The 489,696-nt window shown below is 36.0% G+C and overlaps 8 protein-coding genes, 1 long non-coding RNA gene, 8 other non-coding genes and 9 pseudogenes across 30 annotated transcripts; 15 read left to right on the forward strand and 11 right to left on the reverse strand.

Annotated features, from left to right (window-relative positions):
• Positions 1 to 10,429: 10,429 nt before the first annotated feature.
• On the reverse strand, positions 10,430 to 48,516 carry GDPD1 (glycerophosphodiester phosphodiesterase domain containing 1). 3 transcript variants are annotated; one of them, XM_016123108.2, is made up of 11 exons: positions 47,805 to 48,516; positions 38,854 to 38,896; positions 28,891 to 29,026; positions 26,704 to 26,749; positions 20,026 to 20,144; positions 19,444 to 19,533; positions 18,613 to 18,684; positions 16,913 to 17,046; positions 14,713 to 14,772; positions 12,152 to 12,203; positions 10,430 to 11,752 (listed from the first exon to the last, which is right to left on the reverse strand). In XM_016123108.2, exons 1-11 carry the CDS (start codon positions 47,920 to 47,922, stop codon positions 11,630 to 11,632), a joined length of 993 nt encoding a protein of 330 aa, XP_015978594.2. In that variant the 5' UTR covers positions 47,923 to 48,516; the 3' UTR covers positions 10,430 to 11,629. The 3 variants fall into 3 exon arrangements, with proteins under 3 accessions (XP_015978594.2, XP_015978593.2, XP_015978595.2); XM_016123107.2 differs by having other exon boundaries at positions 47,781 to 48,514; XM_016123109.2 differs by lacking the exon at positions 18,613 to 18,684 and having other exon boundaries at positions 47,781 to 48,505.
• LOC118604818 lies at positions 20,270 to 20,388 on the reverse strand (annotated as a pseudogene).
• Positions 27,898 to 28,016, reverse strand: LOC118604877 (annotated as a pseudogene).
• A 9,661-nt stretch (positions 48,517 to 58,177) lies between the features above and the next one.
• SMG8 (SMG8 nonsense mediated mRNA decay factor) lies at positions 58,178 to 62,920 on the reverse strand. The gene is made up of 4 exons (XM_016123115.2): positions 61,119 to 62,920; positions 60,419 to 60,564; positions 59,286 to 60,158; positions 58,178 to 58,679 (listed from the first exon to the last, which is right to left on the reverse strand). The coding sequence occupies exons 1-4, from the start codon at positions 62,869 to 62,871 to the stop codon at positions 58,482 to 58,484; spliced, it is 2,970 nt and encodes a 989-aa protein (XP_015978601.1). The 5' UTR covers positions 62,872 to 62,920; the 3' UTR covers positions 58,178 to 58,481.
• Positions 62,921 to 66,410: 3,490 nt separating this feature from the next.
• Positions 66,411 to 88,830, reverse strand: PRR11 (proline rich 11). 2 transcript variants are annotated; one of them, XM_036222848.1, is made up of 11 exons: positions 88,682 to 88,821; positions 79,264 to 79,402; positions 78,133 to 78,265; positions 76,470 to 76,620; positions 76,099 to 76,221; positions 73,751 to 74,011; positions 72,052 to 72,150; positions 71,618 to 71,730; positions 70,683 to 70,742; positions 70,499 to 70,595; positions 66,411 to 68,517 (listed from the first exon to the last, which is right to left on the reverse strand). In XM_036222848.1, exons 3-11 carry the CDS (start codon positions 78,258 to 78,260, stop codon positions 68,449 to 68,451), a joined length of 1,101 nt encoding a protein of 366 aa, XP_036078741.1. In that variant the 5' UTR covers positions 78,261 to 78,265; positions 79,264 to 79,402; positions 88,682 to 88,821; the 3' UTR covers positions 66,411 to 68,448. The 2 variants fall into 2 exon arrangements, with proteins under 2 accessions (XP_036078741.1, XP_015978599.1); XM_016123113.2 differs by lacking the exon at positions 79,264 to 79,402 and having other exon boundaries at positions 88,682 to 88,830.
• LOC118604545 lies at positions 72,509 to 72,627 on the forward strand (annotated as a pseudogene).
• On the reverse strand, positions 85,413 to 87,044 carry LOC107499150 (annotated as a pseudogene).
• Positions 88,831 to 89,213: 383 nt separating the features above from the next.
• SKA2 (spindle and kinetochore associated complex subunit 2) lies at positions 89,214 to 112,261 on the forward strand. The gene is made up of 4 exons (XM_016123071.2): positions 89,214 to 89,350; positions 104,873 to 104,959; positions 106,099 to 106,275; positions 111,686 to 112,261. Exons 1-4 carry the CDS (start codon positions 89,318 to 89,320, stop codon positions 111,752 to 111,754), a joined length of 366 nt encoding a protein of 121 aa, XP_015978557.1. The 5' UTR covers positions 89,214 to 89,317; the 3' UTR covers positions 111,755 to 112,261.
• Positions 112,262 to 114,191: 1,930 nt separating this feature from the next.
• Positions 114,192 to 217,742, forward strand: TRIM37 (tripartite motif containing 37). Of its 6 annotated transcripts, none has more exons than XM_016123066.2 (25): positions 114,193 to 114,653; positions 116,234 to 116,335; positions 123,025 to 123,065; positions 124,597 to 124,713; positions 127,392 to 127,479; positions 129,293 to 129,415; positions 130,756 to 130,879; positions 131,738 to 131,805; positions 141,505 to 141,629; positions 146,319 to 146,369; positions 147,468 to 147,549; positions 152,863 to 152,939; positions 162,143 to 162,322; positions 165,073 to 165,187; positions 166,054 to 166,272; positions 167,300 to 167,436; positions 171,619 to 171,704; positions 178,079 to 178,273; positions 185,101 to 185,409; positions 188,772 to 188,900; positions 189,265 to 189,454; positions 191,235 to 191,365; positions 201,607 to 201,717; positions 203,040 to 203,118; positions 203,708 to 204,274. In XM_016123066.2, exons 1-25 carry the CDS (start codon positions 114,633 to 114,635, stop codon positions 203,733 to 203,735), a joined length of 2,928 nt encoding a protein of 975 aa, XP_015978552.2. In that variant the 5' UTR covers positions 114,193 to 114,632; the 3' UTR covers positions 203,736 to 204,274. The 6 variants fall into 6 exon arrangements, with proteins under 6 accessions (XP_036078738.1, XP_015978552.2, XP_036078740.1 ...); XM_036222844.1 differs by lacking the exon at positions 203,708 to 204,274 and adding an exon at positions 217,459 to 217,742 and having other exon boundaries at positions 114,194 to 114,653; XM_016123068.2 differs by lacking the exon at positions 203,708 to 204,274 and adding an exon at positions 217,459 to 217,742 and having other exon boundaries at positions 114,194 to 114,653; positions 191,256 to 191,365.
• Positions 215,193 to 340,226, reverse strand: PPM1E (protein phosphatase, Mg2+/Mn2+ dependent 1E). Its single transcript, XM_016123070.2, has 7 exons — positions 339,632 to 340,226; positions 238,494 to 238,612; positions 232,566 to 232,765; positions 229,339 to 229,527; positions 226,896 to 227,039; positions 226,579 to 226,672; positions 215,193 to 220,377 (listed from the first exon to the last, which is right to left on the reverse strand). The coding sequence occupies exons 1-7, from the start codon at positions 340,078 to 340,080 to the stop codon at positions 219,317 to 219,319; spliced, it is 2,256 nt and encodes a 751-aa protein (XP_015978556.1). The 5' UTR covers positions 340,081 to 340,226; the 3' UTR covers positions 215,193 to 219,316.
• LOC118604305 lies at positions 311,013 to 311,131 on the forward strand (annotated as a pseudogene).
• LOC118603865 lies at positions 324,948 to 336,075 on the reverse strand. Its single transcript, XR_004951395.1, has 2 exons — positions 326,293 to 336,075; positions 324,948 to 325,527 (listed from the first exon to the last, which is right to left on the reverse strand). It is a non-coding gene; the product is annotated as an uncharacterized LOC118603865 (long non-coding RNA).
• On the forward strand, positions 332,615 to 332,733 carry LOC118604839 (annotated as a pseudogene).
• A 15,324-nt stretch (positions 340,227 to 355,550) lies between the features above and the next one.
• On the reverse strand, positions 355,551 to 355,666 carry LOC118604103 (annotated as a pseudogene).
• Positions 355,667 to 356,026: 360 nt separating this feature from the next.
• On the reverse strand, positions 356,027 to 387,926 carry RAD51C (RAD51 paralog C). Of its 4 annotated transcripts, none has more exons than XM_016123103.2 (9): positions 387,731 to 387,926; positions 385,629 to 385,887; positions 384,856 to 385,022; positions 383,505 to 383,638; positions 374,996 to 375,127; positions 368,125 to 368,191; positions 367,734 to 367,794; positions 362,984 to 363,047; positions 356,027 to 361,971 (listed from the first exon to the last, which is right to left on the reverse strand). In XM_016123103.2, the coding sequence occupies exons 1-9, from the start codon at positions 387,846 to 387,848 to the stop codon at positions 361,855 to 361,857; spliced, it is 1,119 nt and encodes a 372-aa protein (XP_015978589.2). In that variant the 5' UTR covers positions 387,849 to 387,926; the 3' UTR covers positions 356,027 to 361,854. The 4 variants fall into 4 exon arrangements, with proteins under 4 accessions (XP_015978589.2, XP_015978590.2, XP_036078775.1 ...); XM_016123104.2 differs by having other exon boundaries at positions 362,984 to 363,044; positions 387,731 to 387,925; XM_036222882.1 differs by having other exon boundaries at positions 361,855 to 362,094.
• A 564-nt stretch (positions 387,927 to 388,490) lies between these two features.
• TEX14 (testis expressed 14, intercellular bridge forming factor) lies at positions 388,491 to 478,683 on the forward strand. Of its 3 annotated transcripts, XM_036222158.1 has the most exons (36): positions 388,491 to 388,769; positions 416,299 to 416,435; positions 430,743 to 430,857; positions 433,421 to 433,586; positions 434,367 to 434,503; positions 436,287 to 436,368; positions 437,147 to 437,277; positions 438,384 to 438,497; positions 439,542 to 439,665; positions 440,753 to 440,931; positions 445,208 to 445,359; positions 446,210 to 446,400; positions 446,824 to 446,974; positions 448,124 to 449,049; positions 451,602 to 451,708; positions 453,797 to 453,913; positions 454,117 to 454,202; positions 454,880 to 454,888; positions 455,034 to 455,291; positions 455,390 to 455,467; positions 456,337 to 456,437; positions 458,178 to 458,297; positions 459,654 to 459,723; positions 461,965 to 462,040; positions 464,104 to 464,166; positions 464,651 to 464,778; positions 465,409 to 465,614; positions 466,603 to 466,699; positions 467,831 to 467,905; positions 470,482 to 470,556; positions 471,330 to 471,429; positions 473,860 to 473,946; positions 474,353 to 474,445; positions 476,523 to 476,632; positions 477,883 to 477,934; positions 478,328 to 478,683. In XM_036222158.1, the coding sequence occupies exons 1-36, from the start codon at positions 388,735 to 388,737 to the stop codon at positions 478,362 to 478,364; spliced, it is 4,785 nt and encodes a 1,594-aa protein (XP_036078051.1). In that variant the 5' UTR covers positions 388,491 to 388,734; the 3' UTR covers positions 478,365 to 478,683. The 3 variants fall into 3 exon arrangements, with proteins under 3 accessions (XP_036078051.1, XP_015978561.2, XP_015978563.2); XM_016123075.2 differs by lacking the exon at positions 454,880 to 454,888; XM_016123077.2 differs by lacking the exons at positions 454,880 to 454,888; positions 473,860 to 473,946 and having other exon boundaries at positions 448,127 to 449,049.
• On the forward strand, positions 393,563 to 393,726 carry LOC118604353. The gene has a single exon (XR_004951683.1). It is a non-coding gene; the product is annotated as a U1 spliceosomal RNA (small nuclear RNA).
• Positions 394,499 to 394,664, forward strand: LOC118604357. The gene has a single exon (XR_004951686.1). It is a non-coding gene; the product is annotated as a U1 spliceosomal RNA (small nuclear RNA).
• On the forward strand, positions 396,223 to 397,029 carry LOC107499148 (annotated as a pseudogene).
• On the forward strand, positions 399,339 to 406,162 carry LOC107499149 (annotated as a pseudogene).
• On the forward strand, positions 400,612 to 400,774 carry LOC118604355. The gene has a single exon (XR_004951685.1). It is a non-coding gene; the product is annotated as a U1 spliceosomal RNA (small nuclear RNA).
• LOC118604354 lies at positions 410,589 to 410,750 on the forward strand. The gene has a single exon (XR_004951684.1). It is a non-coding gene; the product is annotated as a U1 spliceosomal RNA (small nuclear RNA).
• On the forward strand, positions 413,243 to 413,406 carry LOC118604352. Its single transcript, XR_004951682.1, has one exon. It is a non-coding gene; the product is annotated as a U1 spliceosomal RNA (small nuclear RNA).
• LOC118604376 lies at positions 425,670 to 425,884 on the forward strand. The gene has a single exon (XR_004951700.1). It is a non-coding gene; the product is annotated as a small nucleolar RNA U3 (small nucleolar RNA).
• Positions 429,836 to 430,050, forward strand: LOC118604375. Its single transcript, XR_004951699.1, has one exon. It is a non-coding gene; the product is annotated as a small nucleolar RNA U3 (small nucleolar RNA).
• LOC118604627 lies at positions 436,786 to 436,904 on the reverse strand. Its single transcript, XR_004951786.1, has one exon. It is a non-coding gene; the product is annotated as a 5S ribosomal RNA (ribosomal RNA).
• Positions 478,684 to 489,696: the final 11,013 nt, after the last annotated feature.

Raw genomic sequence — 489,696 nt, forward strand, 5'->3', positions numbered from 1 at the left:
GTTTTCGAATGTTTGTAATGTCTAAAGCGGAAATTACAGGCCACCCAGCCTTGTAATCTCTGGGGATGACTCTACAGATGGAAAACCCTAATTATCCACCACTTCGTTTTGAACTTATTTTTTTAAACCATATTTTTTTAAGTATACAGTTCAGCGGCATTAAATATATTATTTTCCAGAACTCCTTTCGCCATGTCAAACTGAAACTCAATTCATAAACAAAAACTCTCCATTACCCACCACCCCAGTCCCTGGCAACCACCATTCTACTTTCTGTCTCTATGAATTTGACTACTCTAGGTACCTCATATAAGTGGAATCACACATTATTTGTCTTTTTGTTCTGTTTTCTTTCACTTAACATAATGCCCTCAAGATTCATCCATGTGGTAGCGTATTGCAGAATTTCCTTCCTTCTTAAGGCTGAATAATATTCCATTGTATGTATATAACACCTTTTGTTCATCTGTCAATGGACACTCGGCTTTGACTATTGTAAATAATGCTATGAACATGGGTGTACAAATATCTTGACAAGTCACTTCCTTCAATTCTTTCGTATATATACCTAGAAGTGGAATTACTGGATCACATGGTAATTCTATTTTTAATTTTTTGAAGAATAACCCTACTATTTTTCCATAGTAGCCATACCTTTTTACATTCTTACCAACAGGGCACATAGGTTCCAATTTCTCCACAACCTTGTCAACACTTGGATTTTTAAAATTTATAGTAGTCATTCTAATGATCGTAATATGGTTCTAATAACTTTTTAAAACAAGTTATTTGGGAGAAGTTATTCTAAAAGTTGATGAATTCAGAAAAATACAACTTTTTTCCTGAGAAAAATGTTGCCATAGCTCTTCTCAGCATTTCCCACCTGAACCAAGAAGAATTTTTCTTCTAAGATAATATATCATTTATCTAAGTTTTTGACAGGTTGAATTAAGGTTGCCATTTGTGATTAATAGGACCGGGCATATGCTGTCATGTTTTGCAAAACCACCTAAATATTTCTTATTTTAGAATCGCATGACCTAAAAAATGATAACTGTAACCAAGAAAAAGGGAAGTGAATCAGCTTTGGAAAAGGGACTGGGAAAAAACCTGTAAAAATTTATGTAGTTCATTGAACTTTTGTTTAAGTACACAAAACTACAGTTTCATCATTGGTCAGCTTTAATATTTGACTTCAAAGATCACAGAAGACAGAAAAGGTGAAACTCCTGAACTTTTTAAAACTCATATTTCTTTATTTCATAATATGGTGAAAAGAGTTAGAATGAGGAAGTGAAAACATATTCTCTGTGTAACATCATACAACAAACAGTTGGGAGAGGCCCAGCATTCATATATATGTTAAATATTAATTTAAATAAAGTCTTACTTGGAAGAGAAAGGAAAACAATTACATGAGAGCTAATTTGATTCCTTTTAAGACACTCTTTCCATGATCATATTTAAGAAGTTCAGTGACAAAGATTATGGAGAAAGAACCAGATTGTGAGCAACAGCACTGTGTGATGAAAACAGCTTTCAGCTTTTTCTGGGAAGAGTTAGATTTGCGTACCTGGTTTGTCACCTTACCAGCTGTGCAATCTGTGTGAGTCATTCAACCCACATGAGCTTCAGTTTCCTCATCTATAGATCAGAGATAATATCGCTTACTTCACAGGACTCTGGTAAATATTAAATAAAATGATAGGTGTGATACAAAGCAGGATCAGAGTTGTCTAGTTATTTTGCAGAAATTAAAGCATACATACTTGCGTTTTGAAGAGTGTTTCTCAATAAGTGACTTGAATCAGAATTTTTCATATTCCCTCCAGAAATATGTTTCTTCCCCATCTCAGTAAACAGCTCCACTATCCAACTATCCAGTTGAATAAACCAAACCTACCAATTAACCTAGAATTTTTTGTCTTTCTTCACCCACCAAGTCCATTGCTTCTACCCCTAAAATATATCTCAAATCCAGCCACTTCGTCTCCACTCCCACTGCTATATCTCTTATTTCCATCTTGTCCCTTTCTAATATATTTCTACTTGGCAGCAAGAATACTCTTTAAAAATATACTAGATTATCTTCCGCTTAATACCCTTTAATGACTCCTCTCGGCTCTTAGAAAAAATGCAAATTCTTTACCACGGCCTACTGAAAAGGCTTTGCTTGCTTAATCTGACTTCTGCTTAGCTCTCCAGTCTTACTTTGCATCTCCAGTTTATTTTGCTCCAATCGTACTGGTTTCCTTTCTGCTCCTTGAAAATGCCCAATGCTTTCCCCACCATTTGCACTTGCAGTTACTTTCCTCTTTTTCAAAAACTCTTCCGTCAGGTCTTAGCTCTAATAGTTCAGGCTGAAATGTCACATTCTCTGGGAGGCCTTCCCAGACCGCTAAATGTAAAGTTGCCACCTGCCTCCTTAACCTTCTATCATGTCATAATTAGCTATAATTAAGTTGTTTATTTGTTTATTGTTCGCCTTCTCCCAGAGTCAGGAACTGTATTATCTTACCACTATATCCATAGCACTTTGCCCAGTGTCTGGCATGTGGGGCACTTGAATATTTGTTGAAGGAAGAATAACTAAATGAATTAATGAAAAGAAAGGGGAGAGAAAGGCTTGAAAATCTGCATTTTGGCTAGTTTCCCCAGGTGAATGAGTCAGGGAAAAGTAGAGAACAGATGCACACTCCAAAATAATTTGAGTTTTGTTTAATATGAGATCATTTACAAAGGTATGAGGGAACCACAAAAATTACAAAATGCCCAAAGACTAGTAATTGCAGAGCTCTTAGCACCCACAGACCAGAATGGAGAACGGTTGGGAGCTATTACTAGAACCCAGAAGGAGAAAGTCCTAGAGACAGAGCCACCTTGAAATAAGCTTACCTTCAGTGAAAGGACTCAGTCAGTCCAAAGTGATTTTATAGAGAGAAACTTGAAAGAAAATCAACCTCCCTGCCCTCCCTCCCTCTGATCGCGTGCTGGGAATCCCCACTGGCCAGACAGGAAGGAAAATGGGACTGAGGATAGGGCTCTGAAATCATTTCGTTTGTAAGGCTTTATTTCTTCCATTATAAAAAAAACTAATGCATATCTAATAAAATATTAAGCTGTCAATTCTGGATGTTAGATTCACAAATGTTTAAGATTACTTCTTGTTTACATCTGAGATTTCTTAATATCTCAAAAAAGGAGTGGTATAGTTTTCCATCTACTTCCATGATCGATTTTTTCGGTTACTGGTGGGAATATCCACCATTGAGTCCCATCTCCACAGTGCTATCAACATTGTTTAAGCAATGTCAGAGAACAGTAAATACACTTGACACGTGAGAATTTTCTCTTTTGTAGCTTTTATTTGGAAAAGTTCACTTTTCATAGGATCACATTACAACCTTCCCTTCTACCTGGGTTTTGGTGTTTTCTCTCAGCATTGAGAGAAAAAGCAAAGTGGATGGGAAGGTTAAGGAGACCCAACCACACCAGTTCTGGTCAGGTGACCTTGTAAATTTCCTCATTTCAATTTCATCTAAAAAATGGGAATGGGATCATATCTACTACTCTACAAGATTATTGTAAGAAATACATGAGAATGCATGGAAAAGTGAATAAAATCTAAATATTTATATAAATGTAACACGTTATCATTATTCAGCAATACCCAAACTTTCAAACTGTTACTTAAAGCTTAATTTGAATTAAAACTTTTGAAAGATTTTGTTTTTGCTGTTGTTTTCTTCTTCTCTAGCAATCTATGAGTTTGTGGGACACTGGCTGTCTATAAATCTCCAAGTAGGTATCCTGGGAAATGAAGAAATACACATCAGCTTCTCTCTGACCACACTAGACGTCCCCCCTATTCCAAGCCTCTCCATGGTCAGCTACTAGTGCCTCCTTCTCAACTCTCCCAGATTTTCTCAATTTACCATTCCCATCTCCATCTCTCCTACTTTGATGCACATCCCCACTTGTAATGAACTGAACTGTGTACTCCCCACCAAATTCATATGTTGAAGCCCTAACCCTCAATGTGACTGTATTTAGAGATAGAGCCTTTAAGGAAGTAATTAAAATTAAATGAGATCATAAAGGTAGGGTCCTAAACCGATAGTACTGATGTCCTTATAAGAAGAGGGAGAGACCCCAGATCTCTCTCTGTGTGCATGTGTAGAGAGTAAAGGACATGTGGGGATACCCTGGAGTATAAGAAAAAAAAAAAATACTGCTTTCTCCTCATCTCTCAGCTCTTGATTACCTACTAAGTACATTGAAAGCCCCAAGGAAGCAAGAATTGTTCTATGTTTCACAGTTGTAACAGAGGTGTCTGGCATGGCAGGCATTCATAAATATTTGTTGAATAAATTACAGTCCATTCAGTCTCAAAACAGATCTTTGCTCACGTCTTTTCTAATATCTCAAATCTCTCTCCACTAGCTCCTTCTCATTCTCACACATTTGTAAACCTCCTCATTTAGAACACAACTCAGTTGAAACTGCTGCCTTCTCAGCTGAGTTGTGTTCTAAGTGGGGAGGCTTATCAATGTCCTGGTTCTCCAATTCCTCTGCACAAGTGGCTGATTTTCACTAGCCTCTTACCACCATCCAGTCCTCTTCTTCTCTTTGCAATCTGGTATCAGGTCCATGAATAAATAAGCCACAGTTAAGGAGGCCTCCTTTAAAACCAAAGGCAGTCATCCTTTCCCAGCCCTTGCCTTCCTTGGTCTCAATATCCTGTTTTGGACTCTGCCAATAACCACTTTCTTAAATCCTTTACTTTCATGGGGTTGAAGACACTATAATTCCCTATTTCTGTTCCTCAGACTGCACCTTCTCTGTCTCTTTTGGGAATATTCTAAGGCTTAACTCTGCTCACTCTTTTTCTCCATTCACTTTCTTCAAGAGTTTTTTTATTCTTTTAAGTTAAATTATCGACTCTTTTATTGATGACTTTTGAGAAATCACAACTGAGTTGATTGATTTCATTTTAAATACAGAATCTGAGGTCTCAAATTAGCATCCAGAACAACCCAGGACCCCCACTATATTTTTCTACTTTCCACTCCGTAAGATGACTATGACAAGCCTTCTCTTTTCTCAAACTTTTTACACTCCTTTCTCCATTCTGTTTTAGCACAGCCATTGGCTCGCCTGTATTAAAAAACTAGAAACCTTCAGACGAAAACTCTAATTTCCCCATCACCAAATCTACAAAATCCTGCTTTCGTTTGTGCCATGATTCTTTTCATTCCTGTTTTTATTCTTAGTACCACCAAGCTCTTTCCTGCTTCAAGGCCTTTGCATAAGCTCTTCCATCTACTTAGAGCACTGACCTCTTGTTCTTTGCATGGTTCATTCCTCTTGCTTTAGATCTCAGTGTAAATGCCACCTCCTCCAAGGGGCCTAACTTGACCATTTTACCTAACATAAGCTTGATTTACTTATCTCAGTCCCTTGTTTGTGTCCTTCATAATATTTGCTTCAACTTGAAGTTATTGGGGTTTTTTTCTTCACTTTTTGTTTGATTCTCAAACTAAATGCAGGATCTATGAGTAGATACATCATGTCTATCTTACTTATACCTCCAGATCTAATAAGTGACTGACCTATAGGAGGTACTTGATAAATTTTATTGCATAAATGAATGATAATATTGATTTCCACTTCTTTCCAGAGAGGGAACTCGGTCATTGTAGAGACTTCACTGTATACCATTTGAACTCTACAAATCAGTGAATATACGTATGTATATATATAGATATAGACGTATATATATATGTGTGTGTGTGTGTATATATTATATATTATATTACCTATTAGAAAAAAAGAAGGCAGTTATATTGTTTCAAGCTAGAGATGATAGTGGCTTGTATTAGGATGGTGGTAGTGGGGTTAGAAAGAATAGATTAGATATGTAGGGTTTCATGATTGGGTATGAGGGAGTGAAGTACACATAAGAATGTTCATCACAGTATTATTTATAATAATAACAACTTAAATATCCAATGATAGGGAAATAAGTAAATCATGGCACATCCATTTGATTAAATGACATCCCATCTTTTTAAAAGGATTCATAACATAGAAAACTGTTCATGTTATCTTAAGTGGAAAAAAAATAAGTATATACACAGTATGATCATGACCATGTAAAACCCCCAAAAACTATGCACTGTAAAAAAGTAATAGAAAATAGAACAAAAAATTAACAAGTAAATGTCTTTGAGTTGTGGAATTATGAATTTTTTTTTAAAAGGTCCAGATCGATCTTGAGATCATATCCAAAGCAAAGTTATATCTCTTTCCTATTTGATGGAAACGACTGGCTAAGCAGAAAATCTGTATTCCTTGATCAGCTCTAAGTTGGCAGTTAAAGGTTTCTCTCCTCAAGAAAGAAACCGTAATTTGGAGAAGAGTCAGCTGCTAAGGCCTTGGACATCAAACAATCTATAGTAGCTAGAAAGCTTTTTATTTTAAAATTAATTTGTAAAAGCATTTATCTCTATTAATTGCAGAAAAATTAGAAAAACTTAAACAAGTAAAAATAAGTAAGTGACAAGTAATTCTATCGTACAAACTACAATTAACACTTTGGTAGATACCAATTTACTTTTTTTCCAAAAAAAATATTTTTATTAATAAATTATACAATCAAAAATCTGGACATTATAGTCATGAACATTTGCACTTCAAATACTAGTTTCAGAATATAATAGAAATCATTTTACTTTTAAAATAAATATGTATATTTTTGTTTATACCGTATACAGTTCTATAGATTAAGTTTTTTTCATTTAATATCTTGTTAGAAGATAAAAAAGAGTAATGTTTTAATGATGTCATTATATGGATCTATCATAACTTATTTCACCAGTTCCTTAATATTGAGTGTTTACGTTTTCTAATTTTTCACTCTGCATATGTATCTTTGGGCACTTGTCCTATTCTTTTCCTAGGATATTATTCCTAGCATTGGAGTTTCTTAATTTAAGGACATATTTGAATTGATCCTCAAAGTGTCCGGCCCACTTATATTCCCACCAACAGTTCACGAGTGCCTGTTTCTCCATGCCTCTCAGCCATGCTTTCTCTCTTGCCCATCCAAATTGGAAACTGGTATCTCAATCTTTATTTTTTTTTTTTAATGTATAGGTCTTTGATAAAAGAATGGGGAAACTTTTTTTGTTAGCTGTCTACATTTGTGGATTACTTTTCTTTGTCTTATGCTCTTCTCCCAACCATTGGTTGTTCTTGAAAAGTTTTTGGCCAGAAGGAAGGACCATAAATCCTCAATGAACTGATTGAATGAAAAAGGCTTAGAGCGAGTTAGGAAGAAAGGAAAGGAGGGAAGAAGGGAGGAAGGAAGAGACCAAACATTATAAAAGCAAAAAAAAAAAATATTATTCTTTTGAAGAAAACTCATATTTTAAACCAAATTTTATGGAATTCATATGTTAAACAGAACAAAGTGCAGCAGCTCTGGTCAAATTGGGAACGGGTAACCTGCTCGACCTGCTCTTAGCATAACCATCCCCACTCACCCGGAAGAAGTTGTCTACACCCTATCTTGTTATCTAAGGGCTTGAAACAACTGAATTTAAAACTGCTGGACAAATAAGACCAATGTATTTGTGTTTTTTTCAGAAACAATACAATGAGTTAAATTATGCCTGTTTCGATAGAGTTCTCTGCTTTGCAAAGAAAAGGGAGGCATAAATAAATGGGAAAGTAGGTTATCATTCAGTTTGACTACTGTATAAATGATGCAATTCACAACACAGGCGTCTGATGGCACAGCAACAATTCAAACTTCAAGTAGAATACTGTACAGAGAAGGAACTAACATCACCTCTTGAGGGCAAGCTTTGCAAATTTATACTTATAAAGTATACAAAACTCCTAAACCTATTCCTCCAGACTCAGCTTTCAACCAAGGGCTAATATACCTACAGCACGGTCACTCAAATGTCTTTTTGTCATCTCAAACTTTGTCATTTCAGAGGGCACTCAAAGTCATCATTTACCACCAACCTGGTTCCCCTCTCCAAGTTCCCCATTTCTCTGCAGCTTTGGAGTTAGCAGTGACTTTCCCTTCTCCTTTTAAGCTCATCTAGTCACCAACCCTTACTAATTCTTTCCTTATGGAGACATGTAGAGTCAACATTTCCCTACTTACATTGACGCTACTTTCATCTGGAGACTTACTACTTCACGTCTGGATTGCTACAAGTCTCCTATGCTATAGACTATTGCTGAATTAATTTTTATGCAATCTAATGTCAGTAGGATCTGTTTAGCTTTCTGGCCTGGTTTATGGAATGTTTTCTGGTCTAGGCTTTTATCTTTATTTCAGATTATAGTGTGGGGGAGGAAGAAACTTTCCTCCAACCTCAAGGTTCTTCCAGTTGGAGTAATAATTAAACCTATGAGACAGACGAACAAGAGAAAAAAAAAACTAATTTAATAATGCACATGCATGAGAGAATCAGAGACCCTCACATACACGAGAGGTTCAGAGAAAGTTAAAATGAGGTATATATGGCCTTCTGAACTAAGAATGAAGTAAGGCATTTTGGGGCTTCAGAGCGTCACTGGAGGATGATAAGAGCAGATGTTCAGTAATTAGTAGTTTGCCTTGTAAAATAAATAGGTCATAAAAGGTTATCTTTGATAATCTCTTATTATGGGCAAGGCCCCTAATTCCAATTCTTCTAGGTAGTTGCAGGGGAGAGGGGCAGAAGTTTCTCAGAGCTCGCAGGGTCTTTGTTGCCTTTAGCTTAAAATAATCTACATACCATAGAGACACATATTTGGGTGACTCATTCTGAACCCCAACAATAGGATGATTCAACTCTTCAAACACTAGTTTGTCAGTGCTATACAAAAGAGGCAGAAAAGCTAAACATTACTAGTGGCTTTATTAACTGTCTTGCTATGCTCTCAACAATCTGATCTCCTCTTTGACTCTTGGATCTGACTGCTTTAGTTCTGATCTTGTTTTGATGCCTGGCCTCACACTGTTATTTATATTTTCCTTTTGGTACTGAAATGATCACGTCATGTTATTGCTTAGCAGTTTTGGTTCTTGTTTTTTATGTCTCATTTAATGTCTCAAGATGTAAGTTCAGAACAAACTCTTCAACTTGGTGCTCTTCAACTGGCACTCTGGTCTACTGCAGATTGTCTCGACGATTTTTTTTTAATGCCTCTATCCAGGGCCGCCATGTTGCACAACTCTAAGCAAAATCATTCACACTGTATTCTATATTAATGGTTTCCCATATTCGAATATATTATGATTTATGTTTTATGTTCTCTTGTTTCAACTCACTGCAGCCATTCTTTCTCTACAGTTGTGGCTACTAGATGCCTACCTGTTTCCAGGGCCCCACACCAATTTCTAGAACCAGCCCTGGTCAGAAATGAGAGGTTTAATAGCTTTGGGGACTCAGTACAAACTTACCCCTAATTAGTCCAGTGTTATCACTCTATCCTTCAGTTCTATTAAGTGAGCTTCTTTCCAAGACGGGGGTCCTCGTTTCGGTTGATACCTTGTATCCTGTTTTGCCTTGGTAACATGCCTACGACTAGGACTCCAGTGGTACTGAGAAGCTCTTCCTACATGTTAAAATTCCCTCATGCCAACTGCTTCCTGAAATGCCTGCCAACTATTGTCCAATGCCTGATGTACATGGCATACTATCAGCATGCTGGACTAGGCCTATAACTGGTTCTGCTAAATCTAGCGCCAACCTCACCCCAGCAGAAGGGTCTAATCCCATCATCTGACCACTTCTCTAGCTTTTCCCAACATGCCTAGTAATATCTATTTCAAAATGAAAGGATACTTAACCTCTTTTAAAACATGATGCTCCAATTAGAAAAGCACTATTCAGATGTTTTCTGGTATCAATTCTCTTGTTATAGCGACCATACTTTTAAGTAAGTGAATTAAAGTCACCTTGACTATAAAATTATCAAACTTTTAAAACATGACTTTCTAAACATTTTCTAAACACCATACTAGGTGCCTTATCTTCTACTGGTTGACACAAAATACATGTTGGCCCTCTAATATGGACTGCTCTAAATCATAACAAAGCAAAATTTGGAAAGAAGAAATAACAAGAATTATATATCAAATATTATCAAAATGATCCCTAGCAACTATAAATAGAAATTATAATAAATAAAAGTGAAAATGACTGATTTAATGGATTACCTACCTAAGTGATTTTTCAAATGCCAAGAAGGAATTTCCTTACCATAAAAGTGTTTCCATATTTTTTTTTTATTTTCCTTACTCCAGAGAGAAATCTCAGGTGCATTTACTCATCAATTTATCACTTCATAAAAATCTACAAAAAAATCTATAAAGCATATGTGAAATTATGACTGCAATAAAAACAACGAAGAATCCTTATTTTGTTCTTGGAAAACTTTATTTTGGTTTAAACAAAAAAGCAAATGTTATTATGTCATCCAGGGACGGGTGAGAGTATGATCATCCTTCATAGCTATAAACTGGCAAACTACAAATGAGAGATGAGATCAAGGTAAAAGACACTTATGAGTCCAGATTATATTTACCTCCCAAAGAGATCATGAAAATTAGTCAAAAAGGTTAAAAACAGATTTACACAAAGTCACATCAGAAAAGCTGAGATAGTGATGGCTAATGCTTTGGGAAATTCTGTTTCCATTTAGTGATCAGAAGAATAAAGTCTTAAATGGTCAGGAACAGGTGGTTTATACTGTAAGTATTAAAAACAATGATATGTACTTTCATCAGTTTCATATAATTAGGATTCAAAATGTTATTTAAAATCTAAATTTAGGCCCAAACATTTAGTCATTACCAAAAATGGAAAATTTACATTTCTTTACAGAAAACATAAAAATATGACTATTTGGATCTTGTCTTAATTTACAATTATAAGTCCAATTTGAATCTTTACCAAAAATAAAAATAAACAGACAGCAGCATTGTTACACACCTGAAGAAAATTCCAAATAGAATGTCTCCATTAACAACAGCAACCAAGAAATCAAATTCAGCCTACAGATTTTATTTCTGATCAAGTAATAAGCTTTCAGTTATTTCTGTGAGTCTGCCTTCTCTTAACAATGTACAACTTGTCAGATAACTACATCATTGATTTCCAAGCTCTCCTTCCACTGTATTTTTCCCTTTTAACTAAGATGTACGTAGAAATAACAAGACAACTTAGAATAGCTGTAACGGCCTTCAATAATATTGTTTTACTAATTAGTTGCCCTAATTCCAGTGAAGGCTAATATCAAATTATCCAACAGTCTTTGATTTCAGAAATACTGATAACAGAATCACATAGAGCAATTTTGATCAATAATCTTCTACTCACATCTTATAACCAGTTATCTTTCTAAACAAACTATTTATAAATGTAAAATATGCAATATTGTTTAAAATAAATATACAATATACAGTTTCTACATTCTCAGACAGGCTTAAAAATGAGGTAATAAAAACTTAATTGATTTAACCTTTTACCATTCTGGAAATGGCTTAGGAAAATAACGGTGAAAATTTTTTTCTTATGTCTTTTCACATTTTTTTGAATGCTTCTGAATACCTCCTTTACTATGGTGAAAAATTATGTAAAAAATCCTTAAGCTTTGTTGGGTAGTCTGTCATCACCCCAGTTGCTCCCAAATCAAAAGCTCTTTTGTATTCTTGTTCTTCATTTAATACCCAAACATACACCTGAAAATTAGAAACATGAGAAGTATGAGAAGAAATGGTAACACAGAAAATTATTTTTATAATAGCATTTATCCACTACAATCTCCCCACGCTTAGAAGTAACCCGAAATGTGAAGAAATCATTGAACCCTTTATAATATTCCACTTCGCTCATTAAATATGCACTGTCCCACCCCTCTGGCTTCAGTTATTCTCAGCTATACGTAAGTGGACTCTAGTTACTGAAATGCCAATGTTTTCCTGTTAACTCTAAGAAAGTAAGGTCTTTATATGTGAACCAGTAAAGCAGCATCATCGGAGCTGGGACCAAGTTAAGGCAGTTAAAAGTTCCTGCCCCTTACACTTGTGTTAAATTGGTAAACTCTGCTGTTTCCAAAATGCATCATTCCAGAAATTTACCTGAATGCCTCTGGCAGTGAGGTGGTCAAACAAAGCTTTTCTCATTAGCAAACTAGAAAAGAAAAGCAGAACAGATTTAGGTACTTCTTAGCCTTACGAAGGACTAAAATGAGTCCTCAGTCCTAACTTTGTCAATTCAGAGTTTATAATTCCTAGTTGAATTTAATTCCAACGCTTCCGCAATACCGGCAATGGCTTCAAATAATAATAACTGCTGTGGATGCATTTATATCTTTACTGCTGGGCCTCTCTTTACTGCTGGCTGCTTGCTGGTGAACAACCAGAACCTTCTTTCTACTCCTTGCTACCGCGAGATCCTCGAGACCCATTCTTATTGAAGCAGCTAGCTCAGTGGCTTCCTCACTCTCCCTGCTGGAGCCATGATGAGAGTGAGAAAGAGCTGGGAAGTCTGTGTTCCTAAGTTTGCAGGTTAAAGTACGGTGGTGAACCTGAGTCAAGTTCTATAACATCATAGTTCATTCACAGAATGGATTGGTCTTTTGTGAGCTATCTTGGAATCTAATGTCTATTAATTACACTATCCTACATATAGGGGAAAAAAACAAACCATTTCTTAGTTCCAAAGATCTGACTTCGAAGTGAACTTTTAGAATGATTAGATAACAGAAACTAAAAATCCCATGCACTTTTTGAATTGGGAGGGTCCTGCCTAATCCTAGAGGAAAGGGCCATGGCATCCGTTAGAGGTTCAGGAATCAACCAATTCCTCTTTGCTCTGCTTTCTGCTTGGCCTCTCCCGTGTGATTGAAGGGGGGTCAGTGATGAAGGAAGAGGCTGTTTTAATTTATTAACTGCTTTGCGTACAACTGTAAGAGGGTGTGCTAGGGCCCACCCACTGCTCAAGTGGTAGTAACCCAGGCAGTTGCTGCACAGGTCCCCTCCATTGCTGGCTGGAGAAACTTTGTGGCAGCTGATAAGCTGCTACAGCCTGGGGCCAGAGCCAAGCCCTTCTCTCCCTTTGGCTCTCTGCCCAATACTCTAGCTGTGGATGAAGTAAGGATGACCCCCTGTCTGGAGAGGGAGGCAAGCCCTGTTGACCCAGGTCTTTCCTAAGGCCACAAGGTCCAGGCTGGTGGCCCAGGACCATCATGCTATCCTATCAAAGATGCTGGAAAAAAAAAATCATGTGTATTAAATTCCAAATGTGTCCTTGAAATTAAATTAAAAATGTGTCTTTGAAAACTAGAAATTAAATCAGTAATAAAGCAAAAAAAAAAAAAAAAGCCAATAAACTCTGTGACACAGAGAAAAGATGAAACTAGTTTTCTATCTCTTTGAAAGTGAAGCTAAGTTAAAAAGGCTGTGACTAAGGGCTATATTGAAGCATTCAAGTTTCCATTTTAAAGCAAAATACAGCTCAATAATTTTGTGGTTTTTACCTAAAAATAAACTCAACATGTCTTGGGAAGTACATGCCAAATCTATAAGTAGGGCTTCCTTCTGCTATTAAGTCTCGGTGCAGATTTTTCTAAGAAATGTGCCATTAGTCAATATACATTTTTCACATACTGTGTTGCTATACACACTTCTGAGAGAGGAGAGGAAGCATCTGAAAAAATGCAAAGGAAAAAGGCCTGCAGAAATAACTGACTCAGCAGGTTAATACTGCTTTCTCCCCACATTCTGCCCAGTGCTCTTCAGGGAACATGTTTTCCCATAGCTACCTCCCCCGCCTTAAAGACTCTCCAGCTCACATCTGTTGATTGACGGCTTGTCAACCAACTAATGTTCTTCCTTATCTCTGTAGCTGTGTAGGAATAACAAGACTGTGTAAAACTGCTTGTTATGTTACAATTAAAACTCAGCCCTTGGATAGGAATCTGCTGAGCAGGTCCCATCTCTCTGTTCAAGAATCCTGTAATGGTGCTAAAAACGCCAAGGTCGCAGGTTCAACAAAACAAACGACCTGTAAAACCAGTGGTCTGGAAATTCCTCCACCATGCAGCCCCTCCCCATCCTGAGTAAGAATGCACATGGGAAACCTCAGACAAAGGAATCACGTGCCCCTTGCATGGACACTGCAAAAGTATATAAACTGTAATAAATCTAACCAGACCTAGCTCATGCATGGAGTTGTTACCCCACGCACTCCGCTGGCCTAATAAATTCTCCTCCTTCTAACAAAGTTGTCTGAGTGTCCAATTTCCTCTGTCGGGTGTTGCTTCCTGCAACACTTCCTTTCATGTTTTTGACACTAGGCTAGTGGAAACAGCAAATAAGCAGAAGGGAATGGTTATATATCCCAGCTCTGCTACTTACTAGCTAAATAACCCCAAGTAAATCACTTAACTTTAGGTGGGTCAGTGCTCAATTTTCTCCTTAAACTGAACGAGATTATCTCCCCAGATTCCTCCTAAAGCTTTGTGACTGGTAATTAAGCTAGTTCTAAATGATTCATACACATCTAGTTTTGTATGGTAGGTCCTCAACACATCCTTGTTACAAATTACATGTAGAAAGCTTGCACTAAATTATAAGCATAGTATCTAACAGATCAGGCTAAAACAATAACTTGTATATTAGGAAACTAAAATTCTTACATATCGGAAAGCCAGATGAGAAACTTTTGACTTCTGGACATGGTGCGTGGTTCTTTTAGCCTGAGGCAAAATAAAATTTAAATCATAAATTAGAAACACAGGAATATAATAGTGTGATAAAATAAAACAAGTTCAAAAACAAAGTGCCTTACACTTAAGTATGTACTCAAAAAATATTTGTAAAAGGGCAAAAATAAATTAAATAAATTAAAATAAAGCCCGTGTGGGTTTTCCGCTTCTATTGATTTTAAGTTAACTTTTTGCTATTGTTATTCAAAGTTTTTTTTTTTTAAGTATCTTTCCAGAGACCCTGTGTGCCTGGTGCTCGTGTAGCTTCTCTTTTTCAGTAAAGCTCCTTTCTCTTGCTTTGTTTCCTATAACTTAGCATATAGTAGATTTAAACATACAACCAAACTTTATTATACATGAAAAAATACTTGGGGTAAAAATGAGACTAAAAAAAAAATCTTGTTTTTTCTTTCCTTTTCAATATCTAGAGCATACTTGACTTTTAGGCCCATGCTGAGTTCCTTCTTCAAGAGGAACACAACTATAGGTATCGTTAACTTCGGGTTGTGCTCATATGAAATTTTGGATTAGTTGTTCTACTATGACAATTTCTCAGCTTCTTTCTAAGTTTAACAGCATGCGGTGACTTTTGATCTCCCCAGATCCTCATTTCTTGTTTTCTAATGCAGGCTGTCTATACTCTTAACATAATTCTGAGTCTCTACACTTAAATTCATTTTATTCCTTCTCTATGAATTCAGTTTTTATTACAACCTCTCTAAATAAATTCCTTTTCCCCCTAAATCTAGCCAGGGTGGAAAGTCCTGGTTGCAATTTCAGGAATCTCAGGGATTTAGTATTTCAAATACTAATTACCTCATTAAACACAAATTATTATGTTGTCTTAGGAAGTATCTATTGTCTTCCATAAAAACAACAACAACAACAAACATTTAGCACACACATAATATTCTACCTGAGTCTTAATCCATAATCACTTTTTAGAGAAAAGATTAATGCTATGAAGTATATTGATGTCTTTATTTTCAATAATTTTTGCTTCTAAAAGGAACACATGGAGATAATGTAGAGAGCATAATAGTCTATTCCAGGCCAGAGGAAAGCTAAGTACTTTAGGAATAAATGATTAGGAATCATTTTAATCTAGCAAATGAAAATGGTTTCTTTGTAAACACGAAGTGATTTCTGTTCTTTTGCCTGGAAAAAAAAAAAAGCTACAAAGGCTACTGATAAATATAATTGGGAATAGATAAAAATACTCATCACTAAGAAACTCGAATTGGAAAACAATCATAAAACATAGATGCTGAGTACAAAGCTACTGACCAAATTGCTTTTCTTACCAATATTTTCTAACAATAATTTTCGAGTGTTAAGCTTGATTTTTTAAAGTTCTGTTTGGGGATGGAAAAAGTTTTCATACAGGTGAAATCACATTTAAATGATCTCCCCAGGAGCTCCGAATTCCTTTGTGATGACTCAGTTATCATATAAATTTATAGCTAGATATCACATTCTAAGGGCACAGGATTGTGAGATGAAGCTATCTTTCTTTAATAATAATGCTAAAGATAATTCAACAATAAAAGCTATCATTTATTAAGTGCTTATTATTTGCCAGGCAATGCTGTGTTTTATTTTATTTTTTGATCTTCATAGTAAATTAGTGTGTACCCTAGAGAAGTTATGCACATATAAGAGTATCTTATAGAAACTAAATCTATCCCTTTCTTTCTCCCCACTCCGGAGGTTTCTGTTGGATGGTTGTTGTGGTGGCGGTTGTTTTTCTTCCTTAATGTATTAATGGTGAATTTGGACTTTAATGAAATTTGAGCTGCGTATAGCTGTCAATGAAGCAGAAAGAAGGGAAGTTGGAGGGCAACTGCTAGTTGATGTTAGGATAAAAGGATTAGTAGGCTTCAACGGTTAAGTGCAATTTTTTTACCTGACTTCTGAATACACAGGCACAAAAAGCTGTTATTCCCTGAGATGGGTCCCTTTATTATTCATTTTAGAGAATCTGTTTTTATGTCAAAAAGTGCTATTAAAATAGGTTAGATAATCAAACATGAAAATAACTACAGCAATCTATTCTTTATCATTGACACTGATATTAATGAGCTTTATCTTAGTACTCCTTGATAATTGATGAAAACAGGTAACCACTTACTTCAATATGATAGAAGGCATTGGGATTTCAAAAAACTGTTCTCTAATGGGCACAAATGGCAAGAGGCCAGTGAAGAACAGGCCGAGAATGAGCAGAACCCGCTGTAGACTGAAGAATATAGGAATGTCTGAATTCTAAAAGACACAAACAATATTATATGTTACTTTCCAACTGTTTAAATAAAGAGGATTATTTCACAAACCTCAAAATTTCCCAAGACTGTATCTTGACATCTGTTAAAAGTACTCCCTGAAGTATCGATATCTAAACACACTGTGTTTAGAAATATCTAGTCCTTGACAAATGGGTCAGGATGTATCTTAGAGCCCTACAGGGTTCATTGATGATATTAAAGTTTCTCTATCTCCTACTCTCTGCTTTTGCAACACCGCTTCTGTCCATTAGTGATAGTGCTTATCACTAAAGAGTAAAAGCAGTAACTGGTACTGCTGGTGGGAGAGGGTGTGGAACAGTATATTGGCATATCACTGGCATTAACAACTGTCTATACCCCATATCTTTTAAATTAGAATATCTGGGATGGGACCTAGGCATTAGTATTTTTTGTAACTGTTTAGGTAATTCCAACATTAAGCCAAGGTTAAGGATCATTGCATTAAGTATGAGTGAATAAAAAGTCACTAAGTGAGTATAAGTGCTACATGTTTTCCCATCACCAGTGTGTAGTTCTTTTTAGTTTCTAGCATCTGGGAATTAAAGGGCTAGAGTAAAATTCTCATAAATCGTACTTTAAGATACATGACTTAATTACATTGCATGTTCATAATATGAATGACAAATATTGTTGAGCCAATTTTACGATAATGTTTGAACACTACTGCTGAAGTTTGGGACTTTTTAATGCATTTGTGCATGTGTATAGCTCAACGCAATTATAACATATGTATAGGTTAATGTAACCACCACCACAGTCAAGACACAGAATTGTTTCATCACCACATGAGAACCCCCTTGTGCTACCTCTTTGTATTTGCATCCACTCTCTATCCTAGTCACTGTCCCCTGACAGCCACTCCTCTGCTCTTCCTGTCTATAGTTTTGAGAATGTTACATAAATGTAATCATACAGTATGTAACCTTTTGAGGTTAATTTTTCACTAAGCAAAATATCTTCGAAGACCACTCAGGTTGTTGTACGTATCAATGATTCATTTCCTTTTACACGGCATTGATAGATATGTCAGTTTGTTCAGCCATTTACCCATCGAAATGCATTTGAGTCATTTCTCGAATTTTTGGCATTATGAATAAAGCTACTATAAACATTCACGTACAGGTTTCTGTGTATATAAATTTTCACTTTTCTGAGATAAATGCCTAAGAGTAAGACTGCTGGTTAATATGGTAAGTATGTTTAGTTTTGTAAGACGCTACCCAAAAAAATTGAGTGGTTTCTCCTCATCTTCCCCAGCATTTGCTATTAATACTATTTGTTATTTGGAAAAAAAAAATGTGAATGATGTAAAAAGATCAGCAGGTTATTAAGCCTCTAGTATATTATCTCCCTTTTAATGACACATGAAATATCATCAGGCAATGATTAGTTAAGGAAAGTCTTAGTTTTAAATTATTAGGGATTTGAAGCCACTCAGACCAGTAATTATTCTGTTCTCTCCTTTTGTACACAAGCTCCCTCAGTATATCACAGAGCCTGCTGCACATAAATAAAATGTACTTGCCTTAATGAGGGCCCCAGTTATACTTTTAATTGTAATGTTGCTGATCTTGGTTCTCTGTTTTTGCCTTCTTTGCTAGGAAGGAAGAATTTGGTATTTTGGAATTGCTACTGTATCATATTTCTTCTTCAATATCACTTGTATTCAGAAAAAGCATCTTCGATGTTTAAGTTTTTTTAACATTTGAAATTTCAAATTCTCTTAGCTGACTATACAGCTAAACTTGCTAATGGAGGCTTAGCATACCATTTCAAAATATATATCAAAACTAACTTTTTATAGATATAGTTTCTTCAATCAGAAAGTTTTTCAGTGGGTAGATGGCCCTACTTACATATAATACTTGATAATCATGATCCTGGCTTTTTTGATTAATTCTAGTTGGAAGGTAGGGTAAAGAAAAACTTGAGATATTGAGTTGAAAGATATCTTCCTTAATTCAAAACTACTTCTTCCTTAATTCAAAATTACACAAAAAAATTAAACTACCTAATGAAGAACAGAAAAGATAGAAATCATATTTTGTTTTATAATGTATATAATAAAATGTTGGTAAACGACTAATATTAACATGTGAAAATAATCCTGTAAGCCAGTCCAATTATACTGAACTTTAATTGCAAGGTCCATTATCTCTTAAATCCATTATCTAAAATAAGATAATGATCTCTGTTAGTAAATTTCTGGTTAGTTGCTTCCATCCAGTACCATCTATCTTTATAACAAAGCTATGAAATAAAATAATTTTCAAAATTATCATTGTAATAACTTATTATTTATAGGTATTCAAGAACAACAACAAAGAGACCATTCTGTATCATTTTTGAAGCTTACCTCTTTGTAGCACTTCTCTACAATTTCATAACTGGCATTACCCCACACTGTTATGTGTTCTCGTCCATACTGCTTTACCAACTCTGAAACCTACAAGTGAAAATTCAATTTTTATGCATGTCCCTATTTTTAAATCTACTTACATTATTTCACTTAAAAAGATGGGTTACAACTGACTATCTGCCAGTGAATAGTATAAAGTTTTGGAAGAACCAATGTATAAATTCAGATTATTTTATAAAATATAAAAAGTTACTTATATTTTATCATTATATGATCTATCTCATAGAATACAACTATTTAGTAATTTGACATACACTAGAAGAAGTTAATTATATAAATGCCAGAATTACTGGTTCACAGGAGCTCACTTTTATCCATGACCAACACATGATAACTCACTCTGAAAACAGGCTTTCCTACGGTAAGTGATCTCTTCCACTCGGGCATTTTAAAACAATACTGATCCGGAGAGTATCACATCTCCTTGAACATTATCAATCTATGTGGCCACCTACTCTAGCCTTATTTCGTTTGTGAAAGTGGGTGCAACACACTCAGAGAAGGCAATGCCTTAAGTACCTTCCTAATCAGCACGTTGTTGTTGACTTTGATATCGATGTTGATGGGAGTGTTAGGAAAGGCCTCAAAAATGTCCTTCAGTAGTGGAATTCGGTTATCTTCTCCTTCACATTGGCATGCTGAGAAAGCAAGATGTTGAAAAGTATTTTCAGTCTTTTTTTTTCTTTTAGGTGAGGCAACCCTTGGTTGACCTCACAATTGCAAAGATCTTGTCAGCTTGCAATCCTTTATTTTCTACTTTTTACACCTACAGTACCTAGTCTTTCTAGGTGGTCTTCCATCCAAGTACTAACCAGGCCCGACCCTGCTTAGCTTCCGAGATCAGACAGGGTCAGGCTTGTTCAGAGTGGCATGACCGTAGACTTGAAATGGATTTTTAAAAGATAATTTTTATTTTCTGATAATTAGGAAAAATCATGTAGTCATAATAGGACATTTACAAAATGATGAGAAGTTTAAAGACGAAAACAAAAATCATCTAAAGTCCAATAGGTATAACCATTGTGACCATTTGGTGTACTTTCCCAACTCTTTTTTTCTATAATGGAGTTATAGAGTACCTACAGATATTAACTTGATTTTTTTACATAAGTAAAAATTAATATTGCATGTTAATATACTGTATTCATAATTATGATTTTCAAGTTTTTTCATTAAGCTTTTTGAGATAAATGTGGATTCACATGTGGTTACAAGAAATAACATACAGAGATCTGTGAACCCTTTACCCAGATTCCCCAATGGTAATCTCTTGTAAAAACTATAATACAATATCACAACCATGATACTGACTTTGATATAATCTACTGATTTTATTCTATAATTATGATTTTAAAAATTCAAAAAAATACTCTATTGAGTAGTTGTACAACAATTTCATATTTTTAATTTAACAATTCCCCTTGAACGGTAGCAGCATTTGCCACTCCAAATTATGCCACTTTGGCATAAAGATTATTTTGAACTGAAGGCAATCGAGAAGCAGATCCAAAAAGAACTCTCTGCTCTCCCTGTTTGCCTAAAAACAAGACTTAAATTTGTACAAAAATTAGTCACCAATAACCCTACACCCGTATCAGCACCAGAGGACTGACTCTATATAACAAACAAAGTACTGACTATCCTTTATTACCCCCATATATTTGCCACCTACAGTTTGCCACCCTAGAAACCCAAAGTCCTTTTCCTTTGTCTTATCACTTTTCTAAACATTTATTTTTTTTATTGTTGTTAAGATGCTATATAAACTCAGGATCTTGCCATCCCTGAGTCTCTCCCATGTGACATATATATTAATAAACTTGTTTGTTTTTCTCTTGTTAATCTCTTTTGTTACAGAACCCCAGCTGAGAATCTAGAAGGGTAGAAAGAGAAACATTATTTCCTCCTCTACATCCTACTAGTGGATATTTAAGATTGTTTTTAAATTTTGCTCTGGTATCTTCACTGAATTTTTCAGACTGAGAAAAATATGCTCAGGCAAGAAAAATACATGCTAATTCTGTAATGTGTTGAAGAATTATATCAATGAAATTCAATTCAAAGAAAACTGAGTCATGAAAAAACTACAAGAGAATTTTAATAATTTTTTATATTTCCTGAGGGTTATTGTCTTTATTCTTTCCCTAGTCCCTTTTGACCCTAATCATTTGTATATTATACTCTACATACTATATAACTATTATAAAATTTCTCCTATCTGAAACTTCAATTCTACTAATCTGTGAATAACAAAATGGTAAAAGGTTCTTTATTTCACCCTTATTGTACAGCACATCAAAAAAGCAAATTAAATCCATGTCAGAACATTAATCATAATAAAGAATCATGTGAAAAGCAAAGAAAAACCAGTTACTTTTTTTTATCTGTTCCAAATTCTATTCTATTGCCTTTTTCCTACTCCTAGTAGTTCAGATGGGGCTCAAGGTCATTCTGATGGGACTGTCAATCATTTGGTTCTATCTCCCTGGCCACAGAGAGAGCACATGACCTTTAAGCACAATAATAGGGTCATTAGGAGAGATCTAAAATCCTCAGCTGAATGAATAATGTATTTTTGATGCTGTCAGAGGTCCATCTTTATGTGGAGAAGGTGTGTCTAAGAACAAAGCTAACAAAAATGAAAGTGGAACAAAGAAATGGAAATAAAAACCAATTTTTTTTGAGCAAGTGAAATCAGTCATGTCTGAAGGAACATAACCTCTAGACTTTTTAGTTAAAATAACCAATAAATTCTTTAAAAAATTTTTCTTGAACTATCTTGAGATAGATTTCTAGCACTTACAACTGAAAGAGTTTAGACTCATCATAGACTATAAAATTGAACTACAAAAACTAATTATGTTAATATACTGAGCTGTCAACAACAACCCACTTCTAATTCACTCTCATGGTAGGCATATGGCCTGGGTCTGGTCTATCATAATTGCTTATCTCTTTATCTACAGTGAATATTTCAAGGTGGACACATGACCCAAGCTGGGCCAATTAGTGTCATTCTGTAAAACTTTTCCCTTGAAATGCATAGGATAAATTGCCTTTTTTTCCCTGGGGTCACAGTGCAGGCAGGATGTGAATTTATGGTTGTCAGTGATCATGTTCCCCTTCACATACACAAAATCCATCTACAGCAAAAGAAGCTAAGATTCACTTAAGAGAAGAAGAATGGAATAAAGCAAAAAAGAGTCTATTTTGACTTGAATATAAGACCTGAAACAATAAAATGCATAGAAGAAAACATAGGAACTAAACCCAAGGACCTTGGACTTAAAGAGGATTTTATGAATTTGACCTCAAAGGCAAGGGAAGTAAAAGCAAAAATAAATGAATGGGACTACATCAAACTAAAAAGCTTCTGCTCAGCAAAAGAAACCGTCAACAAGATAAAGAGACAACCATCTGAATGGGAAAATATACTTGTAAGCAACGCCTCCAATAAGGGCCTAATATCTAAAATACAGAGAACTCATACAACTCAATAACAATAAAAAATGGGCAGAAGACTTGAACAGACACTTCTCCCTAAAGGACATACAAATAGCCAACAAATATATGAAAAGATGCTCAACATCGCTAGCTATTAGGGAAATGCAAATCAAAACCACAATGAGATACCATCTTGCACCTGTTACAATGGCTATAATCAACAGGACAAGTAATAACAAATGTTGGAGAGGATATAGAGAAATAGGGACTCTCATACACTGCTGGTGGGACTGCAAATTAGTATAGCCACTATGGAAAACAGTATGGAGGTTCCTCAAAAAACTAAGAATTGATCTACCATATAATCCAGCAATCCCTCCACTGGGTATTTACCCCAAAGACTTGAACACCCATATCTGAAAAGATATTTGCACACCAATGTTCATAGCAGCTTATTCACAGTGGCCAGGGCATGAAAGCAACCGAAGTATCCTACAATAGATGACTGGATAAAGCAGCTGTGGTATGTATACACAATGGAATATTACTCAGCTATAAGAAGAGATGAAATACTGCCATTTGCGACAACATGGATAGACCTGAAGACAATCATGCTAAGCAAAATAAGCCAGACCAAAAAAGTTGAAAATTACATGATATCACTTATATGTGGGAAATAAACCGAAAAGCGACAAATGAACAGGACAAACAAACAGAGACTTATGGACATGGACAATAGACTAGTGGTTACCAAAGGGTAAAGGCAGGGGAGGAGGGGGAAGGTAGACAGGGTAAAGGGGGTCAAATATAAGGGAGTAGGAGGAGGGTAAAGTGGGTAAAGGGGATCAACTATGTGGTAGCTGAAGGAAACTTGACTTTGGGTGGTAAACACACAATAGAATATATAGATGTCGAATTATAATGTACATCTGAAAATTATATAATTGTATTAACCAATGTTACCCCAATAAACTTAATAAAAAAAGGAGTCCTTTTTGTAACCCTGAATCTAATAATGTTCAATGTCAGATCCACCATCTTAGACAGTTAATGATAAAATAAATCTCTTTCTTATCCTTTAAGCAAGTGTAACCTGATTTCTGTTACTTATAACCTAAAAAGTGTGAACATGATGTTCTAGCACTGCGCAGTTCAATATGGTAGCCACTAGCCACATAGGATTATTTAAATTTTAATTAAATTAAATTAAAAATTTAGTTCCTCAGGTACACTAGTCACATTTCAAGTGCTCTTGGCCACTGTATTGGACAATGCAAAAAAATCCCCCACTGTTATCACTACAGAAAGTTCTGTTTAGACAGTGTAATTCTAATTAACTAAAAATTCTGTTAGCTTGTTAAGTTTGTAAAGTGTAATTTAATAGTCAAAAGAATTGTCATGGGCAATAGCAATTTCCACTCAAGTAAGACGTATGCAAGGAGTAAATTAGAAAAAGGTTAAACAGACAAAACTAACTTTGGGCCAGCAAAATGACATATTACAGAAGAACAATATTGCACCAAATAGTGGGGGAAACAAAAAAATTAACATGCTAAGAAAAAGAAAGTATGCTAAAGTAATGAGAAGATATTTAAATTAGATGTCTCAGCCAGCATAAAAAGAAGTTTGTTCCCAGTATTGTTCCATATCTGGCTGGGAAATACCACAAAAAGGGAAAGAGGAAAATAACAGGAAAACAAGAATGCTAGAAACTAAAATAATATTGAATGTGAACTGTAACTGAAAAAAAAATTTTAATTAAAAAATAAAGAAAAGAATGCTAGGCAAGAGTATGCCATAGGAAATGTTGCGTGAAGTGGCCTCTACAACATGCTAGAAGTTTAAAACTGATCATTACAATCAACTCTAGATTATCTAAATTATTATTTTTCATGAAAAAAGACTACTTTTATGTAAGTAGGATAAATAATAACAAACTCCTTGGTTAACAGATTTTTACATTCTTTCTTTTTAATGTAACCTGTGGTATATCAAAGTACTTTTAAAAGAAAACAGTTCTCCAGTTGTGAACCACAAAGAAAACAAGCGGTCTGATATGTGCATTCCTCTGAGAATCGCAGTCTGTCTCTCTCTCACTCTCTCTTTCTCTCTCTCTCTCTCTCTCTCCAGTATTTAAAGAAAAGCAAGTGAGAGTGCTGAGCAGGGGAACAGAATAGGAAAAACTGAACAATCTTTGCCAAATATGAATCAAGTTTTTACAGTACTATGTAATAGTCTGTTTCAAATACAGTAAACCTCACATTTGAGGCATAGTCTTAAGTTAATCATGAGTTAAATGCAATATTAACAAAAGTTAACTATTCTTTACAGCTGTCTGGAACTTCAGAGGACATGGCACAGCTATTAATAAGGCATTTGAAGAGACTTCAAATGGAGAGGCAATATGGTATAGCTGAATACTGGTCTGGGAAAGAGAGACCTAGTTGTGTCACTTAATTGCTATTCGACCTTAAACAAATACATTTACATTTTAAGGCCTGTTTCCTTATCTATTTATAACAGGAGGAGACAGAACCAGACAGTTTCAAAGGTCTCTTCACATTCAAAAGTTTTATGACTTTATGAGGGAGGTGTAAACAACAGAAAAAAAATTTTTTTCTTGAAAGATCTTTTAATCTTTGTACACCTTGGCTTTGCTCTAGAAAGGGAAAAATAGGAAAACCTTCACTTATACAATTTTCTTAACTTTCATAAGTCTACAGCTGACACAGATATTAGAATAGCTTGGCAAATATAATCCTATTAATTACAAGAATAAAAAAAGTGTTTCCTCAAACCAACACAGTTTAATGATACTTACCCGGAAGGCAAAATCAACATCTAAATATACCTTAGAAATATCTAAACAAATTTCTGATTTTTATTTGCCTTTCTAAAATCTCCCAGTCAAGGTGAAATTACACTGGCCAATTTTAAATTTAGTTCACAAAGCAGTTACAGTTCTTTTTGAAAATTAATATCAATAGACCCTTGACATTTAACCAAGGTTTTAACTATATGCAAACCATACTAAAGACCATAACATGTAGCATCTTTCAGTTTTACTGAGTTACACTTGAATCATTCAAAACATGAGGCTGAACTGCGCTAGTGAGGGAGACTGTACCTGCTCAGCAACCTGTATCTTCTCAAGGTGGTGTATTTTCCACTCTGACATGTTCCATTCTAAAACTAACAAATTGGGCCAAGTAACATGTTTCATTATGAGAAATGTTCCCTCAAAAGAAAGAAAACTTCTATGCTGGTGATTAAAAAGTAAAGATGACTTGGAAATGGATGGTTTATTTGAGTAATAGAATTCTCTTTAATAATTTAAAATATGGAGCAGCTAAAAGACATAGAATCAAGTGTGAGAGAATTAGTCAGGATCTGAAAGGGGTTATTTCAATTTCTTTTAATTTATTTATGATTACTACGAGTTATAGTAAAAATCTAGAATTTGAAGCTTTAGAAGTACAAAGTATCCCCAATAATATCTGGGTTTCTTGTCATTAGTATTCAAGCTTAAATTAACTGTACATGAGTTAATGTAGAATGAGCCAATTAAATCTCTGGACTTTATCATTTCAGGGTCAAGATTTCAGATTTGTAGGCATGAGAGATTAAGTTTTGAGGACAGAACTTTTAGCCAGAACTTACTGTATGACACGAGAACATGCGTGTATATCTAATTCTCAGCATAAATGAATATACTTCAATGTAAATGGTTAAGCTGTAAAAGGAGAATATTACCTCTTTGAAATGTGACATCCAGTTTGCCAAGGTAAGGTGGGAGTTCCTTTAAAAGATATGATTGGAAAGAAGTTAGCTCTCAAAAAATCAAAAGCATTTTCATGTCTGACATCAAGACATAAAGATTTGCTACTTCATAAAATAAAAGAACAAAACATCACATATATTTACAGAAGGCACCTTTTAGCAGAACATCCTCAGCAAATTAATCACATAATTACTTAATTTCACAACCTACAAGAAATCTGTACTATTTAATATGGAACTTTTCTAAATAATAAATATACAAAGACAAATGTTAAGAAGAGATAATCCAAAGAAAAAAAGAAAAATGATTAAAAATCATATAGAAAAATCTTTAAACTCACAATCAAATAAATGCTAATTAAAAATTAGCAAATTAGGAAATGTTCAATATAATAGTAATGCCCAATAATTGTAAGAGTACAGCCAAATGAAAATTCTTCTAATTATCAGATTTTAGAACTCTTTTAAATATTTAAAAAGCAAGTTGGCAATAGTAACTTCCAATATATATTAAGACACTATAATATTCCTAATCTTTTACCTAATAATTTTCCTGCTGGGAGCTTATTTAGGGAAATAATTTTAAATATAGAAATAAGTTTTTATTTGTATAAATACTTTTAAGAAATATAAATATCTTTATAAATATAAATATCTCTTATGTAATTATTCTATATGACACTACATTAGTGGATACATGTCATTATACTTATGTTAAAACCTATGAAACATACAACGCCAAGAATGAACCTTAACGTAAACTATGGACTTTGGGAGATGATATATCAATGTAGGTTCATAAATATAAGAAATATAAATATCTCTTAAATAACTTTTATAAGCATAGAAACATAGAGAAAATTTTTATCTTTATGCATTCAGTGGAGTGTTATCTATAATGATGAAAACTCAGAACTCATTCAAATGTCCAACAAGAGAGGAACAGTTAAAAACAACTCTTTATCTACTCAATGGAATAACTGCAGTCATTTGAAATGTTTATGAAAAATAAGTATGGAATCCCAAAAGCCTAAATACTATATAATTCTAACTACATGATATTCTAGAAAAGGCAAGACTATGAAGACAGTAAAAAGCTTAGCAGTGGTCAGCCATTAAGAGAGCAAGAAAATGAACAGGCAGAGCAAAGAGGATTTTTTTTTTTAATGCCTACAGCACCTGGTAATCCTAGGTGGTTTCCTATCCAAGTACTTACCAGGCCCAGCCCTGCTTAGCTTCTGAGATCAGACAAGCTCAGGCAGGTTCAGGATGGCATGGCCATAGACGCAAAGAGGACTTTTAAGGGAGTAAAATTATTCTATATGACACTACATTAGTGGATACCTGTCATTATGCTTATGTTAAAACCTATGAAACGTACAACACCAAGAATGAACCTTAATGTAAACTATGGACTTTGGGAGATGATATATCAATGTAGGTTCATGTACCACTCTGGTGTGGGATGTTGACAGTGGGGGGAGGCTGTGCCTGTGTGGGGTCAGAGGGAATTTTCTGTACTTTCTTACTTAATTTTGCTATGAATCTATAACTGCTCTAAAAACTAAAGTCTATTACAAAAAGAAAAAGCACAGAAAAATGTGTATCATGCCAAAATATTAAAGTGTTTACAAATACAACATACGTAATATATAGTGGGATCACAACTATGTAAAAAACATACAGGGTATTACATAAAGATAGTATCCTGTTAATATAAGTTTTCTTTAGGTGGTAAATTGAGCATTTTTCCTTCTATTTATCAATATTTATAATAATGAGCATGTAAACTACTAAAATCAAATTTTTAAAGGGCCCTTGCCTACATTTTGAAGACTAAGACTAATTCATATATTTAATCTGAATCAAATAAATTATAAAATACTTCAAGCAAGTTGAACTGTAGCAGCTTTACATTTGAGAACTCTGGAAATTTTGTTTAAATACTTATTAAAACAAGTCTCTATATATGTATGGAATGAGTACATCCTCACTGAAATAATAGTTTTTAAAATTTCTTTTGACAGTCATTATTTAATTGCTATCATTAGTTTTTTAATTATTTATTTAAGCACTATCTGGCGCTATCTATCACTGTTTTTAAAAATCTTACAGACCCTAATATCTACTAGATATTACTTTATAATACATTTTACTTACACAGTACTTGAGATCAGAGATGTTTACATTAACCCCCGTTGACCTCTTTAGATTTTCATCATGTGACACAACCACCTGTTCATCTTTGGTGATGTGGCAGTCCAATTCAAGCATATCAGTTCCAATCGTAACTGCACTGAAGAAATACAAAGAAAAATGACATTCTGAAACTTAAGTAAACATTTAGGTCATAAAAATAACCTTCAGATATAAAAATTCAGAATTATAACTCAAATAGCAAAAACTCCATAATACTAAAATTTTTCAATACTATCATCTATTATGATTTATTGATGAGAAAACATTCTAAATAAACTTAGAATAAGAGAATCATGCTGCCTCCTTTCCATTAAGCATTATCTTTATTTCTGTCAACCCAATAAAATGGAAAGAAGACTAGACCAGAAGGTAAGAGATCTGGGTATCAGTTCCTGCTTTGCTATGAACTTGCTGTATAACTCTGGGCAAGTAAATACCCTCTCTGGGCCTACATTTTCACATCTATAAAATGAAAGGAGTGAAAACAAGAAAAGGATGCTAGCTTTTGCCGTTGTAATTCAATATAGGATTAGAATTCTCCCCAGAGCAGTTAAGCAAGGATAAAAGTGGGGTGGGCATCCAAGTTGGAAAGGAAATCATGAAACAATTCCATTTACAATAACATCAAAAAGAATAAAAAACTTAGGAATTAACTTAACCAAGGAGGTAGAAGCCTTGTACAATAAGAACTACAAAACATTGCTGAAAGAAATTACAGAAGATATTCATAATGGAAAGACATCCCACGTTCATGAATCAGAATACTTAATATTGTTAAGATCCAAATACTACACTGATCTACAGAATCAATGCAATTCCTATCAAAATCCCAATGACGTTTTTTGCAAAAATAGAAAAATCCACTCTAAAATTCACAATCTCAAGGTACCCCACATAGTGAAAACAATCTTGAAAAAAAACAAAGTTAGCAGACTCACACTTCCTGGTTTTGAAAGTTACTGCAAAGCTACAGTGCAGTGTAAGCCCTGACTTTTTTTTTAGTGTGATGCAAGTGCCTGACTTAAGCTTTGAAGTGGGAGAGGAACCCACTTCAGAGACAGCTATCTCTGCATAGGCACAGGCCCTTGCACAATGGTACTTCAAAAGTATTTGTTAAATACTAAATTCATGAATGAAATATTTGTTAAATATTGAATTCATGAATGAAAAGACACAAATGTCTATATATGTAAAATGCCTACATAGCACTGTAGTAATATCGATTACCACAGATGAAAAAAAATTATCACAGGTGACATATCAAGATGAAGAAAAAGTAAACATAGTTGAGCAGGAAGAAAGTTTTAGAAACAATTTCCTTTTTAAAATTCAGGAATGGGTCTACAGCCATGCTACCCTGAACAAGACTGATCCCTTCTGATCTCGGAAGCAGGGTCAGGCCTGTTTAGTACTTGGGTAAGAGACAACCTAGAAAGACCAGGTGCTGTAGGCATGAAAAAGTAAAATAAATAAATAAATAAAAATAATAAAAAAGAAAAGAAAAAAAAAGAAAAGGAAATTCAGGAATAGAAAGAGTAAGACCAGGGATGAGCAGAATAGAGTAAGAAAATGTAAAAGGAGATAAATTACAGTTTGTGTAATATATTTCCATGTGCTTAAATTTTTTCCTAGTGGTTTCATATAAGGTTAGGTACTCTACAACTACATATTAAATTCCTAGAGAGAAAAGGCCTATGTCTGTTCTACATTTTCTAATGTTAATGATGTTGGGCATATTGTAGGCATTCAACACATTCCTAAATGAGATGCATGGAGCCATGTTTTAGTCATCAACATCTAAACATTTTAAATTTTAATTAATTACCACTTAAATGTTGATCAATAACAATCCATATCCATAGTAAGTATTATACTTCAAAGAATAAAGTATTCACATCGAATTGAATTGCTGAAGTATATCTGAATAAAAATAAAAAGTAGGTACAGTATGATCCTACTGATGTAAAATAGAGTTCATATATAATCTTTTTCAAAAGACAAGGAAGATATAGGCCAAATCAGTACATTGGTTACCTCTGAAAAATAACATTACTGGGAATGGAATTAGAGATTTGAGAAGGCCCATATTTTACTTCATATATATTACCTGAATTATTTGAGTTTTTAGAATACAGGTACAACACAAAGATGTTGCAGGTTTGGTTCCAGGCCACCACAATAAAGCAAATGTCACAATAAAACAAGCTACACAAATTTTTTGGTTGCCCAGTACATATAAAAGTTACGTTTACACTATACTGTAGTCTATTAAGTGTGCGATAGCACTATGTCTAAAAAAAAAAAATGTACACACCTTCTTTAAAAAACACTTTATTGCTAAAAATGCTAACCACCATCAGAGGCTTTAGCAATTCATAATCTTTTTTGCTTGTGGAGGGTTCTGCCTCGATGTTGATGGCCACTGACTGACCAGAGTGGTAGTTGCTTAAGTCTATAGTGGCTACGGCAATTTCTTAAAATAAGACAAAAATGATGTTTGTCACATCGATTGACTCTTCCTTTCACGAATGATTTCTCTTTGCATGTGATATTGTTTTATAGTGTTTTACCCACAGTAGAAAATCTTTCAAAACTGGGATAAATCTTCTCCAACCCTGCCGCTGTTTTATCAACTAAGGTCATGCAAAATTCTAAATCATCTGTAGTCATTTCAACAATTCTGACAGCATCTTTACCAGGAGTAGATTTCATCTCACTTTAGACTTTATGTATATCAGAACACTATTATAAGGAACATTTGAAAACATCAAGATGAAAATATGTAACTAGAACCCCACAATGACAAAACTATTTTAATGATTTTTCCATATTTTTTTAACTTTAAGCTTTATTAGATTCCATCTCAAGAAACCACTTTCTGTGATCATCCATAAGAAGCAACTCTTCATCCACTAAAGTTTTATCGTGAGATCACAGCAATTCAGTCACATCTTCAAGCTCTGCTTCTAATTCTAGTTCTCTTGTTATTTCCACCACATCTGCAGTTACTTCCTTCAGTGAAGTCTTAAACCCCTCAAAGTCATCTGTGAGGGTTGGAATCAACTTCTTCCAAATTCTTATTAATGTTGATATTTTGACCTCTTCCCATGAATCGCAAGTATTCTTAATAACATCTAGAATGGTGATTCCCTTCCAGAAGGTTTTTCAATTTACTTTGCCCAGTCCATCAAAGGAATCACTATCTATGGAAGCTATAGCCTTAAATAGTAAAACTTGAAAGTTAAAATTACTTCTTGATCCATGGGCTGCAGAATGGACGTTGTGTTAACAGGCATGACAACATTAATTTCACTGTATACATCTTCATCAGAGCTCTTGGGTGACCAGGTACATTATCAACGAGCAACGAGCTTAACGGTGGGCTTAAAATAGTCAGTAAACCATGTTGTCAACAGATGTGCTGTCATCCAGGCTTTGTTGTTCCATTTACAGAGCACAGGCAGAGTAGATTCAGCATAATTCTTTAGTGCCCTAGAATTTACAGGATGGTAAACGAACATTGGCTTCAACTTAGGGTCACCTGCTGCATTAGCCCCTAACGAGAGAATCAGCCTGTCCTTTGAAACTGCGACGCCAGATACTGACTTCTCTCTAGCAATGAAAGTCCTAGATAGCACCTTTATCTAATATAAGCCTGTTTCATCTACAATGAAAATCTGTTGTTTAGTAGCCACCTTCATTAATTAATTCCTGCATAACTTGCTGCAGCTTCTACATCAACATTTGCTGCTTCATCTTGGCTTTTATGTTACAGAGACGGCTTCTTTCCTTAAACCTCATGAACCAACCTCTGCTGGCTTTAAACACGTCCTCTGAAGCTTCCTCACATCTCTCAACCTTAACAGAACTGAAGAGAGTTAGAGCCTTACTCTGGATTAGGTTTTGGCTTAAGGGTTGTGGCTGGTTTGATTTCTATCCAGACCACTAAAACTCTCCACATCAGCAAAAACGTTGTGCTTTCTTATCACGCATGCGTTCACTGGAGTTGCACTTTTAATTTCCTTCAAGAATTTTTCCTTTGTATACGTAACTTGGCTAATTGTTTAGAGCAAAAGGCCTAGGTTTTGGTCTATCTCAGTTTTCGACATGCCTTTCTCACTAAGCTTAATTATTTCTAGCTTTTGATTTAAAGGGAGAAATGGGCAACTCTTCGTTTCACTTGAACACTTAGAGGCCATTGTAGGGTTCTTAATTGGCCTAATTTCAATATTTTTTGTCTCAGGGAGGAGGGAGGCCCACAGAGAGGGAAAGAGATGGGGAATGGCCAGTGGTGGAGCAGTCAAGACACACACATTTTTCAGTTAAGTTCACTGTCTTATTATATGAGTGTGGTTCATGGTGCCCCCAAATAATTACAATAGTAACGACATAGATCAATGATCACAGATCACCATGAGAAATATAACAATAATGAAAAAGTTTGAAATACTGTAAGAATTACTAAAATGTGACATAGAGACATGAAGTAAGAAAATGCTGTTGGGAAAATGGTGCCAATAGTCTTGCTCAGCACAGAGTTGCCATAATCTTCAATTTGTAAAAAATGCAATACCTGTGAAATGCAATAAAGCAAAGCAGAAAATGGGGTCCTAAAACAATGCCTACATAAACTTTTATAACAGAAAAAGAGAAATGCTTACAATATGAATATATTTTATCTAAAAGACATTTTGACATCAATCTCTCCACCATCACAGAATGAATTACAGTGGGAATTTAATCTAATAAAAACTGAACATCCTTTTCAAGACATAAGCACTTATGATTCTTATTTTGTCTGTGAATCTCCTAAATGGGGTAAATGTTATCTTCTATTTTATTCTTAAACCTAAAACATGTAATATTAAAATATTATATAATAAAGAATAAAGTTTTAACTATTAAGTAAAAGTTTCTTAATGTTTATCAAAAAACGTGTGCTATTTCATTAGTTAAAGAAGAAAGAATGAGGGTCTAATATATAGTGACAGAAGCGGATTTGACTTGGGTGGTGAACACACAATGCAATAAACAGATGATGTATTATAGAATTGTACTCTAGAAACTTATACAATTGTATTAACAAATGTCACCCCCAATAAACTTAATTAAAAAAAAAAAAAAAGAATGAAGTTGTGGGAAACGCAAGCATCCAGTGATGGGAGCTGGATTAGATGATTTTTAAGATCCTTGGCTAGTCCAGATATAATGACTTTAAAATTATGAAGCTGGCAAAATTTGCCTTTGGAGCCAACCACTTGCCCATTTTCTCTTACTTCACCTACCCACATCAGCATCCCATTCCAAAAGACCCAATGGCCACTTGCTGTCTTCTGCTAAAGACTCATACTGCTTCCTTACTCTTTGTGTAACCCTCCCCAGGGAGTTCGGTGTCCTGATGACCATCAATTGTTAGACAAAACAAATAAGCCAAGCTCCTTAATGTAATTCTTACTAAGATGTAAATAATTAAGTTGTAAATTGTGTCCTCTTCTAAAGGATACCCACCTTTAGAAGAAAAGATCTGTTTGCCAATTACGCATTTGCTAGAATCACAAAGAAATAAGCAAACAAAAACAGTTTTTAGGTTGGTAGAATAAATTTCCCATATTTTTAAATTTCCTTAAATATTGTTGTTATACTATGTTTAATTTTTAAAAAAAAAAAGAATAAAAAAATGTACAAGCTGAAAGTAACATATATTGCCAACAAATAGTTTTGAAATAAAATTCTAAGACGCTTTATACAGCTAAAAAAAATGGTACTACTGATTTTTGGTCACATACGTCTTACTTTCTTTTTCTTTTTTTTGTTTTATATGAGCGTGTGAAGGGAGAGCAAGAACAGGGGTTATCTACATTTTCCTGTACTTTAAAAAATTATATATATTACCTAAGAAATCTTTCTAAGTATAAAGTCTGCCTTTAGCTGAAATGTTGGCTATTTTTAGAAATGTTTGAGAATTATATGCAAAACATTCTCCATTTATTTTATGCTAACCTCTTACTAACAAGCTAATAAATAAAAATTTAGGGAAATAGTAAGTATATCTAGGACAATTTATAAATTATTCTAATACAACTATCTCAAATTTGATACACAAATAGAACATAGCAAGAAATTTTTTTTTTTTAAATCACTTGGCCTTCAAAATTTTTCATAAATAACAACAGGCATCTACTTTAACTGAAACACCAGATATTTTTTAGCTGAATTTGTGACAACATGGTGACAAACACGGAAAAGAGTTAGGGAAGCCAAGGCTTCAATATTTCCAGAAAAGAAATTAAAACTCTAGTTCTAAAAGAAGTGAAATTACTTGAAACTCCTCAAAAACAATACATACAAATTACAATAGCCCCTATGTCGAGGAATTTATTTGAATTTCATTTATTCCTCACAAATTGATGTTGTATTATTATTCCCAGTTCATTGATAAGATAATTAGTATTATAATAATTAGATATTCTAAAAAAATTATCATGAGATTCAGGTCGCTAATTAATTGCTTTGACTGTCTGCCAACTTATACTTCCAGCTATTGCTAATAAAATTTGGTTCTTTCTCTTACCATTCATGTTAATACTTCAGGGATCAAATTGTCCTATGGGTATTTACAAAGACAGCCTGGTTTAATAACCTAGTTATATTAGCTCTTAAGAACCAGATTTTACATACTCAAGGGCTTAGTAACTTGCGTGCGTGCGTGTGTGTGTGTGTGTGTGTGTGTGTGAGATCTAATTCCTTAGTTTTTGAGTCTATGCTTATTACAGATAAGGTTCTGTCTCTTTCATTTGTCATCTGCTAATTTCTGCTTTGTTCTTGAATGCCCAATTCCATATCTCATTCAGTAAGCAACTAGTGAGAGCCTGTGAGCACCTAAGCTAGGTGTTAGGGATTGAAAGATCAATAAAGATTCTTGCTCCCAAGAAATCACAAAAAGAGCCAGATTCATATCTTGAGGCAGGGGTCCCCAAACTCCGGGCTGTGGACCAGTACCGGTCCATGGCCTGTTAGGAAGGGCGGCACAGCAGGAGGTGAGCGGCAGGCCAGCAATCAAAGCATCACCTGTATTTGCCGCTGCTCCCCAGCACTAGCATCACCGCCTCAGCTCCATCTCAGATCATCAGGCATTAGATTCTCATAGGAGCACCAGTCCCTAGTGCCAAAAAAAGTTGGGGATTACTGCCTTAAGGTGTTCTCGAAAGCATTTTATAAACCAAATTGTGAGATGCAATAATTTCTTTGTCAGTCATAATGACTTCTTTAGCCCCAATATAATAAATTAACTTTCCATACATTCTTACAGTCCTTTCAATTTCTAGACACACCTGGTCCACATACTCTATTATCTTAATCTGAAACATTTCCCATATTTTAAAATAGCTCTATTTACAGCCATGCCACCCTGAACGTGCCTAATCTCGTCTGATCTTGGAAGCTAAGCAGGGTCGGGCCTGATTAGTACTTGGATGGGAGACCAAGTGCTATAGGCATTAAAAAATAATAATGAGAAAAATTTTTAAAAGTAAAATTAAAGTAAAATAAAATAGCTTCTTCCTTTCTACCAAATGATAGCTCTTTACTCTTGGTATCTTTTCAATTTTCTGTTTAATTTTAACCAGGCTTCTGACTCCAACTATTTACGCTATCTCTAATATCTTCTTATCTTCATCTCTGTGTCATAATACACATGCTTGGAGAAGTGTATATCTAAATATGTACATAAATAAGATCTAAGTTTTAGCTGCTCATTAGTTTTTTACTATCTCTCCCTCAACTACTCATCCTATCAAGGATATAATGTAGTTAAGCACACTGTCTTTTGCCAATAATGTATTATAACTCTTTATCTTTTTAATATACAGTAGTATGTTTAAACAATTTTTCTTATCGTTCATGAAGCAGGTATGTTTAAAAAAACAAACAAACCTAAGTATCCTAACAGTTAAAGGAAGAGAATATTTGTAAATTAAAAAAAATACAAATTGATAACGATAGCGCTGATGCATAAGACAAAACAAAACAAAAACAAAAATCACCACTACCATGAAAAAAAAAAAACTTTAAGAGGTTAAAATTAAAGCCTATTTGATTTAGGCTTTATATAAATTTCAAAGTCAATTAACAAGCAGTCCTACAAATAAATACCTCTACAAATTCTAATATGGAAGAGCCGCTTTCTTCTCAAGTACCAGAAAAAGCACAGAGTTTGACAGTGAGTCAATAGCACAAAGGAAGTGATACTTACCTAGTACTATAACCCTGGTTTCTTCTGAAGAAACCAACTTCATTGTATATATGTGACTATTTACATGTAACCAGCGTGGAAACTTTAAGGAGTATCTGGCTAATAAGAAAACCCAATTTTCAAGAGTGGTGGTGTCAATAAATGCTCCATGGCCAGTGCAAGAGAAAATAATAATAATAATAAAGTACCAGAAAAACCTCCAAAAATCTACAGCTATAGTAAGCTACCAAATGATAGAGAAGGCTATGGCACTTTTTAGTAGTTACTGCTGGAACAAAACAACATAAATACTGCTGAAGGTTAGAAACATAATGCTGTATCTAGCAAGTTAAAACCTTCTAAATTATATATTCTTTGACTACCGAAAAAATCTTCAGAAGATGAAAATCTTCAAAGATAAAAATATTTATATACCATCCTTAGAAAGAATTTATTATACAAGCCAATGTTTTTTGTTTGTTTGTTTGTTTGTTTTACGCCTACAGCACTTGATATTCCTAGGTGGTCTCCTATCCAAGGACTCACCAGGGCCGACTCTGCTTAGCTTCCAAGATCAAACAAGACTGGGCATGTTCAGGGTGGCATGGCTGTAGATTCAATGTCTTAATTTCATAAATCAGGGTGGTTGATGAAAATTTTAACAAAAAATATGGAGAAAAGCTTACAAAATAATATACTTTAAACGTAAAAAATGCTAAAAGTCACTCAATGTTATGAGTAGTTTTTTCCCCAAATTATCTATGTCACCACATCCCAGGCAACAGATATTTGACAAATGATAGTGTGGAGTGGGGGAGGTGTGTGCGTGTGTGTTTGTATCTCAGTAGAAATTGTACATATAACATTCTATACACATTTAGCTATAGCTAGCTAGCTAGCTAGCTATATAATCGCATTAGAGAAGATAACTTAAAGTAATTTAAACTATTCTGTTTCACAGTCTATGGCAGAAGGAAAGATTTTGCATTTTAAAGTTGTAAGAGACTTATGAGATTATAGTAAAAAGACATCATATTATAGAACAGGAAGAGTAAACCATGACAAATCTAGGGGGATAGGATTTAGATAAAGCTAGTACATGGAGAAGCGGTACCCTTAGACCTGATAACAGGAAAAATGATGAGAAGCACAACAAAAACTTAAGATAAATTCTCCTGATTTTGCTGATATAACCCCAGTTATATACATAAAAATGGTTCAAAAATTACAGAAAATCAATATGGATAAGTAATGTCTTTCATGGAGTTTAACTTTTCAAATTCCCTGTCTTAGATCAGATTACAGGTTCAGGTCTGTACAAATTTACTGGCTAGACACACAATCCTATTTATAAATAGCAGCCAGTGTAACAGTTGTTTCATTTTCTCCTTTTCTTTTTTCTTGCCAAGACTAATTAGCATTACACACAATATGCTCCTTGTTACAAATGTCTTCTTTCAGCTTGGAACTATAATATCTTTTCATCACCCAAAACTCTAATCTAGTTTTTTTCAGTTATACAGAAGCCAAACACTATTTGTAACACTTCAGAAAAACTACATAAAAAAGTAATTTTGATAAAATAGAAACGACTATCACGAGTGGATAATTCTTGTATACCATCTTCACTTTGCAAATCATCATCAGTTTAAAGATAAACTGTACAAGAAAATAATACTCTTTTATATACTTACTGCTGAAAGGCTGCCATTGTATTCTCCAAATTTTCTCCAGCACCTGTGAAAACATTAAATTTAAACTTCATTTACTTAGCTACTTTGGATATTTTATTTTTCCACAAATTCATTTTAGTAAGATATATCTAGTGAATCTTGATGTTTAGATATTATGTAGATATCACAAGTGTTTTAAAGAGTGTAATGTTATTTCAAATTGTTTTTTAGCTGCACCAGGAAGAATCAAAGATCAAAACAGCCACAGCAATGCAGGAAAGTTAGAAGAACCTAAACATGATTTTTAAACAATATCTGCTTGTCATAGATAAGACAGAAGAGGATTGGTACATATACACTTCCTTAGAGTTAAACTATCCTCCTCTGTATCCCCCCACAGTCTCTTATGTATCTCTCTATTAATGTTATTTATGTTATAGCATAAATTATTTATCTGTCTCTCTCCTTCCTTTCCCATGAATCACTTAAAATAAGTGATTGTGTTTTAATCATCTTGGCTGAAGGCAATAGAGCGTAGTAGTGAAAGTGGCACTCTGGAGGATCTCTAAAATCATTTGATGTTTGTGTGACCCTAGGAAAGTTACCTAACCTCTCTGTTAAGCTGAACTACTTTATCTCTAAGAATGAGGATAATGAATGCACCTATCTCGTAGGATTGGTATAATTAAATGAATTAACATGTCAAGTGCCATATGTCATCAATTTGAAAAATGATATCTTTTCAACATCTCTGAAGTTGGGGTGCATTTGACAATGGATGGTAACAGTTTAATTGGTAAATTTTCTCTTAGCAGTACATAAAATTTGTACATCTTATAACTAATGAATTCAATGTAATAATGAATAGTTGATAAAACTAAAGAGTTATTGCTATTATTACTACTAATATAGTAACTGGTGTTTGGTGAATGTCTGTTGTCTGAAGTCATGACATGTCATGTGCCTGGAACATTCTCTTCACCACAACCTCCCAATCTTTTTAAACCTCAATTCCAAAACAAATTCACTCTGAACTCCTTCAGGAAAGCACTTTCTTATCACTTCAGATTACAATGATTCTTATTACAGACAAGAGTTAATTGAACTGGAGCTTCCTGACTCCCTCATAAAGCTATTGATTATGTGGATTATATCCATTAATAAATACACATTAAAAAATGACTTCTTAAATTTTTATTTAAAAATAACAATAAACTCATTTCATGTTAACATTTTACGAAAAAATAACTATCTTCAAAAAAACTTTAACAAGAAGAGTAGCACTGTTCACATTTTTGCAAATCTCTTTAATGTTAGGCTTAATAAAAGGCAGCTAGATTCTCACATCTGCTTCATTTATGTCTGTCAACCTTCACACAGATACATAGTTGGGAAAGAAAGATTTTTCTTTGAGATTGCACCCAAATTCAACAAGTGGTTGTTTTTTAAAAGTAAGTTGCAATGTGGAATTTGAATCTCATCTATGACCTTTTCACAGTCTAATATCTATCTAATAGATGATACTCTATTATCTTTTGGCCCATCATGAACTTTGAATAGGTCTTTCACCCACGCATGGTCTTATAATATCATGCACTGGTCTTTTGGAAATTATTGATTCACTAAATTATGCTGATCTGCTAATCATTAACAATTAATTATACAACATTTTTTAAAATCACAATCGTTAATACCTGATCTCATCAGGAAAATCTTTTAGAATTGGAAAGCTATCAAGATCACAATGGAGGATACACGTTTTCCAAAATTCTAATTTTTGCTTAAAAGCTCAAATTTAATGATTGCCATTGCCTTCATAGAAGGCAGCTAGATTATTTTTCTTCTAATGACGGGTTCATTTTATTAATTCCAACAATATATCTGCTACATATTCGAGTCTGAATAACCAGTTTCTCAGTTTTTTTTTAAGTAAAAATGGTGTTCCGTGGGGGAAAAAAAAGTGAATTCAGCTTACAATTCAAATGACTGCATAAGTGCTTTTTTCTCAAGACAACCATCATCATATGTTGGGATAGAACAAAAGTGTTTTCTTTGTACTTCCAATTTTGTCACACAGAATATTAAAAGTTATATGTACTCGAGGGTCGGATTTAATAAAATTAATAATTTTTACTAACACATCAAAGACAGTCTTAAGTGAAACTGCCTATTTTTTAAAACCGTGAGTGTGTGATGGTGTGAAGAATATAAGGGCTTCTAGTACACTTGGTACCACTGCTTTCAGTCATGGTAGAGACTGCAATTTTACCCACTACTGCTTTTGCAGCATTAGCACAAATGTCAATTAAGTGAAAAAGATAAATAATATTTTATGAAAACAGTTTTGATCTTGCAGTCCAATGAAGGAGCCTCGGGGACTCCCAGGAGTCCACAGATCACACTTTGAAAACCACTGTCTCAAATAATCAATGATGATGAACATCAGGACTGGTTACCTCTGAGGAAGGAGGAATCTTCCTATGATTCTAGAAATGTTCTGTATCTTGACCTAAGTGGTGACTACCTACCTGGCTATGCACGTGTATTTTTTAAATTAAGCTGTACACTTAAGGTTAGTGCTACTACCTGTATGCTACACCCAAATTTTTTAAAAAATGACTTTAGTTCTAAGTCTGATTATTTTTGCATTCTGGTAAATTAAACTAAACCCTGAGAAGGCATTTTGAAGGCAAGTATCGAGGGGAACATCTATCCCTCACTATGTGTTTCCACCCAGGGGAGGAAAATTGCACTTAAGAACACTTTTAACTCTTCTTTACTCCCTCATACACTCCTACCCATGGAAGCAGAAGTGATTTAGGAGAAAGAATAGTCAGTCCATCTGCGATCCAACTCTTTACAGTTCTCTTAATTTGCAGTGGCCCACCTTCAGAAGGAACAAAATTTCTGCTCATCTATACACAAAGTTTGCCAGGGCGGGCCCTACCAATGTAAGCAAAAGGCCTCCAGTTTTAGAGTTAAGTTTGATTTAGAGAGAGCATTATAGAGTACACACTCAGTGCTGTTAATCATAAAGTTAGTATTTTCACTTCCATCTTTCTGATGCCAACATTTTATTTCTCAACAAGTTCCAGACTTGCAAAGGGAAAATAAGTAGTGTTTTTATTAGCCTTCTCAAATTCCAATAGCAAGGGTTTTGTAATATACATCTTTTAGAATATTCCACAAAAGTGTTCAATAAATATTATATTTGAAATGATATATCTGAATTTTGCTTCAAAATAATCTGGGTGAGAATAAGTGGCAAGGATACAAATGAAACAAGACTGAGCATGAGTTGATAATTGTTTGTATCTGGGTGACGAGTTACGAGTTTTACTACTTTTGTATATGTTTGAAATGTGCCATAATAAAAAGTTCAAAAGATACTTATTGTTTGATCTTTCAGTTTGGGGAAAAAAAGGAGAAAGATAGGGTAAAGATTTGGTATTCTGAAATCAATTTCCCACAATTAATATAATTACCACTAACATTTAAATTGAAAGTCTGCCTATTTGTCTTATATGTCTGCTTTCCAAATTAATTTTAATTCATTTAAACCTAAGAGCTTAAGCATGAAAACATTGTTACTTGATATCTTGAATCTATTTAATAAGTTTATAAAATTACAAAGCAACAATAAAATATTGAAAAGGTGGTCTATTATTAAGATATTAATAATAAACAGAAGCTAGAAGCTTAGCACTCTAAATTTCATTAAAAACCCCACAACCACGGTAAATATTACTATCTCCAGAAAAAAAGTTGGGTAATGTCACATAGCCAACAAGAGGAACTGGGATTTGAGCATGAGCAGTATGATTTCAGATCCTGCCCTTTTTATCAAAAACTGTGCTGCAGCTCCTATACTGCCATACATGTAACCACTTCATTTCAGTTTTATAGGTAAATTTTCATATTGGTCCTCATTCCTGTATTTTTCTATTTGTCTGTAAAGCTTGAAGATAAATTCCACAACAATAATACTAGCAAATTACTTGTTAGATTCATATGATGAAAACCTGGAGAGTATCTATGGGACTCATTAAGAAGTATGCCATTCCTCCCCAAGGACTTATTTGGTGTTAGCTCTTCTCTCACGAAATGGTTTAAGTTCTTTTTTTTTCCAATTATCATCACATCATTCATAGAAGCGCACTTGCCATTAACTTTGCTTTTCCCTCAATAAGCAACTTAAACAATGCATGGCTTTGCAAATAAACCATTCTACATATAAACAAAAGTTTAATTTTAATAAGTTATGAAGTTAATTATAAGATGTGGAAGAGAATGAGTATCATAGATTTTGCATGCTGTCCTGATACAATTTGTGCAGAATTTCTCTGCTTATGTCTTGCTTCCCTCTTCACCAGTTCATTTTTCACTTGAGAAAACCTCTGAAAATTCCCAGTTCACTGTATTTAAAGCTTCACTATATACTTGCCAATTTTTCATTCTATATTAACTTTACCTCTCTTATATAGTGCTTCATAATTACTTTGTGGTTAATTTCTGATAGGACAGGAAAGGTAAAGGAAACATTCTCTTTTGTATCTTTAATTAGATTTAAATGCTGTGAAGGAAAGAAACATCTGTTCAGTTTCCTTTTTACCTCCCGAATGTTTTAAATACCCATAAACATTCAATAACCATTATACCCTTGTTTTACAGTTATGCTCCAACAATCATTATCATTAACATGTTGTATACATGATATATATGTGTGTATATGATGTTCATAAACCAATAACAAATATGACACTGCATTAGCCACAAGAGAACAATCTTCAAAATTAAATATTTTTGATATTAAAAACAGTTTAGTGCAAATAAAACATATCCTAATATTTGAAGATAAGATCCTATCTCAATTCAAAATGGAGTTATTCTATAAATCAAGCAACATAGCGAGAACCTTCTTCATTTCTAAATTCATTAGTTCATTCAACATTTATAGTGTGCCTTTGAAACAGCGGATACGATTTATATAAGGGCATAAACAGTTTGTAAGAACTAGAGATGGTATATAGAAAAGAGCAGTTCTCAATATGGGTTCCCTGGAACACTACAGAATTGTTTCTATATTTCAAGGGGGAAAAAAAACCTGTGAAATTTATTTTTGCAAAATAAACACATCAATAGCAGGAATGATATTCAAACTATACTGATACATAGGCAGCACTTACCAACGAACCACTGCATGCATGCTCTCTTCAATGATAAATGGTTTTTGTTATGTATCTTGTCATAATTTCAATAGTTTTCCTACAATTATATTTACTTTTTCTATATTTCTGTAGCTTTATATATATGTGTATATGTAATATATTTATTCTCATTGCTGAAAATAAGTACACTTGATTTTGCTTTAAGTAGGAAAGTACTATTAAATAAATGATAAATGACTATATTACTAATATAATATCAGTAGGAACGAGTGAGCCACTTGGAAAAGTCCTTAGTGACAAGTAAAGAAGAGTCCCTGAAAATTGAAATGAGAGAACAAGAGCTGAAGAGAAAGAATCAATACCCTGACGCAGAACATGTTTCAGGGTACAACTGCAGAATGCTATTTCCAGTGACACTTTGGGACTCAAATTGATGCCTCAATTTTCTCCGTGAACAACCAATTAAAGTTTAGGACCCAGAGGTAACCAGTGTCCAAGAGTAATTTTTACCCTCAAACTTACCACCTGCCAAATCAATCTAGGGCAGGATGCCCAGACTGTGACAGTACTCTACTTTGATTCCCAAGGTGAAAGATTAAGAGAGAAGGTTAAGATTTGATAAGTTGGTGATATTTAATTCTTTGGCCACGAAACCCTAACAAATAGATCTCTTTTTAAAAAGTGTGTTGCTTAATCCAATTGACCCATAGAGATAGGTTAGGGAGTATTAAAGTAAGCTATTTCCATGCTATTCTATCTCTAGCTAACTCGGTGACATCTGAAATAAATGTATATACAGTAATTCTAAATGTAGAACAATATGTACTTAAAGAATATACTTCAAAATGTTAACAGAGATTATGTCCAGAGAGTAAAGTTTAGGAACTACTTTTTTCTTTTTTCATTTCCATATTTTCCAAATTTTCTACTATAAACATGAGCTACTTATGCAATTGAAAAAATATTAATAAAATTCATAATTTCATAGAGAAATTAAGAAAATGGCCTTTGAGAGTATTACGTGCTTTCTATTTAATTCAAGGGAATATATCTTTGGTCCTATTGGTGTCTCATCAATACACTGTAGTTATAAAAAGTGTTCTTGGTCAAATAAATTTGGGAAACACATGGAAAGTATTTAGCATGCAGTAGATAATCAGCAGACAAAAAGCTATTATTTTAATTATATGTTAGTATCTGTACTAAAGGCTAAAGACACAAGAATAAAATCTAAAACATGGCCTTGAGAAATTCAGTCTAGTAACGGAAGCGGACATATTAATATATCCCATTACAATATAATGCAAATATAACATATGCTTTAAAGAAGTAAGAACAAAGTAAGCCTAAAGCATTTAATTTTTGAAACAGAGTATTTTCCACCTTCAAGGGCAATCAATCTCAGAAAAGGCAAAAGTGTTCACTAAAACATAAGTATAGGGTGATCTCATCTTTTTCAATCAACTCAAAGCTCTACTGCAAACTACGAATGTGGATCCCCTGTATCCATGCTTATATCTCCAAACAATTTTACAATTTTCAAAGTGCTTTTTGATACACCTAATTCTCCTAACAACCCAAAGAGAAGCAAAGCAAACAGTCTCCATTTGTAGATAAGGAAATGCAGGCTTGCTCCCAAGGCTAACTAATGGTAGGTTCAGAAACTGACTCAAGTGATGATGCTTTTACAACAGACATAATCTAGTACACATTAAGAGTTTCAGGTTATAGCAATTCAGGTGTATATACTTTAAACACATGTAACGATCAATGTTTCCATCTTGGAATGGTCATAAACCTGGTTTACAGGAAATACTAGGTATTTGCAGTTAGAGCAATGGAGAGAATTAACCCAAATGTTAGTGATATCCAGAAACTAATGATCGCTGTTATTAGTGTCCAAGAAAAAATGAAAAGCAAGCAAGGAGGTGATTCCTCTGTAGTCCATTATTTTCTAGAAACTTAGTACCTTGAGTTACAAAGTGTTTTTTAATATATACCTCCTCTATGACTCTGATTCGACTGTTATTTGGTGCCCATACTCAGCAAAAGCGGATAAGGAACACACAGAAACTTACTACAATGCTTTAGACCATCATAACAAGTAGATTTTGAGCCTGCAGATATTTAACAAGATTATTTCTTCTAAAATAAAATGTAGATCATCCATAATGACAGTTTAGATAGCTTTTGAGAAGACCTAGTTTTGTTTTGTTTTGAGTTTTTAGTAAGCACACTTTTTTTTTTAAGTCAGTAAACACAACTACAATGTGTACTACTATCTCCAGAATAGGACCACCACCATTGAAAATTACTTCTACAGCAATAACTTAAAACACTAAAAGTTGGTTTTTGGCTTTAATGGTTGGAGGCTCATTAGTAGTCACATATCATCCTACAGTTTAATTATGTGTCTATTAAAATTCAGATAAACCAAATAAGAAATAACATGGCATTTAGCTGGTGACTCCTTAAAATCTTTGATGTTCCTCAGGAGTGGAAGACCAGCACAATCACTGAAGTCACTCTTTAGTACTATGTTTAGCACTGTGATAAAATTACACAGATTATACAGAAGAATGCTAATGTATTTCTGTGATATATAAAAACTTCATTCCTGGCCAATTCTTGTTAGAAGAGTTATAGTACTAAATCAAGTTTTAGACTGAAAATTTAGAAATTTACCATTTCTAGTATTAAACTATAAATTCTAAGCAATTTTAATCTGGCTTAACATTCATTTCTAAAGAACTGTGAGTTAAAATTGATTGAAATAATCTAATTTCACATTTTATACATCAGGCTTGAAATGAAGTAGACACTTATTATTACTCAATAATGAAGAAGCAAAGATTTAGCCTGCTGTCTGGGAAATTAGAAGGTGGATTATCTAGGCTCCTTTTAGCAAGGCATTTTTCCAAAAAGAAACTTTTTTGTTTTCTTTAAACAATACTGTACTGTCATAAACTAAATCATCTTTCCGTCTTTTGGAAATCCATGTGTCACTGCTAGGGTGGAGGGACTAAAAAAAAAAAAAAAAAAAAAAAAACAGGTGCAAGGTTTGTAGCCGTGGGAACCAGGACTCTCCAGTTTCTGTCCCAGTCCAGCCCAAGCTCTAATGCTCTAATTGTGACCTTGGAAAGTGTACGCGTTTCTGGGACTCAGTTTCTCTCTCTCCTCAATCATCATGCTTGGGGTGGGGGGTGGGGGTTGGACTGGCTGCAGCACGCTCCAGGTTCACGCAGTTCCTCAGCCCTGGAACACCGTCACCCAGGATCCCTCCACCACGAACTCAAACAGTGGCTCGCTGGGAGCAGTCTGTTCCTGGTTACCCCGCCGGGGTACCCCCGGTTCTGCCCCACGCTCCCCGCTTGTTCCTTGCTGCTAGGTAGGCACATTGCGATCGCCCTTCCATCTGCTGAGAAAACGCTCCATCTACCGTTCATTCTCACCCTGGTCCTTCCTCCTTCTGAGAATTCCTGACACCACTGCACTTGAGATCCTCACCCAAGCTCTGTCTCAAGACCCCTTTCCTTCTCGTAGCAGACCCCTCCTTCACGACGCCTTCACCTCTAGGGCAGCCCCCTATTCACACATCCCCACGCTTCCTCTAACTCTCACGTATTTCCACCCGCCAGCCTTTTGCCAAGCGCCAAAGGACAAAAAAAAAAAAAAAAAACAAAAAAAACCACACACACACACACACACACACACACACACACACACACACACAAAAAGCCTCCCCCATCTCCGCCATCGGGTTCTGGGGACCCCTCTCACCTCCACGGTGAGAGATGTGTTTACCGAGGAATCGCTGCTTCTTTCTCTGGTGCAGCAAGGTCGGGTATTTGAGCAACAAGAATGAGGTCACCAAGTACCCTCCCAGGGTGGAGAGAAGGTACAAAGCCGCGGTGGACGACATCTCAGCCACTGTGTGGAAAGTCTCCCACCGCCGGGGCCTCTGAATTCCGCTTCGGCGGGCGCAACGGCTGCGGCGGCGGCAGCGGCGGCAGCGGCGGCGGCGGCGGCGGCGGCGGCTGCTCGAGGTCTTCTCGCCCCCAGCCGGTGCCAGCGGTGCAGCGCACTTGTCCGCCGACCCACGACGCAGGCGCAGCAAGACCCTGGAGCCCGGCAACAAAAGGGCCCCCGCACGCAGGCGCGCTCCGGCTGCTGGGTAGAAGCCCACAGAGGACCTGTAACCAGCTTCTGTCACCTAGCTTTGTTTATGGTCGGCCCCGAAGCTCCAAACTGAGGCGAAAGTTTGGAAACTTGCCAGTGCCTTCGGCATCACTCGGGCAGAAAAGGCTAGTCAAGAAGAGCCTTCAGGAAGTCCTGACATAATTAGAAGATCCACATCGAAAAGGAAAGATTCCAGCGCAGAGTCTTAGCCCCCGCTCTAAGAAATGCAAATCAGTTACCCATAGAGGACTTAGAGCTTGCTAAAACTAGTAATAAAGCCATCCGTTTCTTTAGCCAAAAAAAGAACTTTTCCTGTTGTCACACATAAGCATCAAAGGTACTAGTTTATCAGTCAAATCTTTGAGGGATGGCTTCCTTTCTCATTGGTGTTGAAATGTAATTTCCAGGCCTTATAATTGGATAGACAAATATTTGTTGACTTACAAGTCCATTTAAAATAAAGAAACGTTGACGAGGCTATAAGTTATCACTTAAAAGTCTCAGGAAGACCAAAACTAAATTCCAGAAGGCCCAACTAGTTTCCCCTTCATTCCACGCATTCCAAACTACTGAAACTTGATAAGAGCCGTATTTTAAATGCAAAAGAATTAACTATGGGCTAGGGGAGAAATTTTGGCAACAGCATATCTCCCACTGAAGTGGAATGCAGAGTGATTATTTAAAATCTTGTGATTCTTGACTCTAGGCTTAACCAAATTACTCTCTTGCACTTATTTGTAAAATGAGAAATTTTTTACTAAATGATAAACTTCAGCTCTCACATTTTGTTAATTATCTTGGTTCCTCCAAATTCTAGTTTCTTTTAAGAGGAGTAAATAGAATTTAGAAAATATTCTTGAAAACAGTAGCCTTTATTAGATTTTAAAAAGTAGCTAAAAAAGATTTTTGCATCAATTTATCATCAGTAGTAGTCTATTTCTTGATCTAACACCAAAATACCCAAAGAAATGGTAAAGCCTTTGTAGAAAAAAAAAATAAGTATAAATATTTCTAAATACAACTGTAGGGGTTCAGAACAAGTCACCCCAAGAGGTGCTACTCTGGCATGCAGATTATTTCAATCTGAAAATAATCAAGGTCCAGAATGCTCAGGAAGAAACTTTGGCCTTCCCCCTTATGACCCAAAAGAATTTAAGGTAAAGGATCTGCTCCAGGAAGAGACGTATCACCTTAAATAACTATGGTGTAATCTGAAATAGGTATGATAGACAGCGAGTGTTTAAGAAAAACACCACAAGCCTAAAATGGCATCACTCTTACTAAAAGGCCATGATACCAAACCTAGATTTAATACTTAATCTAATTGCAGTTTCAACTTCTCCCAGAAACATAATCCGAATCAACAAGTATGGAATTTTCTGGTTAAGCACCAGTAATCTTGTCACAAGGGACCCAAAGAAAGAAGAGACAATCTGCATGATAAAAACCATTCCTTTTCTCTTCTCCCAAAGAAAAAGTGTCCCAGCTCCAAAATAATTATTTTCTTTTACTAACAACTCCCTTTGCTCCACCCTTCTTCCTATAAAAATCTTCCACTTTGTACAACCCCTCAGAGCACACTTCTAGTTGCTAGATGGGATGCTGCACAATTCATGAATTGCTTAAGAAAACCCATTAGATCTTCAAATTCACTTGGTTGGATTTTGTTTTTTAACAGAAGGAACCTAGCAAGGCCCATTTGATCAAAGTTCTCACTGTGTTCCATTGTTTCAAGATGACCCAACAAACATTTATTTGTTTACTAAACACTACTCTTCATCCTTGTAAATTGCCTTACTTTCCCTTGAAGTTCTAAGCCCTCATATCCCCCTCCTTAGTCCAAAATGACATCTCTTTTTGTCCTACTGTCTTTGGAATTTTCGTGCTTATGTAAATTCCCCATTCGCACCTATTAAAACTTGATTTTTTTCCTGTTAATATGTTGTGTCATTTTAAATATTCGAACACCCAGAAGAACTAAGATGGAAGAGGAAAATGTTACCCCATCCCTGACACAACCAAACTTTTCAAATTAAAACATTTTAAAGAAACTTATAAGTTGAAAAATTTTGCCTTGTTCTGCTTAGGACTCTCGGATTATGTCTTACAGGTCAGCTGATGCACGTAGTTCTTCTTTCCTTTTCCAAAAATCTCACCTGAAAGCAACTTTTTAGATTCTATGACTATTATATATAATGAGTACAGACACATGTGTACAACAAATATTACTGAAAAAAAAAATCTACGTAACTAAGAATATTTAACCTTCAAATATCGAGGCACTTGTGGCTTAATAGATAGAGTCCTGAACTTAGAACCCACAGACATAGCTATACCATTTACAAGCTGAGTTACTTTGGGCATATCACTTAGTTTAAGTCTCAGTTTTCACATCTGTAAAATGGGAATAATAGTATTTACCCTCACAGGGGTATTTTGAGGAGCTAATGAAGTAAAATGAAAGCATTAAAAGTATCCTATAAAGTTAAGCTTTCAGTCAAGATGGTGGAGTAGGTAAAGGCTGTGCTGACCTCTCACAACCACGTCAAAATTACAACTGAATTATAAAATAGCCATCATTGAGAATTACCTGAACTCTAGCTGAATAGGACTCCTATATCTAAGGATATATAGAAGAAGCCACCTCGACACTGTTATGAGGGGCAGAGGTGATGAATTCCCACATGTGGCAATTAGAAATTGGAAGGAATATCTTGGGTGTAGAGGTCCCTCCTGAGGAGCACAAGGGGGTCACAGCCTCCCTGCAGGATCCACAGCCTTGGGTGCCAGTGTTGGAGAGGAAAGTCCTCATAACTTCTGGCTGTGAAAACCGATGGAGATTGTGGCTGAGTAAGATTGAGGGCAGTCAGAATCCCAGGCATTCCTCTTAGAGGGCCCTCACATGGACTTACTCGCTGATGGGCTCACTCAGTTTGAGTTCCAGTGCTGCAGCAGCAGCTCCGAAAGTGCCAGGGACATATGGGGAGGAACTGAATTGTCTGGCTTTGGGAGGAAGGTTGGAGGAGCAGCTTCCTCCCTGACACTAGTGCTGGCAGAATCCATTGTTTCTTTGTTGAGCCCAACTCCAGTCCAGCATGCAGACACTGATGGGCACCATATCTGCGTTTCCATCAACTTGATTAACACTATTCACCCCTTCCTGGTGAGTCCCTGAGACCCCATCCTACCCATCTTGTGAGCCTATCCAAGCCACCTCCAGTGATTTTTCCATACAAATGACCAGTATTGGCTCATGCTATGGACTTTCTTAAAGCTTCTCAAAAGTTCACAAACCCCAAACAAGCAGCATCAGGCCTCAGCATGTCCTGTACCTCTTGCTAAGTAACCCTAAACCCAGGACTAGCAGTAGCCAGCTTCAGTTTGCAACTTACTCTCTCCCAGGCACTTCCAAGCTCAGCACAATAGCAACTATCTGCAGATCACTTCATAGCTCATACTAAGTGGTCTCCAACCAGGCACAGGCAGCAGCTGATCTTGACTTGCAACAGAGCCCCACTCAAGGGGCCCCAGAACCAATCCACTCAGTGGCTGGCTTCAGGCCACAACAGAGAACCACCCAACCAGTTCCACAAATGACACACCCAAAGGGCAGACTGGGCAGTTACCAGAGCCCTGCTAAAGCAAATCGTACTCTCTAGGGTCAGTCCCTGCACAACAGCTTCTCCAATGTAGTCACCGGCCAGTCCTCACAACCAATAAGCCTGAGGTTTAAGCCCTCCCATTGACCAAGGCTCAACTACAACAGGAGGGCACAGACAGCCCACACAAGGGACATACCTGGAGCACTTAGCTCAGGTGACCAGAGAGATTGCACTACTGAGTCCCACAGGACACCTACTACATAAAGGCATTTTACTAAGACTGGAAGACATAGCAGCTCTACCTGATACATAGAAACAAACACAGGGAAACCGCCAAAAATGGGGAGACAAAGAAATATGTCCTAAATGAAAGAATAGAACAAAGCTCTAGAAAAAGAACTAAAGAAATGGAGACAAGCAATCTACCAGATGCAGAGTTCAAAAGAATGGTTATAAGGATGCTCAATGATCTCAGTGAGAACTTCAACAAAGATAGAGGAAACATAAAAATGGAGATAGAAAACATAAAAAAGAACCAGTCAGAAATGAAGAATATAATAACTGAAGAAAGAACATATTAGAAGGAACTAACAGTAGATTGGATGAAGCAGAGGATCAAATCAGCAATTTGGAAGATAAGGTAGTAGAAAACATGCAATCAGAACAGTAACAAGAAAAAAGAATCAAAAAAATGAGAATAGTTTAAGGGGCCTCTGGGACAACATCAAGTGTACTAACATTAGATCATAAAGGTATCAGAAGGAGAAGAGAGAGAGAGCAAGGAATTAAAAACCTATTCAAGGAAATAATGACAGAAAACTTCCCAACCTGGTGAAGGAACAAGACATACAACTCCAGGAATCAGAGCGTCCCAAACAAGAGGAGCCTACAAGAGATTCATTTTAGATTGAAAGACACACAGACTGAAAGTAAAGGGATGGAAAAAGATATTTCATGAAAATGGAAATGAAAACAAAACCTGGGGTGGCAATACTTATACCAGACAAAATAGACTTCCAAGCAAAGGCTATAACAAGAGACAAAGAAAGGATGGACACAATAATCCCACTTCCGAGTATTTATCTGAAGGAACCCAAAATACTACTTTGAAAGGAAGCGTGCATCCATATATGCATTGCAGCATTATTTATAATAGTCAAAATATGAAAGTAACCTGGGTGTCCATCAATAGATGAATGAAGAAGAGATGGTACATATTATACAATAGAATATTACTCAGCCATGAAAAAGAATGAAATCTTGGCATCTGCAACAACATGGATGGACCTTGAGGGTATTGTGCTGAGTGAAGTAAGTCATACAGAGAAAGACAAATGCCATATGATTTCACTTATGTGTGGAATCTGAAGAACAAAATAACTAAACAAAAAAAAAACGAAAAATTCATAGATACAGAGAATATTTTGATGGTTGCCAGATGGGATGGGGGTTGAAGGGATAAGGGAAAATGGGGAAGGGATTACAAAGTACAAATTGGTGGTTACAAAATAGGCATGGGAATGTAAACTATGGCATAAGGAATATAGTCAATAATACTGCAATAACTATGAATGGTGTTAGATGCGTACTAGATTTATTGGGGTGATCCCTTTGTAGATTACATAATTGTCTAATCGCTATGTTGTACACTTAAAACTAATATAATAGTTTATGTCAATTGTAATTTAAAAATAAATTATAAAAAATAAAAAGTATCCTATATAAGTATTATATAAGATAGAACCATTTCTCTGTTAATAAGATAGAACTGTTTCTCTGTTATCAAAAAATCTGCAAAACGTGTACAGAATTATTTGAAAGAAGTAACCAAGCAGGAGCCTATATACCTTATTGGAGGCCCAAGAGAATGAACACTAATGAAGGAACAAGCAAGCTGTAATAGTAGAACAGTATCTTTTTTAAAAAGTACACCAATATGACCAGAGATGTCTTCTAAGATGAAGGAGGTTATATTTTGAGGGAAATTTACAAGAGGCGCCAAAGTTAATAAGACATTATTTAAACCAGAAAGTAATCAATTATCACCGGTGTGTGTGGGAGGCATGTAGAAAAAGTATCAGAAATCATTGGCCTTACTGTTTCACTGTAAAGAGAATACTTAATGTCTAGAGAGGTAGCAGTTTGCTCAAGACTATACAACTAGTGGCTGATGTTATAAGATCACAGATTTTAATTCAGTTCAAGAGCTCAGAGAAGATAGTATTGATCTTCTGACCAATAAAAGATTTTAAAAAAATCATCTTGCTCTTCTAGAAGAGAGTATTAAGTAAATTCTCACTTAAAAACTCTCCTTTGAATGTATCAGAAGGAGCAGATTTAAGATTCAGTACAGTGAAAAGAACACTGAATTCTACTCCAGCGGTTCCTTATATTGTCATTTCAACTGCTTCTGTAATTGCATTGTCCCAAATCATTAGTGCTCTAAATAGCAGATGCAGTGGACTGAGGACATATATCATTGGGACCAGAAGGCATTTACCCGAGAGTTCTGAAGGAATCCACATATTAAATTGTGATACTATTCAAAATAAGAAATCCGCTGTAATGAACAGATAGTGTGCTCATAGGTTAGCAGACTGCCATCAGGATTCCCAACTATGACAATGGGAATCTGATACTAGGTTAGAGCATGGTTTAACTCTCTGTAGAGCAATTTAAAAATATGTATTGAAATGTAAAATGTGTGTATTCCTTGATTCATCGATAGCAAATATGAGTTTATCCTGAAAAGAACATTTCATAAGTATTAGTAAAAGATGTAAGTACCATAGTGTTCCACCATTGTTTGCAGGAGCCCTAAATTGGAAAGAACCTAGATATCAAACAGTAAAGGACAGATTATGTATATCAAAAAGAAAAGAATGCAACCATTAATAATAAACTCATTTACTGACATGAAAAATATCTATCATGTATTTTTGAGTGAAAAAGGTAGCTATAGAACAAGATATATTCTATGTTTGCAATTATATAAAATTGCATATCTACATATATTTGTATTCATAGAGATGATGTCTAGAAGAATATTTACTAAAATGTTGCAAGTGCTTAGCAGAGCACTAGCAGAGTAGTGGAATCTCAGGTAACACGCTTTTCTTTGTTTTAAAAAAATTCTTAAACAATTACAGTTACAATGACTAAATGTAGTTTTACAAAAACAACAAAGGTATGTTGAAAAACGAGAGCCATGTTTTAAGTGGGGTTATAAACTAGGTTGTCTTACATTTATACTGAGAAAACAGCTAGGATCAAACTTGGGATAAAAATCACTAGATACTTGAGTACATATAATTTAGTAGGAAAAAGGAAGTAATAATCAACTGATGTAATACAATCCTTTAGGAGATTTTGGAATAAAAAGAAACCAGAGAAATAATTTACACTTTAGAAAATTTTATTATACCTATTCAAATAGAAAATTATTTTTATTGCTCTACCTATGGGTGGGACTTTCGGTTTGGAAAGGTTTGGGGGACATATTTTAATTCTATTTAGAAGATAATCAGATCTGAGCTATCAGTTACAAATAATTATCCCTTATATTTATATAACAATTTAGAGTTTGTAAGACTTCAATTAACACAATCTTCACATGTTTGAACCAGTTATCCTTTGAGATAGTTGAGGGAGTTAATATCCCCATTTTACTGATCAATAGGCCCAAACTTTAGATGGGATCTAGTCTACAGTCATACCACCCTGAGCGTGCCAGATTCTATCTGATCTTGGAAGCTAAGCAGTGTTGGGCCTGGTTAGTACTTGGATGGGAGACAGATGAGATCCAATGTTTAGAGATTCCGTAAACTATTTCCTCAAGACACTAACCCAATGAGCTGCTGTGCCAACTTAAGCTAATAACATTATTAAGAATATTGAAAATTAAACATAAATTATTAGCTGGCCTTTGTGAAAATTATGTTACAAAAATTGCCTCATCTTAAGATAGGCAAAAAGTTGTGGCAGACAGAACAGAAAAAGGGCAATTAAATGGCCAAGGAATCTGAGAGGCTGCTTAAACTGGCAAAAATTAAATCCATTTTAAAAAAAGACCACAGGAAGATACAAGAATTTATGTGCTCCTTGATTAGGAGCTTTATAAATATTCCTTTAATCCTCACAATCACCCCTTTGATAAATAAGAATTATCATTACTGTTTTAGAGACAAATACTCAAGAATGAAGTAAATTGTCCAAGTTTCTTAAGTAGTAGGGTTATTTTTTTTTTGTTTTAATCTACTATAGTACTATTTTATACAGGTGAAAATCTAAAATGAAAGGATATGAGAATATAAAGATTTGGTACAGTTTTACAGAAAATCAAGATTCATAGTCTTAAAAAGAACTAAGATGTTTGGCGGGTATTGTACCTAGTTTTTCTGACATTCAAAATTCACCCATTCATGTGTCTTAAGACCAGAGTCAAAATATTCAAAGAAATTGATAAACAAGGGAACCTAACTTTAAGTAAACCAACATGTGAAGTCATTTTTAAAAATTAGAATAATTTACTTTACAAAAATATTCATTGTATTAGTCCTTTAAATGGCAAGCACTCCTTAAATATGACTTACTTTTTAAAAATTTTAATTCTATACAATTTTTCTTAGACATATCAAAAGACTTAGGGCAAAGGATGTCCTATGAAGTCCCTTCAGACCTACCAATTCTTTAAAAAGATTCAATCTGAAAGATCTGCTTATATCTCAATTTAAAAAAATTTTGCTAAGCAAAGGATGATGCCAGTGCTGCTATAGAACAAATATAATTCCTTAAAAAAATCAGCACTTTTGAAATTTGCTGAGGTAAGTTTTATAAGATTAAAGAGAAAGGCAGAAAGCGATACAAATTGCGTAGTCCACATTTCTCTAATGCAACACTGTAAACCTACTTAGGAATAAAAATCAACATGAAGAAGTACTGCAATTGTCTCTTAAGCAGGTTATAAGTACAAGTACTGCAGTTGTCTTTTTAAACAGGTTATAAACACAAATAGCATAAAAATATTGTATATAAAAACTCTACAGAAATTCAAACTAAGGTGGCTTCTGTAACCAAATTAAAGAAAATCACCTACTAATTTAACCAGGAATGTAAAAGTTTTTCCATACTGAATGATATCAAAAAGTAAACAGAAAAAAGACAGATTTGCTCTTTTGACATCTATTTGTTATTACAAACTATTGCCTTAGTTTCTTTGACCTACAAGTTTATACAACCTGTTATTCAAGTCTTATTAAAAAACATATTTAAAAAACCCGAACAACTATTAGTACACGTTCTACTGAGCAATCCAGTTGTATTTCCCAAGAGCAGTGTACTATTTAATAAAATCAACCAAAAACCATGCTTAGTACAAAAGCAATTGTGATTTTTAGAATTGATATAAAAAGAATGAAAAACTACAAAAGGGTGAAAAATAAGGATGGAATGCAAGAAGAATGTAGACTAATTTTCATTTGGCTCACATTCTCCTTTCCTAATCAAACCATAAAGGTACATCTAATTAACTTAGTTTCATGTTTCCTCAAACATTTTAAAAAATTTTAATAATTCTTTTTAATTTTTCAGTTATAGTGGATATAGAATATTATATTAGTTTCTGGTGTACAACAGTGATTAGACATTATAATTATGAAGTGATCACCCTGATAAGTCTAGTACCCATCTGACACTACAGTTATTACCATATTATTGACTGTATTCCTTATGCTGTACTATTCACCCCATGACTATTATTCTAACTGCCAAATTGTGCTTCTTAATCAAAACCTAAATAACTGCTTCAAGTTAGTAGTAAGACATATTATACGAATACTATATTTCAAACATTGAGACTAAAGTCTCCAATTCTATTTGTCCAGCATTTCAAAATCAACGTGTCTAGGAAAATATAATCCATTACACTAAAATTTTGGTATGTTAACTTATTCTGCATTTATCTAATTGGTGATGTCAGTGTCATCATGTTGATGCTGGTGAAAGTTACTGTAAGTTGATAAAATTTGCATCACTTAGCACATTGTTTCACAGTATGAGATTTTTAAAAGATTAAGTATGTATTAACACTTTGGATTAAAAAGCTATAGCATTCATTTAAAATATGGTATCGCATCAGTCTAAGAATAAAATTATAAGGGGAAAAAATAGTAAAGAGAAAAGACTCTAAACCAGGTACAGGATTGTGAACGAAATAATAGGGCTTTTTTTTTTTTTTTTTTTTTTTTTTGCAAAGTAAGTCTTCATACCATTTCCAGATAACCTACTGGATCATCTTGTTTTAAAGGTAATTTCAGGAGCAGCATCTTAAGGAAAATCCCAGCTAAAACATAATTTTAGCAAAAACAGTTTGGCTCAATATGATTACGCAACATTCAGTTAAAATAGAAACATGTTTTATTATGAACAGTGAAACACAAACAAAAGAAAATAGAGATATCAACCATGTATTTTATGTCTTTTTCTAGAATAACCAATGTTTATTAGGAAGCTGTAACCCATTTACAATAAATATCAACAATATCATGAAATAGAACTGTTATTGTCCAAATACTGAACTCCTGTAACCAAATCACATTTTGGATTCAAGAAAACACAGTATACACATACCAAATAAAAAACTCTATACACACCAAAAAACAAAAAACAGCTCAAGTTTAGGTTTGAACTGACTGGAAAACACTTATTGTGTTACTGCTTTAAGAACCCCTCGAAGCACCTTGTAACTCATTAACTGTACATTTTCCTTTGGAGGGAAACAAGGTCCTCTTTCTGTCACATATGCATAAGGGAATCTCAAAACCCAGAGGCCATCTGGTGGGAGAGTGATCTCTTGTTTTTCTGGGTAGAATACTGGACATGGTGGTGGGCCTGGTTGAACCTGAAAAACATAGGTAATGGAATTATTTCAGTTTTTCATGTAAGAGATAAATGCCTAAACAAATAATAGGTTTGTATGAAATGGGTACACTCCTAACTCTAATCATATCCAGTACTACATTATAGTCTCAAATATTTTCCTGCTTTTCTACAGATTTTTTTACCGTCCTTAATCTTCCACCCCTGATCTATGGATGTTGTCATTTCTCCTTAAGGACTGGCTCTCTGAAGGCAGGGCGTCTCCTCCCACAGGCTTGTGGGCCTGGAGACCCCAGGGTATGGTCCGTGGCTCCACCTGGAGTGCGAACCCAGAACCTTCTGTGTGAAAAGCAGCCATGCTAACCACTACACTATGAAGCTACCCCACTTTCCTACAGATTTTTAACCTCAAGTTCTGTCTCTGAACCAGTCGATGTGAACTGATACTGTAAACTGATTAACATACTCACAAGTTATTTTTCAAGAAAAAGAGTATTAAGTAAAAAGGTATTTAAAATTAAGACCTATTTAATAATTATTTTTATATTATCCTGTATTTTTTTAAAAACACAATCAAAACAAGTATCAGCATTTTGTTTCTAAAAATGGAAAGAGTTGTATTTCTTACCTGAGGCATTAATATTATTTGCAAAGGAGCATCAGGAACCACAACAAAAAGCCTCATAAGTTGAGCATAATGTGGTTTTAGCCCTCTACCCTGAGATGATGACAGAATATATAAGGGCATATCACTATTCAGGGCTTTTATAGCTGATTCCTTTGGCCCACTTCCCATTACTTTCATTATTTTGTCAGGTCCTGAGCACATAAACCTCCGACCTCGAGAGTCTTCATATTCGAAGCCCACAAATGCTCGCGCTATGTCATCTCGCCGTCTTCCTCTTCCCATTACAACTGCACTTCTCTTTCCAGGAATAGCTTTATTTGGAGCAGGCCAAGAATTTGTGTCTAAGTCTCCTTCATCTTCAGCTCTAGTCCTGATGACAATGTCCCAAGGCATAAGATAGTTTGTTCCTGGAATGAAGCCTTGTTGGTCTAAACCTGTATGAAAGTTGTAAGACTTAGCAGGGCCTAGTTTAACCAAAGACCAGCTGGAGAATTTTGGTAGAAGACCTTTAGGGCAATTTGAATGCAGCATGCCCGGGAGATACTCAACTGTGGATGCTTGTCGATCAACCAAGTTTGGTCTCTTCTCAGTTTTTACTTCTCCTTGACCATGAACTTCTGGATTATCTCCTCCTGCTTGTGGATCAGCTGGATAGGTACCTAAACTATCCGTGGATTGGCCTAAACTCAAAGCTAAACTTAGGCTTGTGCTCTCTCCTTGGGTTTGAGGTTCTTTTTCTTTAAGTTTATCAGCATCTGTATCTGGAGGGGCAGGAGAAGATTCATTTTTGGCAGGAGCAGGATCTGGGGTACTTGGTTCAAATACTGGGAAATTGATATGGTCCAATTTGCCACAACATTTTTCTTCCAGAAGCTATAAAGAAGGAAAAAAAAAACCCTTAGAATTTTCATTTAAAATAACACATTCTTCACTCTAAAAAGATCAGCAATTAATGGATAAGCAAATAAGTACATACAAAGAACTTTCCCTTGTCTACATATCACACTGCAGTCACATTTACTTTAGTAGATATTTTGCTTCTGAAAAATGAGAATTTTTACTCAGTTGGTAGTTAACAACAACGACGAAAGAATTAAAAAGAAGAGAAAGGAGAAGAAAAATTCATAGTCTACCTGATAAAAGTCATAGTTAGCTGCCTTGATATCAAAGGGATCATCTCGAGGTGCTTGTTTTCTTCCACAGTTACAGGCACCAGTGGATCGAGCTCGGCTATTATGATATAGCACAGGAGGATTTCTATCAGCCTCTGGTTTTTCTCCTGGAATATATAACAGTCACTATTAATTTCACACAAACAATGCAGTCAAATTTATTTTGCATTTCTAGGGCATCTAACCCCAAAATTTCTCCAAACATTACTTTGGAAATAAGAAAACATGACACCAACTCTTAACTAAATATATGTAACAGAATAAACAAGTGAAAATACATAAAATATATATTTTTAATCTAAAGTTTTAGGCTAAGTAAATTTTATTATCATTGCGGTGACCTTATACTTCATTATATTCATTTTCGTTCAAAAAACACTCCAAGATAAAAATGTTAACATAAAATTTCTGAAACTTTGTATTATTTAACAGTTCTCATTTACTAATCCCCTAGGGTTCATTCTTTAAATACAAGAAAATAATTAGTAGTCATAGCTGACATTTTCTTCTTACATCAGGAGAGAAAACTTAAATCTGATGCACCTAAATTTCTGTAGTGCTTTCTTTTTAAAATATCAATACAAAGTGAAGAAGCTCTTTTAAAACAAGAAAAACATAGCTTAAAGTTTTTATTTCAAAATGTTGAGAAAATTTTAGCTACCTGATTTAGGTAATGAGTGAAATTTATGTACACAGTGTTGGTCAGTTAAACTCCTTTCCTCACAGAGCTGATGACCATTGCTCCAAAACTTGTAGCAGTCCTCATGTAACTGCATGGCGTATTTGTGAAAGGCTGGACCCCTAGCATGTTGACTGTACACTCGCAGAGCCTGGGCAAGTTGATTCTTATGGACAGTCATTGTGTAATTATGAGGCAAATTTGACTGATAGGCACTATGAGCCATGGGTAAAGCTTTTTGGCACCGGTTTTCTGAGAATTTGGTGTCAATATCCAAAAACCCTTCCAAGACTTTAATACTGCTTAAGATCTTAGATGTTAGCTCCCCGGTGGGAGATCCCACGTCCTCCTCTTTCCCATCAATAGCTACTTCATACAGTTTCGAAGCTGCTGAGATCCACTTCTGATAAGTAGGAAGTTCAAAATGGGAAGGCTGTGGGTTCCTGCCCACACTGTCATCAAAACCTTTCTTGCTTAGAACTAGCTCTACATGCTGCCATAGGAATTCCCGAAGAGTGAAATCTACTAGCTGTCCTGAAGAACTGGAACTGCTGCTGTCAACATGGAAAGAAAGCTGTTGTCGGCTGTGTTGCCTCATCACCTGGTATCGCCTGGGCCCAGAAAGAGGTGTGGGTACCAGTAAAGATTCTGGGTCCTTGACAGTACAATGACTCCTAAGTTGATCCAGCAACATGCCAACTGGGTCCTCCTCCTGACTTCCCGGAACTATGTACACAAAAGCTTGGTTGGCAGGCACAGTGAAAAGGCAGTTAATACTCTGATTAGTCAAGACACGACTCTTCCGGAAGATTCTATAGATCTGGTCCTCCAGGGCATGCTGCAGTCTCCTTTTGGGAGAATGCTTCTTGGGCTTGTCTGGATGAGTGGGGTCCTGGTTCCGAGGGGGTTCCACTTTGAGGGCTCCATTGAGTTGAAAGAGGAAAAGGAGTCTAGGAGGGCAAGGTCGGCAATTTAGTTTCCAGTCTTTGCCAACTGGACAATCCTTAATGGCTGTTTTGAGGAGGGGCAGTACTTTCTGTCTCAGTCCATCCAGGGCTCTGAATACTCGATCATAAGTGATGTCAAAGGAACAAGTGGGATGGACCAGAAGCAGTATGTGACAGACGGAGAAAAGGTAAAGGAGACTGAGGCACTGCAGCTTCTCTTGATGCTTCCAGAACTCATGCGCTTCTGCATGAGGTAAAGTGAGGCCACCCCCAGCTTCCCCGCTTTGAAGGGCCTGACAAGCTCGCAGAAGCTGGGAATTGTCACAGATGGAAGTGAGAAGAAGATACAGAACTTTGCTTTCCTGATTGTAATAGGCCTGCAGAAGGCTGTAGTCCTGGGAGCCTGGCTCAGTTTGGTTACCTTCCGCGGCGGCTCCCTGAATTGGATCCGCGGCCCCAGCCCCAGGGTCTCCGGCTCCACCAGCCTCCCCGACGGCGGCAGTCTCGGTCCTAATTCCAGGTTCTGGGTCCCCAGGATCTTGATGGGGAAAGAGGGGAAAAACCTGTCGGTCACACACCGTGTTCACAAGGGAGAACTTCTCGGAATTCAGTCGCAGAGACGTCTTGCCGAATATTCCCACCACGCAGATCTCATCCTCTCGCCAAGGAGGCTCCGGTCCTCCGGCCACACTCGCTCCACCCTCTGGAGGCGACCCCTCGGAACTTTCAGGGCTAGTCCAGGCTGAAGCTCCCATCAGAAGCTCTCGCAAGCTGACAGGGCCCGCCATGGTACAGACACTTCTCTAGAGTCCTTCCGGTCCTCCCCGTAAACTCAACCGGCTTTCGTCCACCGTTGAAATCCCTCCTCCGCTTCTTCAGTTCCTGCTTTTCTTTCACTTTAGGTTCCGCCTTCCGCACCTCCTGCCACTGTTTTCCGCTAAGGTTTTTCTTAGCCCTACACCACAGCCGGTTTAAGGTTTTCCTTAAGCCCAGACTGTAGAAATTGAGATATCAAAAAGACAATTGGAAGCAGTTAGTTTGCATTTTAAGTAATATAAAAACACTGCAAAAGAAGAGTGTCAAGTGACCTCCAAAAGTAGAAAGGTAGTTCAGTTTCAGCTCCAAAACCTTGCTACACAAGGTATATTCGGCATTTGTAACAAGAGGGAGCTTATTAGAAATGCAGAATCTCAGGCCCCAACCCAGACATACTGAAGTCAAAACTTGCATTCAATTAAATACTAGTGATTTGTAGCTTTAAATCCCAGCTACTCAGGGTGGTCTTGGGGGTCTGGTACCAGGCGCTGGCTCCATTTCTCAATAAGGGTGTGATCTTAAACAAGTTCCTAATTTCTCCAGGTCTCAGTTCCTTTCATGGTCTAAATGGGGATTAGGGAGCGTTTGAGATCTTGCTCCTAGCCATCAGTTTGGCTCAAATAAGCAATTATTATTATTATTTTTAAAAAAGGATTTAAAAATACCCGCCTTTGGGTGCTTTTGAAGACCAACCATTGGGTGCTTTTGAAGACCAACCAAATAATGTAACTGCTATGAAAGTGCTTTGTAAATTGCTGTGGAAATTGCAAGATTCTTAATACACCGAGATTGTCCCTCGTTGCTCACATGCCCAGCCCTACTCTCCCTCAGTATTAACTAGGCTAGCACCCTGTAGGTGCTGTGTGTGCTTGCACTCAGTAAATGAATTCTAAAATGAATAAAAACAAATAAATGTAAAAATCTTAGTTTTTTGTACATTACAATTCGAGAAATACTGCTCTAGAAACATTTTCCAAGCAAGGTGAACAAATTTCCTTCTTTTGTCCTATTTCATAAAGAAATATAGTTCACTCAATTAATGGAAAAGAAAGCCAGCAATTTGGAAAGGTTTATGGAGTACGGGCATTAGAAAAATAATTTCTCAGGCTTGGAAGCATACCAAAATGTTTAAAACATGTTGGGATTTGTTTACTTTTTTTTCTTTTTTTTTCCTTCTTTTTTTTTTTTAACAGAATTTATTTTTAAAGCAGTTTTAGAATCATAGCAAAATTGAGCAGAAAGTACAAAGCTCCTGCATACCCTCAGCCCCAGCACAGGCAAAGACCCACCCCAAACTTCCAGTAGTACATTTGTTACTATCCATGAACCCACATGAACACATTATTATCACCCAAAAATCCTAGTTTACATTAGGGTTTATTCTTGTACATTCTATGGGTTTGGACATAGGTTTAGAATAGTTTTACTGTCCTAAAAGTCTTCTGTGCTCTGCTTGTTTATTTTCTCTTCCCTCTAAGCCTTGGCAACCAGTGATCTTTTCACTGATTTCATAGTTTCGCCTTTTCCAAAATGCCCTATAGTTGGAATTGTAAAGTACATAGCTTTTTCAGATTGGCTTCTTTCACTTAATATGCATTTAAATTTTATCCATGTCTTTTCATCATTTGATAACTCACTTCTTTTTAGCGTTGAATAACATTTCATTATCTGGATGTACCACAATTTATTTATTCATTCACCTACTAAAGGGCATCTTGGTTGCTTCAAAGTTTTGGAAATTATACACAAAGTGACTACAAACATCTGTGTGCAAGTATTTGGGTGGGCATATCTCTATTTTCTATAATAAACATTTTCTTTAATTTGTAATAATGTTTAAAAATTCTTCCCTAAAGAAATGTGGAAAGTCTTCACTCAATATTTAATTGATTGGAAGTTTGAATTGTCAGATTGTTTTTTGAAATATTCTTTGCTTTAAAAAGGAATGAGGTCATTTGTGTTTAATGAGTTCTCACTTGAAATCTCGAATAATGACAACAAACTAATTGAACAGATAATTTACAGTGTGACTCTGTCCTTATCAACAATTATCTCATTTATGTATAATCTTACTTATATGTGGAATCTAAAAAACAACTCATAGAAACAGAGAACAGATTTGTGGGATGGGTGAAGGTGGTCAAAAGGTATATACTTCCAGCTATTAGATAAAAAGTTCTGGGGATGTGACGTACAGCGTGGTGACTATAGTTAACAATACTGTATTGTATTTTTGAAAGGGAGTACATCTTAAAATTTCTCACTACAAGAAAAAATTGTAACTATGAGATGATGGATATTAACTATGTCGTGGAAATTATTTTGCAATATATTCATATATTAAGTCATTATGTTGTATGCCTTAAACTACTATAGTGTTATATGTCAATTATATCTCAGTACAACTAGGGGAAAAAAGAATCCTCTCATTTAATTCTCAAAGGAAGGGTAGGACCCTAATTTGTGGTGGGTGGTGTTTTTAATATATTAAGCTATACTGGGCTTCCACTAATTCTTCTCAGCTAACTCTTCTTTACTAACAATAATTTAGAAAAAGTAGGAATGGGTTTTTATGTGTATTTTTGGTCTATTTTATTTTTACTTGTTTCTTTCTCTACTTCTACATGCCCAGATCCCATTTCTCTTTGAAAAGACAACAAAAATGCAAAATTCTACATGTTCATCCATGCAAATTATATTGTGGTCCTCACATGTAGATCATTTACTATGTTTAGTAGGTGACTTTGCTGATATAAGATTTTTAAAACTATTCTTTGACTATAGATTTCCAAGTAAGCAAAATGTTGAAAAATCAAATAGAAAAGACTCTCTTAAAGAAAACAGGAGCAACAAGAACTCTCATACTTTGCTGAAGAAACCATGGATTGGTACAACCATTTGGGAAAAAAACCCCAGTTTGACAGTATCTAGAAAACAGGCATAGTTTATAACCTAGCAGTTCCACTCATAGATATATATATTAGAGTAACTCTTGTGAACATATACATGTTCAAGAATGTTTATAATGGCATGCATGTTTCATAATAGCCCCAAACTGAAAACAATCCTAACATCTATTAACAATAGAATAAATGAATAACTATATTTATACATCAAAAAGAAATGATCTGTAGCACTACACAATAACATGATTGAATCTTAAATATAAATGTTGATTGAAAGAAGCCAGAAACAAAAGACTATATAGTATATGGTTTTATTTCTATATATAGAATTCAGAAGCAAGAGAAACAAATCATAGCATTTAGGTCTGCATACTTACACTTAGAGGGTAAAAGTAAGGAAATATTTATTGTAACAAGCAGGTCAGTAATTTGAAAGAAAAGGGACTATAGTAGGGGAGGGAGACAGGGCTTCTAAAGACTTATAATATCTCTTTCTTGACGGTTTTATGACTGTTTGCCTTATGATTTGTTAATTTATATATTTATGTTTTATGCACCATTTTTTTGTCTGTGTTATAGTTCTATTAAAAAACATATAAAAAAGAGAAAAGCCAAAGTTTTTTATTACTCTTTACTTAAAAACATAACCAGAGGCACCTTGGTTGTTTATAATCTGTGGTTGTCATTCGGCCTCCAAATAAACATTGAAAACACATAATCAGCAATAGTTTAATGAAGCCGCAGCATTTATAGGATTCTCAAATGGGTACAATATAAAATCTGTCATAAAAATTAATAAATGAGGCAAGGTAGAACACATTTTAATACTGGTACAATGGCAATAGCAGCTTTACAAATGTTTATAGGATTTCTACAGCATTTTAGAATGAATATTCCACAAGAATGATCAAATCATTTAAATTAATCAATACAGTACACAGTGGTTTATTAACATTAGAAACATTATAAGTGCCCTATAAAATTTTGTTACAAATACTCGACTGCTTTATTCTCAGTGACCATTCCTTTTATTCACACATAATATAAATGTAGCTAGCAAGTTAAAAATAGAAGCACTTATGTTTCTTCATTATCCATTTAATTTTCATCTGTAAATGTGCTGTTAACATAAATTTAGGTCTCATAATAAAAACAAAACAGTGTCCCCAGGTCTGCTTTCCAGTCGGGTGACTTTTACAACACTATTTGATATCTCAAAGCAATATTTATCTGCGGGAATATAGGCATTTCTGGGAAACTGCTAAAATACCTTTTTAGCCTAAGCTAATCATGGGATATTTCAAGGATATCAACTATGCCTCCTCTCAGGCTAAGAAGTGCAGTGATGATCTAAAATCCTTTGTTTTCTATCCATGAAGCACTGCTGGCATTGCAGTGGAGGTTATTAGCATCAAAGCTAATTCTGTACCTCCAGTCACCCTCATCCTAATGAGTTCCCCTTCTCCATGACACTTAATACATGAATGATGAATCCTGGCTGAAGCTATAGTACTGTCTCCTGCTAAGTAGACATGTCTGACAGAAATATTTGGCAACTTTATAAGGGACTGACTGATAGGGTTGCCAGATGAAAAACAGGATGCCCAGTTAATTTAAACTCCAGGTAAACAATGAATAATTTTTTTTTTTTTTTTAGTATAAATATGTCCCATGCAATAGTTAGGATATACTTAAACTAAAAATATTATTCACTGTTTAATGGGACATATTTATACTTAACAATTATTTGTTGATATGAAATTCAAATTTGATTTGGTGCCATGTATTTATATTTGTTAAATCTGGCAACCCTGGAATTGCAGGAAAGAACACAAATCTAGTTAGGTGTGCATTGTTGCTATCATTGAATCAACAGGCTGTTGAGGACAGGGAGTCAGGTCTAACAGGGAACCTGCTAGGAACCTCAGAGAATCCTTGGCGGGGCGCTGTGGAAAATACAATGTACATTTTGAAGACTTCATGAAATTTATATTTAGCTGCATGAAAGTGGACAACAGACATCAAAATAATGAATATCACAGACTTTAGTAAGCCTAAGACGCTAGAAATGATACATTCTAATTTTTAAGGTCACATTGGATCTTTTGCTTCCAAGCCTTTTGGAAAATAATTAGGTTTGGATGGAGACGGTCTTACCACTTAATTGTTTAGAGTGAACAGAAATCAAATCTAAAGGGTCTTTTCTTAATTGATCAAGTTTGTAGCACTTAATAAATGCTCGAGATTTACAGGCTGGAAAACTTCTCAATTATCTGAGAATACCCAAGATAAATAGAAACTAGGTTATTATCTTAATGTCATAACTGTGCTTACAGATACAAATTAGTTATCTAGTTAAGTCTGAACAATATCTCTACCCTAAATTGAGTAATTCCAAGATAAACATCTCTTTGGGGATTGCATTTTCTGTTCTGTTCTCTTATTAATAATGCAAACTAGAAAATACCCAATAATAGACTTTATACCACAGTATATATAGGCTCCGCACATACTTTAAGTCTTTAAATGGAATTATATATTAGTATAATTATTTAGACATACCCTACTACATTAAAAAAAAGGATTGGGGTGAATTCATCTGTGATTTTACGGATCATCACATGGAGTCAGACAGAATTGGCATCAATTTTGTTCATCAAAGCTGCTTGTAGATAGTGGCAGAGTTTGAGTTGGGCTTCTAGGGTGAGCCAGCTATGAAAAAAAAATGTCTCAATTATGATATGAATTATGTTCCTGTGGCCAATACAGTTTTTCTTCTTCCTCACTAACAGAACCCAGATCTTGTGTAAGGTAGCAATGCATCCAGGTTCTAAAAATCACTTTCCCAACTTCCCTGATATAATCAGAAGTTTCCGGATAACACCTGTTAAGGAAATGAGGGGGTAGCTTAGCTAGTACACCTTTTTGTTCTTTGCCCTTTTCCTTATCTTGCCTAGAATGTAGATATGTGGCTTCAGGACGTGTAGCCAATTTGTACCATGACCGAAGCCAAACATTAAGGATGCAAGAGCAGTGATGATATAGTGAAGCTGCTATACCAGTTACGGACTGCCTGCTTCTCAAGGGAATATGTAGGAAAGAAAAATAAGCCCCTAGTTGTTAAAGCCAGATTTCTGTTACCTGTAGCCAAACGCAAAACCTAACTAATACAGCTGTTTCAGAATTAAAGGAAAAAGGAAGCCTAAGGCCTGGGTGGGAAAACTTGTTCTATGTCTATCAATAGTTTTTACTCGACATCCTTTTAGTAAGTGGATTTTGGGGTGCACAACATATGGCATAGGTCTTATTTGTGATTTTGATATTGTTGCTCAATATATGGGTTTATTATTTATTATATATTCATTTGTTTCCATATTACCTAGCCCATTAGAGTAGTTATTGGCTGGGGATGGGACAAAAAGGATCCTAGGCTGAACAAGAAAAGGAAGAGGAAGAGGCCTCTGTCCTCTGTCCCTGCTCTTCACAGTCTGTGGTTACCAAGGAATGTGATCTGAAAGTAGAATCCTAGTGGCTGCTCCAAAAAGAGGAAAGAGGAATCTGGCCATACCTCCAAAGAAGGCCATATAATGCCCAGGAGGGCCAAGCTGAATTGGCAAGAGGGGAAAGCAAGCTGTCCTGTTAAAGGCACTGATTCTTAACAAGGGAACAAAGGGAGGGCAGTGTTGGGGTGGGAGAGTGTTAGCAGTGGAGTCTGTGATGTGTCTCTGCTGCCAGTGGGAGACAGAAATGTAAGCTTATAGTCAAAGAGGTCAGCAGCCCTATGTCAGGGTTAGTGGAAGGATGGCTGTTCCTCTCAGATCCAACAATAGAGGTGATCAGGGAGAGGAGAGATAACAAGGTTTGGAAGAAATCATACAAGGTGAGCTAGTGGACTAGATTTTGATGTGTCAGTCATACGTATAGGTGACAAAGAAAAGATCTGCCAAGACCTTTTCCTATCAATTCTGCGTGATCTGACTCCTGTCTACATCTCTCTCCCTGTCTTTCACCACTGTCAAACTCTCTCTCTCTCTCTGTTATAGTCACACTGACCACTTTTCAGTTCCTCTGATAGGCTGTGATCCCTTCCACCATGAGATCTTCACACATGTTGTTCTTTTTCCTAGGAACTTTCTTCCCTGACATCCACGGTGGGCCCACCCCCACATGCCACAGATACCCTTCCCGGTTCATGTCTATTCATCTTTCAGATCTCACTTAGTCATTTCCTAAGGAATTCCTTTCTAAATCATCCAAGCTAGATAAAGTTCCTCTGTGAGTTCCTACAGAACCCTATTCTTTTCCTTCACAGCACTTACTTCAATGCAAAATTATACAAATATCTGATTATTTGATTAACATCTATTTTCCCCTCTAGGCTGAAAGCTCCAAGACAGTAAATCTGTGTCTGTTTTTGCTTAACACTAATATCCCTGGTACTCCAGCACAGTGCCTGGCATAGAGGAAGTGTTTAATAAATATTTAATAAGGTAATTAAAAAAACCAGACATTCATTGCTAAACTGGAGATAATCCTCACTATCTCATAGAATTTTATGAAGCCTAAATATGAAAACGTTTTGTAAAGCATAAGGTACCATTTAAAAATTATCATTATTAAAAAAGCAGCTTTAGATTATGATTCTAAATAAATGGTTTTGAAAAGGAACCAAATTTTTTTTCTAAAGGCATACCTGAAATTTTCTCCTCAAGGCCCGAGTCATTACTGGGGTCAGTCCAGTTCCTGTTTCTATATTTTCTTTATTGGTAAGTGGGGTCCCACCTGGGCTCCTGCAAAGGTAATAAAAACATTAGAAACTGTGTTTTATGAAATTATCAAATGAATTTAGAAAGCATCAAGACAGGAAAGTATATTACCTTTCTACATCGACTTTTCTTAATAGTTTCCGCAGATCTATCTGACTTTTACCAGGAGTACTGATAAAGCAAAGACATAAAAATTAGAGCTTGCTAGATTTTATCATTTTCCTCAAAGTAAAGTAGTTATATTTATAGGCAACACTTCAGAGAGTGGTTCTATCTGGTACATTAAAAAACAGCAGTAGGTGCTGATAGGAGTGTAAGGTGATATCATATCATTCCAACAAGTAATACTTCTTGACTTAGTAATTAAATGTACAAGGATCTATCTTAGGGAAAAACTCAGCTATGCACATAGATGATGGACAGGGATGTTCATTGAAGAGTTATAGATATAAGAAATCATAAACAACCTAAATGTCTCAAAACAGGATTTTCATCTATGAAATTTACATAAAATAAACTGTATGTATTGAAGAAATCAAAATGATGCTTTAATAAGATGGAAGAAAGCTCATGACACATTAACGAGAAAAGCCATAAATGTATCTACAATACAATTATACACAGGTATATACACACATTATATTTTCTTGATTCTAAGACATACCAGTTTTCATATTTTATTATTTCTGAAATAGAGCTGCTTAAGAAAAACTTTTTATATAGTTTGCTAAGAATATTTTTTATTGAGGTATAATTGACTAAAATTTTTAATAGTATTTCTTTCCCCTCCCCAAATTTGTTATGAAATCAGTGGCATATTTTATAATAAATAATAAAAATATGGCTAGAAAAGATCAGAATGATAACAGGTTAACAGTAGTATCTTCAATGATATGTTTATTTGGATGACTTTGATTTTCATCTTTAAACTTTTCTGTAGATACCAATTTTTCTACAATGAGCATAAGTAACTTTTAATGTTTGAAATAAGCAAAAAAATCATTCTTTTACATAGTGGTAGTGCATAACACTGTGCAATTCCTTACATTAAGACATTTGTAACTCGAGTTGATAACACTTTGGAGCTGGGCTTCAGGGTAACACGCTGCAGGTCAGAGGCTGTAACTAGTGGATTCTGTGCCTTTGGGGATGGAACAAGCTTTAAAAGCAAAATGAGACATTATTAAAATCACATTAAAATATCATTCAAAATGTGAACATGCTGAAACAATAAATATTTGACTGCCGAGTCTGTGTGAGATATATCCACTACTCCACTCAATGTTTATTCCAAAGCTTCAAAGTACGTCTCTACCTCTTCAAACTAATGGCTGGCAGATGAGACCCAAAATTACTCAAATAAGATATCAAATAATTACCTCAGAATGGCTTCTATACATAAGACTTAAATTTTGCTTCCACAAAGGGATAACCAGGTTAGTAGCTAAAAAGACTTGGAGTATGGTCGATGACATCTTACCTTAGTCCTTTCAGCAAAACTCTGAGTTTTCTTTAATTTCACAGTCAGTAGATCTTTAACTGTTATCTGCATGGGTCCCTCCTTTTTTAATGGTTCAGCCTTAAAATACATGGAGAAATGAGAATTCAATTTGGAACCATGATACAAATGCAAATCTAAAACTAGTTTTTAACAACCTGGATTTAAAAGTTAACTCTGTTCACCTTTAGGAACCTATCAAATTCTTTTCACTCAACCAAAAATAATTATTTTTTCAGTACTCATGGATGCTAAGGCTATTGAAAGCAGTCATTAAAATGTATGACTCAAAAATAAGAGATAGGATAATTCCCTGCATCTTCCTCAGGAATCTTTATAATAAGACAGGAGTTGAAGGAGTTCCTCAAATCAAAGTTAAGTTTTATCTGAACTATCTAAAACGATAACTCAGTTCCCATGGAGCAAGAATGTATAGTCAGTCTATGGCCATGCCACCCTGAACAAGCCCGATCCCGGCTGACCTTGGAAGCTAAGCAGGGTCAGGCTTGGTTAGTACTTGGATGGGAGACCACCTAGGAGGACCAGGTGCTGTAGGCATTAAAACAAACAAAAAAAATATGGGATTGTAAGCTGACAAAAAATCCTTGCAATCTGTGAGGTCAAACAAGGGTTGCCTTGCCTAAAAAAAAAAAAAAAAAAAAGTCTCTGGATTTAACTCTGTCATTTATTTATTTTTGGCGAGGCAACCCTTGGTTGACCTCACAGATTGCAAGAATCTTGTTGGCTTACAATCTCTTATTTGTTTGTTTGTTTGTTTTTTAATGCCTACAGCACCTGGTCTTCCTAGGTGGTTTCCTGTCCAAGTACTAACCAGGCCTGATCCTGCTTAGCTTCCAAAATCAGATGGGATCCAGCTTGTTAGGATCTGCCAACTCTTTATTCTGAGTTCACTCACTAAGCCATCTTCTGTTCTTAATTTGGTTTCTCAGGAAGGTGTCCTTCTAGTAAAAAGATATGCTGAGAGGCCAACAGGGATCTTCTACTCTACTGGGTTTCATTCATTTATACTTAACAAAAATAGTAACTTTCATTTCTTTTTCTTTTTAATTTAAATAGTCATCAGATCATCTTTTTACTTATTATTATTGTTATTATTTTATTGGGATATAATTGACATCTAATATATTTGTTTCAAGTGTATAACAAAATGATTCAATACACGTATATGTTGTAAATGGATCATCATAATAAATCTAGTTAACATCTATCACCACACATAATTACACATTTTTTTCTTGTGATGAGAACTTTTTAAGATCTACTGTTTTAGCAACTTTCAAATACACAACACAATATTATTAACTATAGCTACCATGCTGTACATTATATCCTTAGGATTTACTTTGTTTTTTTTTTCTTTTTACGGTGACATTGGTTAACAAAATCCAGTAAGTTTTCAGGTATACAATTTAACAGTAAGGCACATATATATTTGCATTGTGTGTAACTTTTCATTTCTAAACCTAGCTTTCTTGAGTTCCTAGGGGACTGAGTTTTTATAAGCACAATAATTGACATAATTAAGATATGGAATTGGAACAGAATATAGTCTTCCTATCAAAGCCCTTAGTCCAGCCTTAAACGGCCACTCGGCTTTACTTGTCCATTACGTATTGACCAAAACACACCTTTACTAGGTTTTTTTTTTTTTTTTTTTTACCTGAAGTGTTTTAGTGAGGTTGGATTTTCTGAGCAGCAAAGGAGCTCTCTGTGGTGGAGGCGGAGGCAAAGGAGGAGGTGGAGGGGGTGGCAGTGGTGGAGGAGGAGGAGGAAGATGGTCAGCTGGCTGAGGCACCCTGTGAAGATGTACAGCTTGGGATTTTCCAGGGGTGGTTAGTGTACAGGCAGGCACATCTGTAAGTTTACCACTCATGTAACACTTTTGACCACAGCTTGGACAGGAGGAATTTCCTGAGATGGTCTGAAAGAAGACATTACATTTGGCAAAGGAATAACAGATTAATTGGGTTCTTATAGCTGAGCCTCATTAAAATAATAGCTACTGTGTTCAATATTTTCTCAGTATACCATGTGCTTCATAATATTTTCATTTATCACAGGCTCATACATACATACATACATACATACATACATACATACGTTTTATGTGTGCTATATGCCAGGCACTATGGGTACAATGTGAGCCCTGTCTGTCACCTCATAGAGCTGACAGTCTGGTGAGGAAGATGAACATTAAACACACACAAACACTCTCAAAAGAAAATAAAATAGTAATTCAATACTAGCAATGAAGTGTGCTGTGAGCATGAATAGTGAGATGTCTAGGGAGTGGCATTTAGACATAATCTCAAGGATGAATTCAGTCTTTCTACCAGGAGAAGGGAGATAAGGCCTGGGGGAAGAGAGTCCCTAGAAGAGGGAAAAATACTTAATAGCCAAGAATGTAACATATTAAAAGAACTGATAAAAAGGCCAAGGGGCTAGAACATAACTGTCTGAACTGAATTGTGTATACCACCTCCCTGCCCTCCACTGAATCATATATTAAAGTTTTAACCCTTAGCATCTAATAATGTATTTGGAGATAGGATTTTTAAAGATGTGATTAAAATAAGCCTGTCAGGGTAGGCTCTAATCCAATCTGACTGGTGTCTGCATAAAAGGTGTCTGAACACACAGGAAAGATACCTGGATGGATGGGCATGTACAGGGAAAAGAGCATTTGAGGACAGAGTGAAAAGGCAAGCCAAGGAGAGAGGCCTCAGGAAAAAAAACCAACCCTGCCAAAACCTTGATCTCAGACCTCTAGCCTACAGAACTGTGAGAAAACAAATTTCTGCTGTATAAGCTACCTAGGCAGTGTTACTTTGTTATGGCAGCCCTAGCAAATGAATACAGTGACCCTTTGAAGTAAGATGGTGTATTAGTTTCCTGTGGCTGCTATAACAAATTATCACAAGCTTGGTGGCTTAAAGTAATAGAAATGCATTTTCTCACAATGCTGGAACCTAGAGGTCTAAAATCAAGGTGTCAGGAGTGCTGGGCTCCCAATGAAGGCTCTAGGGAAGAATCTGTTCCTTGCCTCTTCCAGCTTCTGGCAGTTATCAGCATTCCTGGGTTGAGGCCGTGTCACTCCAATCTCTGCCTCTGTGGTCCCTCTGCTCCTCCTTTTCTGTGTGTTCTGTTCTGTGTCTCTTTTATAAGGATGTTTGCCATTGGATTTAGGGTCCACACCGATAACACAGGATGATCTCCTTATCTCAAAATCCTTAATTTTATCTGAAAGACCCTTTTCCGCAAATAAGGTAATATTTATAAGTTCCAGGGATTAAGACTTGGACATATCTCTGGAAGCAAGGATGTATTCCCAAAAGCTTCTCTCCAAACCAACGAGTGTTACATTTATTCTGTGTTTTGGATATTTGCTTAAGAGAGTTTGGAAAGGGTGAGTAGTCACAGCTTTTTTTCTGCTCAAGAAAATAAGAACACCCTGAGTATGTCAAAGCGGTGGTTCCTCTGCCTGAAGTTGTTGAGAAGCACAGAGAGAATAGTGAGGCAGCCCAGAGATCAGCAACAGCAGAAAGCCATGAATACCCTGAGGCTGGAGGGACAGAAGGAAGAGCAGTAGAACCAGATCTCTGGAGCTAGGTTAACCCAGGGGATCAAGAAATATGGTAGATTTACTTTGTGGGAGCTGGAGTCAGGGAGTTAACTACAATCATTGTTGGAAAAATTGTTGAACACAGAATGAAGAGGAAAAACACCCGGTCTTCTCTCTCCCCTAAATCTCTCATCATTGTTTTCCATTAACCCAGCACAATCAGAAGCCAGGTGACATGGAGCTTGGGAAATACATAGCCTGCAGGGGTCAGCACCCCTGCAATACTAAGCAGAGTCTCTAAGCTTTAAGGAATAGATTTTAGGGCAAACAGGTCTAGGACTAGCACTTGCCTGTAGCTATTCCTCCTTCTGGTTAGGAGAAAATCGGGATTCCTATTAGAGGCAATCCCTTCCCCCCTTAATTTGTTTTTTGTTGACAATACCAACCTTCAGTGCTTCCTGGAGCTTGCATAATTCACTTTCCAAAATGCAAAACCGTTGTTTTAGACTATGAAGTTCTTGGTGGTAGAAACGGGATGGAAAGATGGTGTCTTTAAGTACTTCTAAGCTCTGAAAATCAAAAATATACAAACCTGACTCTGATGAACAATAGGATGATAAGGACAAGAAAAATAAAAAGGACAAGAAATTGTTTTGATGTATGTTTTATAGAAGCAAAACTAGATATGACCCAATAATTTCATCTTATTTGAGCTTAGCCTGAGTGCTACGCTGACCTGAGGGTACACATGTGTGAACACACATACCAAGTGTGTAGAAAAATCACATTGCTGAAAATAGATGTGTCAAATCCATACCTGGGCTACGCAGCTCTGACACCAGTTATATATAGACCATACTCTATTTGTCCAAAGTTTTACTGTATCTTTGATATTGGGAAATTTGAAGTTCCAGGATGATCTTAGCCAGCTTCTGCTAAGGGGTACATCCGATGAAGGAATAACCACTCTGTGAGAAAAACAAAACTAAATAAATCAAACATGCCTGAGTTGGAATAATAACCTCTAATTAAACAACGAGCTAGTTTTATAGTATAAGTCAGGAACAGAGACTCCCTAAAGCCAAATTCTTCATTAAATTCCAGGTTTCTAGGATTCACTTATGCAACACATATTTGTTGAGTAAATAAACGGTAATAAATAAAATAATATAGTAGATAGGCATTAGAGATTCAGTAATAAACAAAATAGACAAAAACCCTGCCCTCATGAAGTTTACAATCTCATGGAAGAAAAGTAAAAACAAACAAACAAAAAAACCAAATAACATATATGTGTTGTTAGTGAATAAATGCTAAGTAGAAAAAGATAAAGCAAGAGAAAGGGGATGTGAAAGGTGGGTAGAGGTGAGATTTTAGATAGGGTAGCCAAGAAAAGTCTCACTGAGAAGGTGGCTTTTGAGGAAAAAAAGAAAAAACCTAAAGGAAGTAAAGAAGCTCGCCATGCAAATATCTGGGAGAAGAGCATTCCAGGCGGGGCGGAGATACTAAGTGCAAAGGCCTGAGGAAGAAGTTTATCTGAGGTGTCTGAAGAAGAGGCAAGGAGGCCAGGATGGCTTGCAAGGGTGGAGAAACCGAAGGGAAGAGGATTTAGGAATAATGTTGGAGTCAGATCATAAAGGCCTTGTGGGTCTTATTTAGGACTTTGATTTTCATTGTGAGAGCGGAAGACGTTGAAGAATTTTAAACAAAAGAGCACTAGGACATAATTTTAATAGCCTCACCACTGCTGCTGCTGCTACATTAAATATGCTACAGAGGAGGCGAGGGCAGAAGCAGGAAGACCAATTAGAGGCTTTCTCAGTATGAGAGAGAGAGAGAGAGAGAGAGAGAGAGAGAGAGAGAGAGAGAGAGAGAGTGTGTGTGTGTGTGTGTGTGTGTGTGTGTCAATGATGACATCATGGTTACTGCTTTTCGAGGGCCTATTTGTTTTAATTTTTTCCTGTAAAGACAGCTATCACCACAAAAAGTGAAAGTATGATATTGACATCTAGTACCCTCAGGTTCCTAGAATTTAAAGTCCCAGAGAATAACTGACCAAACTTTGCCAAAACTAAGATTTAAAAGCTAGTCTTATATCTCTCTTTCATCGCTTAGTGATCAGATTTATGCAATTAAATTGACTAGGAAAAGAGAAAATAGTTCCTGTGCACCTCCAGCACAGTTCCTAGTGATTTTTACTTCTTTCAAATTCTTAAACTATGGTTGCTACACAAAATTCAGGATGTTCAGTTAAAATTTTATATCTGATAAAGGGCGAATAATTTTTAGTGTATATGTTATAAACATATATTACAAATACATATGTTACAAATGTTGCATGGAATAATACTAAAAAATTTATTGTTTATCTGAAATTCAAATTTAACTGGACATTCTGTATTTTCATTTGCTAAATCTAGTAACTTTATCCTAAACTGATGGGATTTTAAATATTTTCTATGTTCCACATTATGTCTTACCTTTCTGGTGAGGGCGGCAGAGAGGGAGGTGTGATTAGCTTGGACTGAAAGCGAGAGGCTTCTTTTTTTTTGAGTAATCTTTTTGCTTTGGCTTTTAGCTTTCTTCTCCGTTGTTTGAACTTGGGCATGATTTCTGCAGGAAAAAAATTTGAAATCTCTTTTATTAAAGAATTATTTATATATATATACATACACACACAGAATATATATATATATTTCTCACTTGCTTAACAATTATATATATTTACAGAAAATGCATAAATCTTAAGTGCATAGTTCAATGAATTATCCCAAAGTGAACACACGCTTGTAACTACTACCTTAGTTAGAAAATAGGTTACTACAAACATACCAAAGTCCACTGAAATGGAGCAAAATTTAAATCCAGATTTAAACTATCTCTAGAGAGGCCTTGGCTTTGGCATTACATTACTCTCTAATTTTGTTTTGATTGTTTTTCTTCATTAAGTCAAGCGAATTTCCCTTTATTTACACGAGAAAATGGCTATCATTGGGTTATGGTATGTTATTCAAAGGAATTAAGTTTCTTTGCCAATAACATTTACTGAGCATCCACTGCAATAGATGGAGTTGGAAGTGAAAGAAAGAAAATTACTAAATGCCCATTCACTTTCATGCACCTTCACATACATTTTCAGGTGAATCCTCACTATCCTGTAAGATGTTATCCCTGAGGAAGATTTTTATTCTTACTTTTACATAAGAATAAACTGCAGTTTAGAAATGTTAGATGATTTTCCCAATGTAATGCAATAAAGTATTAAATCCATATCTGCAAGTCTCCAAAAACCATGTTCTTTCTAATATACTGTGGTGTAATCGTAGATTAATAGGTGATAGACAATGAAATAACAATTACCAAAATCTACAACATCGGTGTTTCAAAACATTTATTTTAAAACTTAAAAAAAAAAAAACTATCTAGTATGTTTATATTTTAATTCAGATCCTCTTTGAAGAAAATTAAATTACAGCTAGCTTGAAGTTAAGTTCCAGAGGCTCACACTGCTTTTAGTTGTTGATACCTGAGGAACAAAGATGTCATTTATTCAAGTGGCAGAACTGAAAAAAATGGTCTCAAGGGCTGGGCCTCCTTCCCTTTAAACTTACATTTGAATAGGAACAATTTGCCTTTAAAATGCACATTCATTCCACTTTCGTTTACCCAGTAACCTTCCAGCGCTTGGTATGCTGCTCTAGGCTTGCTCAGCAATCAGATTCCACCGGTTGAAGAACATACCCCTGTCCCCTGTTGATTGTAAAAGTGTGAAGTGGCTTAGTTCCAAGAGCTTTGGACTTGCAGAAGGCATCCCTAATGGCAACCTGTGATAGTGCATTTATCAACAGCCCTACTAGGAGTAAAAGTTCTTGATAGCTTCTTAGTGAACTAATTGTCAGGTGTCTAATAGAGCATTTTCCTTAGTTGTTCTTCCAGGCTTGGAAGACATACCAAAAAATAGTTGACTTCGACTTTATTACATTACCTTTTCTTCCTGTTGAAATAATGAAGGAAGGTCAAGCAGTGATTTTTAAATACATAGAATGTTCAAATGACTTATAGATTTTAATAAAATAAAATAACAATACTCTGAATGAAGAAATTTAGGAAAGCATCAGAGGAAGCAGCAATCTTGTAATTGCCAGAAAAAAAGGTTAAATAAAGCTAATCGAATCCATGCCCATAATTTTCTATGGAGAAATGTCACTGGAAACCTCTATCCAAGGCCCAGAGTTCACTGGTTAGGATCCCTAGAATCCAAGATTTCTATGGTAATGATGTAGGGAGGTGGGAGAACTGGATGCTAAACCAACCTGTATTCAGAGCCTGCAATGTGCCGTCAGACCACGGGAACCTATAGAACAAAGGAAGACTCCTGCAAGGATTACCAACAAAACATTTACCCTTACCGCAAAGGGAAAACAAGTCTTTTAAGTCGTACCCTACACAAAATAAACTCAATCAGTCATTGCCTATGGTCAAAACTCTGGCGAACCTATAGAACAAAGGCCAAGATTGCTAGCATACCTTTCACGCTATATGCCATCAAGGGAAAATTGGTAAATAAAGTCTGTAAAATGTAATTCATAGAAACCAAGAACAATATATAAACCGAATTCCCTGACCACTCTGGGTCTCTGTCTCTCTGTCCCTCTCAGTCCCTCTCAGCCTGTCTCCACCTGTCTCTCTGAGTCTCTCTCTCTCTGCTTCTCTCCCTATGGAGTTTTGTTCCTTCTCTAATCAGCTTTTCTTTTGTCTCTAACTCTGGTGTGCACTTGAATTCTTTCCAGCATGCTGTCAAAAACCCTCGCTGGCTCTCTCTCGGTGCAAGACGGTGCAAGACCCCGCCCCACTCGTGCGATTTGCCCTGCCCTGCCCTGCATCAGTAACCTCCCCTTCCTTGTCTTCCATCTCCCCCTTTGCAGCCCTCCCCCTTCTGTTCCCTCTCTCCCCTTGATGTGTTTTGTTAGAGATCGAACTGAATAGAGAACTGGCCTCCTGCCTCCCTTTTCTCTTATAGTCGCCAACCTCTAAGTTATGAAAATAGACTTTAGAAAGGAGCTGGTTAAACTTGGTGGATTGACTCGATATCTTTATCTCCGCTCCAGTGGCGTACTGGGGTTGGCAACTGCTACATTTGCAGGAAGTCTGCAAGGCAGTTGTTAACACATTCATTGTAAAAATTAAATTATATAAACTTACGATTAGATAATTTATATTTATAAAGGTAATCAGTATGTAAAACTCATCACTTCCTAATGACTTTACAATTATCTATGTTCTTGAGATTGTTTACTTTATTGTATATAGTGGAAATGCTATAGAATGCTACAGAACGCTGTGTTACTGCTCATTTCTTTTCGACTCCACATTCAGTGACTTCACATTGGGAATACTGAAATTGGCCATGATGGGAGTATTTATACCACAAATATTATAAAACACTACAAATTAGGGCTTGATTTATTATTTTATTAATTGTTAAGCAAGTGAGAAATAAAATGTTAATAATGCAGATTGAACTTAAAAGTTGTGTCTTATCTGTAGTTGTTTCTGTGTGAAATAGTGAAAAAAATTGAGGAATATTATTCTAGTATTTGAAAACTATGATCTGATTCATCACACAAGCTACTTACTCAACTAAAGTGAATTTCTGACATAAATCTTTGTGTTTTGCTTTTGTCTTACTCCATTGAGTAACAGAAAATATCAACCAACGTTTATATCAGGACGACACGTGTTCATAAATTGCAAACATAGGTTGGCTACAGATATAGGAAGTTTGCAAAAATCAACAATAGCATTCTGTGAGAATCAATTGATTATTAAACTTATAAGAAAGAGTACTATATATTTTATTATTGTTTATAATTATATCATTATCACCACATATCAGTAAATTTATATTAAAATTATGCATATATTAAACATTTATTAGCAAATACTGCTCCACTCTCTTCTAAAACATCATGAAGAAGGCAATAAAGGAATAAAAAAGGCATAAATCCATCAGACAAATAATAGGAGCAGAGACTACAATAGATGATGGATGGCAACTAAACTATGGAAAATGGAAAGTAGACGGATGAGTGGTAACTGACTCAGAGCACAGGAAACCTGAGGTTTCACTGCCTGTGGTAAGGAAGCCAACAGGAAGCAAGACATTCCCAGAACTCTGAGAAGATTCAGGACTTGAAGGCACCTAGTAGTTTTTAAGGTTTGGGGTAGGGCTAAAATGGACTGCTTAAAAACCTTTAAAAGGGCTGGGTAGGACTCCGGAGTCTGTCCTCCAGTGCCTGCAGCCAGGCAGCTTGGTTCATGTCTTCTCCAGTAAAGACAGTTTTATTTTCTGGAGAAGAAGAACGACAGAGATACTGAATTCTGGGTCACCAGGCATAGCAGGGTCATGTCAGGGGATGGTCCTGGACTGAAAAGTGAGACATTCAATTCCTTTCCTCAGCTCAGCTCCCAGAATATAGCCCACCAGGTTTAATTCCCTGCCTCAAAGCTCTACACCCCATGCAAGAGACTGGAAGATTCCTGTCTAGGGAAATTGGCTGGACAAAGAAAGAAGACCTACAAATACTGACATTTGGGGTTCCCTCCAAAGCTGCCAAATCCTTGATCAATTACCACTGCTGTGCCCACAGTTTGCCAATATCTTCCTCCCTTCCTTCAAGCTTCCAATCATCTTTTTTGTGCCTTCCTCTGACATATAATAGCAAAGGATCATCAGTCATTTCAGGAAGGTCTCTAACATGAAAGACAGATCACAAATAAACAGAAAAAAAATGTATTAACATTTCGAAGGAAATGAAAAGAATGTTGGAAGCAAAAGAAAACTTAAAAAAAAAGGAAATATCTTCAGAAAATTTGATATTGCATTCATGAAACAAGGATGAGAAAAAGCTTTTAAAACTTAACAAATAGCAGCAATTTAAAAAATGTCAACATTTGGAAAATAAAAGTTTTATGAGAGAACAGAAAGCGAAGAGAATTTTATCAAATAAACAATACAAAAATATTCCCCAGAACTGAAGGACTTGAATTTCCAGATTGAAATGGTCCACTCAGTATAATGAATAAGAGAAGATTCACGTTGAGGCATGTCATCATTTAGAACACCAAAAATAAAGAGATTCTAAAAGCTTCCAGAGAGAAAAAATAGTCTAGATACAGAGAATTGAGTAGAAAATGGCATCAGACTTCAACAGCCAAACTGGAATTCTGAAGGAAAATGTTTTCCATCCCAGAATTCTATACCTGGCCAAACGTTTACTCAAGTGTGAGGAGAATTAAGATCACCAACGAGAATTTCCAGGATAATGGTGACCACAGTCCTGGGAAGACAGCTCTGAAGCAAGCCTAGAGCAGGGATCAACAAATCTTTTCTGCCAAGTGCCAGACAATAAATATTTTAGGCTTTGAAAGCCATCTGGTCTCTGCTTACAATCATGGACAATACTTAAATGAGTGTGGTTATGGTCCAATAAATTTTATTTGTGGCTGCTGAAATCTCAATTTCATATAATTTTCATGTATCACAAGACATTACTCTTCCTTTAATTTTTTTTCAATTATTACAGATTGCAAAATCATTCTTAGCTCAGGAGACATATAAAAACAGTAGTTTGCTGACACTTGGCTTAGGGTACTGTCAGTGAAGTGAGCAAGAGTGACAGAGGGCTTCGGTAACAACGTCTCCAAGGAAAAAAAGGAAAAAGATAAATTACCTGGTGTGTTTGATCATCCTAGCAGAGCTGACTATTTTTTTGCAAAGTTGGGGCCAAATTACTGATAAGTGCTTAAAAAAACAAGCATATAAAAATGGGTAGGAAAAAAGTTGTATAAGAAATGTAATTATAGTAACACTATATGTTCTGTTGTTATGCAATATTTAATAGGATAAACGCCGAATAGTTATTTAATTCAAAATGATAATATATGATTTTGGGAAGATAAATGGAGAGAAAGTAGAAATCAGTCTATGTCTAAATTTATATAGTGTCTAAAATTGAACCAACCATCCAACCAACCAACCAAATAAATAGTATTATAAGTATGTTATTTAGAAAGTGGAGGTAAATACCAGAAAAATTTTAAGAGTAGATAGTGCTGCCTTTGGCAAGAGGGAGTCAGGATTAAAGGGAGATGATTCAGAGGACGGCCATTTTTTGTTTGTTTCTAACTAAAATAAGTCTTGTATTAGTATTCAACAGTTAACCTTTGGTATGTATTATTAGCTTGAAAAATAAGAATACTACTATTCTGAAACTGGGCCATCTCTTTCTCGCTCTTTCCTGGTGATTGTTCAGGTTACCCATGCTTTCAAATTTCTAAAGAGTCCTACACAAGCTGATGTATGTCATTTTGGAGATTATTTTTCATTGAAAAAGTCTAGGAACTAAATCATATTTTCTCTCTTCTCTGTCTCTGTGTGTGTGCATGTGTATATGTGTGAGAGAAAGAGAGGGGAGAGAGAGAGAGAAGAGGGAGTGTGTTATTTTCACTCTATCTAATAGTCTTCTGATTAAATACAGTAATTAGCACATACAGAAAATTTGGAAAGAATATGTCAAATCTGTCAGTGTAGAAAGATGCAGTCTGAGATAATTCTTGGATTAATATTCCATTCAAAAATAATCATAGCTTTTTCAAAAATTAAGGATAATTCCCACTTGAAACAGGACAGAGGACTCAGCAAACTAAGGTTTATTATTATTGCTTTATTAAAAGCATTTAGATACTCTGCAGAGGACAACTGTCCAACTGAGAGAGTATACAGCAGTCTTCCTTGAGGTAACACATACATGTGCTTCATTTCCAAAAGAGAATAATGAGACATACAAATTATTTTTGCTGGGTTAAGTGGGATTCCAATTGCTAACACTAGAAAGAAACTCATTTCTAAGCATTTTTCCTATATATATATTTTTTAATTGAAAAGTTCTCAGATGTGGTTCCATTGTGTAGCAGTTTAGCACGTCTGCTTTACACACAGAAGGTCCTGGGTTCACACCCCAGTGGAGCCACAGTCTAAGGTCTACGGCCTTGTCACCCTGAACAAGTCTGATGTCTGATCTCAGAAACTAAGCAAGTGTTGAGTCTTGTTAGTGCTTGGAAGGGCGACCACCTAGGAAGACCAGGTGCTGTAGGTATAAATATAACAATAAATGAATGAATGAATGAATGAATGAATAAATAAAAGTTCTCTTTCCTTTTTACCTTCCTTGTTTTGAAAAGATTTTAAGGTCAATTAAAAAAAAAAAGCTGTACCATGACGTGATTTAAAAAAAAAAAAAAGGAAGTGAGGAGATTAGGATACTTCAATATAGAACAGCATATATAAAGTATATTATAAATAACACTTATATACATATATTCATCAACATGAATCAGAAATATTCCTCTGATGAATTCATCCTGTTCCTTCTCCTTACCATCCCTCCCCTTTCTGTCCTCTAACTTTAGTTGTCTTTGCCATCTTTCTCCTGGGCTTTTCCCTGTTTTTGTCTTTTGCTATAGTTTATTTTCCTATAGTCTTTTTATTTTGAAAAATTTCAAACCTTTAGTAAATTTATATGAATAGTATAATAAACACTCACATTCATTTAGATTAACCAATTGCTGTTATCTCTCTTTTTATATAGGTGTATGTATAATATGTAATGTATATTATACATAATGTATAAAATGTACAACATATGAAACATATAATTATGTATTTATATAAACTTACTTTATCTCATGGGATATCTTTCATATATTATAAATATACATATATACATAGATATATATGTATACACACACACACACCTATACAGAAAGGAAACAACTGGTGAATCTATGTTTATTATAGTATTTTTATTTTTTAAGTTTTGCCAGAATGTCAGAAAGAACCTTTATTACTTTCATAATAGCCTCTTCTGCTCTTATGCTTTCTTCCCAGATGCCTTTGGAGATAGAGTCTGATGACCCTTCTGAGCTTTTGGAAATGCTACCTTTTGGCTGGCAGCTTTCTGTGCAGGAACTTTTTGGGCTGGAGCCTTCTTGCCTGCAGTAGTCATCTTTTTTGCTGGAAACTTTGCAGCAGCTACTGCAGCTGCACCTTTAATAGCTGGCGCTTTTTTGGGAGAAACTTTTAGGAGAGCTGCCTTTTGAAGCTTAATTACTTGGTTCCTCATTTTCTTTGTCTTCATGACTTTGTAATGATCAAAATCTGTCACCTTGGCTTTCTTTTCTCTGGCTTCAATCTTCTTGACTCATCTTGTGGCTGCTCATTTTGTATTGGTGTCTGTCTTCTGCCAGGCTTGTCAAAAATACTTCTGACGGGCACTGTGTGGGAACTTGAGGATGAGGTCAGTGAGCAGCATGCATTTGAAAGGCATAGTCTGTTTCCTTATTTGAGTGCAAGGTCCATCAACCAAAGCTTAGTTCTGATCAATAACATCTATAATTGTGACCTCCACTGACCTCCACAAAGTGCCTAAATGATATGTTGGCAGTATTCCACCAGAAGGAAGGTTGGCCTAACTGTGCCCATTTTGGAAATTTCCTCAAGGTTTAAAATTTTTCAATAAAACATACATAACATACAATGTAAATAATATATACATGTATAAAATATTTATACACACATATAAGTTTATGTATTTTGTTTAGCAGAGTTAGTTGTAGACATGATACTTCACTCCTAGATACTTTAGCTTGAATTTGCTAACATGGACATGGACATTCTCCTTCAAAACCACAATCACAGTCAGGAAATTTGACCTTGATATTATCTAATTAATAATCTATTTTCAAATTACCCCAATTATTTCAATAATATCCTTTATAGCTGCTCCTTTTCCCTCTCCACATTACATTTAACTGTAGTGTCTCTTAACATTTCATAACAGTTCCTCAGCATTTTTATATAAGTATTTGCCTGTCTCCATGTTTATATTTTTGAAGAGCCCAGGCCATTTCTTTTGGAAAATATTCCTCAGTTTGGGTTCATCTCAGTGTTCCTCCAGTGATCCTTCTGCTTTCAGTCTTTCTCCTTACCAGTTCATTTTCCACACTGTTACTATAGTTTTTTTTTTTTTTTTAATATGACTGATATTCCCTTGCTTAAAAGTACTTGATGGTTTCTTATCATTAGCTAAAACAAATTTCTTAGCATACCTTTCAAAGCTTTTCAGTTTAGCTCTCTCTACTGGCTCTTTGCAGCCTTATCTCTTCTAGTGATTAGCAGTTTTTACTTCGGGTATACCAAATACCAAATACTTTTATAGTGTAATTGGCCCTTCTTCTCCCTGCTTGAGGTATCATCCTCCAAGTCAATTTATATGTCCTTCAAGACTCTATTAATTTTTCTCACGGATATTGTTGAGTGCTTATAATCCATCACGTACTGTGGTAGGTGCTAGGATACAGTTCTGAACAAGACCAGCATAATCTCTGTCCTTATGGAATTTATACTGGCTGAAATGTTACCTCTACTTGGCTTCAATAGCACTTTATGTGTATTATGGGCCTGTTGAGTTGGCTCCGACTCCTGGCAACCCCATGTATGAGTGATGTCCATAATGTCCTGTTTTCAGAAGCCCTGATCAGCTCCTATAGACTCATGGCTATGGTTGTTTTTGTTTATGTTTTTGTTTTTTTTAGAGTCAATCCTGCTCACATTTTGTCTTCTGTTCCTGTTGACCTCTTTTTTTCCCAGCATTATTCTTTTGCAAAAAAACTCCGCCTTCTCGTGATGTGCCTGACTGAAATAAGACCACTTCAGTTTTGTCGTTTTTGTCTCTAGTGATGTTTCAGGCTTACTTTGCTCTAGAATCCTTATTTTTGTTTGCATGTTTGTCACTCAGAAAGTTTATGAGCTTTTTAAGGATTAGGATAAATTTTATTCATCTTTGTTTCCCCAGGACCTAGAGTGTAGTGGGCACTAAATAATGTTTCATTCAATAAGTCATTGAAAGAAGTCATTCCTGTTAAGTGTTAGCTAGCAAGTGTTCTCCCTTTTAGTTTACTCGTATTGATATACTTTAATACAATTACATTCTGGAAAACCTCTTGGTGAGGGGGATTTTAGATTCTTCAAATTATACCACACCCTTATATGATTAAAAGATAGGTCCAAAAATACTTCCAGTAAGAAGATGCAATTAATAATAAAGAACTACAGCCAACTGCAGGAGTTCACACTGCCGCTTCTGTTAAACCGTGATATGAAAAGTGCTTTAGTCAGGGGACACCTCCATCCAAAGCTGTGGCGACAATGGAAATGACAATTGCATTGCATTACTGTCTTCCTAAAACATATTTTAATGGAGGTTTCTTACACTTTCAAACGAGCAACTTCAGTCAATTAATCAATTTCCATTATCAGTTCAATTGATTCCATAGGGCTATTCCTGGTACTTGCTTATATTTAATCTTACGTTTTATGGTGTGCAACATTCTTTTTTAGTTCCTGGCTTTTTTTCCCTAAAGAAATTGCAGCTCCATAAAGCCTAGTCCAACACGGTGTTAGACACATAGTAAACAGGGCACATTTCTAAAACTGATACTCTCCAGAACGTCAGACGATATTAAGATTATATTAAGGTACTCCCTTTCAAGAAATGTATATTCCCGCACTTTAACGTGTGCATAAGAATCACTGCGATATCTGCTAAAATGCATATTCTGATTCAGTAGGTCTGGGTGGAGCCCAATAATTTGCATTTTAACAAGCGCCCAAGTGATGCAGATTCCTTGGTCCATGGACCACACGCTAAGTAGTAGCGATGTAAAGGACCGTGCAAAAGGAAGGCAGATACTTTGCTCCAAAACACATTTTGCAGATTGTTAATTAAATATAAGTATGGTTAGGGTGGAACCAGATCGAACACTTCTTACCCAGCCTCAAACCTCCTTTTCCCCGTCGAGTCCAGCCAAAGCCCCACCTTCGTAAACAGTTTAAGAACACAAGCAGCATCAGGCCCAGCTACAGAAGACGCGAGCCCGGGTAACAAAGCAAGATACCCCTGCACTTACTAGTCTAAGAGCCCAGGGATTAGATGTCCTCCAGCCAGTGGCGTCACCCTCGCCATGAAGAAAAATTCAAAATTAAAACCTTATCGTGGAGGGACCAATCGTAGCCATGGTCTGTCCACGATTCGCTCTCCCTATAGCGCAGCAGCACAGACTGGCTTGTGATTGGCTGAGACAAGCATCAGGCTCCGACCAATCAGAGCTGAGGAGCTTCTTGAATGAATTAGGGGAAGGCGGGAGCGAAGGGGAAGCAGGAGAGGAAAGAAGGTGTGTCACTTCCCCTAAGCTGTTTGTGGAAGCCTTTGTGTAATTGGGTCGTTCTTCTTCCAATTGCACCAATCGTAATCTTCTCTGTTGAGCCCTAACTATGAAATTGAAAGTAGAGATGAAGGTTACAGCCAATGGGGAAAAAAAAGTTAAAGCAGCCAATCCTCCTGCGGCGTTTTGTGTCTTTGCCCAACAGGAAAAGGTGTTTTATGCGGAGGGGCGTTACCCAGACGCCAATAGGCGGGCGCCCATGAAGCGGAGGAGCCAATGAGTACAAGACGTTGAGTGACAGCTGTCCAATAGGGACCCTCAGTGCTAGTATGGTTTGCGGCTTAAGCGCCGCCGCGGTCTGAGGAATGTCAACTATTCAACATGGAGGAGGAGGTCGATAAGCTGGAATTGATGGTGAGTGTAAAGTGAAGGAGATCTATTGGGTAGTTTATTTTTCCCCAATGGCCTCCAAAGTGGGACGCAATTTGGAGCCGCTGGAAACCCTGGGTGGCGGAGGCTGGACCAGACTCGACTTCCCTCCTTCTGCACCAAAGGGAGTTGCCACCGCCTGGTCTATTAACTGCCGCGGGTAAGGGGTTACATCCGGGAAACTCGAGAGGGAAATGGCGGGAGATGCTGAGAATGTGGGGCCTTTGGAATTCCTTGTTCCTTGCCCTTACCTTTCCGCCCCTCTAGGAGCTGTGGCTGGTGCCGACATTTGTATTTCCTCCAAAAATATGTGACTGGAATGGTCCCAAAACGCCTTAAGAAGGGGAGAGGTCATTTACACTCCAAGAAGAAATGTTGGGTGGGGTGGGGTTAAACCGAATAGGGCGGAGAGAAATCTCTTTAGGGCTGAATGTTTCGCATCATTCAAGGCACGCTAAAAAAAAGTCTGAGAAAGGATGCTAGACTTGCGTGCACGACTTCGCAGCTGCCAAGGAAGCCCCTCAACCAGTTTCTCTTTGGCTCGAAGGTTCAGGCAGTCCTTGGGTGGGGGAGCGAGCGATGGGCACCTGAATCACGAGCTCCTTTCCTGGATTGGGACAAGGAGGGCTCCCGGCTCTCGAGTTGCCTAGTTTCATTCATTTGTGAAAGTAGGGGGCGGGGGCGAATAATTGGAAAGGACTCCTGCTGCTGCTTGGCCTCCTCGAAGGCGCCAAGCTGGAAAGCTGTCCTAGTTTTCTTCTATGGATTCTTACTCCCTTGTTCGTTTTATTCCATCCCATCCCTAGACGACCAACTTGATCGCCCGCGCTTTTTTCTTCTTAGCTTCCTTGTTTTATCTTAAGTCCTTTCTCCCCTTGTGCATTTAATCTTACGTTTTACATAAAAGTTGTGCATTACCACAAGTTTTGGGGATTGGACTGGCTTCCTTTAAAATGTGGAATTTGGAGGACGAACCTATCATCGAGCCTTTTTGTTTGTTTGTTAAAAAGATAATTAAGCAAAGAAGCCAAAATCTTCACCCGCAGCCCGCCCCTCCCTTCTGCCATTCTCTGACATTACTCCTTAGGTGTCATTTGTGCCTGTGTTGCTTTCTCCAAGCTGAATCTTCTGTTACTTTAACATCTGCACGTGTAGTGATCCTGGAAGAAACTGAGTTACCATACTCGTACCTATTCCCATCCCCAGAAAATGTGAGACCTTGATATGACTTATTTTTTTTTCCAATGTATTAATGAATTGTAGTGCCAATCACATACAAATTCGATTTGAAGGCTTTCAGTTGCTTCTAACGTTTTGAGTTTTAATGTTCTTTGATGGGGTTGGGTGGGCTTTGGAGATAGGCAAGGAGAGAAATGACAGAGAAAGAAGAATTTTCTGCAGCGTTCCAAACCTGTGATAATGAACTTTTAATTCAAAGTTTTGTTCTTCATATCATTAACTGTCTTTTTTTTTTTTTTTTTTTAAGAAAACATGTTAACTATTGTAGTTCTATAATGTTAACACCATCTGGTCCTTCTCTCCCATTCTTAATTTTTCCTCCAGATCTATATTTCCGCCTAATTGTAAGATGCTAAATGATACTAATTTTGCTTTTAACAGCCTCTACCCCCACAAGTTGGCTGTTTAGTTTTGAGGTATCAATCCTTTCTGGACTTCGCAACAGTCAGTATTCTCACAGGACTTCTTTTTTTTAGATTGGACACATTTTATTTTAAGAGGAAAACGATTAAGTGTCATCCTGTAAAAAGCAGGTTTTAGAAAATTATGAGGTAGCTAGACTCAAACTTTTTGATATTTGAATGATGGGGTAGTTTTTAAAAAATTCTTTTTGAGAGGAAGAGATGAAAGCAGGTCTTCTTAAATTCCTTTCAAGTAACCTAGTTGTATCTTTCATTTTTCTTTTCAAATTAATAGTTCGTTCCCATAATCATTAGAGTTTAAAAAAAGGTATTTGAACTATCATCATAGTTTTTATTATTACTGCTTTGTATTAATTGGGCAGTAAAAGATGGTTTATCTCATCTTCACATTTGCTATGCTTTTATAAAAAAATGTATCCGAACTAGCTTAGTTTCTGAGATTCTAAAAATAAATAATTTCCTGTATAATCCCCCTGCTTTTAGTTGAATATTGTAATAGCTGAGTTATGTGGCCCATGATTTGAGATCAAGACGCTCATGTTCCAGCTGTACCGAATTTGAATTTATTTCTTGGTAGGCTCAATTCAACTAAATACTTGAACTGGACCATTTAAAGGAAAGTTAGTGAAAATAATGGAAAGTATTTTTGCATCAATCAACATTATTAATGGAGGAATAAGCTCATTATAGGACAATCTTCATTCTCTAACCTTTTTTCCTTCACTTCCTGAGTAGTGTTGTCTCATGTCCTTCCTTTGTGGTACCACTAGTGATTACTCACAAAAGGTAGGGCAATGTGATATTCTCTAATACTATTTCTATTTATGGGTTTACATCTGCCTTTTGAATAGATTCTTACCAGTTAAAACGTTAGGATGTCAGTCGACTTGAGTTCAAGAAAACCTGCTACTTAAATCTCGGATCCTCTCCCCCTTCTACCATTATCACATTATTTTTCCCTTTGATTTTTCTAAGTGTGAGGGAAATGGAGATGATCTCCTCTTATATTTAAGATGTTTTAGGGATTAATTGAGAAGTTAAAATCCCCTTCCATGATATTCAGTTAGGTAGGACTAATGGTGTCATGTTTAGGACACATTAATCCTTTGATATCTGTAAACTCTTGAGATAAAAAGCCTGAAGATGGTAAGTGCTTTTTGTATTGCAGTTTAGATTCTAGAGAGATAGATTGGGTATGTAGATGTTGGGAAACTTATTACTTTACTTTTCATTTGTTGCCTTGGACATTCTTACTCAAAAGATTTGTTTTATATGGCAGTTGATAAAACGCTATGGAGGAGCTAACCAAAATAGCTCAGCAGAACAGAAATATTTTTCACAACTTTGCCTTAGTAGTAACTACAGCCAGTTTTGTTAATACCAGCCCTAAGGTATTAACAATATCCAAGTTAATAACTTGTAAAGCTAGGATAGATATACAAAATTTCTTTCTACACCTATACATGTTTCTGTTTGGATATTAATCATAGGTTAGTCATCAAAAACCAATATCATTTTGATATTTACGTTTTTTTTTTTTTAACATTAATACAAATGTTCTTAGGGTTCGGCTGTCTCCTGTCCAAAATGACAATTCTTTAAATTCTTTTTGCACTCAAGCTTCAACTGATGCAAGATGCTTTTGTGTTCCTTTCCTACCTATTACTGCTAACGAATGCTCTGACTTTATTGCACTACTGTACTTTACAGCTAGCAGTGCAATAGTATTGTCAAAGCATCTGAAAGCAGAATGCACACCGAATCTTGATTCTTGCTTTACATCTTTCTTCAGTATCTGAGTACTTTACTATAACCTTTGTTGCTGAAAACTGTATAACTTCATTTCCAAATGTATATGTTTTAGAAAGGCATAATATGAAAAAAAAAGTTTTTAACTAATTAAAAACTCACTATTGTAATGCATTCTGGAACACATTAAGAGAATAATTTTTATAGCTTAAGGTGTTATGGCTAGTCTAAATGAATAGTACTATGTAATTTGTTTCTTTAACAGAGTGGGATAGGCTCTGGCAAATCTCAGGTTTTACTTAATTGGAATTTAAGATGAATTAGTAAGTGATGAAAACAATGTCTGCTGTATATTTCCTATGGTAACTTGCCCCATATCTTAATCTGTGTATTGTGCAGTAAATGTTTGAATTTAAAACTTAAGAATGCTTGTTTTAAAGTTCTTTTTTGTAATTATGAAACCTAATAAAGTGTGAATCCATTTCTATTTTTTATCGGTTTTATTGAGATATAGTTTACAGTAAAACTCACCAATTTTAGGTATAAAATTTGACGAGTTTTGACAAATGTTTACAGTCATATAACCACTATCACAGCCATGATATAGAACATTTCTACCTTAAAAAGTTCCCTTAGTCTATGGCCATGCCACCCTGAACGTGCCTGATTTTGTCTGAATGTGCCTGATCTCTGACCTCGAAAACTAAGCAGGTTGGGCTTGGTTAGTGTACTTGGATGGGAGAGACCACCTAGGAAGACCAGGTACTGTAGATGTAAAACAATAAAAAATAAGGGGTAAAACAATAAAAAATAAGGGATAGTAAGCTGACAAAGTCCTTGCAGTCTGTGAGGTCAACCAAGGGTTGCCTTGCCTAAAAAAAAAAAAAAAAAAAAAAAAAAATTCAAGTGTTTTGCAGTTTTTAGTGTATAGGTCTTGTTGACAATTTTTAAATAATCCACTTAATGGATTTCTACTGGTGCTCTATATCTTAAAAGGAGAGCAAGAACAGTTATAACACAGGTACTAACTAAATGCATTAAATTTCAGAAAAAAAGTAAGCTATTTGTTAAATATCTTTATAAAGTGGCTGAGAAAATAGATACCAGGTGGAGATAAGATACCTAAGATGTTAGGCATGGACACAAGGATGTGATTTGCAGGGAATGAAGACTGTGATTGCTCAATATAAAACCATTTATTCTAAGTTTTATATATAAAATTTTATTCCCAATTTTATATATGTTTCTGAATTACTTCCCAAGGCCTCAGTGCAGCTGTTTTCCTCTTTGGCTTTTAATTTCCTACCAAGTACTAGTGGACTATTAGAGCAATGGGTAGAATTTTATGTTTTTTAATAATGTACAATATTTAAATGGGGAGGAACTGAGGGAAGAAAACTGCTTACTTTGAGGACTTCATTCTTTTCTCTGAAAAGTGAATTGATAACAACATAATACATTTCTTTTTAGATATCACTGAATTTTGTATTAAGAACTTGTACAACCATAAAGTTTTTTGTGTAAAAGACTTTATACACTAAAATGTGAAAAAAATGTACCAATTGGTAAGGAGAGGGAAGGTCTTTTTTTTCCTACCTTAAATTATATTTTGGTGTGACATCTTCAATTTTTGGAATAGGGTATGGAAAACCATCCATATGAACTCATTTAAAAATCAAGCAGGAAATTTTGTTCTTTGGAGCAAAGTAAAAGATTTATTTTTTTAAAATTTATATTAAAATGTAGCTTACATATAGTATCGTATTAGTTTCAGGTGTACACTATAGTCTTTCAGTATTTATAGATCTAGAAAAGTGGTCACCATGATAAGTCCAGCAACCATTGGTACCACATAATGCTATCACAATGTTATTGCCTGTATTCCTGTACTGTACATTACATCTCCATGATTTATTTATTTTATACCTGAAAGTTGAAACCCCTTTTCCCCTTCACTATTTTTCCCCCTTTTAAAACTTTTTTCACTTAAAGTTGACATTCAATATTATATTAGTTTCAGGTATACAACATAGTGGTTAGACCTTTACATAATTTATGAAGTGATCTCCCTGACTCACCTAGTACTCACCTGGCACTATAAATAGTTATTACCATATTATTGACTATATTCTCTATGCCTTACATCTTCATGACCATTTTTTAACTACCAATTTGTACCTCTTAATCATTTCACCTTTTTTACCCAGCTCCCCACCATCCTCTCATCTGGCATACATCAGCTCGTTCTCTGCATCTATGAGTCTGTTTTGTTCATTTATTTTGTCGTTTAGATTCTACTTCTAAGTGATATCACATGCTATTTGTCTTTCTCTGTCTGACTTATTTCACTTAGCATAATACCATCCAGATCCATGCATGTTGTTGCAAATGGTAAGATCTCAGTCTTTTTTGTGACCAAGGCAAAGTAAAAGTTTTAAACAAACAAAAATATCTTTTTTAGCCAAACATAATGCAGTTTCAATATTAAGAATATCCCAGGTAATTAGACTATACTCTTAATATACTTTAATATGTAACATTTTAAAACTTTGAATAACTCAATCCTTGATTCTTTGATTCAATGTTTTTGTCCTCATTATGAATGAGGAAATCTTAGTTTTCACTAAGGTTTTCATATAGTGATTTAGTGACTGTAAAATTTAGTTTTTTAGAACAATTTATTTTTGTTAGGAAATGTGAGAGTTTGATAGCTTTTAGAAATTTCTTCTCTCCCCACTTAATTTGCCTAATTGTGGATGACAGTACTTCAAACTTTCATCAGTAAACGTTACTAGGGTAGGCTGGTACTAAAGACTGAAGATATTAAGGAACTTATCTGGGACACACAGATGAATTGAATACATTAAGACAGATGCTATGATGGGACAAGTAAATATCAGGTGTTATGGGGACACATTGGAAAGAGACACCTAACCTGGGGAAGGCTTCTTGTTAGAGGTGAGGTATAATCTGAGATTTGATGGGTGAGTAGGGATTAGCCAGTGTAGGAAATGGGAAATGTTTCAGGCAGAGGAAACAGTGCATATGACATTCCAGAGATGAGAGAAAGAACTAGTAAAATGAGTATTCTAGCTGTTAAATTGGAAACCTCTACCATACGATTTTTCTTTCAGTTATATAACATAATGATTTGATAAATGTATGTATTTTATTGTGAAATAATCACCACAATAAGTCTAGTTAACATCTATCATCACACATAGTTAGATTTTTTTTTTTTTTTATTGATGAGAACTTTTGAGATCTCTTAGCAACTTTCAAGTATATAATACAGTATTAATAGCTATAGTCACCATGCTGCACATTATATCCCCAGTACTTGATTATTTTATAACTGGAAGTTTGTTTTCACTAACCGAAAGAAATCTGAATTTTCGCTTCCATGAAAAAGCTGTTACCATTCTAATAATGTAGATCTTTTATAAAAGTGAAGTGATGTAGCGTGAACTTTTAGAAAGCTGGGGATATTCTTCATGCCATTTTGGCTTACTAAAAGTAAACTTGTATCTATACCTTTGTCATGATTTCATGATGGGCAGAGTACATATCCCTTCCTCTGAGTGTGCTTTGGCCAATGACATGTGGGCAGTAAGTCACTGTGTGTTAGCTCTGAACTTGGGTCTTAAGAGTCCTTGTGTATTTCTGCTTACTCTTGTGCTTCTACTCTCTCCATGAGAATATCTGCTGCTTCAAGGAAGATGAGATATACCTCGAACAAGCTCCTACCAGGCAACCCACAGAATTGCAATGAGAAGCAGAGCCCAGCCTTAGAGCACCTGAACCTAGTCAAATTGCAGGTCCATGAGAATAAATGATTATTATTTTTAAGTTGCTGAGTTTCTTGGCATCATGTGTCACAATTTTAAAGTATGTTGCTTTAATCTAGGCTGCCATTTGAATTTCAAAACTTATTCTATTCATTTACTCATATGTTGGCTAATCCATTCTTAGCAGTATAGTCTCATTATAAGGTATTATTATCTCATAAATAAAGGAAACATTGTGTTTGTCCTGATTTTTAATAAGTGACCAAGGATAAAGCATATACTCTGATTTCTCTTCAAATTGTATGAATCTTTTGCCTTTTACTAAAGATATGCTTCTGTGTCACTTCTTTTTCTAGCCCTAAGTTTGATAACATTGAGAACCCTCAATTTAGAGTTGCTAGACTTAGTTAATAAAAATAGAAGAAGCCCAGTTAAATCCAAATTTCAGATAGGCAGTATATATTTTTAGTATAAGTATGTCCAAATGTTGCATGGGACATACTTATACTAATTATTTTCATTATGTGAGATTAAAATTTAACTGGGTGTCCTGTATTTTATATGGCAACCCTACTTCCAATATACTGTCAGAATGCATTTTTATATAGTTACAAATGGAATACATTAGATTATAATGCTAATACTTACTGAACAAATAATTACCAGCTATGACTTGTTTTACCTCTTACATATGAGGAACTGTGCTAAGCAAAGTTAAATATGTAAACCAGCAAGAGAAAAACATAAATCACAAAAAATCCATATGAAGAAAAATACAGGGTGCTGTGTCTTTGAACAAATAGGTATAATCTTGTCTTTTATAATCTCTTAGCCCAGCACATAGACAACACATATGTTTATACTGCGTGAATGAGAGGGGCTAGAAGTTACCTTTAAAAAAAGAATCCTCCCTATAGCATATTTATTATGAAGACTTAGAAATCCCAATTAACAAAAGAAAACATACTTAGAGATAGAACTAAAAATTTGAAGAAAACGGCTTTCTTTAGTGATTTTGTTTATCTCCTGGCTAAGAATGGATTAGCCAACATATGACCCAGTACTACTGGCTTTACTAGTTTAAAAATCTTTCTTAAATACTTCTTGCTCAGACATTTAATCTTCATTTTATTTCCTCAGGCCTCTTTCATTTTTTTTTTCATGAATTCAAATAAGTTTTAAAAGGCAATAGACAGTAACCGTCTTTGATGTACCTAGCAATATGCTTGGCATTTGGGTTTCAGAAGCAATCACACTTTTTTTGAATGACAAAAAAACATTATCTCCTGGTATGTACTGTTCTTTCCATTTTTCCCCCTTCATTGTTACAAGTACAGAGATTCTGTTTATTTGGCAGTCTGCTTTGTTACCTTATCATTGACACTAAGACAGAAGCTACATTTCTCTTAAAAAGTGATGTTTTTTTTCTTCTTTAGGCCATGGATCCTTAGGGAGGTCCATCTCATCTGAAAAATGTTCGTGGATACATAAAATTGCCAACTTTAACAGGAATTTATAGATACTTGCCCCTTACTAAGGGGCTCATGATCTTCTATTCAGAGGTTGAAGTGGTTTGAAATTAAATAACTAAACATCACTAATCTTATATCTTTTTCAGTATCTATGTAAGTAAGAATTGCTTCCAAAGATATACTTCCTCAAAATTATACTAAGTTCTTGTTTCAAGTCTGTGCACTATTCTAATGTATTCTTCAGTTTAGGAATGCAGCTGTCATATTTCATTTCGGTCTAACTTTATACTCTGAAGATGGTTTATCATGAGTATTTTATGTATACATATACATACTACACAATATTATTGCACAATATTATTCTATATGTACTACATGATGTAATATTTGAGAGTCTGTTGTTTGCTAGACCCAAATAGAGATTAGTGATTTTAAAAAATAGCCTGGTATATTTGGGACAGAAACTCAGTGTCGCCAAGGTCAGTCATCTTAAGAAGAATCATACTAGAAGTTAGAATTCTATAGGCATGGAGAAACTTTAATAATCTTGGAGAGTGACTTAGTATAGAATGCAATGTATTTTTTAAAAATTGCTTTAAATAGTTATGTGTGTAATACAGATTCATTGTAATTTAATTAGAAAATAGATAAGCAACAAAATCAAAAACAAAAACAAAAAACCCTGCAATTCCATGACTATTAAGACTATGTTGTATTGTAGGCATACCTTTGTTTTTTTCTAAACCAGGTTCATTCAATATATTATGAAAATCTGTCCCTGTTGTCTATTATGTGTTCATAGCACAATGAACATAGGACTCTGACATTTTTTAAGAAGTTAAACTGATGAAACCAGTTTTTTTTATAGGCGGTATCTCATCTGCACTATCCTAACAATTGTTGCATAAAGACCTGTAAATTAGGAACTGATGAACCTGCAGCTTCTGCCTTCTTTCTTCTGCTTTGATGTTGCTATTCGCCTGAAATGACATGTCTAGACCCTGGTGCTTGTGCATATTTCTGCTTATCTGTTTCAGACAAGCGTAGACAAGCATTTGTTCTGTCTGGAAGAAAGTGAGTAACAGTCAACTCTCTAGCAGAAATATACCAAAAACGATTACAATTGTATAGACATTAGAGGTGGCCCTTAACTAACTTGTTGGGAACTTGAAATATTTCTTAAACCGGCCTTTAGAGAGAGGGCGGCTAGTTTCCCAGGCTGTTTGTTCTTTCAAATGAATGACTGTTCTTTCTATTCCCTTTTGTCACTGAGTATTAGGCTGTATATTAAAAACTAGGGATATTAAAATGAAAAGACAAGGCTCTTGCAAGAAATTTGAAATCAAGTGGAGACATTACTATGCAAATTTGATTATAATACAATACATGAAATGGTAAGCTGGAGCCATGAACAGAATAAAAATAGAGTGGATGAAGGTATTTCTAAATCTACATTGGAGAGGGGAATGTAAAGAAAAGGGTGCTTTACGTAGATTCTTTGCTTAGTAATATATAGCTAACCTAGGTCTAGGAGTGTTTGTTGTGGGATTCTTGAACAGAGAGACAGGACACCAAGGCTATAAGCAGGAAGCAGCATTTGTTGATGCCGGCACTGGCTCAGTGGATTCTTCTCCAAAGGCTGAGTCCCGATTGTAATATAACAGGCAGTTATATACAGTCTTGTCATTCCTATACAGCTACAGATATAAGGATGAACACTGATTGGTTGGCAAGCTATGAGAAAACTGATGTTAGCTAGAGAGTCCTTGGAAGGGGGGAGGCCGTCAGGAATGAACTTATTCTAGCAGGAAATGGCCAGGCAGGGTCAGGCTGCCATATATTAAGATATCTAATTCTCCCTTAAAACAATGTTTCAATGGTAAATGCAGTTCTAAGCCCAGCTGAATCCAGAACATAACCTCTGCCAACTCCTCTCACTATAGACAAGATACTCGTATTTTTTTCCCTTAATTTCCTTGTGGTTTGATGCTGTTGATACAAGCTCTCTCACAGAGGATGTATTTGGAGCTTTGCGGGCACTGGTCCTTCTGAAAGGTAGTACTACTGTGGCGGTGAGCAAATATGGGTTGTTAGTAAAAAGGAAGTATTTTTAGATTGGTCTGCAATTATATATTTTTCTCCTTGCTGCCAAATAGTTAAGTGGTATTTGTGCCATTTACTTAAAGTTTTTAACTGGTCATAATAACAACTAGTATAACAATGTATGTTTATGAAATATGTAGCATGGTCTCTAAAAATCAAAATTATTTCCTAAATTGTTCCTTCTTCCATTTGTATAGTAGCTTCCTTATAGTTTTAGTCTGCTGCCAAGGATGTAATTTGACTGTCTTTGGGGCTTTAATATTAATTTCCATGAACTTTTCCCAGCTAAATTGCACATTTTATTTATTACTTTTAGGATTGGTATAAAACTTTTATCATTTATTTTTATCACTGATTTAGAAGAAAACTGGTTTCTGAAATATGAATGTCTTTGGCTTTAAAATATTAACTAGTTTTATTTTAAATATTCTAATGTTCCTAAAAATATGATGAGTAGCTAAAGCTTATTAAACAGCAACCTCACTATTTTCAAGACCTCCAAGAGGCTAATTTATAACTGAGGAGAGTTGTGAATGCAGTTTATCAGTATCACTTTGTTCAGTTAATCAGACACTACTGAGTTTTGGAGACTATCATAATTGGTCAGTAAATGTCCTACTATGTAACTAAACGATTTCCTGTTTATCACCAGATCCTAGAACCCTATCGATATTGTCTGCTGTGTAAATAGCTCTGAGTAGTGCAATATTGCTTATAGGGTTTTGGTGTTTGGGAAGAACAATGGGCAGGCTGTAGAAACTAGTAGCTGAAACTGAAGCAACAGTCTTTGATCAGGAAGAAAAATAATAGAAGCTAGTTTTCAATATAAATATTAAAATCTGAAACTTAAATGTCAAATTTTAATATATTAGAAGGAAACACTTTCCTAAATTTTAATATTTTGATAGACTAAACTTGGGTTTTATTTATAGTACAATGAAATAATAGAATTTCAGTGTCGAAAGGGACCTTAGATTTCCAACTGTCTCATTTAACGGGAGAGACCCAGAGATGGAGGACTTACCCAAGGCCACTTGGCTGGTTAGTGATACCAGGGCTAGAACGTCTGGCATGCATCCCAATCCTTTTATTTTCTTTTTTCTGTACCATACTACCAGGTTTTGTTCGGAGGGAATTTTTATGAACTAACTTCAGCAATTTTAGATTTAAAAAAAAAAAACTGTTTAAATGAATTTTAGATAGTCTTACATTTCCCCCTGATCTATGTGACTTTTATTGGCTTTAATGTTATGTGGAACTTTGGTTTAACTATGGAAAAAATAGTAATGAAAATAGAATTAGAGGCAAGTCACAGACTGTTTCTTCATTTATAAGATGAAGGGTTCAGATCAGAGAATCTTGATTGTTTTTCTGTTTCTCAACATTTCATTGGCATCCTTTTTCCTTTTTTGTCCCCTGCTTAGGCCCATTGACTTCACTAATAAGTAGATACTTTCCCTATGTATTATCACAAAATACTCTGTTCAGTTCTTTATAGAGGATAATCTACTCTCAAGCTGTTTTTCTTGTCTTTAAAAAAATTTTTTTTGTGTGTAAAATATGCATAACACAAAATTTACCATTTTAACCGTTTTTAAGTGTACAGTGCAGTGGTATTAAATACACTTACATTATTGTGCAACCTTCTTTTGCCATCCATCTCCAGAACTTTTTCATCTTTCCAAACTGAACTCTGCACCCATTAAACAATAACTCCCCCTTCTCCCCTCTTCACAGTACCCAGCGACTACCATTCTACTTTCTGTTTCTATAAACTTGACTACTCTAGTTATCTCATAAGTGGACTCATACAGTATTTGTCCTTTTGTGACTGGCTTATTTCACTTAGCATAATGTCCTCAGTGTTCATCCATGGCATAGCATGTATCAATTTCCTTCTGTTTTAAGGCTGCATGATATTACATTATATGTATATACCACCTTTTGTCAATTCATCTGTAAATGGACCGTTGGGTTACTTTGGCTATTATGAATAATGCTCCTATAAACAGGGGTGTCCAAATATCTGTTTGTGTTCCTACTTTCAATTCTTTTGGTTGTATACCCAGAAGTGGAATTGCTGGATCATATGCTGATTCTACTTTTAATTTTTTTGTTTCCTGTCTTTTGAAGTCTGTTTAAAATTCTATTTATTCTCTCAAGTATTTTCCAATTAGAAGGATGGACACATTACTTAAAAGAAACATGGGAATTAAAACTTTTGAAAGTAGTAGTATACAAATAAATGCAAATGTGGGGAGGGGGTAAAAAGCCCTGAATTCTAGCATTTGCCAGTTTTTCTGGTGTAAATATTTCCACCCTGGCCAGTTTCAAGCTACCACCATGATGTCATTGAAAGTGGAGTTGGGAAGGTATGTATAGTAGCACATGACATAGTATTTCCACTATACAGATATGATAGACCTTAAGAGCATCGATAATGGTAAAATATAGTAAAATAAGTAGGAAGTTCTGATATGAGTATATTTTTGTTTTTAATAACTTATTTAATTGTAAATTAAAATGAATAATTTAAATTGTAAAATAAATAATTTAATTTTTTGTAATGCCTGTGTTTAGCAGTTGGCTTGCAAAAATTTTTGGAAATTTAGTAAACTCCATCGTACCATTGTTTGGAAGCACATTCTTTCATATCTTATTAAAATATAAGTTACTGGAAAGTGGTACGGTTTGATGATTTTAATACATGTGGACCATCAGATATTATAAGAAGCCATAGCTGAAACCACTCTCTTGAAAAGAAGACTTTGTTAAATGAACTATGGGATTAGGGTAGTTAAACTTTAAGCAGAACTAAAATACCAAGTTAAGCACACACAGACTTAAGAATTTCTGGTTCATAAAGTTAAGGGCTTCCAAATAGAGATTCTGTTTTAAGATAACTTTGAAGTCACAAATCTCATAATCTTAAGAGTTTTGTGGTAACTTAAGTTTTAACAACTTTTATTTAAAATTATGTTTTAGAATGTCATATAAGATCTTGAATTATATATAATACTATGGAATTGTGGTCTATTTTAATAATTTTTTTAAAAAACTGGACTTGAACACTTAGAGACTTTAATTTGATTTGCCAGTTCCCCTATCTCCCTCCCCATACTCTGCATCCACATGTTATTATACGTTAGTGCACTTTTTTAAATATAAAGGCGAAAGATAACTTTGAACATATTCTAATTTGGGAAATATGCCAGCAGGAATTTCTTTATACACGCACATACACATATAGTAATTATTAGTACGTTCATGAAGTCTGATTATTGATTATCTTAGTCATGGTATCTAATCTAACAAGTATATAAAACAAATGAAAAGCATTCTTTTTTGGAAAACACTTTACATTTTTAAAATTAAGAACTTCTACATCCCTGCTGTGAGATATTCTTGGAACATTTTTAAAATAAAAAAAAACTGGCTTTCTCTTCTTATTTCTACTCTGAAAGTTTTCGGTTATAAAGACAGAATTTTGATAATTGCAAAGATTTTTATTCAAATTTAGGTCAATGGTGATAGAAATTAGTGATGGGACGTTAGTGTGTCTCTTCTTGAAATTCTGTTTACTGATGACAGCTTCTGACCTTAGAAACATTTTAACTTTTGAGAGCATTTTGTCTAACTTTATATTCCAAAGTAGAGCCCTTGGTTTACCTTTTATGTAATGAAAATATCTGTACACCATTTCTCATTAGACCTGAGAACCACTTTTACAGTTTTTGCTGGCTTTTACTCTTCCCACTAAAGCTTCAAGATTTCAAGAACCAATCTTTCGTTCAGAACTTAAGTTCACAGTAAGATCAGAACCCTCTCCCCTGAGCAGTCTCCTTCACCATGGGCTAGGAATAGGTGATTTTCCTAAGGAAATCATGTTTTGCTTTCCATAGTAAATTCATGGTTGTTTCCCTGATAACTTCAAGGCAGTACCTGCTCTAAGATCATGTAAAGATGCAGAATTTCTCAAAATTAAGAATAGCTTATAGATGAACTACATTCAGAGATAAACCACTTTTAACACCCTGATATATATCCTTTCCAACTTTTCTGTATGTACACACATATATTTTAGGCCTGTGGCAATCTGTCCCTTTTTTCTTCTCTTAAGAGATTTACTGCAGATGAAGGCCTCATACTAAGTAAGATCCAGGTTCAATAAATTGGTTTTATTCAGATTGCTACTTCTGTGCTCTATGTAGCTTTACCTGTATAATTTGTTACTCTTTAAATCCTCTAATCTGGGTCTGCGGGTGTTATATATCTCTAGTTCTTGGTTAATGGGGTTGCGGATAATGGAAACTGTGAGTATACCTGAAAATAAATTTGTTCTGTGTTTTAACTTGAAACCACATTTCCTACCAGAGATAGAAAACCACTGCCTAACCAATGAGAGTGTCAGTGACCCTAAGGAATTCTTGAAGCCCTTGTTAGCTCTTATACGAATATATGACAGTGGCTTCTTGGTATCTTAATTTTGGCTCAAAATCTAAAAGAAATGCACAGAGAAATGGTTTTCAAAATGTTAACTAGTTTTAAAATTTTTAATAAAGCATGACTATTATAGATGGAAGTTTTTTTATACTTTTCTATTTCCATATTTTCAAAATAAGTGTATATCATTATTAAAATACTAAAAAATACAAAGAAGAGAAAGTAGTTACAGTATCATGTTTATTAATATGTCTTTTGGTTCACAAAATAATGATCTGTGCTGATTTTTAGTTCCAGAAAGCTGACTCTGATCTGGATTACATTCAATACAGGCTGGAATATGAGATCAAGGCTAATCATCCCGATTCAGCAGGCGAGGTAATCTGCAAAATAAATGTCTCTCTAACAGAATATTTTATTAAAAGATTTTCTGATAGTACTTCTAACAGTAGTAGATTATAACAATTACATTATTAAGTACTAAATTTACATAATCTTAAAATCTTTTGTGTTGGAACCTTAGTCATATCATACTAGAGCACCCTACTATACCCATAGTCAAGGAAATCTGTGGCTACTTTTTTTTTAACCCTTAAACAGAAATTACAGAGGCCAGAGGTATGAACCATTGTGGAAGCTTGAAATTCTGAGAAAATACAGACCTCTAGGGAAGATGTGGAGGAAACAATAATAACAGTGGTCATGTTAGGAGCTGAGTATAGGTGAGAATGTTCATAGATACTTTCATTTGGGGTTGAAAAGCCAGGAAAATGGAGTTTCTACTATATGTTTTCTGCCTTCTCAGTAAAGTAATTGGTGAGGTCTTGTGCTAAGAAGGAGTGGGTGGAAATTGGAGGGAGTGGAGAAAGTTAGGAATAGCCAGTATTGTAGGGTTTGCTAAGGAACCATCAGAGAATGAAAGGAATTACCAAGTAGCAGGAAGGACCCAGTTGAAATGTCTTTTATGGAATAGTGTTTATTAATATTACAAAATGAATTTGAAAAACTAATGTAATTTATAAAACATAGTTGCTTGAGTGGGCATGAATTTTGTATAGTGAAGTCAATGAATTGGTATTTGTATATACTTTAGCCTCATCACTGTGTTTAAGACTTTTATAAATGGTTTCAGGTTGTCTTATTCTTTAACAAAAAATTAACATAGTTCTTTTAATCATCTTCTGAACAGCATTTATATTTTAGAAATACTATGTAATTATTGTGAACTATGCATCAAATGTTATATATCTAAAGTGACCTTATTGCTGTTTAATATAGCTTTGCGTGTGTGGGGGAGGGGAGTATTTTCTGTCCCTAGGCTTTAAATTCCTTGAGAATAGGATCTAGGTCTTATACTTCTCTCTTCCCTTTCTCCATCCTCTCTCATACAGTTGCATAATAAAATACAGTGTTTGATTAAATGGATGGTAGAATGTGTTGTATATATTTTAATTATTAAGAGAAGCTTAATTTTTTTTCCCATGATTTAATACTTATTCATTTTTGTCCTGATGCAGAAAAATCCAGTTACACTCTTAAAGGAATTGTCAGCAATAAAGTCTCGGTATCAAACGTTGCATGCACGCTTTAAACCAATTGCTGTTGAGCAGAAAGAGACTAAGAACCGCATTTGTGCTACTTTCAATAAGACAATGACCATAATACAAGAACTACAAAAGCAAACAGACCTGGAGGTAATGCTTTCAGTTGACAAGTTGGATTTGTCGAGTTTTTGTTCTGCGTGTTGCTTTGAAAGATAAATTCCCAGTAACTTTCATTTTAAAATTCAGCATTCATTTTGGACCAGTGATAGAAATGAGATTTTTTTTGATTCTAAGAAGTATAATAGCTCTTATCTCCTTTTATTTTAAAATGAGCATGTGGACGACATGATGAAGAGATATGCTATCTTGGATTATGTAGCCAGGGCAGAAGAAATAAGTTGATAATACTTATTAAATCTACCAGCTCTGCTGGTTCCATAAGACCTAGTGAGACTGAGAAATCTGGAAAGCATCATTGACAGTGACTTTTTTTTTTTTAGTTCTCAGTTTCTTCAGTTGGTTTGGTAGGCTTCGGTAAACCCGGCCTTCATTCTATCCCCCCATTTCCCATCTCCTTCTCATTTAGTGTAAGAATCTTTTAGTGTCAGCCTCTATAACTGATGTGTAAAACCCTTCAGCTATGTTGGAGTAGAAAAAAGAATATGAGCTTCTGACCTAGGTAGTACTAAGACCTTGAACAGCCAACTGAAGATAGTATTTTCACTTATCATTAAGGCAAAGTTGGCAGTTTTCAAAAGAAAAGATGGACTACCTGTGGATGGAATCATAGAGTAGAACTTAATTATCTGGAGAAAAGATGGCCAACAAGTTTTTATCTCTGGTGCCAACTACAATCAATTAACTGGTAATAGCTGCTTAAAGTGCTGTATTAAGGAGCTATCTCTGAGCATGTCACATAAGTTATCTGCTGTGGGCATGCTGCTAGGAGCAGCATGCATAGTATTTATTTGCCAACTCTGAACTGAATTATGGCTTAAGATACTTGAATTATGGGGCTTATAGCTATAGTAAATCTCAAAGGTTGATTACCCTGGTCAATTTGATTAAGAATTCTTTATATTGTTAATGAAGGAAAGGAAAACAATACCTTGTTAAAAATATAAAATGATACCTTTGATATATCTGTTATATCATGGAGAGATGAACAGAAGAGGAGGGAAGAGCAATACAGAGGGCACAGAGGTAATAAGGAATAGTAATTTAAAACAGTACTGGTGATTTAACATGCTCCTATAGAGAATGCAAAAACAATATGTGTATAATCTTTCATAAATACAACTCAAATCACATACTCTTCATTGTGTGTAATCAGAGCCTGACAATAGAAACACGTAAACTTGTTCTAAGGAAACAAATCTTGAAGAGAGATTTAGTGTAGTTCTGGATGTGCATATCAACATATATGTATAGAAATCCATAAATTTATTGGAGCACAGAATAACTTTGGGTGAGTGAACAAAGAGAAAAATGATATTTTTAATATCTACTGAAAATTGTCCCCACTGGGTCCAATAAATAGATGGTATATTTCTGACTGAGATTACAAAGTGATACAGAAAAATAGTTATGATAGTGATAAGGATTTTAATTATCTGAATATCTGTAAAGGTTTTCATTCAGTTAAAAGAAGTATCTAAAATAAGCAATAATTATATCAAAGGTAGACAGCTAAGGGATTTTCACTTTGGATTAGATGCTAACAAATGAGAAATGACTGAAAGGTAGTTGTAAACTTGGAAAAGGAGATCATAATTTAGAATCAATAATAGCAAAGTTGGAAATGTTGGATAACGGGGTCTTGCACATATTAGTTTAAAAATGACATCGTAGTAGAAAGTTCAGAGAAAATTTTCGTTATCACAATATGGAAGAAAAGAGAAAGGCTGTGTAGGGAGTTGTGTAACCAAAAATAGTTTTATGAGCCCAAAGTTTAAAGGACATGTAAGGTAGACTTTGTAAAGTAATTTCGAGTATAAAAAGAGGTATATCAGTGATAGAGACAGAACTGTGAGAATAGTTAAGAAAGCCAAAGACTAGATTGAGCTGAGGCTTCTGAAATTTAAAATAACTAAAAGGGCCTTTAAAATTATTTTGGGAACATGAAGAACAAGAAAAGGATAAGTCTACTTAAGGCAAATGCTGTTTTGTTTATAGACAGCAGAAAGTAAAACTGTTAAGGTATTATCTTGCTATAATCTTTATCAAGGCAAGTGGATTTTCATTTGGAAGGGTAGAAAATATATTTGAATTGATAATATCCAAAAGAAATGTTTGAATTAATACTATTAAAAATAAATAGATAACAGAAAAGGAAGGGACTACATATTAATTTCCTCATTTTAGTTGATATTATGACATTGAGATTTATTTAAATAGACTTAATTATAATGATGACCACCAAAAGACAAAAAAAGGACTAAACTTGTACTAAAATAAAAAATAGCAAACAAACCTCCAAAACAACGTAGCAATCAATAGAAAATACAAAAGGCATAAAATAAAATAAAGTAAAATTAAAAAGGCATTAAAAATTGAACATGTGATGCTCCACCGATGCTCCAAAACATTTGTGCTAAAGAGGAAAAATTCCTACAAATATTGGACTGGTTAATTCCTAGAAAAATTCTTTGAAGATTTTTATTAAACATGGTCTGAAATCTCTTGAATAGTGATCACAAAAAGCAACATGGATTCATGGAGAACAAAGTCTTGCCAGAATAATACTATTTCCTGTTTTTGAGATAGAAGGAGGGGAATTCTTAACTCTTTGGCTTTCTGTAAGGCATGCTACTCTTTTTCATTTAGTTCATGTGAACTTTGGGCAAATGTTAGCTTTATCAGCCAAAGCATCCAGGCTAATAGCTAAATGTGGCTATATAAATATAAATTAAAATGAAAAGTAAATTAATTAAATAAAATTTAATAGTTCTCCATCTCCCAGATGGACTGTTGCAGGAAGCGACACCCGATGAAGGAGTTTGGGTGTTCAGACAACTTTGTTAGAGGAAGGAGAATTTATTTGCCAGTGGAGCGCATGGGGTGAACAACTCCATGCACGAATGAGCTCGCTTTGGTTAGATTTATTACAGTTTATATACCTTTGTAGTGTCTATGCAAGGGGCACTTGATTCCTTTGTCTGAGGTTTTATGTGTGCTTCCTTCTGAAGCAGGATGGGGAGAGGGATCTTTGGGTGGGGCAGCAAGGGGGGAGAAATTTCCAGACCACTGGTCTTACAGGTCATTTGTTTTGCAGAACCTGTGACCTTGGTGTTATCAGCACTGTTAGAGGATTCTCGAACAGAGAGACAGGACGTTGAGGCCATAAGTAGGAAGCGACACTTATTAATGCCAGCACCTGCTCAGCGGATTCATATCCAAAGGCTGAGCCCTGATTGTAACATAACAAGCATTTTCCTACACAGCTACAGAGATAAGGAAGGACATTAGTTGGTTGGCAATCCATGAATCAACGGTTGTGAGCTGGAGAGTCCCTGGGGTAGGGGAGGTAGCTATGGGAAAACATGTTAGCTGGAAAGCACTGGAAACGGGAAGAGGGCAGTTAGGAATGGATTTTAACTGGCTGAGTCGGTCATTTCTGCAAGTCCTTTTCTTTGCATTTTTCAGATGCTTCCTCTCCTCTCTTAGGACAGTGCAGGTATTAAGTATTTCCCGCATAACAGAAAGTTATTGGACAGCACTGCCCTAGAGATTCTAATTCTATAGTTATGTGGTGTTTTAGATTGATCAGTGTCTCTGGAGATGACCTACAGAGACTCCCCCCCGCCCCCCTTATCTGTGGTTTTGCTTTCTACGGTTTCAGCTACTCATGGTCAGAAAATATTAAATGGTATATTCCAGATATAAACAATTCATAAATTTTAAATTGCCTGCTACATATGATGAAATTTCGAGCAGTCCTGCTGCATTTTCCCCAGGGACGTGAGTCATCCCTTTGTCCAGCGCATCCATGTTGTGCGCACTACGAACCCATTAGTCACTTTGTAGCTGTCTCAGTTATCAGATTAACTGTTGTGGGATTGCAGTAACTGTTATTTTGCTTAATAATGGTCCCAAAGCACAACAGTATTGATACTGGGTAAGAGTAGTGATGTTGGCAATTCCAGCATGCCAAAGAGGAGCCATAAAGTGCTTCCTTTAAGTGAAAGGGTGAGTAGAGGATAATAAATATTTTGAGAGAGAGAGACTACATTTACATAACTTTTATTATAGTATATTATAAAAGTTGTTTTATTTTATTATTATTATTGTTAATCTCTTACTGTGCCTAATTTATAAGTTAGACTATCGTCAATATGTACGCATAGGCAAAAAACAGTATATATAGGGGTTGGTACTAACCAGTTTCAGTCATCCGCTGTGGGTCTTGGAATGTATTTTGGGACTACTGTATACATAGTTATGCAGATTTGTAACTATTTGAGTGATTCTCCAAGTTGTACCTCCTATTATTTCCCCATGTTACCCTTTGTTTCAGCCAGCCTGTTTGTTGGTGCTCTGTGAAAATCCCTTAACGATTTCCCTTCGGTTTCTCTTCTCTTTGCTTTTGCTTTCTGAATACTGTTTGCTGGTTCTTTTCTCAACATCTGTTCTGCCTTCTTGCCTGATAGAGAACCGACTTTCTTGAGATGTGTGTTGTCCCTCACAGCCTCATTCTTAAGATAAATAAAGTTGGCACTATCCTCAGCTTCAGGGTTATATGTGATGGGTAAGGGGAATGAACTTTTCTCTAACCTTGCTTCAGGAATGGGTTTGTAACCCAAATGACATGTGAGGAGGGAAAGTCTGGAAGTAGGAAATTAGGAAGAGTTTCCTCACTGTAAAGAGATGCCTGGGAAGAGAAAACTTTTCGTCTAAGCATTTTGTAGAGATGTGATGGCTAGCACTGCTAGAGCCATTTTCCTGTCGAATTGAGGACAAAGCCATTACCAAGGATATTAGAGGCATGAGATGGAAAAAACTTAGTTCTTACATTATGGGGCTGCTGAATAGACTGGCTGTGAAGTCTACCCTTCTTCTGTATTTATTGGACAATAATAATAATTTTTCTTTTTATTTATCCATTTTGAAGTGTGTGTCTATTATTTGCAGCTAAAATTATCTTAATTATCCTTCAAAATTTAGCCCACGTTTACATATGAGGAGACTTCCAAACTATTTTTATTTCACATTTCTTTTTCAAAATACTTTTAGAATATCACATTCAAACATGACTTCTTTGGTTCTGTTCAGGTACAGTCCTTAAATTGTCTGATTCTTGGTCTTGTTTCTTCAACTTAATTGCAAGTTCTTAGGAAGCTCAGACATCAAAGTACCTTGTAAATAGTTGAATAGCTCTTTTTTTCCTTGCTTTCCTGAATTTGAGATCACATATGTGGTTTGAGCTCATGGAAACACTTATTAGTGTGACAAAGTAGAAGTTAACTAAATTAATTTGACAGTCTTTAAAGGTTTTTTAAAATTAAAGAATCATTGAAGTCTTTAAAGTTTTTCAAAATAGACTTTGTCATTTGTTTTCTAGCTGTCACCATTGACTGAAGAAGAGAAAACGGCGGCACACCAATTAAAATCTCACATGTCAGACTTATGAAGAAATGGACTTGCAAAAGGAAACTCTAATGGAGAAGAGATCAATTCCAGAGAGATTTAGGAAGATGGCTTGTTAGCACTTGATGGCTAGAGGTGACTGATGATGCCTTTCACAAAAGAGAGGAATATAGAAGGGCAGATGGATAAATTTCAGTCAGAAGGATGGAATGGGAATAAAGAGATTTAAAATATATGTGCACATACACTTAGTCTTGTACTTTCAAGCAAGGAAGTCTCTTAACACTTGTTTCTCTATTTTTGTATGGTTGGGATAACATAGATGTCCTGGCCTATTGTAAAGAACGTTTATGTATGATGTCGGTCACATTTGAAATGTGAGTGAGCATGCTTTGGAAATTAAAGGCTAGAGAAAATATTTGTATATTATACATTATATATGTATAGAGTTTTCTAATTTTGAACATTTTGATTGTAGTTGTGGTCACTTTTTTGGTGAGACCGACTGCTATGTGACCTGTCAAACCATAAAGCCAAACTTTTGTAATAAGCAGGTTTTTCCGTGACAGCTTATTTTATTTTTTTCCTATTCCTCCTGCCTGCTAATGTCGAGCAGCATGAGATCTGCTTTCAAATACTATTTTAGACTGTCTCTGTTGTATTTCAGTACAAACTTTTTTCTCCTTCATTGTTCTTCAATATTACCTTTCATTCTATGTAAAAGCTAAGAAATTGAAATCAGAAGAGCACTGGCAACTGCTGCTTGCCAGTTGTATCTGTGTATTTTCCTATTTATTTTTAAATAACTTGACAATAAGATAATTGTCCAAAGTAGGTACATATTTTGATACAAATGCTAATCCTTAATGTTAATCACAAGGTTATTTATAGTAGCAATGCACACACATCTGGCTAATAGTAATAGGAAAGTACATCATGGTGTATCTATGCAATAACAGGTCAAGTTGCCAATAAATTATAGCTGCTTGTGTTCTGGGAAATGCTGAAGCTATGCTAAATGGGAGTGAGGGGAAAGAGATATTGCAGTTTCAGAGTTAAAATTAGGTTTTGATGTCATACCTGAGATGTAAATAGCAGGTTTTAAATTCTAGCTGTGTGATCCTGAGCAAATCACTTCTATGTGCCAGTACAATGAGGTGGTGTTTGGGGCTGATATTTAGAAATCCTTCAATAAATTATATTTCCATATGTGTAATAAAAAGGAGGCATTGAAAAGACTAGGAAAAATGCATCAAATATTAGTTTTGCAGGTTATAGAATTATACTTTAATATAATTTAAAAACTTGTTTTGAGCATATCTTTGTCCATTGACAAAGTTACAATAGGTGACAAACAGGGTTGGGAGAGTAGCTGCAGTTAAAATTGTCATGTACTTTGAATATTTCAAGGACAGAAATCTCACCTCCCTTAATTTACAGAAAAATAAGCCACACCTTAGTAACTCTGGCAACATTAAGTTCCTATCCATAAATAATTTTTGGTGAAAGAACTTTTCAGTCACAGATTAATCTTCCTAAATTATATCTTTGTCCATAGCTCACGGAGTTAAAAACATTATCCACTACTTATATAAGTCCGAATGTCCTCATACATATTTAAGAACTTTCTAGGTTATTGTTGATCTCTACACATGCACTCTCGATTAGGCTAAGTAGAAGAGTTGTTTGCAACAGACCAGAAAGGAAAAATTAAATTCAAATTAAGAATTTGACGCACATCCTTTGTCTCACACCTTAAATTCCTGCAATTTTTGAACTATCTTATACTAGAAAATCACAGAAAGCATCTGCCAATATAGGAAAACTGAATACCACTGATACTTTTTGCACTTCCCAGTCTAATGGCGACAGCGTATCTCAAGCGGTAAATGCAGGGTAGAGTGGGGTGTTGTGTGGGTCTGACGTGTAAACATCCTGTGGTCCAGTCCTTCCACCCCCGAAATGAGAAACTACGCTCTAGGCGTCACAAGTTGGAGCTCTGTATCCATTGTAGGGCAGAAATCTTAAAGACCTGAGACCCTGGGCTTCCTTCCAGAGAAAACCGCTAGTCTGGAAGCTTCTGCACCACTTTCTAAAAGGACGGGCCACAGACCGCTTGCATACAAATCGAGAGTGGCTGTTGAAATCGCGGATTTTGTGGGGCGCCACCCTAGAATCACAGTGTCAGAATACGTAGGGGCGTGGCTCCGGAGTTTGCGTTTTCCTTGAGCACTCCAGGTGGCTCCACTCTGGCGCGCAAAAGTTTGAGACCGGTGGAGCACCGCCTCCCCTGCGGGGGTGGGGCACAGCCTGGCGCCACGCTCTCCGCCGCCTGCGCTAGCCTAGGGTCGAAGGCACGCAACCCTGCGGCAGCGAGCCGCCAAATCTCGTGTGCGCCCCCGCACCGCGGGAACTAGGTGCCTGCCTCTCTCCGCTCCGCGCCTAACGCAGCGTCCTGCGCGCATGCGCGCCAGTGTCTTCCCGCGCCGCCGCGCCTCCAGCTGCCCTGGTTACCGTTGGTGTTTGCGAATTCCCTGCAGCGCCTTCTCAGCTGGAGACCATCGCCGCGGGGCTTCAGCAGCGGTTCCTTACGCGCGCGCCCGCCAGCCCGCCTGCGTCACGTGGGCTGAGGCTGCCTCGCGGTTGCTGGCGGGCGGCTAAACCAGGAGGAAGGAGCTGCGGCCACCGCTCGCTCTCCCACTGCGCCCTAGGGCGGGCGCACGGATGAAAATGGCGAAGTGGGGGTAGCCGGCCCCGAACCTGAAGCAATGGGGCGTGCAGGTGGGGCGGTCGTTGGAGCTTCCTGACGTGGGCGCTGGACTGTTCTCCGCGGCGATTTGACCTGGCGACCTCAGGCCGGCGCCTAATAGGTCAGACCACGGAGTTTGTGGGTCGCCGTGGACCCAGCCAAGTCGGAGGCAATGGATGAACAGAGCGTAGAGGTGAGGGTGGTTGAGAAGGGGGTGGTTAGTCTGTCTCGCCACCCGCTGAGAGTTCTTTAATCGGGTCGCCTTGCCCTAGTCCTTCTGGTAGGACACCCTACCCCGCCGCTGCCTCTGTGGGAAGGACTGGCGAGGTGCGAAGGATGCGGTGCTGGTTCTGCAGCCCCTTGGGTGCTTGTGCTATGACCGTTCCCGCAGTCAGATGATGTGTAGCCTGGCATTTTCAGGTTGACTCGGTACTCAGCCAGCTCTGCACAGGCTGCAAACTACAGCCTGTGCAGTGCAAATCTGCAAATTCATTAGATGGACGTGCCCTGCCACTCGCAACTAGTTTTTTTGCGAGTTCATGGGCGGATCCAAATTGCCTCCAAATGGATGATCATTCCTCCCAGCGGTACATTTTGTAGACTTTTGCCCTTCCTATATTGAGGATATTCTCTTACTAACTTATTGGCTGTAGCTTGCCAGAACAACCAATTTTTTAAATATCTTAATCTGGTAAATATCAAATGGTTGGGATGTTTATGTAAAGGCTAGGAACATAAAACGATGTTATTGGATATAATTATGTAAAAATTGTCAACTTTTGAACCTCCCAAATACTAAATCCTTGTTTTTAGTAAGGGCAACTGTATTACTGGGTACTTACTCCGCTTGAAACTAGTTCACCCAGTGGTCTTATTGTCCGCTCCCCAGCCTTTGCACCTTACAGGTTCTTTCTGGCCCTGCAGAATCATGACTAGGTTAATGTGTAATATTTTTTCCCCTCAGTTCCTCATGTGAGGGTATTACTATAAAGGTTCGATAACTTTACCTTGGTTTTCAGAGCGTTTAGTTCTGGAATAAAGTAAAAATGAGTACTATAAAAAAACCTTGAAATACATAATCTACACTTAATTATAACTTTTTTTTGTCAGTTACTTCCTAAATTGATTCACCTGAAGCTTGCAAAGATAATTGTTTCTTCTGTTTACATAATTTTTTCTTCTTCCCAAAGCATTAGTAGAGCTGCCACCAAAATTTTCAATGGTGGCAAAATTTCTGTCCTGCAGCATCAGGGCAGAAGTTCGGATTTCTGGATTTCTAATTAGTTTTTTTCTTGATCAGAGTACACTGCCATTAGGATACGTATCTTTTTAAAACTTTTTAAATTATCGAAGCAACTCATCCTCGGGAATATTGCAGAAAAAATTAAAAGTTCATATCATTAATTTAATCATATAGTGTCCCTTTTATTGTACATCATAAGCATTTTTTCTATAGCATTAAAAACAAGAAATATTTGTAGTAACTTGCCCTTATAATTAACGCTTAAGTGAAAATATTTGCATAAGTCTGTTTGAATTTCTTATTCTTTCCTTAGAATAGAACCATTTCTATGCGTAGTAAAAAGGAAGCACTTTTTCCAGATGTTCTGAGGGATCCTGGAGTATAACCAAGTCCTGATATGAAATATAGTTAAAACTGAGATGTTATCAGCATAAAATAAATGTTAATGTCAAGTAATTATTTTAAGCATGCTTTTTACTTTTGATTCAGTTCCCTAATCTGGTGGACCTTACATTTTTGCTTATTTCCAGAGCATTGCTGAGGTTTTCCGATGTTTCATTTGTATGGAGAAATTGCGGGATGCACGCCTGTGTCCTCATTGTTCCAAGCTTTGTTGTTTCAGCTGTATCAGGGTAAGTTTTATTAGTTTACATGCATTTAGTATGTGTAGGATATAGTGTAAAAATTACCTTTCTTTCCTTCTTTTTTTTTTTTACATTTCGTGCTCTTTTAAAAATGTTATAAAAGAATGTTTCTTAATAGGGAGACTGTCAGTGTATAAGTGTATAGTGCTTAGTATTATGGAGATGTATAACCCTCAAGTGGTAATTGCCGCGAAGTGTCTGGAAACTGAAGCCCACTGTAATTTTAGTATAGTTAGAATATCATATCACTGCACACTTAAGTACTTAGAAACAAATTATTTTGGTTGGGTACGGGGATTGAATAGCACATCTGCAGACCACAGTTGAAAACTGCCCTGCCCACATTACTTTTCCTAGGTTATTTCCTTTACTGAGAAAATCAAGGCCATCTAACGTGCTCTTCACCTTAGAATTTCTCTTTGGTTCCTTATTTCTGCCTACGGAAGATAAATATCCCTTGATCAAGAGTAATATCTCTGACATTTAAATAATTTGCTTCCATCCACACAGTAAATGATGGAGCTGGTTTTGAACCTAGGAAGTCTGGTTTTAAAACTTGTGTTCTTTGCCAGTACTCCATGTACAGAAGACCTAGATTATATACCGTGCTAGTTCTCTCACTTGTAAACTGGGGCTCAGTCTTTCTTAGCTTTGTTTCCTCAGCTGTGGAATGTGGATAATAACATCCACTTTACAGGATGGTAGTGGCATAGATGACATATAATTCTTGTTAAAATAGCAACTAATACACCTATTGTTATGTTTTACAAATGGCGAGACTGAACCTAGAGAAATTAAGTAATTGTCCTCATGGTTAATTAAGTGGTAGAGTTGAAGTGGACTCAGTGCTTTTGATGAAGGTTCATTATACATATGACTTCTGATTATTACCTTATACCTCATTGATTCGTCATTTCTCTACTGTTATCTCTTTCTCCTCTTGCTCTTTAAAGGCATATATTTCTTCAACATTGCTGCTGGAGTTCTCTACTCTGAGGTTTCTGGGAAAATTTTGTCCACTTTAGGAAATTTGATTTACTCTTATCTCTGTGTGTATGACGCCTAAATCTATTCCTTCAGCATTGACCTATAAATGTCTTACCTGATTGTCCTTTAGTGTCTTGAACCTTTTTCCAGATCAGAGTCCTCCTGTTTTCTCAAATTGACTCTTTTTGACTTCTTTCTTTTTGTTCTGTTCTGCCAGTCACTCAGCCTTGAAATCTCTTACACTAATGATTTCGAAGTCCTGTCAGTTGTCTCCCAGTATCATTGATATCTGTCTTATCATTTATATCTGTCCCAGTATCATTTATAACTGATAGAGAAATACATTTTTATTTTTACCTCATGCTTAGATTATTATTGTTATCTCCTAACTGATCTGTCTTGAGTCTTTTTTTTTTTTTTATCTCTAATTCGTTTTGTATACTGCTGCCATATTGATGTTTTCCAGTAATTTCATTTCTTTTCCTTTCAGAGCCTCTGAAATTTATTGCCTGAAAAATAAAGTCCAAGAATGTTAGCTTTATATTCAGACCATCTGGATAATCTAGTTCTAATCTTTCTTTCTAGAGCTGTCTTGGTTCCTAAATGCACTATTTATATGTTCATTCAACAGATATTAATTATATGCTTACTTGGACTTAGGCACATTAACTTCCCAAGAAGTTATTAGACTTATTAGTTGGGGTATAGACCAAAAACTAATTAGATATATGTTAGATACTCGTAAATGCTATAAAGGAAAATGAAACTGAATAAGGGTATATAGACTAGGGATTTTTAGGAGGGCACAGGCAGGTTGGTAGCTATTTTAGATAGAGTTGTTTGGAAAGGTCTCTCTGAGATGACATTTGAGCAGAGACCAGAATGAAGTGTGGTAGTTGTGAGTGTCTAGGGGAGAAAATCCTAGGCAGAGAAATCAGAAGGGGCAAAAGCTCTGAGAAAGACATATGCTTAGTGTATTGAGAAACAGCAAAGAAACCAGTGTGGCTGGAGCAAAGTGGACAGGGAGGGAGGAAAAGGAGATGAATTTGGAGATGTTGTTAGGGGCATTGGTATAGGCATTGGATTTTTTTTTAAGTGTAATAGTAGCCATTGAAGGCTTTTGAGTGACGTGAATGTTTTAAAAGCTATCACTGGTTCCTGTGTGGGAAGTAGACTGAGCAGATGGGAGAGTGAAGAGACTAGTTAGAATGTGTTTTATTAGTTAAAAAATGAATGGTGGTGTAGACTAGAATGGTAACAGTAGAGGTTAAAATAGGGCAATTCTGGATATGTTTTCAAGATAGAGTTTACAGATAGGATGTGAGGAAAGTTTTTTATAGCATCTGGATGAATGAATGGTTTTTCAGTATTCTAATTAAAAAACGGGAGGAGCAGATTTGGGTAGGCTATAGATGTAAAAATTTTGTTTTTAAATATATCAAGTTTGAGATGTTATACATCTAACTGGAGATGTTGGCAGTTGGAAATACGAATCTGGAGTAGGGGAAGGGGACTTTAGAGAGGTTGAATTATTAGCATGTAGATAGTGTTAATGCCTAGGGATAGTTGAGTTGACCAGATTACCTCCTGGGGAAGAGATTTTTGGGTCTGAACTCTGGGATGCTCAACATTTAGAGGTCAGGAGGAAGAAGATTCAGCAAGGATAACAAGAAGGAACCATGAGTGAGGTATCATAGAATTCAAGTGAGAAACATGTTTCAAAGAGGAGTAGGTTAGCTGTGTCATGGTTCTGGCCTAGGAATTGACCATCGGATTTGAGAACGTATAGGTCATTGGTGACCTTGATAAGTAGCTTCAGTGGAACAGCGGGGACAAAAACTTACTGGCAGAGTGGGAAGAGAGTAAAACAGCAAGTATAAAAAACTATTGTTGTAAAGGAGAAATAAGGCAGGGGATTGAAGTGTGTGTGGGGGAATGTTGAAAGTCAACATTTTTCCTTTTTGAAGAAGATTTGTATCTTGATTGAACCAGTAGAGAGAGAATATTAATGATTTTTGGAGAGTTAGGGATAATTACAGGAGCACAGTCCTTGAGAAGCTGGCCGCACCACCCAACCAAATTGTAATATTGTTTATTTGAACGTCTTACTTTCTCTTCTTATTTCTGTTCATTTGACCTTGGCCTGTACAGATACTTGTGTCATTGAATCAAAGGTTCAGACTCATGAATAGACTTGTCCAAAATTACCTAGTAGTTGGTGACAGACCAGGACTGGACTCACTCTCAGGCCAGTGCTCTACCAAGACACCTGTATACACATGTATACGTACACACACCCCAAAATGTGGGCACATCAAGCTAACTCTCCCTTCATTTATCCAGCTACACTCATTCTGTTCTTCCTTTTGTATTTTCTCCCTCCCTTTTTTGCCTCATCTTTCGAATTTTTTTTTTTACTTTTTCTCGATTTTTAGCATAAGTAGCACGTTTATGTTTGCTTGTATTTTGTTTTTAATTTTGCAGCCTTTTTTTTTATTAGGTATAGTTGATGTACAATAAAGTGCACATATTTAAAGTGTACAATTTGATAAGTTTTGACAAATGTATGCACCTGAGAAACCATCACCACAGTCAAGATAGTGAACGTATATGCAATTCCCAAGTTTCATTGCGCCTCTTGCTTTTCTTGTTCCCAGGCAAGCACTGGTCTGCTTTTTGCCACGATAGATAATTTCCGATGTTCTGGAATTTTATACAGATGAAATCTTACAACCTGTACTCTTATGTACTTGACTTTTTTCACTCAGCAAAATCATTTTGAGATTCATCTATCTCTAGTGTATTGCTGAGTAGTAGCATTCCATCGTATACATGTGCCCTAATTTATTAACTTATTTTTGGTTTTCAGTTTTAAATGAAGTATAATTGACATATAAGGTTGAGGTGTATAACATGTTTGTACATTCAGTATTTGTATATATTGCAAAATGATGACCTTAGTAAGTGTCGTTAATGGCATCACCATACATAGTTATAATTTTTTTTTTTATTGTGATGAAGACTTTTAAGCTCTTTAAGCTCTTTTTAGCAACAGTATTAACTATAGTCACCATATTGTACACATTCATTTGTCAACGAACATACAGGTTACTTCTAGTTTTTGGCATTTACTTGGAAAACTGTGAACACTTACATACATGTCTTTGGACTTCCATTTTTTTCTCTTGGGTAAATAAGAATGGAATGGCTAGATCATATGGTAGGTGTATTTTTAACTAACTTGAACAAATGGTCAAACTGTTTTCTAAAATAGTTATCATTTTATGTTCTTAACAGCAGTGTGTGAGAGTTCCATTTTATTCCACGTTAATGTCAGCACTTGATTTGTTCTATCTTGAATTTTAGCAGTTCTCATAGATGTGTATTGGTGCCTCACCATTTCTTTTAAGATCAGGAAAAAGACAACGCCTACTTTCATTACTTCTATCCCTTACCTTCTCTCCAAACCTCTGGGAACTACTATGAATTTGTCTAAGTACCTCATCTAAATTCAATCATGCAACATTTGTCCTTTTGAGTTTATTTCTAGGTTCTCTTTTATTTGGTCTCTATTTCTGTTGTTATGCCAGTACCAAACTGTTTTGATTACTTTAGCCTTGTAAATTTTGAAATAAGGAAATTCAAGGTAGTTTTGATTCCATTTGAATTTTCGATTGGGTTTTTCTACTTCTTTAAAAAACACCAGTGGGGTTTTGATAGGAATTGCATCGATTATTTAGGTTGCTTTGGGTAGTATTGTCAGCTTAACAATACCCAATCTCTTAATCCATGAGTATGGGATATCTTTCTATTTATTTAGGACTTCTTTACTTTCAGCAATGTTTTGTAGTTTTCCATATGCAAATCTGTCAACTCCTTGGTTAAATTTATTCCTGGGTATTTGTATTGATGCACTATATGTTTGTATGTATTGTTTTCTTAATTTGTTTGCTAGTGTATAGAAATCCCAGTGTTTTTTGTGTGTTGATTTTTGTATCCTGAAACTTTAGTGAATTTGTTAAGCAGTTTTTTGTGAAATCTTTAGGTTTTCTACATATAAGATTATGTCATCACAAACAATTTTATTTCTCTATTTTGGATGCTTTCTGTTTATTTTTCTTGGTTAATTGCTCTAGCTGAATTTTCAGTGTTATAAGTGTGTATCCTTGTCTTTTCTCTGATCTTAAGGGAAAAGTTTTCAATCTTTAACCATTGAATATGATGTTTACTATAGGGGTTTTTTTTGTTGTTGTTTGTTTGTTTTTTACTATGGGTTTTTTAAATACAACCTTCATCAAGCTGAGAAAGTTCCCTTCTATTCCTTTTCCTTGAGCGTTTTTATCATGAATGGATAGTGGATTTTGTCAGGTATCAATTGAGATGATCATGTGTTTTTTTTCTTCATTTTATTAATGTGATGTATTGCACCTAATAACTTTTTATATGTTGTACTGTCCTTGCATTTCCTGAATAAATTCCACTTGATCATGGTGTATAATCAGGGAAACTTGAGCTTGATCACTTGTTTAGTGTCACATAGTTAGTAAGTGCCAGAGTAAGTGTAGGCTGAGATCAGCCCTGGGGGCAGTTGTGGGAGGCAGTGCTATGACTATAGCAGAGCATGGTTTCAGGGGAAGAAATCTGACCCAAATCTTGTGTTTGCCAAGAGACTGAAGAAATAATTTTCAAGATTTTTAAGAATGGAGGAATCCTTTTCCATCTATTTTCTTTTTTACCAGTTTTATTTATTTATTTATTTTGGTATGGAGTACCTTTTCCTCCATTATCTTTCATCTTTTATTATCTTTTAAGGTTTCCTGGGGATTTTATTTGAGTTAATTATTTGGCTGTAGGGAAAAGCTTATGTTTTTAACAGAAATACAAAGGGATAAACAGGAATATCAGATACTGGGAATACATAGGTATAGGATTATATAGTCATTTACCTCTGAACCTATTTACTAGGCTGTTAAAACCTAAAATATTTAACCACAGTGCTATTGTTTTTGGAAAGGTATTCAGGAAGTCTTTGCATCTCCTTGGTATATGGTGTAAAACTCTTCCCTATCCAGTAATAATGAAAACTATTAAATTAATAGATTTTGAGGTTTAATAGAGACATTTTCTTGTAAAACATTTTTACAATTATGAGGAAACCAGGTTATGTAGATGGTCAAGTTCTTGAACTGTAGAACTCTTTTAAGACATAAAAAGAGTTTTGCTATATTGATAATTCATATTTTAGGTCTAATTTATATATCCATAATGTATATATTTCAAAATTAGTTTGCTTTTCTAAAAAGGAATTTATTACTATCTTAGACTTCCTCAGGGGTTTTATAGTATTACTGTAGTTTATTTTTGGAGATAGCAGTGACAGTATCATTATTGTTTTCATGAAGATTATCCACATCTCTGTGAGGTCTAGCTAGTCCTAGGATCTTTTTATTTCCCATGAGAGAATAGCTTCTTAATTATTTTGGAATGAGTTCTGTCCCTTTGAAAGTTCGTCTTGGCCACAGTGATAATGAGGGGAGATAGTAGATTGCTTCCTATTTCTATAAGTATCTCTATAATTAATGCAGACACTAGAGAGTTAAACTCATTAAATTTGGTATATAAGTATTGAATATGTGCAAATTAAAGTAGTGATGTTTCTGCAATTAAAATCTAACTTTTTGTCTTCTTAGCGCTGGCTGACAGAGCAGAGAGCTCAATGTCCTCATTGCCGGTAAGCGTTTTGCTATGATTATTTGTGAATTTGGAAAATAATTAGGTGATGGAGTCAGAGTGTGCCCTAGTACTCATAAAATTCTTTCTGCAGTCTGCTGCTCTTTCTTCTCTTTATGAATACAGTTGAAAATAAGCAATCTATCTAGACATAGCAGTGCAAACTAATTGCTCTGACCCAGAATTATGTAGAATGCATTACATTGTTTACCTTCTTTTAGAAAATCATTGCGTAGTTTCTTAACTTATCTTTTATAATTAAAAAAAAAAAAAAAAGATTTCTGGTTTAAAAAATCCAGATAGTATAGGTAAATATAAAATAACAAAGTCTTCTGATTCTGTTACTCCCTACCTAATTTTTTCAAGAAATTACACTTTCAGAAGAAATTGTTAGGTTCGTTATCTACTCTTCTAAACATTTTTCAATGTACATACTGATATGTATACACATAAAGTTTTTCTTAAAACACACAGAAGTTATAGTACTGTTTTGCCGTTTTTTTGTTTGTTTTTGTACCAAAAATGGCGATACCTTTCTTGATGGTATGTAGCATACATCATTTAAAAAATGTCTGAATAATCTATTAGGTGACTGACTATACATTGCTTTATTTATGCTTATATTGAGAGACATTTAGATTGTTTTCACTTTAGGTCGTTTCAATTAACGATGCCAAATTGCATTGAAGGAAATGTTTCCATTTTATATTCCTTCACATTCCTGTCAACATTGTATATTACCAGTTGATCTTTTTTTTTTTTTGTCATTCTGCTGAGTGAAAAGTGGTATCTTGTTTTTAATACGCTTTTTAGAAAAAAAGATTGAAATCGAGCATCTTTAGAAATAATTTTAGACATTTATAATTCTTTTTTCCTTACTTTTCATCTCTTTTGCCTTTTTTTCATATATTTCTTTTTTATATTAACTTTTAAGAAGACCTGCACTATTAAATGGAAATTTCTGTAATGATGGAATGTTCTGTATCATCCAATTTGTTAGTTACTAGCTACATATGACGAGCACTTGAAATATGTCTGGTGTGACTAATGAAATTTAATTTAATTTTAATTAATTTGAATTTTAATTTAAACAGTAATATGTGGGTATTGGCTCTCATTTTGGACAGTACAGTTTTAGACTAAAGAATTGAGAATTCAGTCTGTACTCTGAATTGCCAGTATTTTTTTGTTAGGTTTTTTTTTTGTAAATGATAAATTAATGTTAAAATAAGTCACAAAGCATACTTTTTGTTATCTTATTATTTTACTAGTAATATGGTATGAATGTGATTGTGAGCTCTATTTTGAGGTATGTGTTAATTTTTTTCATGATTGTTAATTTTTTTCCAGCTTTATTTAGATATCATTGGCAAATACAACATGAAGATTTGATATACGTACATTGTAAAAGGATCCTCCCCCCATAGAGTTAATTAATGCATCCATCACCGCACATATTTACCTTTGGAATGTTTATTTTAGGAAATAATCTCAAATTTCTGAATTAGAATATATGTATATATCTTCTCCAGTGCTCCTCTCCAGCTACGAGAACTAGTAAACTGTCGTTGGGCAGAAGAAGTAACACAGCAGCTTGATACTCTTCAACTCTGTAGTCTCACCAAACATGAAGAAAATGAAAAGGACAAGTATGTCCTCGATTTCTTTGTTAAAGTATTTCATAGAATTTGCCATGTTATTTTAGTGAAACTATTGGAAGTTTTCTTTTAGTTTCATAGGTAAACACTTTTTTCTGGCATGGTATGGGTATCACTGTTTGAAAAGATCCTTCTAACTCTTGATTGTTTTTTTTTTTTTTTTCTTATTAGATCCTTTCATAAAAGGAGTGGAACTGCCATAGTTTCCTCATCTGCTAATCTCTCTTCTTTGTCTGTTGATGCCTACTGGCTTCCCCTGGGTTTGTTGAAGATACATATAGGCCATTGATTAGGAATTATTCTGATAAATTTCCTATATTGAAAAAGCTATATTCTAAATTTGGAGGTGTGGAAATCATGCTAAATGAGCTTCTGGATAGTATCTGATATGCTGTTTCTTCATACTTTTATTTTCTATTTGATATTCTTATAAACGATTGTGTAAGATTACTTATAAATGAGAATATAAAATGTAGGCCTATTTAGGTATTTTCTTGAAGCTCAGTGTACTTACTTAAGTGAAAAGCTTTTTTAAAAATGCAACTGTGTCCTCTGGAAAGATAAGAGAAAACTTAAATATTTTTATTATGGTAAAATACTCATGACAAATTTTACTATCTTAACCGTTTTTATGTGTACAGTTCAGTAGTGTTAAGTATGTTCACATTGTTGTACAACTCATCTCCAGGATTTCATATTACAAATCTGAAGCTCTTTACCCATTAAACAGTAACTCTATTTCTCCTACCAGCCTCTGACAACCACCATTTTACTTTTTCTACAAATTTGACTATCTACTCATATAGTTGAAATGATCTAGTGTTTGTCTCTTTGTGACTGTCTTCCTTTACTTTGAGTAATGTACTCAGGGTTCATCTGTGTTGTGGCGTATGTCAGAATTTCCTTTCTTTTAAAGGCTGGTTAATATATTCCCTCGTGTATATGTATCACATTTTGTTTATTCATCTATCAATGGACATCTGGATTGCTTTCACTTTTGACTATTGCAAATAATGCTGCTATGAATATGGGTGTTCATCTCTTCTAGACCTTGCTTTAAAATTTTTGGGATCAATACCCAGAAGTAGTATATGGCCAGATTATATGGTAATTATGTTTTTAATATTTTGAGGAACCTCCATATTGTTTTCCGTGGAGGCTGCATAATTTTACATTCCTACCAGCAGTGTATATAAGGGTTCCAATTTCTCAATTCTTGCCAACGCTTGTTTTCTGTCGTGTTCTTTTTTTTTTTTTTTTGGACGACTGCCATTCATCATAATGGGTGTGAGGTAATATCTTATTGGGGTTTTGATCATTAGGATGTGGAGCATCTTTGCATATGTTTGTTGGCCATTCGTGTATCTTTTTTGGAGAAATGTCTGCTTAAGATCTTTGCTCATGTTTTTATCAGATTTTTGTTTTTGGATTTTCTTTTTTTGGTTTTGTTGTGGAGTTCTTTATAGATTTTGGATATTAACTCCTTATCAGATATATGACTTGCAAATTTTTTTCCCCATTCCATAGTTTGTACTTTCAGTCTGTTTATTGTGTCCTTTGATATACAGAAGTTTTTGATTTTGACATAAGTTGTTTATATATTTTTCCTTTTGTTGTATGTGCTTTTGGTGTCCTATCCAAGAAATTATTGCCAAATCCAATATTAGAAAGCTTTTTTCCTATGTTTTCTTCAAGGGTTTTATAACTTTAGGGCTGACGTTCGGTCTTTGATCTGTTTCGAGTTAATTTTTGTATATGGTGTAAGTTAATGGTATTCATCCACTAGGGCTGTCATAACAATACCATATACTGCTTAGTTTAAACAGTAGAAGTTAATTTCCTCATAGTTTTGGAGTCTGGAAGTCCAAGATCAAGGTGTTGTCTTGGTTAGTTTCTGGTGAGACCTCTCTCCTTAACTTGGATATAACTCTTTCTCTGTCCTTACATGGCCATTTCTCTGCACCTATGCTCCTGGTGTCTTTTTTTTTTCTTGTAAGGACATCAGTCCTATTGAGTTAGGGCTCTATGCTTATGATCTCATTTAACATTATCTCCTTAAAGGTCCTGTCTCCAAATAGTTACATTAGGGCTTCAACAAAGGCATTTGGGAAGGGGAGATGCAATTCAATTCATAACCAGGTCCATCTTCATTCTTTTGCATGTGGATATCCAGCTTAAGAGAAAACTTAAAAATTGAGTTCATTTCTCATTAGGATCTGGTATTACTTTGTACAATTAATTACATATCTTAATTATTGTTAGCGTTGGTTATGTGTAGAAAAAGTATTTATGCACGCTTATATGCTTATGTAGGTATAAACATATAATCTGATTTGCCCCAAATTTAGTCTAGGTTAGAATTTATCATCTATAATTATCCTAGGAAATGATATTATATTTGTACTTTATTCAGAAACTAGTCTGCATTTTTCATGTGATTGTAAGTCCTTGTAGTTAACAAAGTCAATACTTAAAGAATTGTGTTCCAGTGTAATTCTTTAGCTTAATTCACAGAAGCCATGGAATACATTTTCTATTGTTTCCTGAGATATAATCTTTTAAGATTGACCAACTTGTTTGCCCAAACTTAGGAATTTGTTGAGGTGATTATGTTCCAATTTAAATTTATTTCATTTATTTTATAACTTTTTTTTCCCCATAATATATAGATGTGAAAATCACCATGAAAAACTTAGTGTATTTTGCTGGACTTGTAAGAAGTGTATCTGCCATCAGTGTGCACTTTGGGGAGGAATGGTGAGCAGAATCAATTCAGCATATTGTTTTTAGTTAGAGACTAGAAAAAATGGAAATGTTTGATTTAGAAAATAATTTTAATCTGTTTATAGAATGAAAATTAAACGATTCTACTTTTAGCAGAAATTATTTATTCTTCCTTCTTTAATCCAGAAAAACAACTTTTGCGGGAGATTTTAATGTGGAATGTGTACCCCTTACATAAATATTTTCTTTTAATTGAAAACCTGTAAAATATATAGTCATTTGCAAATCTTTTGTTGGAAGATCGGGGTCTTTTCTTTGATTGAAATTCAGTTGACCTGATGTCCTGGCCATGATTTCCAATTTCGGTTTATTTAAAGTGAAACAACAGCTTTCAACATTTGTGGAAAATATGAATGCAAACATCTAAATCTTAAGATTTTTCCCCCCGATATAATTCAAAAGTAGTTTTTTAAAGTTGCCTAGCTTCATCAAATGTTAAACAGTCAAGTTTTTTATTTTATATTTGTTTTATTTAATTAATATTATATATCTAGAATAATAAGTACAATGAGCATAAACAGGTTTGAGAATAAACAGTCAATTTTTGGTGGGGAAAGTTAGTAATAGTGGAAGCAGAAGTGGGGTATATACATCTAGACGTGCTCATTAGCAATGAGTTGATCTCTCTGGGCATAAGTTAACATGTTGTAGAGAGAGAATGATAGGCAAGTTGGTTGAGTAGAGATCAGTTCAGAGAGCTCTCTGTTAAAATTTGAATACTAATTTGCCCACTAGAAACAGTTCAGTTCCCACAATTTATTACTTAAATAAACAGGTTTTGTAAGAAGCAGTGGAAACATTTTTTTTTCCATACTTAAAGTGGACATGCAAAAACCCACATCTTTTTTTCTGTAAGAGGCCATAGCTGGCAATTTGGTTGAACAAGATAATTCTAATAAGATCTTAGCTATTATGGAAGGGTTCTTAAAATAGAAATTTAAGTTCTGTTTACCAATCCAGAGTGTTATAAATTACAATACTAAAATTGGTTAGAAAATTGATTTTAGGTTTGTTAGCTCTAAAAAATTATTTTTTGAATACAGCTGGATTTGTACAACTAATTTGTGAGGTTTTCTGTCTCCACAGTAATGCTTTGTGGCATGAGGAGTGGGTTCATTGCTTTTGCTAATAGTGTACCATGGGTCTTTTCTCAAGTGTCTAATTTATCTAGTTGTGCAGGAGACTGGGGGATACAGTGATTAACAAGACAGATGACAACAAGTTCTGTATTTAGTCATTGTGATATTAGGAATAACTATACAGTGTTGATGAGAGTGGATAACTATGGGATCTGCCCTCGTAAGCCTGAGTTAAGCTCCAAAAGATGAATAGGAATTAAGAGTTGGAGAGTTTGGGGAGAGAAGATGAGGGAGAATTATTTCTGATAAGTAGAAGTTACTTTTGCAAAGACCTGGTGGGAAGAAGGGAGAAGTTTGAGGACATGGAAGAAGGCTAGTGCTGACCAAGTGAATAGTGGCAAATAAGGTTGTGTCAGATGCTTCGGACCATAGTTAAGGATTTTGGTTCTTTCTATTGAGTGAACATCTCTAGGTAAGTGTAAACATTTTGCTAAAAACCATTATTCACAATAGAAGGATTTCCTACCTGGGTCAAGTGATTTTAAGCAAGCTCTGGCTTGTTTTAACAAAGTAAAGGCAGCCAAAAAATAAAATTTATTTGAAAATATTTATCAGTTTGTTAGTATCCATAGATTGTTAGTAAAGGAATGTAAATTCAGAAGAGATATATGAAAATGTTCTAAAACTATTCTTATTAATTTAAATAGCATGGTGGACATACCTTTAAACCTTTGGCAGAAATTTACGAGCAGCATGTTACTAAAGTGAACGAAGAGGTGGCCAAACTTCGTCGGCGTCTTATGGAACTGATAAGCTTAGTTCAAGAAGTGGTAAGAGTATAACCAAAAGATCATTATCCGTTTATAGTCTATCCTATATAAAGTATATTTCGATAATACAAATCAATCAGATGTTAAAGTTAAGATGTGAAAATTTGATAGGATATATTTATTGTCAGTCTCACCAACTTCAAACAAGATGAAAAATTTGGATCCAAACCCCTGGCCTGTTCTGCAGTTGGGGGTAGAGAATTGCCTCCTCTTATAGAGAATCAGTGAATTAAATAAACTTGTTTGTTATAGAGTCATTATTGACTTACAAAGTCATTAAGTCATTCATTCTTTGGACCCCTAGCTTTTGAGAGTTCCTGTTACCAAGGAATGAATTACTACTAGTGTCTTGAATTAGATTCTTGAATAATTTAAAGTAATATTTAACACTACTCTTCAGATATTGTATGGGTCAAACAGCTTTGGTGAGCTGTTTACCATTTATAATACTGCCATGGGAAAATGAAGTAAGTGTCAAACATACTAAATGCACTTTTGGAATATATGTTGTTTACAGTTGCCAGAATGACAATTGTTATTAAATAGGTTTGTGACCATTCCTAACTTAAGATGTCGCTTTTATTTTACCCCTTCAGGAATCAAGATCCAGATCATCATTGATAATGTTCTTTATATAGAAAGTAATGTTTTCGAGTTGCATGTATGCTATCTACAGAATCATTTTGGAATACAAACAAGTGGAATGGTTTCTATTTGGCCTTCATCTAACTATGTTTTTTCCTATTTCTCTTGGCAGTATTAAAATTTAGTCATTAGGGAAGGTTAGTAGGCTGAGATTCTCACTGCTTATATTTATAATAATATAGGAAACATTGCTTTTTATTTTCTGAGGTACGCTATTTCAAAATCTATATGTACTCTAATCTTTGAAAAACTTATTTTGTTTCTGTGTTTTGAAAAAGAAAAACTTGTAAACTAAAGTAGATATGGCTTAAAATTTTTTTAAATTTGTTTTAGGATTTTGCGCAATTTGAATTGGCTTTGGTATACTTTTTGAATGGTGGTTTCCTATCACAGATATGATTGAGTCTTTGAGTATGTGCTCTGTATGTGTTAACTAAACCAATTTTTTTGTAATTGCATATCTGTTTGTTTATTAATTGCTATTTTTAAGAATTTTTTTGTCTGGTTCAGTTCGATGTACAATTTTTTTTTAAAGCAGTAAGTTTTCTATGATATATGAACAATGAAGTATTATTGGCTTACATTTTTTAAAGAGGAAATTAATTGACTTTAAGAATAATTGTAATGATTAATGTCTATTTGCTTCTGTTTTAAAAATTCTTCAGTTAAATTTTTTTTACTTTTTTATGTTCTAGGAAAGAAATGTAGAAGCTGTAAGAAATGCAAAAGATGAGCGTGTTCGGGAAATTAGGAATGCGGTGGAGATGATGATTGCCCGGTTAGACACACAGCTGAAGAATAAGCTTATAACACTGATGGGTGGGTGTTTTTCTATGCTACCAGAGTACATGGTGCTTCGAGCTTTCTTGAGATTCAATCTTTGAAAAGTAAAATTTGGTAATTGTTTAGGCTAGGAAAAGATTGATTTCAAAAAATAAAAGTTTCACCTATTAAATGTCTCTCTGTATCAGGTAATGTTATTCCAAATTGAAAAAGTTCCTGCTAACCACATGAGATAGATATGCTTCCAGCTCTTCATACTTTGTGGTTTAAAAGAATATGGTCTGTTTAGGCAAGCATACCTATTTGGTCTACTTTTTTTTTTTTTAATATGTAAAGCAGTTTCTTTTCTATTCCTAATAATCCCTAGTAATTCCTATAATTATAATTTCTTTATTCCTGTGTGTTTCCAGCTTCTTGAGACTATTTCCCTCTGAACATTCTTTTTTACAGATTCTTATGTTCAAAGAACAAACCTACTACTGGCATTAAATTTAAATATCTTGCCCACTTACTACATTCTTTAAGCCATAAATTTTGGGGAGGAATTATTACAATATAATTGAGTAAAAAATTTACTTTTCTAGATATTTATATTTTGAAAGATGCAATAACATTAATTCACTTACAAAGTATATTTCTGAGATGAATTTAGTTGATCTAAATTGCATTTTCTCTAAAACTATTAAGGGTTGGTTCTGAAATCCTCTTGTCAAAGCTACTTTAGTATTAGATTCAACCTCCTAAAGCTCTGGGAAAATTTTTTAGGGTAGCTGTAATGAAGAAGTTTTGCTTTTTTAAAATTGATGCCTTATTATTGAATATGTTCAGTGGAAGGTAATTTTTTTCTTAAACCGATAATGAGCCTGAACATTAGTGTTTTGCTGTTTTTAAAAGGTCAGAAGACTTCTCTAACACAAGAAACAGAGCTTTTGGAGTCTTTACTTCAGGAGGTAGAGCACCAGGTAATGAAATAATAAATGTAATAAAGTCTTTAACCGTAATTGTTCATATGCTTTAAAATTTTTTAAATATTATGTAAGATTAAAAGATCTGGGGATTTATCTGCCATTCTGGGTTTTTTTATGAAATAAGACTCAGCTGTTCATCTCAAGTTTTCTCCATTGTGTTCGGAAACTAGAGAAAATTACTTAGATTTTGTTTTGTAAAGATGGATTTATTTTTACTGGGAATAATGCATAGGCATGTATAAATTTATAAAAGATTATAATCTTCTGATGTGACTTAAGTGGTATCTTTGAGATAGAATATTATTGCTAATTACATGCCCAAATTAATATTTTTATTTATTAAGGACATTTTAATTAGGCACTAAATAGACAGCCTGCATTGTTTTAGATGTTTAGAATATAACAGTGGAGAAATGGAAAAAATCTATCCTTATAAGTTTACATTTTAGATTAGGGGTAGGTGAGTGTGAAGAACAGAGTGAATGAATAAATAAAATGTATAGTGCCCCCACTAGTATTTGATATAGTTATCTATCTTGATTTTGGTTTTTGGAGTTCTCGAATTCTTTTCTATGCCTGATACATAGCTATCCCCTGAGATTGTTCTCATAATTATCATCCTGGGGATTCCCTTCACTTCTTTCTTGGGTTGAATTCCATGTTTCTTCATTCCCATGGCTTCCACTTTCTTGGTTTGCTCATTTGTGATGGAATTATACTTCCTCTTTTAGCTTTCTTGAAAGAGTAATCAGAATAAATTTTTCAAAATTGTATGTCTGAAAATGTTTTTATTCAATCTTTACACTTGACTGACAGTTTGGCTGGTAAGATTCAGTACATAAATATTTATTTAAATGCTCTTGTTTTCTAGTACTCCCACTCATAATTATGCATGTTGTTCTCCTGGTCCAGAGAATTTATTTTATTTCCTCAAGAGAATAAGCCAGTAGCCTTCTGCCAGTGATGTGACAAATTTAAACCTGCTTTGGTGAAGTAGGGCCAGGGCTCTGGGGATCTATGTGCCTTTTTTTTTTTTTTTTTTTTAAACAGCTTTATTGAGGAATAATTGATATAAGATAAACTGCATGTATTTAAAGTGTATAATTTTGTAAGTTTTGACAAATGTATACACCTGTGAAGCCATCATCATAGTCAAGATAGTAAATACATCCATCTATCCTCAAAAATTTCCTTGTGTCTTTTCGTAAACTCTCCTGCTTCTGCCTAGCCTTCCCCCACCAGGCAACCACCTATCCGCTCTCTGTCATTATAGATTAGTTGGGTTACCCTTTTTTAGAGTTTTATATAATTGAAATCATATGCATTATATACTCATTTTATGTCTGACTTCTTTCACTGAGCAAAATTATTTTGTGATTTGTTCATATATCAATAGTTCTTGCCTATTTAATTGCTGAGTAATATTTCATTATATGTCTATGCCACAATTTGTTTTTCCTTTCAGCTACTTATGGTCATTTCGGTTGCTTCCTGTGTTTGGCTTTTACCAATAAAGCTGAGATGAACATTCATGTACAGATGTGTATATTTCCTTTTCTCTTGGGTCCACCTAAGATAAAATGGCTGGGTCAAATGGTTGATAATGATTAACTTTTTAGTAACTGCCAACTGTTTTCTGAAGTGATTGTACCATTTTATATTTCCATCAGTAGTCTAAATAGAGTACCAGTTCCTCTACATATGGCTTTAATTTGCATTTGTCTTATAACTAATGATGTTAAGCATCCTTTCTTTTTATTTTTTTTTTTTTAGGTGAGTGAGCAACTCTTGGTTGACCTCACAGATGGCAAGAACCTTGTCAGCTTACAGTCCCTTATTTTTTTGATTTTTTACACCTACAGCACCTGGTCTTCCTAGGTGGTCTCCCATCCAAGTACTACTAACCAGGCACAATCCTGCTTATCCTCCAAGGTAGATGAGATAGGGCTTGTTAAGGGTAGCATGGCCATAGACAAGCATCCTTTCTTGAACTTATTTGCCATCTGTATATCTTCCTCATTCACGTGTCTATTCAAATCTGTCGCCCATCATTTTATTGACTTGTTTTCTTCTTGGGTTTTGAGAGTTCTTTATACAAAGAACTTGATGTAAGTCCTTTATTAGATATGTTTTACAAAGATTTTCTTCAAGTCTGTGGCTTGTCTTTTCATTCTCTTAAAAGTGCCTTTTGAAGAAGAGAAGTTTTTAATTTTGATGAAGTATAAGTTATCAATTTGTTCTTTTGGTGTCATAGCTAAGAAATCTACATAACTCAAAATCTCAAGATTTCTGTCCTATGTTTTCTCCAGAAGTTTTTTATAGTTTTAGATTTTTTTTTTTAAGTCTGTGATCCATTTGGAATTATTTTTGTGTGTGAGATATTTGATCCATGGTGGTTTTTTGTTTTTGTTTTCATGTATTGTTTTCACATGTTTGTTTTCACATATTGCTATCCAGTTCCAGCACTGTTTGTTGAAGATCAACCTCTTATCACTGAATTGCCTTTGCATTTTTTTTTATTATTATCTTTTTTTAATCTCCCTTACCCCCTTCCACCTCTGACCTACGGATGCCGTCTTCTCTTAAGAACTGGATCTCTGAAGACAGGGCGGGGCATCTCCCACATGTGCTCTGCACACACACCTGGGGCCTGGCGCACCCAGGGTATGGATTGTGGCTTCACTGGGGCTCGAACCCAGGACCTTTTGCTTGTAAAATAGACGTGCTAACCACTACTCTATGGAACTACTTCATCTTTTGCATTTTTTTTTTTTTTAAATTAGTTGTCTACACAGACTTTGGTCTACCTCTAAGACTCTGTTCTATTCCACTGTTTTATTTTATGCCAATACTACAGTGTTTTGATTACGGCGTCTTTATAATGAAAGATAGTATCATCTTTTCAGCTTCTTTTAAGAGTTTGTTTTGGCTATTAGATGTGTTTCGTTGCATTTCCATAATTAATTTTAGAATTAACCTGTTAATTTCTTCCAAAAAAAGTTTCAAAGTTTTGATTGGAATTGCATTGGATCTGTAGATTATTTGGGGAATATGTGACATTTTAACAGTAGTGAGTCCTCATTTCATGAAGAAGGCTCTATTTATTTAGGTCTATAATTTCTCAGCAGTGTTTTATAGTTTTCCGGGTACAAGTTTTTCTCATGTTTTGTTAGATTTATTCAATATTTCAGAATTTTCGATGTTACAAATGGTATTTTTAAAAATTTTCACTTTCTGATTTCTTGTGTTTATACATTGATTTTTATATATTAATCTTGTATCCTGCTATCTTGCTAAATTTCATTTGTTCTAGTAGCTATTTTATAGATTCCTTGGATTGCCTGTAGATTAGTCATGTCATCTCTGAATAAAAAGTTTTCTTTCTGATCTGGCTACCTTTTATTTCTTTTTCTTGTTAGGTTGTTTTTACTGGCCAGAACTTCAATATAATGTTGATTTATCATGTTAGCTCTAAGTTTATTGTAGATGTCCTTTATCAGGTTTAGCCCTCTTATTCCTGTTTGATTAGAGCTTTCATTGGGAATGAATATTGGATTTTGTCAAATTCTCTGCATGTATTGAGATAATCGTGTGGTTTTCTTTTTTAGTTTTTAAAATGGATGAACTTAAAAAAATATTAAATGAACTTCGTAATTCTGTGTTAAACACCCTGGTTTGGTTGATGTATTGTCCTTTTAATATATTACTGGATTTGATTAGCTAAGATTTTGTTTAGAATTTTTGCATTTTTTGTGAATGAGGGATATTAGACCGTAGTTTTCTTCAAATTTCTTTATCTTTATTATCAAAGTAATGCTGTTCTCAAATAATAAGTTTTAAAATTAGCCCTCTTCAGTTTTCTGGAGGAAGTTTTATAGAATTGGTATTGTTTCTTCCTTAGATGTTTGCTAAAATTCACCAGTGAAGTTATTGGGGACTGGTTTTCTTTGTGGACTAGTTTTTTATTACAAATTCAAATTCTCACATAGATATAGGGTAGTTCACATTATCTATATCTTCTTCAGAAAACTTTGATAGTTTGTATCTTTCAAGTAATAGTTCATTTGAATTTGCCAAATTTATTGGCATAAAGTTTATAATATTCCCTTAGCAGCCTTTTAACATTTGTAGACTATAATGATGCCACTGCTCTTTTTCCCTATGTTGGTAATTCATGGCTTTTTTTTGTCTTTGATGTGTTTGCCTAGAGGATATCGATTTTTATTTACTCTTTTCAATGAACTAGGTTTTGGTTTTGGTTTTTCTGTTTTTATTTTCTTATTTCTTTGGTTTTTGTTTTGATCTAATTGTTTCTTTTGCTTAGTTTTAATTTGCTCTTTTCTAAAATCTTAAGCTAGAAGCTTGGGTTATTGATTTGAGACTTCTGTTTAAATCTTACATTTCTTCTGATTTCTTTTTTAAACTACAGATTCATCAGAAGTATGTATTTAGTTTCCAAATATTTGGGATTTTCCTGATAGTCTGTAATGTCATAAGGTCAAGTTGGTTGATGATGATATTCAAGTCTACTACATTCATGCGAACTTTGTTTCATCGGTTTTTGAGAGAGGTATTGAAATTTTCAGCAATAATTAGAAACTTGTCTGTTTCTTCTGGCAAGTCTGTTAGTTTTTGCTTTAGCTATTTTGAAGCCATTCAATTATGGGCATAAACATCTAAGATTATTATATCAAAAAGCCAGTTCAGCTTTCATTTAATTATATTTGATATCAAAATGTCGTTTAAGCTTTCATTTTACTAGTGTTACCATGCTGTATTTTATTCTGTTATTTTATCTTTAATGTATTCGCTTCTAAGCATTTAAAGTGTGTCTTGTAGGCAGCATGTGGTTGGGTCTGTTTGGTTTTTTTTTTAGTCTAATATAATCTTTGACTTTTATCTGGGATGTTTAGAACATTCACATTCAGAGTGCTTACTGATATGGTGAATTTTGAGTCTAACATCTTGCTATTTTCTATTTGTTCCATCTGTTTTTTGTTTCCCTTTTTTGGGGGTCATTTTTTGATTATTTTTTTAGAATTTGAGTATTGTTATCAGTGAATGACACCGATGTCATTAATAAAAATAAGTGGATTAAGTTGTACTTTTGAAACTCCTATGATGAACTATTTGATGACATGAATCTAGAGAATGATGAGGAATTTAAAGTGAAAACATTACTAGTGATAAAAAGGAAAACTACATTATACAAAGGGAACCTTAAGCAGATAATCATGATTTTGTATTCTAACAACATAAAACTTGGAATATATAACGCAGATACTGACAGAATTATAATATTTTGATTAACTCACTATCTATAGCAGATGTTTAAAAAATAACTGATAGCTCCAGCTAACAAAAGATTGTAAAAATAGAGGATATTTGAAAAAGAAAATTAAGACCTTTGATCTAAAAGATATATTGGAATCCTGAATCCCAAAATGAACGTATTTTTTAAGTCTACATGGAACAGTTTTAACATTTGATATTGTATTAAGGTATATAGGAGTCTGGAGAAATTTCAGAAATTTATATAAGGCGTATTTTCTGTGACCACAATGTAATAAAAAACATAGTTTAAAAAATCGTGTATGTAAATTTGCATTTATATGTATGTTAAATATCTACATAGTCTTTAAAGGAAGTAAGACATTGTAATTAAAATGGTAAATTATTAAAATAATAGATTTAGCTAAGGGATTTTTAGAAGGAAACTTAGTATAAAATGCAATTAAAAAAAAATTGACTACATGAGTTAAGTCTTCAACTTAAGAAGAGGGAACAATAGTGTAGAGCAGAAAACAGAAAGAAATCTTGGGGCTAGTAATGAAATTAACAAAAGAGTGTCATGAAATAGTTGAGGGGATCAGCACACCCAATATTGGATCTTTGAAAAAAGATACCCTAGCAAGATTGATGAAGAAAAATGAAGAAAGCATCCATCAGTATATTGGGAAGAAAAACAGACATAACTACAAATAAAGTAGAAATTTAAATAATAAAAATAATTATTAAAAATAAATATATAGTTTCTACTATATAACACGAACTGTTCTGTGTGCTTTTCAGAAAATGAACAACTTTATTCAGGTAGAATCTACAGGAAAAGGGTAATTTTCTAGAAAATTATAATTACCAAACATAAGAAAGAATATAATTTAAACTAAGAAACATTAAGTAAATTATGTTGGCAAGAAATTTCTCTCCTTCAAAAGATCTAGACCAATGGAGAAATTTTACCAAATCTTTAAATATCTGTTGCTTATCATAAGCAGTTCTTTCCTTTGGAAATTTGTACAAAAAGTATGAAACGGAACATCTCATTCTTTGAGACTGATATAACCCTAATAACTAATTTGGCATATGAACAGTGTAAGAAAAGAAAATTAAAGCTCAATTTTACTGTAAACATAAATGCCAAAATCTTAAATACTGGCAAATCAAAATCAAGATATTTAAGAAAACAAAACAAGAAAGCAAGATCAGTTAGGGTTAATCACAGGAATGAAAGGAATGTTTCATTATCAGAAAAAATCTTTTTGATTGTAACTCAGGAGATTAGAAGGCAAAACCACATAAATATCTAAATAGAAATGAATAAAATAATATTAATTTAAAAAATAACATTCGATTATATTTGATCCTTGTTCAAACATATTTAGCAAAGTATGAGTAACTTTTAACTTTATTAAAGGTACCTACTTAAAACTAAGGTTAAAAAAAAAATCTGAGATTGCCTACTGCCAGTGTTTCACTTCTGAGTGTGCTGGTTCTTGTTTTTAAAATAAGACAATAAAAGTGTTATAAATAAATAGGAAGAGATAAAATTCATTTGTGGAAGATGTGGTTTTATATAGCTGTTAAACCTTTTTGGTGAGCAGATTTTCGTTGTTGATATAAAATCAAGATATACGAATCACTAGAGTTCCTGTATGTCAGGAATAACGAGCTAGAAAATTTAATGGAAAAAAATGCCTTTCATATTGGTAATAAAAATAAATAATTTTGAATAAATCAAGATGTTGAAAACCTTAATAGAGACAATTATAAAAAATCAAGATATAAAAATCACTAATGAAGACCTTTATAGAAATATTAATTATAAAACAGAAACTGTTCTGCATCTCATTGATTCTTACATGTATATTTTGTTACATTATACTGGTACAGCCATAATTTATTGACTTTTTTTAGTGACACATAAAGTTATGTTTAATAATCAAGGGTCTGTTACATTTTATGTATATTTAGCCAGGGGAAAATTCAACATCACAAAGGTATAATGTAATTCAGTATTTATTTCAACATGAATTTTCTTGGAATTTGGTAAAATTTTAATATTAACATAAAAGCACAAAGGACCCAGCTAACCAACAATCATGTATTAAAAAGAAAGAACAAATTTGAGGTTCTTGTTATATCTCATATCAAAACAATGTAAAATCATAGTAATTAGGACACTGGTTTCATCACAAACACAGAAAATGGACAAGCAGAACAGAATAAGAAGTCAGGAATGGACCCCCAGGGATGTATGAAGACTTGATATATGATAGAGGTGGAGGAAGTTGGACCTTTCAACAAATATTGTGCGGGAAATGAAATTCAGTCTTCATTTTACACCATACTCAAGACTCAGTTCCAGGTGGATTAAAGACCTAAATATGTCGCAAAATTTGATTTTTAGAAGAGAATATCTTTGGTATAGGTAGAGAAAGATTTCTCAAGGCACAATATAAGGAATATAAAATTTGAATGCATTACAATTAAAACTTAGTGAACAAAAAAATTTTCTCAAACTAGGTTGACAAGCTATAGATTTGAAAAAGATATTTGTCATTCCTAAAACTGAACAGCAGTGGATATCCAGAATTTATAAGGAAATACTGCTCAACCGCAAATAATGATCTCATTATTTAAACAATCTCATTAAAAGTGAACAGGGGATATGAACAGATAGTTAACAGAAGTAGACGTTCAGATGACTAGTAAATTGAAATTTCATTGATAATCTGGCAAATATAAGCTAAAACCACTACACAATGCTGTCTTACGCTCATTAGGTTGGCAGAAATTAATAAGTAAAAATGTAAAGGTGCCAAGAATATACAGCAGAGTGAACTTATACAGTGCTAATGGAAACCTGCAAACATTGGAAAGCAGTTGGCTACTATCTGCTATAAATTGACAGTATGCTTTAATAGAAATTCCAATCCTAGAGAAACTTGCATATGTGTGCAAGGAACTGTGTGCAAAAATCTCCAGTTATTTTTAAAAATGAACAATAGGAAACAACCTAAATATCTATTTATAAAGAAGATAAATTGTGCTGTATTCATGCAGTGATTTTCTTTAAAACTGTCAGAAGTAGTAGATTATGAATATCATTAAACCTTGAAAACAATGTTGAGTGAAGAATGTAGGCTACCTGGTGATACAGCCTGATAGTATTTATTAAAGTCTGAACACATTTAGTACATTGTTTATGGATGTGTGTAGACGCATATACTTGTATAAACACATGTAGTATAGAGCGGTAGTAAACTTCAGTTGTAGGAGTGAGTTACCTTAGGAGGAAATGGAATCAAGGAAGGGTACTCACAAGTATGTATTCAATAAATATTTGAATAAGAGCTATAAGTTTTGATATTTATCATGATACTAGTCATATCCTTGGTGCTGTAAGCAACTGTCATTGAAAAGATATAAAACCCAGTTGTACTGAATTTTGTGAATATCATTCATATGCCATTTGATAGTGTATTAGTTTGCTATGGCTGCCCTATCAAAATACCATAGATTGGAGGCTTTAACGACAAAAATTTGTTTTCTCATTGTTCTGGAGGCTGGAAATCCAAGGTGAAGGTTGATTTCCTTTGAGTCTCTCTTTAATTTGCAAATGATTATCTTCAGTGCTCTCTAAAGACTTTTGTTATCTCCACTGAAGTATTGAGGGTTGGGAGACTGTAGCATATTTTTTTAGGGGGGGGCGGGGAGGGGGAGGCGTGTACAGCATGTACATAGTTCAGCCCATAACATTTTACAAAACTGTCAAACTGTTTCACATATAGCTTCATGATTGTCATAACAAACCCAGCAAAGCACGGAGAAATATTCCAGTTTTACACATAAACACTCTGTCAGAGTCATAGTGTGTGGCAGAACTAGGACTTCAAACTGGTTGTCTTGAATACAAAGTTAGTGGTCTTGACCATCATGCTTATTTTACTAAAGTTGGATTTGTCACTTTTTACCTTTGTCATAACAAAGTAGTATTTCCCAAATCGATATGGGTTAAAACTTTTTTTGCATATGTTTACATCTTAAAATTTCTCTGGTTCCTGGAATGCAATTTGAGAAGTTCTTGTTTGAAAGCTATCAACCTATATGTATTAATACGTAATGGCTTCACTGTAGCAGTCTAAAATATATTTGTAGTTGTTTAAAAGTGGATTTACCCTAATATATAAGGAGAGAAAAATGCATTAAAATCAAATATACTTAATGATTTTACTGTCAGAATGCAAATAAATAAGCATATTCTTTGTAGATTCTTAATTCTCAAACTCACTTTGAAAGTCATTCTATTTTTCTGTGTCTCTTTTTTTAGTATATAGCCAGAATAATTTATATTACTCTTTTTTTATTAAGGAGGTGCCAATGAATAGACATAATTTTTTTCTCACACAGTTGCGGTCGTGTAGTAAGAGTGAGTTGATATCTAAGAGCTCAGAGATCCTCATGATGTTTCAGCAAGTTCATCGAAAGCCCATGGCATCCTTTGTTACCACTCCTGTTCCACCAGATTTTACCAGGTATGACAGTTTTTAACCCTCATTTTTATATGAAGTTTATGTGCAAATTCACATACTTATTTCAAAAGAATGTTGTTTTCATCTTTTTTTTTAAGATGCTGTTTATAATGATGTGGTGTAGTGAACTTTAGTTTATGCATGTAATGGTTTAAAAAATTCTAGTGGACTTCCTACACTTCTGAGCATAAAGAGACGATAGTGAATTAGGAATTGGTTTCTTCCTGGAGCTTCATCTTCATACTGTAGGAAAAAAATTGATCTCATTTTATTTCATTCTTTATTTCATTCAGGGTCCATTTTTTAAAACTGAGATATAATTGATGTATAACATTAGTTTCAGGTTTACAACATTATGATACAGTATTTGTATCTTGTGAAGCAATCACCACAGTAAATCCAGTGGTGATTTTCGTGATGACAACTTCTAAGGTCTCTGAGCAACTTTTAAATATACAATACAGTATTATTAATAATAGGCACTATGCTGTACATTACATTCCCATGACTTAATTATTTTATAATTAACAGTTTTTACTTTTTGACCCCCATTTTTAGATTCTTCATATAAGTCAGCTCATACAGCATTTGTCTTTCTGTCTTGTTCTCTTTCTGACTTACTTCACTTAATATAATACTCTTCAAGGTCCATTCATGTTGTCTCATGTTTATTCTTTTATTTACCTTTTGAGTTTACTTATATCTTGTTATACAGTGACTATAACTTATTTACATGTATTTTGTCAAAAGGAAAACTCATGAATAGATGAAATGCTTTCACTAACTTTTTTTTTGGTTGTAGATGGAAAGGCCTGAAATTGGGAGGGGGAAGATAGGAGGCACATCAATAAAGAGGAAAACACCAAAAAATTAAAAAATTTAAAAATCTGAGAATTAGGGAGCTTTTTGTGGGCAAAGGTTACCTTAGAGTTCCCTCTCTCCAGTAATGCTTACTGTCTTATTGGAAATTTTGGTTTATAACTTACCCATAATTTTTATTAGAAACTCAGTTCGTTAGTCGCAGTATACAGGAAACAAATATTCATATGTCGATGCATTGAGCAGCAAAAAAAGTGGACCAAGTAAGAAAGGCCAGATCAAAGTTTAGTGCAAAGCAGTGGTGAATGTTCCTGAGCTTTGAGGTCATGACTGGATTGTCTTAAGTTCCATCAGATGACGATTGGTGATGGAGCCACAATGGAGAATAAAAGGCCATTAAACAATTGCAATGTTATTTATTAAGGACTGTATGCTCAGTACTGTCGTAGGTGCTACAAAGGAGGCATGGAAGAGGAACTAAAAATTTTACTGAGTATATATTCCAAATTAAATAGTAGAAAACTGCATCTTAAAGTCTGTTATTTGTTACTCAGTTACCTACTACTGTCTGATATCAGAAATTCTGAAAAGAAGTCAGGATAGAGACTGGTGTGGTAAAGACTCCATACCTAGAAGAGAACTGTGGACCTTGAAAAATACTTAGGAATTCATTAGGGTGATGGGAATAGGATATGTATGCATGAACAAAAATGTGTTAGCTGTATTTGGAGGACAGCAAGGAAATCCATTTCAACCAGAATTTGAAGGGCTCGTGTAGGTGTTGGAGTGTTGTAGGAAATAAGACTGCATAAGTGTCCTCAGGGAGAACTTAAAAGATAGAATTAAAAAAAAAAAAAAAGCTAGACTGATACCCCAGAAATGGTCGAGTTGGGAAGGAAAACCAGTTTTTATGTAGCTGGGAAAGAAAACCAATCTGTTATATTGTTAATCACAGATTTTCACAATCCAAGTCATAAGCTCAAAGCTTAGGAGCATTCACCACTGCTTTGCATATCTAAACTTTGATCTGTAACTTAATGTAAATAAATGCTGGCCTTTCTTACCTGGCCTTGCTTCTTTGCTGCTCAATACATCAACATATGAATACTTGTTTCCTGTATATTGTAATTCATGAACTGAGTTTCTAATTAAAATTATGGTTAAAATTATGGAAGAAATGGATACTTCTGGTCCTCTTTCTTCCCTCGTTCATTAAGTCATGAGGAGGACTCTGGTCTAGAAATTTGCAGATCAATATTTTTCAGATTATTGGGCTAGATAGAGATGGTTCAAGGCTAGCTTCTTCTTATTCTGTGACAATAAATACTGACACAATCATCAAATAAGTTCAGTCATAAAGACCAGAGTAGAGGAGATATAGAAATAAAAGTATGAGAAGATAAAGCTGTATTTGTAGGCAAAGTGTTAACATCAGTATGCTTTCAGATAGATAACCTCTGAAGGGGTGAGCATAACGTGGAGATGTTAACAGTAGTGATGAAATCAAATGGCTCAGCAGTCTCTGTGGCTTTGTGTGTATGTAAATATGCAAAAGAAATTTTTGATCCGGTATTTTCATGAAATTATAAGAATTTTCTAGCCAATGTTTGTAAATATTCAGTGAATATTTGAATGCCTAGACATGTGCTGGGAAGTGCAAGTAGTAGGCATGACAGAGTTTTTATTTCCTCAGATTATAAATTCTGTGTGAAAGATAGATGATTAAAGCAATAGTAAAATAAAATGATGACTGGTGATAGGGAGAGTATATGCATCCTGTTTAATGCTGCCCCAAGCACTAACTTGTTATATTATTTGTGTCTGAAAGTTTTCTTTTAAAAATATACATATGTACTAATCAAAAACAGACTCACAAATACAGAGGACAATCTGGTGTTGGCCAGAGGGGAGGGGATTGGGGCACTGGGAGAAAGGAGTAAAGGGATAAAGAAATACAAATTATTAGTTGACAGATGGTCACGGGGATGGGGAGCATGGCATAGGGAATTCACTTAGCAGTAATGTAGTGGCTAGGTATAGAGCCAGAGGAGAGAAAGAGCAGTCAGGGGGGTTGTTTTAGAAACTATATAAGTGTCTAACCAATATACTGTATATGTGAAACTAATAATACAACTAAACAAAATATATACATACATAGGCCTATATCACAATACCTTAGGATTGATAGATCTGTTTTCTGTGTTCTGAATGTGATCATTTTCTGTCAGCAAGTGAGAGCTAGGATGGACCATACTGTACCTTTTAGTTAGTGAGCTTTAGCAACCTATATTCAGTTTATAAGCTTTCTTCCTCACTGTTCTGAAGATCTTGCAAGATCAGCAGGCAACTGGAGGTTGGTTGGAATCTTTAGACATTATGAAGGATGTTATGCATTTAGTGGCAGAATTGATCAGCACTTACTTGTGTGATTGGAAGTTGCATGAAATTATAGCCCAAAGTATGTCATGACTTGACCAAATTTGAAGACTATTCTGAGGAGACTCTCTGATTCAGTTCATAGTTCCAGGAAGGCTAATTGCATGGGTCCTCCAAATTGGGGTTTGTGTTTATTGAGTTCTAAGAGAGCATATAATGAGAAGTTAGAGCAGACCTCCAAAGGTATGTGACTTCTAATTTGTTATCTGAAGGAACAGTAAGGGTTAAATATGCTACAGGATCTGGGAATGAGAAATATGAATTTTGTAAGAAGTAACAACTGCCTAGGGATATGGTAGGGATACTTAACAATTGCATAATAGCTATACAGTTTACAGTTACAGGGCAAACTACATCTACTACTGTGATAAGATGTGAGCTATTCAGCTATAGGTACTACTATAAAATAAAGAATAATATATTTTAAAATCTATGTTGTATTTTCATTGGCAAACTACTAATTTCTTTAGGAACTTTCACAGTGTGAAAGAACTGCGGACGTATCTCGTATCTTATTTTGGTAATCACAAATTTTCATGAATTGGAACTTTAGAGAATATGTTCGAAGATGTTGATGAAATGACTTGCAGTTTATCTTTTTGGTAAATTTATTTTATATATTAAATGTATAATACTGTTACAGTACTGTGTGTGACAGTGTCTTTATCATAAGTGTTTTACTGACTGTGACTTTTGAGGTATTCTAGTGATAGTGCATTGGATTGTTCACATGATTAAAGGGTATTTAGCGGCAAAATGGACTGTCACTTTGCCTGTGTGTGTAGTTGTAGTTCAGTTCTCTTTGGAGACTATATGAAACTAAAGTTGTCTGAGGTAACCTTGCCTTGCCAAGAAACTGTTAATGTGCTTATCCATGCTGATTGACCCCTTTGGGATTATGTATTCTTACCCTACAAAATTGTGTAGGTTTATTTGCTAATAAATAGCCTCAGAGTCTTTAAAGTCTGTCAATATTCCTCCTAATTTGTTCCAAAGAAGGAAGCTTGGGGATTTATTGTGATGTGTTTTGCTTTTGCTGTTTCTTTTGTTTTTTAAGCCTGTTTATATTGATTTTATATTCAGGTTCCTAGCCTAAGCATCAGTTTTTTCCTTTTCCTGTTTCATCAGTGTTTTTAAAATGTCTCTTATACTTACTTTAATACTTAATTACATAGTGCCTTTTTAAAAAGAGTTATTTCATAAAGTAGTTGTTGAGTCCTTAATTTCATTGCAAACTTTTGATGGCATTTTTTGAAGGTTTTATGAATTTGTTTGATTTAATGTTATTTTTAATTAGAATTTAAAAATATTTCTTAGGGACTTATTTCAGTTTAGTAAAGTTTTTAAGATATTGCTGATGGACTTTGTTTTTTAACTAAATGAAAATTTAAACCTATATAAGCCAAGTAATTTTATTTTGCCTTTGCTTCTTTTTAGTGAATTAGTACCATCATATGATTCAGCAACTTTTGTTTTAGAGAATTTCAGGTAAGAGTTTTTGACAACTCTGAATTTTTTTGTGTGTGCATAAGTAGCCAGGAAGGTGTTATTTCTGGGAAGGATGTAAAGCTGATAAACTATGACACTCAGTGTAGTCTTAGAAGAAACACATTTCTTCTAGAAACATAGAGGTTGTTTGTTTGGATTGTATTTCTTCAGGAGAGATTGCTTTCTAGTCTGGAAAAAGAAACCTTTTTTTAAAAAAAAAAAAAGAAGAAGAGGGTCCACTTAGCTTTTGCTAAGGTGGGGCGAATGGGGTGATAGAAATCAATGAACACCCTACCTATTTTCTAAAATAAGAGTGGTGGGAAGAAGTCCATTTGAGTCCAGTTTATCTCAGCTCAAAGTGAGGAATTATGAATAAGAGGCCATTATTTTAACAAATTTGTCAGCTTTGTAACTTGCATGTTAGTTCTTTTACCATTACTTCCTTTTCTTTAAGATTGGAAGCAAAGATTGAAAAAAAAAAAAAAGTCCTAAGGGTCTTATTTTCAGGGGCAGCATAGAAACAGGGAACCAAGAATATAAGATCTTGCCTGGGGGAGAAAAACTCCAGGAGGTGATAACCATCAAAATAAGGCCAAACTGAGAATTTATACCACTCCCCATTTTATTTATTTTTTTCTTACAGGATAATTTTGTGGCTCTAGTACACACTTTCTGAGGATTTCCCCACATGTGTTAAGATTTAGCACATGTTATTTTGTTTTCCCATTTAATAAAAAGGATAATTATACTACAGGGATGTGAGGAAGAAACACTTTTTCTTTAATGGTGAAAGACTACTTGTTGAAGTGGTAATTAAATTAAAGACAGTTATATTTTCCTTTTCCCATAAATGTCAGTTTGGGGGGTTTTAACTTGAAACTTAAAAGATATTACTGAATATTTCAGTATTTTAAATTTTCTTTTATTTCAGAATGTAAATATGTATAAATTTACACAGTGCAATCTCGACTTGGTCGGTCACCTTCCATTACTTGTCCAGGACTTTAAATAAGTAACATAAATAAAGTGATTGGTTTTTATTTTGCCTATGCTGTTTCACAACAGTTTTGATTTTGGGATTTGGTTGATTTTCTTTAGCACTTTGCGTCAGAGAGCAGATCCTGTTTACAGTCCGCCTCTTCAAGTTTCAGGACTTTGTTGGAGGTTAAAAGTTTACCCAGTAAGTTTTTCATATTTCTAATAAATTTTTAAACCAACATTTTTCAAGATTTTGTAGTACACCGGTTCGCTTTTTTTAGTGGAATAAGGAATTAATGATAATTTTTATGTTACTTTATAGAATCTATTACTAAATCTATGAAAAAATGAGTTAAAAATGAACAGCATGAACCTTGACATACTGCAGTATCTTATTTCTTGTTTGTAGGAAGATACTTTAGAAGAAATGTTTAAAATTTTTATTTAAAAAAATTTTTTAAGTAAAAATAAAATATGGATACAGAAAGCCATCAGAAATGTGTGTATGCTGATTGCATACTCATGGTGCATTTCAGTGTGTTCCTTTGACCTATATATTTTCTGCACATTGGCAGCTGGATCCTGTTGCATGATGAGATGCATAGTCAATCCTATGGCAAGAATATAAGCAGTAGTGTTTTTTTTAATCACATGTTGTTTAGTTACATCTTTTTTTGTGATATTGGCAGCTCTTGATGCTTATTACCTATATCTGTTAATTCATTAGGAGTTGCAAAACACTGATATTCTCATTTTATTGTTTCTTTTTCATTTGTTACTTGTAATCCTTTTATAAAGAGACCATCCCTTTATTTATTATTTGGTTACCCAGTAGTACAGTTCATGTAGAACAGGCAGGATTCTTTCCTGTTATTTACTAGTTTTTGTTATTCTCTGAAAGTGAAAAATTATCATTATGAGCTCATGGCTTTATACATATTTAATCTCTTCAGTTGACTTCTGTATCACTTTGCTTTGACCCTCATATTCCTTAGTAGTGACCTTAGTAGTTAGCTTTCTTGTTCTCATCCATGGCAAGATGCTCTAGGCTCATTTTGTACAGTTTTTACTCTACCTGGAATCAACCAATTGTATTTTAGGAACTGAGAACGAGGGATGCTAATTTCTATCAGGTTGGTCACTGTTTCTAGGCCTCCTTAGTCAACAGAGCTAGGAAATACATAGGTAAATATATGTGGATATTTCTGGGGAGAGGTGATCTGTATTTACTTAAAAATATATTCAGTAGACTTTATTTTTAAAAGCAGTTTTAGGTTAACAGCAAAACTGAGTGGAAGATACAGAGTTCCATATATCCCTTGACCCACTCATATACAGCACTTTCCACTATCAACATATTCTGCAGCGGAATGGTACATTTATGCAGTTGATGAATTTATGGACATTATCACCAGAGTCCTAGTTCATACTAGAGTTCCTTCTTGGTGTTGTAAGTTTTTTTTGTTTTGTTTTGTTTTGTTTTTTGGTCCTTTTTATTATGCCAAAGACCTTTGCATACTTAGAGAAAAACTGTGTAGGAATGTGGATAAAATTGAAGTCAATAAGCTCCAGGGTCTCAGTAGAGAAAAAATATTTATGAACATTTTTAAATTGCTATATAATAGTAGAATATTGTTTTTTGGATACATGTATATATATTTTTTAAAGATGAAATCATTTATGAGTTAATGCTCATATTTACAATTCAAATTCAGGACTATAGAGGTATTTTTTTTTTTAACTTAATCCTTTTATATTAGACCTGTATCTTTTTTCTTCCACTCTAGAATTGATACTTCTTGAAGTCACAGGAAATGAATTAGGACATCTCATAATCAATCACTCATTTACTTTATTTTATCTTACAAACAGAGAAATCTCAGAGTAGGATCTCTAATTCTGCCATCAGTTTGGTCACTGAGAACTGTTTTAAAATGTTTTTGCTTATACTCTCTTCATTCTCCTCTTCAATGTAGTTTTAGTTATTTTTTTTAATGTTTCTGAATTATAGTTTTAAATGTCTATTATGTTCCTTCCTTTAATTTTTTTTCTTGGGTCTAGTATTACCTGCATTTTTAATCTTCTTTGCCTGTTTTCAATATTTATTACTTTTTCACTCTAATTTTTTTTAGCTTTCTTCATTTCTTCATCAAAAAATTTGTCCTTCAATTACTTCTTTTTTGAAGATATCAACTGTTGTGCGTACTTGCTCTTGTGTTCCTTTCAATTGTCTTTATTTCTTAAATAACTTTTTCTATTTATAATTCTTAGTTCTATCACCTGATATTCTTGAGTTTTCCTTACTCTGATTTGTATTATTCCTTCATGTCATTTTCTTTTTTTCTTTCTGTGGCCTATCATTATTTCCCTAGTGTCTTTTAGGTTGTTTTGAAACAGGTTACAGTTTTGATTCCGTGGGTGTGGTTCTCTAGAGTGCTTTCATTGCTTGTAAGGATGTTCTGCTCTTTCTTTGTTTTGGAGGGGAAGCGAATAGTGCATATCACAGATTACCCCTTTAATCATTTCTAAGTGTACATTTAGTAGTGTTAAGTATATTCTTATTCATATCGTTGTGTTGCCAATTTCCATAACTTTTTCAGCTTGCAAAACTCTGCCCATTAAGAATTAACTCACCATTTCTTTCTGCCCTCAACCTGTGGCAGCCAATATTCTACATCTATTTCTGCGAATATGACTACTCTAGATACTTCATAAATGTGGAATCATACAGTGTTTGTCTTTTTGTGACTGGCTTCTTTCATTTAACATAATGTTCTTAAGGTTCATTCACCTTCTGATGTGTGTCAGAATTTCCTTTCTTTCAAAAGCTGAATAACATCCCATTGTATGTATATGTACTACATTTTCTGAATCCGTCTGTCTATGGACACTTAGGTTGCATCTACCTCTTGGCTATAGAGTAGTAATGCTCTGAACATGGATGTGCAAATATCTCAAGATCCTTCTTTCAGTTCTTTTGGATATATACCCAGAAGTGGTATTGCTGGATCATACGATAATTTTATTTTAATTTGCTGAGGAACCTCCATACAGTTTTCCACAGTGGCTACACCATTTTACTTTCCCATCAGCAGTGTACCTAGGATTCCAGTTTCTCCATATCTTTGTCAGTACTTGTTTTCCGTTTCCTTTATAGTAGCCATCCTAATGGGTCTGAGGTAATATTGTGGTTTTGATTTTTGTATTTCTCTGGCGATTACTGATGTTGATCATCTTATGCTTGTTGGCCATTTGTATATTCTGTTTAGATAAATGTGTATTGAAATCCTCAGCCCATTTTTATCATGTTTTTTGATTTTGAGTTGTAGGAGTTCTTTATATATTCTGGATATTTAACCATTTATCAGATAAATGATTTACACATATTCTTCCATTGTGTAGGTGGCTTTTTATTCTGTTGATTGTGTCCTTTGATGCACAGATGATTTTAATTTTGAAGTAGTTCAGTTTGTCTATTTTTGCTTTCAGTTTCATATCTGAGAAATGCTTACCAAATCCAGTGTCATGAAACTTTTCTCCTATGTTTTCTTTTAAGAGTTCTGTAGTTTCTAGGACTTATGTTTTGATCTTTGATCCATTTGCAATTAATTTTTCAGTATATTGTGTACGGGTCCAACTTCATTGTTTTGTGTGTGGATAGCCAGTGTTATGTCCCAATCAAAAATGTGTTTTTTGAGATTCGTTGACTCTGATCCTCTTTTCCACTTTTATAAGGACCTTCTCCTTTGTCTCTGTTATTTCTGTGTTTTTTATCTTTTGTTTCACTCCTAGCTGTTTCTTTGCAATCTTTGGATCTGTTCTGAGAGGCCCTGAATATTCATTTTTAAGAGTTTAGAGTACTAGACTGCATTTAGGTCTCAGACTTTTTATTATGTCCCCTTGTACTCAGTTGGTATTATATTGAACAGCTCTTTCCAGTTTCAGCTGTTGTATTTGGCTCACCACGCTTAACTAACTCTTGGTTATTTTCTAGTTTTCCTGTTTTCTGGGCCATTAGCCTGCCTCATTGCTTCCCCTGTCTTTCACACAGATGTAGATATCAAGTAGGTCTTTGTGGTTATAATTCAGATGTCTTTACCTGCTTGTGTTTTGGGGATTGTGGTCTAGTTTTGTTGTAAATGTTGTTCGTGAGCTTTTGGTTTTGCCATCCAGTTATTTCTTGTTTTATGTTCGCATCGGGAATTGCATAAACTATGGTGCCATTGCAGTGATCTTTTCAGAACCTCTGCCTGTTGAAAAATCTTAAAACCAGTATTTTGTTAGAAGTATAGCTGGCATGTAAATAAGAGTAGTAAAAAATGTTGTATAAAATTATGATAAAAATCAAATAAAAAAAATTTCTACTATTTACTGATAAAGATCAGGAGTGAAAAGTATTTATTCCCTCCAGGGAAATTGTTCTAGGAACAAAATTCATAAGAGAAACCTCAGCTATTTGAACAAGGATGTTGATTGATTTTTTGAAAATCACAGTGATTTCTGATATAATTTATTTTGAAGAAAATTCACTGATTTTAGCAAGTCTTAACGTAGTCATGTAATCATTATGATACTCATGTTATTTCATTCCCCTTTTCAGCTAATCCCTTTTTTTTTCTTCCTGACTCCTTTACAACTACAGATCTGCTTTTGTCACTATAATTTTACTTTTCCACTACTTAACTAGTGATTGATTATTCAATAGTATTTACTGAGTGATTGCCCTGAGAGCTGTCTCAGGACCTTTTAGAGCAAAGTAGCCTCGAAATGAAGGAGTTACTAAGTACTTGCACCCCTATGTCATCATATCCCAGTAGATACTAGAGATGAATAATGGGATCCCTGCCCTTAGCCCTTACTATCTGGTTGGGGAAACATATTTATACATGTAGTTTTAACATGTGTAATTCTTTAAAAAAAGTAGACATGTGAGCAAAGTACTGAAGAAGTAGAGTGGAATAATTGTCTTTGTAAAAACTTTTGTAATAGCACTTTAAACTTCTATTAAACTTCAATCTCCAGACAGAATCTTATATGGAATGTTAACATATAAAACACAGAAATGATTTTTAATTACTTTCAACATCAAGTGTTACCTGTGTCTATTTTACTCTGTTTTTGGTGGTAAATGTTTCATTTTTTGTCTCATTCCTAGTGAAATTGAGGAGGGTGTTTTTGGGTGTTTTCGGGTTTTTTTTTTTTTTTTTGATATTTTATCGGAGGCTGATTTTTTAAGAGTTCTTTGTATGTTAAAACTCTTAATTCTTAATAATTATCGATATTTTTCTTAGTTTGTGTGCCTTAAATTTTTTTTAATGTACAAAAGTTGCGAGTTGTTAACAGACTCAAATCTTCTAGATTTTTTATTATTTCTCTTACTGTTTTTAAGCTTAGAAGTATTCCCAATCCAAATATCAGATTAGTTTGTATTTTTTTGCTTGTTTTACTGGGCTTAATCTTTTACATTTAAATTGATCTGGAATTTATGTTTGTATGACATCTTTTTTTATTTAAGGATGGAAATGGAGTTGTTCGTGGTTACTACTTATCTGTGTTTCTGGAACTCTCAGCTGGCTTACCTGAAACTTCCAAGTAAGATATGCAATTAAATAGCAAACTTGAGTGTGTTTACATACATTACTTTTAGCATTTCTTATTAACTATTTTGTTAATTACTGTATTGTTCGTTTGTTAAGGTGTATACTGAAACAGTATGATGACATAGACTGGCAGTTCTGAAATCGTATGATCTGAAGATTCTTTATATGTTTAAAGTTTATTGGGAAACCCAAAGAGTTTTATTTTTTTAAATTTTTTTATAGGGGTTATATCAATTGATATTTTCTCGATTAGAAATTAAAACTGAGAAGAAATTTTAAATTTTTATTAACTTCAATAATAAACTTATTACTTATTAACAAATAACATTTTTTTGAAAATAACTTTTTTAAGCAAAATAATATTAGATGAAAAAACTTTTATCGTTTTACATTTTTTGAAATTTCTTAACGTATGACTTAAAAAATGACCGTATTTTCACATCCGCTTCTATATTTAATTCATGTGCAATAACTTATTTTGGTTGAAGTATGTATATAAAATCTGGCCTCATAGATTTTGAATATCATGCAGTTGAGAAATTTTTCTTAGTGAGGGATAATTCATATACCATTAATTTTGCCTTATAAATAAATAAGTGTAAAATTCAGTAGATTTTTCAGTATATTCACCAAAATCTACCATCACCAATATCTAATTTGAAAACATTTTCATCACCCTACAGAGAAACTCCATGCTCTTTAGTGGGTAGTTCCCATTTTCTTCTCCTTATCCCTGGCAACCACTAATCTAATCTACTTTTAGTTAAGGAAGAATATTCTGTCTATCGTCTATTTAATTGAGATGTAATTGGCATATAACTTATTAGTTTTAGGTGTACAACATATAATGACTTGTTATTTGTGTACACTGAGAAATGATCACCAACAAAAAATTGTTACCATCTCTCATCATACAAAATTACAAAAATTTTTTTTCTTGTCATAAAAAAGGAAGGAACATTTTAAAAAGCAGTTTTAGATAACTGCGACTTTCCTTTGATATTACACCAAGAGCAAACAAGTGGTTGGTTGGTAAATGTTATTTGTAATGTGAAATCTGGAATGGTATCAGTAAATTTTATTTTACTCTATTACAAGTTGGTTTGTCATGAGATGTCTACTTATAGCTGTAATGGGGTAACAGCCTTCCAAAAAAGAAAAGTAACAATTTCTAGACACTGGACATGAGGCAACAAATAAATATAGTTCCAGATAGACAACAAACAGATAAATTAGCTCTATAATTGCCCCATTTTACAGCCTTGAGAGAGTTTTCAGGCTGTAACACTGGGATGGGGGAACTGAGACAGAATCTGGCAGATTCCCTGAGTTGAAACAGTGTTGTATCCTGGAAGACCAATGTAACTAGTGTGTATTGGACAGAATACCAAGAGGAGAGAGTTGTACAGACAGAGAACTACAGAGATGTGTGGCAGGTTCTCAAGTACTCAGCAGAGTACTGATCTGGGCTTGTGTGTGAGGCTTAGGGAAAGAGCCACATGAAAGGATTGGAGGAAGTGTTGCTTGGTGCTCTAACTGTGTCTGTTACCATCTCTGCCGAGGGGAAACTTATAATTCATGGGGCACTGTGTAGAGTACTTAGGAAATTTTTACCTCAATAGTGGAGAATAGTTAAATTCAACTGCATCTAGAACAAAGCTCATGAAAATTTGTAAGACCACAAAAGTATCCAGCACCCCATGAAGTAAAATTTACAATATCTGCTGTCCAGGCAAAGACTAAAGCAAAGAAGCAGGAAGACATAATCAGTAATGACAATAATAAGAACTGAGCAAAAACCTTTTCTTTGGGTTATATCTATTGATATTTTCTGAATTAGAAATTTTAAAAATTTAAATTTTTATTCACTTAAAAATCATAATCTAATATATATTAACAAATAAAATTTCATGAATAATAACTTTTTAAAGCAAAATAATATTCGATGAGTAAACCATTTTGCATTTATGGGAATTTTTGAATGTATGGTTTAAAAAAACGATTTTCATGCAATTCATAGGGTAGAAGGACATTTAAGACAGTTGTTAACTATTCCATTTGTTGAGAAGTAGAGATATGGAAGATATAAAATGCAGATTGAACTTAAAAATGAACTATACTTGAGATGACATACAATGGATGGCATGAATGATAGAATAGATATTGCAAAAGAAAAGATTAATGAACTTGAAGGCATAGCAGTAGAAACTGTCCAAAATGAAACCTAGAAAAACAAATTCCAAAATAGTAGGACAACTTAAGGCAGCTTAATGTTGAGATAAATGGAGTCCCTTAAGGAGGGTATCGGAAGAAAAAAAATAATGGTGAAAACTTTCCAAACTTTGATAAAAACTTTAAACCTGCAGATTCAGAAAGCTCAGTGAACTGCAAGCACATGAAACATGAAAGAAACAGCAAAACATATTATAATCTAATTCATCAAAACTATTGATAAACAGAAAATCTTAAATGGCAGTGGGAAAAAAAATGACATTCGTAGAGGCACAATGAATAGAATGAAATCAGATACCTCACTGGAAACAATACCACTGAAATGATAACAGAGGAACATCTTAAAAGGACTGAAGGAAAAAAGTAACCTAGAATGCTGTACTCAGCAAAAATATCTTTTAAAAAATAAAGGCATTTTCAGACCTAAACTGTAAGAAATGTTAAAGCACATGCTTCACATAGAAGGAAAATCATAGTAGTTGGACATCTGAATCTAAGCAAAGGAATGAAGAATAGCTGAAATGGAAATTTCATGGGTAAATACAAAATTGCTTCTATTAAAATAACTTTAAAAGCTAACGGACTATGTAAACAAAAATAATAATATTTTATTTCGGGATTTAAATTATATGTAAAAGTAAAATACAGGGCAATAAAAGCATAAAAGTCAAAAGGATAGAGCATGGAAACAATTTTATGAGATTCTATATGTATCAGACAAAGCTAGACTGTAATCAATTATATACTATTGTATTGGTTTCCTTTGCCTGCTGTAACTTGGTGACTAAAACAATAGAAATTATTTCCTTCATAATTTTGGAGGCCAAAAATCCAAAAACTATTGCTAGGCTAAAATCAGAGTTTCAATAGGGTTGTACTAGCTTCAGAGGCACTAGGGTAGAATCTGTTCTTTGCCTCTTTCAACTTCTGGCGGCTGCCAATATTTCTTGGCTTGTGACCACATCTCTCCTGTCTTTGACTTCGGTCACATTGCCTTGTCTTTTTCTGTCTGTCAAATCTTCCTCTACTTCCACCTTAAAACAATACTCATAACTACATTTAGAGTTTATACAGATAATCCAGGATAGTCCCTTTGTCTCAAGGTTCTTAGTTCAATTACAGCTGTACTCCCCTTTTTTGCCATATAAGGTAACATGCACAGGTTCCAGGGATTAAGATGTCGATATCTTGGGGCAGGAGATGACATTTTTCAGCATACCACAACTATAAACTATAAAGCCACTGCTAAAATGGCAAAGACATATAGCTAATAAAGCAACCGAGAGGCTAAAATGTAAACTTCTAAAGAAGGCAGAAAAAGGTAACAGGTAACAAAGAACAGATGTGACAGATACTGAGATGTATTAATGTAAATGGTCTAAACCCCCAATTAAAAGGCAGAGATTGTCAGATTTTCTAAAAAAAACAAAACTCAAGTAGGTACTGTCCACAATAAATGCACTTTAAACATAAGATACACTAGTACTAATGAAAAGTAAGTTGGAATTGCTATTTTCATATCAAAGTAGATTTGAAAGCAAAGAATGTTATGTTATTTAATATTATTTCTTAGTGATAAAAGGATAAATCAATGAAGAGGACATACGACAATTCTAAGCATTTATGTTGGATGTCCCTGATAGTGGTTCTTCAAAATATATGAAGCAAAAACTAATAGAAAAGTACATGGAGAAATAGATAGAAACCTTTCTTTCAATTGAAAGCAGGTAAAAAAATCAAGGATATAGTGCATTTGAACAACCCTATTAACCAACCTGAGCTGATTGAAATTTATATAATGTTGGAGCCAACAATAGCAGAATGAGTTGTTATTACGTGCATACAGAATATTTACCAAGATAGATCATATTCTGAGACCTAAAACATGCCTCAATAAATTCAGAGGGATTTAATTCATTCAAAATGTGTTCTCTTACCATAATAGAATTTAGATATCGATAACATATTTTGAAAATCTGAAATTTTTAAAAGTTAAATAACATAATTCTAAATAACCCTTGGGTCAAAGAAGAACTCATAAAAGATTTTTAAAAAGTATTTTGGGGGTGCCTCCATAGTATACTGGTTAGCATGTCTGCTTTCACGCAAAAGGTCTTGGGTTCATTTCCTAGGTGGAGCCACGGACCATACCCTGGGTGCACGTTGCAAGCGCGTGGGGGGTGCGGGGAGATGGCCTGCCTTCAGAGATGCAGTTCTTAAAGGGAGATGGCAACATCCATACACAGGGTGGAAATGGGAGGGAGGGAGATTAAAGAAGGGGGGAAAAAGGTATTTTGAATTAAATGAAGATGAAAACAACATACCAGAATTTGTGGTATGCTGCTAAAGCAGTAGGTAGGAGAAAATTTATAGCACTAAATGCCTGTATAAATGAAAAGCAGAAAGTTGTAAATCAATGTTCTCAATGTCTACATGATAAACTAGGAAAAAGAAAGCAGAAGAAAGGAAGTAATAAAGACTGAAGCAGAATACAATGAAATAAAAAAATAAAAGCAATAGAGGAAATTATCGAAATCAAAAGAACAACAAAATCTGAGGGCTAAAACTATGATTATAAGAATTACAGTAAAATAATTATAATAAAGCTACTATATTAGCATAATACAGCATAGTGTTATCAGAAGGATGGACAAATTTGATTGATGGAATATACTAGAGAATCTAGAAATAAACCCACATTTATAAGGATAACTGATTTTTGACAAAGATGCAAAAGCAGTGCTACAGAGAATATTAAAATAACTTTAAAAGCTAACTATGTAAACAAAAAATGGTGATTGAACTTTTGTATATCCATATGTAAAAAAACAGATTCATACCTCACATTTTATATGTAAATTAACTTAAAATTGATCATAGACCTGGATTTAAATTGTAAAGCAATAAAATTTACAGGAGAAAACACTAGAGAAAATCTGTGACTTTGGGTTGGGCAGTGATATTTTACTTAAAATCCCAAAGCACAGTCCAGTAAAGAACACATTTATAAATTAAACTTCATGAAAATTATAAAGTTATTTTCTTCAAAATTCATGGACTTGTATCCAGAATATACAAAGAACTCTCAGGCCTCAAAAATTAAAAAAACAAACAAGATTTTTTTTTACTCTGATGTGGTTAAAAAGTTTGTCAAATATCTCACTAAAGATAAAATAAGCCTATGTAGGATGTTTATTTTTAGGGAAATGAAATCAATAGTAAATACCACTATACATTAGAGGGGCTAAAATTAAAGAGATCATACCAAATGTTAGCAAAAATATATAGAAATTTGAAGTCTCAAATGTTCTTATGGGAATGTAAAATGATATAACCATTTTTGTAAACCATTTGGTGGTTTTTACCAAAGAGAAAAGGAACTATATGTCCATACAAAGACTTTTTACATATATGTTCATAACAGCCTTATTTGTAATAGCCAAATAAAGTTAACCCCCAATTTCTACCAAGAAATGAATGGATAAACAAATTTTGGCATGTCTATGTAATGGAATACTGTTCAACAACGAAAAGTAATGAACTGTTGATACATGCAACAACATGAGTAACTTTTCATTATTCTTAGTGAAAAATCTGGACACAGAAAAGCATGTATATATGGTTCCACATATATAAAACTAGAAGATTGCAAATCATAGTGACTATGCAGATGTGTGGTTGCTTGGAGATGAGGGTAAAACAGGGCTGGGGTTGGGTAGAAGGTGGAGGGAGGGATTACAAAAGGCAGAGGAAACTTAAGATATATTTAATATCTTGATTGTGCTAATGGTGATGGTTTCATGAGTATAAACATATGTCAAAAACTACACTTGAGGTAGTTTTGTTATACTTCATTCAAGTTGTTTACTCAAAAAAATAAACAATAAAAACTTCGTTAATCTTTCTTGGATTGGATCTTTCATTTGTGCATGATTTTGTAATCACACATTGATCATTTGGAAAATAATGGTTTACTAAATAACTCAGTTGACACATTTCGTTATATCATAATCACATTCACTGATATCACAATTTTCATCAGGGAAATCTTGAAGTATTGGAAAGCTTTTAAGCTCATGTGGCACATACATATTTTCTAGAATTATGATTTTTTAAAAGCTTATGTTTTATCATTGACAACGAATACTAACAGTTCTTTTTCTTAGTTATTTTGGTCCAGAAATGTCTATCAGATATCTACAATCGAATGACCATTGTTTGTCAGTTGTTTCAGTTTCATGTTTCATCAAAAAAAGTGACTAATGAGCTTGTGACTCAGTGGAATATGATAACCATTATACATCACTATGTAGCACAAGTACTTTATGGGTGTCTCCTGTTTTGTGACAGCAGGAGTTGAAGTTTAATAACATCATTTTTACAGTATCAAAGACATTAAGAGACACTGGCAGTATTTTTGGCAGTATTTTTCTGTCTGAAAGTGTATAGCAATGAATAATATGACTACTGGTACATTTTGACTACCATAGCTTTTGCACTGTTAATGCAAATGCCAACAGCGTGAAAAAGAAACGTCTTAGTATTGTTATGCCAATGGTTTTGACTTTTTGGATCCCTGAAAGGATCATGAGGACTGACCCCCAGGGGTATACAGCCTGCAGTTTAACGACCTTTGGCATAAACTGTAATGCAGAATATTTTTGCCACTATTGGTAAGTCAAAAAAAAAAAAAGATACAAGTAATCTGGAAAGGTTTCTGGCCTTTGATTCTAAGTATGTTTTAGAGTTCTGCTCCAAATCTCCTGTGCAATCTGACATTTTGGACTCACCTGTATTGTTGTTATAACAGCTAACATCTTCCAAATATATAACTCATTTATATATTCGGCATCCATTCTGCATTATATAACTCATTCTGCTTTACTTCCACCTTGTGAGCAGTAGGTTCTGTTACCACTCCCGTTTCACAGATGAGACACAGTGGCTTAGTTAAGTTATTAAGTTATTCACTCAGGTTCAACATTGTCAAACAGCAGTCTGTGTAACACAGATTTTTCATCCTCTGTTTTTGTTCTTAACCAAGTTCTGTTTAATTTCATGAAATCAGCCCTTGTGGTTGGAAGATGGTTGATCTTGGGCAGAGTTAGTATAAGCAGTTCAGTGATTACAGGATTTTGTTTATGTCCCTTTTCCTACCATCAGTCTTGGGCTTGTCCATGTCTCTTGAAAAGTCTTTTCCGATTAGCTATCTTTCTCGTTTTGGGAAGATTCTCCTTCTCTTACCGACATGCAGATTTTGTGACATTTCTTGGGGTCTTTGGTACTGATTTCATCTTGGTGCTTTTATTGTTGAGCATGTACACTTCAGGAACTTAAAGTTCCCATTGTCTTACAAATAGCAATAACACCAGTGGTGATGAAATACTAACATTCAGGATACTAAGGTTGAAAAAAAATTAAAATTTCTATATTTGTTAGATATTATCTGAACACCTTAATCTGTTCTATTCTGGTGAAAACAGACATCATGTTAATTCTCTGAATGTTTCAGTAACCCTAGAGAAGGGTTTTGAATGTTTTTTCATGATACTGAAATGTCATTCAATTGTGGAATTCAAAGTTTAACAATGAGGTAGTTTAACTGCCAAAATATGGAATAAAAACTTAAATTATTATATCATTATCTAGATTTTAATATTACCTGGGTTCCTGTAGAAGTACTTTCATAGTTTCGTTATGCTTAAATATCTCAGTATAATAGTGTGTGTTAGCATACACGTGGGTGTGGTCTTTCAGAGGATTCTGCACATGAGTGACGTCCTGAAATTGACTCTGTGGAGTGAGTTTTGTTTTAGAGAAGAGAAATTTCTTAGAGTTGCCTAAGAAAAGAGCAATACTTTCCTGGAGGTGAAATTTTATTGAGACTAAAATCTTTAAGTTAACAGTTAAGTTTTTCACACTCAGTTTAACAATAGGAAAGAATTTAAGTTGGAATATTCAAATATAAGGTTTTAGTTTTATCTAAAATTGGAGCTGAGATACTATGTAAATTATGTAAATTGGATTAATTGCCGTATTTATTATAAATATAGGTCTATATTTGTTACGATTACAATGAACTAATGCAGGTAAAAACTTTTTTCGAAAACTCATATTAATTTTAAACTTCTACCTGTTTTGATCCCAGATGTATATGACCATCTGCATTAAGGTCTTTCTCCCTAGATTTTAAGTATTCTTGATTGTTTCTCTATGAGTTTTTAGTTTTACTCATTTTTAAAATAGAAATAAAACGTTTATTTTTTAGGTGACATTTACATGATATGTAATTAGTCATTTAAAAATATATGATTCAGTGGAATTCAGTGCATTTACAGTGTTGTACAACCACCACCTCTCTCTAGCTTCAGAATTCATCACCCTAGAACAGATACCATATAAGATATGGAGATCCGAATATATTGGCTTTCCTGATGTATACTTATTTTCTGTTAGAAAACTTCATAAGTTTGACTTTGTCAGTACATAGTTAATTTATTATACCTTGAATTAGAAAAACATATAGTGTATTGCAAAATTTCTTATTTATTTTAAAATTGCATCGTGATAAACCTCAAAGGAAATGGCAGAATATTTACATTTGAGGAAATATAGGTAATGAGTATATGGAAAAATATATAGCTTTGCCAAAACAAAATAACTTTGAAAGCACTATTTTATATATGTTTGTTTATTTATTGAGGTTGATGTTTTATACCTGCTATATTGGTAAAACACATTTTTAAGAGGAAAAAAAGACCTAGTGCCAGTCATGTTGTGGTAGTCCATTCATAATACTACTGTCCTTATACGTAATACCATCCCTCATGAAAGAAATGTAATTGTATATATCAGTAAGTTTCTTCTCAGGCAATTAGTAAATGACCTTGCTTAATGTTTCAATGAGTCTGTTCAATATTCTTGTTTTACTAATTATATTAACATTCTGTTTTTCAATTTTAGATATGAATATCGCGTAGAAATGGTTCATCAGTCCTGCAATGATCCTACGAAAAATATAATTCGAGAGTTCGCATCTGACTTTGAAGTAGGAGAATGCTGGGGCTATAACAGATTTTTTCGTTTGGACTTACTTGCAAATGAAGGATACTTGAATCGACAAAATGATACAGTGATTTTAAGGTAGTAGGAAACATTCAATGTTGTGACTTTTATCATAAGAGAATAATATTACCAGAACTTTATTTTAAAGTTTATTTATTTAACAAAAACGAATACTGAAATTCATATTAACCATAACCTTACCATGTTCTTAATCATCCCATTTCAGGAATCCTATGTAGTCATTGAATAGTTTAAAAGAGTGAGAAATGTGTTTGACATCTAGTTAGTAATTCCATAAAAAGGAAACTACCACTTCTAACCACTTCTAACCTCACCATTTGGAAATCAAAGAATAGTGAGGGATTAAGTGCTCATTTTTTTCATTTGACATTATATGTATGGGTGACGGTTTTATCAGCTTAATTTCACAAAAAGATTTTCAGTTCCTTCTGACTAACAGCAAATGAAAAGTAAGATGATAGAGATGAAGACTGATGAAAACAAATTAAGTGCTAGCAGTTTCTGTGTTATTTTCAAGAAAAGCCAGAACAAACACTATAAAAACCACAAGAGCCCCATTTAACGTTGGGGTAATCGTTACAAGTCAGAAGTTTGGGGCATCATTATATGATGTTTTGCTGATAATCAAAATAAGAACTTGAGTGTTAAAAAAATAAATTTAAATGTATTTTGAACTGAGAGGTTTCAGAATGTTTTAACAGTTTAGAAAGTTTCCATCTGAGCAATTTTAAAAGCTTTTTTCCTTACAAGTGATTTGATATACTTTTAAATTTCATTTGTTCTGAGCTCTTTGTTCTTTAGCATGCTGAATAAGTTGCTGTTTTGTCACCTTTACTATTACATGTTCTTCATAATTTCTCTGGGAGAATAAAGAAGTGAAAAAGATTGTTGCATTTTCAGTGTAGGAAAAAATCATGTTTTTGTCATCTTTTGAGGATTATTTCCATTTTAGAACCTTTTAGTTTTCTTGTATTTTTTAAAAAGTTATTTACAAAAGAAATAATAATCCGTTGCTATTCTACACCGTAACCATAGAGAGGATTGCAAAATTATTCAAGCATTAATTTTACCAACCAGAAGAGCCATTTTTTATAGCCTTAGTCCTCTCTTCGTTGGAGTCATAGTAATGTTGAATCTTTCTGGTGGCAATCTATGAGAGTTTTCTTTTTTTAATGTAGTTTAGCGTAACCTCCAGTTCTTTATGTAGGCCATCCCTGTTTATAACAAAACTTTTACTTACAGATTTAGTACAGGAACAGATTCCTGTTGTGATGTTTAATTATTGTTTGTTTAGCAGCATCTACTGAGTCTGTGCCTGGCCTCAGGCTACTATTAAAAGAGAATAAAATACAGTTTTTGTCCATAGGAAACTCAAGATGAAATGGGCAAAATTTATATTCTGTATGGTAGGGCTGTCATAGCAGTATAAATAAATTGCCATAGGGTTCATGGAGAGGGGACTTTTAATTATCTTATTGTAATATTTAGTGAGAGATTGTTCAAAAATTAAACCTCAATTCAAGATTCTGATGTAATTCTTACGTACTTGTTAGAAAGTTACTTAAGCTTTTTCTATAACTATATTTGAATAAATGTTTACTTTATTTTACTGAAAGAAAATTAGGAATTTTGCCTGCTGCTTGCTTTTGTTTTAATGGTATAAATACTAAAAATGTGTAGGGTTGACCATGATTTCATTAGTCATTCAAAGATAATGTTTAGAAAGTTTTACTTAACGCCTTAGGAGTGTATACTGTCTGGGCAGTATCCATTCAGAATGGTGATTGAATGAATCATCTCTACCCGCTGATGTACGAGTATCCTTGACTAAAAATAGATATTTTCTGCAGATAACAATTAGATAGTCAGTAGATTCTCACACTAGCTATAAAATCCTAGGAAAAAAATGAAATGATAGTTAACATAAGGTTGACAAGACTGGAAGAGGGATTTGCAGGCTTCCAAATTAGTCTTGCCTCTTGTGAATCTTCAGAAACATCTTTACACATTACTGTAATGGTTTCACTATAAATGTAGTTATGTTTGGCTGTATAACAAAGGTAATTTTGTTTTTTTTTTGTTTGTTTTTTTGCTTTAATAAGTTAGTTTTCTAAAAGTACGGATAGCTCTAAATAGATTAAGATTCTATCATTTATTCATTAATATGCTTTAATGTAGATACTTGTTTTTTCCAAACCCTAGCTGAAATATGTCATATTGTGATACATGAAAAGTTTTGATTTTAAGTTGTTATCTGGAGTGGTTGGGAATATAGGTTATTTAGAGCATGAACTTTGGGGAATAGTAAAGCAGTCCTGGGTAGTTGACCCTTTAAGTGGTTTTTTAACTGAGGAACAGGAAATAAGGGAATGTGAGATGGAAGAGGGAAGGAAAAAGAGCAGCACCTGAAACAGACTTTGCCTGTTTGGGTCTGAACTGGACAAGAAAGGGCAAGGAAAGATAGCTTCCTCCTTTCTACATAGTATGGTCCTCTTCTTCCCAACTCACGATCAATATTATATTTAAGCTAGATTATTATAACAAATATGCTTTTGTAGGTTAACAATGTGTAGTGTTAATTTCCTTAGAGAAGTGCAGTTTAAATTTAGACAACTAACTTATAGATGACTTTTCAGAACCTTATTATAATTTGAACTGTATGTATAAATGGCGAATATAAAGAACTCTGAGTTCATTTTGAATTTTGACCTTACAGTATGTAATCACTTCAAATGTTATAGATGCAAGGTTTGGTTGATAATGTTTTACTATTTGGATTATTTTTCATGTGTAGCTCTTCTTTTAAGGTTTCAGGTTCGTTCACCAACTTTCTTTCAAAAATGCCGTGACCAGCATTGGTATATCACTCAATTGGAAGCTGCACAGACTAGCTATATCCAGCAAATAAATAACCTTAAAGAAGTAAGCAAAAAACCCATATTTTTTTGGTTTGTCTTATTGGTCTGTTAACATTTGTAATTAGATTTAGGATATTTATTGCTATATGTAGCTTTTATAAAAATCTACTTCTCTTGTTCTCCATTCTCACCACCTTTGAACCTCTAATTGTTCACTGTCCAGTTCAGTAGCCGCTAAGTCACACATGGCTATGTAAACTTAAGCTGTTTATTTGTACTAGCCACATTTCAAATGCTTGTATTGGGCATTGCAGATAGAGAACATTTTCATCATCACATAAAATTGTATTGGACAGTGCTACTCTGGTTTGAGGTATAATCTCTTTGTGTTTCTTTCTGTGACTTGGATCTCTTTCCCATGCTGTCTTATATTTAGAGAATTCAAAGCTATAGAACAACAAAGTTGCCTCATCTTGAATTCTCACTGTTGTTGAATTGAGCACCAGGGAGGATCAGTTAATGAATTTTTATTTTACAATGGTAACTAAATTATATAAGGAATGTTTCTTTCTGCCAGTGGAAATTAGGATGGGGTGGAAGGTTTGAAGTGCTGAGAGTGGTTAATAGAGAGGAAGGAAAATATGAATAAACACATACTTTCAGAGATTTTCATGGTAAGTGTATTTTTTAAAACCACCTCTGTTTACTATACAGTTTGGGCTAGATATGAGAAGAAGGATGAAAATAAATTAGGCAGTTTTTCTTCATCATAGATTTTTTCATAAGCAAAAAGCAGGAGATGATGAGAGAGATGGTTCAAGAAATGTTTTTAGAAACATCTAGATGTATTTTTTTACTTGAAATATTTTTTACTCTACCACAGAAACACTGCTATGACTCATGTTTATTTGTGCTCTTTTGTTTTAAAAGAGACTTACTATTGAGTTGTCTCGAACTCAGAAATCAAGAGATTTGTCACCACCAGATAATCATCCTAGCCCCCAAAATGATGACACTCCTGAGATACGAGCTAAGAAGTCGGGGTCATGTGCTGACATGCTTCTCCAGGATAGTCCTGCTGTAGCTTCTGTAAGAGAAGCCAAAGAAGAGGAAGAAGAAGAGGAGAAGATTCAGAATGAAGATTATCATGTAATAATTAGACCTGTTTCATATTTATTTTGTGTTCGATAAGAGAAATGAATACGATCATGGTTTCTAACATGTGAGTCAGTGTGTTGAAAACCTTGTACATTTATTTTCACCACTAGTGTATGTCCTCCTGTAAATGTTAATTAAGTCAGAAGTTGTTGAGTCAAAATGTTCAAAATACTAAAAATGAATTTATTGTAGAAAACGAGTCTTTAAAATAAACTGATGTACATTCTAGAGACTATATAGGTTGTGGATTTTAAAAATGTGTTCTATTTCTATTCACTGAAACTATTAAGTACCTTATCGTTGCATATGTAGAAATCTTTGCAATGATTTAGGCTTTGGGAGATAGCTAGGTTTTATCCCAGCTAAACCATAACCAAAAATGAGAATTCAAGAAGTGGTTGTTATTGTTTAATGGGAAACAAGGATGCAGAGACAGCTTTTTTTGTTATAGTTATTTTTAAGATGGAAGACTTCAGGTATACATTAAAATGAAGGAGCCATCAGGGAGAGAGATTGAAGATAAGTTTAAGGTATTGATAAAACACTCAAGTGAACCAGATATCATTTGATAGGATGAGTTAAAGGAAAGGTGAAGTTTGCTGGTAGGGCAGCTGAAAGTTGGGAGGATTTATGCTTAACGCCAGTACGTTTTCCTGTGCAGATAGATGGCAAGATTTTACAATGACCTTGTATATGACCTTGAAGATAATAGAGATTAGGAAGGATTTGAGGAATGATGGTTTGAAATGTTACTGTTTACATAGTAAACAGCTTCCTTACTGGAAGCTGATGTGGAACATATGAAGCATTTCCAGTTAAAATGAGGGCCCAGCTGAAATTGGCAGCAGTAAATTATAAGTGGCACTAGGTAATGTAGTTGTGTGATTTAATTTTTCTACCGAGATCAGCAGCGGAGGCACAGGAGCAGAGAACTCTGATGATTACATTACTCTTTGCCGCTGAGTTCCTACTGAACTCTTCTTTAAGATAAAAATCTCGATTCTTTGCCTTGGTCTAGCATGAGCTTTCGGATGGAGATCTGGATCTGGATCTTGTTGGTGAAGATGAAGTAAATCACCTCGATGGCAGCAGTTCCTCTGCCAGTTCTACAGCAACAAGTAACACGGAAGAAAATGACATTGATGAAGAAACTATGTGAGTGTCTCGCATTAACTGCCATTCTAAAGTGTCTAAATGATAATTATTAGAAGCATATTAACTAACGTAGGCCTGAAAGGGGATACTTAGCATTTTTTGATATAGAGTATCTTATGTAAATAATCTTGAAGGAAAGACTTAATTAGTTTCCTCCCTTTCATCTCTGCATTATAGACAGCTTTAGTTTTTGTTTAATTTTTAATTTTGCAATTATTTCATATTTAAGAAAAGTTGCAAAAATATTAGCTAAGAATTCTCAAGTAAAAAAACTGATTTTTCAAATGTTATATTCTTTTGCTTGGCTATGTTTCTCTTTTCTCTCACTCTGTTTAATTTTTTTTGTGAGACATCTGAGTTTAGGTGAGTATACTTATGTGCTTCCTAAAAACATGTATGTTTCTTATGTAACTACAGTACAGTTATCAAAATCAGGAGATTAACATTGATGTAATGCTATAATCTGAATTTTCAAAATTTTGCCAGTGATGTCCTTTGGTCTAGGATCCAGTGCAAAATCATGTGTTGCTTTTAGTTAAGGCTCTTTAGTCTGCCTCAGTGTGGGTCACTTCCTTTTCAATTTGTTTTTTATGACTTTGACATTTGAGAAATACTGAGCAGTTATTTTGTAGAAAGTTGCTCAATTTGCAGTAGTCTGATGTTTCTTCACGATTAGATTGAGGTTATGCACTTTTGTCAGGAATACTGCAGAAGTGATGATGTAGCCTTTTCAGTGCATCCTATGAGGGGGAGGGGGAGGGCACATGTCTTCAATCTGTCTCATTATGGTTGATTAACTTAGATTACTTGGTTAAGATGATATCTGCTAGGTTTCTGTACTCTAAAATTATGGATAATGATTATTATAAATAGCTTCTAAATAACTAGAACACATTTATCAAGAAAGTTTTTTTCCTTCTCTTTCCTCACCTCCTTTCTTGGTCTTTCTACAGCAGTACCATGTATTTTCTTCCTGCTGTTTATTTTGTTCTTTTGAGATAATCGTAAATTCACATGCAGTTGTAAGAAATAATAAGCTCCCATATCCCCTTTACCCATTTTCCCCAGTGGTAAGTAACATCTTATAAAACCATAGTGCAATATCCCAACCAGGTTATTGACTTTGGATAGTCACAATACAGAACATTTCCATCACCACAAGGGTCCCCCGAGTTACCCTTTTATACCACACCCACTTCCCCCACCTTAGTAACCACTGTGTTCCCTCTGCTGCCCACAACCACCTGTGTCTTCCTGTGTTCCCCATTTCTACAGTTTTGTCATTTAAAGAATGATACATATATATAAAAATGGAAGCACTCAATAAGTTAACTTTTAGGGATTGGCCTTTTTCACTCCACATAGTTCTCTGGAGATTCATTCGAGTTATCGTGTGTACCAGTTGGTTGTTTCTTTTAATGCTGAGTAGTATTCTGTGTTGTGGATGTACTACAATACGTTCAGCCATTCAGCTATTACAGGCCATCTGGATTGTTTCCAGGTTTTGGCTATTATGAATAAAGCTGCTATAAACATTGACGTGCAGATTTTTGTATGAACTTCAGTCTCCATTTCTCCAGGATAAATGCAGCTGCTGGATTGTATGGTAATTGAATGTTTAGTTTTTGAAGAAACTGCCAGTTATCCAGAATGTCTACTATTTTGGATTTCTGCGAGCAGTGTTTGAGTGATCCAGTTTCTCTGAATCCTTACCAGCATTTAGTGTTGTGACTAGTTTTTATTTTAGCCATTCCAGTAGATGTGTAGTGGTACCTTATATGGTTTTAATTTGCATTGCTCTAGTGGGTAATGATGTGAACATCTTTTCATCTGCTTAATTTGCCATCTTATAATAGCCTTAGTGAAATTTCTCTTCATGTCTTGAACTCATTTTCTAATTGGATATTTTTAACTGTTGAGTCGTTTAAAAATTATGGTAAAATATACATAATATAAAATTTACCATTTTAACCCATTTCTGAGTGCAGTTCAGTGGTATTAAATACATTCACATCGTTGTGCAGCCGTCACCACTATCCATCCCCAGAGCTTTTTTCATATTCTCAAACTAAAACTATATACTCAGTAGACAGTAACTTCCCCTTCCCTCTCTCCTTCACCCCCCTGGCAACTACTATTGGGTTTTGAGAGTTCTTTATACATTTTAAATACTAATCCTTGCAAATACTTTCTCCCACTCTATGCTTATCCTTTCATCTTAATAGTCTGTTTTGCTAAGCAAAAAAATTTTAATCTTTCAACAATGTTTTGTAGTTTTCAGAGTACGTTTTACACTTTTAATTTCTTTGTAAGCGTTCTTTTTCATGCTATTATATATGGTGTTTTCTTTTTGGATTCTTTGCAAGCATATGGAAATACAGTTGATTTTTGTCTATTTGTATCTTGCAACTTTGTTAATACTATATATATATATATATATATATATATATATATATATATATATATATATATATAATCTATAAATTGCCTTTGTTTTACTTCTTCTATTCCAGTCTGGATGCCTTTTACTTAATTTTCTTGCCTAAATTCACTAGCTAGAATGTCATTTAGAATGTTGACTAGATTGGTGGGAGCTGACATCCTTGCCTTGTTCCTTATCTTTGAGGGAAAGCGTTTAGTCTTTCACCAGTAATTATATCAGCTTTGTTTTTTCCATAGATGCTTTTTATTAGGTTGAAGAAATTCCCTTCTATTCCTAGTTTGTTATTACGAAAGGGTGTTGGATTTTGTCATATCTCTTTCTGCTTCCAATTCAGAGGATTATGTGGCTTTTTTTTTTTATTCTGTTAATATGATGTATTACATTAATTGATTTATTTTAAACCAATTTTGCATTCCTGGAATACAACTCTGTATCTTTACTATGATGTGTAATTCTTTTTATGTTTGGTGGATTTTGTTTGAGAGTCTTTTTTTATGCTCTTAATGGTGTTGCAGAGAAACTTTGTGTTGTTAATGGTGTTACACATTTCTCTGTGGCTCAGTTTTATAGCATGCTTCTCCCTTAAGGCAAAATCTCTGAGCCAGAGCTCTGAAGCTGAGTTGAGGACAGCAGTGTGCTAATTTCTCCCTCTTAGAAGATGAACCAGTGGAGGTGGGGGTGTTGACTGTAGCCTAGTATCTTTTCAGCTTGTTTTCTAAGGCCTGGGGCCTCTACTTTACAAATGAATTGGGGCAAAGGTGATCTGGGCCCCAGTATTCTCAGCGTGCTTCACTTAAGGTAGAGTCTTGGGTCTAGATGGCAGAAGGGAATTCTTACTTGTTGGCCACATATCCCTAACCTTAGCTTCAGCTACTGATAGCGGGGGCAGGACAAGAAATGTTGAAATATATCTTGTGGAAATAGAGCCTTTTGGGGAGCTATGGAAATGGAAGCCCTATGTTCCAGGCTATACCAGTCTGGAGTGGAATTTCTGTATCACTGAATTGGGAGGGGAGGATGGAAGGAGTGGTCTTGGTTCAGGTACCAGAGACTCATTTTTTTTTTTTTACCACATTAACTACATTTTCTTGAGATATTTTTCATTTGCTTTATGCTTTTAGAATTATTTTTAGAATTTTCAAAAGGTTATTTTCAAAATAATTTTCACCAGTGTCACTGGAGAGTAGATCTGCAGAGCTTCTCATTCTGTCAAGCAGGGAGTTGATCTTGAGACTTTTTAAAATATCCCAAACTAGCATAGAGATAGTGCTGTTTCATATAATACTTTGTCATTTAAAATAAGATAATGGTATTTTTTGGTACGAGGGACTTTAATAGGAGGTAACATCCTTTTTTATGAAATATAATATTTTAAGAAAATACTATTTAGCCATATACAGAAATTCAAGCATCTTCCTTTTTAAACTTAAAATTTGTTTTCAGCCTGATTTACTACCATTAAGTTACAAATTCTTTGAATCTATAATCTCTTACAATGATTCTCAAGTTTTTTATTTTAAAAATTAAATTTTGCCAACCTGTTTTGAACAGTAGGTAGTTTGAACATTAGTACTACCTTTATATGTGATAATGACAAAAGCCTTTTTATTTTTCTATTTAGAAATAGCCTATCTTCACAGGAGAAAGCTATGCACTGATGCTGTATGATTGATTGAAGTGTGACAAATAATGTTAATTATACTCACTCTGTGGGAATAATGAAATTTGTGTATTTTTAGGTCTGGAGAAAATGATGTGGAATACAACAACATGGAATTGGAAGAGGGCGAACTCATGGAGGATGCAGCTGCTGCAGGACCTCCAGGTACAGAGGCCAAGCCCCACGAGCCACTCTGTCTTCTCTTTGCTCTTTTCTGACTGTATCATATTGTGATGTGTGGCAACCAGCTGCTCTCCATGACTCATGATGTTGGAAGTGCTATATTTTACATATGGATTTTTTAGTATATTACTACTAATGGTATTTAAAACAATATTAATAGGTAACATTTGATAAGTGTTCTTATGTACCAGGCACTGTGCAAAAGTACTTTGTGTACCTTATTTCATTTACTTATAAAATTCTGTAAGATAGGTTTAACATTTTATAGCTTTAGAAACTGATGTGTAGAGAAATTAAGAAATTTGCTGTCTTTTCAGTTTAGCAAATGAAAGAGGAATTAAAATTCCTCTGTATCTACTGTATACTGTCTTTTTATGATTTATGTCTTGCTTGTATATTTTGCTTGACTATAGAATAATCTGAATAGAATCATTGAATGTTTGACTTAAGGACTTTTTGAGACCTCATCTTATACATGGAAAAAACTTGGAGATTTAGTTGCCTAAATCACATAGGTGGTTGCTGGTGTAGCCGGGCTAGAACCCTACATCATCATCTTGGACCCAGTTTTTTGCCAAAAACACACTACCCTCCTGGGAAGAACTGACTTAGATAATGGGTGTGGTTTTGGTTTTGTATGTGTGTTCTTGGACCTGTTTAATAAGCAAATATTGGTTAGAACAATTGTAAGCCAGCTTTGTGTTTCTTCTGTTTTATCAATATTGCCCTTGATGTGAATGCTGACATGTTCTGTAGCATGCTTGAGTCCTCTTAAGTAGTAATCCTCAACATTTCAACTTCCAGCCTATGCCCTGTACTCTTCCTACTCCTCATTTTATGCTGAGGTGATCTCAGTCACATCTGTATTTAAGTTCTGTCTGTATACCGATTACTCTCCAAGTTCTGTCTTTAGCTTTTATTTTTCTCATGACTTCTAGACCCATGTAGCAGTCTGATTTTGATGTCTCAGACACTCAGTATTTCCCAAACAGAAATCATTATCTTTTCATCTGCCAGTCTGCCTGTCAGTAACAGCCACCATATTAGTGCCTGATAGTGCTATACATTCTTCACCTTTTCCTCTCCCTTAAACTCTGCCTTTAATATGTTGCGAATTCATTTGTTACTCCCCATTCCTCTGCCATTTCTAGTCTAGGCCACTGTCTTTCAAAGCAGCTTTGTATCTGGGCTCCTTGTATCCATTATTGCTCCCTTTAATTCTATTTCCTACAGCATGAGTTCAGAGTGAAGTCCCCCCCCCTTCAAATTAACATGTGATCATGTCACTCTCTACCTAAAAACCCTCTGTTGGATTTCATTTACTTAAAAGGTAAAGTCCAAGCTCGCTAATATGGTACACAAGGCCCATCGTGTGCTGGCCTCTGCTCCTTTCGTTAGCTTTACTTCTCTCTCCCCCGTGTTAGTTTTTAGCCCCTTAAATGTGCTGTGGTATCTTTCACATCTTTGCTTCCTAACATGTTGTTCCTTCTACCTTCTCCTCATCTTGGGCATAGTCAGCTGCTTTATTTTAGCTTTTATTTCATTTCTTCCTAGAAGCCCTCCCAGACTGCTTATCCTGGGTATCTTTTTTGCTCTCTCAAATAAACATTTTAGAACCTATAGAACTTACTTAATTTATATTAAACATTATTCTAATTGCTAATTTAGCTGTCCATTTTCCATTTCATCTCAACTTCATGAAGCCAAGATAATGCACGCCTTAATTTTGTATCCCTAATACTTAACAGTACAATAGGGATTATTTAATACTTTTCAGTTAAATATTTAGTGAATATACTTCATTACTAAGTTTTGAATGTACTTTTCAAGGTTTTATTTTTATTTTTTAATTTTTTTTAAGTGAGGCAACCCTTGGTTGCAAGGACTTTGTCAGCTTACAATCCCTTATTTTCTGTTTTTTTTTTTTTTTTTATGCCTACAGCACCTGGTCTTCCTAGGTGGTCTGCCATCCAAGTACTAACCAGGCCCAACACTGCTTAGCTTCTGAGATCTCAAGGTTTTAAATAGTATAGAAAAATTCAGGGACTATCTTGATATAAAATGGAAGATGAGTATACTGAGTCAAGGTTACTGAATAATTTTTAGCCTTTTTTTAAATTAAATCCATGATTTCCTTCTTAAACTGTGCTGTAGGGAAGTTCTTGTATGGACCATTTTTATAGACACTGAGTAAACAGGAGGTTACATTTTTAAATTCATTCATTCATTCACCAAATGTTTACTGAACACTTACCTGGAACTGGGTACTGTTTTACTATCTAGAGCCGCAATATTGAATAAAAAGATGTCCCTGTTCTCATGGACCTTATGTTCTATAATTTTGAATTATAATTTATTCATTCATTAAGTATTTTTTGAGTACCTGTTATAATTCAGACACTGAATTCTCGGTGCTGAGGATACAATAGTGAATCATACGTAGCTAATTTTTATTATGTGCTTTTGGGAATTTTATATAATTTGTCAGACATTTGTTTAATGTCTTCCCTGTTTCAAGATTTCTGGAAAATGCAGTGAAGGAGACTTATTCTTAAGTAATTTGTAATCTAAAGGTAGATAGATGTGTGAATAATTAGCTAAAATATAAGACAACATACCTACAAAATTCCAAATAATTTCTGTAGATATTGCCTCCTCAAAGAAATGGAGTATAACTCCCCACCGTTAAATGTAGGCTACACTTTGTGACTTGCTTCCAAATAGTACAGTGTAGAAAGGGGGGAAATAACTATGCTAGAGAAACCTGGCAAACATTACCTCAGCCAGGTTATCAAATACAACGTTAGTGTTGTCAGTTGATGGCTTGTACCCTTGATATGATGTGTTGAGAATGGCATCTTAAATCTATGGTCATCTTCCCAAAAACCGATAAGCACAATCTATTAACCATTAGAAAAATACCACATAAACCCCAATTGAGGGACATTATACAAAATATTTAACTAGTACTCCTCAAAACTGTCATGGTCATCAAAAACAAGAAAAGTCTGAGAAAATCATCAGCCTAAGGAGAAATGGCCATCTAGCTGTAATTTGATATTTTGGGTGGAACCCTGGAACACAAGAGGGACATTAGGGAAAGATTAATGAAATTTTAATAAAGTATAGAATTTAGTTAATAATATATCAATATTGGTTTATAGGTTGTGATAAATATAACATAGTAATGAAAAATGTTCACAGTGGGGAAACTGGACATGGGATTTACAGAAATGTATTATCTTTGCACCTTTTCTGTAAATCTGAAACTATTCTAAAATAATAAGTTTTAGTAAAGCAGTGAACAAAGCTATATTAGGGGTGAGATGGGGCTGAATGCACTATTATATATTAATTATGGAAGATCCACTTCAAGCCTGTTGTAGTTAATATTTTGGAACCACACGGTCATCTAAAAATCATGTCAATTAAGATATTGAGTTGTCCTACTAAACCATAAAAGATCTTTTTTACACAGAAGCTGGGTATAAAGTAAAATAGTCATTTCATTTTATAAGCAGCAGTAATAGGATATAGCTTGAAACAAGATATTTAGCGACTCAGGTGGCCTTATTTCCATAAGAATTGCTTTTAGTTTATTCAGTTATTTTCATTTAGCTGCAGGAGAACTTAGGCTTAAAAACCTCCTGAAAAGATTGTATGTATTCTAATCATTAGCTATTGAACCAGCTGAGTAGGCAAAATCTATATTTGCTGGCCATGTGTAATTTCTGAAACGTCGTAATGATACTTCTTATTTGAGAACAAAAAGGTTTTGGCAATATAACACACTTGTAAAACAAATTGACATTATGTAAGGTTAATACTCATAACATTTGTTATTTATTTCAGATTAAAGATTTTTAAGGTTACTTATTTCACAGATGTTTAGTAAATGCTCACTAGGTATCAGTCATTGTGCTGTTCATTGGGTTTATAAATGAATGATCATTACTCTTCCTAAGTGAGAATCTAGCACTAGTCATTGCAAAACTCTATGATTAATTATAGATACAGGGGGATGACACCAAAAAAATGGAGAGAATAGCTATTGAGAATGGGTGAGAAAAGGCTTCAGAAAGAGTGATGCTTGGTCTTATTCTTGAAAGACGAGCTGAGAGTTCACTAGGGAAGCAGGGAACTGATGAGATGAGAGACCAAAGGCATTCCAGGCAGAAGACGTAGCATTGTTTTTTGTGGGAACTTGAGATACTTGAGACTAGTTTATATGAGGGCAGGTCACTGTAAGATCGGTAGGTAATGGAAAGTCTCATTTGCCAAGCTAGGAAGTTTGGACTTTATTCTGTGGTACCACTAAAGGTCTTTACAAGGGAATGTGATCAGATTTGGTTAACATAGTGAAAGATGAATTAAAGGTGAATGAGACAAGATTAGTTAGAAAGCTACCAAAATAGCCCAGGAGGGAAAATTCTGGGGGCTTGAAATAAGGCAGTATTAGTAGGATTGGAGAAGAAACCATTTGAGATATATAGTAAACAGTTAGAATCTATAAGACTTGGAGTCTTAACTGGATGGATTGGAGCTTGTGGAGATGTGGGGATGATTCTTTAAGGTTTCTAGGTTAGACCATTCCATTGCATACAGTAGTCCATAAGCAAAAGATAAGTATGTTTAATTTCATCTGTTGATTTTGAGAGACCTTTGGGCACCCATGTATTGATCTCCAGACCCATATATCTAACTGCTTGCTTAGAAGATCTCAGGTGTGCAGTCTGGTCTAGAACTATATATTGATTCTGAACAACAAGTGGATATATACTATAGTGAGTAGAAAGGATGGAAGGGAAGGAATACCCAAAGGAAAGGAGTTTTTGCTCATTGATGGGACTGATGATCTGGAAGAGCAGTGAGAACAGGAGATTACTAAAACTCCTTTCTGTACTATGGGTCCATTTTACATGGGCAACTTCCATTTTTAAAGAAGAACCAGGTATCAGGGCAGTGGATACCATACACTGGGCTACTGAGTTTACTTACTACTCAGAACCACCTGAGTAGCTTTTCGGAAGGAGGTCCTAGATCCTACTCTAATATTCTCATTCAGTACATTTGGGGTGGAGCCAAGAATCTTGTAATTTTTAAAACTCTTCCAACTGACTGATATGCAGCCTGATTTGGGAACTTCTTAGTAAAGGGAAAGAGTTAAACAGTCTCAAGGTGGAGAGGGGATAGTTTTCTTCTTTTTTAAATAGGAGTTGAGGGTGGGTACAGAGGCTGGGAAGAAAAATTGGCAATATAATGATAATCCTTAGATAAGGAAGAAGCAGGCGCAGGTGAGGACATGAGGATGTGAATATGATGAGAAACATGTAATTGGCCTGAAGCTTGTAAATAATTGAAGTTTTCTCCTAAGTTATTTCCTGCTGGATCTCTTTGAAATACTCATTAATAGTTAGAATTTGATTATTTTATTTTCATATTGTCTATTGTAAGACTTTGCTTCATGTACCATTTTTAAATGTTGTGTTTCTTTGGGATATATTTAAATTGCTTTATTGAAGGATGTCGATTTTTTTTTCTTTTTAATTTTTTTAGTTGAGGCCAACCCTTGGTTGACCTCACAGATTATTGCAAGGACCTTGTCAGCTTACAATCCCTTATTTTTTAATATTTTACGCCTACAGCACCTGATCTTCCTAGGTGGTCTCTCATCCAAGTACTAACCAGGCCCGACCCTGCTTAGCTTCTGAGATAAAGGAAGTCGATTTTAACCAACATTTTTATACTTAATATTTGCTAGTCATTGTACTAGTCAGTTGGTTTCCTTGGCTTAAGGAGCTTAACCCAATATAGATGATATAAATAGGACATTCGCTCACAGATGTCTATACTGTGTGTCAGTCACTAACAAGTTCACTCTAAAAACCTCAAGTTGTACTCTAGTACTTAGTCCACCAAATTGTCATGAATCTGTACATTTTGCTGTCCAGAGACCTGGAGAAACTCTATTTCGGTATCTAGTTCCTTGGGATCTATCATAGTATAGGGATTTTGTTTTCATCCGACAAATGGATTATGGGATATATTCTCCTTTTCCTCACCCCCTTAATTGTATATATTGTTTACTTTGTCACATTTATTTCTAGGTCTCAGGATGGGGTTAAGGGTTGCTCCTGAATTCTGGATAGTATTGAGACCAGTGCTCAGTTACTGTGCTTGTGTATACCTCTCTGGCGGTCTCGTTACTTCTTTGTGTCTCTCATCATGAAAACCAGCTTCTAAGAGATGGGTTCACAGACAAGTATTCAAACAACTTTAACCAGTTTGCTTTTAAGTACACTTAAATTTGTGCAAATATATACCATGTGTTTTCTACATCTCTGTTTCTTTTGCAGGTAGTAACCATGGCTATGTTGGTGCCAGTAGCAGAATGTCAAGAAGAGCACATTTATGCTCTGCTGCTACCAGTAGTTTATTAGACATTGATCCTTTTATTTTGATACATTTGTTGGACCTTAAGGACCGGAGCAGTATGGAAAATTTGTGGGGCTTACAGCCTCGCCCACCTGCTTCACTTTTGCAGCCCACAGGTAAAACATTAACAGTGATTTCCCTTTTTTTGTGGTTCCCCAAAAGAATTCTAAGCTTTTGATCCGGGTGTTTCGTCCAAATGTTAGAACACAGTATGTTTCTGTAGCAAATGGATTTTTCATTGTATGTCACAAAAAATGACATCAATCAGATTGAATTTTGTTATTGTTCAAAGGTCTTTCAGGCAAAAATTATGTCACAATGTTTATAAGGAGGCTTTTATGTGATTTACCATTTAAATAGTATCTAATTGAGAGTTTGATCCACAGGAAGCACATTCCTTTGTGAATGAAATAATTGCAGGCTTCATGAATACCCTACCTTGGAAGCAGAACTGTTTCTAAATTGAATATAGAAAAGATGGTTTACCTTATACTCTGATATTCATTAGCCTAAAAATGTATACCAGTTAGCAGCGGTGTTTTATGTGCAAAGGTTATTTGTTGAAAAGAAATTATGTTTGTGTTATTATAATACGGTATATACACACATATTGGATGTATAGTCAAACTCAGACTCTTTGAAATTCAGGAATAGTCATTTTGAACAACTAAAGATTTACCTTTAAATGACACATGTTAAAAATTTTTTTTGTTGGAAAGCTTTCAAAATATACTGAACATTTTCGTCTTAAACAGTAGTATTATACAAATCAAATCAATTATTTAGAACAGTGATGCTTCTTTAAAGCAGCGGAACTCATTTTTCAAACAAAATCTAGAGTCCCGGTTTAGAAAAATAGAAATAGAACTGCTCTACTAAAGGATAAACTCAGAACCTGGATTATTTAGGCCACTTCCTTCCTAAGATTACACTTCCTGGAAGTCTCCAACTAGGTTATGAAAGTTACTTTTTATCTGTGGTCCCAGTAAATTTCGTACTGTTTTTGTACTTTTGTGGCACTATCACATTGTATATAATTTTATTTTTTGAGGTATTTTTATTGTAGAAAGCTCAGATAATAAAATTGTAAAGAAGACAATAAAAATCACACATAGTTTTTATAATCAACAAAGAAATACCTTTAAAAAAAAAACTTATCACATTGGCAAAAGGTTTACTTAATTTATAACTGGTGTTGTTTTCAAAGACCTACTGAAACAAACAAGTTCTGTTTTCTGTCCTTTAATTCTGTAATTTCACTGCTAGGAGTATATCCCAAAGAGAAAACAAAGGTCTTTGAAAGTATCCAGCAATACAAATATGCCATGCAATAGCACATTTTATAGACAGATAAAATTGTGTTTTTGAAAAATATTCAGTGTCAATGGGGAAAAGAATACAAACTGTAGAAACAGAATAAGATCTCTGTTGTCTAAAATTTAGTTTTCCATATAAAGTTAATGACATAAATGAGATGAGCATAGTTTCAAATCCAGGTGATTAAAATGACAAGGAAGATGGGGGAGATAGCAAAGAGAGAGCGAGTCTTGGATTTAACCATCTTTAGTTTGACATAACCAGCAGGATATCAAAGTAGAGATGCCTGGTGGACAACTAAAAGTTAAGAACTGGAATAGAGGCAGTTATTTGCTTAAAGATGATACTGTATAATTACAACTAAGAGGATGATTAAAACTCTCCAAAAAGAGAGTGTCAGGAAAATTTTAAAAAGAGAAGAGCCGGGACATAATCATGGTAAACATCTGTTTTTGCTGAGTGCGCAGAGATGAGCCAGATGAAGAGCCTTGGGAAAGGACAAAAACCAAGAGAACAGAGTCATTTGAACAGCCAGATGACAGTACCTATCCCTGAGAGGATATTAAAAGCAAATATTGCAATAAGATCTTGTGTTCCTTTTTGTTAAAATGCCTACTTGGGTTTTGATGTTTATTTTGATTCCTTGTATATTTTTTTTCTTCTCAGTCTGTATAACTTTCATTTCCTTGTCTTACTGCATTAGCTGGGACTTCATTGTGATGTTGAAAAGGAGTAGTGAAAGCAGATGTCCTTGCCTTGCGCCTGATGTCGGTGGGAAAGCTTCAGGTTTCTCATCATTAACTAGTTTCTTTGTAGATATTCTTTATCACATTGAGGAAGTTCCCTTCCATTCCTACTTTACTAAGAGGTTTTTTTTTTTTTTAAATCATGAATGAGTGTTGGATTTTGGCAAATGCTTTTTTGCATTTATTGATATGTGATGGATTACATTGAGTTTTGGATATTGAACTAAACTTGCATATCTGGGATCACTTGGTTGTAATGTATAATTTTTTTTAATACATATTTAGATTCATTTGCTAATATTTTGTTGAGGGTTTTTGCGTCTATGTTCATGAGAGTTATTGGTCAGTAGTTTTCTTGTAATATCTTCATTTGCTTTTGGCATTAGAGTAATGCTGGCCTCATAAAACTAGGACGTATTTCTTTGCTTCTCGCTTTGGAGATTGTATGGGATTGGTAGAAATTCTTCCTTAAATATTTGGTAGAATTCACCAGTGAACTCATCTGGGCCTGATGCTTTTTCTGTTTAGAAAGTTATTAATTATTGATTCAATTTCTTTAGTATATATGGCCTATTGAGATTGTTTCTTGTGTGAGTTTTGGCAAATTATCTTTCAGGGAATTGGTCCATTACATCTAGGTTTTTAGATTTGTTTGCATAGAGTCGTTCATAGTATTTCTTTATCCTTTTCTTTCAACTCATTTTGAGTGAACACCTATTATCTGTCAGACTCACTGCAAGTGCTTAACTACTGTTCTGTAAAATGATCATTGTAAGAGGCATCAGGATATGACCATCGGCCATGTAGCTGAACCAGATTATAAGGTACATGTAGTAGTGAGTGGAACTAGAAAGTCAAGTTGGGTTCATTCTGCAGAAGGCCTTTCATGTTAGCCTCTGGAATTTATTCATTGTGTGCATCGGGGAGCCATTGTTTCAGTTTAGGAGTGGTTTGATTCAAACCATATTTTAGAAAACTGGTAACACCTGGAAAATCAGAAATGGAAGTTTAATCAGGGCACCATTGTAAAAGTTTATTTCTGTTCCTAAAATAAGATGGCAAATTCATACATTTCTATGTATTTTCTCAATCATTGTGTGATTAAAAATATGTGGGACTGGGAGTAAGATCTCCAGAATTGTTGACATTAAAGTTCTACTTAACCTCTTGATAATACATTAAGCTAGGCAATATATAATTAAGATTTACTTATAGTATGGCAGTGGCAATATTTAGAACCTTGTGAAGTTAGACTTTATAAGGGCTTGACAACCGATTGGAAAGTGATAAAGAGAATTCTGACGAAGCTTAGGTGATCAGGAGAAGGGTGGCAACATTGACAGATACTGAAGTCTATAGGACAAGCTATAGAGAGCTATTGTTCCTGAAGGCTATTATTGAATATGAAAGAAGTTGCAAATGAGAGTCTAAATTCTACTTAACCTCATAACCTGGCAAATTCAGGAAGGCTTCTCATTGTCAGTGCAGTAAATATCCTTAAATTGTCACATTCCCCTGGTATAAAATCCCATATACCACCTTCTACTTTCCTGTCTTGGCACTTATCACGTAGTACTGAAATGGACTATTTTTCATCTTTCCTAGCCTGGACTGTAAGCTTTGCAAGGGCAAAGACTTGAGTATTCATCTTTTCCAATTGTATCCCCTGCCCGACACTGTGCCTAGCATTTGAAACAGGCTCAGTAATTGTTTTTTGACTAATTATCAGATGATGGAGGTGTATTAAAATCTTTTTTGTATTTTCCCATTTGAGATTTAAAATTTTTTTAATTTCATATCAGTTTTGAGTAATAATAAACTGGACCATGTAGGTTAATACAGATTTTCATACTTAAGTCTACGTATATATGAATGGGAGGTGAGAGCCACAAAGATTATATTTAAAACATTTCAAGTATTTTGTGCCATAGGCAGGTTAGCCTGGAATGAAAGGTCACTAAGATATAATCTCCATACTTAAGTTCACAATTTACGTGTTTGTCTTCCTCAATTTAATGTGATAAGTGCTGCACCAGAAGTATACTTCACATACAATAAACAAAATTAGGTAAGAATTGGTTTGGAAGGAGGGGAGCAGTGGTTTAGGTGTCTGAAGGGAGGGGTCATTTCAGATATAGCCGATGAGTTTGGGTTGGCAGAGCCAAGGGAATAGGACATGTGAAAAGCACGGAAGTACAGTAGAGCATGGCTGATGTAAGTAATTCCAAAAGACTGGGATATAGTTGGGGTCGAGGCAGAAGATAAAGCCACTCAAAGATAAGAAAAAATCAGATAATACAGGGCCTCCTGTGCCATGCTAGTGCTTTTTAAAATGATTCTAAGCAAGAAAGTGATATCTAATTTGGATTTGAGAAAAGTGCTCTGACATCTTGGTGGACTATGGATTGGATGGGAACTACATACACCACAGAGTCCTTTTGCAAACTTTTGAAACAGGGTCTGATGAGCCACAGAACAACTCTTATGTGTCTATTAGTATCTTCATTTTATGTATAAATAAATGGACTCAAGTTGTTGGACTTATAGAAAAGTATAGCAACTAAATGGTAGATCTGAGACCAAATCCTGGGTTTCTAAAATCTCTCATCATATTTGTGACTGCTTTTAACTGCAAGTAACAAAATGTTGCCAGTGGTGGCTTAATAAAAGCTCTTTATTATGCATATTGAGAAATCTGGAGGTAGGTGATTCCAAGTTAATTAGGTACTTAAAAGGCAGAGCACTGCATGACATTCCTATGATTGTCATACCTCTTCTCTCACAGTAATAAGATAACTGCCATAGCTCTAGGCATCATGTATCTACAGGAATGTGTCACTAGCATGAAGGAAAAGACTAGATGGAAAAGAGACCCTATTCCTGTGACCCTGGAGAGCAAAGTTACTGATGTTGAAATCACTGACTCTGGAGGCCGACTTCTCAGTTTGAATTCAAGCTTCTCTACTTATTAGCTGTGTTAACTTGAGTATGTTGTGTAACCTTTCTGTTTTTCCTCGTTTATGAAATGGTAATAATAGTACTTATCTCAGATGATTGATATGGGAGGATTAAATGACTTAATATTTTTCAAATATCTGACACTCAGTAAGCTCTTTATAGGTGTTTATTAAATAAATAAACACAATAAAATCTTCCTACCAGCATAGAAAACCTTTCCCAGAAGAACCTCCTTCCCCACACTTGTGGCTGGGACTGAGTCGTGTGCCTACCCTAAGCACTGTCGGAGAGGGATGAATGAGCTTAGACTTGTCCTAGACCCATATCCACTGGAGCTGAAGGAGAGACTTAACCTCCCTGAGCACATTGCTGCACACCTGCTGCCTGAACACAATCTGGGTCCTTTTGCATGGTAGAAGTGGGGAGAATGGCTATTGGACACACTACAGTGTCTGCCTTTTACTGATTTCCTCATTTATGGCAGAAGGTTGTTGTGATGTGTAAGCTAAGCAGATTCAACTATCATTCCTGCCAATAAAGGACGTGTCCTTTGTCTAGTTAGGGTGCCTGTTGGTGTCCTGTTTTGGAGGGGGTTTGTATGTGTGGGTTTTTTTAAGGGGGATGGGTCTCGATTTCTTTTTGCTTCAGTCAGTCATAATGTTCTTTCATTTCCAAAATACCTACCTCTGTTTTCCTTCCTGCAGTAGAAAGTTTGTATTTTCCTTGCTCATGCCTCTCATTTTAATATTTGGGTGGCGGGAGAAGAAATTAAAATCAAATTCAATTCCTGTTGTGGGTCCCCTGGGTTCTTGCAGCCTCCCAGGATGTTTGAAATCAGGGGAGATCACTAGACACAAAAGGAGACAAAAAGTTTTATTGAGCTCGTATATAAAGAAACCAGCACCGTGAAAGGAAAGAGATGGGCGGTTTGCTGAGCAAGGCTGGGGCAGGTTTTTATAAAAGAAACTAGGCAGAAAGAGAACCACTTCTATGCATGTAGAGGTGGAGGTTTTTTTGGCGTTTGCACAGTGTGGCTACATGTTTCTTCATGCGTTGCATGTCTCATCAGCATGATTAAGTCCCTACCCCTGAGTTGTGGTGTGTGTGTGTGTGTGTGTGTGTGAGAAAATTAAGAAAGGATCACACAGTGGGCACCTCTGAGCCTGATTGCCGCCAGTGGAGCCAGGGAAAAGTTTTTAAGTCCTTGTAACTGATTCCTTATGGTTAGAGGCCCTGGTGTCTTTAATGTTGATTGGTCTCGCTAGGGCAGATGTCCTTGGGGAGCTTATCTTAGTATTAGCTGGCTCCTGTCCGTTCATCCAGACTGACTCAGCAGAATGTTGCCCTCCTGTCTCACTACTTTCTCTGAGAAGAAAGAAACATTACTTTAGTGGCTGCAGTCTCAGTGGCAGGGAACTTTCTTGATGTTCCTTGGCACTTAATAGCTGCATCTACATTAGATAATAGTTCAGTAAATCAGCTTTCTAAAATTAATTGGAATATATATTTTTATATACTGTATAAGTAGATTGGATTAAGTATTTGGCTTCTAGGTTTTTGAAAAAATGTTTTAAATTATGAACATCATAAAAACTCAGTGTAGAAAATTTGAGGAAAGTAGAAAAGTATAAAGAAGAAAGCATAGACAGTAGGGCAGCTTTTTAAACATTAACAGTTATATAATTTAGATTTGAGTAATTACAATGTGACCCAGATTCTAACTTTGAAGTTGTGAATAAAGTTTAAAATACTTGTGATTATCTTTATTTTCATTACTGGCATTTAATGTATGCTTTTATTGTTGATGTGACCTAAAGCATCTTAGCTTATTTACACAGCAAGTTTGCATATATTCACAGTACGCAATGATTTCATGAATGTTAAAGTATAGGTAAACATGAGTTGTCACTTTCTCTCTGAAGCATCATATTCTCGAAAAGATAAAGATCAAAGGAAGCAGCAGGCGATGTGGCGCGTTCCCTCTGACTTAAAGATGCTAAAAAGACTCAAAACTCAAATGGCCGAAGTTCGATGTATGAAAACTGATGTAAAGAATCCACTTTCAGAAATAAAAAGTAGCAGCGCTGCTTCCGGAGACACGCAGACAACCCTTTTTTCTGCTGATCAGGCAGCTCTGGCTGCATGTGGAACCGAAAACTCTGGCAGATTACAGGATTTGGGAATGGATCTCTTGGCAAAGTCATCAGTTGCCAGTTGTTACATACGAAACTGTAAGTGAAAAAGATCCTATTAGTGTCATTTTTCTTTATATGACATTTGGGAAGCTAGAAGATGGGTTATTTTCAGAATAATATTAAACATCTCTCTTACAATGAATTAGGACTACAAATACAAACAACCTTTTCTCCCATCTAAAAGTGACTATATTTTCTTCTATACAATAGAGCTAACATTTCTTGTATGCTTATTCTCTACCAGGTAATAAATAAGACAAAATACTTAATCTCATGGATTTTGCATTCATGTATTCATTCATGTGGTGAGAACTGGACATTAAAATGTGTATAGATGGGTAAAGATAATTTCAGTTGGTAAAGAGTGCTGTGAAGGAAACAGCAGAACAGTGGGATGAGAAGAGCAGGTGAGAAGTGTGCTACTTTAATTAGTGGAGTCAGAGAAAGTCTTTGAGGACAACATTTGAACCAAGACCTGAAGGTTGAAAAGGTGGCAGCCGTGCAAAGATCTTTGGGAGCACTGTTCAGGGTAAACAGAACAGAAAATGCAAAGTCACTGATGATGATACAGGACTTGCTATACATGTTTGAAGTTTCAAAGGAAGACCAATATGGCTGAATATAATGAACGAAGCAGTGGAGACCCATAATAGGAAATAAGTCAGAGAGGATCTAGCTCAGGTAGTGTTTTGTAAGACCTCAATAGAGTTTCGAGTTTTATTCTAATGGAGTTTTTTCTAATGGAAATGGAGTTTTATTCTAATTTTAGGAAGAATATAAATCGGTGGGGGAGAGGGGCAGTATTTATGTTCTGATTTACTTTTTGCAAAGTTTACTTTGTTGTGTGGAGAAGGATCTGAAAAGGATTGAGAATGGCAGTTGTAAGACCTGTAAACAGCCTATAACAATAGCTTGTATGAAATGTGGTAGCTCATTCTGGAGTTATTACAGTGGGTAGATGGACTTGCTTATAGTCTAGTAACCTTTCTTGACCGAAGTTCCCATACCTCTTAATTCTCCCAAGGATGGTACATAACTAGTACTATTTTAGATGCATAAGAGAGAACTTCATCTATTACATACAATGGATATTTTAGACCAGGAAGGCTCAGTTCTTTCCCACAACCCTAGTTAAAAAACCCTGGATAATGTTTTAAGGAAAGAAAAAAAAACTAAGACTGATGCAGCCTTTTAAATTTCTGTGTGCTTATTGTTCTCATATTTTGCTTCTTAAATCAATTTCCATAATTTTCCTAGAAAAGTATTTATTAGGTAAATATATTGGTATAAAGTATTAGGTAAATATATTGGTATAAAGTTACTTATTCTGTTTTCTTAAATTTTAAAAACTTCCTCTGACCACGAAGTGTTAATTTTTCACTTATTACATTGCTTATTTGTGTTTTCTTATTTTTTCCTGTGCTTGACTAGCTCTCGAGGCTCGTTCATTTTATTCACCTCTTGAAAGACCTAGTTCTCAGATTTATTTTATCTGCTGTGTTATCTTTTTATTGTCCTAATATCTGCCTTTGTTTCTGTTAACGCATCTCATTTGTTTTTTCCTTAACCAATAATTTATGTATACTTGGTATTAGAGAAATTGGTCTTAAATCTTTTCTCGCAGCATCTTTTTTTTCCCTTTTTTCTTCAAGTGTACAATTCACGAGCAGTATAGTAACAAAGTTTTGTGACAATCGCCATTATCTAAGTTGAGAACATTTTCATCACTTTTCCCCCCAAAACTCCATGTCCGAGAACAGTCACCCCCGCCATCTTTCCCTTCCTCCTTTTTGTCTATATGAATTTGCTTTTTCTGGACTTTTTATATAAATGGAATCATGCAGTTGAAGACTTTTGTGTCTGGTTTCTTACACTTAGCATAATGGTTTCGAGTGTCATCCATGTCGAAGCATGTTATTTACATCCTTTTTTATAGCTGAATGATACTTTATTTTACTTCTTTATCTCTTCATCAGTTGATGGACATTTGAATTTTTCCTACTCTTTGTCTGTTATGAATAATGCTGCTCTGACCATCATGTACAAGGTTTTATGTGGACATATATATGTTTTTATTATCTTGAGTATATGTTTAGGAGTGGAATTGCTGGGTTATATGGGAACTGTATCTAACTTTTGGAGGCACTGCTGTACTATTTCCAAAACAGCCACACCATATCAGAGTCCTGTAAGCACTGGGTGAGGGTTCCAGTTTCTCTTTATCCTTGCCAACACTCGTTATTGTCCTTTTTTTTTTCTTTGCCCATTGAATTGTCTTGGCCTTCCTGTCAAAAATTTATTTATAAGGGCTTATTTCTGGACTCGAGGTTCTGTTCCATTGATTTATAGTGCTGTCTTTACACAAGTGCTACACGGTCTTGATTGTTGTAGTTCTATAGCAAGTTTTGAAATCAGAAATGTGAATCCTTCATTCGAGATCATTTTTAGGTATTCTGGATCTTTTGCATTTTTATATGAATTTTAGTATCAGCTTGTCAGTTTCTGCATTTAAAAAGAATTTTTATAGGGATTGTGTTAAATCTGTAGGTCGAGTTTGAGAGTATTGCCATGTTAACGATATTAAAAGTCTCCCTAGTCATTGAACACAGAATATTTTCCTGTCATTTTTATTTTCTTCAACAATGTTTGGTAGTTTTTAGTGTATATGTCTTGTATGTCTTAAATTTTTTTCTAGGTGTTTTATTCTATTTGATGCTGTTGTAAATGGAATTGTTTTTTATATTTCATTCTCAGATTGTTCTTTGCTGATGTGTAAAAAGACAATCGATTGTTGGTCTTGTATCCTACCTTGCTGAACCTGTTTATTACCTTTTAATGCATCTCTAATGCTTTCTTTTTTATTTTTCTAGCTCCTTGAGTATGCATGTTAAGCCATTAGCATTTTTTTCTAATTAGCAGTAGCAGTTTTTTTCTAATTGATTTTAAGGCTATACATTTTCTTTTTACTGTTTTAGCCACAAACATCTTGAAATATCGAAGTTGTGGTTCATTTCTAATTCAACATTGATTTTCTTTTTAATCTGGTAATATTTTATAATTTCCAGGTGTTTAGGGGTATATTTTTATTGTTAATACTTAGTTTAATTGCATTGAGATTGGAGTTTGTGTCTGGTATGATTTTTCTTTTGAAGTTTACTGATTTTTTTTTAGTGTTATAAGTTAACACTGCTCCAAAAGCAACAAAGTAGGAATGCTTTTGGGCTAAAACCCTAAATAAACCAGTTGAGACCAGAGTGTCTCTTTTTTTGTTTGTTTGTTCTTTGGCACAGTAGATAGAATACCTTCCATGTATAAGAGTAAACCGTTCTCTGATTGCCTAGGTAGTAAATTTTGTGCTGTTTTATCATATTCAGAAATGTTTTTAAATGTCTTTGCAGCCACAAATAAGAAGAGTAATTCACCCAAGCCAGCTCGGTCCAGTATAGCAGGTAGTCTATCACTTCGAAGAGCAGTAGACTCTGGGGAAAATAGTCATTCAAAAGGAGATTGTCAGCCTCCGTCTGAAGGTAAATTTGGAGCGTTCAGAATGTAATTTCTGTGGGTAGAGGTCTGTTAATCGAAGTTAATCTTATGGCATAGCTTTAGACCTTTAAAGGTACCAAAAATACTGAAATTTGATTCGAACATTCCTTGATCTCCCAACAGAACAGACCCCATCAATAAGAAAATGGCAGCCCTCAGGTCGCATATTCTGGACTCCTTAATTTTACATACTTGGGATCAAAAAGACTGGGATATATTTTAAAATTATTTTTTAGTTTTTCTACAGTTCAGAAGTATATATTTAGTGAGATCCTCTAAAGTGTAAACTAGAGAGAGAACTTTCTTTTTGTTTTCCTTTATTCTGAATATCCCCTTCCTTTTCTGTAGGTTCCCCAGGAAGCTGTCAGTCTGGGAGCAGGCACAGTTCTCCCCGAGCCTTGACACATGGCAGTGTCAGTGATGTTCTGCCGAAATCCGAAGACCGGCAGTGTCAAACTTTGGATTCAGATGCTATTGTGGTTGCAGTTATCAATGGCTTACCTACAGTTGAGAAAAGGAGGAAAATGGTCACCTTGGGGTAAGTTAGGTTCTTTTGTTTATGTTAATGGCATAATAACTAATAGCTTCATAATGAACAAAATAATTTCTACTATGTTAATTTTGTAGCATACTAAAAGTTCACATGTAACTTGTAAAAGTCAGAAACCTTTTTTTTTTTTTTTTAGTGGGATATACTAGTACCAGAAATTTAGTTTAAATATGTTAGAGCTCATTTTCATTGAAGTTAGGATAATAATGGTACAAAACCTTCTATGAACTCCACCTTGTGATATTGTTTATGTGTGTTAGCTTCCCCCCCCACCCCCCCCCCGCAATCTGCCCCACACTTTTCAAAGACATTTGTGCTGGGCCTCATTATGTCTCATAGGTCTTTGTTGCATACTTTGTGCGGAACAAAGCACTTCTAGCAATTTTATTTTAACACCAATTTTTATCTCATCTTTTTTCTCTCTTCTTGTAAAAGCATCCTCAAAACTCATAGTTGGAATTTTCCAAAAGGATATATATATGGTAGTCAACACCTTTATGTTTCTTCTAGGAAACAAATTCAGACCCCAGCAATGTCAATTAAATTTCCATTCCCTCGAAAGATAGAGTGGTTGTGGAATGTATGGCCTATATGCTAGATGAGCCTTAATACCCATCTGTTAATCTAGTTTATGGATATTAAATACATTTCTAAATTTAAACAGTGGAATAGTTCTACCTTGGAGACTTTGAAAAGAACTTTGAATTAAATTTAGAGAAAGAGTGCCATGTTTTAAGTTCACTTAATTTTATATAGTTTTAAGATCTAGATAGTTACCAAATCTAAAAAGACAGCTGGTAGTTTAGTTTTCTGTTTTAGCTCATTTGAGTGTGGAAGGTGTTATAATCATTGGAGATTATCTTGTCCTCTCCATTACTTAGCCTGACTTTATACATGTTCCTTTTAAGTTGAAGCTGCAGCCATCTTTTATATTTTATTTGTCATGGAGATATTGATATCCGCCTTTAGTGATAAAGATTAAATGTATTTGAACATAGACTTTTTCTAGACTGTAAAATCCTTTATAAATATCTGCAGCTCTTAGCTATAACCCTAATTTTACAATTAATTGTATCACCACCCTGGCTCATGTGGTGTTTTCCAGCTTGTGTCTTTTTTTCATTGCCTGACTTAAAGTTGTGTAAGCAAAAAATTTAAATACTAATAAGTGTTTCAAAAATGTAAGTAAAAGAATATTAAGTGAAATTTTCCCTGCCTTTGTCTTCCATCTGCTATTTTCCAACACCCTGCCCACACACATTCCTACTGTTCTTAATTTTTTTTGCTGTTTTTAATTTTTTATATGATGTCGTCTCAGTTTTTATGCATATTTAAGCAACTGTGACTATAGTTTTTTTTAATAGAAAAGGTGTACCCTTTTTCCTTAATAATATATATCAACAATATTTTCATATTAGTGAGAACATTATTTAGGATTTCTATCTCTTAATTCAAATTTTTATTGAGATAATTGTAGATTCACATGCAGTTAAAAGAAAATACAGAGAGATCCTATGTTCCTTGCCCATTTTCCCCAAATGATAACATTTTGCAAAACTTACAGACTATGATAACCAGGATATTGACATTGACACAATCCATCATTTTATAATCTTCATTGTGAGTCTCCTAGTGAATTTTTAAAAAATAAACTTGAAATTTAGTATTAAACATCAGTGCCATATACCCTACTTAGTTTAATGTTCATTTCAGGACAAGAGGAAAATATAGATTATTGTATCACTGACTTGTTATACCAAAATATCAGGTTGTTTTCTCCATCTTTGAGGGTTAATACTAAAGGAGGTCGTCTGGAAGGAATGCAAATGACTGACTTGGAAAATAATTCTGAAACTGGAGAATTACAGCCTATACTACCTGAAGGAGCCCCTGAGGAAGGTAAGGAGTGATAAATCACAATTAGGTGGGAGGTGGGAATGATGTTTTGGTTTTTTTTGGGTTTTTTTTGTTTGTTTTTTTTTTGTGTGTTAGTGGTAGGGAGTTGTTGGTTTCATAAAAAAGTTATTGAGACAGTTTCTGCTATCTGACATCCTTGATCTGAACATAGCATTCATTGTGCTGCTGAATTTGATTTAGTAGGACATTAAGCACACAGGAAGGCAAAGTGGATAATCAGCTACATGAAAGAACATGTCCTATGACATTTACAGGAGGGAAAAATCTCGTTCAATAAATATATTAAGCCACTTACATGATAGGCATTGAATTTTTGCTAGATATGCAAAGATGAAATTATGTATGTTCACAGTCTTATGGAGAAGACATGCTCAAAAACAATTAGAATATTAAGTGTTAAATACTTCATCTTTTAAAGTCATTTTGATTAATGTTTGTAGATTGCTTAGGTCTTACAGAAGTATTCCAAACTTTAACCATTTAAAAAGTCCTTTATGGTAACTGACTTCAACTCTGCCAATTCATTTTTTGGTACATTTCTAGTATTCTTCTACATGTTTTAGTTTCTTATTTTTTATCTAAAAGCATAGAAGACATTTTGTAATTTTGAGTAACAGAAGGTGTCTGAAACAAGGCTTATGAGTGTTGCCCTTGCTATGTCCTTTTTATTTTAGCGAAAAAGCCTGTCAACTTTATGTGATATTTGATGTTTAAATTTTTTTAATTTTAATTAGTTTCAAGTACACAGTATATTGGTTAGACATCTATATAGTTTGTAAAATGATTCCCCCAGTTGCTCCCTCCCTCCCCTGACCCTCCACCTAGCCAGTGTATTATGCTAATTGAATTCCGTATGCTGTGCTCCCCATCCCCGTAATCATCCATCAGCTACTAATTTGTATTAATTTAACTCTTCACCCCATTTTCCCAGGCCCCCCCAAATCCCCTTCCCCTCATTCCGTCACCAAATTATCCACTATATTTGTGAGTCTGTTTTGATTAATTTGTTTTTTTTTTTTACTCCTTAAATTCTGGATATAAGCGAAATCATATAGTATTTATCTTTTCTCTATCTGACTTAAATACCTTCTAGGTCCATCAAAACAATATCTTTTTCCATCCCCTTCCTTTTCATATGTAGGGGTCTTGTTTTCTTATCCTTTCAGCCACTCTATCTTTTGGTTGCAGCACATAATTCTTTTTCATTTAAAGTACTTATTGATAGGAATGTAGTGGTTACCATTCTTTATTCCTGTTTTTGATACATATTTTTTCTACTTACATAAGTCCCTCCAACATTTCCTGTAATTCTGGCTTGGTGATGATAAATTCCTTTAGCTTTTTTTTGTCTGGGAAGCTCTTTATCTGTCTTTCAACTCTAAATGATAGCTTTGCTGGATAAATTATTCTTGGTTGTATATCCTGGGTCTTCATCCTGTTGAATATTTTTTGCCAAGCCCTTCTGTCTTGCATAGCTGCTTTTGAAAAATCAGCTGCCAGTCCTATGGATATTCCGTTATATGTAATTATTTGTTTTTCTCTTGCTGCTTTTAATATTCTTTCATTGTATTTAACCTTTAGCATTTTAATTATGATGTGTCTTGGTGCAGGCCTTTTTAGATCCCTGATTTTGGAATTTTCTGAGTTTCCTGGAGTTTTATGTCCCTTTCCTTCATCTGGTTAGGGAAGTTTTCCATCATTATTTCTTCAAATAGCTGTTCAACATCTTGATTTTCTTGTTACACCGATCAGATGGATATTTGGAGCCTTAATAGTGTCCCATATGCTCCTTAAATTACGTTTATAGTCTTGGCATCTTTTTTCTGGCCATTTTGATTGAGTGTCCTTATTAGCTTTCCTGTCCTCTAGATAGAGCATGTGATTCTCTTCTTTATTCACTTTGGTTATTCCATTTACTGTACTTCTCTTCTCAAATAATGTGTTCTCCATTTCAGACGGTTTCCCTTTTATAATTTCCATTTCCATTTTTATGTTTTTAATATCTTTGTTGAAATTCTCACTGAATTTATCTACACTTCCCAAAAGTTCATTGAGCATCTTTATAACCAGTGCTTTGAACTCTGTATCTGTTAGATTACTTGATTCCATTATATTCATTTTGTCCTCTCATATGGTTTCTGCTTTGTCTTCCCATTTTGGCTGCCTTTCTGTGTCTGTTTCTACGTACTAAGCAAAGCTCCTAAGTCTCCCGGTGGATTTGTGAAGTAGGTGTCCGGTGGCACAGTTCTGAGAGGGGTTCAGCTGCAGGCCAAACTTAGCCCAAGCCTCTTCTCCTCTGGGGCCACCTTTTAGATTCAGCAAGCAATCCACAGATGCTGTGCTTATAGTTGCTTCAGAAGGCCACACCAGAAACCAAGGCCAGCTGCCTTCACCATTGTAAGACTACTCAGCAAGGAGCACCTGACTCACTGAGGATACACCTGGATGTAGCTTGGGTGGGACTTGAGTTGGGGGAGGCGGAGTTTCAGAGAATCCTTTAGGCGGAGCGACCTTTGTTATTCAGTTTGATGACATCACATCTATGGCATCACTGTGTCCGGCGCACTGGTAGTGGGGAGGGCTCAACAGAGAACAATGGATTCCACTGGCACTTCCGTACTGAGTGAGTCTCACCTAGGCCCTCAGTCCGACAATGTCTTCCTGTAAGTCCCTGGTGCTCCCTGCATGCAGCTGAATCGGAACTGGTGCTCAGAGGGAGCAGGTCCATTGCCAGGAAAATCCGCTCGCAGATGTGCCCCTTTAAAAGGCGTCTGCTGCTGCTGCAGCCTCTGTCTCACTCAGCCACTCGAGACTGGGCAGCCTCACGTCCTCACCCCGTCCTACCTTCTGCCATTGCAGGGTGATTTCTTGGATTTCTTTATAGTTGTATGGCTTGTTCCTCTAGATCCCAGGTGATTTTTTCTTGCTATTTTGCTCCTTGTTTCCATCATAACTTTGATTTGGTTGCCAGAGGGATGAACAGAGCCTTTTTTATCTACGCCATTTTTTCCCCTCCAGATTTTTTTTTCTTTTCTCAGTGAGACTCTGCTACCTTCCACCTCTGCATTTATTTGAATTTCAGTGATTGATAAATTGTAGTTCAAAGCATATATACAGGTGCCTGCCAGCATCTACCTCTGCTTACCCTGTGAGAGGCTGTGTGGGTGGTAGCATTTTTAGGCTTTTCAGTTAAAGAACACTAAATGTTTTGGTCTTTCTTCTTAGTTGGTGCTCCTGTGGTGGACAGCATTATTTCAGTAGGAGTGATTAAATGGAAAGGATTTTTTTAAATGAAGTGTTGATTGTTAGAACAGTAAGAAATATTATGATTGCTCTTTCTAGAAAGGACCTGTAGGGATTAACTAGTTTCCATGTATTTATGTATACTGATTATAAATTGTAATGGATTAAATTTTTACACCATGTGCTAGGATTACAGTCTCTTTTTATTCATGTAGCATTTATGAAATGCTTCTAATTTCCCTAGCATTACATATGATGCTGATGATAAAGTAATTTCTGAACCCACTGTTTAGTTTAGGGGTTCCCTACCTTGGTACTGGTAACATTTGGGCCAGATTATTCTTTGTTGTAGGAGGCAGCCCTGTGCATTATAGGATGTTTAACGGCATCCTTGGCTATTAACACTAAGTTCCAGTAGTACCTCCTCCAAGTTACAATAACCAAAAATGTTCAGATATTGCCAAATGTCCCTATAGAGGCAAAATCATTTCCAGTTGAGAACCACTGGTTGAGTTGAATGAGTCTCAACCAGGGGTGACCACTCCTTAAGAATTACTTGCCAGAGTAGGTCACAGTTACAAATGGGAGCAAGTTGTAACTCAGGTATACGAGATATATGTGTTGGTGGTGGTGGGAGTGGGGCAGGGAGAGCAGCTGAAACCGCTGGTGGTAAGGTGTCAGACCGGTAAATGGCCGATTATAATACAGAATGATGAGTGCTGAGATAGGGCATATCGGGAACTTAAAGAACAGGTGTGTAATAATAAAAATAACAGAGAATATTGACTGAGTCCTCATTATGTATTAGAGACTGCTAAAGACTTCACCAGTATTACCTTATGTTTTCTCAACACAGCCCTACATGATGTAGTTACTTTATTATCTTGATCTTACAGGTGAGTAGGCTCAGGCTTAGAGATGTAACTTACCTTACCAGAGTCATAGAGTTACAATGGGAGGCTGGAATTTGAACCCAAAGCCATTGCTCATAACTATCACCTCTCTACTAACCTAGTCCAACCCGGAAAAATCATCCTGAGGAATGAATAAGAATTGGCCAGGTAAAGACTGGCAAAAGATGGGCCAGAGTGGAGGCAGAGGTCAAATCATGAAGATTTACATTGTATGTCCTAGTTAGGATTTGGACTCTGTCCTTTGGAATTTAAACAAGAAGTGAGATAATAAAATTATGTTTTTAAATTCCTACTCTAACCGCATTGTGTAGAATGGATTTTGCGGGGTGGACACGAGGTGTGGAACTCTGGGGACAGGAAAACTGAAAACTGATAAGCTTGTTAAATTAATCTAGGTGAGGAATGACTTGGATTTCTTAATTTCAACCTTTAGATCATAAATTCACATTACCATAGAGCAGTTTTTAAATATAAGTAGATGTTTAGCACCAAAAAACTCTGGGAGGCTTTGACATTAGTTTCATTTATTTGAAGCTGATCATTGGTAGCTTATCCTAAACTGGAGAAAGGCATTTGCTTGGCCCCATTTAGGATCTGCTGTGGACTTGAAACTATGAGATTTAGAGCCAAGTGCTGAGTGTTACCCAGTAACACATTTTCTTTTTTATAAGCAATGTTTTGATATAAAGCACCTACAACTCAATAAGAAAAGTTACTGTAAACACACAGATCAGCAGTGCTGCATAAGTACATCCTTGCAATTTGTTGATTTACCACTGAAGTCTCAGGATAAGCAGTGAGAAGAAGGCTTACTGATGAAGCTGGAAGAAGGGAATACAGTGGACAAAAAGAGCCTTGTGCCTTTTGGAATGTGCTTTGTTTGTGAAAGCAGAATGGGGCCTTACTCACTGCTGTGGGTATTCTATCATCAGCAGGAGCTAGTTCTCAGAAACCTTTTATTTTTCACACTGGTAAGCCTTGGTAGAAAGTTGAGTGGGTTTCTCTTCTATCCATCCTTAGGAAGAACAAGGCTCTTTATTAGAGCAGAATACCAGGGAAATTTTTGTGTGTCAGATCACTGTGGATTGGTATTTCTCTCTCCCTCTCCTCACCTACACATTCCTCTCTTTTTCTCAAGCTCTCTGAAGAAGCTTTAAAACAAGGCATTTGGGACTTTGGGACCAAGTGGTCTCTAAATGTTCTTGAGCATCAATAAAGTGTAACTTTCCTTGGACATGACAGGCATCAAGCAGGCTTTTTTCCTATTGGGACCATATGGGACAAGTTTATATTAACCATCTGTGTCCCTACCACCACCACCGCCGCCACCAGTTGATACCCTACAGAATGCCTGTAGTAAACCAGTTTCTTCCTTAGTCTGTCTAAAATGGAGACTATGTTCTGATTAAGTTCCTACTGACGTTGCATAGGTCACTTTAAATTAAGTCTTAGGTATCAAAACACCCATTCCAGGGAAAGCCATGGCACACAAGTTACAAACCTTGCTGGCAGCCTCCCACATTGCCAATTCCTTTTGGAATATAAAGAATTTTAACATAAGTTACAAAAATTCAAATCAGTTGGCTTAAACAATAAGCAAGATTTACTCTCTTATGTTAACAAGAAGTCTCACCTAACTGATAGGGCAGTTTAAGGGTTGGAAAATTTAGCTATTCACTGTCATCAAAAACTCCTTTTTTCTCTGTCTTTTACTCTGCTACTCAGTGAGTTGGCTCAGCTCCTTTTAGGATGGCAAGATGGTTTCTGTAGTTCCAAACTTTGTATGAGTTAGAACAGTGTTCTGGGAACAAGATTATTTCTACGTATTTATTGACCAAGAAGTAACAAAACCGTTCTCAACAACTTCCTAACTTCCTCATATCTAATTAATCACCGACAAGAAAAGGAAACCTGGCAAAGTTTAAACATTTGGTCCCCCTCCCCAACCCATTTTACATAGCCATTTGGTGCAGTATTAAAGTTCTGTCAGAAAGGAGGAAGGCTGGTGAAGCATTAGTGTTTGCTGTAACAAGTGGTGAATGCATTCTCCAAGCATCTGAAATTCGAGCACCCTTGAACAACAGTTAGCTTTGGATAGTGCTGAGCACATGGTGGTTGCTCAAAAATGTGGTATGATAGGTGATTGATATAAAAATAGGCTATTTCAAATTTTATTTGAAGGTGTAATTTTTTTCACATTAACATCTCTGAAACATTTAATGGTACCTTGTAATTACTATTAGTGACAGCTAGTTGTGTAAAAACCTGTTGACATCTGGTGAGATCAAGAAAGATCCAGTATTCGAACTTCTTAGAGCTAGTTTGCTATAATCATTATTTAATGCAGCGGGTAATCATTGCAATACATGGGGCAAGGCACAGCAAATAGCTTTTGACCTATTGCTTGACAGCAGCTAGTCTCATTTTTTTAAAAAATGAAAGTATTTGCCCTTTTGTTGTGTTTACTCCTTCTCAGTTACTGATGGGAATGGGTTGTACAGGCCCTGTTGACTTAGTAGTCCAACAAGTAAGCTAGAGGTCAAGAGACCAATTTGTTTTTCTCCTTACATTCACAAAGCTAGGGAACTTCCAGATCTTAGGACTTGATAAAAGACCAGTTAATGTTTTCATGCAGAAATTCCTTCCCAGCATTTCTTGGGAAATGCATTCCATATTCTTCTGAATCCTGAGAAAAATTTGTCAAGTCAAAAAAAAATGGGAAAGTTCTTCTAATTCTCCTGTTAATCTTAACAACGCAGAAACCCTATTGGTTTGAAGGATTCCATTTACATCAAGTGGAAAGTCAAAACTGGAAATGCTGATAACCTGGAATCAAAGGTTAGGATCAGTAGAAGCACCTTGGAAAGGGCTCACAGTCAAACCAGTCCTGCTTAAAGCTGTTGCCTTTTATAAGCACGTGCTCATGGCCCTGTCTGCTGTTATGTAGATATTAATGAGTTTATGCTATGCTTTCTAGGAATCTAATGAGTGGTGTTCCAAGAAATAGGAAGTTTTGGAAGCAAAATAATTCCTTAAATTGGCATTTTTGACATGATTCTATGCAGTGCTAGAAACCTTGCTAAAAGTTATAAATGTTACATTATTTGAATGCTACCTAGTAATGCTCACCGTATTTTCCAATATTTGAATATATACTGTAGGCACAGTTTTTGGAAAACTACAAATTAAACGATTTTTTTAAAAAGATCTCAAATGAATCAAGAGTTTGAATAATGTCGTAAGCATTTAAAGAATAACTTAAGATTTTAGGAATTCCAGAGAAGTTCAGTTCTGTGTTTGTGAATCCTGAAGGTTAATGTCTGTCAGGAATTCAGAAACACTAGTTACCAGGTGGTAAAATTTGTACCTAGAATTTCAAGCACTCCAGTGGGTTTCAGTGTTTTTAGCAACAGTCTCATGAAGGGCCACAAGGTGGTAGTAGTGGTGCTTCGTGGAAGTAACTGGTTTGGTCTCTAAACAAGTGTTGTTCACAAAGAACAGGACAAGTTTTTTTCTTTGCTGAAAGAGGAGATTTCAGAACTGTCCATACACTCAGTCAGCATCTTCTAAATATATAGGGGAGAAATAATACACACAATTCTTGAAACAGAAGAGGAAGAATTTACCAGTGAAGTCATCTGGAGCTATAGTGTTCTTTGTTGGAAGTTTTTTTATAACTACAGTTCTATTTCTTTAGTAGTTATAATATCCATTCAGATTATCTATTTTTATCTGAATGAACTTTGGTAGTTTGAGTCTGTCAAAGAATTTATCCATTTCATCTATGTTCTTGATTTTGTGAGCATTGTTGTATATGTTCTTCCCTTTTAATGTCTGTAGAATCTGTAGTGATGTCCCCTCTTTTGTTCATGATACTGGTAATTTTGTTTGCCTCTTATATTTCTTTTATTGTTTTATACTAATTTTATTTCTGTTCTTTATTATCTTATTTACTTTGAGTTTATTTGCTCTTTTTTTTCTAGTTCCTTAAAGTGCATGCTTTGATCATTAATTTGAGACCTTTTTATTTTCTAGTATAGCATTAAATGCTATAAATTTTCCTTTAGGTACTGCTATAGCTACATCCCAGAATTTTTGATATGTTGTATTTTTATTTCCATTCAATTCAGAAAGCTTTTCATTCTGAAAAATTCTCAGCCATTTTCTCTTGTCCCCCTTTTGTTACTTTGTTACCTCTATAGCTGTCTATTCGAACCATTCCCTTTCATCCCCTCGTTTCTTAACCTCCTTTTTTATAGTTTTCATCTCATTTTTCTTTGGTGTTACGGTTAATTTCCTCAGGTTGTCTTTAAGTTTGCTAACCTCTTTTTCAACTTTCCTTAAATTCATCTGTTAATATTTTAATTTTAATGACTCATTTCTTAGAAGGTCTGTTTAGTAATTTTTTAAATAATCTATCCACTCTCATTTTCCACGTTAAACAGAATTATGTAGTCTCTTACAAGTTATTTTGTTTTATGAACAAGTCATGATATTTTCCTTTTTGTGTATCTGCTTGACTCTTCAGGTAGATTGTTTGCCTTATTTTGTAAATTTTGATTAGAACACACCTTTTTGAGACTTTTTTTCCCTCTTGGAAAGTTTTTTTTTTCCTCCCCCTGCAATGTCTTGTGACCTGGATTGTGTAAACTTACCCCCTGAGAGGGTTTTGTAAATGTTTCAGGGGTGTTCATGAGCATTTTTACATCTGTGTTACAGTCTTTGTTATATAATTTTAACATCTCTTGTCTCAGTGCTGATGTTTGTTGATTGTCCTTTCCTGATCTTCATATGCTGAAGTAATTTTGGATTATATCCTGAGCATTTTTAATATGATTTTATGAGACGCTGGGTCTTGTTTAAATCTGCCAATTTGGCGGTACTTCAGATTCTGGTCTATACCAGTATGCTTCTTCCTGTTTTCAGGGTCCTTAAATAGCTGCTTTATGCATTCCGTTGAGGTTTTTTAGCTGCATTCGGTGGGAAAGACTGAGTGGAAAGAACTTACCTAGAACCTTCCCTCCAAAGGTTTTACATTAGCTTTGTTCTAATAACATTAGCTCCTCACCAGATTTTATGTTCATTTCCTGAGATTTGAACCTCAACTTTAAATCCCAAACCTAAATTAGGTACACAGGCCTTAGTTTGAATTCTAAGTTGAGCTGAGCCCAGCAGAAGCAAAATTCCCTGCTGTCTTCCTGTATCAGTAGGCAGACTTTTTCTAGGCTATTCTTTCAATACGAATTTTAGCTTTATGCAGGAAGTAAAGTTTTAGTCTTAGTTTCAACTATCTTTTTATGGTGGGTCCAAAATTTTTTTTACTATCCCCAAACGAGTGTGAAAGACCCTCACATTAAGCTCTCCGGACACCTGTGGCATCTGACCCACTGGTTTACCTTATCCTGCTTTGCTTTGGCAACTGAGGATTTTCTTTTAAATGTGGCTGTTATTTAAAATAATATTTTGATTTTATATTTATAAGGATTTGTAGCAGAAAAATTTTCAGGTTTTCTTGATCACTGTCTTTTTGAAACAGAAGTACTTTCTATAGCATTTTTCTTTTAAAAATCAGCTGATAAACCCAAAAGAAGATAGGCCCAAATGGGATTTATTGCTGAAATTACTAGAATTTTTTTATATGCATATATACATATTAATGTCCGTAAATGTGTAATTGTTTTCATTACTTGATTCTACATGTTTTAGACTAGAAACTATTATACCTATATTGAATCAGGATTAAGAGTTCCTATTATCTCTGATGACTAGAAAAAAACAGTGTTTTTGCTTTGGAAAAAATATCCTCAGTATACTGAAATTAATACTGGTTTCAAATCATAATTTTCAGATACTGTCGAAGCATAATTTTAAGCTTTGAGGACAAAAATAAACTAACTAAAGAGAACAGGTTTGTGTGGTTGCTTTTCCTTTGTTTGGTGTATTATATTGTCTTGCCGTTTGGTGAAAAATTCAGTAGGAATTAGTTTAGTAGATAAGAGGACTTCCTTTCCTTTTACTCGAAGTGGCTTCTTGTCAGAAACATGTTTTCCCCTTCTTTCTTGCCAGGAATGAGTAGCGACAGTGATATTGAATGTGACACCGAGAATGAGGAGCAGGAAGAGCACACCAGCATGGGCGGATTCAACGACTCTTTCATGGCACAGCCCCCAGATGAAGGTGCAACTCATGATGTCATTTCACAGAAATTAATAAAACCGTCTCTTCTGCTGCTGCTGCTGCTGCTGCTGCTGCTACTCCTGCTTCTCTTGCTTCTATTTCTGCTTCTGCTTCTTCTGCTCTGCTGCTTCTGCTTCTTTTTCTTTTTTAATTATATTTATTTGTGAAACAACATTCTATGGGGTAAACTAACTGGTGAGTACTGAAAAAGTTTGGTAGGTCATTGACTGGTCAGATACCTAATGGATGCTACTTGTTGGAGCGGGGTGGGCAGCCTGCCTTCCATAGAACCTGTGACCTCTAAGAATAGCTTTTTGTATGTGTTGTGAAGTGTTGGTTGGGAGGGACAGGAAAATTTTTACCAGAGACCTATCTGCTAGACAGATTTACTATCTGCTCCTTTATAGAAAAAATTTGCCAACCCTGAGGAGGTTTCATGTGTTTTTTTCTTTTCAGAGAGTTTTGTAGCCTAGCTAATGTAACCTCTTCTGATTTCTTTGAAATGTATTCAGATTATGAAATCATTGATTTTTATTCCCTCTTCCTCCAAAAAAAAAAATAGTCTTAGACAAAAAACTCACCAAGTGAAACCTTCATTGTTAGTATTTTTTGTTATTTTGTTTTAGGTATATAACAATGATTTGATGTATGTGTATATTTCAAAATGATTACCACAGTAAGTTTAGTTAATAACATCCATCACATATTGTTAATATTTTATCCAGAGACCTTAATGATTAATCTGAGCATTCCTTCTCAAGATTTCCTGGAATGATAACATTTTCAGGCTTATGCTGATTTTCAGCTTTATATTTTATGTATTTCCCTAATGTTCCAGTGTCTTTTTCATTACAGAACCAAACGTTTGATGATTTTTAAGTATTGATACTCTTAGTAATTTTCTCTCCTAAAAGAAGCAGCCAAATTTTGAGCAAGTTTTTTGAATGCCGATGGGTTTTCTAGAGATGTTTGCTTGTGCAGTTCCATTGGCTCTGAAATGCATCTTAGGTTTACAAAGTCAGTCTTGATAGTGCACATCATCGTCATTGCCTCGTCTCCCCGGGAGGACCACATGAGCGAGGCAGTGCCCTTCCTCTTCTAATTGTGGATATCTGTTACGCATTTTGTTTTTTCTCTTTTATTTTCCCCCTATGTTTGGTTATACCTGATTTACGTCACAAGTTCTCTGAAGACAGATTTGTTCACAACCTAGCAAATCTTTATCGCTTAAAAAACACACTTGTTAAGGTCATTTAAAAACATAGAAAAGAAAATACCAGTCTTTAAAACATGTTATCTCCTTTTAATTTTTTTTATCTCAGATACGCATTCCAGTTTTCCTGATGGTGAACAAATAGGCCCTGAAGATCTCAGCTTCAATACTGATGAAAACAGAGGAAGGTAATTTTCAAACCAAGAGAACTGATTCGCAAGCTGTCTTGTCCCTGAAATTTGCTGTAGTTGGTGCTCAAATTTGTCACCAGTCAGATTTGGTCTAATTTTTTTCATCATATCTACCTGAAATAGTAATTCTGGAACTTTAGGAAGTAGCTTAATTCTAGGATAAGACATTAGTACATATAAAAAATTAACAGCGTGGGAAGAATTCTGTGTAATGTAAAGGATAACAGTGTGGACCTTAATTTAGTATAATAGTATATTTATAAAGCATTTTGTCTACTATGGTAGAAAGGCAATTGACGGAAAATGTACCTAGACACAGTGCATGCACTCAGTAACCCGCCCAGCATCCATGCTCTTCTGTTTTTGGCTAGATGCTCAGTTGTGTTTAAGTGACCACCCTATATTTTGGGTTTTAATCACAGTTTATAGTTTCATTAGTGCCGGTAGCTTAGTGAATTACAAAATTACTTACACGTAGATTCTGTCCTGTAGATACTTTATGTGAATAACTGAAGTTAACACTAGATTGAATCTCCTCTTTGGAGTATATTGACTGACTAAAATTAACTTTTCTTCTTTGTTCAAGTGCTGGCACACTGATTAATGGCACATAATCTTTCTGTTGTGTGACTTTTACAAAAGTAAGTTTAAATGAATTAAGTTAATGTGGATTCGTTATGTTCCTGGTCATATGAACATATGTAAGATCATTTAAAATTTCATTTTTCTGCCTCTTTCTAAACAACTAAAGTGCAACAAGTATTTTAAAACCCTCTTCTCCTTGGACATTGATTTAAGTGTCACCTATTTAAAGATTTATACATATTGCACAATGGTTTACATGAAACTGGATCGGGTTTACTTTTATACTCAAAATTAGCCCCAAATAATTGCCAAACCTTGCTATTGTGCTCCTGCATTTGTGTTTGAGCTGCTATACTCTTTGTGAAAATTACACTGAAAGTTGACTAAGAGACTATTGAAAAAGCATGAATATATAGACATGTGAGAAGTATCTCATCTGCTTATATTTTACTTAATGAATATTGTTCCCTTTTCCATGTCTAATGTCTTGGTGATCGCTATGATTCACGGTTTGCTTTTGTTCAAAACAGTTTGCACTTTTTGTTAATAAAATGAATTTGAGAAAATATTATGCCTCTGCAATTTATTAAAAGTGGGACAGGAAGCCTCCCTTTTTTCCTATTCATATTGCCTGTATATCAGCAGTCCTCAACCTTTTTTGGCATCGGGGACTGGTGCTGCTATGAGAATCTAATGCCTGATGATCTGAGGTGGAGCCGAGGTGGTGATGCTAGCGCTGGGGAGCGGCTGCAAATACAGATGAAACTGCTCACAGCCCACTGCTCACCTCCTGCTGTGCGGCATGGTTCCTAACAGGCCACTAACAGGTACTTCCCCGGGGTTGGGGATCCCCGCTGTATCTTATAGAGGCTGTTGAGCTCTGTAGACTGTTAGTAAACACATGAGAAAATTAGGAGACTTATTTATATCTCCACAATATGTATGGTCACTTTTTCTCCTTTAATAGTTGGAAATATTCAAGTACTATAGTCTTAAAAGTAAAAATTTAGCATTTGTTTACTAACATGTTAGCATTATTATACTATTGTATAGTTATTTGGTAGTTTATCACGCACTGATCTCAAACATTACTAAGTTCCTTAACATTTTATTTTCTTTTAGATGGGAATGTATTCATGTTTGTTATATTTTGATAAGGTCATATTTTTAATTCAGCTTTCTGTTATCACTACATTGTAATAGTTGATACTGTAATGTAGGAATTTTGTACCTTTAGCATTGAGAGCAACCCATTGTAAAAACTGATTAGATTTTTTAATGAAACACATTGGAATGCATAAACACAAGTGTGATTGATACTTTGAACTCTCACTATGTCCTAGCCATTTCTTGTCCTGTACAGATTTGATCTAGAACTAAATACTTTTCCACATGCCTTTATAATTCTTTTTATTTTCAAAGTACAGAAAACCACATGTGGTTAAGAACTAAGAAGCCTGAGAATAGACTTGTTCAGTTGGGGAAATTTACTTTGTTAAAAGCATGAGTGATCTAATTATCCTCTTGGTTCATTAATCTACATAGAATAGCCCCCTCCCCACACCCACAGTTTTGTTTCTATGGTTTCCATTACCTGCGGTCCAAAAATATTAAATGGAAAATTCCAGAAAGAAACAATTCATAAGTTTTTTGTTGTGTGCTGTTCCGAGTAGCATAATGAAATCTGGTGCCATCCTGTTCTGTCCTGCCAAATGGGAATCATCTCTTTGTCCAGTGTATGTGCTACATGCCAATTAGTTACTTGGCAGCAGTCTCAGTTACCATTCAGTATTATAACGCTTGTGTTCACCCTTATTTTATAATGGCCTCAGAGCACAAGAGTAGCGATGCTGGCTATTCAGAGGTTGCTAAGATCTATAGTAAAATGAAATTTTCACTGTAGTCTGTTTCTATCCATGCAATTGTGAAAAAGGAAAAGAAAATTCGTGCTAGTTTTGCTGTCATACCTAAAATGGCAAAAGTTAGGTCGATGGTACATGATAAGTTCTTAGTTAAGACAAAGACATTAAATTTGTGGATAGAAGACATGAACAGAAAACATGTTCTGATTGATGGCAGCATGTTACACCAGAAAGCATCGAGCCCATTCGAAGACTTCAGGAAGGGATCCCCTGAAATGAGTGACACCAAGTCGGTGATGGTTACACAGACTCGGGAATAGGTTTGGACTGAAAAATTCAAGAATTACTGGAGAGTATTGTTATAATCGTTCTATTTTATTATAGTGATTGTTGTTCATCTCTTACCGTGTCTGATTTATATATTAAACTTTATCATAGGGGCGCATGTAGAAGAAAAAACACAGTATATATAAGGCACTATCTGTGGTTTCAGGCATCCACTGGGGATCTTGGAATATATCCCTTGTGGATAAGGGGGGACTACTGTAAGAGCATTTTGAGGTATCTCTGTCCTTTATTGGGGGGAGTTTTTTAAAATTCTTTTTAATCATAAATGTTCATAAGCTTTGCTCTTATTTTTCAGGACTTTGAGGTTTTTTCAGTCAGTGGATTCCCCAGGTGTAATAGTGATATTTGGATCACAGTACACTTGAATCTCAAGTATTTTTCTGGCTCTCAGATTATGTATTAAAATAAATACAGCTCTAATTTTAGCTGAATGGAGAACTGTTGAGATTCTTTTAAACTGGTGGAATTTGAGTTTATTTGTCAGCAAGACTATTTTTTTTTAATTGTTAACAGCTGTAGGAAAATTCGAAAGTATTGGTTTTTCATACTTGCACAAAATTTTGTAGGGAAAATTATTTGAACTTAATGGCACATTATCTTCTCATGTGTTCTAGGAACCCAGCCCATTTGTAGCATATTTTGACTCAATGATTAAGGATAAAATCTGTCTCTCGAAAAGCAAAAAAAAAAAAAAAAGAAAGAAAGATTCTAAAGAAATGATATTGTTAACTACCCTCCTGGTATAAAATTCTCCATTTTTGTAACTAAAGTTGACAATAGGTTTCACCAAAAAGCAAAAACAAACTCATAGGTAGCTGAAAGGTGAACTGCATACAGCAGGGCTTCAAATAACGTCATTTCGTTCCACATCATTTGTAGGAATTTAACTTTTGTGTATGTCAGTTTGCCTATGGTAAAATTAGTTTCATTGTATGTTGTTTTGCTTAAAGTCACAGAATCTATTGAGCATGTTAAGTGAGGACTGACTGTTCTCAAAAGCAATTCTCCTGTGATGAAGAAAATCATGCCTGTTTTGTTTGGCTCCAACTCACCTCAACTAATGCTGTTTGTGAATTATAGTAGGAAGTATGCAGTGTATACAAATTAACACAGATTGTTTAGGAAAACCTCTGGGGTTCAACTAGCAAGTATCTATTTGGCATTCTCTGTAGGAGCAGACAAACTACTACTGTCCTTGGACCAAGTCCCTATCACTGTCTAGTTTGGTAAAGTTTTATTGGAACTTAGCCACATTTATTCATTTACAGATTGTCAATAGTTGCTCTTGCCCTACAAAGGCAGAGTTCAGTGGCTACTAATGAAACCTGATCCCTGGAGCCTAAGATATTTACTTTCACACCTTTTATAGTTTGCTGACTTCTGCTCTATCATCGATATTAATGGGAATGTCATTTTTTTTTCATTGTAGAAAGCTTAAATTTGAAAAATCATGATTTTTAAGTAAAAAAGAATAAATATTTGATTAGTCGTTTTGTACTTAGTTTTGTGATGGGCAGTTTCTATCCCATTCATTCTATAATAAGCCTAAAAGATCAAAAGATTTCTTCAAAAGATGAAGGACCTGTTAACTTTTTTGTAGTGGGATCTTTGGGAAATGTAATTACTTCCCTTGTTTTTAGCATGTTACATCTAAGTCTGCATTCAGTTTCTCAGAGGCACCAGGCACCCTCAGTTTCCCTCTTCCTTGATGTGGTTTGCTGTGCTAGATTTCAGGTGGCAGTGGGGGAGGGAAAAGTCATAAGAAAGAAGATTCCAGTTACTTTCCCCTCTCCCAATTGTGTGCTCAAGATCTGATCTGCAAGAGGTCTGACACAAATGAGATCTCTCTTGCTTGTAGCTGTCATCACCCACAGTCCATCCAAGGACCAATATTCCCAATCAGTTTCTCTGCTTGTCCTACTTTCTGTACCCTAACAGAGTCCCCACCCCAACCCTTTTTTTCCCAAAAAATCATGTTCCCCCTTTTGCTGAAGAACATAGTTTCTCTTAGTCATTTTTTCCACCATTGCCTTACTCAGTATTTAGTATTTTTATCTTCAGTTCATTCCTAGAAAATTTCTCCTTAATAGTGTTTTTTTCTTGCCTAAGGATATCATAGTAATACTTGCATTATGTACCAGCATATCATTTCTGGACAACTTTGACCAGCTGTATCATTGAATCCTTGAGTAACCATTGAGGTAAGATGGGTTGTCTGTTGTTCATTTGGCAGAAAAACTCGAGATTCACAGAGGTGGTGATTCTTTCAGGGTTTAACACCACTGGCAAGGATGGAACAAATTGCTAGTCTAGTACTTTTTCCAATTTATCACACTTGAACCAAGCCCATCATTTTGATACCTAATAATTAAACCTAAACGTCCTATTTTTTAACTTTTTGAGTTAATTTTAGAGTCACAAAAGACACAAAAATCTTGAGAGAATTCCTGTATACCCATTACCCAGCTTCTCCTTTCAACAATATAACAATGATCAAAACTAAAGTTAGTCTTGTTTACAGTACTGTTAACTACAGAATTTGTTAAGATTTCACCAGTTGTTTTGCTAATGCACTTTTGTTCCAGGATCCAGTCCAGGATACCACATTGCATTCAGTTCTCATGTTTCCTTTGTATCCTCCAGTCTAGGACAGTTCCTCAGTCTTTCTTTGTCTTTCATGACCTTGACATTTTGAAGATAGCCAGTTATAGTTGATCCTTGAACAATGGGTTGAACTGTGTAGATCTGCTTCTCTGTGGATTTTTTCCAATAAATATACACTCAGCTCTTGGTATCCCAGGTTTTTGCATCTGCATATTCATCCAGCCTTGGATCAAAAAGAGTATGCTGACTGTGTGCATTGTTCTGCGCCATTTATATAAGGGACTTGAACATCCATGGATTTTGGTGACTGTGGGGTCCTGGAGCCAATCCCCTGCAGATAACAAGGGATGACTATAGTTAACTTTTGGGGGGAGTCCGAAGTTACATGCATCTTTTCATTCTGTGTGTGGGGTCAGTTCCCCTAACCCCTTGTGTTAGTGAAAGGTCAAATGTATTATATAGAATGTTCCTCTGTTTGGGTTTGTCTGATGTTTTCTCGTATTCATTTGAGATTATGTGTTATTGGGAAGGCACCCATGGAGGTGATATGCCCTTCTGAGTGCATATATCAGGGGCTGTATGATGCAGATATTTACTGTTGACATTAATCTTAATTACTTGGTTAAGGTGTTTTCTGCCAGAAATCCCCACCATTTACTACTTTTCTCTTAGTAATTACTAAATATACTTTGAGATTATGCAGATACTCTCTTTCTACTATTAACCACTAATTTTAGCTCCCCAGAGTGGATCTTGCCTAAGGCAATTATTACTGCAATGTTCTAATGGTGGTTTTCCATTTCCCTGTTTCCTTCTACATTTATTATTAGGATTCTGTAAGGAAAAGTCCCGTATTCTTCATTCATTTTTTTATTCAGCTACTTAAATATCGGTGTATACTCATGGATATTTATTTTATTCTTTGAGTTATGACCCAATACTGTCATTATTGTACAGTTCAGTGCATTCCAGTTTTGACTATTGGAAACTCTTTCAGGTTGGCTCCTGTATCCTTTTGATACGTTCCAGCCTCCTTTCCTCCTCTCCTTCCTCCCTTCCCTTCCCTGACCCCACAAGACCCTCCAGGCTCATCTTGTATTTTCCCTGCTCTCTTTTTGGACAATGGTATTTAGAGACAAAGATTTGGGTGCTAATGAACTTATCGTTACTGGTCCCTCTCAGTGGATAGCATTAGAAATTTATATATAATTTTGCAAACATCTTTTTGATTTCTCTGTGTATCTCTGTATGTATGTATATGTAAATCTATTTGAAGAAGAAAAACCATGTGTCTATATTGACACCTACAATACCAGTTCAACTCCACAGCACTCATTTTAGCCGCCTCTCTCTATTACATCTTTCTCTAACAGCATGGCTCTCACTAGCTATAATATGTTTACATATTATATTATATTTCAGAACTATTGACCTATACCCTTGTGAGAAATTTACTACCTACAGTACAATGTTTTGTATAGTCTTAGTATCATGTCAAAACACTTTCCCAAAGTTATTTAGGTATTAATATTCAGTTACCTTAGTTTCTTCCCTATTCTCTTCAGTGTGATTATGTGGTTCATTTGTAACATAGTTAGATTCATCTGTTACAGTCTGCATTCTCTCGTCCCCCAAACATCCTGGTTGATCTTTTAAATTTACATACATGGTATATACAGTTCTATGGGTTTTGACAGAGTCATGTATCTGCCACCATGGAGAACAGTTCCGTACCCCAAATTCCATTATGGGCAACCACAATCTGTTTCTGTCCCTTTTGTTTTCCAGAGTGTCATATAAAGACTTATACAATATGTAGCCTTTTACTTAGCAAAATGCAGTTAAATTTCATCCATCTTGTGTGTATCAGTACTTAATTCCTTTTTATTGCCGAGTAGTATTGCATTGTATGAATGTACCTCAGTTTATTCATTTACCCATTGAAGGACATTTGGATTATTTCCAGTTTGGGATGATTATGAATTTTATAAACATTTGTGCATAGATTTTTGTGGTGAACACAAGTTTTCATTCTCAAAGGTGATACATGCCTTGGAAAGGGATCGCTGGGTGTGTGATGGATGATTTGGTTGGCCTCTTGGAATATAGCCTCTAAGTGCTTAGAAATTCCTGAGTCTTTGTTATTTTATTGTGGGTCCCGCTAGCTTATGCTAACAAAATGACTCGGGAGGGGAGCTGGCTGTGCTAGAAAGAGTAAATGTGTGATTAGAGGATTGGGGCTCTGAGTCACATGATATAAGTCTGACTCGTTCAGCTTCATTTCCAGTGAGTCAGTCATGTCTACATAATGGAACCCCAGTAAGAACCCAGGACACTGAAGCTCTGATGTGCTTCATTGGTTGGCAGTACTCTGTATTGTCATGCATTGATGTTTCAGGAGGGTAACATGTCCCGGTCACAAGGAAGCTTCACATTGGGACTCTCCTAGACCTCACCTATGTGTCTCCTTTTACCTGGTGCTGAATTATATCCTTATAAAACTGTAATTGTAAGTAAAGTATTTTCCTGAGACCTGTGCGCTATTCTGGGGGGGGGGATTTGTAGCTAACCGGTCAGATATGAGGGTGACCTTGGACACCCAAAATTATAGCTCGTATCTGCAGTCTTGTAGAAGACTTTGCCTATAATCTGTGAAGTTCGATGTTAGAAGTCATTGCACTGAGTCATGTGGTCAGTACGTGCTTCACTTTGTAAGCAACTGCCAGACTTTTCCAGCAGTGAACAGCAACATGAGGCTTCCAGTTAAATCCCATAAAAACTTTGTACTGATTTTTAATTTTAGGCATCCTAACAAGTATGTAGTGATACTCATTTTGCTAATATTTTGCTGAGGATTTTTGCATCCGTACCCACAAGGGATGTTAGTCTGTAGTTTTGTTCTGTCTTCACCTAATTTGATATCGGAATAATGATGGCTAATAAAAGGAATCCTCTTTTTTCCAGAAGAGAATGTATACACTTGGTGGTGCATGTTTGGTAGAATTTATCAGTGAAACCGTCTGGAAGGAGATTTCTTTTTCCTAGTGTGTGCTTTTGCTGTTTACCCTGCTTAGTGTTCTAAGCTCGATTCTATGGTTTGGTGTCCAGGATCATTAATTTTGGAGAATTCTCAGCCATTATTTCTTCTGCCCCATTACCCTTCTCTTCTAGGGTTCTAATTATGCATATGTTAAACGGACACTGCCCCACAGCTCTAATGCGTTCTTTTTTGGGCCTATTTTTTTGTTTTTTTCCTTCACTCTTTTTCTCATATTCTTCCGTTAGGGTAATTTTTATTGGCTTTGTTTACTGATTTTTTTTTTTTTTCTCAGCAATGTAGTCTACTGATTAGCCAGTTGAAGGTAATCATCGTCCCTGTTACAGTATTTTTTGTGCTGGCATTTCTATTTATAGTTTTCATCTTTGCTGAAAATATGATCTTGCGTGTTGTCCACCACTTCCAAACATTAACCATAGTTATTTTAAATTCTCTTGTCAGTTCCAAAATCTGTATTAGGAGAGTCTGGTTCTGATGATCGTTTCATTCTTCAAAATGTTTTTCTTGTTTTCCTGTGCCTTTGTATATTTTGTTTAAAGCAGCACATCTTGTGTAGGACAGTAGTTTGGTGAATAGTTTTTACACTTAAAAATGGGTAGGCCTTTCTGCTGCTTGGACCTTTATTGCAGAGTTTGACTTAATCTAGTTAGGAGTTGTGCTTGGTTTGAGGTTATAGAAACGGCTATGGTTACTTTAGTGGCTTCCTGTTCCTGTGGCAGGCAGTACATCACATTTCTGATTGGAGTTGGATGTCACAGTAGTGTCTCCTCTGACCCTGAGTTCAGAGAGTTAAGTCTTTACATAGTGCCTCAGAGAGTTAAGTCTCTTTGGTTACTTGTTACAGTCCTGTCCTCCCAGGAGTCTGTTCTTGAAAGCTCAACTGGAGGCAGGGGCGGGACCGACATTCTTGGATTAAGCTGCAGTTTTAGATACGATGTCCCAGTTCACAGAGTGTGCATCGAGTGGGCCCAGTGAGACTGCTGCCTCTTCTGCGGTAGGGTGTTCTTCCTTATACCCTTCCTGGGCTGCAGGGACCTTCCACCAGTGCCCTAAGAGTGGCAGTATTTGTGGCCCTTTTACCCCCAAGAGTAACACTTTTGTTCTACTGAGGATGGGGGAAGGGTCTGGTAGGGTTTCTCTTCCTTCCCAAAAGACTGTTGTATTCTCCTGGATCTGCAGCACAGTCGACACTTCTTAGGGCTCTGTCGGGTCTTTTCTGTGAACACCTGATAGCGAGTTGGTGAAGAAAATGCCTGCAGGAGACTGTGGACTCCCGGAAGTTCTGCAGCCCCCAGGACTTCACGCCATCCTACCAGGCTGTACTCTGCCTGGATCAGTTCATCGCTTAGGCTAAGCTGTTCTCCCAGTGCCTGGTTACCGTCACCCTGTGTAAACCGGTGCTGCCGGTGCCTCTGTCCTGCCTGACGCCTGCCCCTCTTTAGATTTTTGACCAGTTGTTTACCACCTCAGCGTTCTGGTGTGTGTGAAAAAAGTCATTTAACGTTAATCTGGCTCCCCCCATTGTAAGGATGGAAGTAATATTCCTTTTAGCTCTATATCCCAGAGCAGAAGCTGGAAGTACTGCGATTTTTAAAAAATATGAAATTGTTTAATTAAAAACATAAGTAATTTTAAAATTAAAATTCAGAAAGTAATGAACCATTTATAATTTTCTATCTGTAAGGAACTTATTGTAATTTCGATAAGATAGTTTAGATAATAGTAAACTGTAAGAGTTTTTTGGGTGGTTTTTTTTTTTTGGATATTCTTTTTAGTCTTTTCATGGTGGTTTTAGATGTCCCCTCATTTACCTCGTTTCCACACCAACTGATAACATGGCTTCATTTATAGAAGTTTTAAAACTGTTTAGTGAGGCTTAAAGGCAAATGGTAACAGCAGTCAGTGTGTAGTTTGTGGGACATAAACTGCATGGACTGCTCTATTTCTAAAAACCCTTTCCTCCGGCTGGCACGTTTAGATTTGTTTTCCTGTTACACAGAGTCCGGCCTTCCATTCCTGCCTCTGCCCAGGGCCCTTGCCCGAGTCCGCGAGGCAGGTAAGTGTGTCTCCTGTGCGTTTAGGAAAGCCTGCTCCATCGGCCTCCCTCCCGTTCTGTTTCATTTGACCTGATGATGCCACAGCAACTCTTGTTGGGCTTCTTTGCCCACCCCTGTTGCTCTAGCCCATAACCCAGTGTCACACCTGGCAGGGACAGCTTTTTCATCTTGGGTTAACTCAAGTTACTCATTTGGAAGATGGTTTCTCCAAATATATGTCAATCCTGAGGGTTTGTCACATTTATTGTTTCCCTGCTCAAGCAGGAGCAGACAAATCAGAATGTGCGTGTGAGGGCCCCAGCAGCACCACGGAGCAGGGCCCAGCATCTGAGCGTTCGTGACTGTTCATGACTGGGGGTCTCACGCAGCCTCATTACGGCTCAGCAGGAGAGGAATGCTAAACTCCGCTGCCCAGAACAACAGTGCTTTCTTACTAATCAACACGTAACAGTTCTGGGTCTCAGAGAGGAACCAGATTTGTCTGAAATATAAGAAAGTCTCTTCCACAAGATCGTTCCTAGGCCAGGCAAAAATAGGTTTTCTAAAGTGTCATAGAAGAGTGTAGGGAAAACTTGAAATCAAAAGAGGACATAAACAGTTAAACCCCTTAGCAATCCAGGCAATCATAGCTGATAATTTGGTAACATGGATAAACTATGAGATTCAAATGATTTCCCTATACCTAGTGGTTTACTTAAATCTTGCTGTGTGCTGTTGCTTCAGAAAGAGATGTTGCTTTTGAACTAGTTATACTGTACTTCAGGGGATTCTTTTTAAGTATAAATACTATTTATTATCAAACTTCCTTTTATTCTCTGCGTTAGCAAACCACTTCAACTATAATTGCGGCAGACTTTCATTTTTCCTCAATTCTTTCAATTCTATATAAAATCGTACTTAGTGCTGAGTGAATTTAGGGAATTGGGAGTTTAAGATTGTTATAACTATGAAATTAATTTTTGGGGACTTAATGGTGGAGAGAGGAGAGTAGCAATGCAGTGTATTAACTAGGTTTACTTGGTTTTCCAGTGTAATTCCATTCCCTTAGCTGCAGGTATCTTGCTGGCTCTCAACTTCACTTCTGTCCCTGACCTTTTCTGTCTCTACTTTCCGTTACTCTCTTAACAGCAATCTTCCAGACCAACTGTCAGCTGCAATTCACCTGATTATTTCCTTTCTTTACAGTTTAAAACTAAAATGGGAAGGACTAAGTGAAAGGAAAAAACTTCGGTTGGATGTAGAGTTTAAAGACTAAAGTAGTTGGGAGATTTTAGGAGTCAACACTTGGCAGCTCCTGTTCTCATCTATTTTAGAAAAGTAAACCCCCTCTCCCCCCACCACACCATTAAACTTACAGGGAGAACAAGGAGAAGATGAAATGTATCTCTTCTTGGGAGGAAATGACGGCTACAGCATCACTATCAAATTTTAAAACGTTCCTACTTTCAAGTTTAAGAAAACTACCACCTCAGGATTTTATTTTTAGTTCTGAGGGAATCAGTCTAAATCTCAGCACTAAATAACTTATCTTTCCTTTGAATAAAAAGACAAATGACAGTGGTTTTAAATTGCTGGGTTTTATTAAGATATTGGCAAAATTTCAACATACTTCCTACCTGAATGAACAGTTTTCATAAAATATGAAGGATCACTCATGATTACAACTGAACTCAAAAGTGAGCTGTAGAGCAGGTTCATAAATTGATAAATTTACTTGGTAAGAAATGATTCACTTCATTCGCTTCACTCCATAGAGAATTCTTTGCAGAGAAATGTCATGAACAAGAGAACAAAGCCTGTCTCACCAAAGAGCACCTAGAGTAAGTTAACAATGATGTATCTGTGGACTCTCTAATACATCAAAGTTTATTAGAGTATTTCCTTTTCCAGAACAACTGCTGTGTCAGTCTGGAGTTCCCTATCTTACTTCATATTTTCTAATTAGTACAATAAATAGTCTTCACAATAGAAGATAAAATGCTGCTAGAGGAAATAATTATTTTTCTACACAGTACCCTTTGTCTGGAAAATAGTGTTATAATACTGGCAGTATCTTGTTTTGAAAAATACATCTAAGCTATTCACATGTCAGAACAGAAGAGTGGGTGTTTGTCCTTTAACATCACATGATTTTAAAAGGTAAAAAAAGTATGTTCTTTCTTTTGCTAATATGATCCAAAGAAAAATTGTCACAATTATGATGTGACTAAAACTGTAGTATTCCCGTATATGGCCTTGCTTAGGTGAGAATGATCATTAAGTGAACACAGCATGTTTAAACATCAAAATAATTAAATCACTTTCTTACAAAGCCTCCGCGAGCCTTTGATGGGGAAGGAAGCACTTGAACCACAGCAGTTTTATCTGTAAACACTGAACTCTTTATGCATCATTTTCATCTGCCCATTGGATGTTGCACTTCTTACTGGCACAGTGTTCCAACAGTGGAGTGTGGTTGTCATGGAAATGCAGTGTGACGCTATACAGCACGTTGACATTCTACCACCATAAATGTGGTCAGAATCAGACTCAGTGTTGACATTGACATTGTTGACATTGTCCCTGGAAAAGGTGTTACTTTCAAGGGTCCTCCTAGTTAAATGCAACAGCAATTTTAATCTTATTAATTCAAGGACAATGGATGGCACTTCTAGGTAAAGAAAAGGTATTTACATGTGTGTTTCCACCATCTTCTGCACAGACCTAACTGGGACTTGTAGCCCCAGTGTTTGGCGTGAAAATGCTGCTTAACATCAGCTCTCCCTCCACGGTCCATGTCCAGAAAGTGAACAAGGAAGCCTGTAAATTAGGGGCCGATTCCCTTTGGAACTCACAGTGAATGTACAAGGAGTTTGTAATTATTTCAGTTGGTGACTTGAAGTCTGTTTCCTTAACTACTACTATACTTTCTTGTTCATATTTGTTTTACTATTTCCTAGTCTAACAAAACTTTAGCAGGCAAACAAATTGATGCAGATCATGTTAAATTCAAAAAGGGATACTGCCACTCCTAAAGACTGTAGAACTTTCACCACCACTAAATTACACAGTGAATAAAAGTACAAAACACATAACTCACAGACTATACACCTCAGCGTTAACAGTTAATATATATTATAGAGATACTTTATCTGTCTAATATTTTTACAATCACCAGATACACCATCATTAAGTACAAGTTACAGAAATGTGTAGAAACCATTAGAGGGGTACTTATTGCTTACGTCAGCAAGCAGCAGATAAGGGCACAGGATTTGAACTGAAGGGAACTACTTTCTATCACCAGTGGCATTAAGATATAACACTGCATTTCACAAAGCACTGCTTTTATCTAGCTTATAGAACCAAGAGCAGCATATATCAGACCAATAACCACTACTTTAATATGTATTATAGAATTTTAAAGGACTTACCTTACAAATGGTACCTAACTACTCTAGAAATATGCATGTTGTGGACAAATGAAAATTTGCTATTTTTTACAATATTGTTCTATAACTTGACCGTACTAGAACTACTTCGCTTTATTTTCTAGAGGGCTACTGGTATGAGAATGGAGTTAACACTGCTTACTTATGTCATAGTCAGACCTCTAAGATCCAGACCCTAAGATACATTCCAATTTCAGCCAACCATTTTTCCCCACTGAAAAAAACCCATCACTTATACCCTCTTTCCTTTCACCTTTATTCGGATCAAAGACATGAACTATAGACGACCATAGGAAATCCTTAAAAAATTGTTTAAGTCGGCTAAATGCTTTGGACTATTATAAAAAAAAAAAAACCAATATTCTGCTGCCTCTGTTTTCTTGTTTCCTTAGATAATTTGACTCGAAAATGACACTGCACCTGATGGGTTGTTAACAAGATCTAGGCTTCGGACAGTGAAAGACGCGAGTGAGGTCCGTGCGCGGGCGTGAACGAAGCACCAGGCTGGCGAAAAGACTCTGGCACTTTGGTTGGAGCCATGTTTACTCCCTCCTTTTCAGCCACGTGCCACAGGATTTGAGAAAAGAAACGGCTTCAAAATCAAGAGAAAACAAATACTGAAAATCTCTTACTTACATCCAAATTTTTTAAATAAAATCTGTAGATTAACGATTGATCATTGCTAAAACGAAGCTGTTTTTATTTGATAGAGCTGTACGGGCACCTGAAATATGCTATATAGTCCTGTTGTTTTTAAAATCCAAGAATTTTAGCCCTCTATTCTGGATCTGGGGAACAGTGAGTATCTGCATTATTATGTGAAAACACGATTAGGCAGAAGATGTTTCTCAACAAAATACTTCAGTACCTCCTGTCCATTCACATGGCCGGTCCATGGTAGCCTGGGGGAGGGTAAAATGTCACGTGGAGACATTCATGATTCTCAGAATCAGAGGCTGCTTCACTAAATGAATCTGATTATTAGTTTATTTGCTGCCTTTAGTTGAAGATATGCTTCTGGCTCGAAACCGCAGAAATGGCAAAAAGGCAGACAATTTTAAAATGTCAAATACAAATAAATATTGAAATATCTCTGCAGTCTGAAGTTGCATGAAACAGGACTCTGGGGTGTTCTCCACTTATTACCAAGCCGGCCTCGGGCGTGGCAATCTGCATTCTGTTTTGCACTTGGCCTCTGGGCTCGCTTTAAGCAGCACTTTCAGCCTCTTTCACACCAATTACTTCCCTCCCTTGGGGGAAACAGTTTTAGAGAGGTTAACACTAGTATTTTTTGTCATTCTCCAAAACCACTTTTAATAGTAGTAGTAGATGCCTTTGTTATGTGACCTTTAAAAAAAAAAAGGCAGAAAAAATAGAAATAGCTGATTTTCGTTTTAAATGGAAACTTGATTCTAGTAATATCTGTACCTGACATCATCTCCATTAAAGCAGTTTATTCCTGAGATGATGGTACAGTGAGAAACATGTTGGCATCAGGTTAAAACCTGATGACAGTGGTCCTCTAAAATGACAAATAATAAAAATTCTGCCAAAAGCACCATAACAGGTTATGAAACTCCCAAATAGCTACAATCCTAGGAAATACTTTTGAATTCAAAAAATTTTCTTAGTCTTTTATGTTACAGGAAAAAAAAAAATCAGTAAATCGTTTTGACTGTATGCCGCCTCACAAGTCTGAGAATATGACATTTTTATGCTAGGTTTCTGCTGTCGTTGTTACCACTTAAAACCCATATGGCTTTTAGTCTTTTACTTACCAAAAAAAAAAGGGGGGGGGAGTATTCCTTCATAGTCCCCAGTCTTTTGAGGAATATTCCCTAACTAAATCTAATTCTGCATTAAGTTTTCCGTAGATATATTAGGCACATCGGACCAGATTTCAACTGCGTTGAGCTTTTTCAACACTATATATCCTGACTCAAGTAACTCGCAAGCTTCCACTAGTGACGTGAAGAGGCAGGGCGGTGGGGTTGCATGTAGGTGTGGGGACACATCACAGGCATCAGTTGTATAATTTTGCTAGTGAAACCGCCAATACTTTTTTCAAATTGAACACACTGTATTTTGAGTTTCCTAGAGATCTATTTACATTTAAGAATCGAGCCACCCATGTTTTCATAATGAAGCACATATATTTCAGAAATGTCTACCTTGTTTCTACTCTGATAGTGGTTTTTTTTTTCGGGGGTGGGGGGTGGGGAGCTAGCTAGCCTACTTTAAAGAGTAATGTTATATTTTATAGCTCCAGGGAAGATCTGGGTATGGAATATCATTATTCTGTCTGAGTTTCCTCATCATGTTTTCACTGTAATCTTTCCAACTATTTTGCCTCCATGGCAGAGAACTTCTTAACATCCTATTTCTCCTCCCACTTCGAATAAGTGAACACAGGCTAGTGCCTATTTTGTGGGAATGCTCTTGAGCAGAGAGGAATGAATTAAGCTTTGGATTAAACTTGAATCCGTGCCGCCTCTTTGAATAGTGGTAGCGTAAATGAGATAATCTAGAAACTCTCTTTCCCAGGAATTTGAACTGTTCATTTTCCAACCTAGAACAGACAGGAGACAAGTTCTCCATTCTGTGTATCTGCTGCCCTGTTGAACCCAAATTAAAGGAAGAGGGAAACTTTCCAGCACCACTCCATTCAGGCAATGATGATTGAACTGATTTTTCCTCCATTATTAGCTCATTAATAAGATTTGCTTTCTTTGGTGCACCAGTGCCAAACATATCAACTGGTGGCAAAAACTGAGCAGTGTGAGGTTTGCTTTCTTCTATTTGTGTGAGATCTAGGTAGCCTGGGTCTTCCAGCACGTTGACTTGGGACCCTGGGCTCAGGCTAGTTCTATCAGTGAAAGAATCCACACGCCCATCATAGCCTAGATCGGCTGGTGCTGAACACTGATGCTGAGGCCAAGGGCGTTTGCACTCTCCATGATTCTCCTTATCATCCCCACCATCTTCTTGCCCTCCTTGAAAAGAGTTCTCTGTCCAATCTGATTCCTCACTAACATTTACAGCTTTGTTCATGTCCCTCAGGAATACCACAATAACAGTGATGTTATCACTCGACCCGGCATCACGAGCTGATGCCACTAATTTGTGGGCAACCATGCTGCTGTCTCCATTGTTCTCCTTCAGGTGGTCAGACACAACTTTCACGGCCTCATCGGGGTTCACGGTGTCGTAGAAGCCGTCGCAGGCCAGAATGAGGTAGTCTTCAGTTCCATCCAAAACGGTAGAGGCAGAATCTGCATCCCCACAGATATATGGCTTATGTTCAGCATCTCCTGTGGGAATTAGAAGGTAGGTCAGATTTTGGTTCACCTTGCAAGTAAGAATGTGTATGGCCAATGCTATAACTGATCACAGTCTGCTGGATTGTGATCCGAATTTACTGGAAAGAATTTATAAACTGGTTTTAGATAAAATACTCAAATCCTCTGTTAATTGGATCCCTCAGTACTCTCAGTTAAATAATTGCCATTCCTGGGCTTAATTTCTTATCTAGCTTAGACTCTGCATCTTGCACCCCTAGGTAAGACTTAGGCTGAGCTGAGCATGACAACAAATGTCAAATCTAAATTTGTTGCTGCACTGAAAAATCCAGTCCTGTGTAGAAAAACCTTGTTGATTTAGTAGATCTGTTCTTTTACAGGTTAGGTTTGATTTAATTGAGATTTGAGAAAAGGTCCACATTGAAAAACCAAAGTTCTGACCACCCTTTTCATTAAACATTTAATTTTTGTTCTATTCTTATTTAGAAATCAATAGCTTCACACTGCACAACACGGAGGTTTGAGTTACAAAGGATTTTAAAAATTCAAGCGCAAATCCCCCAAGCTAGGAAAAGTCATCCCAAGCCTCTGACAAGGGAAATAGAATGTTGTTCTCCTGGTTCCCAGTCCAGTTTGCTTTCTGTTTTTTAATGCTGCTCTTTGCTTACTGTTTCAAGAGAACAGTCAGAATGTGTATGACCACTTTCCCTCGTCTGTGGGGACTCCCCTATTCTTCTTGCTTTCTTTATGTGTCTCGGATCATCCCCCTGCCCTTCTGTCTTTATTGCTATTGTTCATTTTCCACATGTGAACAACCATGAGAACCCTCAAAGCCCTATTGGGCCTTTATTCCTCTCTTCTTGCTTATTAGCTCATCCCCTATGCAGAATGACATTTGAGCTGGGCCTTGAAGGATAAGTTAGTTATCACCAGGCAGAGTTGAGGGAACAGAATTAGCAAAGACAGGCAACTGTTAGGGAGTAATGCGCAGTTGAACATATGGTGCTTGGGTTAGGGTGCCGGAGGTAGGCTGGAGACCTTGGGCCCACCCTGAGCTAGGTTTCTATCACCAGACTGGTAAGAAAATCCATCATCTACAGTGCACTTTGAAACTTTCAGATCTGGAGCACTTCTAAATCCATTGTTTTCCTTTAGGTATTTGGACAGAGCCCAGGCAAAAGGGTCCTTCGCCTGATGGGTCACCACATAGCTTGTTACTATGACAAGGGATACTCATTTACTTCTTTTTTTCCTTAATTAACTTTTTTTTTATGCTGACATTGGTTAACAAAATCCAATAAGTTTCAGCTGTACACTTTAACAGTAAGACACACACACACACACACACACACTCTGTCTCTCTCTCTCTCTCTCTCTCTGTTTCTCTCTGTTTCTCTCTCTGTCTCTCTCTGTCTCTCTCTCTCTGTGTTCACTTCCCAGAGTTAGATTTCTTTCTGTCACCACATATTTGACTCCCTTTACTCCATCTACTTCTCCTCTCCGTCTCCCCTCTGGTAACCACTACTCTATTGTCCATGTACGTGAGACTCTGTGTTGTTTCTCCTGTTCATTTGCTGCTTTTAGGTTTATATCCTACATATAAGTGATATCATGTGATTTTCAATTTTTTCTGTGTGGCTTATTTCACTTAGCATAATGATCTCGAAGTCCATCCGCGTTGTCACAAATTCATGTAGTTTTTAACATAAAAAACATAGAGTATTGAGTAATAATTCCTGGACTAGGGTATCATAATTCATCGGTAAACAATAGTTTTTAAAAATTTACAAAGCGCTTTATCATTTGTAAGGTAGTGGCAAATAGCTTAATAGTTAAGGACACCAGCACTGGAGTCTGATGGCCTGGGTCCAAATCTTAGCACTTGTTAACCCTCAGCAATTACTGTCCTTTTCATTACACTACAACTGAACTTTTTGACCAGGGTGAGATAAAATGAAGATAAATATACTTAAGTAATCTGGCTATATTACTGTTTCTGGTATAGATTGTCTCCTATCCAGGTAAGGTTCTTTCAGACATTTCACTCACCTGCTTAATTCTCAGAGAGGCCCAGAGAACTCAGTAGGAACCCTATGGATAACTCTGCCAACACCATTATGGGCCACATGTCCTATCCAACAGGTTGCATGGGGATACTCCGAACAACAGATACTTACTTAGTGTACTTACCTGTGTTAGTTTATCTGTAAGGCAGGAAACTATCTTTTTTATACGGTAGCCAGAGCCATCTTCCTCAAGCATGGTTTTGATTTTGTCAATTTCACTTATATACTATGCTACCTTTTAATTGGCCTGTTAAAGCTAATTAAAACTTTCAGTCATGAGATTCAGGGTCCTCCACCAGTCCACTTTAAATTTCCCCATCCCCTACTCTACCTGACTGTATTATTATCATCATTATTATTTTCTGAATTCCAGCTCTAAAAATAAATGTGATCTGAGTCATACTGTTCCCAAAAGTCTTTAGTGCTTCAATTAAAAGGCTACTGCAACTGTTAGTTTAGAACAGAACATACAAAGATTTGCGCAGAGAAAATGCTGCCAAAATTCTGGCTTTTCACCTGCTCTACTGTTGGATGTCAAATTCATGACATTTCGCCCCCAAATTCGGTAGGAGGGCATGATTATCCATTTCATGGGAGAAATGGCAACATCCTTTTGTCTTCAGCCTCCTCTCTCCGTATGCTAGGAAACATATCATGCTTCTGTCAACTTTGGATCATAAATCTGAAGGGCTCCTGGGGAGAAACATTTTAAAAGGTTTTCATTTTTAAAGCTTTAAGTGTCATTTTTTCTGAAGTAGAGTTGAACTCTGCTTAGGAGTCCTTTCTCTTGTCCCTATTTAGCCACCTATTTTATTCTATGAACTTTCTAAATCTCACATTTTTCGGCTCCCTATTCCAATTAAGCTACTAGATTTCAGTAGGTGTGGCCTAATTTCCGACTTCAAAGAAAATTAAGTTTATCATACTTGAGTTCCCTCAATTCCTCCCCACCCTATCCTCTCAGTATTTTTTTTTTTTAATCTGTAGAAATTCATCTATATCAGCTACCATTTTCTCAGAGTAAGAGGTGTCCTTTCCCACCTGAAAGCTAACCTGTGCCATTGGGTCTGTTTTGTAGGACTCCGGCTTTCTCATCTTCGATTTCTCTTCTACGTGCTCTCTTCTTTTTAATCCTACAAACACTGTCTGATCTAAAATCTCCTCATCCTAAAAACTGTAAAAGCAACCCTTTCCAAAATCAGCTTTTGCCTCAAGTTCACCACACTATTTCCCTTCACCACCAAATTGTCCAAGAAACCAAATCTACACATGCTCCTTTATGTTATTGTTCATTTCCCTCACCTGATTGTTTTCTGGTTTTTCCACCTACTAATCCAAAACATTTCTCTCAAATGTTACTAACTGTAGTAAGTCCTCACTTAACGTTAATAGGTTCTGCGACTTTGAATGAAATGACTTCAAACGAAACCAGTTTATCATAAGCTAACTGATAGAAAAAAGTTAAGCTCCTACAGCATCTCATCAGTGTCATAATGAAAATGATGTTGAACAAAATATTATTTAAGGACTCGTTGTATTTCCTATTTTCAAAATTCCAGGTCTTTTTTTTAACCCACTTCAAACTTGACCTCTGCAGCACTTGACTGACTACTAACTCCTAGAAACCTTTGCCTAGCATCTGTGATGCCTACTTCTGGAACTGCGATCCCTTCTGGATTTTCTTTGCTGGCCCCTTAATAACAGCACTAACTATTACTGTGTGCTAAGACTGGCAGGCAGGGTTCTAAGTGCAGGGAGTGTATTATACCATTAAATACAAAAACTCCATGAGTCAGGTGCTGTTACTATTCATACTTTATAAAGGAACAGACAGACACAGAAGTTATGTAAATTTCCCAAGGCCCAAAACCTGTAGAGTGGGAGATCCAAGATAGAAACCTAGAAAGCATGACTTCATTATGGTATTCCACCTTAAATAAAGTCTCATCCTTGGTCGCTCTCTTAATACTACATATTCTTCCTGGGCAATGTCATCCATGCCTGTAGTTTCAGTTAATAATGTATATGTCACTTCACAGATTGCTAATATTATTGCCAAAATGGAATGAATTCCCAAGTCTCTCTCTCCAACTCAGAAGTGTGCTAAGCTCCAGATCTTTATTTCCAACTACATATAAATTATCTCTTTCAAGACATCTCATATGTACCTGGACTATAAAATATGTCCAAAATGAACTCATTACTGCCCTCCTCCCCACCACACCCCAAATTTCTGGGCTTTGTTACAAAATGCTTTATCATCATCTCAGTCACACAAGTGAGAAAGCTGAAAGTTACCTTTCCTCTTCCCCCACAAAGTCATTTCTGCCTCATCAATTCATGCCTCCTTCTTCAGCATCCCTTTTTAGCTGTCCTCATCTCTGTAACAAACTGTATCCACAGCCTCCTGAATGATCTCTCATGTAGGCTTCCTACTCTAGTCTGTCTTCCATACCATCTTTACAAATATCTCATAAATATAAACCCGATCCTGTGGGTCCGTCTGCTTATTCACCTGGTAAAACCCAGACTATTTAGCCCCTTCACGATCTGACACCAACACTGACTTGACGTCTTACCACTCCCACTGTCTGCCCTGGCTTCCTGTACTTCTTGCTGTTCCTAAAACACAACCTGCTCTTTCAGACGCCCATGTGTTTGTGTTCCTCTCTGTCTGTAATTGCCTTCCCTGAACACTGTCCTCCACATCCAACTCAAAAGGCACTTCCTCTGTGAAGTCTGCCATATTCTCTCTTAGACTGCCACTTACTTAAGGACATTCTTCCCCTGCTTTAGATTCCCCTTGTGTTATATTTTTAGAAACAAGAAAAAGCAAGTATCCGCTAGTAAAGTTGGTTTTGTAACAGGCATGAAAGATATCGCTCAGTGCTCCAACAAAGACAGGAAGAAGATCAAGAGGAAGAGGTCTTTGGTTGCAGTTGTCAAAAGTAATTCTATATGGGGTTATGTTTTAGAAAAGGGAAGTTTCCCCCATTCGGCCTTATTCCAGAGTTCCTAATAACTCCCTCAGTCATCAGGTAAAGGCAACTTTCAGTTTTTCAGGAGGCATTTGCCGAAATTTTTTTCTCTCTCTCCACTTTCCGCTGCCCATATTTGGGCCACTTCACAGCTTGCCAGCACCTTCCCAAAGAGTGGGAGGAACTCAGCGTAGTGAAGCGGAATCGGTCCTTTGAGATTTTGTTAATGTTCTGGAATTATTTGGTGATGATAAGCAAAATTTGGGGATTAGATGTACATTTCATTTATCCATGTTATCCCTATTTTTTTAGGAGGCAGTGACTAAGCACTGCAGTATATATGCATATTATTTATATAGACACACACACTGATTTAGTCCTTTAAAATAAATCACAGAAAATGAAGGTAAACCATGAAGCCTAAAATAATAAACCAAGGTGCCAAGGTGAAACAAAGACAAACAAGACTATAGCTCAATTCTTTGAACTTATACCCTTGCATTTTGTCCAGTCAACTCAGCTGTTTACTCTGTAAGTTTTAGAGGGGTGTTTTTTGTTTTTTTTGTTTTTTTGTTTTTTTGTTTTTTTTTTTTTTGCCGACTTTCTGCTGCTTTTGAAGAATTTTAAGTCCCTGGAAGCAGATTCTTTAAAACCCCAGGATTATCTGGCAATTACTACATTCCTCATATAGAAAATTATTTTTTATCTAAAAAGCAGTGTTTTTCCTATAGATTTGTTTTCTGTTGTTTATGTTATTTTAAAATCCATTGAAAAAAATTTAAAGCTTTAAGCAAGGTAAAATATGAGGGAGCCTTCCATTCTCATACAGTGTATAAAAAGCTAACATGACCCAAAACGGAATAAGGATCACTGTAGTGTTAAGCAACTTTGTATACCAAAGATTAAAGGCTTCCATTTTTTTAAAAAGGGATTGAAACTAGTAAGTTCTGCGTTTCTTAATATAGTTCTTTTTTAATAATGGAAATTAAGTATATAAATGAGTAAGTTAATTAAATCAAAAGAAGCATCATCCAACTGTTATTTTAAACAATAATAAGCACACTGATAATGTAATGATCGTCTCAGGATCCCTTATATCAGAGTTAATATAAGACAATGAGCCAGAAGAGAACAGTTCAGAGAAAGAGAAATTAATTTGTTTTTCCTACCAATAGCTCTGGAGACCGATAGACTTCCGTTCACCCTCCAGGCACCAAACCAGACTACACAACCTCCAAGGGCCTCAATTCGCTGCTTTTCATCCTAAACAGCAATGCAATAGAAAGAAGCAAATAATTAGATTCAGGATTTATTCATGTACCTTAACAGTAAACAATATATGTAATACTTATCAGCTTCCTGGAAAAAGGTTCTTTATTTCTCCTTTGGAAGGTAGGCATGGTTGCTGAGATCATGGTGATAATTATAGTAATTAAGTGGGTCTTAATAACTAGAAAACTGCCTTTGTTGGACAGACCATACTTACCTCTCTGTCCGGTTTGTGTGGCTTCATTAGTTCAACAGCTTGGCCCTTTCTCACAAGCATAACCTGGGAGTCACCCACCCAGGCTACATGTAGCATGTTGCCTCTGATAAAAGTCACCACTCCTGTGGTCCCACATCTTAAGCTCTGAAAATAGTTTAAATAAAACTAGAGTCAGTAAAAATAAATAGATATCAAATCTTCATTGAGAAACAGTAGTTAACACAAATATTTCAGTTGGGAGTTAGACAATATATTAACTCAATTTCACAAACAGCAATTCCCACTAATTCAAATTTCTTATTTTTATGTGCATGTATGTATTTACGTGTGCACACACAGACCCATTGGATCTGTGACATGCAAGGCAGGGATGATTATTAATTCCATTTTATATATATATGTAGAAAACTATGGCAGCTTACATGACTTGTCCAAGGGCACAAAAGAGAAATACAATTCTTTTCCTCCTAGTCCAGTGCTGAATCCATTATATCAATCCGAAGAGTAAAGATTACCATATTCTGGTCTGGCTTTTTTGTTACTGACCTCCAGTATGTTTAGGGAGAAAGTCCTAGCTCTGGATAGTAAGATAGGAGTCAAGAGATAACCTGTGTTCCCTGGAGTGCTAACATCCTCTACAATAATTTTAGGGGCCCTTGCTTTTTGGAATGTTGCAGCATAAAGAACCAACAGCCTGGAATTTCACTGCAGTAGCTCAGTACCACTGTACTGAAGGTCTTGATACTACTATACTAAAATGACATCTCTCCATTTGACATGAGTCACCACCAAATGAGCATGACTTTTCTGTTACTAAGGACTTGGCCTAAATTAGAACCAATGCGTCAAGGGTGGTAAAAGGCCCCTGGTAGCCAATGAGAAAAACAACTTCTCATTTTCCCTATTTAGGGAAAGTTTGTTATAAATCCTCACCCACCAATAAAATGTCTTCCCACACAGACTGTTCAAAAACTCAGCCCCCTGGAACACATGATAAAGACACTTGAGTGCGTATGCCCTGGAGAGAACAGGGGGCAGGGCTGCTTCACAGCAGGAATAGCTGCTTTCTTCCCAGCAGTTAACAGCACATGGAAGCATAAGAAGGGGAAACGTAACTGCTGAAACAAACCTAAATTATTCAAGGGAACTATTGGCTGGCCTGAGACTAGGGTCACGGGCAAAGTAAATGTGAACAAGGTCAGAAAAAACAAAATGTAAGTTTCGAGGACACAGAGGAAAAGGGATAGAACAGAGGATGAAGAAGATGACAAGTGGTTCGGTTTTACATTGGTGATTACAGAGCACCTCTCAGTGGCCAGGTCTCGTCCTCCCTCAGAAGGCTGACAGCCGGCAGCTCTAAGGCCGCCCCTCCAGAGACGGAAGGGCTGAGGTCAACAACTGTACGTTGATTTCTAGCCCCACTTTATATGTAGAGCTTAGTGGTTACTGCTGTTGGGTTTGCATGTTAATCTAAACCTGGGGTGCTGGTGGGCAACTATAGAATATTTCTCTTAATACCAAGTAGTTCTGAATTATTGTTTCATGAATTCTAAGCCCCACTACTGCTGTAAAGCATAACTCTGAGATGAAAGAAATGGATTAAAATGATTACCCTGTTCTCTCCAAGTCGATTTCAAAGATGGTTAATGTTTAAGTTGTAGGGCAGCAGTCTTATTTTCTGTGTATATATAATTCTATAATTACTTTTAAAAATTAAAAATTATTCTCTTTCTAATGGCTCCCAGTTAGAAATCATAGAGCACTATGCTTAATTATGTAATACTGATATCCAGAATTAGATTAATTTGATTAAAATTTTTACTTCTAGATCTTAATATAGAGCCCCTGTCATTCATTCAGAGTAAAAACCTTAAGTCTGATTAACCTTAAGAAATTAGGACATGAGCTCTGACTTTTCTTCCTGTTAAGAGAAAATCAGTTCAAGGATCATCTAAGGATTCACTCTCTCCAAGCAAATTTTCCCTCAAGAGACACATAACGAAACACTGCCAACCCATTTAGAACCAAATGTATGGGAGTAATCCCAGCTTCTGTTTCTTTTTTAGACCATTTTTAATCACCATATCCAGATTTTATCAGCGAAAGTCTGCTTAGAGAAATGGTCCTGGTATGAACCTGACATGCAGTGGTGAAGAAGGATAAACTCACCTGCCATATCCAGCAATGGATTGATTGCCTTTCCAGAAAATTATAGCTTGGGAGTTTCTATACAGTACATCACAGCACCCCCACTAAACTCTTCCCGAAGAGAGAATTAGAACTACAACAGAATCCAGTACTATGGGTCAAGAATACAGTTTGGGAGAGAACTTTAAATAATGCCTGCCTCAAAAGAGAAAATCCGAAATAGCCCTTTAACCACAGACCAAGGTGAGCTCAGCAAAGTGCATTCATGGCTAGAATTTAGGAGGAAACGGCATACCTCCCTCGCTGCTTTCTGCACAAACCGCTCATCGGTGACCCGGAAGGCCCGGCACAGGGCCTCAGCAGGGTCGTGGGGGAACATCTCCTGGCGTACTAAGTTAACGTGCAGGTGAATGGAGGCATAAATGGCAGCGTCCACTCCTCCATGGCCATCAAACACTGCAAAGTAAGCTTGTTCTTCCTGGTCCTGTCAACAGAAACAGTCAAGGGAGTTGGGTATAGCATGGTTCAAGTGCGCCGACCCCCTGCATTGCTGCCCATCCTCCTCCACTGCATTTGTCACCCAGATAACGAGACTAAATGTTTCCCTTTCCTGACATGCCTGATCAGCTGCTAAAATACCTGCACTGTTAGGGCATCTGTGTTCGCACACCAGAACACTGGAACACATCATGCCCAATTAGCTCGGGCTGAAGCGCCCTCTCTGCGAAGTTACTGTCTTGTGCCATGGAAACCGCCCACATACATTTGCTTCAGAACTGCTGCTACAGTTTTGAGGGGAGGGGGAGAAAAGAAATGATGAGGAATTGAACAAAAGCCCTTCTGGATTGAGTATTTTTTCCAAAAAAGTATTTTAAATTAGAAACTGAGAACAATAGAAAACAATTGGCCTCCTAGCATAAGGCCAATTATGTTAGGTTGTTTAAAATACACAGAGATAATGAAAGCGTACACATACTTCTATAATATCTCCTTTATAAATCATTAGTGGTCACATTAACTGACCATAAATAGCACAGCCTAAACTGGTTAGCCAAATTTGAACCATATCAGATGTCCACATGCCCTGTAACCACTTTACCTTGTCTCTTAATCCAAGACTTAGCTTCGTATTTCCCTTGCCCACCCACTGCTTCAAGTGATAAAATCACTGCCAGAGGGTAGTCTTCCAAACCTGTGCTTTGTCCTGACAAAGGAAGCCTAGTCACAAGATCACATGAAAACCGTTAAGTAGTTTGCTGCTTCATCTTCAGCTCAAGTGTTTAAATCTCAGATTTTGCTCACTCAGGAGATCTATAGCTCACTGAACTCTGAGTCCTGAACTCCCTTTAGGCAACAGTATGTATTGACTTTCGTCTGTCAGTCTTTGACATTCCTTGGGCTCTAGCAGCTTGGATGAGTCCAGGTCCTGTCATTCAAAGTAAATCACATAATTTTCTTGTGCTCGCTTTCTCATCTGTTAGGGGAGGAATAAGGTGCTGCCTCATGGGGATTGGGAAGGATTACTAAAACAACAGGTACATTTGCTTTGAAAAAGATCTTTTAAAGTACCACATATAAATATCCACAGAGTAATGATAGCACCCAAATATTATGAAATCTATATTTAATATAGATATTACAACTAGTTAATTCAGCAATTTAATCAGCATCATCTATAATGCCATCGAAGATTAACCGATTAAACAGAATTATCTAGAAGAAAAAAAAAAACTCCTGACATGTAGAATTGCTACCATTACCGTAGTACTCATTTTTAAAGAATTGGCAGGAATAAGGGTAAAACTTAAAAACAGCATCTACAAGTAGTTTTTACATGATGAATGAGTTGTGGAATTATCACAAAAAAGGGGCCAATAATAGCTTTATGGGGTCATGAGAATATAGCTAAACAATGTGAGATCGGTGGGGAGATTTCTTAATACAGCCTCAGAGGAAATAGAAGGGGGCCAAATGGATCTCTAAATACTTAGTATAGCTTTTTAACAAAAATACCAATATTCTTCCTGTATGTATGTTTCGACTAATAATAAATAAGTGGAAAGTAAATCTATAATCCCACCATCCACAGATAACTAGCCTTTTTCTATACATATACATTTTTAAATAAAATTAGGATCATATGTAGAATTTTATATCTGGCTTTTTGTCATTTATCATGTCATTGGCATTTCCCCCATGGCATTAAGTATTACTCGAAGGCATAACTTTAAATGGACATGTACTATATATCTTATGAGCATATGAGTTTTCCCTATACGTAATGATTTAGATTGTTTCCAATTTTTATTGACAATGTTGTATTAAATATTAATGTCAAACAAAACATGTATGTAAGACTTTTCTGCATTTCTGTCCCTTGTAATATAAAAATTAAAAGTGAAATTACCAGATCGAGGGGTGTGAAAATTTACAAGGTTCTACCTATGTGTTGTCGAATTGCCATCAAAGCCTGTTTCACTATAGCAAGGTGCTCCTTTCTGAGTTAGGAGTTTGGACTGATTTCGAGGCAAAATGAAAACCAAGTCAACAAATAGCAATCACGCCTCAAACCTGAGTATAATCTTCAAGTTGATGTAGTGATATAAGCATTGTTTATCACGTAACAGCCTTTCGGGTTATGCGTGCTTGGGCATGGAAACAAAGACATCGCCTGATCTATCTTGGTAACATAAGCTCCCATTACCAACCCACCATCACTGCTTATCAGACCTTGACGGTCAGCTAAAATTTAAATTGGGTTGCTGCAAGAAGGAAATATCGTGCTTTGTAGAAATTATTGCATTGTAATGTCTAAGTTACGGACTTGAGTAAAGAGGCAAGTGACAGGCAAAAGAAACAACCTACCTCTGTTTGCATTAACATAATACATTTAATAGAAAGAAAAGAGGAAGATAGGAAAATGGTTATTAAGTTGACAAGGCTCATATGATCCAATTTGTCAGTCACAGAGATTCATGAAATGCAATCCCAGCTACTTTCCTATTTCAGAAACCAAGATTTAAAAAAGAAAACCACATGAAATCAGAAAACTATCTCAGTCTCATTCTGTTTGTTTGTGTTTCTTCACCAGCATACTAATGTGGGAACTTAATAAACTTGATAGATTATACTATCAAAATAGTTTCCTTTAAAAAAAAAAAAAACGGCTTTACTGAGGTATGTTTCCTTTTTCTGCTTGTATGTTTACAGAATAGCTCTGGAAGGTTACACAAGAAACTGGTAATTCCCTTGCCTTCGTGGAGGGAACTGAGAAACAACGATGAGAGAGAGACCTGATTTTCCAATTCTAAGCCATGTGAACGCATTACCTATTCAAAACAGCATAAACGAGTTCCTTTTCTATTGTCCAGTGAGAGCAGGTTTGTGCCGCTTTGCCCTCAGTCTCATTCTAACCTATCGGAGATACTGTTATATTAGAAGTTCTGTTAGAAAGCAAGACCATGAATGAAGATGTTTGTTTTGTTTTTTAAATCTCGTTGACTCTTCAGAAGTGCCCTTTACCTCTAGGTTGAAGAGCATATTAAAGTCGGGAATGCAGACATGTTTGTCCTCCATTTTCCTGCGCATGTTTTTGATGGCGTGGATTGATGTCTCATAATAGAGCTGGGGTCTCCTGCGGAGAGGGAAGTCTTTCACCCAGCTGCAGCAAATCTCGTGTAGTTTGCTGAAGACGGAGCGGGCCAATTTCACTGTCTCAATCTCTGAAAGAAACGCAGAAAAACCCCCAAGGAAGAGCCTTGTAAAAACTGCTTTTCACTTGCCTGATTGGTAAAGACAGAAATAGGTCACATTAGTCAAGCTCCTCCTTAATACAAGAAATTCCCCTTTTCTCAAGAGAAATGTTGCTTCCGAAGAGAGAAAACGACAACCTTTCTAGTAGAAAATCATCAGCCAGCAGCTGCCACTAAGATAATCCTTATGTTGTAAGGAGAAAAACCTCTGGTCAGGGCTGGATCTCTTCCTAGGTTGGATTTATTCTTGCCTGCGAAGGGCTCAGGCCACTGCCATCTAGTTCAGAGCACTGGTTCGCTTTTTCTTGGCTGCCATGCCAAACCCCACATGTGCTTAGATGAATGACTGAAATATGAGCAGTGGTTATCCAGCTAACTGGAATATGAAAAGCCTATGGAAACAGATTATTTATTTACAAACTACAGGAATAATAAGAAGAATTACCATTTGTCTTTGTCTCACTTTCTTTCTAGCCACTTCCTTTACCTCCTCCCAATTCCCCAACTTTTCTGTCCTGTAACTGATCATAATTCAGAACTAAATTACATATTTCTGTTATTTGATGTATTCATAGTTGAACAGATGAGTTAAGAGTTTTATGTATCTCTAAGGAAAAAGAACTTAAATTTCTGTTCATATATGTGTGTACCGTGGACAGAAAAAGAGATAGCAATCAGAAGATTCTTTATCCTAGACTATAAAGTCTGCTACTTGACCTATTAAGTGGAGTAGGCTAGCTGACTTCTGAGGCTAACTTGCATCCCTCAAGGATGGACAGGCATGAAAGCCTTTTAAGCAACACTGAATATAGTATTGACAAGATTGATCATCTCTACTCAAGCTGCAGCTATTGAAATAACCAAGGGGAGATTAGGTTTTCTCAAGCCAGTATTTTAAAGGTTCCTCCTACATCCCAGGTAAAAAAAAATTTCAGCATTCTCTCACTCTTTTTTTTTTTTTAACTTTACTAAATCAGATATAGTTTGACAGCCTGAAAAAATGGGAGCCAGATGGGAAATGCCTCCTCTGATCTAGAACACAAATCTCAAGAGAGATTACCTGTTCTAGAATGCACTGGGAACTTAGCTTCTTGTCTGATATTCCTCGCCCTGCCATTGCCTTAATCTGTGACTACATTTACCTGTTTCCTTGTTCAAAATTCTTTTTTAAATGACTGTGTTTAGAAATAAGATCTCAAGGTTCTTGTTCTCATTATCATAGTACAGGGTGGTAAACCATGTTTTGTGGCTTGGTCCCCTTGACATTTTTATGTAACCAAAAATCAAGGGTATATTTGAAAAAGAAGTTCAAAAAGCAAATAAAACCTGAGGAGATGTGTATAAGAGGAAAACTGAGGCCAATAGAAAACCCAACATTTTGACTGTTTTGAGCAATTCCTATATATATTTTTAAGCACCAGTTGCTAGAGGCGCTCTTGCAGCCAGCAGTTTATCTGTATGCATCATTCCAACCCATAAGGTCTCTGCAGCGGGACAGTCCCTGGATCTGCATTTGACAGTCACAACAGAGGATTGCAAAAACAAGTGAATTCTGAAACTTTGGGGGAGAATGGGATGGGGTAGAACAAATAATTGATACTAACTATCATGATGGCTTCCAGATTCCTGGATAATCATTTGAACCATTATGTCATTCTTTGGTTTGTATATTACTCTTATTATATAGACCTGGACTATTCAAAAAGGCAGCTTCCTAGCTACATGTGGCTATTTAAATTAAATAAAAGTTCAGTTTTGTTTTTTTTTTGTCACATTAGCTATATTTCAAGTGCTCAATAAATACATATGGCCAATGGCTACCATATTGGAAAACAGGTAGAGAACATTTCTGCCACTGTGCTGTCTATTGGACAGTGCTGGTACAGACAGATTAACTTGGTTAGGGGAAGTAATATCAGCTTCCACTAATATTTAGGAAACCACTGGATGTGTCCTTACCCGTCCCAGTTTCTCCTTCCCTAGTGTTCCCATTACACTTTGTTCACACCATCTATTATAGCTATTACCACATTTTATAACAGTAGATAACATTTTGAAGGTATTTTCTACGTTCTATGTCTCTGGAACATTTCACAAACAAGTAAAGCCCTTCTCAATCCCAGGTATACCTGACTCTAACACCCATGCTCTACATTTCCTAAATTAGATTGCAGGTAGAGACTGTTCTTAATTTTCCTTCATTAGTCATAGTACAGTATCTAGCAGACAGCAGGTTTCATTACATGTTTACTGAATAATGAATATGCAAACCTATATAAATTAATTCCTAAAATATTAAAATACATGCTTCTTGATCATCTATTCTGCTTCACTGATCTCTCCATCTATATCTAGAATGATGCCATTCTTTTAAAATTACTGTAACATTATACATAATATCAGGAGGACCAGTTTTCCTATTATTTTTAATTTTAAAAGATGTCACTTTAAAGTGTTTATCCTTCCAGATGAACTTTCTAATTATTTTGCCAGGTTTTAGGGGGGAAATTGGTTGTCACTGTGTTTCAGGTAACATTGAATTTATAGAGTAATTTAGAAAACAAAAAATGACACCTTTTACATACTGAGTCTTATCCAAGAACAAGTTATATAGTCTAATTTAAATCCTTTTTATATTGCTCAGTAGAGGTTTTTTTAACATAGGCCCTTCATATTCCTTAATGAATTTAATTCCTCGTTATTTTATTTTTATTTGGTATTTTGAGTCAGAACTTTGCTTTAATGTGTTACCTGCCACCTAGCAAACATTCCTCTTTTTACCAGGAACATTCCTTCTTTACTCTCAGTTCATGTGCATCTAGTGATAAAAACATGTAATTCAAGTCTAGCTAATGAGAGAATCACATCCCTCTGGCCATAGTGATTGGTTCAGAAATGGAAAATAATCCAAGCTGGGCTGATTAGAGTAAATCTGTGACTTATGTAAGAGTAACTGAGTAAAGTTACTCTTATTTTTCTTCTCGATTTGAACCTGGGCAGGTGAAGACCCAGCACTCCTCGCAGCCAATTTGCCACCGCGTGGAGCCTGAAAATAAAATCAAAATGAAAGATAGTATAGCTGAGAGTTGGAGAAATGTCAAGTTCTGGTGACATTATGTGAAGCCTAGAATCTAGCTGTGTAGCACTTCCTTACCTTGAAGAGTAGGCAATAAATTCTGTTTTGCTGAAGCCAGTTTGAATTGTGTTAGTGGTCACTTGTAACCAAAAAGCCCTTGAGCATGTACGTCAAGCATAAATGTTAGATTTTGGGTTGAGCCAAATTTTGTCCAAGAGGTATCCATCTAGTTCTACTTTATTAAGTATATTTTTTAAATTTAGGGATGGATATTGAATTTTATCAAATGTTTCTTTGGGCATCTTTAGAGATTATTCCTTTTTTTTTTTCTTTTGACCTATTTAAGATATAAATTATGCTACTAGACTTCCTAATATTTTTGTTTTGTTTACTGCTGTTTCCCTAGTGCTAAGTATATAGTAGGCCCTCAATAAAATTCTCATCAAGTGAATTAACTGTTGTACCCAAAATGTACAAATATTGTACTTAATATATTTAATATTGATTACTAAGATTGATCTCATTTCATTTTTTAATTTTATCTTAGGAAAATCAGTGTCATGCTGTGCTAATTTTCCTTCTTTCTCTATGCAACTGAATAATTCATTTTAAAAAGCACTGAAATTGTCTTGGATTGTCTGAAATTGTTCACCTGTAGAATCGCCTTCTTGTACTTTTGGAAAGACAGCTACTTAACAATCTTCTCAATCTCTTTCTTCTTTGTTTTTCTAGAAAATACCCAGATTTCAAATTTATTCATACAAAGTTTTAAAGATTCTTTTAATTTTCTCTCTATCAATGATCATTTTCCCCTCCTTTTTAATTTTTACATTGGGATATTTCAAATTGATTTTAAGTTGTCTAGATAGGAGTTAGTTAATACCTGCTAAACTAAATTTGTTCCAACAGAAATGCAAGGTTATTTAGCAAACATTCTATTAGAGATGATATGAACGTGAAAAGAACTTTAAGTTAAGGATTTTTTTTAAAGACTGTTTTTGGAAATAACTGAAAGGAGAGACAAAAGACATTTCAGTGGGGACTTCAGTGCCTTTAAGACAGTGGCAGTAGGCCTTATTCAACATGCCCAGTTCCCATTCTGACATATGGAGAAATACAATATGCCCCATAGAGATTCTCCAATTCACACTGAGTGATTTGGGTTAAATAGATTAAAGACTTGCAAATTGTCTAGAATTATAACAGATCATTCTGAATCACAGCAGTGGCATGGAGACACTACTGGGTTATCTCTCGGAAAAATAGAAAATCAGAATAACCAATGATATCTGCCCAAAGAAAAATCCTTCATTTCATTTTTGCTAACTTACGGGGGGGGGAGGGGGGTCAGAAAATTCTTCCAAGGTATGCATGTAGGGCAACACTTCAATCTTGCTACATTAAGTGGCCTAATGCAGGGAGTGGTGTAGAACATTAGTGTATAAATAATTGCTTCTTGAAATGAAAAAATAAAATTAAAAAGGGTGTGAAAAAGAGAAAATTGTTCAAAGTAGTAGTCCACCCCCTCACAGCTGTAAATTACTCATCAGTCGTTAATGTCACTGTGCTGAGCTGAAGCTGAGTCAGCCATCAGCCTGGCTGCAGTGAAAGAATTTAATCTCCCTCATCTTTTCATTACAGGGCTTTTACTTCATGCATCAGTACCAGAGGAAAGACTATTGCTTTGTAGCAGGAATTCCATCCAACTTGACTCTGGAACAATTTGGTTCCAAGTGAATCAATTACCCTCAGTAAAAACAAGCAGAGGAGTTCTTTCCTTGCCAATTTTCTGTCAAAAATGATCTAGAGAGATAGAGGAAGAACAGGAATGTTTACTTATATCTGCCTCACAGTCTCTGGAATCTAGCTACTCTGATTAATATATGCTTTGCTCCTTATGTACTATAGTTAAAGGCAAATACTTAAAATAGAACAAATAGAATGAAATATTAAAATTTCTTAACAATTTTGAGTAGTAATTCCCTAATTTTTACAAAAATCAGTATTTCTTTAGAGCCTATCAAATATATGTAAGTCTAATACATTAATAAATGTGTTTTTCTTAATAAAGCCTCATAATTTGCATAACTCAAAAAGAGTTATTGGTTGATATAAAATTTAATATAATTAATGAGAAGTTTTGTTGATATAAAATTTAATATAATTAATGAGAAGTTTTGTTACAACTAATTTCTTGAGTTTTTATCTGATTTGGTAAATTGGATTCTTCAAGGTAAGCCAAAAATTTTGAAGAGGTTTTGCTCAAACTCTCTCTGCTCTCACTCGCTCGCCTTTTCTGTAGTCTTCACATTTCTCCCTTTACTCTTTCCATTTATCTAGATCTTATTTAATATCCTGTACGATCATCTCTTGTTCCAATTACGTTCTTCTATTTTCAAAATATACCTGTACTTTTTTTCTCTTTTTTCCCTCCTTTATTGATTAGTTTGAAAAAAGGTTTTTTTTTTTTTTTTGCATTTTTTTTTTCTCTTGCTACCACCATAAAAATCAACCAATGGCAAACATAGTGTGATTCAGTATTTTGTAGACATTTTCTGTGGATTATTACACATGGCTAGATTTTCATATTTTCAAACAAGTGATGTAGAAAGGTACACTCACCCACAGTCCCTTCTGTGCCATCCGTCTCCTTCGGGATGTAATGTGCAGAAAGATCACTCTGAAGGACTTCATCGGATGTGGCTCTGGCTAAAGCAGCAGCCAAAAAGGAGGGGCAGTTACTGAAAGAGAAAAATAAAAGGCCGTTTCAGTAAGAATTAGGAAACAATACAATCAACATTGTTATTACATTGCAAAACAAAATTATACCTTTAAACAATACTCGGTATATATTTATTGAGAGCATGTCATGTGCTAGGCACCCTGCCTGAGCGCTGAGTATATAAACTGGTGAATACTACAGACCTAACCCTTGACCAGGTGGGGCATACGATCTGGTTAGGGAGACAGATGATAAGTAAACAAGTAGGATTCACTTAAAATTGGGACAGGTTTTATGAAGGAAACAAATGGCACACGGTGACAGAATAAGAGAGAGGGCACCTACTCAGAATTGTCAGGAAAGCCATACCTTAAAGGGTGAGAAAGCCTCGGTTATGTGGGGGTGGGATATTGGGGGAGAATATCTCAGGCAGCGAAATGGGCCACCGCAATATTTCTGGTCCCATATACTCTGGTCTCTTCCTTGAATGTGACTGAGACTTTGATTTAAAAAAAAAAAAAAAGTGACAAAAGTGATGCTGTGTGACTTCTGAGGTTTGGTCATAAAAAACTACACGACCTCTGCCCCCGGCGTTCTCTTCCTCCTTCCCTTTCCTTCCCCTCTTCCCCTAGGGACATGGACGGGCTCATGCGCATGTGCACTGAGGCTCCCGGTCAACAGCTCTCATCAACTGCCTGACATGTAGCGGCACAGGCCTTCAGATGATACTGGTCCTCAGCTTGAATCTTCCAGCTGAGGCCTCGGACCTCATGGAACAGAGGTCAGCTGAATCCCGATTATGATGAAACACATTTTTGAAAGCCAAAAACACATTTTTGCTCTTTAAAATTACGGAATAAATTGATGGCATTCTCTGAAATCCAAATGTTTTATAAACAGTATTACCACTTATCCTTTTGTGCTAAGTTAACTGAATTTTTTCTTATGAGTCAAAAATTTCCTTCATAGACCTAAACTCTGTCAATACTGCTTGTCTTTTCCTTTCAATTATGCTTTGCTTTAACTGGACACATCCAAATATCTTGCCTAAGTAGACTTTTACTAGATAGTTAAAATATTTACTCGGGCCCTTTTGTTTTAAAATTTATATTAAAAATTATCTGAAAACCTTTACTGTAAACTTGTTCCTAGAGTTCAAAAAAAATTATTTTCTGTAATTATTAAACTATCTGGACCTAGGTTCACCAAAGGTAAGACTATAAAAACCCTAGTATAAGGCAAGAAATATTAGTCTCAATGTGTCATCTGCGATACATTTTTAGTCACAGTTAATGTAATTTTTTACTTTTTGTCATACGGAATGAAAATATTTTCAAGTGAAGTAAGGAGGAGGATTAACTGACTAATAGCTAGACATAAAACATCAAGCTAGACGCCGCACCCACGTCAGCTATTCCTACATGTCAGAGAGCTGTAACACTTAGCAGAACAAGTTCTTACGGTTTTGACTCTGAATTGAAAGTGATTGTTTCTAAAAAATCAGAATTGCAAATATATTTTAAAACACAGTCACATCAGAGAATATTTGATACGACTCGAATAAAAGCTTGTCATTAAAGCTTGTCATTTTAAAGAGAATTACCAGGAGTGACTAACATGATAATAACATAGCAATCTGCTTTTTTTTTTTTTTCCATCATTTCTCATTCAATGCTTGAAAGATCCTGATACAGAAGATTTTAAAGTTAGGCAAATGTATTACATGGCAAATATCAGAGGAGGGCCAACACTCATGGCAATTTGGAGAAATGGGGTTACGAATGTTAATGAGAACATCGTGGAAGTAAAGTTTGATTAGAAACTTTTTAACTTTTGCAGTCATTTGGGGGACTGGATATTTTACTGTCAAATTAGTCTTGTCAGGCTCCTCAAATATAGTTCAAGAAGGAGACTTTACTATTTATATATCACAGATATATCTGAGGTGCTTACTATTCCTACCCTCAAATAATTCATAGCCTGAGAACAAAAGAAAATGTGTTTTCATACCAACTTGTTACTTTCACATTTATTTTAAATATCGAACTACAGACTTTATATAGTCATGGATAAAAATAAAATCCTTATCTAGTTTATGTCTAAGTCATGTATAAACTATATGCATAAATACCTTTGGACAATGTAGAAATATCATTAAGGGTCCATTTAGTTTTAATTTTTAAGTTTCATCACATAAATAAAACATTCCACTTAAAGCTATTTATGCTAATGAATGCATATTTGAATTTCTGTGTATACTGACTCTCTCAGTATTATGTATTGTAAAGCAAAAATCAGGCTCTATAAGCTTCATAAACTGAGCTCTAAACAAAGCACAAGGTTATGCTTTAAGCTAACAATAGGTATTCTTCAAGACACACATACACAAAATTCATAAAACTCTGATTCTTGAATGTTCTGACTGTGCCTCCCTGCTACCCACATTGGCTGGTGTCATCTTTATCCTCAAAATATTTATCTGGGCAAGGTCAATCTTGACTCTTCACTTCCATTTCAAAAATAACCACAGCCTAAAACATGCTTGGTAGAAGATTCTGAATTATAAAAATACAACATTCTAACGACCTTCAACAGTTCAGTACTTGTCATTTTTTTATACAAATTCTTTTGTTTTATTTTAGATCAGTTCTTTCCCCAAATTATACATTTAAAAAGCCATGCAGTATATCTGGGAACAGTATTTAAGGATGAAGCAGATATTCAATCATTGTTATAGGTTGAAAGTTTACACCCCACTTTCCCAAATTCATTATGTTGAAATTCTAACCCCCAATGTGATGGTATTTGGAGGTAGAACCTTTGGAAGGTGATTGGGTCGTGAGGGTGGAGCCCCCATGAATGAAATTAGCGCCCTTATAAAAGTGTGGTCGCCTCTTGCACCAAGTGAAGACAGCAGGAGAAGACAGTCACGAAGCATGCCCTTACTGGACACAAAATCCACCAGTGCCTTAATCTTAGACATCCCAGCCTCCAGAACTGTGAGAAATACATTTCTATAATTTGTAAGTGATCCAGGCTATGGTCATTTGTTACGGCAGCTCAAATGAACTAAGATGATCATTATGGGAATTCTACAAATATAATTAGTGGATCAGCATAGAGAAAAAAATCTTCAAAATGGAGTATATTCATTTCTTATGCTCTAGATGATTACTGATTTTTTTTTTTTGAGTTCATAATGGGGCCAAGTCATAGAAGAATCCTGAGCATTACTTACACCTATAGTGCTTGCAGAATTATTACATACAGGTCCTTGTTACTGTGTGTGTGTGTGTGTGTGTGTGTGTGTGTGTGTGTGTGTGTAGGTATATACACATATATATTTTTAAGTTTCTTTTTTATTTATTTTCCAATAATGGTTGGTTTACAATATTATCTTAGTCTCAGGTGTACAACATAGTGATTAGATATCTATATACCTTGCAAAATGATCACCCTGATAAGTCTAGTACCCACCTGATACCATATGTACTTATTACAATATCGACTATATTGTCTATGCAATACTTTACATCCCAATGACTATTTTTATAACTGGCAATTTGTACTTCTTAATCACTTTTACCTTTTCAACCATCCCCCTCAACCTCCCTCCTGTCTGGAGACCATTAATTTGTTCTCTGTAAATATGAGTTTGTTTCTGTTTTGTTTTTTTTTTAGATTCTACATATAAGTAGAATACAATATTTGTCTTTCTCCGACTTATTTCATTTTGCATAATACTGTCTCGGTCCATCCATGGAGTTGCAAAAGACAAGATTTTCTTTTTATGACTAATATTCCATTGCATTTACGTATCACAACTTCTTTATCCATTTGTCTATTGATGGACGCTTAGGTTGCTTCCATATTGTAAATAATGCTGCAATAAACACAGAGGTGCATATAGCTTTTCAAATTAGTGTTTTGGATTTCTTTGAATAAATACCCAGAAGTACAATTGCTAGATTATTTGATACATCCATTTTTGAGGTTTTTTTGTGGAATCTCCATACTGTTTTCCATAGGGGCTGCAGTATGCAATCCCACCAACAGGGCACAAGGGCTCCCTTTTTTCCATATCCTCACAAACACATTATTTGTTGATTTATTGATGATGGCCATTTTGACAGGTGTGAGGTGATATCTCATTATGGTTTTTATTTGCATTTCCCTAATGATTAGTAATATTGAGCATCTTTTCATAGGTCCATTGGCTATCTGTATATCTTCTTTGGGAAAAGTCTATTCAGGTCCTCTGCTCATTTTTTAATTAGATTGTTGGAGTTTTTTTGTTTTGTTTTGATGTTAAGCTGTATGAATTCCCTATATATTTTGGATATTAACCCCTTGTCAGATGTATTGTAGTGAATATCTTCTCTCATTCACTAGGTTTTTCCCTTGCCGTGCAAAAACTTTTTGGTTTGATGTAGTCCCACTTTCCCTTGTCCAAGGAGACATACCCAAAAAAATATTGTTAGGAATGATGCCAAAGAGTTTACTGCCTATATTTTCTTCTAGGAATTTTACGGTTTCAGGTCTTACATTTAAGTCTTTCATTTATTTTGAGTTTATTCTTGTGTATGGTATAAGAAAACGGCCTAGTTTTATCATATTTTTTTTTTGCATTTATAAGTCCAATATTCCCAACACCATTTATTGAAGAGACTGTCTTTATGCCACTGTATATTCTTACCTCCTTTGTCATAAGTAAATTGTCATAAATCAATCAATAGGCATTGGTGTAGTTCTGGGATCTCTGTTCCGTTCCATTAATCAATGTGTCTTTTCATGCCATACTATATTGTTTTGATTATTATAGGCTTGTAGTATAGCATGATTTCAGATAGTGTGATATCTCCAACTTTGTTCTTTCTCAAGATTGCTTTGGCTATTACCTATAGATATTAAAGACTTGTTTATATACATAGATGTCTCAGTCACTCGGAAATCACTTTAGCTCATAATTTAAACACAGATTTCTCTGTTACTACAGAATTTTTTGAAATGATGAAGAATAATTACAAATCACTATTGACTTTTTTTTTTTTAAATCACTACTGACTTTGAAGCCTGGACATATATAGTTGCACATTGGGAGACCTAAGATCCCTGCCAATGTATCATTTAAATGTTACTCAACTAACTTATTGGAAACAGGAGGTTACAGCAGAAATATAAGGAGTTAGAAAGATGGGGTCTAATTCTAGTTTTGTAACCTTAGGAAAGATGCTTAAACCCTAGGTTTCAACTGGAAAATTAAGAAATTGTAATAAAATGACTCTAAAGTCTCTTCCAGGTCTAAAATTGTAATTCTATAATTCTATTCCAAATAATGTTTCGAATTTCAAAGATGAAACAAAGGCAGTTTAAAAGTATAAATTAACACACATAGGTCAGCAGAATGGAGATAAACTCTATATATTCCTTTTATTAACAATATGGGAATATTCTGCTTTATGCACTATGTGTATTCTTAGAAACTGAATGTATATTTATTTTGATAAATGTAATCAATCTTTGCAGTGAATCCACCAGTTAGGGAAGAATTTTTCATATTCTATATTGCTTGTTTTCTTAGAGACGTGCCTATTATGCGTCATATAAAGTAATATTGTTACCAACTGGTTATGAAACTTTATATTTCCAACATGAGAGTACTACTTCCTACCTCTTTAAAAATATTTATTTACAAGAACTTATTATTCTCTCTCCACTCTCTAGGCTGATATGAGTTCAATCTACATTTTCTTTTCTTTTTTTAAAATTTATTTTTCAATTATGGTTGACATATACATTTTCCATTAGAGAAAAGTAAAACTTAAAAACACATTTAATTTGCATTTATTTTCAAATATAATGGGTGGATAAGTTCTGTTAGATGGATAGGATAGTATTTTAGTCAGCTCTTTTTCTAAGTTGATTTGTTAGTATCTTCCACATGCAATATACATTTTAAGACTGCAAACTGAATTCTTGTTATAAACCAAGCTGGGAAGCATTTTCACCACAATGCCAAACCTACACAAATCACTAAAGACATTATTAGATAAATTAGAGGTTTTAAAGTACATCCTTCCTGACACTGGCAATGTGGGCGTCGGCACAGCACCCACAGCTGTGTTTCAGCAGTCTTGGCGCAGCATTGCTAAGGTAATAAAAAATCTTGAAGGTGGGAAGTTTCCACCAATTAACTTTGAGAGAGATTAACCTGGAGCAGCCTCAGCTTAGCCCACCTTATGAAGGGGGACAGCGCATAAATGCTGAATTTCTGATCATTCCCCTCTCCCCCCCGCCGCAAGATAATCATATATATATTCTAAATCTAAAATAACACATTAAACCAAAAATACAGAAGGCAAATTCTAGTGGACAAAATAGAATTAAAATCAGGACTGATTTTTTTCCCCTTTAAGCTATTTTTTTTTTCTATAGCAACCTCTAATAATGCCACCTGGAGTCAACCTATTGTGATGCCCACACATTATGGATTCTCTTAGTTAGCTTTTCTGAATCTACATAATGTTGCCTACCAAAGAACAAGTTCCTGCACTTCTGGGTTGGGGGTACTCACAACAGAAACCTCACTCCCTGCTGCTGCTATCAGTATAATCTTAACAACTGTTTGTTCACACTGACCAGGTTGACGTTCAAGCAAAACCAACAACGTTCTAAGTTTTCTGTGAATGGCAATCTACATGTTAAACATTTACCAAAGATCAAACTGCCACCAGTGCCAGGAGACCACAAAGAGAGAGCTTAGCAGTAACTACCTTTCTTGCCATCCTTCCTCCATGACCAGAAGAAATCAAATAGTACAAGTTTACTGAAACTCGTCAGCACCACCAGTGTGGCCATCTTGTTGCCAAATCTACAGCCCTTCTCAGGTCCGCCTCACTTGGGAGCATCTGAAGACTGATAGGCCTTCTACTTAGATACACTTTTTTCTCACAGGGTTGTTTTCTCAATCTTTGATGTATCTTCCTCTTCTCCCTGCATTTATAATTCCTCTATGTTGCAAGTCTTTTCCTTTTTGCATAGCCATTATCCATAATAAATTTCTTTATTATATTTGTTTATGTCTCCATTCCTCCTCCCACTACATTGAAGATATTTTTGTCTGCTTTTGGTCAGATCAGTGCTTAGCACACAGTGACCGATAAATGTTTGCTGAGTGAATAAACTTCTGTCTTTCTGCTTTATAGATGTTTAAGCCATTCCCTAAGTCCTTGTTAAGAGTAGATTACAAAAAATTTTTTAAAAAGGAGAGTAGGTAATCAATATATTTACGAAAGTATGCCACATAATAATGTTGAGTTCTTACATGTAGGCTATGAAACCTGGGCTAGAATCAGTAAACAGGTGATAACCATTGGTAAAGAGGGATTATATTCATACTTATACTTTTGTTGTCAACTCAAATAATTGGTTTATGCTGAGGACTCATTTATAATAGAGACTTTAGTCCCTCTCACTAACAGATAATGTATTTAAATTTCAAAGTATGTAAGGCTTTTTAATAGGAACTCTACTTCGACCAATAGTTTGAAATGATTGACCAGTCTTAAGAAAGCAGGGGCTACACTAAAATGATACACGATTATCCTTTGAAACACAACTAGCAACAGAATCCTATTTAATGGTGCTAAATGACCATGTTACTATTTCTGGATATTAACTTAGCCATAACCTTCTGTATAGACATTCTGAATAATATTGATAACAAATTATATCTTGTTTTCAGGAAAAATGATAAGAATAGCTATAATTTTTTGAGTTCTTATCACATGTCAACTAATGTACTAAATTCTTTATATCTCTTATCTCTTAATTCACACATTAACACTGTGAAATAGAAAGTATCTGAAATTATGAGCTGAAGAACCTGATGATTAGGGAAGTTAATAGTGGAGCTACATTTTAAACCTAGGTTTGTAAGTCTTGAAAACTATATTATAAACCTCTAACAGTATACAGGCATACCTCAGAAATATTGTGGGTTCAGTTCCAGACCACCGGAATAAAGCAAGTATCACAGTAAAGCAAGTCATAATCCTTTTGCTGGTGGAGGGTCTTGCCTTCAATTTGTAAATACACAACAGCTGTGAAGCACAATAAAATGAGGTATGCCTATAATAGTTTATTCCAAGAATAGGTGTGGTAATAATTATACAGATTCTAGTGACTGAGAAAACAGAGATACAAGATTATCTGCTACAAGTCGTGTTGCTAGTCAACAACTTGGTAGCTACAGGAAGCATGTTATCTGAATTCTGGGCCCTTATTTTAGTTTTTCCATGAATATAGGTTATGAATTTGTTCTTTTTTTTTTTCATTAAAAAGTAATACGTGCTACGTTCTTGTTGAAAAAAAAATCAAGAATACAAAAGTATTTAAAGTAAAGGTAAAAGTTATCAGTTTGCTATATACTTCCAGACTTTTTTCTATGCATTTATAGACAAACAGAAAAATACAGCTTTGTTTAGGATTTATAGTAGTGTAAATAAAATGATATATGTAGTATTATAAAATGTACTTTCCCTTAGAATGGTTTAGAGAACTTTCCATATTCTCACACACATACACACACACAACTTGTTATTTTAAGCTGCTACATAGTTTGTCTATGATGGACATTTAGGCTATTTATAATTTTTAATATCATAAACAATGCTTTAGTGAAAATCTTTACGTGCCCTTTTGCACACCGCACAAAGATATGTATTCCATTATTTGTTAAATTATTTTTGATTTTTATCAAAATATTGCAATCAGATACTTTAAGAATTCAAATCAAATTAAAAGACTCATAATGAAAAGACAGAAAACCCTTTGCCATTTTCCTTATGCTCTAGAGGCTATCAGCTTCAACCATTCTAGTCATTCTCCTGTTTCCATCTTTCCAAATACAAAGTTTATATTAATATCAATATTAGATATCAGATATATTCTCTCCTTATAGTAGAAGAGATACTAGCTCTTCTTGGTTTATCGATACATACATTTACCGTGATGACTTAGTGATTCTTCTCAAATACACAACTCTTTTCTCCCCCAATATTTGGCTAAATCAGTTAGTTTTTAAATACTATAGCTTTTAAATACTATAGCTTTTCTCCCCCAATATTTGGCTAAATCAGTTAGTTTTTAAATACTATACGAAATAGTGCAAATTTCTGAACAGTATACTAAGTCACAACTCCTTTCTTGCAAAACTATGTCATTTTTCCTAGAGTTAATAACTGCTTTATTTTGCTTTGTTTTCATTTGCTTTGTTTTCAACACACCTATCAGTATTGTTTTCCAAATGCTGTGACATGATTGTGGCACACCATTCAATAATATTTTCCGTATATTCAAAAAAATGAGTTGTTTTTTTTTTTTCCTGGAAAATTCCAGAGACTCTAACCTCAGTATACAAATAACATCCTGGGACTTCCTCATGGAGCTCCCTCTGTTAGGTCACCTGTTTTCTATATCCCATGTTTTATTTCTTGATTTATTAACTTGATAATAAAGCAAGTTGATCCTCCCAATTCTTTTGAGTCAAACAATATCTACACTGTCAGAGTTCATAACATATAAATCTTCCCCAGAATAGTAAGCTCCATATTAATCCTATGGATTCACTACATACATCATGTCTTTTGCTATATTTTCTTTCTCCCTTGGTTGGCTAAAGCATGTCCTCTACTAGTTTTTCAAAAAGAGATCAGGCAGATTCATTTTCTGAGTTCTTAGATGTTCAAAAATGTCTGTTCCTCTTCACCTGAACAGTTTGGCTAGATAAAAATTCTTGGGTCATGCTTTTTGTCCTCTAGGACTTTATGTATATTGCTCCCCAGTCTTCTGGCACTGAACTTTTCTAGGAATTCTCAAGCCAATCTGAATCCTACTCTTCCCCACCTCCCCATAGGTTTATTCTTTTTCTCTGAAGTCATTAAAAAGTTCTTGCAGTCCAACAACATTTCTAGATTGTACCTTAATATTAATTGTTCTATGTAAATTTTTCATGGCTCACGATGTGCCTTCTTGATCTACAGATTTAAGTCTGCATTTGTTTCTGAATAGTTTCCTTGAAAAATATCCTTAAATGTTATATTCTATTATTTGAGTTTGATTCTTCAGGGACAAAAATTATTCTCCTTTATCCATGTACCATATCTAACAATGGCTCTCCATCCCTTTTAAATACTTGGTGAATTTCCATTTCATTTTGTTCATTTTGTTCTCAGTGTTCCCCTCCATGTGCATTACTATGTTTTTCAGAAGTGTCTATATACTCCTGTGAGGCTTCTTTAATTCAGTCAAATGATTTTGAGATTCATCTATACTTTTTCATATAGTCCACTTCTTTATTATTGCTGAGTAGTTTTCCAAATTAGAGTTTATTTATGCTCCTGTTGGTGGACAGATGAGCTGTATCCAGTTTTTGGCTATGATGAGTAAAGCTGCTATACACATTCTTGCGTGAGTCATTTTGTAGGCATATATTTTCATTTCTCTTGGGTAAACACCTAAAAAGAAAGAACTGCTGGGTCATAGGGTGGGTGTATATTTAGTACTATAAGAAACTGTAGGCCTTTTCCCACAGCGATTACACCGTCTTCACATGCCCGTTGACAATGCATAGAATTCTGGTTGTTCCACATTCTTCGCCAGCATTTGGTGTTGTCAGTCTTTCTAATTTCATCAATTCTGGTGGATACGTAGTAGTATCTTATGATTTTAATTTGCAGTCAAATCTCTTTTTAAGAGTTGAGATAATAATATAATATAACAATACATAATAAATATAATTTCTTTTAGATATCAAATAGTTCTGATAGCAGTATCAGGATGCTTCTAATCTGAATAGTAAAATTTTTCACTATAAGAGGCTTTTTTGTTGTTGTTTCTGAATGTATCTGCCAGACAAAGGAATTCTACTTTAAAAAGCAGACAAATTGTAAAGTGATAATCTTTGATTACATCTATATTAATGGGCACAGTCATATAAATTTGATATTTCCAAGTATGCAGAAAAACAAATTACGCATTAATATCTGATAACCCTGACAGTATCTTGATACTCAATACCCAAATAATCTTAGGTTTACAGTAGACATATCCATTTATGTCATGAATGGATTCTAAAGTGATAGAAAACCTAAGAGAGGATAATCATTTCATGAAAACAAATTGCTTCAGGTGGTCATATTAAGGGAAAATATGACCTAAACAAGTTACATGTTTAATCATGGAACTTGGCAACAGCAATATGTGTCAAGAAATGTTATAGAATTACAAATATATATATAAAACTATTAAACTAGTAGATTCATTGTCAGAGGGCTATGGACATAGTAAAGGAAAATTTCTGAGGATAAGTGAAATTAGAAAGTATGTATACCTAAAACTGGTTCCACCAAAAAGATGTACTATTTTCATTGTCATAGGCTTACAAAGATAGTATACTTTATATAAGTTTCAGTTTTTAAAAAATAGCCTTTTTTCTTTTTACAAACACAGACTATTCTTAAAAATACTTTCTACAAAGTTATATTCATGGTAAGCCAATGGAAGAGACCCCAATACACCTTAAGGAATCTTCACTTTTAGTTCCCTTAGCACAGCAAGCACTATATAATAGTTTAAAAACAAAACAGAAACTTGGGCCAAATTTTACCTAAAGAATTAGTATCAGTATTTGTACATGTTACGGGCTAACTTGTTCTGTCAAGATTCATAAGTTGAAGTCCTAACTCCTTGTATCTTATAATGTGACTATATGTGGAGACAGGGTCTTTAAAAAGGTAAGTTAAAAGGTGGACTTAATCCTATATGACTTGTGTCCTTATAAGAAGAGGGAATTTGGACACATACAGGTACAGAGGGAACACCATTTGAAGATACAGTGAGAAGAAAGCCATCTCTAAGCCAAGGAGAAAGGTCTCCATAGAAACTAGCCCTGTGACATCTTGGACTTTTAGCCTACAGAACTGTGAGAAAAAGAAAAAAAAAATCCATTGAGTAAGTTACCAAGTCTGTGAAACTTTGTGATAGTAGCTCTAGAAAAATAATGTAGCATAACACTAATGGTATAGGGTATTATCATATTAAAACCTGGCATTTATCAAGCTTTTTTTCTTCTTGCTCCTGACTTCTTTAAGATCCTGGACTTCACTAATTTTAATGGCAGCTTTAGCAGGAAGGCAAATGAAAGCAGGAACTATTCAGATTGGAAAGAGCACTGACCTAGGATTCAAGAGAATAAATCTTTTAATCATACTGTACTTCAATAGATACATCCATGAAGTGTGGAATTACGATACCTTTAACATTCCTGTCTAGTCTGTCTGTATATCTGTATTCCACACTCTAACCTTAGCTGTTTACCATCAAACTATAAGACGGTCCTTCAAAGTATAACCTTGATAAATGATATATGTGAGAGACTTCTAAAGATAGAAAAGTATTACTCAAAGTTAAACCAAGAATCAATTTATTTGAGGTGACACTGTTATAGTAACAAAGGCACCTGATGTATCTATTTTGGGAAACTGAGAATGGTGAAGAAACTGCAATTCAAACATTTCACCAAATACTCCATTATTTAACTATTTTTGTAAAGCCACAAGAGGTCAAAAGACTGAAAATGCTGCATAGCTAGTTTAAAAATCAGTAAGTAATACATCTCTGTAGTATAAAAATGAATATATTTGAAAGCAAAATTACTTATTACAAGTTTGAAAAACTAAATTGTAACTTAAGACGTTAAAAAGAAAGCACAAAGTCTGATTCAATGTCAGTCAATATTTTAAAAAATGAAGTTTTATTTTTCATCTTACAATTTAAATAAATTGTTTTAAGTACTCATTTATTTTATACATTTGAGTTTATAACATTTACGTATTATACAGTCAATTCTGTTAGAAAATGAGTTTGTTTTAATTAACTCAAACACTTTAAATCTGAAGTTGTAGATACTGTTGCAGTCTTATATCAGCCTTGACATCTAGCTTTTACCTCTATTTTGTTATTGTTATATTGTAGTTAGGATAATCCCATTTCTACAAATGCCATGTAAATGGTAACAGTTTTTTAAAAAATCAGTTTCTCCTAAAATCTCAAGCTACTCTTCAATTACGTAGAAACGGCAAAGGTTATTTATTAGGAGATGAACACAACCACACGAAGATAATCTGGCAGCACAATTAATTGGTTGTGGGCTCCAAGGGTATTACATTAATATTTGACTGTGTTTCTTTACTAAAACTTTAAGATGATATATATAAAACTCCTAATATATACATAATATGTAAACATATAAATGTATTTTTAAGTATATAAAAAATAAGAAATAAATAAAAGGACTTAAAATAAAAAGCAGCAGTACTCTTCCCTCCTCTTTTAGTTCAGTTCACCAGAGACAACCAATAAGTCAATTAGAATACTTTATATTTAAATGAACATAAACCACTTATGTAAAATTACCATGTGCTCCCCCATTGGGGGAGGGATGGAGGAAGAGTATAGAAAAACTGATACTCCATTTACTGCTGATGACAGTATGAACTGATGAAAACATTTTGAAGAGCAATTTGGGTGTATGTAATATTTTTTAAATACACATATCTTTCAACCTAGCATTAGAAATTCATCCTATGGTTATAGCTATAAAAGTACTTTAAGACATATTTAAAGATACTCACTATAGCAAAAACCTAGAAACAATTCAAATGTCCCAACAATAGGGCACTGGTTAAATATGATGGAATCCAATGCAGCCATTAAAAAGAATAAGGTACATCTAGATATTCTATTGCAGAGAGATGACCAAGATATATTTAGAGAAAGAAGCAGGTCAAGAGAACAGTGGGATTTAGATGTTGACATGTATACATACTTCTAAATAAGTGGACAACAATTATTTTGGGGCAGAAGGAATAAAAAGTTAGGGGACTTTAATTTTATACTTTCATTTTTCTATATTATTTGACTTTTTAATCATAACACAGTATTACATTTAAAAAATAAAATATATAAGGCAGTGGCACAACCAGGAAACCTAGCAGTTTTTATTACATGAGCTATTTAGTAGTTCTCGGTTGAGAGTCATTTCCTTTAAGAATCCAATCATGCCTTATAGCTCAGTCACTACAAGAAGCCAACATCTCCCAGGTAACCCCTTAAATCACAGACTCTCATCTCTATTAAGCTCTGATTGTCCCTTAAACTGATTCAGACTCACATCCCTCCTCTCCAACCTGCCCCGCTTTTCTCCTGTGCTCTCTGGAACTCAAGTCTGTCATGGGAGGATAAATGAGACATAGTAGAAGGTGATAAAACTCCAGGAGGATGTACTGTAGCAAAATCTGAAAGTCAAGTTAATAAATCAAGAAATAAAACATGGGATCTAGGAAACAGGTGACCCAACAGAGGGAGTTCCACGAGGAACTCAGCTTCTCTGGTCACCATTCCTTTCATCATCTTACATTAACCAATAGTTGGCTCCCTTCAAGTTACTGTTTTCCTTGGAGCCCTCTCAGGAACGTCAGTTTTCTTTTCCATCCCTTAGATCACCTGGACTTGAGTTTGAGGTAGGTTAGGTACCTTCCTTGTTCCTCACTGCCACCTACTTTCTCTCTAAAAATTCTTTAAAACTTATACTATTGGGCTCTTTCATTCATTACCCACGACCATTAGAGTCTCACATTACCTGGCCTCTTACTCAAATATTTCATCACCAGCCTTACTCTCACTTTCCACCACAACTCTTAAAATATTAGTGATTTCAATATCTACACCGATGATCCTTCTAACATTCAGATATCTCAGTTCTTTGACCTCCTTACCTCCAGTGATTTTGTCCTCGACTTCGGTCTCATGATCGTCCTCTAGGCCATGTCATTATTAATAATGAAATAACCTTCAAAATATCCATTTCGGGCATCTCACTCTCCACCTACCAATGCCTATCTCTGCAACTCACTCCCTATGGGACATGGATTTCAACGACTTAACTCTACCAAAAACTTTAGCACATTTTCCTTACAATCTTTACTACTTTCCTTCCCTGGTCCCTCATTATAATCACTCCCTTGCATAAACTCTCAAATCTCTCATCCCTCTGCCACTTTGTAAAATCCTGGTTAACTCCAACTCCCTCCTTACTCCAGCCATCACCCAAACAGCTGAGTATGATCAAAGTAAAACTAAAACATACTGACTTTTCTTCCTTTAATTTATGGTCTCTAACTTTAATAGTGCCTTGAGGTTTGTTCAATAACTTAGACATTTTGTCTTAATCGATGTACTCCCTCCTCCTTCCCTCTCCTAATTCTCTTTGAGAAAACAGAAATGATTAGAACTCACATAAGCACCCATCCCCAAATCTCCCGAACTACATGCATGTGTAACCACAAACTATCTCTTTTTCCTATTACAATGATAAAATTGTCCATGCTCCTTCTAAGGCCATCTTCCCCACTTACCCATTACATTCCATCCCCTATCAACGACCAAGAATATCACTCCTGAGATTGTCTTTTCTCTCAATTTTCCCTCTATAAGTCATTATCAACAATATAAAGTATCTCCAATGTTTAAAATACAAATTTGTTGACCACCATCTCACTTCTCCGCTGCCCATTACGACCAAACTGGAAAAAGAAATCTGTGCTTGCTGTCTCCGCTTTCTCCATTCCCATGGTCTCTTTAAAATTTTTCTTTCATTGTGGTAAAATACACACATTTACCATTTTAAGTGTACAGGTCAGTGGCATTAAATACATTAATGATGTTGTGCGACCATCACCAACATTCATCTCTAGAACTCACCTTGCAGAACTGAAACTCTATACTCATTAAATGAACCCGCGCCCCACCCCACAGCTCTTGGCGACCACCATTCTACTTTGTCTACTTTTTACCTCACGTAAATGAAATCATACAGTATCTGTAAATGAAATCGTACAGTATCTTTCTTTTTATGACTGGAGGTTCAGTTTCTTCTGAAATTCCTGTCAGAATTGAATTCCTTTTTAAGGCTGAACAATATTCTATTGTATTTATATACCAAATGTTGCCTCTTCATTCATCTGTCGATGCACACTTGGGTTACTTCCACATTTTAACTATTGTGAAAAATGCTGTTAGGAATATCTCTCTGAGACCTCACTTTTGATCCTTTTGGTTATATACCCAGAAGTGGAATTGGAAGTTCATATGGTAATTCTATTTTTAATTATTTGAGGAACTCCCATACTGTTTTCCACAGCAGCAGCACCATTTCGCATTGCTATGAACACTGCACAGGGTTCTAATTTCTCCGTTTCCTCGCCAGCACTTTTTTTTTTTTTTTTTTTTGATAGTAGCCATCCTAATGAGTGTGAGGTGGTATCTCATTGTAGTTCTGGTTTGTATTTCTGTAATGATTAATGATGTTCAGCATTTTTTCATGTGTTCATTGGCAATTTGTATATCTTCTTTGAAGAAATGTCTATTCAACTGCCAAGTTTTGAATCGAGTTTGTTTTTCTGTTGTTGAGTTTTAGTAGGTCTCTGCATATTCTGGATATTATTCCCTTACCAGACATAATTTACAAATGTTTTCTTTATTCTGTGGGTTGCCTTTTACTCTATTAATAGTGTTATTTTGATACAAAAATTTTTTAAATTTCATGAGGTCCAATTGTCTATTGTTTCTTATGTTGCTTGTGCCTTTGGTATCATATTCAAAAAAATCACTGTAAAATCCAATGTCATAAAGCTTTTGCCTTAAGGTTTTCTTTTATGAGTTTTACTGTTTTAGGTCTTATATTTAGCTCTTTAGGATCGCTTTGGATATTTGGTGTCCTTTGACATTCCATCTGAATTTTAGAATAGGTTTTTCTGTTTCTGCAAAAAAAAAAAAAATGGGATTTTTATAGAGATTGCATTGAATTTGTATTTTGCTTTGGGTAGTACTGACATCTTAACAATATTACATATTCCAATCCATGAATATGAGATGCCTTCCATTTATATTTCTTGAACTTCTTTTAGCAATGTTTTGTAGTTCGCTAAAGAAGTTTTTTCGCTTCTTTGATTAATTCCTAAGTATTTTATTATTTTTGATACTATTGTAAATGGAATTATTTTTGTAATTTCTTTTTCAGGTTATTCATTGTTCGTGTATGAAAATACAACTGATTTTTAAGTCTTGACTTTGTATCCTGCTACTTTGTGGAATTCATTTATTAGTTCTAACAGCTTTTTTAATGTGTGTACGTGTGGAATAGTTAGAGTTTTCTACATTTAAGCTGATATCATCTGCAAACAGGTCATTTTACTTCTTTTCCAATTTGGATGCCTTTAATTTTTTTTGATCTTTTGCTTAATTGCTCTGACTAGAATGTCCAGTGCTATACTGAAAAGAAGTGGTACAAGTGGGCAATACTGTGTTGACTAGGAGTAGTGATAGCTCTGCTCTCATTTATGGTTGAGTTAGAATGTCTGGGGTCTTAAAGATACCAACATCCCAGTTTATTTAGATAACACTTAGATTTTGTAACTACGACTCATAAAAATTATGTCTTTTGTGTATTTTATGCAGATTTAGATTTTGGTTCAAGAAGCAAAGATCATGGCTGAATCTGAATCTCTGAAAGTATCTGAATAAATGTTTCTTATTCAGTTTTTATAAACCTGCATTTTTTAAGTATGTGTTGTTTGTAAAAACCTATTTCAGGAAATTTATGATCAGTAAAAAGTGCTCCACTAAAAGTCAGAAATTAAATATTATAAATCACAATGAGATGGTATAGCATTAAATCTAGCCTTACATGAAAGAGGATTTTCTTCTACTTGACACAAATTCCAGTTATTTAAATAATCTCTACCTGAGAAAGGAATATGCCCTTAGGAATTCTACTAGTTAAATAGTTCAATTTCTGAAGGAACTATTTTTAAATAAGCCTTAAATATGCTCCAAACCCCCAATACAGTTGGCAGCTTCAGAAAAGCTTAATTATCCTGTTATTCTTTTAACCATCTAAAGAAACCAGTCCAGTGACTACCATGGTACTTACTACCTGCTGTGAGCACAGTCAAATGGATTCCCCACTGTTAAATTCAGAAAATAAACTAGAGAAGGAAAAGAAATAAGAACGCTGATGGGGAAGTAACAAAATACAGCAACTAAGGACAAAATGAAAATCTCAACCTGGTGTTTGATACTGAGAAAGGTCTGAGAAAGTATTTTCATGAATTCTATGAAAAATATCTAGGAAAATGCATTTGTTCATAGTGGTAAAATAAAATTCAGGCTAAGGATAGAGTAATCACACTTTTCTTTAAATGCTACTCCTTGAGGAACCAGAGAATAAAATTACAATTGGCCTTTGAAATGACCTAGTAGAGTCAATAAACGAAAACTAAAAATACTTAAAAAAAAAAAAAAGGGGTCATAAGACATTCTCTTCTTTTGCAGAAGAACCATAACAGTACAAAGTATGTATTATTCTTATAATGGGAAGAAATAATGGGCAGTAGACACTATAGAAGGGTTCAAAACCATTTTACTTTCCCGTTTCGGCTTCCCTCCTAAAGTCACCATAACAGAGGTTCTATGCTACTGCACTTCAATGAACAGTAGTGGGTTATCAAGCTGAGCAAATCTGATTGCAGCGAGCTATTTTTTATTTTAAAATGTTTTTTTGAAAAGATGTTTCCTTAATGGAAATGCTGAATTATATATAACCTTAACCACAGAAACACCTCTGGGCATCACCTTAAGAAAAACTGTCATAGAAGTAAATAGACTGGAAGAAATAGGAGAATGTACGTTGTATTTAAAAAGTGCTATAATCCTCTATCTAGGAAAATAAACATAAACAAATATACAACAATAGCAACAATTATAATAATAATAAACTCTGGGTCTGATGTGAAAAAAATTCTCACCCATCAGATGTACCCTTTAATTTCCAGTGAATATAGACGGTTTCTTTAGTTACAGTGGGAATCTCTTAACTAGCTAATGAGTAGTATATAGTATCACATATTTGTATGGTATTTTATGTTTACAAAAGGTTTTCAATATATTATTTTGGTTATATCTTGTCAAACCTTGTGGGGTAGGTACAACAGGTATTAAAATGTAAAACCATAAAAGGAACCACAGAAATCATCTAGTCAACCCTCAATTTGCAGGTACAAATTTTCTCTACAGTATCACTAACAACTGATTACATTAGCTTCTGTTAGAATTTCTTTAATGATATGGAAATATCAAAGGCTTATAAAGAATGAATAAGGCTTGGCTGAATATTTCTCAAACAGAAACAAGAATATAGGGCAATTGAAAATAGGGCTATTTTCTATGTATTGAGAATTTATTATGTGCCGGGCACTGTCTTTATGTACGTGACCTCACTTAACCCTTACAATGACCTGTAAGGAGCAGCTAATGGTTGCTTAATTGGCATATTTTGCTTGAAACTATTTTTTCCCAAACTATTTAAATGGAGCACCTCTGAGAATGCATACTGAATACAAGACATAGCTAAAGATAAGATAGAACTATACCCAGTTTATAGATGTAAAAAATTATTTTAGTGAATTGGTCATATTTAGGAGGTAATAGCACAGGATCTAGAACACAGATCTTCAATCTACTAATCCATAATTAATTCTAATTCACATTGCATTTTAATAGAGATAAACATTTTAAAAGTCCCTTAAATGTACAACAAAACTAAAACTATTTGGGATACAATAATAGGGTTCAATACAGTCAACTCCAAGTTGAATGAGATTTACAAAGATGTGAAATTCAGAACTTTTACAAATTAATAAACTACTGATCACATGTGATTCAACATAGTCTTTGGTCACTGCAACTACTGATATGATACACTTGCGCACACGCATAAAAACAAGAACAAAGCAACAAAGCCAACCTCCCTTTCCTCTCTCCTCTCTTCCTCTCCCCTCCCATCTCTCCCTTCTTCCCTCGCTCTCGCTCTCTCTCTCACACACTCACACACACACACCACAAAATAACAACAATCTTTGATGCTAAGTAGTGAATAATTGCGGAAAATCTAGACTTAAATTAACTTTGCCACAGATTGTGTATACTTTTTAATGAGTAAATACAGTCTATCGAAAATCATAAAGTGGACAAAGCTTTCTCAAAAAATCAAGTATTGTTCACATGTTTTCTCTGTAGCAAAATCTGTTCAATTCATCACATCCGGTCAACTTGACTTTTCACTGGTAATATGAACCATGATCACTTGGTCAAGACAAGTGTTTGCCAGGTTTGTCTATACTCTTTAATTTAGAAATGAGTCAGCCCTCAAGGTGTGGATGGGATGAACTCTGCCTCTTGGAAAAAGGCACTTCACTTCTGTGATTTCTTCTTCAAAATGTATAACCCCAGTCTAATTATTTGGAAAACATTATCAGATAAACCCAAATTGAAGGACATTCTGTGAAACACCCAGCCAGAGGTCCTTAGGACTGTCAAGGTCATAGAAAACAAGGAAAGACTGAGAAGCTGTCACAGACCAGAAGAGACCAAGGAGACATGATGATTAAATGTAATGTGGTATCTGGACTGCATCCTGGAACAGAAAAAGGACATTAGGAGAAAAACTGGGAAATCCAAAGTAAGTCTGGAGTTTAGTTAATAGTAATGAACCAATGCTGGTTTCCTAGTTTTGTCAAAGATACCATGGCGATGTAAGATGTTAACATCAGGGGAAACTGGGTAAGAGGTAGGCAGGTAATATTATCTTAGCAGCTTCCTATAAATCTAAAATTATTCAAAACAGAAGTTTGTTTTTTAAAAATCTGCTCGAGGCTACATTCTTATAAACTCATTCATTACCTTGCTGACCATCTCTTACACTTCTCCTCTTACCTCAATCCACTCTAGCCATACTGGCCTCCTTGTTATTCTTTTAAATATATCAGTCATGCACTCACTTCAGGCCCTTTATACTACGTATTATTTCCTCTGCCTGGAATGATCTTTCTTCAGATATTCATATGGATCAAACCCCTCACATCAAGCCTCTGTCAAATGTAACATCATAAAAGAAGACTTTTCTTACCCACTCCATATGTACACGCTCACACACACACACACACACACACACACACACACACACTCAAAAAGCTCCTTACTGTCTTTCTTATTACTTATTTCTGAATACATTGTCTGTCTCCCTCCTGTCCTTGGCAGGGGTGCAGTAAGTTTTGGTCACTGCTTTATCTCCAGCACCTAGTACAACACCTAGTATATAGTAGGCACTCAATAAGTAGTAGCTGAGTGAATGGATTACTTCCTGTTAAAAACAGATTTAAGAAATCCTTCAGGGATATACGCATCTTAACAAGAACAAAACTTTAAACCACACGAACAAACCTCTGGTGATGTAATTTTAGATATTATTAACCAGTTGAAGCACTTATAAATACCATAGAACAGCTTCCAAACAGCTTATTTCATCTGGTCCTAAAGCCCACTCTTTGGTGAGGCCTACACTATTTTTTAGTACATAGGAAGGTGGTTGAAGGTGATCCTCTTATTCCTGTGTTACAATGAAATTAGAGGGAAGAAATGTAGAGAGAATTATTTAAGTTAATATGATCAGAGCCAAAGTGGGAAATTAAAACCTCCTTTCTGAATATGTACATTATGGAGAGGATACCCTCAAGTAAACTTTAGAATAGTGATATTTTTAAACAGGAAGCGCTCTGTATCTAAAACTAATTTCTCAGATTTGGTAGGAGAATATGTTATTTAAACAATGCTAAATCATACTATGTTCTTTAATTTCAAGTTTTAACTTGGGAGACCAAAGTCCAAGAGCTAGTTTTAATTCTGAGTCATATTAAAATCTACCTATTTCTAACAAATATTGTACGGCATCTGGCATGGTATCTCATCTGCGTCTACAGCTAACCATCGCAACTCACGTGTTCTTGCGTCAGCAAGCCAACTGCTTCCACTATATCACATCCCCACTCTGCCAAACTGTTTACGCATCAGGCAAAATTGCTAAAAAGAACTAAAATGGTTCTCAGAAGCAAAAAGTGTTTTATTACAATTAAGACCCAAGGTACTGTACAGCTCAGGTAAACTCAGCGGTATCAAGCTAATGGGAATTACTAACAAAGCTGTGTCAGCCTACATGTTCCTGCTGCAGGTTATTATAATGGTGAAAAGCCTGATGAGGCATTCATTTATTCAATTAATATTTATTAAGTGCCTGCAAACATACACCACAGGATCATCTCTTTTTGTGCTGTAGAACACAGAAGATATATAACCCAGTGACCATCCTCAAGTAGTTTAAAGTCCATTAAGATAATTGAAACATCATTCCAAAGTACAGGTCATTCTCACACAGTATTTTACTTGATCAGGCTTGACAAGTATGATCTCTACTTGCCAGGTGAAGAAATTTGAGTTGAAAGAGGTAAAGAATCTTGCCCAACTACACAGAGCAAATGGTTGGATAGTATAGTCATAATATATAGATCAGAGGAGTGGGAAATTATTTCTAGCAAGGATAGTAATCTTTTCTCTTACTGTTGACTAATATTTTTACACTTTGAATCTGATTTATAGGCTTAATCCTCAACAGACTTAATTCTGCCCCAAATCCAAAAAGTCTTTCTCACAAGCACGCCACTCTCCTTCCCCCAAATTAGCTGATTGTCTAGAAGAATTTGCCAGGTCTTACATCGTGATTAAAAGCATTGGCTTTGAACCTGGATTAAAATTTATGTTCTGATACTTACTCCCTGTGTAACCTTAAAAAGTCACTCAAACTCCTGAGCTTTTTATTCTTCTGTAGAATGGGTATACTACCTACCTTTCAGGGCTGTTGTGAGAATTAAATGGCATAATTAACATATAGTATTTAATATACAGAGCTGTAGTACTTAGTACTATGACTGGCTTAGAGTAAACAATAATAACATTGTTTCATTTAGAGGGTTTCCTGTGGTGGTAACTGTGCGAGATTTTACTCTTTATCAACTATTAACTTTTTTGTCCTCTATACTTAGCTTATTAGTTCAAGAAATGTTACTAAAGATCTGTTTTGGGCTCTGCCACCCCATCATAACTTCTGCTCCTGGCTTCTCCATCATAGCCTTTATCAAAATACGTAATCATTTTACTTGTTTTGCTTTAGTATCTGTCTTCCTCTAATAGAATGCAAACTCAGTGAAAGCAGAGACTTTATTATTATTTTTCTTCACTGCTTATCCCTAGTGCCTAGTATTGAAATATCTGTTGACTGGCTGAATGAATAAATGAATGAGACATGGTCTCTTCTGAGAATGTTAAAATCTTCTGAGAAGTATACACTAATTAAACAGATAATCTTAATACAAACTGTAAAATAGACTTCTGAGACAACAGAAATACAAATGATGGGCAGCAAACTTTCCTGTAAAAGGTGATACCTCTTAGCTCTTTAAAATTCATTTTTCTTTGTTACTTAAATGCACTCTTTTCCTCCAGTGCCAAACAAATAGATAGATAGATAGATAGATAGATAGATAGATAGATAGATAAGCCAGCTAACATTTTTTCAACCCTTATGATGTTTTCATACTATTTTTCCATTTAATAACTCATTTAATCTTGGAAACCATTCTGTGAAATAGATGCTATTATAGTTGAAGAAACTAGAGCATGGAATGTATAAGAAACTTGCCAAAAGGTCACATGATTCGAAATATCAGGCATTTTGCTCTTAGCCACTTCAATAAGTTGTCTCTCAAAATCAATCAAAAATACTTTTTAAATAAAAGAACACGAAAGTGGCTTTTAAATAGGTTTTCTTCTAGAAGGAAGGAATTTATTCTATAGATTAAGGACTTAGCTCCTCAATAAAATTTTAACGAATCATTAAAAATATAAAAATAATTATAAACAAGACCAACTGAGATTTCTGTCAGGTATATAAGTATGTAAATGCTGATTAAACATTTGAAAACCAATTAATGTAATCCATCACATCTACAGACTAAAAAAGAAAAATCACAACAGATGCAGAAAAACCAGCTGACAAAATTTGGCACCCATTCATGATAAAAACTCTCACTAAACTAGAAAGAAAAATGCACTTCCTCAACTTGATAAAGAATAACTATAAAAAAGCCTATATCTAACATTACATTTAAGATCAGGTATAATGCAAGGATGTCCACTCTCACCACTCTCCTTTTCAACATCATATTGGAAGTCCTTGCTAATGCAATAAGGCATGAAAAAAAAAAAAAAAGAAACAGACTGAGAAGACATAAAGGAATCTAGTTTCAGGCCACTCATTTTCTGAACAATAGTAAGTTCTCACTCAATGTAGTTTTCACACTATAACAGTTCTGCAATCCAAATTCCTCATACCATTATTCTTTAATCTCAAAATATCTTCTAAAGAGGAATGCCCAACTTAAAATGTCAGTGAAATTGTTAGCACATACAGCACTGAGAGAATAAAGAATTTTAAATATTATTTAGCTTTTTTTTCATTCCGCTATCATTGAACTCACAAAGGAGTTTATCTTGGCTGTACATAAGACAACTCCCACAGAAAAGGGGACTTCTGGTTTTATAAATAAGCCTTTTGTTTATGGAGACTTCCCACATGTTCATCGATCAACCATAATTTGTCCTATTTTACATCTCCTTCACTCTTGGCAAAAGAGACAGTACTCTAGGAATTGTCCCTACTCTTTCATGCATTATAACTTTTCCCTCTCTAATGGGTTATTCTATAAACACACTATGATAGCTCCAACCTTTTTTTAAAGGCATTATTCCCTCATTTCACCACTACACCCACACAAATAAATTCCTTGAAAGAACTGTCTATACTTATTGTCTTTAATTCCTTTTTTCCCATTTTTCTCTTTAACCAACTGTTCATTGCAATTGTTTTTGTCAAGGTCACCCATGACTTACCAATCCAATGATAGTTTCTCAAGTTTCATTTTAGTCAACCTACTGGTAGCATCTGACACAACTGATCTCTTTCCTCCTCCTTGATACACTTTCTACGCCACCACTCTCTCTCAGTTTCCTAATAAATAGTAAAGTTTTTCTCAGTCCCCTTTGCTGGTTCCTCTTCCTGTTCTGACTTCTAAACACTGGAGTACCCCAGGTCTCAATCCTTTAACCTCTATCATTGTCTGTCTCTACCTCTTGCCTAGATGATCTGATCTTGTCTCATGCTTTGAACATCACTACTTCCTTATGACTGCTGACTGTTTACTTCCAGACCAAACATCTCACCTGAGCTCCAGGCCTCCATTCTCTCTTGCTTATTCAATAATTCAGCTTGGAAGCCTAATATATGTTCTAAACTTAACATGACTAAAGCTAAATTCCTGATTTTCGGCTCCCAAACCTGATCCTCCTACCATCTCTCAATCTCGGCAAATGGCAAAAATTGACAAAAGCCTTCAAAATCCCCTTTGACTCCTCTTTCTCAGTCCTGTATCTGCAGAGATAGGTAAGGTTTTCTTCAGAATATATCCAGATTGTGACTACTTATCACCATCACCACAGCTATCACCCCAGTTTATCTCCCCTGTGATAGTCTAATAGCTGGAATCTACCTCTACCATAAATTTACAGTCTTTTTTCCACACTGTAACCAAACAGATCTTTTCAAAATTTAAGTCGAACTCCAATAAAATGATAAATTCAGGCAAGAATCATTAATGCATGTCTAAATCAATAGATGAAATTGTGGTACTGTGATTATGTTAGTGAATATGCTTACTTTTAAGGATGAAGTGTTGTGATATTTATAACTTTCAAATGGCTCAGCAAAGATAGGTAGGTAGGTAGGTAGACAGACAGAGACAGACACAGACAAAACAAGGCAACATGTTAACGGTCATTGAAACTGGCGGTAGGCCAATGGATACTCATACTATTTTTTTCAACTGTTTTGAATATTTGTCAATTTTCATAAAAAGTTGAAAATCAAATGACAAATTATGTCTCAGTCTGCTCAAAACACGATGTTTTCTCATTACATTCAAAGTGGAAGCCAAAGCTCTCACCATGCGCTCGCTACAAGGCCCTAGATAATCTGGTTCTGTCCCCCACCCCCAACTCTTAGCCCTAACTCTCCCCATTACTCACTACTTCACAAGCGCACTGGTATCTGTTACCCAAACAGATCGGACCTATGCATCTGATGTTCCCCTACAGCAACACTCTCCTCTCTGAGTGTACCCTCACTTCACAGGAGACACAACTCTACATTATTCCTATATTGTGCAGCAGTCTCCTCCCCAATCACTGGTACTTCCTGTGACTCTTACCTTCATTTTTCTCCATAAACCAATCCTACCCGATACAGTATATCTTTGTTTTTATTTATTGTCTGTTCCCCCAAACTAGTGCCCTCCATAAAGGCCAAGACTTCATCTGTTCACTGCTACATCTCCAGTTCAAAGGACAATATCTAGCACATAGTAAACAAATAATTCATGTTCATTACATGAAGGAAGAAATGAATAAGTAATAACAATGTCAGACAGCATAAACTGTATTTCTGATTGTTAGTTTAGATATTCATCAATGAAGAATAGTACACAATTTAAAATGAAAAACTGGAGAAAGAGGAATTTATATATTTTTCCTTTTAAATAAATTTATTATATTTAGCTATATTTATATAAATATATATTATATTATATTTATATATTTTTCCTTTTAAATAAATTTATTATATTTAGCTTTTCATCCATTAGCAATTCTTACAATAAAAAATAAAATTCTCAGAATTAGAATGACTGATTATTCAAAATAATTCTCATGTATTCATATAAATTTTATCACTTTCAACCCATATTTGAAAAGATATTTGCACACCGATGTTCAGAGCAACATGTCACAGTGGCCAGGACATGGAAGCAACCAAAATGTCCTACAATAGATGACTGGCTAAAGAAGCTGTGGTTCATATGTACAATGGAATATTATCCAGCCATAAGAAGAGATGAAATACTGCCATTTGCGACAACATGGATGGACCTCGAGATGATCATGCTAAGCAAAATAAACCAGACAGAAAAAAGTTGAAAATCACATGATATCACTTATATGTGGAATATAAATCTAAAAGCAACGAATGAACGGGACAAACAAACAGAGACTCATAGACATGGACAATAGACTAGTGGTTACCAAAGGGGAGTGGGGAGGTAAAAGGGGCAAATATGCGGTGACAGAAAGAAATCTAACTATGGGAAGTGAACACACAGTGTAAGTATATACATGTCTTACTGATAAAGTGTACAGATAAAACTTACTGGATTTCATTAACCAATGTCACCATAAAAAAAATTAAAATTTTTTTATCACTTTCATAATGTAAGTTTATAATTGATCTTGCTGTTTAATAAAAAATCATTCTTCTAACTGCTTTCTTCACTTCTTTTTCTCTCAACATATTCCATTCTACTTAGCAACAACATCATTATTTCCATTACTTAATAACATATTTGCCAATACTGGTTCAACAGAACTAAATTACATATAATAAAAAGTAATAGATAATTAGCGACAAGATAGTAATATGAATGTAACTCTTATTTGGACGTCATTATAGTGCTAAGAGATAGTTCCTCCCTGGGATAGCCCTATAGGAACTTAGAACTACCCATTTAAGAGTTAAGGTAAATTTGACAAAATTGTATTTCTTTACATCTAATAAATTTCTTCCAGGTTTATTTCTCTAAGGAGGCCTTCCGTGGTAAGGTTGTTGGAATAGAATGCAAAGGAACTCCAAACACCTTAACTTGGCCCATGCTGTCTCTTTGCCTTCAACCTACTCCTTCCTTACACCCTTTTGTTCCAGCCATATTACATAACTATGTGTTAGATCGTTTTATGATAACACAAACTCATAGATGCCATTTCCTCAGCTTGGATGACCCTTCTTTCCTTCTTCATTTAGTTAACAACCATTACTGGGTTCTGAAAAACTCATTTAAAGCATTACCCTCTTCCAAAAGCTTTCTTTGACTCCTTTCCTTCCAGTTGTATACTTTTATAGCATCTTTTTCATTTGTTACACTATAATTACTGATTTACTCATATATTTTCACTAGTCTGCAAGATCCTTGAGGGTAAAAACATATCATATTCAACTTTATTCTCTATCTCAGCTCTTAGTAACTGTGTGTTCTTGAAATTATTTCAAATTCAAGTAAAAGTCATGATAATACTATCAGATCTGGTTTTTATGACTCATTATAGATCTGTGGTACTTTGCTATTCCTTAACATCTATTGAAAGTACACAATAATGATATATTTTATTTGGGAGATGTTAGATGCTAGAGGAAAAAAAGCCTGTGTAACAGGATACTTTGAGTTTTACAGCAAGAGATAAATTCCAAGTTGCTTATTTTATTAGTCATGTTTTAATTATTTGTAAATATAGATTCATCTATAATAATCTAAGGCCTCTTCTACCAGGGCTCAATAAAAACTGAACTCAGAGTAGCTGTAGGCAGAAGTATGGGGTGACATGTGTTTGTCTATGGGTGTACATGTAAGAGTTGTAGGGTAATCTATTAAAATCATAATTTGCATTCTGTTCTCCATTTATTTTTTTCCCTTCCCCCATTCTAAAGAGGTAACCAGGTCTTTGGGCTCCATTATCTATGGAAAACCTGAGGTACTGAGTGAAAAATAGAAGTTACTCATGGATAATCTGCTTTTAACTTTTATTTTGAGGATCCTGAGTTAAAGGCAAAGCCTTTGAGGGCTGTCATGGAGACTGGGAAGGAACTTCCTGAACACGACTTCCCCAGACAGGGAAACATTCGGCAGTACCAGGCATAGTAGAGACCTGAATCCTATTCCCTGGCTATGCTTCAAGGAAATGGCAAAGCCACAGTGGAGAGGGGTTACGTGGAGCACCTTTGGAGGCCACACTCTAGGTCCTGCGGACTCCGTTGGCAGAGATTCTCGTGGACACAACTGGCCAAAAAGCAGTAATGTCATCTTACTTTAAGGATGGACTTATTTCATAAGCTTGTCAATAGTAATCATGATAAATTGCAAATGATGGGCTCATCCCACTTTGTTTTCCTTTAAAAGACTTTGAGATTCTTGGGGTGAGGAGGAGAAAGAGAGAAAAGGGAGGGAGCCTCATTCTTCTCCACAGCTGCCATAATGACTAGAAGGAATCCCCATCTTACCATGTTGGGCAATTCAAAGTCATATTTAATTTAATGTGTGGGAAATAAAATAATTTAGTATTTCTTTCATATATGAATTTGTAGTATAAGTAATCCAGCTAAACATAATATGGATCTATATGTTTCTAATATACTTTAATATACATTTTTCATTGTTCATTATTTATGTTATTTCTGCTTCATTATTGAAATGGTTGCATTCTCGAAGTCTAAAAAGTTTTCCTTTGGAAGCGAAACATGATGGCTTTGTGGCAAAATTGATTGTGGCCATAAATAAAAAGTTTGTCATCATAACATTGCAAGATAAATTTATAATTTGGATTCAGGGACTGCAAACAAAACATCAGAAAGAGTGGGAGAGAAAAAGCGATCTCAGTAAGTGTTCCCTAGAAAGGCCTATACATAGGCAGACCGATGACCCCTTTCAGAAATGCTTTACATCCCGCATGCTAGACAAAATGAATGTGTTTTATTAACAAACAAACAAACAAAAGACACTGAAGGATCCATGGCATCCTTAAATCCACTCATACAAGGCTTAGGTGAGAAAGATAAAAATACCAAACCCAGGGAAGTGGCCACAATGAGAGGGAAGGGGCAGGCACAAGATTAAGAAGTATGTAGGGGGTATGTAGGTATATTAGATCTGTAATGTGTAGTGTAAACAAAATCTTTAAACAAATATGGCTCAAAATTAAATATGACAAATGGGCTGGTAGGTAGATGGATGTTTGCTTTGTTATTTTTTCAATGCCAGTCTATATTTATGGAATATTTCAAAACTAATATCTAAGCATGTATGCTATAAACTGAGTATAAACTTTCTCTTCCACAGTTTAGAATCAGGGATATTTGATACAGAGCCTAGTGCATTACTGCACTCAATAAATCTTAGCACAGAACAACTTAAAAGGTAATAGAAAAGCTGATTATCTGGTTCATTATTTATTCCTTTCCAAATAAAGCAGCTTTATCCAAATGAAAAAAGAACCTACAAAAATAGATAACAAGAAATGTTCACTAGTATAAAATGTGTAACTATTTCTATTTCATATAGTCTGTAATTTTGAATTAAGACAGACTCATTAAAATAAAACATAAATATATATGTATAGAGTTGGTCCTCATTATTCAAAGAGTCTGTCTATATTTGCAAATTCACCTACTCAACTAAAGTTTATTTGTAACCCTAAAGTCAATACTACTTTCATAGTCATTCACGGACATACACAGAGTGACAAAAATTTGAGTTGCCTGAAGCACATGTTCCTAGCTGAAGTCAAACAAGACAACACTCGTTCTGCCTTCTTGTTTAAGCTTTTGTACTGTAAACAAGTGTCCTTTCTACAGTCCATTCATTTAGTGCTATGTTTTCTGCATTTTTGTGCTTATTGTCGGTGATCTTGCTGTACGAAATAGTTCCCAAGCATAGTGCAGAGATGCTATTTAGTGCTCCTAAGCACAAGAAGGTTGTGATGTGCCTTTTGAAAAAAATACATATATCCAATCACTTCATTCAGGCATCAGTGCTGTTGGCGGTGAGTTCGATGAATCAACAACATATATTAAATAGATATCTTTAAGCAGTAACACAGATAAAACAAGGTTGTATTGATTGGTTGATGAAAATGTGACCAGAGGTTCATAGGAACCTAACTCTGGATTTCTCCTGGAAAATATGGTTCAGTAATCACTAATTCAGTGTTTGTGCTGACTTTATAGAACATAACTACTGTAAATAATGAGAATCAGTTCTGTGTGTGCGTGTGCATATGTGTGTGTATTCCTTAGTTAACAAGGTGTTTCCTTGAATAAAATGTATTTATAGGAACCACTGACTTATTTTGATTAGATATACATAGCATAGTACCTTGTCTTGAATAAGCAATGAATCATCAACCATAATGAAGATAACTGACAGCATATTATGCACACGTACAGCCTCTAAAGACATTAAGTAGCATGGTATCGTGAGGCATTTTGAGGTTTCTGGTAGGGGCAAAAAGACCGCGCATAAAGACAACTAACATACTTGCAACCACTCAAGAGATGGAGTAGAAATTTATGGAAGCAAATGTGGCATAATTTACCCATTTAGTTATTTCTACGAGGTATTATTGTGGATAATGGAAAAAGCAGTATGGTAAAAACTATGTGGTAGAAAAAATTCTAAGATGATTTTTAAAGGTTTCCTCAATCAATTAACATAATTGAACTTTTACTTTCCCAAAGCAACTCCCATGAGCAACAGAAGATCTCACACATAGATTAGCTCACTGTAATGAAAAAGTAATAAACTATCATGTTACTATAAGGTTAATTTTTTTAGAAAAGTATAATAAGCAAGTTGTACTATTTAATATTTTATGAAGAGCTTTTTTAACATTAACATTTCCTGTAGTAATGATTCTAATAACTTTGAAGTACATAATTTAAAAGTTCACATTTCCCTTCATTGTAATAGAGAAAATGAAAAACTAAATTGAACCTAAAGAACATATTGACATTAAGGTCATGACTGAGAATGATGTCATAAATCTATATCTGTCTAACATGTTAACATTTTAAGTTCCTAATGCCACCTTTCTCATCTTTGCTGATTGGCCTGCATCTCTTAAATTATATTCAATAGTCTAACAATTAAGAGCTATATGCTGTGCATTTAAATATCCATTTGTAGATTGGGAAGATAATTTTCAGAAGATGATGAGATCGACAATGCTAACAGATAAAAATCTTCTGATAATTTCAAGTTCTATTTACAAATATAGGGAAAAAATGAGGATGAAAGTCATAGTTTAAAGAGAAGAGGCCAGAACAAGAGATCAATATTCCACAGTGCAAGAAAAAAACAGTATAAGTTTTCATTATATATATATATGTGTGTGTATATATATATGTATATATATAATAATTGTAAAGCCAGTTCCATAAATATCATTTATTTATAGATAATGTTTAAATACCTCCAGTAAACCTCCCTTCTGAACTTCAGGATCTCATATCCAACCACACATACTCACTGTTCCCACTTGGATAGGTGCGACGATCTTAATGTGCCAACCTCCTGATTTTCCCTTTGAGCCTGCTCTTCACCAAAGCCTTCTCCATCTTAGTAAATGGCAATTCCATTCTTCCAATTGCTCATGCCAAAATCTTTGGATTTATCCTTGACTCTCTTCCTTTTTCATATACCACATAAACAAATCCTATAGTTTTTCCCTTCGAAATATATCCAGAACCCAACCACTTCTTACAACTTCCAAGATTATCACCTTGCTCTAAACCACCACTTTTTCTCACTGGGACAGCTGCAGCGGCCTATTAACTGCTTTTCCTTTTCCACCTTTTTTCTTCATATGCCCATCTCCACTCTGCACCCAGAGGAATCCACTAAAAATGTAAATCGGATCATGTCCTTCGTCTGCTCAAAGCCCTCTACTGCCTTCCTACCTAGTTCTAAGAAAAATCCAAAATCCTGACAATGGCTTATAAGGCCCTCCTTGATTTAATTCCCTGCCGCCTCTCTGACCTTGTCTTATGTTTTCTTTCTTTCACTTTACTCCAAGCCACACAAATCTGTCGTTCCTCAAACTTGTTCCTCTTACCTCACTGTCTGTGTCTGTGCACTTTTTGATTCCTCTGATGGGAAAGCTTTTCGTCCAGTTATCTGTATTATTCACTCGTTCACTTTTTCAGATCTCTACTTAACTTTATCAAGAAGCCTTCCTGATTACCTTATAAAACGCATAGCAAACTCCCCATGCACCCTAACCTCATAATTCTCTTGTCCCTTATCCTGCTTTGTTTTTTCTCATAGTGTTTATCAAAATTACCTGACTGAAACATTTAGTGTTTAGTTTCTTGAAAGAAGAGATTGGCTTTTTGTTAATGCTACACCTGTAGGATCTAGAATAGAACCTGGCACATAAAAGGTACTCAATAAACATTTGGTGAATTAGTGAGTGAAATGAGTCCAAATAATTAATTTTAGAGAGGGTCTCGCTTATAAGGAAAACAAACCTAAACCCCTATAAGTTAATCTAAGTATTAATAATTAAATGCTATAATTTTGCTACCTAGCATACAAAGAGCTTTATATATACAATGGTTACATCTCTATAATTTAAATTGTAATTCCTATTTTAAGATTTTTTTTTTTAATTATATTTTTAATAGACTTTTTAAGAGCGGTTTTAGGTTCACAGCAAAACCGAGTGGAAAGTATGAGAGCTTCCTATCTCATTGCCCCTATACATGCACAGCTCCCTGACCACGAGCCATTTCTGGCCCAGACACCACTAACTTGCTTTCTGTCTCTATAGATTTGCCTTTTCTGGACATTTAATATAAATACAATCGCAATTATATAACCTTTCACATCTGGCTTCTTTCACCTAATATAATGTTTTTGAAGTTCTTCCATGTTGAACCATATTCTTTTTTTATTGCTGAAAAGTATTCCATAGCATGGACGTACCATTTTCCTTTTTATTGCTATATCGTATACTCTATTTTATGAATGTGCCAAGGTGAGGCCTTATCTTTCTTATGTGTCAGAAAAGAGGAGTCCTCAACCCATGCCCATAATTAGAGCTGGTAAGAAGAAGGGGAAGAAAAAGAAATAGAACTACTGTGGTTCAGTAAAAGCTGTTCCTAATGCAGATGGAAAAAAGTTAAGCTCCAGTGAATTATCTGTAGGTGGACAAACCTGTCCTGGTTGTAAGAATTCAAGCTCTTTCCATTGGATCCTATGATCTGGTTTACTACCACTTGCTTGTTTTAGGTGTGGTCATGGAAGCCAGCTTTAACATTTATAGGAAGAAAACTAGTCTCTTTTTTTCCCCCAAGTGTGTTAGAGGTTGCCAATTCATTATATAATTAAGTAATATAGCTAAAAGCAATTATAAATATTTTTTAAATAATATCTATCTAATGACTTCTGGTAAAAAAAAAAATATGGCAGATTAGGCATATCCATTCATCCCCTCCCCTTACAGCAAAAATAAAAGGTTTAAATCCACAAGGAAAAGGCAAACAGAAGAGAGGGCAACAGTGGATAAAATAGTTGAATAAATCTTTGGAAATGGGAGAGCAAATGAGATGTGGTATCTGACTTATCAGGGTGGAAGAAGCGATAATAACTTCAGCGAGATGCTGATGAGAAGAGCCAATTTATCCCCAAAGAACCTGGGAAAGACGCAGACCTTGGAAGTAGCAAGTGGATGGAGGGGAGGCGCAAAATGAAAAACTGGGACGAAAGTCTATGTATGTGAAGGATTGATTCCCCTCCTCACTCTCACGCATAGAATGCCAGTAGCTAAGATCACGCAGTCCAGGTCTGGTGGCAGAATGTATGTTTATCCTCCAGAGCAATTAAAAAGGAGTATTCCAGTCTTGAGAAAACTGCACAGAGTAGAGAATAAAGGTAAGATAAATTGAAAAGAAATGGATTTATTAAAATACCACATGGCAGGACTTTAATTCCCTTAACTATCCCTCCACCTCACCCATCCACACCCTCGCCCCAGAACACTTGCATTTTATTGCCCAGACAAGAAACTGGAAAAGTCTTTTCTGGAGAAACTGAACAATTTCAGAGAAAAGTCTTCTTCACAGTAACATATGGCCATGTCTCCATCCTAACAACCAAAAGTAAAGATTACTCAAAATAAGTCTTTTTTTTTTCCTAAAGAACTTCTAATCAGTTTAAAACACATGCACGCGCGCGCGCACACACACACACATCATCATCATCATCATCATCATCATCATCATCATCATCAAGGGTGATCAGATATGTTAAGAAGTCATGAAAGATTAAAATCAGACATCAAAAGAGCTATTTGATATTTAAAATATGATTGCTGAAATGAAGCATTCAATAGAAGTTACAAAAATTTCTAAGAAAATAGAATTAAACATGAAATGGAAAATATGAAAGAAAAGATAGTTCAAGGACTAATCTAGGGAGATTAACTTCTGACTAACAGGAGTGCCAAGAAGAGGACAGAGGAAAGAGAAGGAAGATAATAATAACAACAAATACTTATTAAGGGCATATTATATGTGTTAGGCATTGCTCTAAGTGCTTTAAAAAATTAATTTAAATTAACTAATTAATTGGTCACTCTATAAAGTAAGTATTATTATCCCCATTTTATAGATAAGAAAAATTAGGAATGTAGAGGTTAATCTAATAGCTAGTAAGTAGCAGAGTCAGAGTTCCAACCCAAGTAGCTGGTGCCATAACTTACTTTCCCAATAACTGTGTACTGCTGTCTCTTTATCAAAAGAACAACATAAAAGACTTCCAGGTTAAGAGGGAAGAGTACACATGAACATCCAATTTACTTCCTCCAGAAACCTCACTAAAACAACAGTAATCCCAAAGAGTGAGAAGGAAGAGAAGAAAAAAAGCAACAGATTGTTAGACATCACGAAGTAGATGATGGAGTGCTGACTTAGCACCCACAGAAAGCCAAGTCCTAAACTGATAGTGAAAAAAACTTGAGAATAAAGCCAATATATATCACAGAATCCTCTAAACAAATAAGAACTGCCAACACTAGGTACTTGTAGAACTGAAAGTGGGAAATGGGATAAATAAAACAAGAAAAACAAGGTAAAAGCTGTTTAAGACGTTCGATCCCAAATCCCTTCCCTCCAACCACATCCCTAGGTGACCACCTCTCCCTAACTCCCCAACTCTGGCAGAAGTCTGCAGTCTATTCCTAGGAGAGGGTAAAATAGGGATCTCTTGTTTAGGGGACACCAGGAACAGTTCAGGGCATAAGTATTCTACTGAAAAACAAGGGGATTAAGTAAGTGGCTTATGCATAGGTAAATACTGAATTCTAAGATGAGCAGTTCTCTTCCTCTATTTTATTGAGCCAGATAGAAGATTAGAAAATTCTTCTTTGATGAATGTGAGTTAGGGTCACAAGGTTCCCTAACAAATGGCCCAACCAGGTTATCTTACAAACTCAAAATTGACAAGTCCTATTCATGTGCTTAGGACACCCAATTAGCTTTTAGCCACCCATTCTTAAGAACAGACAGCTAAAATGACCAGATACCTAAAGGGAACCTATATACAAGAGACCAAAATCAATATAAGAATGCAAAGCAATCTAATAGAAAGAGGCCATGCAAAGAAAACCTTAAGAAAAAATATTTCCAAGAGATACTTAAATAAAAATTTTAAAAAAAAAAACATAAAAAGAGAAAGAAACATAAAAAGAGGAAGAAACACTTCCAAACTCATTTTATGAGGGCAGCATTACCCTGGTACCAAATCAGACAAAGACGCCACAAGAAAAGAAAATTACAGGCCAATATCCCTGATAAACATGCACGCAAAAATCCTCAACAAAATATTAGCAAACGGAATTCAGCAATACATTAAAAGGCTCCTAAACCATGATCAAGTGGGATTTATTCCTGGGATGCAAGGAAGCTCAACATCTGCAAATCAATCAACAAAATGAAGGCTAAAAATCATATGATCATCTCAATACATGCAGAAAAAAAGCACTTGACAAAATTCAACATCCATTTATGATGAAATTCTCAAAGGGATACAGAGAGAATGTACTTAACGTAATAAAGGCCATATATGACAAGCCCACAGTTAACATCATACACAATAGTAAAACACTGAAAACATTTCCCTTAAGATCAGGAAAAAGATGAGGATGCCAGTTTTCACTACACTTCTATTCAATTTAACACTGCAAATTCCAGCCAGAACAATTAAGCAAGAAAAAAAAATAAAAAGCATTCATGCCAGTGACATGATCTTATATATATATAAACCCCTAGACTCCATTAAACAATTGATGGAACTAATCAATGATTTCAGCAAAGCTCCAGGATACAAAATCAATACATAAAAATATGTTGCATTTCTATGCCACACATATATGATCAGAAAGAGAAATAAGAAAACAATTCCATTTACAATTGCATCAAAATGAATAAAATACCTAGAATACATTTAACCGGAGGTGAAAGACCTGTACAGTGAAAACTATAAGACACTGATGAAAGAAGTTGAAGATGACACACAAAAAAGGGAAAGTATTCATGAATTAGAAGAATTAACATTGTTAAAATGTCCACAGTACCCAATTTAGTCTACAGATTCAATGTAATCTCTACCAAAATTCCACTGGTATCTTTCACTGAAATAAAAAAACAATCCCAAAATTTGTATGGAACCACAAAAGACGCCAAATAGCCAAAGCAATCTTGAGAAGAAAGAACAAAGCTGGAGGCATCACGCTTCCTGATTTCAAACTATATTACAAAGCTATAGTACTCAAAACAGTACAATATGATATTGATACAAGAACAGACACATAGATCGATTGAACAAAATAGAGAGCCTGAAGTAAATCCATGTATACGTGGTCAGTTAATTCATATATATATCATCTCTATATCTATCTATCTATCTAAAATTTTTAATAGCCAAAAATCTAGGCATTACAAATAGCAGACTATCATCAACTTTTCAAAAAAAGAAAAAAAAAAAAGAAAACACAACTCTTTTACAAAAGACTCAGAAGATTTTCTTTTTATAATTATACTTTTAAGAAGTCTGTGATTCTAGCCAAATTACATGTTTAGGTGATATTACCAGATTTTTCCAAGGAGATTATTACAGACTCTCACTGCTCTATTCTGACAAAGTTCTTAGGTATATACTTCTTTGATATAAAATTTTGCAGGAATCTTCATATTCCTGTCTGTTGATTAGGAAAATACTTACTTTCCATTTAAGTCCAGGAGTACAGAAAAATGTGTGCATGGATAAAGTTGAAGCATAAGTTTTTTAAAAAGTTAATTTATTTCCATGCCTAACCTTTTTTCCTAAATGATATCCTGATTTTAGATTTTAACCATATGGTCAAAAACTGAAGAAAACAGCATTACACGTAGCATTTTGTTTCAAAGATATTAAAAATATGTAACATTTAAAGTATTTTCAAAGTGTTTCTAATTCTGTAAGCAAATGCTTTGATGAACATTTTGCATCATAATCAGAATATTCACTTAAGATCTCCCACTAAAAATCCTATTTATACAAAGAGTAAAACTAAGTAGTATAAAGGCATTTTATCTCATAGCAGCCAATTTCCAGTGTTTGGATTTCTGCAGGAACATCCTGCTGCCATCTTTAGCAAGAGTCCCGAGGAAAAAATGAAGGAAAATGTGTGGTAAGAAGAGAAATAAAATCATTACATTTTGACACCTCTTTTGGTAAAGTGTTAGCTTCGTATTACCATTTCTTTATCTAGTAACAATATTTAACTGAATTACTAAAAAGAAGAAATGAATTATTATCATGCATTATTTTGTTCCCACATTTGAGCAGCATAAGTTGATTTTCTTAAATATTTATTTTCTGGGCTATATTTTATAACTCTCTACATTGACCTTTAAGTTCATAAAGCATTCTTAGCTTCTAAATGATCACTTATTCTCTATTTGCCATTTGTGTTCTGCCACCCCCCAGATGGCAGATTAATGTCTTTTACTGGATTTAGTAAATTGATGGCTCGCTTGACATATTTATCATAACAAATACAAACAACAACTAAGTAATCTAAAGTCATTCCTCCTTTATTTGGAAGTTAACCACAGGAAGTAATTCTCCCTTTCAAACTTTTATTTCTTATTTTACTTTTTTGATAATAACAGCTTTACTAAAATATAATTCATATATCAGATTCTTTTATTTCTTATGGGTCCACTAACCATAATCTTTCAACTGTTACCTAACTACTAAAAAAAAAAAAAAAACTTTTCCAATGTTCCATTTGTAAGCTGTTATCTCTAAGAATAATACTGTATAACAGAATAAAGTTGGGAGTTTTGACCAAAAAAAAAAAAAAAATTGAAATATTGTTTCTAATGTTCCTTTCAGAGTGTCCAGAAGTCCTCTTCATAATTACCATGAGTATCCTAATTTTATGATTCAAATTATGCTTTCATTCAATTACTAGCATTCAGCTTAAGAAAAAATCTTTAAAACAAATCTTTATTCCTTACTAGTTAATGAGTTTATTTTCTTTCATTAATTAATTAATTAATTAATTAATTAATTTTAGGCAAGGCAACCCTTGTTTGACCGCACAGATTGCAAGGACCTTGTCAGGTTACAATCCTTTATTTATTTATTTATTTATTTATTTAAATTTTTATTGTTATTTTTTTACACCTATAGCACCTGGTCTCCCCAGGTGGTCTCCCATACAAGTACTAGCCAGGTCTGATCCTGCCTAGCAGCTGAGATCAGACAGGATCAGGCTAGTTCAGGGTGGCAAGGCTATAGACATTTTAATGAGTTTAAATATTTTTGTGAGCTAGCTTGAATATCTACCCATTTATAACACTTTCTTGGAAAAAAATGCATTAAAAACCCTAAAATAAATTTTAAAACAAACTTTTAAATTGTAATTTGTTCAAAAATTGAGGCTTATACTATAGACCAGAAAACTTTCAGCAATCTATAAATCACTGAAAATGTATTTATCTCTTTGGTAGGAAACTGATAAGTTTAGAAACATACTAGGTGAGCCAGCTTTATTCTTTGAAAAATAGAAATTAAACAAGAAAATTTAAACAGCAATATCTTACCTTTTTACTAAAAACTTAAAGACACTGATAAAAAAAATTGAAGACACAAAGAGAAATAAAAACAGAAAAAAAATAGAAGACACAAAAGTCATGGATCGGAAGAATTAATATTGTTAAAATGTCCCTATTACCCAAAGCAATCTACAGACTCAATGTAATCCCTATCAAAATTCCAATGGCATTTTTAAGAGAACTGGAATTATTCCAAACTGCATATGGAACCACAAAAGTTCCAGAATAACCAAAGCAATCTTGAGAAAGAAGAACAAAGCTGAAGGCATCATGCTCCCCAATTTCGAACTATACCACGAAGCTACAGTAATCAAAACAGACACATGGATCAATAAAACAGAATGAAGAGCTCAGAAATAAACCCACACATGCATGGGCAATTAATTAACAACAAAGGAGAAAGAGCAGTTTCTTCAATAAATGGTGTTGGGAAAACTGGACCACTACACTCAAACGAATGAAATTAGTCACTATCTTATATCGCACACAAAAATTAAGTCAAAATGAATTAAAGATTTGAATGTAAAACTTGAAACCATAGAATTCCTCAAAAAAAGCATAGGTGGTAAGCTCCTTGATGTAGGCCTTAGTGACTTTTGTGGCTATGACACCAAAGACAAGGGAAACAAAAGCAAAAATAAACAAATGGGACTACATCAAACTAAAAAGTTTCCATATAGCTAATAAAACCATCATCAAAATGAAAAGGCAGCCTACTAAATGGGAGAAGGTATTTGCAAATCATATATCTGACAAGGGATTAACACCCAAAATATATAAAGAAGTCATACAACCTAACAACAAAAACAAACAACTTGATTAAAAAATGGATCGTAGATCTGAACAGACATTTTTCCAAAGACGACACACAGTTGATGAGCAGGCACATGAAAAGATATTCAACATCAACTACTTATCAGGGAAATGCAAATCAAGACCACGACGAGATATCACTTCACACCTGTTAGATTGACTATTATCAAAAAGACAAGAAACAAGTGTTGGCGAGGATGTGGAGAAAAGGGAACACTCATACACTGTTGGTGGAAATGTAAATTGATGCGGCCACCATGGAAAATGGCATGAAGAGTCCTCAAAAAATTAAGACTGGAACTACCATGCAATTCATCAATTCCACTTCTGGGTATTTATCCAAAAAATACAAATATACTGATTTGAAAAGATATATGCATGCCTACGTTCACTGCAGCATAATTTATAATAGCCAAGATATGGAAACAACCTAAGTGTCTGTCCATCAATGGATAAATGAAGAAAGAATATGTGATATATTTATACAATGGAATACAACTCAGTCATAAAAACGAATGTATCATGCTATTTGTGACAACGTGGATGGACCTTTAAGTTATTGAGCTCAGTAAAATAAGTCAGACAGAGATAGACGCTCATATGTGAAATCTAAAACAAAACAAATGAACAAACACAACAAAATTCATAGAGACCAGATTGATGTTTACCCAAGGGGAAGGCGGGACAGAATTGGTAAAGGATGGTAATTAGATTTTTGGTGGTGATCACTTTATAGTGTATACAGATGTTGAATTACGATGTACACATGAAACATATAATATTAAATGCCAATTTTAGGTAAAAAAATAAATAAAAGCAATATCTTGACTTTCCTTTTTTTTTCCTTTAGGGTAATCTTATCCTTTTCATTAACAATGAGAAAAAAGCTTTACTCCCTAACGATGTACCAAGGCTACCCATATTGGTTATGCAAATAGTTTTACTATAACGCCAAATTTTTCAAGGCAAAACGTTATATCTATTTAAAATATTATCTTAAGTTCAAATACCATAGATTTTCAGAAATAATAAGTAGTCATTAATTCAACGTGCACACTTTAAATCTGGAATATATATTTTAACCAACAACTTTCTGAAAATCTAATAATTTTACAAGCTCTTCTTATTTTTCTCAATCATTATAACATCCTAATTATCTTCAGTTTAATTTACCGTAAGTTTCTGTTTATTCTATAAGGAAATGTTTAAACGTAAATTCCTTAGATTTCAGGAAGAAGACTAGAAAAACAAGTAGCCAATCCATATATGAATATTTTTAGCTTGCTAATATTTTAACTTTCTATGAAAAGACCAGAAAAGAATACATTACTGTATCATCGTTACAGGAGATTTCAAAATATCACTCTCAGATTACAGAATTCCCTATTGATCGACATGTTGGTTATGTGCAATAAAGTCCAAAACTGAAAGCAACATGAAAATTAAATATAGGGAAATGTTTCCTAATCTTCTGATAAAACGAAGACTATAGTCTTTTGTCTATAAATAAAAGGAAAATACTCTAAAACTTGATTAAAAAGTTAAGAATAATAAAAAAAAGTTCCTTCCAAAATTATTCAAGATTATAGAAATTTTCTCTATATTCAAATTGTATCTCTATACAAATAAAATGTTTATCCTTGGAGATAAAATTTGATAGGCCATGCTACAAACTACAAATATACTTATTACTGGGTGAGTAGCACTGTAAGGTTTCCTAAAGGCAAAAACAAAATTTTTAAAGCTAATAAAAACTCATGTTCATAATACATTTAAATTATAAACTCCATGACATATTATTGAATTGTATACTAAAAACCTATTTTTCATTAATTATTGTCATTCCAATAATTTTAACTGAAAAAAATTATAAACCTGTATTCATCATGTAGTTTAATAAGATATAACATCCTGACAACAGAAAAAGAGAAACTCTTTTAATCATTTGAAGAGATGTTAAAGTCATGGGTACTCCATGAAGTCACTCTTCAGAGGGGTCTTGTGTACTATGTCAGTAATTACAGTGTAGATGTGCTGATATCCTTGGGATTTTTCACTAAGATTTAAACTAGCTGCATACTATCTCGTGGATCTCTTCTTGGATGAGCTACAATTTTCCCCTTTCTTGTATTATTCAGGGTGTTAGTAATGAGTAAAACTAAAACAGACTTAATTATAGTACCTTTCTAATAAGGTACTAAATATAGTTCTTTGTTCAGTCAATTGAGATTGTCCATGAAAATCACAGGAGTGTTTAAAACAAGATGCACTGGATTCTATTAAATTATGTTCTAAGACCTAAGTTTTTTTTAATCCAGGTATTTAAAAGACAACTTATATTTGTAGAATTGCTGAAAGTTTTAGCAAAATAAACTTTGTTATGGGTCTCAAAATGGCAATACCTGAAACACTGAGATTTACGAGTGTTTGTGCCTGTTCGCTTTGAAACAGAGAAAAAAATATTGTTCTATAAGAGCCAAGCAAAGAAAGGTAAGATAAACATCTGAGACCTAACTACATGGTCCAGCCAAGATCAAGAGAGGAAACCCTCTGACTCACTTTTTTACATATTCCTCAATGTGTCAACTTAAACTCTAGTTTCTGTCACAGGTTCTCCACTCCCATCCTTCCTTTTTCTTTCCTAGTTGCCTGCAGCTGACTAGACAAATTGGTACAAAGAACATATATTAATTAACATACGATATAGAGCTACTTATTGAGCTACTTGGTAAAAAATGTTTCTCAAGTTCATCATGCTATGTTAATTTAGTAATCTAAATAAAAGGTTCTTTAGCTTTATCTCTCTATGCTTTATTAACATAGCTAAATTTTGAAATTTCTTAAAATAAAAATTTAATTTAAAAAACTGTAGGAACTCAAATATACTCCTTATCACAGACAACCAATCTCCTCTATATAGGCTGTGATGGAAATTGCAATGTGCAGTTTCCAATGGTGAAAGGCCAGTTACTTTCTCCTTTACATTTTTTAAAGTCTCAATTATCTAATAAGTCATTAAGAAAACACCCAAAGGCTTTCTGAGGTAGCACAAACCAAGTTATTATTAATTTCTCAAAAGACCCACTGAAGTACATATTATTATTGTAACTGGTATCTCTGAGGCCCAGAATCCAAAGCTACCTGCCTAATGGCATCTTCATACAGATGTCTTATAGTATGGACACTTTGGCATAATTCATCTTATACTCTCAGACATGAAATATTATTTTCATCTGGGAAGAGTTTTATAACTATTAGAATCTTAATAGAACTCTCAAAGCTATATGAATATAATCAGCCCTAAAATTGTAAAACAAATCTATTTGTTCTCCAGTAGTGAGAGATTGACTATCCAAATGGATAATGAACTGACCATAAGAGACAACAGAACTTTGACCCACAATCTCTTCAGCAACCAGCCTGGAAAGCCAAAATACACTCTCTGCAGCAATCAGCCCAGAACAGTCAGGATTGGTCAATGACTACCAGCTTCCTTCCCCGCCCCTCCCCACTCCACGGCTCACCCATCACGGCCTACCCTACATAATTTCAACTCAGGACCAACAAGAGAAAGACAAATATGCTCCCCAAACCAATTACTTAAGATGTTAGGCTTCTAGTAAGCCCACCTTAGCTCCCCCACTCCAACAATCTCCAATCAGAGCATATCTAAAGTCTTCTCTTTTTTACCATAAAATTTTTCCACTTCCCTGTGAATTGGCCAAATGCAACTGATGGTAGATAACTTACTTGTTACAGTGGGCTCTGAATAATAGCCCGTTTGTTCCCATCTTCCTTTATTTCCACAGTGTAAAAATCATGCAAAAAGAAAACTACCATTATGAATATTTTATTCTAATCCAATTGGGATTACACTTTAGTCCGGCTGTTCCTACCTTAGCAATTGTTTGCCAGTCAGCACGCCAGAAGTAATTTATTTTTTTTGATACAAAAATGGTTTTCTATCAGTTGGAAGACAATTTTTGTATTTTCCTTCAAGATTTGATATTTCACACTGAAATTGGCATAGCTTCTTTCTTGGGAACTGTAATCATTTTAAAGCAATATCAAAAGAAAAGATTGCGCTATATTTTAGAAAAATGATAATGCTGATGGTATAAATTGGAGCAGTAAAATACCTGCTGTCAATCTGTGAATATATTTGCAGAAAATGTCAGACGGTGATTCCTAAATTTTGTTGATAGTGAAAAGATAAAGCAGACCAACCTACAAAGAGTTATGATGATTTATCTGCAGCAAATTAAAGATGTTTTGGATAAAATGTGAGGTTAGACCTATGATGGCATAACTAACGTGAATGAAAAACATAATGGCTTTAAAAGAAAGGTGAAGAATGAAGAATTAGAGCATTTTATTCTCAATCACATCTTTTAAATTTGGTAATAATGAAGTTTCTTAAGTAAAAAAAAAAAAAAAACCTCCAAAAATATTCGTAATTATTTGTGTGACATTATATATCTGAAAAAGAATGAAAAAAAATTTAAATACTTGTTAGAGGAACGAAGTGTAATATGTAGGAAGCAGCATTTATAATAAACACATCGAATGAGGTTTTATCATAAATTATTTGCTGATAGAGGAGCTTCTAGAGATTAAAACAATGGGAATTTTATCAATTGATTTTTTATTTTTTTTAAAAAAAACCACAAGTGGCCACAGAATTGGATAACATCGTTTTTAATCATTCATATATGTGTGTGTGTGTGTGTGTGTGTGTGTGTGTGTGTGTGTATTTATTTATTTATATATAGAAACAAAAATCGCCTTGATCATTTGGCTGAAGTAACATTTGTCAGGTTTTCCTATAAAGGTTGCCCACTGAGAGCTCTTTCAGTTTGCTTCTCTGCTCCTTTGACAAATTCTCCCCATCAGTGCTTTTTTTTTTTCCCCTCATTTTCTTACTTTCTGCCACACCAAGATGCTCCGGGCTGATTTTGTATATTTTCTGCCTCAGTCCTTGAAACACAGACGCATACTCACACAAGCAGGGAAAGACATATAATGATGGAGGCAGGGACTCAAGTGCTGCAGCCGCAAGCCAGGGAGTGCCAGGGATTGCCAGCACACCAGCAAAAGCTAGGGAGGGGCGAGAAAGTATTCCCCTCCAAGCGTCTCAGAGTGAAACCCGCCGGCACTCTGATTTTGACTTCTACCCTCCAGAACTGAGCGGGAATACATTTCTATTGTTTTAAGCTAAACAATTTGTGATGCTTTGTCATGGTGGCCCTGGGAAACTAATACTTCCCTCCGAAATAGGGCCCTGCTCTATTCGGTTTTCCCCACCCAGTGAATGGAAACACCATTCACCCAGATGCTCAAGTCACAAACCTAGGAGTTCTTGATTTTGCTCCTTCTCTCATCCCCACATCTAATTTATCAGCAACTTTTACGTATTCTACCCCCAAAATATACCTTGACTCTATTCACTTTTTTCCATCTCCTTACTGCCACCATAATCCAAATGACAGTTACCGCTAGCCTAAACAGCTTACTGTGACTGCCTCTCGACTGGGTTGCCCTATTTCAATTCTTGCCCTTTCCAGCCTTTTCTCCACATAGCAGCCAGAGTTACCCCCTTAAAATATAAATCAGATCACATTATTTCCTTGTTTAAGAGAAAATTCAAACTCCTGATAGGAGTCATAAAGGCCCTAGGAGGGCTTGACTTGACTCCTGCCTAACTTCTCCAACTTTATATCTGGTGACCTTCTATTTCACCCACAAGCTGTAATCACAATGACGGGTCTCTACTGCCTCAGGGCTTTTCACCCTTCTGTATGGACCCCTGTACCCCATACTCTTCATGTGGCTGGATCCTTCTCAACAACTTTAGGTCTCGTCTTAAATATTTAATATATATCTGTGAAATGAATATGAGAATGAGCTCCTTGGTTAACTGCAAATACAGAAACTGCTACTCAAAAAAGAAAAATTTTATTTCCTACCAGTATTCAAATTGAGAAAGTGTTAAATGAAATCACTAATATAATGCAGATAATTTATTGATCTTTATATACAAAAACTCTATTATGTCAGTAGAGTAGGATACTAACAGAATCTAAATAAATGTTGTATTATTATTATATACTTCAAAAATAGTTGCTCAATTCTTGCTTTCAGGGACAACTCCCTTATTTAAGCAGAATTTAAGATACTTGACGCAGAAAACATTTCCTGCAGACGAGAGAAATATTTTTACTTCATTCCTCTTTAGAATTTACTAAATGCCTATAGCTTTTGCTCCAGAATAGAACAAATTATCAAGGTATCAGGTATTAATACTATAGACAATCATAAACTCAATTTTATATTTGAACTATCTTATTTACCTTCAAAATCCCCTCACTCATAATTTTCAGAGCTGCCTTCCCTAAAATTAAAAAAAAAAATTATAGCTGACCCATGAACAACACAGGGGTTAGGCTGCTGACTCCATGGAGTGGAAAATCCATGTGTAACTTTTGACTTCTCCAAAATTTAGTTGTCCCTCAGGATCCATTGGGGATTGGTTCCAGGACCTCCTACAGATACCAAAATCCACAAATGCTCCAGTCCCCTATATAGAATGGCATCAATCAATGCATAGTTGGCCTTCAGCATCTGTAGACTCCCAAAAGGGGATCAAAAACAGTACATGTATTTATTGAAAAAATATCCATGTATAAATGGTCCTACTCAGTTCAAAACATATTGTTTAAACTGTATTCTCATATATACCATAATAACCATGTTTTTCAAACGGAGGACCAAAATCATAATGGGTTGTAAAATCAATTTATTGGTGAATGACGTTTTTAAAAATACATAGAATAGAAATGTTAAGAGTTCATTATATTGTTTTATAAAACTTCGATTTCAGTTTCATTTGTGTATGTGCTCATGTGTGTGCACATGTTTAAGTCACAAGATGTCTTACAAACAATAAAATGTACTTTAAATGCTCAAAGTACATAAATGCCTCTTGAGAAGCAGTAGAGGTTAAAAGTTTTTAAAGAGATCTGTATTCTGGAAGTCTTTCCTCTGTCCAAGTTAAAAGACTTTGGACAAGTTATTTCACCTATGTCTCCATTTTCCGGTCTGAAATTCGGTAATAATAGTATCTACCTTATGTGATTATCTTAAGCACTTTTAGAGTGCTTATCAAATGCTCAATATAAGCACTCAATAAATATTAGCTATAATTTATTAACAGCCTATGATTTAAGTTCAATCCAGCCTTTAAAGTGGATTGAACTTAAGGCAATCCACTTAAGGCAGATTCTAGCTAATAGTATAATTGGTTGAATACCCATTGGTTTCCCCTACTAGATAATAAATTCATGAAAGACCTAAGAAGTTAATGTCAAGTATAATAAAAACTAAAACAAAACATAGATTGGCCCCCATTTCCTTAAATGGTACCAGGAACCAAGTAACGATATTCCAGATTGATTACTACAAAGCTGGAGGTAATTAAGCTGATTGTACCAGAAAGGATGGCATCTTTTACACTTCCAAAATAAACGAATTATATTGCCGAACCCTAGTAAAGTTGTCGGATCTCAAGAGAAACAGACAGATGATTGCTGGCTCAACAGTGAGCATGGAAATCAGAATCTTCAAGATGCAGATTTTACATGGAAATGGCTACATGTATAGAGCTAGACAAGGAGCTCCAATATCCAAACTTGGCATGCGGCAGAAGTATCATTTCTCCTTGCTCCACGCCACTGCATGGCCACATGGTTTATGGCTGAGCCTAAAAGAATCTTGTTTCAGTTGGAAACACAGTGCCAGATAAAGGAAAACTAGTGCTTAACAGTTAAATCGGGTGTATCAAGAAGCAAGAGCAGAACAGTGACCTAGGACATCTCAGGACACCTAGAACTTTTGTGGGACCATAGGAAAAGGGAACAATTCTAGAAAATGTGTGATATTGGTCTTCTTGATAAATTTGCAAGAAGGGTTCAAGCCTATTTAATTTGACTTCAAAAATAAAGAAATATGGCATTACTTGCATTTAGAGTATCGTGGAGCTGTTACTTGTTACAACTGATAATAGGAAATTATTGAAGATCTTTCAGGGGAGACCTACTTGATCAGATTTGTGAAATTAAACTTTCAGTGGTAAGTAGAATGGACTAAAAGAGGTGAATAGGAGTCAGAGAAATTAGGAAGGATTGACTGCATGGAGCTGGAGTAAATGTAAAAGCAACAGGGGAGAAAGGGAAGTAAATTAATTAGTTTTATGGACTACCTATTAGTTGCTGCCATACACATTAACTCTTTTAATTCCTACAGCTACTCTTTGTGGTATTATTACTCCTTGTCTTCAGATGAGGAAATTGAGGCTTAGGCTAAGTAATTTATTCAGTTACACAACTAAGTAATTAATGGACTCAGGCTACAAACCTGGTTAGCTTGACTACAGGGATCATATATTTTTTATTACAGGATATTGAACTGGTAGAGTTTAAATGTAGAAGACATGCAAGGAAAAAATTCCTAGGACAAGGTAAATTGTTAGAGAGGAAAAGGGTCAAATTTGACAGGAGTAGGACTACTTGGTTGCCTAAGAGCTTGGAGAAAGGCTAGTCATCAAGGTCTAGCTGAAGGGTAGGATGCAATGAAATGAAAGAATTTGTGCAAGAAAATTATAGACAAATAGACAAACTTTTATTTTGGGAGATTTGGAAATATATTTGAGAGAAGAACACTATAGTATGAACAAGATTTAAATAAAAGAGTTTTCCAGCTTATATATCCCAGGTAGAGTTTGCATTAATACATAATACAGTGGACCAAGTACCAAAAAAGTGGAGAGTTAACTTGTTGAGTATCAGCTCTGTGAACAGGATCAAGAAAGCAAAAGAATCCAGAGAATCAGCAAGGAAAATACTGAAGCATCTCTCCATTTAGTTTGACTGTTAGAAGAAATAAACTTTAGCTGGAGTTAGTGGATTTAGTGAAAAACCTGGTAGCAATAAATAAGTAGTTCAGTGGGTGTGGTAGAACAGTTCAGTGGGTTTAAACAGTTCTGTGGTGTGGCACAACAGGACTCTCTGATCTCTCCTCTCACTCTCCCCTTCATTTGCTAGGCTGTAGTCACGCAAGTCTTATTCCTGACTCTTGACTCTTCTGCATTTTTTGTTCCTTCATCTTAGAATGCTCTTCTCTCAAATATTTACATGGCTGGCTCCTTCTTATATGCCAGCTCCATAGAAATACCCTCCCTGTTACTCAGGTTAAAATAACTCTACCCCTAGGAACACTCCATTACTTTGATTTTGCTAAAAAAAACTTACCATTATCTATAACTATTTAATTATTTTGTCAAGTGTCTATTGTCTGCCTCCTCCAGCAGAATATAAGTTCCTTGAGAGTGGGGATCACGTCTGTCATATTCACTCTAATATCCCCAGTGTCTAACAGGGCATGACACATAGTAGGTGCTCTATAAATATTTTTAAACGAGTAAGTGAAAGAAGTCAGGTGGAATTAAAGTCATGCCAAGCAAAAATAAGAATTAAGCCAAAAGTTCTGAATGCCTATGTTCTAGGCATTGGACTTTGTGCCTTCATATACATTAAATCATAAAAGCATTTAGGATTTTAACATACGCATTTTATATTCTGACCAACAATACACTTTGCTTATTTTTCTATTCCCATATTTTTATATCATTTTAACCCATTTGATTGCCTGATGTATTTTATGAACTTTGTAAGCCACCTCTAATACTTTATAAGAGTATAAATAATCTCATCTAATAAAGATGTAATTATGAATCCAGATCTTTGAAATTAGAGCATTTCAGAGACTTGAAGTAAAAATAAAGAAAAATGGAAGGAAATATTGTTTCATTTACTAGATAAGTGAAAATTCCAAAGGCAAGAATTGGCCAAATATATTCAGGTAATCTATCAGAGAAAGCTTGGGGGAAAAGACTGAATATTACAATGATTTCTCTCACCTACGTCTCATCTACATTACTTTTATATTTTGATTACTGAATTTGAATATCCTATATTTCAGAGGATTCTATGTGTAGGCGTGGTAAATCATCTTCAAGTCACCTTTAAGTAGAATTAACGCATCCTAGGGTCATCAACGAGGTACTAAAAGAATTTAAATTCTATTGGAGAAACAATGTACATTTTTGTGTGTGTGAAGTGAAGTATTTGGAGAAATTTTCCAAAATCTATATGCTGTTATTATATAACATCTCAGAAAATGCTTTTTGTATAAATGTGCTCACCTCTCAACGGGATGTTAAAACAGCCCATTTAAATAAGTATCAAATTATTTGGAAAATGGTAATGCCATTCCTTTATATTGCCTTTATGAATTTGGTAACTATTTTTGGACTCCCTGTGTTTTAAACAGGGAAGAATAATTCAATTTCCAGAAAGGCAGTTGAAAAGGTAGAGCTATAGGTTGCCTAAATTTGAAGTCACTGCAATACTCATGAAGAGCTAGAGTAAAACAATAAAAATTTTCTATTTCTTTTGAAGCCGAGTAAGGTCAAAATATGTAATAACCATCTTGAGTGGGAAACACGAACTGAAAGCTGTATTAAAAGCAAGTGACTGTGAGAGAATCTTGTGTCTCCTGAGACAGGGTCTCCTTATTGTCTTTATAAAAAGAAATGAGAATTATATGTTTTAATTCAAATATGAATAAAAGCAGGACTTTCTCACAACTTGCCAATGCTCTGGAAACTACTTTTGACACTTCTGACTTTTAAACTAGATAAACATACTATACAGATATACATATGTATGACATGTAGAGAGAGTTAAGTGTTTGCTAAATTACATACTAAAATGTTATAAATTATTAAAACCTAAAATTATTTAGGCAATGGATGAGTAGTATACAAACAATGTCTTTCACTGAAGGAAATCTGTTTACTGGGGGAAGTTGTTTCCTAAACCAAATTTACTAGCATGTTTCTTAACATACTTAACTATAACTTCAAAATTATATATTTCCATGTGCTGAAAATATAAAAACCTAAAGTCAAAATAGCTTGACTTTTTTAAATTATAAAAAGTTTATACATTAAATCAAATGATTTAGATTTTAAATAATTTTCAGACTCAATGAATTCTTAAACCAGATTATCAAGTTGCTCTAAAAAAAATAAATAAATAAAACAACCGTGCTTCTGAATATAAAAATTCTAAATGCATTAAGCAAATCAACAATGAAGCTCTAATAACTCAAATTCCTCAGTTCTGTTCTAATTGCTACAAGGGAGCTAGAATATAGGGGAACTCAGATTTATAATAAAAATAGAAGGAGAAGATGAAAATACATAAACTATGTGTAACAGTATATAACAACTGAGCTTTATGTAGTATACGTATTGGTACTCAGAGAACAGAGATAAATAAAGATAACTTCTTATGTATAGTTGTGAATCTCTCACAGTGTTAAGTATAATTCAGGAACTCAGCAATTGTTTATAAAATAAATGAACCGAGAGGTCACAAAGGAAAACCAATTTTAAAAGCTACAATGAATATATTTATTAACTACAAAGAGAAAGAAACTACAGTGGAGAAACCGGGAAAAAGCCAAATTAAACAAATGTCAAGGTAAACATCACCAATAAAACCCATTGATATCATGAATCCTTCAACATGATGCACTGAGGACACAACATCCTTTCTGTGGTACCTTGCCAAAAATGCATAACTTCTTTCCAAACATAAGAAATTATCCAATAAACTCAAATTTAGAGAATGCTATAAAATAACTAACCATTACTCATCAAAACTATCAAAGTCATGAAAAGCAAAGAAAGACTGAGCAATTGTTACGGATTAGAAGGGACTAAGGAGAAATAACAACTAAATGAAATACGAGATTCTGGATAAGATCCTGGGACAGATAAGGACATTAGTGGAAAATCTGGTAAAATTTGAATACGTAAGGAAGTTACTTTAATAGTATTGCAGCAGGGTTTGTACCATGGTTGAATAAAATATTCACATTAGGAGAAGTGAGGTAAGGAATATAAGCGAATGATATACCATTTTTGCAACTTTTCTGTAAACCTAAAACTAGTTCAAAAACATCTTTAATAAATAAAATTAAAAGCTATAGTGGGAATGCATAACAATACCACAGGTAATAACACTTCCAAGACCATTTACAATAATGCAAAAAAAACCTCTGAAATACTTAGGTATAAATCTAACAAAACACATATAGGATATATCTGTGCCGAAAACAACACAATGCTGATGAAAGAAATAAGATAAAATAACTGGAGAAAATAGTATATTAATGAATTGAAGATTTAGCATAGTAAAGATGTCAATTATCTCAAAATTGATCTGAAATTGGTTTCATGAAATTCCTATCAAAATTCTAACAGGATATTTTTGTAGATATGATAAGTTGTTTCTAAAATTTATATTAATGAAATCAATATAATACTGCATATCGATTATAATTAAAAAATTTTTTTAATAAATAAAGTATATGAAAAGGCAAAGAAATTAGAATAGCTAAAAGAATTTTGAAAAAAAAGAATCACGTTATCCATTTTAAGACTTATGTAGATAAAAGTAACAAAAGACAGTGGTATTGGTAGAGAGATAGACACAGAGGTCAATAAAATAAAGAGTCCAGACAAAGACTCACACATGTACACAAAACTAACTTTTGACACAGGCATAAAAACAATTCAATGAAAAAAGAATAGTTTTTTTTCTTTAAAAACAAATGACATTGGGACAATTGGTGATCTATAAGCAAAAATGAACCTTGACCTAAACCTCACAATTTATATAAAAATGAACTCCAAATGGATCATAGATCTAAATATAATACTATAAAACTTTTAAAATATGAGAAACTCTTTGTGAAATGCAAATTAAAGCCACCATGAGATACTACTACGTACCTATCAGAATGGCTAAAATAAAAAATACTAACTATACCGTATTAGGTTCAAGAGTGTCCTCTGAAAATTCCTGTCTAGCTGAAACCTCAGGACATGATCTTATTTAGAAGGAGGGTCTTTGCAGATGTAATTTATTAAGATGAGGTTATACTGGATTAGGGTAGACCCTAAATCCAATGTCTGGTGTTCTTATAAGAAGAGCATAGGAACCCACAGAAACACAGAGCAGATATACACACAGAGAAAGATAGAAAGCCATATGAAAGACAGGCAGAGATTGGAGCTATGCTGCTACAACACAAGGAACACCAACTACTACCAGCACCTACAAGAAGCTAGGATAGACACATAGGACCGTTTCTTCCTCAGAGCATGGCCCTGCCAACACCTTGATTTCTGACTTCTAGCCTACATTACTGTGGGAGAATAAATTACTACTCATTTGTAGTAATGTATATGGCAGCCCTAGGAAACAAATACAAATACCAAATGCTGGTAAGGCCATGAAGCAATAGGATCTCTCATACGTTGCTGGTGGGAATATAAAATGAAGCTGTGACATACTTTCTACATACTCGGAATGTAAAGTGACATACTCTGGAAAGCTGTTTGGCAATTTCTCAGCGATCACACTCCTGGGTATTCACCCCAGAGAATTAAAAAGTTATATTCACACAAAAACCTGTATGAAGCTGAAAGCAACCCAAGTATCTTGCAATGGATAAAGCTGTGGTGTATCCCTATAATAAAATATTATCATCAATAAAATTGAATGAACTATCGATACACATAACAGTGTAGATGGATATCAAGGACATTATGCTAATGGAAAAAAATCTCAAAAGGTCACATATTATGATTCCATTTATATAACATTCTTAAAATGACAAAATTATAGTGCTAGAGAATGGATTGGTGGTTTCCAGAGGTTAGTGTTTGGGAGTACCTATAAAGGGGCAGCATGTGAGAGTTTCTTTGGGAGTTCTGTACCTGAATTGTGGCGATTAAATGAATTTATATATGTGATAAAATTTCATAGAAATATACAACAGAAAACAAGTTTAAAAAAAAAAAGGAGTACATGTAAAATTTGGTAAAATCCAAGGTTAGTAGTTTAGTTAATAAACAGTAATGTACAAATGTCAGATTTCTGTTTTTGATCATTATGCTAATGGTTATATAATTTATTCAGCCTACAGTTCTCTTTTGGTATCTTAAGGAAATGTATATATACAGATGCAGATTGTAATAAATTTGCACCTATTTGCACTCATAAATTTTGGACTTTTTATTCCCATTATTTACATTTATTGGTAGAAATGTATACTTCAGAGGCTCAGTCAAGAAAGTAGACTTGCCTGGTCTGGTCTTGTTTTCCATACTTTTACTGATGTTGCCCAATTTGTGTATCAGGAATATGGAGATAATTGTTGTCACTGGGGGAAGCTGGGGGAAGAATATATGTGAATTCTCTGTACTACTTTTGCAACTTCTATAGGAGTCTAAAATTATTTCAAAATGAAAGTTTTAAAAATTATTTTCACTTTATTATGCAGAGTAAATTTAACTTTTAACCTACTACCCAAAGTTGTGCTATGATTACATGGAGGGGGGGGTGGGGGCGGTGCCAGGGATAAACGGTAGCAGGAGTTGTATAAGACAGTTAAATCTTTACCAAAATGTAAAATGGAGTTACTATCTAAAATTGAAAAAGCAAGAAACAGCAAAAGAAACATTCTTTAGAGACATAGAGGTAAATCCCCGAAGAAACAACTTAAAGAATTAATAATAACTGCCTCTGAGAATTTGGGGATAGAGAAGAGACTGCTCTTTTTTTAGTTATCGCTTTACAGCATACTATTTCACTTTACAAAAAAATTTTTACACATGTATTGCATTGAGTAAAAATAAAAATTATTTTAAAGACCTACAGATTCTAATATTCTACTCCCAGATCTACTGTGTAACAATCTCTGGATAGATCTACGTGTTTTAATGGCCTTAAAAGGTTTTAACTGCTTAGTTCAGTTGGTTAAAGCATTAGCGTAAGATCATGGACTTAAATCCCGATGCAGGCTTTGTCATATTCCATGGATTCCAAAATGCACCCTCAATCGTAGCCAGCAGATTTAAATAAATACTGAACTTACTACAAAGGGGACCAAGAAAAAGATTTTAAATGGGTCAGCACAATCTATTACCACTACAAGAAAACCTTCTTAAAAGTATATAAAAACCAAACAGACAATAAGCTAGTACTGTTACTAGCTTAGTAAGTTACACTGACAAGTTGAAACTAATTTCTCTTGCAATATAAAATGACAGCAAGCAATAATTTTTATTATGTAATTGTATTAAATGTACCTTTAATGTACTGTCCTCCTTCAATATAGCTTATCTTTAAGGTTCTGCTGAATTTAGTTGCCATAACAACCTAAGTAAACCCTTTATTGCTTCAGACATCTGTAGCTATTTATAAAGCAACAGCTGGATCTGTCCAGCTAAATTTCTTTTATAAGACACTAGAGCAGTTTTCATTTGCTCTGAATAAACTTGAGAAAAATGTCAGGGACCACTAAAAGTAAAACATTTCTATATTTTAAATATAGAAATGTACTATAAACTATATAGAATACATCAGAAAATGAAAAAATATTGCATTTTTTTGCATTATTCCCTGAAGAAATATCTTGTTAACACAAAGATTTCTAAAACTGTCATTTTCTGAATTGAAATAGGCTTAGATATTTCAAATCGATTTCTTCTCTCCATAGTTAAAAAGTGCAAGACAGCCCACAAAGACATAAACACTGACATTTACTTTAAACAGCATTTATCAGGAGCTAAGGCAACATAAATTCATTTTTTAAAATACTATGGATATTTTACTACTGAATCCTTTTTCTTTTCAAAATGATTGTATTGGCTCCATTAAAATGACTAATAGTAATTAGACCACAGAAATGTTTATCTTCACTGATATGACTATTTGAGTATACATACTGGAAAAATGAAAGGGTTATTCTGCAGCATGTACCAGTTGATTGGCAGCTTTTTAGAGAGGCTCTGTGCCCTTGCTCAACACAGCACTCAGATTAAGGCTGCTCTAGTTAAGGCAATCTACTGTTGTTACTCACACAAAAAAAGTTTTAAAATAAATTTATCGACTGATTATTGTTACATATATTTTTGCCCTGGATTGAGATTTTCATCTATGTGCTCATCTCCTTTTAAGCTCCTGTAATTCACGTTTTAAAAGCATATATAGTATCTTGTACATCAGTATATTTTGGTGACAGCCTATTAATTTGCATAAAATTAAATTTCACAACTTGTTTATAATTAATCTAATCTATGTTGAATTTTATAATTGTTTTGTAATAATTAAAGAATGTACAAAAGACAATTTTCCAAGGAAAAAAAATTAAGAACAAAACAACCGGCAATCCAAATAGCAGAAGCAATATTATTTCCAAATTTCAAAGGATGACTATGGATGCATAAGAACCATTCCCCTATGTTCATTTTGATATAAAACATATCTAATTATTACATGAGATTTGTTTCCCTTTCACCTAAATCTTTCAGAGAATAGCATCATCACAATCCTTAGAAACCATTCCTGTGCCTGGAATTTCAAGTAAGTCTGCCTTTCATGCAAGTGCCCACGCGATTATTTTCCCATTACTTCCCCCCCCCCATTACTTTTATAGTTCCTTTCCTGCCCATTTCATTCCTTGAACAATTTACCAGAAGTGCTTACATGACAGGAATATGCCCATTTCAGCTTCTCGTCAACCAGACACAATTCTCCTAGTGTGACAGAAATGAGAGAATAAGACTTTATTTTTATATTTTGTCTTTACAGTTTATAAAATGCTCCCATGAACTATATTATCTGATGCACAAATAATTTTTTGACATAGGTAAGAGAGATATTACTCTCATTTTGAAAATCAGAAAAAATTAGGCTGGAAGGGTTTGCCCTGGGTCAAATAAGAAGAGCAAGAATAATCAGAACTCAGCCCTCCTGACATACCTTTCTCACAATGCTCTGCTGCCTCACTATTTTATAAGTAACAAGAGGAAAAAGTGGGGCAACTGATTTTGGCAGCCTGCGGTTGTTACAGACCCTGAACAACAGAATCAATTACAATCTACATTCTCCAACAGCCAAGTCCTGGCAGTATGGCAGACCTGTCTGATAGCATAGCTTTGATTATCAACCAGAAGCTTAAATTTATGATTGTTATAATTAGAATTCCGCTACAGAAAAAAAAAAAAAGCACATTGTAGTCCAAAAAAAACCCCACCTATTAGATACAAATTCTCACATTTTCGATTCATGGCCAATCAGTGTTTAAAATATGAATTATCTCAATTCAAAGAGCAAGTTTACAAATGCCTGAGGGCTTCACCTTTAGGAATGTGAACACATTCTATTTTTAGGAAATGCTTAAGGCCAGTATAAAGCCAGAACAGAAGGGGAATAATAGAAACTGGCTCCACCTTTGACATTCTTCCTACCAGCTAACAATATAGCAAACACCTATTAAGTTGTTCTAACTCTAATTATTAGCTAAACCCATAACAAAATCAGAAACAGGCTCATATTCCCTCTTCCTCTGGGGGAGATTCGGGATTCTATTCCCCCCAACAAAAAGAAAAAAAATCATATTTAGCAACTACACTTTCAAGTGAACAACCCACACTGCTGTCCATGTTTTATAATGTCTGCCCTCACTCATGTGCTTGTTTATCTCATTCAGGACCATGTTTCAGTGGCTTCTTTGATCTATTTTCCACTTTTTTTTTTCTTTTTGCTGTTGTTACCATATCACCTGCATTATTTTATCTTTGTTTCCCCATCTCTCTTTGATAATTCTCATCTCTACTGAGCTGTCTTTGTCTTCTGCCTGTCAGATTCCTTCGTGACATTGCCATCTCAATTCTCACTTAAAGCCTTGCCTTTATCAACCACTCATGTTTCAAAATGCCTTAAAATGATCTTTTCACTTGATCTCCTTTCAAAATCTCATTACCTTGATGCATCTCGGTTAGTATTAGAAAAGCTAGTTTATTAAACTAGCTCACCCTAAAAGGTGCATAACTCTTGAATAACTGGTGTCATTTCAGAGAGAATGGGGAATAAATACAAAAAAAGACAATTCAGCCCACTCCCATCCCTGTCTCTAGCAAAGAGTAATGAAGTTAGCAAGCCTAGGAAAATCCTTTTACTAATTCCATGAACTCCCAAAATAAGTTCCCTTCATTGCTGAAGAGGACTTCCTTCAGTCATTCTATTTTCATCTCTTCTACTAGTTTCCTGAGGCCCTAATATTTGCTCTTCAATAGAGGGGATCACATTTCTATTACATTGGAAAAGTACCTACCCTTCCCTAAGCTAAGTTAAATCAAATATCTAGAGTGTAGGAATCTTCATATTAAAGTGAAACAGCTTCTTTTTCTAGTGAACTCCCTCCTCCTCCTCAGGTGACTATAAAAATACAAAGTTTAGCTGAAGAACCAACCCTATTATATACAAAATAACCATTTATATAAATTTTTTACGATTTATACTTTAAACATCATACCTTAGAATTAGAATCAAGCTCATCATTAAATGTTTCAGATTAAGTTGTGTTTTATTTTATAACAACACAAAATTTGGTATGTATTCACCCTTCATAGTTTGTTATGCACATAGCACAGTAATCTGTTCACTTAAAATTAGGACTATTGCTACTAACCCTTAAATATGACTTACATAAGTAATTTCCTTTATTCGTAATATACTTTAAATATATGTATTTTTAAATATTTGTTTGTATACCTAAATGAGATAGCTGAGCACACGGACAATAATCCTGTTGTGCTTGCAGCACGACATGGACACCAGAATGAAATAGCAGCTACTGACGAGAACTCAAAATGGAATAAAGCCTTAAACATAAGACCTGAAACCATAAAACTCCTATAAGAAAAGACTGGGGAAAAGCTGCTTAAGATTGGTCTTAGCAATGATTTTTTTGGACATGACACCAAAAGTCCAGGTAACAAAAGCAAAAATAACGAATCAAATTAGAAAGTTTCTGAACAGTAAACAAGGAATGAAATGAAAAGACAACCTACTAGAAAAGGAGAAAATATTCGCAAGTCACATATCTGATAAGAGGTTACTATTTCAATGGACTGTTTCCCAGTCATAAGAAAAGATGAAATACCGCCATTTGAGACAACATGGAAGTATCTTGAGATTACTGGCTAAGCAAAATAAATCAGACAGACAAAGTTGAGAACTATACAATTCTACTCATAAGTGGAATATAAAAATGAAAACAACAAATGAACAAGAAACAGAGACTCATAAACACAGACAATAGTTTAATAGTTACCAGAGGGAAAAGGGGGAAGGGGAAGGTGTAAAGGGTAAAGGGGGTCAAATATATGGTGAAGGAAGAAAATTTAACTTTGGGTGGTGAACACACAATGCAATATACATATGATATATTACTGAATTGTACACTTGAAACCTATACAAATTTATTAATCAATGTCACCCCAACAATTAAAAAAATAAACAAAAAATAAAGAAGCTAATATTCAAAATATATAAGGAATTCACACAATTCAATAGCAAAAAAACAACCTAATTCAAATGGGCAAAAGACCTGAATAGACATTTTTCTAAAGAAGACATACAGATGGCCAGCGGGTATATAAAAAGATGTTTAGCATAACTAAATAGCAGGGAAACGCAAATCAAAACCACAATGAGATATCACCTCACACCTGCTAGAATAGAAATTTCATCAAAAAGTCAAAAGATAACAAGTGTTAGCGAGGATGTGGAGAAAGGGAAATACTTGTGCACTGCTGGTGGGAATGTAAATTGGCACAACCATTATGGAAAATATGGAGGTTCCTCAAAAAATTAAAAATAGAAGTGCCATATAACCCAGAAATGGAATTGCAGCCAAAGGAAATCACATACACTGGAACATTATTTAGCATTATAAAAGAAGAAAATCCATCATTTGCGACAACACAGATGAACCTGGAGGACATGATGCTAACCCAGATACACAAAAACAAATATCACATTATCTTTCTTTTATGTGGAATCTTAAAAAAAAAGTCAATCTCATAGTAACAGAGAGTAGAATGGTAGTCACCAGAGGCTGGGGGGTATGGGGGAAAAGGAGATATTGCACAAAGGACAGAAGCTTTCTGTAATAAGATTAATAAATTCTGGAATCCTAATGTACAGCATGGTGACATCAATGATAATGCAATGTATACTCGAACTTTGCTAAAAGAGTAAATCTCAAGTGTTCTTTCCACACACACACAATAGTAACTATGGGAGGTGATGGATATGGTAATCATTTCAATTGTGATCGTTATTTTATAATGTATATCAAAACATCATATTGTATACCTTAAATATATAGGCAATATACATTTTTACTTGGCAAAAATAAAACTATTTTATTTTTTATGGTGCCTATGGTTAATGAAATCCAGTAAGTTTCAGCTTTACGTTTTAATAGTAAGGCATATATATTTACATTGTGTGTTCGCCCCCCAGAATAAATAAAATTTTAAAAATTAAAATATGGTCATTGACGTGTATTCAGCCACCGTTTTATTCAGCTATTTTGTCAGTGTTTTCAAGTCATATATACATATATTTCCTATTTGTAGCCTAATAGGTGCATTCCTTAGTACAGTAATCACATTTTGTACAACTGAATCCCAAGTAATTTGAAACAAAATAAAGCACATTTATCCACATTAAAATGGGTCCTAAAAGAAAAAGGGGGGGTCCTGTACTTAGTTTTAACACGTCATATGTATTTTCTTTACACGTCATATGTATTATCTTTAATCTTCCCAGCAATCCTGGGAGGTAGTTACATCTAATCTCATTTTTCTGATGAGGAACTTGAAGTTTGAAAAGTTAACTACCTTGATCAAGGTCACATAATTAGTAAGTGGAGCCAGGATTAATTCCAAGTCTGTCTAATATCAAAATCCATGCCCTTTATCATTTATATTGTTATACTGTTTGCCACATATTCAAGAAAAAAAATGTGTAATTGGAAGTATATCTATGGAAAATTAAGGGGCACAGATCAACAACCATAACAGTTATAAGATTTCATCATCTTATTTGATGAGGATTTATAAAGAGAAAACAGATTTTGACAGTTATTCACCAAAGATTTACTGATCATTTATTATGAACCAGGCACTGTTTGATGATTCCTGTCCTTACAGAGCTTACAAAAAGAGGTTCTTCCAGGATGCAAGGAAGTTTCAAGTAAGTAGAAGAGAGGTACTACAAAATAACAGACTACAGAATGGAGCTGGTAACCATCAGTAGTAAATTTTACCCAAGACCTAAGTGATTTAATTATCATTGGCTCCTATGCGGGTTGCCAGTACATAAAATACTAAGAAAATAGTGAACTCGAGGGCTATATTAAAAGCTTACACCTGTATATAAAAATATACACATTTCTATAAATTAAAATCTAATTTTATACCTGTATCCATACAATAGTAATATTAAGTGTTTTGGGCTCGTCTTTATTATAAACACCTTATATATATATCAATATATAGCTATATATTACCTTTGTCAGTGCCAACAAGTAGCCAGTTTTTGGGTAAAGATGTTCTGAAGTACATAAAATCTACTACTTGTTACTTGTGTGACCTTAAGCAACTTATTTAATCTCTCTGTGTATCTCAAGTTTCTCCCCTATAAAATAAAGATAATAAGAGGTCCTATCCCATATAGGTCATTGGCAAAGTTAAATTAAATAATATGTTTAAAGTACTTAGCACAGGGTCTGGCACACAGTGAGTACTCAGTAACACTTAATTGTTATTAACTACTGTTTTTTTTTCCCTGTTTTTTATTATTTACTTTTTAAGTAAGGTACTGATAATAAACTAGATAGAATACAAATTTAACTTTAGAAAAACACTACAGTTTATTCTTATTGGAAAGCATATTTTCTAGGAGATAAGCAAAATGTAGTATTTTATTACCATACAAGCTTCAGAATGCTTGAGAATCCTGTGTTAACTAGTTTGAGAAGTAACATAATTTATTTATAGCATGTTTCACTTTCTGGAATGGAAGAATTTTTCCAGCTTCTCAGTGCATGTATGACAAAGAAATCAATACTTAAAATTTCAAATTTAGAAAAATGAAAAACAAAAAAATACTAAAAGCCGAGTCTAAACATGTTACTGTCCCCAAATGATAACATATTTGTGAAATTCCAAGACATTTTCATATATAAAAATGAAAATAGTAAACATTTTCAAAATAAGGTAATAAGCCTTCCAAAACTATCTGTTAAAACATAATGTATGGTGCAATCACTGTGGAAAAGTTTGGCAGTTCCTCAAAAAGTTAAACATAGAATTATTATATGATCCAGAAATTCTACTCCTAGGTATATACCCAAAAGATTAGAAATCAGGAACTAGAAGAGATCATTTGTACACCAATGTTCATAGTAGCATTATTCACAATAGACAAAAAGTGGAAATAGTACAAATGTCCACTAACAGATGAATGGATGAACAAAATGTGATATACAAATACAACAGAATATATTGTTCAGCCATTAAAAAATGAGTCTGATACATGCTAATATAGATAAGCTTTAAAACATTATGCTAAGTAAAATAAAAAAAAATAGAAAAGAACACATATAGCATGATTCTACTTACATGAATGAGGTACCCATAATAGGTAAATTCACAAAGATAGAAAGTAGAATAGATGTTTCCAGGGGAAGGCGGAATACATAGTTATTGTTTAATGGGTACAGAGTTTCTGTTTGAGATGATGAAGAAGTTCTGATGATAAATAATAGTGATAGTTATACAAATTGTGAATTTATTTAATGCCACTGAAAGGTACATTTAAAAATAGCTAAAATGGTAAATTTTTTGTTATCTATATTTTACCACAATAAAAAAGTTTTTAAAAAATATAAAGTAGGAAGAATGTATAATATTATTATAGAGAGTAAAGAGAAGTAAATATTTTCAAATGCGAAAATAGGAAATCCTTTATTCTACACTTAAATTTATAACTATAAAAAATTCTTTTAATATTGATTGAGAGCAGGAGAACAGAATTATAAATGGCAGTTCAATATCATATCTTTTCAAGACAATGATTAGAATAATATATTTAAAAGAGCAATTAACTTGGAGTTCCTCACCCAAGACTCAAAAGCAATGTCAAAGTCAGCCCTAGTAAATAATCAACATTTGATTGACATTGTCTAATATGAAAACTCTCAAAAAGACCAAGAAAAAACACCTCAAAAATACTCTTTGAAAGAAACAGCATTAACAAAGCTATCATTCATTAAGTAAAAGCAAGAGAAAGCCCAATTCTCCCCACCCCTGCTGGGGTAGTTCTAGTAGAACACATGATTTTTCTCAACTACCAGTTGTATTTCAAGAATGCAGTGGTGGTCTGAGAAAAACTATGTGGTGGGGATTAAAATCAGGACAGCACACTATGACATGCTAATTCTGCAGAGATCTAAAGCAGTATATACTCTCCAGATAAACATTCTCGTTTACACAAAGTAACAGAAATCACATGAGATGTTGAATAGTACCATCAATTTAGGCTTCGGGCTACCTACCATGTTGCATTTAAGACTGCCGGATACAGTAGTGCTTAGTTATAACAATGTCTCAACCACAATTTCCAGTGAACGCTGATTTTAAGGAACTCAAATCAATATTCATATACTACCACTCTAACTCACACACCTAATTATAGTTAATTTGGCAGAAGAGTAGTTTTTATTTTCCTACTGAGAATTCTGAAATTGAGGGCAAAGGTTTAAGCGGTTTACCCAAGAATTCAATGGTAATAACTTTAAAAGGGAAGAGAGTATGAACTTCTTTCATTAAGCATCCACATGTACTAAGCTAGAATATTTGTGTTATAAATATTTCTTAAACCCACCTGTGCCACAACTGTTATTTATTCCTTAAACCCACATGTGCCACAATTGCACAACCCAAGGGTGCGCCACTCACATCCTGGTCTATGTTGAGGACAAGCAAACTTCTGGCTGTGAGTCAAAGCTGGCCCAACACCTGTTTTGGGAAGTGAAATTTTATTAGAATACAGCCACACCCATTTGTTTACATATTGCCAATGCCTATTTTTGTGCTACAGCAGCAGGGTTGAGCAGTTGTGACAGCTAGCTTATGGCCTGCAAAGCCTAAAATATTTATTATCTCACCCTTTACAGAAAAAAAATTAGCCAGTCCCTGGTCTATGTGAATGCCGCCCCTGGAATAATGTGGTGCACAGACTACGCAACAGCCCTGAAACAAACTCCCGAAGAAGGTATATTCATACTTGATAGATGGAAAAACTAGTACTCAGTAATATCAAGCAATATGTCTAAGGTTATGTAGGTTTTAAGTGACAAAGTCAACTTTCAAATCCAGATCTTTGCACTAAATCACACAAGACTATATATATATTGGGGGTACTAACAATACCTCCAACAGCTGTTCTTATAAGTTCCAAATATGCACATGAAAATATTAGAGAAACATTAGTTGTTATTAATAATATTACAGAGTAAAAATTAAACACATATAGTTTGGCTTTGTCTTTGTTCTTCTTTACTCTTCTACAAAATTGGGGCTTTAAACATGCATGCCTCTGTATTTACCAGTCCCTCAAAATGATATCCTCACACTCCTATTCCCAACATCTTCCATCTATCCAAATGCTGCTCCTTTAAGAATCGACTTTAATGCCACATTCTTAGAGACACTTTCTCTGATTCTCTAATCAATCCTCATTGCTCTTTCCTATATTCCCCTACAGCATGTTACTGAGAACTGTTTACTTGTTTCATTCTATTTTCTATTATTTACTGATCTATTTCTCCCACTGGATTTTATATTAAGAGACTATTTCTTATTCATCCTTATATTCACCTGAACCTTTCTTCCTTACCAGTTTCTATGAAAGTTCCTTGTATGTCGTAAATATACACTGAATTGGACTCCCTGACACAGTACACCTAGTTCTGCTCCATGTTCCAATTTGTTGCTGGGTCACCTCCAGATCATTGTCCACTGCTCAAAAAAGAGGAAAGCTTAAAAAAAAATATCTCTTTTAAATGAAATATATACAGAAATTTTAATTTCTACAACATTCAGTATAATATCCAATGCTTTAAATGTGAACTCCATAATTTAATAATTTTTCTTTAAAAGATTAACCAATCTTTAAAAGGTTTACCAATAGAATTTATTTCTTCATTTAATCTTTAAACCAAATTGTTCATATGCAAATCCTCTCAAATAAACACAATGTTCTAACTCTCCGATGCTGGCAGCAGAATGTGTTCACATGAACAACCCCTACTGTCCTGGCAAGAATGATAAGATTAGCTAATTACAGTAGTCTCCTATATCTATTTTAATTGGGATAAGCAACAATCTGGATATATGAAAAAGCAAATGCCCCAGAAAGACATCTTAAGATTTTCCCACAAAGATGGAAGTCCCACCAAGTCAGCTTAAATTTAACTTTTCTCTACCATGTTCACAGTTCTTCTATGGTAAAGAAATGCCAAGTTGTGATGTTTTCATGAGAAAGAGGCTAAGACGATCCCATTGTAAAAGCTAGCCAAGATAAAACTATTTTAAGTTGGAGCCTAAAGTTTGACGAAAAGAGGGCGGAAATATATACACAAATAGAAGACAGTCTCTGCTACAAAAGAGCTTGGGTTTTCTTCCGGGGAGAAAAAGTAAACATATGAAATATCTTGACAATGATGAACATTATATCTTATAGGCAGTGATCCAATATATTTCTCTCATTTCACAAATTTTTATGGCTACTGTCTTAAAAAACAAAAACACACACACAAATATGCAACATCATTTGGGCCTTAACATTGAGCCACAGGAATCGAAGGAAAAAAGATTATTGTTCATCTTTCATGAACTGTATTCCACTTGCTTCTGAAAGGACTTGAGAAAACCGTCAGAGTAAAACAATCTGTGCTATTTGTGATTAAAATAAAATATATACCTCGAACAAGGCTGAAAAGTAAATATATCACCTGAGGTGAGTAGATTATATTCAGACTAAAAAAAAAGAAATGTCATACTCTTCTACCATTTTTAATGACAGAATGTAAAACTAAAATCAAACACATATTTTGCTATGAATTCAGCATCATAAACATGCTAAACAGACTATATTAGAACTCCTCATTCTTAGGGTTTAGAGAGTATAAAAAAATAAAATGAAATTCTGAGATATCCATCATGCCTTTAACTTTCACCTTTCATCTTTTAATGACAAAGGATAACAATGTTAATAAATTTTTTTCTTCTCCAGTTAATGAACTGCAAAAATAAAATTGTATCATTAAAGGGACAGCACAAATTCTTTCAATTTATACCTGCGAATCAATATTATTAGGAACATCTTATGGACACAGGTAAAACAGGACACTTCAGTTATATAGATTCCCACAGTTTAAGACAAGTTATATAAAAAGGTCTCCATTTTTTCCAGTTAATTTTATTCTGATTGTACAATATATAAAAATTTCAACAGATTTTGAAGATGAAAGACAATTTGATTGCTAAGAGGATTCACTTTTGATAAGATAGTGTAAAGAATAAATTCTAAATTTCTATTTCAAAAGGCAGAGTTTCACTTTAGGCTGCTATATAGATACACTACTTCTCCTGTTTTTTTCCTAACTAACTTAAAATATTGCATATCTTCTATTTCAGGCAAATGGAATACTAATTTACCCTGAAAAAAAACAAAACCTCAATATAGGTCACCTAAAAATGCTGGCTGACCTATGAAGGTCACTTTGAGATAAAAGACAAATGCATAATCAAAATGACAAAACACAGGAAGCAAGTCACTGTGGTTAAGGGTCAGCAGAAATATAAATGCAAGACTCGGACCCACAAAGACAGTGTATATAAAAATATGCCTTAGAAGACTCTATTCAATGGACAGAGAGATTTGAAAAGGAACCTCAAAGAATTTCTAGAATCTGAACATGTAATAAAATTACAAATTTAGTGGACAGGTTAAGCAGCAGGGTTAGGTGAACGTGAAGTGAGAATTTACAGTTTGCACTAGAGGGCAGATCTGAAGAATTTGTTCAGATGCAAAATGGAAACAGAGATGAAGTTAACAGAAAAGGAAGAATCCAGAATGTGAGAGAGTCTACCAAAAAATGATCTGGCTTCCTCAACGAATAGGTGGCGTAAGTAAGTAAGTAAATAAATAAAGTGATAGGGAATCGCTAGAGATCAAAAGATTTAAGAGATTTATCAAAGTAATTAATGAATGGTTTTGAATACTGCTTTGAATACTTACTAGATACTAGATGATACTACTAAATTGTACACCTGAAACTTACTGGATTTCATTAACCAATGTCACCATAATTTTTAATAAATAAATGAATGACTAGGTAGATAGATAGATAATCCAATAATCCAGGGGAGAAGTTAGATCAAAGTTGGAGGAAACGAAAAACAAGTTTGACCATATTGGTTGTTTTGGAGTCATTGTTCTATTCTCTTGACTTTAGTGTATTTTTAAATGTCCAAAATAAAAAAAAAAGTGTGTGTGTGTGTGTGTGTGTGTGTGTGTGTGTGTGTGTGTGTTTACTAGATTAGTAGTTGTATGGAGTCACGGGAAGGAACAAAGAGTGCCAATGGATAGTAAGGTTTCTTTTGAGGTGATGAAAGAGTTCTAAAATTGGAGCATAGTGATTCTTGGGCAACTCTGAAAATTTGCTAAAAAATCATTGAGCTACACACTTAAAATGGGTGAATTTTATGGTGTATAACTTATATATCAATAAAGCCATTTTTTAAATTGACATTAATCCCCCCCTCCTCTTCCTTATATACTCCTAGAAATAAATTTAAGAGTATGAGAGCTCTATAAAGAAAATTATTAAATTTGATTGAAAGACATTAAAGACCTAAATAAATGGAGATTTATTATCTTCATGAAAATTCTATTCAAAATGGTCTAGAAATTCAAAGTAATTCAATATATAAGTTCAATAACAATATAGCAGGATTTCTCTTAAGACTTAACAAGTTAATCCTAAAGTTTATAATAGAAGAATGAAGGGTCACGAATAAACAAAACATTCCTGAGGAACACTCCTGAAGAAGCTGACCCTATTAGACTTACTTTAAAACTAAAGAACAAAGCTGGTGCACTTATAAACAAATTTAAAATAATAGAGAGCCTAGAAGTAGGCCCATGAAAATATGAACACTCAATAAAGGTGGCATTATAGATCAACGAGGACATACATATCTCTCTCTCTCTCACACACACATACACACACACACACACACCCTAGGAATAAAAATGCTAGATCAAAGGGTTGTACCAGTTGAGATGTCCACCAGCAGTGTATAAGAGTTCTTGTTTTTTCTGCATTTTGTCAATATTTGGGATGATCCAATTCTTTAATTTCTACAAATTTGGTAGGTGTAAAAAGTTTGTTTCATTGAGTTTATAATTTGCATTTCTTTGATCTCTAATGAAATTGAGCATCTTTTAAATATGTTTCTTAACTATTCTTTTCGCTTTGTAGAATGCCTTTTCCTGTTATTTGTCTATCTATAGAGTTGTCTTTTCCTTATTGATTTGTGGGAGTTCTTTCCTTTATCAGTTATATGTGTTACATATATCTTTTCCCATTCTATAGTTTTTCTTTGTGCTTTTTAACATTCTTTTTTAATTGAGATATAATTCACATATTATAAAGCTTATTCATTTAAAGTATACAATTCAATGGTTTTAGTATATTCAGAGTTCTACAACCATCAGGTGATTTTCTCGCCTGACAAAATTAGCCAAAAAGCATATTTTCACTTTATATACCAACCACTGCTTAAATATTACTTACATTTAAAATTGAGCAACTAAATATTATATTCAATTCAACTCAGTTGTTTATTGGGTGGCTACTATGTATAAGGTGCTCTAAAATGTATAACAATAATATACAAGATATAGTTCTGACATTCCAGAATTAGAGGGGAAGCCTAACAATCAAGTATGTTCACTAAAACATTCTTTTTAGGGTAAAAAAAAAAACTATAAAAAATATCAAACTTATACAAAAACAGAGAGAATAACAGAGTAAACCAAGTTCAACAACTACCAACATAAAACATTTTCTGATGTTGCTGCAATCAGGAGCTATCAGCATTCACTGTAAGATCTGAAGACCTCCCATAAAAAGTCCTTCTTAAATTTTTTCTGTTTAATATAACCATGACGGTAACAAAGTAGAAAACATAAAATAATGTGATTAGGCTATCCTGCAGTGGCTACTTTCATATTCCTCTACTTCCTCATCTCTCATTCCTGTATTACAAATCCCCCAAAAGACCTAGTGTGACAAACGCTGCATTCAGAGGGAGGAGAAAGGGAAGTAGTTGAATAAGCAACGGCAAGACTGTCATTAGCACACAGAGGAAGAGCAAAAGGCTGGAAACTCACACACTGAGTTTTTCCCCATCACATTTTTTAAACCATTTATTAGTAGAAAAAGAGATCTAATTACTCTTTCAAATCAATCCCCATCGTGTCAACAATAAACTTTTTCCATCTATAGCCCTCTTTCCACATATTTTACATTTCTGATCATATTAATTTTCTCAGCAAAATTATAGTAATAAAGACAGATTTGAGTCGATTGATATAAATCCCAATTCTGCTGCTACAAGCTACATGACATTAGCAAGTTATTTCCTGATGTTTGTTTACTTACCTGAAAAATGGAGACACTTTCTACTTTCAGAGGGCGGCTAAAAGAGTTAAGTAAAGTATGCAGAGTATTTGGTATATAGTAAGTCCTGAGTCTCCTTTTTTCTCATGTCTTGTCAGGAGGCACTTACCTTGACCAATTAATATATAAAAATTATCCCTACTTGGAATGAACAATTCATTTTGCTTCAACTATATACATATGTATATGATAAAAAACCTTATCTTTGAATCATTAAGAATATCTCTAGATTATCTTTACATTTTCCAAGTTTTATTAACATAAAGCACATAAAATAAACACAATTGAAAATCATTAATTAAGCCAATTAAAAATTAACATTGCAACTTTTAGTTTACTATTAATAAAGTATGACATTTTAAATCTTTAATAATAATAAGCACTTGCCATAGGCCAGGCACTGTGCTAAGTGCTTTGCATATAATTTGATCATTTAATGCTCATAATAACCCTATCACTATTTCATAAATGAAGAAGCTGAGGCTTTAAGAAGTTACCTAAATGGTACAATGCTCTTTTGGACCAAGTCCAGTGCTACTTTGGCAGAGCTGGCATAGGTCTATCTGATAGTAGGTGCTTGTTCATGATTATTCATAATTACCCCATTATAATATCTCTTCTCCCTATCTAATATTTCCTTTTGGTGGCTATGGAAACACAAGGAAAACTCTGAACAGTAAAAATTTAAAACTAGACACACACAACAATTTTTTTTTTAATAAAAGGCAAACCAGGACAATTTTCTTTAGTAATATAAAGTTGTATCTGAGATCCCCCACACTTAGCAGAATCTGACTCAACATTGTAATGTAAGATTTGAAAAGCTAGCAAACGTTTTTCTGGAAATAGTATGGGTGGTTTTGTCAAAAATAGAAAAACACCTAGGGCACTGTAGAAGGGAAAACACTCTGGTTTTCCTACTTTTTCTTGTTAAAAATTTATTAGCACTTCAGGGATATAGTAGAACCGAGTCCTATTTATTACATAGCTTAATAAATGTTTCATACTGTTTGGCATCATATAGTACCACTAGATTAAATGCATCTTTCTTATAGAAATGGCACCTTTCTTACCCTGATGAGATTTATTTATAGTTAGTAAACAATATTTCTAAACTCCAAAACTTAACACATGAACTGTTGCTGTCAAAATTATTACACTTAATATTTAGGAGTATGAAAAAAAAAACATTAAAAAATGGTCTTAGTTTTACATAGTTAACTTTTTTAAAAAATTATCCTGTGTGTTTTAAATTCTACCTTTCGCTTATAGAAAGAATAATTAGTGATGACTCACTTTCCAAAAGAGGAGGATAATTTTACATTTTTGTATAGCATTTTTTGACATATCTGCCAGAAAATGGGACTTAACACTAATACTAATAAGTATTTTGTGCATATTATACATACTTATTTAGTATTTTCCTTCCTGAAACTATGATTTTGGATACTGTTGTTTTTTTCCAAAGATGGCAAGATAAGCCAGTATGAAATAACAAAAAGAAAATGAAATAGTATAAGTACCAAGTATTTGAACTCAATTCATTCATTGCCTATATTAGAAAACAAGAAAATATATGACCTAAGGTTCAACCTTAAAAAAGAGAGAAAAATAAGAGCAGAGAAAACCCAGAATAAGTAAAAGGAAAGAAGTAACAAAGAACTATCATCAGTGAAGTACAAATCAGGAAACAATAGAGAAAATAAAGTCAAAAGCTGTGCTTTGAAAAGATCAACAAAATTGATAAAACTAATAAAATTGATATCCTAACTAAACTAGTCAAAAAATAAATAAATAGAACAGTAGTGTGAGACATGAAAGAGGATATCACCCTAGATTCTACGGGCATTAAAATAATAAAGTAATATTATGAACAATCTTATGCCAATAAGTTTGACAATTTAAACGAAACAGAAGAGTCTACGGCCATGCCACCCTGAACAAGCCCAATCCCATCTGATCTCGGAAGCTAAGCAGGATCGGGCCTGGTTAGTATTTGGATGGGAGACCACCTAGGAAGACCAGGTGCTGCAGGCCTACAAAATCAGGGATTGTAAACTGACAGGGTCCTTGCAATCTATGAGGTCAACCAAGGGGTCCCTTGCCTAAAAAAAATAAAGAAAATAAAAAATAAAAGAAAAATGAAATAGATGAATTTTCTGGAAAATACCACTTACTGAGACTTATATAAAATGAAATAGAAAATCTGAATAGCCCTACATCTATTAAAGAAATTGAATTTGTTATCAAAAACCTCTCCACAAAGAAAGCTCCAGGCCCAGAATGGTTTATTGGTTAATTCTATCAAACACTTAAAGAACATCAATCTTCTACAAACTCCTTCAGAAAATGAAAGAGAATACTTTTAAACATTTCATGAGTTCAACATAACCTACTAATAAAACCAGAGAATGTACAAAGAAAAAAGAAAAGGAGAGAGGAGGAGAGAAAAAGAGAAAAAAAGAAAGAGAAAGAAAGAAAAGGGAAGAGGGGAAGGAAAGAAAAAAAATTACAGGTTATTAATAAAGATGTAAACATCTAAAAATAAATTAGCAAATTGACTCTAGTAATATCTAAAAATATACCATGACTAAAGGAGGTTTATCCAAGGAATGCAAAGTTGGTTTAATATAAAAAATAAAAACCAATAAAGGTAATTCACCATATTAGCAGAATAAAGGACAAAATAATCATTTAAATGGATGCAGAAACAAAACGACAAAATTCAATATCCATTCATGATAAAAACTCTCAGAAAATCAGAAGCAGAATGGAAACTTCCTTAGCCTGACACAGGGCATGTAAAAAACATCTACCATAATACTTAGTGGTGACATATTGACATTTGTTCCCCCTAAGATCAAGGGCAAAGCAATCATGTTCATTCTTCTCACTTTCATTTAACATTGTACTGGTGGTTCTAGACAGTACAATAAGGCAAAGAGGGGAGAAAAGCATAAAGATTGAAAAGGAAGAAGTAAAACTGCCTGCTTGCAAATGATATAATTTGTTTACATAGAAAATCCTAGAAAATATACAAAACAATCACTAAAAAGAATAGTTGTATGTTGCAGGATACAAGATTAACATACAAAAATCAATTGCATTTTTTATTTTTATTTTTTATTATTATTTTTTAACACAGCAGCTGGTCTTCCTAGGTGGTCTCCCATCCAAATACTAACCAGGCCCAACCCTGTTTAGCTTTTGATATCAAATGGGATTGGGCATGTTCAGGGTGTCATGGCCATAGACCAATTGCATTTTAAGATATAATAGTAAGCAATTAGGAAAATAGTACTTTTTAAAATTATATTTACAATAGCTTCAAAAAATATAAATTAGGAATAAATTTCCTAATGAATAAAAGTCATGCAGGACTTCTACACTGAAAACTAAAAATACGGGATACATGTAATATTCATGGATTGGAAGAGTCAATATTAAGATTTCTATACTTCCCAAATTGATATATATATTTTTTCTCAATACAGTCTCAATCATATCCACACCAGAATACTGTGGAAGCAGACAACTTGATTCTAAAATCTATATGAAAATGCAGAAAATCTAGAAAATCCAAAGTAATCTTAAAAAAGGAAAAAGTTGAAGGACTTACATTACCTGATTTCAAGACTTAGGATGAAACTACAGTAATCAAAAGAGCATGGTCCTGGCGTACAAATAGACAAGTAGATCACAAAACAAGAGGAACTGAAAAAAACTATATTTATACAATCAACTGGTTTTCAACAAGGCACCGGAGCAATCCAATGACAAATGAAAAATCTTTTCAATAAATGGTACCAGAACGACTGAATATCCATATGAAAAAAAGTGATCCTCAGTCTCTACCTCACTTTGCATACAACAATTCGTAATGAATCAGAGATCTAGACATAAAGCTAAAAATCATAAAGTTTCTATAAGAAAACATAGGAGAATATCTTTATAACTTGGGGAGAAGCAAAGGTTTCTAATAGCAGGGAAGCAAAAACAATATGAGAAAAAACTAATATTCATCAAATTTTCAAAATTCTGCTCGCATTAAAAAACAGACAATTCACACAATATAAGAAAATATCTGCAAAACATATCCAACAAAGACTGGTCTCCAGAATAAATGACGAACTCAATAACAAAAAGACAACTCAATTTACAAATGGGCAAAACAGTTAAATAAATACTTCACAAAGGAAGTTATATAAATGGCTAATAAGCACATGAAAAATCCTCAACATCATAAGTCATCAGGGAAGTGCAAAAACCACAATGAGATACTATTATACAACCAGGGGAATAACCAAAATTAAAAAGACTGACACCACCAAATGTTGGTGAAAACATGAAGTAACTGGAACTCATACATTTTTGGTGGTCACATAAAATGGTATGACAAGTTGGGAAAACATCAAGCAGTTTCTTAAAAACTAAACGTATACCTAAATAATAACCCAGCATTTCTACTCCTAGGTTTTTACTTAAAGAGAAATAAAAGTATGTGTCCACAAAAAGTCTCACACAAGAATTTCATAGCAGCTTTATTCATGTCAAAAACTGGAAATAGCTCAGATGTCCATTAATAAGGGAATGAATGAAAAAACTGTGGTACATTCATACAACAGAATAATATTCAGAAAAAAAGAAAACTTCTTTGCAATAAAATGGATAAACCTAAAAAAAAAAAAAAAAGCTGTCTGAAAGAAGCCTTACACAAAAGAGTAGGTATTGTATTATTCTACTTATGTGAGGTTCTAAAAAAGGCAAAATTCATCTGTGGTAGAAAAAAGATGAGTGGTTCCTCTAGGAGATGTGGGTGGGGGCTAACTGAGAAAGGGCATGAGGAAAACTTCTAAAATCATAGGAATATTCTAATCCTGATAGCAGTTTGAGTTCTCAGATATATATGCATTTGTCTAAATTCATGAAATGGTATAATTAAGATTTATGGATTGTATTATATGTAAATTTTACTTAAAAAAATAAATGTTGAACTGTCATAAACTATTTGCTGCTTTAGGGATTTAGAGGCAAAGTCTGCAACTTTAAAATATAACCAAATATAAGGTGGATAGAAGGATTTTAAATGATAAAACGTGATAAAGCAAATATATAGTAAAACGTTAATTGTAGAATCAAAGTTGTGGGTATTCATTGTTCAATTCCTTCTACATTCTCTATGTTAAATGTTTATATAAATATTGAAGAGAAAAACAAAGTAAATAATACTTAATCAAAAGATAAAGGTCAATGTCAAGGTAAAGTCCCACAGACAATCAAAATGTAGAGCTGTTAAAAGTATTTAATTATTTAACATTTTTAAACATACTAAACTTTAACACAAGCTGAATAACTATAATTTAAAACTGATCTAGACTTGGTCTTAGGTGATACTTATAATGAGTATTTACAGCTTAAACACAGAACACCAAACTCAAGAATAACCATGTTGAAAAATTATCAACATTACGAATCTAAGTGGTGACAGTTCATATTTCAACTGTGATAATTCAAGGTATTATAACAAGAAAAGCTTAGATAAATTAAACATAACATTTCAAAAGCATTTAAAATGCATTATAAAATGTGAAATGTCAGTGCATTATATGCAACAGTGTAGACATATGTACACTACTTTATAAATCTACATCTACCTATAGGGAGAGATGGGTCATAGGAAGAAATTACCAAACAGGAAGAGAACAGGGACTTGAGGTAAAAAATGAAGGGAGTTAAGAAACCAGGAAAGTTCAAAAGAAGAAATAATAGAATCAAGTTCAAATGGAATAAAAAAATAGGAGAGCAAGAGAAAAAAAGAGGAGAGCAAAGAGTATATGCCAAGCTTACAGAATCATTAAATACCCACTAAAAAGGCAGTAGAAACATGAGGAACACTTGAAAAACTGTAAACAATCCATTATGTTAATAAGGTGGGGATATAGTGAGAGTCATGTCCTTGGAAACAAAAAGAAGCAAAATAAAAGCTCAGGGAATTACAAAAGGGGAGAGGGGAGGAAGGAGGAGGGAGGTAGATGGGGAAAAAGGGATCAAATATGTGACCCCAGAAAGAAATCTAACTATGGGAGGGGAACACATAATGCAATATATATATGTGTGTGCCTTACTGTTAAATTGTACACCTGAAACTTACTGGATTTCGTTAACCAATGTCACCAAAAAATAATTTTTTTAAAAAAAAGCTCAGGAAAGAGTGATATACTTAAATTTGAATCCTCCAGGAAGTTTCAGAGAGGAAGTAGACTTAAAATGGCTCCCAAAGGATATGCATAAGCATAAAGGAGAAGAAAGGCTACTCAAGGGAAGGGGACAGACACATGCAAAGGTAGATGTAAAGGTGAGAATAGGATAGTGTGTGGGTAAAGGAAGCAAGGAAGAAAAGTGTCAGGTAAACCTGAGTGGAGATAACTCGCTGAAGGACAACAAAATAAAAATTAGATAGAAAGGTCATGTGGGGAATAATGGAAAAATTTTGAGTAAGGACTACAGAGGCTATTGATAGAATAAAAGACTACATCTTGTCCAAAGAAAACAAACAGATGGCCAACAAGTATATAAAAAGATATTCAATATCACTAATCAGGGAAATACAAATCAAAAACGCAATGAGATAGCACTTCACACCTGTTAAAATGGCTATTATCAAAAAGACAAGTAATAACAAGTGTTGATGAGGATATGGAGAAAAGGGAACATTTGTGCACTATTGGTAGGAATGTAAATTGGTGCAACCGCTATGGAAAACAGAATGGAGTTTCCTCAAAAAATTAAAAATAGAACTACTATATGATCCAGCAATTCTGGGTATTTAAAGAAAATAAAAACACTACTCAAAAAGATCTACACCCTCATGTCCACTGCAACATGATTTACAATAGCCAAGATATGATAGTAACTTAAGTGTCCATCAATGGATGAATAAAGAAAATGTAATATGAATATATATATGAATATTATTCGGCCACCAAAAAAGAAGTCTTGCCATTTGAGACATGGATGGACCTTGAGGTATTATGCTAAGTGAAAAGTCAGACAGATACTGTATCATCTCACTTATATGTGGAATTTAAAAAACAAAAACAAAAAATCAGACTCATACAGAGCAGATAAATGGTTGCCAGAGGCATGGGATGGGGAGTGGGCAAAATGGGTAAAGAGAGTTCAAAAGGTATAAATTTCCAGTTACAGAGGAGTCATGGGATACAATATACATCATGAAGACCACAGTTACTGAGAGTAGATCTTAACAGTTATCACAAAAAAAAAATGTTAATTATGTGTGGACTTGTGATCATTTTGAGATATAAACAAATATCTAGTTATTATATTGTCCATATGAAATGAATGTTATGCCAATTATATCTCAAAAGAAAACCCTGGCTACTTAAAAATAGCGATACATGCTTTACAGAACACCAACAATCTTAGGTATTTGAGAGAGGCGGGGGGAGGGGCAGAGGGAAAGCAGTAATCAGGGGAAGAGATCCTAAGACTATCTAACTGAAGCCTGAGAAATTAGGTTACTTGATAAATTGAGAGTATGGGAGTATGGGATTAGGTAAACAGTGTTCTTGTGTGCCACATCAGGAGAAGGCAACAGGCTAGGACCATGCAAAGGGGCACAGCTAAAAGTCATTTCAGTAGAAAGAATAAGAATAAAGATGCCTTTTGTTCAGACAACAGGTAAATGTCAAGTCAGTCAAAAAAAGCACTACAGCTGAATCTTCCGATACAACACCCTACATTGACTCTGAAAGGTTACCTAGCAAATTTTGCAGTTTGGGGGATTGATTACTTCAGAGAGACATATGATGGAAGCAGTATAAATTTAACCTACTACTAGAGAGAAGAATGTAAGCAGGAAAACTAGAAGGTAGAGTAATGAAGATGTGAAATAAAGTCGTTGCAATAAGAATGGAGAATGAGACTTTTCAAAAAGCGATAGAAATTGGGGAATAACTGAATAAAAGTAGGGATGGAAAAGAACAAGATGACTATGAGTCTTTAGAAAGTCTAAAGAAGTGCTATTTGAAGAGGAAAGAGGCAGAATATTGATTTGGTTGTACTCAAATGAAAAGTGACCATGTTTTCTATGTTCTCTTGGAAATATGGGCTTGAGCTCCAGTGAGAGTATGAGGCTAGAGATGCAGAAGTCTATCATAAAAGAGAGAAAGGGTCATTTAATTGCTGTGACTAGGCAATCTTCCAGTCCAAAACAGATGTACATTTTATATGTTAGGTCTGATAGTCCATTCTGTGGTCTGTCATGAAAAGTCTCAATTTTAAGGACATGAAGGCAATATAGTGGAAGTATCTGCCTCTTCATTAGGATTAATTCAGGTGATCTGGCTGCTTAAGTGAGCTCTGGATCATTGCCCAAAAGTAAGTTTATCAAAAATCATTTTATCTAAAGGCCATTTCACTAAATTCACCTTAACTCTTTAGGTGATAGGATTTGTCTTCATAATAGCATCTAACTCCCTGCTACTGTCATCAGACACTGAAAAGCAGAGAAGAGTACTAGGCCTCAAGTCTTCAAATTCTCCACTAATACTTTGATTGCAATTATATTCTTAAATATGAAAAATTCTTCTCTGTCTACCTCCTCAATGGCAGCAAGGAATAGGAACAGAAACAAATTGAACATTCTTTTAAATGTTACAAAAAACAAAAACTGATCAACTAACTCTAGCTAAAAAGAAACAAATTCAGAGAACTGCCATTTGATGAAATGGGCTGCTTCTGCTAAGTAAATACATCTCTCTTCCCTCACAATTACATATGAATCTCTCTTGAAGCTACACCTTAAAGAAAGACTATTATTCTAACAGACTGAAAAGGCTCATTCTTCTGTCTAGGGCATACAAATAACTCCAGTTGCCTTGTTAATCTTGAGGAAATAGTCTTTTTGGATGAAAATCAAGGAAAGAAAGACTTTATGCAGTTTGATGTGCTGAAAGACTGTGAAAATAGAATCCTGGAACTGGCATTTTCGGGCTTGAAAGAAAACTGTTATCCCTGAATGTGACAGAAGCCATTTTTTTCCCAGACTATTAGCATTTCAAAATTACTGTTTCTTTTTAAGCATTATTTTATTCTTATAATTGTGATTTTCCCCTTCATATTTCAGGCTATAACAATAACTGATTTGTAGATAATTATTTCAAATACTAAACACATGTAATAATTCTACAATTGAAATAGCTACTAACAGCTGAACACTGTTCATTAAATCTACATTATATAGGTCTTAGATGTCTTGATCAGAAATGCTATGGTGTATATTCTCCTCAAATACTAAAATTTATACCTTTAAGCTATCAAGAAATTTTGATTTACATTTGAGTATTTCTGATTCATTTTTCATTTTCTTTTTTATTGTAGCATTTATTTACTGAGTGAAACAATTTCTATAGTGGTTATGCATATTCTCTAAACCCTCTGAATGTCAAACACTATACAAATGGGAGTAATATAAATTGAGTAGTTCATGGAATCCAAGAATAATGAATTATTAAATCTACAGAGAAAAGTCAGTCAGTCTTTAGATTTCCATTTTTAAAAAACAAATTTTGGGCTAATAATGCATTACTACTTAACAAGTCATGTATGTTCAGAGAACTTCTGCACAAAATAGGTAATCTCATATAGCCTACTACCGTAGGAATAGTGTCATTATAACTGCTGCTGTCCAATTTGGGAGCCAGTGGAGTTTTGGAGTCACACAGCCCTGTATACATAATCTTTGCCATTTATTATTAGTATTAACTTTGGGCAATATAGCAAACATTTCTGAGCCTTGACTCCCTTATCTAATAGAACTTGTGAGAAAATTAAATACAATGAACTATTTGGCACATTGCCTGACCCAGTCAGAGATATCAGCTGCTGTTGTTATATTAAATGAGCCAACAAAAACACACACCCTAGAATTCCCCAAATCAAAATTATACAACTTGTCTTTAGCTGGTTTTCAATATATGTTTAGAAAAAAATCCTTCCAGAAACTTATCTAAGGAAATTATTCAATGGAAGGCTAATAGCTTATGCACAAAGATTATAATTGCAATATTAGTCAAATAAAAAATTAGAGTAAACCCAAATATTCAAAATACGGGACTAATTTATTATACTATGTATAGCCTGTAGATGGAACATTAGGCAACAACAAAATACTTTGGAAATCTATATAGCAATTTGAAAAGTGTGCAAAATGTATAATTATTATATGATTGCAACTCTATAAAATTTATATATTTATGGAGAGGGGACTAGAAGGGAATACACAAAATAGTAACGTTGTGTAAGGATGGTAGAATTATGCATTATTTTATCTCCTACCTTCAGTAGTTTTTATATTTTTTACTAAATGATTTGTTATTACAGCATAAAGACTGTTTGTTCTCCTTGACAGAAAATATGGATGTTGTTAACATTAAGTAGGCATTTATTCTCCTTATTCTTGTTTCTTAATATAATTGTAAAAGTCTATAATGATAGAGTCAGCTTTGTTTCCAAAGGTTTCTTTCATTCCTAGCAACCAGGCAATTCTTCTTTAGCTGTAAATAGATCCAGAGCAACAGTACCCTTTTACTGCATCCTTTACCATCCCCCATATCATTTTTAATAAACAAATAACATTTTTTGATATTTAAAATATAGTAGGTAGAAAAAAATTTAAATATATCTGAAATCTCATCATCCAGAGAAAAATCATTGCTAATAATTTGGTATGTATCCCTTCAAAGCTTTTTCTCACACAAAGGTGTAAATATTTTCCCTTTACATTCTAAGAGAGAAATATTTGTCAAACACCTACTGTTATATTTCAAATGAACTTGGTTGGCCACGAAGCCTGCTAAGAAATCTACACTTTTGTTTAAATGTTTTCCTTCTAGAAAATATCTACTCTTACTCCAACTGCTTATCAATCTTATACTCATGCTCTAGGCAACTATATCTACTGTCAATTCAAGCATTTACCAAAATTAGAACTCCCTTCAAAGCTCACTAATCTTCCTAACTGTAAGAGCTCTTTAGTTATTAGAATAATTAGACATGTCAATTTTAAGTAGCTAAATGTAATAGTGTGAAATATAAAAATTAATTCTCAATGAATAAATATAAAAAGCTATACTCAGAGGAAAATACAAGAAAATAGGTAGGGAAGATTAACTATACCCTTTAAAACATGACAAATCTCAGAAGCCATAAAGAAAACAAAATAGCTAATCTATGAAGTACAAAAATGTAAAATTTCTATATGAAGATTCCATAATAAAGTTTCAAAAGATAATTTATAGAAGCCATCTGCAACAAATAACACTCAAACAGCTAATCCATAATGCATATAGATGTCCCACAAATCAATAAATACAAAAATTTACAAAGGAAATAATCAACTGTTTGTAGAAGAAATACAAATATCCAATAAGCATATGAAAAGATGTTAAACTAATACATTCAAATTAAACAAATCATTTTAGTTCATTGGATTGACAAAAATCAAGGTTGAGAATATCTAGTGTCAATGCCATGGGGAAATTCTTTCTCTCATATACTACTGGAGGTAGTGCACGTTCCAAAACTAATTTGAAGAACTAAATATTTTTTTAATTTGTAGACACTATATTCTAACAATCTTGAGTCCAGGAATTCCTTCTGCAATAACATGTGCAGACGTACACAAAGATCTACGCACAAGAAATGAAATGGCCATGGCAGCATTCTTTAAAATACAAAAAAGCAGCATGAATTTTCACTGACAATGAAAAATTTAAATTATGATCTAACTCTAATGGAGTACTAGAAAGCAGACAAAAGAATGAGTAAATCTTTACCTGTTGATATAAAAAGATATCTACAATTAGAATATTTAAAAGATGTAGAACCATCTCATTTTTGTTTAGGAAAAAAACTATGTATATAGATATTAATATTGATATAGAGAGTGAAGGAATGCATAGGAAAATCTGAAAGTCATTTTCAATATACAGATGCATCAGTCCACGTGTTATATACCCTAAACTTATACAAGAGTATGTGTCAATTATATCTCAATAAATAAAGCTAGGGGAAAAAATTAATAAAAACATGAAATGCCCAGGACCAATGTAAGGAAAAATTAAACTCTACAGAGGACCATAAAAGTAACTTTAATAATTCAAGATGTATCTTATCTTTGCATGGAAAAAAATCTGAAAGGACATTAAACTATTAATAGACTTACATTTTAACACTTTAGCAATGATTTATTAAAATCAGCATGAATTACTTTGGTAAATATGCTCGCACATTTATACTTTTACCTACTGGCAAAAAATTGGATAAAACCAAATTTGCCCAATAAAAGAGGCATAACTGAATTGCAGAATACTCATATAAGAGAACAGTACTTTTCCAAGTGCAGTCTGCAGCCCATTACACCAAGTTGCAAAATCAGTTTGGAGGGATGCAGCAAGCATATTTTAAAAAATAAAATAAAATAAAAAATCAATGCATATGGTAACTACTGCCTTACAACTTTTATTACAATATTTATGTGTAGTCTTAATCGCAAAGTAAAATATATATTTACTACTCTGAATTTTGAGCAAAACTGCACTTAAAACCCTTAACAACTTTTTAACATATATCTTCAAGGAATATTTAATGATTTAGAAAAATGCTTACTTGAAAGTGTTAAATGAAAGAAGCAGGGCACAAAACTATATGTATACATGTAAGTATGATCTCAATTTAGTTATAAATATATTTGCATAAAAAAGAAAAATATTCCTAAAGGATAGCTATTTGAAATAGCAAAATACAAGCAATTTTTCTGTTCTTTCATGTAGTTTTGAAGTCTTACAATGAGCATGTGCTTTAATCAAATATTAAAATGCTACTTAAAACATGTTAATTGCTATGTATATATTACCACAATAAAAAATGCATACGTATATATTCATTTATTCATCGGGTACTTACTGAAAACCTACTATGTATTAAACATTCAGTATCCTAGATAGTGAGGATAAGATGGTGAGCAAAAGAGAGAAGTCTGCCTTCAAGCGGCTTATATTGTAGTAAGAAACTCTATATAGAATAAGTAAATATAAAAAAACTTTCTTATAAATTAAAAGTCTATTTGAGAAATAGGACACTGTCATTCTTTCAAGTTATTAAATGCCTTATGTACTCCTCTAAAGATACTTGTTAAAAACCCCTCTTGCCTTATGCCATCAGGTAAAATAGTACTTTAATAGCATAATCAAATCTTCAATTTACATTTTTAAAAACTTAAATATTTGGAGTAAGTTTCATACTGGTGTCAAATTTAGAAAAGAAATATTTTGTTCATAAAAACTTTATCCTTGTCCACTATTAATGACAACATAGATCAAAAAATACAAAAAATATCTTTTTCTATTAAAATTACAGTGACCATTCAAGTTCCGCAGATAATTTAATGTTCACACTGTTTTTCTACTTACTAGATGATAAATTTGCATTAAAAAGATAAAAAATCCTAATAATGTTATTAAGAGCTACATAAATGGGCATACCCATGATCTTCTTATTCAAGATTCCTATAGCCCACGTCCACTTTTTTAGAATCCTTTATTCTAAGAACAAAAAAAAATCTCTCTTCTTTATTTTCCATTCTGAGTTTCTCTAATTTGGGTGTCCTCTTCTTCTGAACTGTCCTAATTATAACAGAGACTGGTGGTATTCAATTAAACCTTTAAACAAGTTAGTGTTTTTTGAAGGGACAGATTTTTAAATACATTAATATATTAAAATGCAACCTAATATATAGCATCCATAAGTTAAATATTTTTACAAGGTAGATAACATCTTCAGTATTTATTTATCAAAACAAAGCAATCAATGATACCTAAAATGGCCAATTTGTACAATTAAAAATGAGAAATGACACAGGTCAAGAACAGATATTTTATTCATTTGTATCACAAAAAATACCAATAAAAAAAATGCACTCTTTTGTAAAGAAAAACTTTAGTAACCTTTACCAGAAAGAATATATACTTACTAAACATCTTTATATATAATTTTTTAAATCATCAGTATGCAAATTTATCTAGTTTTTTTATTTCATGAAAATCTGTTAAGTATTTCAATAACTTCGGAAAATTAAAATGACTGAATTTTTACTTGGATCAATCAGTGCTGAAGATGTGACTATTACTGCAATCACAAACAATCACAAACACCAAAAATGACATGCTAAAACAATCTCTTGATATCCAACTAATTTTAGGTAAAGAAGGCCAGATGTTACTACATATAATCAGTAAAAGTAGGAATAGCATTAAGACAATTCAAAAAACATAACGTTTAGATGTAGACTGAATTTGTTTAAAATTCTCACTTGGAAACATTTGTCATCTTATTGGTGGAAAATGCTCCTGATAATGACTAAGACAAAGTCAAATTAATGGCTAGTTTAAAAAAATAATAACATTATTATAGAGTAGTTAAGAATGCTGACTCTGAAGCCACACTGTATGGGTTCATATCCTAGCCACTTACCAGCTGTACGAACTTGGAAAGATTTCTTACTCAGTATCTCAGTTCCAAACATATAATGTGTGGCTGGTAATAACGGTGCCTATGTCACTTAGTTTTTGTGAGAATTAAATAAATATATATGCAAAGTACCAGGACCAGTTGCTCTATATTACAGGCACTATTTAAGCATTTCTCGTTTTATCTTAATAATTACAATTATTATAAAAACAGCTTAAGTTTATAGGACCAAAGTATATCACATTAGAAATACACTTGATCTTTGACAAAAGGCCAAGAAAAGATTTATATTAGAAATAAAAGAAATGCCTAGATGAAGATCAGTATTGGACTTGCTTGCTACAGCTTAACCTAGCCCTTATCAACTTCAACAATGCATAAGCCAAGACAGCTGGCATTCTATCAACAATATCATATTTTAAAAATCATAGATAAAACATTTGCAGATAAGTAAACCTAAAATACACTTGGTTGTTAAGGAAAGATAAGAAAAAACATGTATTGTTAAATGCTATCTAAACCACACTATTTCTTAACAATAAAACTATTAGTCACAAACTGTATTACAGGAAATCATGCCCTAAAAGACATTTGTGCTTATAGCAATATAAGAATGTGCAGATAAGAATGTTTAATACATCTTTTCTTAGTCTTTAGTTATAAAGCCATGGGGCTTTACTTCGAATGCATTCATAGAAAATGGTCATTGATATTCAAAATTATTTACATATAAATATGCTTTTTAACACTGAAAGCTCCAAAATACTGAACATTAATCTTCACTGACAAAGAAAAATTGCACTGAAAATACCTTCCTGTTCATTTTTTTCTTCTTATATTTTATACCCTGCTACATACAAAAATGTTATTTTTAATATTAAATGTATACTTATTTCTACTGAAAAATAAAAAATAAATTTTTTTAAAAATTAGCACATTGCAATTTTATATAAACTTAATTTTATAATTAATTTAATTGTATTCTTACCTTCTCCCTGATGCAGTGGGTTCTCAAACTTTAGTGTGCATCATAATTACCTAGATTTTTATTAAAAACAAGATTCTTGGAACTCACAGAAATTCTTATTCAGTAGATGTGGGCAGGAGCACAGGAACCTACATTTGTAACCAAATATTCCAGATGTTTCTGAAGTTCGTAATTCATGTCCAACACTTTAAGAAACACTGCTTTAATGATTTAGCTTATGATATGGATGCTGTGCTTTAATTCATTAGATATTAGCTCAGTGCCTTATATGTACAAAGTTTAGTGCTATGGATCAAACATGAATTTTGCTTCAAGGAAGGTACATACAGTTTAATAGAAGAGATAAGAATTGCATACAAATTACATAATAAAAAGGAAGGAATTATTGAATGTCTTTTAAAAAGACACATAAAATACTGGGGAGTTCAGAGGAGGGAATAATTACTTCCAGCAGACCTCCTTCTAGTAGGAGATAGCATTTGAAGTGAGTGTTGAAGGCTGTCTCTTTAGGCTCTTTAGGCTGTAAAAGGAAGAGAAAATGAACTAACAATTCTCTCACTGAATGATAAACATGTCTAATGATAAACGTTACTCCTTCAATAACTCAGAAAAACCATTCCCTACTTCCGAAATTTTATGTTGATTTATAACCTAGACCAAGGTCTTGTGTTGTCCTGTATATCCGTCCAGCAGCTTGATGTGCTTCTATCTCTTTGGACAAGTCCTTGAATGAATCTGCTTTAGTACTTTTAGTACATTAACTCTCTGAAAGATAAGGTCACACAGTGGATATTGATAGAGAAACATACTTATCCTTTCATACATCTTTAGGAAGTAAATAAGATTTACGCATGGTTGAAATGAGAACACTTTAGGCAGTCTTCAGTTCTAAAATCTCCACAGGTTCACATCAGGTAGCAGTGATGAGAGAAATGATCAGAAAAAAAAGAGAGAGAAAGATTTTAAAATTTAGAAGCCATTGTTCTAAAAGCCAAATAAGACTAACTAGAGGGCAGAAAAATCATAGGGCTCTTTTGTTTCCTGGTGATGTGGCATTTTGTTTAACATTAGTGGCATTTCTATGACTTGCAGTTTTAAAAATCCCAGAGATATACTAAGTCTACAGGTGCCCAATATTGACTGAATAAATGAATGAATGAATGAATGAATAACTTTTAGGGTTATTTCTCTGGTCTTTCTTGAAGGTTTACCCTCCTTTATTCAGAGAAATAACAGTCAGACAAGTCCCAAATGGGCTACATTCTCTCATTTTCATGTTTTTTGCACATGGTAGTCTGTCTGCTAGAAGGCTTTTCAGCACCCTCCTCCTCTTGGCTAATTCTTAGTCTTCTAAACTTAATTTATATATCCCCTTCCAGAACCTAACAGCCTACACTGGCATACCCACCCCAGTCTCCCCACAAAATCCTCTGCATTGCTGTGTCTTAATTCTTATGAGTATGCTTACAGAGGCAGCAAGATAAGAAGCTGTGGAGTCAGACACATACCAATCCTACTACTTACTGTGTGAACTTAGATGAGTTACCTAATGTTGCTAAACATTAATTTCTTGATTTAAAAACAAAATAACAGCACGTAATGTGCTTAGTATATCGCCTTATATATAACAAGAGTTAACAATAACTTTTATTATACTCACATTGTACTGTAACTTGCTGATTAACTTCTCTGACTTTTCCTCTAAACCGCACACTTCTTGAGGAAAGGAACAAGTATTTCTGTATAAGCAGCATTTAGCACAGTGCTTGGTATATGGTAGGTACTTAATGACTTTTTGATGACTAAATAAATATTACTCCCATTATAGTAAAATTAATTTGCCACTTGAAATACTTTCTGTAATGAGGTGGAAAACAAGTGAATAAGAAAATAAATGCCATTAATGTCAGTTTCAAAAAAAAAAAAAAGGTATACTGTTTTTATTCAGATTAGTTTTAAAATTTACTGTTAATTATACATGTTACAAAATACCAAATGATTTTCTTGAACATATGCCTTAGGAACCGAATACCTATAATATTTTCATGGTATATATTAACCAGAAAATTACCAAGCCACACATACGGCTATCTTTATTTAGACAACCCTTAGAAAAGTTACAGTAAAATAAACAGCTTTTTAAAACCAAGAAAATTCTTAACATAGCAAAGCTTAATTAAAATCTCCATTTACAGTCCTTGGGGAAATGAAAAGAAATTCAGCTTCATGGTTTGGTAATTTCGACCCATGTAAGAATATAAAAATATACTAATTATTTAACACAATATTTAATGGACTTTTCCATTGTAATGTTTAATTAGTTGGTTTGAATAAGAGTATTTATTTGTAAGGCCTCATTCTGAGAGAATGCTTTTATTTTATATTTGATCTTCAATATATTTTAATCTTCAGTTTTACAGATCTACACTATAAGTTGATATCACTTGTCCTGTTTCCTCCCCCTTTCCTTGATAGTCAAGGATAGCTTTACATTATTATATGTTGAACATAAACTGGATATTAAAACATTTAAAAAGGAATTCTGACTCTGACTCAAGCTTTAAGTCATTTTTGAATGCATTATGCAAAAGAATAATGATTTTACAATGATGATTCCAAAACAATGTTATAGCCTATGAACCCAATTGGGAATTGTAATTCATGAAACTTCTAAAATACAAATGATCATTGCTTTATGTTCATTTATAAGCCGCTGCTTATTCATGACCAGTATGTACTTTACTGGCTTCTAAAAAAATCACATACTATTTATCTTCCTTTTTTACTTAATTTTAAAAAATTAAAAAGGCTGTCTTTCCAAAAGAGACACTATGTTGAATAGATGGCATTAGGCATTAAAACTGTATAGAAAATAGGTGCCTTTGGCTATTTTTAAAATTAATATTGAAATTGAAAAATCTAACTAGATTACAGCATTAGTCAAGTATAAAATGGACAAAAATATCTTCAAGCATCTTAGTGAATAGTGATATGTTGGTCACTGTTATGAGCTATACAAGTTGTGAACTATTTTTTTAGTCTATTATTTAAAGAATTTCTAGATTTCAAACTGTTTTTAATAAGTGGCACTAACTATTGATCTTTTCTTTCATTACAGGCAAGGTTTAGAAAAATATTTGGTGCCAAAACCTTAAATTGCTCTTTATTTATAGGTAATACCTGAGCAAGACAGACTTTTGGGGTGGAAGATAAAATAAAAATCCAACCACCCTCACTCCCTTAAAAGGGAGGTTAGTTACAGTTAGCCAGGAAAGTGGATATTCCATGAAGAAGAAACAGCATCTACAAAGGCAAAGAGGCAAAAAATAATATGATATCTTTATAGAATTGCTGTGAATTCAATTTCAATTATATCAGAAAATTCAGCGAGGCTAGATTAGGGGGAAAAGAGATAATGGCAGGCAAATTTTTTGTGACACTACTAATCAAAGCAAGAAGTGATAAGGGCCTGAACTAAGCAACAGCAGTGGTCAAAATTCAAACGACTGAACTGCATATTCACTAAGATTTTTTCTATAGAAATGTTTGTAACACAGTATGAAAATCATAAAATGAACTTCATAGCTATAATTCCTTGAGTCAGTATGCCTGAGTTGACATCCTAGTGCCACCCCTGATGGTGGAAACTTGAGAAAGTTCTTTAAATTGTCTGTGCCTTGGCTTTTGCATCTGCAAAGTGGGCTAATAATAGAACCTAATAATGAATACTTTTTGTGAGGATTAAATGAGGTAATAAATATACAACACTGCCTGAATGAGCTTTCAATAAATGTAGTAGAAACAACAGAAACTACTACCTCTAGCTCTATAATTACTTCAGGTGCAGACAATGCTGAATTTCTGCAGGTTTAAACTATTAACTAAGTCTTATGCAAAGATATTTACATTTATCAACCTGAGATTAGAGAATATCCTGTCAAAGGGCATTTAAATGCAAATTTGTATTGATCTGTTTTAAAAAACTGAAATTTCTAGATGCATAGTTAACTTTCCATATGACCCTGAAAAGTTGAAAATATTTTGTTCCTCTGATAGTACATAAGTCGACTGTGAATAATAAGACAGGTGTCTTTCAAGTAATAGATGAGACAGTATTTATAAGCTGCCTTAAACCAAGACTATATGAAGTAATAAATATTCGGGGTTTCCAGAAATCAAATCCCAAACCTTCAAAGTTCATTCCTAGTGCAAAATTAGTAATAGCCTGATTTAATGACTGTCACCTCTCATATTTATGTGATAACTTGTTAGGTTCAATTTAAAAAGCATGTTCACAACATGATTCTTATCCTCTAAAAGTTTAGCTTAAGAAATAATTTTATATATCACATACCTCAAAAACAATTTTATAAATACTATATATATCACCTTAGGGCATTACATATTTTTTATTGTTACTTGTTAATGCAAAGGTAAATATTAGGTGAAACAATACACTTCACAAAAAACGGGCTTTATTAAAAAGCAGTTTTCAGTTTTAGTATTTAGATTTACATAGCAGAAAAATGTGAATAAGAAATTATAAGGATCAAAGATGGGAAGCTGTGCTTTGTGGTAGAAGTAGGTCAAATACTTTAAATCTATAAAAGAACTAAAATGTTTCTGTAAGACTCTTATAAATTATATAGAATCACATCATCAGGAAAAAATTAACTTTGCTATTTCTAACCAGCTTATTAGTCTTTTGGTTCTTTTTCTTTGATGACTTAAACCAAGATAGAAAGTAATGGACTGGTCTTCCTCAGAGCAATACACCAGAAGGTAAAGTCTTAAGTGAAAATACACACAAGGAATTAAAAATACTCTTGATCTTTTAATTAGCTCCTTACTCTCTATACAGTATTATTATTCCTTAAACTTGTCATTGTTCATTATATTCTCAAAGAATTTACATGTGAATACTCTTAAGTTCCATGAAAATGTTAATTTACAAAGTTGTGGAGTGTTAATCTGTAATGAGAACTGCAAACATATTTCTGCAGCTACATAGTTGAAAATGTTAATAAACACACCAACAATAAAATAGAAAGCCAAGCTCCTCTACCATTCAGAGGAGAGCAGAGGATGAAAATAATAAAGAGAAAGAAGGGAATGAGAATAGGCCTGTAAAAATAAGAAAACGATCTGGTAGACTGAGCAGATAAAAAATTCATTTGTTCAACAAATAGGTAATGAGTGGCCACTATGTGCCTGGATCTATACTAGATGCAGTATAGACAAAGGTGAACAAAACATTATTTACTTGTTGTCCTCAGTCTAGGGAAGAGACAGCAAAAAATTGACACATGAATACATATATATATATATATATATATGGAATATGTATATGTATAGGTATAAATTGTGATAAGTGGATATAAAGTAAAAGATGCTATGAAAACTAGAAAGCAAGATTTAATTTAGACCATAGGTAAGAAATCACCTCTGTGAGGAGGAGAGATTTAAGACCTACTGGTTAAGTTAGACAGGTTGGAGAGAAGGGGGAAAGTTACAGTAAAGAAAACAAAAGTACAGAGAACCGGAGACAGGACAGAGCATGGCAGGTTCTGGGAACTAAATCAAGACCACTGTGATTGAAGCAAAGTAACTAGGCAAGAGCAGAGGCTGATCAAGGTGAGACCAAACGACTGCTATATGAAAAACTGACTGAAGGAAGGGAAATGGGGAACCAGAAATAGCAGCTGAGAGTACTGTTACAGCCAGCTAAGAGCTGATGAAAGCTTGGATCAGACCAAGTTGGTAAGTGGAGACTAAAAGAAATGGGAGAGTACTTGTCTTTTACAGAGAAGTGAAATTAAAAGACCTCTAAGTGAAATAATTAAAATGCTTTTCTATCTTGTTTTTCTACTATGATATGAAGAATTACTAAAATGGTTTTCCAAAGATGCTATACTCTAATCATTAAAATCTGACTACCAATGAGATATCAATCCTGTGTTATGTTTATATGGTAAACTGATCTTAGGATAGAGAGATTATCTTAGTGGACCTGATCTAATCACAAGAACCCTTAAAAGCAGAGAGCTTTCTCTGGTTAGCAGTAAGAGAAGCCAGAGAGACTGGAAGCAGTGGAAGGACGTGATGTGCCACTGCGGGTTTGAAGATAGAGAGGACCATCTGAGAGAGAAGGAATGTGGGAGGCTTCTAGGAGTGACACTCAGCCCAACAACCAGGAAGGAAATGAGGACCTCAAACCCACAGCAAGGATCTAGATTCTGTTAACAACCTGAATGGGCAGGAAAGTGGAATCTTCCCCTGAGCCTCAAGATAAGAGCCCAGCCTGGCCTATATCTCGACTTTGGCCTTGACTTGAGACCTTAAGCAGAGAACCCAACTGAACATTCCTAGACTTCTGACCTACAGAACTATAAGATAATAAATGAGTGTTGTTTTAAGCCACTAAGTTTATGGTAACACGTTACACAGCAATACACAATTAATAGAAAACTACCACCCATTAACTATGTGAGGAGAAATTAACATTCAATAATCTAAACCTAAATCAGATTATTCTCTAGTCGTAGAAAGAAATCTGGGGAAAATAAATTCAGCTTGCTATTCCTCCAAAGGCAAAATACAGAAGTATTTGGTTATTGAGTAGGAATCCATTTAAATATGACTTTAACAGTAAATGTCAGATATTTATAGAATTAAAGTTTTTACTATTAAGTCTAAACTTGTGCCATTCAGTGTGGTAGCCACTAGCCAGCCCCATGTGGCTACTAAACACTTGAAACGTGATTTTCCAAACTGATAAGTGAAAAATACACATATGATTTTAAAAACTTGGTATAAAAAATACAAAATATCTCAATAATATTTTAATATTCATAACATGCTTAAATGGTAATATATTCAGATATATCATATTTGGATATATTGAGTTAAAGAAAATAAATTATTAAAACTAAACTCACCTGCCTCTTCAATTTTTAAAATTTGGTTAACAGAAAATTTTAAATTACATATGTGGCTCAATTCTATTTCTATTGGATGGTGCTAGTCTAGACTTTTAGGCATGTGTCCTCTTTCAAAATGCCCAAAATCAAGATCACAGTCAGCTATAAGTATTCTCCTCTTTCCAACATAGTTCAGTGGCATTAATGGCACATAGCTGTATAAAAATACAAGATGAGTGGTATGGCAGTTCTAATATTAGTGAAGACATGAGAAACCAGATCTCTCATACAATACTGCTGGACAAAGTAAATTGACAATATCTAACAAAGTAAAAGTGTACATAACTTCAATCTCACAATTCCACTTTTAGGTATATAACCAAGAAATCTATGAACATATGTACAAGGAAACATGTCCAAATAGAATTATGTGTACGGCAGAGGCTGCCAGTTATCTTTTTTCCATAGTGTAGAGCTGTTTCTTAAATTAACTGCCAAGCTAGTGACTACATTTCTCAGTCCTATTTGCTGGGAAATGTGGGCCCGAGGTGATGCCACATGACTTGAATTCTAGTCAATGGAATGTGAAGAGAATTATATATGCCACTTCTAAGGACTGGCCCCTAAAAACTTCCAACACCATTCTCCATTCTTGTTATGTCTGCTGGAAGGATGCTGATGCCTAGAGCAACCTTGGAAACCACAGGTTGAAGATGACAGACCCTTTATTAGCCTGGATCCCTTAATCACTCCATAAAAAACAGCCTCCCTCCTCCACTGAAGTACTCTGTGAGCAAGAAATAAAATAACATTATACTAAGTTAAACTTTGAGATTTCAGAATTTACCCATTAAGCAGCTAGTATTAACTAATATAGTGTGTGCTATGCAAAAATTAGAAACAACCCAAATGTCCATCAATAGATTAGATAAATCGTAATACAATCATACAATGGAATGCAATGAAGTAGCTGAAATTAAAAAAAAAAAAAACAAACCTAGATCTATATGTATTAATATAAATAAATCTTTAAAGAAAAGTTAGTCTCAAGATAGCTACAAAGTCTATGGCATGGCCGCCCTGAACATGCCCCATCTCATCTGATCTTGGAAGCTAAGCAGGGTCGGGCCTGGTTAGTACTTGGATGGGAGACCACCTAGAAATACCACGTGCTGTAGGCGTTTAAAAAAAAAATAAAGATAGCTACAAAATGAAAACAAAAAAGCTCACCATACATATATTGAACATACAAATTCATGTGTAGTTAAATTATAAAAATAAAGACAAGAAGTATACATTCCTAGAATTTCCAATTACCTCTGGGAAGAAAGAAAAGGGAATGGGTTCAGAGAAGAGTGACAATAAAGTCTTCAATTTCATATGAAATTTTTACTTCTTTAAACTGATCTTAAATAATTATAATAATTTGTTGAAACTGCATGCTGGGTATATGGATTTTTTGCTTTATTATGTTCTGTATGTTTAAATTATTTCATAATGCCAATAATCTCTTATATATCATCTACTTAGAGGGCAAACTAATAACACCATATTAAAGGACATATTAAAACTACATATCAAAGCCTTAAATATGTCTTTTACTGTAGTCCCAACACTAGGAACATACTCTGAGAAAAATCAAAGGTTTGTTCAAAGGATGACCTCCACAATATTCTTAGAGTAACCAAAAATTGGTTACACCTAAAACATCGAATAAAATTGTGATTATTGAGAATTCACTTAAAAATTGCATAGAATATAATGGAAGGTCAGGTGAGATGTGTGGAGATAGATGAAAACAAGATTTGCCACAAGTTGATCATTGTGGCTGGGTGATAAGTACAATATTCTACTTTTCGTATACTTTAAATATTCTATTATAAAAAGTTTTGAAATGTGAGAATATCAATATTTACTAAATTCAAAAAAGTTTAAAATAGTAAGAAAAGTATCTTTTAAAAAATCTCTTAGTTCATTTATTGGATCAGCAAATATTTATTTTGTGTTGTGTATGTGCCTGTCATTACTGACCTAGGAATATGATGGCAAACATGTAGCTAATAATCTAATGCAACTGTTTCCAAACACTAGCTCAAGAACTCTATTAAAAAATTTGGAAAATCATGAACCCTGCTATATATGTGCCTCCCTCCACATCCCCCTCTCAACATCCACACCCATGCACACATGCAAGCAATACTCTCTCACACTATTCTCTCACAAACTATTCTTCAGTATTTGAGTAAGCTCTTTCACATAACCTACTTAATAATTCCATTTTTGTTGATTTCTCATCAGATATGATCATTTCATCTTTTTAAAAAACTAATTTAACTAAGGATGGAAGAAGTATAGGCTCTTTTGTTATTTCTTATGCTTGCTTGTATTATAAGTATGTTCAACCCAACATTTCTTTGTGAGATTTTTTAAAGCTAGCTGTGATTTTATAAGGGTTAAATTTGTTAAAACCAGGAAATATAATCAATAAATCCATTTAATCAGCACAGGTAAACTAATACTTTGTAATATTCTGAAAATTGGAAGGAGGGTGCCATTGTCAACTCCTGTAAGCTGTGAAACTTGCACTTCATCAGGATACCTCATTTACCATGTGTGACATGAAATCAGTTGTCATAACAAGCTGCCAATCTCCATCAATATATAAAATATTAATAGCATTTAATTTCATATTTTGCACATGAGTAAATAGACTGTAATATTTTCTTCCTTCATCCCAGTGGGTAAACCTCATTTTGAAGTCCATTGGTCTAGTAAAAGATATATAAAATCTGTTGACAAAAAAATAATGAATTAAACAAGAACTGTAAGAGGAATAAGCGCTGAGTATTCTGGAGGGGCATATGGAAGACACCCCTAACTCATTATGAGTGTGGGGATGGTAAACAAAGGAAGGACTGTTAAATGGAGACCTAAAGAATGGATAAAAGATTGAGCTGGATGAGGTGGGAGTGGCAGAGCATGGTGTTTCAAGCTCAAAGAATAATATGTGTGAAGGTTCAGCAGTAAGGCCCAATACGGTACATTCGAATTAATATATTAGCAATCTAGCATAGTTTCTAGATGTGTAGAGGTGGGATAGGGTGGATGGACAGTGATTTAGATATAAGGCTGATAAGATTATAAAGCCTTGTGTGGATTTTATCTGGAGGGCAATGGAGAGAGAGGTGATGAAGATAAAGAATTTGGCCTTGCTCAAAGAGAGATCTGGCCTTTGTCCCTGGCTCCTGAGAGGTAACCTCTAAACCCCTGGAATCTCTGGAGTAATGGGAGTGTCTTTGTTATTCTTGGAGGGCCCCTTGACCATGTAGTAGCTCACCGAGGGAGATATGGGGAGACTGAAAACTAAGTTCAATCAATTGGGCAATCAATCGTTAAGTTATAACAAAAACTTAGGATACTGAAGATCACGAGACATGTTTGGGCTGGCAGTACTCCATGTGTATTGCTACACATCGATCCTGGGAGGGTAAAACATCCCTTGAGGACAATGGAAGCTTCTTATTTGAAACCCTCATAGATTATGTCCCATGCATCTTTTCCTTTGGCTGGTTCTAATTTGTATCTTTTTCCCTATAATGAACCATATCCACTAGTATAACTGCCTTCAGGGAGTTCTGTGGGTCTTTCTAGTGAATTATGAAATCTGCAGGTGGTTTTGAGAAACCCAAAAACTTATAGATGGTGCCAGAAGTGAGAGTGGTCTTATATGGACTCTTCCTTCTAACTTTGCAGTCAGACCCTAACCGGTTGCAGTTGAAGTTAGAAATCTTGGGCTGACTTGGTAGTCTGCAGGACTGTACCTTTAACTTTGCAGGCTGGCTAACTCCAGTTAAAGAGTAAAAATTTTTAAGCAGTGGGTGACGATTAGACAATGTACATAATCTAGATTCTAGAGGAATCACTTTGGCTACGCTTGGGAGAGTATATTGCAGAAAAGTGAGACTAGCAAGAGATGACAATGATGGTGGGAATGAAAAGGGGCATATTTACAAGATATTTACGATGCAAAATTGAGTACCAGTGAGAGGTGAAATCACAGTTGGACCCACCAGAAAATCAGGTTTTAGTTTTGTCTGAGGGGAGATCAAGGGAGTTGGAGGATTGAATTCAATTTGAACAGTTTATTTTAATTTGTGAAGTGTTTTAGACATCTCGGTAGAGCTGTTCCATTAGCAGTCAAAGCATGTATGGAGATAGAATCTGGAGCCTTAGGATCTACAATTACCAAAGCTCTGGGATAGACCGAAGTTGACTACAGACAAGGCAGCCAGACTTGAAAAGGCCAAAGACCAAAAAACTCAAAGAATAGGTGGAAGCCTGAGAGGTAGGGAAGAATCTGAAGAGTATGGTTAACAATAAATAGCTGGTCTTAATTTTCTTCTTTTTGCTAATGTGAATTTTCTCCACTTCTAAAAGTGAACATTTATTACTTTTTAATAAGAAAAAGATGTAGTTTTAAATGAGTATTACAGCACCCATGTATTTTTCCATATATATATATATATATATATATATATATATATATGAAACAAAGTTAAATGGTTTTCTGACCTTTCTCAAAGTCATTAATGATTCACATAATTCACAATTCAATTCGATGAATTATTAGTGTCTATAACCAATGATTTTCTTTTCCAAGCCATTTTTTTTAAAAGTACCCACCTTCATTACTACTGTAAGCCATCTGAAACTACTTAACTTTGTCAGGCTGCTGAGATATGTCTTCTCCTTGAGTAATGCAACCGAGGCTAAATGAATAACTGAGGAAGCACTGCTCTAAAAATGTAATGACACGCAGCTCTAGAAACGACTTGAGAGTATTTGTTTCTTCGGGATTAATAGATTTATCCTCAGTAAAGTACAGAGAAATAAAATACACAGTATTGACCCATGCAACCTATACAAGTAGCTTCATATTCATATCTGCTCTAAGATCATCTTTAAATTTTTTTATCTGCAAATTATTTCAAAGCTATAAAATATCTCACACCCCCTCTTTTTCAAAGAGATTCTCTCATTGACCTCAGAAATTCTAATATTATGTCATTACAATATATTTAATTATTTTTCTTTCAAAATGTTACATGTTGTTTTTATCTAGCAGAGGAATATCTGAATACATATTTCCCATTTTGAAGCCCAAAGGCCAAAACTTTATCCCAAATACTGCTCTGAAACTTTTATGTTGCTAATTATAACTATGTTTTGTCCATTTAAACCTTGATCCTTTACTTATCTAAATAACTGCTTATCTCTAGCTAGTGCTAAGCTTTGAGTTTACCAAAATGAAGAATGATAAATATATCTGCTGTTCCTATTTTAAAACTCTTTTGAAAGAAGAAAAATATTGAAAAATATTTAGTATATTTTTTTAAAAGTAAATTTTTAACCAGTGTATACATAAGGCAGTATTGGGAAGCACCTTTATTTTTTTCTTCAAAGAACCTTTGTCTGCTTAGCAGCTACATAGTGTATATTTCAAAATACTGACAGAAAAAAAAAAAAACACTATAGAGATTTATAAAATTGCCATTAACGCAATTTTATTTTCTTTTTACACGAGTCCCAACTATCAAATTGGTGAACATATAGTTGAGGTAACTTCACTTAAGAACTTTGGCACAATTTGATAAGCATGACAGAGTTTTTTAAAAATAGTAAAAATTCTCAGAATAAACAGACTAGATGAGTATTTGAAAAAATATTTTGAAAAAAAAATCTTCCCCAAATAAAGGATCCCCACACATTCCTAATCAGAATTATTTTAAAGTATTTCTTAGTAAATTTGAAAACCCAAACAGTTCAAATATGTCAGGGAGAGTTTTGAGGTTCATTGATTATACTGAGAAATGTTGTAATCATTTGTATATAATCTGTCATTTCTGAATCTGGATCCATCGTTTTCTCATCTGTAAAATAAAATGCTTGGAGAGAAAATGATCTAACCCTACAGTGTCTTCCAGTATTGATTCCTCTAACTAAGTGATTTGATTTCCTTTTATAAATAATGAAATAAAAACTAAAAGCATTAAAAATATATATTTTTAAACTGTGAGGGTTTTTTTTCTTTTTTGGTTTGTGTTTTTTTTTTTTTTAATCTGTTAAGAATCATGAAGTTACTTTACATAAACAAGCCAGCCATTTTATATCTGAATAAAAATAGGTTAATAGCCTCTGCACAAACATAGTATAAATATCTCTGATTTAAAGTGAAATATTTTCCAACTCGAATTTTGCTTCAAATCCAAACTTCTTTTCTCAGATACTCATTTTATCAATTGAATACTTTTTCTAGTTTATGTTTATCAAAATTAATCTTGCTTCCCTTCCATATGGAAAAACACACATCTACTTGTCATCATTTTTATACAGATTTTATTTTTAAAAAACTTTCTTGAATGGAAAATGTTCATGGTTGTTCTAAACTAACAAGTCTCTTTTTAATGGACATTCTATAATGTTTAAATGTGTTTCTTGCATTCTGCAACTGCATTTGTAAAGATAAGAAATGTCAAAATACAGCTAATCTAATGCTGAGGTAAATTCTTCCAGTTTGGTAAACATTTCCATTTTCTTTTTAGTAGAAAGTTTTAAGTGTCTTTAGGTAGTGTTAAAAAAATGACATTTCGTAAGCTCTTTTCTATGATACTTCAAAAATATTAGAAAGACTTCGAAATGTTAATACTGTTTGTCTCTGGGTGGTGGTATTACATGCCTTTTTTTTTTTTTCCATTTCCCAAAAAGCATTATTACTTTGGTAATCAAATGGTATTTCAAAATTAAATTTTAAATAGCCTATAAAGTGTGGAACATCAACACAGTCCACCTCTACAGCAGATATGTTAAATACTTTTTGCCTATTGATAAGCTGCTGTTTCAACAGAAAAATGATTTGATCGAGTATCTTTCAGGTCAGATGAAGGCAAAACATTTACTTTCCAGGCCCTTCTCTTAATTTTGGCTTTTGTGAAAATCCAAGAAGTGAGTCTGAATTTAATTGCAGTGAATCTTGCAGTAGTAAACTTTTGGGGGGCCTGAATAACATCTGTCATTACAACTATCAACAGAATGGCAAAAGATTCCCAGGTTTACCAGTGTTTCCAGAAACTTGTTAATGTTCTCCTCCATCATTATTTCAGAACAATTCCATTTAAAAAGAGACGCAATTATAAAACGCTTCTATTTCAAGCCCATAAAAAACAACTGGGATGAAAGGCAAAGCCTTGACCTTTCTATTTTCGACTCTCATCTGTGTAGCTAAGCCATCTGCTTTCTCTCCCCTACCCATCTACTTAATGGACTGAAAATACTGCACCTAATTGCAATTTTATCAAACCACCCTGACTTTTCCGCTTTAACGAATTAGGGCTTTTTCAGATATCTTTTAACTGAAGCCTCGTTTGTAAAATTTTGCTTACCCTTCTCTCCCAAGTTCTCCCCACTTCCCTTAATCATGAAATATCAAATATCTTCAAACCAGGATACTAAGCTCTTGTGGATTAAGCCATTTAAAGAGCTCTACACTTTCAACATTGAGCGCCTGACGGAAACATCTACTCTCGTCTCCCCTCATGTGGCAATGGGGCCGGTATTATAATCAATCATTGTTGCGGTTACGCAGGAGGCACCTCGCAGCTCAGCCTAGAACCGACACGCGTCTCTTACGCCGCCAAACAAGGCACTCAGACTGGGAAAAAGACGGACGGAGGGAAGAACACCTCCGGGAGGAAGGGAGCTGGGAAGAAGAGGGAGCTCTCAAGACTGGAAGAAAGGACCTTCGAGGCACGAAGGAGAAAGGGTGTGTGAAGTGGAGCAAGAAGTGGGCGGCCGAGGTGAAACGGGAAGGGGCCGGGGCCCGGCGGGTGGGCGCGGGGACCCAGGCGGGCGTGGGCAGCTCGCAGCCCACCGCTGGAGTCCGAGCAGCGGGGGCGCTTTCAGCGGCGCCCGGCGCGGGTGTGGAAGGGGGTGGGGGTGGTGAAGAGCGGAAAAGAGAGCAGTTTGAGGGGCGAACGAGGCAGGGACAGCGGGCCCACCCCTGGCCGAGCCCCGCTACTTAACTATTTGTAGAGCTGCTGCAGGCACAGGTCCAGGCTCTCGCCCTCCACCTCCTCGCGGGTGATGCGCTCCGACAGCGGCCGCGGGAGCGGGGGCAGCGGCGGCAGCTGGGGCTGCGGCGCCGGCGGCACAGCCGACTGCCCCGGGGCTGCCGCCGCCTCCTCTTCCTCGCCCTCCGCCGCCGCCACCGCCTCCTCCTCGACCGCCTCCTCCTCGGGTTCGGGGTCTTGCTCTTGCTCCCCCTCCTTCGTCGCGGCTACCGTGACCGCCTCCTCCCCAGGCTCTTCGACCGAAGCCTCGGCCCCCTCAGCCACTACCAGTTCGGGCTCGGGCTCCGACTCGGGTTCGGGTTCTGGCTCCGGCTCGCCGCCGCCGCAGGGTCCGCGAAACTCGCCCAGGAATAGCTCCAGGAAGCGCCGGTAAGTTTTCTCCTCCGGGCTGCAGCCGGCCATCGCTGCTCATGCCCCGGGGCCGACCGGGAAGTGGGTGGGGGGAAGCCCAGGAAGGGGAGGGGGCTGCTCTTGAGCCTCCGGCTCCCGCAAGGGCGGTTAACGGCCGCACCGGCACGAGCGATCAGCACTAGGTTGCCTGGAGAGGGCTCCCGCAGGCGTGCGCGCTGCCGAGTGACGACGTGCGCGGCCCGGGGGCGGGGGCGGAGCGCGCCGCCCCTCTCGGGTCTAGAGGGAGAGTTGGTGGCGGGCGCGCGCTCAGGGTCCAGCGGAGGCCCACCCTCTAGCCCTACAGAGAGCTCAGCCCACGCTGCCTAGAGACTGTCGCCATGGCAACCTGCTCTAATTAAGAATTTCAGGGTCCCTCCCGTCGAGTCCGCGTAGTCGAAAAGACGTTCGACTCGCCCGCTCTCCAACCCTGAATGTCTTTCTTGAATGGATACCCAAGCCTCAAGTGGATAAAGTGAACTATAGAATCTCCAAGTCTAGCTGTTGGTTCCCACTTTGATTGGATTTACCTCAATTTTAAGTTCTTGCCTTGCCTTAGTGTCTTTATCTGTTAACATGTACCAAAAGTGTGAACATCTTTTGTTGTTCCTTTAAATAAGTAGTTTGGTAAGGGGAAAGGCATCAAACACCTACCAAGCGGTTAGGTTCCTTTGTACACCTTTTCATTTGATTCTGTAAAGAAAGTGGTGTTTTCCTCATTTCTCACAAAGAAGAAAAAAAAGAGTAAGATTAAGTACTTTGCTCACTTCAAGGTGTCAAAGCTACTCATGACATTGGAATCAGAACTCAGGTTGTCATCCTCCAAAGCTTTCTAGACGTTTTTCCTTTTCTCTGTCTCTGAAGATTCAACAGTACAATATCTATAAAGCCTTATTTTTATAGGGCTTTATAGTTTACAAGTTGTTTTTCACCTTTTAATCCTTAACAATAGTGCCTCATGGTAGAAGACCTTACCATTATGATTCATTCCATTTTACAGTTGAGGAAACTGAACCTTAAAGACATTGTGACTTTGCTCAAGGTCACACACAAGCAATGCAACAAGGATTAAATCCAGGTCTTTTCACTGCAAAGTCATTAGTTTTCCAGCACACCAAGACATCCCTTTAGACTCTACGTAATACACATACTTTATTATATGTATTTTTTTCACATTCTGTTTGCTCTTCTTCCCAGTCCCCTCGACTTTTTTTTCTTAGATTGAAACTGAAACGACTTTAAATTATTCTAATTTTCTTACCAAACTACATACAAACCTGTTATTTTCAAGCCATACTTGGGGGTTGGGAGAGGGAGAAGCTATGTTGTTATACAGCTATATAGATGATAGCATCCTTACTGCATACTGCCATGTCCATGGCAGCATATAATTCAGCAAAAACATACTGATTCTTTTTCTACTTTGAAAAACATGTTCACATATTATCCACCCCATTCTCTCTATTTATTATTTCTGGGTTTCAGTTGGATTTAGGGTATGAAATACCATTTCTAGTCAATTATTAAAGGCAGAAGAAGGAGTCTCCCTGCCAACTGTTTTCATATAATACTGTACCTAAATCCCTGACCTGATATTGTTATTTTAAGATTAAGTGGGTTGAGCTCACTAATGTACATTATGGCATCACGTAAAACAGACATCCATTCTCTCTCCCTGCTTGAAATTAAATACATGATAAAAGTTTATAGTGAGTAATGCACATGAGTCCTCTATATTTATTTTTGTCTCAAAAGTAATCAGGAAGACCCAATAAATAAGTCTTTTCAGATGAGCTAAATGTATTTCTACATGTTTTCTTTAAAATACCACCAGTGTAAGGCAACTTCTTTGAGATTCCAAGTCTTTAAAACTCTTCATTTGTCTTTGTTTTCAATCTACCTGTTCATTTCCATTTCAGAATGTCTACCGAAGACTGACAAAACTTTTAAGACTGCAGAATTAAATGTCCACAATTTAACATTCCTACAACTATTTAATACCTCAGAATTTGATATGATGACATTTAGTTTAAGAATACATAGCTGTCAACCGTAACAATTCATATCAAGCTACACCTTCTTACTTTGTAATGTAGTTGCCTTCCTCATTTAGGTGACATTTATTTGTGACATTAATTTATGACTCAACCCACATATCAAAGGGAAGTGTTATATGTTGGGGAAATATTACTACTAACAGTAAAAGAAAAAGCCCACACCACTATATTACTGAAATGGGAGGCGTGTTTGCTTATATTAATAAAGGTATTCCTTCACAAAAGATCGGTATGGATCCTACTGCATCCATTTGACAGAGTATCTTTGCCAGAAGGTTGCTGACAGCAGTGCTGAGATCTCAGAGCAGCTGTGTAGGATGATTTTGCCATTGTCAAGAAGTCTTTTTAGTCATTATTTTGCCTTGCTTTACTTTCCTTTTTCAGTTCCTCTCCTCTTATACTTCCCTAATCCTCTTACTTTCTAAAAATATTGAACTATGAAAAGCATATGTTATCAAGGGTATTAATTTACTTTTGAGATTGTTGAGATTTTTTTTTTCTCATAAAAATTGTTTCTCCTCTAATCCTTAGTTCTTTGGAGGAAATGCACAATGTGCTTTCATGGATATTTATGGTAATAATCATATAAGATTAAAAAGAACGGTTGAGTTTGGCAGTTGACCATCGTATGACCCATCAATTCCTCTCCAAAATATTTACCCCTAAGAAATGAAAACATGTCCACCAAACACATGTACATACACACCACAAAAAAACTGTGTACATGTTAGCAATAGTTTTATTCATAAACTTGAAAATAACCCAGATGTCCATCAATAGGTGAATGAATAACCTGTAGTATATTCATTCTTACAATGGAATACTATTCAGCAGTAAAAAGAAATGAACTACTGATAAACATAACAACATGAATGAATCTCAGAAACACGCTGAGTGAAAAAAAATCCAGGCACAAAAGAGTAAATACTCTGTGATCTCATTTATATGAAATCCTAAAACAGGCAAAACTATAGTGACAGAAAGCAGATTAATGGTGGTTTGGGTCTCAGGTGGGTGGGAGACTCAGGGCAGAGGAGAGGGAACTTTTGTGGACTGATTAAATGTTCTGTATCTTAACTAGGTAGTTATATAGGTGTATTCGTTTGTCAAAAATTATTGAAACATGCATTTTCAGTAAGTATATATGTAAATTAGACTTTAATAAAGTTGATTTTTAAAGTTAAAAATTGATTATTGTTACTTCTTGTCCTTTTTGCTTTCATATCCATTTTTTCTTCTCCCTTGTTCTGCTCTGTATTTGGGGTGGGAGTGGGGCAAGTCTTTCAGGCTATATTCAGAATGTTTTGTTCTTTTTAAAAAAATTTTTAATTAAGTTTATTGGGGTAACAATGGTTAATACAATTATATGATTTCCAGGTGTACATTATCGTTTGACATCTGTATATGCTATTGTGTATTTGCTACCCAAAGTCCAGTTTTCTTCAGCTACCATATATTTGATCCCCTTTACCCACTTCGCCCTCCCCTTAAACCCTATATTTGACCCCATCTACCTCCCCACTCCTCCCCCACCCCATTGGTAACCACTGGCCTATGGTCCATGTCCATGAGTCTTTGTTTGTACTGCTCATTTGTTGCTTTTAGGTTTATATCCCACATATAAGTGATATGTGATTTTCAACTTTTTCTGTCTGGCTTATTAGCATGATCATCTCAAGATCCATCCATGTTGTTGCAAATGGCAGTATTTCATCTCTTCTTATGGCTGAGTAATATTCCATTGTATATACGTACCACAGCTTCTTTAGCCAATCATCTGTTGTAGGACACTTCAGTTGCTTCCATGTCCTGGCCACTGTGAATAATGCTGCTACTAACATTGGTGTGCAAATATCTTTTTGGATATAGGTTTTCAAGCCTTTGGGGGTAAATAGTCAGTAGAGGGATTGCTGGATCATATATTAGATCAATTCTTAGTTTTTTGAGGAACCTCCATACTGTTTTCCATAGTGGCTATACCAATTTGCAGTCCCACCCAGCAGTGTATAAGGGTTCTTTTTTCTCTGTATCCTCTCTAACAGTTGTAATTACTTGTCCTGTTAATTATAGTTATTCTAACAGGTGTGAGATGGTATCTCATTATGGTTTTGATTTGCATTTCTCTAATAGCTACTGATGCTGAGCATCTTTTCATATATTTGTTGGCCATTTTTATGTCCTCTGCCCATCTTTTGATTAGATAATTTGTGCCTTTTTTTGTTGTTGTTGTTGTTATTGAGTTGTATGAGTTCTTTGTATATTTTGGATATTAGGCCCTTATCAGAGGTGTGCTTGCAAATATATTTTCCCATTCAGATGGTTCTCTCTTTACCTTGTTGACGATTTCTTTTCTTGAGCAGAAGCTTTTTAGTTTGATGTAGTCCCATTCATTTATTTTACCTTTCACTTCCCTTGCTTTTGAGATCAAATTCATAAAATGCTCTTGAAGTCCAAGGTCCTTGAGTTTAGTTCCTATGTTTTCTTCTATGCATTTTATTGTTTCAGATCTTATATTCAGGTCCTTCATCCATTCTGAGTTAACTTTGGTGTGTGGTGATAGACAACAGTCTAGTTTCATTCTTCTACAGGTGGCTTTCAAGACCATTTATTAAAGAGGCTTTCCTTTCTCCACTGTATGTTTTTGGCTTCTTTGTCGAAAATTATTTGCCCAGATAAATATGGGTTTACTTCTCAGCATATTTCTTGACAGCTGACTTTCAGCTGAGATTTGCCCAGTAAGAGGAATTGGCAGGAAACTGGAATCTGGGAGGAAAGGAGAAACCAGAACTTTTCCCTATCCCCTCAGTCCATAACCTGCTGCATTTCCTGTGTAGCTTTGCCCCCCTGATCATCTCTACTGGAATTCCAGCGTTTGCCTGAGACATCAGCCCCAGACTTCTAGAAACATTATCATCTTCCATTTGTCCATCAGTCTAGAGATGGGAGTGGCTTCTAGCTTCCTAATCTAGCCTGCTATGGACTGAATATGTGTTCTCCCAAAAGTCATATGTTGAAATCCTAACCCCCAAGGTGGGTGATGATATTAGGAAGAAGGGCCTTTAGGAGGTGATTAGGTCACCAGGGTGGAACCCTCATAAATGAGATTTGATGTTCTTAAAAAAAAGAGTCCAAAAGAGACCTCTTTTCCCTTCTGCCATGTGAGTACATAGTAAAAAGATGGCTGTCTGTGAACCAGACACTAATGGACCAGAGTCTCTAAAACTGTGAGAAATAAATTTCTGCTATTTATAATCCATCCAGTTTATGGTATTTTTGTTAAAGCAGCCCAAACGAACTAACACACTGATTCACTTTTCCTTTGGCTTTTTAGGTCTTCTATCGCTGTGTAACCAATTCCCTGTATTCTATCTTGTTTTCTTTTTATTATTTTTTTAAACTCTTACATAGTTTTATTTAGGGGTTCTTTTCTTCTTTCAGGCTTTCTGCAAAAGGAATTATTTTTAAAAAAAGGTTTCCTATTTGTTCTACTAAATTGAAAATATGGGCCAGACTTCTTATACATCTGGTACATGCCGACTATAACTGAATATTCAGTTATCTGAATATTCCTACAGACACTCTGCAAAATAGGGATCACCCAAATAGGGTCAATGGACTGGACCAGTGTTTCAGTGCAAATTCCAACCCCAAAAAACAACATGGTTTTGATTTCACAGTATAAATTCCCTGGAATGTGGGAAAAGATAAATTAGTTAACTGAGGTCATACTTCAGTAGCTCAGTCCCTTCCCCTCTGTTTTCTTAACTGGATCTCAATTAACACAATAAGAAATAATACTTCAAAGCACTATATATATAAAAGAACTATAAATGGATCAAGCTGACATTAAAGCAAGTTTTAGGTCTTCAAAGGTGCTACTAGAACACTGAACCTACTTGAAATTAGCAGTAAATGATTTCCTAGAATTAAAAGTTATGAATAGGTTGCCAGGGGCCCAAGGGGAGGGAGGAAAGGGGATTTTTAGGGCAGCAAAAACTATTCTGTGTAAGGGTGGATATATATTATTAGACATTTGTCAAAATCCATAGGCTGTACAACACAAAGAGTGAACTCCAATGTAAACTATGTACTTTAGTTAATAATAATGTATCAGTATCGGCTCATCAATTGTAATAAATGTACCTCACTGCAATGTTAATAATTCAGGAAACTGTGGTAGGGGTGCAGGAGAGGGAATATATGGAACATCCTTTCCACTCTTTTTTATAAATCTAAAATTACTTTAAAAATTCTTAATTTTTTTAAAGTTAATAAAATATTTGCTATATGGTAAATAATTGGTGCTTGTAACTAAGAAAAATTTATAAACTTCTCAATTTATCTCCAGTTAATACTTGCTTAGTTATGCAAATATTAAAAAAATCTGATATATACATACATATACATACTTTGTTATTATACTTCTTATATAAGAATTCAGAGTGATATTGATCATGTTCTATTTTAGTCAGCAAGTGCCCATTCCGCACTCTGGAGCATTCATCAAAAAATCCAACTACTTTTTAAAATTAAAATTAAACAGGCAACTAAATATGAAAACACTGCACAAAGGTGTCTTCTATGCTCAGATAATACTGAACACTTTATTGTTCATTGAAAGTGGCGCTGATGGAACTGAGCCACAACGACATTTGTGATTAGAAAGGAAGATGGAAATGATTCCATTAACCTAGAGTGCTGTAACATATGGTAATCATAGGTGGTAGAATAGCTGTGTTGGACAAGGTTAGAAGTAAGCCATGTGGCACAGACATTATCAATTACCACACATGGTAACCATGCTGACACAGTGTATCATCTCCAGAAAGGAAATGATTTGGGCATATGAAGTGGTTTTCTGCCTTATGAAAGAGTGATCTATAAATGACATATCTGGCACCAATATAGCACACGTGGTTTCCAGGAATTCTGCAAGTTGAGGATTATTAAGATTTGATAAACCTCCACTTCCTATTATATCAGTACAATAAATTATAGTTATTTGCATAAAGACAGCAAATCAAAGTGTCTATGCAAAATAAACTTGGGTCCTTTACATAAAAATTATTAACATTTCAAATATATTTGTCATATAAAATTCTGAAATTTTTGTATCTCTATAAATATATGCCAATAATTTTTCTTTAAGGCATAAAGCCTATGGGCATGGGCAAAAGTTCAAGATTAGATCTAAGCTATGCTGGGAGGTGGAATTACCATGATTTGTTCCAAGTATTGGCAAAAAAATGAGTTTGAAAGATACATTATGAAAATTGTGTTTTAAGAAAATTCAATATACATTCTTTCGGATGAGTGCAGGGTGCATTAAAGAAGAGAGACTCAAGGCTGGGAGATAATGAGTACAGAAAAGATCCATCACAGTGGGAATTAAGATGAACAGAAGGAGCTAAGACACTATAAAGGAAGATCTGAAATTCTAAGGCACCTGAACACACAACTTGGGAAGAGCTAGCAACCCACCCAGAGAAGCTCTGAAGTGGCTATTCTTGCTATCTACTGCTGCTAACAAACTACATCAAAACTCGGTGACTAAAACAAAAACCATTTTACTACATTTCACAGCTCTATAGGTTGACTGGGCTCATCTAGGTGGTTCTCATTTGCAGGTCTCATGAGGTTGTAGTCAGATACAAGTTGGTTGGGGATACAGTCATCCAAAGGCTCAAATAGGCTAGATGTCTACAATGACTCACATTACATTTTTTTTTTCATTTATATTGAAAAAAATTGAGTGGAAAAATGACTAGTATGTAAATTATTTTCAAGATATTAATTTTATTGTGTTGCCAAACTGGCAGTGGAAGCTGGCTGCTGACTGGGAACTCAGCTAGAGCTGTCAATTATAATGCCTACATGTAATGATTCCAATATGATGGCTTAGGGTTCCAAGAGTGAATGTTCTAATGAGTAAAGAGAAGGTGTATAGCTTTGTATGACCTGGTGTCAAAAGTTAATAGCATTACTTCTGTAGTGCTCTATCCATCAAAATAGTAATAAGCCCATTCAGATTCGAGAAAGGGGGACATAATATACCCCACTTTTGATGGGAGGAGTGTCAAAGAATTAGGTTAAAAACTACCATAGTGACATTTATCTACATGAATTCATACAAAATTTAGCAACTTGAACTTGGAGGCTCAGAAGTTTGAGTGTTCTACACTTAATTACATGGGGGATATTAACTAACAAATCTCATAAGAAATTGATATATAAAAATCACAAAGACAACATACGAATTTACAATGAGAACTATAACTTCCATAAAGACAAGACATTTGTACCTGGCTGTAACTAAAGTACTTGAGATTCAATCATCAACATGTTTATATTTGATGTGCATGAAATCAGATAAGAGTTTATTATGATTCAAAATTTTAATATCAGACAGACAAAGCCTGATGTAACTATTTCCACAATAAGGATCAGATATCAAGACCAATCTAAGAATAATCCTCCCCTTGAATGGGGTTTGAGTGGTTACACTGAAGTTTGCTCCATTTTTACCATCCTTTTCCCACCATACTGCATTGCTTACCAACACTTCATTTTAAGAATATAGCTCCATAATGTATTTCTCAGGTTAGAGTTTCTAACCTCGACATTATTGATGTTTTGGGCCAAATAATTCTTTGTTATAGGAGACTGTAATGTACATTTTAGGATGTTTAACAATATATCTGACCTTTACCCACTAGATGCCAGTGGCACCTGTCCCTACAGTTGTGATGACCAAAATATCTCCAAATTGCTAAATGTCCCCTGGAGGCAAGATCGTCCCAAGTTGAGAACCACTTCATTAATATAATTAAGAGCATGGGCTCTGAAGTTAAGACTTATTTTGAATTCCTGATAGACTGTTTCCTAGTAATATGACTTGGAGCAAATCACAAATTACAATGTGCACTCCTTGTTTTTGGTTGCACAGCAGCTATATCCCTTTCCTAGCAGCATCTCAGTCTCTCTGAGGGAATCACCTCTCCTCAACTGTATGTAGTTTCGGCAGGATGTTAAAACCAGATTCCTGGCCTCTTCAGGCACAAGTCAAAGACAACCCCAGTGACTTCTTTTTCTATCACATCCTGGAGTCAGACATTGACCCCAGGTCAATAAAATACTTTCTCTACAGACTTTAAATCCTGAGCAAGGTATAAAGAAGGGTGACAGTTATTTCATCTCAGTGGGCTCCCACCATGAGACCATACCTATGGTCCCTGCTGTCTGGCTCTCTGGAACTAAACTAAGTCATGCATTTCCTAGCTGGCTTCTTTCTTCTGCCTTCCTGTTGTTTCTGTAAGTTGTTGACATCTTTTCAATACATTCTTTTTGGTTTAAATTGCCAGTACATTTCCATTATTTACAACTGAAGAATAATAAATGTAACTTCTCTGATAATAAAAATATCTACCCTCAATGAGTTACTAAATCAGCTATTTATAATAATGTAATAATACATGTAAAGGACTTAGCATAGTCCTTAGAATGTAGTAATCATGTAATAAATGTTACAGCTACTATTAGTAAGGGTTTTAAAGATTTCACAGTGTAATTGAGGGCAAATTTATTTCTCCAATTTCCAAGTCCTTACAGTACAACTTGCTGGCACTTGACTGTACCTCTTACACAATTAATAATTTGCCAACTGATGAGATGTATAGTCGTCATGAGTAAGTCTTTGAGAAAAGTTCTGACATTAAGAGAAATTAAGTAGAAAAAGAAAGCCAGCTTGAGGAAAAAATGGAACTGGTTTTAAATATGTCAAATATTTGATAGAACTATAACATATTAATTAAAAATGGTCTGCAGTGGGCTTAGACCATAGGTGATAGAGCTTAATATGTTGATTTGGGAAAAAAGGAATTAACATGGCAACTAAAATAAAGAACTAGGATAATCTTTCTAAGGTTAGAGAGAAAAATGAACATCAAAGGGAGGCTTTCATTATAAACAGAAGCCAATTCTGGCTGATTTAAACAGCAATAATTTATGAGAGGGCTAATGAAATAATCCATTAGTAGAAATAGGGTCATTTCAGATACATAGTAGAAACTACTCAACTATCTTATTCAGTCATTGCTGCTAGAATAAATACATTTCAATCACTCTTTCCCAATCCTAGATCTTCCACTTAAGTTTCAAGGTCCAGGGATAGAAGTTCGACTGACTTGGCTTGAGTCACCTGCCTACTTTCACTAACAGAGGACAATGTACCAGAATTTATAGTCCCACTAAGAGAGTATACATTGGAGAATGGGAAATACAACTGTACAAAAGGAAAACGGGAAGCTATTAGCAAAGGGACATGTATACTGATTGTCAAAAAAAAAAAAAAAAAAAGACCACATGAATGTACATTAAAGGGGTATCCATGGTAGGCAGAGGAGCAGGATGGTCTAGTATCAGAAATGTCAAAGGAGAAGAGTTTCAAAGCATCAAATGTTGCTTAAAGGATGAGAATACTAAGGTAAAAAGGCCTGTAATACAATCAGTTGTATTGAACTTTGGATACAATTTTGGTAGAGTGATGAGTAAATATAAAAGCTATGTTAGAAAAGAAATACATTGATGAGAGGTCTGATTTTTAGTAAGTTTATAAAATGCTTCTTCTTCCATGGTATCAGTGTATTTTATCTGGATTAAGTAACTCAAGGCAGCCTTGGAAGCATAGCCAAGTCTTTAAGTTTGGATCATGGGTGATAGCGTTTCACTTCTATTTTCATTAGATATTTGAGAGCCAGTTCTGTGCTAGGGATACTCTTCTAGCTCTGAAGATACAACAATGAACAAGGTCCCTGCTTTCCTCGGGCTTACAGTCCAGTGAGACAGTTAGAAAACAGGTCAAGAAATAAAGCCTTCAGATGGTGGTAAATGCAATAAATAAAATTAGGGTATTGTGAAAGTGATGAGAGGTCCATATTATGCAGGAAGGCCTCTCCAATGAGGTAAAATCTAAGCTAAATCTTAAAGACAAGGAGTAAGCCACAAGAAAACCCACAAAAGCTGGTATAAAAGTCCAAAGCAAAAATGAACTTGTTTACATTTAAAGAACAAAGTTCAATGTGACTGAAGCATAGGAAGCAAAGGAGTAAATGCTATATCACATGAGCATGCAAAAGAAAGCAGAGGATAGATCATACAGAGCCTCCAAAAGGAATCTGGTTTTTATTCTAAGTGCAACAGGAAGCTACTGGAAAGTTGTAAATAAGTAGAGAAGTAACATGAACTGATATATCTTTTTAAAAGATCCCTCTGACTGCTGTTGTAGGAAATAGACTATGAGGAAGGTGAGTGAAGGCGGGGAGATTAATTGGGAGGTTATTGCTGTAGCCCATGTGAGAAGACTTTTACTCACAGTATGGTAGTAGCAAATGGCAAGGGAGAGACTATATTTAAGACATATTTTAGGTATAACTGATAGAACTTGCTGATTAGATGTGGGAGTGAGACATGAAAGAGACCAAGTGTCTTCAATGTTCGGTTCAAACAAAAATGTATGGATAGTGGTACATACTGAAATAGGTGATATACATTTTTGGGGAGTGACTTGAGGGGTTAAGCTTGAAATATTTATTATACATTTAAGTGAAGATGCCAAGTTGATGGTTGGTTATACCAATCTGGAGCTGAGAAGAAAGTCCGGATTGAATTACTTACATATCAGCACCCTCTTTTTCATCAACTTGAGATAATTCCTTTTCTACTATTTTCTAATCTAACCAACATCTTACCCATAACAAATAAATATTTGTTAAAAATAATCAAGACCTGAATCAAGAAACCCCAAAATTCATGAAGAAAAATGCATTAGCCATAATACTACTATATTCCACTAATTGTCTTCTATAGAATTTGCCTTTGGAGTTTGGCTGACATAAGATTGATTGGTATTTTTCATAAAACTGCCTTCTGAAATATCACTGAGTACACTTTAATCAGAGACCCTCTGTCTGTCAAATTCAAAACTCAAGGCTATAGCTAACATCCAAATCCATTCCAGGCTGAGAGATTTAAGCATAAAATAACACTTGAAAGTTCCATAAGAAAAAATAGGAAAATTTAAATCATGGAGCGGTTGGGCAAGGGAAACAAAGGAAAAATAAACAAGTGGGGACTACATCAAACTAAAAAGTTTTGCACATCAAAGGAAACCATTGACAAAATGAAAAGACAACCCACTGAATGGGAGAAGATATTCACTAATGATACATTGGATAGGGATTAATATCCAAAATATGTAAGGAACTCACACAACTCAAAAAAACAATCGAATTAAAAAATACACAGAAGACCTGAATAGATATTTCTGTAAAGAGGAAATACAGATGGCCAAAAGACATATGAAAAGATTTGCAAGGTCACTAATCATTAGAGAAATGCAAATTAAAACCACAATGAGATATCACCTCAAGCCTGTCAGAATGGCTATCATCAATACATCAAAGAACAATAAGTGTTGGCCAGGATGTGGAGAAAAGGGAATCCTATACACTGTGGGATTGCAAATTGGTATAGCCGCTATGGAAAACAGTCTGGAGGTTCCTCAAAAAATGAAAAGTAGATCTACCTTTTGACCCATCAATTGTACTTCTAGGTATTTATCCAAAAAAAAAAATCAAAACAATAATTTGTAAAGATCTATGCATTCCTATGTTCATGGCAGCACTATTACAGTATCCAAGATATGGAAGCAACCTAAATGCCCATCAATAGATTATATGGTTCATATATACAATGGGATATTAATCAGCCATAGAAAAATGAAATCCTACCATTTGTAATGACATGGATGGACCCAGAGGTTATTATGCTGAGCAAAATAAGTCTGATAGAGAAAGATAAATACCATATGATTTTACTTATACGAAGAATCTAAAGGAACAAAAAGAACAAACCAATCAAAAACAGACCCACAAATATGGAAGACAATCTGGGACAGCCGGAGGGGAGGAGGTGAGGGGAAGAAGAAAGCAGTGAAGGGTTAAAGTACAAATTAGTAGTTGATAGATGGTCACAGGGATGGGGAATGCAGTCAGCAGTAAAGTAACGCTATGTGTAGAGCCAGACAGAAGACAGAGTAATCGATGATCATTTCATAAACTACATAAATGTCTAACCAAGGTACTGCATACTTGAAACTAATAAAAAATATCATGGAGTAGAAAATCTAAATAGGACACAAAACTCAGGAATAAAATAAAAGCAAAAAACTGACTACATAAAAATCGAATTTCTATAAGGCAAAAAATAAGACAAACTGTGAAAAATATTTGCCATATCACAAAGGCCTAATACATTCCTTAACATGTAAAGAACTCTTACAAACTAGTAAGAAAAGACTAACCAACCGCCCAATAGAAAAATAGAAAAAATATAAACAGCCAGTTTATAGACAAGAAAATAGAGTAACTTAAAAGCAAATGAGAAGATTTCCAACCTCATTTATTAAAAGAAAACTAGAAAATATAATATCACACAAGATATCATTTTAACAAACTTATCAAATTGGCAAAAAAGATACAATACTGTGTTATCAAGGATGTGCAAACAACCACTCTAAAACATCACTGGTGGAAGTATAAATTGGTAGTCTCTCTGGAGGATAATCTGGGCAATATACATCAAAATTTTAAATGCATATACACTCTGACCAATTCCTTATAGCCTCATAAAAATTTAATTAACTTAAATATCCATCAATAAAAGAATGATTAAATAATAGTATATTTGTACACTGGAATATAACAGCAACTTTTTCATTGAGAAAATTCTATATGTGCTGATGTAAAAATAAGGTACAGAGGTAGGTTTTGAAATTTTGTGATTTGGGTGCTGAAGAAAAGATGTATTTGTATTTTAGATATATGGAATAGTTCTGGTAGGTGACACAAAAAACTGGTAATGAACTGAGTGACTAAGGGACAGGGAAGAAAAGAAGACTTACTTTTTATTGAATTTAAAGTCTTGTGCAAATTTTACTTATTAAAAACAAACAAATAAAAAACAAAGATTAAAAAAACATTTTTTTCTTTAAGAACTGGTATACTTCCTATCTTTAGACTAAGAGAGTTAGATAACCTATTATGTTTTTGCTTTGCCTTGGTTTATATGACTTCTTAATACAAAAATTCTCTTTACTTTGCTACTTTGCTTTTATCTTTCATCTTTTTTTTTTGAAAGTAGGTACGACATAATTTCCATGAGTTCTCAAGCCCTTCATAAAGAACCCGACTTTTATATTCTCATAAAATAAGCTACACAGAATAGTTATGTATAGAGCCAAATGCGTACTAGAGTAATAGAGGGGATCACTTCATAAATTATATAAATATATAACCATTGTACTGTATACTTGAAAGCAATATAAAATACAATAAGTTATACATAAAATCACTATCAGAGTAACAGTGTGTTTGAAATCTCACACGTAACTACATATGTCAAATGGATAGTTGGAGCACAAAAAGGCCTATGTCAATGGTGAACGAAATCTGAAAACAGACAAAGGAATACACTGCACGGTCAAAAATACATGAAATCTTGTCAACATGCTTTATGCCAAAATCAGTTCTCAGGGAGCAAAATGTTCTGTAAATTTTAACAGTAACTATAAATTTAGGCACTGACGTTAACTAAAAATACATATTATGAACAGCCAGCCTCTCTTCTGCAACTCAATATTTTTTTTAAAGCAATAGAACATTTCAACATTATGTCTCAAAACTGAAATGAAATGTATTGGAATAGAAACCCTAGTATTAGTGATTTGGAAAATAAAAAATGTATAAATGTCACTCTATTCTGTAATTCCACTATCACTCATTTAAGTGAATAATAATGCCTCTACAAAAGCAGAAATGACAAAATTTCAACCAATGAATTTAGCAATCATTTAGTCCTATCTTGTTTTATAAATAAGGGAAAGGCATGGAAAAAAAAAGGTGCCAAAATTGACATGGCTCATGAATGTCTCAGCTGGAATTAGAATGCAGGTCTTCTAACTCTAGTGCTACGTCATTTCTACCCCATTATATTATAATTTTGGCACGGATAAATAGTTGTAAACATTTTAGTAAGAATATTAACAAGAAAAATAAAATACAGTGATTAGAGAGAAAATAAAAATAGCCAATCTAAGAAATGAAAATAAGTATATTAGGGTTAAAATTTAAGCTATTAGGAACAGCGTAAAAATAGTCTAAAGGCAAATCAACTGTCCCAAACTTGATAAATAATAAAAGTCAATGAAAGTTTCAGAAAATAAAGTGTTATTCATATAAATTTATAAACCATTAAAACGCTAATAGAAACAACTCAAGTGTCCATCAACAGATAAATAAAAATGTGGCATATATATATAATGGAATATTATTCAGCTATAAAAAGGACTGAAGTTGTTTTTTTTTTTTTACATGCCTACAGCACCTGGTCTTTCTAGGTCTCCCATCCAAGTACTAACCAGGCCTGACCCTGCTTAGCTTCTGAGATCTGACAGGATTGGGCTTGTTCAGGGTAGCATAGCTGTAGACAGGACTGAAGTTCTTATACATGGTACAACATGGATGAACCTTGAAAACATTTTAAATCAGTCAGACACAACAGAAAAAAGATTGCATGACTCCAGTTATATGAAATATACACAATAGGCAAATTCATACAGCGTAGATTAGACATGACCAGGAGCCAGAGGGAGGAGAGAGTAGGGAGTTATTGTTTAATGGGTTTCTGTTTGGGGTAATGACAAGTTTTACAAATAGTGGTGATGGTTGTAACACATTATGTATATAATTAATACCACTGAATTTACATTTAAAAATGATTAAAATGGCAAATTTTGTTATATGTATTTTATCATAATTTTAAAAGGTAAAAAATAAGAGAGACCACTATTAAATTGTTGTATATTTATTTTATAATAAAAAATGCTCAGAAAAACCATCCTATGCAGAACCGAATAGTATTCTTATCTGACCACTGGAAAAACAGAATTTATTCTAAATCTTATTTGAAATTTTCATTAATTCAACAAATTGTTGTTAAGTGTCAGGCATTAGATGGATGGATGGATGGATACATAGAACAAACAAAAGCAGACAGGCCAATCTATCATGTCCACCTGATAAGAGTTGCTAGAAGGATCAAATTAAATAACATAAATGTGTTTCAAAATCTTAACACACTATATAAATATAGGTATGTTTTAAGTTACATATCCCCAAAATTCAAGCTAAAAGTCCTAATACTCTGGGAAAAATACATTTCAAAAGGATAAAAGGTTTGTAAAACCAAGAAAGAATTATTTTTAAAAAATATGTCTACATGTTTGAAAAATTAGATTTATGCCTTAGTCAAAAATATTGGTGGGATGATCTCTAAGGTTTCCTCTAACAATAAAAATATATAATTTTTTCATTTGAAATGTTAAGTCACTATCCTAAAAATAAACGAAAACAAAACCAAAATCCTACATTAGGTTGTCTGACCTTTTAATTCTATATCTTATTATATTTTATACCTTCAATAACTTATTTGGAATCAAACTTTTATTCTAAGAGCATCCGTGTGGAAAAGGTTTCTCAAAGCAGAGTAAATTTTGAATTGTTAGTATTGGTTTACTTTATTCTTCCCAGGATGAGTAATTTTTAAAGTAACCTGTATCAGTGGACTGTGTTGTACTAACTAAAACATTGAATTGACATTTAAAAAAACACTGTGGAAATAAGTGTTTTGTGTGCAAATATATTTATATGTATAAATGAATTACCAAAAAGGGTGATCATAGCAATGGCATGAAAAAGAGTAAAAGCCAATATATACTTTTTGGATCTACTGCACTGTCTAACCACAAGATGAAAGATGAATGCAATCACTGTTTGCCTAGGAGGTGAGACTTTACTTATAGCTTTTGGTGGCAAGCTCATGTAAATCATGGGATGATAGATATTCTATCATGAGTTAAAACCAAGTAGCAGAAAAGACTGGGGAAAAAAGTTTATACTTACATGTATTTTACAATTAAAAAAGAAAAATACACCTTGAAAAATAAAGCTTCAAAAAGCTGGGGAACTATTTTTTCTTTTCCATTTCATAAATGGGAATGACTACCTATGAATACAGTTAAAAAAAGTTAAGTCTGTCCCAGTGCTTTTCAAATTTTAACGTACATTTGAATCACCCAGGGACCATTACTGCTTGAATCGTCACCACATGATTTGAGAGGCTGAATGATGGTTCGTTCCCTAAAGATGTTTACAACCTAATCTTGGAATCTGTGAATGCTAATTTACATACCAAAAAGGACTTTGCAGGCATGATTAAATCAAGGACCTTGAGATGGTGAGATTATCCTAGCTATCTGACAGGGCCCAAAATGTTATCATAAACTTCCTTATAAGAGGGAGGCAGGAGACAGAGTGTAAAAAAGGCAATGGAAACAGAGTGATGAAGATGCTACACTGCTTTGAAGATGGCCTATAAGCCAAAGATTGCCGGCAGCCTCTAGAAGCAAGAAAAGGCAAGGAAATGGGTTTTCCCTCAGACCAAGGGTCCCCAATCCCCGGGCCGGAGGCAGGTACTGGTCTGTAGCCTGTTAGAAACCAGGCTGCACAGCAAGAAGTGGGCAGCGGGCTCGCAAACAAAACTTCATCTGTATCTGCAGCCACTCCCTAGCGCTAGCACCACCACCTCAGCTCCACCTCAGATCATCAGGCATTAGATTCTCATAGGAGCACCGATCCCTAGTGCCAAAAGGTTGGGGACAGCTACCCTAGACCCTTCAGAAGGAATGCAGGCCTGCTGACACATTGATTTAGACTTATGAAACTGATTTCAGATTTTGTAACTATAAAATAAATCTGAGTTCTTTTAAGCCGCCAAATTTGTGTTACGGTATTATAGCAGCAATAGGAAATTAGTACAAATTATAATATCAATTTCTTTAAAGAGGAACTTATATGCTTATTAGGAATATTGTTTATAACACTAAAAACATACTATAAAACTCCAAAAAGAAATTTTAAAATTATGCACAGCCATTAAAAAGTATCACAGAAAAATTTAATCATGTGGAACACATGAGAATATAGGGTTTTTAAAAAATAGGTTATGATATAGTTTTAAAAGAATTTGTGTACATATTTTAAGCTTCCTATAGTGCTACATACTGAATTGTCTCCCCAAAATTCATATGTTGAAGTCCTAACTTCCAATGTGACTATTTGGATATAGGGCTTTTTGGAGGACTTAAGGTTAAATGAGATCACAAGAGTAGTACCTTTATGATAGGATCAATGCCCTTATAAGAGACACATGAGCGCTGGCTCACTCTCAATCTCTTTCTCTGTCATATGAGGCAGCAGTCCCAACCTTTTCGGCACCAGGGACCAGTGCTCCTATGAGAATTCAATGCCTGATCATTGAGGTGGAGCTGAAGCAGTGATGCTAGTGCTGGGAAGAGGCTGCAGATATAAATGAAACTTGGCTTGCTTGCCTGCCACTCACCACCTTCTGCAGTGTGGCTGGGTTCTTAACAGGCCACCAACTGGCGCTGGTCTAAGGCCTGGGGGGTTGAGGACCCCTGATATGAGGACACAGCAAGAAGGTAGTCATCTATAAGCCAGTTAGATACCTCCCTAAAAACTGACCATACTAGCGCCTTGATCTTGGACTTCTGGCTTCCACGACTGTGAGAAAATAAACTTATTTTAAGCTTCCCAAACTATGGTATTTTGTTACAGCAGCCCAAGCTAAAACAGATTTTAGTATTGAGAAGTGGGGCACTGTTATGACAAATACCTAAAATGTGGGAGAAGCATTAGAACTATATAACAGGTAGAGAATCAAAGAGTTTGGAGATGCATGCTAGAAATACAGATTATTAAGGGCAATTTTGGTGAGGTCTCAGATGAAAATGAGGAACACGTTACTGGAAACTAGCAGAAAGGAGAACCTTGTTACAAAAAAGTACTTGTCTGAACTGTTTTCTTATGTTTTGTGAAAGTGATGAAACTGGGTATTTAGCTGAGGTTTCTAAACAAAGTACTGAGGGAGTGGCTTGGTTCCTCTTGACTGCTTAAAGTCAAATGCAAAAGGAGAGATGTGAATTAAGAAAGGAATTGAAAAAAGAAACCAGAACCAAAAGATTTGGAAAATTTTCACCTTATTTATATTGCAAAAAATTAGACAGCATGTTCTGAAGAGAACATCATGGGTATGACTGGACCATCACCCCATAGAAACCTTATGGGATTATATGAGCAGAAACAATGAAAGTTTGAGTTGAAAGGGTCAAAGATGGGACATACTGAAGGAAGGCTGTTAGACTTCCTGGATTTAACAGGACTGAATAGAGCTATTTGGCTTCAAATAAACACTATTTTTCAAGAAGGGAAAATGACCCAAGGGCTATTCAAAGGTCATTAGAGCTACTTTCTCAGTTTCAACAGGCCAGACTGCCTCTGTAGAGGCTTGGGGACAGGACCCCTGCCTAGAACTATGAGGGTGACGCTGCCACTAGAGTGGGCCTGGAAAACACAGTATTAAATCGAGGAATGCCGCAAAAGCTTAAGATCCAATAAAACTTGCCTTGTTAGATTCTGTACTTGTTTGGGACCCATCACCTTTTTCTTCCTTCTGATTTCTCCCTTATAGAAAAGGACTGTCTATGCTTCTTCCACCACTGTATTTTGGAAATACTTGTCTGGTTTCACAGGTTCACAGCTGTCAAGGAATTTTGTCTCAGGGAGAATTGTACCTTGAATCTCATCCATGTCTGATTTAGGGGATATGTAAATGAGACTTTGGACTGGACTTTAGGGTTGATGCTGGAATGAGTTAAGACTTTTGAGGTCTTGGGATGGAATGAGTATTTTACATGTGAGAAGGACATGGATGCATGCTGTGGACTGAACTGTGTACTCCTAAAACACATATATTGAAGCCCTAATTTCCAATGTGAGTATTTGGATAGAGCAGAGATTTTGTGAGATAATTAATGTTAAAAAGCTCATATGAGTAGAGTCCTAAACTGAAAGGATTGGTGGCCTTATAAAAAGATTAAAAAAAAAAAATTTCTCTCTGCACATTCACCAAGGAACGGCCTTGTGAGCACACAATGAAAAGGCAGCTGTCTACAAGCAAGGAAGAGAATACTCACTGGAACCAGACCATGCTGGCACACATTAGAGGACTTCTAGCCTCTAACACTGTGAGAAAATCATATTGTTTTAATTCTGTGTTATCTTATTATTGAAGCCTAAGCAGACGAAGGTTTAAGTGTATATTTGTAACTAGAAAAATATCATTTCAGCAATAGCAATGACTTTGAAAAGCTATCACATGCAAATTTTATTTTAGAAGAGTTGAAAACGGAAATACAATAGGCTTTGTCTATATTCAGAGTCCTATAGTTCTTTGAAGTATAGTGTTATAATGCTTTATGAGATCCTACTGTATTTGATTGATACCTGATCACACCAATATTAATCACTTACAAACCCCTGTCAATTTTATGATTTGAGCAGATAGACTATAAAATGATGTGTAATTTTTTATGACTGCATTATTCTAAAAACATATGCCTTAAAGCCCTCAAAAATAAGATAGTTACAATCAGTCGTTCTATAGTTGTCATTTAAAATTAGCATTATATAATTAGAGTGACCATATGCCTAATTTGCCTGGGAGAATCCTGGTTTATGCCCACTGTCCTGGTGTAACTGTTAGTACCCACTTTCACTCTCAAAAAGTCCTAGCAAACTATGGTTATTCTATGTATAATCAATTACAAACTTATTATTTTTTAAAATTTTATAAATTTAGTGTTCAGTCTGGAACAGGAAATACCAAATGTTACTAAAATCTTTAAAATATGGCTGTCCCACTATATAATAATCAATCACTTAAGTAATTTTCTTCCACTGGGAACCAAAGTAAATTTTGTGAATGAATTGAGAAGTGCTAAGAACCAGGCACCAAATCATTATTAGATGATTTTGAAATCACTCGATCTAAATTTTAATTTGTTCAAGTAGTGTTAAGGTTATTCAAAGGAAAATGTCAATACACCTAGAATTCTAGAATGGATCACACCATGTATCAAAAATGTAGAAATAAATAACCCTGAGCTTATCAACTTGACTATTCTGGAAGATATGTTTCACACAATTTCTAAATGGGATAACAGTTCCAAATTCCTTCCTCTAGCATTAAAAAATAAAGAAATGTATAAGATTGAGGTCATTAAAATCAGATTAGTCATCTAAAATTCATATTCTACCCATGAAACTATGCTGACTCAGGGCACTGGCTTTGCTTTATATTAATAAAATGGGTCATTTTAAGAATTATCAAAGCTACACTTAAAGAGGATAACACAAAAGGAATGTAGGGGGGAAAAGACTTCTTCTCAAGATTTTATAGGCGATGAGCAAAGAAAGAAAGAAAAAAGTCTGACTGGTAAATTCAGACTGACCACATGAGATCAGCTTTCCACATTTACAAATACAATACCAAATCGTCCCTACTAAGTGTTACTAAAAACAAAAATGGGGCAAATTAAAATTGTAGAATACTCCAATTCAGAGAATGGTATTAAGTATATACATATGTTTCACTTTATATATTCCTGATTCATAATGTGTTTTTATTTTAAAGCAATGAGTCTACTGCTCATATACATTGCATCTCACAGCATCAATACATAATGTATACTTTGAGACTAGTCTTTGGATTCCTGTTCTTCCTCTGATTCTCGTGACCGTTTCCAGGAGTTCAATGAACCTTCTGTTTTCAATGAACATGGAGTATCAACAACAGCATCTCTAAATCCCTGACGCTGCAAGATGAAAAAATATACCAGTATGCTTTAAGAACATCTAAAATAATGACTGGTCTTGCAAATATTTTGAAGTACTTGATAAGAGAGCTACTTTATTCTTGACATAGAAGTGATCAACCACTGTGGATGAAAAAGATAAACCTCAGGGATAGATGCGTAAAACCAGGGCTGTACTAAAGTATTTTATATCTAGAGTAATATGTGTGTGTGTGTTTATATATTTTTATTCATTCATTCATTCATTCATTATTTATTTATATGCACATACACACACACATACACACAGAAGTAACACTGCATTATAAAAATGTTCTCTAAAAGAGAATCCTAACAAACTTTGTGGTGACTCTATTGGAAGAGGTGAAAGGAAGTAACATAAACTAATTACTCAGGAGTTCTACAAACTTATTTTCACAAATACTCTATAATAAAGCTTTCCAACAGAATACTTTACATGCACCTAAGCATTGCAAAGACTAAATGGATAATTCAGTTTCAGAATCTCTATTTCTGTTTTTGTCCTAAAAATATGAGATGCCAAGAAAATATCTGGCTCAACGCTATTGATAAATACGCATATTTCAGTAAAAAAAAAAAAGTGAGTTCTATGATGTACAAATACATGAAAATTAACATTTTAAAGTGGGATATATTTGGTGGCTAATATATAGACAGATCTATAATATCTACAGACCAAAATGAGTAAGGTTAGTATTTTCCCTTTTCTGAAAATCTTAAACAACTTTCACTTTGAAAATCTTTACTATCCTAACATTACATACGGAACACACCACCCTAGAAATGTTTCCTCTGTAAGAATAAATGTCAGTACAATTGTGACTAGAAAATTCTGTATATACACTAATATTTGGGGGATAATTCGAAGTATCAAAAGCTGTCCTCAAATAGGCTTGCTGCACACACAAGTTAAAAGCAATCTGTAAATGCGCTCTTTAGATAATTACTGCCCACCGACACCAAAATCCCATTCTAATCAAATAATACTGACTGTGATTTGAAACGGTACTGTAGATTCCTTCTGGCTTGGTGATTTGTACAATGTTGCCAACCTGCTTTGAGAAAAAGAATAAATACACACAAACATATAATCTTAATTAGTTCAGATGACTAATTTGATCATTGAAATTTATAGGGTTTTTTTAAAACCATAATTCTATTATTTTGTTCTCTAAGGACACAGAAAGCAAAGAAGTATCAGATATCCTTTCATCACAGAATAGCTATATGTATACATGGAATTATTTACACATAATAATAGATTTGTTTATATAAGTGAAGTTTTAAAGCAACCTAAAAGTCCAATGAGTGATTCAAATAAATTTATTTTATATGTTAAGAGACTGTTTATGCCAGAAAAATAAAGTGGAAGACAATATTTAACAAGATAGGAAAATAGTAAGTAAAAGTTATACTGCATGATCTTGCATTTCTGAGTATTTATACATACATGTACAGAAAAATTACTAGAAGGCTACAATAAAAAAGTCAAAATAGTAAAAATGTTAAGTAAAGGTAGTTTTTTGTTTATATTTTTCAAATTTTCTGCAGTAATTATGTTTTTTGGGTGTTAGAAGTATTAAGACATTTTCTTGGGATACACATGAGAAACATAATTCATATTATACTAATATAAATAAGCTAGGAAGACACATTCTTTCAAAATGATTATGTCCGGAAAAATCACTGTCATGATAGAACAAAGTCTCTTTAGGTAGGATTTTATTATGTACTCTAAAAGTAAATAATATAAAACTGAAAGCTTAAAGAAGTTGAGAAATAAAATTCTAAGCTCGTATTAACTATGGTCAAATATTATAACAGCAACAAATATATGCAAAAAATTTTAAAATGCCTTTTAAAATTATTCTATAACTGATGTAACTTCTTCACAATAGCCAAAAGGTTGCAACCCAAGCAACTCTAGTGTCTAACAGATAAATGGATAAACAAAATGCGGTATATACATATAATGGATTATCCATTCTTAAAAAGAAATTCTGACACCTGATACAATAAACCTTAAAGACATTATGCTAAGTGAAATAAAACTATTCACAATAGGACAAATGTTTTATGATTCTACTCTATGAGGTTCCTAGAGTAGTCAAATTCACAGAGACAGAAGTAGAATGGTGGTTGCCAGAGGCTGGTGGGAGGAAAGAATGAAGAATTAGTGTTTAATGGGTATGAAGTTTCAAGATAGGAAGATAAAATATTTCTGGAGATGAATAGATGGTGGTGATGATTACACAATAATGTAAATGTACTTCATGTCACTGAACTGTTAAAATGTTAAATTTAATTGTTAAAATGGTAAATTTATGTTATCTATACTTTACCGCAATTTAAAAACTGATATAACTGCATTAACTTAGAGAAAAATCATAGACTTTCAGAGTTAAAAGGGTCATTTATTTATATACAATGTTGACTTCTTTTCAAAGACAATTCAAAAAGGACATCTTGGTTTATGATCTGTAACTCTTAATTTTGAAATTTCCTCTCTGCGCAGGCACAATTCAAAAGAGAAGCAATCAGACACCATGGTATATTAGCTTAATATTTTAGGTTTGTACTTTCAGGATGAAAACAGCAGAATCTAAAATGTCATGTACTCTATAATTGCAACTCTATGCATAAAAAACTGCTAAGAAAAAGCAAATATAAGAATAGTTGGATTGGGGGTGAGATTATAAATTTTTACAATGCTTTTAGGGTTGGTATCCCATCTTTAACACAAAATATGACAGAAAAATAGAGGCGTAGTGTATTTTAACCCATTTTACTAAAAAATCACTCTCTTTCATCCGATAAAACAAAATCAACTAACCTTCTGAAAAATTAGTATCTAAGTCACCTCGTATTACTATATCCAAAAAGGTACCCAGTTTATCTGACTTTTCTGAGAAAATTAAAAAGTAAATAAGCTTTTAAGATGCATTTACATGTTTATTAAGAATCCTAAAGTCACATGGGCATTCGGTATTCAGGTTGAAAATCTTCCTCAAATTTCTAGGTAAAAATAAAACTTTATATTTTATGTCTGCATCTCAAGAGATCTTTTTAAACAAGAAATTAAACCAAAGAATCACTTGGCTCACAGCCCCAGCTGAGATGAAGCTTAACATATGGCTGAACTACATAGTTTGGGTCAGGAAGAAACAAGACAGAAGCACAATTTGTGCTCTAAAGCTGAGTACACATATGAAATACTGTGTGGGGGTGTTGATATATTACTCCACTTACCACCAGATCATCTTGGCAAAGAGTGGTATAATTCTGAACAATCTCAGCCTCATATTATTATGAATATGCAAACTGAAGGAAAACCCACACAAATACGGGACAGAGACAAAAGACTTTCTTTTAATAACTGTTGGAATCTTATTCCATTATTAGTCAAAGGGTAAAAATCAGGTGTTTCCAGTGAAGGATGGGGACTGGGTCATGAGATGGGATACTTAAGTTCAATTCTCAATAGAAATTTGGCTAGTCAAGGTTTTTAGTTTTATGCTCGAATGGAAAGTGTTCGTTTTCATACCTATTTCTCTCCAATGTGAATTTCTATTTCTATCCTTCCATGAACTAAGTTTTAAAACACATATAAGATTTCATGCAACTATAATGACTTAAAGATAGCTCGTTTCAATGAAGAACCATACTATTTTTATTATATTAAATGAGGTCAACCAATTCTGATTATAATAAGGTGTGTGCATTACTTTTCAATATATCCACAGCCTGGAGGGGAAAAAAAAGTCTGGAGAAAAAGGATTCTACTGAAAAAAGAGGGTAAGAGCTATACCTTCAGATTTCCTGATAATCAACATAATACTATAATTCCATTCTAAAAATAGCAATTACAAGAAAAAAAGAATAGACTCTATTATAGAGTCAGCTATAAAATGTGGATACTACTACCTATTTCACAGTTATTCAGAAAATAGAATGAAATTTTATATACACACAGTGCTTAGCACAATAAAAGACAGTTAATATTCAATAAATGGTAGTTATTATTTACTACTTAATCTTCTGGGCCTTTGTCTTCTCACTGTTAATGATAATACATAGATTCTTCAAAGAGTTATTGAAAGGACTATATGAAATGTTGTACATAAAGTGCCCAGTTAAGTACCTAGCACAAGCGAGCATTCAATAAAATGAAAATTTTATAGAACGGTAGATTTCCCCTATCTATCATTCAATGTCAGTGTTCTATATTATTCTCTAATTTCTTGGAAAGCTTCAGTAAGAAGCTGAAGTCATATAATGGTTTAACTCTTAAAAAGTACGCATGATTTTCTGATCTCATGGGTACCTAACCAATCCTAACTTATAGAACTGGATAAAGAAGGCAAACTTCTCCTTCTGATGAATGCATAAAAAGATGAAACACCTTGCTCTGCTCCTATATTTTTCTCATTTCTTAAATGTATTCTTCTAGTGAGTATTTAATAGAATAGTGGAAGACTACTATTGTATACTACTAGTCTCAAGGGTAATTCCTAAGAACGTTAGTGGGATATTCTTTGCAGAAAACCTAAATGTGGGAAAGTATAAGCAGTATGTTCAAAAGACATCTGGAGAACTGTTGCCAAATCTACAATAGGGTTTGTTGCTGAAAAAAGAATTCCTTTTGTGAATCTAGGGTACAATGACTTCTAGAATTGGAGGGATGGTAATCCACTGTAAAGCACTACGTATTTTAAAAATAAAAAGTTACCTGAGCTCTGGAAATGCCATCTTAAAAGAGAAACAAGCTGCATGAATTAGTTGCAAAAGATGTATATAAATGTGATCAGTTACAGTATGAGCTGAGAGTCAATAAAAGCTAACTTAGTGAGGCATAATTTTTTTCATGTAGAAGAACAAAGAAATGCAGATTTAAAAAGAAAAAAAAAAGACAGTATCACTGACCAGGCCCAATATGTATTTAAGCAATGCCTTTTCCCATCTTTACCACATACTATCTCAATTTCTCCCTTTCAATAGAGCATTTCCAAACCAAGTTCTCTAGATTATACCAATTAATTTCAAAGCAGAGAGGCTGGCATAAATCTGCCATTTCTAGAAGTGTAGAATAAAAGATTCCACAGCTTTCAATTGCCTATTTTAAAGAAAACAAAAGCTGGTTTGTTCACTTGCTCAGCAGCTTTTAAAAACAAACACAAAGGTTTCATGCCATCACAATTTTATTTTAAAGAACAATACCAGTGAAAGTCAGGTAAGTAACTGAATAACAAAAGCAAGATAGAAAAATACAAAAGACAACAAAAGTAGACACAATTTCATGTAAGAAATATGTGAAGCAGCTAAAAAAAACCACTCTATTTTTCACATAAATTAGTCCTAAAGCTCACCTCAAAAGATTTCCTTTTATCCTGATTTTATTCTTCTTTCATTCCTTTCCAGAAACACAAGAGTACCCACCTCCTTCTGCATGGCTAATAAATGGTACTTGATTTCAAAGAGCTTTAGAAGGTAACATTCCTTGGCCACCTACTCATTTCAGGTGCACCCCATTATTTAAATATTCCAAAGAATTTCCTATGTAGCTAAATGTGCAGATTAAAACATTTTTCTATGTTTGCTCTAGGTGATTAAGGACAAGGTTACAAAAGCTTTAGTTCATGGGGCATTGCAGAACTCATCCACTGGACTAGCTCTAAGAAACTGGTAAGTATTCAGTGTAATTAACCCAATATTCAGAATTATTAACTTGCTTCTATACTGACCTTTGGTTTTGGTTCCAGTGAAAGATTAGTCGTATTGTAGCAGCATGTCCCCAACTTTCCCCTGAGGGAAAAAGAACATAATAACTGTATATTGCCTTACTATGTTATCAATCTCTCAGAATGCCTCTGACCAAATACAGTTTTACTTTACTTAATTTAAAATAATGAGAGTATACTGGTTTCAAAAAACCTGCTACACAGATAACATCTTGAGATTTATAGATTTTTACATATTTATGGAAATACTGCAGATCATTATCTTTTATTTATCAGTGAATAAGACAGATATAGCCTCTGCTTTCATGAAGTTTACAGTACTCAAGAAGTACCAAATGAAAGAGGTAGAAAAAAATGTGTTTAACCAGAAATGTTTATCTGATTAATTACCCACCCAATGCGGGTACCAGCAAGGCCTGATTTCTATCAATCTTTGTTGTCATCTGATTGGTTAAAATTACCTACAAAAACAAAATGTGAGAAAATTAGGTGAGTCTCCCCTAAAAATCATCAAGTAAGTAGTCCTGTGATTTTTGTATTCTGAATATAATCTAACTTAAAGAAAAACATATTTAGGTAATAAAAATTTTTCTGATAATTTTTTAAATTTACTCATAAAAATGAGTAGTTATCTGAAAACATGATTCTATTGAATACAAAACATTTTTTAACAGACAAGAACAAAGAAGTTTTTATTGTGAAAATGGAAAAAATAAATATATAATAGATAATACATACGGCCAATAAAACCACCAGATCAATAGCAGCAACATCAGTAGTGGTAATAAACATTTATTGAGTACTTAATACATGTAAGAAATTATGCTAAGTGCATTACCTTCATTATCTTATCTCCTCTCTGTAAGTACTCCATGAATGAGGCATTATTATTATTATTCAAGATCAACACAGGAGAAATCAGAAGTTTAGAAAGATTGAGTCTGTGTTCTTTACCACTGTGGCCTCTCTAGAACGTATTTATTCAAAGGAATATGAAATCCTTACTAATTAACTCAGTGCTTACATTTTTAGGGAAGAAACCAATACAGTACTATGATTTATGACTTTACAGAAATAAAAAAGAAATTGAGGCAAAGAATTATGAGAAGAGACCTAAGACCATAAAAAATGTACAGTATAGTAGAACTGGGAAAAATAAAACCCAATAGGTCAAATAATCCCCAAATTATAATTGTGCTAGTCTACTGGTAATACATATAGGTGTTGCTTTACTCACAGATGGCCCTCAGTCTAAAAATATTGCTCATTCTTTTTGATTAAATAGTGACCTGTAGAAAAAATTCTATATTTTAAAAGCAGTAATTTTAAAGTAGAGAAAAATGGGTGTTTAAGGCTGACTAAATACAGTAAAAGTCAATTATCTGCCACCTTCTTATCCAAAATTCTCTAGAAACAATTATTTAAATAGTCTACTAATACAGATCATCCTTCCAAAGATAAGAAAGATACTACTGTAAGCTGAAACTGATAACTATTAAAAACAATGAGAAAAGGTACCTACTCTGAAAAAGTCATCAGTTCCCTAAAAAAGCTCAGAAAGAAAAAGCTGTTTGGCTATTTCCATTGCACTGGTGACACTCTAAAAATTTTTGTTTATCTACAAAGGAGAAACCTTTGATCCATCTAGACCTCAATTAGGCACCAACTCTATTACATCACTTTGTTTAGTGCACCCCCTCCTTAAGTGCCATTGTGGCTTCCCCAGAAATTTTAGAAAAAGCTAAGCAGGAATTTAAATTGGTAATTAACTGAAATATATAACTAATCAGCATCTCCAACATGCTGAATAATACCCTTTACTGTACATACTACTGTTTAAGCTCTAGCAACAGATATATTTTATTTATACCAACGTTTGGTTAAAGGTGCACTATCCAATTCTTCAGCCGTTAGTCACATGGAGCTTTTTAAAATTAAATTATAGAACTAGAAATTCAGTCTATGGCCATGCCACCCTGAACGTGACCTTTCTCGTCTAATCTCAGAAGCTAAGCAGGGTCGGGCCTGGTTAGTACTTGGATGAGAGACTACCTAGGAATACCGGGTGCTGTAGGCATTAAAAAACAAAAACAAAACAAAACAAAAAAATAAACCTAGAAATCCAGGTCCTCAGTAGGACTAGCTATATTTCAAGTGCCCGAAAGCTATGTGATTATTGTATTAAATTGAATTTTTTCATCTTTGCAGAAAGTTCTATCAGACAGCTCCTGTTTAGGGAGTATTTAGTTTAACCATTTCATATCTTTAGGAAAATGTAAATAAATATACTTCCCAGCTGTTCTACATCCCAAAATTAGAATTCTGCTATAAAATAATTATATTACTACTGCAAAAATGTTGGGTTTCTCAGAATACAAATGAAAATTGTGTGATTACTCCAAATTCATAAAAAATGAGTCTTTAAAATACTGAAGTAACAGTTCGAAGTTATTAACTTCATTGCTTTAAAAGTACTTCTGCTGTCTAAATGTCCTTCAGTTGACGAAGAGATAAACAAAATGTGGTATATCAAGAAAATGCAAAATTAGTCATAAAAAGGATACTGATACATGCCACATGGATGAATCTTGAAAGCATTACACTAAGTGAAAGAAGTCAGCTATAAAAGACCACATATTGCACAATTCTATTCATATAAAATATCCAGAAAAAACAAATGCATAGAAACAAAAAGCAGACTAGTGGTTGTTAGGGTCTAAAGAGTGCAATAGGGAATGATGGCTAATGGGTAAGGGATTTCTTTTGGGAGTGATGGAAATGTTCTAAAATTAAATAGTAGTGATGCTTGCACAACTTTAAATATACTAAATATACTAAAAACCCTGAATTGGACACTTTAAAAGGATGAATTTTATGGTATTTTAATTATATTTCAATAAAATTGTTTACTAAAGCATTTCTGCTAATCTGTCTCTGCTACAAAGTCACTTTCTTTTTAAATTTCCAAGAAGAAAAAAATGATTCACTCAATTTGTATTTTTGAGCATCATTATGCTCAGTATTACAGAAGGCATTGTAAAGGTAACAAAAGTGAATTAAAAGTGAAAAAAAAAGTAGGGGCCTCCTCTTAGGTTGTCTTTTTCTGGGTTGCATCTCTAAAAAGAGTCTCTCCATATCAGCTTGACAAAGGTTCTTTCTTTTAATTTTTTATTTAGTTTCAAGTATACAATACATTGGTTAGACATCTATACAGTTCGTAAAACAATCCCAATTGCTCTCTACCTCCCAAACCTCCACCTAGCCAACGTATTAATGCTAACTGCATTCCCTACACCGTGCTCCCCATCCCTGTGACCATCCATCAGCTACTAATTTGTACTTCTTTAACCCTTCATCTTATTCTTCCAGCCCCCAAAACCCCATTTCCCTCTGTCCAACACCAAACTGTCCAGTGAGTCTGTTTTTGATTAGTTTGTTCTTTTTATTCCTTAGATTCTGCATGTAAGTGAAATCATATACTGTTTATTTTTCTCTATCTGACTTTTAAATACCTTCTAGGTCCATCAAAGCAATATCTTTTTCCATCCCTTTCCTTTTTATATGTAGGGGTCTTGTTTTCTTATCCTTTCAGCCACTCTATCTTTTGGTTGCAGCACATAATTCGTTTCCATTAAAGTACTTATTGATAGGAATGTAGTTGTTATCATTCTTTATTCCTGTTTTTGATACATGTTTTTTCTTCTTAAAGATGTCCCTCCAACATTTCCTGTAATTCTGGCTTGGTGGTGATAAATTCCTTTAGCTTATTTTTGTCTGGGAAGCTCTTTATCTGTCTTTCAACTCTAAATGATAGCTTTGCTGGATAAATTATTCTTGGTTGTACATCCTGGGTCTTCATCCTATCGAATATTTTTTGCCAAGACCTTCTGTCTTGCATAGCTTCTTTTGAGAAATGAGCTGCCAGTCTTATGGGTGTTCCCTTATATGTAATTATTTGTTTTTCTCTTGCTGCTTTTAATATTCTTTCATTGTATTTAACCTTTGGCATTTTAATTATGATGTGTCTTGGTGCAGCCCTCTTTGGATCCCTGATTTTTAGAATTCTCTGAGCTTCCTGGGGTTTTATGTCCATTTCCTTCACCAGCTTAGGGAAGTTTTCCATCATTATTTCTTCAAATAGCTGTTCAACAACTTGATTTTCTTGTTACACCGATCAGATGGATATTTGGAGCTTTAATAATGTCCCATATGCTCCTTAAATTATGTTTATAGTCTTGGCATCTTTTTTTTTGCCCTTCTGATTGAATGTCCTTGGCTTCCCTGTCCCTCTGGATAGGACATTTGATCCTCTTCTTTATTCACTTTGTTTATTCCATTTAATATACTCCTCTCAGATAACATGTTCTTCATTTCAGACGAGTTCCCATTTATAATTACCATTTCCATTTTTATGCTTTTCATCTCTTTGTTGAAGTTCTCACTGAATTTATCTATACTTCCTAAAAGATCTTTGAGCATCTTTACAACCAGTGTTTTGAACTCTGCATCTGTTATATTACTCAACTCCATTATATCTGGATCTCTGTTCTGTTCTCTCATATGGTTTCTGCTTCTTTGTCTTCCCATTTTGGCTGCCTTTCCATGTCTGTTTCTATGTACTAAGCAAAGCTCCTAAGTCTCCCAGTCTTATTAGTGTGGATTTGTGAAGTAGGTGTCCAGTGGCACAGTCCTGAGAGGCGTTCAGCAGGGCAAACTTAGCCCAAGCCTCTACCTCTCCGGGGCCACCTGTTAAGATTCAGCAAGCAATTCACAGATGGTGAGCTTACAGTTGCCTCAAAAGGCACCAGAAACCGAGGCCAGCTGCCTCCAGTGTGAGTTTAGGCACTGCTAAGCAAGGAGCACCTGACTCACTGAGGCTATACCAGGATGTGGTTTGGGTGGAGCCGTCAGTTGCGGGAGGTGGCATTTCAGGGAATCCTCTGTGTGGAGTGACCTCTGTTATCCAGTTTGAAGACATCAATGGCTATGGTGGCACTGTCTGTGCACTGGGTGGGGGAGGGCTCGACAAGGAACAATGGATACAGCTGGCACTTTTGTTCAGAGTGAGTCTCCCCTCAATGTCTCCGACAATGTCTCCATGTAAGTCCCTGGTGCTCCCTGTGTGCAGCCAAATCGGCACTGGTGTTGAGAGCGAGCAGGTCCGTCACTGCGAAAATCTGCTTGAGGATGCGGCCCCTTTAAGAGGTATCTGCTGCTGCTGCAGCCTTCATCTCATTCAGCAGCTCAAAACCAGGCAGCCTAGCAACCTCGCCCCGTCCTACCTTCTGCCATTTCAGGGTGATTTCCTGGACTGCTCCCTAGTTGTATGGCTTGTTCATCTAGATCCCAGGCAATTTTTCCTTGCTGCTGCTCCTTATTACCGTCACAACTTTGCTTTGGTTGCCAGAGATGAACAGAGCCTCTATTATCTATGCCATTTTTTCTCTGTCCCAGCTTGGCAAAGTTTTAAAAGGCTCAAAGTTGGTAAGGATGTGGGAAAATAAGAATTCCTATTCACTGCTGTAGCAAATGTACTTTGGCACATGTTTTCTGAGTGTAATTTGATAATATGTAATAAAATGTTTAAAAATAGTTATCCCTTTGGCTTAATACCTTCAGAAATAACTGGACAAATGGACAAAGCGGCATATATAAAGTTGTTGGTTGCAGTGTTTTAAATAGTGAAAAACTGAAGCCAACTTTAAAGACAATAGGGAGGTGGTTAAAAAACTATGCTACAATTATGTAATGGAATATTATGTAGCTATTAAGGTAAGCTAGACTTATCAAGTAGTGTACACCGAGAGATGTTCGTAATATATGAAGTGAACAATAAAACATCGCTTTGCATATAATCTCACTTTAGAAACATGTTTATGTATGTATAGAATAAGTTTGGAAAAATATATACACCAAACTCAACAATAATCATCTCTGAGCAATAGAAAATATAATTGTCTACTTTCTATATTTTGATTGTTTAGACCTTTTTTTTAGAGCAAGTACACATAATTTAATATTGTAAAATGTATTATCAAAGGTCATACATGCTTCTGTACATTCTAACTGGGAAATTAAAAATCAAGCAAAGAAGAATTTATAAAATAAAAGGGAATTTATAAAATAAAAGGGAATATTTTGGTCCTTTCAGATCTTATTCTTTATATGTATAAACAGAAATACACATATATAATTTTTATTTTTCTCAAAAGTGGGATCATACTAAATATGCAACTTGAATTTTTTCACTTAATCATTTATCTGGACATATCTTGTTCCATTGTAGTACTTGTATATTTGCATTACTCATCTTAAATACTGCATAGTATTCCATGTTATTTCTTGGATTACTCTTTTTAATCAGAAAAGATAAAGCCAATTCTGTTAAAGACAAAAACCTAAGGACCTATGCAACCCTATTAGTCTTGAGTGCCCCCTACTGGGGGCTCGTCATTGATATTAACAGAACACAAATTACAAATTAATGGCAAGAAATAATTCAAAGGACACTATGCTTTTCAGTATATGACCAAAAAGAAATCTAAAAACTAAAAAAAGATGTATGTTTTCAAATGATTTTATCAAAGAGTTCTTTATTTACTCATGATGTGTTACAGGTATGTGCTAAGGACTATCTATCTACTCAGGGTAATGACAAGAAAATCAAGTTAAGTAGTTTGACCTTCTTCCATCTTCCCCCTAGACAAGTGTGTATAGTTGTGTCAGTGGTGGGATAAGGTTACAGAGTGGGAGTGATCCAAACAGACAGTAAAAGAGATTTTACCTCACTCCTTTTTATCTCTTCACATTTGAACTTATCTTTACTTCTCTCTTAATATATCTAATCTAGAAGAGTTAGCTCCGCCTTTAAACATCTTGGTTTTTTAAACTGCATAATTTTCCTATCCATGTGAATCTGTGATGATATACTATGTAATAATCAAAGACTCAGAGTAAAAGAAAAATGAGAATGTTGGAAGAGCTTACCTGAAAAGCATGAAGTATATTTAAATAAAGAAAACACTGCAATTACCAAAAGTAGCATTTCTTCATTAAAGTCCCTTTTTAAAATACAGCATCTTGATTATGTTTATTATCTTCCAGGAAAACTGATACACAACACTTATGACTGAAATTTTTTATAAAAATCAAACCAAAACTATATTCAAAACCATCTATATTATTTGCTTTTAGTAAAGCGAATTATTTTCTATTTCTAGACATACGATCTTTACTATAAAAGTCTCTTAACTAAGAATACTTACAGCTAATTTGTGATTATTTGCAAGACTGATCATTTGCTGGGCTAGGCCATTTAGTAATCGAGTACGAAGGGACAGGTCATCTAGGTCATGACGAAAAGGAGAAGCAATACCATCCACTATCACCAATCGAACCTAAATACAGAACAGATGATATTAGATTTAGTATTAAAAATAAAATAAAAATTACACCAGAAAAGAATAATACATTGCATTAAAAAAACTCTTAAAATCCAGGGTTCTATCTCCAACTCTACAAAGGCTTTATTTTGGGTAATTACATATATATTCATTCAATACTTTTTGTACTAGTCACTAAAAGTTAAAATGTACTCTGCTTTGATAACTTATCAACTTAAAAAAGTAATTCGACAAAAAGAAAATGGAGCAATTACAATTTTATCATATGCCACTATACACAGTCTTTACAGGAGTATTTTACATTGATAAAAAGCACTATTGATGTCTTAATAAAACAAGTGTCTGAATTAAATACATCAATTTTACCTTCAGGATTCTTTTTAAGTTAATAAAAATTCTTCAAATATTAATTTATAATACCTTCTTCATATAATTAATTAATGGTATACTTTTCCCCCTTAATTTAAAATATACTATAGGGCAACTAACCATTACAGAATCTGTTATAATACAAAATTCAGCATGAGGCAGGTTTGTCTTGAATTACAATCAAGATGGTACACTTACAGATGATAAATATTTTCATGGCAGTTCATTTCTAATATAATCCAAACAATGCTATTACAGTGAAGTTAGAGTAATATATAAACCTTAGATCCAAGAACAAAAGGAACCTGGAAACTAATCCAAATGTAAACAGACAAAAAACTGCAAAAGTATATTTTTTTCTATACAATAAGGATTAGGTTAAAGAGGCTTTTGTGAAGCAACATATAAGCCATTTTTATCTTTTATTTAGAGTATTCATTCTTTCATCCAGCAAATATTTATTGACACCTAGTATATGACAGTCACTGTCACAGGCACTAGGGAACAATAGACAAGGTTCCTGCTCTCATGGAGCTTATGTTCTAGTGGAGTAAGGAACAATTAACATGCAAACAAATATAAAATAATTTCTGATACTGCAAGAGATATGAAGACACTAAAACTGAAGAATAATTAGGAGCTAGGGTAGAGGGAGGCTGAGACTAGATGTAAGGGAAGGCATCAGTGAGAAGGGAGGCAACAAAACAGAGTCCTAGATAAGAACCTCTAAGAGGAAAAGACAACCCAAAGATAAGGAATAGTAAAGGCAAAGGTCCTAAGAGAAAAGTTTGGCGTGTTTAACAGTCAGGAAAAAAGTAGTAAGGAGAAGTAGTAGGAAATTATATCAGAAAGGTACAGTGGTGAATTGAAACCAAATTCTATCAGCTGTTGACCCAAGTGCTAAATTTTCAGAAAATTTTCAAATCAGTCATTAAAAATATAGCTACTAAATATTAAACTATATAAATTTGAGTAAAGTTATATTAAAATATGGATAAAATAAAATAGGGACAATAAAGACTGAAAAGTCATTCCTTCCTAATTATTCTACATTTTACTATTATCTACACTTAAGATTATTTACATTTATTTTATCCTTATAATAGAAATGCTATAAAATGATATGTTTCTGTGTATTATTTCTTCTCTACTTCATGTTCAATACATCACATTGGTAGCTTGAAATCAGCTTTGATGGGAGGATTTTCTACATGGAAATTAGCAAACAAGCTACAGATCAGGGCTTGATTTGATTGTCTGGACTTTTAATAAAGTGATGGGGAAAATGCTACAATCCTATTGACCTTAAAAATGTGTTGTGTCTGTACCCATTACATTATAAACAACATAAAAAATAAGGAAGTATTTAACCTCCTCACAAAAAAAAATATTCTTTTATTATTAGAAAACTAATCAAATAACTAAGTATTATCATTAAGTCGAATCAACAGAAAAGTATTCCACCAGAAAACTCCATAAAATTACAGGTCTTGACCCTAGGGTATTTGCAGGGAGCCCCAAATACCCAAGGCACCCAAGGACCTCTTGGCTCATGCCAAAGGAGTTATATGGCCTAACCTCCAATGGACAAAGAATGGAAATAGCTTATTTTTCCTCTCCACAGTCCAAATCTTAAGTGGATAAATTACAAAGATTTGGACCTTCTGATAAGTGGTTACTGTCAACACTGACAGCTTTTCCCCAAGTTTTGGGGAAAAGTTCCTGGACATGCTCTGGTGAGTTTCCTTGGTCCTTGGTCTCTCATTAGGAAGAGTATGCTGAATAATAGAAATAGAATTACAGAGTTTGGGTGGGTAGGATAAAACGGACATTGTTGTTTAACTCACAAAAGTCGAAATTAAAAAGTTACCAACTGTGGATTTTTTAAAATTAAAAATTAGAAATCCAGGAGAGCCTTTTATGTTCTAGAAACATTTTGTGTAGTATACTAATTCCCTTCCACCCAGCAATTCCTTCCTTTGTGCAACTTTCAAGAAGAAATTTGGGATAAATGGACCACGGGATGATAATATTTGATATTCTCTATAGTCTTACTGTTCACTGACCCTGAGTGTCTTGTAAGAGATATGAAATACCATTATCAGAGAGCACAGATAAATTGTTCAAACAATGCAAAAAAGTAAAAAACTGGTGGATGTACTAAAATATGATGTCAGCAAAATAATCATATTTTCCATTTTCGCAAAATAAGAATCAATAAAAACCCCATAAAGACTATGAGAAGCATTTTAGAGCATACTTCCTGTCACAACCAGCTATCCAGATTTTTGGTCTCTTTTATGTATTTGGAAGAAATCCTAATGCAAATTAAATACAAGAAAATCCTGTAATAGTTGAACTCATGGTTCATATTTTGAGAAAAATACAAAAAAAAATTATAACCAGAAATAAATGGTTAAAAAAAAATCATTAAACGCCTCAAAAAATAAGCTAATCAATTCAGCAAAAAATAAAAAATGCTTTTATCTCACTTTCGTCATGCTTGTTAACATAAGCAAAAATATCAACCAGTATTCACGTTAAAATAGTACTTGTTCATCAATGATGTAACTTCTTACTGAACTGGACAGCAATAATATGTCTATTGGGAGCTTGGTTTTGCCAAATAACATCATAGGTTGGATGTGGATGCATAAGTTTAGCAAAATTCAAATCAACGAAAAGACACTGGTAGTGAGAATGTAAAATGATTCAGTGACTGTGAAAAATAGTTTGGTGGTTCCTAATAAAGTTAAACAGAGAATTAACATATGACCCAGCATTTTCACTCCTTGGTATATACACCCAAAGGAACTGAAAACTGGTACTAAAACAAATGTATGTACACAAATGTTATAGCAGCATAATTCACAACAGTCAAAAGATGGAAACAGCCCAAATATCCACCAAGAGATGAAAGGATAAATAAATTATGATGTATATATACAACAGAATATTGTTTGCCATAAAAAGAAATGAAGTCCTGACATATACTACAAAGCAGATGAACTTTGAATACAGAATGCTAAATGAAAAAGCCAGACAAAAAGTTCCTCTATCATATGATACCATTGATATGCAATATCTATAAAGACAGAACACAGATTGGTTGCCAGGGGCTTTAGGGGAAGGGAGGAAGGAGGAGCAACTTCTTAACATGCTTAGGAATAACAGACATCACCTCAGGAAAAAAAAAAAAAAAAAGCACAAAAATGGAGCATGGCATTAAATAAACTGTGAAGACACTTGTTTACAGTATGAGCTGAAACAGGCAGAGAATCACTTTGTTCGACCTCAGCTGGGAACATGTGTGTTGGGTGACTCAATTTCTTTGCCACTCTACACCTGTCCACTACTATGCATTGAATTGTGTCCCCACAGAATTCATGTTGAAGCCCTAACCCTCAATCTAACTGTATTTGGAGATAGGAACTCTAAGGAAGTAATTAAGGTTAAATGAGGTTATAAGGGTGGGGCCCTAATCTAACAGGATTAGTGTCCTTAAAAGAAGAAACACCAGAGAACTTGCTCTCTTTCTCTGCCCTTTGAGGACGCTGTAAGAAGGTAGCCTTCTATAACCCAGGAAGAGAGCCCTTCCTAGAAAGAGAATTAGCTGGAAGCTTAATCTTGGACTTTTAGCCTCCAGAATGTTGAGAATATAAATTTCTGTTAAAGCCAGTCGGCCTATGGTATTTTTATGATGATAGCCTAAGCTGCCTAATATGTCCATAAATGTGAAAAAACTGTATTGATTTTGGGATTACAAATAAATTTTAATGAGTAGGTGACTTTACAATTACAGAATATGCAAATAATGAGAATCAATTGTACTAAATGGTGATAGACTGAAAGCTTTTCCCCTAAAATCAGGAGCAAGACAAGAATGCCTACTTTCATCATTATTATTATTCAACACTGCACTAGAAGTTCTAGCCAGATCAATCAGGCAAGAAAAATAAATAAGAGACATCCAAATTGGGAAGTAAGATGAAAAAATCTCTATTATAGATGACATAATCCTGTATATAAAAAATCCTAATGAATCCACAAAACCTACTAAAATTCATAAACAATTTAGCAAAGTTAAGGTATACAAAGTCAACTTATAAGAATCAGTTGTATTTCAGCTGAAACTTATTGGATTTCGTTACCTGTCACAATGAATGAATGAATGAATGTATAAATAAATAAATAAATTTGGTTGTGTTTCTATACACTGGCAACAAAGAATCCAAAATAAAATTTTAAAAATTCCATTTACAATGACATCAAAAAGAATAAAATACTTAAGGATACTTGTACATTAAAAGCTATAAAACATTGCTGAAAGAAGTTAAAGGCCTAAGTAAATAGAAAGATAGCCTGTGTTCATGGACTGAAAGACTTAATATTGTTAAGACAGTAATACACTCCATCTACAGATTCAACATAATTTCTATCAAAAGTCCAACTGCATTTCTGCAGAAATGGACAAGCCTCCATTTAGATAGAGTTCATGTAGAATTGCAAGGGGCTCTGAATAGTCACAAATGATGTTCATATCCCAATTTCAAAACATACTAGCTACAGTAATCAAAACAGTAATATACTGGCATAAGAATAGACATATACTTCAATATAATAGAGTTTAGAAATTAACCCACATATCTCAACTGATTTTCAACAAGGATGCCAAGCTCATTCAATAGTGAAAAAAGTCTTTTGAAGAAATGGTGCTAGGACAAATGGATATGTCCAAATAATGAGACTATGTATAAAAATTAACTCAAAATGAATCAAAGTTCCAAACAAAAGAGCTAAAATCATTAAACTTGATGGCATTTGGGACATGCTACTACAAATATGGCTCTTTGGCATACTTGATATCTTAAGTTAAAGGAGTTTGAGAAAATGGCAGAAACAAGAAGGTCAGTTTGACCTTACCCCTCAATCTTCTTCCCTGGAAAGCAGAAGATAAATCTCCTGTGTGCAAGATTGTGATACCTTCCTTATACCATGAGGGAAACATCCTTTTCATCAGAGACAGTAGATTCAGGGCTGAGAAGGCTGTATAAAATCTTGTGAAACTAATTATTTTCCAAGTTACTTCTTGACGATTTATCACCTCTAACCCCAAATCCTTTTGTCATATCAATTCTTCACAAATTTATTGTTTTTGTCTAAAGGTGTAAAAGCTTCTTGCTTTGGTCATTTCTTTAGGTCTTTATTTTCTTGTAAAGGCTCTGATATACATGGAAAAATTCAATAAAATGTGCATGCTTTTTTCCTGTTATGCTGTTTTTTGTCAGTTTAATTATCAGACCCAGCCGGAGACCCTAAGAGGGTCGAGGAAAACTTTTTCTTCCTCTACAAACTCTTAAGTCATAAAATATTCATGATCTTGGATCTTGACCTTGGATTTGACAATGAATTCTTACATGACACCAGAAACACAAGGAACAAGGAACAACAATGAACAGATAAACTGGACTTTATTCAAAATTTAAAACTTTTGCATATCAAAGGACACTATTGAGAAAGTTAAAAAGGAAATCCAGAGTAAATAAAGGGTACTTAATAGGAAAATAAATGACTTTTTAAAAAGATAAATGGGTCTCCAAATATAATGATTATCTACTTCTTGCAGTTCTATCAGTTTTTGCCTCATGTAGTTTAATGCTTTGTTAGCAGGAATACATGTTAAGATTGTTATACCTCTTGGGAAAATTAAACCCTTCATCATTATGTAATGTTTCCTTGGTGTAAAGTTTACTTTCTGAAATAAATATAGCTACTTCTACCTTCTTTTGATCAGCATTAGCCTAATCATTAGTGTTAGCTTAACTGTTACTGTTCTCTAATACAGAGGTCCCTGACCTTGTTGGCACCAGGGACTGGTGCTCCTGTGAGAATCTAATGCCTAATGATCTGAAATGGAGTTGAGGCAGTGATGTTAGTGCTGGGGAGCGGCTGCAAACACAATGAAGCATCTCTCGCCCGCCTGCCACTGACCTCTGCATGTGCGGCCCGGTTCCTAACAGACCACAGACTGGTCTGTGGCTGAGGGGTTGGGGACCTCTGCTCTAATACATTTACTTTTAATCTACATGTATCTTTATATTTAAAGTGGGTTTCTTATAGACAATGTATAGTTAGGTCTTGTTTTTTGATCCACTAGTGCAACATTTTTGAAGTGCAATTTGTGTAAAAGAATTATACTGACACTTGTTAAAACAGTAAGGGAGACTTTATTCAAGAATATTCCAATAGCAGTATTACAATAGAGAAAAGAGATTGGAATCAACTTCAAATACAAGAAGGACAAGGGGAAATTTATAGCCGAGGAGCAGGGTGTCAGTGAATGGAAAATTATTCATAGAAGACATCAGGGGTAAGAGGATTCTTGCTAAACTGACCTAACAGGATTCCTGCTAAAGGCAGGCCAAAGACATATACATCAAAGGTGGTAAATGAGAAATCTGAAATATCAAGGGTGATCAGATATTAAGGGAGCAGTGATTCTCTCTAAACTAACTTAGCAGGATTCTTTACTTTTATACACTCATGTTCATTATTCAAATAATGAACTGGGCTGATAAAGCCAAAGACAGAATGGAGTCAAAGTCAAGGCATATGCCAAAAGAGAGATCAGAGAAGGCTGACTAAAGTTTGGTCAAAGAGTTTTTGTCATGTGTAATATTTATCAAAATTAAAGATATATATAATCTTTAACAGTATAATTCTAATACTTAGTGTTTATCTCATAAACACACTCACAATTGTATCCCAAGAGATATGTGTAAGGGTTATCTCCAAACCATTGTTAATAATAGCATCTAAAAACCCACCTATAGAGGACTAGTGAGATATAATTAAGGAAAATACTTTTGCCCCCATTTTCATTGAATATACAAAATTTACCATCTTAATCATTTTTAAGTGTACAGTTTAGTGGTATTAAAAACACTTAAAATATTGTCCTATCTTTAGAACACTTTTCGTCTTGTAAAACTTAAACTCTATATTAAATAATAACTCCCCATTCTTCTCTTCCTCCCAGACGCTGACAACCACCATTTTACTTTCATCTTTGAGTATAACTATTCTTGGTATCTCATAAAAGTAGAATCATGTAGTATGTTCTTTTCATAACTGTCTTATTTCACTTAGCATAATGTCCTCAAGATTCATCCGTATTATGTCAGATTTTCTTTCCTTTTTAAGGCTGAATAATATTCCAGTGTATGTATATACCATATATTGTTTATCTATTCATCTATCAATAAACACTGTGTTGTTTCCATGTTTTAGCTACTATGAATAAAACTGCTATGAACACAGGTGTACAAATATCTCTCCAAGGCCCTGCTTTCAATTCTTTTGGTTATATATCCAGAAGTTGAATTGCTGGATCATATGGTAGTTCTATTTTCAATTTTTTGAGGAATCACCATACTGTTTTCTATAGCAACTGTACCATTTTACATTCCCACCAACAGCAAAAAGGATCTTATAATGAAATATGCAGCTGAAAAAATAAGAATTATCCAATATGTGCTGATACAGAAAGACATGTGAAGCACTGTGCAAAAATAGAAGGTACAGAATGATATTACAGTATAATCCCATTAACAAATGTTAAAAATGGGGAACTAGCTACTATAATATGTACGATTTTTTTTTGAGCAAACAATAAATTTTAATTGTGGCCAACTTTGGGGAGAGGTACTAGGAAGCAGGGGACGTTTTATTTTTTTTTTTATATCTCTCTATATGGTTTGATAGAAGCTATTCCACCATTACTAGAGGTGGAACCTCTTTCTATATTATTTTGATTTCTTCCTTTGGGCATAATTAATATAATGCTAAATAAATACAAATATAAATAAATTGTAGAATGAAGAAGAAAGATTTTCTGAACTAGCTTATATCACTGTACTATTTACTTATTTTTCATGCTAATCAAATACTTCTAAAGATACTTGGTTATATTTCAGTTATATTTCAGTAGTTTGAGCCATACCTTTGAGTGTTCTGAAAGGAAGTCTGGAAGAAGATAAACTTGTGCCAGTAGCTCTGTGTAGTCACGACAGCGAAAATAATAAATATGGGAAAGAATATTTTCAAGAGTGAAATCCTCCAAAGCTTTTGGGTGCTCTGAAATAAATAAACCAATCTTAAAATAGTTTTACTTGTTTTGATATATTGGTAGTTATAACAATACCTTTGAATAACAAAATGCTTCACTGTGAACAACAAAACTCCTAACTTGAAAGATGATAATGCTATAGTAAAATTACTATGAACTATTATTTCATAATGCCTGTCCTCTTTATTTGCACCTTTTCTGTTTCCTTATGTACTAGGCTATCAAGAAATTGTTTGTACATATATACAACTAGTTTTAATGCCTGCCTTTTCAAATTTCTAGTTATTGGCTTCTACTAAACAGAAGTAACATAATGGAATTTCTTTCTTGATTTTTTTCATAGAACTAGAAATTGAGTTAAAAGACAACTGTTCAAAAGAAGCATTTGATTTGGTATTTTAGTAGAAACAATAATAAAAAATGAAATTCTCTACTTCGAGTAATTTTAAAAAATAACCAGTTTGGCTTTGTATATATTTCTGAGGGAAACCAGTTGAAAATTATTGCATTTTTACTAAATATACTAAAGCTTTAACATTGCCAAAAAAAAAAAAACCCAACGCTGCCTACTGTAAATAAAAAAGTATCCAGCTGATTACATACATTTTAAAAGAATATAAGCATTTATGAAAAGTATTGTTTTTTAAAACAAGAACTTGAATATTAACTATACAGTTTTTTTTAAATCGCTTTATTTCCACACAGTAAGTGCAAAAAAACTTCCCACTTTGGCAATACAATTAACAGTCACGAAGTCAATTACATATTACTAATAGCCCCATAAGGTTAATCAGGTTAATGTTCCAGAAATTTCCAGATATGGTTTTTCTAACTAACTTTGGTTTTTGGAAAAACCAGTATGGAATTCAATATACACTCAATGCCTGAATATAGTGAATGCATTGAGACAACACTTACTTATATTAAAGTATCCAAGAAATTAAGTTTACACCTGGCAGGTCAGAGTATGATTTGAAGTTATACAATGAAATACACTCACAAGTTTTACCCCAGAGCTCCTGCAGCAGGAGGTGAGGGTCATACAAGAAGGCCAATTCAAGTTGTGGCATTTCTCATTTTGGAGGAGAGATGCGAGAATTTAACACTAACACTGCCAAATCATTAAGCTTCATGTTCCAAACAGTCTCTTGCTGAGGTTTAAGATGCATACAAATTCAAATTACTTTTATTACACAGGAAAAAAGAGAAGCGCTTGCTGACTTACCCTCTCCCATATGCATCCCTGCTATAAGATGAAGGTGCTGAATACAGGCAGTAGCAAGGTCTACCACTCTATCAACCATAAAACTTCCCTCTGTATCAATAAACACTGCTTCGCCTTCCACTCCTCCAAAACATTCTGGTATCTGCACATCTACTGCCAATTGCATACTACAAAGAGAAAGAAGTCAAATGATCAAATCATTATCATGACCTCCTAAGGCAGTGTTTTTCAAAGTTCAGATCACTATCCATTAGGTATCACTAAATGTTTCATAAATGCAAATACACTCCCCCAGACAACTGAGATGGCTGACTCTTCATAGCTCCAAATATATGTGAATGGATTGATGCTAGGGGAAGGGTATTCCTATAAAAATCATGATTAAGGATTTTTAAGTGACTTTTTTAGACCTCTGAGAATGGAACCCTTTCTTATTATACATAAATCTACGTTCAAACATTTGACTTTCGAGTGTATTCTCAGGAATTAATTATACAATAAAGAGAAGCCTTCTTATTTACCCTAATGAAATTACAATGTTGAGAAATATTTCTTGATATCAAAATAATTGCATCGACTTCTCAAGATAGGGTGATGAAGTAACACAAACGGTAAACTGGTTTTTTTGTTTGATGTGTGCACGCACATATAAAAAATTATGAACACACACAAGCCTTTTTTGGTCTCTTGATTGTAGACCCATAACACAATACTCTGTTAGTTACATAAAATGTTATTAAGCCCATCTTTAAGGAAGGAACATTTTATTTTACCATAATTGTGTTTTTCCAACACCTGGTGCTCCACAAATTTCTGTTGTTTTGGTTAAGGGTACTCCACCCCCAAGAATATTATCTAGTGCTGAACAGAAGGTAATTATGAAGCTCTGGGCGTGCTCCTGCTCAAGAAGTTCCAGTGCCGTACACTTCTTGCCTGATTCAGCTGTACCAGCATGTCTTGGTTTATTTGTGAGACATTCTCTTCTTATAATTTGCAGAGTTTCTAAGGCTTCCTCTTTAGATATACCAACTTCTGAAAGATAAGGGAAAAAAAAATCTCTTTGAGTTTAGAGATTTAAAACAGTCTAACATGCTATTAGGTTGTCTTCATTTTAATTTTTAGATAGAGTGATGCGAAGAGTAGAGAAATACAAAAATGTAACATTACCTTAACTAGTTAATCTTCCAAATTAATAAAGGCATTTACATGTTTTCTTCACATACTTAAAAGATTACCTCAGAAACGATTCAAAAATCTAAACCTATAAAACATTTCTGAGGACCTATGAAAGTGCCTCAGGACATTTTTATTTAAAAATGTACTAGGAGTCAGTCCTTTTACTATCCCTTTTGGTCGTACAAAGGTATGTACCTTTCTCATAAGGTACGTAAATTATTCTTCAGAAGAGAATGGCCTCTGTAATTGTCTAAAACAAGATGCAACTTTAAGAAGTGCATGTGCATGTATTATTCATAACGAAAACTTTTCATGGTAACAGAGGCATGAAAAATTCATGTATAACTCCAAACTAATGAGAACGATTATTTGATGCACAAATATTTTTAACACACTTATGCTTTCCTCAACCACACAATTTCATTCCTATCTGACAATATGGACTGAGAAAATGCTAATTACAAAACAAGCTGCTAATGAAAGAAATAATGGTAGGGATGATATCAATTATGAGTTTGATATATCAGTGTTTGATTTGATAAGGATATAAACTATAAATCTGGTGCTAATAGACAATAATGGTGATACGACAATAAAAATCCTATCCAATTTAAGAGCCTGAACTCTGGAGTCAGATTATTTGGGTTTATAAATCCTGACTGCTTCGTCGACTATGCAGTCACCATGTGTGGGCAGGTTACTTTTTTGCACTTCAGATTTCTTCTATAAAATGGGAATGAGACAATACATGTAAAAAGCCTGGAAGAATACCAAGGCCATCCAAAATGCTCAATAATTGTTAGCTATTAATATCATTCAGATTCTCTCATCTCTTTTTTGTAACACCAACATGTTGAAAGAAAAAGAGCTCATCAAACTTTGGGGGACACAGTGTGCCTTGTGAGATTGAAAACAAACAGTTAACATTGGGTCTACAGCATTAATTCTTGAGCGGTGAATCGAAACCTCCTCGTTTTACATTAAGGGCAAAGACTTAAAATTCTATCTTAAAAGCACAGTTTTAGGCATACCCGTAATGTAATGTGCACAGTGAAAATGACTCCAGATGGCATTTTCCTATATACCTCAGGCTGCAGAAGTTCTCACGAACGTATTATCTACAGTGTTCTGGAATGGGAGGTTTGGGATTTTGTCTTTTTTTCCAGTTAATTACATTAAAAAGTGATTTTTTTTTTCTTTCTACCGTTTTCTTCAGATTCTGGAGACTACTCCCTTTTTCATTGTCAGTGTCTGTAGTATTATATCACAAATCATTTCTCAAATGTAATCTGTCTCTTGGATTTGGGAAAAAAAGCGAAAATTAAATAGACCGTCTGGGTTCTAATTGTGGTTTCACGACTTCCTGGCCCCGACCTTACGTTACTTAACCTCCTTAAGCATCAATTCCTTCATCTAAGCATTGGACATAATCCAAGCAAGTAAGTTCTTTTGAATGTAAATGAGATAACGCTCAGAGTATTCAGTAGGCACTGGCAGAGAAAGGAATTAGTAAACGTTTTCAAGGCCACAGTTCTAACCTCTGAAATCATGTTTAAGAGGAGTCAATGAGCTTTTTCACGCTGTAAACGCAGCTGTGGGCGGAAGCAGACTCTGTAGCTGGGCTGCAGAAGGAAGAATGGAGATGAAGGCGGTAAAGACGGCGGCCAGTTTGCCTCAGCTTGCCGTCCGGAGTCGTTACCTTTGCTGAGCTCAGAAGGTTTCACCTCTAGGAGTTCCTCAGCAGTCTGGAAACCTGCAGACACCAGCTTCACCCGCACCGCTGGGGACAGGGGGAAACTCACTAAATCCCGCTGCATTTCAAAGCCGAACGCCTACGCGCGAAGTCACTCACACCCACAGCTGCTAAAGTCCGGGCAGCGGAACTCCGCACGCTTGCGCCGGGCCTCGCCGTGTGACGTCAGACGTAAAGCGGAAGGGGCGGGGTTTGCGGGCTGGTTGCACGCGGCCTTGGGCTTTTCCGCTCTGTGTAGGCACGCTAAATTTGCATATGTTGACACCATTTGTTTTTTCTTTGAAATCTCATTTAGGGTTTCCCCGTTAAACGTACATCCTTAGAGTAGATAGAGATCAATGAAGACTGCAGGTTTGAAAGTCAGGCCCAGTGAGCCCTACACACATTTCCTCACCTCCACCCTGGACCGTTGGGTGGAAACCTCAGGGTTGTTAATAGGACAGCCCCTCGAGTGAGAGTATCGCGCACACATACACACACACACACACACACACACACACACACACGAACAAGTCACCGATTTAGGGTATGGGACTATTATTAAAGGATTAATCTACTTCCTCATTATAGGGTTCCAGTCTCTTGGCTCTCCTCTCCTGCTGTCCACCCCACCCCCACCCCCACCCTGCCTGTGCCCCTCGCCTTTCCCGCCCACGCGAGGGATTGTGGGCCAGCCAGGCGCGGGGGGCGCTCGGCGCCCAATCCCCGCACCCACCCACGCCTTTCCGCGAGTCCAGTCTGGAGCAAGATGGTTTCTGAGTCCGTTAGTTCTTCACGGCCTGCCTAGCTTAAGAAGTAGCTGGAGAAGTAAGCAAGTAATATCCCCACAGTGGGCTGGGCATGGGCTCCCTTTGACCTGAGAGGGAGTAGTCGGGGCTCCGCAAGAGCTTCAGTTCTGGTACAGAGTTGGGAAGGGACCGCTTCTGAAATAGAGGACTTTAAGGGACGGTATGGAAGGAGGTTTACGAAGCCTTCCCTTGTCTAGGTGAGTTATGATTTATTTCATGGAGTAACTCATTTCCTACCTTTTGGCGACGATCCACAAATCGTATCAATTTTCTCTCTAAAATATCTTACATTCATGGCTCCTCTAGGCCAAGCTCCCACCATTTCTCTTACGGGTACTGCAAGAGCCTTTTAGCTAGTCTCTGTGCATCTTGTCTTCTCCCTTCTAGTCTGTCTATTCTCCTATGCTGTAGTCAGAGTGTACTTTCTATAGTACATTTCAGTTCACTATTTTGCTCTTCGGATAAAGACCATATTTTTTATTAAGACTTAAAGAGAGCGTTGCAGGTTCTGGTTCCTGTTTACCTACTTAGCTGCATTCTTTTCCTCTCTTTTTACTTTCTACACTCCAACCACTCTGGCCTTAATTCCTTGTGGGTGCCAGACTGCATCCCACAACAGAGCCTTTGCACATGCCTATAATACTATCGATCCTTGCTTCACCCAAGTAACTATTATTTACTCTTCAAATCCTAGCCTTCATTGACTCCTCTGACCCTGAATCTCTGCCTCCAACAAACCCCTCAAAATTAGGTCTGATCTTCCCCTTAAAGACTTTCATAGCCCCTACTGCCTGTGTGTGATTATTGAACATGTCTCCCCAGCTAGACTGAAAGCTTCAATTGAGTAGGGACCATGTGGATTTTACTGTTGTTTACCTAGAGTCCCTAGCTCAGTAGATGTTTGTTAAAAGAATGGATGATTAGATGATTGATATCCTCTCCCTATATTTTTCTGTTTTGTACTCTTAAATATAGTGGAAAATATATAATTTTAGGAGGTATCTATTTGTAGAAAACAAATAAAATACAGAAAATATAAAGAAGAAAATAAAACTGACTCAATCCTTTTCTTCAACTCAGATAATAATGTTAACATTTTTGGTTTATTTTAATCTTTTTACAAGTTCATATTTATTTTACATACATCTGATTAAGTAGTGAAGAATTTTGCATATCTTTTGTTTTTCACTTAACGTTTTGACAAAAGGCTTCTCCCTTGTGATTCAAACTTATTTGAGAATTAAGTTTAATGATTCCGTACAATTCTGTCCTGAGGCCCATCAGTTGAATTATTTTCAGTTTTTTGCTGTGATGAAGTAGTGTGTTGGTTCCCTCCTCTCTCCCCCCCCCCCTCCCTCTCTCTCTCTCTCTCTCTCTCTCTCTCTCTCTCTCTCTCTCGATACATTTCTGGAAGTAGAACTTCTGGGTCAGAGTATGCACATTTTCATTTTAAATCATATTACCAAATGTTAGCACCACTTAGACTCCTACTAACAGCATATGAGGGTTGATTTTTCCACCTCCACCCCAGCACTGCCCTTAGCAGTCTGTAAATGGTATTTTTTTTCCTTTTTTATTGAGGTATAATGAACTTTAAATAGTTATCATCTTTTATTACCTAAAGAGGTTAAAAATATTTTTATATAACTGTATTGGCCAAATATATTTTGTAATTGTAACCATCTCATTTATATCCTTTGCCCATTTCTAATTTCTGATAATGGTAAAATGCACATAACATAAAGTGTACCATTTTAACCATTTTTAAGTGTATGGTTCAGTTGTGTTAATTATATTCACAATATTGGGCAGCCACTCTCCAGAACTTTTTAATTTTGCAAACCTGAAACTGTGCCCATTAAACAACTCCCTGTTTCCCCTTCCCCAGCCACTGGCAACCACCATTCCACTTTCTGTTTCTATGAATTTGACTACTTTTGATACCTTACATAACTGGAATCATATAATATTTGTCATTTTGTAACTGGGTTATTTCACTTAGCATAATGTCCTGAAGGTTCATCATGTTATAGTATATGCCAGAATTCCTTCCTTTTTAAGGCTAAATAATATTCTATTATATATATATTACATTTTGTATATCCATTTCTCTGGACATTTGGGTTGCTTCCACCTCTTGGCTATTGTGAATAATGCTGCTATGAACATAGGTATATATATTTCCCACTTTTTAATTGGACTTCTTTAATTTAAAATATATTTGTAATAGGTCTATGGTTTTTTTTATTATCAGAAACAATAACTACCTATTGTGCTTACTGTAAGCCAAATATTCTCAGCTTTATCTGACATCAAAACCCATGCTCTTCCTCCATATGCTGCCTATTCTCATATGCATACTCTATCATACAGGCTATTTGTCTAATCTTTATATTGGAAATATCTTAGCATCTTGTCATGTGTATTTAAACTTTATGAGGTTTTCTACTTTACTGAGGTTTGTGTATACAAGTCTAGTAAAAGTTTGTATTTATTTCTGACTTTAGTAACATACTTAGGAAGTCTGTCTTTTTGTCAATTTATAAGCATAATCTATTTTTTCTACATTTAGTTTATGATGTAACTTGGATATTTTAATGTATTTTAATTGTTTAATGTAAAGCAGGAGGATAGAAGCAATTTTTCCCCTTACCAGTGGTGAGCCAATTTTGTAAGCACTCTGTATGAGGTAATCTTTTCCTCCATCTATATAAAATGCTACTTTTCTCATGTATTTTATGTGCTAGATCCTATATTCCTGGTATAAAACCTATTTAGCTATTGTGTATGTTCTTTTAATATCCTACTAGATTCAGTGCATAAAGATTTTATAGATTTAGTTAAGAGTTTTGCATTTTTGTTCACAGATTATTACATTTACTTTGATTTTGGCAGCAGAGTTTTATAAAATGAACTAAGAAACTTCCTCACTTTTTCTATGCTAACTTATGTTCATATTTAACAAACATATTTTCTTATATTTTTCTAATCAAAGGAATGTGGTTCTCCTCAAAGGATATTAAGGTCTGCTTCTGTGAGGATTATAGCAATGATTTTTTTCTTAACCTGCTTGAGCTACAAAAGAATAGAGGGATATTCACCGTTTTGCCATAAGGCAGACTGCCTTGGATGAATATTTTGATAACTAGGCCAATGACAATGAAGTTCTTGTGAAATATTGAAACTAGCCTTGTGAAGACCTATGGGCCTTTTTAAGGCCTCTGTGTTATTTAAGAAAGCACTGTTGGTCACATGTGTTCTGAAAATAGTATTTTGAATTTAAGAGTTGTTTGGTGGTAGCAGTTATCTAATTCATAGACACCACTGTTTTCCCTTACATAAATGGTTCCCAACAAGATTTCAAAGTACCTTAACTTTTATTTCACAAAATCAAATGTAGATGTTTTGTTTATAGATTATATAGGTATATGTTTATGTAGATGGATATATGTGTGTATACGTTGCACAATACTTTCTTTGGAGGAGAAAGTCTATAAAAATCAAACTGGTAGACTGTCAAAGGGTCATACTTCAGAAATAGTTGCAGCTCGTATTATATAGTATCCCCCCATTCCCCACAATATTTTTTTCTCTCTGTCTAAGACACTTCTATATTGTCAGTTATTGCATGTTAATCTTTAATAAGATTTTTTTTTAAACAGCATTATTTCCTCATGTTCTAAAGATTTAAAACTAAAGACATAGAACTCTTAATTTATTTTGGCAGAGGAGAGAACACCAGAAGAGTTCTGAAAGATAAAAAGACTTGGAAAATCGGGTGGTTCTAGTGAGATCTTGAGGAGACAACCGAAGAACAGTTAAACCAGGGAACTCCAATTCTAATTTACAGTGAAATAGGAAACAGATTGAGAAGACTGATTTTATACATGTGTAAATATATATATACATATATTTTTTTTAAAACATGGAAGGTTCGCAAATTTGCATATCATTCTTGCACAGGGGCTGTATTGTTTCAATTTTAGTATATGTGTTGCCTCGACAATCACCTGACATCGTGGACATGGGAATACGTGAATTATTAACCATTGCTGGAGATGGGATATATTGTTTTTGAAGAGTGTAATATGAGTCAAGGATGGCTCAGGAGTTTCTCGTAGGATGGATTCTCCCTTAGTCTTGTTCTGGATTTCAGAGGCACCAGTGAAAAACCACAGACAACCCTGTGCTTATAGTACTGAGCGTGGAAGGATTTAAGGATATGTAGAAACACAACTTAATCTTGCTTCGGAGGCAAGGCACTCTTATCATAAAGGTGATTTCCAATGGTGAAGGCCGTCATTACACCCTGGCTGTGTGGATCCCTGCAACTTCCCCCAGTGTGTGTAGGAGGGAGTGCTGCACAAGCTTTTCCCTACCTTGAACACTTCAAAATTAGAATTTGTTGGTGCAACTGATTTTGCAAGTAAGGGTGACCATTTGCCGCATATCTGAAAGAGGGCAAATTTTGTACTTGTGCTTGAAACTTTGAACCGATAATCTATTTTTAGCAATACATGGGCTGCGTTTTCAAATGCAGTTTTGCCAGATTTCACCTTTTCAGACTTGTTCTTTCAGTTATGTGAATAGCGGCTTTCTGAGCTGTGCCAGACATCACTGAGATGTCATTAGCGCTAAGCCCTCGAAGGAAGGGATTTATGTTGTTTATCTTTACATCTGTAGAACGTCTTTACCTTTGTTTTTTATGAATAGCACCACTATAATAGGAAAAGGACGCACTGAATGAGATCAGCAAAGGGGTGTGGAATATGCAGATGAGCGCAGTGACTACTGGTCATGCTTACACTAGACATACATTTCCAAAGATTTTGCCACCCTCCAGATACACAGAATATTGCTGCATGATAATTATAGTTTGGGGACTCTTTATTCTGGAACGTAGAGGATCAATAGGATGTGTGAGGAAAGTAATCCTATCTTAAGAGTGATTTAAATCTAATGGTGAGGTGCCAGGCAACACTATGAACTCATACTTACCTGGCAGGGGAGATACCATGATCATGAAGGTGGTTTCCCCAGGGCGAGGCTTGCCCATTGCACTCCGGGTGTGCTGACCCCTGCGATTTCCCCAAATGTGGGAAACTCGACTGCATAATTTGTGGTAGTGGGGGACTGCGTTCGCGCTCTCCCCTGATGTAACTTGTTGAAAAAAAGAATGGGTTGTTGGCTGCCTTTAGTTCTGTTTTTTATATGGACGTGAATGCTTTTTTTTTTCTTCTAACTTTTAGTGGTTAGTTATGAAAGCTTCATGGTTCCTTTTCCTCTAGAGAGGAACTTTTTATTTTTTATGCAAGAGTAGGTTCAAAATTAGTTTGTGTATTCCTTGCTTGTGTTGTTGCCCCTACCTCCATTTGCACAGCCTACAATGATTTATCATCTTCTCTGGGTTACTTTCTGTTGACCTCTTTCTTTGGCTTTCTGCTTCTTTCTTTTGTTAGGCCCACTTAGATAATTCTCTCCTTATCTCAAATCACACCTGCAAAATTTGGTTTGCCACAAAGTAAGGTAATAGGGTCACAAATTACGGGCATTAAGATTTGGATATTTTTGATAAACCATTATTCAGCCTACTCCATCAACAAAACCCGCAGATAGATTTGTTAGGAGATGTAGAATGACATAACTAAAAAGATGCCTGGAGTATGTAAAAGAGCGTAGTGTCTTGTTCACAGATTTTTGCAAACATTACAGTATTCAAAATGTTATGGTCTGGCTTTTTACAGTTTGGAGAAGTCTTTATTGATATGCTGAATTATACAGATTGATTTTCCGAGATATACTTTGCATTTCTGAGAAAAACCCCACTTGATTATGACGTATTATCTAAAGAGTGCATGAAGAGAGTGACCATATGTGTTGAGTATTTGGAATCTGAGGTTGAGATGTCAGGCAGCACCAATAATTCATACGTAACCTGGCAGGGGAGAAACCATAATTACGAAGGTGGTTTTTCCCAGGGCAAGGCTCACTCATTCTACGCCAGGTGTGCTGACCCCTGAGATTTGTCCAGATGTGTGAAACTCGACTGCATAATTTGTGGTAGTGGGGAACTGCGTTCATATTCTCCCCTATTTTATTCTAGCTAAAAGGTTATTGTGTCAATGTGGGCAGAGCTTTCTGCGTGTGTCGTGGTTCACCTAAGTACTGAGGTGTCTGGTAGAGTGAGGTGCAATTATCCTTTTGGCCAGTAGAGGGCTGATTTTGCACCACTCTAAGATATCTGCATCTTGTTTGTACCTGATAGTTACCAAGATGTAGATGGAAGAGAGTTCTGGCGAAGATAGAGTAGAGGATAAAAGGGGGTATGGAATTTAAGAGGGACTTTCTTCTGTTTGCTGAGTAAGAGCGTTAAGTGATAGATTATTTTGCAGAAGTCTCAGAGTTTATAATTTATAGCTTATACTTTCCTGAGCTGAGTAGTTATAAGAGGGGTGACAGTCTTTTGTGTTTTCTCCTAGACCTTGATTTATGTTTTTGTTTCCTCCCCAAAATAATTTTTATGAAAGTAGCATTATGCATGTGATTTTAGAAACACCACATTAAGAGGCCCAGCCTGAAAAATAAAACTCCCCCTGACCCACCCTTTCTCATCTTGTCCCATAACTCTTAATTATTTCTTCAGATTTACCTCAATAAATTATATGTCTATGCTGGTATTTATACTAGAGACTCAGCTGGCACTCCCCAGTATCTTGCCTCTTCTATCCTTTATTACATATAGAACAATTTTTAGTTCAACTATTTTCCTTAGTAATTTTAAATCATATACCTTTACTGCTTATTGACATCTCACTTGGAAAGATGAGAATATTAGCAAGGCTTTGGGGTTTAAAAGAAAATGTTATGATTTTGCCCCTTCTATCCATTAAAATAATTAATTAATGATGTTATAAACTGTGGAGGGTGATAGAAGAAAGGGTAGGGAGAAATGTGAGCGATAGGGACTTGTGAAGTATTTACTACTTATACATGGTATTTTTAATTTTTTTTCTACGTTCATATATTAATCTTGTAATTTTGCTAAATTTAGTTATAAGTTTTAGTAGGATTGGGGGGTAAATGCTTTAGGATTTTCTACATAAATTATGTCATGTGAATAAAGACAGTATTACTTCTTTTACTTTATTTTCCTTGCTTTATGCTCTAGTGAGGATCTTCAGTTCAGTATTGAATAAAAGTGGTTAAAGTAGTCATGCTTATTTTTCTAATCTGGAGGAGAAGCATTCAGGCTTTCACCATTTAGTATATTAGCTGTAGGATTTTCATAGATACCATTTATCAAGCTACTCGTATTTTGTTGTTTTTTTAATCATAAATGGTTGTTGAATTTTGTTAACTGTTTTCTACATCTACTTAATCTGTCGATACGCTGAATTATACGGATTGATTTTGTAATGTTAAACCAACCATGCATTTCTGAGATAAACCCCACTTGATTATGAAGTATTATCCTTTTTGACATTGCTAGATTTGGTTTGCAATTTTAAAGGAATTTTGTGTCTATGTCCATGAAAGATAATAGTCTGTAGTTTTCTTATACGGTCTTTATCTGGCTCAAGTATCAGAGTAAAGCTGGTTTCATAAAATAAATTGGCCCTTCCAGGCTTCACTGAAGATTCTGTTGTTGCCATGGTCCCCCTCATCGCCCAGAGTTAAAGATATTGTAAGAACAAGTGGTTCCCAAACGCTCCCTTCTGCCGAGGTGTCCTTAATGCCAAGATCTGCATCTTTGACCTGTAGTGGAAAAAGGCAAAAGTGGGTGAGTTCCCACTCTGTGGCTACATGATGTCAGATGCTTGTGAGCAGCTCTCCTTTGAAGCCCTAGAGGCTTCCCGTATTGGTGCAAACAAATACATGGTGAAAAGCTGTGGCCAAGACGGCTTTCGTATAGGAGTGCAGCTCTGCCCCTTCCATGCCATTCTCATCAACAAGCTGTTGTCCTGTGCCGAGGCTGAAGGCTCAAGACAGGTGTATGTGGGGTGCCTCTGGAAAGCCCTAGGGCATAGTGTCCAGGGGCTACATTGGCCATGTCACCATGTCCGCTGTACCAAGCTGCAGAAGTAGGAGCATGTGATTGAGGTCCTATACAGGACCAAGTTCAAGTTACCTGGCTTACAGAAAATCCACATCTCCAAGAAGTGATGCTTTAATGCAGACAAGTTTGAGGATGTAGTGGCTAAAAAGCGGCTTATCTCAAATGGCTGTGGGGTCAAATACATCCCTAATCATGGTCCCTTGGACAATTGGCGGACCCTGCACTACTGAGGGCTTCAGTGCTGCTCCTTACTCACACCTGCCAATAAATCCTACTTCCAGTAAAAAAATAAATAAATAAACAAGCAAATAAATAAATTGGGAAATATTCCCTCCTCTTCTGTTTCTTCAGAATTGTGTTAGATTAGTTTTGAGCAGAAATGTGGCATGATTGGACTTAAGGTTTAGGAGTATCCCTGACTATTATGTTAGTAGACTGAGGGAGTAAGGAGGGAAGAAGGAAGATCAGTTAGGAGACTACTGCAAACTTCTAGACAGATGAGTATGGCTTTTATCAAAAGGGTAGCCCTGGAGGTAATGAGAAGTGGTCAGACTCTGAACATAATTTTAGGGAAAAACCAAGAAGACTTAAAACAGCATTATTAATTAATTCAATCCCTCAGGATTGAATGTGGGATATGAGAGGAAAGAAAGGAAAAAAAGATGATCCCCAAATACAATCTGTACTTTTAATACCTTTCTTAACCTGTGAAATATAGGATCAAGGGGGCTGTCCCTCCTGCTTCTCTCCTCTACCCACTCCCATTCCCAGATGGGAAGACTAGGGTATCAACATATCAAAGTACTCAAAATCATAAGGGAAAGGGTGGTCTCCTTGGAACTTTTTTTAAAAGCCATTATTATGAAAAATTTCTAACGTAAACTAAAATAGAATAATATACTCCCATTTAACCACACCCAGCTTCAGCAATGATCAACGAAGGCCAGTTTTGTTTCATCTATAACCATATGCTAAACCCCCAACAATGACTATTTTGAAATAAACCTCACATATCATAGTGTTTCAGCCATTATTATTTCAGTATGTATCTCTAAAGGTAATGGCTTTATTTTTTCTTGACATATTTAACAGGTTTATTGAGGTATAATATACACATAACATCCATTATATATAGTTTAATGATTAGTACATTTAAACAATTGCCCAACCATCATCACGGTCCAGTTTTAGAAAATTTTATGACCTCTATCCCCCTCCCTCCAAAAAAAATATTCCCCTGGGCCCATTTGCTGTTGCTTTTTGTTCGAATGCCCCAATCCTAGCCATGGGCAACAACTGATCTACTCTCCATATAAATTTGTCTTGTCTAGACATTTCATATAAAATGGAATCATATAGTAAATAGTGTTTTGTGTCTGATTTCTTTCACATAGCATAATGTTTTTGAGTTTCACACCGCCACCTTTATCATTATTTATTTTTATTGTTAAATAGTATTTTGTTACATATGGATATACCACATTTTCTCTATACATCCTTCTCTTGATACCTGGGTTATTTGTAGTTTTGTGCTATTATGCATATTGCTGTTTTGGGCATTTGCATATATGTCATTGTGTAGGTATATGTTTTCATTTTTCTTGGGTAAACACATAATGAGTAGAATGGCTCAGTCATCTGGTGTATGTTTAACTTTTTTAAAAAACTGCTGGAGTGAAGGAATGGGTAAAAAGAGTGAAGAGGAATAAGGAACAAACCTCCAGTTATTAAAAAAAATAAGCCATGGGGATATAATATTCAGTATAGGGAAATTAGTCGATATTATCATAACTTTGTATAGTGACAGATGGTTACTAGACTTATTGTGGTGATCACATTATAAGAAATATAATTGTCAAATTACTATGTTGTACAACTGAACCTAATATAATATTGTTTGTCCACTATACTTTTAATTAAAAAAAGAAGTAACTAACAAACTTTTTCAAAGTGACTTTACAATTTTACATTCCCATCAGCAATGCACAAGGGTCTCAGTTTCTCTGTATTCTTGCCAGCATTTGGTATTGCCAGCTTCTTTGAAGTGTAGCCATTTTATTGTGTGTAGGTGTGGTTTTAATTTGCATTTTCTAAGTATTAATAATATTAGTATCTTTTCATGTCTTTATTGTTCATCCATATATCATCTTTGGTGAAATGTCTATTCAGATTATTTTTGTCCTAAGCTTTAGTTGGGTTGTCTTATTGAGTAGGACTCTTTTGCTCCATATCTCCAAATGCACTACATCATCTCTCTTCTCGTAGCTAAGCAATTTATGGACCTGGTGTAAAATGAAAATGAGAGCTCCTTGTAATAAAATGATTAAGAATTTCGAGATGTCAGTAGCAGAGTATTAAACCAAATGTGGAGCCCTTCTAAGCACAGGGCCCTTATCTTGACCCTGACCTTGACCCATCCTTTCAGCCAGATTTACAGGGTCCTCTATCCCCTTCCTTTTCTCTCCCAACTTACAGTTCTTTGTTTCATCTCTTTCTCAAACTGTCCTAGCACTATGGGTAGATTAATTTTTCTAGAACCTCTAATTCCTCTGCTCAGAAACCTTCAAAAGACTCCATTTGCTTAGCAACCAAAGCCTAAACTGAGAAGTCCTAGTATTTAGAGTCCCTTATCACACCCTGTTGTTCCTTTTTGAGCCTGTTCTCCATGAACAGGAATCCCCCACCCCCATGCCCCATCTCTAAGAGCAACATGGCTGTATCTAGGTAGGACACATTCCTCATGGCCTATGGTACCCATCTTTACATGACCAAGTCCTACCCCCCCCTTTTATTTTATTTCTTAATGTTTATTTTAATTATACATAAATTGGCTTCTTGATAAATAGCACCCATAAATACCCTCCTTCACATTCCTCTGAAATCTGTTTATTCTATATTTCTTTCCAGATCTTTTATCCTTCCTTTCATAAATACCATCACACTGTGTCTGCCCACTTGAGACCTGCCTCCAATATTGTCCCTTCCAGGGAGCCTGCTCTAATTCCCTGCTCTAATAATCTCTTATTTCTCTAGAGCAGCCAGGATTGGGAAGGAGCCATCCCTTGGCTTCTGCTTCTGCTTCAAGAAACCATCACAGGCTAGGAATTCTCATTTGAGATTAGGGGTAAGGAGAAAAGTCAGGGAAATTTTCAGATTTTTCACTTTAATCTGCCTTCTCTTCTTCATAGCCTCTGAGTTCTTTGACGGCAGGGATTGATTCTTACACACTTTCCACTCTTAAAGCTCCAACAATAGGAATGCAGTAAATGTATGAAATGGGTTAGTCTAAGCATTCTGAGGATTCACTCATCAAGTGGATTTTGGCTGGAGTCCACAATTACAGTGTGACACTGAAATTTACTTAACCTTTTTCTGCCTCAGTTTCTACATCTGTAAAGATAGAGATAACAATAGTTGGTACCTCATAGGGTAGTTATGAAGATTAAATTAGTTATTTTATGTAAAAGAGTCAGAACAGTGTCTGGCATATAGTATCATATATGTGGTACTATTAACATTGTTATTATTACTGTTAGAATGATTCACACTTGCAAGCTATGTGTATGATTTCCAACACTTAAGAAAGAAAAGTTTATAGTTTCTAGCTGTCTACAAAACAAAAACTGCAGGAGTTATCATATGCTAATAGGTTCTTTGTAGGCAGTGCTTTCTTTTTCAAAGCAAGAGGAAAGGCAGATTCCTAGAAAGGCAAAGCCTAGGAAGTGAGTTTGTGAGTCAGACATGTGATGCCTAGATGAAAAATTCCAGTTCAGACTGGGAAAGACAGCTTCTCCCACCCTCGTGTATTTCGGGATGTGGTTTGAGGAACTTTCAAAAGACTGCCAATGTTTGCAAGAGTTTCAGAGTGCTTGATTTAATTTTCTGTCAGCTATGGAGCTTTTTTAGGGAAAAGTTTACATTAGAACCATACCTAAAAAGTACTATGAACACGGGACTATGAAGACCACAGTTTCGAAAAATTCATACTTACCTGGCAGGGAAATACCATGATCACAAAGGTGGTTTTCCCAGGGCGAGGCTCACCCATTGCACTCCGAATGTGCTGGCCTCTGTCATTTCCCTAAATGTGGGAAGCTCGACTGCATAATTTGTGGCAGTGGGGGACTGCGTTCACGCTCTCCCCTGGCACTTTTGTGTTCTAAAAGAAGGCTCAATTGTGTTTAGCAGCAGTGTTGATTAAGTTTAAATTACTGCAAAGTTTTGGGTACTAGGGTTTTCACTTAGAGAAAATTTTGTTTGGGAACATCTTTGTGTTGTAGGTGGGGGCGGTTTCCTGGCTTACCCTGGAGAGTTGCTGAGTTGTTATTTGACCCATTTTTCAGACTGGTAGAGTTAAGCAGGAAAACTGGGCCACCTAATTTGTGGCAATGGAGTACTAACTTATTTACTTTCTCCTAATTTTGTCTATGATGAAAAAAGAAAGATTAAAGTTTATTTCTGACTGGTTTGTTGTCATTCTCTGGGGTCAATTTAAAATCTGGATTCTTGAGGGGGTTGAAATAACCAGGGTATGTTACCCTTTTAAACAGCTGTTTTTCTCTGCAGTGCATCCAATTTAGGGCTTTTGAACCCTGGTTTTAGGAAGCCACCATCTTCTGTTAATTCCTTATATTTCAGAGAGTTAACAGTAAATTGAACAAATTCAGCTCTTCTTTACCATATGGTGTTACACCTGAATTGGATCTGGGTATTTCTAAAGGCCCTAGCAGTGTCTTTGTCAAACAGTTACTGGCAACTGGAGTGTGTCTGCAGATGACATCTTTTTTATGCTGCTGATTATGTTTCCATTTTAGGGTATTGTATGTTCTGGTCCTTCCTAGTTCCCAAATCCAGCTATTCTGAGGATTTTCAGTGATCTCCACACTCATGCTCACCTGTCTTATAGAAGCAGTTCCTGCTGCTGCTTCTTAGAATGAATCCTTGTCCATCTGTACTTCCAGTCCCTTCCAGACCCTCAGCAATTCGAACAGGTTTACAGTATCTCCAGGGGCCTGGTTTTAAAAATATGATCTCAATTGGCTTTTAGGTTTAAATACCTGATAATTAAAAAATAGTCACCTGAGTACTATTTCTGGGACTCCGTTTAAAACTAAATCATGAGAAAGACAAAATACAGATATTTTATAACATACTCTGAAATTGTATCAGAGTAACATACTTTGTTTAAAAAGTCAAATAGTCCCTTTAGGTTTATAAATCGAGTTCTTTGCCCACCTCTTCCCATCCTCCACGTCTCCCTTAGAGGGAGATTCTAAAGCAACTAAAATTTAATTCTACTGACATTTCCAAACCTCCATGTTTCTAAACAAATGTGTGCAATAGTATCCTTTGAGACACCTATTTTTGACATTGTCTGTTTTCAGTAATGCCAATTGAGAATATAGCCCTCTTGTTAAACCACCATCTCTTCTCTGTTTTTCTTAATATAGTTTAAAAACCATTCGGTTAAATCAATATTGTGTTTATTCCTATGTAAACATTCACAACAAAGCATTGTCATTGAATGTCACTTAATTTTCTTTAATTTTGTGTTTCTTTTGGGTAGTTTTTTTTCTCCTCCATTTATCTTTTTTCACTTGGTTACTTTTACCCATTCCTAATTCTTCCTATATCTTTTAATAGTCTCTTGTTTTCTACAAGGTTAATTATATCAGGTAATCTTACTAGTTTGTTTGTTTATTTTCTTTTCCTGGAGATATTCTTTTTGAAGATATAGCAACTTCTATTTTTCTTGTACTTAAACTCATTTCTCTTTCAGCCTACTGTATAGGTATAATCATTAAAATGGATATCAAATTTACCTTCACAATTTTGAAGGTATCACTTTGACTTTGACCTGCCAGAAGCTATTGAGATGGCTTTCTGATTTCTGATCTTACATGTTACTGACATTTTTCTTCTCTCTCAGAAAGGTTGAAGATCATCTCTTTGTTTTCACTGTTTTTTAATTTCCTATTGATATGCCTTGGTGTTACAGCCATTCATTGTATGCTGTGCTCGATGAAGGCCCTTTCAACCAGGAAACCTTACATGTTGGAAAATCCTCTTGTATTATTTCATTGGTGATTTCCTCCTTGTAGATTAAAATTTTTCTAGAACTCTCCATATTTGGATATTAGAACTGCTACAGTGGTGCTCTAATTTTTAAAAAACCTATTTCCATCTGTTTATCTTTTTGCATAATCTATGTATTCAATTTTTTATTTCTATAATCGTATCATTAAGACTTCTCTTTTTTGTACTTAGTTTCTATTTTGTATAGCTTCTTGTACTTGTTTTTCAAATGTAAGAGCTTCTCATCTCTTTGAGGATTTTAGTAACAGTTTTTATTTTCTTTTTTAGTTTTCTTCCCTTTGCATAGTCTGTTTTTTCCAAATTGTCTTCTTTTGGTTGGTTGACTCTGGCACTTTCATGTTACAGACTTTTGTTAGATGTCTGGTCATCCTTAATGGTTCAGTGGACCTTGATTGTTTCTTCATATTAACAGGTAGGGTGCTAATTGGAAGCTCTGAGGGGCAAGGGGATGTGTGTGGCCTTCCTATTTCACTGCAAGGTGATCTGCTTAGGCCTTTGTAGACAAAGCCCATATCAGCATTTTGGGGACTTTTTTCTAGGGTGTTCACACTCCTCGGAGAAAACTTCCAGTATCCTGGAAGGTAAAGGCTTGATTGCAAGTGTGGGGGCTAAAAAAACCTAGTTTTCCTTCCATTGGGCTAATAATCAAATTAACAGAGACATATTAATAGGAGACAATGTCCAAAGTTTACTATTATAAGTGCATATTCGGAGTGCCGTAATGAGATCCTAAGAGGCATCAGCAGTTGAGGTTTATATGCCATCGTGGATGAAGGAGAAAGAGGGTAGTGATGGGATTTCGGAAGGGGGAAATAGCAATCTTTCTCTCATATTGAATTCAAATTAGGCTAACTTGAAAAATCCTATGGTGAATATGCTAAGATTCCCTTCCTGGCACAGGCCTTTCCATCAGAATCTCTTAGAAAAAGGAGAGGATCAAAGGTTCTGAGTCTTTTGTTTCTTAATAACCAGCTGAAAAGGCACATTTTGGGGATGGCAAAACTTTGGTCCCTTCACCAGTGTTCTGAAACACCCAATGGAGGATGAGAGGAAGGAGGTCTCCGCCTTCAGCCTTTGGATGCTGTGTACACTCCTTTTAAGCTTTCTTCTGAGCTTAGGGTCTTCTCCAGAGAGCTGTAGTTGCACCCTCCTGCGGTCTTTCCCATCACTCTAAATAGTGCCAGGGTAAAGCGGTTCTCGAGCAGCATGAGGGGGGAGAGACGTTTGGATATTTCTGAAACAGCTTTTCATCAATCTGGTTTCTAGTATTCCCATCTTTCACCTGGTTCTAGAGGTTCTGATACTGTTAAATCTGAGGTTTCTTGAGGAATCTGCAGTGTCAGCTGGGTTAGTTTTCAGCTTTCCCCAGAACCGGCTTAAGATTTGGGTGTCCCTGGTCTATGTAGTTCAGTCAGATATCATTTATAACTGTCAAAATTATGTTGCTGCTGTCCCCTTTGTTCTCACCGTCCTTGAGAGTTGTTGCCTTTTTAAAAATTTATTTACTGCAGTTTTCATAGGGTTTTGGGAGAGAGTTAGATTTATAGGTGATCGTCTCTGCCCAGAACCGAGAATTATTTACAGTAGTGAAAAATCGAACCAACCTACATGTCCAGCAATAGGAAATGATTACGAATATAGTCCATCCATAATATGATGGACCGTCATACAGAAATATAAAACTATACTTTCTGTTGGTTTTAATGAGAATGAAGTCAATTGATAAAATAATATATACAATAATTATATGTTGTGTTATATTGACTATTTTAAAAGAAACGAACAAGAAAAACTGCTCTGGCCGGTGGTCCCCATACAGGTTCAATATTCATATTGAGAAATGTTATTTCTGTTTGAGGCCCATCTACCCTAGCCACAGCATAATGTTTTTCTGCAACAATAGCCGGGTGTTCAGATTCTGTAAACCCAAGTGTCATTAAAACTTTAAAAAGGAGGGCAGTCGGAAGGGACAAAATGGCATAGTTGATAAAGGCTCTCTTCATCCCTCTGCTGACCAAATCAAAGTTGTGATGGAAACAAGGAGCAGCAGCAGCAAGGAAAAATCACCTGTGATCTAGATGAAGAAGCCATACAACTAGGGAGAAATACAAGAAATCACTCTGCAATGCCAGAAGGTAGGACAGAGCGAGGATGCGGGGCTGCCTGGTCTCAAGCAGCTGAGTGAGACGGAGGCTGTGGCAGCAGTAGACGCCTCTTAAAGGGGCCACATCCGCAAGTGGATTTTCGCGGTGACGAACCTGCTCGCCCTGAGCACCAGTGCTGATTCGGCTGTGTAGGGGGCACCAGAGACTTACAGGAAGACAATGTCAGAGTAAGGGCTTAGGTGAGACTCGCTTTGTACAGAAGTCCCAGCGGTATTCATTGTTCCCAGTTAAGCCCGGCCCCCACTCAGTGCGCGGACACAGTGCCACCATAGCCGTGCCGTCATCAAACTGGATAACAGAGGTCACTCCACACAGAGGATTCCCTGAAACCCCACCTCCCCCATCTGGCAGCCCTACCCAAGCCACATCCAGGTATATCCTCAGCGAGTCAGGTGCTCCTTGCTTAGCAGCGCCTAGATTCACACTGATGGCAGCTGGCCTCGGTTTCTGGTGTGGCCTTTTGAGGCAGCTATAAGCTCAGCATTTGTGGATTGCTTGCTGAATCTTAACAGGTGGCCCTGGAGAGGTAGAGGCTTAGGCTAAGTTTGGCCTGCTGAACGCCTCTCAGGACTGTGCCACTGGACATCTACTTCACAAATCCACACTAATAAGACCGGGAGACTTAGAAGCTTTGCTTAGTACATAGAAACAGACACGAAAAGGCAGCCAAAATGGGAAGACAAAGAAGCAGAAACCATATGAGGGAATAGAACAGAGATGCAGATACAGTGGAGTCAAATAATCTAACAGATGCAGAGTTCAAAACACTGGTTGTAAAGATGCTCAAAGATCTTTTAGGAAGTATAGATAAATTCAGTGAGAACTTCAACAAAGAGATGAAAAACATAAAAATGGAAATGGAAATTATAAAGGGGAACCAGTCTGAAATAAATCAATAAATAAATAATAAAAATTAGAAAAAGAGGGCAGTCTTCATAAGGTCAGGTGGACTACAGCATTCCATAAAGTGGCTAGTAAAGAGCCTAAAGTGGATAATTCATTTGAATTTTAAAAATGTAGATATGAACCAGTACTGTCAGAGTTATGGAATAAAACTGTTGATGCAGTGAAGATAGTCAAAGAGATCAAATGCCAAGCTAAATTTTCAATGAACAGGTTGAAGAAAAATAAAGAACTACAAGTTCAGGACATCAAGGAAGTCAAGCAAAACATTCTTCTTATCCAGGCCCCTCTTTCAGGCAAAGGAAAGCGACTAAAAGAGAGAATGATACAGAAATTACAACAGGATGTGGACATGGAAAATGTTTCTTAAAAATCTTAACAGTCTGCAACCATTTCTATAAGTTCATTTGAAAATCCTATTTCGAAAAAAAATCTTAGAGACTTAGAACTTCTCAAGTATTTATTTTTTATATAAGGAGACTCAAATGAAAGATGATTAAAATATATCTCTTCTACATTGCTATTTGCAGAACATCAGATATCACCGATAGGCATATTTATGTAAATCATGAAAATTATGTAGACACAGGTGAATTGTGGACATAAAATAGTCTTGCCACTTTGATAATGGCACTAGGAAGCATTTATGTAATAATGACAAAAATGACAAAAATTCACGGCCAGTGATATATAAAATCAAATTTTCTTTGTAGTTAAAAAAAAAGATCCTGCTGTAGAGGCCCACAGTCTAGCAGGTGAGATAACTATGAATGCCAGACAGAGAGAAAGCCAGGCAGTAATATAGGCACAGTCTAGACTGCGCTCAGGGTTACGCACAGGTGTTAATTGTGTCCCAAAACCTACTGGCAGAAAATAGACCAACCTCAGATACAACTTCCAAGTGACTTAACCAGGGTATTACTGCTGTCTTAGTACTTCAAGTGGTAGCTCTTTACCTCGTTTATAATCAGTTCTCTTGGCTCCATGGACAAGCAGTGATAAAGAAGTAACTTCAGGCTCTAGAGACTGAGAGGCAGGTGTTGGTCCATGACCTAATATAAAGAGCTTCACACACAAAAAATAGAGAAGCTACAGTATATGGAGACTTTCTCCGAGTCATGGTCAAATTGACTTGTACTATTAGAAATAGATATTTAACTTTGCCTGAGTATGGAAACACTCATTGTGCGTGCACTTTTTTTTTTTAATCCACACATCCCTCTTTTTAAACAACTATGTTAAGAACCTAAGCCTGACACATTTAAAATAGTCATTTCAGAAGGCAATGCATGGATTTCAGCCCTGCAGCCATTGCTCAGAGGTTAAGAAAACCTTTTTGGAAGTGCCTTCTTAGTTTAATACCCAGTTCATTCAACTCAGCCAACATACATATTGTGTACAAAGAAAGCTTCATGCTGGATCAGGGGAATACAGACACCCTTGGAACTCAGTCCTTGTCACAGTCAGGTCTGTCAGGGAGGGAAGGTGGGAAAAAAATTGTATGGCACAACAGATTATAATAGAAAGATATGGGAATCCTCAATTTTGTTACCATTGTCCCTTTGAAGGTAGTTTATACATATATTGGTAACAGCTTTATTGAGGTATAATTCACATATCATACAATTCACTCATTTAAAGGGCAGTTTGATTTCCAGGAAGAGCCAGAAGTTGCTTGGAGCCCACTCTTACAAATTATAAAGCTGTGGTGTTGCTATTGAAAGCAAAAAGACTAAGTGTTGTGGGTGCTTCCTGTAGAGAAATTCCACAATGTTGAGAGCAAAAGACACCTAAAAAGCTGGAAGGGAATAGCACTCATTGGGAAGGATAGATTATGGTACATTTGAACAGAAAACTAGCCTCTCTTTATAACTAGTCCCCTACCACTAGTCAGTTCCCTGCATGGGCCAGCTTTCTAGGGCCTTGTGAGCAGTGGCATCATCAGAGTAGTATAATTTATATATAAAGGTGTTCTACTTTTGTAGGACCCGAAACCTGCTCTTTCTTACCCTCACCGGGTGGCTTTCTGGAATGCAGTCACTGTGCTGTGTTTTATTGAGTTAGGTTCCTTTAGCTGAAGTGTGTGTGGGGGGCGGGGAGGGGGGAATAGCACTTTAAGGGCAGAGTGTGAGTTAAAGGGTGAGGACCAGGAGAAGCAGTGAAAAGGCCCAGCTAGTTCTCATTTCTAGCCATTACTTCGAATGCAGGGAGCAGTGTGATCTGTGTGGCAGGGAACTGCATTCTTATTTTTTCTCTGATATTTGCTTTTCCAAAGGCTGTATTTTCTTTCTCTTTTCTTTCTTTCTTTCTTTCTTTCTTTCTTCTTTCTTTCTTTCTTTCTTTCTTTCTTTCTTTCTTCTTTCTTTCTTTCTTTCTTTCTTTCTTTCTTCTTTCTTTCTTTCTTTCTTTCTTTCTTCTTTCTTTCTTCTTTCTTTCTTTTCTTTCTTTCTTTCCTTCCTTCCTTCCTTCCTTCCTTCCTTTCTTCCTTCCTTCCTTCCTTCCTTCCTTGCCTTTCTTCCTTCCTTCTTTCCTTTCTTTCAACAGTTTTGAGATATAGTTCATATATCGTACAATCCACTCACTTTAAGTGTACAATTCAATTCAATTTTCAGTATATCAGAATTTTGCAGTCATCACCACAATCAAATCTTTAGAGTGTAAGAGTTACCTTGAGGGCATGTTGAAAGCACATATACCCAGGTCTCATCCGCAGACATTCTGATTCAGTGAATGATTTTGATGCAGATGGTGATGGCTTTTACTTTGGGAAACACTGATGGGAGAGTTGATTGTACTTTTGAAACAAAGCAGCAGCAGCTAAGTTATTCTTACTCCTATATAAAGGATATATGGGTGCGATTGGATTATGGTTGTGGTTCTCGATTCTGTCAAACCCACAGTTCCCTAACAAATAATAATGTTCCTTTTACTATTCTGAGATTGTTCATGGAAAATCTAAGCTATATATACTTCTCCCGTGAATGATATGATGTCCTAACTGTAATATAAAGAAATAAAAAGTAAAATAATAAAGACTTTTAATATGTAAATTTTAGCATGACTACACAGGAAACAAAAACGTCTTCACAGATTTTCAAAACTACTCCTTGGTAGTGTTGTCAGTCACTGAGAACCACTGGTTTTGGTGGAGGTTTCACACAGCAGGGTAGAGGGAATTTAAAAGTTGTGTATAAATGGAATGCCAAGTAGTGTTACCAGTGCAAGAGTCCTTGCCCCTCTCATGATGGAAATCAAGAGAGTGAATGAAACAGTTTTGCACAGGAAGATTTATTAAAGCCAAAAGCTTGATGTGCACCAAGGGAGCACACTCTGGAGAATGGATGTGGCTTCCTGAGGTTTACAGGTACAGTGGTTTTGTGGGCTCTTGGAGATAGGGGACACCCCTTCCTCTTTATTTTTTCTCTCCCCAGTGTACCTACGGTGCTATTTCATGTGTATCATGTCTCATTAGCATGTTAAATCTCCACCTACGGGTGTGTTTTTTACTGTGATAATAAGGAAAAGTTAACTCTCTTTTAACTTATGCCTGTGAAGACTTTTTAGGACCTTTCCCTGGGGCTGCTTATCTCTCTCCAGCGATTGTGGTCCTTATCCATTCATTGTTTTTTATTGGCCACATGATGTGACTCAAGGTTGTTTCCCCCTGCTGAGGAAATGGCTATTGTTACAGTGTAAAGGGAGCACATGAGGTAGTTGAGGAGCTAGTGAGTAAATTTGCTCTAGAGTCCGAAGAATCAAGTGAACTGAGAGGTCATACTCCCCTCTCCAGCAATTAGTAGACTGGAGGCCAAGAGAAGTTTATCCTGGTTCAAAATAGGTAACATGCTGGGGAAATAGAACAGCAAGAAAACAGGGTTTTCCAAATATGTTATCTAGAGAAAAAGAGTCACAGATACAGAGCTCAGGAGAAAGAAAAAAATCATGGGGAAAAGGTAGGGATGGACCCTGTGTATTCTCTGAGGACATTTGTCCAGCTATAGAAGCTGGAAGGGGAAGAAGGGGTGTTTTTACAAGCAGTGGGCAAGAGACAAATCCTGAGCTGGGTGGGAGGTCTGACTTGATAGTTCTTCAGTCTGTACAAACTAAGGAACAGATCCAGAGGCTAGAAGCTTATCCAGAGCCATGCAGTGTGAACATTGAATTGCAGGCCAGATCTCTGATTCCAAATTCTCACTCTTTGCAATACACCCCGCTAGCATGTAGCCATGACATTCTAGATTGGATGCCCTGCCCTCCCCTCTTGAAAAAGGAGGAAATAGTGCCGGGCTGGTATAAAGCCTTGGTCTGCAGGGCCTGAAGCCGGCTCGGACTAAAACTGTTTCGGGTCGGTTTGCTCAAGGAAGCTCCACACAGGGAGATCCCGAAGACCTCTGGCTACTGTGAAAGTTGAGAGGGGGATGGGTTTTTGTCAGGAAAACAGCCTTGCAGACGTCACTTAAGTCGGGCGAGTGGGAGGAGGGACCGGTTTTCCGAAGCAGTCCGGAGGGTGAGCAGGGGGCAGCACCAGCGAGCGCTGGTACGCTCCGACCTGCCGCACCTCCCGTGACGTAAGCCGGGAGGTGGGGTATGTAGATTACAGACGCGGCAACTTGGAACAGCTTTTCCTGGGAAACTGTGTATGATGTTCTGCTGTTAGCAATACTAAGATATAATACGAAAATTTGAGTTTTTGGTCGCTATATGTAGATAGGGGCCAATTAGAGTCGTTTCAGGAGTAACCCGAACCTTAAAATGGAGTGCCTAGAAGTGGCTAGTTCCTGCGTCAGTTCCGCCTCATACTTACCTGGCAGGGGAGATACTATGATCACGAAGGTGGTTTCCCCAGGGCGAGGCTTACCCATTGCACTCCGGGTGTGCTGACCCCTGCGATTTCCCCAAATGTGGGAAACTCGACTGCATAATTTGTGGTAGTGGGGACTGCGTTCGCGCTCTCCCCTGGTTATAAGTGTCAAAAGCAGAAGTTGTTCGAGTGTTTCTTTTAAATGGGTAATATGAGATTGGGGTATCTTAAAGTACAAATTTTGTTTTAGGGGGCTTATTGCTATTTCATAAACAAGTGGGGTTAGGTAACTATTTTAAAGACGTTTTAGAAGATTTGTTTCATTAGGGTTGTAGTGTCCTTAGTTTCCTGTATAGGGTTTGAATTAATGTGCTTGAAAAGTCTAAGTGTATAGAGAACTTTAAAAACTTGATGTGAAAAAAAGATATTGCAACACTCATATTTTGGGAGGTAAGAAAGAAAGTTAATCAGCTTCAACTGTTTCTTTTTTGTGGCTTACTGAGGTTTTAAATGATGTTGCTTACATTATATTGGACAGCCTTATTTTTTAAGTGTAATAATTTAAAATACCCTCCAAAAATATAAAGCAAAGCTTTAAAAAAAAAAAAGTCATATGGACTATATATGACCTTGCTATAGAGATTATTTTGAGCTAAAAGCACTTGAAAAACAGTAGATGTAAGAGCTCATTTTGATCTCTTTTTCTTCCTGAAAGCAGGCGATAAAGCTCCCATGTGAAAGATATCTTCCCTATACCAGAGTGAAAGAAACATTCTCAGAGGAGAGTCAAAGCCAAGAGAATTCTGTACAAACAGAGCTTGTTAAAATAATTCTGATCTACCTTTAGCCTCATCATATATGTTATTTTTTCACAATTACCTCTCTTTGTTCAACCTAACATAAAAACATTTAGGTTTTGCTACTTCTTTGGGTCTTCATTTCCTTATAAGGGCTCCTGTCAGGTAAATTTATGTAAAATAAATGTGTATTCTTTTATCCTGTTAAATTGTCTCTGCCAGTTTTATTCTTAGGCCAAGCCAGAGACTCCAACAGGACAGAGGTAAAATTTTGCATCTACCAAAACTTTTTTTTTTTTTGCATCACCAAAGCCTTTGATACTATAGTGCAGACCCCTGGCCATGGACTGGTAGTAATCCATGGCTTGTTAGGAATCGGGGCCACAGAGCAGGAGGGGAGTGCTGGGCCAGCAAAGCTTCATCTGTATTTGCAGCCATTCCCCAGCTCTAGCATCACTGCTTCAGCTCCACCTCAGATCACCAGGCATTAGATTATCATAGGACCACGAATCCTACTGTGAACTGCGTGTGTGAGGGATCTAGGTTGCAAGCTCCTTATGAGAAGGTAATGCTTGATGATCTCAGGTGGAGCCGAGGCAGTGATGCCAGCATTGGGGTGTGGCTGAAAATACAAATTAACATTATCAGAGAGGTTTGACTGCACAGAGACCATAATAAATCAGTTGCTTACAGACTCATATCAAAACCCTATTCGGTGAGTGGCAAGTGAAAAATTAAGCTTCATCTGGTGGCAGGCTTTATAGTGGCAAGTGAGCTGATGTACTTCAGTTGTACAGCTGCATCTGGTGGCATCTAATTCTGCATTGTGAGTTGTATAATTAATTATATTTTACAATGTAATAATAGTAGAAATAAAGTGCACAATAAATGTAATGCACTTGAATCCTCGCAAAACCACCACCACCCTAGTCCGTGGAAAAATTGTCTTCCATGAAACTGGTCCCTGGTGCCAAAAAGTTAAGGACTGCTGCTAGTGCCTGCAAACAGTTGCTTTGCTGGGAGTGCCTAGCCAAAAGGGCAGAAAAGAAAACACAGTGAGTCATCTACTTTAATTGTCTCATAAGAAGGGAGGAAACAAAAGAGGGGAGGGCATTTGATCTGTTACCAAATCCAGGCCACATGCTGCTTCCCTTGCATGCTAAGAAATGCAGATTCGAATCCCGGTGAAGCGGGCTTTGGGTCCTCAGCTACACCTCGCACCTGTCCAGAAGTAGAGTGTCCCAGGTTAGGTGGAGGGGCTTAAGGCTGCTTGTTACACGCATTCTCTTCAGTCCTCATAGAAAACTTGTTGAAGTAGGCAGGCATATTACTCTTACTTTACAATTTTGGGAAATGGACTGAGAGAGACTTGAGGGTATGACCCAGGTAACTATTGTGTGTCCTTCCCCATGGACTGCACGGCTCCGCCTCTGAGACTGCTCTATAGCAAGGAATTTAGGTTCGTCCTAACAGATCCACCATAACAGATTCACGCCAGAACCTCTGAATATGCCCGGGAAGGTGAGGAATTGAAAAACCTCGCCAGCCAACACGATCGTCTTTTGGATCGTCACGAGGCCTGATTTAAAACGAATTTCTCTGCTTCAAGAAGAATGATGTAAGAGTCAAGAGGCGGGGATATGTAGATGAGGATTGTGGTGACTGCCGGTTGGAGTATATTCTTCACGGGGTAGAATTTCCTCTGGATAGTGGAAAGGACATACTCCGATCTCTGTCATATAAATAACTTTGCACTTTCTAACTGAAGGCTTAAAGAATTCGGAATATAATTGACCGTGACTAAACAGTTTGTTGAGAATGAGGGTGAGGTGCCAGGCAGAGCCAACAACTCATACTTACCTGGCAGGGGAGATACCATGATCATGAAGGTGGTTTTCCCAGGGCGAGGCTTACCCATTGCACTCCGGGTGTGCTGACCCCTGCGATTTCCCCAAATGTGGGAAACTCGACTGCATAATTTGTGGTAGTGGGGGACTGCGTTCGCGCTCTCCCCTGATGTTATTAGTTAAAAGTCAGAATTTTTTCTGTAGTGTTTTGTTGTTTGTTGTCTTTGTTTTACTGGTTTGGTTAATTTAACCAGTCTGAAGAGTTACGTGGTTTATGTGAAAGAGCCCCATAGTTTTAATTTTTACTCTAGGTATGTCATGGAGGGAAAACCGCTGAATTTTAACTAGTGAAACATGATTTTTATGTACAATTCACAGTGAGGATTACCGGTGATGGGTACTGGTGAAGATTTTTTGGAAAAATTGGAATCTGTGTGCACTGCTAGTGGGATATTTCATTAAGAAAGAAAAATGAAAAGGAAACAGTGTGGCAGTGCCTCAAAAAATTAAGTGTAGAATTTCCATATGATCCAGCACTCTTACTACTGGGTATGTACTCAGAATTACAAATAGGGGTTTGAAGAGGTAGTTATACACCACTCTTTATAGGCAGCATTATTCACAGTACCCAAAGGAGGAGTTAACCCTTGTTCATCAATGGATGAATGGATACACAAAGTGGGGTGTATATGTGTATCCATGCATACACAATGGAAAATTCTTCATCTTTTTTTTTTCTTACGAAGAATTGGTAGTTTAGTCTCACATTGCCCAATCTCACTCTGGCTTCTTTATATCCTTAGTTACTTCTGTTTAGCTAGTCTTCAGATAGTTCCCCAGGTTGATTATTCTATAATTTAGTTGCAATTTTAATGCAATTTTGGGAAGAGGCAAGCACAATGAATATATACAACCATCTTAACAAGAACCTGTAATCATTCATTCTTTAAAAGGAATGATATTCTGACATATGCTACAGTATGAATGAACCTTGAGGTCATAGTGATATAAGCCAATCACAAAAGGACGAATACTGTATGTTTCCACTTACATGAACTACCTAGAGTAGTCAGATTTTGAAAGACAAAGTAGAATGGTGGTTGCCAGGGCCTTGGAAGAGGAGAAAATAGGAATTAATATTTAATGGGAAGATGAAAAAGTTCTAGAGCTTGACAGTAGATGGTTGCACAACAGTGTATATACACTGAATGCCACTGAATTGAACACTTAAAAATGTTTAAAATGGTACATTTTATGTCATATCTATTTTACCACAATAAATAAATAAGCAGCAGCGTATGTATGACAGAGCTTGAAACTGCACATTGGATTTGTCCAGTTGTCAAAAGAGATTGGTGGCTTTTGCTAGCAGTCCAATGTCATGAATATGGGGAAGAATATCACATTAGGAGGCTCTCAGTGCAGGCGCCATCCCACTGAATGGAATAATGAAGTGGAGATAGTAACTATAGACTCCCTTTTCAAGAGGACACATGACATAACTTGCTATTTTTAGTGTATTAGTTTGCTAGGGCTGCCATAACAAAATATTACAAAATGAGTGGCTTAAACTACAGAAATGTGTTTTCTTTCTGTTCTGGAGGCTGAAATTCCAAGATTAAGGTGCCAACAGGGCTGGTTTCTTCTGAGGTTTCTCTCCTGGGCTTGCAGATGGCTACTCTCTTGCTGCCTATTCACATGTTTATTCCTCTGCACTCACTCCTGATGTTTCTTCCTTTAAGGAAACCAGTCATATTGGATTATGACCCCATTCTAACAGCCTCATTTTAACATAATCACCTCTTTAAAGACCTTGTCTCCAAATACAGTCACATTCTGAGGGATGGGGGCGGGGGGCGGGTAAGGGCTTCAACATATGAATGGGGGTATGGTTTAGCCCCAGTTAGCCATCCAAATCATAATAGAAATATGCCACTCTTTTTTATAACTGGAAATAAGAGGGAGGCAGAAACGAAGGTAGGAAATGACAACTTGCCATAAACTCTTCAGTTCATATTTCAACTAAACAATATTAGGTTACTAGGATGATGTTTATAGTCACTGATATGTAATTGACAAATACCAAAGGGAAAAAAGTTAAAACACCCGAGTTATTAGCACTTTCCACATTTTCTCAGTGGGTAAATTAAGAAGGTGTTACTTCTCAGTAACCTAAAAGCCTCCTGGCTGGTGAAGACCCATCAAATATGTCAGCCTTCATTTTTCCATTTACTTCACCTCATGTCACACCTTCTATATCTCTCTGTGTAGCATTTAGTTATGCCCTTGATTCTCATGCTTGCTGATTCATATGGATGCAGTTTCCTTCTCTTATCCACTGTCTGTGGAGCACCAACATGGTGCCATTTGCCTGCCCTGCTAAACTGAGCATTATGATGGCAGCGATCCAATTTTCGGTGTCTTACACGGTACCTGTCACATTTGAGACACATGGTAGGTATACCACCAACACTTGATTGTATGATGGTCATGTGTAGATGCCATATGTAGAAAGTTAAAATTTCTCTCTATGTTTCTTATCATGCACAGTAACAGCTAACAACTACAGAGAGCTCTCTTGGTGCCAGGTATGACCCTAAGCACTTTACACATATTAGCTCATTTAACCTCTCATCAACTCTGGTGATTATTATTCCCATTTACAGAGGAAGAAATTGAGGCCTGTGAAGCTTAAATAATTTCTCCAAGGTCACACAGTTAGCTAAGTAGACAGAGCCAGGACCAGAACTTCAGAGTCTGAACTGCAACCCCAACTCACTACATTATACTGTACAACAAACATGTTTGTTTCTAATTTTACATCTTAGTAGTCATCACTCTTTCAGTCCCAGGAATTAGTAATAAGTATATTCAGTTCTTCAATTTCAACAGTAACTGAAACTGAGGATAAATGTTAATCTTGTAGAATTTCACTAATTGTTCCCCTAATCCTGTTCATTATAAATGAAAGTGGATAAGAAGTGAAAGAAATGTGAAAGAATCTAAGTTGCTTGCTTACATTTATGACTCAGAATAAGCATGTTGCTTTCTTTTGTAACAGGATGTCTCGTGCTGTTCATCTTCCAGTCCCCTGTCCGGTTAAGCTTGGTTCCTTAAGAAATGACTCTTTGGAAGCTCAGCTTCATGATTATGTCAAACAAGGGAACTATGTGAAGGTGAAGAAGATCCTTAAGAAAGGTAGGCACTTTGTTAAAATAGTAAATGCAACTCGGTCTGCACTTCTGAATAGCGTTGGAAGGAAAACCAGATACATCTTGAAACTAGTTCTTAGAAAAATTGGAAGTTAAATTTAGAGATGAAATTCTCTACCAGTACGGTCATATCGTTCAATAGAGATCTTAAATTATTGTTTTGAGGCTGTTTTGTTCTGTGCTAGAAAACCATAAGTTCTTCCCACTGTTAGTTTCCTAAGGTTTCGCCTCAGGCCCCAGCCACCTGTCTTTGATTCTGCCTGATCCCTTTTTCTCCTCCGCCCACTGGCTCTTCTGAGGCCTGTGGTAGAGTGAGGAGGCCAGCTTTCACAGCTCTCCCCTTCTTTCTTTGCGCCTTCTAGGCACTTGGCTGCTTTTGTTTGCAGGTTTTGTTTCGTTTTTATTTTTTTGGGCTGGAGGCTACAGGCAGCTCAGCCGTAGGATAGACAGAAATAATAAACATAGCTCAGGCAATCTTTAAAAGAGCAAACAAACACAAAAATACCCACACATGAACAAACCCTCTCCAATATTTGGCTTCTGATCCAGAGATCCAAATTCACTTTTTCCAGAGTAACCATAGTCCTGCTGGATTTCTACCTCTCCCTTCTTAGTACTGAAGGGAGCTTATGAAGCTTCTCTCAGTTGGTTTGTGAAATAGTCAGAGTGACCTAATGGCTCTAAAGTGTTTCTCCATTTGCCTCAACTGTCCTGCATTCCTGAGGACTTCCAGAAACCAAGTATCCGACATAATAGTTCCCTCAAAAAGTTCTAAAACTTTTTTTTGTAGCACCCCTAGAATCTATAGATGAAGTAGGGGACAGTGTGCCCAATAATTTATTTGAAAGGTCTTGTTTTATTTTCCCCCTCAAAATTGTGCATTTGACCCCATAACACACCCATGTATATGTGTTTACTATATAAGTTTCAGGTATACAAAATTATAATTGGACTTCTGTATATACTACAAAGTGATCACACCCAAAAGTCTAGTTAACTGTCCATCACCATACATACAATTCACCCCTTCACCCCTTTTGACCACCCCACAGCCCCTTTCCCCTCTGGTAACGACCGATCTGTTTCTATGATAATGACCGATCTGTATCTATGACTTTTTGTTTGTTGCAGATTTTACATATGAGTGAAATCATATGGTATTTGTCTTTGTCTGACTTACTTCACTTAGCATTTTATCTTCAAGGTCCATCTACATCACAAGTGACAAGATTTTATTCTTAAAATTTTATGGCTAAGTGTTAGTCCATTGTGTGTGTGTGTGTGTGTGTACACCATCCATGTGTGTTTTAACATAAAAATTGATGTTCAAGATAAGCATATAACTTCTAGTGTCTGTCTATTCACACCCTCCAGGGTGAGAAGAATTTTAGGACATTTATCTCCTAGACATCTCATGAATGTTCTGCATGTTTAAATTCTTGATATTAAGCTAGAGCAGAGGAGGGGCCTTTGCAGCTGTAACTGGATATGAAGCAAGACTTCGTCTGTGTCTGAGGATTTCATCTAAAGCCTCAAAGTAGAGAAAAAGGGGTGACAAGTTTCCCCATAGTCTAAAGCAAGGCTTCTTAGGAGATAGCCAAATTGATCCTTCAACTCCATCACCCAACCCCAGGCTTATCTAAGAGAAGGCAATGAGGTAGTAGAGGAGGTGTAAAGATTTTTGAAAAGTCATTCACAAGAATAGAACTCGGTGACTTTTCCCCTCCCCTGCCTCAAGCCAAGAGGCCCTTCAGGTGAACCTCATGGAGAGAATCATGGTATTTGCAAGCAGGAGAGATGGGAGCCTATGTCCCAGCCTTCTGAGCAGTAGAAGCATGTCAGCCCACCCCAGCTGCCACTACGGTGGCATGTTACCTAGAATTTAGGGGTCAGGGAGATTGCCCTCTGCCTCCTACTTGGAGCAGTCCTTGATGTCTGGGTGAGTGTGGAAGACTAGCAGTTTTTGCAGTCACACTTCTAGCAGTTGGTAGAGTAAGTAGACTCTCTATAGGGCAGATGAACCATCTAAAGGAACCTCACCTATGAAGTAAGGAAGAATCCCAACACAGAACCTGGAGATGTAGCAAGAAGTCAGCAGGAGAGGGCACTGGCTTGCATTAGGGCGCTGTGCAGTGGAGTGAAGGTACATGAAAGGCCCACTGAATTTTATTGCACAAGAGCAGGCATTAGGACAAAGCCGAAAGCTACCGAGAGCATCGACGAGGTACAAGGCTTTTGCCCTTCATCCTCTCATTGGTTCTCCCCCTACTTCATCTCTGGAATAGCCATAAACAGCTGTCAGATCAGAGTTGTGAACGAGCAAAGAAGCAGTTTTCATTTCATCAGGACTGGACGATTTATTACCTGAAATGAGACTGTGCTTGAATGTCTCAAAGTGGCTGAAATACTATGGAATCTGCCTGAGATGCATCACAGGAGAGGGGAAGGGAGAGCCAACTGACAGTGTACTTGAAGGCAGTAAGTAGGAGGGGAAAAATTGTTTCTTGATTGCATCCTACTCAGTTCAGCCCATCCAGAAGGCCAGTTGCTACAGATGTTATATGAGTTCTAAAAGCCAGAAGTTGACTTCTAGAACTTTAACCCAGACTTTATTCATTTTTTTAATTATACATGGCCCTGCCTTTGAGTAGTGTAATCTATCAGAAGAAACAGACAAGAGTTAGTAATTGACCTGGGGAAAGGGCAGAAGGGAAAGGAGCACACCAGGTACATTTCAGCCTCTTTGTCTGGTGGGTAATCAAGGAAAACTTCTTAGAGAAAGTGATATTTAGTGTAGGACTTTAAGGAGGAAAAGGAGTTGGGGTTAAAGTTGGAGGTAAAAGGTAAACGTCAGAGGCAAGGGAGGGTTAAAGGGATGCAAAGGCCCTCAGGATGGAGAGGCTCTAGAAAAGAAGTCTGGATGACTTGAGTGGGAGGAGAAAGCAAAAGGGTATGGGAGAGTGGATTGGGGTGAAGCTGGCAAGGCAAGTTGCAGCTGCACCAGGCCTTATGGGCTGTAGGAAGGGTTTTGGTATTAGGGGCATAGATATGTAGGATTATTACAGCTTCCTGATGAATTGACCCTATCATTATGAGATGTCCTTCTTTATCTCTGGTAATACTTATTGTCTTGAAGTTTACTTTATCTGATATTAATATAGCCACTTCGACCTCCTTATGCCTACTGTTAAATAGAATATCTGTATCTTTATAGTTCAAATATAGAAAGTATATAGTTGAGACTTGTATTTTAAAATCCATTCTGGCATTCTCTCTGCCTTTTAATTGGAGTGTTTAGTCCATTAACATTTTATGTAATTATTCATATGATTGGATTTAGAACTAACATTTTATTATATTATTTGTTTCCTGTTTGTCCTCTGTTTTTTGCTTCTCTTCCTTCTTTTCTGCTTTCGTTTGACTTAAATATTTTTTAGTATTACATTTTATTTAGCTATTCGCTTTTTAGCTATACTTCTCTAAATCATTTTTTGTGTTTGCTCTAGTGATTACAATATAGATCTTTAATTTTTTAGAGTATACTTAATATTGTACCACTTCACATAAAATATACTATAACCGTATAGCCTATTTCTCCCCTTCTCCCATCCTTTATCATAAAGATTCCATAAGTATTATTTCTGTATGAGTTATAAATCCTATAATATAATTTTATAATTTTTGCTTTAAAGAATCATACGTACTTTAAAGAAATTAAGAGGGGTTTCTTTTATCTAAAAATATCTTTATTTCACTATGATTCTTGAAGAATATTTTCACTGGATATAGAATTCTGGTTTGAATGTTTTTTACTTCAATGGTTTTGGCCTTTATAGTTTTTGATGAGAAAGCAACTGTCATTTGAATCACTGTTCACCTGTATATAATGGGTTGTTTTTCTCTGGCTTCCTTCAAGAGTTTTTTTTTTAGTGTGTTGACTGTGGTGTGCCCAGGAGTGATTTTTAAAAAATATTTATCCTGCCTGGGGTTTGCTGACTTTGACTATAGAAATTAATATCTTTTGCCAAATTTGAGCACCTTTCTGCCATTATTTCTTCAGATACTCCTGTTCCATTCTCTTCTTGCTTTCTGGAAATCCACATATATTTATGTTAGACATTTTGATATTGTCCTACAGCCCCTCCCTGAATCTCTATTCATTTTCTTTTATAATCTTTTTTTTTGTGCGTGTCCTTTAGATTGGTTAATTTCTCTATATTTGTTGTCAAGTTCATGACTCTTCCTGTCATCTCTAATCTGCTTTTAACCTTCTCCAAGTTCAGTAATTCCCTAGAATGATTTATAGAACTCAAGGAAACATTTTACTTAATATCACTGGTTTATCACTAAGCATACACGCTTCCATACCATCTTCTAGTACACAACCCTCCTTGCACTTTATTGTGAACTTCATTGCTTAGGGGTTTTTATGGAGGTTTCATTAACTCAGTATGATTGATTAAATTACTGGCCGTTGGTAACTGAATTAATTCTCCAACCTCTCATCCCTCCCAGAGGTGGGGCAGGATTTGAGGTGAGGAGCAGTGATGGAGCTGAAAGCTTCAACCATCTAATCATGAATTGGTTTTGGTCTTTCTGTTGACCAGTCCCCATCCCAAAGCTGTCTAGTAACCCCTCTTCTCTCTTTCAAGGCAAAGGAAATCTGGTCTTTCCAAGCTGGCAGACTATAGCAGGCGAGAAGCAGCGCGTCTGGACAAGGAGCGAGAATAGCATTACCTTAGCTTATAGTCCACCAGTGGGACCCACCTTGACCCATATGGTGCCTGGTGCAGTGGGTGGGATAATAGCAGTTCACTCTGAGTAGGAGTCAGATGCATGCAGGATGTGATTGGCAGCTAGGAAGCTGTATGATAATAACGCCTGTTGCAATTTTGATGTTTCGGAAAAATTTACTTGGGAAAATGATGTTTTAAACTTTGCCACTGAATGAAATTGTTAGGAAGTATAAAATAAAGTGTTTCTGTTTATTTTGTTCTCTCTCACTGAGAGCTTTCCTTGTGCCTGTGGTGATTCTGGCCTGTCGGAGTTTTAAAGTGAGCCACTAAAAAGCTGGGTGAAAAAAGCCAATTGGAAGTTTTGTGGGCATGGTGGGACTTTTTACTTTCTGGGCTTCACTTTTAAATGCCTGAGTGGGAATGGTAACTCTTAAATATTAGTATACAAAGGTCTTTTTATTCCCCCTAGGGTCTTGGTTTCTCCCCACACACACACCCCTGGAGAAAATTCTCATATTCTGCCTGGGGGATACATGCTTGTCGTTAGTTTTTTCCAGTGCTTAAAGCCTATGACAGTTCTGTGGTGCCATGAGTACCAACCATACTCCTGGACATACATGGTCCATATAGGTCTTTCATGGGCACTCCAGGCATCTCACCCTTGAGTCCTGTGGTCTGCTTCTAGTGGATTACCCAGCACTACCTACTTGATTCCTTTTTGAACAAGATACCCCTGAAGCCACAGGTTTAATTGATAGTTTCAATGAGTGTTTTTTAAAAATGAATATTGATACATTATTATTAGCTAAAGTTCATAGTTTACATGAGGATTTACTCTGTGGCTATTACAGTTCTACAGGTTTTGACAAGTATATAATGTTATGTGTCTGTGAGCACAGTATCATACTCTAATAGTTTCATTGGCCTAAAAATCTTTTATGCTGTGCCTGTTCATCCCTCCCTTGAACCCTAGCAACCATTGATTTTTTTACCGTTTCTATATTTTTGCCTTTTCCATGTCATGTAGTTGCAGTCATACAGGATGTAACCTTTTCAGATTGACTTCTTTCACTTAGCAGTATACATTTAGGATTTTTCCATGTCATTTGGTGACTTGACAGCTCATTTACTTTTATCGCTGAATAATATTTTATTGTCTGGATGTACTAAAGTTTGCTTATTCGTTTACCTATTGAAAGACATATTGGTTGCTTCCAAGTTTTGATACTTATGAGTAAAGCTGCTGTAAACATTCATGTGCAGATTTTTGTGAGGACATAAGCTTTCAACTAATTTTGGGTTAATACCAAGGAGTACATTTGCTAGATTGTATGGAAAAACTATGTTTAGCCTTGTAAGAAACTACCAGAGTGTCTTCTGAAGTGGCGGTGCTATTTCACATTCCCACTAGCAACGAATGAGACTTTCTTTTTCTCCACCAAAAAAAAACAGAAAATGGTGGGAAATGGTAACATACCATTTCTGTTGCTTGCCAGGGCGTGGTATTTTGGATCTTAGCTATTTCAGTAGGTCTGTAAGTAGTGGCTCATTATTACTTTTTTAATATCTTCCAAATATATATTAAAGTAAGTAATAATTTGAGTGTAGCACCCCAGATATTTCATTGTTCACCAGTAAGTCCCATGGCCCAACAGAGTGGGTAGAAGCCAGCTCCAGATTGACATCTCCTTGGCCAAGTTATCAGACTCTCTGTGTCTTAGTTTCCTTTGTTATAAAATGGAGATAATAATAGTATCTACTTCAAAAAAAGATTAAATGACATATGTATGAAACTTTTAGCACAGAGTGTAGTACAATATTGAGAGCTTAATAGATTTTGCTATTATTATTAACCTTTTACCCTTATGAATGGTTTCACAGGCATGAGAGGAAGCCAAAACATGTAATTCCTACCCATCCTAGACCCACCTAGATTCTCATAAGCTCCTAGGGCCAGTATCTTTACTGTATTCTGAAAAATCTCTCCATGGATTTTGGAGAAGGGCTCTCAGTTGAGAATCACTGGATCCCAATAATAATAGTGTCATATTAACCTGCCAGCTTTGGAGACTCAAACCTTAGGCCGTGAAGTTAGGCAAATCCCCAGTGACATACATTCCCTGTCACTTCATCAATTCATTAATTACAAAGTTCTGAAAAATGTCCACAAAACTCTGCCTTCCCTTTCCTGGTGCCAGGGATAGCTGTGTGTTTTTGAAACTGCCAAGAAGTGGGAGAAAAACCAGTGTCAGCAACTGAATGAAAACAGTTCAGTGATTGCCACTAATCAGTAGTGTGCACGTTGTGCTTGTGAGGCATGCAAAAGTCAAACAGGTGCTCCCTGATTGCCAGATTCTGTTAATGCAATTCACAAATGTTACCTCATTTTTGCAGTCTCCTTTATATAACATAGGTTCCAGTATTTTCATGCCCATTTTAAAGGTAAGCCAAGAAAGCACCAAGAAGTTGTTCAGAACAAAACTTCTTAGACTTGTTGAACATGTCAAACCTTATTAGCTGGCTGCCAAAAGGACTAGCAGGTGACAAGGATGAGCATGGGGTATATGGTTGGAAAACCTTATGATAGGCAGCTGTTATTTAAAATATAAGTCCTAATTTGGTAGCTATAGCACTTTCATTTCACATGGTTTTAAAGATATTAAATCTACATCTGTGATTAGAGGAAATGTGGGCCAGACTGGCCCAAGATGCCAGATGTACTGACTCTCAATCAGAGTGTTTTAGGCAAAGGGAACAAGAGAAGGGAAGGCCTTAGTTATGGGGGGTGTAAACACAATACACCTAAGTAGCAAACCATGAGTCTGCATCTCTGGCTGTTATTTGGAATAACAAGGTTTCAGCCCCCAACAGCACTTTCACCATTCCTATTAACATGAAGCAATTACCCATTAAACAGTTGTACGCAAAATGTATGTGAATTTCCTTTCTTCAACAGAGGCCTGATTGGGAATTATCTTTTATTGTTTTAAGTGCTTTTATAAAAAAGAAACTGTTTTTGATTTTCTGGCCTGGTAGAAATTCTCTCTAAAAACATGTTGGTGCCCTAAGGCTTTTCAGAGCCTGGCTTCAGCCCACAAGTTGGATGTTTGGCGCTATTCCTCTATTCTTTAAAAGTGTTCTACTCTAGTTTCTTCTTTGATGCATTTTAAAGTCATCTGCTTCTCTTCCTCTTCTGAAATGTAGTAGCCTTTATTACTCTTCTACTGTGCAGTTTATTAAATTTCACCTACAACTTTTATCTCTGGGCAAAACACAAAGAGCCTTTCCTGTGGGTCACACATGCTTACAATATATAGAAGGGAGGACTGTCAGTGCTCAAGGCAGCAGGAGACAGCCTCATGGCCTGGGTGAGCCACTTCAACATTCTAAGTTTCTATTTCCTCAACCTCTTAGGGTTATTTCCAATGTAAAATGGGATGATCCATGTTTTAGAGTTTAGTAGAAGACCTGGAACATATTAAAGTACTGGAGATATGGTAGCTTTCTTTTGTTCCCCCTAATGACTTAAGAGAAATCACATTTAAATCAGAATTTTCTTGGGGGAAGAGGAGGGGTAAGTAACTTTTCAAACTCACCTGGCAAGTCATTTTTTAAAAAAATAGCATGACTTCTTTAGGTTGGATTTTACTTTTTTATTTTTATTTTTTAATATTGAGAGGCACAAGAAAGAAAACAAAAACCGAGCTGCAATCTCTCTGTCTAGGTAGACATGCTGATATTTAAAAATAAAGGTGGTATAATCTAAGGTTTAAAAAAATTTAAACAGCAAAAAAATGAACAAAATTACTAATAAAAATAAGATCCTCTCCCCTCCTTGCCCCTAGCATGAAGTAACCATGCTACAGTTTTTCATTGCTTTTTTTCCTAATTAAAAAAAAAGTAAGTGTAGAGAATTGTTTTTCCAAATAAACCTCTTCTTTCTCCATTTAAGATTGGCTTGGGGTACCTTATTTTGAAAAACTACCTAGGTGAGCCAGTATGTGCCCCTCAGGTCCACACTCAGGTAACCAGCAGATAATCTCAGAGTAAAAAGGTGAAATTAACCCTATTACTTTTTAAAATTCAAGATCTTGGAGATTAAATAAATTTTTAAAATCTTATCCACATACGCTTTGTGTCACATTTAAGATTAGAGAACTATTTGATGTACCCAAGCATAGCTTTTGTCTTACACCAGTCTGGAAATGTTAGTGACTTAGGAGACAGAAAGACACAAGAGCTTCTGATTGGTTGTTGGTCATAATATGCTAATAAAGAACTTGAAGTCTCTTTTTTCTTTTATTTGAAGTCTTAGCTTCTTAAAGAAAAAACTCTTAATAGTATTCAGAATGTGTTTAAAAGTTGTATGTAAAATGACTCTTTGAAATAGCTTTATATGATATTTTTAAAAGACCATTAAAACTTCACCATGAGTAAAAAGTGTACGGCTGCCAAGACCCAGCAGAGGCGGCAAGTTCAAAGTTAAGACTATACTTTCAGGGATCATTTCTATAGTTGGTTACTAGAGAAGTTTCTCTGAACGTGTAGAGCACCCACAACCACGAGGAGGAGGTGCAGTATTCTCTCCTGAGCGTGAAACCAGCTTTTTGGTGTTGCATTTGTAACTACCACTAGCTATTGATGATCGTTCTTCTCTCTCTTGTAGAGGGTGAGAAGGAGAGAATGCAGTCTGAGTGGTTCTGGGTTAAATGAGTGAGCTAATGTTAATAGTGTTTCAATTTGTTTTTGTGTTTTTTTTCTCCCAAGTATGTAGTTACATTTGTGTTTTTTCAGTTTTGCATGTGTAATTTTTGTTTTTCAGTCTTTGTTATTTTTTTCCTTTTTTATAGTTTTTTTTTTGTGTGTGTGTATAGTAGGAGAGGGATTTTTCCTTCTTACAAGTATTTACCGGGTAGCACTCTGCTTTTTTTGCCAGTGAGCATATAGTGTTTATGTGTAGTTGCTGCCTTTTCTGGACAAGTTTTGTCTGAACTTTGTTAGCCAAGTGTTTGAAGCAACTGTGTTTTGAGCGGTAGGAGACAGTCTATCAAAGTAATTTAGTTTTAAATGCACATTTGGTACGTTTTTAATTGTAAGAGTTGATTTGAGCCAAAGTTTAGGGGCAGTTCTCGAGGAGTAATAGTTTTACAGAGAAGGTCACATGAAGTCCATTGGTGGAAGATTAAGGAGGTGGGAGAAAGTAAAATGGAGAGATATTTGTTTTACATTGGTGAATGTAGGATAAGAAACAAATTTAACGTAGTTTACAGAAGTATGAGAATTAAAGATAATGAGAAATGTTGGGATGGTCTCACCTGGCAAGAGGGGTGTTATCTTTGGAGGTCTGAAGAAGAGATCATTCTGACATTTTTATGTTATGGTAGATGCATAAAATCTGGATGGGGCTTGCTCAAGGTAAAGGTTAACCCATCATAGATTTTAGGACGTGACTTCCCATTACAACTTGCCAGTTAGGATTTATTTGTTTTATTTTATTTATTTTTTAAATGATTTAAACATACTGTTTGGTTACTTTTAGTTCCTAAGCTTGTCAGGCTTGCCAGAGTACCCCCCCCCCCACCCCCCGCCCCAGCCTTTTTTTTGTTCACAGTTCTTTCTTTTTTTTTTTTCTCCTCAGTGCTATGATTATTTTAACTATGTTTCTTTAGCTAAGTGAAATTATAAATCACCCTTTTTAGTCTAGTGTGTGTATGGTTTTTTAATCTAAATATTTTCCTTTCATTTTTGGCCTCACCTTTAAATCGTTCCAGGCTAATAAGATGTTTTTCCTGATATCTGCTTTAGGAAGCTACTCTAGTTTTACATTTAATACATCACATTTGTTATTGAACACTGGCCTAAAAAAAAAAATCAGTAAAAAATCTTATAATTCTAATGACTATTATATGATATAGTTCACTTTAGGTACAGACAGATTTCATTTCCTATTGGAGGTGGCAGTGCCTTTGAGAACTGCCCTTAATAAACTGGGAAAGCAGGGTCTATTCATCTAATTCAATTCTCATGCCAGTGAGTAAACCCACTTTTCTCTTTGCAGTTTCACTTGTCTGTCTACGGATTAGCCTGTTACAGTTTTATGGATACAGGCAGAAGACACTAAATACCTGCTTCAGAGTTCAATGATAGTTTATTACTCATAGCAACAGCAGTAGCTGGAATATTAGCTAGCTAGAATATTCGAACATTATCATTTTTAGTGCTGGTTCCTCAAACTCCAATTCCCACTGAGCCATGGAAAGAACTAGATAACACTGCACATATTGTGGGTTCCTCTGCAGTAGAAGTACTCTGAGCTCCGGGAACCCAGCCCAAATCTTTCATAATGGACCTTTGTTCCAAAGGGAGACATTATCTTTATTATACTGGACAATAAGCATGCCTGCATTCTGCTCTAATATATCTTCCAAAGTTTGGTGTATAAACATCTTCAAAAAGAACAAAGGGTAGTTAGGGCTTCACTCCCATGACATGCAGAAACAGGAGCAATCCATGGAGAATTGTCTTCCCACACTGTTCTTTGCTGCTCTTCTCTACTCTTAGGCTTGCTTGGGCAGATAAATTTACCAGGCGCTGAAGATAGATAAATTAGGCAGTTCCTATGCTCCAGGTTAAAGAGACAGCCTAGTAGGGAGACAGACATGCCACAAATAACTTGTAGCACAGCAAGCCCTGAACAGTAAAAAATGTGAATCCCACTAGCACCGCTCTCATCAAGAACACTGTTTCTTCTTACTAAACTTCTCCAGCTTTGATGCTGTTGACTGATATTCTTTTTTTTTTTTCTGATTAGCAAAACATTTTTCTTTTATTATTTTATTTTCATTATGGTGACATTGGTTAACGAAATCCAGTAAGTTTCTGGTATACAATTCAACAGTATGATACTCTTTTTTGAAATTCTTACCTCTTGTCACTGTGACCCATTTGTTCCAGGTTTTCCTCTTCTCTTGATGTCCTTCTTGCCCTACTTTGGCTTTTTTTTCTCTCAGCTTGTCCCTTAAGATGTTAGTGGACCCTCTGGGCTCCACAACCTCAACCTCAGCTGTTTGGGTAGTATGTTTCCTGACTCATTTCCCCCTATGGCTTTAAAATGGCCAATGATAATGTTAACGACCCCTAAATTCCCCAGTTCTGTGCACTGGACACCTTTGCTGGGGTTATTCCTTCAATTCTAGATGCTTGGGATATTGTGTGTATGGAAAGCCATTTCGTCATCCAGTCTGCCCTTTTGAAACATAGTCTTATGCTGGGAGCAGGGATTAATCAAATAATCAATCACACAGAAGAGTTTTTTGATCTGGTTAAGGACGTCAGAGAAGGGTTCTCTGAGACAATTCCCAAGGATGAATTAAAGTTAAGTTAGAGAAGGGATGGGGAGAGAATTCCTGGCAGAGAATACAGCTTATGCAAAAGCCCTGTGGCAAAAGGAAACATGATGACTGTGAGGAACTGTAAGCAGTTCTGTATGGCTGGAGTGAGGGGAATTTGGTGAAAAATAAGGCTGGAGTTGTGGGTGTGTGCCAGATCAAGAAGGGCCTTGTAAACTATTTAGAGAGGTTTTATCTTTAGCCTAAGAGCTGGGAAGCTTTAAGCAGCGGCATGATGTGTTAAAAAAAAAAAAAAATTTAAGTAAATTCGAAGATGTAATTGGGTTTATTATGCAGTTCATGAATCCAGCAGCATCCCATCTAGTGACTAGAAGTGCACTCTGAGGGGTTGTATACAATAGAAGGTTTTAAGAGGATGCAAGGTGGGGCAAGGAAGCTATTAATGAAAGAAAAGCAAGCATTATTTTGGGGCCAGCACATTTTTTCTTTGGGGAACAGACATGAGATTTTTTTTTCTTTAATCATGCAGATTGTTTCTTTATATGGGGGATGGAGGGGACCTATGCAACAGATTACCCTACTGGTGCTTGACCAGAAAATTTCAGACTGGTTAATTAAGATTATGTTTCTGGGAGAAGTTAAAACTACAATCGGATGAGGTATTATTAAGTCTAGGTTCGATATAATGGGCTTTTAGCATGAGTGACGCCATTTGCGGCTTGTGGCCTTTTTAACAGCTGCATCGTCCTGCTTGTTTAAACATAATTTTCATGTACATAAAAACTTCTCGATTTGGAAAAATAAAATCCAAAAACACATGTTAATATCTGGTATTTTGAGCACAGGATAAAATTTAAAAATAGGGCACGTTTTGCAAATGTCGTTGACTTTGGTACGTTACTTTCATCCTCCACTTAGACTTTTTTTCTCTTGTTAAGGTCTCAACATTCATGCGTAGGTCTAAACTGAGGCGGGTCCTAACACGCCCGCGCACTTTGTGGTTGTCAGCGTATCACGTAAAACTGACGCTGCGAAACTGCAGCGAGAAGCAGGGCGGGGTTGAAAAATAACTGGCGTGTCATTGGCTGTTTAGCAACCGTATGTTAATTAAATGCCAGCTTGAAATGTTTTCGGGAATGCAAGAGTAGTAAAAATGCTTTATCAAGCTTTAGGAAGTGAAAGATTGTTTAGGAAACACAGGCCAATGTACATTTGGACAAGATGGCGCCATTAGAAAAACTCACCATCAGTAAAATATGTGTTGGTTTCGTTCACTTTCGAAAAGCTAGGGCTTGTGAGTTAAGACTATACTTTCAGGGATCATTTCTATAGTTTGTTACTAGAGAAGTTTCTCTGATCGTGTAGAGCACCCAAAACCACGAGGAGGAGCTGTAGCGTCATCTCCTGAGCGTGAAGCCGGCTCTTGGTGTTGCATTTTGCAACTGCCTTTAGCCATTGATGATCGTTCTTCCCTTCCTTTGGAAGGGTGAGAGGGAGAAGACGCAGTCTGAGTGGTTTTGTCTTAATTTGGTGATTTAAAAAAAGCATGGTGCATTTGTTGTGTTGCTTAAGTGTGTTTTGTTTTACGTGGGGGCTTTTGCTTGAAGTGTTCGTGGATTGGACGTTTACTTGCTCTATTTTCCTGCTTTGTGTTGTAAAGTTAAGTGTCAGTTATTTTGAAAGTTTAATAAGGAGAGTAAAGTTTTCATTGTAGCATATTTAACACTCTTACTTTTTGTACTGGCATTAAATTTTCTGTTATTTTTATTGGTAGGTTTCTTGTTAACACGTGATAGGATTTGGGTCTTGACTTTTATTAACTTTACCTGGGTTGATAGTCATCGTTATATTTTAGCAGAGTGTAAAGGTGGGGCTTTCTGTTCCATTTTATCCTTTCCCTAATACATATCATAAGCACTCCCATCCCCATCCTCTAGAGGTTAAGAATAATTTTAGTCCATTTTTTAGGTACCAAACTGTATTTGATGAAGGCAACTATTGCTGCCTTCTACTTGCTCTGTGGCTGTTGGTGTTTGTGTGCCTAATGAAGGATTTCACCTTTTCTTTTTTTAAAAAAGTTTGCAATAGTAATGCATGAAAGTATTGTATAAATGGATTTTAATGTTTTTTCCCCCTAATATGATGTTCCCTAGTTTTACATCAGGAAATGCTCTGTTATTTACATTGGTCCTGGTATTTGTTTTGCAGGAATTTATGTCGATGCAGTTAATTCCCTGGGTCAGACAGCACTTTTTGTTGCAGCATTATTAGGCCTTACAAAATTAGTTGATATTCTGGTGGATTATGGATCAGATCCAAACCAGTAAGTACAATAACATTGCTATTTAGAAAATAAGTAGTGGTGTGTGCTCATAAGATGAGTTGGGGCATTTGGAAACTAATTTGACAAGATATTAAAGGAACTTTTACTAACATTGAAATACAATTATATGCATATGATAAAACATACTTTTTAACTGCTAATAAAAATCAGTTTTGCTAGGCCCTATGAAATAAGTGAAAATTATTAGTCATTAATTAAGTAATTAATTAGTCATTAACAACATGGTTTGCATATTTGTGTAGCACTTTGTGGAAATATGCAAACCATGTTGTTAATGACTAGCTAATTTGTATGATTTGTGTGATTCCCTTAAGCAGTTTAATGTACCCCATGACCAGGTTCCTCACCAGTTAAAATCCTTGGCATCGCTTTATCAAGATGATTTTTGCCTGGCTCTTGTAGTCATGGTTTAAAAGAACCTGAGTTTAATAGTTGGTCCAAATTTTAATATGGAGCAGCAATACAGTGTAATGATTCAGCTTCACTGGGGAACATCCCTTTGTGTAGCATTTTTGCTTTTCACTAGATCTTCACTAGCATTAGATCTTCACAACCACCTTCCTTGAAAGGGAGGCGACAGCAGTATTTTTACAGTTCACATTGGACAGAACCAGAAATGGGTTCTGAGTGCTTACTGGATTCCAGCATATTTTCACAGGAATGCCAGAATGTGAACGATCATAAATGTCATGTAATAGTTTTCCCATATTATATAAGGAGGTCCTGTTTAATGTACTTAAAAAAAAAAAAAAAAACCTTATTGATGGAAAATTTTGTTTTTCCGTTTTGTTTTTCTGTCGTTAAAATTGCTTACTTAGGAGGAGAAAACTTGGAAGTTTGGAAAAGTAAAAAAAAAGAAAAAGAAAAGAAAATCAACCATTATGAGAATTCTGTAACACAGAGATAACACGGTGAACATTTTGCGCTGTTTCTATCCAGAATTTTTCTAGACACACATTCTACTGTCTCTCCTGTACTAATGTTTAATTGCAAAGACCAGAAATAAAGGGCTAGCATACCTGATATTTGCAGGTAACAGCTTTGTAGGGAGGCCATATCAGACCCCCTGCAGTTCCTCAGCAAAAATGCAATATTTCAAGTCATCTGCATTTACATCTGTTTTGTGGAGGCTTACATCTGGGTTCTTTAAAGATCAAATCTTTAAGGTTCCAGATGAAAGAAATGATGCCCAGAAAATTTAAGTGAAAAGTTTTGTTGGGTATAAAAAACATTCTTTTCTTCCTTAGCATTCATAAGAAATGAAAACTAATGTCCTGTCTTCCCACCCAGCTCCCTGACTGTTTGTGGAAGAATGAGTAGAAGGCTACAAAAATTATACAAATTCGTTTTTATAAGAAGGATATTATGGTTCTCACAGTGCAATGTGCTGGACTGTTCATTAGGACCCAGCAATAGTAGGTAACTCACAATGAGATATCCCAGTGGTTCCCAGATGTTTGGGTCCAGGCCAGCCTTATTGGTATCACCTGGGGAACTTGTAAAAAGTACATTCTTCATGCTTGTATATTCTGATCTAGTATGATGTATAGTATGAGAATCTATTTTTGACAAATATTTCAGCAACTTATTAACTAAATGATGGTGTATCCATAATTGGAATACAGTAGCTGTTAAAAAGAGTTGATTTGAGGTGGCTTCTATGTTCTCATATGGAAATTTCGCCAAGATATATTGTTAAATGAAAAAACTTAAGTGCAGAACACTGTAGATAACACGTTCTTACTCCTACTTGTATATGCATAGGAAATTTCTGAAAGGATATGAAAACCTGTAACAGTAGTTCCCTTTGGACAGGAGAACTGGGGTCCTGGAGTTGGGAGATTTTTTCTTTTCTTCCTCCTTTTTCATTTTCTTTTTTTCCTTCCCATTTATGTTTTGTTTTGTTTCAATTTAAGAGAGAAAGCTCTTCCAGGTGATTCTGATGTGCAACCAAATTTAGGAAGCCATGGCTACAGATGACATCTCGCAGTATCTTGGACACAATAAAGGCCAACCCTTCATACCTCAGATAGTTTATTGGCTTTGGTTAAATTTTTCTGAGTTGTAGATCCTTGACCAGATTGCTGATGCCAAGGTTTGTGGGCCTCTACCATAGGAGATAGAGACATTCTCACTTGGGAGAGGTGGTCTCTGGTTAGGCTGTGCTTCTGCCAGCCTGACTCCAGGATGCTAGAGACATGAAGGGATTGTTTCGGGGCAGCCAGTTTCAGGGAGTAGTAGGGGAAAGAACATGGGTTTGGAACCAGACTAATACCTGGGTGTGAATCTCAGCTTTCCTCTTTTGTTTCCTCATCTATACTTTGGGAAATGATACCGCCTTGAAGGGTGGAGGTAAGGATGGTGAAAGGGGATGTGTGTAAAGCTTCTGTTGGCAAAGACCAGGAGCTTGACAAATGGTATGATTATCATCCTCATCACCGAAGGTTGCCTCTAGAAAGGAAGCCCTGAGTTATCCTTTGGATCCCCCCACTCAGTGGCAGGTAGGGGTGTTGCCATGGACACTCATTATCTCCTTCTCCAGCCGCTGCTTTGATGGGAGCACCCCTGTCCATGCAGCAGCATTTTCAGGCAATCAGTGGATCCTCAGCAAACTGCTGGATGCTGGGGGTGACCTTCGACTTCATGACGAGAAGGGTCGAGACCCGCAGACCTGGGCCCTGACAGCTGGGAAGGAGCGCAGCACTGTGGTAAGGGCAGACCCATCTGCAGCCACACCCAAGGCAGAGGACTGGGAGTCAGGAGCCCAGGGGCCAGAGGCTTGTCCTGGGGACAGCACAGGGCTTACAGTGGCCTCGCTTTTGGCACTGGACACACAGACGTGGGTTGAAACCAGCTGTAGAATCTCAGGCAAGTCTAGTGAACCTCTCTGGTCTTTCATTCAGTGGGGTCTTTCATTTTGTCTGATCCTTAACTAGCACTTACCACACATCAGACATTATAATTAAATTAGTTAAATATGAACTCATTTTATCTTCACAACAACCCTCTTAGCTACTGTTATTATTCCCATTTTACAGACGGGGAAACTGAGGCCCATTGCCATGAAGTAACTTGCCTGAGGCCACACACTGGCAGGTGTGATGTGTTCTAATGAGGACTAAGTTACATAAACATAAAGCAGGAAGGGTGTGCACAGTGCTGGGCACGTGGAGGGAAGGGAGAGATGGACAGAGTCCTCTCCCTTGACTTCTCTCCCTTTGCGTCTCCTGCTCATTAGCTGTTGTGACTTGGACAAGTAATTTCACTCTTCCTGCCTCCGTTTCCTCATCTGTTGAAGGAAGGAATTGGAGAGAATTATTGCCAGTCATTTCCCTGAAAACATTCCATACCTTTAGAAAGTCACTTGGGCCCCTCCCTTTCCAGTGATTACCTTGTCGGGGTCTCCTGGCTCCTCAGACCATTCCAGGCCCACCGAAGGCCAGTGGCCACTAGCCACACCAGCACTGAGTACCACTATGGTATTGCAGGTGGTGGAGTTCATCCGGCGCTGTGCCTCCCACATGCAAGCCATCATCCAGGGCTTTTCCCGTGACCTCCTGAAGAGGGTTGACTCGCCTCAGCGGCTCATCTGCAGCCCGCCTCGGTTTGGTGGCCTCATGCAGGGGTGAGTGCTGCCTCAAGCAGCGTGGGGTGTTCTGTATCATCACGCCTCCCTCATGGGTGACCTGCAGCATGGGCCACTGCATTTCTCACCACATCGCTCCCTCCTAGCATCTAGCCCACCCAAAGGGGTGAGCTCAGAAGGGAAAGATGCTGCCACTGGAAAAGGTTGGTCAATGGAGCACCTTCAGCCATGTCCCCCATTCTGGGATTGTCCAGAGGAAATGAATTCTGGACTCCAGTGGGAACCACCCTGTGGTTAGCAGAGAGGGAATGTTTCAGGTCTGGGGAGCCCAGCACAAAGCCTTTTCTCATAGCAGCAACTTGGTTTTTTTGTTTGTTTTTGTTTGTTTGTTTTTTTGACATCTCTGAACCATGGAAAACATGTTCCTTTTTTATTGACCGTAAATGCTTAACTTACACTTCCTTGGGCTGTTTTATGCTGGTCTGAGAGACTTGCTGCTAGCTCAGTGGGCAGCTGCAAGAGGTGGGCCCCAGGTTTCCCTCCGTGCTCAGGAGAGTTATTTTAAATTCTTGGGACTTTATTGACTTAGGATTTGTATGTACAGAACCCTTTTCATTTTGATTTTCTCAGGATGGCTAGACTTGTCACGCTCTCACAGGCTCTCCTGCCCTGTCCTTCCATGTGCATCGAATCCTGGTTTTCCTCTGCTGACCTGGATGCCACCGGCTTCTCAGGCCAACTGAGTCAGTGATTCCTTTGAAGACCAGCTACTTTTAACTGCTCTCTCCGCTGCTGCCCTTGCTGGTCTTGGTTCTGTTCCTAGAATCCAGAACAACCTGTTAAAAATGGAAATCAGATTGTGCCAGTCTATGCTAAAAACCCTTTTAGGGTCTTTCCCAGGGCTGTCAGAATAAACCCCCAAATCCCTCGTCTGGCCTCAGAGCCCCTGCTTGGTCCCACTCCGCCCCACTTCACCTCTTCACCGTCCAGTGTTTGGATTGTGGCAGACCGAGTTCCTACTGACAGAGCCCAGACCCAGTCACTACAGCTGCTCTGTGACCCCAGGCCAGCAGGTTGTCCCTTTCGGGCTCTGTTTTCCTCATCTGTAAAATGAGAAAATTGGACAAGATATACTTTCTGAGTCTTTCCAACTTTAACCATCTGGATGAGTTATCTATTGCTGCATAATGAATCACCCCTCTGCGCCCCCGCCCCCCAGCTTAGCAGCTTCAAATAATAATAAACATTTGTATCTTAGATGCTTTCTGTGGGTCAGGAATCTGGGAGTGGCTCAGTTGATTGGTTCTGGCTCAGGGTTTCTCATGAAGTTGGAGTCAAGATGTCAGCTAGGGCTGTAATCATCTGAAGGCTTAGCTGAGGCTAGAAGATCCAGTTCCAAGATGGTGTAGTCACATGGCTGGCAAATTGGTGCTAGGTGTTGGGCCTCCCCATTGGGCTGCCAGAATGTCCTCACAGCGGGGCAGCTGGCCTCCTCCAGAGCAGGTAACATAAGAGAGAGCAGTGCAGAAGCCCTAGTGGGTCTAGCCTTGGAGATCACAGCACTCTGTCATTTCCGCAGTATCCTATTAGGTTAACATACTAGCCCTATCTGACCTGTGAGGGGCTACACAAGGGCATGACTACTGGGAGGTGGGAGTCGCAGGTGCCCCCTGAGAAGCTCGCCAGTACACCATCTGTAGTTCCACGATAAGTCAGGCAGTCAAGACAAAACCCACTACACATTCTGAAAATTTGGTTCATTGTTGTTCCTCTGGATATGAGTAGTTAATCCTTATTTTTCTCCTCTTTTAAATATTTCTAGAAGCCCTAATGGCTCTCCTAACCGACTACTTAAAGCTGGAGTTGTTTCTGCCCAAAATATCTACAGCTTTGGCTTTGGGAAGGTAAGAGGTTGCCACTGACAGCCAGTGTTTGCGGGACTCACCGGAGAGTCACCTGGCTCTGGACGCATGTCCCACGACTTAGTTCAATTCCTCCTTCTTATCAAAGTGTTTTTTTTTTTTCTTCTTTACCATTTTTGTGGTACAAGTGCCTCTTATAATTGCTATCTTTATTGATAAAAATGTGAAAACCCTACAGAGATCTCTCGAGTGAATGACCTTGGGCTAGATTTGGGGAATTTAGAAAATTATCCTTTAATTCCCAGGGAAGGCCCCAGATGTATTCTCCTTGAAGAGAGGCAGAGAGGTGCGTTGACCCCATGGGTCTTTTTTTGTGATTGACCTAGTTTGCATTGTTGGAATGCCTTTAAGGAATTGGTATTTTATTTATTTATTTAACATTCTCATTTTATTTTTTAATGCCTACAGCACCTGGTCTTCCTAGGTGGTTTGCCATCCAAGTACTAACCAGGCCCGACCCTGCTTAGCTTCCGAGATTAGACGAGATCGGGCACATTCAGGGTGGTATGGCCATAGACACGAATTGAAATTTTAAATTGAGAAGTGTTTCGAGGAAAAAGGAGTATCTTTTGCAACCTTGGTTCTGCTCATCAAAGAAAGAGACAGTGGGACGTGTTGCTGATTGATGTTTGCCGATAGCCCAAAACCCAGTCTTAAGTCTGTTGGGTGTACCCAGAGGTGGGATGGGAGAGAAGGAATGTCAACTTTGGCTGCTTAAAGGCTTTTCTCCCCACAATTCAAAGTTGTGCTCTGCTTTCAGTTTTATCTCACAGGGGGGACACAGCTGGCATATCTGGGATCTCTTCCAGTAATTGGAGAAAAGGAAGTGATTCAAGCTGATGATGAGCCTGCCTTCTCTTTCTGCAGTGGCCCATACATGGTCATGACCAAGTAAGCTTCCGCTGGCCAGTGGGAGGTTTGATTTAGTCCCATGGGAAGTATGTGCTGTGTGTGACTTTCTTATGTGTGGAAGGTTTCTAACCTAAAACAAAGAAACACTGAAGGACATGTCTAAATCAGGCTTTCTCAACCTTGGCACCACTGACATGTTTGGCCAGATATCTTTTGTTGTTGGGGGCTGTCCTGTGCATTGTAGGATGTGTAGTAGCATCTGTGGTCTCTACTCTGCAGAGGCCAGTAGGAGCCCTCTTTGCCACACCCCTCCTGTTGTGATTGTAACAACCAAAATGTCTATGTTGCCAGATGGCCCCCCCTTGAGAACAACTGCTCTGAAAGATTACTCATGACCACGTTTTAACCTCTTAGCTTTCTAGAGAGTTAGAGGCAGCATAGTGGTAACTGTCTGGCCTCTGAGACAAGACAGAGGGTATCAAGGTGTTTGTAGAAGCCAGAACTGGCATCAGCTACAGCTCTCACCAACCACATGCAGCAGAGGCAGCAGGAATAGGATTTGGCCAAGAGAGAGGTCCCTGGAGACCTGCCTCCTGCAGGGTTACAGTTGTTATCCTGGCCAAGGTCTCTTGGCATCCTTGAACCTGGATATTTCCCAGCTTAGAAGAAACACCCTTCTAAAAAGGCCTCTGCCCAACCCACAAGGCTCTCTATCCCCTGAAGATAGGCTTCTCATTTTCCTACCCATGTCACAGATTTGTCATCAGGTCCCCGTCTCTCTGTTCACAGCTGTGGACTGCCTGTATTTGCCCAAGTCATCACTGTCCCTCACCCAGACTAGCCTCCTGACTGGCCTCCTTTTTTTAGCCCACCCCTGCTCTACTATTCTCCACACTGCTGGTGGCATTGCCTTTCTAAAATACAAACCTGACCTAGTCCCTCCGTTTGTTGAATTTTTCAGTGACTTCCTGCCATTTGTACTAAGCTTTCCAAGGTGCTTTAGGAAATGTGGGGAGGAGGAAGGAGGACCCAATGGTGCTTTGCTGATTCTGTGTTTACACTTCTCTGGTCCCTGGCTGGAGAGTTGCTCACTGGTGCACCGGCTGCTCACCACCTCTGGCTTGCACTGTCTCCTGCCCTTGCAGCCTGGTGTGGAACGGGAGCAGAGTGACAGTGAAGGAGCTGGGCCTCCCCATCCACCCGAACTGCAGCAGGCTGCGGCTGGCTGACTTGTTGATTGCTGAGCAGGAGCACAGCAGGTGAGAAGGAAGTCCAAGGGCATTCCATGTTCAGGCTGTTTACAGATGCAGGGTCAGGGCTGTGGCAGACTCCCTGGTGTGTGGCGAGCAGCCCCGCCCCCACCCCGGCCCCGCCCCTGCCTCAGCATTTCCTGATTGGTGGCTGATTTGACTGTCTTAGGGCTGCCAAGAAAGAGAAAGAGGAATTAATGAAAAGTCTGGTGGGGGGGGGGGGATGGCGGTAGTGAGGGGTTCAGTTCTGTCAACCGATTGACTCCCCACAGCTTATGTCTCTGATGGTCCAGCCTCTAGGCCCACAGCCCTCAAGGCCTGCCCTGTTTCAAGCCCATGTGTTGTCCCAACTTCATATACGTGGCTGCACATGAGGTCCACACATCTGAGGAACCATGTGTCTGCCACTGAGGACACACCCATGGGTCCCAGTACCTTAGGTTGCTTGTGGCTCCAGGGTTAGTCTGTGTCTTGCTGAGGCAGAGGCTTGATTCATGGTTCACAATGCCAAGGCCTTGGAATGGATCCTGCCTCAGAGAGCTCTTTCCTGAGGAGGTCACTCAACTCCTCCCGTAGGTATATCAGAGGCCAGACCCTTCCTTTTGGGAAGGTCTGCCTAAAGAGACCCAAGGAGGCCAGAAGGACTCATAGGCACAGCATGGACTTTGACATGAGACTGAGTGGTGTGTGTGACCTTGGGAAAATTCCTGACGTCTCCCTGACCTCAGTGTCCTCATTTCTAAAATTAGTATAATGATCCTTTCTTGCAGGTGGTTCTTAGGATGGAGATGATGCATGAAAAGTGCCTTGCGCAGTAGGTCTTAGTGACATTGTCATTGATAACTCTAAGCCTTCAGGGTCTGATCAGTGAGAGGCACAGATTGTATGAGCAGAGACCGCCTCCCCCGCCCCCCCCCCCGCCCCAACACCACCCTATCCTGTTTTCTTAGAAGAACATTGTACAGATGCTTTCAAGGGGCCTAGAAGAATGGAAAGCACCCATTTGTTTCATTCATCCTCTTCCCTCTGCCTCATCTAAAGCTTCTTTTGCAGCAAGCTGCGGCACCCCCACCTGCTGCAGCTGATGGCCGTGTGCCTGTCCCAGGACCTGGAGAGGACCCGCCTCGTGTATGAGCGCATCACCATTGGCACACTGTTTGCTGTTCTCCATGAACGGGTGAATGCTATTTCCATAGACTTTTCCTTTGCTGCCCTTCCATTTCTCTGCCTTGTCTCCTTACTCCCACCCCAGCAGGAGTGCCCCTGCTTGTACACGCATGGAAGATAAATCTTAGTTCTTTACTTCATGGGGTCTGTATAATGTGCCATTTAAGGCTAAGCTCATTGGAACTAGAGTTATTTTATTATTGTTAGTCCTCCTTTATTAGACATCTAAGAGCTCAACAGACAGAGAAAACACACAGACACATTTCTAGCTAACTGTAATCAAACAGCCAGCCACTGGCCTTATTTCTCTATAATTTTGCTTGTGCCCTGCTGGGTCTTTGCTGCAGAATGAGGTTTGTTTATATACGAGCCTTTATCAGTTCTCTCTCTTCAGATTTCCAAAGATGGATGGGGAGGAGTGCTTTGGGCTGATATGTGGCTTCAGAGAGTCTTGAAAGATTTGTTTTTTTCTTTCTCTGTGACTTTGTTCTAAATACCATGGGTAGGAGCAAGAAGAAACCCTCCAGGAAGGGCCCTTCCCAAGTGTGGCTGAGGACCTCCTGTTAGTGTTCTAGCTTCTCTTTCCTTTCCTTGGGTGAGGCCATGAAGTTGAAATGCCACTTCTTTGGGCGAGAGCCATTATGACTTTAGTCCGCTGGGTACTTTGGTGTGAGTGGATTTCTTTCCTCTTAGGATGGACTTTCTTGGTCATCTGACTAGGGTAGTGGCTGGACTGGTCATTTAAGCTTCCGGGTTCTCCCAGCAGCACAGGCTTGGGTAAGGGCCAGAGGGAGGGCAGGTTCATTGTGGTGGTGGGCCCACCCTTGATGTACTTTGAGAACTGTCACCTCATTGTTCATGGTGTGAAGCAGCTGAGCTGAGGGAAAGGAGCCTAGGTATGGAGCCAGGGTCCTGTGTCAAGTGGGGCCTTAGGCCAGTCCCTTAGCCTCACTGAGCTGTGGGTTCCCCATCTATAAAATGGGGACACTAGGTAGCCGTGAATATCTATTGAAAAGATTTTTGGAAACTACAAAGCATTCCACTGTGTCAAGAGCCCAGTCCCTTTCGCTCCTGGCCATTTTACCTCTTGCTTGCAGCGGTCCCAGTTCCCCGTGCTGCACATGGAGGTGATCGTGCACCTGCTGCTCCAGATCTCCGACGCCCTGAGATACCTGCATTCTCGGGGCTTCATCCACCGCTCCCTCAGCTCCTACGCCATCCACGTTGTCTCCACAGGGGAAGCTAGGCTGACCAACCTGGAATACATGCTGGAAAGGTAGGTGCAACCTTGATGATCATGACTTCCAAAGGGGGCCTCCCTGGGGGCCTTTCGATGTAGAGGACGATCTGAGCTGGGCGGGACTCCTCTTCTTTGGGCGGAACTGCCCATCAGTGGGGCAAGAGTTTTTTCAAATGTCTTGTTCTGTCTGCCAAGGTAGAGGGGCGTTGGGGAAGTTATTATTGACCAGGATAGTCTCATTTTAATAAACATTTAACATGCAAGAGTTCAGGTTAGCCATGTGTAAATGCTCTAACTCTCCACTCCAGAACTTTCAGTGTGTTCCACAACCGAGGTGTGTTTCTCACTCACATTGCAGTCTGGTGTGTGTGTTGGAGGGAGAAGCTCACTGTGGCCCATGTTCTTCCCATCTGTGGCTCCGCCGTCCCCCTGGTTTTGGTTCCCCAGTGTGTCCTCTGCATTACTGGTCAGTGAGCACGAAAGAGCATGGAGGGGCACATGGCGGAGTTTAGCAGGTATATCATTGCTTCCTGCTTTGCAGTGGCCAGAGCCCATCACCTTCTCACTAAGGGAAGCCAGGAAATGGGCCCTAGCCATGCGTCCTGGAAGGAGAGGAGGGTGATGGGTACTGATGAATCTTACAGTCCTGGCCCAGGCAGGCACTAAGGGCATTTCTTGCCCTCAAGGTGCTCAGTGTAGTGAGGGCAGCAATGACAAAAACAATGTACTCATTCAAGGGTTTATGAATGAGCTTCATTTCCTGTTTAGCAGGAGGCAGAGTCTTCCTGAGAGCTGGGGGCTGAACCCCATTTCCTGTCCCTAGGCTCTGGGAGGCATGAGATCTTCCCTTCACTTTCTTGCTGCTATCCACAACTCTGAGCCTTTAGCCCAGTGCTGACTCCGCCCTGCTCTGAGGCTTCAGCGGCTGGCTAGACCCCTTCTTAGACCTGTCTGCCTCTGCTTAACCTTTGCCCTCAAGTCCCTAGTCTCTTGACTGGCCTTTGCTTCTCACATACTCATAATTTACTTCTCTCACTACTTGAAAAACTTGAAGGCAGGGATTTCTGTTTTATCCATTGCTGTATCTCAGATGCCTGGAATAGGCCTTCACACAGCAGGCGCTCAGCATGTTTTTCTAATGAATGAAATGAGAAGATTCTCAACTCCGTGACCTTGGGTGCCCCTGTCCCTCTGCTTAGAGAAGAGAGCAGGGGCCATATTGTTGTGCTTGGCCTTGTGGGCCTTGGTAAAGACTTAATCTTATCCTAAGAACACTGGGATGCTGTGGAAGGGGTTTTTTGAGCAGGATGGTATCATAGATGATTTACAGGTAAAGATTCCTCTTGCTCCTGCTTGTGAAGGAGCCATAATGGGACAAAAGAGAGTCAGGGGAGCCATGAGGGTGTGCCTGGAGCAGTTTTCCCTGTGGGAACCAGTGGAGGCCAAACAGCTATCACCAGTTGAGCTGCTCAGCCTCAGATCTGGACCATTCTTAATCCCAGTTAAAACCTTTCAGTGGCTCCCCACTGCCTACAAGGTTAAGTCCAGGTACTTTGCAGGGCGTGGAAGCCTTCCAGGGCAGGACTCCAATCATAGTGCCAGCCTCGTCACTGCCCACTCCCTGCCCGGCCATCTGAAGTCACTATCAGTCCGTGTCCTTACACAGTACCACACTCACATCTGGAATGCTTGGCACTCACCTGTTTATCCTTTCAGACTCACCTCAGATACAATCTCCCACCACATCCTATGAAGCCTGTATTGAAGCCTTTCTCCATAGCACCTTGCATATTTCACTCCTCCCCAGTCAAGTGAGTCTGCCTACCGGATGGCAAATTCTAAGAGGGCAGGAACCATGGCTTGCTTACCTTCAGCACCCAGCTTAGGGCCTGCCACATAGTGATTGCTCAGTAAACGTTTGTTAAGTGAATGGATGAGTCTAGATGAAGGAAAAACTGGAAACGATTCAAAACAGGGTTGACCACTTTGGCTGTGTGTTCAGAAGCTCGGGGGTTTGGATGTTTTTTCCTTTTCAGGGAGACTGTCGGAATCCAAGCTGTTTGCCAGCGATAGAGCGCCCTCTGTTGTTGACGTGGAAGTAAAACAGTTTTTTCTGCTCAAGCTTTCAATAGAAATGTGAATCCTAGAGTGAAATGGTGCTTTGGAGAGGCCCAGCCCAACCCTTTCCTTTTATAGATGAGGAAACTGAGGCTCAGAGAGGTGAACAGGTGGTCTGAAGTTACCCAGCCATGGCTAGCCAGGACCTCTTCTGGCTGCAGGGACAGGCTAGATTGGAGGTCAAGGCAGGAAGACCAGCTGGGAGGCCACAGGGCAGGGCCTGGTGGCGGACAAAGAACCAAAATAGAAGAGAAGTATGTGAGATACACTGAGGAACTGGGGTTCGTAGACTCATCAGGTGAGGGTCTGGAAGTAACTGAGTAGGAAAATGTGAGTTCTCTTTTGGGATTGTTGACCTCCCCAAAGAAATGGAACTTCAGCCAGAAATGTCAGGCAATAAGCAGTTGCCATAACAGTGTACCCGTTTTTGATGGCTGATAACATGAACTGATTATCCAAGAATCCAAAATAGCTTTCCATTCCACATTTATTTTTAGTAACACTCTATTTGAGCTGGTAGGTTTGTTGAATGTCATTGTCAAGGGGAGCAACCTCTGAGTGTAAAAATGATACGGCAATTGCTCTTATTCTTTTACTCCTTCTCAATGGAACCTTCAGAGCTAGAAATGACCTTGCAAATGGTATCAAGTAGCTACGGCCAAATGTAATTTTAATGACGTCAAAGCTGAAGCCCAAAAAAATAACTTCCCTGGAATGACAGCTAGAAAAGAAGCCCTCCCTCCAACACCTAACTAGGTTTAACAGAGAAGGAAGAGGGATCATAAGTGAGGAAGGTAAGTGGAAGTAAGAGAGAAAGGTTATAATCGTGGTTGTAAGTGACTTGTCTCTTGCCAGAACCTTAGACAAGCCTGAGAGGCCTGACAAAGTAGGTGACTGTGTTCCTTGGAGAATCTCCCTGCAGTGTGAAGAGCCAAGTGTGCTAAGCCCTAATTATATATATCTCTGGTCGTAAAATACTCCATTGCCTTTCCTGTGAAACTAATATGTTGACATGCGTATCCATGCTGCTCATACTATGCCAGGCCATGGCTAACTGCAGGGACTTAGCAATACAAGTAAAAAGTCAATATCAGTTTTTCTAATAACTTCGTGGCTTCTTGGACTCACTGCTGTCTGTCAAAAGCTCTGTTAGAAGAGATGTTATTTAGGGAGGTTTGCTCAAAGTGTGAGAAGCCCATCCCATCTTCTATAATCTATCCTTTGCCAGACCAGCAAGGAACTGCTGGTTACTCGCTTTTTAAAAACTTGATTCTTAGTTATCAACCAGCAGTCATCAAGTCTTTACCAAATGCCCACCATAAGGTTTATATTAATTCCTCATTACCATAGTGCTTTATGGGTTACAGAGTGTTTCCACACAAGGTGCCATTGATGTTCATGGCAGCTCTGGGCAGACATCAGCACTGACCTCACTCTGAGGACTCTGGTTGGCTCAGAATACATTTAGAATGCTCTGACACAGTTCTCGAGGAGTCTGGTTGGAAAGTTAGGGTATTCAAGTAAGTCAGTGTACCTTTGAATGCTGAACTGAGAGAGCCCATTTCCGAAAGGTCAGAATTCAGAAAGAAGCAATCACAAGGAGCCGGACAAGTCCTAAAAGGCTTTGACAAAGCATTGGGGGCTTGAGTATTGAAAGAGTCTTATTCAAAAGTAAGCATTGAGGCCCTGGTGTAAGTTTAGAGATATAAAAAACAGACAAGGTGCTTACCTACCCTCAGATAGTAAGTGCTCCGAAGCCAATAAAACATGACTGCTTTGGATTAGATGGTTGGGTAAGGCTTCCCTGAGGAGGTGATTTTTGAGCTAATACTTCTCTTAGAAGAAGCAACAGTCGTGCTTGGAACTGTGGGTAGAGCGTGCTAGGCAGAAGAAGCCACTAGTGCAAAGACCTGAAAGGGCGATGGTTCTTGGCATGTTGGAGAAACTGAAAGAGGGCCCCTGTGATTTGAGTGGAGTGAGTGAGCAGGAGAGAATGGCCAGATGAGGTGGGAGGGTGGGCGGGACCCATGTGGGTAGGAAGGGTGAGGAACAGCAGGCAGCTGGTGTCAGCTCAGGGTCCAGCTGAATTCCAGGAGGTTTCTAGTCTTCAGAAGCAAATGTTTCACATGTGTACTGCATGATGATCAGAACCATTCTTTAAGACATGAGCCCTCCCTTGTGTTTCCTTCTGTAGCCAGGACGGAGGTGTACACCGGGACCTGACTCGAGTACCCCTGCCAACCCAGCTGTACAACTGGGCTGCCCCAGAGGTGGTTTTACAGAAGGCAGCCACAGTGAAATCGGACATCTACAGCTTCTCTGTGATCATACAGGAGATTTTAACAGGTAGATCAAAGAGAACATTGACTGTGACCTAAGTTCCTATTCTTAGGTCGGATTCTTTCCCCTCATGAGTTACTAAGTTTTAGGAAAATGTAGGCATAGGAAAAAGAGATTTCTGCAGGGAAAGTATAAGATAATCTCCCAGACATCTTTCTCTTTTAACTTGTTCTTTAAGACTCAGCGAAGCCTGCCTGTCAGCTTGTTAGTAGTAATGCACTTAATCCAAGTAAAGTTTTAGAACTGAATATTGCTGACAATATTTAGGGGGTCTCTGTGAAGTACATCTTAAGAACTTGTAAATAAGTGGAGAAGACTGCCTTCTGAGAAGTAAACTATCAAATCAAACACACCAGAGTTCAGTTATAAGCAGTGTCACTTAAAGACGTGGAAGCCCTTTCAAACATATAGGATTCTAGTGTAAATGAAGTGGTCACGTATCTGAAAATGGGTGGAATCCTTCAGGAGAGGGATGTACCCACGTGCGCATGTTCACTGAGGGGGTAAGTGACAGGCAGCCCCTTTTTGGCAGTGTTTATAGTCTCAGGCAAAACCACGCCTTCCATGAGAGGAACACTTTGGGCAACCCAGCCTGACCCCGTGGAACATGCTCTGTGGTCCCTAGGTGTATTAGCGGGAAGCCCATGTGTACACGATTCTGTGACTACTTTTTCCTGTCTCTGCAGCAGGGATTTCCCTGGTAAATGGGGAAAGTGGCTTCTCGTTTGTGATTGGGCTTCCAGGTACTTTTTCTAAAGAGAGAAATTCATGTTTAAAGGGGTCGAGTGACTTGGCTAAGGTTACCCAATTTTATCTGAGTTCTTAATGTTACTCCTTCCGAATTTTTCTTTAACAGACAACATACCCTGGGATGGCTTAGACGGCTCAGTTATTAAAGAAGCCATTGTCTTGGGAAATTATTTAGAAGCTGATGTCAGGCTTCCAAAACCTTACTATGATATTGTTAAGTCAGGCATCCAGGTCAAACAGAAAGACCGAACTATGAACCTTCAAGATATCCGGTATATCCTAAAGAATGACCTAAAGGTAAACTCTGAAGCTGTTGGGAGTTTATTTCTGCTTCTTCATCTCAGGGGAGTAGAGAGTTAAAGACCGAGAAGAAGCCAGAGACAAAGTTGTAAGAAGTTTTGGGAATCCTCATTGCATGATACCTTTTCTGTGTTCCCGAGAAAAGCCTAACTGCTTTAACTTGGCGAGGGCAGCCAGGAATTGATGAGGGAAGCTGGAGAGGGTCAGCGCATAGTAGGGGCACCCTGTAGGCACATAGTGGGACTCAGTGAATGGCAGCTATTGTTACTGCTTTTAAAATAAAAACAATGAATTAGCTAATCAGGACTACAGTCAGTCTGCTCAACAGGAGCAAGAGGGGGTTTATTGGATACCTAGATCAGTTTCAGTGACATTCAGATGATTGCACGTATGTCCTTGACAACATTTCCCTCGTTACAGGATTTAATTGGAGTCCAGAGAACTCAGCCAGCCGAGAGCTCCGGGGTGCAGAGATACGAACTACATCCAGATGTTGATGTCTACCTAGGACTGACTTCAGAAAATCCAAAGGAGAGCTCCAACTTGGAAATAAAAGAGCTAAAGGAAGCCGGTATGGCCTTAACCCACAGGTTTTGACAAGCATGTGTTCTCAGAGTCTCGAGCTACAACTAATCACCTCCTCTAAACTGTACATGTCACTGACATTGGGAAAAACAGATCCTTGGGTGGGGGGGGAATCAAGATCCTTGAAATTATTAAGTTAAACTTTTTGAGCTTCTTATACACCTTAGTTGGACCCAGAACTAAGCAGCAACAAGTGTATTTCTATAATGAGTACCCTTAGGGATTTATCTCACTGCTTCATAAATAAAAATAATAATGATTTCTTAATTTACAATTATTACCTGCTCACTATAGAAAGTCTGAAACAGTACAAAGAAGAAAATTCCTTACCATTTTAATTCCGCCGCTTGTAAATAATTTAACATTTCGGTGTTTTTTTCCAACTTTTTCCTATAGCCTTACTTCTTTTTACTACATTTAGAAACCTTAGCATTCAGAGATGGAAGGGGCCTTGCAATCATCAGAGAGGTCGTGGCTTGCTCAGGATTTCAGAGCTTGTTATGGAGCTGGAACCCAGGCCAAGTGACCATTCTCTCTGACTTTCTTTGAGCAGGGCCTGAGGCCCCCAGAATGGCCCCCCAAGCTCTCATGACTTTGGTTCCTCCATCCTGTTCTCTGAGAGTTGTACACCATCACCCGGGGTGATGGGTGGTCAGTCCCTGCTGTTATTTTTTGAGGTATTATTCTTCCCATGATGCAGTAGTGTCTTGGGCAGTGTCTCAACTACTTTTATCAAATGCTCATCAAGAACATAACTTTAACCTACACGAATATTCAAACTCTTGTGTGTGTCAAGAACGCTGTGACTTTAGTCCTTAAGATTCAGGGATCTGTAATTTGCATGTGCTGACAGTTATTCATGTTTTGACCTAATTGTAGCTTAAGTTTAGACTGTTTCCTCCAGAGTTTGATCCCTCCCAGATTTTCTACCTCAGCCTGCGTCAAATGGGAACTTTCACTTAGGTTAGAAATACCCTCTCACCCTCTGTGAGTATATCCGTCAGTCTTCCACACCTGAGAAGGGAGAGGGAAAATAGCTGCTTTTTGCATTCTTATGCCACTCAAACAACAACCAAGGCTGCTTACCTGTTGCACGTGATCACTTCAGTCATTTGTATGTCGCCGCTCTTTTCAGCAGGCAGTCAGCTTCTTTCACCAAGGAGTCAGTCTTCTCCTGTCGGAAAAGCAACACCAGATCCTCAGGCCCCAGGTCCAAATCTGATGGCCGAAGAGACTCAGAACCAAGGTGCTACTTCTCCTGCTTGTGCTATGGCAGAAGAGGCCAGAAGCCCCAGCCCTGGTCAAGCGAGCCTCTGCAGCTTTGAAATCAACGAAATCTACTCAGGCTGCCTGGACGTGGGAGATGACAAAGAAGAGTCCCCAGGAGCTGGTTCATCTGTTGAGGGGACTAGATCCAACCAGGGAGATGAGCTCAAGTCCCTGGAAGAGGAGTTGGAAAAGATGGAGAGAGAAGCGTGCTGTTTTTACGACGAGGACGAGAGCTCTTCGGAAGCTGACACAGAGCTCTCCTTTGAGGACTGGGACTGGCAAAACGGTTCGCTTAGTTCACCCAGCCTGCCTGAGCCAGCCAGAGAGGCCAAGGGCAACACGAGCAACAGGTCCATGACCGAGGAGTACATCAGTAAGTGTGTGCTGAATCTAAAGATAGCACAGACGCTAATGCACCAGAATGCCGATTTGCTGAGGAAAACCCAGCAGAAAATCAGTAAGCTGGAGATGATCCAGAAGGAGCAGGAGGAGTGCAGGTCTCTGTGGGCTTCTTCGAGAGAGTTTGCTAACTTCTGTGACTTGTCTTCAGCCCTGGGCCCCCCAGCTTCCAGTTATGTTCCACCTGTCATGCAGCTGCCTGTGGATGAGCCTCCAGATGCCAGGGGCAATTGCCCGACCCTAGCAAGGTGTCCAAGAACAGTGAGAGACTTTCAAGCGGGACATTCTGATAAAAAGACCAGAAAAAGAAGTGGCTGTGACTGGAAACCTTTTACTACTTTCACCCAAGTCTTTGAAGAAAGTCCTGGGGATCTGTCAGAGAAGAGCCATCAGGTAAAGCTAAGAAGTGGGAGGTAGGGTGCCCGAGCAGGACCTGGAGATGGGTTCAGCATTGCCCCTAACCCCTGCGCAAGGACAGACATAAATAGAACCAACTCGTAGCACGGTCCTCTTAGCTTTGGGAAATAAGACCTTTAGGATGAAATTCCAAGGTAGATACTTTTCACCTCCCAACCTGACACACCGCTCATGTCCTTCTCTGTAAATTCTGTGCATCAAGTTGAACCACATGAAATTTCTGTTTTATAGGTCAAAATAGTTAAGAATTGACAATTTGATGTGGTTCAACTTACTAACTATGGTATCTTGGGCAGGTATTAAGCCCCATTCCAAACTGCTAATTCAGTCAGTCATTCACTCATCCAACAAACATTTATAGAATCAGAGGCTATATATTAATTAGATCCTGGGATTTTTTGGTAAGTCAGCTGCAAGCTCTACTTGGGAGTAGCTCAGACAGCATGGGAGCTGGCCTGGGAGGTTTAGCTTGAGGCTTAGGGAGGCTGTAGAGTGGCTTCTCCATGAGCTCCTGAGGGACCAGGTCTAGGTCTAATTCATTCTTTCTCTGAATATCTAGCAAGGTGCCTAGCACGTAGAAGGTACTGATCAATGGTCATCGAGGCCACGAATAGATGAAAGAATCTAAACAAATTCACACACACAGAGCTAGCTGCTTCTTGAATCATAGAATTTTAGAGATGGATCAACCTCATCATTTCACAGAGTATGAAGCTCAAGCTCAGTAACAAACTTCCTGAGGTCCAGGTATTACTTACCGAGATGAAGGTGGAGTAGGAGAGGTCAGCTCTATTGGAAGAAAGATTTTATTACTGAAATTGATTAGAATTGCTGACCAATGGTGATAAAAGCAGGCTGACTTTTAGTGGGTTTTATTATTTTGAAATTCTCCACTTACTCTCCACCCCCTTTTTGCCTCCACAAGGCAGACAGCTCCATTTCCCCACTCCTACATTGCTGCCAAGGCCCACAGCTTGCCCACAGGTTAGGGGCACGTTTCCTGACTTCTAGTCCAGTGTTCTTTCATAGTACCCTGATGAATTTCAGCAGGGCTTCTGTCCTCACTTAGAACATTTAGAAAAGCATTGACATTTTGTTTTTATACAAAGAGAAAGCAGAAAGGATTTATGTAGACTCTAATATTTGTTTGTTTTGAAAATCAGAGTTTGCTAAAAAAAACAGACATAACTTTTCTTGTATATTATGTTTTTGTTATCTATTGCTGTTTAACAACAACAACAAAAGATTAATGGCTTAAAGTAACAGTGGTTTATTACTACACATAAATCTGTGGGTCAGGAATGTGATAGGGGTTTACCTGTACAATTTTTCCACTCTATGTGGCAGGGGCTGGGATCCCTTCCTGGACTGCATTCAGCCGGAGGTTGGGCTAAGCAAAAAGGTCCAGGATGGCTTCACTTCCATGTCTGTTGCCTTGGGCTCCTCCACGTGGCCTCTCTCTGCACTTGGTTTTCTTATCATACACTAAATTGTTCCATCTAAGCATCTCTACAGCAGGGCAGCTGGCCTTCTAAATGAAAGCTGAAGGTTCCAGGCCTCTTAAAAACTAGTCCCAGCCCTAGGAAAATGTTACTTGTGCTACTTAAGGGGAGGGAAATAGACACCAGCTCTGGAGCAGCAGAGTGGGCAGGGAGGGGCCGAATTGACAGCAGGCAATCCTGGAACCATCTACTAGTTAGTATATACAACTGTGTATGAAACCATATTTAATGTCTCTAAAAAGTCTCCCCTAGTTTTCCAGCATAATCAAGGAATAAGGCATTTTCACTTAGGTGAATTTTTTATACATTTGAAATTGATTTCTTTAAGTTCTCAGTTCTCAAGTATTAAATCATACTGAATGAAAACATTACAAACTTCCCATTATTCTAAATACCTGTTCTGAATATAGTCTAACCTCTCCTTGGTGGCTGTGATTTTTCTGAAATCTCCTGGCTGAGGATGTTTGTCCCCAAGGAGAGGCCTCTGGTACTCATGCTTCAGGATGCTTGTGATTGCTTGTGTGCATCCTCTCAGTTTTAGGCATCTCGCTGTCCCACCCAAACCCCACATTTGTTGCCCTTAACTTGCTGTAGGTTAGGAAATATAGTTAACTAAATTTGTTAAAATTGGAATAATCAGATCCAGAAGTCTTTCTTTTGGATGAACGGCATAGGCTTTCATTTATTTTACTATTTCCAAAGTGTTATAGCCTTTATCTTATTGTGTTTTATTTTCGTAGCACCCCCACTGGTGGATTCAGGCAGATACTGTTGTCCCTGTTTTCTGGGATGAGGAAAGTGAAGCACAAGACTCTTAGGTTAGCCTGAGTAAAGATTAGATTAGAACCCAGGGCCCAGGATTCCTGCCACAAAGCCTGCTGCCTTAATATAATATAGAGAAATCATCTTGGTAGGTCTGCTTATTTCTACTCATTTAGCAAGAATGACTTTTAAAATAGAATGTGAGAGGAAAGAGAAGAGGAATTCCTTCATCGAAGCACTGAAACATGTTTATTGCTTTTTAAGCTGCCAACTCTTTGTGGCCCTGGAAAACAGAGCACAGGTGAACAATTTCAGCCCACTCCCAGAAGCAAGGACAATTTGGAAAGAAATAGGAACCAAAATGCCAGCAGGTGGGTTAACATTTTATTGTTCTTTGTATCACCATGCCTTTAGACTCCCATGTGGCCCTGAGGCCACTTAATGATCTTCATATGTCTAATGACAAAATGAGTGATAAGAATAGTAACACTGAAAAAGACCTTGGCAGGTTCTCACCGTTAAGTGAGCAAAAAGAGCAGTGTAATGGAAACTTGTGGGAGACATCAAAGGTAAAGCACCTGGCAGGTTAATCAGACAGAACTCAGCAACTGTTAGAAGAAAAGCATCTTGCCTTTCCAAAGCTGCGCAGGTGGTTTTTCTTATAAAAGGAAATGCCAGGCATTCCATTTGCCACGGCTCCATAAACCACACTATGTGGTTCAAAATAAGCATCACTGACAGCAGGGCAGAAGGAGGAGGTAGAACAGTATCACTGTTACCCTGTAGCTTCTGGTTTCCAGCCATATCAACGAAGGGAAATAGCTTTAGCACAAAAATAGCTTTACCACAAATCACTGGAAGGAGAGCGTATGTGTACAGTGGGTTCTTAAGAACCTAGGTAAAACTAATTTAATTTTGCATAGGAAGAATTAGGAAAGGAACAATAAATGTTTTTCAAGAGAGGCTTAATTGTAGTTTTCCTTTTCCGTGGTCAAATGGAAGCGCTAATCCACAGTTTTGAAGTCAGTTCTGGACAAAAAATTTTTGTTCCCTCTCCCAGTGGTGATTGAGACTAAAGACAAGAGTTTGCTGTTCGTTTGTTAGTTTTAAATGTTGGTAAATGTGTACATTAGGGAGAATCAAAGAAAATGCCCAGACATTTTAGTTTAGTGTATTTTACCTTTATGAAGGGAGTTATTAAAGAATCACCTAACGGAAGGCATCAGAAGGTTTAGCATTCACATCATCGATAAAAGTAGATAGGGTGCCAGGGGTTATTGGATGACAAAGCAAAAGCTATAGTTGTACCTTGCCTGCTCAGCTGCACCCTCTTCCTCAAAAAGAGCAAAAAAAGCAACCCCAAATTAACTTTAACATTTTGCTACTAATCCACTTAGTCCTTTTATATGCTTTAAAAAATAAAATCATAATTATATACATGTGTATCTTTTTTTAATTAAATTTATTGAGGCAACATTGATTAATAATGTTATATAAGTTCCAGGTGTACAACTGTATAATACATACATACATTTTGATTATATCCCGATTGTATTATTATAATTATAATGTATTATATCCTGACCTTTCACTTTATTAAAAAATACTCTGTAAACTTATTATGAAATTTTTGAATTTCCTCCATTGTTGAATTTTAGCTTGTTTCATTTTTTTTCGTTATGAACGGGACCATAGTGACTTGTAAATAAAGCTTTTTCTGCATTTTGGATTATGTCTTTAATAGATTTCCAGAAGCAGAGTTACTAGGTCAAAGGGTTTGAACATCTTATAGATTCTCAAGAATCTTTGTTGCCAAATTGCTCTTTAAGGAAGCTGATCAGATCTGACCTTTCCAATTCAATGTCTCTCTGCTTTCTGGTCCAGCAGGAGAGTAGGGCATTCTAGATAACAGAGAATTATGTATGTGCCTCAGATCACACGTTTCAAATAGTTTAATAGACAGTAAAATATATATAGTCATAGGATATTTAGAGGAAAAGAGACCCTCCCTTTTTTGCAGATGAGGAAACCTTGGCCCCAAAAGATTGAAGTTTGCTAACATCAGACAGCTAGCTAGTGACAGGTCAGAGTCTAGAACTCAGTGAAACTAGCCTGAAGGTCTCTGAGTGTTCTTTAGTATCCCTGGTGCCTTAAGTCCATCTTTACAAATGTTAGTTAACGATGCTATCGCTGATATGCAGGTGCGCCTGTTACCAGAGAATTCTGATCAGAGGGCAGAACCAGTTACTGAGCCATCACATGTGTTCTGTGGCATTGTGGGGGAGAGAGGCTCTGCAGCAGCCTGAGGACCAGGATTCTGCCTTGTGAAAGCGCATTTCAATTGTGGGTTTCTTCTACTTCTGAAAATTTTCCAAGAGCACTTTTAGAATCATGAAACCTGAACTTGAAAACAAAAAAAACCTCTAGAGATTTTCTAACCCAGTCCTTTCATTTCTTAGCCAGGAAAAGCCTAGAGAGTCCAGTGCTCAAGCCAAAGTGACACAGCTAAATAACACACTCTTCACCATGACAAACCACCCACAGGGGCCCCTAGTGACATCCAGACGCGCTACTAGGTAAGGAGTCTTGCTGGCTGAATGCTTCAGTGTCTTGCTCTCTCTAGTGGTGGGCTGGAGTCAGTGCAACTCCAGGAATGGCTCAAAGAGTAGGAGATGGTCCTCTGATTGGTCCCGTGGGCTCAGGGTTGTGTCAAGACGAGCAATCTGATCTATTTGTGTCCACCCCGCTCCTCTCCCTCCAAAAAACCTATTCAATTTAGGACCGCTGTGGAATCTGTGTCTTCTGAAATGTATAATGCGAAGTCAAGAAATGAAGATGACAGAAAGGTACACTTGAAATGGAAAAGTGAGTATAAAGTATGGCTTCTGTTGGGCAATGAAATTTTTACTCTTACCTGGTTGTTATCTCTAAGTGCACAGCCTATATTGCACTGTCCTCCCACATTCTTTTTTCTGTTTGATCATCCCATTTTGATTACAAATTGCAGAAGAGAAATCCTGTTGTTATTTCAAGACTGCATAGAAAATACTTTTAACATATTAACGTATGTTATCAACAAGTGTAGTAAAAATACACAATATAGGTTTTTAATATAAAACATTATTAAAGTAAAAATCATGCAGTGTAACTTTCACATATCCTGCGAGCATTATCTTTTGGTATTAGTTTAATCTTATAAGCTTAAAATGATCCATGTTTTTTTTAATACTAATGCTATGTAATATTGACAAAGTGCTATTAAAAAAAGTATAGACTGTAATGAAAACACACATACATACACACTCCCAAAATATGAACTCAGCATGGCCTAGATAAAATAAGATCCTGTAGACTCTCTACAGACTGGAGGCATCAGATGTCATTTTCTTATAAAATCTTCACAGCAAGAAGGTCCATCTACAAGTTTTCTGCTGCCTTCCGCTCTGGAATTCAGCAGCAAGGGCTCTAAACTAACTGAAGTTCTGCCTTTCCTTCACTCTGTCATCACTTCTCTTCTCTCCTCTCCTCTCCTCCCCTTCAAGCTAAACAAGGTAAGCTAAGGGTGATGCAATTCTAAAAAGGCAATTATTGTGGCAATAGGATCTATAAAAGTATTACACATCTCTTTAACAACCAAAAGCTTTTGTTTGCTGTGTTCACGGTGCTGTTTTAAATGCTGCTTTCTCTTATATCCAGTGGAGGTGAAAGAAATGGCAGAGAAAGCAGCTACTGGGCAGCTGGCAGTACCTCCTTGGCATCCTCAGAGTAGTTTGACTTTAGAGAATGAGGCTGAAAACAAGCCCGATTCCCTGCTGCAGCCCATTAGGGATGCTGAGAATGTGGATTGGCAGCGTGTCATAGAGTATCCCAGGAGAAATGATGAGCCAGGACGAAATGGCAAGTGTGACAGACTGGACAGTAGTGACCGTGACAATGACCAGCATGGCTTCACCAGTAAGTTCTGTTGGAGGAATCAGGATAGGTGAATTCTATCAAGTTACCAGCTCTCAAAAATGTGAAACTCCTGTAATATTTCCTTTGCTTGATTTTAGATCCTTCCCGACTGTCTGGGAACCCTGAATTTCCAGGGAAAGCAGCATACCCTTTTGATCCCACTATCCTTCCCACAGGTAAAGAAATCTAGAGATTTGTGAGTTTTTCTATTGCCAGAGCAGACCCGTTTTCTCAAAGGAAGTCAAATAATCTCCATGCACTAACCCTGGTACTGGGTGTAACCTGGCAAGGAATTGAACCTTCCTTACGTGAGGGGCAGTGGTGGGCAGCCACTCCCGACTGCCCATTTCTTTGCATTATATTTTAAGCTGGAAAAATTCTACTGGCTCCTAGAGAGTCTATGCCAGAGGAACATTTGGCTGCCAAAGTTATAGGTTTGCAGGTTAAAATCGAAGACTGTATGTGTATTTTCATCTGGAAATTTGCTCACAATCAGGGCATGGGACATTACTTCACGGTTGTTTGCAAGTCAAAGGTAGGTACATCTGAAATTATCATTTATTGTAGGTGGAAGATCTGTTAGCTTAGATTTTTTGGTATTAAGAATTTGTTCTTTGTCAAGCTTCACTCTTTTTTTTTTTTCCAATTGCAGTTGACATTCAATATATTATTATATATTAGTTTGGGGTATACAGCATAGTGGTTAGACCTTTATATATTTACAGAGTGATCCCCCAGTAAGTCTAGTACCCACCTGGGACCATAGATAATTATTACAGCATTATTGATTGTATTCCCTGTGCCGTACTTTACATTGTCCAGCTTGGCTCTTGAATGAGGGAACAAAACTGTGGGTGACCCAGGGCTGGATGCTGGAGCCAAGCTAAGCGAGTCGTCCCCACTCTCTAGACTGAACCCGACACCTGGGACATGGCCACCCTTCGCAGAATATGTGGGCGCCTCTTCTCTCATGCCACCCTTTGCCCTTCCATGCCGTCTGAATACCACTGAATGACTATGGTCCTGTTTGTGTTATAATCCTTAGGCGTCAGGCACCTGTCCCTCAGAAAAAACAAGCAACCAGAGCATAATCAAGTCTTACAAGCAATTTCTGAAGCATCTGTGATCATTGAGAAAGCTTACAGCGTGAGTACTATGTTCTTAAGAGCCCAGTTGAACCCAAGTACCTAACAAAGTAGAACCGAGCTGTTGTTATATATTATGACATCGAAGTAATGTCTGACATGAATGAAGAAGTCTTTTCCTTCCTAACACTTTTTAAGTCAGTTCAACTCAAAGCGTTTTGTATCTTGGAGCTTGGGGGACACACAGACAAGTGTCAGATTCAGCTCTGGCTCTTGAGTATCCTCTCTAGGTGGGTAGACAAGACCAACTCTGGAGGTACAGCATGAGTTAGATACATAAGCTAGTGGCCAGCAGGTGACTGAGGTGGGATGGGAGAAGGAAAAGCAAAGCTAGAGTTGTAATGAGAGTGCCTTTGCCTGGACTGTCCTCTAAGACAGGGGTCTCCAGCCTCTGGGCTGCAGACCGGTACCAGTCCATGGCCTGTTAGGAACCGGGCCACACAGCAGGAGGTAAACGGCAGGCCAGCAAGCAAAGCTTCATCTGTGTTTGCAGCCACTCCCCAGTATTAGCATAAGCCTCAGTGCCACCTCAGATCATCAGGCATTAGATTCTCATAGGAGCACCTGTCCCTGATGCCAGAAAGGTTGGGGACCGCTGCTCTGAGACTGAAATTCAGCTCTCAACTCAGAAGGAATGTTCGTGCCTGACAGCCGCACCTCAGCAGGGTCTGTGGGTCATTTCCTGGCATTTGCATTGAGGTTACAGCTTTACCTCAGGGGATTAACATCCTTGTAGCCTACAGTTGGGCCACAGTCCAGCCAGACTCAGGAACCAATTTTTTTTTTATCATCATCGACATGAAGCCAGAATCACTTAAAGAATATAAATAGCAATTGAGAATGAAACAATGAAAAATACAGTTGTGATGAATTTGAGGTCTTTTAAAGAACATGCTATTGTATTTAATCATAACACCCAAACCACTCACAAAACAATTTACTTCTTCTGTCACGTGAGGGCTGGAAGGACACATCATATTAAGCATGTTGGCTTGGCCCAGAGAGGTGGGTCTGTCAGGGGAGCGGGGAAGGTGTGGGAGGCCAGGCTGTCTAAGAAGTTTTGATTTGATATGAGAGGTAAAAGAGAGCGCTGCTAAGTGCTCAGAAAGAGGAAATGTGTGGCAAAAGTAGTACCCAAGGAAAGAAACCACAAAACCTCTACAAAGGGATGATCAGAGGTGAGGAAAGGAGCCAGCTATCTGGTTATGTGGGGATTGGGGCCCGAACATTGAGAAATAAGCAGAAAAGAAAGGGGTGGAGCACAGATTCTAAAGAAATAAGTGTTACTTTTAAGAAATCAGTTTACTTTAAAATGCTGTTTTAAAAATCATGCTCGCCTTTAAACTGTAACACCCAAGGGACTCCCCAGTCCTGAGCAGCCTCAGCCTCCTTGTCCGGAGGATGGTGCCAACACATGGACTTTGGCTGTACGCCTGAGGATCAGGGCGATTAAATTCAGTCCCCAGCTGGAGTTATTTATGGCCTTTCTTTTCAAGAATTTTAGAGCAGAAAGGTCACCTCCCCCTCTATCATACAGATGTGGACGCTGAGACTCAGGATTGTCATTCGCCACACCTGTTCCAGGGGGTTCGCAGCTTATAGTGGGGAAGGAGGGAGGGTGAGTTCGGAGAGTGTCACCCTGACTACTGAGTAATTTTAGATAACCTCGTCATTTGCACTGAACCATAAAGGCATTTGTTTACAACACCAACTTAAAAGTGGTTTCTTCTATCATTAATAGGATCAGTCCGTGCAATCAACTTGTTCACCAGAGTCTTCTGAGGACATAACAGAAGAATTTTTAACTCCAGACCATGAATATTTTTACTCCTCCACTGCTCAAGGAAACTTGGCTCTTGAGGTAAATATTTAAAGTTCAGGGTAAAGTATATTTTCAGCTTTCTCCATTGCCTTATTTTTTTAAACTTTTTTTTTTAAGAAAAATAGTTACACGTTAAAGTATACAATAACTATTTATCAATGTTTTCATATGTTTTGAAGAAAAAAAAACATCTGAAAAACAAGACCTTTGAGAATGGAAGGTCAAGTGTAGTTTCTCCCAAGTTTGTGGTTCCTGTATGTGTACAGCACTTTTTTCAAACATTTTTCTTCATGTTACCAAGTTCACATATCCTTTCTGTAGAGAAGAGAAGAAGGCCTGTTGTTCTTCTATATGAAGAACTGGTGACCTGCAGATCTGTAGGGAATCAGCCCTGGCCTACCCAGCGTTAGTGACGGGAGAGTCAGGATTAGAGGCGACGGCTGAGCAGTGAGCATGAGGCTCTCCAGTACACCGGGCTTTCCTGGGAACCTGCCTGGCTTTTGCAAGAAAGAACCTCTTTGTACAGAGTATTTCCATTTATAAAATGAAACTCATTGGATTCTCTTATTTTCTTAAATAATTTCTACCTCATCTCCCCACTAACCTGCCACCTTTTACATCTTTACCAGTATGGAAGGTGGAGTAGGGGAAAGAGAGGATCGTACATGTCAGTCACAACACTTGACAAGAATTCAGTGGTGCATGAGAAAATACCACTTCCACTTGTTTGTGCTTCTCAAAGCTCAGTCAGAGCTGTGAGCAGACTGGGACATTATGAAAATCTTTAATAAAAAAGTATAAAGTATATATGTATGTATGCATATGTAATATATACACATATATAAAGTATAAATAGGAAAAAGTACACAGATCTTACGTGTATAGCTCATGAACTTTCACAAACTGAAGATGTTCATGTTACCAGCACCCAGATCAAGAAACAGAACATTACGGGTCCCACAAAAGACCCCCATTGGGCGTTGGGCCTCTTCCCAGTCATTGCTTCCTGTCAAATGAACCAGTGTTCTGACTTCTCACCCCATGGAGTAGCTTTGCAGTCCGGGCCACTTTTCCAGCATTCTTTGGCTCTTTTGATGAAGCTCCCAGGAATCAAAACATCTTTACTGGAAGGTTAGGGTGAAGAGGGGATTGTGATAGGAAGAAGAGAACAGTCCTGTGATTCCTCCTCACAATGGAAGGTGGGGGAAGGCCTGCTTGTTGAGGGACATGCAGTACCAATAAGTACTTAACGTCTGCAAAGAGGGCGTGTTCTTTTTCTATAAAAGGTACAGGAACCTTACGAAGATTTTCAAGGTTTAAGAATATCAAGAAATTCTCCTTCCACCGTTTGATGATCTGTCTGCCTCCATTGAACCTCCTTCCTTTCTTTTGTAGACTTCAAGTCCAGTAGTAGAAGAGGACTTCCACGGAATGAGAGATGCTTTTGCCCAACCTCAAGGCACTGGTAATGAGCCTTAGGGCAGGTTCCTTTGAGAATCCCAGATGTTTAGAGCTGCGGCTGTCCTCAGATAACCTCCTCTAGGCCTTTCATTTTACAGTATAGCAAACCTAGGCCCAGTGATTTCCCCTCGGTAGCACGAACCCCCTGCCCCTCACCAGCATCGCGACATCCACGCGTGTTATTTATACCTCCCCTTGCATTCTCATAGCACATGTTGCAGTAGTTGCCTCATTTTCCCCTCCCGTCTTTCACCGGATTTCAGGCTCCTTTGTGGCACATAGTAGGTATTCAGTTATCTTTGCTGAGCTGACCTGAGGGAGTTTCCCAGACCACACGGCTAGTTATGGACAAAACGGAAATTAGAACTACATTTCCATGTCCTTCTCCACCCCAAAAGGCAGAGTTTCACCATTGTTTTCCTTTGCTTGGTTAACATCTTCGCAAAGAGTTCATCACAGCCAGCAGTGCAGAAGTCAACATAATGTCTTTCCTTTGGGAAACCTTGGGTTCTGCATAGCTTAGCACCTGCTTTCTGTTGCACGAAAAGTTAACTTTGGATCAGCAGCTGGGGTGTGGCACAAGAAAGGACACAAGCAAACCGCCAGTTCTGATACAGACTTTTAAAAAATTATGCACTTTTGCTCTTTTAAGGTATGCAACTATCTATTTTAAAACTAGAGATATCTGCCTACCAAGCTATGTAGCTGCCCACAGTTAGATCCCAACGCTCTAAACCCAGGCAAGACGGGCTCAGGGTCTGAACTCACTCCCTTTCTCCTGCTATGCACTCTGTCTTCCATCTCTAAGCTGATCCAGGCCCCCATCACAGTTGGGAACATTTTAAGAAGCTATAAGCTTTTAGATGACAGTTAAATTCTTGGGACAATATGTATTAAAAGTCCCCAGACTTGGGTCTTGAGCCACCTACTTCTCTCTGTGGAGCCTCTGCCCACAATCACTTTCCGAGTGAGCTTAGCCTGCACATGGCCACTTATCTTGTTTTTGGAAGAGGGGTGAGTGGGATAGAGGAGTTGTGGGACAGGCAGGTCAGAAAACCTGGGCTAGTTCTATCCAAACATCTGAAGTACATGAAAAAGCCTCTGTTTCCACTCTGTTTTCTTCTTTCAGCCCTTCTCATCCCCCGTTTCCCCTAGGGCTACTATGTATGTCCCCGTCCACACCAGGCAATGAAATGATGAAACGAGGGTAACAATTGAAAACAGGCTGGCTTCCAAACTTAGTTCTGCCACTGATTTTTTTTTTTTTCTGTATGACCTTGGGCAACTCACTCTTTCCCAGGGCCCTACTTTCCCTTCGTGTCAAGTAAAGGAGAGAGTCAGACTCTAGAATCTCTTAAGTTCCGCTCCAGCTCTTAAGTTATTAGGAATTTGTTTATGCCCTCTAGGTATTTATTTATGCCTTCTGGTATTTGAAAAGAGGGTCACAGGAGGAAGAACCCCAGTGCTTCTGATGGAGTTTCGGAGCTCCTTGGTGCCCGTTAAAGGTGGCGCTGTTCTGGTGTGCCATCTCATTCCTAGACCTAAGGAATGGCTGGGGAATCATGAGCATTTGCCAGCAGGGCAGGCTGCTCTTTCCTTTCCTCTATAAACCAGAGCAATATAATAATGGGAAGGAAAATAGATGCTGATCCTGTCTGCCTAGAGGTCTGCAAAGTCTTACTGAGAATTGGGATAACTTCAGACACTTGATGTCAAGAACAGAAGACAGTTGAATTAGCTCGTTAGTACTGAAGACCTCCGCCCCCACCCCCCACCCCCCCACACACATACTTCTTAAGTGGTATTTGATGGCCAAGAGGCACAGTTAGCTCTCTGGGAACGCCTGGCTAATGGTCTTTTATTTTTGGAATCTTCAGTGAACAAACAGTTCTTGGTTTCAACGCCCCCTGGTGTCTGTTGACAGGAACCAGGTCAGTTTGCCTTCCTGAAAAGACAAAACAACATTTGTCTCCAGAAATAACTATGTGGTTATAATTGAAAGGCTAGTAAATGGTTTGATTGTATTCTGAGTGTCAGAATGTAGTTCTCCCCTCTGAGCAAGGAAAATAAACTTTCAGAGCAAAACCCTCTCTACAGTACTCAATCCAAACCCAATTAGGAAGCACTTTATTTATCCAGATTATTTTTCATTCTGTACCAGACCAAGGGAAATTGAAGGGAATGAAAATAATAATCTAGGTTGGCAAAAATTCAATAAAAAAAATGTTTGTTTTTCCGGGTGAAGAAAAGATCCAAATGAGAAAAAACCTTGGAAAGAATGCTGAGATTTTGACCAGGTCTCAATTCCAACCTATACGAAGGTATGTGCTATTACTTTATTCACAGTTTCAGACTCGTAGAAGTAATGTTAAATAATAATTATGCCCAGTATTTATATATTGCTCATCTTAAACTACACTAGCCACCATGTTGTAAAAATTAGCTTCGTGCAGCTTAGCTTTGTTAGGACTTGTTCAACAGAATCGTGAAGGGTCGTGGAAAGGAGTCATGATCTGTTTTCAGATCCCAGGCTCTGCCTGTCTGCGTGACCTTGGTCAAGTTTCTCAACTCCTCTCTCCTATTTTCCTGTTTGTGAAATAGGACTACAAATCCTAACAGAATGTCAACATAGGGACTAAAAGTAATAATATAACTCCTGGGCATTTATCCCAGAGAATTGAAGACTGATATTCACAAAAACACATAACACAAACGTTTATAGACACTTTATATGTGGCCAAAATCTGGAAACCCAGATGTTGTCTAACAAGTGAGTGATGTAACAGGCTGTGGTGATCCATACCGTGGACTACTCCTCTGCAATAAAAAAGAATGAACTGTCAATACATGCAGCAGCCTGGTTAAATCTCCACAGATTTATGCTGAGTGTAAAAAGTCCCTAAAAGTTATTTACCATGTGTTCCACCGATACGACTTTTTTGAAATGATAAAATTATAGAAATGAAGGGACAAATGAGTTATTTCCAGGGTTTAAGGAAGAGATGGGAGTGGGAGGGAAGAAGACATGGCTACAAAAGGGCGACATGGGGATTCTTGTGGTGCAAATGTTTTCTGTCTCTACTATATCAGTGTCTGTATCTTGGTCGTGATGTTTTCCTGTAGCTTTTCAAGATATTGCCATTGAAGGCAACTGGGTAAAGTGTATTTCTTAAAACTGCATGTGAATGCACGGTTATCTTGAAATAAAGTTTAATTTAAAAAATCATAATAGATGTCAGGTGCCTGGTACAATAACATTCAATTTACTTTCCCCCTTCTGGGCCTCCATTTCCTCATTTATAATAAATAGCTCTAGTATTTCCTAAGCAGCTGTCATATGCCAGATACTCTGTTTTGTCTAATTTAATTAATATAACAACCCTCTCAGGTACATACTATTATGTCCATTTTGCCAATAAGGAAAACAAAGTTCAGAGAGTTTATTTTTTTCTAAGGTTGCTCAGTTAGTATGAGTCAGGCTAGATTATGTATGAGTCAGGCTAGATTATGCTACATAACAAACAACTCCTGGGTTTTAGTGACTTAAAACAATAAAAGTTAATATTTCGCTAATGCTCTTCGTCCTTCACGAGTTGTCCAGCAGTGTTCTGTGCTGTATTACCTTCTATAAGAGAGGCAAGCTGAGAGAGGTTCCATCTTTGTGCTTCCTTAATTGCTGAGGCAGGAAAAGGTAACATGGTGAATTGTGCACTGGCCTTTAAAGTTTCTTCCCAAATTACATCATTTTCACTTACATTTCACTGGTTAAAACAAGTCATGTGGCCATTTATGTAAATTAAGAGGGCCAAAAAGTGCTGTCCTACTATGTGCTTGGAAGGAGCAGCAAATATTTTAGTGAGTAGAATTTATAAGATCACAACTCAAATCTATAGTTCATGCTTTCCTTTATAGCATTGATCTTGCAGGATTGTTGCAAAGATTAAAAATGTGAAAACATGAAAAGATTTAGCATGGGATCTGGCATATAGTTTGTGTTTGAGATTGAATCCTAAATAGAAATGGGTCAAGTTTGTCTTCAGTATTCTTTTCGATGGCCATTTATTTGGCACGAGGCTCTCTCAGGCTCTCCTGATATTCTGTGCCAGGAAGCTGTCTCACAGTTGGTCAGGCCCCATGGCTGTGCCCGCTGCTCCAACCTCCATCCCCAGGAAACTTCCTATGCTCACTGATTTCCTCAGGATGTCGTGTGCATCATCAGCTGACTTCAGATAGGCTGACCATTAGAGAGTATTTATTCAGTCTCTTGAGCTTAGTGCTCTTCCTGCTACTTCTCATACTGGGCTGATAAACTGGTCCCTTGTTCCAACTTAGTGCACTCTGCTGACAGGGGATTCACATAATTTTCTCACTTTCTCTCTTACAGTACTGAAAGTGAACAAGAAGAGACCTTAAAGGAGTCACCAAAGGAACTGAAAGAGAAAGAAATGTATGGCCATCACAGGGTTGCCTAAGGATACTGTGTAAAGCTTTAGTTTTAGGGGAATAGTGTTTCCTTTTTTCTGAGAGTCTATATTTTCCCCATTTTTATGTTTACATTTAATGTGAGCCTGTTTCTTCTTTTACCAAAAAGATGCTATCTAAATTAATAGCATCTGATAATCAAGGAAATATGGTGATAATAATAGCAACATATAAATACTTGAAGTAAAATAAATCTGGTTTCCACACGAATGTATTTTCATCTATGGACATAGTTCATTTTTAGCTGCTGAGATATATTTAAAGTTATATTTCTGTAAAATATTCACTAACATTTTCTTTAAAATATAGAAGATATTCTAAGATAGTCTCTAATTCTGGCCTATTGCCAAATAAAGATTTTTGTTAACATTGTTAAAAAGTACCTCTCAGAAATATATTGTTTGATTTCCTCAACATCTACCAGTTACTGTGTGTTTTTAATTATTTAGATCATTGACAGACATTCAAGACCTGTCTAGTATCTCCTGTGAACAAGATGGTTCCTTTAAGGAAGTGTCATGCAAAACACCCAAAATACACCACGCACCTACTAGTGTCAGCACTCCGCTCAGCCCAGGTAATCACCCAGGGGAGGAGAAGCATTTGGGAGGACTAACGACCCCTGCCCCAGTGGCTCTGGAAAGCCGGGGCTGGGGGCAGATCTGGTAAGGGTTTTCTCACAGCGCAGAGGCGTTTCTTTGGGGCCAAAGCTGAAGGAGATAACCCCATGGGAGGCCAAATAGAGGTGGTGTTGATGGTTATTAAGCAGCCTTAAGGAGGTTTTTTACCTTAGTGGAAGAGACATGCACGTGCAAAGTCTACTCTGTATCCTAAGAACTATTGACTTTAGTGCAAATACCTGGCATTCACTAGAGTTTGTAACTTCAAACAGTACTTTGTGCTTAAACATACATAGTTCTGAGTCCTGCAACTGCATACAGCCACCATCAATAGCCTCTCTCTAGTGTCCTTTTCGCAGTATATTTGTGGTTCAAATAATCTCCCTTTATTTTGGTGACCGAATTTGGAAACTATCGTTTTTTCATATTTTAAGGAGCTGTATCTCTGTTCAGTGAATGTTTTAGTTATTAACAATTTGGAGAATCCCCAGGATAGATATAGAGTTGTGTGGGTTGTTTTTGTTTGTTTGTTTGTTTTTAAATAATATAAAGGATTCAGACACTAACTGCCCACTTTTCTACAACAGAGTCAATTTCTTCAGCTGCCAGTTGCTATAAAGACTGCCTTGAAAGTATCACATTTCAAGTGAAAACAGGGTCTACCTCATGCCGGAACAGTCAAGAATCTATTCGAACTTCGTCTGATAAATTTACAACAGTCCGAGAGAAAGCCAAGAGCTTAGATTCCCTTCTTACTTCCTCTGAAACTCTCCCTTCAAGACTGACTGATCTCGTAAGTATACCAATTCTGCATTACATTCTCATGGAGTCAGTGCAAAGGCCTCCATAATACAAAGTGCCATTTTACAAAGAAAGTAAGAAATAAACTGGATCCTTTCCAGGCTTCCCTGGAGCTCCACTCTGTGTCTGGTATTGTAGGATAGGTTCTGGGATTTTGCACCTTTTTTCTCCCCTACAGATAGCGTTTGGCAACCTCTGCCAGTAGCTTATGATGCTACCTTCACTAGTCATGCTCTTTCTCTCTAACCATATTACACCTACCTGAAGATGCTTGAGTTCTGCTTTATGCTTGAAGCCACCTCTAGTTAGTTCCCTGAGCATTTTGATTGATATCCACACCCTGAACTAATAGTCGGCAGTAAAAGCACTTAGTTGTATTCCGTCTTCTCCTGTCCTCTTCTTTCTCTCCTTCCTTTTTATTCTCCCTCTTCCTCATATTTCATGTGTATAGTCTCTTCAAGAAAAACTGCAATTTCCTTACTTGGCACTGCTCACTGAGGACCTGTTGACTGACCCTTCTATAGCAGATTGATTACTGGCTTTGGCTCTCAGTGAAAAACCAACTGTCATCTTTGGGCATTTGACTCACAAAAGGTCTCTCTGAAGTAGAACCGTAGAGAATTTAATGCTTTCATGTAATAGACTGTTAATCGGGCAGGTTCTAAGTGCCAGGCTCAATGCCAGGCCCTCTTCTAGGCATCCAAATGTGAATAAGAGGGTCAGTCAGTTTCTGCCCCAAAGGAGCTTATCACCTAGTGAGAGAGACTGGAACACAGAGGTAAGTTTTGAGTGCTGCCGAGGCAAAGAGGGGTGAGAAAGCTTCCTGGAGGAAGTGACATTTAAATGAATTTGACTTAATCAACAAACAAGTGGCTTCTTCCATTGATGGTACATAGGTTTAATCTTGAAAATGATTGAGCTTCATGGGCCTTTTTAGCTCAATACATGTGTCAATTACCGTATTTATATGTTACTTACAGAAAAGATTGTCTTCATTCACTGGGGCTGGCTCTTCCAGCAGTGTTAAGGCACCTAACACATCATCTCATACCACCCAGAGAAGGAGCCTGCAGCAAGGTACCTGTTTTACTATTGAAATACAAGTTCATAATAGTAAGCCCATTTAAGGGAGCCTTAGACTCATCTTTGATGCTTTATTAGATTCAAACAAAAATGTTATTTCCCCTCATTATAAAAGTAAAACATACTCATTATAGAAAACTTGGAGAATAAAGAAGAGCCTAAAAAAGAAAACCACCATCTAATTCTATTAACATTTTTTAACTTCGTATACTATATTTCGGTACATATTTTTTAATATCTTTAGAAATATACAAGAAAAGTATATTTTTTTAGCATAGTTGAGGTCATATTGTATATCAGTCCTGGCCTGCTTCTTTTCTTTGTTGAGGTATTTCGAGGCTTTCCCCGTCAGTAAAAATTATTTGTAAATGTATATAATGGCTACATGATAGTTCGTTCTACATATGTTGCGTAACCATGCCCTTATGTTAAAGATTTATATTGTTTTCCAATTTTTGCTCTTTTTACAAAAATTTTTATTTGAACTTCTACTCTTCCTTATGGTAGATTCTTGGAAGACAATTCCATATCGAAGGGTATGGGCTTGTTAACAGCTCATGAGGCATATTGCCTTTGCCACATTAATTTTAATGCCTTGCATCTTTGGTATAACTCTTACAATTTCCCTCAAGGGGATAAGGATTTTGTGAATTATGCTGAGGGATTTTGGTTAATATTATAATTGAGCACTTAGGGAAAGGCCCAAAGTGTGGTTGCTTCTATATTCCCTGGCCTGATGATGTATGAAGAAAGGCCTTCTGCTTTGTATTTTGTTCGTTTTGACTGGTCCAGAGCCTCTATATTCCTCCAGCCCTGTTCCAGATTGGGATCCCAGCCACTTAGTAAGAATTTGTACCTCACCTACCCAAAATATCCTTGGGGAGCAAGGGGCACAGATCAAGCAGTACTGGGGTAGGGTGACGTAGGAGAGGATTTGGAGTAAAAGGGGGAATAAAGTCATTCACATAAGATGACTCAGCTTGGCCTGTTATCTATCATATGAGGCTTTCTTCCTACCTCAGTTTGTTTCATTATTGAGAAATTCTAAGTCAAATCCATTTGGGAACCTAGAAAACCTATTTTGGTTCAGGAAGGTGTTGTCATTTCCCCCTTTATCTTTTTAAGAACTAGTAGAAGCCATCTCAAAGCATCACACTGACGAGCTACCACCACCATCTCAGGAGCTACTGGACGAAATTGGTAAGGGATGTTAATACAGAATGCACTCGGTGCCCTGATGGCCTCAGATTATGGCTGAAGGCTGGTCAGGATAATTGGCTTGTGTCTGCTGTCATTTTGTTACTTAAAGGGTCTACGGTAAGGATTCTAATAGGAAATAACAACATTCAAGTGATTTATTATGATGAACTCTTTTACTAAAGGAATTCTTATCTCCTTTTTTTGCACCAAATCAACCATGGATTAGAGGCCTGAAATTTTGGCTGCTGAGACCAATATACTCAGTACTTTCAGTTTTGCCATTAGCAGGAGGTATTGAAGGTATTGGCATCGTGAATGAATCACTTTCCTGAGGGCAGAGAAGTCAGTGGCACAAGACCTAATGTGACCACAATTTTCCATTTCAGGCAGAGACTGAGCAATACCAGCTCAGTTTTAGTTGTACCTTAGCAGCTGGCTGTGCACAGCTGAGCTGACATGGAAGGTGAATGGTGCATGGTTTCAGAGACATTTGCGGCAAGTGGTTCGCTTTCCCAGGGAAGACCTGAATGCTCTCTTCTTGACAGCCTGACCGACTAGCCCCTCACCCTCAGAGGACACAGCTCATCAGACGTCCGAGGGTCCAATTCTTGGTATGGGGCCTCTAGAGAATTTCCTGAGGAGCACCTCTTGGTTTTTAGGGTTTCAGAGATGTTGTGTCTCGTCAGGAAGAGGAAGATAAAAGATAAGTGGTCTGATTCAGCAGAAAGCTACTGTCCAGGTTGTCACAACCCCCAGCCTTTGACCACTGGTCTGATGAACTTGAGTAGAGCCAGTCAGAGTTGCCAGAACCTTCCTTAGTTTCTTTCTTTGTCTGTAGTCATAGGCCTTTCTTACCTCGTCACACCCTTTCCTTAATGCCACAGGATTGTACAGGTCACAGAGTTGTTGGGTCAGGCTCTGAGGGCTCTGCCCCCACACCAAATTTTCATCTTTGGAACTCCTAGGGAGCCTTGCAAAGTCCTCCTCTCCGGTTGCTCTTCTTAACACAACAGTAGAACCACTGCCTGTGAGCGTAGAGGTCTCCCATGCTTGTCTTGCTCAGGTAGATTCTTAGGGTCATCTGCTCTTGGTCATGGTTGAAGGAAGTACTTGTATGCCCCTTTGCAGTTTGACTTTAGTGATACTTTTCCTCTGGATCCTGCTGTCTTCTCTCTTTGGTCACCATGTGGATTCCCGCAATGTAGCACCTGTCACGAAGATTCTTCCTGGGCTCCAGCTTCATGGCACTGCTGTACCTGAGCACACTCTGCAGAAACCCTCCCTCATTTTACTTATGGGAATTAATCTGGGTCAGGTTTCTAGGTGATGTCTGTACTTTGAGATGGGTCAGTAGATTTCCAGGAAGGCAGAGGGCAGAGGGCATTTGGGTAGCTTCTCCAAATAATGGATGCTCCTACCCGATTATTGTCTGTCACCACTGTGTTGTTGCTTCCCCTCAAGAGAGCTTTGGGGAGTGACCTGGAGCTGACACCTGCACTTTTGGGGGGGCCTGCATCCAAAGCCCTAGACTTCTGACAAGGCCCAAAAGGGAAGGGTCTTTTAGAGCCCTAGGATATAGGTGATCCTCTAAGATCAACAGGGGACTACTTTTAACAAAGATAAAAATGGATTTTTAAATTTCAGATTATATTAAATGATCTTATGGGCCCCTTGATGCCAAGGAGCTGCCAGGTAGGGCCTTTTTCTGACCTGCAGGAAGAGAGAGATCTGTGCTTGCACATAACAGGGCTGTGCCGGCAAGCGAGCCCAGGGCTCTAGTCTGTGCTGCCTCCTAGCTCTCTCTCTGCTCTGCTCCCACTCCCACAAGCACCTAACAAACGCAAAGCAGCGTTCTGAGTTTAGCGGACTTTTGTCTTGGTCTAGTGATCAATTCTTTAGGAATGGTAAATTATAGATATTCTTTGCCTCTGCCTTCCCCATACACTAGGTGAAAAATATGAAATATAGACCAATAGAGATGGGAAAATTTGGGGCAGCTCAGATGCTCTTACAAACTGTTTGAGAGATTATGAAATAGAGATTAAAGAGCGTAAACCTTAGAGCTAGACTGCCTGGATTCAAATCCCATTTCTACATCTTACTGTGTAATTCTAGGTAAATTCCTCCTTAACTTCTCTTTACTTTCATTTCCACATCTGTTAACCAGGAATAACAAAATGTGATCAATCTCACAGGGTTGTTGTGAGGATTAATTGTGAACATTAATCTTGAATTAATGTATGTAAGTTAGAAACAGTACTTGCCACATAGGGCTCTTCAGGTGTTACCTACCATCATCATTTTAATTTTTATTTTTAGTGTTATATGTGATCGAATGTCCTAAAGCGGTCATTCCCAGATTTTATCAGGCATTAGGACTGGAGGACTGGTTAAAATAAGATTGCTAGACACCACCCCCAGAGTTTCTGGGTCTGCGATGAGGCCTGAGAATAACAAATTCTCCGATTGTGCTGAGGCTGCTGGTCTGAGGACCACCCTTTGAGAACCACTGCCCTAGAGAATGGTGTGACATACAAGGGAAGCAATAAGTTGCCTTCTGCTTTTGTGTTGGACAGAGCACTTGAAGCAGCAGCAGGCCTCATCCACAGTTTTGGAGAACACAGCAAGTCCTCTGGGCATCATTGCAAATGGTAAGCCAGGTACCCAGATCTTTCTTACCAGGTTCTTGCTGTAACTCTGCACTTGGCAGCACAGTGGTACATTTGGGGAATGTGGATCTTTAGGGCAGGCACAACTACCTTGATTCTGACTCTACTGCTTTTGTGGCAAACTGTTTAATGTCTCTGAGCCCCATTTACCTTCATCTCTAAAATGGGGATGATAATTCTTACCTCATGATGTATATAATAGCTCCATGCACAGTGCCTGGTACATTGTAAGATACTTAGCAAATGTTAGTCTCCTCCCCTTCATAGGGACTGCTGGCAGGATGGAATGAGATCACATAAGTAAAATGCCTGGCATACATTAAAGGGTACTAACCTTCCCCGCCCAGATTTTTTCCCTGGGGCTCCAACCTAGAAACATCCAACAAGTGAGAACAGGGTAGTCCCTCAAAGTAAATCTGTGTAATTTGTTTTCAGGGTCTCTTGCTTCCTCTTTTATGAACCCTTTTCCCCCCTCTGCTCCTTTTGTCTCTCTTGAGCCTTGGCACAGGCAAGGTTTCCTGTAGCTTCACCTGGCACCAGAGTACTCTCTAGCCCCCAGAAGCAGCTGCTGTGAATACAGGCCCCCTGCAGACTGCCACCTGGCCCCCTGCTCTCCTGGGAAGAAGGGAACTAGTGCATTGCAGACTTCGGGGGCCACTGATGAGCCTTAATATTTTTGCACTCCATTTTAAAGCAGTCTTTCTGAACTATTTTTTTGTTGTTCAAATAAAGTTATATCTTTCAACTGGTTTTAGATCAAAGGCATTTAGAAGAACAAGAAAATAACAGTAAAAAAGAAGATAGCAGTGCGCTTTGGACCAAAGAAACTCAGGATCTAGAAGATGACACAGAGAGGTAATAGCAAAACCTGGGCTTTTGAAAGGATTTAAAACACCGTATTAGGTTGTATTAATTTTTCTTTTGTTATTGACAAATAAGAAGGAAAAAATAGTCTTCATACTATTCTAACAGCTCCTTTTTTTTTAACTTTTATGATAAAATACACATAACAAAAATCTTAATTGTGCTATTCACTAGTGTTAATTATATTCACATTGGTGTGCATCCAGTCTCCAAAACTTTTTCATCTTGCAAAACTGAAACTCTACACACATTAAACAACTCCCGTATCCCCCTCCCCTCAGTTCCTAGCAGCCACCATTCTACTTTCTGTTTCTATGAGTTTGACTGCACTTGATACCACATATAAGTGAAAATATAGTATTTGTCTTTTTGTAACTGGCTTACTTCACTTAGTATAATGTCCTCAAGGTCCATTCATGTGACATGTGTCAGAATTTCCTTACTTTTTACGGCTTAATTTCCATTGTATGTTTATATGTGTGTATCTCATTTTGTTTATTCATCCGTTGGTGGATACTAAGTTGCTTCTTCCTTTTGTCTATTGTGAATAACACTACTGTCAAAATACGTGAACAGATAGATCTTCAAGACACTCTGCTTTCACTTCTTTTGGCTATATACCCTGAAGTGGTGTTGCTGGATCATATGGTAAATCTATTTTTAATTTTTTGAAGAAACATCATACTGTTTTTCACGGCAGCTGCACCATTTACGTTCCACTAACAATGTACAAAGGTTCTGGTTTCTCCACATCCTTGCCAATACTCGGTATCTTATTCATTCATTCATTCATTCATTCATTCATTCATTTTTGATGGTAGCCATCCTAATGTGTATGAGGTGACATCTCATTGTGGTTTTGATTTGCATTTCCCTAATGATTAGTGATGTTTAGCATCTTTTCATATGCTCGATGGCTATTTGTATATCTTCCTTAGAAAAATATCTATTCAATTCGTTTGCCCATTTTTTAATAGGGTTACTTGTTTTTTTCTCATCAAGTTGTTTTTTTGTTTGTTTTTACTTCATATTATAAGGCAAACACAGGTTTCGGCTTCTTTCAAAACATTTTAGTTGAAGGGCTTGGAAGACTACTTTTAGATCTTTCAAGTCAAATAAGAGAAAATAGGGGCAATCATCCAGACAATTCAGTCAAAAACACGAGGTTGCCTCAAGAAACCCGATTGTCTTCCTGAGTCAGAGCTCTCCTTTGACCTGTGTTGTAAGCTAAACCACTTCCGCTCACCTCCTTTTGCCTCCTGACTTCTCTTGCTTTGTCCTGTCATTCAGGGCTAAGGCTAGGGTGAGGTGAGTGAGACACGCTCCTTTGGCAGAAAATTGAAGGAGGCAACAAAAACGTTAAGAGTCAAGATAATTGCTGTTTTCATAGAGTATTTTTTAAAAATCAAAATTAATGCAAAAAAAAAAAGTCTTTTATGAACAGAATATGTGCATTTTGAAGAAAGAGAGGATTTGAATCTGCCCTTGCACCACTTGTCTCGTCCTAATCGTGGTCCTGTGCATCCTTAGGGTAGCCCTGCAGAATTCTTTCAGCTGCAGTGGTAGAAAACCCCACCATTGTGCTTAAATGAGTTTGTCTTACACAACAAGAGGTCCACAGGTTGGCAGGGCACAGCCGGTGTAGTAGCTCAAAGGTGCCACCAGGAGTGTCGGCTCTTTTGATCTTCCTGGTCTGCCACCCGTAGCAACAGCATAGCATGTTGGCCCTTATTTTCAGGTTTGTCACCTCCTGGTTGCAAGATAACTGCTGTCCACATGCCAGGCAGAGATAAGAGGGTGGGGCAAAGGAATATTCCAGCTGACAATGCCCCTTTTTATCTGGGAAGCAAAATCGTTTCCAGAAGCTCTTCCCAGGAGATGCCAACTTATATCTCAACGGCCAAATGATGCACGACCACCCTTAGTTGCAAGAGAGACTGGAAATTGAGCTTTTAGCTTTCCAGCTGCTACAGAAGAGAGAGGCAAAGGAGACGAGTATTACAAATAACTGTTGCATAGTGAATTCTATTTCTGTCACATTCTTCAAGAGCAAAATTATTCTCTGAAAGGAAAAGAGAATGACTGGAAGGGAAGGTCTAGGAAAGCGGAGAAGGAGATTGGAGTCCTGAGACAAGCAAGGAAGTGGGGATAGGGCTTAGTGGAAAATGGAGAAGAAAAAGAGGCAAAGAAGGAGGAAGATAAATATTTTTTTAACTTTTAGGGATCTTTAGACCATAATGTATAATGTAACTCCAGTGCTTTCATCTCTCCAAAACACTTTCAGTAAACATCTATACCATTATTCGAGACAAAAGAAAAGTAGCTCAAGAAGGCCAAGTTACATTTGATTATATAAATATAAAGTGCTTTATATAAATATAAAGTTAGCTACATTATTGTTGTCTCTTCCTTTTCCAAAAGGGCTGGCTGTGCTGGACACAGAGATGCCCACAGATGCTCCATCGCCTCAGTCCTCGGCACCAAGCCAGAATGGAAGATATTTTTCATGTGGGTGGAGTTTCTCCAGCCTTCTGAAAACATAATTGCATCCTTTAGCCTCAGAGGCAGTTTTTAATCCAAAAAACTTATAGAAATGAGTGTATAGTTGCACCTCAGGTGGAAATTGACTTAATAACTAAAAATTGAGACAGACTCTACCACCAGACATGGAAGGTAGTGATCCCATGGGTGCCGGGGCCTTTTGTCAAGGCGTAAAGAGGGTTTTGTGCACATATAAATCAGATCTCGGTGACCTCTACAACTCTAGATTTGATCTTGCTGAGGTTTCATTTTCTTTATGTATAGTGAAAGTACAAGTTTGAAGGTCTCTGCCCACTCTAAAGTGCTGTGCCTCCTTCTCAAGGGAGAAGGGAAATGACTATTGTCTCAATTTTCTTCACTTGCCCTTGGACAGAGCTCACTCTACTCTTGATGAAGACCTGGAAAGATGGCTGCAGCCACCTGAGGACAGCACGGAGCCACAGGATCTCCCCAAGGGCTCTGCAAGGTTGCTTATTGTGCTCCATCAGACCTTCATTTTTTTTCTTTCTCAGGATGGGAGACCAGGTTTTGGTTTTTTAAAAAGATACCTCTATTCGTTAAAGAATGAATGTCCGGCGATGGCGTGACATTGCTGTAGATAAGCCAGCCCTGACTTCTGTCTGCCCTTCCACCAACCACCCGCAGTGCTCAGGATATTGATTAGCAGGTTGATATCAGTATAAAGAGGGGCCTCTAAGATGGCTGTATCTTGGCCCTGTCACCTTCAACTTTTCCATCAGTCATTTGAATTAAATCAGAAAAGGCATGCTTATCAAATTTTTAGATAACACAATTTTAAAATGAATACCAATGTGATGGGTGATATAGCCTGTGAATTGAAAATGGTCTTGACAGGTGGACATGTTAGATTTCTCTAAAAGATGAAGGTGAGCATTTGGATGCAAAAGTATAGAATGTGAGAGATCTGACCCAACAGAGAATTTTTTGATCAGAAGCTGCTACTCCCTATGATTTTGTTCAAGGCACTAAGTATGTCTTATTTTTATATGCCCAGTATTTAGCATGCATTTTGAGACATGGTAAGAATTCAAGAAATTCTTTTTAAAGAAGACATGGAGAACGATTCCATGAGGCCTCGATAAAAGGGTCAATGCAGCATTAATGCTGAACAGACAGAAATGCGCTGACCAGATCAAGGTGATGTCTCATGCTGGGGAGAGGACTTCTGAGACACAGGGTGTCGGATCTTAGAATGGGCATTCACAGTCAAATATGTGGTGACAGAAAGAAATCTAACTATGGGCCGTGAACACACAATGCAATATATATATAACTTGCTGTTGAATTGTATACTTGAAACTTATGGATTTTGTTAATCAACATCACCATAATAAATAATAAAATAAATAATTTTTAAAAAAAGAAAAAAGTAAAAGAGACATTCACAAAGAGAGGAGGAGGGCCATCGAACAGTCAGTTCTGGAAACCATGTCATGTGAGAACAGCTGAAGGAGCTGGGGGGGCTGGGCCTGAAAAGAGCAGATGGAGTGGAGAATTTGATAGCTGCCCTCAAATATCTGAAATACTGTAAAGTGAAGAGAGTCAGCTTACTTTTTTCTGCCCCAAAGGACAGAGCTAGTGACTAGAAACTGCAGAGTAGGTGATTTTTATGCAGTAAAGCACAAACTTTCTCATAGCCATAGCTGTCTGGTAGAGAAAACAGCTGCCTTGGCACTTACTTTGACAATAGCTCCTCCTCCTCAAGTCCAGGCCAGTTTACTCTCTGGTCTGGGGCATTTGGATGGAGATAGATGATCACCTGATGTCTTCCTCCGACTCTAGAGCCTATGATTCTGTTAGTGATGGGAGGTTAGGAAGAAAAAAATGTTTCCACCCCTAGCTGGCTTTATTTTCCCTCAGATTTTACATTATTTGTTTTGAATATCCATTGAATGAAAACAGAAGAAAAGTCCCTGAATGGTGTCAGTTTGGTTAAGCCAGCATCTGTCGAACACCAGCAACGAGCCGAGTGCTGTGCTAGGGGCTAGAGGTGCCACGGGATAGGAGCTTATAGTTGAGTAGGGGAGATGGTTTCTGCTTACTAGTTTGACAAATGCGGTCTTAAACTGTCAGATACTTTAATTAGATATTTCACTTCAGAGAGGGATTCAGGAAATGAAGATAAGGTAATAAAGTGGTGGTTGTAGAAGGACACCAATTACAATCTAAGTGAAATACCTTTTTCTTTGGGACAATACAGCCTAGTGGTTGAGAGCAGAGTCTGAGACAGACTGCCACTGGTTGGACTCCAGCTCTAGGACTTACTAGGCATGGACTTTAACTTCTCTGTGCTTCAGTTCCCTCATCAATTAATGGGGATGGTAGTGGTGACTACATTATATAGTTGTGCTGAGAATTAAGTGTGTTAATATACATTATAGCACTTGAACCAATGCCCAGCCCATAGGGAACAGTCCATTAGTAGTGCTAGCTGCTATTATGTTTCCTTTGGAACATATCTTTGGGGCCTCTCACTGGCCATTGTACATATGGTTTGATACCAAAAATCATTATCATTGAAGGGAGACAAATACCAAGGATCAAGAAGTTGGTGAAAAGAAGAGAAAAGAGGAAGAAGGCACTAAGCCAGAGAGAAGGAAATCAGAGAGCTTTTTAGGGACTTCTGAAGAAGGTATGTATGAATGAATAATCATTTGTAATTTAGGCTGGAGCCCTTGGGTTTGATGAGCATCAAAGTTATTTAGAAATGTTTCCCAGATGATACACATAATTCTCCTACGCATTTTCTCTGTAGTTCAGCTCAGGTTTTCTGTTAATTGCCAATCATGCCTTCACCACAAAACTAACAACATCCAATTCTGTTTCTAAAGAAAGCCTTAAGCCAATCTCATCATCCTTATCTTGCACATTGTCTGGCAAGATATTTTGCTTTTAATTGCCTAGTTCTTTCAAATGAGTTCTAAATTTAGCTCACACAGAGACTGCAGAATCTGATAAGAAATCATAAATTGTGGGATTTAAATGGGGTCTACAAGTAATGTATAAGTTAACCTTAATTTTGAAATGATTTGATAGAGCTTTAAGGTGCCATTCACAAATGACACCCACCTATATTTAAGTTCCTTCTATGCAGGAAGTTAGAGACATGAACTCTTTTAGATCATCCGATATCCCTTTCATCCCATCTCCAGCCCATTCTCATTTTCCTCCTATCTCTGCCCTGCTTTGGGCCCCAGGATGCCGACCCTTGTGAACTGCATTTCCTGGGCTTGCTATTGGCCAGTGGGAGGCCCCAGCAGATCAGAGTGTAGGAGAGCAGTCTGTCTTAGACTTTGCTCTCAACTTCCCCTGCCTACCAACTTTAGTACCACATCTCTGTGTAGAAGTTGTACCCCTCTACAAGCACGACTTCTACAGGGCAGCCCATCATCCTTGATCCAGCTCCCACGGGGGTCCACCCCCAAGTCCCTTCAGACTTAGGAGCGATAAGTGGCTTCCCACTGCTGCTAGTCATTGGTTGCTACCCACTGTTTGCTCCGTTAACTTTGACTACATCGCTCTAAGTAGTCACTTTATTAAAGGGCCTAGGTGTGCATTCTCTTTCCTCAGGACCCTGACTGGGACAGATCCCAGAGTATGTAAGCATTTAACTAGTATCGAATTCATTAGGAATATAATCTAGGGACTTTATGAGTTAGCATCATAGTGTCCATAGCTATGACAGGGAGCTGCAGAATATTAGGAGAGGAAGTCTATTAACTGTTTTTAGAGAAAGTCTATCTTTGTAGGAGAAAAACAACTATTAGAGGTAAAATAGTCCACTTTCAACTAGAGAGAGCACTAATGTGACTTCTGAATATCAGCACTCTTTGACCTAGAAAGTAATCAAGTTGTTTTTTCTTCCTTCTATATTTCATCAAGAAGAACTAAAACCTTGTTTTTGGAAGCGGCTGGGTTGGTCAGAACCATCCAGGTAATGAGATATCAGATGTTTGTAGGTCAAAGTTCACTATTTATAGACAACAAACAGACTTTAAACATTTACCAGCATCTAAATAAACATTTATGACAAAGGCTCAAATTTACTGTTGCTCAATTTTTAAAATGTTAATGTTTATACCTAATTAAAACATAAGATGAAGTTAATACTGACTTAGATTAAGTAATTGGTAGAGTTAGTGCAAGAGCAGTTTTAGGAGGAAGGAGTACAAAAAATGCCGTCAGTTGCTTTTCAGCCATTTTTTAAAAATTAAAAAATTAAAATTCCCTTGAATTCAGTTGAACAGAAAGAGGGTATTGTTTGTCTATTGAAAAAACATGCCAACTTAAAACTCCCTTTTTTGTTCTTTAAAAAACATGCGCACAGGATAATTGTGCTGGATCAGAGTGACTTGTCAGACTGACGGGAACCGGATCACAGATGGACTTCCCGGCCTGAGTCTGAGCATCCTGCTTGTGAGCTCCCTTCTTCCCTGTCTGCTTCAGTCACCCTCAGGGCAGTGGTTCCCTAACTCACACTTTGTTCAGCTGCCAGAACAGACTTAGTCCTGTCTGTTTGTAGCACATTTAGCCATTTGTTTTCAGTCAAATTTCTGAAAAGTGAATGGTAGTTTTGATTGTAAAAATTTCTCATTGTGCCCAGAATGGCTTTTGGTTTTGTTGATATAAATGTTCAAAAAACTTTACTCCTGTTATATAATAAAATGTTTACTTTTAATACCAGTTAGATTTCATCTTTGTAAGATATGTTACTTTTAATTATTGGAGGAGAAAAACTGTTACGCAAAGAGGTTTCAATTTCCATTATAAATTCTGACAAAACCAACATACATAAAAATGTAAGGACTAATAGCAGACATCGGATAAATGATGAGTTATATTACAGCATTACTTATTAGTGTTCATAAAGACTACAAGTCCTACACAAACTCCCACTGATGTGGTTTGTAATCTTTTGTCTACAAGGCTGGCAGAGTAGACTCTTCTGTTTGGCCAGTTACTACATAATAATGACTAATGCTAATAATAATAATGTTGGTAGATATTGTGTATTGGTTATGGAGCATGTATTTGTACCTGGTAGATTATATAAATTAATCTTTTCCCTGCACACGGCAGTACCACTATGTTTCTTTAGGATGCTTCTCCCACTGTCAACAGCTATTATTTCAAATGTCTGTCCTTCACGTCCCATCAGCATTTATCAGATGACTTCATCTCTGACTTTACAAAGAAAATAGAAGTTATCAGATGGGAACTAACTCAGCTTCTCACCACCAAAACTACTAAAATGACTGCTTCTATCTTTGTAAACTAGAACAGTTGTAGGTAAAACAGTCTAAAGATGGACCTGTACTACAGCTATTCTTTCCATTGTATATATGTACCACAACTTCCTTCAGTCATCCTTTGATGGGCAGTTGGGTTTGCTTGCACATCTTTGCTATCGTAAATAGCACGGCAGTGAACATAGGGGTGCATATATCTTTTTGAATTTGTATTTTGGTTTTCTCTGGATAAATACCCAGAAGTGGAATTGCTGGGTCATGAGGTAGTTCTGTAGTTCTAGTTTTAATTTTTTGAGGAACCTCCAAACTGTTTTCCATAGTAGCTGAACCAATTTTCAATCCCACCAGCAGTGCACGAGAATTCTCTTTTCTCTACATCTTCACCAACACTTGTTTTTGGTTTATCTACGATAGCCATTCTGACAAGTGTGAAGTGATATCTCATTGTGGTTTTAATTTGCATTCATCAGATGATTAGTGTGATCTTGAGCATCTTTTCATATGTCTATTGGCCATCTGATTATCATCTTTGGAGAAATGCCTATCCAGTACCTTTGCCCTGTTCTTATAATTGGATTTTTTGGGTTTTTTGTTTTTGTTTGTTTGTTTGTTTGTTTGGTGTTGAGTTGTGTGAGTTCTCTGTAAATTTTGTATATTAACCCCTTACCAGATGTATCATTAGTAAATATCTTCTGCCATTCAGTAGGTTGTCTTTTTGTTTTATTGATGGTTTCCTTTGCTGTGCAAAAACTATTTTGCTTGATGTTGTCCCATTTGTTTATTTTTTCTTTTGTTTCCCTTGCTTGAGGAGATATATCAGAAAAAATATTACTAAGAGCAGTGTCAGAGAGGTTGTTGCCTATGTTTATGCTAGGAGTTTTATGGTTTTAGGTCTTATATTTAAGTCTTTAATCCATTTTTGAGTTTATTCTTGTATATAGTGTAAGAAGGTAGTCCAGTTTCATTTTTTGCATGTATCCGTCCAGTTTTCCCAACATCATTTATTGAAGTGACTTATCTTTATCCCATTGTATATTCTTGCCTTCTTTGTCATAGATTAAATGACCATGTAGACATGGATTTATTTCTGGTTTCTTTGTTCTGTTCCATTGATCTATGTGTCTCTTTTTATGCCAGTACCATGCTGTTTTCTGATTACTATTGCCATGTAGTATAGTTTGATATCAGGTAGTGTGATACCTCCAACTTTGTCCTTCTTTCTCAAGATTGCCGTGACAGTAAGGATCTTTTAGGGTTTAATTTAGATTTTAGGACTACTCTAGTTCTGTGAAAAATGTCATTGGTATTTTGGTAGGGATTGCATTGAATCTGTAAATCGCTTTGAGTAGTACGGACATTGTAACGATGTTAATTCTTCCTATCCATGAGCAGGGTATATGTTTCCATTTATTTGTATCTTCTTCAGTTTTTTTCTTCAATGACTTGTAATTTTTCAAGTACAGGCCTTTTACTTCCCTGGGTTAAATCTTTTCCTAGGTATTTTATTTTTCTGATTCAATTGTAAATGAGATTGTTTTCTTAATTTATCTTTCTGATAGTTCATTATTGAAGTATAGAAATGCAACCAATTTCTGAATGTTAATTTAGTGTCCTTCTACTTTACTGAATTCGTTTACCAGTTTCAACAGTTTTTTGGTGAATCTTTAGGTTTTTCTCTCTGTATAGTATGTCATCTGCAAATAATGACAGTTTTACTTCTTTTTTTTCCCAATTTGGATGCCTTTTATATCTTTTTCTTGTCTGATTGCTGTGGCTAGGACTTCCATTACTATGTTGAATGAAAGTGGTGAAAGTGGACACCGTTGTCTTGTTCCTGATCTTAAGGAAAATGTTTTTTGCTTTTCTCCATTGAGAATGATATTAGCTATGGGTTCTTCATATATGGTCTTTATTATGTTGAGGTATGATATGGTCCCTCTATTACCACTTTGCTGAGTTTTTATTATAAATGGATGCTGGATTTTGTCAAACGCTTTATCTGCATCTATTGATATGAGTATATGATTTTTATCCATCAATTTGTTAATGTGATGTACCAGATTAATTGTTTTGTGGATATTGAACCAACCTTTCATCCCCGGAATAAATCCAACTTGATTATGGTGTATGATCTTTTTACTCTATTGCTGATTTAGTTTGCTAATATTTTGCTGAAGATTTTTGCATCTATGTTTATTAGGGATATTGACATATATGTGTGTATATATATATTTTTTTCTTTTTTTTTTTTTTTTTGGTAATGTCTTTGTCTGGTTTTGGAATCAGGGTAATTGGTGGTTTTGTGGAAAGAGTCTGGGAGCCTTTCTTCCTCTTGAATTTTTTGAAATGATTTGAGAATAGTTGTTAATTATTATTTGAATGTTTGGTAAAATTCACCTGTGAAGGCATCCAGTCCAGGACTTCTGTTTTTGTGGAGTTTTTTGATTACCAATTAGATTTCAGTAGTAGTCATCCGTCAGTTTAGATTTTTTGTTTCTTCTTGATTCAGTCTTTATAGGTTGTATGTTTCTAGGAATGTATCCATTTCTTTCAGATTGTCCAGTTTGTTAGCATATTATTGCTTGTAGTATTTTCTTATAATCTTTTATATTTCTATGGAGTCAGTTGTTACTTCTCCTGTTTCATTTCTGATTTTATTTATTTGGGTACCCTTTCTTTTTTTCTTGATGAGTCTTGTTAAAGTTTATTGATTTCGTCTGTCTTTTCAAAGAACCAGCTCTTAGTTTCATTAATCTTTTGTATTGTTTTTTAGACTCTTTCATTTATTTCCACTCTGATTTTTATTATTTCCTTCCTTCTACTCATTTTAAGCTTTCTTTGCTGTTCTTTTTCTAATTCCTTTAAGAGTGAGGTTAGACTGTTTATTTGAGATTTTTCTTGTTTCTTAAGGTAGGCCTGTATTACTATGAATTTCCCTCTTAGGACTGCTTTTGCTGTGTCCCATAGATTTTGGGTCATTGTGTTTTCATTTTCAGTTGTATTAAGGTATCTTTTGATTTCTTCCTTGATCTCATTGTTAACGCATTCGTTGTTTAGCCTCCATGTGTTGTGTACTTTTAAGTTTTCTTCTTGTAATTGATTTCTAGTTTCATATTATTGTGGTTGGAGAAGACACTTGATATGATTTCAGTCTTCTTAAATTTACCGAGACTTGTTTTATGGCCTAACATGTATATCTTGGAAAATGTTCTGTGCTCACTCAAAAAGAATGTATATTCTGCTACGTTGGAGTGAAACGCTCTAAAAATATCAATTAAATCCATCTAGTCTAGTGCATCGTTTAAGGCATTGATTATTTTCTGTCTGGAAGATCTGTCCAGTGATGTCAATGGGTGTTTAAGTCCCCTACTATGACTGTGTTGTTGATTTCTACCTTTATATCTGTCAATATTTGCTTTATATATTTAGGTTCTCCTATGTTGGGTGCATAAATATTTACTAGAGTTACTCCTAATTGGATTGATCCTCCTTTATCATTATGTAATGCCCTTCTTTGTCTTTTCTTATACCCTTTGTTTTAAGGTCTATTTTGTTTGATATAAGTATTACTACCCCAGCTTTTCTATTTTTCATTTTCATTTGCATAAAATATCCTGTTCCATCTCTTTACTTTCAGCCTGTGTGTGTCTTTTGATCTGGAGCGGGTTTCTTATAGACAGTGTATGTATGAGTCTTGTTTTCTTAACCATTTGGCTACCCTATGTCTTTTGATTGGAGTATTTAATCCATTTACATTTAAAGTGAATATTGATAGATATATAGTTGCTGCCATTTTATTATTCATTTGTGTATTTTTTTTCTTCTCCTTATTTTAAAGAGAAGTCCCTTCAATATTTTTTTATAATACTGATTTGGTGGTGGTGAATTCCTTTAGTTTTTTTCCTGCCTGGAAAGCTCTTTATCTCACTTTCAGTTTTAATTGATAGCCTGGCTGGGTAGAGTAGTCTTGGTTATAGGTCCTTGCTTTTCATTACTTTGACTGTTTCATACCATTCCCTCTGGCCTGCAAAGTTTCTGTTGAGAAATCAGCTGACATTCTTATGGGAGTACCCTTGTGGGTAACTAGCTGCCTTTGTCTTGCTGTTTTTAGGATTCTCTTTATCTTTGACCTTTGCCATTTTGACTATGATGTATCTTGGTGTGGGTCTATTTGCATTCACCTTGTTTGGAACTCTCTGCACTTCCTGGATTTGTATGTCTATTTCCTTCACTGGGTTAGGGAAGTTTTCAGTCATTATTTTCTCAAATAGGTCTCAATCCCTTGCTTTCTCTCTTCTTTTGGTACTCCTATGACTAAAATGTTACACTTGATATTGTCTCAGAGGTCCCTTGAACTATTATTTATTTATTTATTTTTGGAATCTTCTTTCTGCTGTTCCAATCAGGTGTTATCTGCTACCTCATCTTCCAAGTTGCTGATTCGATCATCTGTTTCATCCAGTCTATGATTGATTCCTTCTGATGTATTCTTTGTTTCAGTTATTGTGTTATTCATTTCTGACTGGTCATTTTTTATGGTTTCTATGTCCTTTTTTATGTTTATTATCTCCTTGTTGAAGTTCTCACTGAGTTCGTCTATTCTTTTCCTAAGTTCATTGAGCATCCTTATAACCAGTGTTTGAATTCTGTGCCTGGTAGGCTGCTTACCTCCATTTCATTTAGTTATTTTTCTGGAGTTTTCTCCTCTTTCATTTGGGACGTTTCTTTATTTCATTACTTTGACTGTCTCTCTGTATTTTTTCTGTGTATTAGGTAGATCTGCTTTGTCTTCGAGTCTTAGTCAGGCTTTATGTAATAGGTGCCCTGTGTGACCCAGTGGCGCAGTATCCCAGATCACCTGCCCCAGGTGCTTCAGGAGTGACCCTTGTGTGGTTGCGCGTGCCTTCCTGTTGTAGTTGAGCCTTAATTTTTGTTGCCATGTCGGCAAATGGCTTTGACTTTCAGTCTGACTGGCTGTGGGCATTGGCTACGTCCACAATATCTGAGCTGCTGTGTAGGGGCTGACCTCACAGAGTGGGGTTCACCCCAGTGGGTTCATGTGCCTGTTGAGACCACTCTTTGGGTGTGTGCTGCTTGTGGGGCTAATCAGGTGGTGCTCTGTTAAGGTCTAATGCCGGCCTTTGGGCGTATTGGTTCTGGAGCCCCTTGGGAGGAGTTTCCATGCAGGTCAAAGTCAGCCACTGCCTGTGACCAGCCCAGGGCTACCTGATAGGAGCTACAAAGCTATCCATGTTTGGTAGCTGCCTGAGCTGGATCTGGAGGTATGTGAGAGAGGCCATGTGGTGAACTGCGGCCAACTGCCACCAGTACCAGGCGTAAGATGGTTCAGCAAAAGGCCAGGGCACCCCTAGGCCTGAGGCTGACTGCTGGTTGCTCATAAGGCTCAGCAGCTGAATGAGCCTCAGGGGTATCAGAGTTGGGTGAGGCAGGGTTTCAAGAAGTCACCAGCATGGGGCACGTGGTGTTCCCCAGGTTGGTGTAGATTCAGACTTGTCGTCAGTGCTAAGCCTGTGTGTGGCCACTTGCGAAAGTCTCGGCTCACACTGAGGCCAACTGCTGCCTACCTCAGGCCTGCTGCCGATCCTCAAGATTTGTTTAAGAAATACTTCACCAAGAACCAGGACTGGTGGCCCACCACCAAAAGTGTCTCCCAAGGCACATGAGTGGAGGCCTGTTGATTGCTACTGAAGGAGCCTCCTACTTAGGGCACAGGGTGAGCCAGTAGCCCAGTAACCACCTGAAATTGCCACTGGGCAATTTTCAGGTTGGGTGGGGTAAGGTTTCAGGGAGTCACTGGAGTGGAGTGAGCAGATCTCACCAGGCCAGTGCAGATTCAGTTTTGGCTGTGTGAAGGGAGGGTTCAACATAGGCAAGATGGTGCTCACCTGCAGGTTATGCAGCAGGAGGACTCAACAAAGGGTCAATGGCAGCTGTTCCTCCAGCCTTCACCCTGAAGCCACACAACTCAGTCTTTCTCTGTGTGTCCCTGGGACCTCCCGAACTGCTGTCCCTCTGCTAGAGCCCAGGATGAGTGCCTGCGAGTAAGTCTGTGTGTGGGCCCTTTAAGGGAATTTCCAGCTACCTTCCATTTCACCCAGATGGCCAGAATCTGGGTGTAGGCCTGGGGCCCCTCGCTTCTGTGGGAGAGGAGGCCTCTGCAGCTGAAATATCCCTCCAGATGCTCAACGACCACATGAATATGGGACCAGCCCATTTTGCATCAATGGTCTCAATGTAGTCTCCTCTTTATATCCCCAGTTATAGGAGTTTTGTTCAGCTAGACTTCAAATAGTTCTCCAAGTTGACTGTTTCATAATGTAGTTGCAGTTTGAATGTGGTCGTGGGAGGAGACATGCACAGCATTTACCTACCCCACCATCTTGACCTTCCACTTGAAATTCTCTCAGGCGTCTTACTGATACACCCAAAAATGAACTCATGATCTTAACTGTATACCTCCACCTCTAGCATTCCCCTTCATTAATGGTATTACTCTCCTCTCGGCGACTCAAACCAGAAACCCAGGAGCCATCCGTGACTCCTTCCATTCTTTTACTCCTTGCATCAACATATTGATCTTTAAGACTTACTTGTTTCAACCTCTAAAACATAATGCCCCTAATATCCATCTCTCTTTACCTCTGCTGCCACTGCCCTCATCTAGGCCACTAGTAACTCTCACTTGGGCCATAGCAGCAGCCTCCCTAAATGGCCTTTTGCTCCTAGTCCCACATTCAACAGATCTTTTTAGAATGACTCCTATGTGCCAGGCATCACTCTAGATGCTGGTGAAATAGTTCAAGGCAGAATTCCTGCTCTCTTTCCATTTATGTCATCAAATGAATAAGTAGATAGTTTTAGTAGTGGTAAGTTCTATGGAGAAAATAAATAGGTTAAAGTGATAAAGATGGGGGGGCACTTAACATTAGAAAGAGTACAAAGGGAAAGCTGCTCTGAAGAAGTGACTTTTGATTTGATCGGAATAAAGAGAAGGAGCCAGTCTTTGTGACTCTTGAAAGATGAGCATCTTGGCAAGGAGAACATGTGCAAAGGCCCCACAGGAAACACCACATCAGAGCAGCAGAAGGTCAGTGTGACTGAGCAAAGTAAGTTGCGGGGAGACTGGTAGGAGGTCAAGCGAGGCCGGAGATTGAGCAGGCAGATTAGAGACCACAGTGAAAAGTGGGACTCCAATGGAGGGTGCTAAGCAAGGGGGTAGAGAGCAGGGTAAAACTGATTTATCTTTTTCAAATATTTCTTTGGTATCCTTGGCTCCTCTCTAACTTTCTCTCCACATGCTCAGATCTCTCTTCATTGCTCTTAGGAATACTGGACTCCTCTCAGTTCTCTAAATACATCATAGCACATGCTGTTCTCCCTGCCTAGAATTCTGCTTCTTTTTATCTAGCTGCCTCAAGCATTCAGTTTTCAGCTTATATTTCATTTCCTTGGGAGTTTTCCCAAAGTCTCTGAACCTCAGACTAGGTTAGGGCCTTTTGTAAGATTTTCCCATGTACTACCCACCTGCTCTTCCCCCACACCATGTATGTGGCACAGTTGGAAACCAGTAGAATGTTCCATCCCTACACATCCCTGTACATCTAACTGTAAGCTCTATAAAGCCAAGGCTCACATCTGGATTGTTCACTGAGTTATCTAGGTCTTGGCACAGACCTTGCACATATTAGGTGCTCAACAAATCATTTAACTGAGCGATTGTTTTTAATCCCCAATAACACTAAAAGTTAGATTATTATTATCCCTACTTACAAAAGAGGAAACTGGACCCAAGAGGGTTTCATGACCTGCTGAAGATCATACAATGGAATATTACTTAGCCTCAAAAAGGAAATAAATTCTGTAATATGCTATAACATAGATAAACCTTGAGGATGTTATGCTAAGTGAAATAAGCCAATCACTAAAAGAAAATACTGTATGATTCCACTTATAGGAGGTACTTAGAGTGGTCAAAATCATAAAGACAATGTAGAATGGTGGTCGTCAAGTGCTGGGGGAAGGGGACAATGGGGAGTTATTGTTTAATGGGTACAGAGTTTTTGTTTGGGATGATGAAAAGGTTCTGGAAATGAATAAGTGGTGGTGGTTGCACAACATTGTACTTCATGCCAATGTATCGTACTTTTAAAAACAGTTAAAATGGTAAATTTATAAGATAAAAAGGGTCATGGAGATAGATGGTGGTGATGGCTGCACAGCAGTGTGAATATCTAATACATTGAACTGTACACTTAAATGGTTAATATGGTAAGTGTTATGTGTATTTTACCACAATCAAATATTTTTTAAAAAATTATGGAACAACCATAAGTGGACTAATTAGAAATTATGTTACAGATTTAGATTTATTGACAGAAAGGTGTCCATAACATATTATGGACTAATGCTAGGAAGTATATATAATAGGACCTCATTTATGTAAATTTATAAATAAATGTGGCAAATGCATAGAGAAATATCTGGAAAGATGCTTATAAAAATAGTAAAGTCATCCTTTCAGGTGATTTCAACTTTTTATAATTCTCTGTAGAGCTGTTTTCATTTTGAGGTTTAGGAATACTTAAAAATCAAATCAATAGGAGGGAGGACTAGAATGTCACTATAATGAAATAACCAAAACCAGAATCAAATTTATTATAACTCATTTGAAGAAAAACTGTTTAACAGAAAAGAATGGTCAGTGTAAATCATAGGAAAATGAAGCTTTAGGAGACAGACACTTGGGTTGCCCAACTAAAGCCTATTATTCTGTCCATGCCTAGTGCTGTGTGGCAAGCATCACCCTCTTGTAAATCATCTTTCTTTCTTCTTCATCCAATTCCATGTTCACCAAGTAACTTTTGTTCCTCCTGAAGTTGGTCTATAGGGAGAGAATGACCTGGCTTTCCAATCCGCTCAACAGTTGTATGTCTCCAAGTTCATTAGTAAATTGCCATTCTGGTTTATATGTTGAGCTCTGTGCTTGGGTAATGAAAGTTTATACTAGAGAAATGGATCCTACATAATCAGTTACATAAGAAATCACCTCCTAACCTTAATGGCCTACAACAACAATAACCATTATTATCCCTGACAGTTTCTGTGTCAAGAACTTGGAAGTGGCTCAACTGGGCAGTTGTGGCTCAGGGTTTTTCACGAAGTCGAAGTTCGGTGCCTTTCCCAGTTGACTCACTCACATGACTGGCAAATTGCTCTTGGATATTGACTGGGGAGCTCAGCTTCTTTCCATGCGAATCTCCCATTGAGTGTCCTCACCGCATGACAGCTGGTTCCCCCTGGAGTGAGCAGTCCAAGAGACCAAGGCAAAAGTCGCAATGTGATGCCATTGCAGTCTAGCCTCAGAAGTCACATACCATCATTTATGCTATGTTCTATTGGTCACACAGGGAAAGACCTGATTCAGAATGAGAGGACTACACAAAGGCATCAATACTAGGAGGTGAGGATCACTAGGGGCCATCTTGGAGACTGGCTACCAGAGAGCTCATCAAGTGGCTATCCTTGGCACACATGCACCTCAGTATACTATAGCAGAACAGTATACTATAGCTTTTACATCTGTCATCACATTTTATCTTCATTATGAGCATGCCAGTAGGGAGAGCAAGAGAAGTAGAGGTACTCTCAGAGAACCCATCTGTGTCTCAGGCTCAGATTTATCTGAGTTAGCTTAATCATGATGAGGAAAATGTCAAGATCTCGTGTTGTGTTTTGCAACATTTCTGCTAAAATCATTATGTTTATTTGTATTTAAATTGAACACTGAAAGGAAAATATGTATATTCCCCAACATTAAGAAAGTATAAACAGTTATTCAAGCAACTGAGCTGATTTCAGTAAGATCAGAAAAGTGGTAGCAAACTTAATGTTACATGCTGATGGAGAAATTCAAACTCACTCTCAATAAAATTACAAAGAAAAACGTAATCTTCCTAGACAAATAAGTATTTTGGTCTTACGGTTAAAGGTTATATATCAATAAACTATCATATTTAAAGTAGGATCTCATAAGAAAGCTTCGTTTAAGTCAGCCTCAATTTTTGATGACAAGGTATCAAATAACTATAAATCAATAAGAGCCATTTCACTTCAAACTGCCTTACTCTTAGTGTCTTCAAGATATCTGACTTGTAAATGTTTTCCCACTTTTATCATTGCTATACAACAAGATATAATGGCTAACTGAGCGTTTTACATCCTAAAGATTTGTGTGAGTAGCTCAAAATTTCTCTTTCTATTGAGATCCCTATTACCTCAAAATGTGTGGGTTTGGGTTTCAACTTTATTCTCTAATTAAGGCTGAATTTACAGATCCAGAAGCAATGACTCTGACCATGCCGTAACTGTGACGAATGTTGGATATAGTAGAGTATGAAAGAGAGAGACAGAGAAACAGAGATAGACG

This window comes from Rousettus aegyptiacus, unplaced genomic scaffold, assembly GCF_014176215.1.
Source record: "Rousettus aegyptiacus isolate mRouAeg1 unplaced genomic scaffold, mRouAeg1.p scaffold_m13_p_6, whole genome shotgun sequence".
NCBI classification, from domain to species: domain Eukaryota; kingdom Metazoa; phylum Chordata; class Mammalia; order Chiroptera; family Pteropodidae; genus Rousettus; species Rousettus aegyptiacus.

Bases quoted from the DNA above. Each gene is read 5' to 3' on its own strand.
- GDPD1 (XM_016123107.2), bottom strand. From the start codon at position 47,922: ATGTCGTCCACCGCGGCTTTGTACCTTCTCTCCACCCTGGGAGGGTAC. The intron at 19,534-20,025 runs GTACTTAAGGCA...TTTCACTTGTAG, and splicing joins ACAACGTGCTGATTAGGAAG to GTTTCAGAGTTGGTAAAGCA. The intron at 17,047-18,612 runs GCAAGTACATTT...TGTGTCTTTTAG, and splicing joins TAACTGGGGCCCTCATTAAG to AATTCAGACATTCCTATATT.
- SMG8 (XM_016123115.2), bottom strand. From the start codon at position 62,871: ATGGCGGGCCCTGTCAGCTTGCGAGAGCTTCTGATGGGAGCTTCAGCC. The intron at 60,565-61,118 runs GTAGCTAAAATT...TATATATTCCAG, and splicing joins TCACTCATTACCTAAATCAG to GAGAAAAACCAGAGGCTGAT. The intron at 58,680-59,285 runs GTAAGAAATACA...TATGTTTTTCAG, and splicing joins AAATAATATTAATGCCTCAG to GTTCAACCAGGCCCACCACC.
- PRR11 (XM_016123113.2), bottom strand. From the start codon at position 78,260: ATGCCCAAGTTCAAACAACGGAGAAGAAAGCTAAAAGCCAAAGCAAAA. The intron at 76,222-76,469 runs GTATGGATTTGA...TTTGATTTTCAG, and splicing joins GTCAGAGCTGCGTAGCCCAG to AGCTTAGAAGTACTTAAAGA. The intron at 68,518-70,498 runs GTATGCCTTTAG...TTTTTTTCATAG, and splicing joins CCTTGAGGAGAAAATTTCAG to CTGGCTCACCCTAGAAGCCC.
- SKA2 (XM_016123071.2), top strand. From the start codon at position 89,318: ATGGAGGAGGAGGTCGATAAGCTGGAATTGATG. The intron at 104,960-106,098 runs GTAATCTGCAAA...GTCCTGATGCAG, and splicing joins ATCCCGATTCAGCAGGCGAG to AAAAATCCAGTTACACTCTT. The intron at 106,276-111,685 runs GTAATGCTTTCA...TTTGTTTTCTAG, and splicing joins AAAAGCAAACAGACCTGGAG to CTGTCACCATTGACTGAAGA.
- TRIM37 (XM_016123066.2), top strand. From the start codon at position 114,633: ATGGATGAACAGAGCGTAGAG. The intron at 171,705-178,078 runs GTACAGAGGCCA...TTTCTTTTGCAG, and splicing joins AGCTGCTGCAGGACCTCCAG to GTAGTAACCATGGCTATGTT. The intron at 201,718-203,039 runs GTGCAACTCATG...TTTTTATCTCAG, and splicing joins GGCACAGCCCCCAGATGAAG to ATACGCATTCCAGTTTTCCT.
- PPM1E (XM_016123070.2), bottom strand. From the start codon at position 340,080: ATGGCCGGCTGCAGCCCGGAGGAGAAAACTTACCGGCGCTTCCTGGAG. The intron at 229,528-232,565 runs GTAAAGGGCACT...TTCTGTTGACAG, and splicing joins ATATGCTCTTCAACCTAGAG to GACCAGGAAGAACAAGCTTA. The intron at 220,378-226,578 runs GTAGGAAAAACA...TAATTCCCACAG, and splicing joins ATCGGTCTCCAGAGCTATTG to GAGATGCTGAACATAAGCCA.
- RAD51C (XM_016123103.2), bottom strand. From the start codon at position 387,848: ATGCAGCGGGATTTAGTGAGTTTCCCCCTGTCCCCAGCGGTGCGGGTG. The intron at 385,023-385,628 runs GTAAAATAAAAT...TTCTCTTTGTAG, and splicing joins GTTGGAAAAACACAATTATG to TATGCAATTGGCAGTAGATG. The intron at 375,128-383,504 runs GTATGGCTCAAA...TTCTGTATTTAG, and splicing joins TCCTTTCAGAACACTCAAAG to GTTCGATTGGTGATAGTGGA.
- TEX14 (XM_036222158.1), top strand. From the start codon at position 388,735: ATGGAAGGAGGTTTACGAAGCCTTCCCTTGTCTAG. The intron at 445,360-446,209 runs GTAGATCAAAGA...TTTCTTTAACAG, and splicing joins CATACAGGAGATTTTAACAG to ACAACATACCCTGGGATGGC. The intron at 451,709-453,796 runs GTGGGTTAACAT...TTCATTTCTTAG, and splicing joins AGGAACCAAAATGCCAGCAG to CCAGGAAAAGCCTAGAGAGT.